The following is a 573970-nucleotide window of genomic DNA, read 5'->3' on the forward strand; positions in this document are numbered from 1 at the left end:
TGCTTTACACCTTCACCAAAATTTCAGGTGTTGGCCAATAAAGATCCCAAGCCAATAGGATCCCAAGCCAATAGAGGTGAGCCCTCCTCCTTTTGGAAGGAATAAGCCTGGTAACTACAATAGCCTCTGTAGGAAAAGCTTCAGGAGGTTTGTATCACTCAATAATTTCCAACAACCAGGTATGTGAAACACTACAGGCTAATGCCAAGGAGACTACAGTGGCCCAAAACTGAAGGGCTTTTAATTGTTAATGCCTTTTTTGGGGGACAATTGTTGCTACTGTAAAAACAATTGAGAATCTCAGGCCTTTGGTGCCCCTTCCCTGAGGAACCAACTACTCCCGGGTCCAAGCTCTCTTGGGTCCACTAGCAGCAACTAATTGGGCCTGGCATTTTTAGATTTCTACAAAAAGAGTCTCATGAAAAAGACAAGGACCTTTACCAACTGGCAAGCAGGTCTTGCCCACCTTTCCGCCTTCAGCCCAACACAGGACACACAGCAAAGGGCAGCAGCCCCGTGAGTCCCCATCTTCCCCCACCCCAGGCTTTGCTTTCCAGCATAGTCTGTCCATCTTTATTATGTTAGCTTGCAGGGCTGCCCCTGCCTCCATCCAGGGAGAGAAGGGGGCCAAACCTGCATGAAAGCTTAGTTGGTTGTGGGCCTGAACTCTGGGCCTGGGCGCTGTCCCTCAGCTCTTCAGCTCCAGGCTAGCGCTCTACCACTTGAGCCACAGCGCCACTTCCGGCTTCTTCTGCTTACGTGGTGCTGAGGAATCGAACCCGGGGCCTCATGCATGCGAGGCAAACACTCTACCTCTGAGCCACCTTCCCAGCCCCATGAAGGGCTTCTTAATCCATCTTCCTCCTGAGGCTGCAGCTAGAAGAATCCTGCCGCTCATCTTCATGACGTAACTAAAATGCGCCCTCCCCGTCGCTCGTTTATGACGTAATAAGCAGTGGCCCAGGGTGTGTCGCGGGCCTGGAAGTGTTCACCAGTCCTGGGTTTGAACTCGGGACCTCGGTGCCCTCCCTCACCTTCCCCCCTCCTCAGGGTTAGTGCTCTACCACTTGGGCCACAGCTGCACACCCCGCTTTATGACGGTCGCTTGAAGATAAGACTCTCATGGCCTTTCCTGCCGGGCCGGCTTCGAACAGTGAGCCGCAGATTTCAGCCTCCTCAGTAGCTAGGGTTGCAGCCTGAGCCAGGGGCGCCAGCCAATGCGTTTGTCTTCATGCGGTAAAAGGATCCAGAGTTATCCTATCTGCCATCTTTCCTCTTCGCACTTTGACCTTAGGTTGCGCATGCTCAGTGATGTTTGTCTTGAACCAAGAGTCTCCAGAAACATGCCCATCTCCACATGTATCTGTATGCTCCCCTCTGGGCAAACTCCCCGGGCTCTTTTCCAACCTGTTGCAGGTCATAAGTATTCTCTACTCTTTTATCTCTTGAGTTTGTTTGGGCTTTGCACTCAACCAGATACAAACACATTAATCAGAACATCTCTCCTGCGGGGGGGGGGGGGGGGGGGGGCCCACCGGACTGAGCTGTTGTTCTTTTTCTAGGAAACCAGAGTTCACCTATTAATTAATTCATCCTGACCGCCTAAACAGGCTATGGACAACCATCTCAATGCTCCGCTCTTCTGTTAACCACATTTTACTAGGCTGCCATTGAGCTTTGAATAGCGACTGATGCTTTGGTCTACAGTTTAACTTCTGTGGGAAATTTGACCCTATTTGGTAATTCTTTGGACACTTCCCATTCACTAGTAGCAGAGTGTTAGTGCAAGATCCTGGGCTCTAGGAATCCAAATAGACTAGCCTGAGGCCACCTGTCTCAAGATCCTAGATATTAATTTTATTCAAGAAGGCCGAATGGGAAGACAGAAAGTAAGCTTGAGCTTGAGTGAGAGATGGAAAAAAATTAAGCAGCTTTTGGCCAACGTGTGGTTTGGTTGATCAGTATCTTAGTTCTGGGTTTTGCAAGGTCAACCAAGGAGTCTTTAATACTTGATGGGACGATTCAGGTCCCATGAGCTGTTTCCTCCTGTTTGTAGAGCATTATCATCTAGTAATCTGTGAAGCTGTGCTAATGCTAGATTCCAACGTGATTTCAAGTTTGTGATGACTGCAGATTTTCAAATGCCCTTTTGTGAGTTTGGACTGGATGTTGCAAAAAGTGGTATCTCAGTTTCTCTTATCTTTGGACTTTAAGCCTTGGAAGTGTATGGCAAAGGTAATATATAGTATAGGTTTAGAGAGAGATATTCCTTGAGTTAATAATATACCTATAGAGAATTAAATAGTAGAATTAAGTAATTCTAAGACTAAAGAGGCAGATGCAAACTGAAGTGAGAGACAAAAGGGGTTCCTTGTGTTTTGTTGCTTTTTGTTGATGCAGTATTTTTTTTTTTTTGGTGGTACGAGGAATTAAACTCAGAATCCAGCTTTCTGCAAAGTACTCTACATCTTGAGCTCTGCCCCTCATCCAGAATATACGTATTTTTTCCTGAATTTAGCTAATTTGGGGATCAATGTGAAGAGTCAGTGATTTTGTTTTCTGCTGGTTCTGGGGCTTGAACTTAGACCCTGGGTGCTGTCCCTGAGCCTTTTTGCACTCAAGGCTAGTGCTCTACCACATGGGCCACACCACTACTTCTGGCTTTTTCTGAGTACTTTTATTGGAGATAAGAGTCTCACAGACTTTCCTGTCCAAGCTGGTTTTGAACCAAGATCCTCAGATCTCAGCCTCCTGAGTGGCCAGGATTATAGGCATGAGCCACCGGCTCATGGAGGCAGCTTGGAAGTACCAGTTATTTCCACACATAGGTCACTGGTAAGCCAGCTTTTCCAAAAAGGGAGGGGTTTGATTCATCTATTTTTTATACAAGAAAATATCTGTAATGATGGAAGATCAAAATGTATTTGAAGCTAGTAGCTGCTGTTAAATGTAAGAATATCTAGAGGATTCAGACTTGATGGTTGGATTCTACTAAAGGGTCTTCTGAGAAGTCCATAACCACCCCATGGAATGAGAAGCTCCCTGTAGTTGCTGTGAGCAGAGACATGCACAATCATGTCCAGCTCCCCTCCACAGAGATGCAATCTCATGGACTTTTCTGCTTCAGCTGTCCTAGAACAGCATTCCTCCCATATAGCTTGGGATGACAGGTATGGAACACTGTTTATGTGCAGGGAGCTTTTCCACCTGGGCAGGCCTCAAACCATAATTCTCCCAGCCAAATAGCTAGGGTTAGAGATGGCTCAGTCTGGTTCAAAACAGGCATTTTTATGTTATCAAAACTGATCTTTGATGAGTATAGCACAATAGCAAACATGAAATCAATCTGATGTCTTTCAATACATAAAGAAAATGTGATATATACATTGAAGAGTACATTTATCACATACATGTGTTATATGTGATATGCATATGCATCATATGCATGCATTACTTATGTTGCATATACTCAATATGCATACACACATACATGATACATTATATACATGCAATATCACATGTGTTATATATGTGATACGTATATGCATTATATACATGTATACGTGCATGTATGTATATGTACACGTGTATGTTGCATATAATACATACATATATTTGGCATACTATTTAGTCATAACAAGATAAAATCCTGTCACTTGTGAAAATGTGTATGGACCTGGAGAACATTATGTTAAGTGAAATAAGTCAGGCACAGAATCAGATACCACATGATCTCACTCACAGGTAACTTAAAAAGTTGATCTCGTGAATACTACAAGTCGGCTAGGGATTTCCAGAGGATGGGGAGAGCGAAGAGAAGAGGATGGGGAGAAGTGGCCATAGGTACAGTACTATATTTGAAAGGAACAGCAAGTTCTGGTATTCTGCTGTGCAGGCGGGAGACTAGTTAGCAGTAATGCACTGTGTATCTCAAAATGACCAGATAAGAGGATATTGACTGTACTGATCAAAAAGTAATGATAAAAACTTAAGATGAACTTGATCACAACACAGTTTAAGATCCATTTGATCACACACAATGTGCATATAATAAGTATGTATAATTTTATGAGTTAATCAAAAAGAAAAAAGAAAAAGGGCTGGCTTACCCAATGTGTAATGGCGCTTAGGGAATGAAGCCAAAGCCAACGTGGAGACTCAAGGAAGGGGGAGGTGGAAATGCCAGCAACACTCAACATCTAGGAGTGTGAAAAACAAGAGAGCAGCCTTGCAGGTTAGGGTCAGCAAAGCCAGAGACAACCAAGCCACTGGGAGCCCAGACCCAACCACAGTGTGCCTCAGATAACAGGCATTGAGATTCAGGAATGGTGTTTGCCCTGCTGAGTTTCATCCTGGCTTTGCTTTGAGACTTCCTTTTTATTTCTCTATTTTTACTCTTTGGCAATAGGAATGTTTACCTACCCTCATTTTGCTAGTATATCTTCTTGGTAATGTGATTGCATCTTTTTGGTAAGGTACTTTATTATTTTTACAGAGGCTCACATTTGAGTTTGCCTTAAGTCTCTCATGAGATTTTGGACTCAATCTGTTGGGACAGTTGAATTGTGAGACAGACATGAACCTTTGGGCCAGTGGCAGGATGACATAGCTTGGATCTGGAAGGTCCTCCTAAGGCCTTTCTGGTTACGACTGGCAGCCACAGTGGTGCTATTGAGAGGTGAGAACCTTGAAGACCTAACAGGAGGTCCTCAGATCACTGGAATGTGTCCTCAGAGGAGATCCTGAGATTCCAATGGTCTCCAGCTCCCTCCCAAACACCGCTCTCTTTGCTTTAACACATAATCACTTATTTGCTCTTTTCTAAGTAGTTGTATAAAGAAGTTTCACTTCAGCAAGTCGGATTGTAAGTATAAAGCATCTTGCTTAATGTCATCCCTTCCATCATAATCCGTCGTCTTTCCCAATACTTGTTTGTTCATATGTCATGTACACCTGCCATGCTGCCCCATCTCTGTCAGCTTCGCCAGCATTGAGCCAACGCAGGCACCACACCGTTGAACCTCCAGGAATGTGAGAGAAACGGACCTATTCTCTCCTCAGGTGTTTCATGGCACTGTTGTGAGACAGACTAATATACAATATTAGAAAACAGTACGTTCATGTAGTTATGTGTATTTTCCAAAATATTAGGTGCTAATCAGCTTTTGGTTACTGTAAGAAGTACCCAAGATGAAACATCTTACAGACAGAGAACGTTTCTTTGGGCCCACAACATCAGAAGTTTCAGTCCCTTGTCCCTGGACCTTAATGCTTGAAACCTGTAGTGAGAGGCACTCCGTGGGGGGAAAGCAGGGTGGGAGAAGCTGCTCACTTCATGGAAGCTAGGAAGTGAAGAAGGAAGAAATGGGCAAGGGTCTCAAGATTCCCTCCAAGGTTCCACCACCAGTGGAGCCCCTGGCTGAGGGCCAGGTCTTCAACACAGAAGCCTTTGGAAGACCTTGAAGGATAGCAGTAATACTGGTATTTCTGGGAAATACAGTGACCGGTGATTTTTCTCTTATCATGAAATGCACACATGGAATTTACTTCTATGTGTATGTGTGAATATCTTTTACACTTTTCAAATTTTCTGTCATAATTATACCGGTGTTCATCATTACAAAACACCATTTCATAACAAGTAAGTACAATAACAATGAAGAGAGAAGACACTAGAAATGTATTTGTAAGAATTTATTAATAAATCTTGCTTTGGGGAAACATTTGAAAAAACATTTTTGCCCACCTCTATAGCTTTCATCAAATACAGATCCATCTGAGGTAGCAGTGATCATCCTCTCAAATACAGCACCCAGCAATCTTAAAACATATGTGTTTTCAAGGACTCCAAGCCATTTATTCATATCAGGCATACTCTAAAGGTATGAAAACTTCCTTCTTTAAACACACCAGGTGACACCCTATGAAGTATGGATACAAGTAAAGACCAACAATCTCTGGACAGGAATTGATCACAATATTACAGTGGATGACAGTGTTAAAAGTCATCCAAAGCCAGGGGGTGTTTGAAACATATGTCCCTAAAGGGTCTACATTTATGAACAAGAAAATTAAGAACTGTGTTAGGTTTTGCTCTATAATCCATCTGAGGGCTGACAGGTGCAGTCAGATTAAAGAAACCAGACAAGCAGAATGTATATTCAGTGCTTTACCATAAGTATGTACAGCAATTGGATTCTTTTTATTTTTAAAGAAAAGTGCTCTGGGGATCCCAATTGTACAAAGAACTTCCTTTTAAGAATTTTATTCTTAAAATGAATTTGATATGGAATTTGTTTCCAAGTGTCTAAATGATTGGAGAATATGTCAAGATTTCCCCTTACTTTTCAACACTTCTCAATGGGCCTTGGTTTTGTGGGATTTCTTAACTCGCCCTTTCTTCCCAAAGCATTTCCGACAGCCAAAGGCACAACATTTAAAGATGAGGAAGGCCACTGTCAGCACAATGGCCAGGAGGAAGCCAATCACATCCAAGGAGTGGTACTGGTACCAGGTGAGGTCATGGGCTGCAGGGCGCAGGTGTGGCGCCCCCTTGTGCCTCATCACATACTCCACCCAGAACACAGCCAGGTCCAGGGGCTCAATGGGGCGGTCCTTGTGAAGGCTGGAGAGGCGCATGATGTTCTCCTTGTAGCTAGACACAAAGACAGTTAGTGAATGAGGGAGGACCTGGGTAATGCACGGTCCTCCCTAGGCTGGCTTCCCAGAGGTAATGGCTAATCAGGGATTTTTGTTGTTATTGTTGGTTGTAAGGCTTGAACTCTGGGCCTGGGCACTGTCCCTGAGCCACAGCACCACTTACAGTTTTCTGGTGGTTTATTGGAGATAAGAGTCTCACAGACTTTCCTGCCCAGGCTGGCTTTGAACCATGATCCTCAGATCTCAGCCTCCTGAGTAGCTAGGATGACAGGCATGAGCCACCAGCATCGAGCTATGTGTTTTTTAATAACCAGAAAAGAACATACATGCATGCATGTGGTTGTGAACATACACACACACACACACACACACACACACACACACACACACACACACATGATACATGCTCTCCATTTGTTTAAAGAAGAAGAAGGTGAGAGAAAGGAAGAAGGGAAGGAACTGGAAGCCAAAGTTATAAGTTTAGAAACAGTTAATCCCTGCTTCTACACTCCTTCTAGAGATATTTGTATTGGTATATAGAATAAAGAACCAAGAATTTTATAAATTATTGCATTGTACTTTGTAGCAAAATAGAAAATGTATATTTTTAAATAAAGGGAAAAGACATGCAGAAATTGCCAGTGGCATCCCATTTGAAGTTAAAAACAACTACATCTGGCCAAAACAAAAGTCATTTGAAAGTGCCAAGGTTATGATAAACTTCCACTCAACTGTTGACAAGGTTATGATAAACTTCCACTCAACTGTTGACACATTGACTCATGTGCTAACTTGAGGCTGAGGTGGTGTCGGTGTGGCCTCTTCTTGGGAAGAGGTTGCTGTTGCTTTGGACAGTGCTGATGGCTGAAGCAGAACAACAGGGTCTGAAGTGTGGTGATGGCTCAGCTGTGGGTGTGGACACATTGGAAGAAGGAAGTGGAGCAGGAGGAGACTGAAGAAGGAAAGAACAAAAGGAAAGGCAGAAAAAGGAAGACAAGATACTCCTAAGTCATGACCATTGCTGTGCTTAAACATAGCTCTCATTGGGCTGGGAAGGTGGCTCAGTGGTAGAGCGCTTGCCTTGCATGCATGAGGCCCTGGGTTTGATTCCTCAGCACCACATAAACAAAAAGAAAAAAGCCGGAAGTGGCGTTGTGGCTCAAGTGGTAGAGCATTAACCTTGAGCTGAAGAGCTGAGGGACAGCGTCCAGGCCCAGAGTTCAGGCCCCATGACTGGACTAAAAAAAAAAATCTCATCTTACTTGGGTAAGAAATTATAATATTAATAAAAATATCTGACACATAGATGTCCTGGTACACAATTTCCTTTTATATAGATATTCTCTGGTGGTAGATTTTTCTTAGAGCTTCTCGCCGTTTATTTAATATATACTGAATACTTATTGTGGCCTAGTTGTCTGTACAAAATGATTTTTTCAAATGTTTCTGTTTTTCCTCATATTGTAGAAGTATACTTCCAACATAGGGTGTTGCAAATGTGGGGACTCAATCAGATATAAATGAGTTTTAAAAAATGTGGGATTGTGCTGTGGCTCAAAGTGGTAGAGTACTATCCTTGAGTGAAAAGCTCAGGGACAGGGCCCAAGCCCCTGAGTTCAAGTCCCGTGACCACCCCAAAAAAGTTTTAAATAAGAACATAAATTAACTGATTGGTGTTCTTGTAAATAAAAATGTCTGAGGGAATGTCTTCTAAGTCATTTTTTTAAGTTCCAAGTAGTTAGCTATTAGGTTGAAGGAAAGGATGGAAATGATAGGAATATGTAAAGCTCAAAAACAAGTTTCATCAGCATCTGGAAGAAGTTGGGTGCTGACTGTGATGTGAGAGCTGAAGGTCCAGATGCTGACAAGCCAGGACACAAGGAGACAATGGGAGGGAAAGAATGAGACCCCACCGTCCTGTGCTAGGGTTAATGGCTCTTTCTAAAGGAAGTAGCTATGGGTTTAGCAATGCTATGGTTTGGTGTATCCACCATTAGGTCATGTGTTGCAGCTTTGATTCCCACTGCAATGGTACCATGTGGCGAGGGAGCCTTTAAGAGCTAGTTATCACAGGATTACTGCCTCCCCCACAGGACTAGGCTAGTACTCAAACACACATTGTGATGAAAGGAGGGTGCCCTGAGAGGGTTTTTTGGTTTGGCTTGGTTTGTTTTGGTACTAGGTTTGTACTTGCTAAGCTCCGTGTTCTACCGCTTGAGACATGCCACCAACTATGACCCTTGAATTTTGTCTCTCACATACTAATACCCATTTCCTTCTATTTTTCTGCCTACTGATGGACACAGCATGTCACCCTCAACAGGTATAACTGCCCCGTCTGGCACCTCCCAACTCAGAACAATGAGACAAAGTTCTTTATGAATCATCAGGGCTCAGGGATTCTATGATTACAAGAAAAAGCAAGCTAAGACAACACCCCTAAAACTTGTATAGACACACACATGTATACACACTCTCATAGGCAAATACACACGTGCACATTTATTTGATGTATATACATACATTACTACTGTTGGTAGAAATCTACCACCAGCAATCATTTCATCCAATAAAGTTTTGATCGTCTATTTACCAGGAAACTTACCGGCAATACACTAAATTTCACACAGAGATCATATGCTCCAATGTTTTGTGTTTTGAAGTGTTTAGGGCCAATCTTTGGCTAAGTGTATCTTTGCTTTTGCTCTAAGCTGTGGTCTGTGATATCCTCTAATTACCATGTTTACAGAGCCTCATGGAAAAACTATCTCACAATTCCCAGGGTGACAGAGGGTGTAAGAACTGGCTTGTTTTATCTTATGGACACTGCTTATCTTCATGGAATCTTCCTTTTTGGAAACTTTTGACCTGTCTATTCTGGTGACGTCGTTGTTGTTGTTATATATTAAAGATGTAAATCTACCAGGAAAAATGTTTAAAGAAATTCTATGACAAATCATATAGGAAATGTCCAAACCCTGAGGTGTTTTAATTATAAATCTGGATTTTTGATTAATTAGAATTTTTGCTTAATCAGAATTAAAGGGAGTGGATGTGATCAAAATGTGTGCATAGGTGGAAATAAAATGATGAGATTCATTTGGATAAATAATATGTTAGTAAAGAGAGAAAAATAAATCAAGATTTCTACAGATTGGAATGTGTATGCTATGGCTGGATTACAGGTATGATTTTTTTCTTTACTCTTACCTTTTGTCATTGATGACGGCTTTGAGTGCATTTGCTAAGTCATCAGAAGTCATTTCAAGAACATTCAGAGTCACGCCAGCCCCCCGGGTCTCCATGCGCTTTGCATTGTCCATCTGGTCGCCAAACAAGGGCATCATGACCATGGGGACACCATTGCAGATTCCTTCATAAATGCCATGGGAGCCAGAGTGCGTGATGAATGCCCGGGTCTTTGGGTGACCTGAGATGCAAAGCAAGGAGGGAGACTGTGGGCCAGTGGCTACATTTTCTAGTCTGTTACTGTCTAAATTCTGAGAATACCCTGAGAACCCATTCCTGTTCAATGCTGCACTTGACAAAATGATAGGGAGAAGTTGAAGCTTGACACACACACAAAAGATAAAAAGCTATAGAAGATATTCTAGCCACAGTATGTTCAAGTTAACCAGTTTTTTTTTGTTGGTCGTGGGGCTTGAACTCTGGGTCTGGGCGCTGTCCCTGAGCTCTTCAGCTCAAGGCTACCGCTCTACCACTTGAGCCACAGCGCCACTTTCAGGTCTTTGAGTGGTTTATTGGAGATAAGAGTCTCACAGACTTTCCTGCCCAGGCTGGCTTTGAACTGTGATCCTCAGATCTCAGCCTCCTGAGTAGCTAGGATGACAGGCGTGAGCCACCAGCACCCGGCTGCAATTCTCTCTTAAAACCCATGTCTAGGCCATTTTCTTAATTTAACCCCAAAGTGATCTATACAGCAAATTCTCCCAACATACCCAGCAGATCATTCTGGGGTAACCACTTGACAAGTATTGTGTTGTTGGCAAGATTTGATGGTCGACTTCCAGTGTAGCGCCACAGGACCTTGCAGAGACAAAAGGGACAAGGTTTTATAAAAGAACATATGGTTTTTAAAAAATCTGTTATAAAAGCTAGGGGAAAAAATCTTCTGTAATGGTGATGTGTGTGCTTCCTCAATGGATCTAAAGTGTCTATTCTTAATTTCCTGCTAAGTCTTCCTTTGATTCTCTATTATTTGAACTAACATTGTAATATCAGTTCTTATGGTAAGAGTTTGCTAAAGATGGTGGTATGTAGTGCGAGTTAGCAGAAGATGGCAAAATGGATGAATTATAGAACAGAATGAACAGAAGCTGTGTAAAGGGTGGGGGTGCAGTGATAAGACTGCTTCCTGGCCACCCTTCTTCGTGGGGCTTGGTGGCAAGAGTGTGCTCCCGTCTCCATGCACTAGCTCGTCATCTACACCTCATGATGGTTTTTAATTTTCTTCGCTTCAATGAGAAGTTTACTTTATAAAACAACTTGCCTGCAGAACTTTCCACACAAAAACATAGGCTAGACACTCACTGTCCTAACCAACTTTTTTTTTTAGAAACTGTCCTATATAATATGAAGAACCAATACCATGTTCATTTTTAACTAAATTCTCCATAACACTTTTTTTTTTTATCAGTTGTGGGGCTTGAACTCTGGGCCTGGGCGCTGTCCCTGAGCTCTTCAGTTCAAAGCTAGCACTCTACCACTTGAGCCACAGCCCCACTTCCGGTTTTCTGGTGGTTTATTGGAGATAAGAGTCTCACAGATTTTCCTGTCCAAGTTGGCTTTGAACAGTGATCCCCAGATCTCAGCCTCCTGAGTAGTTAGGATTAAAGGCATGAGCCACCAGTGCCCAGCTCCATAACACTTTTGATTCTCTTTGATAAGGAAAAAAAAAACCTTCTGAGTTAGATGGACTATCATTTAAGAATAGTTAAGATTTTAAAAATTCAGGTTAGCAATTAGGAAATGACAGCAGACGCCCAACTGATTGAATGTATTGAGATCCTGAAAGTTTGGGGTTAGAACTTTTTGAATATACAATTAAGTAATCAGAGAATTGTCTTACCGTCTGAGGTATTTGGCCCAGAGCCTCAGCAATTGCCATAGCTTTCTTCTCTGGAATCTCTGCGACCATGGATCCCAAAGAGAAAACCACAATCCCATGTTCTCCAGAGGCGTTGATGTAGGCTTCAAATTCCTACAGCCAAAAGAGAGGTTTCCAGTTCACTTTTTCTCATACTCCTTAGTGTGATTACATAATTGAACTCTGAGACACATTCCTGCTGAGAAGGTGTTTAAATGCGTGTATGAAATAAAGACAAGTTTGTTTTTGTTTTTGTTTTTTTTTTAAAAAAAAAAAACAGTCCACTATGTAGTTTAGGCAAGCCTTGAACTTGCAATCCTCCTGTCTCAGTCTTCTGAGTATCAGGAGTTCTGGTGTGTTTGCTTAGCTACACAAAAACTACTAAATTCTGTAGCTTAATCTCCTTCCTTATTCCTCCTTCCATAGGAAGAAGATTTCTTGCTTATCTGTGGTGTTCCCTTGAGATGAAGAATCCAGGTCATGTGCTAATTTTCCAAAAGAAAAGCAAAGGCATATGCATATACAGGTGTAAGAACATATATACACCAATATATCCGCGTATCCCACAGGCGCACCTACTGACAGTGACAGGTCCCTCTGAGTAAAGCCCCAGGGCACTCATAAGATCATGTCATGTTTACTCCCAACTGAAAGGCCCTGAATAGACTTGGGCTAACCAGAACCTTGGTCTCCTTACCTGTGGGATACACGTTTTCTGACAGGGCTCAGCATGCATGAACAGAGACCCGAGCTCTGTGTAGCTCAATCTGAATAGGATTAGGAAATACCCAGACTCTCAACAACCTTCTCGGAGGCATGCTTCTCCTCCCGCCAGCTCCCACTCTTGGCCTCTTCAATCCCCTGGCTCATCACAGCAGCCGGACCTTGGCCACATCCCCCAAGCCCATCTAAGGAGTCAGAATGGAAGATTCCTCTCTCTTTGCCATATCCTGCATCTTTTGTCTGTAGAAAGAATGTCCTGAGGATAGTCATTCTGGAGTCCTTCTGCCCCAGGATCATCTTGCATTGGTATTCCCCCACTCCTCCTTTTTCACCAGAGGCAGCTCATTTCATAGTGTCCTTTAGACTCTCTAGATTGCATGATGGAACAAGGCTGACCTGCATTCATAGGAATTTTGTTCCTTCTAGCCATAAGGAACCAACTCTCTTCTGGAAAGGGCCACCCCATCATGCCCACTCAGCAACTAGCAAGACATGACTAATACAGAATCAAACCCAGATTAATACAACATCAAAACCCACAGGTTCACAAACATCCAACGATGAATAACAGGTTTAACTAGACTTTCAGTGACACGCAAATTTATGTACAGAACACAGCAAAGCAAACAGCACAGATTGTGGAATGGTGGCCAACACCTCTCTGAATCATTTTTAGGGTTCATAAAAGAGAAATCCATCCCCTAGTTGGCAAAACTACCCTGAAACTTTGTCCTGCTTCAAAGTCCCTGGAACAACCAACATGTCAACTGAAGATAACCCTTTAAAAAAATAACCTTTGATTGTCCCAACTCTTGTTCCTTTCTAAAAGAGAAAGAGATGAGACCCTTCCCCAGTGAGAGCGACTTTCCCATTCTAAGATATCCCAGACCTCACAAGAGACATTTCAAATAGCTCGTAAGTTCTACTGAGAATTTCCCTTCCCAAACATCTTTTGCGTCTGTAGAATCCACTTAGACTATATGTTAGAAACATATCACTTCATGATGTGGCATTCCAAGTCAAGCACAAATACTTTGAGCCCTCCTGTCCTCATGTGTTTCTTCCTATTGGTCATTAACTGTCTTAAAGCCTCTGGCTTCCTTAACCTTCCATTCGGCCAGTTTTCTCAGACCCAACGTGTACCTATTGACTCAGAATTACTACCTTTCACAGAGATAGTCTCTCACCCAGACAGAAGAAAGGCATTGTCATTTATTAGGAAAGAAAGGCTTCAGGATCTAGCTTCTTGTCAGATTACCTAGAAACTGGCACTTTTAACTAGGACCGAAAGGCAAGCAAGATTCCTTGCCAGGATGTATAAATGTCAGAGAACTATTTCAAAAGATCTGAAATTCTAATGCCTAAATGAAGCCAGATGCCCCTGTCCAATGCAGAATGCATGCTGCATACTCTAGTTCTCTGCAAGGTGAATTCTGTGCCCATAATATTGAATGTTTGTTGCATTGTTACTTCAATTAAATTAAATTACACAGAATAAAATGCCCAAAATATACTCTCTGGAAGTCTTAGACATAAACAAACAACTCAGAATATCAAGAACAAGCAAATTCAAGCCTAAGAGATTCGTAAGAAAGAAATTAAAAGAACTGAAACAATTTCAGTATCCTCAGCACTTGCTTTTGCAGATATAGACATATAAAAGTCCCACTTAAATACACACCTGGGATACTGGTTTTCCCTGAAGGCAATTTATGCCACCAATGAAAACCATGTTGGGCATGATGGGCCTGGGGTAATTCCTGACAAAGTCATCTCTCAACAGCCAGATAGCTCCCGGGTTCAGAAGGTCCTGGACAGTTACATCTCTCTGGAGGATTTCTGAGGCAAGTGGTTCATAGGAACTATAAATTGCTTTGCACAGAAAATTCTCAGCCAGAGAAAAAAGCACATTCTTTGCTCGTTGCAGAAAGGTCATGCGATCTGGGTTTAAGGAAAAAATCCTGGGCACATAAGACATCGGTCTGGGACACTGGGTAGCTTGAGAGTCCAGTCCACAAGGCAATGCATTCAAGAAGAACACAGTAGGCAGAGTCAGATACTGGGCCACTATGGGGCCACAAAGAAGGAAAGGGTCTGTCAGCACAGCGTCAAAGCCACTTTCCTGAAGGGAGGCCATGAACTTCTTGTTGTGCAGTAAGTGGGAGCAGATAGACAGAATCACTTCTGCATTCTTTTGGGCTTGCTTGTAAAGTCTGACGAAACGCTGCAGGAAGGGATCTTCTATAAAAACGCTGAGCCCTAAGTTACGAAAAACAGCTTCATAGTCCTCTTTCTTGAAGGGCGCAGGGTACTTCTTCAAGGTGTAAAATGATCCTTCTTTTATATGTAACGAGGTCTCTGGCGCTATGACCACTATGTCATGTCCCCTCTGATGAAGTTGTTGGATGACCCCAAGCATGCTGAGCCAGTGGCTGCCATCCATCGGAATTAACAACAGTTTCCCAGCATGGGTCACAGAGGAGCTGAGCATACATAGCAGCAAGCCAAGGATGAGTGGACGAAGGCTTCCAGACATCACAATCATTGTGTGCCTGTCTTTGGTCTGGCCATGGATCCACCCTCACTTGCACATATGTAGCAAGAACTAAGTTGCATCTGATGTTAATATTTGACTGTGTCCTGTGACTAAAGCTACATGTCCACAAAGACTGCTGCAAGGACCTCAGGAAGCTGACTGGCTGAGATGAAGAGGGTGGGGCATGACCTGGTTTCTTACGAGGCTACCAGAGTAGAACTCCTTCCTCAAATCACATTCAAGAATAAACACAGAACGCAAAGGATCTCTGGCACTTTGGGGCCCATACAATAGTCATTTTCATGAACTGATAAAGTGTTACCACAGTATTTTTTTCTGAGCTATTTGTGTCTAGGTTATATAAGCAAATGTTCCTTCACCTCTTAATATTTAGGAGTGTATTTCCACAAGAATAACCACCAAGGAAATGTAACATTGATATAATAATCTGTAGTTTATATTATTTTAAGTGTTTCTCCTAATATCTTTTATATGAATTTCTCCTCTACCCCATAGAATCCATTCCAGGATAATATTTTTATTTTATATCTTAAATCTCTCTTAATCTGAAGAAGTTTGTTAGCCCTTGTCTTTCATGAATTGATAATTGAAGAATACATTTTATAGAATGACAAAACGAAAGAAAATGATTACCAGAAAGGAAAAAGGACTTTAGGTGACAAAGTAAAGTTCCTTTCCAGAAACAAAATAGACTGTTTTTAGAAGGCCTTTTTCGGTTGTTTTTTTTTGGGGGGGGGGCCTTGAACTTGGGACGTGGGCATTGTCTCTGAGGTCTTTTTTGCTCAAGGCTAGTGCTCTACCACTTTGAACCACTTTCTGGTTTTCTGGTGGTAAATTGAAGAGTCCCACAAACTTTTCTGCCCAGGCTCACTTTGAACTGCAGTCCTAATATCTCAGCCTCCTGAATAGCGAGGATTACAGATGTAAGCCACAAAAGCCTGGCCTTAGAAGAACTTTTTGAAAGAAAACAACACAACAATAGTGCAATTCTTAAGCCTTCCTTAAGAATGTTTCTTCCACACTGCTCATTTGAGGCTCTGCCTGATTATCTCTATCATTTTTCTTCATTTATCTAACAAATATTTATTGAGTCTGCACAGTGCTGAGTCCCAACAGTGCAGCTGAGACCACCACAGATGAAGTCTCTCCTCCCAGAATCCACATTCCATAAAGAGAAACCGACTCACAATTGAAATGGATTAAGCAGGACCTTAGAGACTGTGAAATTTGTCAGGATGGAAATGAACAGTGTTGTCCTGGGGAAGAAATGCACTTAAGTATAAGTCTGCTCCAAGGAGAGAATATGCTTTCTATATAAGAAAGCAAAATACATAAGCAAACGAAGCAAGTTCGATTGGACTCATCACACTGATCCAAGGTCCAGGGGAAATTCTGATAATCACTCTGAAGACAAAGAGGACAGGTGGACAAAAACAGATTTGATATTTATTAAGCTCACAGTATATGGTCAAGTACTGTCTGTAACACATAGTACATGGTCCCATAGAAGAGGCAGATAGTATCTTCCTCCTTTTACAAAGATACTGAAGTCCAGAAGAGCACAAATATTTCTTAAGAGTCCTGTGGTAGCTTTTTGACAGAGCTAATAACCAAACACTATATGCTGGTTCACAGTCTCTGCTTTTAACAATTCCTCAAGATCTGCAGTAGTACACAATTTCAATCAGGGTTTTGTACATTGTTTTTTGTGTACTAAAAACAATGTACAAAACCCTGATTGAAATTGTCAGTTAAAAGTCAAAATCAAAGTTGTGAGCCTCACATCATGACCCAATCAAAGTAAATGGGCACAAGGCAAATGGAAGAACCTGGGAACCAAGAAGGTATTCATGCACCACCTGGTGCTTGGTGCCTGGTATGTCCATGGACAAAGGGAAGTGTCAGGAACAAGTGTGATAGCAACACCCCTCTTCCAAACTGGACAGAGTGCCACAAAGCACTAAACCCTCTTCTCTGGGAATCCACTGCTGTCCAACACAATCCTTATCCTATACAATTGACCACGGACATTACTAGCCAGCCATTCTGGAGAGTGTGCTGGAAAAGCCATGGAGAAACTGCCCACTTTAAAGCTGTAGTACTTCAGCGTGGAACCCTCTCTCTGCTTTAGCCATTCTGATCACCCTTCCCTATTTTTTACTTTCCCTAATTGCTTTATTCACACTGAACTTCATTCCTGATTGGCTTGCAATTTCTGTTTCTTGCATGCTTACCAAGAGCCACCTCAAGGGTTTCAAGTTCAGTCACCTGATGCAATATAAACTCAAGTGGCAGTTTGTCCTGATATTTCACTCAGTCCTATAATCTTTCATGATGAAACTTTAGAAAGTTCATTGGTTAATCGTTTTCCCCTTAGAACTAAGTGACCTCCATTGGTGTGTTGCTTCATAACTGATCAAAGAATATAGTGTTCAGGAGAGAATGAGATACCAGAGTGAATGAACTCAGATGTCAAGCAACATTGAAAAGGAAATCAGATAATGACTTGGCAGTTTCTGTGGAAATAATCAGTGTAGCCCATGTTTACATATAACATGAAACCACCAACAAAGATAGAATGATTCTGATTTACTAAACCAATGGTTAGCAGAATATGGACAAGGTAACCCTGAGGCTATTCAAGAACTTTTCAGGAAAATTTTACAACACCCTATGTCCCTTAACAACGATACTATTTGAATTTTTCACTCTCAGTCTCTCATAAGCACATTCCAGAATACAAATATGTGATATCACATGAGGTTGAACACAGAAGCCGACTTGAGAATCCAGCTCTCAGCTATGAAGCTGGATACTAAAGAGACTTAAAATATGTAAAAAAAGACCTCACTTAATGACTTTTTTCTTTTGAAAGTATTATCTTATATGATTTATGTTCATATGACTACTTTTATGGCTATTAATGAACTTCTGTTTATCCTGTCTGAATTTTGCCTGTAATACATGACATACTGAACAGAAGCAAACAGGTGCTAAGGCCAAAAACACTGAGGCTGAAGTCGCACACCATACATAAGACTTTCCTTAGGCCCGGGTTGAGGAAAAACCAGCTCTTGTCGCTATACCCTCCCCACCCCCACCCCAGGCAGAGGGGAAAGCCTAACTTGAGTCTATTTGATTTTAAAACAAGTATTTTCTAAGGCACCCAGATTCCCCAATCTCTCTCTTCATCACGTTTAGCTTTGTTCTTCAAGTCTGGAGGCAACCACACCTCTGGACGTGGCAGAGAGCACGGCTCGAGGAGTGCACAGAGGCAGGGTCTAGCTTGGCCCTAGGCCTAGGCCCATGGTTACTAGGCAACAAGGCAACCCTCCCCCCACCTTCCCCGCCACCTGGAGCACTGCATTCTGGGATGAGAAGACCAAGGCAGCCTGAACCAATGAAATGCGGCCACGTCACAAGGGCGACGCTCCGCCTCAGCTAGCAGCCTCAGCCTGCAGCCAGCAGCCAGAAGCTGCTGCTGCCTTTGCCCTGCCCTGGCCCCAGGGCCGCGCCCTGCCCGCCCTCCTCAGCCCCCAACATGGTGGACTACTACCAAGTGCTGGGCGTGCCCCGGCAGGCCTCCACCGACGCCATCAAGAAGGCCTACCACAAGCTGGCGCTCAAGTGGCACCCTGACAAGAACCCCGAGAACAAGGAGGAGGCAGAAAAGAGATTCAAGCAGGTGGCCCAGGCCTACGAGGTGCTGTCGGACGCCAGGAAACGCGGCGTCTACGACCGCTATGGCGAGGCGGGCGAGGACAGCGGGGGCGCCGCGGGCCGCCCCTGCCACGACCCCTTCGAGTGCGTCTTCAGCTTCCGCGACCCCGCCGACGTCTTCAGGGAGTTCTTCGCGGGCCAGGACCCCTTCTCCTTCGACTTCTTCGGGACCCCGCTGGAGAACATTTTGGGGGGTCACAGGACCCCCCGCAGAAGCAGGAGCAGGGGGTTCACACCCCTTTTCTCCACCTTCACTGAATTTCCAGCTTTTGGGGCTCACTTCTCTCCATTCCACACAAGATTCACATCCTATGGTTCTCTGAGAAATGGAGGTCTTTCTTCTTTCTCCAAGTTCTATGGCAGTGGTGGGACAGACAGCTTCAAGTCTGCGTCCACTTCCACCCAAACAATTAATAGCAAAAGTATCACCAGTAAAAGAACCGTGGAGAACGGCCAGCAGAGGATGGAAGTAGAAGAAGACTGAGAGTTAAAATCTCTGGCAAAGAGCAGGCAATAAATGGCAAAGAGCAGTTGCATTGACACCTATATAATTCCCTTTGATTTAGTACATTTTGAGAAATAGCATTTTTTTAAGATTGCAAGTGACCTCTATTTTCAGAACAAGTGTATCTAAGATTATATAAACAGTTCATACCAAAGCCTATTTGTAATTATTGTTTGGACCATACAAATAGGATATCTGAGGGTCTTTAAAATTTGTAAATATCTATATGCACTTTGCTATTTATTAAATTTAAAGGCAGATGAAGATAATTTCCAAGTGCCTGAAAAACCTGTTCTCCACAGCTCCTTGAACCTTACCTTTCCCTATCTGTTGGAAAACAGCCAGGTAGTATGCCCTGAATGATTTAACTTTTGAATGATTTATTTTTTAACTACATTTTCCTGAAATGTACAGTACTTGTAAAGTAAAACTGAAGATGGGTTAAAGTAGTACATAAATGCTAGTGATGTAGGAAGAGTTGACTATTATGTATTATATATTATGTTGAACCTAGACTTTTATGAAGCAAGTAAACCTGGTAAAGTGAGTATAATTAGTTCTAGGGCTTCTGTAACAAACTATCATGAAGGCTGAGGGCAAAATATTTAGGTCATTACCTTGAAGTCTCATGGTCTTGGTGACCTATCAGGACTGCACTCAGTCTGACACATTCTGGGAATATAAAATAAATTTTCCAAGGCCACACCAACTTGTTGCCATGCTGGGGACATAGTCAACGTAGCTACATAAACGCGAGGTTCACCTGAAAATGTTGAGCAGGTGGGGTGCCAAACGTCCAGCTGAGAAAGTCAAATGTTGGCACAGCTGATGTCCTGTCCTACATGGGGACCTTTTGGGGTCTGATTGTCTTAATAGGTTCACCACAAAGTGTCCCATCCTCCATTGTCATCTCTTTATCCAAGAAAGTAGGTAAAAAAGGAAAACTGAAGAAGGCTAAAAATGCACAAAGTTCGTGACTGCAGAGAGGTCATGGGACCCGAGGACACTGTTGCATGCTTGGAATATGTGAGAATAGGTTTAGATATACTTTAGGGCCCCCAGAGGCTGACCTGCATGATAGGACACATAACTCATGGCATGAAAAGGGGATTCAGGATACCCATGGGATTATGGAGCAGCTGGAAAAACCACTTTAAAAAAAGTCACAGAGGGGGCTGGGAAGGTGGCTCAGTGGTAGAGCACTTGCCTTGCATGCATGAGGCCCTGGGTTCGATTCCTCAGCACCACATAAGCAAAAAGAAAAAAGCCGGAAGTGGCACTGTGGCTCAAGAGGTAGAGCGCTAGCCTTGAGCTGAAGAGCTGAGGGACAGCGCCCAGGCCCAGAGTTCTGGCCCCACAACCGGACCCACAAAAAAAAAAGTCACAGAGGTATCTGGGCAGCTGCTTCCTATGTGATAAACAACTTGCCAGGATTTGAATTTACTAGGGATTTGAAAAAACAAGTTTGTTTACTCATAGGCAAGGAAAGTCATACAAGCGAACATATTCACTGGTTTTCTGTGGTGGTTTGGGCTCTGAAGAAGTGAGGGGTGTCAGGAGTTAGGGGATGAGAAAAGAACAGACCCAGTTCCATGGTTATGTATGGTGGAAATGGCCAGACAGGACAGAATTGAGTGTATATGTCTCTACACAGTGGGTTAAAGATGGTCCACAGAGTTCAATGGTAAGCAGAGAGCCTGGCATACAAGGTCACTCGGGTCATGGATCTATAGGTACAGTTGTAGGCTCCTTTAAAACAGAGTAAGGAGTCAGGTTTTTGATATGTCTTGGATTTGTACTGTCGAAAATGAACTACTTTTTACAGAATTACAAAGCATTGCATGTAAAGATTTTTCAAACAACTTTTTATCAATTCTCTAAGCTCAGATAATATGTACTACTATATACCTGTACAGGCCATTCATCTTTCATGGATGATTCAAGTGAATGCTAGAAAGCAGGGCATTTCCTGTTTTGTGGAGATGCACACCTCCAGTCCACTGCCACACAGGCTTTTCATGAAGTCACTATCACCACCCTCCAGAGTGTGGCAGGCTAGGAGAGTCACGCCAGTGTGGGACGCCGGCATTTAAGCAGTCTCAGCAGAATCCAAACATTCCAAGACCCACACACTTCCTCTGGCCAGAGCTTTAACACAGTGAGTTTTGGGGTTCCATTTACCCCTTACAATGGAAAACTTTAGAAGAGGCCAAACTGTGTTCAAATACACTTAAATCAGTTTTTTGTTTAAAGATGATTCTGTTTTTCTGCAAATAGTAGGTGGTGGGCAGGATAGCTCATGCTGGTAATCCTAGCTACTTAGTATTGAGCACTACTGAGATTGGGAAGACTTTGGTTCTAGACCAGCCAGTGCAAAAAATAGTGAGTGGGTTTCTACCTAAAACAAGGATCTCAGTATAGTGGTGGTATGTGTAATCATAGCTATTTGGGAGACACAAAAAGGAGGAACAATGGTCCAGCCTGGCCTGGGCAACAAGTAAGACCCTATGGCAAAAATACTTTAAAAATAGGGGAGGAAACAGTCTGTGGGAGTAACTTCAGAGGTAAAGTGCGTGCCCACTAAGCACTAGGCCCTGAAATCAAACCCCAGTATTTCCAGACTGGTAGAGAAACACCTTACCTTGACAAATCTATTACTCGCTTATTGGAAATTTATAAGTTTCTCATCTGGATTTTGAATAAAGAGATTCCTTTCTTCTTCTCCCATCTCAAACCACTTTAGCATAACAGATAGCCACTGGTTTACTAGGACTGAACTAGGAAATGGTCAATGTTTTGATTACCAAACACACAGCTCATGCTCTGCATTTCCCCAGTAAAAAGTAAGGTTTGTTATATTGGACTTCCCCAAGCAGAGCCCTTTGTGGTTTTAGATTTTCATATAGAAAATATACAATTTGTACCAACTGCTGGTGGGTCACACCTATAATCCTAGCTACTCTGATGACTGAAATCTGGTGGTTTGAAGCCAAACGATGCAAGAAAGTCTCTAAGACTCTGAATCTCCAATGAACTACCAAGAAAAAGCTGGAAGTGAAGCTGTAGCTCACATGATAAGAATATTAGCCTGGAGCAAAAGGCTCAGGGACTGCACCCAGGCCCAGAGTTCAAGCCCCAAGACCAGCAAGCATGCACATGCACACACACATTGTATACACACACATTGTATACACACACATGCGCAGGTGATTTGGATGCATCAAGGAACACATACAGCACCATTCTGCAGTCACTAATTAATATGATATGACTGTTGAACACTGCTACTTTATTACCACATGCTATAAGCTACATTGCACATGAGATTCTGTTGAATTCCAATGAATATGTAAGACCCTTGTGAGCCATCCCCATCCTTTCACAAACAGCATGATTAAAACGACCATGCCAGGTCCTTAAACTTATACTGCAAATCTGCAAGCATTACTCCCCTGGTAGGTCAAGACCCAGCTCACTTCCCCTGTTCCTGCCCAACCTCCCCATCAGGAAGACACTGTTACCTGTGGTAGAAAATCTGATCAATTCTCACCATCGATCTGCCATCTGTCCTGTTAGAAGATGCTCTCCTTGCCTCGCAGGGCTCTCTGTGAGAGGCAGGTTTATGAAGTAAAGGGCTATACACATTTCTAGAGTTTGTCACCAAAGATGATTAGAAGGAAAGACATCAATTTGGAATGATGAGCAGAGAAGTAAGCATTTAAAGTTAAGAATTCCGTTTTGTTTTGTTTTTTTTTAAGTTTTCTGTCTGGAACATCGATAGGATACAGACCTGAGAGAGTGGCTTCCGGTTGCCACAGTTGATGCCCCCGATGAAGACCATGTTGGGCATGATAGGCCTGGGGTAGTCGAACACAAAGTCCCCTCTGAACAGCCACACGGATGCGTGGCTGAAGATATCCACCACCGACACCTCTCTCTGCAAGAGCTCAGAGGCGAGCCGTGCATAAGGGGTAAATGAAAAATCACAAATATACATCAGGGGAAAAGGGTAGAGAAAATTCTTGACCCTCTGCAAGAAGGTCATGTGGTCTGAATGCCTTGTCAGGAACCTAGGAATATATGACGAAGGGTCTGGACACTGCGTAGCTGCAAATTCCAGGCTACAGAATAGAGAGCGTAGAAAAAACACAGCCGGGATATTCAGGTACTTGGCCAGCACTGCCCCACAGGGAAGAACAGGGTCCGTTAACAGCACATCAAAGGCACTGGACTTCAGATGGCTCATCAGAGTCATGTTGTACACGAGGTTCTCACAAGACGTCGTGTGTAACTTAGCCATGATTTTTAAAGTTGCAGCATTTTTTAAAAAGGTCTTCAAATAATGTTCATTTTTAAAGATTAACTCAGAGTATTCACGCATAATATGGTGAAATTCTTCATTGGTGAGTGGAAAAGCATATGCTTTCTTGATGAAGAACTCCTCTTCTTTGATGTGCATGTTCATGTCTGGGGCCATGACCAAGACCTGGTGGCCTCGATTGTGCAATTCCCTCACCACGTCCCGCATGCTCAGCCAGTGGCTACCATCCACAGGAAACACCAGCACCTTCCCACCTCTGGCCCAGGGCAGGACACACAGCAAGCACAGCAGTCCTGTGAGCCCTCGAAGGGCTACCTGGAGTCCCATGACCATTTCCCCCAAAGGCCTAGAGCTCAAGCCTATAGTTTTCCACCCAGGCTCTGACTACTACCAGTTTGTTCCTTTGGCTTTATTAATGCTGCCACCTAATACTGTCACGTCATTGGGTGGCACGGTGCCCTGGTATGTTAATTATTACAGAATAAATCTATCCCCGGCTTGCACAACTGTCCTATCCTCTGTTCCACCCAAGCAAAGGTTTATTTTATTACTACTTTTCTCAAAAGCTCATCTGACCTGTTGCTCACTCTCAGGAGCATTCTAGTTCATTCCACATTTCCCCCCTAACGGGAGACCCTATGGATGAACACAGTTCACCAGCTCAGGCCACTACTGATGTCCCACCAAGTTTCTTCTTCATGTGTTCAGCAGATTACTGACCCATTCTTGTCTGATTTGCCCTGTGGTTACACTGGACAGACCAGGTTGTCATTGAGTTTCACTCTTTCTGTATCTTTATGCACAGCCATTCATCTATGTTGGGATTCTCTGGTAAGAATTCACCCCCATTAGAGATTCTGTGGATAATAGATTCCACAACGAGAAAGATGTGAGTTTGCAAAAAAAATCCTTTGGCTTTAACTCTTTTCCAGAGGCTAGAGATCCAGAAATCTTTCTCTTGTTTTCTTTTCCAACCATCCTTTCTCTGCTTATTCTGGATGTTCCTGCTGTCTCAGGAAAAAAATCAATATCTTCCCAAGTCTAAGATTCTGTCCTTCTACTGGTAGTTTCAATCTGATCGTTTTCTTTTTACTGAGACCCATGCCAAATGACCTGAGTGCAGGTGAAAGCTGTTCAATTCTTATGACCATACAAGCAAGACACAGATACAGCAGGTTGCTGAAAACTCAGAACTTGCTTCTGAGTTTGTTACTGCAGCTGTTGTTGTCATTGCTAACCAAGGAACTTGCCAACACTGTATCTACTCAGAGAGGCATCTAGCTCCAGGTTGTGGGGCTCTACTTCTGCCCAGACTCAAGATGCTCTTTCTTGAGATCTTACATGCTGTGGGCATCTGTGGGAGAATAGTCAACAATATTTTGTCTTACTCGAGATAGGACAGGAAGAAGGCATTTGTAGTTACATGAAACCAATGGACAAGACCACATCTCCCTAGATAGAGGAAAGGAGTTAGCACTCCTAAATATGGTTACAATGTCATGGCACTCTTAAATATTGTTACAACACTGGTAATGTTAATGATATATTTTCTTATAAAAAACCTCTGAAATATTTTGTTCCCTTAAGTTGTGCAGGGGTTTAGAGAGCTGGGGAGATGTAACCATTTCGTTAATGTCCTTCTCTAAGGCTTCCTCTAGTGAGGGACTGCCAGCCATGAAGTCAGATGGCTCCAAGATGGCTCTATCACATGCCACTTTGAATCCAAAGTATGACTCTGGCTCCTGCAAGCTCTGGCTCCAGTAGACAGCCTGCATTAACTTTCTTCTATGGGAAGCTTCAACAAACTCTAGATAACCTTGCAGCAATTTACACCCAGGCTAGAGAAAGTGTTCTTTTTTAAATATAATTTTATTGTAAAGGTGATGTACAGAGGGGTTACAATTACATATGTAAGGTAATGAATATATTTCTTGTAACTCCCTCATTTTTCTGCCATTCCCCCCCCCCTCCACACACACATAAAGTGTTCTTACCCTGGAGCAGCCCTTCATCTGTACAGATGTCTACACTGCTTAATTCAAACACACTCCTTCACTAGCTTGAGTCGACTGCCCTGATTGGTTGAAATACAGTTCTTCATTGGCATGAGTGGACTGCCTTGATTGGTGCAGATACTTTTGTCCTAAGCAGTCTGTTCAGCCCACTTTCAGAGGAGCCAGTAGATAATCTATGTTTCCTGGATCTCACAGGATACCTAGAGGAGCTTCTGCTTGCTCACCCAGTGTTTCTACTGGGTAGAGCAGAAGGACTCCAGCCAGCTAGTTTGTGACACACCCTGTGAGTTACAGATCTCATAGCACCTGGGCAGGATGGAACAAACCTGTAATTGCAGCACTCAGAAACTGAAGCAGGATTGAGAACTCCAAGATAGGCTGAGCTACATAGTAAGATCCTGTCTCAACAACAACAACAACAGCAGCAGCAGCAGCAACTACTACTGCTACTACACACAAACCAAAAATCCCCAAAAGACTCCCCAAAAATCTGGCTAGATGCTGGTGATTCACGCCTATAATCCTAGCTAATCAGGAGGCTGAGATCTGAGTAGTGTGGCTCAAAGCCAGCCTGGGAAGGAAAAATCTGAGAGACTTATCTCCAATTAAACACAAAAAAGCCACAAGTGTGGCTGAGGTTCAAGTGGAAAGAGCGTTAGCCTTGAGCAAAAGAAGCTCAGGGACAGCGCCCAATATCTGAGTTCAAGCCACGGGACAGGCACGTGTATGTGTGCAAATTTGCAAATATTTAGAGGCTGGCAAAGAGCCTGGAATTAGACTACCAAGGTCACTCAGATGTCATGGGATTTTAGCAGTTCTGCCTAGAATTGACAATTGAGACGACACTCAATGATAAGTTTTGGTATGCCCTGGATTGGTGCTACTATAAATAGTTTGCTTTTGGCAAATGTATAGATGTCTGATTCCATTTTATTTAATGAAGGACCACTAAAGGATCAGTTCATCTTCTTCCACTAATTCTGTTGTTCTCTACAAATCAGTCAAGTAAAAACATCCTTATCTGGGGAAATTGTTCAACTGACTTTGCTTGCCTTTCCAAGAACAGCCATGTCCCCAGATACTTTTGCTTTTTAGTTTATTTTTTCAGATACAATTTCATGCTTGGGCCAAGATCTTCTTCCTACCACCTCCAAGTGGATGGGATTATACATATGAAGTCCCACCCCAGAATGTTTTTGTTTTTTGTTTTTTTTTTTTATTTTTTGGGTCCGGTCGTGGGGCCTGAACTCTGGGCCTGGGCCTGTCCCTCAGCTCTTCAGCTCAAGGCTAGCGCTCTACCACTTGAGTCACAGAGCCACTTCCCGGTTTTTTCTTCTTTGTTTATGTGGTGATGAGGAATTGAACCCAGGGCCTCAGGCATGCAAGGCAAGCGCTTTACCACTGAGCCAACTTCCCAGCCCCCCAGAATGTTTTTATATAGTGTCTTGCTGACTTTTTTGCTGGAGTTGCCTTGAACCACAATGTTCCAATCTCTTACTCCCAAGGGAAAGAATGTACCTGTAATCCCTAGGGTACACACTGGGCCACGCCCAGAAATATCTTATTCTATTTCTCATTCTTTCCCAGTAAATCACCTATTCCCTTGGGCCTCTGCCACCCCTTCAGTATTACTTCACTCACTACCAGTCAGATGTTAACAGACTGGGAAGAATCACAAACACAAGCCCAGTCTCTTCTTTTATTACATACAAAAGTCAGGATTTTGTAAGATGGGTTTCACCTCATTACTTGTTTCTTGGAGATTTTTTTTCACTTAGTAAATTAGAATAATCATGTAGAGTCATGGAGATTATTTCTTTTGTAATATCTAGATTTTATGTAATTCAGGGGAATTCTTTCTCTTGGGAATTTATGAAAAATTTTGGAAAATGATGGCAAAACAACAGGTGCAAGGAGAGCAGGAAAGATTTTTTTACAAATGCATATTGAAAACAAAAGAGCAAACTCATAGTACAGAAAATAAGCTCAGTGCTAAACACAGGCGATCCCAGGGAAATGGATGGACCTAGAACCAATCATGTTAAGTGAGGAAAGCCAAGCTCAGAGAAACAAATGGCACATGTCTTCTCTCAAATGTGAACAGTAGATCTAAAAATACTGGAACATAATAAATTATATGGGTCTGTAGGCATTCACACACAGTGAGACCACCAGAAGACACTCTTAGGAGAGGAACAGAAAGGCACAATGCCTATGTGCATCCAAGCATACAAAATAATATTTATCAAAATGAACTCCAGAAAATGGAAACAAAAGGGTTCTTTTGCTGTTTTTATTTTCTTTTTGTTCTTGTGAGTTCTTTATAAGTCAATGGGAGTATAAGGAGGAGCACAAAAGTGGAGGGATAAAGGGTAAACAAATGCAGCAACAGTACTCACTGGGCACTGTGTTGAAAATGAACTAGACTATGTATGGGTAGGAATGGGAAGGAAATACTGGAAGAGAGCAAGGGAAAAGGTGGCATTGCCCCAAAAGAAATGCACTCTTCATCTGACTTATGGAACTGTAACTCTTTTGTACATCACCATTATAATAACAATAAAAAATTAAAGGAAACAAAATAGGCAATCACTGAGCTATTCTTCCCAGAATTCAAAGCAAAATCAGAAGAAATTAGAAAGATAAAAATAAAGGATAAACTGTCAAACCCAGATCCTGGAGAAGAGAAAACATGGAGGACAGTGGCACCTAAATTAAAAATGAGATCCAACTATTAAGTAACTTAATAGGAAAACCTTCCAGTTTTGAGTGAGTCCTGGCATTATCTTTCAGCTTCCTGTTTGTGGGTTCAGACAGATGAACTCACAGAAGTGTTCTAACCCCTGTGAACATGTGACATGGCATGACCAGGGGACTTTGGCAATAGCACTAATAAGGTTTTTTTTTTATTGTAAAGATACTATACAGAGGGTTACAGTTACCTGAGTAAGGTAATGAGTACACTTCCTATTGAGCACTGTTACCCCCTCCAACTAATGAGGTTTTTGAAAAATATTTTCAAAAAAATTCTCACAATTTTTTAAGTTAAAGGTACATAGATGGAACCAGACCTGGTAGCTCACCCTTATAATCCACAGTACTACAGAAGTATAGTAAGAGGACCTGGTGTTGCAAGCTAACAAGGAAAGGTAGCAAGAAAACCTTATCACAAAATCAAAATAAAAGCAAAATTGCTAGGAGCATAAGTGGTAAAGTGTTTGCCTGGCATGCACAAGGTCTTGAGAGAAAACCCCCAAGCCACAAATAAGGAAAAATAAAAAAATAGAGAGGTGAGCCAGCAGCTGGGACACCACGCCTGTTACCCTAGCTACTCAGGAGGCTGAGATGTGAGGATCTTTGTTGTTGTTTTTTCTGGTTCGTGGGCTTGAACTTGTCCTAAACACCATCCCTGAGCTCCTTTTGCTCAAGACTAGCATTCTACCACTTGAGCCACAGCTCCACCTTCTGCTTTTTCTGTGATTAACTGGAGATAAGAGTCTTAGGAACTTTCCTTCCCGGGCTTGCTTCCAACCATGATCCTCAGATCTCAGCCTCCTGAGTAACTAGGATTACAGATGTGAGCCATGGGCACCTGGCTGGCTGTGAATATCTTTGAAACCAGTCTGAGCAGAAACATTTGTAAAACTTATCACCAATCAACCAGCAAAAAGGCAGAAGTGTAGCTGTGACTCAAGTGGTACAGGATCAGTCTTAAGCAATAAAAGCTAAGGGACAGTACCAGGGCCTGAGTTCAAGCCGCAGTACTCACACACAGATACACACAGACACACAGACACAGACACACACATACAAACACATACATACACACAAAATAGAAAAGATAGAACTCAAAATTGATAATGATAATCAGATGAAGAGATCTATAAAGAGTGTTATTTCCTGCAGTAACCAAGAAGCGTGAAGAAAATAAAATGCACGTTAAACTGACTTACAATTCTAGAAACTGTAATAAACGATTTACATAAATATATGAGCAAGTATTACCTGGATAAAAGGAAAAATGAAGTAATATCTTTTTGGGAACTAGGCATGAGTAATTTGACATGAACAAATTGAATGTACACTATGGGACCACACCAAAAAACAACTAGAAATATTGGTCATACTTTGTTACACAAGATTCCTGAGTACTTGAAATGTTGATAATCCAAATTAATACATGCTGTTGAAAAAACTGAACATTAGGTTCCCTCCCCAAGTGCTCGGGGCCCCATGAGCACATCCCATCCCTTCCCAAGGGACACCAAAAAAATAATCATTCTTAGTTCCTTAAAAATTCTATGAAAAATCTGCAAGCAATGCTCCCCTTTATCCCTCACTAAACAGACTGCAAAAGGAATATTGCAGTGCCACTGGGACATTAACAACTCTCCCTTTACAGGTAAGAAAATATTCAAGGTTAGACCTAGAAGATGTCCTAGGATAAGGAATGTTAGGACTTCAGCTTGTCAGATAGCTGGCCAGATATAGCCAAGAAGTTGCAAAAATCAGAATATTTGCAGAATAGATCATTAAAGGAGCTATTGAGGGAGGTACAAAAAGTATATGTGAGGAGAGAAAAAAAGTGGGAAACAAAAATCATGCTGTAAGGAGAAACTAAACCAGTAACTTGTTGGTCCTCCATCCATCCGCCCCTGCCCCAAAGGCTTGAAACAATGGGGAATCGGATAAAGAGGACCAAGAAAAAAATAATGTTTCAAATGTGGCAAGCTAGGACATTTCAAAAGGGAGTGCTCAAAGTAGGGGAGAGAATGCAGGGATACTGTCCCCCTTCCAATCTTCGATAAAGAATGGAGGGGCTCTTTTACTCAGAAAAGTCCCATCCAGAGCCTTGATACATTTAGAGGTGGGGCCACAGTGTGAGAAACTGTTGCCTTTTAAATTGAGTCAGAAGCATCTAGATATTCCCTCTGCTTTCTGCCCAAGGATTTTTTTTATTCTTTTTTTTGGGGGGGGGAGGGTCCGGTCATGGGGCCTGAACTCTGGGCCTGGGCGCTGTCCCTCAGCTCTTCAGCTCAAGGCTAGCACTCTACCACTTGAGCCACAGCACCACTTCTGGCTTTTTTCTTTTTGCTTATGTGATGCTGGAGAATCAAATCCAGGGCCTCAGACATGTAAGGCAAGCACTCTACCACTGAGCCACCTTCCCAGCCCCTATTCTTTTTTGTGTGTGAAAATACTGTACAGAGGGGTTACAATTACATGGGCAAGATAATGAGTACATTTTTTATCAAGCATTGTAGCCTCCTCCTTTGTTTCCCCTTCCCATCCCTTCCCATCCTCCCCCACCCTGCTCCCCCCATCCAACCATGCCCCCCCCCCGCACCAAAGTTGTAAAGTTCGTTTTCGACATAACGACTTTGTACATCTCATTGTTGCAATGGGTCCACCTGTATCCCTATTTAAACGATTTGTTTTACCCCTTCCCCTCCACAAATTATACCAACATCAAATACAGTAAAAACAAGGGTTATACCGTGGGGGAGGGACATACAAAGCAACAAAGAAATCATCTTATAAATGTGTTAGAAACAATCGCATGAGGGCTGGGAAGGTGGCTCAGTGGTAGAGCGCTTGCCTTGCATGTCTGAGGCCCTGGGTTCGATTCCCCAGCACCACATAAGCAAAAAGAAAAAAGCCGGAAGTGGCGCTGTGGCTCAAGTGGTAGAGCGCTAGCCTTGAGCTGAAGAGCTGAGGGACAGTGCCCAGGCCCAGAGTTCAGGCCCCATAACCAGACCCTCCCCCCCCCCAAAAAAAGAAACAATCGCAAGAAAAAAAAACATTTGAATACATATCTTAGGGTTCATTTCCCTGTCTGCCCAAGGATTAAAGCTCACTCCCCTGAGCAACTCTTAGGCTCAGGAGCAAAGGATGAAGTTTTCTCTGTCCAGACATTACAGGAAACAGATGTCTGGTTTCAAACCCAAAAGACAAACCTACAGTTTCTTTTGATTCCTGGAATGGGCAATAATCTATTTGGAAGAAATTTATTTATGAAAAAATTGAGAATTAGGCTATACGTTCATAAAAACAAAATGTATGCTACTATGAATTCACTGGCTACCTGGGATGAGAGATGTACTGAGCCTCCGGTGTGAGGTAAAGAGGGAAACAGAGGTGGCCTTCAAATCCCAGATATCCAGATTCAATTAGCGCACCTTGGAGACACTGCACAAAAGCGTTGTCCTTGGAGTGCTTACCCAGAAACCTGGGGGCCATCAGCATCCTGTGCTCTATTTGTCCAAATCCTTGACCCCTTCACCAGAGAATCGCCTAAATGTATATAGTCAGTGACAGCTATAGCTCTACTGGCTGCGGAGAGTTGAAAAAAATTCACCATTCACCAACTCAGGGCCATTCTAAAGCAGAGGGCAGAAGATTGTTAACAGGCTCTAGGATCTGTGTATGCGTGTGTGTGTGTGTGTGTGTGTGTGTGTGTGTGAGTGATTCTAGGAAAGGATGACAACCTTAATTACAGGTAAAATCTTAAATCCTGCCAGTTTTCTAGCTGAAAAGCAGGAAGGGAGAGCACCAGAACATAAATGCCTAAGACAGGATGTCTCCAGTGTCTCTTAGCTATTGCAGACCATCTTACCCACTGGCTAGAGGCCATTCCACTCCCTGGGGCCACAGCTAATAATGTGATCAAGGTTTTATTGGAAAATATTACCTCATCTGCAAAACAGCGTTGATTCAGACAATGGTAGTAATTTTGTCACTGGGTGCAGAAAAGGGTTTGTGAAGTTTCCCTTTAAAAGTAGGGGACTGACAGGAAAAAAGGAAGGATTCTTCACTTAGGGTCCTTGAATTTCTGGACAAGATCACAATGGTAAGAACACTTGGTAGAGCTTTAGTGAATAAGCAAGCAGGCAAGAGGGCAAGCAGAAAAGCAGAGACATACGCTGTCAGAGAGTGGGTACTCAAAGGGAAACACAGAGCTCTTTGACATATGAGGAGGGCAGGGACTGTCTTAAAGTCATGCAAAGCTAAGTGTTCGTATTTGCCCTTAATCATTTGATGATGTACTTTTACTTCATGGGTGAAGGGTCTTCCAGACTGACCTGTGCTTTAAATATATGGCCATTAGGTTTGGATATCCCCTTCAGGAAAAAATGCACTCTGCCTTAAAACAGAGATTTAAAAAAAATGCATCTTAGCCAGGTGCCAGTGGCTCACACTTGTAATCCTAGCTTCTCAGGGGGCTGAGATCTGAGGATCGTGGTTCAAAGGCAGCCTGGGCAGAAAAGTCTCCAAGAGACTTTATTTCCAATTAACCACTCAAAAACTGGAAGTGGCTCAGTGACTCAAAGTGGTAGAGTGCTAGCCTTGAGCAAAAAGAACTCAGGAACAGTGTCCAGGCCCTGAGTTCAAGCCCCACATAAAAAAAAAAAGCATCTTGCCACATATTTTAAAAACGCGTTTGCCAGGCGCTGGTGGCTCATGCCTGTAATCCTAGCTACTCAGGAGGCTGAGATTTTAGGATTATGGTTCAAAGCCAGTCCAGGCAGGAACATCTGTGAGACTCTTATCTCCAATTAACCACCAGAAAATTAGAAGTGGTGCTGTGGCTCAAGTGGTAGAGCACTAGCCTTGAGCTGAGGAGCTCAGGGACAGCGCCCAGGCTCCGAGTCCAAGCCCTGAGACCAACAAAGCAAACAACCTAGTGTTTATTTTTGAGATAAAGAATATATCCTGGCACAGATGCTTATCTATGAGAAGCCATTCTCCCAAGTATTTGCTTTTCCTGGATACATGTCTTTTTATGATGTCCTTTCCCAGTTTTTAGAGCATACTAATGGTTTAGCACAACAACAAAGATAATGCTCAAAGCTGTAAGAGAGAAAGAAGATACATTTGCAGTCTGAGTAACAGCAGATTTCTCAAGAGAAACCTTAAAGGAAAAGAGAGCTTGTAATGATATATTTCAATTTCTGAAAGTTAGCAACTGCCAGCTCAAGATATTCTACTCAATAAATCTTTCTTCATAACTGAAGGGCAAATAAAGTCAATGACAAGCCAGGCATCAGTGGCTCACATTTGTAACCCTAGCTACCCAGGAAGCTGACATCTGAGGATCATGGTTTGAAGCCAGCCCCAGCTGGAAAGTCCATGAGACTCTTATCTCCAATTAACCACCAGAAAACTGGAAGTGGCGCTGTGGCTCAAAATGGTGGAGCACTACTAGCCTTGACATTGCCCAGGCCCTGAGTTCAAGCCCCATGACCACCACCAACAACAACAAATCAATAACTGAAAACTAAAACAATGTATCACCATGAAATCAATACTACAGAAGATACTCAAAGACCTTCTGCACATAGAAGATCATCATGAACATGAAAATGTAAAGATAATATATCTCACAAAATTAGTAGATAAACACAGGAAGAAAAGATGCAAACTAATGATAGGAAGTAATACATTCTTCTCAGTCCTAACACTTAAATACCATTGGACTACTGTCTTCAATCAAAAGACATTAAATGGTGAGATAGTACAAAAGGCAAAAGACAACCATCTGCTGTCTACAAGAAACAGATATAATCTAACAAAAACAAACTTGCCTCAGGGTGAAAAATTGGGATAAAAAAGAAATTTTCCCAGAAAATTAGCCCTGAAAGCAAGTCAAAGTAGAAATATTTATATCTGATAAAGTATATTTTTATCAAAATTAATCACAAGAGATAAAGATGATCACTTCATATTAATAAAAGAAACTCTACACATCAAGAAAATACAACAAATCTTAACATCTATGAACCAATTTTACTAAACAAATAATATTGGACTTAAATATATACATACATATCTCTACATAATGATAGATGAAGACTTCAGTAGCCCACTATCACCAATAGTTAGGTCATACTTTTAAATCACAGTGAAACAGAGTGAGTGACAGAGACAAAGAAAGACAGAGCACAAGAGACAGAAAGAAAGGAAAGGGAGGAAAGGAGAAAGGGAGAGGGGGATGGAGGGAGGGAGGGAGGAAGGGAGGGAGGGAGTGAGGGAGGGAGGGAGGGAGGGAGAAAGGAAGGAAGGGAGGGAGGGAGGGAGGAAGGGAAGAGAAGGAAAGGGAAGGGGAGGGCAGGGCACGGCACGGCAGGAGAGGGCAGGGCAAGGTGCAGGGGAGAGGAGGGTGGAGGGAAGGAAGGAAGGAAGGAAGGAAGGAAGGAAGGAAGGAAGGAAGGAAGGAAGGAAGGAAGGAAGGATGGAAGGCAGGCTTCCTCTCTTCAAGGAGGGTAGTGCTCTTTCTTGCTTACTTGCTTAGTTGCTTGCTTGTTTCCCTTCCTCTGTACCTTTCTTTATTCCTTTCTTTCCTTCTTTTCATTTCCTTTATCTGGTGATTTATGGAGATTTATCTCAGAGCCTTGGGATTGCTAGGCAGGCATTCTATCACTTGATTCGTGTCTCAGTCTTCTTTGCTTTAGTTATTTGTCAGGTAAGGCTTGGTGTTTTGTCTGGGGCCAGAGTTACTCCAATAACTTCCTAACTACGCCCTCAAGGTATATATTACAAGTGCTCTGCATCACTTCTGGTTTGCTGGTTGAGACATCGTCTGTCCAGCCCCTTTAGGCTGAGTTGGTCTCACATTGTAATCCTCCCAGTCTCTGTCTGCTGAGAGCTGGCTTGCAGGCTGGCCCCTCTACCCAGACAAATCGCACTGCTTCTGCACCAACTCCCGTACCCCCCTCAACTGCGGAAGTAATAAATCGCCCTGTTCTCTTATCTACTAAGTTTGCACTCACTGAGAGGGGAGCCCATCCTGTTTGTGTAACACTCGGAATCTGCTCTGCTCAATCCACACAAAAATCTTGATTAGAGTCATGAATAAGCAAGCAGTAATGGCTAAGCATGACAATGTTCTTGATTTTTGTCCCAAATTTTGGCACATATTTAATGCAAGGGCAAGCAACATCTCACTGGGATTTTTTTCCAAGTCCTGGAGCTTGAAGTCTGAGCCTGGGCACTGCCCGTGAGCAAAAGAAACTAGCCCTCTACCATTTGAGCCACTTCTGTTATTTTTCTGTTTATGTGGTACTAAGGAATCGAACCTAGGACTTCAAGCATGCTAGACAAGCACTCTACCACTAAGCCACCTTCCCAGCCCCTCACAGGGATTGAGACAAAAACCTATCCTAAGTAGACCTAGGTGTTTACAGCTTGAAGTACTAAAGCCTGACCAATACTCTCACCTGACCAATACTCTCACAGTGATGTTTATGAAACCTTGAAAACTAGAAGGTGTCTACGGCCATACCACTGTGAACGCGCCGGATCTCGTCTGATCTCGGAAGCTAAGCAGGGTCGGGCCTGGTTAGTACTTGGAAAACTAGAAGGTTTCTGAAGACACCAGAGAACTACCAGGTGAAAATACTCAGAAAAAGTTTTAAAAATAAAAAGCCTCTGAAGTCATGAAGAACAACAGGTGAGAACTAAAGAGGCTGCAGGAAGCTGATCACTGACTTTCCAACACTGTGAATTTTGCTGAAGATAAAACAAAGCACAGAGGGGGGACCAAGATGGCGACGGGGCAGTAGGGAAACGCCACAGCTCTCTCCAACCAAAAAGAGAGTTCGAGTTCCAACGCTTAATCTCCCCAAGAGACCGACAACAACAAAAAGACGAACACTCAGAGAAAAACCAGAGGCGGAGAATAACAAAAAAAGAAAGAGAGGAAAAGAATTTCAAAACAGAGAAAAGCGAAGACCCCTCCCCCAACCTTTACTGGCTGCGCGGCAGTGCGCCAAGCCGCCGGCCAGCCGGCCCGGCGGGGGCTGGGGGAGCCCCAGAGAAACAGCAGAGACACAGGGGGCCACTTTCAGAACATCAGGTACTGGTTTGCAGAACAGCAGATCGCCAGGAACAGAGAAACCTACCAGCCGGGAGTCTCCACGAGGATCCCACCCCCACCCCTCACTCTCCACCCGAGCAGAGAGGCTCCATCCTGCCAAAGCCGCTCGGCATCAGCAGAGTGACAAAAGGACCTGCGGCAGACCACCCGGCCCGCCTGATCGCGATCGCAACGATCCAGCACTCTCCACCCGAGCAGAGAGGTTCCATCCCGCCAAAGCCGCTCGGCGCGACAAAGGGTCCTGTCTGCAGACCACCCGCCCGCCCGATCACGATCGCAACAACCCGGCGGGGTCACTTGGGCCCCAGAGGTACCGAGAAGAAGCTGCCTGAGCGTGGACACTCTTGACCCAACAGCTTCGACAGAGGCAGAGACAGAAAAGAATCACACAGAGCCACCACCGCCCAACCCAGCGTGGATTGCAACAACAACTGACGACCTACACCACACAGAAACAACCAGCTCCAGGGTGAGTACCCCACAGGGGAAGTGTATCCCTCAAGGGAGACCAGAGCTGGAGGGAATCCCCAGACCCTGACCTAGACTCCCTACCCCAGCACCCGGACCACAGGACCCACTAAAACTGGGAACTGTTTGAGAGCTCCGCCAGCTGAGTGTGCTCCACGGGCTGGTGGAGCTCTCAAACAGTTCCCAGACTAGAGCAAGAGCACCCCTGGAAGGGAGCTTAAATGCCCAAGCCAGGAACAGCGCCCCTGGGTCAAGACTACCAACAGTAGAAGAAATTTGAACTGTGTCCCCCAGGCTGTATAACCTAGGTGGTATACACATCAGCACAGGCCTAACGAGTGCGCTCCAGGCTGCATAACCTAGGTGGTATACACATCAGCACAGGCCTAACAAGCGCGCTCCAGGCTGGGGCCGGAACCAGGCCCGGGGATCCGGTGCCTGAACAACACAACCAACTCCTCCCAATTGAAGTAAAAAGCTGAGCATACGCCTCAACAGAGGGGAGAAAACCAGGAAACAACACTCCCCCGGGAAGCACGCCTGTGACAACAAAAGACCTGGAGGCCCAGGACAAGAGAAGCCCAAACCCCACCAAAACTCCACCCATATACCCTAGACCCGGAATTGGGCAACACAGGCTGCCAGCACCTGATAGTAAGCAGGAGCTCAGACTGTTAAGGCGGCTCAGCAATAGAGTGATAGTCTTGGATGTATGAGGCCCTGCATCTGATTCCTCAGCATCACAAAAGCAAAAAGGGTCAGAAGTGGTGCTGTGGCTCAAACGGTAGGGTGCCAGCCTTGAGCTGAAAAGCTGAGGGACAGCACCCAAACCTAGAGTTCAAGCCCACAACCAGCCCAAAACAAATAAACAAAAACACATCAGGAGCCCATAGCAGACTCCAGCATTTGGGAGAGTGCATCCAGAGCATCTGTTCTTCACAAGAGCACCCGTAGGAGCAAACACAAGCAGTCTAGGCTGCTCAACCCTTCCAAAGGCGGGAACTGCCAGCAATCTACAGCAGAGAGCTGAGAATCCTAAGTAAGTCAGAATAGCAGCTGGAAATAGGCTCCCAACAGAACCCAGATCAGGCACAGACTCTCTCTACCAATACAGAATCAGCAACCAAGCAAAGACAGACACACCAAAACAAAATTGAAGAGCAGTCTCCTGAACCTCCATGCGAAAATCACAGAGAAAAATCACAAGGTTTACTACCACCCAGGACAGCAAGCTCACCTCAAAAGCCAGCAGCCACACAGGGGAGAGCCCCAGTGGGAGCAAAGCAGGAATGGAAGACAAAGGCTACTTCCAAGGGTTGCTGGAGGCAATGACTCAAGAAATAAAGCGAGAAATTGATCAGAAATTGAAAGAGCACAAGGATGAACTATCCAAAGAGATACAGGGTATCAAACAAGAGATGCATGCAAAAATAGAAGCTGCACAAACCTCAGTAAGAAGTGAGATAAACGCCAAATTAGAGGTAATGCATACCTCATTGAGAGGTGAGATCAGTACTCTGAGAACCAACATTGAATCCATAAAGGGATCCATTTCCTCCATGCAAACCACAATAGAAGCCACTGTCAACAGAGTGAATGAAATGGAAGGTCGAGTGTCAGATACAGAAGACAGAATACACCAACTGGACCAAAAAGTGACAGATATGGAAAAATTACTCAAATTAAAACAAAGCAGACATCATGTCAAAGCCCAAAATGACCTTCGTAAATGATTTCATGACCTCCCAACCCCATACAGAGGGGGTGAAGATGGAAGGTTGGAAGGGGGGACAGAGCAGTAAGCAGGCTTTCTGTTGTGAGATTGCAAGTGACCACTACTTCAGAACAACTGTACAAAGAGTTTATGGACAGTTCAAAGCAAAATCTGTGTGCTGCAATTTTTGAGATTATTCCAATTGGATCTCAACTTGAAAAGAGTTCTAAATATCTCTATGTACATTGTTATTGATTAATTCAAATTAAAAGCAGAAAATGTTTGATTGCTTGTGGTAGCAGGCAACATTTGCCATAGCACCTTGGACCTTGGACCTTGGACCTTGCTTTTTTCCATGTTGCTTCAAAATGAGCATGTTCTGAATCATTGAGCTTCATTAGCCCATAGTGCTGAAAGATAAGAATATATTAATGAGAGTCCAGGTTTAAAGTAAATTAAAGATGTGTAGAAATGCTGGTGATCCAGGAAGCACTGACCATTGTTTAGGTAAGCCTAGGCTCTTTTTAAGTAATCAGCCTAGTAGCGTGTGTAACTCGCTTCTTATGGTTGCTGTAGCAAACTACTACAAGTCTGGTGGCTATTTCTTCTCTCTGGGATACATTCTACTGGGCTGAAGGCAGTACTGCCCGCACAGTGCTCTCTCTGAGGTTGGGTGGCAGCACGCTAGAATTTTACTCGGTCCTAATGTGGAGCTACATTTATAGCAGATGCTGGAAATAAACAAACAAACAAACAAACAAGAATTTCTGTGAGGTTACCCCAACCTCTCATTGCCTGTACATAAGTGAAGTTGCCTCACAAGGCCATCTTTCACTTGAAATGTTGAATGGGTAAAGGGCCATTCCCAGAGCTGAGAAGTTCCCTCTGCTTGGCCAAGCTGATGTACCACATGAAGCCCTTTTGAAGCAGGCCTGCTTGCCTTGGGAGTGTCTATCATAAGCTGCCCCTTGCGCACATAGCCATCTCTGCAGACCACATAAGATGAGAGGCAAAAGAGTTACCAAAACAGGCTCCAAATGCAGCGATGCCATAGGGTCTGAGCACAACTGAGCACACTGTCACACACTGGGCCTGTGTGGGAATGGGTTGGAGGCCCTGCAGTGTCTCTAACTTTTGACCTGTATGGCAGGACGCACATACAGAAGGGACAGAGGTTCGGCAACTCCTGCTGGTCCTAGGGCACCTGGGGAAACCATATCCAAGGAGCAATGACAGAGGGACCTTGCCAGCTGCTTCCACTGTCATAAGTGAATGCGAAGAATCAGAAAAAGGCCTACTACTAGGGCTGTGAAAGTATGTTCTTGTTCACTCACAGGCCAGGGAACTCCCACTAGTGAAGCTATTCTCTGAGAGGTGGGCAGGGCTGTGAAGCTCTGAGGGATGTGAAGAGTTAGGAGATGAGAAGGAGCAGGCCTAGTTCCATGGTAGTATGTGGTGGAAATGGCCAATCCAGACAGGACAGGACTGAGTGTGTTTGTGTCTACACAACCGGTTTAAAGGTGGTCAGCAAAGAGTTCAATGGTAGGTGAAGAGTCTGGCATACAAGGTCACTTGGAAATCAGGGATCTGCAGCGGCTCAGCTTGCTTTTAATAACTAAGAGCAAACACAACAATAAGGTTTGGTATGTCTCAGAATGGTGCTGCTATAAAGGGAAATGTCTTTTAAACAACCATCAAGTATTTAAAGAATTTCGAACTTGAAAATCTCTTGGAAAATGCCTTGGCTCAAAGGAAATCTGCCGTTAAAGGACGATACATGGATATTTTTCCTTTATGGAAGTTTTGAGTGAACTTTCAGAATGGAGGAATGAGGACACATCCTGGGGCAGAGATGAGCATTTCTGCAAGGAGAGGCCCTCCACGGAACCACTGCCACCCTCCTGGCACATCAGGCCACGGGTCACACTAGACCATCTTAGAAGCACCCAAACAGTCCAACAGCTACCCACTCCTCCTGGCTGGAGCGTTACATAGAGCTCCTTTCACCTCAGGCCCCCTTACACAATACAAAACACTTGGAAAAAATGAGCGGTAGAGCTGGTCCTTCTTTTCCCTTCTTTCACCTTTTTTGTTGGTTTTACCATTGTCAGGGATTGAACTCAGGGCCTGGCAATTGCTTTGCTTGCTCACTGGCTCCCTTGAGTTGTACCTTACCACTTGAGTCATGTCTCTAACCCAGCTTTAAGCCAGTTGTTTTGCAGATAGAGTCTCACACATTTTTCCACCTTGGCTAATTTCAAATGAAAATCCTCTGAATCTCAGCCTCCCGAGAGCGGTGAGGGCTAAGGGCGAATCCTCTGTAGGCAGTGCACCTGTTCCTTCAGGATCCACTTATATACATCCAAACTGAGAGAGAGACCACCTCACCCATCAAGAAAAATAGTACAATTACATCTCCTTATCTTTCTAGGAAGTTCTGCTTCCTCATTTCATTAGGCTTTTTCAATAAATGCAATTTCTTGTCATTTCTTCTTTTCTTAATAGCCTTTAAACCGTGTTAGTATAACATTAATCACTACTACTCTAGTACGGTCACAACATGGGAAGTACTCGATGCTCTGAGGACCTGTCTTTAAATAGAACGTCAGCATTAGTAAGATGTACTTCTCTAAGCAGAAATCCTTAGTTTTTCCTTGTTGTTATTTTTCTATATACATGATAAGAATATTTGTGTAAAAGCCAAGGAAACTGTTTCATCTTAAGTATCTAAGTTATAAACATTCAGAGGATCAGAGCCACTGTGGAAAATAAACTATGCAACCTGTGGGCCGGGATGGGAGAGGGAAACTTGGGAAAAGGAAAGGAAAGGGTGACATTGCCCCAACAGAAATGTACGCATTACCTGACTTAGGAAATTGTAACCTCTCTGTAGAACACCTTAATAATAACAATAAAATTCTGTTTTAAAAGTTCAGAGAGGGGTGGGCAGGTGGCTCAGTGGTAGAGTGCTTGCCTTGCATGCATGAGGCCCTGGGTTCGATTCCTCAGCACCACATAAGCAGAAAAAGCTGGAAGTGGTGCTGTGGCTCAAGTGGTAGAGTACTAGCCTTGAGCTGAAGAGCTGAGGGACAGCGCCCAGGCCCAGAGTTCAGGCCCCATGACCGACAAAAAAAAAAAAGTTCAGAGGAATTCCTTCTCTTGGAGTTTGATGAGAAAAAGAGTATTTGTGGATAATATGGGGGATAGTCACTGACTTGAAAAAAAAAAGGATAAGATGGATTTTGTAAATGCTCATAATAAAAAAGAGCAGTGAAACCATCTGGTCCTGGGCTTTTCTTAGATAGGAGGTCTCTTATTCCTGTTCCTATTTCAGTGCTTGATGTGGGCCTGTTAAGATGGCTTAACTCATCTTGGTTTAGTTTCAACATGTCGATATTTGCTAGGAAAAGGTCCATTTCTGCCAAGTTCTCAAACTTATTAGCATAAAGGTTTGAGAAGTATTCCCTTATAATGTTCTGAATCTTGGCTGTTTCCGTGGTGATGGTTCCATTCTCATCTCGAGTTTATTTATTTATTTTATTTTATTTATTTATTTTATTTTATTTATTTTATTTATTTATTTATTTATTTATTTATTTTTCTGATAAGATTTTCTAAGGGTCTGTCTATTTTGTTAATTTTTTCAAAAAAACCAACTCTTTGTTTTGTTGATTCTTTCTATTTTTTTTTGGATTCTAATTCATTTAATTCTGATTTAATTTTAATTATTTCTTTCCATCTACTGGATTGGGGTTTATCTTGCTGCTCTTTTTCTTTTTTTAATTTTATTTATTTTTGGGGGGGGAGGGTCCGGTCATGGGGCCTAAAATCTGGGCCTGGGCGCTGTTCCTCAGCTCTTTAGCTCAAGGCTAGCACTCTACCACTTGAGCCACAGCACCACTTCTGGCTTTTTTCTTTTTTCTTTTTTTTGCTTATGTGGTGCTGAGGAATCGAACTCAGGGCCTCATGCATGCAAGGCAAGCGCTCTACCACTGAGCCACCTTCCCAGCCCTTGCTGCTCTTTTTCAAGGAGGCTCAGCTGTCTCATTAAATTGTTGGTTTCAGATCTCTCCAATTTGTTGATGTAGGAAATCAGAGCTATAAACTTGCCTCTGAGTACTGCCTTTGCTGTGTCCCAAAATTATATTAAGTGAAGTAAGCCAGGCCCAAAGAAACATAGGTCCCATGGTTTCCCTTATTTGCAATAACTAGTATATGTCTGAGTCAAGCAGAAAAGGTCAGATAAGTTGATGTTAGGGGAATGAACCCCAAGATAAGTATTCAATTTTTTTTCCTTTCATGCAATTGTTTCTATCATATTTATAAGATGATTTCTATGTTGCTTTGTATGTCCCTCCCCCACAGTATAACTCATACTTTCACTGTAAAAAAAAAAACAATTAAATACCAGGGGGTAGGATAGTTCAAAGATTTTTTATTTTGATTTATAGATAAACTTATCCAATGTGTTCTCATTTCAAAAATGAATTGACGATGTGAAATGCTTAAGCAAATAAAAAATAACAAAAGGCACTCCGAAATTTTTACAGACTGTAGACAGATCTATTTAGGTCTCCAGCAACAGTTGTTTTCTCTAATGAAGACAGAAGACTAATAGCAAGAGAGGAATTTATAAATGTGAAGAAGAACCAGAATTAGCACGGTCTTTGTAACAAAGATTTGATTAATATTGTCACCACAACTATTACATAAAATAAATGAGTTATTAAAATTAAAAAGAGCAGTGTTAATAATACAGAAAACAAAATTAATGACCCAGAATGCTCTTTTACCCATGGTAAAAGGTGCCCATGGCTCACACCCATAATCCTAGCTACTTGGGAGACTAAAAAGGGGAGGATCATGGTTCTAGACCAGCCTGGGAAGAAAAGTTTTTGAGATCTCCTTATCAACAAATAGTTGGATGCAATAACATACATACATACACCTGTCATCCTAAGCTACACAGAAGACAAAGATTGGTTGGATCATGGTTCTAGGACACCCTTGGCAGAAAACTCCACAGAACTCCATCTACACAGAAGGAAATCAGACATAGTGGTGCATGCTTGCCATCCCAGCAATGATGGAAAGCCTAAAAATAAATGGATTGTGGTCCAGACATGCACCTGGATAGGAGAGGGAGATCTTGCTTAAAAAGTAATAACCTAGCCAGGGACCAGTGGTTCATGTCTGTAATTCTAGCTACTCAAGAAGCTGAGATCTGAAGATTACAGTTTCAAGCCAGCCCAGGCAGTGAAACTCTCATCTGCAATTAACCACCAAAAAGCCAGAAGTAGGGGCATGACTCAAGTGGTAAGGCACTAGCCTTGAACAAAACAGCTCAGGGATGGTGCCTAGACCTTTAGTTCAAGGTAAAACATATGCTAGAGATGAGGTTCAAATATAGAGCATATGCCTAGCAAGTACATGGCCTAGATTCCAAACCTCTCTACCACCAAAAAACAAACAAAAAAGCCACTTCTATGATTGGTTTTCCTGGAGTAAAGGAAAATAGAGGAGAGGAGAAAAGTGAGGAAGAAGGTGAAAGATGAGAGCCACAGATCTTAGTCTAGAAACCAGCGAAAACAGATGCTGGTAAAGGAGAAATGAGACCAACGATTCAGGGCCTAAGCAGGAAATCCTTCCAACTTTGAATGAGATCTTGGGTTAGCTTCAGTCTTACTGCTTCTGTGTGCAGACAAAAGAACTCATGAGACTCCACACATGATTCATATCATGTGGAAAAGTGGCACTGCCCATACGACCAAGGGTTTTCACAAGAAGAGGCTGTGCTGGGGCCTCGGAGGTAACCCATTTCATCACAGGGCTCTTGTCAGTGAAAGGAGACCCAGAGGCCACAGCTCTGAACATGCTAGGATGGAAAATGCCACTGGATTCAAAATTAAGAGGCCAGTGTAAACAATCACATAAAAAGATGGCAATGGACTAACTAGCAGAATAAAATAAAAGATAAATACGTGATTGGACAGAATTCTCTCATGAAATTATCAAGCTGGGTCCTGGTTGCTCAAGTCTGTAATCCTAGCTACACAGGGGGCTGAGATATGAGGATCGTAGTTCAAAGCCAAACCAGGCAGAAAGTCTATGAGACTCTTATATCTCCAATTAATCACCAAAAGACCTGGAAGTGGAGCTATAGAGACAATGATAGAGCATAAGCCTTGAGCAAAACTCTTCAAGGACAGTCCTCAGGCCCTGGATTTAAGCCCCAGGACCTGCGTGTACACACACACACACACACACACACACACACACACACACACACACACACGCACGCACGCACGCACACACACGCACGCACACACACGCACACACACATGCACACATGCACGCACACACAAAATTATCAAATGAGGCCTTTCTCTTTCTCTCTCCTTCCTTCCTTCCTTCCTTCCTTCCTTCCTTTCTTTCTTTTCTCCTATCTTTGTCTTCCTCTCTTTGTCTTCCTTTCTTCATTTCTTTCTTTGTTCTGGGCCTTGAACTCAAGGCCTGGGCACTGTCCCTGAGCTTTATTGCTGAAGGCTAGCACTCTTTCAGTTGAGCCATAGATCAACTTCTGGCTTTTTGGTGGGTAACTGGAGATAAGAATCTCATGGACTTTCCAGTCTGGGCTGGCTTTGGGGCTGTGATCCTTAGATCTCAGCCTCCTGAGAGATTAGGATTACAGGCATGAGCCACTGGTGTCTGGCTGAAATATTGATCATTCATTCATTCATTTACTGTTAGTGTGGGGCTTGAACTTAGGGCCTGGGAGCTAACCATGAGCTTTTTTTGCTCAAGGCTCGAGTTCTCCCACTCTGAGCCACAGCTCTACTTCTACTTTTTTGATCTTTCAAAGTAAACTTTTCCAAATGAAATTTTAAACTTAAACATGAAGAGCTGTGTAATGAGAATAGTAATATAAAAATGGCATCATTGGCCCCAAATAATATGGGCTATAAAGGAGGTTGATTAATTAATAATGACAAAAACAATATCCAGGAAGACAACATAAAGCTTAAACTTATAAGCACTATTCAGTTGGCTATATGTATATAGCAAAACCCATGGTAAAATCTAAATATAATTTGAGTAACTATGTTTGAGAAAAAGGAAAGCGGCAGGTACTTATGAAATACTTGAAAGTTGAGAAGAGTCCATAAAGGTTCTTTTACATATAAAAGTGGAAACTATATAATTTGTGCTTATGATCATCGCTAATGGATCTTAATCACAGCGGAGTCACTAGCTGCCTGTGACAGATGAAATGAAAGGTTCTCAGTCCAGATGGAGACAAGCTATACATTAGATTGTTCTGTACTTCCTGGGACTGCTTCGGTCTCCGTGAGCACATCCCCATCCCTACTGAGAGAGCGCTACTAAACCAGGCGGGTCAACAACTGCCCTATGCTAGGCCCTAACCTTCCACTGGCAATCTGTAAGCAGAATTCCCCCGGTGAATAAGGAGACAGCTCAGTTCCCCTGCCCGGCTTGAGGGATCCTCTCTACCATGAAGACGCTATGCTGAAAAGTGCACTGACTCAGCCGATTCCCAGCACACTCGCCTCGCCGCTCAGTGGCCACTGTAGATTTCAAGCCCAACACTGCGGACACTATAGAATTTAAGTCACCAAAGACTATTAGAAAGAACTCTCTGGAAAGGTGAGGAGAGAAAAGCATATGAAAATAGACTGCCTTAAAAGCTATTGTTCCTAAAACTTAGATTGAATCAAGAAATCAATACAGACCCGAGAGAGTGGCTTCCGGTGGCCACAGTTGATGCCCCCGACGAATACCATGTTGGAAACGATGGGCCTGGGGAAGTCCAACACAAAGTCCCCCTGAACAGCCACACGGACGCGTGGCTCAAAACATTCACCAAGGACACCTCTCTCTGCAAGGGCTCAGAGGTGAGCCTTGCATAAGAAGAAAAAATTACATAGCAAAAAGATTTGAAGAACACAAAGAAGAGCATGTTTTTGACCCTCTGCAGGAAGGTCGTGTGGTCCGAATGCCCTGTTAGTAACATGGGAACGTATGAGGAAGGGTTTGGACACCGTGTGCTCCCAGAGTCTAAGCCACAGGGAATAGAGCGCAGGAAAAACACAGCAGGGACATTCGGTACTTAGCCAGCACTGCTCCGCAGGGATAAGCAGGGTCTGTTATAACTGCATTGAAGGAATTGGAATTCAGATGTCTGCGAAGCTTTGGATTATAAAGTAGCCCTGCACAAGACCTCTCATACAGAGCAGTTATATTTTGCAAACCTCCCAAGAGTTTCGAGTCTCTGCAGAATATTTTCCATCTCCAAGAACATTTGCAAGTGGCCCAACAATTGCTGGTGGTATTCTTCCCTGGAATATGGAACCGTGTAGGTTTGCAGAGTGAAGAACTCCTGTTCTCTGATGAACATGTTCACCTCCGGGGCCAGGACCACGGCCTGGTGGCCCCGGGCCTGCAGCTCCTGCACCCCACCCTGCATGCTCAGCCAGTGGCTGCCCTCCATGGGCACCACCAGCACCTTCAGCCAGGGACAGAGCACCCAGCAAGCAGAGCAGACATTTGAGTCTGAGCGGCTGTAGTCCTGTGGCCATCTCGGGTGAAGCCTTTCCCGGCAGACTTTTCACTCCACACAGTACATCAGTCCTTCCTACATTCGTTCCTTCATCTTTATCCCACCTGGACAACTTTCAAACTTGATCATCATTGGAAACATGCCTCTGTCCTACGTAAGTTAATCATTGCAGAATGATTACCTTTCATTTCTGACCTCATCTTTCTCTCTCCAAAAGAGAAATCAATCTTATCTCCCCTTCTGGGAAAACACAGCCTCTTCTGCTCCCTCTGAGATACATCTTAGTTCACCACTCAGTTGTCATCCAATCCCCCAAACATGGCTGTCAGCACTGATTCCATTTCATCTCCCCTCTGTTAACCACATTTTAATGGTGTCACTGAACTCTGAGAAGTGGTAGATGCTTTTGTCCCCAGTGTAACCTCCCTGCTGGGTGCTTCTTGCCATTGGTTAATTTTTCTTGGGGGTGGGGGGGTCCGGTCGTGGGGCCTGAACTCTGGGCCTGGGCACTGTCCCTCAGCTCTTCAGCTCAAGGCTAGCGCTCTACCACTTGAGCCACAGCGCCACTTCCGGCTTTTTTCTTTTTGCTTATGTGGTGCTGAGGAATCGAACCCAGGGCCTCATGCATGTAAAGCAAGCGCTCTACCACTGAGCCACCTTCCCAGCCCCATCCATTGGTTAAATTTAAAGGCTCTCCCAAACCAGTTCAAGAACTGATGACATTACCCCCACCTAAACAGCTTCCTGAGTGTGTTTGCATCCTGAGGACAACACTCCTATGAATGGACTAATCCATGATCACTTCCTGCCTGAATGAGCCACAGGCAGATAGGACGTGGTTGGAGGAAGCAGGTAATTGGATGCGGACCTTTGAAGGGTCCATCTTGTCCTTGATCTTGTCCTTGACCCTCTCTCCTCCCGTGTCTGTCCCCTGGCTTCTTTGAGTTGAGCATCTCTAGCCTCCTCCAGGTCTGATCTGCCTGATGTATCAGCACCATCACAGGCCAAAGAGCAACAGAGCAAATCGGATACTGAAACCTCTGAACCCTGGTGCCAAAGGGAGCCCTTTGAAGCTCCTTTAATCGATTCTTTCAGGCATTCGTCACCGCAATGCAAAGTCTCACTAACGTACAACCCTATTAGGAAACTCTTTAAACTCTCCCCTCCCATTTATACTTAGCAATCTGTACATCATAAAGCATACAACACCCCGGCACCAACTTTCACAAAACAGTGTTCATGGATCTCGGGTTCATCTGCTACAGTGGGAGACCTGTTTCAAACCCAGGGTATTTCAAGCTTCTGCTGCTCCTGTGGAATATGGGAGTTGCTGGCAGATCGCAAAGTTGAGAAGTGACACTGATTCTACTGACAGGTCTGCTAAGAATTCTTCATCTACCTCGTAGAAATCACCCACATCTAAAGCACACACGGGCACAGCCAGCCTGGGCAGTGACTCGCAGTGGGTCCAGACCCCAGGACGCTCCCATCAGGACCAGAGGGGCCCAGAAGCTATTCTTCTTTGAACCAGTCCAGTCTGAATTTCCCTTCTCCTCTGTGCTGAGGATTCCAGTCTGTTTGGGCACTAAGGTGTGCATTTGTGTCGGCCTTTTGCTATTTCCTGAAGTCTGTGGTTGGGCTTCCCTCCAGGATCCCAAGATCATTGCCCATCAAGTCCACATCAGGTTGTGAGGCCTTGTGTTCAGACTTCAAGATGCAGGAATCCTACAGGAGGCCCTCAGAAGGCAAATCCTTGGCCAAACCCAGGATGCTTTTCCTGCCCCCAGGAAGTTTCTCTCAAATGTATTCAGCAGACTGCTACCACCTCTTAATCTTATTGACCCAGAATTCCATTAGACAGACTTCCTGGTGTTGTCCTGCCTTCCATCTCACTGCATCTGTGTCTTTCTGCCTGTCTCATCCAGCAATGGGTGGGTTCTTCAGGAAGAAGTCACTGCCATTACAGACCTGCTCTGCTCACAGATTCCCCCACGGGGCAAATGTGAGGTGGCAAAGAATGTTTCCTGTGTGTCACCAACCGCTTCCGCGCAGGGAGCCTTTGATTTTAAACATTTGTGTTTTGGAGGCCATGAATCCAGAATCCTGATTCTCTTGCTTCTTCTTCAATCACAACTTCTCTGCTTTTTTTTTTTTTAATGAATCTTCCTTCAGTTATAGCCACATCACTACGTATTTTTCTGTCCTTCTATCAGCAAGACAAATCCTATCTATTGTTTCCCTTCTACTAAGACCCATGCAAAAAGACCTGAGTCTAGGTGGAGGTTCTTTAATTCGTACGTGATGGCTAGAAAAGCAGGAGAGTGGGTGGAGCAGCTGAGGGAGAAATCAGAACTGGGATCAGTGGTTGCTGAGGTGGCATATGCTGTCATGGTCGGCAAGGGAAGCTGCCAACCTCCATGCCCAGCGGGAGAGGCAGCAAGCTCCCTCACGTGAGGATCAGGATCCTCTCCCACGCACAGGTGACTGCAGGAGGCACGCACGAGACATCAACGGGAGCACGGCCCTGCCTGTATACCACAGCAAGGCTGGTAGCTATGCCATTGCACGGTTCTGTGTGGGCACAGTCCATCCTCTCACAGGTGCCATAGGCCAAGTCTGGAGAGACATTTAGCTTATGGACTAGGTCACAGTCATGGCGTCTGCTGCCCTCAATCAGATACATCAGTCTAGCCTAGAATCATGATACAGCAAAAAGTGAATGTCATAACCTTCTTAAAATCTGGTTCCAGACCTAACATCATCTCACTGGCACTTTTCATATGGAAAAGGAATCTTAAAGTACGCCCAGAAGAATTTCAAGTGTCTGATAATAGATGCATTGCTCCTGTCTGACCAGAACTACTCCCTTAGCAATAGTTTACAAAGTCTCTCCAAGTGTGTGTGTGTGTGTGTGTGTGTGTGTGTGTGTGTGTGTGTGTGTGTGTGTGTGTGTGTGTGTGTGTGTGTGTATGACTGTCTTAGGGCTTGAACTCAGGGTCTAGTTATGTCCCTGAGCTTTTGTGCTCAAGGCTAGTGCTATACCATCTGAGCCGCAGCTCTACTTCTGAGAGGTTCTGGAAGTTCATTGGAGATAAGAGAGTCTCAGAACCCCACTGTCTAGATTGTCCAGACTGACTTCAAACCACAATCCTCAGACTTCAGCCTCTTGAATAGTTAAGACTACAGGTGTGAACTACTGGCACTCAACATATCTCCTAAATTTTAATCTGTAAAATTAAATTGAAAGCCTCTGACTACACCAGAAAGCCACAAGGGTACAGACTGAAGGGGAAAGATGAGGTTCTGTCCATGAGTTTTCCACACTTCTGGCTCTTGGCTTAAGGTGAGATCTAGCACACTTGGCAATTCATTGAGCCCCAAAGGCTCATTGTTAAGTGCTCTGTGATCACCCTCAACCCCCGCACTGGGGATGGGATGAGGTTTGGAGAGGGACAGAGCCCCAAGCAAGTGGCTGAGAGGTGACAGGGGAAACTGGTTTCCTGAGGCTTCGGTAAGAAAGTACCCAAACTCGGAGGCGGTGGGGGGGGAGGGGCGGGCAGGAGGTGCTTCAAATAAACTGGGTTCTGGGGCCAGAGGTCCACACCCCTCCATGCCTCCAGGGAAGGTCTAGGCCTGACTCTCTCAGCTGGGGTTTTAGCCCTAGCAACTACCTGCCTTGGAAGTGCTAGCTAGTGGCCACCCTCTCCCACTGTGTCTTTACCCAGTCCTTCCTCTGCGCTGTCTGTTTTTGATTTTTTTGTAAGGTCATGTGGATCAGAGCCAGCCTAAGGAGCCCCTTGCCTTGATTGTTTATCTCTGTAAAGGCTCTGCCACATTCTAAGGTCCTGGGGTGCGGGTGGGGGGGGTCAGATTTCAACAAACAGTGTTTGGGGGGAAGGTGGAGGGGTCACGAATCAACAAAGGGTCACAGGCCTCCGCCTTCATCGTAAGGGCTGAAGCAGCTGCTAAAGGATGTGTGGCATGGCCAAGGCTGTGCTGGTACAAAGGAGTAGAGACTGACCCTGGAGGTGAGGGTGTCCGCCTGGACCCAGGGCATCAGTTTGCAGAGGGGAGGCTGCCGCAGCCTCCGGCGTGGCGCAGTGGGTGGAAGCCTCCACCAGGGGGCGCTGGAGGTTCAGAGGCCGCAGAAGGGGGCGGGGGAGATGGTGCCCCGGGAGTTGTGCGGACACTGGGCTCTATCAGAGTGAGTCTCTGCGTGTGTGAAGCATTCCCCTAATCCCAGTAAACTGCCTGGGGCACTCAGCACCCTTCAGGGAGCCACAGGTGAGTGTGCCCACCGGCTTGCCAGGCGCCCTGAGCTAGATCAATCCACCACCGGCATTTTATCACACATTAGACTTGGCTAACAACACCTGGGACCAAATCCTTAAACCTTTTAAGATCTCCCAGGACGCCAGAAGAAAAGTAAAAGCTTTAAAAATGCATTAAGTTGGGCTTTATGAAAACTTAAAACGTTTGCTCCTTAAAGATTTCAGCACGTGCTGAAAACATGCATGTTACTCCAAAGGAATAAAACTTATTTCTAAAAGAATAAAACATGTTTCCTGGGGGTTAAAAGGTTAAAAAAAAATCTACCATACAATGACCTGTATATTCTAAGGCACACTAACAGAAAAACAACTCTGTGTGTGTGTGTGTGTGTGTGTGTGTGTGTGTGTGTGTGTGTGTGTGTGTGTGTGTGTTACTTGGTACTGAGCCCAGGGCTTCATGCTTGCTAAGCAAACATTCTACCACTGAAGCTATGCCCTCACCCCTTTTGTGGGGTTTGTTTGCTTGTTTCATTTTTGTTTTTGAGATCAGGTCTTGCTACTGTTCCCCTTCACCATCGGTTGTCTCTACCTCCTTAGTAGCTGTGGTTACAGGCATATAGAAAAAAAAAAGGAAGGAAGGAAGGAGGGAGGGAGGGAAATAATACAGAAAGAGAAAGACAGGAGGGAGGGGAAGAGAGAGCGGGGGGGAGGAGAGAGAGAGAGAGACAGAGAGAGAGACAGAGAGAGAGAGAGAGAGAGAGAGAGAAGAAAAGAAAAGAGGAAAAGGAAAGCAAGGTGCCAGTGCGGATACCCTCAGGGACCATGTACCCAGCCCATGTGAGATTTCAGTGGAGACAAATGGAGCTGATGGGGAGCCATAGCTGGCCTTTTTTTTTTTTTTTTTGCAGGGGGGGGAGGAGGGGGGAGGGGTCTGGTTGTGGGGCCTGAACTCTGGGCCTGGGTGCTGTCCCTCAGCTCTTCAGCTCAAGGCTAGCGCTCTACCACTTGAGCCACAGCGCCACTTCCAGCTTTTTTCTTTTTGCTTATGTGGTGCTGAGGAATCAAACCCAGGGCCTCAGGCATGCAAGGCAAGCGCTCTACCACGGAGCCACCTTCCCAGCCCCAACACAGCTGGCCATTTTTATGGAATGGCCTGAGCTTTTCAGGGTTACTGCAGGAACTGTTCCCAAGGATGCCTTCTGCATAGCATGTGTGCTATGGAAGCCCCATGATCAGCATAAACAATTAAACAGCAATGCATGCTACAACACAGCTAAACTATCAAACGAAACATGCTAAGATGTAGACATAAATTCTACACATTATAAAACGCAATGTATACAACATGTCCAGGATGTACAAGCCTAGAGATAGAAAGGACTCTGCGTGTTGCCCAGAGCTAGGGTAGGGAGATACAAAGAGTGACCAGTAATAGGTAAAGGGTGACTGAAAAGCTTGAAGTGGGTAAGTTCAACAGTGTGTGAATTATAGCCCAATAGAGAGAGAATGTTCAAAGGCGAATATTTTAAACCACATGAAAACATTAAAAAAAAATTAAATCACTGAAGTCTCTTCTAGCATTACCAGGCCTGCCAGTTTTCTGAAGGCTGTGGCAAGTACTTTCTGGACACACAAGCTCAGGCAGCACTTGGCCACGCTGGAAGAGGGCTCACCACGGGCTCAGCACAGGAACCCCGCGGCGGCGCACACCCAGTGTTCTCCAAGAAAACCGTCATTAAGTAAACAGGGGACTTTGAGAGTGAGGCGTTTTAAACATTGCTCTGAGCCAGGCAATGTCTGTGAAAGTGCTTGGTAAGAATGACTTGGCATTTTGGATTTGCCAAGTGGAGTGAGTGTATTTTGGAAGCTATAAATCAAGGCTTTATTTTATAACCCATGATATAACTTCTCTCTCTTCCCTCTTTTCCTCCCTCATGCCTTTTCCTCTCTCTTTCTCTTCTCCCCTTTTTTTTTTTTTTGTCAGTGGTGGGGCTTGAACTCTGGGCCTGGGCGCTGTCCCTCACTCAGCTCTTCAGCTCAAGGCGAGCGCTCTACCGTTTCAGCCACAGCGCCACTTCCCGTTCTCTGGTGGTTCCTTGGAGATCAGAGTCTCACGGACTTTCTTGGCTGGGCTGGCTTTGAACGGTGACCCTCAGATCCCAGCCTCCTGAGTAGCTGAGATTATAGGCGTGAGCCACTGGTGTCCAGCTCTCCCTCTCTTTTAAGATGGGGTTTTTCTATGTAGCCCAGGCTGATCTGGAAATCATAACCCTCCTGCCTCAGCCTCCTACACGTATATGCCAGGCCTGGCTCTTCCCTTCTATCATAAGTTATCAATGGAGGTGAGGCCACAGAACATACAGCTGACTTTGGCAGAGGGTGGGAAGGGGGCTGCGGAGGATGGAGCCCGGGACCTCAAGTGTGCTGGGCATCCTCGAGCCCCCCAGCCCTGGCCCTGGGCCATCCAGTCACAACGCTCATGGTACTGGACCTGTTTGAGGCCTTCAGATGAAAAGTGCGTTAGAAAGGAAAATTCTGGAAAAGAAATAAGTTTAATTCCTTAGAAAGCCAAAATCAAAGTTGAGCGAAATAGAACATTAGGAAGCAGGTGCTTGAAGGGGGTGGGTTGGAGTCAAGGGGCGAGGGGAACATGGATGAAGAGGGGAAAATGTAGACAAGAATCCAATGTACTGCAGATCCTACAAAATGAACACAGTGGGGAAACAGTGGGGAGGAGATGGGAACGTGGGCCAGAGCAGCCAGCAACTCTGAAAGTGCCTGGTAAGAATGACTTGGCATTTTGGGTTTGCCAAGTGGATGAGAGGGGTGAACGGATCAAGATACAGTGTACTTATATACTGCTTTGTTAAATGGCAACTCCTTTGTACAGCTACTTAAACATACCAATAATTAAATATTGTAATGTTGCCTATCATTAACCACTGAGAAAATGTAAATTAAAGAAATGTGCCTTAAAGCTGTGCTCACTAGAGTATTACTGTGTTCCTAGGACTGATCACACTTAGAACTGACACACAGGTAAGATAACACTTTATGGGAAGTGCAATATGACATACATATCTGGAATAAGTATAATATGCATAATTTGCCTCCTTGGAATACAATTGTTGAGTTGTAGGAAAAGCTCAACTCACACCTAAAACACAATGCAAACACTCCTGTCTATATGTTGACCCAGGGGAAAAGAATACCTTGCACTACATAAACTTTCACATGGAAAAAAAAAAGACTTGCACACACACAAATTTTGGCATGAAAGAAATGACTAAAACCCTTCAAAGGCATAAGAATTTGAAATTTAAAATAAAACCATCAGACAGAGATTTTTTTTCTTAGTCCTGGGCCTGGGCATTGTCCCTGAACTCTTCAGCTCAAGGCGAGCGCTCTACCACTTGAGCCACAGCGCCACTTCCAGTTTTCTGGTAGTTATCTGGAGATAAGAATCTCATGGACTTTGCTGCCTGGCCTGGCTTTGAACTGTGATCTTCGGATCTCAGCCTCCTGAGTAGCTAGGATTACAGGCGTGAGCCACTGGTGCCTGGCTAGATCATTATTTTCCAAAGCAACTCTGGGTCCTACAATCAGGAGGTAAAAAGAAACACGTGTCTTACTAATGAGGTTTCAAGGGCCAAACCCATCTCCATCACCTGTCTTTGGTGCTGTTGCTAAGTCCTCTTAAAAACGATACAAATTAACTCAACAGTTGTGAATTCTATACAGCCCCTAAACCATAGAGCTCCTAGATACTTTTCCACATCTGGGCAGATGCGGCCCTCTGGCCTCTTCTTGCTGACCTCTGGGTGTAGGGCACAGGGAACATGAGACAAACATGAAAAAAAAATGACTTTTGACCTTGACTTGTCTTCTTGGTCAAGTTTTCACCTCTTGGACTGGAACATTTCTAAAGCCCATTCAAGAGTCCTGTGACTCCGCAGATCATCTAGCCAAGCACATTTCCTGTTGCCAAGCAAATCTGCCTGGGTACCACCTCAGGCTCAGGAATACCTGTCCTGGCATCCACTTCCCACCAATTTTCTTTTCTTTTTTTCTGATGAGCCTCCCAGGTGAGAGATGGCTGGAAGAGTCAAGGGAAAGAAAGGACCACCCTGCTCCAACCATGCCTGCTGGTGAAGAAGCAGGACAATTTAAAGAATGACTCCACCCACCTGCATCAGGAACCCGCTCTTCTCGCAGTTGATCCCGCCGATGAAGACCATGTTGGGCATGACTGGCCTTGGATACTCAAGCACAAAGTCGTATCTCAACAGCCACACCGCATCCTGATATAAGGCGGGTAAGTGCACATCTCTCTGGAGGAGATCTGCTGCCAGGACTTGGTACTTGGAGTACAGACAGTGAAACAGATAGCTCTCCAGGAAATTGGCAATGAAGTTGATCACTCGTTGAGGGAAAGTCATGTGGTCTGAGAATGTGGTGTAGCACCTGGGGATGTAGGACACAGGGTTTGGGCTCTGGCTAAATGCATGCTCCAGGGAGCAGGGGAAGCCCCTGAAGAGGTACACGGAGGGCAGACCCAGGTACTCGGCCAGGATCACACCACAGGGCAAGGCCGGGTCTGTGAACAGAGCATCGAACTTGGTCTCCCGGAGGAACTTCAGGGTGGCAGAGTCCTTCAGGAGGCTCTGGCAGTTGAAGAAGAACATGTCGATCACAAACATGTTGTTTCTGTACTCGGTCTGAGCGGCGGTCAGGAGCGATCGATTGTCGAAGTGGTGATTCCCAAAGAGGCGGAAACGGTGCTTCAGCTCACCCTCGTCATACGGCACTGGATAGATTTTTCTTGTGTAGTACGGGGACTCTTTCAAAAGCAAATTCACTTCAGGCACCAGTACCACGATGTCGTGGCCTCTGACACTGAGATACTCCACTACATCCTTCATACTGAGCCAGTGGCTTCCATCCTGAGGGACCACTAGAAGCTTGCCCCCTAAAACCGTGCCCCAAAGTGCTAAGAAGACTAGCCCTGCGGAGACTCTCTGAAAGGTGCGAAGGAGACAAGGCATCCCGGAGGGAGTTAAAGGACAGAAGTGAGTGCTTGACAGTCCCTAAAGCTGTTTAGGGGCTATTCTCTAAAGGCTATTTCCCCTAAACTGACCAGTGATTTCCACAGAATCCACCTGGCTCTCTCTGCTGGCAATCTAGCCCTTTTATATGAAAGAAGCTATTAATATTTAACTATGCTTAACACCCAGATCACTTGAACCAACCAGGTCCTTCTTAGCCTTCTAGCCTTCATCATCTCCACCCACCCATCTCTCTCTCCTCTCTGTCTCTCTCTGTCTCTATCTCTCTCTGTCTCTGTCCTCTGTCTCTCTGGCTGGCTCATATCAGAGAGTTGTTCTCCCAGTTTGAGGACATGTTGGAGCGTGCTCTGGGACCTCTGCCAGCTCTCAGTCCTGAGCAGGAGTCCTCACCATGTCTACAGAATAGCTGCCAAGGTTCTGCCACAGAAAAGCCAACTTTGCTCAGAACACCGGGAGAATTAACGGACCAGGAATTGAAGGTTTGAGACCACAGAATAGTGACATTGCCTCCAGATTCAGGTCACCACAGAGACAGCTGGATGAGATTGGGCACAGGGGAAAGCCCGCTGGGCCCTGGAAGAATCTAACATAAACCTTTTTCTCCAGTTCTCTTGGGGCAGCCACTGTGATTGGGGGGTTTTCTGTTCCATGTTCTTATGGATTTGTACTTTAAGACCCGATTTTCCCCCTCAGGATGGAGAAGAGGCAGCCTGCTCTCCTTCCCAGTGGGATGAGCCCACAGCTCTGTATTCCAATTGCCACATCTAGAAAGTGGAGGTTGCAGGACTGACGAAGAGGGATCTGATGTAGTCCTGGTGAGTGTAATGCATGTGAGGATGGATATATCCCACCAGGAGCACCCTCAGGCTCTGACCAGGAGCTGAGTTCTAATTTGTTAAGAACTATGGCATGGTGCTGGTGGCCACTATATATATATATATATAATATCATATAATATATATCACCATAGAGAGAGTATATATGTAGGGTGTATATATATATATCATATAATATATATCACCATAGAGAGAGAGTATATATGTAGGTTGTATATATATATATATATATATATATATATATATATATATACACAGAGAGAGAGAGAGAGAGAGAGAGAGAGAGAGGAGAGAGGTCTACATCTAGATACCTAGATATCTAGATATCTTGTCCTGTCCATGAACAAGAAAAGTACAGGGACAGAAGAAATATGATGGAAGAGAATAAAAGAGGAAGACATGCAGCTGTGGTACTCACTAGACACTATGTTGAAAATGAACGTATACAACCTGTGGGTGGGATGGGAGGGAAAAACTGGGAGAGAGCAAGGGAAGGAGTTAATGGTCCAAAAAGAAATGTCCTCTTTACCCAACTTATGTAACGGTAACCCCTCTGCACAGCACCTTTATAATAAAATATATTTCATAATTTTCAAACAGAGGGAAGAAACTGTGGACATGCATATGGTGGAAAAACAGCAGGGTGATACACATTCAAATGCTTGTGGCTCAAGTAGCCAAAGGTACAAACAAACAACAACAACAACAGAACAAGACTCAGACAGCGCAGAACCGGCTGGGAGGCCCACATCCTGACACGCACTGCCTCCCAGCTTTGGAGGATGGAGGGCTGAGGACAGCATGGCCTTCTCTCTAAGACTGTGGAGGAGGAGCATGCTCCAGCCTGTCCCGTAGCTTCTGGTGTTGGCTGCTATCTGTGCTGCTTCTTTGTAGGCTGGAGCCTCACCTGGCCCTGCCTCCTCTTCCCCTTCCTCCTGGGCCCATATCTTGTATCAAGGTCCTATGGGGGTGAGGGGTCTTATGGTGATCTCCACTTAACTACTTACAACTGTAATGACTCTAGGCCCACTAAGGACACCTTCTGAAGGCACTGGAAAGAACTTTAATACATCTTTCCGGGGGAGGCAGAGCAAGGGACACAAGTGAGCCACTGACATCCACCCACTGCCTCACAGCCAGGCCCACTTTTCCCAGGGGGGACAAAGGCTTGCTGCCTATGGAAGAGGACATTTTAACCTTCTACCTCTTTGCAAGGAAAACAAGGTTGACTACTACAAGTAGAATAGATTTCTGGTCTCAGAACGTCCTTATACTTGTCCACTCTCCCCCACCCCAATAATAATAAATGGAAGACCCAAAAAATAGGCTAGAGAAGGTAACTGGCTCTTACTTGCAATTCTATGATTGGGTATCACCTCATCCCATCAAACAGAATGAGCACTGCAACAAGCGGAACAGAGATTTTTACAGACAGAAAACAACAACAACAATAACAAACAGAAACAGAAGATAGAGTGGCCTGTTTCAAAAATTACTTTCCTTGTAAAGATTAAACCAGAGGAAACGCCTTTAAAACTAGCTTGTTGGGGCTTGGCCTCTTATCTCTCATGTTCCTGGGTTCTCTGGAGGTCCTGTGGAACTTTCACTACAGCATTTGTTTGCCTTTTGTTTGGGCCAATTGGACTGAACGCAGGAGCCCAGCCAAACCTCTTGTACTTCTGAAAGCATTTGTTTTTCTGAGAGGGGTCTTGCCCTGTCGCCCCTTTCATTCTCATGCCTCAGCCTCCCCGGTGCTGGAGCTACAAGCACACACCATCATACTCGGCTACTCCTGTGCTTTTGATTTGACACATTCTTCACAAAAAATTGAGTGCCTGAAACATTTGTTTATGTGGGGCTATGTCTATCCAAATTAATTATTTTAGAAATTAGAGCTGACCCTTTATTTATTTTTGTTGGTCATGGGGCTTGAACTCAGGGCCTGGGCACTGTCCCTCAGCTATTCAGCTCAAGGCGAGTGCTCTACCACTTGAGCCACAGCGCCACTTCCGGTTTCCTGATGGTTAACTAGAAATAAGATTCTCACAGACTTTCCTCCCTGGGCTGGCTTTGAACAGTGATCCTCAGATCTCAGCCTCCTGAGTAGCTAGGATTACAGGTGTGCACCCCCAGCGCCTGGCCCATTTTTTAAATACGTCCCAATTCACATGTACTGAAGAAGAACCTGTTGGGCTAGCCTAAATTATGTTTTGTGAAAATTACTGTATTTCCAAGAACAAATGGAACTTAGACGAGTGATATTCCCTGCTAAGTTTTCATAAGCTGTATAACACATGGCCTTGGAGACCGTAACTAAACCCTATTTGCTTCTTTTTTAAATTAGTTGTGACATCACATACCACCTGGCCCCCAGAGGGCTGCCCTTAGGAGAAAGGCAAGTGCAGAAGAAAGTTATAACATCTCAGAATCCGTGTGGGAACATCTGAGCTCACACACTCCCTAAAAGGGACTCAGGGCCCCCGGTGCTCTAGAGCCAACCTTGAGAACCTTTGTATAAAGTCTGGAGTTAAAAGGCCAAATAGCACATTCTTTAGGTTTGCATGACATCCAACGTCTTTGGTCATGACTTAGTGCTGGCATTGTAGCTGGAAAGCGATCACACAATACAGGAAAAAAAAAATGGCATGGCTGTGTTCCAGTAAAAATAGGCCACAGGTTAGATTTGTCCCATAGGCTGCAGTGTGCCAAACCCTTGTGCCACATTATATAAATTTTACCCAGGTCTCCACATGGCCATACCCTACCCTGCAAATCAGGTTTGAACAATAAGCTGTGAACAACTTTCCCTGGTGAACCCATGATCAAACGGCCCATCCTGGAACTTTGAAACCTTCATTCACCACAGCCCCATCATTGATCTCCTCCGACTGGCGGGAGCACCTTAAAGGGGGGGACTGTGCCATTAGTCTCTATAGTAGGCTCCAGCATCCAGAACCATGCCGGTATTACAGCAGTCTCCCCATAAGCGTGTGTGGAAGGAATAAATCAGCGTTGGGGTTGTCTGTTTTACTCTCAAAGAGTGAGATTCGCCCCAAAAGAGGAATCTGAAACACGTCACACTGCCTCTGGAACAGGCATATAGGGAAAGATGGACCCCCTCTTCATCTCACGCATCCCACAACACGCTGTGACCAGATGTAGAGGTATTTTTTCCCCACACTAAACAATTCCGCAAACCCCGGTGCAGTGTCTACAATTCAGTTACCACGTTAGGTATAGTGTCACTAGAGAACTGGCAAAAGCCAGCCGCACGAGTTAAGGTTCAGTCCACATTCCCAGAACTTTCATGTGACCTGGCTACAATCCAGAGGCTCCTCTAATTCCCTTCCCATGCTTGATTGCCTGTTAAAATGATTCACAGAACTGAGGACAACACCTTACTTAATTACTGATGGATTAAATGGGATACAGTTGCGCAGCCAAGTTAAGAAGTACAAAGAGTAAGGCATGTGGGAAGGGTGGTGGGACTGACTCCCAGGGCACCCACCTTCCCTCCAGGCCTTCAGTAAACGGGATGCTCTCCAAACACTCTCCTGGGCTTGTACCTAGGCTTCGTTATGCAATTACTATTACTGATTAAGTAAATGATCCCCATAACCTTCACCCCATTTTTCCTCTCCTCCTTCCAATCTGATTGGATTCCTGGCAACCAGTTCCCATCCTTAGGAACTTCCCAGAAGCCACCCATCCCAGGATGAACTAAGGTCTGATCTAAGGGGACCTGTTACAAATAACAGCCCATCTTTGTCGTTGCAATGCTTAGGAAATTACCAAGTTTTGGAGCTCTGGCTAGGAGGAAATGGACACAAATATATATATATATATATATATATATATATATATATATATATATATATTTCCCATGATAACCCACAATATCTCAACACATAATGTTACTTGCCTTTAAGAAACAGGGGCTTGAGAAGTGTGAGTCTAGCCAGCAGGTGCGGACAGCCCTGGCGGGAGTCAGGAAGCCTGGTGTCTGACTCCAGTCTGGTCACGCATCGGCCAGTTTTGCAATTCATCTCCTGAGTTTCTCAGCTGACTCCCAGGGAGAGAGTCATGTTTGTTCTGCCTGTTGAACTTAAGTGTCTGGGAGGGCCAGAGGATGATGCCTATGGAAATGAGGCTGCCGTGTGAAAGGTGGATCCTAGAATGACTAGAACAGACTCAGGACTAGTCATGCCAGAGCCTGTCCTAACCCAGGCCTTGGGAACTGTGTGTGAGCTGAGGCTGGGAAAGAAGAATCCCAAAGACCAAGAATGAAGGAATCATCCCCAGTGCAGAGCTGACTTTGGAAATACAAGCAAGATGGCTGTTCATTACTTAAGGCATTCTAAGTTTCAGCTAAATCCCAGATGGAGGCTGGCCTTCCTGGAGCTCTCCAGGAAAAGGGGCACCAGCAGCGTCTCCTGCTTGCAATGGTCAGGGAAACAGAATCCTGCTTTGAAAACCCAAGGATGGGTCAAGGAAGCACAAGGCAGTTCTAGGCTTCTGGAAAGCACACAGGGAGCAGTTCCCTTCACTCCTCCCAGTCCTAGACACATCCCCACACATACACACCCCGTTAGTCCTCCTGGCAGGCCATAATCTTCTTTTAGAGTACATTTCATAGCTTGTAACTCACTCACGTACATCTGCCTCTCCATTAGACAAAAGTCTACCAGGCAAAGCCAAGCTCATTTGATCATGGCCATATCCCCAGCACTCACCACAGAGGCTCACAGAGGCTCTCCATAGGTAGTGATCCAATGAAGGAATAGTAATGCTAAACAAAGAACAAATGACCAACTAGACACTATTCTGCAACGCTATCTGAGGCAACAAAACGAGCTTGCTCCTGCTAGAGGATTCGATCATGAGACATAATAGCAAATACCCAGGGAAATGTCACTGCTATTCTGACCAGGCAGAGGCCAGGCATTTCCAAGCAACTTCCTGTCGACACAGGAAGGCAGCCAAGTATACAGAGGAGGTACCTGGGGAAGCTCAGATTGTCTAGTGCTGTGTAAGTGCATCCTAACAGCTGTCTCCAGACCTACAACTGCCCTGGATTCCAAAAATCAAAGCTGAATTCCTTCCATCTGGACCAAGAAATCAATTCTAAGGAAACTCTCTGAAAGTTGCAAGAGACTGTGCACAGTCTTTCCTGGTAAATCTATTTTAACATTCTCCTTAAGAATGATTCTGGCACTCCTGTTAAAGTACCTAACAGGATCACAAATAATGAGGAATATTTTGTTAGAGGAAGCCCTCAGGGAAATCTGTTGGGTAGCCCCTCAAAAACCAGAACTACATGCAACACACACACACACACATACACACACACACACACACACACACACACACACACACACACACACACACACACACACACACGAGCATTCTCTCTCAATTCCTTCTTTCTTTCCATCCCTTCAAGCAAAGAAATGAGATTCAGACCAGGACTCCTGTTGTCCCACAATACAAACCTGTGTGGTTTTCCCAGAGACAGACTGCCCACCAGAAACATGCAGATCATAGATTGTTCCAATGAAAAATTGACTTTTCTTGTGCTCTATCCAGATTATCAGCCAAAGGGTTCCCTTTGGGATCTCAGTTACTCTTTGTGAATTTTACCTTCATGATACTCATAAATATATAACCTTCTACATGGATAAAAACTTACCTACATGTAGCTCTTTTGATAGATATATAAAACCATATATTTTATTTCTATACACATAACCATACATAGACATGAAAATCTCTATGACCCAATGCAACAATATATTATAGATGCAGCTATAATGTGGGTCAAATAAAAGCATAGATGGCTTCTAGGTCTCTAAATCTCTCAGGTAACTAATGGGTCACTCTGAACTAGGTACTGGTTCAGGCAGTTGTCTGTACCCAAGGGTGTTGGTGGGGCCTGGATGGAACTTGGTGCTTCCTGATGGAAGACAAGGGGAACTGAAGCTTTTGAATAGACTCAGGCAAGAGAAGAAAGCTGTGCCTCATGTCCACACACCTAAGACGGCATCCCAGCCCTTTACAAAGAGCATGTCTCACTTCGTCTCCATTGAGCTGAAAATTCACTTTTTATCAACATGTCAATCTATGAGAGAATATGATTTCTCAGTCTTAAATTCTGCTGTGCTTTCAAAGAAGTCACAATAACAGATCAAAAATGAATAATACATCCCTAATAAAATCATATAGTGAGATTAGACATGAAATGCTTTCCTACCAATTAGACACTGTGCATTGCTAAGAATATTATTCTTACATATGTCAAGACATTTTCAAGTGCAAATGACAGAATCCCAGTTTAAACTGCCTGGAACCACAATATACTCTATAATGTTTTAGAGGTATATATCCCAACTAATGAAAGTAAGTCATACAAATGCCGGGTGGAAAAATTATCTGCAGTTGATATCACATATCTAACAAATGTTACTGACTAATCATTGAAATCAGGAACTAAACTAGATCCAAGATAAATATGCAAAACCCAACACTGGACCTTATTTATAACCAGTTCAGAATAAAGTTAAAGGAAAATTACCTTTTGCACAGTCACTTTCAAAACAATAAATATCTATGAATGAGATACAGTAGGAGATACAAAATGGTAATAAAATTTAGCTATAAAATTTTATTGATGGACATAAAGGAAGATTGGAATAATTTAAAAGAGAACATTTGGGTAGGAAAACACAAGAGCAAGCATACTTATCTTCTTTGAGCTAGAAAAAAATCACTTAAGGTAATAGTAACAGAGCCCTAATAGTATATTTTACTAGCTACTATTATTCATTACTAACATTAATCAATATAATGGTGTGTTTGGGGTTTTTTAGAATGAAACAAAACAATCAGTTTAATTTTCAAAGCAAGATGTTATGACTGAGAATACATTACAAGAATCACCAAGAAAGCTTAGAGAGAAAGAATAGCATGTCTCACAGGCATTAAAATGTACTACAAAGTTACTTCATCGAAACATGGTATTGCCCCATGGGTAGGAAAATAACACAGAAAGAAAAAGTGAGGGTTGACAAGCAGGTGCAAAGAAACACAGAAAATTAAATGATAAAGATGTGTTTCAACTCCATGGCCATATAATGAGATCTCATTGGATGACGTGAGGACAATGGACTCTGCTTGGGGAAATCACACAAAACCCATTGCTTTCACTGTGTAGTTGAGAGACCTCCCTGGATAAATCACAAAGCAGGGCTGCAGCACTAGAGGACTTAAGAGCTTTACATGTAGCCTAGGGAAAACACAGAGACACTTTGGCCTTGGAAATGAGTAAGCAAGTTGAAATCTAAAAATCATTTAAAGATAAAATTCACCAGACTGACTCCTCCAAAGATGGAAAATAGTCACAACTCATTTAAAAGTGTTAATATACCTAATCATCAGGAAGAAGCGGAGAGTAATTAGTTACTAAAACAATAAATAGTCCTATAAGATGGTAAAAGAATGGTGGTATATAACTCCTAAGAGAGGAAATTCAGACAACCAATAAGTCTGTGAAAAATGGAGTAGCCATGTGGAATTTTTCACCAGTCAAGTAAGAAAACCTGCCAGTGGAGGCTCATACCTATGGCCCTTGCTACTCAGGAAGCTGAGATCTGAGGCTTACACTTTGAAGCCAGCCCTGGCAGGAAAGTCTGTGAGACTCCTGTTGTCAATAAACTACCAAAACCAGCCAGAGGAAGAGCTGGCTCAAGTGGTAGAGCACTAGCTTTGAGCAAAACAAGCTCAGGGATAGCACTGAAGCTCTGACTTCAAGCCCCAAGACCAGCACACACACACACACACACACACACACACACACACACACACACACACACACACACACACACACACACACACACACACACACACACACACACTTAACAAAACTTCAAAAGTTTGGTAACATGAAGATGCAGGGAGGATATGAACAAACTAAACTTCTCAGATACTGTTGATCATAATGTAAAGATCTGATGTTAATTCTCACATTTATAGGTATACAATGTTTGATCCAGTTACTCTACTCGTAGGGCGCTGGCCTACTGAGATGAAGTCAAAAATGGGGAAACATTTCCCTTTTTAAAAAAAAGTAAATATTTAAGTCTTGCCAAGTGCTAGTGGCTCATGCCACTATAATTCTAGCTACTCAGGAGGCTGAAATCTGAGAATCACAATTTGAAACAATCCCAGGCAGGAAAGTCTTTGAGATTCTTATTTCCAATTAACAACCAATATAGCCGGGCACTAGTGGTTCATGTTTGTAATCCTACCTAATCAGGAGGCTGAGATCTGAGAATCGCAGTTCAAATCCAGCCTGGACAGGAAAGCCCATGAGACTCTTATCTCCAATTAACCATGAGAAAAACAGAAGTGGCGCTGTGGCTCAAATGGTACAACACTTTCCTTGAGCTGAGGAGCTCAGGGACAGCACCCAGACCCAGAGTTCAAGCTCCAGAACCCAGAGAAAAACAAAAACAAAAACAAAACAAAAAAAAATCCCTTCCAAAATAGCTGGAAGTGGAACTGTGGCTCAAATCATAGTCCACAAGCCTTGAGCAAAAAAAAAAAAAAAGCTCAAGAACAGCACACAGACTCTTAGGTTAAAGACCAAAACACTGCACCCAAAAATACTGAATAAATAAAAATGAGTCTTATTCATAAAAGCAAACAGTTGTGATAAAAATACTATGGTATTTTATGCAATAATTCAAACAGAAAAACCTATAAAGAGCAATAATTTTGAACTGGGGGCTGGGAAGGTGGCTCAGTGGTAGAGTGCTTGCCTTGCATGCATGAGGCCCTGGGTTCAATTCCTTAGCACCACATTAAGAAAAAAGCCGGAAATGGCGCTGTGGCTCAAGTAGTAGAGTGCTAGCCTTGAGCTGAAGAGCTGAGGGACAGTGCCCAGGCCCAGAGTTCAGGCCCCATGACCGGACCAAAAAAAAAATAATAATTTTGAACTGGAAGCAGGGATCAAATGACAGAATGTGAGACCCTTGTTCCAGCCTCAACACCAGATTGCATGAGTGTACACATGCAAGCATGTGTGCATGAATGCGCTCACACGCGCATGCACGCACGCACACGCACACACACACACACACACAATGGTATCTATGGCTTATTAGCAAGTGAAGGTAAGAGAAAGAACATTATATCCAACATCATGTTTTTTCATTCTAGAAAATAACCATAAGAGATTATGTTACATGTATGTACATGTGCATATATGTACAAACTGAGAAAGTTACATACAAAACTCTTCAGTCATACATGGGATAACATCTGTGTAGCAAGAAGAGATTGCATTTATTACCATTTTTTAACATTTTCTGCAAAACTAGTAATAAAAGTAGTACTAAAAATACATCTTGAAAATTACATATACGTAAGTTTTGTGGACACATGTCTATGAGGGAAGGTTCCCACAACTTACTAGTGCATAATTACAGAACTGGCACAAAACAATTCTAAACTAGAGAGAAATCAGAATTTTGACAAACATCAATGAGAAATCTCATTTGAGTAGGGAACTTTTTTTCCATGTCTAAAGTCACATCTCCACTCTTGAACCACATCCACATCTTACCGGGGCAGTCAGCGTGCCAACGAGAGAAGTCCTCCCTTAGCCAGTGGCTTTCGCAGGTGGCAGTTCATCCCACCCTGCAGACCATGTTGGGCATCATGGCTTTGGGAAACTCCAAGACAAACTCAGATCTCAACAACCAAACAGACACTTGGCTGAAGAGGTCATACATGGTGACGGTGTGTGAAGAATTTCAGAGGAAGAAAAATGGACAAAAGAAACATTCATCCAAATGGGTGAGATAGTTCCATACCCTCTCTTGGAAAGTCATGGCAACTCCCTGCAACTGGAGAGATCTCTAGGAGCATAAGAAAGGGGAGCAGGGCACTGAGCACCTTCTTCAAGGTAATGACAAAATACTCTGCGGGCCAAGACCACAGATGGGAGTGAAAACTACGTGACAACAATCAAGCCACACACAACAAAGGATCCAGAAACACCCCATGAAAGAACTCTCCTTTAGCTATGCTACTGATTCCTGGTCATTAAACAAACTCCTACAAGGTGAAAAAAACAATTGAAAAAATAAAAACACTAGAAGAGCTTGTTACTAGAGAAAAGACACTTTGTTCCTGACTTTTCCTTTATTTGTCAACAAAAACCTTGAACTCCTGGTCCAAATCCTCCAGCGTGTGAGAAGTTGAGTACGTCTTTACTGTGAAGTTCAGTGAGCGGCCCAGCTGCCAACGGACCTCGGGCATGACCATGACCCCATGCCCTCTCTGGTTGAGTCTCCACCACACAGCGCATGGACAACCATGGCTGCCGTCCATGGGCACCACCAGCAGCTTGCCTGCCTGGGCAGAGCCTGAGGCCAGCAGCAGACATGCACACACAGGAAGGAGGGCAGGCAAGACTGCAGCAGCCATGGGCAGTGCAGCCAGGAGCAAGCCTACTTCTAAAACCGAAGTTAGAAGGTGGCCAGAAATAAAGACACCAAACCTGCCCTCAGAGAAGGGCACAGATACACAAATTCCTTTGAAAGGTTGTCCTCTCTGTCAATGATTTACCCAAAAGGACAAAGAAAAATGAGTAATATGGACTAGGATGGACTTGAATATTTTGCAGATCAGAATACCTTATGTGCTTTTCCTTGATGAGAACCAGTTACTGAAATGTGAGTTTTGGAAGCATTTTAACAAATGTACTTAAAGATTCCAAAATTAAGCTGATGGCTCACGCTTGTCATCCTACCTACAAAAGAGGCTAATATCTGAAAATGTGAGGATGTAGTTCAAAGCCAGGACAAGCAGAAAAGTCCACCAGACTCTTGTTTCCTATTAACCAGCCAACAGCTGCAAGTGGAGGTGAGACTCAAGAGGCAGAGTGACAGCCTTGAATAAAAAAGCCAAGCAAGACACAGAGCCCTAGTTCAAGCCTTAACATCAGCAACAAAGAAATAAACATCCTCAAAGTGAAAAGCAGAAATAAACTGGAGTAATTCTTGTATTTCTGAAATCTGTCTCAAAGCATAATGTAGATATCATCTTTGAACTAGTCACTTGTTTTCACGTCTGGCTCCAAGAACTATCTGTGAAGCCCTTAGCCCGGGTCTTCAAAGTGCCAGCAGAGCTCTAGTTAAAACAAAGCGTGCCATAGCATTGCTGTTTGACTGTCCACTTCCAGCAGGATTCCTGAGCTACGCCCATGTCCTCTGAGGCTTCTGAGATGCAGCTGCTCAGATGGATGGTGCACTCTCGGGCACCAGTCCAGGGATGTGATGGCTGTGACTGACATCACTTTCAGGTCATTTCCCTTGCTTTGTCTCAGGCACTTGAGAGTCATCACCCAGTGGCTGGCACGGCATTCTGTTGGATGCCACTTAGCTTCTTCCATAATTCCAGATTGGAAACCGAGGTGGAGACCTGTGCTGTGGGCTCCCCACAATCACCCAGGAGCCCTCCCTCAGGTGTGTGTACCTCTGTCTCCACATTCTCCTGAGCACTTATGAAGACAGGGAATGTGACATGCACGCTTTCAATCTTTTGCCATAGGACCCAAGTTATAGCTTGCTGCAAGCTCACAAGGAATTTTGTTTCCTTGGAACTTACTCACACAAAGCCAAAGACACACAGTGGAAAAGGGGTAAGAACTGGTGTAGGGAAAACTTGGAATCCATACGTAGAAACCTAAAAGTGTATCTCTATCACCATGCACACAAATCAACTCAAAGTGGATCTAAGACCTCAACATCAGACTTCAGACTTTGAAATTACTGCAAGAGGAAGGAGGAGAAAAACTAGGACTTGCAGGCATAGGGAGAAACTTTTCAAAGAGTCCCAGGGACACAGCAGACAACAGACTTGACATCAAAATAAAAAGTTTCTGCATGACAAAGGACATAGTTACCAAACAATAAAGGCAGCCAATAGACTGGGAGCAATAATTAGACAAGGCCAAAATATACAAGGAACTCAAGAAAACTCCACCCAAAGCTAATAAACCAATCACTAAATGGCCAAAGGAGCTAAGGAAAGACTTCTCAGAAGAAGAGGTAACAATGGCAAAGAAACATAGCAGGAAATACTCAACATCCCTGGCCATAAAAGAAATGCTAATCAAACAACTTTGAGATTCCATCTCAGATTGGCCAACCTTGTGTATGCAAACAACATCAAATGTTGGTGGGGATCTGGGGAAAAAGGAACTCTACTGCACTGCTGGTGGGAGTTGTGAACTAGTACAACCACAGTGGACAGCAGTCTGGAGGTTCCTCAAAAATCTAAACAGACCTTCCTACAACCCAGCACACCACGCCTGGGCATCAAAGCCAGGAAACCATAAGGCCACTTGCACATCCACGTGCACTTCTGCACTATTCACAGCAACCACACTATGGAGACAATCCGGATGCCCTGCAATAGATGAGCAGATCCAAAAACGTGGTTCCGGAACACAATGGAATTTTACACAGCCATTAGAACGAATAATATGTCATTTGCAGGGGAATGTATGGACCTAGACCAAATCATGATAAATGAGGTAAGACCAGTTCAGAGGGACAAAAGGTGCAAGTTTTCTCTCATATGCAGAAGCCAGGTCTAAAATATACTAAGACATTCACACACAGTAAGACCAAAGTAGGACACTCTTAGGACTGGAACAGAAAGACCAAAATCCATGTGCCTCTGATCATATAAAATAATATTGATCATGGGCTGGGAAGGTGGCTCAGTGGTAGAGCTCTTGCCTTGCAAGCCTGAGGCCCTGGGTTCGATTCCTCAGCACCATAAAAGCAAAAAGAAAAAAGCCGGAAGTGGTGCTGTGGCTCAAGTGGTAGAGCGCTAGCCTTGAGCTGAAGAGCTGAGGGACAGAGTTCAGGCCCCACAACCGGACCCAAAAAAATGTAAAAAAAATAAAAAATAATAATATTGATCAGGGGCCCTAGTGGCTCACACCTATAATCCCAGCTATTCAGAAGGCTGAGATCTGAGGATCTCAGTTCAAAGCCAGCCGGGTAGGTAAGTCTTTGAGACACTTATCTCCAATGAGCCACCAGAAAACCAGAAGTGGTGCTATAGAGCTCTTCAGGCCACACTGACAATAATGTAAGGTCCGCTCCTGGATGGCCAGCAGACTCCACCCTCCTCGCAGCAAAATCTCCACCTAGTACCTGCATTACCTAGGCAACTGGGATACCTGGAAGAGGTCACATCTGCATCTGCTGAGGTCACATCTGAATTTGATGTGGCCACACCTTTCCCCGCTCATACCCTACATACGGCCTAACCCAGGCCCAGACGCTCTCTTGCTCTTGCTCTTGCTCTTGCTCTTGCTCTTGCTGCTCTTTTCTTGCTCTCTCTGTTCTATTCTAGCTCTCTCTCTGTTCTTTTCTTGCTCTCTCTCTTTCCCAGCCATGTGGAGTGCCAACCTTGCCTGGTCCCAGCAGGTCTACCCCTTACCTGAATACCACGTGAGTGCTACTGTTCTTACCCCTCTCTCTGCTCTTTTCTGGCTCTTCTCTCTCTCTTTCCTCTCTTCCCAGCTCTCTCTCATTCCCAGGCCTTTCCCAGCCACGTGGAGTGCCAACCTTGCCTGGTCCCAGCAGGTCTACTGAATAAACCTACCCCTTACCTGAATACCACGTGCGTGCTGGTGCAGTTCTTACTTGGCTACCTCTTTTTAAAAACCTAACAAATAATAGTAATTGTAATAGTAACTACAATTATATAATAATAATAGCTATTATTAGTATAGAAATGAACTCCAGGAAAATGAAACAAGAGGTGATTCTGTTGCTGTTTTTGTTTTCTTTTTGTCTTTTTTTGTACATTTATCTGTCATTGGGAGATTAAGTGGGGGCATAGAAATGAAGGGACAAAGGGCAAACAACTACAGCAGTGGTACATATATTTTTTGCCAGTCCTGGGACTTGAACTCAGGCCTGGGCACTGTCCCTGAGCCTCTCTGTGCTCAAGGATACTGCTCTACCACTTGAGCCACAGCACCACTTCTGGCCTTTTCTGTTTATGTGGTACTGAGGTATCAAACCCAGGGCTTCATGCATGCTAGGCAACACTCAACCACTAAGCCACATTCCCAGCCCAAGCAGCAATGGAACTTGTTAGACACTGTATTGAAGATGAACCACACAACTTGTGGGTGGGAAAAGGAGGGAAAAACTCACAGAAAGTGAGAGAAGGTGTGGCACTGTCCAAAAAGAAATGTACTCATTACGTGGCTTGTGAAAACTGTAACCCCCTGTACATCAACTTCATAATAACTATTTAAAAGAATTATTTAAGCTGGGCACCGGTGGCTCACACCTGTAATCTTAGCTACTCAGAAGGTTGAGATCTGGATTGCGGTTCAAAGCCAGCCTAGGCAGGAAAGTCTGTGAAACTCTTATCTCCAATAAACCACCAGGAAACCGGAAGTGTTGCTATAGCTCAAGTGGTAGAGCGCTTGCCTTGAGCTGAAGAGCTGAGGGACAGTGCTCAGGCCTAGAGTTCAAACTCTAAGACCGACAAAAAAAAGAGAGAGAGAGAGAGAGAATATTTCAAATGGGTGCTGGTGGCTCACACCTGAAATCCTAGCTGTTCAGGAGTGCATTGCAGATCAAAGCCAGCTCAAGCAGGAAAATCTGTGAGACTCTTATCTTCAATTAACCATCAGAAAACAGAAGTGGCGCTGTGGCTCAGATGGTAGAGCGCTAGCCTTGAGCTGAAGAGCTGAGGGACAGCACCCAGGCCCAGAGATCAAGCCCAACGACAGACAAAAAAAAAATAGAAAAGAATATATGGACACATGTATGATGGAAAGCAATACATGGAAAAATCCAGTTGGACAACAGAAGACAATAAAAGAAGCAACCAGTAGAACTTTTTGAGATGAAGAACACAGTGTTTAAGCTGACAAACAAGAACCTTCAACAGCAGCTTTGACCGAGCACAGCTGATTTTCCAGGGCTGGGAAGGTGGCTCAGTGGAAGAGTGCTTGCCTTGCATGCCTGAGGCCCTGGATTTGATTCCTCAGCACCACATAAGAAGAAAAAAAAAGCTGAAAGTAGTACTGTGGCTCAAGTGGTAGAGCACTAGCCTTGAGCTGAAGAGCTGAGGGACAGTGCCCAGGCCCAGAGTACAAACCCCACAACTCACACACACACACAAAATTGATTTTCCAGAGAGAAATCAAGAATATGTATTGGGGAGAGGATCAGTTCGTCAATAAATGATAATGGAAAACTTGAAAATCCACATGAAGAAGAGTAAACTTATACCCTATATAAAAATTCAAAATGGACTAAACACTTTAAAAACCAGAAAATATAAAACTCCTAGAAAACATTTGAGGGAAACTCTGGAATGTTGGAATCACCCTCAAAACTAAATCTAAAATACAACTGGACATGATAGCTTGTACAGGACTCCAGGCATTCATACACAAATAGTCAGACTGAAGGAAGATATTTTTAAGGGAGGAACCTAAAGGTGTAACTCCTCTGAACATTTAAAAAATTAGTGGTCAAAACAGATCCCGATTTGTGGTGGTGCTGCTGCTGGTGGTGCTTTGTTTTGCTGCTGGGGATTCTTTGTTTGTTTTTGTTTTTTCTTTTTAAGGGGACAAAAGGGAGTGTGCTTAATGGAAGCAGGGAGGGTGAACAAATGCAATCATGGGATTCAGTATACATTGTGGAAAGTGAACTTGTGGGCAGGGATGGGAGGGGAAAACTGCAGGAAAGCTAAGGAAGGAGGCACCAAAAAGAATTGTACTTATTACCTGACACAAAGTGGCAACCCTCTGGATAACACGTTAATAATAATGAAATTATATTTTAATGTGTTTAAATTTTTTTGTCGGTTGTAGGGCTTGAACTCTGGGCGTGAGCGCTATACCTGAGCTCTTCAGCTCAAGGCCAGGGCTCTACCACTTGAGCCACAGTGCCACTTTTGGTTTTCTGGGAGTTTATTGGAGATAAGAATCTCCCGGAGTTTCTTGCCTGGGCTGGCTTTCAACTGGGATCCTCATATTTCAGCCTCCTGAGTAGCTAGGATTACAGGCGTGAGCCACCAGCGACCAGCTATGTGTTGAATCTTTTATTTAAAAAACACACATTGTTTCGTTGGATTAAAAGGCAGGAGACAGCTGAGCACTGGTGGCTCCTACTTGGTTTTTTTTTGGGGGGGCGGGGGGTCCAGTTGTGGGGCCTGAACTCTGGGCCAGGACGCTGTCCCTCAGCTCTTCAGCTCAAGGCTAGCGCTCTACCACTTGAGCCACAGTGCCACTTCTGACTTTTTTCTTTTTGCTTATGTGGTGCTGAGGAATCGAACCAGGGCCTCATGCAGGCAAGGCAAGCACTCTACCACTGAGCCACCTTCCCAGCCCTGGTGGCTCCTACTTGGAATACTAGCTACTCAGCAGGCTGAGACCTAAGGAACAGGTTTCAACATCAGCGCAGGCAGGAAAGTCTGGGAGACTCTTCTCTCCAATGAACCACCAAAGGCCAGAAGTAGAGCTATGGCTCAAATAATAGAGGGCCAGCCTTGAGTACAAAAGCTCAGGGACAGCATCCAGGACATGAGTTCAAGACCCAGGACCAGCACACATACACGCATACACACAAAACAATGAGAAGTTGGAAAAAGACACACCATCAAGCTAAAGTACAAAAAAAAAAAAAGAATTTACATTTTTAGTATAGAAAGAAAATTCAAGTAGAAATTAGTCAGAAGAGGTAAAGAATGTCAGTGTATATTAACAGAGGGGCAATTCATCAAGAATTTATAGCCATTATAAATATATATACACTCAGTGTTCGCACATCCCAAGTTGATAAAACAAATATTATTAATCATAAATACAAAAGTCAAGACATAACATTTGTGGTTGAGCCCAATGGCCCAATCTGATCAATACATAGAATGTTCTGGTTAAAAAAATATTCAACACAGACACATTACAATTGAACAACACCCTTGATGACATATAAATTTAGCCAACTGTGGAATAATGCCCTGTGTTTAAAGAAGAATTGAAATCTCTCAGGTGCCCACAGTACCTTTCCCAAACCAGATCATATCCTAAGCCATAAAACAAAATTCACAAAACACAATTTGACTTTCAGGTTTCTATATCCATAATAGAATAAAGATCAGTATCAAGGAACACGACACATGCTATTCAAAGAGATAAAGATTGAACACAGGTGTTTGAATCATCAGTGGGACATGGAAGAAATCAGGAAAGAAATCTCAAAACTTGGACACTGAAACAAAAAAGCAAACACACTGAATAGAACCGTGGAGCCAGGAAAGCAACGTGATGAGGACATTGCACCGCTACGAGCACCTACCTCAGAAACTCAGAGACCCCAGATTAAACCACCTAACCCTGAAGCTCAGGCTGTTGGAGATAAAGGAGAAACACCCCCCAAAAGAGAAAAGTCCTACCTTCGGCAGTGGCTTTCCCTGGTGGCAGTTGATTCCACCAACGTAGACCATGTTGGGCATCACAGGTCTGGGAAAGTCCAAGACAAAGTCAGTTCTTAACAACCAAATTGACACTTGGCTGAACAGGTCATATGTAGTGACCGGGGTCTGGAGAATCTCAGAGGCAACTTCTATGGCTTTTTCAACAAATATGGGACAAAATAGATGTTCTGTCAGGAAGGAAATGTGGTTCCACACTCTCTCTCTGAAAGTCATGGCATGCGATAAGCCCTGGAACCATCTGGGAACATAAGAAGGAGGACTGGGGCACTGGGTTCCTTCTTCAAGATTAGAGCAAAATGTTCCTCTGGAAAAGAACACAGATGGGAGTGAAAAATACCTGGCAACAATTAAGCCACACATGTCAAAAGGATCCAGGAACACTGCATCAAAAGAACTCTCACGTAGGTACTCTATCAGTTTTTTGTCATTAAACAAACTCTTACAGAGTGAAAAAATGATATCAAAAAAACCTTTAGCAGAACCTGTTGCTAGAGCAAACATATTGTCTTCCCGAGTTTTCCACTGGGTATCAGCAAAAACCTTGAACTCCCGGTCCAAATCCTGCAGCGTGTGAGGAGTTGAGTACGTCTTCACTGTGAAGTTCAGGGAGCGTCCCAGCTGCCAACTCACCTCCGGCACGACCACCACCACCTCATGCCCTCTCTGGAAGAGTTTCTCCACCACAGAACGCATGGACAACCAGTGGCTGCCGTCCATGGGCACCACCAGCAGCTTGCCTGCCTGGGCAGAGCCTGAGGCCAGCAGCAGACAGGCACACACAGGAAGGAGGGCAGGCAAGACTGCAGCAGCCATGGGCAGTGCAGCCAGGAGCAATCTGCAGATAGACACTATACAGCAGGTGCAGTAAGGACAAACAGAAAATGTATGTTGGATACAGTGGATGCACACACTTTGTACAGAAAGCTCCACTTGCTGTTGAAGATTTACTCAAAAGAATAATGGTTAACGAGAAGCAATTGCTAATATCCCTGATACATGTTATCTATGTCAGAATTGTTCATAACCTTTGCCTTGGGGATAAGCATGCCCTCTACTGACAGATCATTACACAATGGGTTTGGACTTTGACACTGTAGAAAGATGGAGAGCTAAACGAAATGAATAAAGTTGCTAATACTGCTTTGTTTCCCAAATAAACTTGGACTTTACCTAAATCTAACAAAGACTTCTTATTGAGAAAAAAAAAAAAAACTGGCACTCAGCCTCCAAGGAAAGACTGGGAGATCCCCGCCCTGCCCCCCTCACTGTGGTGGAACTCTCTGTGCCTCTGCAGTGACTCTGCCATTAGGTGGCTCTGCTGCTTGACTTGTCTGTTCCCAGCAGGATGATGTTCCATTGCCGAGTCCTTTGAGACTTGTGAAGTGATGGAGTAAGACAGCACACCACGGTGGACCACTCCAGAGATCTGAGAGGATTTGCACATGCTCTCCTTAACTCACTTGCTCTGATCCATCTGAAGGAATAGGCAGACACCCACTGGCTGCTGTCTCCCCACTGCATCGAAATGTCCTTGTTTCACGTGTGCTTTCATGTTGTACACAGAGATCGTGACTTGTGTCCCTGGTTCCATCTGTCAGCCACTTACAAAGTCTCATTACTCGACTCCCATACTTCTGAGCATTCCTTGTGGTCCTGAATGTGACTGCTTCACAATTTTCTCCTGCTTTCACTGAGCACACATTAGGCCTGAACATAGGAAGTACACTGGGAACATCTGTTACATGGTCTTCAAATACATTCGCAGATTTATATGCTTTCAAGTATGAACCCTAAGATGTGTTGGGAGATGTGAGGAACATTTGCTGAGAGGCTATATAAGCAATGTACAGGCCTGATCTTTTTGTGGGGGGGGAGGGGGCGGGCGCGGTCATGGGGCCTGAACTCTGGGCCTGGGCGCTGTCCCTCAGCTCTTCAGCTCAAGGCTAGCGCTCTACCACTTGAGCCACTTCCGGCTTTTTTCTTTTTGCTTATGTGGTGCTGAGGAATTGAACCCAGGGCCTCATACATGCAAGGCAAGAGCTCTACCACTGAGCCACCTTCCCAGCCCAGGTCTGATCATTTTGAACTATACAAAATGACTCTTTACAGGACCTTGCTGATGGACAATTGCTTAGTCATGACTTGACCTGGTGACTTAGTTCTTTCAAGTCATTGTCTTTGAAACACAAAACTCAGTAAATTGATGTCAAAAACTGGACTAATCTCATCTGTCATATTTCTTCCCTCCCCTAAAATTCAAGAACAGCTACCCACTCAGTAGGACATGTTATTTGAACTTGGAATACTGGGCACAAGCATCAGTTGTTGACATGGTTTACAAAAGTGAATGAAATTTGATTTCCAAATGCAAGGCCTTGTCATATCAGAAAAAGACACACTGAGGGGAGGACAGAGAAAATACAGAGACAGAAAGATCATAAAGAATGATACAAGTAAGTAATATTGATCCAAATCTAAAAGATATAATACTTTTGAAAGGCAAATATAAGGTCAGTTTAAAAAAAAAACACCAGGTTCTCAAAAGGGGTAGAGTGGACTCAGGGAAAGGGGGTAGATAAATGAGGAAGAGAAGATGGCGAGGATGCAGTCAAGAATCCAATGTACATCCTACAAAGTTCAGAGGAAGGGAAGAGGAAGGGATGGAGGGAAGGGTGAGGATATTGAATGGAATGGGATATTGATCAAGATATACTGTATTCATAAACTGCTTTGTTATATGGTAACTCCTTTATACAACTACTCAAAGATAATAATAAAAACGAATAATGTATGGGGCTTCTATATTAACCATTACTACTTAATCTATAGCTGCTTAACCAAAATATGTGCTGTAATACATAAATAAATAAGCCAGTGAGACAAAGTGAGAATTCAAAAGCAGATACAAAGAATATAATAAATTAGGACATAAAAATACAGTTCATTTCGATGGATGAAGGATGCAATTATACTTGAAATGTAATAGGAAAATTACTATGCTTTAGGAAAAGTAATACATCTCAACTCATACAGCATTGCACATTAAGGTCTTGCTGAAGAAAAAAATTAGGGGAACATGGTCAAAACATGATACCAAAAAGGTTTCTATTTCTAAAGTTTGGAAAGTCTTAAACCAGTTAAAATTGCAAAACAGATAAATAAAAAATAACTAATTAGATTACACGACAGTGAAAATAATTTATGAAAAAAGACAAAGACTACAACAAAATTATTTGCAATAAATATTAAAAGGCAAACTTTAACTGCTAGTCTTAAAAGGCCTGTAGCAATTAGTTATAAAAAAAGAAAAACAGCCCTAGTAAAAATTAACAAATGCGGGGCTGTGAGGACAAAGCAAGAGGTAACAGATCTAAGACTGCCATGTGCAATATTGAGAAGCATACTGACAGAGAGTGGTCCTGTCATCTGTGTCAGAAAATGGCTATTGTGAAATAGCCAAGATAAAAGTCACTTCATCAAAGGCAGAATGTCCCTGGTTTATCTCAAACTACCATCAGAATCAGATACTTTCCTGCCACTAGGGGCCATGCATACAGCTTCATTTACCACCCTATTAGAATGTATTTCTCCTAATCAGATCCATCAGATCTGTCAGATCCCATCCAACGGACACCTATACTTGGGACACCTTCTAATAGGACACCATACCAAGTACAAGACTGTCCATAAAGTGTTCTTGTCAAATGAGTGGAGTTGAGGCCAGTCAAACCCACGCGAACTTCCACCTCATAGCAACAGTTTCAACATCACCACCACCATGTGGGAGCAGAGAGCAAGCAGACACCAATCCAGCTATTGCAAAGTCACCGCATTTGCTACAATCAACTTACTGAATTTATCAATTTCTAAAATTACTTGTTTGGGGGTTATAATGACTTTAACCCATATGATGAGTTAGAAAATACTGCAATGGGTCTCTAAAGCACACACAATCTGTATGTATGTGTGTGCATACATGTATTATGTATGTATATGTGTATATAAGTTATATACAATATTTATATACAATAAAAGTTGTTATACATATAGATGTATCCATAATTATATACACACATATATAAACAAAAAAGTTACATGAGAATGAAGTTATATATAATATATAATAAAAGATATGCATGCACAAAGACATCAACAGCCGTTTTTAAAAAGAGAGATTTGGAACCAGGCACCAGTGGCTCATGCCTGTAATCCTAGCAACTCCAGTGGCTGAGATCTGAGGATCATGGTTCAAAGCCACCCTGGGCAGGAAAGTCTGTCAGACCCTTATCTCCAATTAACCACCTGAAAACCAGAAGTGGCGCTGTGGCTCAAGTTGTAGAGTGCTTGCCTTGAGCTAAAGAGCTGAAGGACAGCGCCCAGGCCTAGAGTTCAAGCCCACAACCAACAAAACGGGGGAGGGATACGTTGATATAGTGTGAGCACAAGTAATTCTATGTGAAAAAAATATGTTTGTATTCTGATTCTCAGTTTTATCAACTGTTTTCACAACTGTTAAAAGGGAGTTTGGGTCTCTTTGTGGTTGACAGCACATGCGCCACCTCACTGCCTGATAGGGAATAATTAATAGATACTCTGTTCAGTCTTGATGTCCCGCAACCACAGTGTTCTCTGGTTCCACATGATTTTCATCATCACAAACATCATTGTACAGAATATCTTTCTGTACAATGTTACACAGCCCCCTAACTTCAGTTCTCCAGAGTTAAAGCTCCCCCACTGAATAATACAGACAGAAATTGAAGTCGGTCCTCTAGGACCTACTCAGCAATTCCAACAGGACTTTTCAAACATGTCAAAGTACTGGCAGTGATTGCTTCATTCCTTCATTAAAGTAATTATCTGTTATTCACAGGAGAGCATCACAAAGGCTCAACAGCTAAATGCATATGATCATGTAAAATGATGCTTATGGAACTGAACCCCAAAAAATGGATACCAGAATTTTTAGCTTTGTTTTTTGTTTTAGATTTCTTTCTCTTTTGGTGTTGTTTTTGTTTTCTGTACTTTTTGTCTTGTATGTAAGTTACTGTGTTTGGTGAGGGTAAGAGGGAACACAGAAATGGTAGAACAAAAGGTGAACAAATGCAGCAGTGATACTCACTAGACATTATGTTGAAAATAAGCTCTACAACTTGGCGGGGGGAGGAAAAAACTGGGAGAAAATGAGGGAAGAGTTGACACTATTCAAAAAGAAATGTGCTCATTACCTGACTTATGCAACTTTAACACCTCTGTGCATATAACCTTTACAATAACAATCAAAAATAAACAAAAAATAATTATCTATCATCCTTATTAAAGGATTCAGATCCACTCCTGAATATACTTCCTCTGGATGGATTCAGGATATTTTGTTATAGGTCTCCTACATTGATACCATACACCATCAACACACACACACACACACACACACATGTTTACTTCTTATCAAACAGAACTATGAATTCTGTTCTCCAGGAGCACAAAAACTATATGTCTTCCCCTAACACAGCCTTTCACCTGAAAGAAGGGTGGAAAGTATGCATGGTTCACAGTTACCTTGATGAAAATTTACATTTATACTTGGGGCACACTCAGCCTATTAATCAAGTGCCTGCTTTAAGATCTCAATTCTTCCTGGAGATTTTGCATATACTTTTGCATATACTTATAGATATATATATATATATTACATAGAGTATAATATATATAACCTTCTAAAACATGTATGCTTTCAAATAAATCTGCCTGCTGATGCCCAAAAGTGTTATCTTTTCCTCCTTTGTAGAAAATAAAGGCATTATAGAACACATGCCTTTGAAACCCTGGTTTCATGTTGTATTGACTTCAAGACATGAGGGTGATAAAGAATCACATAAAGCTATTTCTACACTGCTCCATGTGATCTAATAGGCCAAACAACACTCTGGTGACTGAGGAACCTGTAGGCTCCACGCTCAGGTGGAGGGCAAGGACACAGCGAGGTGTGGGTGCAGCATGGCACTGAGCTGATGGAATGGGAGGAGAGAGACGCCCTTTCAATGGCTCAACTTTGCAGCTTTTCAGTGTCTTTTTTTTTTTTTTTTTTTTTGGTCAAATGTGGGGCTTGAACACAGGGCCTCAGCACTGTCCCTGAACAATTTTTGCTGAAGGCTGCTTGCCCTTTGAGCCACAGCTCCTCCACCTCTGGCTAGATAAGAGTCTCATGGAGACTCTTCAGACCAGGCTGGTTTCCAATCACGATTCTCAGATCTCAGCCTTCTGAGTAGCTAGGATTATAGCCGTGAGCCACTGGCACCCAGCTCAGCATCTTACGCCTTGCTTCTCCTTTCTTGATCTTGCTGTGTGCAAGAGTAACCCTACCTTTGACACACATAGATCTGGGCCTCCCAGACTCTTAAAGGAAGCATTATTTATACCAGTCCATCGAGTCAGCTCAAAAATCATTCCCACCAAATACCTTCCAATATGTGAGACTCTGACCATGTCCCCAGTATTGGAACAACAAACAAAAGTGAGTATTTTGCCACTGGGGCCCTGCCTCACCCCTGCATAGTCCACCCCTAGAGCCCTGCCTCACCCCTGCACAGTCCACCCCTGGAGCCCTGCCTCACCCCTGCATAGTCTATTCCTGAAGCCTTGCCTCACCCCTGCACAGTCCACCACTGGGGCCCTGCCTCACCCCTGCACAGTCTACCACTGGAGCCCTGCCTCACCCCTGCACAGTCTACCACTGGAGCCCTGCCTCACCCCTGCACAGGCCACCATTGGGGCCCTGCCCTTACTCCTGCAGCACAGATTGTTGGTGGTAGTACCATGTTCCTCCCTATAAGTAGCCTTATACAGGCTTTCCATTCAACACATCAGTTTATGAGTACAATGCATCTTGATCAAGGTCACACCTTCTGTCTTTCTCCCTCATTTCTTCCAACCCCACCCATCCACTCAGGTTACCTCGTTAACACAAAACGGCTACATTAATATTCTTGGCACTCAAAAGGATTATAACAACTCTTTTTTTAAAATAAAAAGGGGCATGTAATCATATTAAAAATAACCAACACTGTAAATGTGAAACTCATGGAAGAGGAAATACAAGGGTATGCTAACAACTAAACACTAATATATCCATAGAAAGAGGGAGTGAACATTAAAGCAGGCTCACACACAATGTTTTGGCCCAGAATTTAACACATCGTTAACAAGATGGCAATCTTTGGAGCCGGAGAGTGTTTGGAAAAGGTATAACTCTCATACATTGCTGGCCAGTGTAGTGGTTCAACATTCTGAAGACAATTCCTCAATTTATTAAATGTAATCAGAGATACTATCTGACAGAATAGTGCTGCTCCTAGAACACTGGCCTACTCAGATAACCAAAAGGACAGGAAATATATGCAATAATGTAAAGAAAACATGAAGAATGATCAGATATAGTCTTGCTCACAAATCCAAAAAGGAGAAAAAGCTAGGTTTTTACTGAGCTTGGAGGTTAGCTCAGGGTTGGAAGTGTAGCTTAAGTAGTAGGGCAACTGCCAATGAGTGAAAGCATCCGGTGATACTGAATTCACGTGCTGGTCTCAAAAACAAAAACGGTAGGGAACAGGCTAGCTCCAAACAATATGGTGTAACAATGTAAAAAATTGAATGCAATATTTAACAACTTGTCAGTCAGTAAGTAGTGGCCTTGATGATGCCTATAACTTATTGGCAAGTAGAAACACAAAGTAAAAGGCATCAAGTATGTTTTATTACTTGCATTTAATAGGCATGAAATTTATTCCTATGCCATTTAGTATATATACATGCATATTTTTTTTTGCCAGTCTGGCCTGGGACTTGAACTCATAGCCTCAGCGTTATCCCTCTTTGTGCTCAAGGCTAACACTTTAACCACTTGACCTACAGTGCCACTTCTGAATTTTTGTGAGAAGTTTATTGGAAATAAGTCTCACAGACTTTCCTGCCTGGACTGGTTTTAAACTGCAATCCTCAGAGCTAAGCCACCTAAGTAGTTAAGATTACAGATGGGAGCCATGAGCACTCAGAATGTGAAAATTTTGCTGTTGTTGGTGGTTGTGGGCCTTGAACTCTGGGCCTGGGCACTGTCCCTGAGCTCTTCAGCTCAAGGCTAGCATTCTACCACCTGAGCCACAGTGCCACTTCTGGATTTCTGAGTGGTTTGTTGGAGATAAGTCTCATGGTCTTGCTGGGCACCAGTGGCTCACACCTGTAATCCTAGCTACTCAGGAGGCTGAGATCTGAGGATCATGGTTCATAGCCAGCCCAGGCAGTAAAGTCCATAAAACTCTTATCTCCAATAAACCACCAGAAAACCAGAAGTGGTGCTGTAGCTCAAGTGGTAGAGTGCTCACTTTGAGCTGAGGACAGCGTTCAGGCCCAGAGTTCAAACCGACGACCGACAAAAAAAAAAAAAGAGTCTCAAGGTCTTTCCTGCCTGGACTGGATTTGAATCGTGATCCTCAGATCTCAGCCTCCTGAGTACAGGTATGAGCCACCGGCACCCAGCCCATAATATTTTTTTTGTATTTTTATTTTTACTAGTCCTAGGGCTTGAACTCAGGGCCTGAGCACTGTCTGAGAGGATCTCAGGCTAGGATTCTACCACTTGAACCACAGCACCACTTCCAGCTTTTTCTGTTTCTGTGGTACTGAGGAATCAAACCCAGAGATTCATGAATGCTAGGCAAGAACCCTACCAGTAAGCCACATTCCAGCCATAATCTTATTTTTAAATGGGTTTATACATAATGTTATTTTTAAATGGGTAGAGGAGATTGTCCTGTACATATAACATAAGTAAAGGGTCACATTTCATATTTAAAGAGTTTACAAAAAACAAGTTATAAATGCAGCCTGGTAGTACTATGAAATTATATCAATTCTACATATGTACATAAATGAGGGCAGCTACATAAAATCTACTTAAACCACAGTAAACTATGGTCACACATAAAAACATCATAAAAGGAAGAAAAATTATCAAGCTGCACCAGGAAGATGGTATAGTTTCAGCAAAAATAAAGAACACACCAATCAATGTCCAAAGTCTGTTCACGATCAATGAGCCAAGGAGAGAAGTCCTACCTTCGGCAGTGGCTTTCCCTGGTGGCAGTTCATCCCACCCACGTAGACCATGTTGGGCATCACAGGTTTGGGAAACTCCAAGACAAAGTCAGATCTCAACAACCAAATAGACACTTGGCGGAACAGGTCAGACACGGTGACTGGTGTTTGAAGAATTTCAGAGGCAGCTTCTGAGACAGGTTTGTAAAAGAGCGGACAAAACATTCGCTCTGCCAAGTGACTTATATAATTCCACACTCGCTCCTGGAAAGTCATGGCATCTGTGAGACTCAAGAGACCTCTGGGAACATAAGAAGGGGGAGCCGGACACTGAGCTCCTTCTTCAAGGTAATGACAAAATACTCCCCTAGAGAACAGTACAGATGGGAGTGCAAGGTACTTGGCAACAATTAAGCCACACATGTCAAAAGGATCCAGAAACACTGCATCAAAAGAGCTCTCCTTTAGGAATTCTACTAATTCCTTGTCATTAAACAAACTCCTACAATGTGAAAAAATCAACTGAAAAAATCCATAGGAAGGGCCACCTACTAAAGCAAAGATACCTTCTTCCTTCTTTTTCCACTGGGTGTCAATAAAAACCTTGAACTCCCGGTCCAAATCCTCCAGCGAGTGAGAAGTTGAGTACGTCTTCACTGTGAAGTTCAGTGCGCTTCCCAGCTGCCAACTCACCTCTGGCACAACAGTGACCACCTCATGCCCTCTGTGGATGAGTTTCTCCACCACAGAGCGCATGGACAACCAGTGGCTGCCGTCCATGGGCACCACCAGCAGCTTGCCTGCCTGGGCAGAGCCTGAGGCCAGCAGCAGACAGGCACACACAGGAAGGAGGCCAGGCAAGACTGCAGGAGCCATGGAGAGAGCAGCCAGAAGCAAGCCCGCTGTTTAGATACTGTGCTCCTAAAACACAGCAGATGGAAAAACAGGTAGGGCAGAAAGCAGCAATGAAAAGAGAGTGCATTTTTATATTCATTGAACAATGTTACACCCAATGGCAATGATTTACTCAGGGAAATAATTCATGAACTAATATCTCTCCAACACTTGCTGATACCTCTACTTGTATATTTTCCAGATTTTTTATGACCTTTGCCTTGGAGATAATCATGCATAGCACTGCAATTTAAATACACAGATATAAGCAGTAATTTGGGTCCTGGAGAACTCAGAGAGAGTAAAGAAAAGGAAGTTGGGACAAATTCTGGCCTTTTGGAACGTTTCCAAGAGTAATTATTAGATGTTATCTTCAAATTATACAACTTTCCTTGCTCAGAAACAAATATGCTTCCCAGCTTTAAAAGAACGTCTTCAGGTTCCTTATTCCAAGCCCTTCACTGGCAATGGACTTCCTCTTCACAGACACTGTCATGGACAGCCATCCCTGTTTATTTGGGTCTATTTGTAGCACAGTACATGTTCTATTCCTAACCCTTCCAAGGCCTTCCTTCAGTGCTGGGAAAGCCTGACAACTCTCCTACTGGGACTCTTCCAGGGCTTCCAAGGTATTGAGGGACAGAAAGGCGAACTGTTAGGAAGAGACAGAGAAAAAATTGGCAAACATAAATCATGGCCAACAACGGTGTCCCAGCATGATGTTTATTCTTCCCATAATGCCTCCAGCTACTACTGTTCAATGGTATGGGTGTCCTCTCACCTAATCAAAGGAGCCAGCGTGGCACGAGCACAAGCTCTCAGGCAACTCAAAGTCCAAGGGAGGAGGAATGGGCAGGACCCTGTTCTATAAAACCGTCCTCTGCAGAACTCTGATGAACTCCTCTCAGGCCCTCTCCTGCTGGAGACTTTCCTTACCTGCTTTCAAGCCTCTCCTTTCACTTTCAAGTAAACTTAGTTTACCGTCAATACTTTCTTGCCTTTGGCTTCTTTAATGAGTAGAGAAAATAAACCTGCCCTACACAGTATTCCTATCTTACAGTCATCTTTATTATTATTTTATTTTTTTATTTATCAGTGCTGAAGCTTGAACTCTGGGTCTGGGCCCTGTCCCTGAGCTGCTTATGCTCAAAGTTACTGCTCTACCACTTGAGCTACATCTTTACTGTTGGCTTTTGGGTCGTTTACTGGAGATAAAAGTCTCATAGATTTTCCTGCCAGGGCTGGCTTGGGACTAAGAGTTACAGATCTCAGCCTCCTGAGTAGCTAGGATTACAGGCTTGAGCCACCAGCAGCCTGCGTACAATCACCTTTTCTTTTTTGTTGGACATGGAGCTTGAACTCTGGGTGCTGTCCCTCAGCTCTCCAGCTCAAGGAAAGCATTCTACCACTTGAGCTACAAGGCCACTTCTGGTTTTCTGATGGTTTATTGGAGATAAGAGTTTCACAGACTTTCCTTCCCAGGCTGGCTTTGAACCCTAATCCTCAGATCTCACCCTCCTGAGTAGCTGGGATTACAGGTGTGAGGCACCAGCAGCCTGCCTACAATCACCTTTTAAAAATTAATTTCCCCTAATAAATCCAGGGCATCAAGTAGTTATTCAGTTCAGGTTTTTCTGAGATTTTTTTTTGAAATGCCTTTCTCTTTCCTTCATTATCCCATCTAGAGATTTGTCCTCTGGTGTGAGTTCACACAGTGACTCCCAGGACCCTCGTTGGATTGACTTGAGTTTCCTTCTCACATTCTTGGAGCCAATCTTTGACAGCCTCGTGTTCATATTCTTTCTGGCTTCTTTCTCCATCCACAGTATCCCCTCTACGCTCTGTTCATAGCATATGTTCAAGAAATGTTCGTGGCCTTAGACTCAACTACACAGAGGCAGGTTTCTAGAAAGCTTTAGGTGAGGCCAGTGATACACATTAGGGCACCTGAGGACCATTTAGTGAGCGATTCCTCAAGCAGCCACGGAAGGGCCTTGCTCCCGGTTAGGAGCACAGGATGGCCTTTTCCAGCGCATTTGCCACATCACCTCTTGTCCCTGTGACTGGGAACTTTCAGGTAATTGTCTGTATGATGGCATGATGGAAACTCTACTCCCCTGTCGCCCAGGGAGTTCCACTAGCCACTCCCAACTGTCCCATTACAGTAAGCTGGAACCACCTAGATGGCGCCCAGATCTGACAGAAAGCTAAGATCATCTCATCATGACCTGGTGGCCCCTCTACCGTCTCCAAATTCACCAAACACCTGGCAGACGCCTTTCGTGGACACACAGTATAGAGGGAAATCACACAAAGTCATCCACAGGATCTTCCCATCCTAGGATGATTTGGGAAGCCCACATGAATCTCACCACAACCTGGTGGAAAACAGCATGCTCAGACCACCGAAAGCCTGGCAAAACTGAGAGGGGAGGAAGGGGAGAGGGGGAGAGGGAGATTGGGAGGGCGGGACGGGGACCAGGGGCAGGGAGAAGGATGGAGGGGGTAAGAGAGCAAGGGAGGGGGGGAGGGGGGGGAGACAGAGAGCCAGAGCCACGCGGGCCTGGAAGCCGCCCCTCAGCTCTCCCCGCTCAAGGCTGGCCTGAATAGAAGCGGGGTGGGACACCGGCCACCGGGTTTCTTCGGGAAAGCACGTTGGGGTCCGGTGCTCGGCAGACAACGAGGGCATGTCCACGCCAGAGACAAGGCCCGTCTGCACGGCCCAGCCGCAGAACCAGGACGCACGGTGCACACCGGCCCCAGCTCCCGGCTGGACCTGGTCCCGCGCCCAGGCCGACCTCCTCCGGGGAGGAAGCGCCAGGCCCCGTGTTCAAGATGGGCAAAGCCAGAGCTCCTGTCGGTGGTTGAGAAGCTTGACAACTGGTATACCCGCGTGGAAACCTGCGTGGAGATCCCTCCACACCAACAGCAGAGTTACACCACCCAACACCCTCACTGTTCGTCAAAATGTTTGTGATCCGTTTAGCAAAACCATGCCCAAGCAGCCCATGCTCGGTGAAGTAAAATCCACAATAGCTCCGTGACAGAAGCCTCATCTGTGTCCAACGGCAGATGAGTGCCGGAAGAAAGAGGTATTAGTAGAAAATGGAATGCTATTCCGCGTTCATTCTTTACTTTTTTGCCACGTCTGGGGCCTGGCTTCCGTTCCTGGGTGCTGTCCCTGAGCTGCTTTCGTTCAAGGCTACTGATCTGCCAACTCACGTGGGCGTGACCGCCATGACCCCATGCCCTCGGTGGATGAGTTTCTCCACCACAGAGCGCATGGAGAACCAGTGGCTGCCGTCCATGGGCACCACCAGCAGCTTGCCTGCCTGGGCAGAGCCTGAGGCCAGCAGCAGACAGGCACACACAGGAAGGAGGGCAGGCAAGACTGCAGGTGCCATGGGCAGTGCAGCCAGGAACAATCTGCAGTTAGACACTATACAGCAGGTGCAGGAAGGACAAACAGAAAATGTATGGTGGATAGAGTGGATGCACACACTTTTGTACAGAAAGCTCCACTTGCTGCTGCAGATTTACCCAACAAACAAAAATTATTAAAGCTGGATGCTGGTGCCTCACACCCATAATCCTAGCCACTCAGGAGGTTGGATTTGAGGATCAAAGTTCAAAACCTACCTGGGCAGGAAAGTCTACCAGATTCTTATCTGCAATTAACCATCAGAAAACGGAAAGTGGTTGATGCTCAAAGTGGTGGAGTGCTAGCCTGTGGTAAAAAAGCTCAGGGACATCACTCAGGCCCTTTGTTCAAGCCTAACTGACCACACCACCACCAACAACAACAAAAAGAATAATACTGATTAATATTGCAAATAATGCCAGGCATCAGTGGCTCATTCCTGTTATCTTAGCTACTCAGGAGGCTGAGAGCTGAGGATCACAGTTCAAAGCCAGCCGATGCAGGAAGGGCCATAAGACTCATCTCCAATTAAGCACCAGATAACCAGAAGTGGCACTGTTGCTCAAATGGCAGAGTGCTCGCCTTGAGCGACCCAGGCCCAGAGTTTAACCCCATAACTGACAAAAAACTTAAAAATACATATAAATGCATATATATACGTATATAAGGATGATTTGACCTTTGCCTTGGAGAGAAGCATGCCCTCTACTGACACAAACATAAAGCAGTGGGTTTGGACTTTGACACTGTAGAAAGATGGAGAGCTAAACTAAACTTGAATAAAGTTGCTAATACTGCACTGTTTCCCAAATAAACTTGGACCTGGAAGTGGCGCTGTAGCTCAAGTGGTAGAGGGCTCGCCTTGAGTTGAAGAGCTGAGGGACAACGCCCAGGCCCAGAGTTCAAGCCCCACGACCGACAAAAAAAAAAAAAAAAAAAAAAAAACTATATAGAGCACCCAAATAAACTTGGACTTTACCTAAAGTCTAACAAAGACTTCTTACTCAGAAAAAAACTAGCACTCAGCCTCCAGGGAAAGACTAATGAGATCCACAGCTCTGCCCTCCTCATTGTGGTGGAATTCTGGCTTTGAAGCAACTCTGCCATTAGGTGGCTCTGCTGCTTAACTTGTCTATTCCCAGCAGGATGATGTTCCAATGCTGAGTCCTTTGAGACTTGTGAAGTGATGGAGTAAGACAGCACACCACGGTGGACCACTCCAGAGATCTGAGAGGATTTGCACATGCTCTCCTTAACTCACTTGCTCTGATACATCTAAAGGAATAGGCAGACACCTACTGGCTGCTCATCTCCACACTGCACCAAATAAAGGACACTGCATTTTATAAAGGACAACTGATGATGATCACAAAATTTAGAAAATGAAAAACATATGTGGCTTTCTTAGTAAGCACTAATACTTGATATAAGGCTGCTTAATGAAAGCCTGTATTGCAGCATGAATAGATGATTAAGCCAGTGGAACAGAGGGAGAGGTTAGAAGCAGATAGAATGAATGTGTGCTGGCATGATTTTTAAAAACTACAGTTCATTTCCATGGAAGAAGAATGCCATTATACTCAAAATGTGTTAGGAAACACAGAAAACTCAACTCATACAGAATGCACATTAAGATCTCATTGCAACCGGGTGCCGGTGGCTCATGCCTGTAATCCTACTCAGGAGGCTGAGATCTGAGAATCGCAGTTCAAAACCAGCCAGGGCAGGGAAGACCGTGAGACTCCTATCTCCAATAAACCACTAGAAAACCGAAAGTGGCGCTGTGGCTCAAGTGGTAGAGCGCTCGCCTTGAGCTGAAGTGCTGAGGGACAGCGCCCAAGCCCAGAGTTCAAGCCCCATGACCGACAAAAAAAAAAAAAAAAAAAGATCTCATTGCAGAAAAAGGTCACCAAAATCAGAGAAACATGTTCAAAACATGAAAGCAAAAGAGAACATGTTTCTGTTTCTAAAGCTGGAAAGAAACCAATTGAAAGCTGGCTGCTGGTAGCTTACACCTGTAATCCTAGGACTCAGGAGGCTTAGATCTGAGGATCATGGTTCAAAGCCAACCCAGGCAGTAAGATCCATGAGATTCTTATCTCCAATAAACCACCAGAAAACCAGTAGTTGCGCTGTAGCTCAAGTTATAGAGCACCAGCCTTGAGCTGAAGAGCTGAAGAACAGTGCCCAAGCCCAGAGTTCAAACCCCACAACCGACCAAAAAAAAGTTGAGGGCTGGGAAGCTAGCTCAGTGGTAGAGCGCTTGCCTTGCATGCATGAGGCCTTGGGTTTGATTCCTCAGCACCACATAAGCAAAAAAGAAAAAAGCCAGAAGGGGTGCTGTGGCTCAAGTGGTAGAGCGCTAGCCTTGAGCTGAAGAGCTGGGGACAGCACCCAGGCTCAGAGTTCAGGCTCCACAACCGGACCCAAAAAAAAAAAAAAGTTGAAATTCAAAAACAGCTAAAACAAGCAATCCATTATACTATTAAAAAAAAGTGAAAATAATGTTTGAGAAGGGACAAAGATCTACAATAAAATTAATTATAGTACACATATGAAAACAAAGTATTAATATTTCTAGTCCTATGAAACTTATAGCAATTAATTATAAAAAGGAAAAATTAAAAAATGTGAACATGTAATAAAAGAAAAATGTGAATGAATGACAGCATATCTCTGAATATTGCACATGAAATAAAAAAAGAGCTATGCACAATACTTTGGGCTAAAATAAAAACTTTTTCCCCCAACAACAAATCTTCAAAGAAACAACTGCCCAATAAATAAGTGGGCTAAAGACTTAAAGAGAAACTTCTCTGAAGAGGAAAGAAGGATGGCCAATAGACACATGAAGAAATGCTCAACCTCCCTAGCCGTAAAAGAAATGCAAACCAAAACAACATTGAGATATCACATCACTCCAGTTAGAATGGCTATCATCAAGAACTCTAATAACAACAGATGCTGGAGGGGATGTGGACAGAAGGGAACCTTACTGCATTGTTGGTGGGAATGTAAACTTGTTCAACCACTTTGGAAAGTAGTATGGAGGTTCCTCAAAAGACTCCACATAGAGCTCTCCTATGACCCACCAATCCCACTTTTGGGCATTTACCCAAATGTTTACAAACAAGACCACACTAAAGCTACCAGCACGACTATGTTTATTGCAGCATTATTTACTATAGCTAAGATATGGAACCAACCCAGATGCCCCTCAGTAGATGAATGGATCAAGAAAATGTGGTATATATAAACAATGGAATTCTATGCCTCCATCAGAAAGAATGACATTGCCCCATTTGTTAGGAAATGGAAAGGCTTGGAAAAAATTCTATTAAGTGAAGTAAGCCAGGCCCAAAGAAACATAGGTCCCATGGTTTCCCTTATTTGCAATATCTAGTATATGTCTGAGTCAAGCAGAAAAGGTCAGATAAGGTGATGTTAGGGAAATGAACCCTAAGATATGTATTCAAATGTTTTTTTCTTTCATGCAATTGTTTCTCACACAATTGTAAGATTATTTCTTTGTTGCTATGTATATCCCTCCCCCACGGTATAACCCCTGCTTTCACTGTATTTGATGTCAGTATAATTTGTGGAGGGGAAGGGGAAAAACAAGTCGTTTAATTGCAACAATGTACGAGTCGTTATGTCCAAAACGAACTTTACAACTTTGGTGGGGGGGGGGGTAATTGGGAGGGGGGAGGAGGGGGAAGATGGGAAGGGATGGGAAAGGGAAACAAAGGAGGAGGCTACTATGCTTGATATGAAATGTACTCATTATCTTGCCCATGTAAGTGTAATCCCTCCGTACAGTATTTTCACAATAAAAAAATATATATATACTTAAAAAAAAAACTTTTGATTACTTAAAGATTGAGACAATAGAGGATATAAAAACAAAAAGTCTCGGGGAGTTCCGGGAAGATGGCGGAGGAGAAGCTGGAATCTGAACAAGCTCTCGCATAGAAAGCAGTTTTAGAGTTCCAGTGAACAGTCCTAAGCCAGAGAATCACACCAAGTGTGCCATCACAGGACAGAGAGTTAGACAAGAGAGGGGAAGCCAAGGCAAAAAGACACATTTGAGCGCTTGCCAGCAGCCGCCGCAGTGGCGGCGGCAGGGTCGCAGCGGAGAACGCAGCCGGGGCCATAACTGAGCGCTCACACAGAGAGTCCGGGACGAAGGAGCCAGACGCAGCGGGAGAGAGGATTCTACTCAACACCAGCAAGAACCGACAAGGAGCAGACATCTTCATCCTGCAGTGTGCTGACCAGAGACAACCCAGGATCCAAGACTCGGCGTGAGTAGAAGCCCGACATCCTCACTCCTTCTCAGGGAGCAGAGGAGGGAAGGCCAACCCTCCCCCCCCAGCACCGGTGATCTCCATCTTGGATACCGACAAAGCTTGGAGGAGCTGCCAGCTCCAACCCAGGCCTTGGAATAAAACGAGTCATTTAGCAGGTCACAAGAACTTAATGGCGAAGTGACCTGCCAGACTCGGCTCCATCCAGGGAAAAGTCACCCAGCTCAGGCACTCACTGGGTAACCAGAGACAGAGGCTGCCCCTCCCTCTAGCAGCCTCAACAATCAATTGAAAAACAGAAACCCTGAGAACGGCTCCAGGCTGGGCTCTGTGAGTTTTTTTCACAAAATAGCCCCAGGAAAAAGCTATTGTTTGTTGAAAGGCCTCAACTCTACCCAGAACCTAACCTCACCACTGCATCCCCCTCTTTTATGATCACCCTCCCAGTAAACTAATCTGGGAGGGGGATCTCAAAATCTTGGGTAAAGCAGAGCATTTTTCTGCCTGTTGGAACAAACTGACTTAAAAAACCAATCAAGCCACAGGACCTCAAGCTGACCAGAGACTCCAACAAGAGGCTGGTTACAGACAAAAGGGAGATACAGGATTCTTCCTACCCCTCCCAAAAAAAAATCAAAAAAAAATCAAAGAACTTTTTTTTTCTTCCTCTTCTTTTCTTTTTTTCTTTTCTTTTCTTTTTTTTGGTACCTTATATACATATAAATATTTTTTCCTTTTCTAAAAATTTTATTAATCATTAATTTTTGCCTTTTTTGAAAAAATAATTGTTTTCCAGTAACTTTTTATTCCTCTTATAATTTTTATTTTAGGAATACATGAATGTACGTTTTCCTTTCTTTTCTTGTCTTCTTTCTCTTTTTCTTTCTTTCTTAACTATCTTTTTGTTTTTTTGTCTAGCTCTACTGAACTTCTGATCTTTTTTTCTCCCTTTCTAATCCTTTTCACCTTTTCCTCTCTTTTGATCTTCTTTATGTGATTTAACTCTTGTCCTGCACATCCTCAGATAAACCCATAGTTAACTAGTAGACCCTATCCCCCATTGTGTACACACTTAATCCACAAATTTATTACTCAATTCAAAACCTCTGAGACTTAAATTCCTTAATAGCAGTACTACCTCTTTATACCTATATAATATTTTAAGCATTTTTTTAAGTTTTTCACTTCTCCTCTATGTCCCTACCATTCTATTAATATATTCACATTCCTCTCTAAATAGATGGTCTTTTAATCTCCATAATAATATTAATTTTTATGTTTCTATTTTTTCTGGTCTCTTTTCATTTCCCTTTCCCTTTCTTCTTTTTCTCTCTCTCTCTACATGCATCCTACCCAACCTATTTCCTGCATTGGGATTAGGACATAGTTAACTCTCCCTGTGCCTCCCCACACCAATCTATTCCTATTTTTTACCCACATCTCTCCCTAACCCTAATAATTTCTGGTTTTCCAAATTCTTCTCTGCGGTTCGAAGCCCATTAACATATAGTTGTTTGATGTTGAATAGATGTATCTGTTGAACTAGATTGTATCTGTAGACTATTGACTGTACAAATGCAAACATTGATTGATGGTTGCCTTTAGACAGTGTTCTAGCACAAAAATGGTGCTATTATCATCTCAAATGGGCAGAGTAAGCCAAAAAAACGCTAGAAAAATGGCAAATCCGGATATCTCAAGTCCCAATCTTGATAATCAGGGGTCAGAACAGATAATGAATAATCCAGAGGAGAGTTCCCAAATAGCGCTACAAACACTGCTGGCAAACATGATAAATGAGAAGTTTGACAACTTACAAAGGACTCCGTATGAGCGTGATAGGGAGAGAGAGGAGGCATCCCAAAAGCTTATACAGGAATATCATAAGCGAGAGGAAGCTACTCAAAAACTGATACAGGATTTGCATGAACAACTTGAGAATACTCAAAGAGAAAGGGAGGAATGGCGTGAGCAGGCTGAGAACACTCAAAGAGAACTGCAGGAATCCCACGAACGGGAGGAAAGAGAACTGCAGGAATCCCACGAACGGAGGAAGCTAATCAAACAGTAATACAGGAATTGAGAGACCAGGTAGAGAATACACAAAGATCACTAAAGGCATTCATGGAATCCATTAACAAAGAGCTGAAGGAAGTCAGGGAGACCACAAAGGGAATGCTGAATGGAACCCAACAGAAGAAACCATAACCAATCAACTAAGTGATTTGAGAACAAACACTGAACACCAAATTAAGGAAGTAAAGAAATTCATACAAGACCTAAAACAGAGCTTCAACAAAGAACTTGAAGCCATCAAAGCTGACCAATTAGAAGGAAAAGAGATAAAAAACAAAGTAGAGAGTCTTGACAGCAGGTTAGACCGTGCAGAAGATCAAATCTCAGGGATTGAAGACAGCCTAGATATTATAGAGAAAGAACATACAACCATCCAAGACAAGTCCAAGAAATATGATAGATCTATCCAACACCTGGAAGACACCATCAGAAGGCCTAATCTAAGGATAATGGGTGTAGAGGAGCACCTAGAAACAGAAGTTAATGGTCTAGGAAATTTGTTTAACAGGATCCTAGCAGAGAACTTCCCAAACATACAAAAAGATAGGCCTATTCAGATACAAGAAGCTTTTAGAACCCCAAATAGATCAGACCAGAATAGGACATCCCACCGTCACATTATAATCCACACAGGATCAACTCAGACCAAGGAAAAGATCCTTAAAGCTGTCAAGGAGAAAAGGGTAATCACCTATAAAGGGAAACCAATTAGAATCACCTCAGATTTCTCAGCAGAGACAATCAAAGCAAGAAGAGCCTGGAATGATGTATGCCATGCCCTAAAAACAAACAACTATCAACCAAGAATTCTGTACCCAGCTAAACTCTCCTTCATAACTGAAGGCCAAATAAAAACCTTCCATAGCAAAGAAAAATTGAAACAATACATCTCCACCAAACCAGCCCTACAAAAGATTCTTAAAGATGTCCTACACATAGAAAACCAACAAGACCGCAATAAAGGCCAAGAAACTGTACCCAAACTGAGAATCCAAGAACCATAGGAAGAACCCAGTTTTTACAGCCCCCAAGAAGGTGGATAACATGGCAGGAACTCCCAAATACCTCTCAGTACTATCTCTTAACGTTAATGGACTGAACTCTCCAATTAAGCGACATAGACTGTCTAGTTGGATTAAAAACCAAGACCCTTCTATCTGCTGCCTGCAGGAGTCACATCTTGCCCATAAAAACAAACACATTTTCAATGTTAAGGTTGGAACAAAATCTACCAAGCAAACGGCCCCCATAAACAGGCGGGAGTTGCAATCCTACTATCAGATAAAATAGACTTCAAATTAAAATTCGTGAGAAGAGATAAAGAAGGTCGCTACATACTAATTAAAGGATCTCTCCTTCAGGAGGATATTACAATTCTAAATATCTATTCGCCAAACAATGGAGCACCCAAATTTATCAAAGAAACACTACTTTCCCTCAAATCCCATATAGATCCAAAGACATTAATTGTTGGGGATTTTAACACACCACTCTCCCCACTAGATAGATCAACTCGGCAAAAACTCAACAGAGAAACCGCAGATCTAAACAGCTGCATAGATCAACTAGACTTAACAGACATCTACCGAACATTTCACCCAGCAGCATCAGAATACACGTTTTTCTCAGCAGCACATGGAACGTTTTCCAAAATAGACCACATTTTAGGCCACAAAGCAAACTTGTCTAAATTCAGAAACATTGAAGTTGTACTTTGCATCCTCTCTGACCACAAGGGAATAAAATTAGAACTCAACACCAAAAGCCACCAAAGAAAGCCCGGCATCACATGGAGGCTGAACAACACACTGCTGAACCATGAGTGGGTCATGGAAGAGATTAGAAAGGAAATTAAAATGTTCATGCTATTCAACAAAAATGAACACACAAATTACCAGCTCCTCTGGGACACAGCAGAGGCAAGTTTATAGCTCTGAGCTCCTACATCAACAAATTGGAGAGATCTGAAACTAGCAATTTAATGACACATCTAAACCTCCTTGAAAAAGAGCAGCAAGATGAACCCCAATCCAGTAGATGGAAAGAAATAATCAAAATTAAATCAGAATTAAATGAATTAGAATCCAAAAAAACTATAGAAAGAATCAACAAAACAAAGAGTAGGTTCTTCAAAAAACTTAACAAAATTGACAGACCCTTAGCAAATCTTATCAGAAAAAGAAGAGAACACACCCAAATTAATAAACTCAAAGATGAGAATGGAAACATCACCACGGAAACAACCAAGATTCAGAACATTATAAGGGAATACTTCTCAAAACTTTATGCTGAGGAGATCGGGAAGATGGCGACGGGGCAGTAGGGAAACGCCACAGCTCTCTCCAACCAAAAAGAGAGTTCGAGTTCCAACGCTTAATCTCCCCAAGAGACCGACAACAACAAAAAGACGAACACTCAGAGAAAAACCAGAGGCGGAGAATAACAAAAAAAGAAAGAGAGGAAAAGAATTTCAAAACAGAGAAAAGCGAAGACCCCTCCCCCAACCTTTACTGGCCGCGCGGCAGTGCGCCAAGCCGCCGGCCAGCCGGCCCAGCGGGGGCTGGGGGAGCCCCAGAGAAACAGCAGAGACACAGGGGGCCACTTTCAGAACATCAGGTACTGGTTTGCAGAACAGCAGATCGCCAGGAACAGAGAAACCTACCAGCCGGGAGTCTCCACAAGGATCCCACCCCCACCCCTCACTCTCCACCCGAGCAGAGAGGCTCCATCCCGCCAAAGCCGCTCGGCATCAGCAGAGTGACAAAAGGACCTGTGGCAGACACCCGGCCCGCCTGATAACGATCGCAACGATCACGATCCAGCACTCTCCACCGGAGCAGAGAGGTTCCATCCCGCCAAAGCCACTCGGCGCGACAAAGGGTCCTGTCTGCAGACCACCCGCCCGCCCGATCACGATCGCAACAACCCGGCGGGGTCACTTGGGCCCCAGAGGTACCGAGAAGAAGCTGCCTGAGCGTGGACACTCTTGACCCAACAGCTTCGACAGAGGCAGAGACAGAAAAGAATCACACAGAGCCACCACCGCCCAACCCAGCCCGGATTGCAACAACAACTGACGACCTACACCACACAGAAACAACCAGCTCCAGGGTGAGTACCCCACAGGGGAAGTGTATCCCTCAAGGGAGACCAGAGCTGGAGGGAATCCCCAGACCCTGACCTAGACTCCCTACCCCAGCACCCGGACCACAGGACCCACTAAAACTGGGAACTGTTTGAGAGCTCCAACAGCCCGTGGAGCACACTCAGCTGGTCAGGCTAGAGCAAGAGCACCCCTGGAAGGGAGCTTAAATGCCCAAGCCAGGAACAGCGCCCCTGGGTCAAGACTACCAACAGTAGAAGAAATTTGAACTGTGTCCCCCAGGCTGTATAACCTAGGTGGTATACACATCAGCACAGGCCTAACGAGTGCGCTCCAGGCTGCATAACCTAGGTGGTATACACATCAGCACAGGCCTAACAAGCGCGCTCCAGGCTGGGGCCGGAACCAGGCCCGGGGATCCGGTGCCTGAACAACACAACCAACTCCTCCCAATTGAAGTAAAAAGCTGAGCATACGCCTCAACAGAGGGGAGAAAACCAGGAAACAACACTCCCCCGGGAAGCACGCCTGTGACAACAAAAGACCTGGAGGCCCAGGACAAGAGAAGCCCAAACCCCACCAAAACTCCACCCATATACCCTAGACCGGGAATTGGGCAACACAGGCTGCCAGCACCTGATAGTAAGCAGGAGCTCAGACTGTTAAGGCGGCTCAGCAATAGAGTGATAGTCTTGGATGTATGAGGCCCTGCATCTGATTCCTCAGCATCACAAAAGCAAAAAGGGTCAGAAGTGGTGCTGTGGCTCAAACGGTAGGGTGCCAGCCTTGAGCTGAAAAGCTGAGGGACAGCACCCAAACCTAGAGTTCAAGCCCACAACCAGCCCAAAACAAATAAACAAAAACACATCAGGAGCCCATAGCAGACTCCAGCATTTGGGAGAGTGCATCCAGAGCATCTGTTCTTCACAAGAGCACCCGTAGGAGCAAACACAAGCAGTCTAGGCTGCTCAACCCTTCCAAAGGCGGGAACTGCCAGCAATCTACAGCAGAGAGCTGAGAATCCTAAGTAAGTCAGAATAGCAGCTGGAAATAGGCTCCCAACAGAACCCAGATCAGGCACAGACTCTCTCTACCAATACAGAATCAGCAACCAAGCAAAGACAGACACACCAAAACAAAATTGAAGAGCAGTCTCCTGAACCTCCATGCGAAAATCACAGAGAAAAATCACAAGGTTTACTACCACCCAGGACAGCAAGCTCACCTCAAAAGCCAGCAGCCACACAGGGGAGAGCCCCAGTGGGAGCAAAGCAGGAATGGAAGACAAAGGCTACTTCCAAGGGTTGCTGGAGGCAATGACTCAAGAAATAAAGCGAGAAATTGATCAGAAATTGAAAGAGCACAAGGATGAACTATCCAAAGAGATACAGGGTATCAAACAAGAGATGCATGCAAAAATAGAAGCTGCACAAACCTCAGTAAGAAGTGAGATAAACGCCAAATTAGAGGTAATGCATACCTCATTGAGAGGTGAGATCAGTACTCTGAGAACCAACATTGAATCCATAAAGGGATCCATTTCCTCCATGCAAACCACAATAGAAGCCACTGTCAACAGAGTGAATGAAATGGAAGGTCGTGTGTCAGATACAGAAGACAGAATACACCAACTGGACCAAAAAGTGACAGATATGGAAAAATTACTCAAATTAAACCAAAGGGATATTCAAGAGCAAGCAGATAATGCTAAAAAATTTAACCTTCGCATAATTGGAGTGGACGAAGGTGAGGAATTCCAGAGCAAGGGAATGCAACACCTATTTAACAATATAATCAATGAAAATTTTCCCCACCTCAAAAACGACCATTTTAACTACATCACAAAAGCTTATCGAACACCCAACAAGCAAGACCCCAGGAGAAACACTTCTAGACACATTATAGTAAAAATGATAGATCTGAATAATAAGGAAACAATCCTGCATGCAGCAAAAATGAAGAAGGAGCTATACTACAAAGGGAAAAAAATAAGAATTACTGCAGATCTCTCCACACAAACAATGAATGCAAGAAAAGCCTGGGAAAGCACCATACGAGCCCTGAGAGCCAATAACTGCCAACCCAGACTGATCTACCCGGCAAAGCTAGCATTCACATTTGATGGAGAACTGAAAACTTTTAATAGCAAAGAAAAACTAAATGAATACATAAACATTAAGCCAGCATTACAAAGAATTCTAAGAGGGGGGACACAACCTGAAGAAAGCAGCCAGGAACTGGGGCCTGCCCCAAACAGGCGTTACTCAAAGTCTAACTGAGCAAGCACAGGAGGAAAGGAAAAAAGAAAAACTTAGGAAAACGGAATGGCAGGGACAACAATGCATCTCTCTATACTTTCTCTTAATATAAATGGGCTGAATTCGCCAATTAAAAGAAAACGAACTGAGGACTGGATAAGAAAACAAGACCCATCCATCTGTTGCCTTCAGGAGACCCACCTCTCAGCCAAACATACAAACAAACTCAGAGTGAAGGGGTGGAAAAGGATCTACCAATCAAACGCCCCCAGTAAGAAAGCAGGTGTAGCTATCCTGATATCTGACAAAATAAACTTTTCATTAAAATCAGTACAGAAAGACAAGGACGGACACTACATATTAATAAAGGGAACAATCCAAGAGGAGGATATAACCATCATCAACTTATATGCCCCAAATATTGGTGCACCCAGATATGTCAAACAAATGCTCTCAAACTTACAGAATAAAATAGATCCCAATACGATAATACTAGGAGACTTTAACACACCACTCTCACCAAAGGACAGGTCTACCAACCAGAGGATTGGCAAAGAAGCTACCGAATTAAGAGAGGCCATACTGCAAGCAGAATTAACTGACATCTACCGAGTATTTCACCCTAAAACAACACAGTACACATTCTTCTCAGCAGCTCACGGAACTTTCTCCAAAATAGACCATATCATAGTTCATGCAAGGAACTTAAGCAAATACAAAGGGATCGACATAATCCCCTGTATCCTATCTGACCACAGTGGAATCAAGCTAGCTCTCAATAACAAAGCATACCGCAGAAATTTCTCCAATACATGGAAATTGAACAGCACACTCCTTAACAAAGCCTGGATAACAGAAGAGATCAGAGAAGAAATAAAGCATTTCCTACAACTCAATGAAAATGAAAACACCTCACAAAGAAACTTGTGGGACACAGCAAAAGCAGTCCTGAGGGGCAAATTTATTGCCCTCAGTGCCCACATCAAGAGAATGGAGACAGACCAAGTAAATAATCTCATGTTGCAATTAAAACAGCTAGAAAAACAGGAAAAAATGGGACCTAAAGCTACTAGAAGAAGCCAGATAACCAAATTAAAAGCAGAGATTAACCAATTAGAAAATCAGAAAATCATAACCAAAATAAACCAAACCAAAAGCTGGTTCTTTGAAAAAATAAACAAAATTGATGGCCCATTGGCTAGATTAATTAAAAAAAGAAGAGAGGAAACCCATATTAATAGGATTAGGGATGCCACGGGAAACATCACCACACGTACCCAAGATATCCAAACAATTCTAACAGACTACTTCCAAAAGCTATACTCTCTAAAGGAAGAAAATCGGGCAGAAATGGATGCATTTTTAGAGAAATACAAGTTGCCCAAACTGAGCAAAGAAGAAGTTAACCAATTAAATAAGCCAATATCCTATAATGAGATACAGGAAGCTATCAAAAGTCTTCCAACAAAAAAAAGCCCAGGACCAGATGGATTCACAGCAGAATTCTATAAGACCTTTAAACAAGAACTAATACCCATACTCCTCAAGCTCTTCAGAGAAACAGAGAAGGAAGGAGCTATCCCAAACTCATTCTACGAAGCCAACATCACACTCATCCCCAAACCAGGCAAAGACCCAACCAAAAAGGAGAATTACAGGCCAATCTCCTTGATGAACACAGATGCAAAGATCCTTAACAAGATTCTAGCTAACAGAATCCAGAAACACATAAAAAAAATAATTCACTATGACCAGGTAGGCTTCATCCCAGAGACACAGGGATGGTTTAACATACGTAAGTCAATAAATGTAATCCAACATATCAACAGAGCCAAGGTCAAGAATCACATGATTATCGCTACAGATGCAGAAAAGGCCTTTGACAAAATTCAACATTCATTCATGCTAAAAGCTCTGGAGAAAATAGGAATAGAAGGAACATTTCTAAAAACAATAAAAGCCATTTATGACAGACCAATAGCCAATATTATACTTAATGGGGAAAAGCTACAACCAATTCTCCTAAAATCAGGAACAAGGCAAGGATGCCCACTGTCTCCACTCCTCTTCAATATAGTCCTAGAACCCTTAGCCAGGGCAATAAGGCAAGAAAAAGACATTAAAGGGATCCGCATAGGAAAAGAAGAAGTTAAACTATCCCTTTTTGCAGACGACATGATACTATACCTCCACGATCCCAAAAACTCCATCCCCAAACTCTTAGAAATCATAAATCACTTTGGCAAAATAGCAGGATACAAAATAAACCCACAAAAATCAGTTGCCTTCCTATACACTGATAATGTACAGGAAGAGAGGGAAATAAAGGGAGCAACCCCATTCACAATAACCTCCCGAAAAATAAAATATTTAGGAATTAACCTAACCAAAGATGTAAAAGAACTATTTAATGAGAACTATAAAAAGTTAAAGAAAGAAATTGCAGAAGACACTAGGAAATGGAAAGACCTCCCATGCTCCTGGATAGGCCGACTTAATATAGTAAAGATGGTAATACTTCCAAAACTAATATACAAATTCAACGCAATTCCTATTAAAATCCCAATGACGTACATCACTGAAATACAGAAAACAGTCCAAAAATTCATATGGAACAACAAAAGACCTAGAATAGCCAAAACAATCCTAGGGGATAAAGACAATATGGGAGGGCTATCCATGCCGAACTTCAAACTCTACTACAGAGCTATAATAACAAAGACAGCATGGTACTGGCACAAAAACAGACCCGAAGACCAATGGAACAGAATAGAAGATCCAGAAATAAATCCACAGGCCTACAGCCAGCTGATATTCGACAAAGGAGCCAAAGACATACAATGGAAGAAACACAGCCTCTTCAACCGCTGGTGCTGGGAAAACTGGGCAGCCACATGCAGAAAACTAAAAGTGGATCCCAGCCTATCACCATGCACCAACATCAACTCAAAATGGATTAAAGACCTTAACATTAAACCTGAATCTCTGAAACTACTGCAGGACAGAGTAGGAGAGACACTTGAACTAATAGGCACAGGAAGGAACTTCCTGAACAGAGTCCCAGGGTCACAACAAATTGGAGAGAGACTCGACAAATGGGACTACCTTAAAATAAAAAGCTTCTGCACAGATAAAGCTATCGCAACCAAGCTAGAAAGACAACCAACTAATTGGGAAAAAATATTTACCAGCAATATATCAGACAAGGGGTTAACATCCTGTATATACAGGGAACTCAAGAAACTAATCCCTCCCAAACCCAACAAACCAATTACTAAATGGGCAAGGGAACTAAAGAGGGACTTCTCAAATGAAGAAATAAAAATGGCAAAGAAACACATGAGGAAATGTTCATCATCCCTGGTGGTGAAGGAAATGCAAATAAAGACAACCCTGAGATACCACCTTACCCCAGTCAGAATGTCCCACATCCACAAATCAGCCAACGACAAATGCTGGAGTGGATGTGGAGAAAGAGGAACCCTATTACACTGCTGGTGGGAATGTACACTCATACAACCACTTTGGAAAGCAGTCTGGAGGGTCCTTAGAAAGCTAAAGATTGACCTCCCTTACGACCCAGTCATACCACTTCTAGGCATCTACCCTGAACAACAGGAACCAATATACAAGGACACGTGCACCTCCATGTTTATTGCAGCACTGTTCGCAATAGCTAGGATATGGAAACAACCTAGATGCCCCACCACAGATGAATGGATCCAAAAATTGTGGTATCTATACACAATGGAATATTATGCAGCCATTAGAAATGACAAAATAATGGCATTTGCAGGGAAATGGATGGAGCTAGAAGGAATCATGTTGAGCGAGGTAAGCCAAGAACGAAGAGACAAACAGTACATGGTCTCCCTGATAAGTGGATGATGAATCCAAAATGTTAGGTGATATGACAAAACTAACAGGACTTAAGAAACAAAGAACTCCCACTCATCTGGTTGAACCACTACTAAATATCCCCATGCTGCTGATCACATATATGGTATATAACATATGAGCACCGTTATATATTACAGACTGTGATAGACAATTTGCTCCAGGAAAGTTAGAATGAACTTGTGACTTTAAATGAGCATCATTATTCCACAATACTGTAAATTTCCGGAAATTAAGTAATCACTTAATCACGATCAAAAAAAAAAAAAAAAAGAACCTTGGGGAAGGGAGGGAGGGAGGGGATGGTAGGGGGAAAACAATGGAGGGGGTAACAATGTTCAAGAGGAAGTGGAAGTGTACTCATTACCTCACTCATGTAACTGTAACCCTCTGTATAGTATCTCTACAATAAAAAATTTAAAAAATTAAAAAAAAAACTTTATGCTAATAAGTTTGAGAACTTGACAGAAATGGACCTTTTCCTAGCAAGTATTGACATGCCAAAACTAAACCAAGATGAGTTAAACTATCTTAACAGGCCCATATCAAGCACTGAAATAGAAACAGCAATAAGAGACCTCCCAGCTAAGAAAAGTCCAGGACCAGATGGTTTTACAGCGGAATTTTACAAGGCCTTCAAAGCAGAGCTCACACCAATACTCCTCCAACTCTTCAATGAAATTGAAAAAGAAAGCTTACTACCGAACACATTCTATGAAGCCATCATAACCCTCATCCCAAAACCAGGCAGGGACTCATCAAAGAAAGAGAACTATAGACCCATTTCTTTGATGAATATTGATGCAAAACTTCTCAACAAAATTTTGGCCAATCGACTTCAACAATTCATCCAAAAAATCATACACCACGATCAAACAGGATTCATTTCAGGGATGCAAAGCTGGTTCAATATATGCAAATCAATTAATATTATTCATCACATCAACAGGAGCAAGAATAAGAACCACATGGTTATCTCAATAGATGCAGAAAAAGCATTCGACAAGATCCAACACCCCTTCATGATGAAGGTTTTGGAAAGATTAGGAATCCATGGAACATTCCTCAATACAATAAAGGCTGTATATGACAAACCTACAGCCAGCATTATACTCAATGGTGAAAAACTAAAGCCATTTCCTCTTTAACTCAGGAACAAGACAAGGATGCCCACTCTCTCCACTTCTCTTCAATCTAGTATTAGAATGTCTAGCTACAGCAATAAGACAAGATGTAGACATAAAGGGGATCCAAACAGGGAACGAAGAAATAAAACTCTCCCTCTTTGCAGATGACATGATCTTGTATTTAAAGAATCCCATAGACTCCACTCCAAAATTACTCAAGCTGATTCAAAACTTTGGCAAAGTAGCAGGTTATAAAAGTAACCCCCCAAAATCAATGGCTTTTCTGTATGCCAACAATGAGAAAAGTGTGGCTGAAATTAGGAAAGCAACTCCATTTGTAATAGCCCCACAAAAAATAAAATACCTAGGAATTAACTTAACTAAAGAAGTGAAGGACCTCTATGATGAAAACTTTAAAATCTTGAAGTAGGAAATCAACACAGAACTAAAAAAATGGCAAAACCTCCCATGCTCCTGGATTGGAAAGATTAACATCGTGAAAATGGCAATACTTCCCAAGGCTATTTACAAATTCAACACAACACCTATCAAAATTCCCACCTCATTCTTCAAGGAAATAGAAGAGGCAATCCAAAAATTCATATGGAACAATGAAAGACCCCGAATAGCAAAAACACTCCTCAACGGAAAGAACACTGCTGGAGGAATATCAATACCAAATTTCAAACTCTACTATAAAGCCATAGTAATCAAAACAGCTTGGTATTGGCATAAGAACAGACCTCAGGACCAATGGAATAGAATTGAAAACCCAGAAATGAACCTACAGACCTATAGCCATCTAATCTTTGATAAGGGAGCTAAAACAATAGAATGGAAGAAAGACAGCCTCTTCAGTAAATGGTGCTGGCAAAATTGGTTAACTACATGTAGAAAACTAAAGCTAGATCCTTATATATCACCCTGCACCAGAATCAACTCCAAATGGATCAAAGACCTTGAAGTCAAAGCAGACACTCTGAAAACATTACAGGATGGAATAGGAGAAACCCTAGGTCTCCTTGGCTCAGGCTGAAATTTTTTGAATAGAGACCCGGAAACACAACAAATCAAAGAAAGGTTGGACAAATGGGATTGCATAAAGTTGCAGAGCTTCTGAAGGGCAAATGACATAGCTAGCAAGATCGATAGAAAGCCCACGGATTGGGAGAAGATCTTTACTAGACATACAACCGACAAGGGTCTCATATCTAAAATATACTTGGAACTCAAAAAATTAAACCGCCCAACAACAAATCCTCAAAGATACAACTGCCCAATAAATAAGTGGGCGAAAGACTTAAAGAGAAACTTCTCTGAAGAAGAAAGAAGGATGGCCAATAGACACATGAAGAAATGTTCAACATCCCTAGCCATAAAAGAAATGCAAATCAAAACAACATTGAGATATCACCTCACCCCAGTTAGAACGGCAAAAATCAAGAACTCTAACAACAACAGATGCTGGAGGAGATGTGGACAGAAAGGAACCTTACTTCATTGTTGGTGGGAATGTAAACTTGTTCAACCACTTTGGAAAGCAGTATGGAGGTTCCTCAAAAGACTTCTCATAGAACTCCCCTATGATCCAGCAATCCCACTTTTGGGCATTTACCCAAATGTTTACAAACAAGACCACACTAAAGCTACCAGCACAACAATGTTTATTGCAACATTATTTACCATAGCTAAGATATGGAACCAACCCAGATGCCCCTCAGTAGATGAATGGATCAAGAAAATGTGGTATATATACACAATGGAATTCTATGCCTCCATCAGAAAGAATGACATTGCCCCATTTGTTAGGAAATGGAAAAACTTGGAAAAAATTCTATTAAGTGAAGTAAGCCAGGCCCAAAGAAACATAGGTCCCATGGTTTCCCTTATTTGCCATATCTAGTATATGTATGAGTCAAACGGAAAAGGTCAGATAATGTGATGTCAGGAAAATGAACCCTTAGATATGTATTTTAATGTTTTTTTCTTTCATGCATGTGTTTCTAACACATTTATAAGATTATCTCTTTGTTGATTTGTATGTCCCTCCCCCACAGTATAACCCCTGCTTTCACTATATTTGATGTCAGTATAACTTGAGGAGGAGTTGGGGAAAAACCAGTTGTTTAAGGATACAGGTGGACCTGTTGCAACAATGAGAAGTACAAGTTGTCATGTCCAAAACGAGCTTTACAACTTCGGTGCGGGGGGTGGGGGGGTGGGGGGTGGGGGGGGCGGAGGGAAGGAGAAGGATTGGGATTGGGGGGGAGGGGGGAGGCTGGGAAGGGATATGAAGGGTAAACAAAAGGAGGAGGCTGCAATGCTTGGTAAGAAATGTACGCATTATCCTGCCCATGTAATTGTAACCCCTCTGTACAGTATGTTCACAAGTAAAATAAAAAAAATAAAAAAATAAAGAAAACAAAAAGTCTCATATACTTACTGTGAAGTTGTACAAGGTTTGAAATTATATATTCAATATTTTAAAGCAATTGTGAGACAATGGGTCAAATTTCTTATCAGTAGCTTATGAGCAGGTCTGCTTACAAGGAAAAAATACAAGAGGAGGATATATAGACTATTACTAAATTTTATCTTAGGCAAGGTAGGGTATCTAAATAAGAAAGATATATGATTATATGATACGATTTCCAGGAATTGGAAAATGATCAAACAAAACTACTAAAAGCATGCTCCTATAGATATATAGAGGATTACTGGGAAATTATAACATGAACATTAAAAATACAGACAGAATTTTAAATAATTATACTTGTATAAATACTCACAAGAATACCATTTGGTTTATAGATTATTGACCAAATTTAAACAAATTGAAAATATGTAACAAATCCAAACGAGATCTGTGATATGACCAACATAAATGAGGAATCACAGTTGAGCAAAAAAATCTTTGTGCCAGGGAGAGAAGTTGTACCTTAGGTAGTAGCTTTCCCGGTGGCAGTTGATTCCACCAACATAGACCATGTTGGGTATCATGGGTCTGGGAAAGTCCAAGACAAAGTCAGATCTCAACAACCAAATAGACATGTGGCTGAAGGGATCTTGCGTGGTGACTGGTATTTGAAGAATTTCAGAGGCTATATCAGTGGCTCTTTTGAAAACGTAAGGACGAAATAAAAGTTCATCGAAGTGGGAAGTGCAGTTCTACTCTTTCTCTCTCCCACCCCCTCTCTCTTTCTCCACCTCTCTCAAAGTCATGGCATCTGGGAGGCCTGAAACGGAAGTCTAGGAACACAGGAGAGAGGACTGGGGCACTGAGCTCCTTCTTCAACACTATAGCAAAATACAACCCTGGAGAAAATCACGGCTGGAAGTGAAAAGTATTTGGCAACAATTAAGCCACACATGTCAAAAGGATCCAGGAACACTGCATCAAAAGAACTCTCACGTAGATACTCTATCAATTCTTTGTCATTAAACAAACTCTTACAGAGTGAAAACATGATATCAAAAAAACCTGTAGCAGAACCTGTTGCTAGAGCAAACATATTGTCTTCCCGAGTTTTCCAGTGGGTATCAACAAAAACCTTGAACTCCCAGTCCAAATCCTGCAGCGTGTGAGGAGTTGAGTACGTCTTCAATGTGAAGTTCAGGGAGCGTCCCAGCTGCCAACTCACCTCTGGCACGACCACCACCACCTCATGCCCTCTCTGGAAGAGATTCTCCACCACAGAACGCATGGACAACCAGTGGCTGCCGTCCATGGGCACCACCAGCAGCTTGCCTGCCTGGGCAGAGCCTGAGGCCAGCAGCAGACATGCACACACAGGAAGGAGGGCAGGCAAGACTGCAGGAGCCATGGGAAGTGCAGCCAGGAGCAAGCCTACTTCTTAAACCAAAGTTAGAAGGTGGCCAGAAATAAAGACACCAAACCTGCCCTCAGAGAAGGGCATGGATACACAAATTCCTTTGAAAGGGTATCCTCACTGTCAATGATTTACCCAAAAGGACAAAGAAAAATGAGTAATATGGACGAGGATGGACTTGAATGTTTTGCAGATCAGAATACCTTATGTCTTTTCCTTGATGAGAACCATTTACTCTAATGTGAGTTTTGAAAGAATTATAACAAATGTACTTAAAGATTCCAAAATTAAGCTGATGGCTCACGCCTGTCATCCTACCTACAAAAGAGGCTAAGATCTGAAAATGTGAGGATGTAGTTCAAAGCCAGGACAAGCAGAAAAGTCCACGAGACTTGTTTCCTATTAACCAGCCAACAGCTGCAAGTGGAGGTGAGACTCAAGAGGCAGAGTGACAGCCTTGAATAAAAAAGCCAAGCAAGACACAGAGCCCTAGTTCAAGCCTTAACATCAGCAACAAAGAAATAAACATCCTCAAAGTGAAAAGCAGAAATAAACTGGAGTAATTCTTGTATGTCTGAAATCTGTCTCAAAGCATAATGTAGATATCATCTTTGAACTAGTCACTTGTTTTCACGTCTGGCTCCAAGAACTATCTGTGAAGCCCTTAGCCCGGGTCTTCAAAGTGCCAGCAGAGCTCTAGTTAAAACAAAGCGTGCCATAGCATTGCTGTTTGACTGTCCACTTCCAGCAGGATTCCTGAGCTACGCCCATGTCCTCTGAGGCTTCTGAGATGCAGCTGCTCAGATGGATGGTGCACTCTCCGGCACCAGTCCAGGGATGTGATGGCTGTGACTGACTTCACTTTCAGGTCATATCCCTTGCTTTGTCTCAGGCACTTGAGAGTCATCACCAGTGGCTGGCACGGCATTCTGTTGGATGCCACTTAGCTTCTTCCATAATTCCAGATTGGAAACCGAGGTGGAGACCTGTGCTGTGGGCTCCCCACAATCACCCAGGAGCCCTCCCTCAGGTGTGTGTACCTCTGTCTCCCCATTCTCCTGAGCACTTATGAAGACAGGGAATGTGACATGCCTGTTTTCAATCTTTTTGCCATAGGACCCAAGTTATAGCTTGCTGCAAGCTCACAAGGAATATTCTTTCCTTGGAACTTCTTCAAATGAAGCCAAAGACACACAGTGGAAAAGGGGTAAGAACTGGTGTAGGGAAAACTTAGAATCCATACGTAGAAACCTAAAAGTGTATCTCTATCACCACGCACACAAATCAACTCAAAGTGGATCTAAGACCTCAACATCAGACTTCAGACTTTGAAATTACAGCAAGAGGAAGGAGGAGAAACACTAGGACTTGAAGGCATAGAGAGAAACTTTTCAAAGAGTCCCAGGGACACAGCAGACAGACAAGAGACGTGGCAAATGTGATTACACAAAATAAAAAGTTTGGCTCTCCCTGCTTTTTTCTAGCTCTTTTCGAGCTCTCTCTGCTCTTTTATAGCTGTTTTCGCACTCTTTCCTCTCTCTTTCCAAGCTCTCTCTTTCCCAGGCCTTTCCCAGCCACGTGGAGTGCCAACCTTGCCTGGTCCCAGCAGGTCTACTGAATAAACCTACCCCTTACCTGAATACCATGTGCATGCTGGTGCTGTTCTTACTCGGCTACCTCTTTTTAAAAACCTAACATAAATGGTGCGGTGACACGGATAAAGGGCTTAAAGTCAGGATAGGTGAGATTCCTCTCTGTTTTTTCTTCTTTTTTCATTTTCTGTTTGTTTTTACCTTTTTGCTCTGAGGAATACCCACAGTTCTGATGGCCTTTTGCAAACCAGTCTGTCTGCTGCGGACACAACGCATCGCTACCATTGCTGGCCTTCACATCCACGTCCACACCACTTCTCTACTCTGGTGAGTGAAACTATTCTCTATGGCTCTCTGTTGCTCAGTCTCTGTCCAGACGTGGCACCACGCCAGAAAGTTCCTACAGCCTTTAGCTGAAAGGCCGGTCACCTCTGAAGCCGAGGATGCTTGGTTTTAGGGGCTTAGCCATTTCTCTCTAGAGGGCTCTGGGGAAGTCGGGACACCGCTTCTGCCTGATCAGCTCTCCTTCACTCACCAGACTGACTGTCCTACACATTTAATGGGGTGCTGAGAATCATGCCTGAGCCGTGAAACCCCTTTGAAATGCCTCCTGCGCTCCCTGGAAAGCCAGAGCACCTCATTTTATGCCATTCTCAGATGTAGACAGTTTCTGCCACTGCAATGGTAAATGGTCAGAAGTCTGTTTACTTTTAGGCTCTCTTTGCTCTCTCTCTGCCATTCATGTCCAACTTTCCCTATCTCTTCCTTTCTCTTTTCTACATTTTGGCTTGTGCCTTGAAGAGTAGGACGCAGGCTGGGTCCCAGGGGCCTCCTTCTAGGTTCCCTCCCAAAGGCTAGCCAATGTAGGCTTGATCTATTTGTTCAGGGTTTCTTTGCATTTTTTTCAGAAATTCGCCATCTTGAATTCGCCATCTTGGCCACATGGTGGGTGAAGGGTTTGGCCCCATCTGGTCCTTAACCTTCCACCAAGCTTACTACTCCATCCAGCTATTCTAAGGTGCCTTGCTAACAAGTTGCTCTTTTCTCAGGCACTGGTAACTGAGGTCCAACCATCTGATGTGCTTTGTTAGCAAAGATGTCTAAACATTGTGGTCAAAATTTTAGGTTTTGAGTTTTGCCTTTTTTGTTTTGTGTTGTGTATTCTACTGACTACATGGTTCTAAAATACTGGGCATATCTGTGCTAAAATTCTCATCACATCTAATGAGGTTTGTCATTTCAGAATATTTGTTGGCAATTCTTGATAAGGACCAGGTAAGCTCTACTTATTCCATTTGATCTCCTTGTTGCTTTAATTGGAAATAATAAAGGGCTTTTGTGGTGAAGATTGCAGTTCAAAGCCAGCCCAGGCCGAAAAATCCCTAAGACTCCATCTCCCAACTAACCTGCAAAGAGCCAGGCTGGAAGCATGGCTCAAGACTCTTATCTCTAACCAGCCAAACACTGGAAGTGGTACTATAACTCAAAGTGGTAGAGCACCAGCCTTGAGCAGAAGTGCTCAGGGACAGTGCCCAGGCCTTGAATTCAAACCTCCTTGAATACCAACTGGGACAAGCCATCCCAGCAATGAGCACCTAGACTCAGCCAGTCTGGGGAACAAGGGAACATGGACAGGAGTAAGAGGAGATGATGTCACATCAGCTACTTTGTGCCTGCCCTTTCAAAATTAACCAGAGCCGGGAGGGCAGTAGAAGTAAGAAGCCTGCCCATCCAATGTCTAACCTGTCTACCTATTAACTGAACACAAATTAATATTCTTGCCTTTGTCACCTGACTTCTCTACCTAGTCGCCAGATGTCAGAAGTAGCTAGGGACATTTCTACCAACATTTTCAGCCCCAAGTCCTTCCTCTTGCCATTAATTTCCTCTCTAGTATTTTTTTCCAGCCCCTCAATGCTCATGAGACTTCTCCAGACTTCACCTAAGGACTCAATCTACCAAGGGACAGCTGCAGCTCACTGCCTTCTCTGGGAGGGGACCAAATTCCAGTCTTTTACCCCTATGGTTGATGCCCCTTGTCAGCAGGAAGTAGCCAGAGAGAATCCATGCCCTATTTCATGATTATTAAAAGGCTGGAATGTAAGGTCAGCTCCTGGATGGCTAGCAGACTCCACCCTCCTCACAGCAAAGTCTCCACCCAGTACCTGCATTACCTAGGCAACTGGGACACCTAGAAGAGGTCACATCTGCATCCTCTGAGGTCAGTCACATCTGAGTTTGATGTGGCCACACCTTTCTCCACCCATACCCTAGATAAGACCTAGCCCAGGCCCAGATGCTCTCTTTTTTCTAGCTCTTTTCTAGCTCTCTCTGTTCTTTTATAGCTCTTTTCTAGCTCTTTTTTCTCTCTTTCCACTCTCTTTCCCAGCTCTCTCTATTTCCCAGGCCTTTCCCAGCCACGTGGAGTGCCAACCTTGCCTGGTCCCAGCAGGTCTACTGAATAAACCTACCCCTTACCTGAAAAAAAAAAAAAGTTTGTCATGAAAAAGGACATAGTTATTAAAGAAGAACGGCAGCCAATAGACTGAGAGCAATAACTAGACAAGGCCAAAATATACAAGGAACTCAAGAAAACTCCACCCAAAGCTAATAAACCAATCACTAAATGGCCAAAGGAGCTAAGGAAAGACTTCTCAGAAGAAGAGGTAACAATGGCAAAGAAACATAGCAGGAAATACTCAACATCCCTGGCCATAAAAGAAATGCTAATCAAACAACTTTGAGATTCCATCTCAGATTGGCCAACCTTGTGTATGCAAACAACATCAAATGTTGGTGGGGATCTGGGGAAAAAGGAACTCTACTGCACTGCTGGTGGGAGTTGTCAACTACTACAACCACAGTGGACAGCAGTCTGGAGGTTCCTCAAAAATCTAAACAGACCTTCCTACAACCCAGCACACCACGCCTGGGCATCAAAGCCAGGAAACCATAAGGCCACTTGCACATCCACGTGCACTTCTGCACTATTCACAGCAACCACACTATGGAGACAATCCGGATGCCCTGCAATAGATGAGCAGATCCAAAAACGTGGTTCCGGAACACAATGGAATTTTACACAGCCATTAGAAAGAATAATATGTCATTTGCAGGGAAATGTATGGACCTAGAACAAATCATGATAAATGAGGTAAGACCAGTTCAGAGGGACAAAAGGTGCAAGTTTTCTCTCATATGCAGAAGCCAGGTCTAAAATATACTAAGACATTCACACACAGTAAGACCAAAGTAGGACACTCTTAGGACTGGAACAAAAAGACCAATATCCATGTGCCTCTGATCATATAAAATAATATTGATCAGGGGCCCTAGTGGCTCACACCTATAATCCCAGCTATTCAGGAGGCTGAGATCTGAGGATCTCAGTTCAAAGCCAGCCGGGTAGGTAAGTGTTTGAGACACTTATCTCCAATGAGCCACCAGAAAACCAGAAGTGGTGCTATAGAGCTCTTCAGGCCACACTGACTGACAATAATAGTAATTGTAGTAGCAATAAAAATAACTACAATTATGTAATAATAATAGCTATTATTAGTATAGAAATAAACTCCACGAAAATGAAACAAAGGTTATTCTGTTGTTATTTTTGTTTTCTTTTTGTCTTTTTAAGGGAGATTTTTTTGGGAGATTAAGTGGGGACATAGAAATGGAGGGACAAAGGGCAAACAACTACAGCAGAGGTACATGTTTGTTTTGCCAGTCCTGGGACTTGAACTCAGGCCTGGGCACTGTCCTTGAGTCTCTCTGTGCTCCAAGCTAGTGCTCTACCACGTGAGCCACAATGCCACTTCTGGCCTTTTCTGTTTATGTGGTACTGAGGTATCAAACCCAGGGCTTCATGCATGCTAGGCAACACTCAACCACTAAGCCACATTCCCAGCTCAACCAGCAATGGAACTTGTTAGACACTATATTGAAGATGAACCACAAACTTGTGGGTGGTAAAAGGAGGGAAAAACTCGCAGAAAGTGAGAGAAGGTGTGGCACTGAACAAAAAGAAATGTACTCATTATGTGGCTTGTGAAAACTGTAACCCCCCTATATATCACCTTCATAATAACTATTTGAAAGAATTATTTAAGCTGGGAACCGGTGGCTCACACCTGTAATCTTAGCTACTCAGAAGGCTGAGATCTGGATTGAGGTTCAAAGCCAGCCTGGGCAGGAAAGTCTGTGAAACTCTTATCTCCAATAAACCACCAGGAAACCGGAAGTGGTGCTGTAGCTCAAGTGGTAGAGCGCTCACCTTGAGCTGAAGAGCTGAGGGACAGTGCTCAGGCCTAGAATTCAAGCTCTAAGACCAACAAAAAGAGAGAGAGAGAGAGAGACAGAGACAGAGAGAGAGAGAGAATATTTCAAATGGGTGCTGGTGGCTCACACCTGAAATCCTAGTTGTTCAGGAATGCATTGCAGATCAAAGCCAGCTCAAGCAGGAAAATCTGTGAGACTCTTATCTTCAATTAACCATAAGAAAACAGAAGTGGTGTTGTGGCTCACGTGGTAGAGCGCTAGCCTGGAGCTGAAGAGCTGAGGGACAGCACCCAGGCCCAGAGATCAAGCTCAACAACAGACAAAAAAAAATTGAAAAGAATATATGGACACATATATGATGACATTTGGAAAGCAATACATGGAAAAAGCCAGTTGGACAAGAAGACGATAAAAGGAGCACACAGTAGAACTTTTTGAGATGAAGAACGCAGTGTTTGAGCTGACAAACAAGAACCTTCAACAGCAGCCTTGACCGAGCACAGCTGATTTTCCAGGGTGGGAAGGTGGCTCAGTGGAAGAGCGCTTGCCTTGCATGTATGAGGCCCTGGGCTTGATTCCTCGGCACCACATAAGCAGGAAAAAAAAAACAAAAAAACAAAAAGCTGGAAGTGGCACTGTGGCTCAAGTGTAGAGCACTAGCCTTGAGCTGAAGAGCTGATGGACAGGGCCCAGGCCCAGAGTTCAAACCCCACAACTCACACACATGCACACACACAAAACTGATTTTCCAAAGAGAAATCAAGAATATGTTATGGGGAGAGGATCAGTTTGTCAATAAATGATCATAGAAACCTTGAAAATCCACATGAAGAAGAGTGAACTTGGACTCATTTTATACTCTATATAAAAATCAATTCAAAATGCACTAAACACTTTGAAGACCAGAAAATATAAAACTCCTAGAAAACATTTGAGGGAAACTCTGGAATGTTGGAATCACCCTCAAAGCTAAATCTAAAATACAACTGGACATGATAGTTTGTACAGGACTCCAGGCATTCACACACAAATAGTCAGACTGAAGGAAGATAATTTAAAGGGAGGATCCTAAACGTGTAACTCCTCTGAACACTTAAAATATTACTGGTCAAAACAGATCCCAGAAAATGGAAGCATGGCTTTTTGTTGTTATTCTTAGTTGTGGTGCTGCTGGTGGTGGTGCTTTGTTTTGCTGCTGGGGATTTTTTGTTTGTTTTGTTTTTTCTTTTTAAGGGGACAAAAGGGAATTTGCTTAATGGAAGGAGGGAGGGTGAACAAATGCAGTCATGGGATTCAGTATACATTGTGTGGAAAGTGAACTTGTGGGCACGGGTGGGAGGGAAAAACTGCAGGTAGGAAGCACCAAAAAGAATTGTACTTATTACCTGACATTAAGTGCAACCCTCTGGATAACACATTACTAATAATGAAATTATCTTTTAATGTGTTTAAATTTTTTTGTCGGTTGTAGGGCTTGAACTCTGAGCATGGGCGCTATACCTGAGCTCTTCAGCTCAAGGCCAAGCTCTACCACTTGAGCCACAGTGCCACTTTTTGTTTTCTGGGAGTTTATTGGAGATAAGAGTCTCCTGGACTTTCCTGCCTGGGCTGGCTTTCAACAGGGATCCTCAGATTTCAGCCTCCTGAGTAGCTAGGATTACAGGTGTGAGCCACCAATGACCAGCTATGTGTTGAATTTTCTATTTAAAAACAAACATTGTTTCGCTGGATTAAAAGGCAGGAGACAGCTGGACACTGGTGGCTTCTACTTGGAATCCTATCTACTCAGCAGGCTGAGATCTAAGGAACAGGTTTCAACATCAGCGCAGGCAGGAAAGTCTGGGAGACTCTTCTCTCCAATGAACCACCAAAGGCCAAAAGTGTAGCTGGGGCTCAAGTGATAGAGTGCCAGCCTTGAGTACAAAAGCTCAGGGACAGCATCCAGGACATGAGTTCAAGACCCAGGACCAGCACACATACACGCATACACACAAAACAATGAGAAGTTGGAAAAAGACACACTATCAAGCTGAAGTACAAAAAAAAAAGAATTTACATTTTTAGTATAGATAGAAAATTCAAGTAGAAATTAGTCAGAAGAGGTAAAGAATGTCAGTGTATATTAACAGAGGGGCAATTCATCAAGAACTTATAGCCATTATAAATATATATACACTCAGTGTTAGCATATCCCAAGTTGATAAAACAAATGTTACTAATCATAAATACAAAAGTCAAGACACAACATTTGTGGTTGAGCCCAATGGCCCAATCTGATCATAAGATAGAATGTTCTGGTTAAAAAAATTCAACACAGACACATTACAACTCAACAACACCCTCGGTGACATATAAATTTAGCCACCTGTGGAATAATGCCCTGTGTTTAAAGAAGAATTGAAAATTCTCAGGTGCCCACAGTACCTTTGCCAAACCAGATCATATCCTAAGCCATAAAACAAACTTCACAAAACACAATTCAACTTTCAGATTTCTATATCCATAATAGAATAAAGATCGTATTAGAAATCAGTATCAAGGAACACGACACATGCTATTCAAAGAGATAAAGATTGAACACAGATGTTTGAATCATCAGTGGGACACGAAAGAAATCAGGAAAGAAATCTCAAAACTTGGACACTGAAACAAAAACGCAAACACACTGAATAGAACCGCGGAGCCAGGAAAGCAACGTGATGAGGACACTGCACCGCTACGAGCACCTACCTCAGAAACTCAGAGACCCCAGATTAAACCACCTAACCCTGAAGCTCAGGCTGTTGGAGATAAAGGAGAAACACCCCCCAAAAGAGAAAAGTCCTACCTTCGGCAGTGGCTTTCCCCGGTGGCAGTTGATTCCACCAACGTAGACCATGTTGGGCATCACAGGTCTGGGAAAGTCCAAGACAAAGTCAGTTCTTAACAACCAAATCGACACTTGGCTGAACAGATCATATGTAGTGACCGGGGTCTGGAGAATCTCAGAGGCAGCTTCTATGGCTTTTTCAAAAAATATGGGACAAAATAGATGTTCTGTCAGGAGGGAAATGTGGTTCCACACTCTCTCTCTTAAAGTCATAGCGTGTGAGAAGCCCTGGAACCATCTGGGAACATAAGAAGGAGGACTGGGGCACTGGGTTCCTTCTTCAAGATTAGAGCAAAATGCTATTCTGGAAAACAACACAGACGGGAGTGAAAAATACCTGGCAACAATTAAGCCACACATGTCAAAAGGATCCAGGAACACTGCATCAAAAGAATTCTCACGTAGATACTCTATCAGTTCTTTGTCATTAAACAAACTCTTACAGCGTGAAAAAGTGATATCAAAAAAAACTTTAGAAGAACCTGTTGCTAGAGCAAACATATTGTTATCCCGAGTTTTCCACTGAGCATCAGCAAAATCCTTGAACTTCTGGTCCATATTGTCTCGCGTATGAGAAGTTGAGTACATCTTCACTGTGAAGTTCAGTGAGCGTCCCGGCTGCCAAATCACCTCCGGCACAACTGCAACCACCTCATGCCCTCGGTGGATGAGTTTCTCCACCACAGAGCGCATGGACAACCAGTGGCTGCCATGCATGGGCACCACCAGTAGCTTGCCTGCCTGGGCAGAGCCTGAGGCCAGCAGCAGACAGGCACACACAGGAAGGAGTGAAGGCAAAACTGCAGAAGCCATGGGAAATGCAGCCCACACCAAGCCTACAGCCCACACCAAGCCTACAGTTAGACACTGTACAGAAGGTGCAGTAAGGGCAAATACAAAACATACTGTGGATAAAGTGCATACACACATCTGTACAGAAAAGCCTAGTTGCTGCTAAAGATTTACTCAAAAGATTAATGAGAAATGAGCTTCATCTGCCATTATCTCTCATTTATTTTACCCAAGTAAGAAGTTTTAATATCCTTTACCTTGGGGAGAAGCATGCCCCCTACTGAAAGGATTATTCAGTAATGGATTTGGACTTTGACACTGTAGAAAGATGGAGAGCTAAACTAAACTTGAATAAAGTTCCTAGTACTGAATTGTCTCCCAAAACACTTGGACTTTATCTAAAGTCCATCAAAAACTTCTTACTCAAAATGAAATTGGCACTCAATCTCCAAGGAAAGACTGGGAGATGCCCAATCGTGGCCTCCTCACTGAGGTGATGAGAATGAGGTCTGAGAACATGGTGTAGCTCTGGGGATGTAGGACACAGGGTTTGGGCTCTGGCTAAATGAATGCTCCAGGGAGCAGGAGAAGCCCCTGAAGAGGTACCCGGAGGGCAGTCCCAGGTACTCGGCCAGGATCACACCACAGGGCAAGGCTGGGTCTGTGAACAGAGCATCGAGCTTGGTCTCCCTGAGGAACTTCAGGGTGGCAGAGTCCTTCAGGAGGCTCTGGCAGTTGAAGAAGGACATGTCGATCACAAACATGTGGTTTCAGTACTCGGTCTGAGCGGCTGTCAGGAGCGATCTATTGTCAAAGTGGTGATTCCCAAAGAGGTGGAAACGGTGCTTCGCTCACCCTCGTCAAAAGGCACTGCATAGATTTTTCTTTTTCTTTTGTACCTTGGTTTTATTTATGTCCAAAAATATTTCAAAAAAATTACAAAATACTCCAAATGGAGAGCACACAGAAGTCACGATTTCTGAGTGTCTACTCTGATTACACTGTGTTATCACATGGCAAACTACTCATATACACACTTGAAGAACTGAGAATTATGTTCACCATTTTGCAGTCACTAACTGCTGACTTCGCTTCTGTAACTTGCTTTTGCTAACGTTAAAGTATAAAGATAGGTCTGTGTCAACAAACTCTAAAGAATGTAACCGCCGTGACCTCAAGCCCCAGACATTCCCAGAGTCCGGAACAATGGCTAACATATATTGCGGATCCTCCTCTGGGAACTGGACCCCGAGATAATGACCAACTGGCAGGACCAGCAAACTAGGCCAAATGTCAACCAATCGCAAGCCTGTAACTATGAAAATTCCCCCTACCCTTATCATCCAAAGCAACCATCCCCCCGCCAATCATTTTATAAAGAGTGTTACAAAATTTCCTGCGTGGCATAGTGATTTGCTGTGAGTGTCTACTGGGGCCCTGCCCCTACCTTAAAATGTATGAAAGGTGCTGTAACCCTGTGTTCAGGGCCTCTTACTAGCACCCCTACAATGGTGTGCATGAGGTCCATGCTGGTGAGTTCGTTAATAAACGACTCTTTGCCGCTTGCATTGTCCAAGGTCTCTGGTGGTCTACAGGGGCTCCAAGACTCTGGGTACTACACACTTAGCTTCAAGATATATGTAAACCCAGCAAGCCAGAATAAATTTTTCTTGTGTAGTGCTGGGACTCTTTCAAAAGCAAATTCACTCTAGGCACCAGTATCACGATGTCGTGACCTCTGACACTAAGATGCTCCACTACATCCTTCATACTAGGCCAGTGGCTTCTATATACATATACATGTACACATGTATAACATATAAATATATATATATATATATGTATGTTTATGAACCAAAGATCTAGCCCTATCCAATGAACAAGTAAAGTACAGGAACAGAAGAAGTATGATGAAAGCAAATAAAATTGGGAAGACATGCAGCAGTGGTACTCACTAGACACTATGTTGAAAATGAACGATACAAGCTATGGGTGAGATAGGAAGGAAAAACTGGGAGAGAGCAAGGGAAGGAGTTAATGGTCCAAAAAGAAATGTCCTCTTTACCTAACTTATGTAACGGTAACCCCTCTGCACAGCACCTTTATAATAAAATATATTTCATAATTTTCAAACAGAGGGAAGAAACTGTGGACATGCATATGGTGGAAAAACAGCAGGGTGATACACATTCAAATGCTTGTGGCTCAAGTGGCCAAAGGTACAAACAAACAACAACAACAACAGAACAAGACTCAGACAGCGCAGAACCGGCTGGGAGGCCCACATCCTTACAGCTTTGGAGGATGGAGGGCTGAGGACAGCATGGCCTTCTCTCTAAGACTGTGGAGGAGGAGCATGCTCCAGCCTGTCCCCTAGCTTCTGGTGTTGGCTGCTATCTGTGCTGCTTCTTTGTAGGCTGGAGCCTCACCTGGCCCTGCCTCCTCTTCCCCTTCCTCCTGGGCCCATATCTTTATCAAAGTCCTATGGGGGCGGGGGGTCTTATGGTGATCTCCACTTAACTACTTACAACTGTAATGACTCTAGGCCCACTAAGGACACCTTCTGAAGGCACTGGAAAGAACTTTAATACATCTTTCCGGGGGAGGCAGAGCAAGGGACACAAGTGAGCCACTGACATCCACCCACTGCCTCACAGCCAGGCCCACTTTTCCCAGGGGGGACAAAGGCTTGCTGCCTATGGAAGAGGACATTTTAACCTTCTACCTCTTTGCAAGGAAAACAAGGTTGACTACTACAAGTAGAATAGATTTCTGGTCTCAGAACTCGTTTACACTTCTCAACTATCCCCCCCCCAATAATAATAAATAGAAGACAAAAAAATAGGCTAGAGAAGGTAACTGGCTCTTACTTGCAATTCTATGATTGGGTATCACCTCATCCCATCAAACAGAATGAGCACTGCAACAAGTCAACTGACAGTGAAGCACAAGCCAGTTCTAGGCTTCTGGAAAGCACACAGGGAGCAGTTCCCTTCACTCCTCCCAGTCCTAGACACATCCCCACACATGCACACCCCATTAGTCCTGCTTGCAGGCCATAATCTTCTTTCAGAGTACATTTCATAGCTTGTAACTCACTCACGTACATCTGCCTCTCCATTAGACAAAAGTCTACCAGGCAAAGCCAAGCTCATTTGATCATGGCCATATCCCCAGCACTCACCACAGAGGCTCACAGAGGCTCTCCATAGGTAGTGATCCAATGAAGGAATAGTAATGCTAAACAAAGAACAAATGACCAACTAGACACTATTCTGCAACGCTATCCGAGGCAACAAAACGAGTTCGCTCCTGCTAGAGGATTCGATCATGAGACATACTGGCAAATACCCAGGGAAATGTCACTGCTATTCTGACCAGCCAGAGGCCAGGCATTTCCAAACAACTTCCTGTCGACACAGGAAGGCAGCCAAGTATACAGAGGAGGTACCTGGGGAAGCTCAGATTGTCTAGTGCTGTGTAAGTGCATCCTAACAGCTGTCTCCAGACCTACAACTGCCCTGGATTCCAAAAATCAGAGCTGAATTCCTTCCATCTGGACCAAGTACTCAATTCTAAGGAAACTCTCTGAAAGTTGCAAGAGACTGTGCACAGTCTTTCGTGGTAAATCTATTTTAACATTCTCCTTAAGAATGATTCTGGCACTCCTGTTAAAGTACCTAACAGGATCACAAATAATGAGGACTATTTTGTTAGAGGAAGCCCTCAGGGAAATCTGTTGCGTAGCCCCTCAAAAACCAGAACTACATGCAACACACACACACACACACACACACACACACACACACACACACACACACACACACACACACACGCATGCATGAGCATTCTCTCTCAATTCCTTCTTTCTTTCCATCTCTTCAAACAAAGAAATGAGATTCAGACCAGGACTCCTATTGTCCCACAATACAAACCTATGTGGTTTTCCCAGCAATAGACTGCCCACCAGAAACAAGGGCAGAGAAATACATGCAGATCATAGATTTTTCCAATGAAAAATGGACTTTTTTGTGCTCCAGATTATCAGCCAAAGGGTTCCCTTTGGAACTCAATTACACTTTGTGAATTTCACCTTCATGATACTCATAAATATATAGTGGATAAAAACTTACCTACATGGAGCTCTTTTGATAGATATATAAAACCATATATTTTATTTCTATACACATAACCATACATAGACATGAAAATCTCTATGACTCAATGCAACAATATATTATAGATGCAGCTACAATGTGAGTCATATAAAATCTCTCAGGTCACCAATGGGTCACTCTGAACTAGGTACTGGTTCAGGCAGTTGTCTGTACCCAAGGGTGTTGGTGGGGCCTGGATGGTACTTGGTGCTTTCTTGGTGGAAGACAAGGGGGACTGAAGCTTTGTGTGTGTGTGTGTGTGTGTTGGGTTTTGTGGGGTTTTATTAGGTCATAGAGCTTGAACTCTGGGCCTGAACTCTTCAGCTCAAGGCTAGTGCTCTACCACTTGAGCCACAGCACCATTTCTGATTTTCTGGTGGTTAATTGGAAATAAGAGTCTCATGACTTTCCTGTCCAGGCTGGTTTTGAACCGTGATCCTCAGATCTGAGTTTCCTGAGTAGCTAGGATTAAAGGCATGCGCCACTATAGCCAGGCTAGATTGAAGCTTTTGAAAAGGCTAGCCAAGAGCTAGGAAGGTGGCTCAGTGGTGGAGCGCTTGCCTTGCATGCATGAGGCCCTGGGTTCAATTCCTCAGCACCACATAAGCAAAAAGAATAAAAGCCGGAAGTGGCGCTGTGGCTCAAGTGGTAGAGTACTAGCCTTGAGCTGAAGAGTTGAGGGACAGCGCCCAGTCCCAGAGTTCAGGCCCCACGACCGGACCCCAAAAAAAAAAAATGCTCAGCCAAGAGCAAAGAGCTGTGCCTCATTTCCACACATCTACTGTAGTGTCCCATCCTTTTAGAAAGAGTACTATCTCACTTTTTCTCCCTTGGGCTGAAAATTCACTTTTAAACAACATATCAATCTATGAGAGAAAATGATATCACAGTTCCAAATTCTGCTGTGCTTTCAAAGAGACTAGAACCACAGATTTTAAAAAAAATGAATAAGCTGAAACAAAGATACAGGTTGAGCCATTGTAAAAACGATATGTACAAGACAACACGATGAAAACGAACTTCACAACTTGCGGGGGAAGGGAGGAGTTGGGAAGGTGGAGAGGGAAGGGATGGTAGGGGGAAAACAAAGGAGGAGGTAACAATGCCCCATAGGAAATGTACTCATTACCTTACTCATATAACTGTAAACCCTCTGTACAGTATTTTCACAATAAAAATATATATAATAAAAAGCATAATACATCCCTAATAAAATTATATGGTGGATAGGAATGTGGCTTAGTGGTAGCGTGCTTGCCTAGCATGCATAAAGCCCCTGGGTTCAATTCCTCAGTCATATATAAACAGAAAATGCTGAAAGTGTTGCTGTGACTGAAGTGGTAGAGTGATAGCCTTGAGCAAAATAAAAGAAGCTCAGGGACAGTGCCCAGGCCCTGTTCAAGCCCTAAGACTATCCAAAAAATAAAAATACATAAAATAAAATCATATAATGAGATTAGACATGAAATGCTTTCCTAGAAATTAGACACTGTGCATTGCTAAGAATATTATTCTTACATATGTCAAGACATTTTCAAGTGCAAATGACAGAATCCCAGTTTAAACTGCCTGGAACCACAATACAATTTATAATGTTTTAGAACTATATGTCCCAACTAATGAAAGTAAGTCATACAAATGCCGGGTGGAAAAATTATCTGCAGTTGATATCACATATCTAACAAATGTTAAAGACTAATCATTGAAATTAGGAACTAAACTAGATCCAAGATAAATATGCAAAACCCAACACTGGACCTTATTTATAACCAGTTCAGAATAAAGTTAAAGAAAAATTACCTTTTGCACAGTCACTTTCAAAACACTAAATCTCTATGAATGAGATACAGTAGATGCAAAATGGTAATAAAATTTAGCTATAAAATTTTATTGATGGACATAAAGGAAGATTGGAATAATTTAAAAGAGAACATTTGGGTAGGAAAACACAAGAGCAAAGTATACTTATCTTCCTCAAGCTAGAAAAAAAATCACTTAAGGTAATAGTAACAGAGCCCTAATAGTATATTTTACTAGCTACTATTATTCATTACTAACATTAATCAATGTAATGGTGTGTTTGGGGTTTTTTTAGAATGAAACAAAACAATCAGTTTAATTTTCAAAGCAAGTTGTTATGACTGAGAATACATTACAAGAATCACCAAGAAATCTTAGAGAGAAAGAATAGCATGTCTCACAGGCATTAAAATTTACTACAAAGTTACTTCATCAAAACATGGTATTGCCCCATGGGTAGGAAAATAACACAGTAAGAAAAAGTGAGGGTTGACAAGCAGGTGCAAAGAAACACAGAAAATTAAATGATAAAGATGTGTTTCAACTCCATGGCCATATAATGAGATCTCATTGGATGACATGAGGACAATGGACTCTGCTTGGGGAAATCACACAAAACCCATTGCTTTCACTGTGTAGTTGAGAGACCTCCCTGGATAAATCACAAAGCAGGGCTGCAGCACTAGAGGACTTAAGAGCTTTACATGTAGCCTAGGGAAAACACAGAGACACTTTGGCCTTGGAAATGAGTAAGCAAGTTGAAATCTAAAAATCATTTAAAGATAAAATTCACCAGACTGACTCCTCCAAAGATGGAAAATAGTCACAACTCATTTAAAAGTGTTAATATACTTAATCATCAGGAAGAAGCTGAGAGCAATTAGTTACTAAAACAATAAATAGTTCTATAAGATGGTAAAGGAATGGTGGTATATAACTCCTAAGAGAGGAAATTCAGACAACCAATAAGTCTGTGAAAAATGGAGTAGCCATGTGGAATTTTTCACCAGTCAAGTAAGAAAACTTGCCAGTGGAGGCTCATACCTATGGCCCTTGCTACTCAGGAAGCTGAGATCTGAGGCTTACACTTTGAAGCCAGCCCTGGCAGGAAAGTCTGTGAGACGCCTGTTGTCAATAAACTACCAAAACCAGCCAGAGGAAGAGCTGGCTCAAGTGGTAGAGCACTAGCTTTGAGCAAAACAAGCTCAGGGATAGCACTGAAGCTCTGACTTCAAGCCCCAAGACCAGTACACACACACACACACACACACACACACACACACACACACACACACACACACACACGCACACACACGCACCACACACAGACACACATACACACACACTTAACAAAACTTCATAAGTTTGGTAACATGAACATCCAGGGAGGATAATGAACAAACTAAACTTCTCAGATACTGTTGATCATAATGTAAAGATCTGATGTTACTTCTCACATTTATAAATATATTTTATAGGTATACAATGTTTAATCCAGTTACTCTACTCGTAGGGCGCTGGCCTACTGAGATGAAGCCAAAAATAGGGAAACATTTTCCTTTTTTACAAAAATGTTAAATATTTAAGTTTTGCCAGTTGCTAGTGGCTCTGCATATAATTCTAGCTACTCAGGAGGCTGAAATCTAAGAATCACAGTTTGAAGCAATCTCAGGCAGGAAAGTCTGTGAAACTCTTATCTCCAATTAACTACCAAAATACCTGGAAGTATTGCTGTGGCTCAAGCCAAAGACCACTTGCCTTGAGCAAAAAATGCTCAGGGATAGCACACAGACTCCTGAGTTAAAGACCCAGGATCAGCACATAAAAATATTGAGTAGATAAAAATAAGTCTTATTGATGAAAGAAAACTGGAAAATTCCTAAGTACCTAGCAATACTAGTTGTTTAAAAACTATGGCTTCCATGCAATTATTCAAACAGAAAAAAACTTTATAAGTAATATCATATAAAGGTCTATGATTTGGGACTGGAAGCATGGATAAAATGATGGAACACAAGACCCTTGTTCAAGCCTCAACACCAGTGTGTGCACACATGTGTTGCACACACACAAACACACGCACACAAACACACAAAATTTCTTTTCAAAAAATAACCATAAGAATTTCTATTACATATATATGTACAAAATGTACATATATGTACACATTGAGAAAGTTACATACAGAATTGTTCAGTCATTAACCTACATTTGATAACATCCATATAGCAAGAAGAGATTGCATTTATTGTGATGTTTTTCAACATTTTCCTCAAAACTAGTAATAAAAATAGTAATAAGGGGCTGAGAAGGTGGCTCAGTAGTAGAGTGCTTGCCACTCATGAATGAGGTACTGGGTTTCATTCCTCGGCACCACTTCTGGTTTTTTTTGCTTATGTGGTGCCAAGGAATCAAACCCAGTAACTCATTCATGAGCAAAAAAAGCCAGAAGTGGTGCTGTGGCTCAAGTGGTAGAGGGCTAGCCTTAAGCTGAAGAGCTGAGGGACAACAGTGGGGCCCAGAGTTCAAGCCCACTACCGACCAGAAAAAGTAATAATAAAAACACAACTTGAAAATTATACATAAATATGTAAATTGCGTGTACACCTTTCTACGAGGGTGAGTTTACACACTTGCTAGTGCACAATTAAAGAACTGGCACAAAACAATTCAAAACTTGAAAGAAAGAATTGCAAGGAATGTAATTTTAAAAAAGAGAGAGAGAGAGAGAGAATATTTCAAATGGGTGCTGGTGGCTCACACCTGAAATCCTAGCTGTTCAGGAGTGCATTGCAGATCAAAGCCAGCTCAAGCAGGAAAATCTGTGAGACTCTTATCTTCAATTAACCATCAGAAAACAGAAGTGGCGCTGTGGCTCAGGTGGTAGGGCGCTAGCCTGGAGCTGAAGAGCTGAGAGACAGCACCCAGGCCCAGAGATCAAGCCCAACAACAGACAAAAAAAAAAAAAATAGAAAAGAATGCAAAAGCAATACATGGAAAAATCCAGTTGGACAACAGAAGACAATAAAAGAAGCAACCAGTAGAACTTTTTGAGATGAAGAACGCAGTGTTTGAGCTGACAAACAAGAACCTTCAACAGCAGCCTTGACCGAGCACAGCTGATTTTCCAGGGCTGGGAAGGTGGCTCAGTGGAAGAGTGCTTGCCTTGCATGCATGAGGCCCTGGATTAGATTCCTCAGCACCACATAAGCAGAAAAAAAAACTGAAAGTGGCACAGTGGCTCAAGTGGTAGAGCACTAGCCTTGAGCTGAAGAGCCGAGGTACAGCGCCCAGGCCCAGAGTTGAAACCCCACAACTCACACACACACACAAAATTGATTTTCCAGAGAGAAATCAAGAATATGTATTGGGGAGAGGATCGGTTCGTCAATAAATGATAATGGAAAACTTGAAAATCCACATGAAGAAGAGTAAACTTCAACTCATCTTATACCCTATATAAAAATTCAAAATGGACTAAACACTTTAAAAACCAGAAAATATAAAACTCCTAGAAAACATTTGAGGGAAACTCTGGAATGTTGGAATCACCCTCAAAACTAAATCTAAAATACAACTGGTCATAATAGCTTGTACAGGACTCCAGGCATTCACACACAAATAGTTAGACTGAAGGAAGATTTTTTTTTTTTTTTTTTTTTTTTTTTTTTTTTTTTTTTTTTTGTCGGCTGTGGGGCTTGAACTCTGGGCCTGGGCGCTGTCCCTCAGCTCTTCAGCTCAAGGCGAGCGCTCTACCACTTGAGCTACAGCACCACTTCCGGTTTTCTAGTGGTTTATTGGAGATAGGAGTCTCACGGTCTCTCCTGCCCGGGCTGGCTTTGAACCGCGATCCTCAGATCTCAGCCTCCTGAGTAGCTAGGATTACAGGCGTGAGCCACCAGCGCCCGGCTGAAGGAAGATATTTTTAAGGGAGGAACCTAAAGGTGTAACTCCGCTGAACATTTAAAATATTAGTGGTCAAAACAGATCCCGCTTCGTGGTGTTGCTGCTGCTGGTGGTGCTTTGTTTTGCTGCTGGGGATTTTTTGTTTTTGTTTTTTCTTTTTAAGGGGACAAAAGGGAGTGTGTTAATGGAAGGAGGGAGGGTGAACAAATGCAGTCATGGGATTCAGTATACGTTGTGGAAAGTGAACTTGTGGGCAGGGATGGGAGGGAAAAACTGCAGGAAAGCTAAGGAAGGAAGCACCAAAAAGAATTGTACTTATTACCTGACACAAAGTGGCAACCCTCTGGATAACACGTTAGTAATAATGAAATTATATTTTAATGTGTTTAAATTTTTTTTGTCGGTTGTAGGGCTTGAACTCTGGGCATGAGCGCTATACCTGAGCTCTTCAGCTCAAGACCAGGCTCTACCACTTGAGCCACAGTGCCACTTTTTGTTTTCTGGGAGTTTATTGGAGATAATAGTCTCCTGAACTTTCTTGCCTGGGCTGGCTTTCAATTGGGATCCTCATATTTCAGCCTCCTGAGTAGCTAGGATTACAGGCATAAGCCACCAGCGACCAGCTATGTGTTGAATCTTCTATTAAAAAAACACACATTGTTTCGTTAGATTAAAAGGCAGGAGACAGCTGAGCACTGGTGGCTCCTACTTGGTTGTTTTTTTTGGGGGGGGCGGGGGGTCCAGTTGTGGGCCCTGAACTCTGGGCATGGACGCTGTCCCTCAGCTCTTCAGCTCAAGGCTAGTGCTCTACCACTTGAGTCACAGCCCCACTTCCAGCTTTTTTCTTTTTGCTTATGTGGTGCTGAGGAATCGAACCAGGGCCTCATGCATACAAGGCAAGCGCTCTACCACTGAGCCACCTTCCCAGCCCTGGTGGCTCCTACCTGGAATCCTAGCTACTCATAAGGAACAGGTTTCAACATCAGCGCAGGCAGGAAAGTCTGGGAGACTCTTCTCTCCAATGAACCTCCAAAAGGCCAGAAGTGGAGCTGTGGCTCGTGATAGAGTGCCAGCCTTGAGTACAAAAGCTCAGGGACAGCATCCAAGACATGAGTTCAAGACCCAGGACCATCAAATATACATGCATACACACAAAACAATGAGAAGTTGGAAAAAGACACACCATCAAGCTGAAGTACAAAAAAAAAAAGAATTTACATTCTTATTATAGAAAGAAAATTCAAGCTGGGCGCTGGTGGCTCACGCCTGAGGATCCCGGTTCAAAGCCAGCCCGGACAGGAAAGACCGTGAGACTCCTATCTCCAATAAACCACCAGAAAACCGGAAGTGGCGCTGTAGCTCAAGTGGTAGAGTGCTCGCCTTGAGCTGAAGAGCTGAGGAACAGCGCCCAGGCCCAGAGTTCAAGCCCCACGACCAACAAAAAAAAACAAAAAAAAGAAAGAAAATTCAAGTAGAAATTAGTCAGAAGAGGTAAAGAATGTCAGTGTATATTAACAGAGGGGGCAATTCATCAAGAATTTATAGCCATTATCTATCTATCTATCTATCTATCTATCTATCTATCTATCTATCTATCTATCTATCTATCTATCTATCTATCTATCTATCTATCTATATATATATATATATATATATATACTCAGTGTTAGCACATCCCAAGTTGATAAAAACAAATATTACTAATCATAAATACAAAAGTCAAGACACAACATTTGTGGTTGAGCCCAATGGTCCAATCTAATCAATAGATAGAATGTTCTGGTTAAAAAAAAAATTCAACACAGACACATTACAACTCAACAACACCCTCGGTGACATATAAATTTAGCCAACTGTGGAATAATGCCCTGTGTTTAAAGAATAATTGAAATCTCTCAGGTGCCCACAGTACCTTTCCCAAACCAGATCATATCCTAAGCCATAAAACAAACTTCACAAAACACAATTCAACTTTCAGGTGTCTATATCCATAATAGAATAAAGATCTTATTAGAAATCAGTATCAAGGAACACTACACATGCTATTCAAAGAGATAAAGATTGAACACAGATGTTTGAATCGTCAGTGGGACATGGAAGAAATCAGGAAAGAAATCTCAAAACTTGGACACTGAAACAAAAATACAAACACACTGAATAGAACCGCGGAGCCAGGAAAGCAACGTGATGAGGACATTGTACCGCTACGAGCACCTACCTCAGAAACTCAGAGACCCCAGATTAAACCACCTAACCCTGAAGCTCAGGCTGTTGGAGATAAAGGAGAAACACCCCCCAAAAGAGAAAAGTTCTACCTTCGGCAGTGGCTTTCCCTGGTGGCAGTTGATTCCACCAACGTAGACCATGTTGGGCATCACAGGTCTGGGAAAGTCCAAGACAAAGTCAGTTCTCAACAACCAAATGGACACTTGGCTGAACAGGTCATATGTAGTGACCGGGGTCTGGAGAATCTCAGAGGCAGCTTCTATGGCTTTTTCAAAAAATACGGGACAAAATAGATGTTCTGTCAGGAGGGAAATGTGGTTCCACACTCTCTCTCTGAAAGTCATAGCGTGTGAGAAGCCCTGGAACCATCTGGGAACATAAGAAAGAGGACTGGGGCACTGGGTTCCTTCTTCAAGATTAGAGCAAAATGCTATTCTGGAAAACAACACAGACGGGAGTGAAAAATACCTGGCAACAATTAAGCCACACATGTCAAAAGGATCCAGGAACACTGCATCAAAAGAACTCTCACGTAGATACTCTATCAGTTCTTTGTCATTAAACAAACTCTTACAGAGTGAAAACATGATATCAAAAAAACCTGTAGCAGAACCTGTTGCTAGAGCAAACATATTGTCTTCCCGAGTTTTCCAGTGGGTATCAACAAAAAAATTGAACTCCCGGTCCAAATCCTCCAGCGTGTGAGGAGTTGAGTACGTCTTCACTGTGAAGTTCAGGGAGCGTCCCAGCTGCCAACTCACCTCTGGCACCACCACCACCACCTCATGCCCTCTCTGGAAGAGTTTCTCCACCACAGAGCGCATGGACAACCAGTGGCTGCCGTCCATGGGCACCACCAGCAGCTTGCCTGCCTGGGCAGAGCCTGAGGCCAGCAGCAGACAGGCACACACAGGAAGGAGGGCAGGCAAGACTGCAGGAGCCATGGGCAGTGCAGCCAGGCGTAATCTGCAGATAGACACTATACAGCAGGTGCAGTAAGGACAAACAGAAAATGTATGTTGGATACAGTGGATGCACACACGTTGTACAGATAGCTCCACTTGCTGTTGAATATTTACTCAAAAGAATAATGGTTAACGAGAAGCAATTGCTAATATCCCTGACACATGTTATCTATGTCAGAATTGTTCATAACCTTTGCCTTGGGGATAAGCATGCCCTCTACTGACAGATCATTACGCAATGGGTTTGGACTTTGACACTGTAGAAAGATGGAGAGGTAAACTAAAGGAATAAAGTTGCTAATATTGCATTGTTTCCCAAATAAACTTGGACTTTACCTCAAGTTTAACAAAGACTTCTTATTCAGAAAAAACAAAACAAAACAAAAAAAAAAACCTGGCACTCAGCCTCCAAGGAAAGACTGGGAGATCCCCGCCCTGCCCCCTCACTGTGGTGGAACTCTCTGTGCTTCTGAAGCGACTCTGCCATTAGGTGGCTCTGCTGCTTGACTTGTCTGTTCCCAGCAGGATGATGTTCCATTGCCGAGTCCTTTGAGACTTGTGAAGTGATGGAGTAAGACAGCACACCACGGTGGACCACTCCAGAGATCTGAGAGGATTTGCACATGCTCTCCTTAACTCACTTGCTCTGATCCATCTGAAGGAATAGGCAGACACCCACTGGCTGCTGTCTCCCCACTGCATCGAAATGTCCTTGTTTCACGTGTGCTTTCATGTTGTACACAGAGATCGTGACTTGTGTCCCTGGTTCCATCTGTCAGCCACTTACAAAGTCTCATTACTCGACTCCCACACTTCTGAGCATTCCTTGTGGTCCTGAATGTGACTGCTTCACAATTTTCTCCTGCTTTCACTGAGCACACATTAGGCCTGAACATAGGAAGTACACTGGGAACATCTGTTGCATGGTCTTCAAATACATTCGCAGATTTATATGCTTTCAAGTATGAACCCTAAGATGTGTTGGGAGATGTGAGGAACATTTGCTGAGAGGCTATATAAGCAATGTACAGGCCTAATCTTTTTTTTTTTTTTTTGGGGGGGGGCGCGGTCATGGGGCCTGAACTCTGGGCCTGGGCGCTGTCCCTCAGCTCTTCAGCTCAAGGCTAGCACTCTACCACTTGAGCCACAGCGCCACTTCCGGCTTTTTTCTTTTTACTTATGTGGTGCTGAGGAATCAAACCCAGGGCCTCATACATGCAAGGCAAGAGCTCTACCACTGAGCCACCTTCCCAGCCCAGGTCTGATCATTTTGAACTATACAAAATGACTCTTTACAGGACCTTGCTGATGGACAATTGCTTAGTCATGACTTGACCTGGTGACTTAGTTCTTTCAAGTCATTGTCTTTGAAACACAAAACTCAGTAAATTGATGTCAAAAACTGGACAAATCTCATCTGTCATATTTCTTCCCTCCCCTAAAATTCAAGAACAGCTACCCACTCAGTAGGACATGTTATTTGAACTTGGAATACTGGGCACAAGCATCAGTTGTTGACATGGTTTACAAAAGTGAATGAAATTTGATTTCCAAATGCAAGGCCTTGTCATATCAGAAAAAGACACACTGAGGGGAGGACAGAGAAAATACAGAGACAGAAAGATCATAAAGAATGATACAAGTAAGTAATATTGATCCAAATCTAAAAGATGTAATTCTTTTGAAAGGCAAATATAAGGTCAGTTTAAAAAAAACACAAGATTCTCAAAGGGGTGGAGTGGACTCAAGGAAAGGGGGTAGATAAACGAGGAAGAGAAGATGGCGAGGATGCAGTCAAGAATCCAATGTATATCCTACAAAGTTCAGAGTACAGGAAGAGGAGGGGATGGGAGGGAAGGGTGAGGATATTGAATGGAATGGGATATTGATCAAGATATACTGTATTCATAAACTGCTTTGTTATATGGTAACTCCTTTATACAACTACTCAAAGATAATAATAAAAACGAATAATGTATGGGGCTTCTATATTAACCATTACTACTTAATCTATAGCTGCTTAACCAAAGTATGTGCTGTAATACATAAATAAATAAGCCAGTGAGACAAAGTGAGAATTCAAAAACATATACAAAGAATATAATAAATTAAGACATAAAAATACAGTTCATTTCCATGGATGAAGGATGCAACTATACTTGAAATGTAATAGAAAAATAACTATGCTTTAGGAAAAGTAATCCATCTCAACTCATACAGAATTGCACATTAAGGTCTTACTGAAGAAAAAAATTAAGGGAACATGGTCAAAACATGAAAACAAAAAGGAAGAACATGTTTCTATTTCTAAAGTTTGGAAAGTCTTAAACCAGTTAAAATTGCAAAGCAGCTAAATAAAAAAACTAATTAGACTATAAGACAGTGAAAATAATTTATGAAAAAAGACAAAGACTACAACAAAATTATTTGTAATAAATATTAAAAAGCAAACTTTAACTGCTAGTCTTAAAAGGCCTGTAGCAATTAGTTATTAAAAAAAAAAAAAAAAGAAAAATAGCCCTAGTAAACATTAACTGATGTGGGGCTCTGAAGGTGGCTCAGTAGTAGAGTGCTTACCTTGCATGTATGAGGCACTGGGTTCAATTCCTCAGTACCACATAAGCAGAAAAAGCCAGAAGTGGTGCTGTGGCTCAAGTGGTAGAGCGCTAGCCTTGAGCTGAAGAGCTGAGGGACCATGCCCAGACCCAGAGTTCAAGCCCCACGGCTGAAAAACAGACCAACAAACCAAAACTCTCCCATCTTTATGGTTAAGCTGTATAAAACTTGAAATCATGTTCTCAATATTTTAAAGCAACTGTAAAAGGACAGGTAAAGTTTCTCAGTAGTGGCTAATGAGCACATTCACACTTTGGTGATAAGTGAAAAATATAAAGTAACAAGTAGTGTGGCCAATCATCATTATATATTATTATAGGAAAGTTAGGGTAGATGTATAAGATAGATATATGCTTACATTAGGTAACTTACAGAAATTGGAAGACAAGCAAAGAAAATTACTAAAGCATGTTATATAGGAAAGAGAGGATTGAAATAAACAGAGGATTGCAGGGAATGTGAAGACCAATATTAAAAATTAAGGCCAGGAATTTATATATAATTATACTAATTGTATATACAATCATGTTAACAAGGGAAGTTTATGAAGTTTGCTAACTAAAATTAAATTAAAATGTATAAGTAGGAAGTGGTGCTGTGGCTCAAGTGGTAGAGCGCTACCCCTGAGCTGAACAGCTGAGGGACAGCACCTAGAACCAGAGTTCAAGCCCTACAACTGACAAAGAATATTATATACATCTGGGGCTGGGAAGGTGGATCAGTGGTAGAATGTTTGCCTCATATGCATGAGGTCCTGTGTTCAATTCCTCATTACCACATAAGCAGAAAAAGCCAGAAGTGGTGCTGTGGCTCAAATGGTAGAACACTAGCTTTGAGCGCAAGAGCTGAGGAACAGTGCACAGGCTCAGAGTTCAGGCCCCACGACCACAAAAGAAAAATGTATAAGTAAAACAAGAGATCTAAACTGTGCCAAGCATAAATGACAAATCATAGTTCAGCAAAGAATGTCACTGTCCAAGCCCAGGTCACTGAGTGATGCCAAAGAGGAAAGTCTTAGCTTGGGTAGTAGATTTCCCCAGTGGCAGTTCATTCCACCAACGTAGACCATGTTGGGCATCGCAGAACTGGGAGACTCCAAGACAAAGACAGATTTCAACAACCAAATGAACACATGGTGTCATACATGGTGACTGGGGTCTGAAGAATTTCAGAGGCTACATCAGTGGCTCTTTTGAAAAAGTAGGTACAAAATAAAAGTCCATCCAAGTGGGAGATGTGGTTCCACACTCTCTCTCTGAAAGTCATGGTGTCTGGGAGGCCTGAGGCAAGTCTGGGAACATAGGAGACAGGACTGGGGCACTGAGCTCCTTCTTCCAGATTATAGCAAAATACAATCCTGGAGAAAATCACGGCAACAATTTGGCAACAATTAAGCCACACACATCAAAAGGATCCAGAAACACTGCATCAAAAGAACTCTCCTTTAGGAATTCCACTACTTTCCTGTCATTAAACAGACTCCTACAATGTGAAAACATGATGTCATAAAATCCCTTGGCTGAGCCAGTTACTGCAGAAAACATAGTTTGTTCTGGAGTTTCCCACTGGGTGTCAAGAAAAACCTTGAACTCCCGGTCCAAATCCTGCAGCGTGTGAGGAGTTGAGTACGTCTTCCCTGTGAAGTTCAGTGAGCGTCCCAGCTGCCAACTCACCTCTGGCACGGCCACCACCACCTCATGCCCTGCCTCACCCCTGCATAGTCCATCCCTGGAGCCCTGCCTCACCCCTGCACAGTCCACCCCTGGAGCCCTGCCTCACCCCTGCATACTCCACCTCTGGGGCTCTGCCTCACCCCTGTATACTCCACCTCTGGGGCACTGGATCACCCCTGCACAGTCTACCACTGGAGCCCTGCCCTTACTCCTGCAGCACAGATTGTTGGTGGTAGTAGCATGTTCCTCCCTATAAGTAGCCTTATACAGGCTTTCCATTCAACACATCAGTTTATGAGTACAATGCATCTTGATCAAGGTCACACCTTCTGTCTTTCTCCCTCATTTCTTCCAACCCCACCCATCCACTCAGGTTACCTCGTTAACACAAAACGGCTACATTAATATTCTTGGCACTCAAAAGGATTATAACAACTTTTTTTTAAAAATAAAAAGGGGCATGTAATCATATTAAAAATAACCAACACTGTAAATGTGAAACTCATGGAAGAGGAAATACAAGGGTATGCTAACAACTAAACACTAATATATCCATAGAAAGAGGGAGTGAACATTAAAGCAGGCTCACACACAATGTTTTGGTCCAGAATTTAACACATCGTTAACAAGATGGCAATCTTTGGAGCCGGAGAGGGTTTGGAAAAGGTATAACTCTCATACATTGCTGGCCAGTGTAGTGGTTCAACATTCTGAAGACAATTCCTCAATTTATTAAATGTAATCAGAGATACTATCTGACAGAACAGTGCTGCTCCTAGAACACTGGCCTACTCAGATAACCAAAAGGACAGGAAATATATGCAATAATGTAAAGAAAACATGAAGAATGATCAGATATAGTCTTGCTCACAAATCCAAAAAGGAGAAAAAGCTAGGTTTTTACTGAGCTTGGAGGTTAGCTCAGGGTTGGAAGTGTAGCTTAAGTAGTAGGGCAACTGCCAATGAGTGAAAGCATCCAGTGATACTGAATTCACGTGCTGGTCTCAAAAACAAAAACGGTAGGGAACAGGCTAGCTCCAAACAATATGGTGTAACAATGTAAAAAATTGAATGCAATAATTAACAACTTGTCAGTCAGTAAGTAGTGGCCTTTATGATGCCTATAACTTATTGGCATGTATAAACGCAAAACAAAGGCATCTAGTATGTTTTATTACTTGCATTTAATAGGCATGAAATTTATTCCTATGCCATTTAGTATATATACATGCATATTTTTTTTGCAAGTCTGGCCTGGGACTTGAACTCATAGCCTCAGCGTTATCCCTCTTTGTGTTCAAGGCTAACACTTTAACCACTTGACCTACAGTGCCACTTCTGACTTTTTGTGAGCAGTTTATTGGAAATAAGTCTCACAGACTTTCCTGCCTGGACTGGTTTTAAACTGTAATCCTCAGAGCTAAGCCACCTAAGTAGTTAAGATTACAGATGAGAGCCACAAGCACTCAGAATGTGAAAATTTTGCTGTTGTTGATGGTCGTGGGCCTTGAAATCTGGGCCTCGGCACTGCCCCTGAGCTCTTCAGCTCAAGGCTAGCATTCTACCACTTGAGCCACAGCGCCACTTCTGGATTTCTGAGTGATTTGTTAGGGATAAGTCTCATGGTCTTGCTGGGCACCAGTGGCTCACACCTGTAATTCTAGCTATTCAGAATGCTGTGATCTGAGGATCGCGGTTCAAAGCCAGCCCGGGCAGGAAAGTCCATGAAACTCTTATCTCCAATAAAACACCAGAAAACCAGAAGTGGTGCTGTAGCTCAAGTGGTAGAGTGCTCACTTTGAGCTGAAGAGCTGAGGACAGCGTTCAGGCCCAGAGTTCAAGCCCACGACTGACAAGAAGAAAAAAAAAAAGAGTCTCAAGGTCTTTCCTGCCTGGACTGGATTTGAATCGTGATCCTCAGATCTCAGCCTCCTGAGTACAGGTATGAGCCACCAGCGCCCAGCCCATAATTTTTTTTGTATTTTTATTTTTACTAGTCCTAGGGCTTGAACTCAGGGCCTGAGCACTGTCTGAGAGGATCTCAGGCTAGGATTCTACCACTTGAACCACAGCACCACTTCCAGCTTTTTCTGTTTCTGTGGTACTGAGGAATCAAACCCAGAGATTCATGAATGCTAGGCAAGAACCCTACCAGTAGGCCACATTCTAGCCATAATCTTATTTTTAAATGGGTTTATACATAATGTTATTTTTAAATGGGTAGAGGAGATTGTCCTGTACATATAATATAAGTAAAGGGTCACATTTCATATTTAAAGAGTTTACAAAAAACAAGTTATAAATGCAGCCTGGTAGTACTATGAAATTATATCAGTTCTACATATGTACATATAATGAGGGCAGCTACATAAAATCTACTTAAACCACAGTAAACTATGGTCACACATAAAAACATCATAAAAGGAAGAAAAATTATCAAGCTGCACCAGGAAGATGGTATAGTTTCAGCAAAAATAAAGAACACACCAATCAATGTCCAAAGTCTGTTCACGATCAGTGAGCCAAGGAGAGAAGTCCTACCTTCGGCAGTGGCTTTCCCTGGTGGCAGTTCATCCCACCCACGTAGACCATGTTGGGCATCACAGGTTTGGGAAACTCCAAGACAAAGTCAGATCTCAACAACCAAATAGACACTTGGCGGAACAGGTCAGACACGGTGACTGGTGTTTGAAGAATTTCAGAGGCAGCTTCTGAGACAGGTTTGTAAAAGAGCGGACAAAACATTCGCTCTGCCAAGTGACTTATATAATTCCACACTCGCTCCTGGAAAGTCATGGCATCTGTGAGACTCAAGAGACCTCTGGGAACATAAGAAGGGGGAGCCGGACACTGAGCTCCTTCTTCAAGGTAATGACAAAATACTCCCCTAGAGAACAGTACAGATGGGAGTGCAAGATACTTGGCAACAATTAAGCCACACATGTCAAAAGGATCCAGAAACACTGCATCAAAAGAGCTCTCCTTTAGGAATTCTACTAATTCCTTGTCATTAAACAAACTCCTACAATGTGAAAAAATCAACTGAAAAAATCCATAGGAAGAGCCACTTACTAAAGAAAAGATACTTTCTTCCTTCTTTTTCCACTGAGTGTCAATAAAAACCTTGAACTCCCGGTCCAAATCCTGCAGCGTGTGAGAAGTTGAGTATGTCTTCATTGTGAAGTTCAGTGAGCGTCCCAGCTGCCAACTCACCTCTGGCACGACCACCACCACCTCATGCCCTCTCTGGAAGAGTTTCTCCACCACAGAGCGCATGGACAACCAGTGGCTGCCGTCCATGGGCACCACCAGCAGCTTGCCTGCCTGGGCAGAGCCTGAGGCCAGCAGCAGACAGGCACACACAGGAAGGAGGCCAGGCAAGACTGCAGGAGCCATGGGCAGTGCAGCCAGGAGCAATCTGCAGTTAGACACTATACAGCAGGTGCAGGAAGGACAAACAGAAAATGTATGGTAGATAGAGTGGATGCACACACTTTTGTACAGAAAGCTCTACTTGCTGCTGCAGATTTACCCAACAAACAAAAATTATTAAAGCCCGATGCTGGTGTCTCACCCCCATAATCCTAGCCACTCAGGAGGTTGGATTTGAGGATCAAAGTTCAAAACCTACCTGGGGGGCTGGGAAAGTGGCTCAGTGGTAGAATGCTTGCCTTGCATGCATGAGGCCCTGGGTTCGATTCCTCAGCACCACATAAGCAGAAAAAGCTGGAAGTGGCACTGTGGCTCAAGTGGTAGAGCACTATCCTTGAGCTGAAGAGCTGAGGGACAGCGCCTAGGCCCAGAGTTCAGGCCCCATGACCGGCAAAAAAAAAAAAAAAAAAACTGAAAAAAAAAAACAACAAAACCTACCTGGGCCGGAAAGTCTACCAGACTCTTATCTCCAATTAACCATCAGAAAACGGAAAGTGGCTGATGCTCAAAGTGGTGGAGTGCTAGCCTGTGGTAAAAAAGCTCAGGGATATCACTCAGGCCCTATGTTCAAGCCTCACTGACCACATCACCACCAACAACAACAAAAAGAATACTGATTAATATTGCAAATAATGCCAGGCATCAGTGGCTCATTCCTGTTATCTTAGCTACTCAGGAGGCTGAGAGCTGAGGATCACAGTTCAAAGCCAGCCGATGCAGGAAGGGCCATAAGACTCATCTCCAATTAAGCACCAGATAACCAGAAGTGACACTGTTGCTCAAATGGCAGAGTGCTCGCCTTGAGCAACCCAGGCCCAGAGTTTAACCCCATAACTGACAAAAAAAACTTAAAAATACATACAAATGCATATATATACGTATATAAGGATGATTTGACCTTTGCCTTGGAGAGAAGCATGCCCTCTACTGACACAAACATAAAGCAGTGGGTTTGGACTTTGACACTGTAGAAAGATGAAGAACTAAACTAAACTTGAATAAAGTTGCTAATACTGCACTGTTTCCCAAATAAACTTGGACTTTACCAACAGTCTAACAAAGACTTCTTACTCAGAAAAAAACTAGCACTCAGCCTCCAGGGAAAGACTAATGAGATCCACAGCTCTGCCCTCCTCATTGTGGTGGAATTCTGGCTTTGAAGCAACTCTGCCATTAGGTGGCTCTCCTGCTTAACTTGTCTGTTCCCAGCAGGATGATGTTCCAATGCTGAGTCCTTTGAGACTTGTGAAGTAATGGAGTAAGACAGCACACCACGGTGGACCACTCCAGAGATCTGAGAGGATTTGCACATGCTCTCCTTAACTCACTTGCTCTGATCCATCTAAAGGAATAGGCAGACACCTACTGGCTGCTCATCTCCACACTGCACCAAATAAAGGACACTGCATTTTATAAAGGACAACTGATGATGATCACAAAATTTAGAAAATGAAAAACATTTGTGGCTTTCTTAGTAAGCACTAATACTTGATATAAGGCTGCTTAATGAAAGCCTGTACTGCAGCATGAATAGATGATTAAGCCAGTGGGACAGAGGGAGAGATTAGAAGCAGATAGAATGAATGTGTGCTGGCGTGATTTTTAAAAACTACAGTTCATTTCCATGGAAGAAGAATGCCATTATACTCAAAATGTGTTAGGAAACACAGAAAACTCAACTCATACAGAATGCACATTAAGATCTCATTGCAGAAAAAGGTCACCAAAATCAGAGAAACATGTTCAAAACATGAAAGCAAAAGAGAACATGCTTCTTTTTCTAAAGCTGGAAAGAAACCAATTGAAAGCTGGGTGCTGGTAGCTTACACCTGTAATCCTAGGACTCAGGAGGCTTAGATCTGAGGATCGTGGTTCAAAGCCAGCCCAGGCAGTAAGATCCATGAGATTCTTATCTCCGATAAACCACCAGAAAACCAGTAGTTGTGCTGTAGCTCAAGTTATAGAGCACCAGCCTTGAGCTGAAGAACAGTGTCCAAGCCCAGAGTTCAAACCCCACAACCGACCAAAAAAAAAAGTTGAGGGCTGGGAAGGTGGCTCAGTGGTAGAGCGCTTGCTTTGCATGCATAAGGCCCTGGGTTCGATTCCTCAGCACCACATAAGCAAAAAAGAAAAATGCCAGAAGTGACGCTGTGGCTCAAGTGGTAGAGCGCTAGCCTTGAGCTGAAGAGCTGGGGGACAGCACCCAGGCCCAGAGTTCAGGCTCCACGACTGGACCCCCCCCAAAAAAAAAGTTGAAATTCAAAAACAGCTAAAACAAGCAATCCATTATACTATAAAAAAAAGTGAAAATAATGTTTGAAAAGGGACAAAGATCTACAATAAAATTAATTATAGTACACATACGAAAACAAAAAGTATTATTTCTAGTCCTATGAAACTTATAGCAATTAATTATAAAAAGGAAACATTTAAAAATGTGAACATGTAATAAAAGAAAAATGTGAATGAATGACAGCATATCTGTGAAAATTGCACATGAAATCAAAAAAGAGTTATGCACAATACTTTGGGCTAAAATAAAAACTTTTTCCCCCAACAACAAATCTTCAAAGAAACAACTGCCCAATAAATAAGTGGGCTAAAGACTTAAAGAGAAACTTTTCTGAAGAGGAAAGAAGGATGGCCAATAGACACATGAAGAAATGCTCAACCTCCCTAGCCGTAAAAGAAATGCAAACCAAAACAACATTGAGATATCACATCACTCCAGTTAGAATGGCTAAAATCAAGAACTCTAATAACAACAGATGCTGGAGGGGATGTGGACAGAAGGGAACCTTACTGCATTGTTGGTGGGAATGTAAACTTGTTCAACCACTTTGGAAAGTAGTATGGAGGTTCCTCAAAAGACTCCACATAGAGCTCTCCTATGACCCACCAATACCACTTTTGGGCATTTACCCAAATGTTTACAAACAAGACCACACTAAAGCTACCAGCACGACTATGTTTATTGCAGCATTATTTACTATAGCTAAGATATGGAACCAACCCAGATGCCCCTCAGTAGATGAATGGATCAAGAAAATGTGGTATATATAAACAATGGAATTCTATGCCTCCATCAGAAAGAATGACATTGCCCCATTTGTTAGGAAATGGAAAGGCTTAGAAAAAATTCTATTAAGTGAAGTAAGCCAGGCCCAAAGAAACATAGGTCCCATGGTTTCCCTTATTTGCAATATCTAGTATATGTCTGAGTCAAGCAGAAAAGGTCAGATAAGGTGATGTTAGGGAAATGAACCCTAAGATATGTATTCAAATGTTTTTTTCTTTCATGCAATTGTTTCTCACACATTTATAAGATTATTTCTTTGTTGCTATGTATGTCCCTCCCCCACGGTATAACCCCTGCTTTCACTGTATTTGATGTCAGTATAATTTGTGGAGGGGAAGGGGAAAAACAAGTCATTTAATTGCAACAATGTACGAGTCGTTATGTCCAAAACGAACTTTACAACTTTGGTGGGGGGGGAGATTGGGAGGGGGGCGGAGGGGAGGATGGGAAGGGATGGGAAGGGGAAAGAAAGAAGGAGGCTACAATGCTTGATATGAAATGTACTCATTATCTTGCCCATGTAAGTGTAACCCCTCTGTACAGTATTTTCACAATAATATATATATATATATATATATAGTTTAAAAATTTTTTTGATTACTTAAAGATTGAGACAAGAGAGGATATAAAAACAAAAACTCTCATATACTTACTGTGAAGTTGTACAAGGTTTGAAATCATATATTCAATATTTTAAAGCAATAGTGAGACAATGGGTCAAATTTCTCATCAGTAGCTTATGAGCAGGTCTGCTTACAAAGAAAAAATACAAGAGGAGGGTATATAGACTATTACTAAATTTTATCTTAGGCAAGGTAGGGTGTCTAAATAAGAAAGATATATGATTATATGATACGATTTCCAGGAATTGGAAAATGATCAAACAAAACTACTAAAAGCATGCTCCTATAGATATATAGAGGATTACTGGGAAATTATAGCATGAACATTAAAAATACAGACAGAATTTTAAATAATTATACTTGTATAAATACTCACAACAATACCATTTGGGTTATAGTTTATTGACCAAATTTAAACAAATTGAAAATATGTAACAAATCCAAACGAGATCTGTGATATGACCAACATAAATGAGGAATCACAGTTGAGCAAAAAAATCTTTGTGCCAGGGAGAGAAGTTGTACCTTAGGTAGTAGCTTTCCCGGTGGCAGTTGATTCCACCAACATAGACCATGTTGGGTATCATGGGTCTGGGAAAGTCCAAGACAAAGTCAGATCTCAACAACCAAATAGACATGTGGCTGAAGGGATCTTGCGTGGTGACTGGTATTTGAAGAATTTCAGAGGCTATATCAGTGGCTCTTTTGAAAACGTAAGGACGAAATAAAAGTTCATCGAAGTGGGAAGTGCAGTTCTACTCTTTCTCTCTCCCACCCCCTTTCTCTTTCTCCACCTCTCTCAAAGTCATGGCATCTGGGAGGCCTGAAACGGAAGTCTAGGAACACAGGAGAGAGGACTGGGGCACTGAGCTCCTTCTTCAACACTATAGCAAAATACAACCCTGGAGAAAATCACGGCTGGAAGTGAAAAGTATTTGGCAACAATTAAGCCACACACATCAAAAGGATCCAGAAACACTGCATCAAAAGAACTCTCCTTTAGGAATTCCACTACTTTCCTGTCATTAAACAGACTCCTACAATGTGAAAACATGATGTCATAAAATCCCTTGGCTGAGCCAGTTACTGCAGAAAACATAGTTTGTTCTGGAGTTTCCCACTGGGTGTCAAGAAAAACCTTGAACTCCCGGTCCAAATCCTGCAGCGTGTGAGGAGTTGAGTACGTCTTCACTGTGAAGTTCAGGGAGCGTCCCAGCTGCCAACTCACCTCTGGCACAACCACCACCACCTCATGCTCTCTCTGGAAGAGTTTCTCCACCACAGAGCGCATGGACAACCAGTGGCTGCCGTCCATGGGCACCACCAGCAGCTTGCCTGCCTGGGCAGAGCCTGAGGCCAGCAGCAGACATGCACACACAGGAAGGAGGGCAGGCAAGACTGCAGCAGCCATGGGAAGTGCAGCCAGGAGCAAGCCCACTGCTTAGACTATATGCTCTTCAAATACAGCAGGCTGAAGTACAAGCAGAAAGTGTACCATACAAAGAGTGTCTATACGTACAAATGAAATAACACTCACTGTTAATTATTTATCCCCAAGGAACAACGATTAATGTCTAGCATGAGCTAAGATCTGTATTTACTTATTTGCAAGGTTAAAATAGATTATAACCTTTGACTTGTGGAGAAGCATGCCCTGTACTGCACTGAAGGCATCAGAAACAGAATTGTGCAAGTGATTTGGACTTTGTCAATTATTTAGAAAGATGGAAAGCTAATTGGAATGAAGCTACTAACACTGGATTGTTTCCCAAATAAAACTTAGACTTTACCTATACTCTGTCAGACTTCTTACTCAGAGAGAAACTCTCAGCCTTGCCGTCCTCTCTGCAATGCAATTCTGGTTCAAAAGCAGCTCTGCCAATAAGGGGTTAAAAACACAACCAATAAACTGTTAATAACCAATAGATTCAAGGATTTGTTTTTTTAATAGGACAACAAAAATTTCAAAATGGACCAAGAACTTAAGACACTTGTCAAAAAAGTGCATACAATTCTCTAACAGAAATCTGGAAAGAAGGGTCACCATTCATTCGTGAAATAATAATTGCTACCACATTGAGAGGTTACCTCCCCCTTTCCAAATGGCTGTTGTCAAAAAGAGAAAATACAGATAGTGTTTTCCATGTGGAGAAATGGAACCCTGGCACATTGAGAGGAATGTATGTTTGTGAAAAACACTATGGAAAACGACGTGCAGATGCCTCAAAACCCTTTAAATAGAAATATGCTGTATTCAGAAATCTCACTTCCTACTGTTTATCAAAATATTTGCAACCAGTTTGTCAAAGAGATGCCTGCACTACCTTGTTCACTGCTGCTAGGTGATGGAATTAATCTGTGTTCAGACGACACAGGGGAAAGCATTAAAAATGTGGTAGGTGCACAAAATGAGATATTTGGTTTTAAACAAGAAACCCCTCACTTGCAACAATGGTTGCAACTGGAGAACACTGTGCTAACTTTTCTTTCATGAATCTTAAACTCTGGGCCTGTGCACTGTCCCTCAGGTCTTCAGCTCAAGGTGAGTGCTCTACCACTTGAGCCACAGCACCACTTCTGGTTTTCTGAGTAGTTAATTGGAGATAAGAGTTTCACAGGCCTTCCTGCCCAGGCTGGCATTGAACCGCCATCCTCAGATCTCAGCCTCCTGAGTAGCTAGGATTACAGGTGTGAGCCACCAGCACCCAGCATGCTAACTGAAATGAAGTGGCACAGAGACAAATACTACTTGATCTCACTTATCTATGAGACTTGAAATAACCATAAGAACCCAGGGCTGTGTAACTGCATCCTAACTTCAATGCCCAGAGTTAAAGCTGCCCTGCCCAAATAATACAGACAGAAATTGAATTCAGTCCACTGGGACCTACTCAGCAATTCCCCCAGGACTTGCCAAAATTTCAAAGGTCTGGGAATGGGCTAGGAAGGTGGCTCAATGGTACAGTGCTTGCCTTGCATGCCTGAGGCCCTGGGGTTGATTCCTCAGTACCACCTAAGCAAAAAAAAAAAAAAAAAATGTGGAAGTGGCGCTGTGGCTAAAGTGGTAGAGCACTAGCCTTGAGCTGAAGAGCTGAGGGACAGTGCCCAGGCCCAGAGTTAAGGCCCCACAAAAAAAAAAGAAAAAAAAAAAAGAAAGAAAGAAATGGGAGTGATTGCCTCATTCCCTCTTTAAAGTAATTATCTGTTTTCTTAGGATAGGATCACAAAGCCTCAATAGCTAGGTACATATGATCATATAAAATGATGTGTATGAAAATGAACTCCAAAAACTTTGTCTTATTTTTTGTTTTATTTTAGTTTTCTTTCTCCTTTGTTGCTGTTTTCTGTACCTTTTGTCTGCTTTTGGAGAGGTTAAGGGGGAGCACAGAAATGGTGGGACAAAGGGTGAACAAATGCAGCAGTGATACTCACTAGATGCTATGTTGAAAATGAACTTGTGGGGGTGGGGTGGGTGGGTGGAGGGATAACACAGGAGAAAACTGCCAGAAGGAAGAGGTGACACTGTTCAAAAAGACATGTGCCCATTACCTGAGGTATGCAACTTGGACCCCTCTATACACAACCTTTACAATAACAATTAAAATGATAAACAAAAACAGCTATCTGTTGTCCCTACTAAAGGATTCAGTCCCATCTCTGAGTATACGACCTCTGGATGCATTCAGGGTATTTTGTTATAGGTCTCCTACGTTGAAACCCAGATACCACACACCGTCAACACACACACACACACACACACACACACACTCCTTTTTTTGTCAATCGTGGAGCTTGAACTCAGAGCCTAGGTGCTATCCCTCAGCTCTTTAGCTCTAGACTAGTGCTCTACCACTTGAGCCACAGAACCACTTCCAGTTTTGGTGGTTAACTGGAGATAAGTGTCTCACAGTCTTTCCTGTTCAGGCTGGCTTTTGACTGCAATCCTTAGCTCTCAGCCTCCTGAGTAGCTAGGATTACAGGTATGAGTGATTGGTGCCCTGCAAATGTTTATTTCTTATCAAACAGAACTATGAATACTGCTCTCCAGAAGCACAAAAACTATATGCCTTTCCCTAACACAGCATACACATGAAACAAGGGTGGAAAAGTATATACAGTTCACAGTCATCCTGATAAACATTTACATTTATAGTTGTGGCACACTCAGCCTCTTGATCAAGTGCCTACATAAAGATCTCAGTTCTTCCTGGTGACTTCCTTTATTTATGTGTATGTGTGTATATACCACATTTATATGTATAATGATTTATAAATATACAAGGATATTCATAAATATATTTATAGAAAATAAAATTCTAATACATGTATTTACACACTTTCAAATACATCGATCCTTTAACGTACATATAAAAGCCTATCTTTCTTTCTTTCTAAAAACATGGGCATTATAAGACAAACGCCTTTAACACTCTATGGTTTCATGTTGCATTGACATCAAGACAGGATGGTGATAAAGAATCACATAAAGCTATTTCTACACTGCTCCATGTGATCTAATAGGCCACACAACACTCTGGTGACTGAGGAACCTGTAGGCTCCACGCTCAGGTGGAGGGCAAGGACACAGCGAGGTGTGGGTGCAGCATGGAACTGAGCTGATGGAATGGGAGGAGAGAGACGCCCTTTCAATGGCTCAACTTTGCAGCTTTTCAGTGTCTTTTTTTTTTTTGGTCAGATGTGGGGCTTGAACACAGGGCCTCAGCACTGTCCCTGAACAATTTTTGCTGAAGGCTGCTTGCCCTTTGAGCCACAGCTCCTCCACCTCTGGTTAGATAAGAGTCTCATGGAGACTCTTCAGACCAGGCTGGTTTCCAATCACGATTCTCAGATCTCAGCCTTCTGAGTAGCTAGGATTATAGCCGTGAGCCACTGGCACCCAGCTCAGCATCTTACGCCTTGCTTCTCCTTTCTTGATCTTGCTGTGTGCAAGAGTAACCCTACCTTTGACACACAAAGATCTGGTTCTCCCAGACTCTTAAAGGAAGCATTATTTATACCAGTCCATCGAGTCAGCTCAAAAATCATTCCCACCAAATACCTTCCAATATGTGAGAATCTGACCATGTCCCCAGTATTGGAACAACAAACAAAAGTGGGTATTTTACCACTGGGGCCCTGCCTCACCCCTGCATAGTCCACCCCTGGAGCCCTGCCTCACCCCTGCACAGTCCACCACTGGGGCCCTGCCTCACCCCTGCACAGTCCACCACTGGAGCCCTGCCTCACCCCTGCATAGTCCACCACTGGATCCTTGCCCTCACCTCTACATAGTCCACCACTGGAGCCCTGCCTCACCCCTGCATAATCCATCACTGGGGCCCTGCCTCACCCCTGCATAGTTCATCATTGGAGCCCTGCTTCACACCTGCACAGTCCACCCCTGGAGCCCTGCCTTACCCCTACCTAATCCACTAGTAGGGTCATGGATTTTTTTCTGCTCATGTGGTGCTGACCAATTGACCCCAGGGCTTCATGCATGTGAGGCAAGCACTCTACCACTGAGCCAGCTTCCAAGCCCCATCCTGCTATTTTTAAATGAGTAAAAAATATTTTCCTGTATGACTAAGATAGGATTAGTAAAAGAAGACATTTCATATTTTCAGTGTTTTACCAAAAACAATGCTATAAATGCTGCCTGGAAATAATATGATATTATATTAATTGTACATGTCTATATATCAAGGAAGGCAGCTACATAAAATCTACTTCAACCACAATAAAGTATTGGCACACATAAAAACATCATCAAAGGAAGAAAAATGATCAAACGACCAGAAAGATGGTTTAATTTCAGTGAAAATAAAGAACACACCAATTAATGTCCAAAGCCTGGTCATGATCAATAGGCTAAGTAGAGAAGTTGTACCTTTGGCAGTGGCTTTCCTGGGTGGCAGTTCATTCCACCCACGTAGACCATGTTGGGCATCACAGGTCTGGGAGACTCCAAGACAAAGTCAGTTCTCAACAACCAAATGGACACTTGGCTGAGGAGGTCATACATGGTAACTGGGGTCTGAAGAATTTCAGAGGCAGCTTCTGAGACAGGTTTGTAAAAGAGCGGACAAAACATATGCTCCGCCAAGTAATTTACATAATTCCACACTCTCTCTGGGAAAGTCATGGAATCTGTGAGTTCTGAGAGACCTCTGGGAACATAAGAAGGAGGAGCCGGGGTCTGCGTTCCTTCTTGAAGGTAATGACAAAATATTCCCTTGGTGAAGAGCACAGATGGAAGTGAAAGATACTTGGCAACAATTAAGCCACATGAATCAAAAGGGTCCAGAAACACCGCATCAAAAGAGCTCTCCTTTAGGAATTCTACTAATTCCTTGTCATTAAACAAACTCCTACAATGTGAAAAAATCAATTCAAAAAAACGATTAGAAGAGCCCATTATTAGAGAAAATATACTTTGTTCCTGCTTTTTCCACTGGGTGTCAATAAAAACCTTGAACTCCCGGTCCAAATCCTCCAGCGAGTGAGAAGTTGAGTACGTCTTCACTGTGAAGTTCAGTGAGCGTCCCAGCTGCCAACTCACCTCTGGCACAACTGCGACCACTTCATGCCCTTGGTGGATGAGTTTCTCTACCACAGAGCGCATGGAGAACCAGTGGCTGCCGTCCATGGGCACCACCAGCAGCTTGCCTGCCTGGGCAGAGCCTGAGGCCAGCAGCAGACATGCACACACAGGAAGGAGGGCAGGCAAGACTGCAGGAGCCATGGTAAATGTAGTCAGGAGCAAGCCCCCTGTTTAGATACTGTGCTCATAAAACACAGAAGGTGGAAGAACAGGTAGGGCAGAAAGCAGCAATGAAGAGAGAGTGCATTCTAATATCCATTGAACAATGTTACACCCACTGGCAATGATTTACTCAGGGAAATAATTCATGAACTAATATCTCTCCAACACTTGCTGATACCTCTACTTGTATATTTTCCAGATAAGATTTTTTATGATGTTTTCCTTGTAGATATTCATGCATAGCACTACAATTTAAATTCACAGATTTTTACCAATGATTTTTGGGCCTGGAGAGCTCAGAGATATAGTAAAGGAAGTTGGGACAAATTCTGGCCTTTTGGAACGTTTCCAAGAGTAATTATTGGATGTTATCTTCAAATTATACAACTTTCCTTGTTCAGAAACAAATATGCTTCCCAGCTTTAAAAGAACGTCTTCAGGGGCTGGGAAGGTGGCTCAGTGGTAGAGCACTTGCCTTGCAAGCCTGAGGCCCTAGGTTCGATTCCTCAGCACCACATAAGCAAAAAGAAAAAAGCCGGAAGTGGCGCTGTGGCTCAAGTGGTAGAGCACTAGCCCTGAGCTGAAGAGCTGAGGGACAGCGCCCAGGCCCAGAGTTCAGGCCCCATGACCGGACCCAAAAACAAACAAACAAACAAACAACAACAAAAAAAAGAACGTCTTCAGGTTCCTTATTCCAAGCCCTTCACTGGCAATGGACTTGCTCTTCACAGACACTGTCATGGACAGCCATCCCTGTTTATTTGGGTCTATTTGTAGCACAGTACATGTTGCATTCCCAACCCTTCCAAGGCCTTCCTTCAGTGCTGGGAAAGCCTGACAACTCTCCTACTGGGACTCTTCCAGGGCTTCCAAGGTATTGAGGGACAAAAAGGGGAACTGTTAGGAAGAGACAGAGAAAAAATTGGCAAATATAAAACATGGCCAACAATGGGTGTCCCAGCACGGTATTTATTCTTCCCATAATACCTCCAGCTACTGTTCAATGGTCTGGGTGTCCTCTCACCTAATCAAAGGAGCCAGCGTGGCACGAGCACAAGCTCTCAGGCAACTCAAAGTCCAAGGGAGGAGGAATGGGCAGGACCCTGTTCTATAAAACCGTCCTCTGCGGAACTCTGATGAACTCCTCTCAGGCCCTCTCCTGCTGTAGACTTTCCTTACTTGCTTTCAAGCCTCTCCTTTCATTTACCGTCAATACTTTCCTGCCTTTGGCTTCTGTAATGAGTAGAAAAAATAAACCTGCCCTACACAATATTCCTATGTTAGAATCATGCTGAAGCTTGAACTCTGAGCTTGGGCCCTGTCCCTAAGCTGCTTTTGCTCAAAATTACTGCTCTACCACTTGAGCTACATCTTTAGTTTTGGCTTTTGGGTAGTTTATTGGAGGTGACTTACATAGATTTTCCTGCCAAGGCTGGGTTGGGACTAAGATCTTCAGATCTCTGCCTCCTGAGTAGCTAGGATTACAGGTGTGAGCCACCAGCAGCCTGCTTACAATCACCTTAAAAAAATTAATTTCCCCTAATAAATCCAGTGCATCAAGTAGTTATTCAGTTCAGGTTTTTCTGAGATTTTTTTTTTTTTGAAATGCCTTTCTCTTTCCTTCATTATCCCATCTAGAGATTTGTTCTCTGGTGTGAGTTCACACAGTGACTCCCAGGACCCTCGTTGGATTGACTTGAGTTTCCTTCTCACATTCTTGGAGCCAATCTTTGACAGCCTCGTGTTCATATTCTTTCTGGCTTCTTTCTCCATCCACAGTATCCCCTCTACGCTCTGTTCACAGCACATGTTCAAGAAATGTTCGTGGCCTTAGACTCAACTACACAGAGGCAGGTTTCTAGAAAGCTTTAGGTGAGGCCAGTGATACACATTAGGGCACCTGAGGACCATTTAGTGAGCGATTCCTCAAGCAGCCACGGAAGGGCCTTGCTCCCGGTTAGGAGCACAGGATGGCCTTTTCCAGCGCATTTGCCACATCACCTCTTGTCCCTGTGACTGGGAACTTTCAGGTAATTGTCTGTATGATGGCATGATGGAAACTCTACTCCCCTGTCGCCCAGGGAGTTCCACTAGCCACTCCCAACTGTCCCATTACAGTAAGCTGGAACCACCTAGATGGCGCCCAGATCTGACAGAAAGCTAAGATCATCTCATCATGACCTGGTGGCCCCTCTACCGTCTCCAAATTCACCAAACACCTGGCAGACGCCTTTCGTGGACACACAGTATAGGGGGAAATCACACAAAGTCATCCACAGGATCTTCCCATCCTAGGATGATTTGGGAAGCCCACATGAATCTCACCACAAACTGGTGGAAAACAGCATGCTCAGACCACCGAAAGCCTGGCAAAACTGAGAGGGGAGGAAGGGGAGAGGGGGAGAGGGAGATTGGGAGGGCGGGACGGGGACCAGGGGCAGGGAGAAGGATGGAGGGGGTAAGAGAGCAAGGGAGGGGGGGGGGAGGGGGGGGAGACAGAGAGCCAGAGCCAGAGCCACGCGGGCCTGGAAGCCGCCCCTCAGCTCTCCCCGCTCAAGGCTGGCCCGAACCGACGCGAGCGGCCCACAGGAAGTGAGCACCGAGCGAGGAGCACCGGCTCGCGGGGCGGGACGCCGGCCACCGGGTTTCTTCGGGAAAGCACGTCAACGAGGGCGTGTCCACGCCAAAGACAGGCCCGTCTGCACAGCCCAGCCGGCAGAACCATGGCGCACGGCGCACACCGGCTTCCACACGCCGAAGCCGAGCGCGCCGGCGGCTCCGCCCCAGCTCCCGGCCGGACCCCGGGCCCCGCGCCCGGCCGACCTCCTGCGCCACGCCCCGTCTCCGCCGGGGAGGAAGCGCGAGACCTGTCAGCTCGCGCGCGACCCGCCGACGCTGCCGCGTGGCACCCTGGGAAACGTAGTCCCGAGTCCCCAAAGGAAAAAATCTGTTCGCAGAGACCCGTCCACGCCGAGACGGCGGCGCCCATCGGGTTACGTCCGTTCGCCCTGCGTTCCGGCCGGGGCAGAGGTCTGGGCTTTAGGCTGTAAGTAGAGGCCGGGCCCGGGATCTAGGGAGGGATGGGAGAACACGTCGGTGGGCGAGGCGAGGGCTGCCGGGCCCGACGGCGGCGCGGGCACCGACGCCCGTCCGGGCCGCGGTGCGGAGCACAGCCCGCCCGTGGTAAAGAAGCCCCGGACCGCCGCGCGGCTCGGAAACCCACGGGGCTTCAGACACGCAGAGGACCGGCCCGGGCCGACCCGGAGACGCGAAGCCCTGGGGACGGCCGCCTGGCCGGGACGACGAGCGCCGGACGGGGCGGGCAGCCCGGTTCTCCCTCTCCCGAGCCTCCCCGGCTGGAGGAAGGCGGCGCCCGCGCAGCCGAGGCCGTCCCCGAGCCCACCGGACCCGTGTGGACCTGGCCTCGGGCCGTGAGCAGTCCTGGCACCGACAGGACGAAGCTGGCCCAGGGTGGTATTAGGTGAGTCTGCTGGGACACCGTTGGGCGGTAATGGAATAACCCAGTGCTTGACCCATAAATGCCTTTATGCACTTCAGCGCATCCGCGTGGTCACTGCGCTCGCTGCGCCGGCCGCCTACCCCAGCCCCGCACCCCTCAGTCCGGAGGACCTGGCCTGGGCCCCTGTGGGGATGAGAAGGATGTAGGATCCACTGTGTGAACTGGAGGCCAGACACTTTCGCTCCATTTCCTGTGCTTGTCTTATGGGGAATGAGTTGGAAAGAAAAACAATTATATATACATATATATATATATATACATATTTACATGTATATAATTAAAAATGATTTTTCATTGCACACTGACGTTCATTGGTGCACTATTCTCAACAGCCACGTTATGGAAACAATCCAGCTATTTTTAATTTAAAAAATGGGATACTTATATACAATGGGATTTTACATAGCAATTAGGTAGAATAATATTAGGTCATTTGCAGAGAAATGGAGGAATTAGAACAAATGATGTTAAGTGAAATAAGCCAAGCTCAGAAAGACGAGGGTGCATGTTTTCTCTCTTGCATGGATCTTTATAATACACTGGGACATGATAAGTTATACAACACTCTAGGCATTTACAAGCTGTGAGACCAAGGAGGATATTCTTAGAGGAAGACTAAAGCTGGCTGCCAGTGGCTCACTCCTGTAATCCTAGCTACTCAGGAGACTGAGATCTGAGGACAGCGGTTCAAAGCCAGCCTAGGCAGGAAAAGTCCATGAGACTCTTATCTCCAATAAACCACTTAGAAGACCAGAAGTGGTACTGTGGCTCAAGCGGTAGAATGCTAGCCTTGATCTGAAGAGCTGAGGGACAGCGCCCAGGCCCAGAGTTCAAGCCCCGTGACTGACAAAAGAAGAGGAAAACTAAAGTGTAATGTCTATGTATATCTGTTCATATAAAATGCCATTTATTGACATTAACTCAAAATTAAAACCAGTGGTTTTTCCATTTTTGTTGTTTTGGTTTTCTTTTTGTCTCGTTTGTTTATATTTGGGAATATATGGCAGGACACAGAAATGGAGGAACAAAGAATGAACAAATACACAAGTAATACTCACTAGACACTATGTTAAAAATGAGGTATACAATTTGTGGGTGGTGATGGGAGAGAAAAACTAGGAGAGAGCTAGGGAAAGGGTAACATTATCCAAAAAGAAATGTGCTCATTACCTGATTTGTGTGATGGTAATTCCACTGTAAATCATCCTTATAATTTTTTTAAGTCAAAAATTATTTCAATCAAACCAAAAAAAAAAGACCTTTAAAATTACTAGCATCATCATGGCAGGGGGAGGGGGAAAGTTAAATGTTTGGGACAATGGTTTGTTTTCTTATTTTAATCCTCAAATCACAAGTAACATAAGCAAAGATAAATGGGATTACATCAAATGATAAATCTTCATGCTGAAAGAAGCAAGGGACAAGGCACAGCGACAACCTAGAATCTGGGCAAGAATAATATTTGCAAGCCACGCATTCAATAAGGCATAAATATACAAAATATGTGTAGACCTCAAACAACCCAAGGACAAGAAAACAAAAGATCAATACATAAATGGACAGTAGCACACTTTTTGAAGTATATATAATAATTTAACAGGTTGTAGACAAAATAGCTGCCCTCCCTATTCATTACTCTAATGCAGTTTATAACCAAAACGAGGAATCTTCTCATACCTGCTAGAATAGCTACTGTAAAAAAGACAAAACATAAGAAGTGTTCAAGATGTGGAAAGTGAGAATTCTTGTATGTTGTTGAGAAGAATGACAATTTGTATAACCATTGTGGAAACCTGTATGGAAATTCCTGGAAACTCTAAAAGCAGAATTACCCTGACCCAACAATCTCACTACCTACTATTTCTCAGAATGTTTGTAATCATTTTATCAAAAAGATGCCTATGAAGCCTATGCTCATTGAAGTAAAATCCACAATAACTAAATGATAGAATCATCACTGTCCAACAGCAGATGAATGCCTGAAGAACGTGGTATTTGTAGATAACGGAATGCTACTCAGCTTTTTGTTTTTGTTTTTGTTTTTGTTTTTGCTAGACCTGGAACTTGAGTTCTGATCCTGGCCTCTGTCCTTGAGCTTGCTTTGCTCAAGGCAAGCAATTTGCCACCTTGGCTTTTATGAGTATTTTATTGGAGATAAGATTCTCACAGTTTCCTGCTCAGATCTCAACCTCCTGAATATGAAGCGTGAGTCTCCATTGCCTAACAGCTACTCAACTTTAAACAAGAAACTATCTCAATACAAAAGCGAATGGAATCAGAAACCACTATACTAAATGGAATAAAATGGAACACAGAGACAAATACCACATATCCTCACTAGTCTCATCAAGCCAAGTAGTAGAAATTGTTCCCAAACCATCTATCAAGAGGTGCTGGGTGTACAAAGCTCTCTGAGAAACCTGGTGGCAGCAACAACAGACGGAGCCCAACTGAAGGATGGGGCTTATTAAATAGACAGGATAAAACCCACTTGATCCAAGCCACTCAAACTAATATCAAAGAGTCAAACATTGCCACCACCAGGGCCAGCTGCAGAGCTCTGTGTCCCCCTGCACTAGGTATTCTGGGGAAATGTACAGGAGAGAACAGCCAGGATACTCAGGGCCAACCGTGGCAGTTATGACTCAAGATGGCCACAGTCATGTCATGCTGAGGCCCCACAAAAGCAGAGAGTGGATGCATGAATGCACATCTGGGCATGGGAAGAAGGACAGGTCCGAATCTCAGGAGGAACATGTGGATTTTCACATCTAGCACTGTGCAAATTTATAAACATAATATTTAAGGTCTAAATAAGTAAAAAGGAATGCATATTCTGGAGCAAAAAGACAAGCCAAAACATGTTAATCTCTCTCAGAGAGAGAACACCTCACATAATATTAATGTAAAATTAAAAAGACTCTGGTTTATACTTGAAAGTGAACAAAACAATTTCACCTTTTAGGGAAAATATGATAATAACAAATGACTCAGAAAACTGCAAACTATATGGTGCATTTAAGTCAAGTACCAGGCAGTAACACAGGACTAGATGGAATCTTTATCATAAGTATGCTTTATGAAAAATAGAACATGTACATAAAAGTCACATTGCAAAAAAAATGTTACTGTTATTGGAGGAACATGTTCAAACAATGAAAACAAAATAGGAAGAAAATATTTCTATACATCATGTTTGGAGATCCTTAAACCAGCTGAAATTCAGAAACAAAAGTTAACCCATTCAGTTACATAAGTGTGAAAATAGTATGTGAAAAAGGTGAACTACTATAAAAGGTACTAAAAAAAAAAGGTGGAGCTGTGGCTGAAGTGGTAGGGCACTAATCTAGATGAAAAAAAGCTCAGAGACAGTCCCCATGCCCTCAGTTCAAGCACCAGGTCTGGCACAAAAGAGAGTTACAGACAGGCAAAAAGATACAGAGAATGAGAAACAAATAGAGTGAAATAACCTTAGTAAAAATGAACACGCCAGGCACTGGTGGCTCGTGCCTATAATCGTAACTACTCAGAAGGCTGAGGTCTGAGGATGGAGGTTCAAAGCCAGCCTGGTCAGGAACATCCGTGAGACTCTTTATTTATCCACCAGAAAACTGGAAGTGGTACTGCAGCTCAAGTGATAGAGTGTTTACCTTGAGCTGAACAGCTCAGGGACAGGGCCCAGGCCCAGAGTTCAAGCCCCACAACCTACCAAAGAAAAAGAAAAGAAAAGAAACACATTTGAGTATATAATTCATAAAAATTGTGAATGCCATCACATTTCTGAAAATACCATGTGAAAACTAAAAGCGGTTCACACCTAGAAAATTTGACTAGGAAATTAAAAATGTTTAACAATTTCATAAAGTCTGGGGACAGAGTGTATGGAAGAGCTGCTGATTTATGCCCAAGATTTGAAACCCTATTGGGATCTTAAACAATGACTGTGTTCTCCAGCAAGCTGGGTGGGCAGCCAGTGCTGTGGAGCCCCATGTTGCAGAGCTGAACTAGAGGACTGAGGACACAGTGTGTCCCTCTGGCTTCCAGCTGGCAGGGTGCAGGGAGCGCCTGTCTGTAGCCTTCACCTGCTGCCTCCAGGACCTACCTGGCCCTCCTGGTACTCAGCACGCCTGCCCTGTTGGCCCAGGCTCTCAAGCCCTGCCTGCAGATCCACTTCCTGCGATCTCTGACTGACCGGTGGACCCGTGTGGGGCAACCACTTAGGGCTTGATACAGAGAGGTTCCTGGAACTGCAGATGGAGGTCATTGCAGAGTATGAGGGACACGCTATCCCACGGCCTAAGATTCTGGTCCAGATGGCAGCTCATGTGGCAGGAGCGAGCTGCTTCCTACTACCAACAATAAGCTGTGGAAGAGGACCCTCAGAGATCTCAGCCCTTAGCGGGGTGTGCATCCACCCCCAGTGTGGGGGCTGGTTTGCCATCTGAGGCATGCTGTTGCTTAAAGCACCAGATTTGCCGCACAGAGGCCCCTGCATACCTACAAGAGCAGCCTCATACCTCTGCTTGAAGGCTTCAAATGCACTGGTATGTATGGCTGGACTTACAGGATGCGGTGACCCCTCAGGAAGGTTACTCAGAAGAACACAAGGCCTACTTTTCTACCCCACCTGCGGAACAGTTGGCCCTATTAGCCTTGGCTGGCCCATCAAAGGAGCTAACACTACACTGCCTGAGCATCCCTTTCCTATGCTCCCCAAGCCTCGGAATCACAGCAGAGCACACAGCTGCCTCAGCCCAGTGTCTTGTCACCTGTGCCCCCTGTCCCTTGACACCTTCCTTCACTGTGGGATCCTGTTTGTTGGTGGTATTTGCTAGTGCTTAACTGACTTTGTTGAGACTAGACAAGCAGTAAGGTCTGTGAGACTCATCTCCAATTAAGCACCAGAAAACCAGAAGTAGCACTGTGGCTCAAGTGGTAGAGTGCTCACCTTGAGCAGAAGAGCTCAGGGACAGGACCCAGGCCCAGAGCTCAAGCCCCATGACCAACCAAAAAATTATATATAGATATAGATGTAGATATATATGGATGGTTTCGAGCTAAGAATTTTTTTGACCTTTGCCTGGGGATAAGCATGCCTTCTACTGACAGAAACATAAAGCAGTGGGTTTGAACTTTGACACTGTAGAAAGATGGAGAGCTAAACTAAACTTGAATAAAGTTGCTAATACTGTACTGTTTCCCAAATAAACTTGGACTTTACCAAAAGTCTAACAAAGACTTCTTACTCAGAAAAAAACTAGCACTCAGCCTCCAAGGAAAGACTGGGAGCACTCTCCTTGAGCTGAAGAGCTGAAGGATAGAGCCCAGCCCCAGAGTTCAAGCCCCATGACCAAAAAAAAAAAAAAAAAGAACAAAGTCTGAGATGAGAGGATATGAAAACAAAAACTTTCATACTTATTGTGAAGTTGTACAAGATTTGAAATCATGTACTCAATATTTTAAAGCAATTGTAAGACAATGTCAAATTTCTCAGCAGTGGCTTGTAAGCATGTCTGGTGGTTACAAATGAAAAATACAAGAGCAGAGTTTACAGACCATTACTACATTTTATCTTAGGAAAGTTAGGGTGACTCTAAGAAAGATTTATGATTATATGATTTCCAGAAATGGGAAAATGATCAAACAAAACTGCTAAAAGTATGCTCCTATAGGTATATAAACAGGACAACTGGGAAATTATAAAATGAATATTAAAAATACAACCAGAATTTTAAATAATTATACACTCAAATCAACCACATTTGGTTTATAATTTGTTGACCAGATTTAAACAAATTGAAAGTATATAACTCATCCAAACTAGAGATCTGTAGTATGACCAACATAAATGAGGAATCACAGTTGAGCAAAAAATGTTTGTGCCAAGGAAAGAAATCATACCTCGGGCAGTGGCTTTCGCTGGTGGCAGTTGATTCCACCAACGTAGACCATGTTGGGCATCACAGGTCTAGGAAACTCCAAGACAAAGTCAGATCTCAACAACCAAATGGATACTTGGCTGAACAGGTCATACATGGTGACTGGGGTCTGAAGAATTTCAGAGGCTGCATCAGTGGCTCTTTTGAAAAAGTAGGTACAAAATAAAAGTTCATCCAAGTGGGAGATGTGGTTCCACACTCTCTCTCTGAAAGTCATGGCGTCTGGGAGGCCTGAGGCAAGTCTGGGAACATAGGAGACAGGACTGGGGCACTGAGCTCCTTCTTCCAGATTATAGCAAAATACAACCCTGGAGAAAATCACGGCTGGAAGTGAAAAGTATTTGGCAACAATTAAGCCACACACATCAAAAGGATCCAGAAACACTGCATCAAAAGAACTCTCCTTTAGGAATTCCACTACTTTCCTGTCATTAAACAGACTCCTACAATGTGAAAACATGATGTCATAAAATCCCTTGGCTGAGCCAGTTACTGCAGAAAACATAGTTTGTTCTGGAGTTTCCCACTGGGTGTCAAGAAAAACCTTGAACTCCCGGTCCAAATCCTGCAGCGTGTGAGGAGTTGAGTACGTCTTCACTGTGAAGTTCAGGGAGCGTCCCAGCTGCCAACTCACCTCTGGCACAACCACCACCACCTCATGCTCTCTCTGGAAGAGTTTCTCCACCACAGAGCGCATGGACAACCAGTGGCTGCCGTCCATGGGCACCACCAGCAGCTTGCCTGCCTGGGCAGAGCCTGAGGCCAGCAGCAGACATGCACACACAGGAAGGAGGGCAGGCAAGACTGCAGCAGCCATGGGAAGTGCAGCCAGGAGCAAGCCCACTGCTTAGGCTATATGCTCTTCAAATACAGCAGGCTGAAGTACAAGCAGAAAGTGTACCATACAAAGAGTTTCTATACGTACAAATGAAATAACACTCACTGTTAATTATTTACTCCCACGGAACAACGATTAATGTCTAGCATGAGCTAAGATCTGTATTTACTTACTTGCAAGGTTAAAATAGATTAAAACCTTTGACTTGTGGAGAAGCATGCCCTGTACTGCACTGAAGGCATCAGAAACAGAATTATGCAAGTGATTTGGACTTTGTCAATTATTTAGAAAGATGGAAAGCTACACTAAGTTGGAATGAAGCTACTAATACTGGATTGTTTCCCAAATAAAACTTAGACTTTACCTATAGTCTGTCAGACTTCTTACTCAGAGAGAAACTCTCAGCCCTGCCCTCCTCTCTGCAATGCAATTCTGGTTCAAAAGCAACTCTGCCAATAAGGGGTTAAAAAACACATCCAATACGCTGTTAATAACCAATAGATTCAAGGGTTTGTTTTTTTAATAGGACAACAAAAATTTCAAAATGGACCAAGAACTTAAGACACTTGTCAAAAAAGTGCATACAATTCTCTAACAGAAATCTGGAAAGAAGGGTCACCATTCGTTCGTGAAATCATAAGTGCTTACCACATTGAGAGGTTACCTCTCCCTTTCCGAATGGCTGCTGTCAAAAAGAGAAAATACAGATAGTGTTTTCCATGTGGAGAAATGGAACCCTGGCACATTGAGAGGAATGTCCGTTTGTGAAAAACACTATGGAAAACGACGTGCAGATGCCTCAAAACCTTTTAAATAGAAATATGCTGTATTCAGGGGCTGGGAAGGTGGCTCAGTGGTAGAGTACTTGCCTTGTATGCCTGAGGCCCTGGGTTCGATTCCTCAGCACCACATAAGCAAAAAGAAAAAAAAGCTGGAAGTAGCGCTGTGGCTCAAGTGGTAGAGTGCTAGCCTTGAGCCGAAGAGCTGAGGTACAGCGCTCGGGCCCAGAGTTCAGGCCCCAAGACCAGACCCCCCCCAAAAAAGAAAAAGAAATATGCTGTATTCAGAAGTCTCACTTCCTACTGTTTATCAAAATATTTGCAACCAGTTTGTCAAAGAGATGCCTGCACTACCTTGTTCACTGCAGCTTGCTTCACAACTGCTAGGTGATGGAATGCAGCAAATACATGGTATATGCAAAAAATGAGATAGTATTTAGTTTTAAAAAAGAAACCCCCCATTTGCAACAATGGGTGCCACTGGAGAAAACTGTGCTAACTGAAATTAAGTGGCAGAGAGACAAAAATACCACATGATCTCACTTATCTATGAGACCTAAAGTAACCATAGTGAGCCACGGGCTGTCATTGTATCCTAATTTCAATTCTCCAGAGTTAAAGCTGCGCTGCCCTGCCCAAATAATTCAGACAGAAATTGAATTCAGTCCACTGGGACTTACTCAGCAATTCTTCCAGGACTTGCCAAGAATGTCAAAGGACTGGGAGTGCTTGCTTCATTCCCTCACTAACGTAATTATCTGTTTTCTTAGGAGAGACTCACAAAGACTCAATAGCTAGATCATATAAAATGCAGTTTATCAAAATGAACTCCAAGAGATGGAAACAAGAACTTTGTGTTATTTTGTTTTTGTTTTATTTTAGTTTTCTTTCTCTTTTGTTGCTGTTTTCTGTACCTTAGTCTTCTTTTGGCGAGGTTAGCGGAGCACAGAAATGGTGGGATATAGGGTAAACAAATGCAGCAGTGATACTCACTAGATGGTGTGTTGAAAATGAACTTTACTACTTGTGGGGGTGTGGTGGATGGGAGGGAGAACACTGCCAGAGGGAAGAGGTGACACTGTTCAGAAAGAAATGTTCTCGTTACCTGACGTGTATGCAACTGGGACCCTCTGAACATAACCTTTACAAGAGCAATTGTAAATACATAAACAGAATTATCTGTCGTCCCATCCCTGAGTATAACTCTTCTGGATCAATTCAGGTATTTTGTTATAGGGCTCCTACTTTGATACTCAGATACCACAGAAACAACCTCAACTCTCAACTCTCTCTCTCTCACACACACACACACACACACACACACACACACACACAGAGTCAAATGTTTACTTCTTATCAAACAGAACTATGAATTCTGTTCTCTTATGAACACAAAAACTATATGCCTCTTGGTAATACAGCCTTCCACCTGAAACAAGGCTGTAAAAGTATACACAGTTCACAGTTACCCTGACGAAAATTTACATTTATAGTTGTGAAACAGTCTCTTGATCAAGTGCCTGCTTTAAGATCTCAATTCCTCCTGGAGACTTTTGCTTTATTTATATGTATGTGTGTATAATAATTTATATACAAAAATATTCACAAATGTATTTATAAATATATAAATATGCAAGTTTGTACATTATATAAAGCATAACGTATATGTAACCTTCTAATACATATACACGTTCAAATACATATATGCTTTAATCCAGATATAAAAGAATATCTTTCCTTTCTAAAAATACAGGTATTATAAAACAAATGCCTTTGAAACCCTGGTTTCATGTTGTATTGACTTCAAGACAGGACGGTGATAAAGAATCACATAAAGCTATTTCTACACTGCTCCATGTGATCTAATAGGCCACACAACACTCTTGTGACTGAGGAACCTGTAGGCTCCACGCTCAGGTGGAGGGCAAGGACACAGCGAGGTGTGGGTGCAGCATGGAACTGAGCTGATGGAATGGGAGGAGAGAGACGCCCTTTCAATGGCTCAACTTTGTAGTGTCTGATTTTTTTTTGTTGTTGTTGTCGTTGTTGTTTTGTGCTTAAACACAGGGCCTGGGTGCTGTCCCTGAGCAATCTTTGCTCAAAGTTATCACTCTACCACTTTAAGCCACAGCTCCTCCACCTCTGGTTTTCTGGTGGTTAGTTGGAGATAAGAGTCTCATGGAGACTCTTCAGACCAGGCTGGCTTCCAGTCATGATCCTCAGATCTCAGCCTCCTGAGTAGCTAGGATTACAGCTGTGAGCCACTGGCACCCAGCTCAGCATCTTACGCCTTGCTTCTCCTTTCTTGATCTTGCTGTGTGCAAGAGTAACACCCACCTTTGACACACATAGATCTGGGTCTCCCAGTATTGGAACAACAAACAAAAGTGGGTATTTTACCACTGGGGCCCTGCCTCACCCCTGCACAGTCCACCCCTGGAGCCCTGCCTCACCCCTGCATAGTCCACCCCTGGAGCCCTACCTCACCCCTGCATAGTCCACCCCTGGAGCCCTACCTCACCCCTGCATACTCCACCATTGGGGCCCTGCCTCACCCCTGCACAGTCCACCACTGGGGCCCTGCCTCACCCCTGCATAGTCCACCCCTGGAGCCCTGCCTCATCCCTGCATACTCCACCACGGGTCCTGCCTCACCCCTGCATAGTCTATCCCTGGGGCCCTGCCTCACCCCTGCACAGTCCACCACTGGGGCCCTGCCTCACCCCTGCATAGTCTATCCCTGGAGCCCTGCCTTACTCCTGCATAGTCCACCACTGGGGCCCTGCCCTTCTGTAGCACAGATGATTGTTTTTGGCAGTGTTTTCTTACCTTTAAGTTGTTTTATACAGGGCTTTCCATTCAGTGCATCAACTTATGAGTACAGTGCATCGCTATTTGTTTTGTTTTGTTTTGTTTTTGGTGGGTTGTGGGGCTTGAACTCTGGGCCTGGGTGCTGTCCCTCATCTCTTCAGCTCAAGACTAGCACTCTACCATTTGAGCCATCGCCCCACTTCTGGATTTCTGATAATTTATTGGAGATAACAGTCTCACAGACTTTCTGCCCAGGCTGGTTTTGAACTGTGATCCTCAGATCTCAGCCTCCTGGCACCCAGTTTACAAAGCATCTTGATGAAGGCCATACCTTCTATCTTTCTATCTCATTTCTCCCAACCCCATTCATCCCCTCAAGTAACCTAGTTAACAAAACAGCTACATTAATATACTTGACACTCAATGGAATTATAACAACTCATTTTTGGGGGGGGGAGGGGGGTGAATCTGGTCGTGGGACTGAACTCTGGGCCTGGGCGCTGTCCCTCAGCTCTTCAGCTCAAGGTTAGCACTCTACCACTTGAGCCACAGCACCACTTCTGGCTTTTTTTTCTGCTTATGTGGTGCTGAGGAATCGAACCCAGGGCCTCATGCATGCAAGGCAAGTGCTGTACCACTGAGCCACCTTCCCAGCCCAACATCTCATTTTTTGAAAGGGCATATAGTCATATTAAAAATGACCAACCAGTGTAAATATGAAATTCGTGGAAAAGGAAATGCAAGTATATGCTAGAAAATTCTAATATATTCATAGAAACAGGCAGTGAACATTAAAGCCAACACACACAATGCTTCGGCTCAGAATTTAACACATCATTAAAAATATGGCAATCTGCCATGCACCAGTGGCTCACACTGTAATCCTAGCTACTCAGGAGGCTGAGATCTGAGGATCGCTGTTCAAAGCCAGGCTGGGCAGGAACATCTGTGAGACTCTTATCTCCAATTAACCACCAGAAAACCAGAAGTGGCTCATGTTGTAAAGCATCACCTTGAGCTGAAGAGCTCAGGGACAGTGCCCAGACCCAGAGTTCAAGCCCCATAACCTACCAAAGTGTGTGTGTGTGTGTGTGTGTGTGTGTGTGGGTGTGTGTGTGTATTTGGCAATCCTTGGAGCTGGAGAGGGTTTAGAAAAGGTACAACTCTCATACATTGCTGGCCAGTGTAGTGGTATAACATTTTGAAGACAATTCCTCGAATTTATTAAATGTAATAGGATAGTATCTACTATCTGACAGAACCATGCTGCTGGAGCACTGGCCTACTCAGATAACCAAAAGAACAGGAAATATATGCAATAATGTAAAGAAAATACGAAGAATGATCAGGTATAGTCTTGCTTAGAAAACCAAAAAGGAGAAAAAGCTTATATACCTATCTTCAGAGGCTAGCTCAGGGTTGGAAGTGTAGTTTAGGTGATAGGGCAACTGCCAATGAGCGAAAGCATCAGGTGATAGTGAATTCAAGCCCTGGTCTTAAAAAAAAAAAAAAAAAAAACACCAACAACAAAAAAACACGGAAGGGATAGGCTAGCTCTAAACAATATGGTGTAACAATATAAAAAACTGAACACAATTTTTAACAACTTGTCTATCAGTAAGTAGTAATCTGATGATGCCTATAACTTAGTGGCAAGTATAAATGCAAAGTAAGGGGCATTGTCATGTATGTTTTATTAGTTGCACTTAACAGATGTGAAGTTTCTTCCTATGCCATTCAATATCTGCATATGTATATTATTTTAAGTGGGTATATACATAATACTATTTTTAAATGGGTAAAGATTTTCCTGTATGCATAATATAGGATTGGTAAAAGGGGACATTTCATATTTTCAATGCTATAAATGCAGCCTGGAAGTAATGTGAAATTATATCAATTGTACACATATACATATCAATGAGGGCAGCTACATGAAATCTACTTAAACCACAATAAACTATTGGTACACATCAAAACATCATCAAAAGAAGAAAATTCAAGCCGGGCGCTGGTGGCTCACGCCTGTAATCCTAGCTACTCAGGAGGCTGAGATCTGAGGATCGCGGTTCAAAGCCAGCCTGGGCAGGATAGACCGTGAGACTCCTATCTCCAATAAACCACCAGAAAACCGGAAGTGGCGCTGTAGCTCAAGTGGTAGAGCGCTCGCCTTGAGCTGAAGAGCTGAGGGACAGCGCCCAGGCCCGGAGTTCAAGCCCCATGACCGACAAAAAAAAAAAAAAAAAAAAAAAAAAAAAAGAAGAAAATTCATTAAACTGGACCAGCAAGATGGTCTAGTTTCTGTGAAAATAAATAACACACCAATTAATGTCCAAAGCCTGGTCATGCTCAGTGTGACAAGGAGAGAAGTTGTACCTTAGGCAGTGGCTTTCCCTGGTTGCAGTTGATCCCACCAACGTAGACCATATTGGGCATTATGGGTCTGGGAAACTCCAGAACAAAGTCTGTTCTCAACAACCAAATGGACACTTGGCTGAAGAGGTCATACATGGTGACTGGGGTCTGAAGAATTTCAGAGGCAGCTTCTGAGACAGGTTTGAGAAAAAGCGGACAAAACATACGTTCTGCCAAGTGATTTATATAATTCCACACTCTTTCCAGGAAAGTCATGGCATCTGTGAATTTTAAGAGAAGTCTGGGAATATAAGAAAGGGGAGCAGGGCACTGAGTACCTTCTTCAAGATAATGACAAAATACGCCCCTGGAGAAGAGCACAGACGGAAGTGAAAGATACTTGGCGACAATTAATCCACACACATCAAAAGGGTCCAGAAACACCGCATCAAAAGAACTCTCCTTTAGGAATTCTACTAATTCCTTGTCATTAAACAAACTCCTACAGTGTGAAAAAATCAATTCAAAAAAATGATCAGAAGAGCCCATTATTAGAGAAAACATACTTTGTTCCTGCTTTTTCCAATGGGTGTCAATAAAAACCTTGAACTCCCGGTCCAAATCCTCCAGCGTGTGAGAAGTTGAGTACGTCTTCACTGTGAAGTTCAGTGAGTGTCCCAGATGCCAACTCACCTCTGGCACGACCACCACCACCTCATGCCCTCTCTGGATGAGTTTCTCCACCACAGAGCGCATGGAAAACCAGTGGCTGCCGTCCATGGGCACCACCAGCAGCTTGCCTGCCTGGGCAGAACCTGAGGCCAGCAGCAGACATGCACACACAGGAAGGAGGGCAGGCAAGACTGCAGGAGCCATGGTGAGTGTAGTCAGGAGCAAGCCCCCTGTTTAGATACTGTGCTCCTAAAACACAGCAGGTAGAAGAACAGACAGGGCAGAAAAAAAAACAAAACACAGAAGCAGGTGTGTCTTTATGCTATTCCAGCTTGCAATGATTTACACAGAAAAAAAAATTCATGAACTGATAATTCTTAACATTTGCTGATATTTCTACTTGTATATTTTCCAGATAAGAACTGTTCATGACCTTTGCCTTAGAGATAATCAGGTAAAGCACTGCAATACACAGATTTTACCAATGATTTTGGGCCTGGAGAGCTCAGAGAGACAATAAAGGAAGTTGGGACAAACATTGGCCTTTTGGAACATTTCCAGGAGTAATTATTGGATGTTATCTTCAAATTATACAACTTTCCTTGCTCAGAAACAAATATGTTTCCCAGCTTTAAAAGAAAGTCTTCATGTGGGCTGGGAAGGTGGCTCAGTGGTAGAGCGCTTGCCTTGCATGCATGAGGCCCTGGGTTTGATTCCTCAGCACCACATAAGCAAAAAGAAAAAAGCCGGAAGTGGAGCTGTAGCTCAAGTGGTAGAGTGCTAGCCTTGAGCTGAAGAGCTGAGGGACAGCACCCAGGCCCAGAGTTCAGGCCCACGACTAGACCCACCCAAAAAAAAGTCTTCAGGTTCCTTATTCCAAGCCCTTCATTGGGAATGGACTTGCTCTTCACAGACACTGTCATGGACAGCCATCCCTGTTTATTTGGGTCTATTTGTAGCATAGTACATGTTCCATTCCCAATCCTTCCAAGGCCTTCCTTCAGTGCTGGGAAAGCCTGACAACTCTCCTACTGGGACTCATCCAGGGCTTCCAAGGTATTGAGGGACAGAAAGGGGAACTGTTAGGAAGAGACAGAGAAAAAATTGGCAAGCATAAAACATGGCCAACAACGGTTTATTCTTCCCATAATGCCTCCAGCTACTACTGTTCAATGGCCTGGGTGTCCTCTCACCTAATCAAAGGAGCCAGCGTGGCACGAGCACAAGCTCTCAGGCAACTCAAAGTCCAAGGGAGGAGGAATGGGCAGGACCCTGTTCTATAAAACCGTCCTCTGCGGAACTCTGATGAACTCCTCTCAGGCCCTCTCCTGCTGGAGACTTTCCTTACTTGCTTTCAAGCCTCTCCTTTCACTTTCAAGTAAACTTAGTTTACCATCAATACTTTCCCTCCTTTTACTTGTTTAACTGGTAGGGAAAATAAGCCTGCCCTAGACAGTATTCATAGGACCATCTTTTTTTTTTTTTTCTCAGTGTTGAGGCTTGAACTCTGTCTCTCAGCTTTTTTTGCTCAAGGCTAGTGTTCAACCACTTCAGCCACATCTCCACTTTTGGCTCTTTGGTAGTTTATTGGAGATAAAAGTCTCACAGATTTTCCTGCCTGGGCTGGCTTGGGACTAAGATCTTCAGATCTCAGCCTCCTGAGGAGATAGAATTACAGGTGTGAGCCACCAGCAGCCTGCCTTTTAAAATTACTTTTTCCTAATAAATCCAGTGTATCAAAGTAGTTATTTAGTTCAGGCTTCCTGAGAAATTTTTTTGAAATGCCTCTCTCTTTCCTACATTATCCCATCTAGAGATTTTTGTCCTGTGGAATGAGTTCACACAATGACTCCATAACCCCCTTTCATGTTTACTTGAGTTTCCTTCTCACATTCTTGGAGCCAATCTTTGACAGCCTCGTGTTCATATTCTTTCTGGCTTCTTTCTCCATCCACAGTACCCCCTCTACGCTCTGTTCACAGCACATGTTCAAGAAATGTTCGTGGCCTTAGACTCAACTACACAGAGGCAGGTTTCTAGAAAGCTTTAGGTGAGGCCAGTGATACACATTAGGGCACCTGAGGACCATTTAGTGAGCGATTCCTCAAGCAGCCACGGAAGGGCCTTGCTCCCGGTTAGGAGCACAGGATGGCCTTTTCCAGCGCATTTGCCACATCACCTCTTGTCCCTGTGACTGGGAACTTTCAGGAAATTGTCTTTGCAAAGCAGAAGGTGAGCAGACAGACAGTATGATGGCATGATGGAAACTCATACTCCCCTGTCCCCCAGGAAGTTCCATTAGCAACTCCCAACTGTACCATTACAGTAAGCTGGAACCACCTAGATGGCGCCCAGATCTAACAGAAAGATAAGAACATCTCATCATGACCTGGTTGCCCCTTTACTGTCTCCAAATTCACCAAACACCTGGCAGAGCCCTTCCTGAGTACACAGTATTGGGGGGGGGGGAGAAGGATTGCAAACAGTCATCTACTTTCTCTTACCATTCTAAGATGATTTGGGAAGCCCATTCCAATCCTACCTCAAACTAGAGGAGATGGCCCAGTTAGACCACCAAAGGCCTGGCAGAAATAAAACAAATAAGAAGAGGTAGTGGTCATAATGACTAGCACGAGGGTTTTGCAATAATGAGTTGCCACCAGCTGTGAGGCTTGCTCATAAATATCTACCAGCCACAGAGACCAGCCACTGCACTCATCCCAATAAACGCACAGAGATTTCCATCTCTACAACAGCATAGCTGTAGCAACTGCAAAGGCTGCAGAGGCAGCAGCAGTGAGGTGACAGGAGAAAGGAGAAGAATATTGCAGAGTTTCAGAGATTGGCTGGCATCGAAATGGTAGGGAGCAGAGGCAGCAGAAACAAGGAGGGCTGTGAAGAGTCATAGAAGGAAAAGTGTGTGCCCCCAGTCACCGGAAGAAACAACTGCCAAGCTTTAGGAGCTACGAGTCTCAGTCACCCTGGACCAAGAGCTGTTACATTAGTCTCTGCAAATCTGAGAATTCCAGTACCCAAGGCCTATAGGACACTGTGACACCTAAGTTTGCCACGTTGGCTGCTGTCCACTGCCAGCTTCACTCTTGCTGGAAGCAACAAAGCCTGCCAAGTGTCAGGGTTGCTGATGGGCAAAGTCCAGAGCAGCAAGCCTCCAAACTGAGTACTGACAGCCATGTTTAATCTACCTAGAGCCTGAACAGGCCAATCTCATCTGTAAGTCTCTGGGTCTGCCAGTTCAGCTCCTAGGTTTGGGCACTCAAAAGCCCCGTATGCCAACACTTAGAAGAGCTTCTCCTGGCCTACCCACAATCCCTTTCTGGCAGTCAACAATCAGCTGATTGGCACAGTTACAAGAAATCATAGAAGACTTAACACATTGATGTGGGCCATGATTTTTTTAGATAGGACCCTCCCATAAAAAAGTAAAAATGGACAAATAGGATCATATCTCTCTTTTTTAAACTGTGGTTGAACCCAAGTAAGAAAAACATTCGCCATATTTGCCACTTCAAAGTAAACAACATGAACATTCATGAACATTCTGTGCAGTCTTGGTGTTGTAGTGCCATCCCCACTCTGGTTCCAGATGGTCTTCATCACCACTAAGAAACCCTTTCCCATTCAGCCCTCACTTCACTTAAACCTGTCCCACCAGTCTCTAGTATCTCCGGATTTGCTTCCTCTGGGTATTTGATACAAATGGAATGCCGCTATCTATCTACTGTGTTTTCTTTCATTTTACATAATGTTTGTGAGGCTCCAATATTTTGTAGCATGCGTCAAAGTTTTGTTTCTGTTTAAGTGGAGTATTATTTTATTGCTCAGTTTGAAAAGACAAAGGAGAGCAGTCAAAGGGAAGAAACAGATGAGGATTCTGCTGGGACTTTGGAAAGTCACGAAAGAGGAGGTACCTAACAGGCAATAGGTCAGTCAAGACTGGTGAGAGCCAGGAAGTGTATTCTCGCTGGTATTTCCTAGTGGAGACCTCGATTCCAGCCTGTCCTCTGCCTTTCCTTCTAACATCTCCTGGCCTTTACAGCCACAGCAACCTTGATCAAAGGGTCCCAAAATAAAATCCTTAGGCTGACATTCATTTTGACTCATGTTCCAACGTCCTCCATGATTCCTCTTCTCAATTTCCCAAACCTTTAGCTGAAGCTGAAGTAATTTTTATTGGTTTTATTTTTTTCTGCGGTTATTTCCTCCCTGTCCCTCTCATTCATTTCTGGATGGAGACTGGATTGGACAGGGAAGGTAAGTGGGGCTGAGGGCTGGGGGTGTCGCTCAGATCACTTTCCTAGCAAGTCCAAGGCCCCGGGTTCACTCCCCAGCACTGCCAAAAAGCGGAGCATTAAGTAAGGGGTTTGAAGGAACCTACTGGAAGAGCGAACCTACTGGAAGAGCCGAGGGAGTTGTTTTGTTTAGGGGCGCGCGCGCAGCGGTAACGGGGCTCGCATGCGAGGCCTGGAAGCCGCCCCTCAGCTCTCCCCGCTCAAGGCTGGCCCGAACCGACACGGGCGGCCCACAGGAAGTGAGCACCGAGCGAGGAGCACCGGCTCGCGGGGCGGGACGCCGGCCACCGGGTTTCTTCGGGAAAGCACGTCGGGGTACGGTGCTCGGCAGACGAGGGCGTGACCACGCCAGAGACAAGGCCCGTCTGCACGGCCCAGCCGGCAGAACCAGGACGCACGGTGCACACCGGCTTCCACACGCCCAAGCCGAGCGCGCGGAGCACCTACCCGCCGCAGCGCGCCGGCCGGCTCCGCCCCAGCTCCCGGGCCGGACCCCGGGTCCCGCGCCCCGGCCGACCTCCTCCGGGGTGGAAGCGCGCGAGACCTGTCAGCTCTCGCGCGACCTGCCGCCGCTGCCGCGGGGCATCCTGGGAAACGTAGTCCCGAGTCCCCAAAGGGAAAAAATCTGTTCGCTGAGACCCGTCCACGCCAAGATGGCGGCGCCCATCGGGGTTAAGTCCGTTCGCCCTACGTTCGGGCCGGGGCGGGGGTCTGGGCTTTAGGCTGTAAGTTGAGGCCGGGCCCGGGATCCAGGGAGGGATGGGAGAACACGTCGGTGTTGGGACGGCGGCGTGGGCCGCAGGGCCTGAGGAGGGCGCGGCGAGCGGCGGCCGGGCCCGACGGCGGCGTGGGCGCCGACGCCCGTCCGGGCCGCGGTCTGGGGCCGCCCCGACCTCGCCGGGCCGCCGGGTGGAGTGGAGTCGGACCCAGGCCGCGGCCGGCCGGGAATTACAAAAGATGTGGGGCCCTCTGTGTGGCCTCGAGGCCGGACTGTGGAGTTCACGCTTCTTCTCTCCCCGGCCCCGAGTTGGAAAGCAACATCACTTGGGGTCCGTCACGCAGATCCCGCGCCCGGCGCTCAGGGCTCGCCTGCCAGCCTCGACGGCAGCCCTGGCCCGGGACCCGCGGCCTCCGCGCGGACGCTGGCGTCAGCGTGGGGCGCCGGGCTTAAGCCCCACTTTTTTTTTTTTTTTTTACTGACATAACCTCCCCACAGCCTAGCTGGGCACAACGCGCTGCCACCACCGCGGGAAAGATTCGTCTCTTTAATCCACTGAAGTGTCAGAATGTGGCACGTGGGACTGAGGGGTGTGAATTGCACAGATTTTAGTCATTGATGGCCCCAATTCTCTGTTACCTCTCAGACGGTAGAATTGGTTTTGTCCCCCTACCGTTGACTTGGATGTAGTTGATGATTTTTATCCTTTTCATGAGTAATGTGAATACGCGTTTTTAAGAACGGCTCTGATTTCTTGTGGGCCAAACTCTGTACAAGGTGGCTTTCTTTCGTTTGCCAGACATGTATTGCCACATTGTATTTGTCACGTTGTAGCTATAGGGAAATAGTTTGAGGAACGTACCCAAGGTCACATAGATGAGCTAAGATCGTGGTAAAAATTTTAAAAAGTTCAACCTTACTGCCTCCGAACTACATATTGTCTATAAGGAAGAATTTAACAAAAGTCAATCATCCAAAGTGTAAGGAAGATGTGGGGAAAACTTGTTTTAAAAGTAAAAGCATTTCTATAACATTTTTTTTAAGGAGAAAAATTCCACAATGTTTGGGGACCTATTTGAAGAGGATTATTCCAGTGTGTCTAATAATCAGTATGGAAAAGGGAAGAACTTAAAGACTAAAACTTTGGAGCCACCTGCTCCTAGAGAATTCACCAATTTAAGTGGAATCAGAAATCAGGGTGGAACCTGTTACCTCAATTCCCTTCTTCAGACTCTTCATTTCACACCTGAATTCAGAGGTATGCTATATTACATGCATTTGAATAATAGTACATACCATTGACTTTATGTGTAGCTAATTATATGAATCACAGAAGTTCTTAAAATTGTATTCCACAGTATATGTTATATCGTTGCAACCATAAGATACAAGTTAGTGGTTTTTCTCTGCAGGGAAATGTGAAGGTTAAATTATTTTAAATATATTCTAAGTTATTCTAGTAATGTTTAATAACAAAATTTAAAAATAAGACAATACATTTATTTTCCAGTTCCTGTGATTTAAAACACAACCTAAAGAGTATTCTGTCTTGAGTACTGGGTTTCATTATTGCTATGTCACATATATTGTTGAATTTAATCCTTTGTACAAAGTAACAAACACCTAAGCCAGATTTAGTTATATCCTGATTTGAGGGATGGAAAGGGGTGACACAATATTTATACACATTCACAGTTGCTTAGCTGCAGTTCTGAAATCCAGAAAAGTGGCTCATGTCTATAATCCTAGTAACTCAGGAAGCAGAGATCTAGTATTATGAAGCCAGCCCCAGCAGAAAACTTGATTAATCTCCACTACCAAGAAAGCCAAAAGAGGAGCTGTGACTCAAGTGGCAGAGTGCTCGCATTGAGCCAAAAAAAAGCTGACAGGGCCCAGGTCCTAAGTTTAAGTCTGGCAGGACTGGCACATATTCATGCCCATGCACATAACCACACACACACACAAAATGTATTGTGGAACTATACAGAGTCTTCTCTCACTAGGACCACTATTCATACCTTGATTCCTGGAATGTTAATCTGTATTAATGGGTTCTGTCTGCCCAGATCCTGCTGAGAATGAAAAGTCATGTCTATAACAATTTCTTCAAGAAATTCTGAAATCCAAAGACTCAATTTTATGTAAAGGATTATATGTAAAGACTAGAAACCCAAGCCGGGCGCCGGTGGCTCACATTTGTAATCTTAGCTACTTAGGAGGCTGAGATCCGAGGATCACGGTTCAAAGCCAGCCCGGGCAGGAAAGTCTGTGAGACTCCTATCTCCAATAAACCACTAGAAAATCGGAAGTGGCGCTTTAGCTCAAGCAGTAGAGTACTCGCCTTTAGCTGAAGAGCTGAGGGACAGCGCCTAGGCCCAGATTTCAAGCCGCACGACGAAAGAAAGAAAGAAGGAAAAAAGGAAAGAAAGAAAGAAAGAAAAACCTACTCAGATTCATTATATTTTAACAAAAAACAAGAGTTGGCGGGGGGGTATTGTGAGGGTAAAGAGGACTCTCAAAAATCGGACTGACAGGAGGCTGGGAAGGTGGCTCAGTGGTAGAATGTTTGCCTTGCATGCCTGAGGCCCTGGGTTCGATTCCTCAGCACCACATAAGCAAAAAGAAAACAGCTGGAGGTGGCGCTGTGGCTCAAGTGGTAGAGCGCTAGCCTTGAGCTGAAGAGCTGAGGGACAGTGCCCAGGCCCAGAGTTGGGGTCCCACGACCAGACCAAAAAAAAAATCGGACTGACAATAGGCCCTTGATTTCTTGCCTCTATTTTTTTGGGGGGAGGGGGGGTCCAGTCCTGGGGCCTGAACTCTGGGCCTAGGTGCTGTCCCTCAGCTCTTCAGCTCAAGGCTAGCGCTCTACCACTTGAGCCACAGCGCCACTTCCGGCTTTTTTCTTTATGCTTATGTGGTGCTGAGGAATCAAACCCAGGGCCTCAGGTATGCAAGGCAAGTGTTCTACCACTGAGCCACCTTCCCAGCCCTCTTGCCTCTATTATACATACTTCTGCCATTCCCATCTTTCCTTCTTTCCATCCTTCCTTTCTTTTTCTCTTTCCTTCCTTCCTTTTCCTCCCTCTCTTTTCCTTCCTTCCATTTCTTTCTTCCTTCCATTTCTTTCTTTCATTTCTTCCTTCCTTCCTTTCTTTCTTTCATTTCTTCCTTCCTTTCTTTCTTTCTTTCTTTCTTTCTTTCTTCCTTCCTTCCTTTCTTTCTTTCTTTCTTTCTTTCTTTCTTTCTCTCTTTCTTTCCTTTCTTTCCTTTCTTTCTTTGAACTCAGGGCCTGGGCACTATTCCTGAGCTTTTGTGCTGAAGGCTAGCACTGTACCACTTGAGCCACAGCTCTACTTCTAGTTTTATGTTTTTGTTAATTTTATTGGAAATAAGAGTCTCACAGACTTTCCTTTTGGGGCTGGCTTTGAGCCATGGTCCTCAGATCTCAGCCTCCTAGGATTACAGGTGTGAGCCGCCAATACTCAGCTCTGTGTTTCTTTTATTGCAGTCTGGATATCTTGGCCTTGCAATGATTAGGCACCCCAGTGTTATGTGACTTTGTAGACTCCCCTCAAAGTGTCCATGCTCCTAGGACAGCCTGATTCATCTTATAGCTGAGTGTTATAGAAGAGGAATCTCTTTTCACCAACTCCCAGTTTATTAGATCTTTATGATATATTAGATCTCTTGGTTCTAAGATTTTAAAAAAAACAGCCACCTTCCTTTTCTGGAGATTTAGTAAATATTTATTATTGTCTCTGATTCTATCTACTCCATAAAATTTTCCTCCTGATACAGTGAATAATTCCACTCTTAGAAACTTTCAGCATCAATGAAGGAAATACCATAGTAAAACTCCAAATGAAGGGCAGGAAAAACGAAAGGCAAGAATATGAAACATGTCCTGTTTGTGATGGGGGTACAGGTGCAAGTAGGAAAGAGTGGAGAGAGTTAAGAAAGGTGAATTTGGTCAAAATACTTTATGTACATGTGGAAACATGGAAAATGAGCCAGGCCCTGGTGGCTTACACCTATAATCCTAGCTACTCAGGAGGCTGAGATCTGAAGATCATTGTTCAAAGCCAGCCCAGGCAACAAAATCTGTAAGCCTTATCTCCAACAAACTACTCAGAAAAGGCTGGAAGTGACACTGTGGCTCAAGTGTTGGGTGCTAGCCTTGAGCAAAGGAAGCTCAGGAATAGCACCCAGGCCCTGAGTTCAAGCCCATGACCAGCACCAAAAGAAAGGGGAGTGGTGGTAAATGAAGCTTGTTGAAATTAGGAAAGGAAAATAAGAGAGTGATAGAGGAGGTAAGGGTCTAATCAATGTACATCGTATGCCTATGTGGACATGTCGAAATAAAATCTCCTTGTACAACTAATTGATGCTAGTTAAAAGTATAAAAAGAAAAGATATTTTCAGCATTAGCCAAGAGGGATAAAACTTTTTCACGTTTTAATGTGGTTGAGGTCAATATGCTTGAAGTAGAAAAGTAATCTCAAGAAGAGACTGAGAAACACTGAGAAGGCTGAGGCAGGAAAATCACAAGTTGGAGGTCAGTCTAGGCTACGTAGTGAGACTCTGTCTCAAAAAGGGAGAGGAGAGGAGGGGAGTGAAGGGGGAAAGAGAAAAGAGACAAAAGAAGAGAAAAGATGGAGGGAAAAAGTGAGGGACTGGGATGTCTTGGAGGCTAGCAGTAGGCAAGAAGGGCTGACAGCTGCAAGCCAGCTTTCTCTGGCAGGCCAGTGACATGGTTTTAGCTTTGTAGTACAAGATGTGTGTATTTTGCACAGTTCGGAGCTATAATTTGGAAAAGTTAAGGAGTAACAGCACTGGAGGAGAAAATTTGGAGGAGGTAATTTTTAATAATATTTTAAAGTAAGGCAAATTGAGTTCATGTACTACCAGGACAATGTAGCTAGGAGTAATGAGGATGATTTGTAAAGTCCCTCTAGGAATGGTTTTATGCTTTAACCTGTAGGCCTACAGTTAATTTTTGCCCAGTCTCAGATCTTCATTGGGAATATATCATAACAGCAATTACTAGAACTGCAAAAAGACATACCCTCACATCCCTGACCCTCCTGAGGCATATCAAATTTTCTCCAGAGGAATTCAGGATACAGACTTCCCAGAAGACTCAAATATGACCTCATTGGGTGATGAACCTATATGTTAAATTACCTTTTTTAATTATGGAGACTGGCACGAGGTTGGCAACTTTTAACCATTATCCATAGAAAAGACATTTGTACACCCCACTCCCCCAAAGGGAATAGCATAACGTCATAGTAAAAGATGACCCTTCCCATGAAAGGTTGGTTGTCAGCCCTGTGTTTGAAAATGCATGTTACTCTTGTGTTTCTTGGGATTCCCCATGACTTTGTGTTCCCACTGCCATAGGCAATGCAAATCAATTATTTTTGATGATATTGTTCATAGATGGTTTGGGCATGTTTTTGTGGTGCTATGGATTGAACCTAAGGTCTTGCATGTGCCAGCAAGGGCTCTACCACTGAGCCTTGGGTTTTTGAGCCAGTCTTGCTAGGGAGCTCAGGCTGGCTTCTAACTTGATATGTAATCTAAGCTGGCCTCGAAGTCCTCCTACATCTGCTTCACAACTGCTGGGATTACAAGTGTGCCCCACCATGCCCACGATGTATTTACTTCTATAGGTATGAACTAATCATTGATGAAGGTTTTCTAAAACCCCTCACCCCGATTCTGAAACCTTAGCAAAATCACTTTATCTTCGTAGATTCAGTGCACAAAAATGTTTTTAGAAGCAAGTGTAGATTAAGGGTGTAAAAATGGACACAGTCCTATTTTCCGATCTTTAAGGATATTACTTAGTTGTGATCTGGCTTTCTAAAGATAGTTTCTAAGATAAAATCATGTCATTCACATCTCTGGTTCTACTTTTGTTTAGAAGCTTTATTTTCTCTTGGTCCGGAAGAGCTTGGTTCCTTAGAAGATAAGGATAAACCTGATGCAAAGGTATTAAACCTATAATTTACTAGAGGCTTTTGGAATATTAAAAAAATGGTTTTTAAAGGAGGAATTAAACTACTTATTCATAGGAAACGATAATGTTATTTATTACCAGTATTTCTTTATTTTCAGAAAGTGACTTGCCTTATATTCTTAGCAATGAAATTATCTTTCTGAAAAACAGAATTTTCCAACATAATGCGGGTAGTACTTTGACAAACTTACCTTATTGTGCTATGTTTATAAATCATCCATATTAGCCTACCAAAACATCTATCTAATACATTTATTTTCAACAATATGGAAAAAGAAATACGGAAATCATTATTTTTTCAATTTGGTCTTATGGAAATCCCGAGTAGAGAATTGAGTTTATAATTTTGTACGTACTGTAGAGAAATTGTATTTAAGGCAAAGTTGTAAGTTATATATTCCCTGACTAACCTCTAGTCCTCACTTTGATGCTTAAATCTGTAAGTGTGTGTGTGTGTGTGTGTGTGTGTGTGTGTGTGCGTGTGTGTGTGCGTGCGTGCGTGCGTGCGTGCGCGCGTGCGTGCGTGCGTGCGCATGCACATGTGCGCAAATGCGCTCTCTTGGGTTTTTTTGCACAAGCTTGATAACCACTTGAGCCACACCACCACTTGAGCTACACGTTTGCTTCTGGCCTTTTGATGGTTAAGTGGTTTTAAGAATTTCTTAGATTTGTCTGCCAGGGCTGGCTTTGAATCTCAGTCCTCAAATCTCTGCCTCCTGAGTAGCTAGAATTACAGGCATAAATCACCACATCCAGTAATCCTGCAGTGCTTCTCACACCAATTGTGTGGCCAGTTTTTGTGGCATTTTCCCTCCCTCAACATGTTACAGATCAATATAGTAAAATTTCCACAGAAATTTCTAAATGTTTATCCTCTCTTCAACCCTCCAAGTCTGACTTGCAGGCTGGATTCTGAAAAGCCTTGCTTCATATAAGGCAAGAGCAGTCCCAAACCCAGAAGTTGGGAGACAGGGTACCACTAGCCCCAAGAAACACCAGGACTCCAGAGGGAGATCTGTGTGCCTGGAAAATTCCTATATTGTCTGTAGCAATCTATTAGCGATAGAGAAAAAATGACTATGAGAGATTCTAACTTGCTCTCTATGATGACTTGTGGTTTATTTGGGTTTCTTTTGAGGATTTTTGTTGTTTTTGTCGGTCGTGGGGCCTGAACTCTGGGCCTGGGCACTGTCCCTCAGCTCTTCAGCTCAAGGCTAGTGATCTACCATTTGAGCTCCAGCACCACTCTGGCTTTTTCTGCTTATGTGGTGGTGCTGAGGAATTGAACTCAGGGACTCATGCATGCAAGGCAAGCACTCTACCACTGAGCCACCTTCCCAGCCCTCTTGAGTTTTAATATTGACTTGAAACTACACATGTAAAGATTAAAAACTCTTAAGGTATCTAAAACTTTTTGGACTACATTAGAATTCCAAAGGGCTGAATCTTAGTTATTTGTAATAAGAGACTTATAAACTCTCTGTTGAATGAACAAGAGATAGGGGGAAACTAGTCTTCTTTTATGAAGCTTTACTCAGTGTGTTAAAAGGCTCATGTAGAACACATCTGCTTGTCCCCCAGGTTCGAATCATACCTTTACAGTTGCAGCGCTTGTTTGCTCAGCTTCTGCTCTTAGACCAGGAAGCTGCATCTACAACAGACCTCACTGACAGCTTTGGGTGGACCAGCAATGAGGTATGAAGGCCTGGGAGGAAGTTCCAGGCAGTGGAGGGAAAAGGCCACACTGTTTCAGCATGTTATCCAACTGTCTTTAATCTGCCTTATGATCACAGTATGTTGGTTGAATGTTGTTTTACATTACATAACTACAAGCCAGAAGTATTTTTGTTTCATAGGTACTGTAAGCAGGGGTTTATGTCTGGTTGTGACTGATTTTTCTTTGCAATCTCTATTCCAAAATAATCTTCATCAGGTCTAGTTAAGATTTTAAAAAAAAAGACACTTAGAAATAGCACATGGAAATTATTTGCCATGTATGGGGTAATCTGCTCATCAGCTAAATTTTTTTTTTTTTTTTTTTTTTTTGTCGGTTGTGGGGCTTGAACTCTGGGACTAGGCTCTATCCCTGCGCTCTTCAGCTCAAGGTGAGCACTCTACTGCTTGAGCCACAGCACCACTTCCGGTTTCCTAGTGGTTTATTGGCAATAAGAGTCTCACGGACTTTTCTGCCCAGGCTGGCTTTGAACCGTGATCCTCAGATCTCAGCCTTCTCAGTATTAAAGGCCTGAGCCACTGGTGCCCAGCTAATCATCAGCTAAATTTTTAGTCTACCATCCTTGTCCAGTGTTTTCATGTTCTCTGTCCTGATTTATCTCTGACTCTTCCTTTTCTTCTAAATTGGGGGAGTGGAGGTAGTGTTCCTCTCATTTATCTATTAAAAGTTCCTAAAGGGCAGTCTACCACATACAAACGCCAAACAGTTGTCAGCAACAAGGAAACATGCTTGTTGTCTGTCTGCATTATCATCACTAAATAAATCTGATCTGTCATTCTCTGTCATTTTCCCTTCTTTCCCATTCTCTTCCCTGACCAGTCTCAGCAAACTTTGTTGTTCTCTTTTCATGCAGTTTCCTATTTCTTAAGATCACACAAACTTCTTCCCTATTTTTGCGTTTTCTAAATAAAATTTTGTAGGAAGCTTTCTGGGACGACACCTGTAGTGGCACCATTGCCAAATGATGGTGTGTTTAGAAACAGCTGGTCAACTGCCACAGGTGTTCTGTCCCCTCAGGGCCAGTACTGTCACCTGAATTTACATTCTCTGGTGTCTCATATTTTAAAAGGCAAAAAAAAGATCCCAAGTCCCACACCTTGCTCAGTTTTCAGCCCCCTTCTCTGCCTCTTACCACATGAAACTTACTTCAGTGTGTCCTCCCTCACGCCTCTCCTTCTGTATCACTCCCCATTCCTTTGACTCCTGGCTGTTTTGGTAAAGTCTCTCATGGCATCTATATGCCAAGACCAAAAGACACTTCTGTGTCCTGAGGTAGGCTGGGTCAGTGGCACACCTCACCCTTGGCAAAGCTCCAGCATTTCCTGTTCCTCACATCTCCTGAAAGTCCTCTTCTACTGCTCCTTCTCCTTTTCTACAGTTCTCAGTGGTGGTGCACACTGTGGCTTTGGTTTATAAAATGTGTGTGTGTGTGTGTGTGTGTGCATGCATGCGTGTGTGCGCGCCGGTCCTATGACTAAAATTCAGGTTCTTAAGCTTTTGTGCTCAAGGCTACTGCTCTATCATTTTGAGTCACAACACCATTTCCAGCTTTTTGGTAATTAATTGGAGATGAGAGTTTCATGGACCTTCCCTGCCCAGGCTCGTTTTAAACTGTCATCCTCAGATCTCAGTCTCCTGAGTAGCTAGGATTATAGTTTTGAGCCACCAGTGCCAGACTATATAAAGTGTTTTTAAAGAACTAGTTCATATACAGTTACATGATTCACAATGGATTGAACCATAAAGCAAGATCCATTTGGATGTTTTTCTGAGTAGCAGTAAATATTAATCTTGTTTTTGCTGGTTTTCACTTCAAAGCAATAAGTTCTAGTTCTTCAATAGTGACAGTTGGTAAAGATCACCATCCACACTGTGATCTAAATTAACTTTACTTGTGCACATACTGCTGGTTCTTGTTTGCTGACGGGAACCAGTTGTACTATTCCCTACTCTTTGTCTGTGGCATGGCCCAGTGTGCTTTCTCCTGAGAATTGTGGTTCAAAGCCAGCCTGAGCAGGAAAGTCCATGAGACTCTTACCTCCAATTACCACAAGAATATGGCCCAGTGTGCTTTCACCTTTCAGCTGTGGGGTGAGTTCAGTTATATGTATACACTGAACACTGCCTTTTCATTCTGTAGTGAAATCAAAATAGATGGTAATATTGTAACCTGCTGTCAGCTCATGTCACTGAAACATCCTTGTAGGGGCTGGGAAGGTGGCTCAGTGGTAGAGCGCTTGCCTTATATGCATGAGGCCCTGGGTTCGATTCCTCAGCACCATATAAGCAGAAAAAGCCGGAAGTGGTGCTGTGGCTCAAGTGGTAGAGGGCTAGTCTTGAGCTGAAATGCTGAGAGACAGTGCTCAGGCCTAGAGTTCAGGCCCCATGACTGGCAAAAAAAAAAAAAGCAAAAACACAAAAAACACATCCTTGTAGTGAATTAAGCTTTAGCGTGGATTTCTTGATTCCTCTTAGAGTTTTGTTTGAACTATTTTTTGAGTTTTATTTTTTAAAGTCTGCAGCATAAAATCACATTTAAAACATACCTGTTTTGCAGGAAATGAGGCAACATGATGTGCAGGAACTGAATCGAATTCTCTTCAGTGCTTTAGAAACCTCCTTGGTTGGGACGTCTGGCCATGACCTCATCAATCGTCTGTACCATGGAACTGTGGTTAACCAGATTGTGTGTAAAGAATGTGAAAACATCAGTGAGAAGCAGGTGAATGTGCAGGACCATATTAACAATAAACTATACAGTCAACTATAAGTCATGATAATCTGTGGTCTGATTACAGATCATGAAGATTAAAATGTTTATTTCTGGTGCTGGGAAGGTGGCTCAGTGGTAGAGTGCTTGTCTCACATGCATGAGGCCCTGGGTTTGATTCCTCAGCACCATATAAACAGAAAAACCCAGAAGTGGCTCTGTGACTCAAGTGGTAGAGCGCTAGCCTTGAGCTGAAGAACTAAGGGACAGCGCCCAGGCCCTGAGTTCAAGCCCTACGACTGACCAAAAAAAAAAAATGTTTATTGCTAGACTATCAGGATTTTTTTTTTCTGTTTTACTCTAAATATGCCCAAATCATCACTTTACTCCAAATTTCTTCACATAAAATGAAAGAAACAAATATCTTAAGATAATATTTATTCAGGACTGTGATATTTGGAAGATTATATGTGGAGAGAGTTTTCTAATAGAAAACTATGATCTCAAGAAAGGAGTCAATATCATCATGATTGGAATGGTATAAGGAATGCTAATTGAGGAGGAATAAAAAACAAATCTGAGAGGTGTTTAAATTGACAAATATCTGTAATTAAATAGTAGATTTAGTTTATTAGTATCCTTCAGAAAATTGTATGTATGCTATGTTTATTAAATATATGAACTATATATGTCACATTTAAAGCTATAATAATGCTGCTTTAATTTTTACAACTTTCACTTCCTTGTAATACAAATTGTTCATTTGATATGATGGAAAATAGAAATTGGAAACCTGTAAATCTACTCATCTGTTTGAGATCCTAAGCCATTTAATAAAAATTTCATTTTGTTATGACAAGAGTTACAGGAGGTTTCTGTATTTGACTATATGAGTGAAAATTTGAATGCCATTTTAATGTATTAGTTGCCTCTTTATAAATTGAATATATAAAAATATATGATATAAATATGTAAGTACGTATGTGCCTATGTATATTTTTTAATTCTCTTCTTTGTTTTTGAGACAAGATCTTATTCTGCAGCCCAGGCTAGCCTCCAACTCACAATGCTCCTACTTTTTTTTTTTTTTTGTCAGTTGTGGGGCTTGAACTCTGGGCCTGGGCACTGTCCCTGAGCTCTTTAGCTCAGGGCAAGCTCTTTTCCACTTGAGCCACAGTGCCACTTCTGGTTTTCTTGTGGTAATTGGATATGAGTCTCATGAAACTCTACTGCTCAGGCAGGCTTTGAACCACATTCTCAGATCTCAGCTTCCTGAGTAGCTAGGATTACAGGGTTGAGCTACCAGTGCCCAGCTTGAATTGTCATTCTTTATGCTACTGGAGATCAAAGCCAGGCCTACACACACTAGATAACCCATTCTACCACTGGGTTTACCATTGTTTAACCTAGCATTTGAGAGGTGAGTCCTAGGAAGTCTCCAGTTAGAGGTCAGTCTAGTTTACTCTGCTTCTAAAAAAACAAAACAAAAATTCTTGGCCTTTCTTACCTATACTAATAGAAGTTAATCTTTGTCAGCTAGTTTGAAAATAACCAAGGTGTCCTGTATGTTTGAATTAGTATCTGATTGACTTGGTTCTAATGTAATAATTCACAAAGTAACTAAAAAGGACAATGTACATAAAGCACATTATAAGTTGTAAACATGAACTTTTCACAACAATATTTCAAGTGTTAGTTACGTTACTTAGCAATTTTACTGTAAAATAGTGCCTTGTTACTTTCTTATCCCTATAATTTCTTAATTTCATTACATGTATGCACAAAAGTATAAATATGATTTAAACTTGCCAAATTATAAGTGCTTATTTCTAGAGATACAATTCAAATGTAGAATTGATTGATAGATTTCCTTCTTGCAAAATCTCATCCTCATAATTTTCTTAGAAATACCTGTTTATCCTGGTTCAAAACATTTTTTTCTTATAACTTCCTCAGTATATCTTAAATCAACATTAGCAGAATAAAAATGAAGAGACGGAGTGTGCATTAGAAAATTGTCTCTGCCTTTTCTAATTCTAAAACTAAAACAGTGCTACTAAGCACTGTAGGTTGTATTTAAATTTCAGTTGGTTTCCTGAAGAAGAAGATGTTATTGTTTTACATTGAAACTCACAAAACTCTTCCTTTATAAATGTTTTCCAATTTTTTTTTAGTTAGATCATAGTTTGATTTAGAAAGAATAATGTTAGGAATTCCGCTACATCTGATGGAGACACCCACATCTTAGTATAAATTTTTAGGTTGGTGATGTGTCTGTGAAATTGTTTTTTTCAGTATTCCATTCTTGTGTATTCTAGGAAGACTTCTTAGATCTAACGGTAGCAGTCAAAAACGTGTCTAGTTTGGAAGATGCCCTCTGGAACATGTATGTGGAGGAGGAAGTCTTTGACTATGACAACTTGTACCACTGTGGAACTTGTGACCGGCTGGTTAAGGCAGCCAAGGTAAAGTGTTGTCTTCGTCTCCGTGATTTGAGATAGGAAAGCATGAATGTATTTGAAACTTTTTCTTTTGGTAGTGGAGATCATCAAACTCTAGTGTTGCTAGGCAATTCCTTTGCCACTAAGCAACAACCCAGCCCCTGCTTAAAGCTCTTGACCCTGAAGATGGAGAAAATATTTACTTTGTTATATCTCTATATTTTTTTTATTTTTTATTTTTTTGTTGGTCATGAAGCTTGAACTCTGGGCCTGAGCAGTGTCCCTCAGATCTTCAGCTCAAGGCTAGTGCTCTACCATTTGAGCCACAGCATCACTTCTGGTTTTCTGGTGGTTTATTGGAGATAAAGAGTCTCTTGGACTTTCACAGCCAGGCTGGCTTTGAACCTCGATTGTCAGATCTCAGCCTGCTGAGTAGCTAGGATTACAGGTGTGAGCCACCAGCACCCGGCTCTCTAAATTTTTTACAAGGAAAATATAAAACTTTCAGCCTATAGCTCTCTCTCAACTTACTTATTTCCCAGGAAAACTTTATTTGTACCCCACAAGAGAAACACTTGGTTTCTTCAGTATACCTTTTAGGGTAAAGTCCCTACTTTTGGTAAATGACTGTTACGAAGGAGACTGTGTTCATTTTTGCCAGGAAGCAGCTTGCCAAGCATTAGTTTCCATTTTCTATTGTGAAAATGGTTGATTGTCTCCATTTTTCAAAATACGGAGTTATTTTATTATCTTGATATATAAGTTCTTCATTCTAACAAATCCGGTATGCTATTTCATACCTGCAAACACCTTGCTAATTACAAACCTCAACAGACAGGCCAGGGACTGGGCAGGAAGTAGGTCCTGACAAGGAACATCCCGTTAGAACATGCTCATCGAACAGTTCTTCTGGATAGCTATGCTAAAACTTAGAACTTGCTTGTAAAACTGTAGTTCTAAACATAAATGACTGATACCATCCTGAGTTCCATAAGGCATGAGCTTGTATCAAGAGTTATATTGAATCTACAGTTATGAGCCTATGTGATATAAGGACATATTTCTCTTATATCTGTGTCACAGGTTGTTTTTACATAACTTAAGTAATACTATTTGCTTTCTTATAGTTCTGCATTTTAAAACTGCATTTTTCTTTCAACAGTCAGCCAAATTGCGCAAGCTGCCACCCTTTCTTACTATCTCATTACTGAGATTCAATTTTGATTTTGTGAAGTGTGAACGCTACAAGGACACTAGTTGTTATACCTTCCCTCTGCGGATCAATCTCAAGCCTTTTTGTGAACAGGTTTGAACCATTTTATTTTTAAATTCTTTCTTTTCCTCTCCAAAGAATTGTTTTATTGACTTAATTTTCAGTCCATTTATTGCAGTTAAATACTATTTTGCATCCCTTGCTCTATAGGACAGGTATCGGCTTCCCTGGTTTTTGCCTATTGGATGACAATAGCAACACCACTCCAACTGTAGAACACAAATCATCTTATACATGCCCAGAGTCCATGTCTCCTAGAAGGATGGGAGGTGGGAGGGATTTCCAAGAAGCCTTGATTTAGTGTGTCCTTTTGAATATGTATAGTATGGATTTGTTCTTAGTTCTTTTCATTAAACTGTTCTTGAAAAAAATCTTTGAAGTGGACATTTTAAAACAAAATTGGACATGACCTTGCTTTTAGAAAACTTAGTATTGATTGGGTACTTTGCTATTTGAATTTAGTTTATTTTGGATGCAATAACATCACATTTCTAGAAGTTGAACATGCAAATAGACTTTTATGGGTCTCGAGTTTGTATGGCTGGTGATGTAACTTGGTAGCATGGGCAAGGCATTGGGCTTAATCCCCAGTATTTCAAAACAAACAGAGCAGCACAAAAGCTGGACGATGGTGGCCCACATCTATAATCCTAATTGCTGAGGAGTCTGAGATCTTAGGATCACGATTCGAAGCCATCCCAGGCAGGAAAGTCCAAAGAGAATCTTTAACTCCAATAAACTACTCAGAAAAAGCCAGAAATGGTGCTGTGGCTTAAGTGGTAGAGTGCTAGCCTTGAGCACAGAGAGGCTCAGAGACAGAGCCTAGGCCTGACTTCAAGCCTCAGGACCAAAAAAAAGCACAAAAATAAAGTTTTAATCCTTAAGACACAGGGAGAAAAATATTTGGAAAACAAATTCTGAAATCATGAGTTTTTATGTGTATCTCTCATGTTTGCCTGAACCAGATAATTTAAATACTACCCACTTTAAAACTACTACATCAGAAATTTAAAGTATCTCTTGAAACATGTCCTCATTGAATGTGATTTTTTGAAAAGATTTTGATTTACTTGTTAGTACAGTAGTTTTTCTGTTCAGTCACTGTGGTTGTAGAGCCTACTACAGAAAACTTTGATCATAGAATTAATAGTAAAGCAAGAAAGAACCTCTTCCTTTCATGGAACCACCTCCGAACAAGACCAGGCTGGTATTCACCATTGTTGAGTTCCTTCTCTCTGAGGAGTCTGAAGTGTCAGGAGCACTCTGGCTTTTACTCTAAGGCATATTACAACCTGGTCAGAATATACAGCAATTGTGATATTAAACACATAAGAGAGTCACCACAAAAACAGTTTTCTTTTGCTAAAAGCCTATCACTGACTTACCTTGTGTATATCAGCTTACATGATCTAATCAAAGCAGGTAAAAATAACAGCTTTTTCAGATACATGGGTTCACATAACTAAGAGGCAGAAACTGATTAAAATAGTATGATTAGCAGTAAATCAAAGAATTAAAAATTTTAAAGTTTAAATCTAGATATTTACCTTATGTTTTATGACTCCTTTTTATTTTATTTTTATTATTGTACCTTAATTGTACAGAGGGGTTTTGCTGTGATATTTTCATACATTCATATATTGTACTTTGATCAGATTAACCCCTCTTTTTTAACCTTCAAATACCAGTGATAAACTGTGAGGTTGACTAATTTCAGTAGCTGAAATTCTTTTTTCCTTTTGATTATATTTCTCATCATTGTATGTAGGTAACGGATACATCTTTTTCTGCTTTTAGAGTGAATTAGATGACTCAGGATATATGTACGACCTCTTCTCTGTCATTATCCACAAAGGCGGCTGCTATGGGGGACACTACCATGTCTACATTAAGGATGTTGACCATCTGGGGAACTGGCAATTTCAAGTAAGCATAGAAAGTCCTTCAGATACAGTACAGTGTCTTTCCCTAGCCCTGCCTTCCTCTGTGCCTACTGTAGTTTGCTTATCCAGAGTCAGTTGAAACATTTTTTCCAGCTGGCAGTGTGTTTCCTCTTTGTTGAAACATGAAACATTGATTTGCAAGTTTGTTATCAAGTTTATTGTTGAGGTGGTACACAGAGGTGGCGTTACTTGCTGTAGTTAGGCAGCATATTTCAAAAGTAATGATTCTCTTTTTCTTGTCTTCCTTTGGGGTTATGGTTTCTTGAACATCTGTTTTGTTGTCATGTCTTCAGAATCGATCAGGTCTTTCCTAGAAATGCCAGGATCTTTCTTCTGTTAAATGACTGGCATGAACAGGCAGGCGTTCTTGGATATGGTTCTGCTCCCTTCACTATTTATCCGGTCTTTTATTTTTTAGGCCTTTGTGGGGGAGGAAAGGGGAAACAGGTTCTTGCTTTGTAGCTTAGGCTGACCTCTAACTCAAGATCCTCCAGTGCTAGATTACAGGTGTATAACACCATGCTTGGTTGCTAAAGTAAGGTCTTCATTATGACTGAAAGAATAGAAGAATGATTGCCAAGTGTGCTTGGTGTCTTGTCTTTTTCCTTTTCCTTTTTCCTTTCCTTTCCTTTCCTTTCCTTTCCTTTCCTTTCCTTTCCTTTCCTTTCCTTTCCTTTCCCTTCCTTTCCTTTCTTTTTTAAATCAATCATGAGGCTTCAACTCAGGGGCTGGTTGCTGTCTCTGAGCTTCTTTGCTCAAGTCTAGTGTCTACCACTTTGAGCCATAGTGCTACTTCCATATTTTCTTGTTTATAGGATGTTCTTTGAATTTTCCTTATGGAAGTGTTTTTTGTTTCTCCTCATAAGGAAGGTGGTGCTAATGAGGACCCTCTTAGACGCTTCAAGATGAAGCCTGACAGAGAAGTCATCCTTTTGATTCAGGAGTTAAATTGTATAACACCTCTTAACTTTGGGGAAGGGTAAAAAACAGGAACTTGAGTTCAGTCACAAATAGCCAATAATACAATTGATCATGCTCCATAATAAAATTTTAATGAGGAGCCAAGTGTGATGGCACATGCCTATAATCCCAGCACTGAAGGCTAAAGCAGGAAGATCATAAGTTCCAGACCAGTCTAAACTATATAATGGTACTCTGACACAAAAAACAACTAGATGAATAAATTGAAGGAAGATTCCCTCTCTCTCTCTCTCTCTCTCTCTCTCTCTCTCTCTCTCTCTCTTTCTCTCTCTCTCTCTCTCTCTCTGTATATACACATGCTCACTTTAAAAACTTAAATGAAGAGGGGCGGGGGGAGGCTGGGAAGGGATGTGAAGGGTAAACAAAGGAGGAGGCTGCAATGCTTGATAAGAAATGTACTCATCTTACCCATGTAATTGTAACCCCTCTGTACAGTATGTTCACAAAAAATTAAAATTAAAATTAAAAAAAAACTTAATGAAAACTCTTGAGAAACAAGTTTGTGGAGTTTCCAGGTTGGTGAACACATCCATGCTCTGGGAAGGTAGGCCCTGTATTCCTTGGAAACAGAAGCCTCCTCACTCCACCTTCTCATGTTCTTAGGTCATGCCTCAGTGATAGAGTACCTGCCTCGGAAGCACAAGAGTACCTGTGTTCAAGGCCCAGAACCACCAAAAAAAAAAAAAAAAGTGGAAATCCTTAAATTAGAGTTTGATCAGGCTGAAGAACAATCAGCCTGTAGACCCCAAATCAAGATGGGACTGAGCCCTCAACTGTGGGGTCTGTGATATTAGCAGGGATTGTCAGAATTATAGATGACACTTCCCTGGTGTCAGAGAATTGGAATATTGGAGGTTGTGTGAAAAACCATGGGCCTCAATCCTCAAAGAAGGCCTCAGGCTTCCAGTAGAAGCTTAGTTGTCTGTCAACAGGGTAGTATCCTCGCCCACTCAGATGCTGAGCCAAAGCCCCTTGCACTGTGATCTTTCAGACAACAGAAACATATTGCTTACAACTCTGGGACCCACTCCTTTAGGAAACCCAAGTGCAAGAAGCCAACAGACTTTGTGTTTGTAGGGCTCACATTGCTTCCTAGATAGCACCTTCTTGCACAAGTGGCAGTCAAGCTCCTGCGGTCCCCATTTATAAAGGCCCAGAGGCCTCTGTCCTGATATAATGCAGTAAGGATTAGGTTTCAACATATATAGTTGGGTAAATACAATGGTCAGATCATAGCACTTGGGGAGCTAGAAGTATCAGTTCTAGATTTTATCCCTAGATTGCCACTTCATTTCCTGTCTTCTGAGGATGTTTCTATGTTCTTGCTAGTTCAGCATGTTTAAATAGTATATTCTTAATTCTTTTGTTTTTTACTTTAGCATTTTTTATAATTTTGTAGCAGGATGATTGGATGTAGTCTGTTCTATTCTCTCTCTTTCTCTATCTTCAGTACTTAGATTGAACTCAGGGCCTTGAACTTCTTAGGTAGGCATTCTACCACTTGAGCCATGTCCCCAGCCCTGTTTTTTTCTTGATTATGTATTTTTGCCTTGTGTTATTTAGGTCTATTTGTACTCATGGCCTTAAGCCAGTTTAAAATACTTTTGCAATGTGTAATTAAGAAGGAAAAAAGACAATTTCTCTTTGTTATCCAGTTCAATATGGGATGGGGTATAAACTTTTTGAATGATCAGAAATGGTAGAAAATATTTAAGCTTGAGTCTGCAAACATAGGTAAAGACTTTTGGATGAAGACCAGAAAATATTTTGAACTAAAAACCCATTATACCAAATTATAAAGGACACCTTGAAAGCAGTGCTCAGCTACAAAATGGGTTAGAATCTACTTTGCTTACCTCATAATTCCAGTATTCAGATATAGCCAGAGAGCTAGAGTGACTTTTCAAGAATTGTATACTGGGAAGGGGTGACATTGCCCCAAAGAAATATACTCATGACTTATATAACTGTAACTCCTCTGTACATCACCTCTATAATAGCAATTAAAAAAAAAAAAAAGAATTGGCCAGGCACCAGTAGTTTATGCCTGTAATCCTGGCTACTCTGGAGGCTGAGATCTAAGGATCATGGTTCAAAGCCAGTCCGGGCAGAAAAGTTCCGAGAATCTTATCTCCAATAAATCACTAGAAAACTGGAAGTGGCGCTGTGGCTTAAGTGCTCAGGGACAGTGCCAGCCCCAGAGCTCAAGCCCCACAACCAACAACAACAAAAAAAGAATTGTACCATGAAAGCTGGAACTCAAATCCAGGTCGCCTGATTCCAAAGTGCACACATAATGATAATGATGCTTTTACCATCATTTCTCAGTGGCATGGACTTTCCTGTTTCTTTCATTCCGTTTAAAGGATTTGTCAAAGAATCTCTTTTAATACTTCTCAGGAAGAAAAGAGTAAGCCAGATGTGAACTTGGAAGCTCTCCCAAATGAAGAGACTGATGATCCACTGATGATCCTAAAAGCCATCTTATTACAGGTAGCGTGGATCTGTCTATGTATGTATTTGTGTGTATGTAGGTATTATAAATGCATCTATGTATGTATTCACTTTAGTCAGACTGGTACAAAGCTACCATACAATTGAAAGTGGTTACGTCGTAACTTAATCATCTCTTTTAAAGCCCTATCTTCAAATACAGTCACATTCTGAAGTATTTGGGCTTAAGAATTCAGCATATGAATTTTGGGGAGATATAGTACATCCTGTATACAACTACATTTTATCCATTTTTAAGATTCATTTATGCTTTGAAATATTCATTAAGGCATTACTAATCTTCTAGGTTGACATTTAAATATTTCTTTTAAAAATTGTAAGTAGGTATCCAAACCTTTTTGGATACCTACTTAGTGATTTGGGATATCTTTTTAACATTTTTTCTATAGGTCCTGGGGCTTAAACTCGGGCCCGGGCACTGTCTCTAAGCCTCTTTGGACTCAAGACTAGCACTCTACTACTTAAGCCACAGTGCCACATCCGGCTTTTTCTCTCTAGTTTATTGGAGATAAAGAGTCTCATGGACATGTCTGCCCGGGCTGGCTTCAAACTGCAATCCTTGGGGAGGGAAGGGATGGTAGGGGAAAAACAAAGGAGGAGGTAACGATGCTCCATAGGAAATGTACTCATTACCTTACTCATGTAACTGTAATCCCTCTGTATAGTATCTTTACAGTAAAAAAATATATACTTAAAAAAACAACAACAAGGGGCTGGGAAGGTGGCTCAGTGGTAGAGCGCTTGCTTTGCATGCCAGAGGCCCTGAGTTCGATTCCTCAGCACCACATAAGCAAAAAGAAAAAAGCCGGAAGTGGCGCTGTGGCTCAAGTAGTAGAGTGCTAGCCTTGAGCTGAAGAGCTGAGGGACAGCGCCCAGGCCCAGAGTTCAGGCCCCACAACTGGACCCCCAAAAAACAAAAACAAAAACAACAACAACAACAACTGCAATCTCAGATCTCAGCCTCCTGAGTAGCTAGGATGACAGGTGTGAGCCACTGGTGCCCAGCTGATTTTGGATGTCTTAAGACTTTGGGTTTCTTTTGTAAGGAAAAGAGCAGTCTAATATCTGTTGATCAACTGGGACAAAAACTCTTGAAAAAGACAGGAATATCATGGAACAAGAAGTACAGAAGACAACATGGACCACTGCGAAAGGTGATGCATGATATCAAGTTGATAGGCTTCTGTCCCTGGGACTCTTACTCTGATGTCCACAGCACAAATTCTTCTATAGATGGATCTTTAAAAAGGTGAAAGTAAAAACAATGCTTCTAGTATATTAAATAAAACTGAACAAAACTAGAGGTAAGTTCCTTACTATTTCCTGTTAGGCTATTTATCAAGAAGTAAGCAAAACTAGGGGAGGTGGCCGCTAGTCACAACAGAAAAAAAACAAAAATACTGGTACTCCAAACCTCAACTGGTTCCCTAGGCTGTCAGACTAGACGCAAAAGTGATATTGCCAGAAATATGAGATAACAACTGTCTGGAAACAAAAGCAAAGCATCAGAACCCTCTTAACATTTTGGAGCCATTTCTAGCACTGAAAAGCAAAGTATTTACCCATTCCTGTAAGTGTTTAAGTGCATTCTTTATTTACATCACTAAAGAAATCAACTATTACTTGCATGGTTTTGGGAAATTGTGTTTTTAGGGCATTTGTCTATGGTATCAACTTTTTGGCATGAAGTATGTAAATAATCACCATATTACATGTCTTATTATCTGTAGGGCCTGAAGATATATTTGTTCTCTTGGTCATTTTTGGTATTGCTAATTGTACCTTTCAGCTATCTTTTTTACTCATTTCACTTGGCTTTATCAGCTTATTGAACTTTTCCAATTACACAGCTTTTCCTTTGTTGTTTTCTCTCAGATGAGTGTGACAATCTCTTCCTTTTCATTCATTAATTAATTAATTCAGGGCTGGGAAGGTGGCTCAGTGGTAGAGTGTTTGCCTTGCATGCATGAGGCCCTGGGTTCGATTCCTCAGTACCACATAAGCAGAAAAAAAGCAGGAAGTGGCGCTGTGGCTCAAGTGATCAAACACTTGCCTTGAGCTGAAAAGGTGAGAGACAGAGCCAGGCCGAGTTCAAGCCCCATAACTGACCAAAAAAAAAAGATGTTTAATTCATTACATTTAGTATAATGACGGATGTGGTTATATTTGAGGCTTCCTCCTTGTTATTACTTTTTAAATTTTCCTTTATTTTATAGTTTGTTTTTCTTCTTCCTTTTGGAAAAAGCAAGTAATTTTTAGTGTTTCTTTTTATCTTTTGCCTACTTGCTTAGTTTTTAGTGGCTGACCTCTGGATTGCCATATGTGTGTGTGTGTGTGTATATTGTGTATATATATATATATATATATATATATGTGTGTGTGTGTGTGTGTGTGTGTATGTATCTATCTATATATATTTATTTATTTATTTATATTATAAACTAATATACTTTTTTTTTTTTGGGTCCGGTCATGGGGCCTGAACTCTGGGCCTGGGCACTGTCCCTCAGCTCTTCAGTTCAAGGCTAGTACTCTACCACTTGAGCTAACAGCGCCACTTCTGGCTTCTTTCTTTTTTGCTTTTGTGGTGCTGAGGAATCGAACCCAGGGCCTCAGGCATGCAAGGCAAGCACTCTACCACTGAGACAACTTCCCAGCCCATGTTTGTTTTTTTGTTTTTTGTTTTTTGTTGTTGTTTTTGTTTTTGGGGTCCAGTCATGGGGCCTGAACTCTGGGCCTGGGCACTGTCCCTCAGCTCTTCAGCTCAAGGCTAGCATTCTACCACTTGAGCCACAGGGCCACTTCCAGCTTTTTTTTCTGCTTATGTGGTGCTGAGGAATCGTAAACTAATATACTTTATATCCATTGTAATTCCATCACTTTCTACTATTGTTGTCTTATATTTTTGTTATTACATATGAGGAAAAATTCTACCATATGTTAATTAAGTTGAACATTTTAACGTTTAAATGACTTTGAGAGAAGTTAAGGAAAAATACTGTTTTAATTTGATCCGTTACAGTGCTCATTTCTCCTTCAGGTTCTCCAGGTTTACATTGAATAGCACTTCCTCTCAACCTAGAGAACTTTGCAATTCTGCGAGTCCAGAGCTGCTTGTTAAAATTGCACTCAGCTTGTTTGTCTGAGAATCTTTGTTTAGCCTTCAGATTTTAGTGGTATTTTTCTTGGATAGAAAGATTCTAGGTTAATAGTTTTTTGTTTACCCATCAGCACTTTAAAGATGCCATTCCATTGTGTTCTGGCTTCCACTTTTTTTCTTTTTTCTTTTTAATTTTTTTTGGGGATCTAGTCGTGGGGCCTGAGCTCTGGGCCTGGGCACTGTCCCTCAGCTCTTCAGCTCAAGGCTAGTGCGCTATCACTTGAGCCATAGAACCACTTCCGGCTTTTTTTTTTCTGCTTATGTGGTACTAAGGAATCCAACCCAGGGCCTCATGCATGCAAGGCAAGCACTATAACACTGAGCCACCTTCCCAGCCCCCCACTTTTTTTTCTTAAGATGAGAGGTTACCTGTCATTTTAAATTTTGTCTAATGTACTTTCCTGCCCTGGCTGGATTTGAACCAATATCCTCAGATCTAGGCCTCCTGAGTAGCTAGGATGACAAGTGTGAGCCACCAATGCCAGCACTTTTTTAGAAAATGGTTCTTGATATGTAACCCAGACTGTCCTGTAGCTCATGATCCTCTGGCTCAGCCACCAAAGCTCTGGGATTACAGACGTGACATACCATACCCAGCTGAGATTTTTTTTTTTTATCTTTGGTTTTCAGCACTCTGGTGCTTGCATTACATTTGCTAAATTTTTATATTGTGTTCAGAAGTCTTCTGGAAAGAATTTGGCCACATTTCTTCTGCTTTTTTCCCCCCTTTGGCTTGAGGACTTCAATTACATGCATATGAAATCATTTCATATTTCCTTGGACATCCTGGGGTGTGTTTTTCTTTATTTCCTCCTCTTCTTCGATTTGGATAATTTTCATTAATCTATCTTCAGCTTTATTCAGTTTTATTGTTTTTTTTTCTTGCTATGTCAGGCTTGAACTCAGGGCCTGAGCACTGTCCCAGAGCTTCTTTTGCTCAAGGCTAACACTCTGCCATTTGAGCCACAATGCCACTTCCAGGTTTTTCTGTTTATGTGGTACTGAGAAATCAAACCCAGGGCTTCATGCATGCTAGGCAAGTACTCTTCTACTGAGCCACATTTCCAGTCTAAGCTCTACCAGTTGAGCTTTCTATTTCAGATAATTGCATTTTTTAGAATTCCTACTTAGTTCATTAAAAGTATCCATTTCAGGCTGGGAAGGTGTCTCCGTGGTAGAGTGCTTGCTTTGTATGCACAAGGCCCTGGGTTTTATTCCTCAGCACCACATAAGCAGAAAAAGCCAGAAGTGGTGATGTGGCTCAAGTGGTAGAGCACTAGCCTTGAGCTGAAGAGCTAAGGGAGAGTGCCCAGGCCCAGAGGTTAGGCCCCATGACTGACAAAAAAAAAAAAGTGTCTCATTTTTCTGCTGTTTAATTATGTCATATACTTTACATATAAACTTTTCTTTCCATTTGTAATAAATTATAGTTGTATATGCCTATGGAGTACAAAGGGATGTTATTTTTTATAATTACAATGTATAGTAACTAAACCTAACTAACACATTTAGCATTTTAGATTTTTTTTGAGATGAGAACATCTAAAATTTCCTTTCTGATTCTGAGCATTTTATTTTTTATTTATTTTTTTATTTTTTGAGTCAGTTGTGGTGCTCTTCAGCTCAAGGCTAGCCCTCTGCAACTTGAGCCATTTGCCACTTTTGGTTTTCTGGTGGTTAATTGGAGATAAGAGTCTCACAGACGGACATTCCTGCTTGGAGTTGGCTTTGAACCACGATCCTCAGATCTCAGCCTCCCGAGTAGCTAGGATTACAGGTGTGAGCCACCCAGTGCAGGCTGCACGTGGTTTTTTTTTTTTTTTTGGTTTTTTAAAATTTTTTTGGTGGGTCCAGTCGTGGGGCCTGTACTCTGGGCCTGGGCGCTGTCCCTCAGCTCTTCTGCTCAAGGCCAGCGCTCTACCGCTTGAGCCACAGCACCATTTCCGGCTTTTTTTTCTGCTTATGTGGTTCTGAGGAATCAAACCCAGGGCCTCATGCATGCAAGGCAAGCACTCTATCACTGAGCCACCTTCCCAGCCCCGAGTATTATTTTTATTTGCTCAGTTTTTGCTTTTCATGAGGCTTGAACTCAGAGCTTGGGCATTGACCCCAAGCTTTTCTGCTCAAGGCTAGTGCTCTACCACTTGAGCCTCAGCTCTAATTCTTACTCTTTTGGTTGTTAATCAAAGATAAGTCTAAGGACTTTCCAGCCTGGGGCAGCTTTGAACTGTGATTATCAGATCTTAGCCTTCCGAGTAGGATTACAAGTGTGAGCCACTGGCTCCCTGATACATTATTATTTTTCATATTCCATCTACCATCCAGTGTATCTGAAAAAGATGTTTCCTGTCTAATGGAAACTTACACTGGCCATGGTTCCCCTACTCCTCCCCCAAGTACAATGTGCTAGACCCTGAATGTCATGGAGGGTGTGTTCTAGAGATTCAGAATGAGGTTCTTTGTCTTGAGGAAGTTTTACATTGCATTCTGTCAAGCCCTTATATTATCTTGACTCTCTTTGGACCCATGGAGGCTGCAGTTTGGGTTTTGGGGGTGAGTCCTTTGCAGTTTTGCTTTTACTCCTAGAGAGTAGCTGTCTTGGGCTGGGAAGGTGGCTCAGTGGTAGAGCGCTTGCCTTGCCCTGGGTTCGATTCCTCAGCACCACATAAGCAGAAAAAAAAAGCAAGCCGGAAGTGGTGCTGTTGCTCAAGTGGTAGAGCGCTAGCCTTGAGGTGAAGAACTGAGGGACAGCGCCCAGGCCCAGAGTTCAGGCCCACCACCAGACCCAAAGAAAAAAGAGAGAGAGTAGCTGTCTTGGGGCATTAGTCTTGGGTGTTGTCTTTCTTTCTAAGCCTGGGTTTAGCTAACTGCCTTGTGGGTAAAATATAGCCTGCTACCCATTTTCACACTGCCCTGCACCAAGAATTTTTCAGTTAATTGGTTGCTTTTTCAAAGATTATTTAAGTGTATTAACAGTGTCCTCGATTTGGTCTCTAAAATGTCTGCCATCTAGCTCTTTGAGAAGAGCCGTCCCCTTCTGACTTGGCAGCTCTGCTCAGCTGCTGAACTTCCCAGCTGGGTTCCTTGGAGTTGGTCTTGAGCTGTCATTCTAGGAGTTAGCCACGGATTAAAGGGGATTATTTGGGGCACCTTTGTAAGATTTTCCCCCCTCCTTCTAACTGGTTCTCCCAAATTCCAGCTCAGCCAAGTGGCAATGTGCATTCTATCCCAGCATGCACTGCTGTGAACTGGAAGGTGAATTAGATTAGAAATCACCTAATGTAATCTGTTCTTTGAATTATGTTTACTCCACTTTATACCTACCTTTGGGTACAAGCTCCACAGCTCTTTGCACTGTTTTATCTGTAGGTTATTGCATTTATCAGGAGGATTAGGCTAATGAAAACTCTGCCATTTCTAGAACCAAACAACACTGAAGTTTGAGGCTGAGAATTAATCTCCAATTATTGAACAAAGAAAAACAGCTAGATGTTCAGAGCGTTTATTACTTAATACTTTCAAATTACTGAAATTTAATTGTCCCTAAAACAAATTAGCTACAGGATTGTTTGAACATCTGTTCTCATAGCAATATTGACAGTATCCTTGGGTGGCCATATGGCCTCGGCTCTTCAGTGTGTAATAAAATATGAGGGCTTTTGTTGTTTTGTGTTTGCGGTGCTGGGTGGAACCCAGAGCTTTGCACGTGGTAGGCAGGTGCTGTACAGTGACCTGCTTATGATTAAAGAGTTGACATGACCGTAATTACTTGTTTTTTTTTCCAAAATAAAATGAGAAAATAACCTTTCTCTGTTGGATAATGAAGTAAGCCCCAAGAGCTTTTTGTTTTGTTTTGTTTTTTGCCAGTCCTGGGGCTTGAACTCTGGGCCTAGGCACTGTCCCTGAGCTGCTTTTGCTCAACCACTTGAGCCACAGTGCCACTTCTGGCTTTTTCTCTATTGGAGATGAGTGTCATGGACTTGTCTGCCCAGGCTGGCTTCGAACTGTGATCTCAGATATTAGCCTCCTGAGTAGCTAGGATTACAGGCATGAGTCACCAGTACCCAGCTCTCAAGAGTTTTTGTTTATAAAATGTATTAATGCTGAGGGAGAGGAGGGGCTACCAGGCTACATAGAAGTTAGGGAAACCGGCCAGGACAGAGCAGGTAGGGAAGGACAGGGAGGAAGTGAGAAAGGAGTTCTGTTTTTTGTGCTTTTTTTAATCCAACTCTTTAGTAAGAACTTGAAATATGTCTTTTGCAATTATGACATATGCCTTTGTGCGCTGGTTTTCTGATCTTTCCTGTCAGCTTCCAGAACAGACCGCATTCACTACAGTTAACATTTAAAGATCACTTAGTCTTAGGATATTACAAAAGCGTTTTTTCTCCCTAGTAACTTTTTCATACAACATCATTCACGTGATGTAAAATTCAAATGCTTTTTAGATTGTGGTTAACAGCTTCTCCTTTACCACAGCTTTTAATCTGTTTGAGCCCTCTGACTTTTATTAAAGGTTTATCATACACAGGTGGACTTTTTTTTTAACCTTACAGGATGGGCTAATAATAAAGAAGAAGTGGGGGTTGAGGGAGTTGGGAAGGGATAGGAAGGGGAAACAAAGGAGGAGGCAACAATGCTTGATAAAAAATGTACTCATTATCTTGCCCATGTAATTGCAACTCCTCTGTACGACAAAAAGAATAAAGAAGAAGTTAAAAAAAGAGAAAAGCAAGGAAGGGAGGGAGGGAAGGAGGGTTTTAAGTGGTAGAGCATCTGCCTAGCAAGTTTGAGGCTGAGAGAGAGAGACAGAGAGAGACACAGAGAGAGAGTCAGAAAGAGAGTCAGAGAGCGAGAGCGTGTATGTCAGAGAGAGAAGGGAAGGAGGAGGGGGGTAGTGGTTGGGAGGGAGAAGGGCAGGAAGGGAGGGAGGGGAAAGGAAAGGGGAATAGAGAAGAGAGGGAAGGGGAGAAAGGGAAGGAAAGAGAAAGGATTTTTTTATCCTAATTTTAAAAATATTTGATTTTTATTTGTTCTATATAGTTCTTACAGCTCCATTCTCAGATATTTCTGCTCAGCTCAGATGAAAGTACAGTTAGTCTCCTGAAGAACGGTTCTCTCCAGGCTGAGTCTGATTTCCAAAGAAATGATCACCAGACTTCAAAATGCCCGGGATTAAATGGAAGCCCCACTTGCCCCCACTGGTTTGATATCAATGATTCCAAAGTGCAGCCAATTGAGGAGAAGGATATTGCGCAGCAGTTTCAGGGGAAGGAAAGTGCCTACATGCTGTTTTACCGGAAGTCCCAGTTGCAGAGGCCCCCTGAAGGTACGGAAAGAAGGGTGCTCTGGCTTGCATTAGTTGATGACTCCAGAAGAACATCAATGGTCAATGCATTTTATCATTTTAAGAGATTTAATCTTGGGATTTTTAAAATATTTTAAAGCTAAAGTTAGAAAGTGTATTGTGCCAAATCTAACAGTTTTTCGTTTTATAGAAAGAGTATGTGGGAGGGAGAGGAGGAGTATGGGAAGGGATGGGAAGGGGAAACAATGAGGAGGCAACAATGCTTGATAAGAAATGTACTTGTTATCTTGTCCATGTAATCGTAACTCCTCTATATGGTATTCTTACAATAAAAAATAATAAAATGAAAAGAAAGAATATGTATCTATGATAGTATTTTTCTCCCCTATAATAACTGAGGCCTTAGTTACATTTTCAGAATGTTTGTGTTAGCAAACTTGGGTATGATATTCTAGTGTGCAAGCTAGGCTCTGTAATTCAGGCTGTGTTGTCTTTGAGTTTTAAGTGTCCAGGGTGTTATTTTTTTCCCCCTTTAACCTTCCTTTACATACAACTGAAATATCTTTGAAGCACTCTGGTTAATCTTCTAAGAGAGTCCTTAGATGCAGGTTAACCATTTCAGACTAGTAGTAATGAAGAGTACCATTTATCTGAAGCTAGTAATGTGAATAAATCAGTAAGACTTTCTGGTCACTTAACAAAGTCCACTCCAAAGCACACCTTAGATTGACTTAATGTGCTTAGATTGATTTAGCATGATTAGAAATTAAAATGTTACAGCAGGGCGCTGGTGGCTCACGCCTATAATCCTAGCCACTCAGGAGGCTGAGATCTGAGGATCTCAGTTCAAAGCCAGCCCAGCCAGAAAAGTCTGTGAGACTCTTTATCTCCAATAAACCACTAGAAAACTGGAAGTGGCACCGTGGCTCAAGCAGTAGAGCGCTTGCCTTGAGGGACAGTGCCCAGGCCCTACCAAAAAAGAAAAGATAAGAGAATGAGAGTAGTGATCATTTTTATAAAGGCTAGAAATAGGGGCTGGAAAGGTGGCTCAGTGGTAGAGTGCTTGCCTTGCATGCATGAGGCCCTGGGTTCGATTCCTCAGCACCACATAAGCAAAAGGAAAAAAGCCGGAAGTGGCACTGTGGCTCAAGTGGTAGAGCGCTAGCCTAGAGCTGAAGAGCTGAGGGACAGCGCTCAGGCCGAGTTCAGGCCCCACGACCGGACCAAAAAATAAATAAATAAATAAATAAAAATAAAGTCTAGGAATAAGGCAGTGAAATATTGACAGAAGAATAAAAATTAACTTATTAAATTTCTAGATCTCAAACAGTTACAAGTCTATGCTGTTAACCAGAAAGGCTTTATATTTTTCTGGGATGGGAAAATTTTTTTAAAAGATGTGATAATACTTTTCTTTTTGTTCTTGTTGGTTGTGGGGCTTAAACTCAGGGCCTGGACTCTGTCCCTGAGCTTTCTTTTTTTTTTTTTTTTGGGGGGGGTGCCTAGTCCTGGGGCTTGAACTCAAGAACTGAGCACTGTCCGTGAGCTGCTTTTGCTCAAGGCTAGCACTCTACTTCTTGAGCCACAGCACCACTTCTGGCTTTTTCTGTTTATGTGATACTGAGGAATTGACTCCAGGGCTTCATGCATGCTAGGCAAGCACTCTACCACTAAGCCACATTCTCAGCACCCCTAAGCTCTTTTTTTTTTTTTTTTTTTGTCAGTTGTGGGGTTTAAACTCTGGCCCTCAGCACTGTCCCTGAGCTCTTCAGCTCAAGGCTAGCACTCTACCACTTGAGCCACAGCGCCACTTTCCTTTCCGTTTCCTGGTGGTTAATTAGAGATAAGTCTCATGGACTTTTCTGCCTGGGCTGGCTTTGAACCATGATCCTCAGATCTCAGCCTCCTGAGTAGTTAGGATTATAGGCGTGAGCCACTGGTGCCTGGCCCCCTGAGCTCTTTTTGCCTCAGGCTAGCACTCTACCACTTTGAGCCATAGCCTTGCTTCTGATTTTTGAGTGGTTAATTGGAGATAAGAGTCTTAGGGGGACTTTTCTGCCTGGGTTGGCTTTGAACTTTGATCCTCAGATCTGAGCCTGCTGAGTAGCTAGGATTACAGGCATGAGCCACTGGCTCCCAGTTCATTGTAATATTTCGGCTTGGATTTTATGATGACAGAAATATATATTAACAGAAAAAAATCTTATTAGATGATGAATTCTCTTTCACCAAATTGAGTTTTAGAATGAGCATAGATAGAATGCATACAAAGGGTAGAAAAAGCATTACACAATAAATAAAACCTGGAGGTTGCTAAAGGAAATAACAAATGTATTTTCTCCTAGTCACTTTAGTGAAGTCATAGTTCCTCTGTGTAAAAAAAGGAACTTTAGGTTGGGTACTGGTAGGTCACATGCCTCTCCCTTTCCCTCTCCCTCTTCATTTCCTCCCCTCTCTCTCTCTCTCTACACACACACACACACACACACACACACACACACACACACACACACACACACACCTCCCTTTCCCTCTTCATTTCCTCCCCTCTCTACACACACACACACACACACACACACACACACACACACACACACACACACACACACACACACACACACACACACACACACACACACACACACACACACACACACACACACACACACACACACACACACACACCAGCATTATGTTCATGACTAGTTAGAAACCACTGTAAAGTTTAGCAGAAAACAATTGGTTAGCATATGCTACCTCCAGACTGTACTGATATGCAATCATTTGTTTAAAACAGTATATACAATGAAAAAGCAATTTCAGATTTGCTGACTATTCCCAGCTGTTTACAAGGAAAGTTTTGTGTGAGTATTGTATTGGGAATGAAATGATATAAAGTATCTGTTACATTTGTAAAAATAATTCCAGAATGTTTACAGTTGCTGATTGTTATATTTGTAATCAGGACAAAAATAATGTTGTTCTCTTTTTAAAAGTATACTTAAAGAAAATTGAAAAAAAGAAAAGAAATAACCAACCCTTTAGGGGTTGAAGGAGTGAATGGCTCCATTGGTAGAGCGCCAGCCAAAGAACGAAAGCAGAAGGTGCTGAGTTCGAGCCCAGGTCTCAGACCTAAACAAAAGAAAATTGAAGAAATGGGAAACTTCTAGCTTGGCTGGAAAAAAATCCATTTCTCAGGTGGAAAAACTGAGATCCAGAGAACATGTCTGTTCACACAGGTACTTAGTAGCAGCTTTCCTAGTTCCCAGTGCAGTTCTTTTGAGTTTTCTTGCTGCCTTTCAGGAACTCGATTTCATTTAGTAGCACACATTAATGAAAAGTTTCATTCACAGCTCGAGCTAACCCAAGATACGGGGTTCCATGCCATTTGCTGAAGGAAATGGATGCAGCCAACACTGAACTGCAAATGAAAAGGTAATTTTAAATTCCTCTGGAGAATACAGAATTAATTTAGGCCTTAAACGTTTAATAATGAGAATGTAAAATAAATAAAAGTCATCAGCCAACCTCTGTTGGGCTGCTGAATTTTTAGATTAGGTCATGATTTACTTTGCAGTTATCCTTATCTGTGAGATTGAATAAATGGCCCATGCTAAGAAAGATTCATAGACTAAAAAAACATCGAGCACATAATTGTGCTATATCCTGGCCTGGCCTGCTAACTTACTGGGGTGCCAAGAGAGCTTGTCATTAAGATCTCCCCTTGTTTTCAAGTAGTTGTGTTGAATTGATAGGTGACATGGCCAATTTTCAAAGGAAAGGAAATATGAAATTTATAAACTACTGAGTGTGGTGTCAGTCTTAGCCAAAATCCTGTAATGAGAAGCTGGTGATCTCAGTGTTTTCTTTAGGAGCTAGCAATGGGTCCTGGAGAGCTGATGGGTCATTTGGCTTTCCAGTAGGGTCAGTAGGGCATTGGGCTAGGGAAATGTATGTTTCCCTTGTGGACTCAAGGGGCAGACTGTGTGGCAAGGATGTGTTCAGCATTTGTATGATGGAGTTAGAGCAGGAAGCAAAAAGACCAGGTACACTGACTGGCACACTGGGATCAAAGGAACTCTCAACAAAGATTAAAAGTCAAGAAAAAATTTAATAGATGGGGCTGGGAAGGTGGCTCAGTGGTAGAGCGCTTGCCTTGCATGCATGAGGCCCTGGGTTCGATTCCTCAGCACCACATAAGCAAAAAGAAAAAAGCTGGAAGTGGCGCTGTGGCTCAAGTGGTAGAGCGCTAGCCTTGAGATGAAGAGCTGAGGGACAGCGCCCAGGCCCAGAGTTCAGGCCCCATGACCAGACCCCCCCCCCCAAAAAAAAAAATTAATGGAATAAAACATCTGAAGTGCAAAAAATAGCCTGCAGGAATGGTCTGAATTAGTTGGTATTTAAAAACAATGAATAATAATAATCCCTGAGAGTTTTGTTGGTACATACTAAGATTCTTAATTGGTCATCCAAAAAAGCTAATACTTTTATTGATGACATTAATAGAATTATATCTTTAGTGTGGCCGCCCATTGCAACTCTTTACCAGTCACCAGGTGTGGAGTGAGAGGAGCGGACAAGGTCTGGGAGCCTGGAGCATATACTCTCACAAAGGTCTTGTTAGTGACTGCAGAAACTATTGGGAGATCCTGGGAGGTATAGTGAAAGTCGGGATATTGTAGAATTTGGTAGATCTGCTTCCGAGAAAATTACTTGAGCAAGTGTTATTTGTGCATAACTAGCTAGCATTTTGTCCCTCGCTGCAGTGTATCTCAAGTTTAGAGGAATCCAGGTGTCAACGTTTGCTCAGACAATTGTAGTTAACCTCAAAGTTTTCCTTTGGAATTCATGGTGCCAGGAGTGAATATTTGCTGTTCACTAAAAAACTTCAAATGAGTTATTTTGACAGAAGATTCCACTAAGCTAGAATGGAAAACACATTAGCATTGTCAAGTAAATATGTCGGTGTGAGATGAACAGTGTCTTTATAAAAACATGCGCATGTATTTTTATGTTTCTTTATAGAACAGAGTGTGATTCTGCGAACAATAATTTTGAATTGCATCTCCACCTGGGCCCTCACTATCGTTTCTGCAATGGGGCGCTGCACCCGGGAACCTCACAGGCAGAGAGTGTGTGGGATTTGACTTTTGATAAAAGAAAAACTTTAGGAGATCTCCGACAGTCGATATTTCAGGTAATTTAGTCTATTTCCTCTTGACAGAAGCATTAGTATAGATCCCAAGCTGACATTCTCCCTTTCAACTTACTTAGGTTACAACTTTTTTCAGTCACTTAGGAAAATTCTGTCAATTTATAGCAGGGTAAATGAACCAGACCTTCTCCCCTGACTCCTAAGTCTTTTTTTTTTTTTTTAAACAAGGTGTGACCAGGCTGACTTCAAACTTGAGATTCCCCCTGTCCCAGCCTCCTGATGCTGGTGGGTGCCTTCCTCCCAGCACTGTGAGTCTTTTCCACAGGTCTTCCTGCTCACTTTCCCAGCAGCGTTTCAGGTGGAGAATCGGGCCTGTCATATTTTGTTTAGGAGGGCCGGACAATTTGGACTTGTTGCTTATTTGAAATATAAATGAAAGCCAGGCGCCAGTGGCTTACGCCAGTAATCCTAGCTACTCAGGAGGCTGAGATCTGAGGATCACGGTTCAAAGCCAGCCCCGGTAAGACTCTTATCTCCAGTAAACCATTCACAAAACTGGAAGTGGTGCTGTGGCTCAAGTGGTAGAATGCTAGCCTTGAGCTGAAGAGCTGAGGGACAGTGCTCAACCCCAGATTTCAAGCCCTATGCCCAACAAAAAGAAAAAAAAAAAAGATAAATGAAAGAAACTTCTTTTTCAGAGAAATCGAGAGCATAAAGTTGAGTGTGTTGCATAAAACCAAGAATCACTAAATAAAAGCACTAATGTAGCATAACATTTATTAGTGAAATTCTGTTTTTCTTTTCATTTTGCACTTGTGGGCATCAAACCCAGGGCTTCACACACACTAGGCAAGCTCTTGGCACTGAGCAACAACTGAGTGCTAAGATCCATTGATAAGATATCCAGCTGTGTTTCAGTGATTACAGCAGTAGAATATATGTCCTGTTTTACCAGTGCTTTCACATAACCTATGCTAGCTGATTCTTCAACCTCACGAGGATATACTGAGTCCATTTTGAAGATGAATATTGTGATTTAAAGAGACCTAGCATTGCCCAGGTGCTAGTTAGTGATGGCACAAGGCCCAGCCCTGGCTGCCACCTCCTCTCATCTGTGTTCTCTCTGTAGTCATATTTATTTGTCCCACACCATCTCCTGACAGGAAAATGGGGCACAGATTTCACTTTTTATGTCCACCATGGGAGACCTTCCTCTCTAGTTCCTGAAGCATAGTGTGGGTGGAGCCAATGCTGCTTTCCCTCAGTAGTGTCCATTTAAAATGTTAGTGTTCTTAGCGGGGTGCCAGGGGCCCCCACCTGTAACCATAACCACTTAGGAGGCTGAGGTCTGAGAACTGTAGTAAAAAGCTAACTAACCTAAGCAGGAAAGTCTGTGAGACTCGTCTTAACCACCAAAAAGCTGGAAGTATAGCTGTGGCTCTACTGGTAGAGTGCTTATCTTGAGCGCTGTAGTGTTCAGGCCCTAAGTTTAAGCCCTACTACTGGCACAAAACAAAAAAACAAGTGTTCGTAGGAGTAGAAATTTGGAGGCTAGCCTGCTTGAGTAGTTTGTTCTTGGTAAAAATGGCCTTCTCATAAATTAAATAGAATTGTTAAAAAGGTGATTGGGTTGTGTACACCAGAATTCTTCTGTCAGTAATAAATATGGTTAACCATACAATTTATTTTATTCTTTTGTTTTTTTGTGCCAGTCATGGGGCTTGAACTTGAACCCAGTCTAGGGCCTGGGTGCTGTCCCTGAGCTTTTTTGCTCAAGGCTAGCACTCTACACTTGAGCCACAGCTCTACTTCCAGGTTTTTGGTGGTTAATATGAGTCTCATAGACTTTCCTGCCTGGGCTGGCTTTGAACCAGGATTCTCAGATCTCAGCCTTCTGAGTAGCTAGGATTACAGGCATGAGCCGCTGGTGCCCCACTTGATTAACCATCTTAGAGTTTGACTTATTTAATGAGTGGTGTTTAGTCCAAATTTGGTGTTGGTTCGGAATGAGAGTGTACATGTGCTGTGGGTATTGAACCTCGAAGTGTGCTAGTCATGTGTTACTCTGTATTGTTCTCTCTCCTATGCTACCATCCTTTAGCTGCTGCAGTTTTGGGAAGGAGACATGGTTCTCAGTGTGGCAAAGTGTGTGCCAGCGGGACTTCACCTTTACCAGACCCTGGATGGTAAGACAGCCGGCATCGGGGGCCCACGGCTCCCCCGCCTTGACCATAGTACGTGATCAGTGAAAGAAAAGTCATCCATTCGACTGTTATACTGTGTGAAGTCTTCCTCACACAGAAATGGTCTATACGTTGAGAAACTAAGGCTACCTTTCTACCACACACATTTATTTATATTAACACAAATTATTGAACCAATGGCTTAAAACTATTTGAGTCTTATTTATGTAACGATTTTTCTACTCAACTCACAGCTTCACAGTCTGCAGCAGGACAAAGAAAAGTACTTAAGTCCTTGAAATAATACCAAACAAAGATAGCAGCGGTAGCAGTGGTAACATTGTTTTGTTTTGTTTTATCAGTCCTGGGGCTTGAACTCAGTGCCTGGGCGCTGTCCCTGAGCTTTTTGCTCAAGGCTAGCATTCTACCATTTGAGCCACAGCTCCACTTCTGACTTTTTCTTTTTATGTGGTACTAGGAATTGAACCCAGAGCTTCATGCATGTAATGCAAACACTCTACCACTAAGCCACATTCCCAGCCCAATGGTAACATTTATTCTGGGATTCACTGTGCCAAATATTATGCAGGTTTTGTGCTAATTTATCTCATTTGATTTGCAAAACAATTCCTTTATACCCATCTCATAAATAAGAAATGGAAGCTGTGAGGCTTGAAGCTCACAGCATCTGCAGCAGCTAGTGACAGTCAAGGGGCCATTAGAGCATGAGTAATGTTCTGATGTTGGCTCTGTACTGACTGCTGGCCCGTGCTGGGCACACAGAGCTGGGTATTGGCCTTAAATCAAAATAAACACAAGAGAAGATAATGTCTGTAGGATGAAATAATTACTGCTTGTGACTTCTCAAACAAAGGCTTAAGTGTCCATCCTTTTTTTTTTGTCAGTCGTGTGCCTGAACTCTGGGCCTGGGCGCTGTCCCTCAGCTCTTCAGCTCAAGGCTGGTGCTCTACCACTTGAGCCATAATGCCACTTCCAGCTTTTTCTGTTTATGTTTTGCTGAGGAATCGATCCCAGGGCTTCATGCATGCAAGGCAAGCACTCTACCATTGAGCCACCTTCTCAGCCTGAATATCTCCTCTTTAATCAGTGGTATCTCATCATTCTAGGAGATGAACTGACACTGTGTGAAGCTGAAATTGCTGATGGAGAAGACATCTTTGTATGGAATGGAGTGGAGGTAAAAACAAAATTACTCAAGAAGTATACTTTAGGACATTCAGCATGTAGTTAGACTTTAGAAAACTACTGACATGTTCAATATATTTAAGGTAGAGTCAAGTTGTATGCTAAAGATATATGTCACTCAACTAGATATCATGCTCAGGCCAGTAATCCTAACTACTCAGGAAGCAAAGAGAAGGAAGACTGAATGGCGACTTCCTCTCACAATAAGAAGTTGGATGTGGTAGTGCAAGCCTGTTGTGCCAGCCATGAGGGAAACCTAAGTAGGGGGAGCAAGGCCCAGGCCAAAATGCAAGACACTATTCAAAAAAAAATAAGTAAAGCATAAGGAGCTAGGGAGCAAGGCTTACGTGAGAGAACATGAGAGGTAGCCCGAGCTCAAACCCTAGTACCACAATAAAGAGAGAGAAATGTATTGTCACCTCCATTGTGCCAGGCTGTGTCATGAGGGTTGGTGAGGGCGCGGCCAGAACCACTGAGCTAGAGGGGATATCAGGTGCAGGACCATAGTGAAGGGGGTACAGAATATTTTGACCACCCTGGCCATCCTTGATCCGTTCAAAACCTCATCTCCAACACAGATAACTCCTAAGTCTCTACCTACAGCCCAGCTTTTTCTTCTTAAAGAAAATATGGATAAAAGGATTTTTCAAAATAAAATCTAAAATGGCTCCTCTGATATTTGTGAAACGTGGTTTTTGCTTGGAAGAAAATGAGGGTCATCTTGGAAGAGCAGTTGTTCACAGTGACATGGCGCTGGTTTCCTGTGGCAAAGGTCAGCTGTGCCGGTGGTTGTCTCCATGTTGCCCCAGGTTGGCGGAGTCCAGATCCAGACTGGTGTGGACTGCGAGCCGCTACTGATCCATGTTCTTCATGTGGAGACAAGTGCAGAAGGAGAGACGCAGGGGCAGTTGGTGGAGACCCCACATGTCTTCCCGGCAAATGCGGAAATGCGGACTGTGTTCACTACCTTGGCCATGCCAGTCGGCGTCATCCTGGTAAACCTTGCCGAGCCTGGCGGGGACGAGTGGACTGCCATTCCCCAGAAAGACTTGAAGAAGACGTTCCGAGAGCAGGGGCTCAGAAACGGAAGCTCGCTTTTACTTCAGCATTCCCACAGTGCCAATAACAGGTAGCGTGCTGAAAAGAGGAAAGGGGAGAATTCTAAGAGTTAGTTTTATCACAATACCATCCTGTAGAAGTCTGAAGCTTTAATGGTCAGAGTTAAATATGTCTTCATTTCTAGCATTCTGAACTGTTTTAGGTTACACATGTTAGAGGAAAAAAATTATATAGTGAGTTGTTTGTGCATAAATAATTCAGGTGTCTCTCGTTCTGTAGAGTAGTGTTAATTAGTTGGCTATAAAGCAGAATCCTATCAGTTGAATTCCACTTAGCACCAATTATAAAAACTAAACACCTATTCTCACAAAGGAAGTTCCTGAAATTCTTCATGAGGAAAGAATTAAGATTGTGTCTGGATGTTTTGTTAAAGAGATCCCAAAGGCAACTCAGCTTTCCGGTGACCCTTTTCTGATTTTTGGGTATTCCCCCTCCCCCAGCTGCCAGTTGGGGCATCTGCTGAGGAATTGACCTTGAGTCCCATAGTCACACTTAAAGCTCAGAAGCACCTCCCCTGTCACCGGATGGGAGTACATTTCTTAGTCAGCGTGTTATAGCTGAGATAAAACACTTCCAAAAAAGGACTCATACTAGCCCATCTCATCTTCCATCTGTAGGAAGATTTTGTTAGAACAAAATACTGTCAGCATCTAATACGACTGGGAAAGTGGCTCAGTGGTAGAGTGCTTGCTTAGCATGCATGAAGCCCTGAGTTTGACTCCTCAGTACCACATACACAGAAAAAGCCAGAAGTGGTGCTATGGCTCAAGTGGTAGAATGCTAGCCTTGAGCAAAAAGAAGCTCAGGAACAGTGCCCAGGCCCTGAGTTCAAGCCCTTGGACAGGAAAGAAAGGAGAAAAGAAATGAAAGAAATGGAAGGAAGGAAGGAAGGAAAGAAGGAAGGAACGAAGGAAGGGAAGGAAAGAAGAGAAGGAAAGAAAATGCAGATATGCAGTATATACAATGACATACATGATACCCTGAGTCATGGCACTCCTGTGCAGTCTGCACAACTGCACACACCTACCTGTTATAAACGATCCCTTAGTTCTGAAAATAGACTCCATGGTCTGCTGCCTAACACCACCTTGTTTTTAAACAAGGTTAAGTACTAGTGGCTTACACCTGTAATCCTAGCTGCCTAACAGATGGGGATCAGGAAGATCACAGTTTTAGGCAAAAAGTTCATGAGACCCCCCATCACCTATTCCCATCATCACAGCTATACGGGGAGTATGAATTCAAAAGAATTCAGGCAAAAAGGTTTGTGGGACTCCATCTCAATGGAAGAAGCTGGACGTGGTGGTAGGCTACGGCAGGAAGCATAGACTCATAGTCCAGGCAGGCTTGGAGAAAGAGCCAGACCAGACCCTGTCTCAAAAATAACCAGAGCAAAAAGGGCCGGAGGTGTGGGTCACATTAGAGTGCCAGCCCAGCAAGCACAAAACCCTGAGTTCAAGCCCCAGACTACAAAAATAGTGATAATTAATTGGTTGGACAGATAGAGGTAATAAAACATGATCATGATTAGTCACTTACTTGACAAGTGCTGTTTTTCTACACCCAAAAGACACTTTTACAGATGCTTTTCCCTTTACCTATAGTCTGTTGTCCAGACAAGGGAAATGGATTGCTGATGTGGAAGAGAGCAACTGGCTCCAAGTTAAAATTTTATGTCAGTCAGAATCTGAAGAGAACCAAGTGAAAATAGCCGCAACTGCTAACACAGTGAGTAGGAGGTCTTTGCGTTAGCTGACAGTTCTGTCAACCCGGTTTTCATTCAGAAAGCCAGTTAGTCCTTCAGTTGTCTCAGTAGCTTTTCAAATCTTGAGTAATCGACTGCTTGCTTTAAACCTTTGATTACTGTTCATTTATCTCTATTAGCACTTGGCCTATTTCAAGACAATATGTGTCTAAAAGAAACAAATTCTAAAGCCAAGAATTAGAATGTAGGAGTTACCTAGTAAGGTCATGTCATCCTTTAACTTTGGTAAACATAAAATGCTGTTTCCAAGGGTCTCATTGGTATTTTTTTAAACTAAATGTGAGTGTAAGTAGGGAGGACCTGTATTGCTTTGCTTTGGTATCGTGTGGTTTTGTTTCTGCTTTTAGTTGCTTTACATTGTACACTCTTATACGTAAAGCCAAATGATCTTTTTTTTTTTTGGGTTGGGTCGTGGGGCCTGAACTCTGGGCCTGGGCGCTGTCCCTCAGCACTTCATCTCAAGGCTAGCGCTCTACCACTTGAGCCACAGCGCCACTTCCGGCTTTTTTCTTTTTGCTTATGTGGTGCTGAGGAATCGAACCCAGGGCCTCAGGCATGCAAGGCAAGCGCTCTACCACTGAGCCACCTTCCCAGCCCAAGCCAAGTGATCTTAAAAGAGATTCCTTGGTTCCATTTGACACTAGTTTCCTTAAATACTATCTCAAGTATTATCTTTATGTACTTATTTAGTGCCAGTGCATTTTTTTTCCTGTAACAAGTGAAAAGAGACTTACTAAGATATTGCTTAATTTATATCGACATTGAATTTCTCAAGGTGCATTGATGGTTGTTGACACTCTCGGAAGGCACAGTTGAGATGAGTTTCAGGAGGCTAGTCCTGCCCCCTGGGTGGGAACAAAGATGAAGTCTGCCTCTTCCTGTCATGGTGAGGTGCTAAGCGAGTCAGTAGACGACCCCTAAGTTTCCACCTTATACCCTAGAGAAACTGGCCTGAACTAGGCCAAAAAAGGAAGCAACCTAAAACAAAATGGTTTAGATAGAAACTGTAGTAGCCTGGGTACTTAATTCCATGTATTCTTTGGGGCCTAATGCCTCGGCCCAGCACAGAGTAGCGGATTGCTTGCACTTGCTTCCCTTGCTCTTATCGGGGATGGGCCTGGGTGCTCTAGCCAGAACTGTTTTTTCTGACTTTCTGTCCCAGCTGACATCAGTTTGGGTATAAGTTCAACAATTTATGTTGAATTTTTGCCTTTGACCTTCTAGAAGAACTTGAGGAATTAGGAGAGAAAAAGTTTTCAGTTAGGAAAAATGTTCACACATTGACGGTCTTCATTTGCATCATTACTTTATTTCTCTATTTTAGGTGGTGTTTGATATTCGAATTAAAGCCATAAAGGAATTAAAATTAATGGAGGAATTAGGTAATCATTTATAATTGATGTTTAGCTTTTGACTTAATATAGGTTTGTATTCTTATTGAAAAAATATATATATATACATATGGGAAAGTACAAAGAAAAAGGAAATATCATGTGCTTGCCACCCAAAATGGATGAATGTTAATATTTTGTCACGAGTCTGTCTTCATTTGAAATGTTCTGAATGTTCTCCTCACGCCTGTTTGCTCCAGCCACTCAGGCATCACTAGTGTGTCTTATTTGCGTGTAAAGCTGGTCCCTATATTTGAGTCATACTGCATGTTGTTCTTACATCTATGTGGATATGTTTGGGTTTTTTTGTTTTTTGAGGGGGGGTCCGGTCATGGGGCCTGAACTCTGGGCCTGGGCGCTGTCCCTCAGCTCTTCAGCTCAAGGCTAGCGCTCTACTACTTGAGACACAGCGCCACTTCCGGCTTTTTTCTTTTTTGTTTATGTGGTGCTGAGGAATCAAACCCAGGGTCTCAGGTATGCAAGGCAAGCGCTCTACCATTGAGCCACCTTCCCAGCCCATATGTTTGTATTTTTATCCTCACACAAATGGTATCGTAATAGCACATTTATTTTTATTATTTTTGTTGTTGTTATTGGTCGTGGGACTTGCACTCTGAGCCTGGGTACTGTCCCTGAGCTCTTCAGCTCAAAGTGAGTGCTCTACTGCTTGAGCCACAATGTCACTTCCAGTTTGCGGGGGTTAATTGAAGATGAGTCTCATGGACTTTTCTTGCCTGGGCTGGCTTTGAACTGTAATCTTCAGATCTCAGCCTCCTGAGTAGCTAGGATTATAGGTGTGAGCCATTATAAACTCAGTATTCACTAAGTATTACATTTTCTTTAATGGCTTTGTTGAGATTTTTGTTGTTGTTGTTGTCAGTTGTGGGGCTTAAAACTCAGGGCCTGGGTGCTCGTAGTCAACTAGAGATAAATATCTCATGGTCTTTTCTGCCTGGGCTAGTTTTGGACCACAATGCTCAGATCTTAGCCTCCTGAATAGCTAGGATTTACAGGTGTAAGTCACCAGTACCTGGTAAGATATAATTAGATAACATAGAAATCACTAATCTTATATAAGTTGGTAATTATCACTGAATGTGTATAATTGAACACCATCACTACAGTCTAGTTTTAGAACATTTTCACTGCTCCATAAAGAGCCCTCAGCTCCAAGCTCAGACCCTCTCAATGGCTGGTCTACTTCCAGTTTTTGTAGACCTGGTATGCTTGATGTTTCATATAAACAGGACCATACCACATTTGCTCGTACCTGGCTTCTTACGTTTTTGAGAACATTATCCATTAGTTAGTACTTATCAATGGTTTATTCCTTTTTACTACTGATGGTCAGTGGTGTGGATATGTCATCGGCTGATGGACACTTGGGCTTTTTATACTTTTAGAACAATGCTGCTGTATACATCCACATGTAAGTCTTTATGTTTGTGGTTATGTTTTCCATTCTCTTGAGCAGATATACAGCATTAGAAAGAGTATCAAATGGAAAATTTACATTAACCCTCTAAGAAACCACCATACTATTTTCTGAAGTGATTGAGTAGTATATGGCTCTCCTAATATGTGCCACATCCTTGTCCATATTCATGATTATCCATTCTAATGAATTCATATCCCAAAACCATACAAATTCCATTATATTTCTAATCTACCAGTAACAAAATGGACATTGAATTTATAAAAACATTTATAATAACATAAAATACCATGCAATGTCAGGAATATACTTCACAAAATACAGGTAAGAGTTATACACTAAAACAAAAAAACAAAAAAAAACCTAGAAGCTGGGTGCTGGTGGCTCACGCCTATAACCCTAGCTACTCAGGAGGCTGAGATCTGAGGATCATGGTTCAAAGCCAGCCCGGGCAGGAAAGTCCATGAGACTCTTATCTCTAATTTACCACCAGAAAACAAGAAGTAGCGCTGTGGCTCAAAGTGATAGGATGCTAGCCTTGAATGGAAAAAGTTCAGGAACAGCACCTAGGCCCTGAGTTCAAGCCCCATGACCAACAACAGAAAAGAAAAGAAAACAAAAGGAAAGGAAAGGAAAGGAGGGGGGGGGGAAGGGAAGGAGAGGGAAAGGAAAGGAGGAAGAAAGAAAGGAAGAAAACCTAGAAAATATGTTACAAGAAATTAAAGATGTGGGGCTGGGAAGGTGGCTCAGTGGCAGAGCGCTTGCCTTGCATGCCTGAGGCCCTGGGTTCGATTCCTCAGCACCACATAAGCAGAAAAAGAAAAAAGCCAGAAGTGGAGCTGTGGCTCAAGTGGTAGAGCACTAGCATTGAACTGAAGAGCTGAGGGACAGCGCCCAGGCCCAGAGTTCAGGCCCCACGACCTGACCCCCCCAAAAAAGAAAGAAAGAAATTAAAGATGTGATAGGCACTCAGTGGCTCCAAAATGCCACCTCCCCCTTTACCCCTACCCACACGGTCTCAGTTCATCTCTGTTTCACACTGACGCCTTCTTTCCTGTCATAGCACTTCCTATGGTAACTCCTTTTATTTTTTTTGTTTCTCCCAAGTTTTTTTTTTAATTGTAAAGATACTATACAGAGGGGTAACTCCTTTTAATTTGTGTCATTGCCATCACCTCTCCCAATGGATGAGTCTGTGGGAGAATAGAGTACATGGCTGTGATTCTTTACCTCTCTATCACAGTTTCTAACTATGTCCTGCATGCAGCACATGGCCAACATGTGCTCATTGGATGAAAATTTAAATACTTGGCTTTGGTTCTTGTGGTGGACGCAAGGTGGGTATCTTGCTGTGTTGCCTAGTCTGGCCTCAGACTCTGGGGTTCAGGTGATCTTGCCTTAGTCTCTCAAGTAGCTTGGGCTACAGACATGAATCATCATACTGAGCTGAAAGTGAAAAGATTTAAGAATACAGTATTTTAAGTATACCTTTTAAGACAAAGAACTCCTTTTATAAACTGTTACAGTTCACAAGAAATTTTTAGTAGAACTATATACTATATTCATATTATTGTCGTATAAAATACCGAGCTCAAGAAGCTCAGGGAGAGATTCTGTTCCAGTCTAATAAACTTAGAACTGCTAGGTCTGTGCTGTTCTTGCCAGTTCAAAAGCCTCCTTTCTGCAGTTCATGTCAGAATTATGTGAACTATAAAGTCTATGTATTCCTTTTCATCAAGCAGGAATCTGAACATTCAAAAATAGTGAATTCTGTCCCCAGTTCCCTTGCTATGCATAAAATCACCCTACAGTTTAAATATAAGAAGAGTTGTGTGAATTTCAGTCCATATTATGTAGTTATATAACAATAGACCCCTAGTAATAGGTCTTGAATTCCAGCAACCGCAATATGTTATGGGTAAAAAAATAGGTTACCAGCTGGCCCTGCACAGATCAGTGTAAATAAGCATGCACCCTGTCTGGCGTCCTCTGGTGATAGGCCTCTGTGGGTCTCTTTCGTAGCTCAGCACACACATAGCACAGTGTGTGGTTGTGGTGCCTCCTTTCCTCCATCACATGTGTGCAATGGGCTAGAAGAATGTTCAGTGAAAGAGAGTGTTGGCCAAGGAAGAAAGCACAGGAATAAGAAGCGGTAGAAGCAGCCTCAGTCTCCAGGGAAGTAGATGCTGCTGTCACTCAAGAGAGGCCTTCCCAGGGCGCCCTAACCCACATGAGGAAGAGGAGGTGGCAAAGAGAAATGAAGGTGCCCCTGAAGACCTGGCATGAACGGGGCTGTCAGAGACCGTTCATGCCATTGAGGGCACAAAGTGTGCCACGCTGGGGGCTGGTCTGAGCTCAGAAGGAGGTAGGGCCCTCGCTGGGGCTGGGGAAGGCTCACCCCAGCCGTCACTGCCACACAAGGAGAAACCAGACTCTACACTTCGTGATATGCGCTCTGCAAAGATGACGCACTCAGCTCTTAGTTTCTGGTCAACTTTTACTGCTTTTTTAAACTTTCTGCTCCACACACACACACACACACACACACACCCTTAGAGAGTTGTGACAAAAAAAATTTAATGTCATAGACCAATTGTGATTCCAACCCCTCCCCTGCCATGCGCGTGCGCTCTCTCTCTCTCTCTCTCTCTCTCTCTCTCTCTCTCTCTCTCTCTCTCTCTCTCTCTCTCTCTCTCTCTCTCTCTCTCTCTCTCTCTCTCTCTCTCTCTCTCTCTCTCTCTCTCGCTAAAATGATATGTTTACAGCCCTGAATGACTGCAGAGTGGAAAACGCTCAGACTTGGTTTTGGTTTTGTTCTTTCCATTGTTGCAGGGGGTTTTGTTGGGAGGGGGAATTTTCAGTTGCTTTATTTATTTATTTTTTGTCAGTCATGGGGTCTGAACTCTGGGCCTGGGCGCTGTCCCTGAGCTCTTCAGTGCAAGGCTAGTGCTCTACCACTTGAGCCACAGCGCCACTTTCAGTTTTCTGGTGGTTAATTGAAGATAAGAGTCTCACAGATTTTCCTGCCTGGGCTGGCTTTGAACTGCGATCCTCAGATCTCAGCCTCCTGAGTAGCTCAGGATGACAGGCGTGAGCTACTGGTACCTGCCTCAAGTTGCTTTATTTTTGGGGGATGTGGTCTCACTATGTAGCCCAGGCAGCTCACTGTGAAGCTAGCTTTTGATCCTCTTGCCTCAGCCTCCTGAAGTGCTGGGATTACAGATGTATGCCACCACGCATACCTGTAATCAGCTGGAGTTGATTTTTTTTTTTTAATTTGGATTTTTTTGTAGCCTATAGTATCTTCCTTCTAATTTGTACAATAGAACATGTCCTCAGTGTTCTTTGTTTAATGTCCTAACCAGCTTCTTTTTATTTGTAGCTGAGAACAGTTGTTTGAGACCTGTTGACAGAAATGGAAAGCTTCTTTGTCCAGGTAAGTCTTTTTTTTTTTTTTTTTTTTTTTTGGTCAGTCGTGGGGCCTGAACTCTGGGCCTGGGCGCTGGCCCTCAGCTCTTCAATTGTAGGCTAGCGCTCTACCATATGAGCCACAGCACCACTCCGGCTTTTTCTGCTTATGGTGCTGAGGAATCAAACCGAGGGCCTCACGCATGCAAGGCAAGCACTCTACCACTGAGCCACCTTCCCAGCCCCTGTCCAGTTAAATCTTTATGGTAGCTTACAAAAGCTGATACTGCTCAGACAATCCATCTTTCTTAACACTATTGCCTTAAATAATGGTTTCCAGTCCCAGATATGCTTAAATGACCTTTAGGAAACTGGTTTGTGGGTGTATTTCATCTGGACTTCCATAGAAACCTTGTCACTAGAATGAAGCCCTCGTCTTCCTGAGCTTTCTCCCTTGCTCTCGTGGCAGTCTGGCGGCATGTTTCTGTCTTAGTTCCTAGCTTCTCGGCCTGTTTTATTGATCTTATTGCCATCTTTGGTTCTCACCTCCAAAACGCATTTTGTCATCAAATAGGATTAAGTCACAGAGACTAATTATTATTGTTGGCAATCTCTAGTAATTCCAAAGGTAGAAGAAACCAGTCTATCATGTGTGCTTTTGTTCTTTTTAGTGTAGGGTTTTTTATTTTGCCTAGTCCAGCCTAGACAGTGATCCTCCTATTTAATAATTCCCATTGAGCTGAGGTGATGGGCATGTGCTACTGAACTCACCTTCTTATAGGGTTTGCCTGTGCTGGCCTCAACCACAGCTCTCCTAGTCTCGTCCTGCCAAGTAGAGAATACAAGTGTGAGCTATCACACCTGGTGGCTTTTTTTTCTTAATTCTTTTTAGGGGTAGTATATGAAAATCTGTTAGTGTAGCATTGCTTGGGATGAAACCCAGGGCCTTGCTGGCACAGGCTAAAGCACACATTCTACCGCTCAGCTACAATCTAGTCCCTCTTTTTTGTTTTTTGGGTTTTTTTTTCTTTTGGTCCAAAGTCTGGCTCAAGTTCTCTTGCTGACCTCAAATTCACAATCCTCCTGTCTCTGCTTCCCTGTGTACCACCACATGCGGCTTTGATCTTGATCTTCCTGATTGTCAAAGAAAGACTAACTTCAGTCATTTTGCCAATGGAGGTAGGATTGGAAGCATTGACCATGTTGTCAAATGTCTTTCCAGTGCCGGACAGCGCTACCCTGAAGGAGGCGGAGGTGAGGCTGGGGAGCACTCTGGCACTGTGTCTTGGAAAAGCACCAACTTCCTCTCAGGTATGATTAGGGTACCTCCATAAATGCTCTTTATCTCTAATGGTGGTTTTCCTCAAACTTGCCCTGAAGGAATGTATTAGTGTTGCTCTGTACCTAAATATATGATACTGTACTGCATCATCTGTATGAGATTCCTTTTCTGTAAAAATCTGTAAGGGTTATCTGTAAGGCTGTGTGACCACAAAGGTGAGCATTTCCTCAATTCTGAAGAGCATGTCCAGGCCTGCACGGTTAGGCCCCATCTGATAGTCTTGGCCTCCTGCAGTTGTAGCCAGCAATGCTGTTGTTTCCTCTTTTAGCAGAAGATAATGAATCTAACAGTCAGTGAGTGGTGTTGTACATTTAATATAGCGATTTTGAACTTAAAATTACTCTCTGCAACAATAGGATACTTTCACAGCAGCTGCCCTTTTCCATTGCCTTTATCAGGATGCATTTTCTCTATAAACACCATGCCAGAAGCCCTATCTAATAAACTTTTATTATGGTCCAAAAGTCATAATAGTAGCCTTACTGTCACTGTGTCAACACAAGCTTGGCTTGCCAACTGCCCCTTAAATGTGCTTCCTGAGTGCTAGCAAATAGCAGTGCAGGACGAGCCGGAAGGAAGACAGACATGAGCAATGAGACTAAATTAGTGAGGAATCAAGAGAATACATTTACATTTTCCCTAGGGGGTCTTAGGAATTACAATATGTGAAAGCCCTAAATAGAAAATCCTATAAAGCTAGGCATGGTGACACATTCCTGTGCTCTCAGAACTTAGGAGACAGGGGATCATGAGTTGGAGTCCAGCTTGGTCTACTTTTCAAGATGGAGGCAGGCCTGGTGGATATCACAGGACCCTGCCTCATAAAACAAGAGGAGGAAAAAAGTAGTGCTCTGCCTCAGAAGGAAAGAAAAGAAAGGAAAATCCCCCCATGTGGCTCAGAAAAGTGGGGGCTCACTGTGTAGCAGATTCTAGGGTGGGAACCTTGGTCCTGGCCAGAGCTTTTTCTATCTGTATATACATCTTGTGGGCTGTTCAAAATTACCAGTGCAGTCAGATGGGCCTAGGGCAGCTGAGAAGCAAGGAGAACTTCATGCACGAGTCCCGTCATGTCCACGTACAGAGGATCCCGTGAGCTGTGCATAGCCCGCTGCAGGGAGAGGCTGACTTAGAAAGGGAGCTGGTAGTCCAAGGAACACTGTCTGTGGAAGGTTTGATGAGCAGTAGAACATTGGTGAGGGAGCATCTTCTGTTTCTCAGTAGGTGAGGTTATTGTTTAAGTGGTAGCACTGAGCACAGTCTTGCTTTTACATAATTTGGGGCGTTTTGTTGGTTTTGTTTGTGCATGGAGTGTTGGAAATAAAGCCATGGCCTTGAGCATACTGCATCAGCACCCTGCCATCAGCTGCATCCTAACCCTGAGTTTTAATTATGATTGTGTTACTATTTAATATTTTATTAATATTTACTTTGTGGAACTAAATCATCCATTTATAGAAATCCAGGGTCTCAGGGCATGGTTCAAGTGGTAAAGTACCTGCCTGGCAAGCGCAAGGCTCTGAGTTCAAACCTCTGGTACTGCCAGAAAAAACCAAAAACTTTTTTAAATTCAGGTTGAGTTGCATTCATACTTTTCTGCCTCGCTCTTAGCTGTTCCTGTTTTTTGCTCTGGGGACTGACCTTCAACCAGGCGTAGAATTGGAGGTCATAGTAGAGGAAACACTGTCTGTGAGAGATGTAAGTCATTTTTCTCTTTGGTTGGGGCTGTGACACTGGCGGGGGAGCAGGGGTGGCCGGGGCTGGCTTCTGGAGCCTAGGGGTGGGTTTCCATAGCATACTCGCAAGAGTTGCGAGTAATTGTTAGGTGAGTGCCAGGACCTTGAAAATTGAAAGACCTACTAGGATTCTTAAATTAGATGACGATTGTTTTAGTGTCTTGGGGTCATAAATAATACTTAGGGCTGCACTCCGTGCTTCATGCTTGCTAGGCACACACTCTGCCACATAGCCATGTCTCCAGCCCTGATTTGTGCTGGTCATTTTTTAAATAAGCTCTCATTTCCTGCCCAGGTGCACCTCGACTGCAGTCCTCCTGTTTTAGGCTTCCTGTAGTGGTTGGGTTGATAGGTGCACCACTATGTCCAGTTTTCCTCCATTGAGATGGAGTCATAGGGACTTTATTGCCTGGATTGGCCAGGATCAGTGATGTTCCCAATCTCAGCCTCCTGTATAGCTTAGGATGTCAGATATACACCACTGCACCTAACTCGGGGTTGATTAGAAGTCTAGCGAACGTTTTTTCCCAGGCTGGCCTCAAATTTGCAATCCTCCTATTTTCAACCTCCTAACTAGCTAGGATCACAGGACATCACCCCCTCCCTCTGCACTTTGCACACGTGCACACACACACACACACACACACACAAAAACACAAAACCACAAACACACACAGAGGCTTGCTTGGTTCTTAGGGGAAAAGGTATTTGCCATACTATAACTCAGAAATAGAAAACTAATATTAGACATAATTTTTTGCAGTGTTTAAAGATAATGCTGAAGAAATCTGGTCTGTCAGGTAAGTTATTTACTATGATAACATCATCAAGTCTTAATCTTATCTGCATTCTTAAGTTTTGCTTATTTGAGACAGGGTTTCTCTAGGTAGCCCAAAATGATTGACCTCAAGCTCATGGCCTCAGGCTCCTGCCTCAGCCTGCCAAGGGCTAAGATTCCATCAATTCAGCTACTTCTTTTTTAAGCTTTTTTCCTGGGCTATGGGAAGAAGTGTAGACTGGAAACAAAAAAGTAAATTTCTATACTACCATAATGGATTGCCTCCTTCTTTTCAAACTAAAAAAAAAAAAACAAAAAGCAGAGGCTGGGAAGGAGGCTCAGTGGTAGAGTGCTTGCCTCGTATCCATAAGGCCCTGGGTTCAATTCCTCAGCACCACATAAGCAGAAAAGGCCAGAAGTGGCACTGTGGCTCAAGTGGCTCAAGTGCTAGCCTTGAGTTAAAATGCTGAGGGACAGCGCCCAGGCCCAGAGTTCAGGCCCCACACCTGACAAAAAAAAAAAAAAAAAAAGCAATACCAGATTAAATCTAAGTAAAGAACACTTAGGTAGGATCCAGTAGGGAAACAATAAAGAGTTATGTCACTCTGAATTACCTAGGTCTTTCACTAACTTTTTTTTTCATTTCTTTTTTTTTTTTAATTTTTTATTGTAAAGATACTATACAGAGGGTTACAGTTACATGAGTGAGGCAATGAGTACACTGCCTATTGAGCACTGTTACCCCCTCCATTGTTTTCCCCCTACCATCCCCTCCCTCCCTACCTTCCCCGAAGTTCTTTTTTTTTTTTTAATTGTGATTAAGTCATTACATAATTTCCCGAATTTCACAGTATTGTGGAATAATGATGCTCATTTAAAGTCACAAGTTCATTCTAACTTTCCTGGAGCAAATTGTCTATCACAGTCTATAACATAAAATGGTGTACACATGTTATACACCATACATGTGATCAGCAGCATGGGGATATTTAGTAGTGGTTCGACCAGATGAGTGGGAGTTCTTTGTTTCTTAAGTCCTGTTAGTTTTGTCGTATCACCTAACATTTTGGATTTAGCATCCACTTATCAGGGAGACCATGTACCGTTTGTCTCTTTGCTCTTGGCTTACCTCGCTCAACATGATTCCTTCTAGCTCCATCCATTTCCCTGCAAATGCCATTACTTTGTCATTTCTAATGGCTGCATAATATTCCATTGTGTATAGATACCACAATTTTTGGATCCATTCATCTGTGGTGGGGCATCTGGGTTGTTTCCATATCCTAGCTATTGTTTCACTTTTTTTTTTTTTTTTTTTTTTGTCGGTCGTGGGGCTTGAACTCTGGGCCTGGGCGTTGTCCCTCAGCTCTTCAGCTCAAGGCGAGCGCTCTACCACTTGAGCCACAGCGCCACTTCCGGTTTTCTGGTGGTTTATTGGAGATAGGAGTCTCACAGTCTCTCCTGCCCGGGCTGGCTTTGAACCGCGATCCTCAGATCTCAGCCTCCTGAGTAGCTAGGATTACAGGCGTGAGCCACCAGCGCCCGGCTTGTTTCACTAACTTTTTAAATCACTGAGAATTTCAGTTTGTCCTGTTTCATGTCAGTATTTTTGTGGTGTAGATGATTAGGGAATGTAATAGAATGAGAAATCTAAATCCAGGATAATTTCGTGTTCTGAGCAGTTGATGGCACTGTGCTGCTGTCTTTAGCACCCTCTGCTGGTCACACTGTGTTAACACAGAGGCCAGTTTCCTTACCTGGAAGGGGAAGCTGCGTTCTGGCAGTGTGTCTGCTGTGTCTCCAGGGCAGTCCCTCAGTCCCACCACCCTGGCTGTTTCTGGCCCACAGCTGAGGAAGGTCAGCCTGCTGGCCCAGCGTTCCAGAGAGCAGCTGGCTCTCTCTTCAGCCAGTTTCTTACCACTGTGCTATGCTGGGCTCATAGTATCTACAACTTGTGGGTAATTTTTTTTTCTAGACCTAGAGCTTGAACTCAGGGCCTAAGCACTGTCCTTGAGCCTTTCTACCACTTGACCCACCACACTACTTCCAGCTTTTTCTGTGTATGTGGTACTAAGGAATTGAACCCAGGGCTTCATGCATGCTAGGCAAGCACTCTACCACTAAGCCACATTCCCAGCCCCTTGTGGGTGATTTTTAAAGGTGCTTAAATTAAGTTTAAAATGTAGTGTTGTAAATCTCACCATATTTAAAACTAAAGAGGACTAAATGACTAAAGAGGATCCACAAGGAAGGTACGAAGGTGGGCTCATGGACATAAGTAAGAAATTTATTTTAAATGTTCTTGGTGGAGGAAAGATGTGTTATTTGTTGATAAACATTACTAAATCACCGGTATTCTAACTTTTCCTGCACTTGCTTTTCTCACCATGCAATAAACAAAACATCTCATTAATTTCTCGAGTGTAGCAAGTATACTGAAAAATAGAAACTGATTGAAATGTATTTATCATTTATAATATAGATATTCACCCATATGATCTTTGGGCTGTACTAGTGCTGTATTTTTCTTAGACTAACTGCTGAGCAGGTAGGAATAATTTTCTTGCACATTAGCAGCTTCTGGGCAATGTGGGCATGCACCTCAGCCAAGACAATGAAGTGAACTCATGAGGCTTACAGAAGACTGCTGTATGCACATGTCTATGTATATGTATACTGTATGTGGTCTGTACATGTGTGCATATAAATACAAAAGGTGCAAAGAAATGTGTAATATCAGCAAGTTTTTTACAATTAAACATATAAATATAGTTTTTATTCACAAGTTTGTAGTGAAAGAGAAAATTTACCAACTTAGGGAGAAAACTTTCTTCATGCTATATGAGATAATTTAATCAATAATAATTAATGGCTAGGTGCTAATGGCTCATACCTGTTATCCTAGCTTCTCAGGAGGCTGAGATCTGAAGATCACAGTTCGAAGCCAGTCCAGACAGGAAAGTCCATGTGACCCTTATCTCCAATTAACCAACCAAAAAGCTGAAAGTGGATCTGTAGCTCATGTGGGAGAGCAAAAGAAAGCTCAAGGACAGTGTCCATGCCCTGAGTTCAAGCACCAGGACTGGCACAAAATGATGGTGGTGATGATGATGATGATGATGATGATGATGATGATGATAAGGTCAAGATTCATAAGATTCATTTGCTGTTTAATTATCCAGAAGGATCACTGGTGCAGTGACATATTCTGCATTCCTTCACAGGGGGTGCATGGCATTTACGGAAAATGGACTGGTGCTACGAAGCTGGGGAGCCTCTATGTGAAGAGGTGAGACTTTCTACCATCTCACTCTTACACATCATTGTATTTTCCTGCAGGATTTCCCCTTCAAAGTCCAGGGAAAACCTTTGTCTTTTAGAACACAGAAAGATGTGAATGGGTCTTTTTTCACTTCTTCTGACTATGGCTTTCAGATAGAGGGCAAGTCCCAGTGTGGAGGGAGCCATTGGAAAGGGGTGATAACCGTTCCACTGAGAGAGAGAGTGAGAACACGCCCCAGGAAATCACTAGGAAGTGAGAACTCCAGAGAGCAAACCTTTTGGACTCATGACAGCATTTGGACACTGAATTTTTGACCCTAGTACTCTAATCTCAGAATTTCTCTGTAACATGGAAGAATTCATCTTACCAACCAGTTCTAGAGGCTCTGGGGCTGGCTCCATCCAAACACAGGGAAGTTCAAGGAGCCATTCCATCACAGGTAGTTGAGACCTAGTTAATCTTACTGTTGGTCCACTAGAATATCAAAGCTCCTAGTCCACACCTATGGGTTTGGAAAGAGGACAAATGAAGCTCCGGGAGCAAACTTAGAAAGCCGTGGGCAGGCCCATCAGGATAGGCTCACCTTTGATCTTCAAGAGTTTGACTGCCCAGAGGAAGAAGTAGAGACTTGAGTTCTGAGCAAGAGCCTCACTGTGTAGCCTTGGCTGCTCTTAAATTGGCAGGCCCCCTACCTTAGCCTCCCTAGCACCAGGATGAGAGATGCGAGCCACCGTATGTGACTATTGTCTTCTGGAGTAATTCCCAAATCACTATTAAATAATTTATCTGATAGTAAGCTCAAAACTAGCTTCCCTACCAGGGTTTGCCATCTGTCTTTTTAATTCTAGTCTTGTCAGACTAAACTGTGGCTTACCTACTTATCTTTCCTTCTTCCGATTTCGTCTCAGCCTTCAGGGCCTGCTGGCTTCTTTCCCTTCCTCACCATTTCCCCTGCTGGCCTTTCTTCAAGCCCTTGCCTGTTACCTGAATTACCACAACCTCTTCCCTGCGCCCTGTCTGCCATTCTCACTTCACGATGTCATGCATGGAGCAGCCAGCTGGAGGAGCTCCTATGCTTCTGTCCCATCCCAGTTTGGCCTGTGTCTATCCTCCAGGCCAGCTTCACTTGGTGCCCTCTCCAGCGGCTCTTCCCACCCCATGCCACCTCTTAGCTCTTCACCAAGACAAGCCAGGCTTTATTGTCAGCTTTGACTTTTGCCTTATCCTGTTTTTCAAGACAAGTTCCTTGTTTCCTCTAACTTTGTAAATGGAATCCTCCTTTTTAGGTGTCATTCAAATTCTATCTTTCATAACTTAGTCTCTTATCCTTTCTCAGATCTCCCTTTCCTCAGCTCTTTTATGATTTTTAATGATTTGTATCCACTAATATATGTTATTTGATTTTATATTCTTAGCTTACTTCCTATGTCTTCACTCTCTGCTTTACTACTGATTTATTTCTTGACTAGGTGATAAGAGGCATAAAAAAGATTCAATGGTTTCTTTGTTCCTTTCAGAAGTCATAAGTGACAAAAAAGAATTTCTATATTCCCAGGATGCAACACTGAAAGAACTTAGGATATGCTCTGGAGATACTTTGCTTTTAATGAAAGGAAAACTGCCCCCTCTGGTAAGATTTTGCTTCTAAACAGACATTCTGTAAGTAACAGCTATTGTTGTCTAGTTACAAAGATGATCTCTGTCACAGGACAATGGAAAAACACAGTCATAAAAGGAACAGAAAACTGTTCAAAATCCTGCCAATCAGAAGCATTTCCTTCCTACATTTTTACATAAAATTACACATAGATATTTCTTTTTCTTTGCACAAAAGATTTTATATATATATATTATATATATGCATGCTAGATATCCCATCTGCAGGGGAAGGAATGAATCATGGCCTTCCCTATGCCAGACTAGCACACAGCCACCGAGCTATCTCCCTAAGCCCATAGCTTACTTATTGTATATAAATACTGTAAATATGTATGCATGTGCTATTTTTGTATATATGAACATATCTACAGGATAAACATCTAGAACCGAAATTTTTCTGCCAATAATTATGGCCTACTATAATATAATCAACTTTCTGAAGCTGTATCTTGAAGTTGGGTCATGGTGTTGGCATGATAAAAATTTTTGAATGAATAATCCTGTAACTTACAGCTTTGTAACACACATGTGTGTCAGACATAAATTCCTAAGTGTGGAATGTCTTGAATGTGGAACTTACTTAAACACTTTAAATGCTGGCACATTGGGCTAAATCTTATAGCAGTTTCTATTTCCATTACAATTTATACAAGTTCAATTTTTCACCAACATGGAATGTCTATTGTTAGACTTTCTGGCTTTTTACATCTTGCTAGGGGGAAAAAATGGAATTTTGTTTTTGTTTTTCCATTGCTGTTTTGGTTTGGCTTTTGCTCAGCTTGCTTGCTTGCCTAGAGCTCCACCACTTGAGCTATGCCTTTGTCTCTCATTTTGCTGTTTGGCTTTGTATGGATTTAACTGAGTTGAGGTTGTGTATTTGTTCATTCTCACTAATGCCATAAGAAATACTGAAATATGAATTTTTTGAAGTAGATATTTTAAATACTACAGTTATTTGTACATTCTCATCCTTTGTTGGAAATGGCTGTAACAGCTTTTCTTAATAAATCTCTTGAATTTCTTTATTGGTAAGGAAAAGAGTGGGAAATAAGAAAAGGCTGGAATTTCAGGGTGTATTTAAGACACTGGGTTCCTTTCGTGTGTTTGCCTATAGGAAACCATCTTGGGTACTAGGCCTCAAGCTCCTTGGTTATCCCTGGAGCCCAGTAAGCCTGAAGTACTGTGCCAGCAGCACCTCAGCACCCAGAACTAGTGTGTAACATGTCTGGAAAGGACCTCATAGTTCTTCGTGCTTCTACACATTCTATGTGGTAGAGCACTAGCCTTGAGCAAAAAAGCTCAGGGACAGTGCCTAGGCCTTGCGTTCAAGCCCTACAACCAACCCTCCCTCCCCCCCAAAAAAAAAAATCTAGAAGGAAAAATAATAAATTGAAGAATATTTTGTGTGAAGATATTTCACTTCGTGGAAGCGAAGGTAAAGACTCCATCGGTGTGTCACAGCAGTTTAAATGCTCTGTTCTCTAGGGATTCCTGAAGGTGCCCATCTGGTGGTACCAGCCTTGGGGGCCATCAGGACACCAGGAGAGTCGGTACCAGCCTAACTGCGCCCCTTCTCAAGGCAGCAGCTGCAGAGTTGCTTCCAGCCAAGGTGAGCACCCAGGATGACAGCCACCAGCGTGCATAGCAGCGTCAAGAGCTTGCCTCTGCTCTCAGGGTCAAGTGAAACAGAAGGCTGAAAGTACAACCGTTGTAGTCAGTCATTGTGTCCTCTGCTTGGGTTGCAGAGCCAGCCCAGCTGCCCAGCCCTGGCTTTCCTACTGCTCTCCCCAGGAAGCAGAACTCCTCCCACTCAGTGCTTGGCTGGAAATTGGTTTGCATGGCCAGCCTGCACCACCCCTAGAAATCTGCCTTCCTCCTCACACCCTGTGATGGAAGCGCAACAAAGTCACTACAGGGAAAGGAGAAAGGAGGGAAAGAAAGGAGGAGGAGGAACAGAGAGAAGGAAAGGAAGGAAGGAAGGAAGGAAGGAAGCAGAGGGAGGGAGGGAGGGAGGAACAAATGGAAGGAAGGAGGAAAGTAGGGAAAGAAAAAGTTCAGGATTGTAACAATATGATCGTTTTCAAATGCCTCTTATGTATTACTCTCACAATCTTTTTTTTAAATTGGCTTTAAGTAGTTGTACAAATGGGTTTCAATTGAGTGTGTCATTTTGTGAGTACAGTTCATCTCCTTTTGGTGTGTGTATGCCAGCACTGGGGCTTGACCTCGAGGCTTGGTCATTGTCCATTAGCTTTTTTGAGGAACCTCAGCCCTGGCTTCTACTCCAGCAGTCATTTGAATGGCACAGCCTGGCTCACCTGGCTCAGGGCCCCTGTTGCCCCGAAGATCGTCAGTGCCTGAGGGTGGGAGTGATGGGGACAATGCAAGGGGTCACGACACTGATCAGGTGCATTGTCCTGAGCCGGCTGCCAGAGGCCCGGGCTGCAGGCCTTGCCATGCAGGTGGCTGCCACCTGAGCGTTGGAGTTTGAAGTCAACCCAAGCAGAAAAGTCTGTGTCACTCTATCCCCACTCCGCCCGCTAAAAGAAACTGGACTGGAGGCCTTGGCTCAAGTGATAGAACACCAGCTATGAGCAAAAACACTGGTTGAAGCCCTGAGTTCAAGCCCCAGCGCCAGCACACGCATGCGCACGTGCGCGCACACGCGCATGGTGTGTTCAGAGTATACCCAGTAGTGTAAACCAGCTGTGCCACGGGCAACCTAGGTGATCGTCATTCCCTACAGAGTTGGAGGCAGACCTAAAACCGGGCTCCGGCCGCGGTGCGCGTCACCGTCACCGGCCAGAGCCCACGCGCGCCTGCCGTGACGAGCAGCCTTTACGTTCACTTTCCAGGGAGAGCGGTTCGAGTTTTCCTTTCGCTAAGCATCTGTGCCAGGCCTTCTGGTCGGCTTCCTTCTTTCCATGAGCACTACGGTCCCCAGACCTGGGCGGCTCACGGGACTGCGCGCGCACCCGGGGGGGGGGGCTCACGGGACTGCGCGCGCACCCGGGGGGGGGGCTCACGGGACTGCGCGCGCACCCGGGGGGGGGCTCACGGGACTGCGCGCGCACCCGGGGGGGGAGCGGCTCACGGGACTGCGCGCGCACCCGGGGGGGAGGGGCTCACGGGACTGCGCGCGCACCCGGGGGGGGGGCTCACGGGACTGCGCGCGCACCCGGGGGGGGGGCTCACGGGACTGCGCGCGCACCGGGGGGGGCTCACGGGACTGCGCGCGCACCCGGGGGGGGGCTCACGGGACTGCGCGCGCACCGGGGGGGGGGGCTCACGGGACTGCGCGCGCACCCGGGGGGGCTCACGGGACTGCGCGCGCACCGGGGGGGGGGGGCTCACGGGACTGCGCGCGCACCCGGGGGGGGCTCACGGGACTGCGCGCGCACCGGGGGGGGGGCTCACGGGACTGCGCGCGCACCCGGGGGGGCTCACGGGACTGCGCGCGCATCGGGGGGGGCTCACGGGACTGCGCGTGCACGGGGGTGGGGGCTCATGGGACTGCGCGCGCACCCGGGGGGGCTCACGGGACTGCGCGCCCACCCGGTGTGGGGGCTCATGGGACTGCATACGTGCACCGGGGGGCTCACAGGGCGCGTGCGCGCGCACCCAGGGCTCACTGGACTGCACACGTGCACCGGGGGGCTCACAGGGCGCGTGCGCACGCCGCCTGCCCCAGGGTCGCGGCGGGGCTGCCCTGGCGTCCCGAGGGGGCCGGAGCGGGCAGGACCGTGCCGGTGGACAGCGGAGGCGTCCCCCCCCCCGTCACCCGCGCGCCCGCCCCGCTGCGCCCAGCCACGTGCCGCGTGTCCCCCGCAGGTGCCCCCGGGGCCCCCGCGCCCCCGCGAGCCCGCCTCGAGTACCTGGGCGACGTGGACATCTCCGAGGACGCCTCGCTGGAGGAGCTGAAGCGGCAGGTGAGCCCCCTCCGCGCCGCCGCCATTGCCATTGCCTGTCCCCGCGCCCGCCCGGGCCCGCGTCCAGCTCCAGCTCCACCTCCGAGGGGCATCGTGGAGCCTTGCGCCGCGTGCGCCACGGCGACCCACGCGTGCGGCGTCTGTGGGAGAAGCCGCCGCCTCCCGGGCCCTGGACGCTGGACGGAAGCGGCCGCTCCCTGAGATGGAGCAGCGGCGCCGGCCCGGAGATCAGGACGCCCTGGCTCTGTACAAGGCTGAAAGGAAACTGACGGTGTTAAGTAAAAACGGCATGTACAGTGGTCCCTGTGCGCACCTCAGCGTAACCACGCACAGGTGCGCCACGTCGCCTGTGCCTGGAGGACTAGACGAGTCGGGCCCAGCCCGTTAGCGCCCACAACTCCCCGTATGTGTGAACTAAAGTGCTGTCCGTGGCCCAGCAAACAGGGCTGGTTTGTGTTAGCGCTGCAGAAAGCGAGGGAGAAGCCCCACACTTTCACTAAAGCAGATTCTGCTCTTGTGAATTGTATTTGCATGCAGTTAGCTCTGAAGGACCCACAATGAGCATCTGAGCCAGGTGTGGTGGTGCTTATCTATAATCCCTGAACTAAGAATGCAGAGGAGGACCATATACTTCTGGGCTATATAATGAGACCTTGTCTGGAATAAATGAACAAATGAATGAAAGCAAGCTTTGGACCCAGATTCAGAAATAGGAAACTCATTTCTCCAGTTGATCTTAGGAGACAGGAACATGAAATGATCAGATTGACTTCACTTTAGATATCCATAGTCCTGATGCGCACATGGCTTTGAATCATTTCTGGAGGTGCTTGTTCCCCAGCCATCACTGTGTAGTGCTTCACTCGATGTTTCTGAGTGCCTTGGAATCAGTGGGGAAATGTCTTGTTTCTTTGTCCAGGCCATGGCCTTGCCTTTTGCCTCAGAGCTGGCCTTCTGGCCCCCAGCCTTCCTCAGAGCCTGGACCGTGGAGAGCAAGCGCCCCCGCAGGCTGCTCCGCGCGGACAGACAGCAGCTCCGGTGGGTGCCTCGCTCCTTGTCTTGAGTTAACCCCAGCTTTCCACGCTAGAGTAAGTGTAGCTCGCTGTTTGTTTCTGTGCGCTGGAGACCGGCTGATTCTAACGAGAATCGAGTGAGGTGAATTCAGGGCTGAGCAGGCAGTTAGGAGACACTGATCCAGCCAGTCTGAGTGTTGGGGCACTCAAATGTGATTCCAGTTCCCTTTGGGAAGAGCAGCAATGGCATGGGCAAGACCTTAGCTGGGCAGTGGGCATTTCTTTCGCCATCCAGCCGTCTTCATAGCACTTAGCATCCATGTATGGCAAAAAGTACGTGAGGTGTGCCTAGGTAAGTGTCCTGCATGGGCCCCTTGGCCAGCTGCCTGTGTGCTAATGTAGTTTGCAGACACAGTCCTTGCCTTAAAGAAAAAGCTTCAAATAGGCAAAAAGAAAAAAGTTCAATAACATACATGCTATGCTGTTCTTTCTCTCACTGTCATCAGGGAATATAAACTAGGACGGAAAGCTGAGATATGCCTGGAAGCTCTTGAGAAGGAAGAAAGCTTGGGGTGAGTTGTGCTGCACGTGGAGAGCTCAGCACACTCCTTACCAGAACAGGCAGCCCCCCCCACACACACCCCAAAAGTTAGCCACCTGATGAGTGATAGCCTCCAAATACACTGTGTTCTAGGAACCTGTTTGTCTGGCTAGTGCAGTAGTACATATCTATAATCCCAGCTACACAGAGGCAGAGGGTAAGAGCGTCACGGACTAAGACCAGCCCTTTATAAAAGTGTTAGCCTTAACTAAAAGTAAACTAAAGCAGAAAGGACTGGGAGTATGGCTAGAACAGTAGGCCCTGAGTTCAAACCCCAGTACCACACACACACACACACACACACACACACACACACACACACACACACACACACACACACACACACACACACACACACACAGAGTGAGTGCACCCTGTGTTGTATGTTGTAAGCAGTGTCTTTGTATCTTTCTACAAGCAAGCCCTTTGTGCCCCAGAACCACACCCTTCCTCAGCTTCCCCCCCCCCCCAGTACTGAGCGCTGCCTCCCCAGGGGCACATCTCCCTCTGTTCTTGTTCTTGGTCCGGATGGAAGGAGTGGGGGAGGGTGTGGAGGAAGCCTCGGCCTTCTGCCCGGCAGGTGTGCAGTGTGTCCTCCCCTGGGCCTCACGCCCAGGCTCCCGCGTTCTCTGCCGCAGCCCCCAGGACATGCTGCTGAGGACGCAGCTGCGCATCCCCGGGGAGAGGGCCTACACGCGGGCCGTGGACTTGGTGTGGGACTCGGCGCGAGGCTGCACCGCTGGCTCCCTCAGACAGAGAGTGGCCGATTTCTATTCGCTGCCTGTAGAGAAAATTGAAATTGCCAAATACTGCCCTGAAAAATTTGAGTGGCTTCCCATATCTAGCTGGGTAAGTTGTGTGGCTTTCCAGAGAAATCGGGGCTGGCTGGCATAAGGGTCAGGTTCACGATACCTTTTAGAATTTGAGATTGAGCCAGGTGCCTTTAGCTACTCAAGAGGCTGAGGCCTGAAGGGACACAGCTGGAGTTGGAAGCTAGCCTATGCAGAAAAGTCTGACGCTGTCTCTAACCAGCAAAAAGGTGGGCTGGAGGCATGAGTCAACTGGTAGAGAGCACCAGCTGAGCGAGCAAGTTCAGGACCGAGTTCAAACCCTAGTATCCCCCCCCCCAACCACACACACACACACACACACACACACAAGAATTTAAGATTGAGTTTTGTTTATTTAAGATACTTTTCTACAGAATCAGCAAATTGCCAAAAGGAAAAAGAAGAAAAAGCAAGACAATTTGCAAGGGGCACCATATTACCTGAAAGATGGAGACGTTATTGGTGTTAAGGTGGGTGTACAGTGCCTCTCCACTTGTCAGCACACGAGGGCACAGCGGTTTTACAGAGGCGGCTCCTCAGACAGTCCCTGCAGAGAACCTAGCGGCTTGAGATCAGCACTCCCAAGGACAGAAGAGAATTAAGTGTTATCTAAAAACAACATGCTGCCAAACAAAGGCAGTCAGGGCACTCAGTGACCAAGGAATGTGAAGACAGCGGCGGTGCCAGGACCCGTCACAAGCTGGGCCGGGCCGAGCACTGGGGTCCGCGTGCCCTCCTGTGCCCACGTCTGTGCTGCATTCTGGTTTTTGGTTTTTTGCTTCCACCTCTTAGCTATTCTAATTCATGCTGCATGTAAACAATTCTTTGAGATCATGGGTTCAATTATTTTGAATAGTTCTAGAAATAGGATTCCTGCATCAGAGAAATTTTAGTTACTTTCTAAAATTCTGTGCTGTGTTCTTAGCTGACATTTCTTGGGATTAGTTTTTTTTTTTTTTTTGCGGGGGGGGGGAGGTACAGTTGTGGGGCCTGAACTCTGGGCCTGGGCGCTGTCCCTCAGCTCTTCAGCTCAAGGCTAGTGTTCTACCACTTGAGCCACAGTGCCACTTCCGGCTTTTTTTCTTTTTGCTTATGTGGTGCTGAGGAATCGAACCCAGGGCCTCAGGCATGCAAGGCAAATGCTCTACCACTGAGCCAACTTCCCAGCTTAGCTGACATTTCTTTAAAGCCTCTTTTGTTTGTAGTTGAAGCAAACGTCAGGCTGAAACTTCCCTAATGAAGCTCTTCCTGCCCTAACCCAAATTCGTGGGTTTTGTTTTGAGGTTTTGTTGGTTTGTGTCTCTTTGGCTCGTGGGATCCATTTTTGAGCAGACCTCTTGGTGTAAGTGGGCCTGCCATGTGGAAACTGCTCATTAATCCTTTTGAAGCGCAGAACCTCCTGGTGGAGGAGGACGACGAGGACTTCGGCACCATCAGCGATGACCTTGGGAAGGAGAGGCAGAAGCAGCTGGCGCTGGGGAAGAAGAAGAGGTAATCCTCGCCCTCCGTGGTGTCTGCCTGGCTCAGCCCCGCCTGGCCCCTTGGCCCCCCCAACCCCCTCCCCCCACCGCGGGCCCCACAGCCACCTGCGCCATGCCTGCGCTATGCTAATTCAGGCGGGTTTTCTGCTTCCTTTGCTGCTCTTTCTAGAACCTTCCTCCAAGGGTTCACGCCCCCATCCCCACCCCGGGCCTGATCCCATGTGGAATTGTGCACGTGTCCACACATGCAGACTCCACCCACTAACACCCACACGTAACGCTTGGCACCAGATGGTTGTCCTTCCAGCCTGGCCCCGCCCTGCTCGTGTGTGTGTGTGTGTGTGTGTGTGTGTGTGTGTGTGTGTGTGTGTGTGTGTACGCACATGCACAGTGCCTACTGTAGTGCCGAGACTGCCCTGGCCTCTTGGCCTGCCGTGAGCGGCCCCGCCCGGCGTGGGATGCCATGCTGGGCCGTGTCCCTGCCATGTCCCTGCCGTGTCCTGGCCATGGGCCTGACCTCCGCAGCCCACGTCCTCCCAGCACACCATGCCGCTGGCCACAGTCGGGCCACATCTCTGCCATGAGGGATGAACTTGGGGGTCCCCTCTGGTATGTGGGTAGTGCCCGTCCTTTTCTGTGGACTGTTCAGACCTTTTACCAACTCGAGACTCGCGTGTGTGGGGAAGTGGCCAGAGGGCATAGCTGTGGCTAATTTACCTACAAATAAGTAAAAAGACAAACAAATGTTAAGTTTAGAAAAATCCCTGTGTTGGCTGGGAGCTGGTGGCTCCCGCCTGTCATCCCAGCTACTCAGGAGGCTGAGTCTGAGGATCATGGTTCAAAGCCAGCCCAGGAAGGAAAGTCCACGAGACTCTTATCTCCAGTGAACCTCCAGAAAACCAGAAGTGGTGCTGTAGCTTAGTCGAGTGCTTCCCTTAAGCAAAAGGAGCTCAAGGTCCTGAGTTCAAGCCACATGACCAACCAATAAAAAATCCAGGTGTGATAGTACAATCCTATAATCCCAGCCAACACTTGGGAGTTGCAGGCAAGAGAACATGAGTTCAAGGTCAGCATAGGCTACATAGCAAGACTAGACAGCTTGGCCGAAGGAAGCCAGGTGCAGAGCACTGAGACGCCGCGGGAGGGGCGCAGCGGGCTCTCGGGCCAGGCCTGTGGGCTGCTGAGCGCGCACCCGGTGTGCTCTTACACCGCAGCGTAAAAGCGCAGACAGTACTACAGCTGCTGTGTTTAGCAGACTGGACAAGGTCCATGGGGCAGGCCACGTGGCCATGGGGGGCTGGGCCTCCATCCTCCCCCCAGGGCAGACCAGTCCAAAGCGCAGTCCCTCTTCTGCTCTGCCTTGGACCTTCGCGTGTGAACTTCACCCCTTGGCCTGGGGCCCCAACCCAGTCCGTGACTCTGTCTCCCGCAGCCGCGAAGCCCTTCGTGCACACAGCAGCGACCTCTTCTCCAGCGCAGGGACGCCTGCCCAGCCCCGAGGACCAGAAGCTTCTCTGTCCATCCACGTTGGGAGCTTCCGATAGGCCTGGCAGAGGACGCTCCCAGCATGCCCAGCGCCGCGCTGCGGCTCCGGCTGTTCTGCCAGTCCCGTGACGCCTGTGGGGTGGGTCCGGCACCCAGGTCTGTGCTGCCCTGGATGGAGGGTGGAGCGCCCTCCTCAGGCCGGGCCGGTGCTTGTCATCCTTCGGATCTTCAGTACACACGGCCCACGTAGGTGCCAACCTCCCCATGCCCACCCGTGGCCTTTCCCAGAACATTGGCTGTGTGTCAACCACAGGTGAGACCGCAATGGTGGGCTGCTGTGTAAAACACGCGTGTCCAGTCACATGTGATGCGGGGCCGGCGGCTGATGAGCTGCGGCAAGGCAGCCAACCTCCCCATCCATGCACAGCTCCCCCTGGGCCGGGCTTGCTGGCCCGCGCGGCAGCCCTCCAGAGTGGCCCTGCTGAGAAGCAAGCGCCAGGTGTGGCCCCTGCCACTCGGGGCTGGTGACAGAAGCCAGGTAGTAGGCAGGACCATCACAGGCCGCTGGACACACGCTCCGAGTTGGTGATTCAGCCCAGACAGCCGTGCAAGTGAACGCGTGTGTGTGCGGTCACCGGCCTGGCGTTCTCACCGCCCCGAGCTCTTTGTGACCGCGCCCCCGCCGCCCCCGCTCAGGCTCTGCATCTCGTAGAGGGCCCCGCGTAACCGACACTGCAGGTGACCCCTTTCCTGCCTGGTCCTCTTCCAACGTCGCTTCCGTCCACTTGCCTGGGCGGCCGCGTAGGGTCAATTGTCCATCGTCTGCCGTCAGAGCCTCAGACTGGCAGCTCCTCTAGTTCCCAAACACTGGCCTTTCCGTTCCGTCCACAGCTCACTCAGGTTTGATGAAACACACTCTGTGAGCGTGCACACTGGCTGCCGGGCCTTCCAGGCTGCGTTTTTTACTTTCACTGGTGAATTTCCGTACTGTGGTCTCACGGCCTGCGTGGCCTGGGAAGGCGATAAAGCAGCAATGCGCTGAGCGCCACCTCCAAGTGCTGGGCAACGGGGCGCCCGCCACGGCCCGTGCTGGCCAGCTTGCCTTTGTCTTTGGTTTATCATCAGCATTTTAATTCCGGGATTGGAGGGTACATAGGGAGCAATGACTACGATTTTATTAAAGAAAAAAATAACTTTCAAAATTGGAGTCCTGTTTCTGTCGTGCTGGCTGCTTCGAGTTCTGCTGACGATGAACTTTTCTGTCCCTCCCCCCCCCCCCCCCCCCCCCCCGTGAACTTCAGATGCTAAACAAACAAGGCATATTGGGAAATACTGTACTTATTCGTACCGCTTTGGAAACAAGCACGTTTGGCTCTTCAGTACATCCTGACTCGTGGGAGAGTTGTATGGCAAGACGTAATGTGGCTGTTGTCCAGCTCTCCTCCTTCTAGGGGCTGGCCGTGCCCTGGGAGTTGCAGGAAACCAAGCATTCACTTGTGACTGTGACATTCTTCTGGCGACATCAGAGACTTGTAGATGCTGATTTCCCTCTGAAATGGACCTGGGTGACCCAGGAGGGGCCACAGGTGAAGAGCCCGGACACTGCTGCACACCTGCCAAGAACGGCAAGACGGCTCCACGAGCCCGCATGCCAGAGCTGCGTGGACGGCCTGGAAACGCACCGCGCTTCAGGGGAGAAGGGAGCGCGGGCCCCAGGACGAGGCTGGGACTTGAGCAGCCCGGGCTCACGCCTCCCGGCCCGTCAGCCCAGCAACTTAACACAGTGGCCGCCATTCAACCATTTCCCAGAGCGGCTGCGAACCAAACTCAGTTTGGCAACTCTTTCCACCAGAGCACCAGAAATAAGGACGAGCCCTGGCCAGTGAAGATGGAAACAGGCTTGTTTTATTTATACACAGGACGTATGTACAGCTGCGACGCGAACTATGTACAGAACAACAGCCGGAAGCATCTGCTCCGGGTGGTCACTGTATAAATTAGTATAAATACGAGGGTAGGCTCCACCTGCAGGCACAAAACCTTCTCCCCAGGCCTTGGGGACCCTGGGACACAAGGGCCCTGCAGGGGTTTGGGGCCGGGTGGCAATGGGGACGCACAGGCCCGTGGCCACCTGGCAGGCTACTGCGGCACCACGCGGGCCCCCTCCCCCAACTTGGGAACCCGCAATATACGTGGGCAGTGCTTCCTTGGCCGCTAACGTGAACCTGCTCATTTCCCAGAACACCGAGGATGTGGCAGCCCTGGCGGTGACCAACTGCTGCTCGTCTTCCTGTCCGTGTCCCGCCTCCGCCTCCCCACGGCGCACTCTGACCTGGCGTAGCGGGGAGCAGTGAGCCGTGTCTAGGTGCTTCCTTCTCCACGTCCCTCTGGCCGCCCTGCTGCTTACGTAAGGGGAGACAGCGCTGGCTGGAGAAGGGGCAGAACTCCAGTGAGCCAGCTGAGCGCACGGCAGATCATGTGAGTGCAGCCTACCACCCAGGACGCGTGACCTCATCCACAGACCCCGAGCTGGGGGCAGAGCGTGGCAGGACACTGCTCTCCACACACCAGAAAGCTACGGGTGCCAGGGGGCGCGGGGGCCACCGCCACAGGAGCGGGGCCACAGGAGGGACCGCGGCTCTGCAGAGCGGGCCTGCAGCCAGCTCCGCGGTGCCCTGAGCGGCCTCCGGTGTGCCAGGTGGGCTGGGCAGCGCTACAGGCGTTCAGTGCCGCCCCGTCTGGGCAGGAGCTGCAGCCGGGCAGCTCACACACCTTGGTAGGTGGGGCCAGCCGCCTGCCCATGTGGGGACGGCCCCACAGGACGGGGCCTGCTCGGGGCCTCGGCTCTGACCCCGGCAAGGGCAGGGGCTGGCACTCGGTGCCCACAGCTGTCTCCAGGGACACCAGGCAGGCCGGTGGGAGACGGGAAGCCTCTGCAGGACCAGAGACGCCGGAGCACCCTGAAGGAGGACCAGATCGCACCTCCCCCAGTGACACAGTCCTGGGCACACGGTAGTCTCCACAGAAAGACAACCAACGTGAGCCCCCACCTCGTCTGCCCAAGCTACGCTCCATCGGCCTGCGGCGTCCCTGGGGACTGAGTGACATCCTGTGCCCCGACTCAGGAGGGCGCTTGGAGGGCCAGAGGCGATCGCATTTCTGCGAGGCCCGGCGGTTCCGACTGCGGCCAACGGCGGCCCCGTCCCCCTGCGTCTTCCTGCTTTTTCTTCCTGTCAGGGACGACGGGCCGGCGTCCATGCCGCTCTTCACCCTGGAAGCCGCAGGACCTGGACGCCCGCGTGAAGCACTCGGGGAGGGGCTGTCAGGCACAGAGAACGTTCTGGCTGCGGCCACTGCAAGCTGAGGGCCAGTGGGGTGGTGGAAGGGCGGAGAGGCGCGTGGGGCAATCTGGGCAGTCTGGGCTCGACCTCGTCTCCTGTGCCCACCATGCAGACCTCAGGCCGAGGGCACGGGACGGCTCTCCCCGGGCCCCGGCTGGGAAAGGGATCGGTTCAAAGGTAGCTGTGTTGGTCTGTTCAAAGCCCAGAGCTGTTACCCACGTGCGTCACACGTGTCAGAGGCTTCCGGGCACTCCCAGAGGGAATAGCACCATGAGACGGCCTCGGAGGCTGGGCCTCCCTGGCCTCAGTCATGGGGGCGCGGCGGAGGCAGGCAGACAGGGCGCAGGCTAGGCCTCGGTGGCAGGAGAGCCCCGGCTCAGCTCCTTGATGCCACAGAGGATCCTCTTCATGTGGCCCACTTTGGTCACCCCAAGGTCCTGCAACAGAGAGGACAGCTGCTGATGCTGTGGGGTGGGGGCTCCCCCCGCAGCCCCCCTCCCGCACCCTCCCTCCCCAGAACCACTGGGGAGGAAAGTGATGACAACCACAAAGCACGGCCGCAGCACACGGCCGTGCAGACCAACACCACCCCTGGGCTCTGCCGATCTCCAGTCGGGACCGTCCAGCCAGCGGGGGCGGCGCAGGCAGGCCTGAGCCTGCGGCAACGCCCCCGCCCACCTCTACCCTCCCTGGACTGGGCCAGGCTGGGTCTCACGTAGTGGGCCACGACCCGGGCCCCTTCCCTCGGCCCGGGCCTACACGGAGGCGGCCTGTGGCAGCTCTCCCTTCACTGTGGGGTCACCGACACCGGGCTGCGTGCTTGAACGCAGGACGGGCCTGGTCAGGGGGACTGAGAATGTGGCGTCTGCTCTGGCCTTACTCGGCTGTGGCAGGTGGAGCCACGAGCCAGCCCGGGCGCCTGTCAGCCCAGGGTGTGCGCAAAAGCCCAAGAAGACTCGTGAAGATGCGGGTGCTGGGACGTGGCCAGGGCAGGGGACAGACAGGGCCAACAGGAGTCATGTAGAAGCCGGTGTGGGTCTGGGCAGGCGCCCGTGGAAGTACCTTGAGGTCTCTCCGCTCCAGATGCAGGAGCTCGGAGCCCCGGATGTCGTGCCGCGTGAAGATGTCCTTATACTCACAGAGACTGAGGTGCTCCAGCCAGGCAGCCACCTCCTCTGTGCCCCAGAGGTGAACTGTCAGAGACGGAAGAGCACAAGCGCAGTGAGGGCCCAGAGCCCAGCACCAGTGCAGGTGGCAGCAGTGCCAAGATGCGCAGAGCAGCCAGCGCCCGCCACCCGTGCCAAAGCCCCGGGGGCCGGCAGCTTGAGCTGTGACTGTCCCTCCCGGGGCGTCACAGTCTCGGTGCTGCTGGGTCCCAGCGGGGATTAAAACCAGACAGGAGACATCAGTGCAGGGCGAAGCCAGTGTTTCCTACGTGCCCTGCTGGCCATGCTGGATGGGAGACGCGCACCATCAGCTCCGGGCCACACCACCGCCATGAGCAGAAACCCAGCTGCTGCACAGACATGCAAGGAAGGAAAACTCGCAGGGGCCCTGCCTTGAGCGTAGCAGGCACCCAGAGGAATGAGAGGGGTCAGTCTAGCAGGGTTTAAGCCCCAATTTACTGGCCAAAAGGAAAAATGTCCTTTAGCACCATTGCTCTTGATTTCTGCACCCACAATCACGGTAGCCCGGGGGCGCTAGACCTAGCAGCCTGATCAATGAATCAATGACAGCGATCGGCAGCGCATCAGAGGAGCAGGCCCAGAAGACCACAGCACATCTGAGGCCAGAGTTTTGTGTCTCCGAGTTTGTCTTCTCACCTCCCTACCAATTCCCCGGGATGGGGCCACCATCAGCACCCAGAAGAGGGCAGGCACACACGGTGCGGCTGAACAGCTACGGTGGACTAGAGTAGCCCAGTGATGAAGGTCACGGCACAGGGACGGGGGAACGGCATGGCCAAGGGAAAAAGCAGAGACCAGGAGAACCCAGCCAGGACAGCTGCTGACAGCCAGAAACACACGTGGGGGGGGGGGGGGGCAGATACCCGGGGCTCCCAGACTGCTGTGCACTTCTTTGTTCTTATTGTTTTTCTCCTTTTTAAACTTCGTCACCAGGCGGAATTTGCCACTGCGGCTGCGTTTAGAAAGATCCAGCATCACATTCTGTGGGGGAGAGTGAGACTGAAAATTCGATCCCAATTCATCAAGGCCTCCCTTGTAGCTGTCAAGACTCTTGGTTCTTCACATGCTCATTCTCCCAGGCATTGTTGATGTCACTGTCTTAAACCTGGTTTAAAAATGATCATCTATTTGGGAGGCAGACATCAGGAGGATCAGGGTTCAAAGCCTGCCCAGGCAAAAGAGTTATCAAGATCTCATTCTCAACCAGTAAAAGCAGAGTACGGTGCTGCACACTAAGCATGCTAGCTGTATGAGAGCTTAGTAAACAGGCCAGCCCACCATGAACTCAAGACCTTATTCAATCAGCAACTCGAGCAAAGAGGGTCTGAGCTGGGGCTCAAGAGTTAGAGCAAACACCCTTCTCATAAGCACAGGCCACGTGCTCAAACCACCAAAGTGACCATGCTGTCTTACAGACTGATCAACTGATGGATGGAAGGTGACAAATAGACAATCTAGCTATGCAGCTCAGGCTAACAAATTCAGGACCTTCCTATCTCCCATGTGCTGGGGATTACTGAAATGCCTCACTACACATGTCTGAAGTATCTGTTTTTTAACTTTTTACTATAACAACAATCATACTTCTCATATGATTAAAAATTTTTCTAAATGTTACTGAAATATCAGTACATACCATTATATAAATATAGATTATTATATAAACTAGGTTATTTAAGCCAGTCTCCTAGTGCTGATGGCTAGGCCTTGATTATGAGCACTATAAGCCTTCTAAGAGCACTTTGCGCTTCCTTGCTTCCTTCCTATTGGTCCTGGGGCTTGAAACTCTGGGCGCTGTCTCTGAGCTCTTCACTCAATCTCTTGAGCCATAGCTCCACTTGCGGTTTTCTGGTGCTTTATTGGAGGTAAGAGTCTCACCGACTTTCCTGCCCGGGCTGGTTTTGAACCATGTGATCCTTAGATCTTAGCTTCCTGAGTAGCCAAGATTACAGGCCTGAGCCACCAGCATCCAGCTTTTTGCGCTCTTTCCCCTGGAGTAGAGCAGAGAGCTGAGAACATGGCAACAGGCTCGCTGCCAGCTCCAGCCTCCAGGGACATGCGGAGGCTGTGACTACCACTGCGATCCACTGCTTGATAGCCTTGAAGCTGAACATGTGAAAGAATATCCCAAGCAAGCAGACTTCCTAACAATTACTTAATGATAAAAAGGGTCATTACATAATGACAAAACCTATGCACACAATAAGAGGCTCAAAAGACATCAAGCAAAACACACAGAGCCACCAAGAAAAACAGAGACGGCTACAATCCTGGTAAAGAGCTAGTGATTGACCAAGAAAAATTTCCAGTAGGGTTTTCATATAAACAGCAAGTGCACAGAAGGTGAGCTGTGTGTCAGAGAAGCAGCAACACGCACACCTGGGGGGCGCAGTGAAACTGAGCCAAGAGCCAATAAAAAGATAATGAGGACAATCCCATGCCCTGGAAAAGACAAGACAGACTTCCCAAGAACTCACCTGGGTGCTGGGTGGCACCGTGCGATGACCATTAGAGCTGTCTGAGCTCAAGCTCCACTTGGTAACGTTACACTTTTCCAATCTCAAGGGATCCTATTTTTACACTCACTGCCCATCAAGTGCGCAGTTCTAGTCCCCTTGGTCCCGGGGTGCCCAGTGGATGTCCCTGTGTGGCGGCGCTCGCTCCCACCACACTCGGTTCCCGGGAGCACACATGCTCCGAAGCATGTTAGGCTATGGTTCGAGCACAGGGCGGTGAACTCGCTGAGCTAGCGTCTGGCAGGGGAGGCATACCAAAAGCAGTTCTGAGCCGAGGGCAGGTGGCTCATATGCCTGTAATTCTGCCTATTCAGGAGAACCGATTCAAAACCAATTCAGATAGAAAAGTCCTTGAGACTCCATCTTCAAAGCCAGGCTGGAGGCATGGCTCAAGTGGTAGAGCGCCAGCCTTGAGCTCAAGAAAGCTGAGCAAGAGTGCAAGGCCTTGACTTCAAGTCCCAGGACCAGCTTTACAGAAAAAAAAAAGCTCCTGCATGTTTTGCACGTTACAGCGAGCTTAAGGCGCACTCGAGAGTGGCGGAGCACAAGACTCACTTCCTATTTCTTACTGTGTTTTCTTGGGATTGCTTTATTTTTTATTTCCCTTGCTGTGCTTTTGTCAGAAACATGAGCGAGCACAGCTCCTGTGAGCAATGTATGGTTAAGCTTTTAAGAGCATGACATATCATTTTCCTGTTGCTTTTGCTAATCTTCTACTTTCTTTTATAGCTTTTAGAGTATATTTTATCTTAATGTAATTTTTTAAATTAACTACTTTTAAGGTTTTTATTTTCCAAAAAACAATACTGACTTTACCTTTCTCTAGTTACCCAAGTCAAGAACATAGGTTTTGGGGTTTAGGGATGTTTTTGTCATGTATTTGGTGAAATGTTGGCTTTGTTTATGGTCATACTGGTTTTGAACTCTGTGCCTTGCACTCTGTGCTGGCTAGGCAGGTGCTCTACCACTTGAACACACCCCCAAGCCCAAGAACAGAGTTTTTAACTTTCTTCCACTTTAGAAGGAGGAACTTAATCTGGAATTACAGGGCTCTGGTGGCCACACCTGTTGAGTGCTTCACACAGTCGGCTCAGGATGAAGAGTATCTGTGTCGCGTTTACAGTGAACACTGAGCCTGCGTGGAGGAGCGTGCTGGCCCCCGGCGCCACGCTGCTCCCTCCCACCTCCACGCCGCTGCACTCTGCGTGCCGGTGACGCGGTCTGAGTCAAGCCACAGAGGTTCGTGGTTGCCAAACCATGTCCAAGTAACCCAGGAAGAGCTTGCTCCCTACTGCCGCCCCGCCCGCCCTGTGCCAGCCAGCAGAGGCCCCGCCCAGCTCCCCCAGTCCAGCTTGGCCTTGGCCAGCCGTGGCCTCTCCTGCCCCTTCCACCTGCTCACCAGGGCACAGCTGTGGGGGTGTGCCCTGGAGGACTGGCTGTCAGCGTGGGGCGGGGGGAGCCCCATCTCTACACTGAGTGCAGACAGCGGGCGCGCACCACCTTCTCTCCCCCGTTGAGGCCAGCAGACACCCCGTCCCAGTGTCTCTGCACCCAGCCCCCTCCTTCCTGCGTGCTCCTCTTTCCCCACTCAAAGGCTTCCGGGGAAGTCTCAGGCCTGCGCCACGTCCGTCCCGCGGCGGGCCGCACACGCACCTCCTCGTAGCCGGGCTCTGTGGGCTGGCCGAGGCCGGGCGTGTCCGCCAGCTTCCTGAGCTGCCGGTCCATCTCGGCGAGGGCAGCCGCCAGCCGCTCCTTCTGCGGGGGGTCCAACTGCTGCTGGGGGAGGGAGACAGCACTGCGGCTGCGTGCGTGAGGCACGGGGCCACCCATGCCAGGCCGACGCCCCAGAGTGCCAACAACTCCCCAATGACGAAGCCCCCAGGGCCCAGCCCAGAATGTCCTCTCCTCAACAAGCCCTACAGGGCCAGACTGAGGCCGGTGAGCAAGGCCAGGCCCTGCTCCTGCCCCACACTCAGGCGTGCTGGGAGGGGTGTGACGCGAGCGCCCCCCAGGGCGCTGGCGCTGGCCCGGCAGCACGGGACAGACACGTTCCTGCCCCAGCCCCGCACCCACGCCAAGGACCTCGGAGGCTCTTTCTGTAAGGCAGGAACCCTGAACCACGCTCGGTGCCCAGCACCCAGGGACAGAGGCGCCGGCCACGGCCATGGCCACAGCCACAGCGGCTGGCCAGCGTCAACATACCAGGGCCATCTTCCCCGCCAGCAGCAGCTCCGTCTCGCTGCGCAGAGCTCTGACGTTAGTCACCATTTCCAAGACAAAGCTGCAGTTTAGCCCCTAGGAGAAACCGCAACATAGAAACTCGTGGGAGGCCAGACTCCAGGGACCAGGGGCCAGAGGAAATACCACGTACCTCGGACGTGTACGCTCTGGGCTTGCCGTACACACGGTCCATGGCCTTGGAGCTGGCGTTGACGGCGTGCGCGAGCTCCTGCTCCATGTCGCGGTGCGACTGAGCGATTTCCCGGATGCTGGAGAGAAACGCAGCACGCATTAGCCGCGCGCCCCACGCCGCGGCAGACGCAGAGGCTGCTCGGCTGGTCAGCAGGAGCGGTGGCACAGACACTGGCACAGGACGGCCCTGTACATCATTTCCTAGCAACAGTGGACAACGGAGGCCTACCAGAACATCTAACAGCAAAACCCTAGCTTTCCCAGGGAGGAGGAGGCACCAAATGCAGCGTAGGACAAAGGAAAGAAAAAGCAAACGCAGCCCTGTGTTCAGCCCACGAGACTCCTGCAGGAACACATCCAGACTCCGCTGTGCCAGCCTGCCCTGGCCCTGCTCTGAAGGGCACCACCCAGCGGTGCTGGTGAGCTCCGAGCAGAGCCAGCTCAGGCGGGAGGCAGCTGTGGTGAGCTCCGAGCAGAGCCAGCTCAGGCGGGGGGCAGCTGTGGTGAGCTCCGAGCAGAGCCAGCTCAGGCGGGGGGCAGCTGTGGTGAGCGCCGAGCAGAGCCAGCTCAGGCCAGGAGCAGCTGTGGAGGCAGGCAGGAGCCGGCTGGGGGAGCCGGGGTGCGGCTGAGAGGTGCTGAGACTTGCCCCACCCGTGGCAAGGCTGGAACAAGCCTATCTTGCAAGCAGGCTCCCCAGGCCACCGCAGCCTGGAGGGGACAAGGTAAGAAACGACTGCACAGCAAGGAATGTGCACACGTCATCCCCATGCCTGACTCCGGCTGCGAGGAATGAGCCACAGCAGGCCAGTGGCTGAGGAAAGGAGGTGTGGAGCCCCAACACATGACCTGTATGTGCCAGAAATGGTCACGGGGACTGACGGGAGACAGGCTGTGGGAACCTGGCCCAGCAAGGCCACTACTTGCCAGAGCGAGGCAGACCTGCCAAGGAAGGGCAGCTGGAGCTGCTGGTCCTTCTCCCGAACCCAAGGCAAGAGCAGGGGAGAAAGGCTAAGAGAAGCTGGGGCCAGCCTACTGCACCGGCTGGTGTGCGGCCTCAAGAAGGGGAGGCTGGGGCGGAAAGGCCGGGCCACCAGAGAGCAGAGTGAGCCTCGGGGGGGTGCGAGCGGCACGGAGCGACCACAAGGGCCACGGCAGCTGCGGGAGCACTTGCACACAGCTAGGGAGAAGGCCCTGGGGAGCGCATGAGCCCCAGGGGCAGGCCGGCGCTCTGGGGTGAAGGGAAGAGGGCAGTGAAGATGGCTCAGAAACCAGGATGAGCTGTGACTGACAGGTCCTCGTGTGTCACAGGCAGCTCTCACACACACGAGGCTTGTGTGTCACAGGCAGTTCTGACACGCACGGCCCTCGTGTGTCACAGGCAGCTCTCACACACACGAGGCTCGTGTGTCACAGGCAGCTCTCACACGCACGGCCCTCGTGTGTCACAGGCAGCTCTCACACACACGGCCCTCGTGTGTCACAGGCAGCTCTCACACGCACGGCCCTCGTGTGTCACAGGCAGCTCTCACACGCACGAGGCTCGTGTGTCACAGGCAGCTCTCACACGCACGGCCCTCGTGTGTCACAGGCAGCTCTCACACGCACGAGGCTCGTGTGTCACAGGCAGTCCTCACACGCACGAGGCTCGTGTGTCACAGGCAGCTCTCACACGCACGGCCCTCGTGTGTCACAGGCAGCTCTCACACGCACGAGGCTCGTGTGAAACAGGCAGTTCTCACACGCACGGTCCTCGTGTGTCACAGGCAGCTCTCACACGCACGAGGCTCGAGTCACAGGCAGCTCTCACACACACGGCCCTCGTGTGTCACAGGCAGCTCTCACACACACGAGGCTCGTGTGTCACAGGCAGCTCTCACACGCACGGCCCTCGTGTGTCACAGGCAGTTCTCACACGCACGGCCCTCGTGTGTCACAGGCAGCTCTCACACGCACGGCCCTCGTGTGTCACAGGCAGCTCTCACACACACGGCCCTCGTGTGTCACAGGCAGCTCTCACACGCACGAGGCTCATGTGTCACAGGCAGTTCTCACATGCACGAGGCTCGTGTGTCACAGGCAGCTCTCTCACGCACGGCCCTCGTGTGTCACAGGCAGTCCTCACACGCACGAGGCTCGTGTGTCACAGGCAGCTCTCACACGCACGGCCCTCGTGTGTCACAGGCAGGCCTCACACGCATGGCCCTTGTGAGAGCTGGCGTTGCAGGTGGTTGCGGCCATGCCCAACTAACTGCAGAAGGGAGACCCTGGCCGGGCTCCCTGCTGTGAGCGAGCTGGTCAGGTGCGCTCCCGCCGGGCTCCCTGCTGTGAGCGAGCTGGTCAGGTGCGCTCCCGCCGTGCTCCTTGCTGTGAGCGAGCTGGTCAGGTGCGCTCCCGCCGGGCTCCAGCTGAGGCCCACAGGGCCTTCACAGTCTGTGAATGGCTCTGAAAGCACCTGTGGGTTTGAGGCTCCCAGCTATGAAAATCCTGAAGAACCACTAGAGAAACAAAGCAGGGCCGGGGCAAGCAGAGGGGCCGACACGGACCCAGCGCGATGGCCGTGGGCTGGGCAGAGGCACCTGTGGATGAGGACCCCGGCCGCCTGCCCGAACTGGTCCATCTGTGTGGCCTCCTCCTCAGACAGGATCTCAGGATGCAGCGAGAAAGACGGCGGGCGGGGCAGCTCACACTTCTGCTTGTCCTCCCAGGACTTCAGGGTGTTCTCAAAGGCCTAGGACCCGAGAACCCAGAATTAAGCCACGGTGCAGGGCGGCCATGACACCAGAGCCCTCACTGTGGGGAGGCGGGGCGGGGCCCGAGCGCAGCGCTACACTTCCTACCCCGGCACTTTCCCTTCAGACCTGAAAGAAAACTCCCAGACCAAACCATGGAGCATGCAAACACCTTCGGGAAGAATGCACGGGCCAGCTGTGGATAAGCCAGAGGTGAGCCAGCCCTTCCCCAAACCCCATCAGATTTTTCTCCTGCCTGTCCTGCCACTTGAATTCAAGACCTGGCGTTCTACCACTTGAGCCATACCTCCACTCCCACTTGGTTATTGTAGATTGGTTCATGGACTTTCCTGCCAGGCTGGCTTTGAGCCATGATCCTCAGATCTCAGCCGTCTGAGTAGCTGAGGCGACAGGCCTGAGCCATTGGCACCCATCTATAGAGGCAGCCAATTTTTTTTTGGCGGGGGGGGGGGGGGGGGGGGAGGGGGGTTGGTCGTGGGGCTGGAACCCACGGTCTGGGAGCTGCCTCTGAGCTTTTTCACTCAAGGCCAGCATTCTACTACTTTGAGCCACAACCCCACTTCTGCTTTCCTAGTGGTTAAATGGAGATGAGAGTCCGAGAGTCTCACGGGACTTAGTAGTGAATTGTAGAATGGTGCATGAACTTGCCTGCCCAGGCTGGCTTTGAACTATAATCCTCGGATCTCACCCTCCTGAGTAGCTAGGATGACAGGCCACCTGGCTTGAGAAGGCCATTCTTACCCTGTCTCTGGTCAGCGTCTGTGCCCGGTTCTTGTGGATGATTCGGATGTAGCCTGGCGGCTGGACCCAGGCCTCTCCATCCACCTGCACAGGCACGCCCTCGTCCCCCAGGATGGAGATCTTCACCGTGCGACACTGCGCAAACATCGCAGCTGTCACCTGGGGCCTAAGCCACAAGCTCCAGGGGCTTGAAAACAGCATCAGGCCTTCCTGCTACCACCACACCTGTGCACCGCCCCACCACCAAACACAGCCGTCCTGCCCCCGACCTGCGGCCCCACTACCCCACTGCCCCCTCCTCAGGCATCCAGACTCAGCGGGTACAGGAGGCCTCGGTGGCAGATGTGGGCATCAGAGCCCAAACCGGGAGGGGAAGGGGACCAGCCTCTGCCCAGTGCAAACATCTCCAAGCAAAGTCCAACAAGAGGACGATAAAGCCCTGTTCTCATCAACGAAAGTGTTTCTAAAACAAAAGACAAGCTCTGAGTGGCTTGCTTGCTTCTTGTCTGGCAAGGGGAAGAGACCAGCATGCAGCACGGCTCAGCCAGAGGGTTATCAACACCCAGCCCGTATGCACAGCCCCACCCTCAGTGGTGAGGCAGAGCTTCCCAGCCCCCCGACCCCACACCATCTCCCCTGCGGCCCGTGTCTCCTCCTCCTCCTCGTCCAGACACAGAGGGCTCGGGTGCATCTACGTGCTGAAGCGGTCTTTCCCTCCCCACTGCCCCTGTGCACAGCAGGGTCCGGTCCGGGGGAAAGGTGGGCCTATCCTGAGCCAGACCCAGAGGCTGGCTCCAGATCCCAGGAAGGGGAGCAAACCAGGGAGTTCTAGGCCAAGCCCTTCCTCTCGAGAGGCGTGGGCTCCAGGAGGGGATCAGGTGACCCCCGGGACTGTGGCCCCATACCTGGGCAATTCGGTGATGCTGCAGCTTAATAACACGAGACACAGCCATCTGCATGCTGCCAAACACAGCGACCACCTCCAGAATCTTATCATCGAATGACGGAGCCGTGAAAGTCTGAAAGGACCCACGTTAGAGCTGAACTCTGCCCTCCTTTCCACACACCCCTCCCCGCCCCTTGCCCACCCCCAAACACACACACACACACACACACACACACACACACACACACAGAGCTTCCTGCTCTGGGCAGCACGCAGGCAGCGCCTGCTGTGGTGACATCATCTCACAGACCTAGGGCCAGAGCCCACACCAGCCACTGACGAGCAGGCAGCCCGGCTAGTCTCCTCTCCCCCTGCCTCAGTTTCCTCATGTGTAGGAGCGGCCCAGCACGCTCCCCCTCCTCACATGTGGAAGGGGCCCCGTCCCCCTCCTCAGTCTCCCCATGCACAGGAGCAGTCCTAGCAGGCGCCTCCAGGGGCTGCAGCGTGTCGCACAATGCTCCGAACAGCGGCCTGCATGCAGGAGCACCGCAGTTCTTGAGTTATTATGTACAAGTCCTGACTCTGCTCTGCTTTCCCTGCACGGCCCCCAGGCCCCCGCCCCACCTTGCCCTCTGAGCCTCATGCTGTCCCTTCTCTTCCCTCCCCACTGCCCCTGTGGCTTGGTCAAAGTTAAGTCCTCCTTCCGGCCCAGCACGGCCCTCGCTGCCATCTCGACAGTGCACGGCCGGGCTGGAGGCTGTCTGTCCAGCCCTCCGCGGCACCCCCTGCCAGAACATGGCAGGTGCTCAGGCCACTAATCAGGTGGTGAGAGAGCCCGCCGCAGCCTCGCCAAGCCCAGCCCACCGACCGCGCACCCGTACGTACGTCATCCTCCTTGGTGCCCCCCCAGAAGTTGGTCCCACCAGCATAGCTGGGAATGTTGAGGACAGCAATTCCCTGAAGACTGGGGAGGGGGATCGGCCGCCCATCGCACTGCGGGCACAAGTGCACAAAGAGAGGAGAGAACACTGCTCAGGTGAGCCAGCCTTCTGTGAGGACCGCGCCGCGCCCGGCAGGGAGCACTCGCAGCGTGGCTGCTCCCCGGCAGGCGCTCCACTGCACTGCCGCTGAGGGCAGCCGAGGGATCTGAGGGCGCTGAGCCAGGCTCACCTCCAGCAGCACCTTCTGCTCCAGGTTCTTGTAGGTCCTGTGGAGCAGCTCTTTGGTGCCCAGGACTCCATACCACATCATGTTCTTGGTCCGACTCCTAGAAAACACAGAGCTTGGCAGTGGGGCCCTTGCAAGGAGGAGCACTGGCACCGCTGCAGGAAGACGTGACAGTCTTGGTTTTGCAGATATGGATACCCCCCGAGTACATTTACCAACACAGAACTATGCTCAAAAGTGACATTTTGCCAAGAATGCAGACAAATCCTGAAAGGCAAATAAATAAGCCTTGGAAAAATGGCATACGTTGTGACTTTCTTCTGGCTCTAGACTTATGCTTACCATCGAAACTTTAGAAAATGCAGAAAAAGCAGGAGAAACGAATCTTCAGAGGTGACACACGTACTGACAGAAGCGCGGAGAGGCCAGTGGGGACTCCTAGGGGGCTGCGTCAGCCCCGGTGCCAGTACCACCAACTCTCAGATCTCCTGATGTCAACTCTGCCCAACCTGAGCAACCACCGGGAAGCCCTCTTCCAAGCTGCCCCCATCCCTGGGAGCCCCTCTGCTCTGACAGCAGGGTGACGGCTGTGTGTGTTCTGCTATCCGGAGATCCCCTGCTTCATTGGCAGGAGGCCATGCGTACACAATGGGCACACGAAGGGCACACGTAGGGCCCGCGCCCCTGGGGCCACACCCACCTGCATTTCTCTGGGTGCTCATCGCGCTTGTTGTTGAAGTCCAGGGATATCTTGGCGTCCAGGCCGATGCCGAAGTAGTTGTTCATGACGCACTTCTCCGTGTAGCACTCTCTGCAGCGCAAGGGCACAGCTGTTACCGCGGCCAACGGAGGCCTCGTGCCGTTTCTGCCCTTACCGTAACTGAAACTTTTTCTCCATGTTTTTCTTTTGTCTTTTTTTTTTTTTGGTCAGTCGTGGGGCCTGAACTCTGGGCCTGGGCGCTGTCCCTCAGCTCTTCAGCTCAAGGCGAGCGCTCTACCACTTGAGCTGCAGCGCCACTTCTGGTTTTCTGGTAGTTTATTGGAGATAGGAGTCTCACGGTCTCTCCTGCCTGGGCTGGCTTTGAACCGCGATCCTCAGATCTCAGCCTCCTGAGTAGCTAGGATTACAGGCGTGAGCCACCATCCTCAGATCTCAGCCTCCTGAGTAGCTAGGATTACAGCCACCAGCGCCCGGCTTTCCCCATGTTTTTCTCTGGCCTCCCGCAACATGCAGAGACTTGAACACAGAGCCCTAAGCTGCTTTTTTACTTACATTTTTATTTTTGTCTCTTGGGGGGGGGTCTGGTAACAGCTCACTAAGTTACTCATATAGCACATCATAACCAATTTAAAGTATGTAATTCCACGATGCGTAATATATTCACAGTCACATCAGCTCTACAACCAGTTTTAGAACACATCACTCCAGAAAGAAAATCCACACCTGTCAGCCTAGACACCAGCAGCCTTTTTTCTCTCTTTTTGGGGGCCAATCCTGGGGCTTGAACTCTGGCCCTGGGCACTGTCTCTGAGGATTTTTGCTCAAGGCTAGTTAGTGTTCTACCACGACTGGGGTGTCCTTTGTTGTCACCTCAGGTGTGGCGCTCTGGCTCCCCTCGTCCCACTGTCCTTCGCGTCTTCCTCGTGTCTCAGGGGGCCTGCCACCCTGTCCTCCATGCAGTCCCCAGGGGGCCACGGGGGAGGGGGGGGCTTCTGGCTTTCCAGTGGCTAATTGGAGGTAAGAATTCCCTGCTGGGCTGACTTCAAACGGTGATCCTTTGAATCTCAGCCTGCTGAGTAGCTAGGATTTCAGGTGTGAGCCCACAGTGCCCAGCACCGGCAGCCCTGTAACCCCGGCCCCTGGACATCCATGCCGGCGATCTCCAGGCCTGTGCCTGTCCCGTGCAGGCCACAGAGGCCATCACACACCGCCTTCCGCACCTGCTGCTTCCCTCAGCACGACGCTTTCAGAGCTCATTTCTATCGCGATGGCATGCTGGAAAGCTAGACTATGTGATGGACATTTGGGTAGTTTTGCTTTGTGGTGGTTCTTTGTGAATATCTGTGCACAACTGTTACTGTGGACACATTTTCGGTCCTCTGGGCTAGACCTGGTGGTGACACTGGTCTACCCTGCTGAGGCTCTGCCTGCAGCCTCGAACCAAGGTCTCAGGGCATATACACCCACCCCGCGGAACTCCAGGTCTCAAAGCCACTCCCAATCAAAATGCAAAAATGCCTACCTGGCCCTGGGACCTCAGGGCCTCTTTCCGGGGACAAGGCAGTGTGGCTCCTGGCCTGGGAGAGAGGGCTCTGCACGCATTCTTGATCTCCCACCCCTTGGTAGGGCCAGGCCTCTGCCACAGCCACAGCGCTTGCCCCAGGCTGCCCTCCACAGGTAGCTAGTGGGTGACGCGGAAGTCCCCATAGACATCAACAGGAAATGAAGCTGGATGGGGAACACTGATTGGAATTCTGATACATTTAATGCAAGTGCCCAGCAGCTGACCTAGAGCAGAGCTCAGGGACAAAGCTGTTCTAAGCTGAAGACCATGTGGCCAACACTATAGTTAAGTCCTGGGAAGAAGGAGTTAATCCAGGGCAACGGGTAGCAGGACAAGGGAGGAGGGAGACGGGAGTCTGAGGGCTGGCAGCTGCCCGCGCAGGGCTAACAGGCAGAGGCCTGCCCAGGCAGCGCAGTGGTGACCCCGCCAGGCGGCTGGCACACAGGGTAGGGATAGGGAAGGAGAGAACAGGCTTGGCCCCACAGGGGGCCTCAGGGGGCCTGGATGAGGAAGATAAACTCTGCTCCGGCAGGGATGGCAGCTCTGGCTACCAGGGAGGACAGAACCCAGAAGGAACAGGACGCCAAGAGTGAACAAGACGCAGGAACTGGGAGCCATGTGCCGGCCGCCGGCCGCGGACCCTGAGTGCTAGCTACATTCTCAAAACCTTTCTGAACCACCATGACCCATCACTGGCCCCACCACACCGGACACTCAGGCTTGGCAACACCAGCACCCCATGCTGCTTAGAACCTGCCTTCAGCCAGAAGAAAGAAAAATCCCAAAGACTTGACATTTCTTTGGTTTGAAAAATACGGTCTGTGGGGCTGGGGAGGTGGCTCAGTGGTAGAGCGCTTGCCTTGCATGCATGAGGCCCTGGGTTCAATTCCTCAGCACCACATAAGCAGAAAAAGCTGGAAGTGGCTCTGTAGCTCAAGTGGTAGAGTGCTAGCCTTGAGCTGAAGAGCTGAGGGACAGCGCCCAGGCCCAGAGTTCAGGCCCCATGACTGGACCCCCCCCCCCCAAAAAAAAAAGAAAGGAAGAAAAATATAGTCTGTGTTCAATGGTCTCCAATGGACAAGAAGGCTCCATTAAACTGCTGCACTCGAGCCAGGCCAGGAAGAAGACTGAGCACCATGGGCGCAAACGTAGCACACAGAGCACGGCAGGCGCCAGCCCCCCCTCCCCCGTGGCCCCCTGGGGACTGCATGGAGGACAGGGTGGCAGGCCCCGTGAGACACGAGGAAGACGCGAAGGACAGTGGGACGAGGGGAGCCAGAGCGCCACACCTGAGGTGACAACAAAGGACACCTCAGTCGGCTTCCAGAGGGAGGCCGGGGCCCTCACAGCCTCAAAGTGAGGCGCCCGGGGGGACGCGGCGGGAGTCTGGGGCCCTCACAGCCTCAAAGTGAGGCGCCCGGGGGGACGCGGCGGGAGTCTGGGGCCCTCAGAGCCTCAAAGTGAGGCGCCCGGGGGGACGCGGCGTGCCCGCTGAGGGCCGGGCCCCCTCCTCAAGCAGGGGGTCCCTCACAAGCCAGCACCGGCCAGCACAGGGCTCGCTGGCCAACGTCCACCAAGTCCCGATGATGCCGCCCGGGCCTCTGCGCTCAGCCAAAGGCCTCATACTCACAGGTTCTCCGGTTCGGCACTGAAGGGGTCAGCGTTGATCAGCAAGCGGCTGATGACTGAGCTCCCGGGTAAGGAGTCTGACATCCCGGCCCGCACGCCTGCGGGAGGAAGGACGGGCATGTACGGGGACTGGAGGAGGACGGCAAACTGCTGTTACCCACAGTTCCTGAAGTAACAAGGAAGTGCCACACCTTGACAACAGTTCACAAATCAGTCTGGCACCAGTGTCTCACACCTGTAATCCCAGCTACTCAGGGAGCCGGTTCAAAGCCAGGCCAAGCAAGGAAATCCATAAGACTCTGATCTCCAATAAATCACCAAAAAGCCAGAAGGGAAGTGTGGCTCAAAGTGGTAGAGCATTAGTCTTGAGCAAAAAAGCTCAGAGACAGCACAGCACGCAGGCCAACTTCAAGGCCCAAGACTGGTACAGGGAAAAAAAAAAAAAGTTAAAAAATTACCATGATCACTCCATATTTAAGGACAGAAACAGGTAGAAACCCTCACCCACAAGACACCTAAAACATGGATTCCCAGCCCGCTTGAACATCATATGGGCTGTACTTGCCTTTTGGTTAGAAAAACGCTTCATTCAGTCGTATAGACTTGAAAGTTCCAGCTTCCTTGGGTCTCTCCTCCTCCGAGGACGGAGACGCTGTCTCACTGACGCTGACAGAGCGAGCCCCTAGCCGTGCCGGCCGCACGGCCTGAAGCCCCACCCCACCCCGCAGGACACGGAGGCCAGCACACTCACTTGGGTAGAGGATCTTGGTGTTCAGCGCAGGAAAGCTGTCCCGGCTTCCTGTGTGCGGAGGGAGAGAGGCAGAGCTGCCGAGGGACAGACTTCCTTTGCTCATCAGCTTCTCGCACGGGGATCTGGACACTGTAAGACAGGACAGTGCACTTCAGATCCCGGAGCCAAGTGAATAGATGGGGGCTTGGGTTGGGAGGGAGCTATGAAACATCAGGACCCCGGCCAAGTTCAGGGACCCCTAGCGGGGGGAGCCTGCTTCAGGAGGGCAGGTCCTGCCCCTACCCGGCACAGCCTCATCTGGGCAACTATGGGTCTCAGGGGCTCTGAGACCATCCAGGAAGGGCCCAGGCAGGCAGGTGGGGCTTCTCCATGCCCCCGCAGCCCTGCCAGTGCCCCCAGGACACGTGGGCACATGCTGGTGGTGCACACACAGGCTGTTGCCCAGAGTTTAGGTTTGCCCAAGCACTCAAAGCGACACCCTAACGCCCCACAGCCCGTGTGCCGAGCCTCCCCGCAGGAGCGACCCTGCCACAGCATGCCGTACCTTTGCGATGGCTCCTGCCCTTGGCTACTCCACAGCTCTCACTGTGGGCAGGCGGCAGGCACACCCTCTCGTCCTTCTTCAAGTCCTTCTTCTCATCTGACTCAGACAAGCCCAGGACAAAGCCCTGCTGCTCCTGGGTCTGGGCGTTCTGCTCGTCCACAGCTGTCAGGAGAGAACAGCTGTGACTGAGCCTGCGCAGTGGGGTCTAGGCGCCAGCAGGCTCCTCCTCCACTCAGACCCAACCCCACCCCTTCTCTGCCCAGGCCTCCGGCACACCTGCATTCAGACCTACAGGTTGGGGAGAGCCTGGGGGTGGGGAGACCGGGAGGTGAGGAGAGGGACCACCACAAGGCAGCAAGAGGGCAGAGGGCCTGGGCGTCATGCACTGTGACAGCGCTCACTGCAGCAAGAAGCAAGTGGACAGTGGGGAAGCCTGGGAAAGACTGGCTTCCAAGCACAGTGCAAGAGAGACCCCGTGAGGACAAGGGGCTTGCTGTGAAGTGGGGGGTGCTGTGTGAGGTGGAGAAGCATTAGAGTGGCTGCTCCATGGGTCCCTTTTGGTCTGCCACCATGTTTGGGGAATGCCCAGCCTGTGCCTAAAGTAAGCTACCTGGCTACTAAGGGTCCATTACCCTTCTCGGTATGTTCGATGATCTGCCGAATTGCTTTCTTCAGGCTGTTTGCTCTCAGCATGAGCTGCTCCCGAGGCCTGAAGATCTGCGGCCGGGAGGGGCACATGGAGCCCACAGGGTGGTCCCCAGCGGGGCCGCAGACGCCACCAGGCCCGTCCCCATCTTCCGCCTCCTCGGCAATGGTGGGAGGCGGGTTGGACAGGGAAGAAGAGGCCTGGGACTCGTCATCCAAGGTCTTGAGGAGAGAGTCCAGCTTCTCTTTCAGGACAGAGCACTAGATGAGGGACAAAATGCACGGGGAGCATGCTCCCTCACTTCAGTGCGGCCCCCACCCCCACCCGGTGCCGGGAACGAACCTTCTTGGCCATGGCCTCCGACTCCCCGGAGCTCTCGGTCGTCTTCTCATAGGCCTTGCCCACCCGGGCCACGAAGTCCTTCACGGTCTCACAGAGCACCCTGGGGCACACAGACAGCGGGGCTGGGTCCCGGCGCCTGGCTGGCTGCCACCCTGAGCTCCCACAGCCCAGAACTCACTTGGCTGACGAGATCACCACCGAGTGCTGGTCTGAAGTGAGGATTTTAGAAAGATGGGCGGCCACGGAATCTTCATAGAAGAGAATCTGCTGCACCTACAATCACCCCGAGACAGGCGTGCTGTCAGTCTCTGCGATGATCAACTTAGCTGCAGCAGTGGCCCTGGGTCCCAGACTACCTGGACTCTTCCTGGGAGTGGAGGACGCCCCCACCCCGCCCCTGTCCTACCAGCCAATGCCTCACTCACTGCCAGCGTGAAGCAGCATTGACCGGGACCATGGGGAAGTGTTCAAAAGCTTTGTCAGACGGAGGCAGACTGAGGAGATAGGTGTGAATGAAAGGAAACCTGTCAGAACAGAGAGCAACTGCCCCTTCAGCCTGAGGTCATGACACGGGCCTGGGGGGCTTGTCTGCCCCCATTCCCTCCTCTGTCAGGTGTGGGGTGTCCTCGTTTGGGCTCCATTCAGAGCAGACGCCACACTATTGGTCTGGCTGTGAATCTTCTCACCCAGTGTAACTCATCTCGTCTGCTTCTCCCTGCTGCCCCCCTCCCCCCGCCACCCCCTGATGTGGGAGCCTGCCCTGTGGTGACTGCTTGCTGGGCCCGGCCCTGGGCCTGGGCTGCAGGCTTCAACACAGGCTGGGCAGTGAGCACATACACTCTTCCTCTCCAAGAAGAAAAACGTACAAAACACTCACAGCTCACTAACCATGCCAAGGCAGGCACTTTGGCCTGCAGCCTTGTTCAAGGCCAACCACGGCCCTGGTCCGATAAAGCTCTCGTCTCTCTACTGCCCTAGGCCCTCCTGCCTGGAAGAACACCCTGGGCAGTCATCATGCTCAGCTAGCGGCCAGATGGGTCAAGCACAGCAGTGTGCTCAGGACATTCTATGCCCTCCCTCAAGGACAAGAATTCCATGCTAAAGCACAGGAGGCTGAATGAGAGGCTAAGAGGAAAGGCGAGCCAGGAGCAGGAGTGTGGGGGGGCGGCAAGGGGTCAGCTATCCCAGATGTGGACAGTAACAGCAGGCCGGGGTCAGCACAGCTGGGGACAGCAGGCGGAGGGGACAGCAGGGAAGGGGACAGCAAGTGGAGGAGCAGCGAGTGGAGAGGACAGCAAGCAGAGGGGACAGCAGGGGAGGGGACAGCAGGGGAGGGGACAGCAGGGGAGGAGACAGCAGGGGAAGGACAGTAGGGGAGGGGACAGCAGGCAGAGGGGACAGCAGGGGAGGGGATAGCAGGGGAGGGGACAGCAGGGGAGGGGACAGCAGGGGAGGGGACAGCAGGGGAGGGGACAGCAGGGGAAGGACAGTAGGGGAGGGGACAGCAGGGGAGGGGACAGCAGGGGAGGGGACAGCAGGGGAGGGGACAGCAGGGGAAGGACAGTAGGGGAGGGGACAGCAGGGGAGGGGACAGCAGGGGAAGGACAGTAGGGGAGGGGACAGTAGGGGAAGGACAGTAGGGGAGGGGACAGTAGGGGAGGGGACAGCAGGGGAGGGGACAGCAGGGGAAGGACAGTAGGGGAGGGGACAGCAGGGGAGGGGACAGCAGGGGAGGGGACAGCAGGGGAGGGGACAGCAGGGGAGGGGACAGCAGGCAGAGGGGACAGCAGGGGAGGGGACAGCAGGGGAGGGGACAGCAGGGGAAGGACAGCAGGGGAGGGGACAGCAGGGGAGGGGACAGCAGGGGAAGGACAGTAGGGGAGGGGACAGTAGGGGAAGGACAGTAGGGGAGGGGACAGTAGGGGAGGGGACAGCAGGGGAGGGGACAGCAGGGGAAGGACAGTAGGGGAGGGGACAGCAGGGGAGGGGACAGCAGGGGAGGGGACAGCAGGGGAGGGGACAGCAGGGGAGGGGACAGCAGGGGAGGGGACAGCAGGCGAGGGGACAGCAGGGGAGGGGACAGCAGGGGAGGGGACAGCAGGGGAAGGACAGCAGGGGAGGGGACAGCAGGGGAAGGACAGCAAGGGAGGGGACAGCAGGGGAGGGGACAGCAGGGGAGGGGACAGCAGGGGAAGGACAGCAGGGGAGGGGACAGCAGGGGAAGGGACAGCAGGGGAGGGGACAGCACAGCAGGGGACAGCAGGTGGAGCGAGGTGCTGAGCAGATGACAGGGAAGCAGGAAGTCACCAGAGGGTGCTGGAAGGCCCTCCAGCCCTGTGACGGCTGCGGGAAACCCCGGTCACAAAGCCTCCAGCTTGGCCTCAGCTTGCCCTGCTTCCCTACAGGGCTGACAGACGCATCATCAGAGGAGCAGCATGCAGGGGTACGGCACAGGGCAGAGCCTGAGGGCCCAGCGTCCATCCTCAGCACTGTAGTGGGCGTGAGGAGGGCCACTGTACCTCCGAATCCTCGCTGAAGTCCTCGGTGACGGTGGAGGAGGAGGCCTGCCGAGGGGGTTTGGTCTCGTACGCCATGACACTCCACCTGCCCGGGCACAAAGTCAGATCACTGCTTAGAGTGCCCCCCAAATACTAGGAAGCGCACTAGGCCGTGCACTAAGGGGGAACAGCCCTCACTCTTCTGAGAAGAGGTGGGAAATGAAATAGTTCGAGTGTGCATTGGGGAGCATTCTGCACAGTCATGAGGCCCTGCGCCTAAGCAGCCAAAGACGACAGGCCTCTCTGCGAGCCCTGAGGAATGCAGGTACGACTGTTCCCGGCATGCTTCTCATGCTGTTTGCTTTTATCCCCTTCATCATCTGACCAAGCTCAGACGCTTATCAGGGAAGGACTATACACTCAAGTCAGATGTTTACAAACAAATCAGAGGCTCACGACAGATTCCTGCTCATGCAGCCCTGGCTGCCGACTCACCTGTCCAGCATCTTGGTGCTGGCCCTCTCCAGCTTTGCCAGGATCTGGGGGAGCTGGGTGTCATCATCGCAGGCCGAGCCCCAGCCCAGCACACGGGCCAGGTCATTCCCTGTCCCCAGGGGCAGCACTCCCAGCTGACACTGAGGAAAAAGCAGAGAACACACGCGCTCAGGCTCCGGGAGCCTCCCTGCCGCCCTCAGCAGTGGCCACATGAAGTGTGGGAGATGGAGTAAGTGTGTGGCCTGCCCGCACCTTCGCCACAGAGCCCAGCAGGGGAAGACATGGTCCCTGTCACCAACAGCAGACAGCAGGTCGCTGCGCCCCCTCTCCACTGACTGCACTCTGCCTTTCACACATCTGCACACATAATCCTCAAGTCCTTTGGTTCCTAGAACCTTCCCAACAAGCACTGCTGTGATCACACCTGAAGTCAGCCTGTAGCTTCCCACCCACCATGCCTGCGTCTCCCACCCACCCTACCCACCATGCCTGCCTCTCCCACCCACCCATCCACCATGCCTGCCTCTCCCACCCACCCATCCACCATGCCTGCCTCTCCCACCCCCCCATCCACCATGCCTGCCTCTCCCACCCACCCATCCACCATGCCTGCGTCTCCCACCCACCCATCCACCATGCCTGCCTCTCCCACCCACCCATCCACCATGCCTGCCTCTCCCACCCCCCCATCCACCATGCCTGCCTCTCCCACCCACCCCATCCACCATGCCTGCCTCTCCCACCCACCCATCCACCATGCCTGCCTCTCCCACCCACCCATCCACCATGCCTGCCTCTCCCACCCATCCCATCCACCATGCCTGCGTCTCCCACCCACCCATCTACCATGCCTGCGTCTCCCACCCACCCATCCACCATGCCTGCCTCTCCCCACATGTCTCTCCGTCCACTATGGCACCTTACTCACTAATGCCAACTTTACCTTCAGTTCCTCTAAAAACATCCTGATGCCAACAGCTCTCAATGTGGATGCCCCAGGCCAGCCTGACTTAGCTGCATCCCCTAGTCTTACACTCGGTACCTATCATGCCCATCCAGAGTGCACATCAAAGTCCCCCCCCATGCCAGATCACTGCTTAGAGTGCCCCCCAAATACTGGCTGCCTAGAGCTTTCTTGCTGTTCACTCTGATATCAGAGTGGCTAGCCAGAGTCACCAAGGACTGAAAGGCAGCCTGGCCCAGGTCCTAAGGCCAGGTCTACACCCTACCCTCCCTCCCTAGGGCCATGTGCAGAGGACATGACCTGCGGGGACAGAAGCATGTGCCGAGGGCACAGCCTGGCAATGCAAAAGGGACAGCAGACACAGAGGACACAGAGGAGAGCTGGCACAGAAGAGCACTCAAGAGGAGTGCCGTGGGGCTTCCTAGTGCCTCACAGGAGAGCAAGACAGTAAAGCTGGTGTGCAAGGTGGCAAGGGGAAGAATGTCAGCCCTGAGGAAGAGGAAGAGGAAGGCAGAAACAGAGATGACATAGGAAGCAAATGCAGGATCTGATAAACTCTGCTGTCAGCACAGAGCCTAGCGAGGGGCACAGGGCACAACTGTCCCAAAAAGTATGGCCATGGGCAAGTATTGTCCATGGGCAAGCCATGGACAGAGGCCAGAACACACAGATGGCCCAAACCAAAGAGGAAACTTAGGGCTGGGGACCCCTGGAGAGAACTGCACACACACAGTTGTCACACGGCTAGCGGGGGGAGCAGAACCGGCTGTCAGGTTTCTGCTCAGACCCTGATGGACAGGACCCATCTTCACAGTCCAAGGAAAAGCATGCTGGCATTGTGGGGCTGTGTGATGGCTTAGGACTCAGCAGGACACCGCAGCTGAGGGTGTCCCCAGAATGAGCACAGCAGCAGGCCTGTCCAGCCACCGTGCCTCCCTGAGATGGGTGTGGAGAATGAGGCTCTGATCACACAACACAAAGCAGGAGCTGGGAAGAGAAATGCCACAGGGTGTGGGAGCCAGGAATGAGAAAGAGGGATCAGAGCCATGGGCAAGGGAAATCAGAGGAGACAAATGCCTGTGGAACTAGATGCGGTAGAGGAAGATCAACCATAAGGTTTCATTGTCATATCAACAGTCACTTTGTCACAAAGCTAAGTGAACTGCTCTGCTCTAGGTACACCACTAGGAGGAGCTATTTCTCTTTCCTGAGCACTTGCAGGGCCTGGATGTGTTCGGACTCTGGCGGACTTTCGCCTCCAAGGCCACCCTCACCCCAGTTAAACATCTGACAAGACTAAGGGGGCTGCGCAGGTCTCAGAGCACGCAGAGCGCAGTCACTGAAGAATCCACTCCAGCCACAGGGAGACTAAAATGTTTTAAAAACCACAACTGGGGGCTGGGAAGGTGGCTCAGTGGTAGAGCGCTTGCCTTGCATGCATTGAGGCCCTGGGTTCAATTCCTCAGCACCACATAAGCAAAAAGAAAAAAGCCGGAAGTGGCGCTGTGGCTCAAGTGGTAGAGTGCTAGCCTTGAGCTGAAGAGCTGAGGGACAGCGCCCAGGCCCAGAGTTCAGGCCCCACGACCGGACCAAAAAAAAAAAAAAAAAGACCACAATTGGGAGTGTGAGACAATATGGGTTAATAGTTTCTTAATCTTGGTATAGATATCATATTGTGGCCGGAACAGCAAAAACAAAGAAAAACATTTTTTATTTCAAAGTATGTCGATGACAGAAGGACAATCTGGAAAACATTCGTACCAGATACCAATTTACAAAAATAGAAAATGCGGGGGGTGGGGAGCTAGAACAGGTGATGCACATCACTGCGTGGTAAATTGCATTTTTAACTTCAGAAATTAAATAAATAAAAGAGAAGACTTGTTGTTTACACAGTCGGGCAGAACCCGGTCTTACGTCACAGTGGTACAGTGGTGATCTGGTGAGGAGCGTGTGTGTCCCTAGGAAGGACAGTGGGGCCACGTTTGTCAACGCTCAATCTGGGGGTCCTGGAAGGACAGGGCGCAGCCTCCACAGGGCTGACACCTCGGTGACCTCAGCGGCATGCACAGTGGGGGCTGACCCAGACACCCAGCTCCGTCCAGGGTAAACTGTCCCACAGAGGTGCTGGCTGAGTACAGTGAGAAAGGCCCAGCACACTACTGATTTCAAAAGCATACCAACAAACTTGGGGCATGGGAGCAGAGTCCATTGAAGGCAGCAAGAGTCCATTTAAGCGTGCATTATGGGCCAGGCACCAGTAATCCCAGCTACCCACAAGGCTAAGATCCGAGATCATGGTTCAAAGCCAACCTGGGCAGAAAAGTTGGTGAGACCTTTATTTCCAATTAACCATCAGAAAGCCAGAAGTGGAGCTGTGGCTCAAGTGGCAGAGCTAGCCTTGAGCAAAAGAAAAGCTCAGAGAGAATGCTCGGGCTCTGAGTCCAAATCCCCTAGTAGCAGCATGCATGTGTGTGCGTGCGTGGGCACATGCGCACATGCACGTGCACGTACACGTGTACACACACACACACACACACACACACACACACACACACACACACACACACACACACACACACACACACACACACAGCATTATGGGTCCCATTACACATAGTATGAGAGATAGATAGGAAAGGAGAGGAAGTGAAAATTCCATGGCTGTGATAAGCATTTTCTTAGTAAACAACCAGGAAACCCATTTTTATTTTAATGACAAAATCCAGACTGAATGAACCCTAACACTGACCTCATCCCCCCCACCCAAGGCAGAGGCTTTGAACCAGAAGTCCCATCACCTCTCACTGAGAGCAGGGCACAGGGGAACACTGGCCCTCGCCCTGCCCTCTAGCTCACTGAATTTCCCGCCTGTCTATCAAGGCAGAGCCCAGGCTCCAGCACCGTGGGGCTCCTGCCTGCTGCAGAACCCTGTGCTGGTGCCTACTAGGAGCAGATGCTCTGAAATGGCTCAGAGCTCAGCCCCTCCCCCCGCCCCCGCCACTCTGACCTCTGACCTCGGCAGGACTGCTCCTGCAAGTACCTGTTTGTGAAGGTTGAGGCTATCAATTTCCGAGAGGACCCAGCCGACACTGCCATCCCCACCACAAACCAGAATCCGGAAAGTGTCAAATTTCTGGAATAACCGTAAGCTGCAGAGAAAAGAGAAAGTCAATGAACCTTTCCTGCTTCTACAGGAAGAAGAATGGGTCCGTCAGTCCTGGGTTCAGGGAAGAGGCCTGTTCCTCTAGGCGCTCTGCCAGGCCATGAGAGCTGTCCCCACAGCCCTCCACTCAGGAACCTGTCAGTGTGGACAGCAGTGGCACTGGGTCCTAGCCAGGCCTTCTAGCTGGGCCAGGGTCTGCTAGGATGGAGGCAGTGGGGCACTGATGCACCTCAGAGCCCTGAGGAGACGCTGACACCTACAGTGCACCACCACCACACCGCCTACAGCCTGCCACAGCCCAAGCCAAAGGCAGGAGCCAGGGGCCCCGCCCTCACCTGCCCCACCCACACGCTGCCCAGACAACTCTCCCCTGTGCCTTCAGCTGCCTCCTACCCTGCACCAGGGCACCACCTCAGCCTGCAGTCAGTCTCCGCCCAGCATTCAAGGACCCAGTTTCAGGTGTCCGTCGGATGCCTGTCCCCTCACGGCTTCAGGCTCCAAGCCCTCCTCTCCCCGTGGCTCCCTGCTGGTCTCCCTTCCCTTCCATGTGGGGTCCCTATTGGGACACTACAGCTGTCTTCTCCACAGCCCTCCTTCACAGCTGCCTTCTGCATGTCCCTGACCTCTTCTTCACAACCACGCGCAGGCTTCGCCTGAGGACCCTGAACCAACAGTCCAGGCCCCTCCCAAAGCTCACACTTGCCTCCCCACCAGGATGACCACCCTGGTGTCCCGCAGTGCCTCCAGAAGGATGTGTCCTTCAGGGAACGGCCTAGCCGACAGGCCAGCACCCACACTCTAGCTTCTGTTCCCACTACACCCCGCAGGGCCGGGCCTCCACCATGACCACCAGAGTCGTGGAGCCTCCTGCCTGTGCTCCCAGACCTTTCTAAAACACCATGCCACCCAGCGCCTTGCTTTAAGAGCTTGCCTCTCGCCACAGGAAAGGGTCACACTTTGCAGCTAGCACTGAGACCTTCCTCTGCATCTGCACACCACCCCCTCAGGCCAGGCAGGGCCCCGCCTGGCACCAGGTATGCGGGAAGACAGAGGCAAGAGTACACAGTGACCACGAGCTGAACGTAAAGGCTGGCACAGCCAGACACAGGAACAGCAGCTTGACCTAGGATCCCAAAGAATCTACGCATCATCCCACTGAAGTGGCAAGCGGCCTGCCACGGGACCTCTGGACTATACATGTGCCACCTGGGGCCTTGCAGACCCCACCTCTAGTAGTCAGCCCAAGCGTAAGCACTCAAACAGGCTGGGATGGGCAACAAGCCAACAACTCGGGCTCAATGCAAGTTCTGAGCAGCAGGCTGCACCTGGCTTTCAATGACAAGAGAACCAGCTCTACGCATCCTTTGAATTCTGGCCTCAGGCAACTGTACCCTGCTCTCTAGAAGCATGGCAAGGTGAAGACAAACCCAGGAAGAGGAAGTAGTAGGTCTAGGTCCTGTCAGGAACTGGGTAAGATCAACTGTTCACAGACACAGGAAGTGCTATTTCCATGAGACTTCCTTCCACTGAAGTCCACTTGCACGCATGCCGGACTGAGCACTAGCTTTTCACCCAAGTGCTAGTGTACTGTCTGCCTGCCCAAAGCCACTGCAAAACGTCTGCCCAGCATCCCAGGAGGCTGATTTAGCAGCCTCCCTGAGGCCAAGTGTGGAACACCTCCACTTCTGGAGTGAAACCATTTCATCAACTTCCAAGTGACGAGCATCCTGCGTCATCCAGAGAAGAAGTGTATCACAGCAATCAGGCCATGAGCACCATTTGTGACTGCTTGCCATCAGCCTAGGAATGACTGGGAAATACCAGCTGACGAGTCAGTGCACACATGTCACATGTACCAGCCAAAAATACCGGCCAGCCCAGGCTCCCAAAACAACTCTCTCCTCCTTGATTCCCCCCGAGGTAGCTGGGGCTACAAGCACTGTCCACACCACCCTACAATGCTAGGCCATCCACTCAGTCCAACCTGAACTGGTGCTCCCAAATAAAGAAGGAATTAGTACAGAATGCAACCCCACAAAAGCAAACGTTCCCTACAAACCTGTGGAAAGGACAAAGCAGTGGGAACTCACCATGGTTCCCCAACTCCCACATGAAAAGCCCCGGGTGTGGGTGCCTCAAACAGAAGTGTCCCCCCTTCCCGCCCCCCCATCCCCACTAGAGAGAGCTCCTTCCTGGAACCAAGCCAGTGGTAGAGAGCAAGGCAGGTAACATGGAAACACTCCTGGGCTGCGGCTGGCACACACGGTCAGCACGCGGCACAAAGCGGACCCCAGCTGTTACCAGTTGTCATTGGAGGTTTGTGGGATGTGCATGCGGGCACAAATGTGTCACGTGTGTGCATGTGTACACCTGTAGTGGAAGACAGAAGGACACACATCTCTAGCAACTATTAAGAGCAGGTTCCTCTGCAAGTAGAATCAGGGGAGAGGCACTTCAAGGAAGACAAGTTCTTTCCCACTAAACAATATCTGTGTCTTTGAGTTTTCTAAAATGCACATGCCTTAGTCTACGAAACACTAAAAATTCCAACTCTATAAGAAATGGTCTGGGGGTGTAGCTGGAGACCACAGCAGTTCAAACCCCAGCACAACCACCACCAAAACCATAAAGACAACCTGTAAGAAAGGCTTTTCACAAGCTTCCTACCCGAGGTGTGGGCCTCCATTCATGAGGTCAAAGACCTGTGCAGGGTTCAGCAGCTGCTTGAATCTTCTGAGAAACTTCACGCCTTGGTTGTCCCCACTTTTGGAATTGACAAAGACCAACAGTGGACTTGTGCAAGATGGGGGACAGGTGGCCTTCCAGAAGCCTGTGTGTGAGAGTGAGAGCGGCTGCGTAAGCACTCCGGAGGCGGGCGCCGAGTGGATGGAAGCGGGGCCGCAGCTCACACGGGCGGACACACACATGCACACAGGAGTCGCCGGAGGCACTTGCTTGCATGAGGCCACTCCGGGTGTGACGTGAGCCCCGCAGACAGAGCATCTCCAGGGGCTCCAAGTTTCACCTCACTGTGCTGCTGTCACCTTTTCCTCCAAGCCACGCGCCCCAGGGACCCTGACTTTCAGCAGAACTCGTGTCTGTGTCACAATGCCAGCCTAACAAGTGAGCGAGCACGCTGGCAGGGACAGGGACAGGCCAGCTCAGGGGAATGAGATAGCCTCTGACCCTACTTCCACTGAGGAGCCATGCAATTCGTTTTCCAGGCAGATGTGATACACAAGCGGTGACTCCAACAGCAAAACCTACTACACCAGTTGCCTCCCTCCGCCCAGCCCCATGCACGGGTCAGCCTCTGGCTGACCACATCCTCCTGTCTCCAGAGCTAGCAGCGTGGGGTGATGAGAAGGCACGCGGCACAGGCAGCGGCAGTGCGGGGCACCCACCGTCGGAGTCGATGCTGTTGAGCGCTGTGGGCGGGATGACCGACACTTTGCACAGGCCAAGCGGGCACTTGGTCAGCAAGGACTCTTTACACGCCGTGTGAACCTGGAACAAGAACCCATGTGTCACGGGGGAGGGAGGAGGGGAAAGCCTCTTCCTCACACACCCCTCACTCCCGATGCCCCGGCTGGTGAGCCACCATGGGAGAGACAGGGTTGCCTCCTCAGCACCCTGCGCTTTGGACTCGCACCTGAACAAACACCCAGGGGGCCCGTCACAGTCCAGCCCCAGCCCAGGGCCGCTGCACTACAGCTACCTGTAGTGAGTCAAAACCAGGCCCTCATGTGCTGACCAGAGCCACTGCTACCCAATAGGCTCCCGCAGGGCGATGGTCTGACGAGGCTGGCCAGCACGGTCACAGCAGCCCAGGGAAACGCCTCTCAAAGACCCTCCCGCACACAGAAAGCCCTCATCAACTATCTGAGATACACTCTGAGGCAGCCGGGACACTTTGTGTTTGGAAGTCAAAAGAAAGCAACCCTAATAACTTCGTGGAAATAAGAATGATCAGACACGAGCAAAGACAAGTAACTGGGCAGCCCCAACCCCAGGCCCTCAGAACGAGGGGCCTCTGAGGTGAGCTGGGATGGCCCAGTCACTGTGAGCCTCTACACATGAGGGCAGGGCAGGGCAGGGCAGGGCAGGTCCACCCCCACGGCCTTCACCAGCACAGGGCAGGGCAGGGCAGGCCAGGTCCACCCCCACGGCCTTCACCAGCACAGGGCAGGGCAGGGCAGGGCAGGGCAGGTCCACCCCCACAGCCTTCACCAGCACAGGGCAGGGCAGGGCAGGGCAGGGCAGGGCAGGTCCACCCCCATGGCCTTCACCAGCACACAGGGCAGGGCAGGGCAGGGCAGGTCCACCCCCACGGCCTTCACCAGCGCAGGGCAGGGCAGGGCAGCCGGACCGAACCTACTCACCATGGCCTTGCACCAGAGGCAGCGCCAGTCCTGCAGGCGCAGCACACTGCCACAGGTCTTGTCACACACCGTGCACTTGGCGCTCACGGGCAGGTTTCCTTCCAGCCACTGGTGGGGCATGGAGATCTGCAGACCAAGCAGAGACATGCTAGGGGCATCCAGAGCTCTGACCTAAAGTCAGTGAGGAGCCCAAGGGCACAGTGGTGCTTCTCCCTGACAGCCAGCATGGGGAGAACCCATCCACACCACAGCACCAATGGGCGGGGCAACGAGACTCCTGGGCAAAGGACAGTGCCAAGAGGGGACAGTGACCACAGAGCCCACACACTATTGAACACCCCGTCCCAGTGCGACCCTCTCAAATGAGATGCACGGGGCAGCACACAGAGCAAGAAGGGACTGTGCGAGTCTGTGCCTCAGCTACGTCTCCCCTGGTGTACCCCATCCTCGTCCTCGATGATGTCCTTCCCAATGGAGGCCAGCGTGGTCCACTTGCAGTTATTGGTTGCACGCACAGCACACCGCTTGTGGGCCTTAAATTTGCACACTGTGAGAAAAGAAGCACATGAATTCGTGAGCTTCAGGGAAGGCAGCTGCTTCGGAAGAAGAAGGAAGGTGGAGCTCCTCTGTGTGGTCGGGAGCAGAGCATGCGCACAGACCAGGTGGCGGAGAGCCAGGAGTGAGCAGCTAGACTCACTGTTTCGCGCGCACACCACTGCCACAATACTTGGCTCTGTCCAGGAAGCCACAGACGACACTGAAATCTAAGTCCACACAGCTCCTACGCGCCACAAAATACTTGAGCATTTTCAATCATTGCCACAGGAAGAACCAAGGCACGCTGCTGCTTGCACACCCTGCTCAGTGTTCAGCGCAGCACCCTGCATAACTCTTGTGTCCTATGAGACACTTTCCATCCTGCTCATGACACAAGATGCAGACCCACGCCAGAGGCCCAGATTCTCCCACAACCACGTTCCTCTGTCCCTGTGGGAGCACTGTGACAACTGTCGTGAAGAACTGCTCTGCAGGTGAAGCAGAGAGGAATGGAGTAGTGGAAATCACTTTACCCTGGACTGGCCAAAGCGTCCAGACTTCTGGGCTTTATCAAGGACTACCTCGGGCCATTTGGGAAAGCAGAATAATCAAGCAGCCCCCTACCTTCACAGGACAGCCCATGCGACGTGACCCCAGACAGAGCTTCACGACACACGTTGCAGTAGGTTGGCCGTGCGTGGGAACAGGCGTACCAGTTGTGCATCCCTGAGAAATGGTCCATGCTGTACTGGGTAGGCTGGAAGAGTGAAAGAAAGATGGCAGAGGTAAGAGACCCTCTGACACCCTTACATGTGGCGGCTTGCACCGAACTACAGGAAGTACCCAGCAGAGGAGGAGGGCGAAGGCAGGGTCTGTGGAAGGATGCGGGCGTGTTAACAGAGACACAACTGCCAGCGACGCTCTCAACTGCCATCCATGTGTGGGAGGTGTAGGACGGCAGGTCGGTAAGGCAGGAGGGAAGCAACAACAGGTGGCAGAGACAGTTGCCAACAACAGACAACAACAATAGGCACAGGTGGAAGGATGTTTTTCTCTTAACCTCAAAATGCTCCCTGTTCTGGACAGTCTTGAGTGCTGCAATCCAATCTTCCATTTCTTTCCTGCTATCGGCACATAAGATGAGCTTCCTACAGGGGGTGATGACCTAGAGGAAGAACACAGTCAATGTACCACGAGCAAAGGTGAGGAGACAGCTACAGAAACTGCTGACACCAACCTGCGAAAGCATAAAGAGTACATACGTGTGTGTGTGTGTGTGTGTGTGTGTGTGTGTGTGTGTGTGTGTGTGTGTGTGTGTGAGAGAGATTATTTCATTGGGTATTTACACTGCACGGTGTAAATAAAGTGATTATCCTGGGCTATATAGCAAGAACAATCTCATAGTGAAAAGACTATTTAATTTGTTTCTATGTCCATCAGCAAGAAACCAAGAAACCAAAGTGGGCACTTGCAACTACTTAATTACTTAGACATAAAAAGCTGTAGAAAACTTGAAGGGAAAAAAAAAAAAACCCTCAGTAAGTAAGGGGAAGCAAACACACACACACACAAAACAGACCTCCAGAGGTCTCCAGAGAGACCTAACCTGAGGTGGAGCATGGAACAATGGAGGAAGAGTGATTGAGTTACTCTTCAGAAAGTGAGCAAGTGTCTCACACACACAGAGTAACAGCAGCCGCTACAGAAGAGCCTCAACAAAGTACTGGAAATGGAGTTATAAACTTGCTTATAATTAGCAATGCCAATGATAGCTACAATGTAATTTTCATAAATCAATAGAAAAAAAGGCTATGCACTTGAATTTCACAGAGGAAATACAGAATAGCTCAATCCACCACTCCAGTCATGGGGACTGAAAACAGCAATCTCCTTTCTCCTATCAGATGGGCAGAGTGGTGAAGGAGATAATCCAAAGTTTGGCAAAATGTGGGAGAAGCATTCTCAGTATTTATAGAAAGCAAACAGGGCATGCACTTTTTTAGAAAAAAATGGCAAGGTTTATCCAAATTTCAAAGGTCCTAAGCTCCAACTTTCATTTTGTATTTTAATTATGTAAACTTCTGAATGGCTCCAAAGTTAAATCTACAGAACAGAAGTCTGCCTGTCTACTTCACTCTTCTAACCTAGTAGCATGAAAAAAATACACATATTTATCATTACACTTTAGGTTTCTTGTACATACATGTCTATCCTTACACCTTCCTTTTACGGAGAGGCATGCCACACGCGTTTCCCGCGTAGTCCTGGCCCTGTGCGCTCCTGGCGCTGGCATTACCTGTCCTTCCCTTTCGCAGCATGGCACACCACCAAAGAACCAGTGGTTCCACCAGCGCTCTGGTGACCAACCAGACCACTGCACTGCCTGAAACGCTTTGCCACCCACCACATCCAGTGCCACAGTGTATCTTTGGTGCAAATTCCCAGAAGTGGCGATGCCTTGAGGGGTAAATGCAGATGCGATTTTGCTAGCTGCTGACAAATTTCCTTCCACAAGGGTTGTACCATTTTACATACCTACCAACAAGTTGTTTTTTTTGTTTTGCTTTGTTTTGTTTTTAGGTCCGGTTGTGGGGCCTGAACTCTGGGCCTGGGCGCTGTCCCTCAGCTCTTCAGCTCAAGGCTAGCGCTCTACAGAGCACTTGAGCCACAGCGCCACTTCCGGCTTTTTTCTTTTTGCTTATGTGGTGCTAAGGAATCAAACCCAGGGCCTCAGGCAGGCAAGGCAAGCGCTCTACCACTGAGCCACCTTCCCAGCCCTACCAACGAGTTTTTAATGCTTATTTTCCTGGGGATTCACAATAAAATATTACTTAACTCTTGGATTTCTGCCCATTTTACAGCTTTTACATTAAGGTGACTCAGTTTAGGAACAGCCGATTTAAATTATTAGATGACCCTGTTTTGGGCACAGAACACATGAAAGCAGAAGGGGTGAGTGGAACCAGGTTGTCAGTGGGGGTCTTGATGTGTGGCTTATTTACTCTCATAGCCCCAGGGAGCCAGGTTGGGCACAGATAACAAAAGAGCTACGAGCAAAGCAGAGAAGGCAGCTTAGTGTTGCCCTCCTAGGGCTGAGAGGGAGGGAGCTGCAAGACACAGCTTCCATCCCACCCCCAACCCCACCCCTGGGTCTGCCCATACTTTTGTTAGTGTTTGCTCTAGACCTGAAAGGTTTCTACCCAGATGGAACTCACACTGGGCCGAGACAGACAGACAACCATCTCAGACACAGACAAGAGCAAGAGGAAAGCAGAGTGGGACGTGGGTGGCGCTGTGCTGGTGATGCTCCAGGTGTGGGCAGGGAAGCCCAGGGGGAGCTAGGACCAGAGAAGCAGAGCCTGGGCTGAAGATCTGGGCATACCACTGCCTGCGCATGAAGTCCACAACATTTCTTTAATAGTTCATGCAGAAAAAGTAAAAGCAAGAACATATACTTGACATTGTGCAACTCTGGGATTCTATGCAACAGGAAACTTGTCCCTATATGTTAGCTTTGTCTACTGCTCCCACAGCAGCCCCCACAACTCCAGACTCAGCAAGTAGTGCGAGAAAGGAATCTTTGGCCCACACACATCCTCAGGTGCTAAAGATGGACATTACTGGAAGACTTTCATGTGGTTAGGCCACCTGGGCAGGGGATTATACACAAAACCATTATGGTAAAGATAGGGGATAGATTGAATAAGTGAGTATGCATTTGGGTTCATGGGGCATGAACACTGAGCAACAGATACATGTTCAGGAGCCTGGCTCGAGCTTTTCTTCCTCAAACATGTGCCTGCTGTGGAGTAAAGAAGTCTGCATCTGTAGAGACAGACCCAGATCTGAATCTTGCCTGGCCACTGACTGGCTGAGTGTGAGCAGGCTCCTTCTGAAAGAAAGTGGGAGCTGGGCACAGTGGCTCACGCCTGAAATCCTAGCTACTCAGGAGGCTGAGATATGAGGATTGCAGTTCAAAGCCAGCCTGGGCAGGAAAGGCCGTGAAACTCTTATCTCCAATTATCCATCAGAAAACTAGAAGTGGCACTGTGGCTCAAGTGATAGAGCACTCACCTTGAGCTGAAGAGCTGGGGGACAGTGCCCAGGACCAGAGTTCAAGCCATGACCAACAAGAAAAGAAAGAAAGTGGGGGCTAGGGGTACTATGCCTCAAGTGATAGAGTGCCAGCCTTGAGCAAAAAGTCTCAGAAGCAGCGTCAAGGCCCTGGATGCAAGTGCCAGTACCAGCACACACCCATGCATGCACACCCACGCACGCGCACACACAGCCCTTAAAGGAAAGGTGATGATCAAAGCCTCCAGCAGGGCCATGGGGTGTTGAGTGGAGCCCAACAGGTCTGGCACTGTCTGTAGGCCCCTGGCTTTGAAGCTCTCACTAGCTCCATGCTGTGCCTCTATCTGAGAACCAGGGCTGCTAATGGCACTGTTACCTAAGGCTTAGCATCACTGTGGGGTACTGAGCAGTGATATCTCACCAAGGTTAGAACAGCACTTTGCACCAGAGCCTCCCCCAGGTCACTGTCAGCACCATCAAAGCCCTCCATCTTCCAAGAGACGGTGTCCCATGCAGACAGGACCTCCCTTGGAAAGGCTCTGTTATTGGCAATCCCCAACCAGACCATGAGATCTGTCAGAGAAGAAGTCCCTGACTTCTCTCCAATCAGGCCCTGCCACTCCGAGCATCTCAGCTAGTCTGGACAGACAGCCAGTTTACCCCAGTCCCTCCTGTGCACTTCTGACCTGTCAAGCTTCCATTCGCCACACCTGACCTCCCCACCCCCCCGCCGTTTCTTCACTGCTCTGGAGAGATGTTCAGCACTGCTCATTAGATAAAATGCAAATTAAAATTGCTGATTTTTTTTTGAGGGGGGAGCCAGTCCTGGAGTTTAACTCAGGGTCTGGACTCTGTCCCAGAACCTCTGAGGTTGGGCTCAAGGCTAACCCTCTACCACTGGAGCCACAGGGCCACTTCTGGCTTTCTCTAAGTAGTTTATTGGAGGTAAAGGCTTACAGACTCTCCTGTCCAGGTTGGCTGTGAATTGCGATCCTTAGATCTCAGCTTCCTGAGTAGCTAGGATTTCAGGCATGAGCCACTAGCACCCACCTCAGACATCATTTTTTTTTCTTTTTCTTTTTTTTTTTTTTTTATTCAAAAGCTAGTCCTAGAGCTTGAACTCAGGGCCTAGGTACTATCCCTGAGCCTCTCTGTATTCAAGGCTAGCCCTCTACCAACTTGAAACACAGCACCACTCCCAGCTCAGATATCATTTTTTTAACTTACCAAATTCCCTGAGATCAAAAGCTTGATCACAGGATCTTCTGATTCTCACATACTGGAGTGTAATACTCCACATGGAGTATAATATCCATACTTCGTGGATAACATACAGGAAATCCTATCAAGATTTAAAATACATATCTTTGGCTGGAGAGTGGTTCAAGTGGTAGAGTACCTGCCTAGCAAGCATGAGGCCCCGAGTTCAAATCCTAATACTGCCAAAATGTATGCATCTGTCTGTCTGTGTGTCTTGGCTCTGGTGGCTCACACCTGTAATTCTAGCAACTGAGGAGACTGAGATCTGAGAATCATGGTTCAAAGTCAACCCAGGCAGGAAAGTCCGTGAGACTACAGCTTCAATAAACTACGTTCAGAAAAGGCTGAAGTGGTGCTATGGCTGGAGTGGTAGAGCAATAGTCTTGAGCATAAAGAGGCTCAGGGACAGTGCCAGGCCCCAAGTTCCAGCCCCAGGACCAGCCAAAAGCAACAACAAACAAACAAAGAAATCAGATATGGTTGTGGCATACCTGTAATCCTACAACTCAGAAAGGTAAGGATTGCTGAATTCTAGGTCAGCTGGGGCTATATAATAAGACCTTATCTCAAAGAAAACCACAAAAAAAAAAGAAAGAAAGAAGGGAAGGAAGGAAGGAAAGAAGGAAGGAAGGAAGGAAGGAAGGAAGGAAGGAAGGAAGGAAGGAAGGAAGGAAGGAAGGAAGGAAGGAAGGAAGGAAGGAAGGAAGGGGCAAGCAAGTAAGCAAGCAAGCAGGCCAGGCTCCTGTGGCTTACACCTGTAATCTCAGCTATTTAGGAGGCTGAGATCTGAGGAGAGCAGTTCAAAGTCAGCCCAGGCAGGAAAGTCATGGAACTTATCTCCAATGAGTCCCAAAATACAGAAGTGGAGATGTGGCTCAAGTGGTGGAGTGCTAATGTGGAGCATTAAAGCTCAAAGACAGGGGCTGGGAAGGTGGCTCAGTGGTAGAGTGCTTGCCTTGCATGCCTGAGGCCCTGGGTTCCATTCTTCAGCACCACATAAGCAAAAAGAAAAAAGCCGGAAGTGGCACTGTGGCTCAAGTGGTAGAGCACTAGCCTTGAGCTGAAGAGCTGAGGGACAGTGCCCAGGCCCAGAGTTCAGAGTTCACGTCCAGACCCAAAAAAAAAAAAAAAAAAAAAAAAAAGCATAAAGCTCAAAGACAATGCCCAAGCCCTGAGTTCAAGCCCCAGGACCAACCCCTCCCCCCCCCCAAAAAAAAAAGAAAAGAAAACTTAAATAAGCACCTTTGTCCTAACAACAGTGCCTCTATAAACATATCCTGTCCTTTACCCAAACGAAAATCACACATTGTATACACAAAGCTAGTCACACAGCAGCAATCATCATTAAGACTGAAGACGAAACCACTAACACACTTAACAAGGCTTGTGGGAGGCTGGCGCAGTGACTGTGATGCATTTGTGTAACAGAGTGCTTGCCCCACCTCCAAGAGGGAAACCGCATTTGGTATAACTGTGTAGAACAGCCTCAAGACATATTATTAAGTGATGAAAGCAAATGACAGGAACAGTATAGTACAGAGGAAGGAGTAGCATTAGTCATTCCTCCTAAGGGACTTCTGAGTGGCTGGAAACCACTTTATACCTTTTACTTAAGACTTCTGTGCCATGTGTGTGTACTACTGACTCAAAACACATCTACTAAAAATAAGATCTTCATTTTATAATCTATGGAAAGGCCCCTCAAAAAAGAACTTTAAAAATTCTATTTTCAACTGGGCACCAGTGACTCAAGCCTCTAATCCTAGGAAAGGCTGAAATCTGTCAATTGCAGTTCAAGGCCACCCAGAGCAAGAAAGTCCATGAGACTTATCTCCAATTATCACAGAAAAAGCCGGAAGTGGCCCTGTGGCTCAAATGGTAAAATATTAGTCTTGAGCAAGAGGAGCTCAGGGACCGCACCCAGGCCCAGAGTTCAAGCCCCAGGATTAGCAAAAAAAAAAGTTCCAATTTTAGTGTCAGGCACTGGTGGCTCATACCTGTAATCCTAGCTACTCAGGAGGCTCAGATGTGAGGATCTAGGTTCAAAGCCAGCTTGGGCAGGAAAGTCCGAGAAACTCTTATCTCCAATTAACCACTAGAAAACTGGAAGTGGTGCTGTGGCTCAAGTGGTAGAGCGCTCACCTTGAGCTGGACAGCACCCAGGCCCAGAGTTCAAGCCCTACAACCGGGGCTTGAACCGGGGGGGGGGGGGGGGGGGGGGGAGAGGGGGGATTTGGTTCTATTTTTAATGGCCTATGTCATTACTTCTCTAAGTAGACAGCAAATTAATGAGCATTCCCCTTATCTGGAAAGTAGGAATCATGCTATATGAATGTGTACACTACAATATATGCAAAGATGTGAAATACTAAAAACATCAAGGTATTGATAATTACTTGTAACCTTAATCCAAATGGAATCTGAGTCAGTATATGATTTCTTTTTTTTTTTTTTCCAAGTCTCTGCACTCAGAAACTTACTTTATTTTTATTTTATTTTTTTTGGGTCCGGTCGTGGGGCCTGAACTCTGGGCCTGGGCGCTGTCCCTCCGCTCTTCAGCTCAAGGCTAGCGCTCTATAGAGCACTTGAGCCACAGCGCCACTTCGGGCTTTTTTCTTTTTGCTTATGTGGTGCTGAGGAATCGAACCCAGGGCCTCAGGCATGCAAGGCAAGCGCTCTACCACTGAGCCACCTTCCCAGCCCAGTATATGATTTCTTATAGAGTCAATCTGAATAAATTTTCTTCCAGCAGGGCGCATGTGTCTCACACCTGTAATCCTAGCTACTCAGGAGGCTGAGATCTGAGGATCGCGGTTCAAAGCCAGCCCAGGCAGGAAAGTCTGTGAGACTCTTATCTCCAATAAACCACTCAGAAAACCAAAAGTGGTGCTGTGGCTCAAGCGGTAGAACACTCGCCTTGAGCTGAAGAGCGCAGGGACAGCAACCAGGCCGAGTACAAGCCCCACAACTGACAAAAAAAAAAAGTCTTCCCTAAAAGAAAAAAAAAAAAAAGCTCTAGTTTTGTTTCCATTCCATCAGCTACTCCACATGAGCCCAAGATACTCACGTCAGACAGAATGTCTGCTGTGGTCCTGGAAGAGCGGGACCCAGAGGCTTTGAGAAGTCACAGTGACAAAAGGAGAGCTAGAGACATGCACATGAGACTCCCTGCAAAAGTGAGTGGCGCTGGCTTACACCGCTCATGGTGGCTGAGGGGGCAGGGACAGCAATGCAGGGTGTTGCTGACAACAGCGCCAACACAGATGGGCACCTGCAACACCCTGTATCTGGAGAGGAAATGAAACACAGCTAGTCATGGCTGCTCAAAGTCCCAGAGCAAATGAAGCAGAGGAGCCAGGCACCAAGCAGCCTGGGTGCAGGCAAGGTTCCTGCCTCTATCCCAGTCGCCCCTCATCTAGACAGAAGGGGAAAGTACAACACACGAAATACCAAAGTGGTGGGCAGCGGTGGGGAGCAAGCTGGCACTCACCTACAGCTCTCCTGGGTTCACTCAGAACAGCCGGGTTTGGCACCTCTCACTTCCCTTCCGGCTCACGACTAAGACTTGAGGCTTGGCAAGGACAATTAAGCTATCAGACCGACTGCCCCTCCCTCTCTGGCCATGGTTCTCAAGAGTTCAGAACGGAAGGTGGAGAAGGAAGATCTGGACAGCAAATAGCAGGAGCAGCACGGAGTCACTGCCAGGCTGGACCACTGTGAAAACCAACCCGGCCACAGACTCAGGCACACATCCCACTCGTGAAAAGAGACTAAATAACAAGCCCAAGACTCTGCCATGCTGGAACCAAAAGGCAAATGAAACACACCTAACAGCAAACTGTGAGGCCCTGAGCCTGGTGGCCAAAGGCCATGACAAGCTAGGCACAGTGGGCAGGGCGGGGCACTAGGCCGGTCACTGTGCCAGATTTCATATTCCATGGATTCCCAATCAGATGGCATGGACATTCCTTTCCCTTTTCCTCTAACAGGAAAAACCACAGCACTGGAGGCCAGAAGGCACGCACGCAGACATGCCCGACGCTCTGAGGGAAGGGGGCAGCAGAGGCCGATGTGGTCTCAGAACCCCAAGACAGCTTAGGGTTGGCTTCTCTTCTGTGGTTTTTTTTGTGCCTCTATACCCTAAACCTGAAGGACCTGATGTCCAAAAACACTGTGGGGGTTTTAGGGGGCTAGGGGTGGGGAAGCCGCATGTCAAAGGAAATTTCTAGTGGCAAATCAGCACACAGAAAGAGAATCAAATCATTAGTCATTTCAAAAAGTACACAAGGAGGTAATGACAGTAAGAGTACATCTATATAATACTGGCTACGATGAAAAAGCACAATACCACCAAATGCTGGAGAAACTAAATAGAAAAACTAAATGACATTGTGATAACCTTATCTAGTTTAAAAGTACCATTTAGTGACCATTCAGTGGTACACCACTCTGCACAACAGTATGACAGTTCCTTAAAAACACACATGAAGGGGCTGGGAAGGTGGCTCCGTGGTAGATTGCTTGCCTTTCATGCATGAAGCCCTGGGTTCGAGTCCTCAGCACCACATAAGCAGAAAAAAGCCAGAAGTGGCACTGTGGTTCAAGTGGTAGGGCACTGGCCTTGAGCTGAAGAGCTGAGGGACAGCGCCCAGGCCCAGAGTTCAGCCCCCAAACTGGCAAAAAAAAAAACACATGAAATTACCATTCAACCCCATGCTCACTCTTCAGCTTCTATTTCCCTACTGAGACTGTTTGGGGAAGCTTTTCCGGTAGGTAAATGGCATATATTGTAGCACCTCCCATGCCATTGAATACTAATCAGCAATAAGAATCACAACTATTAACCTACACCACCATCTGGCTCAACCTCCAAGGCATGAATCAGAGCAGAAAAGACCAATCCCACAGGCAGACTGCCTCAAGTGATAATGCTCCTGCCCAGTGGGCCCATGATCTAAGTCAAATTCCAGTGCTGGAGGGAAGGAAGGAGGAAAGGAAAGAGGGAGGGAGGGAGGGAGGGAGAGAAGGAGGGAGGGAGGAAGGGGAGGCTTACAACCTATATGATTTCATTTATATAACAGTCTAGAGATGATGAAGTTATAGACATGGGCAACAGAATGGCAGTTGCAGGATTACAGAGGAACGAGGTATACACAGAAATGCTCTGGATCTAGAAGGTTCCATGTCAGCATCCAGGCATATACTATACTACACAGCCATCCAAGAGCTCACCACTGGGAAACCTGGTGAAGGGTACAAAGAAGCTCAAAGTAAAAAAGTTAATTAAAAGTAAATAACCAGACCGGCGCTGGTGGCTCACACCTGTCATCCTAGCTACTCAGGAGAGGCTAAGATCTGAGGATCCCGGTTCAAAACCAGCCCAGGCAGGAAAGTCCATGAGACTATTTTTTTGGGGGGGTCCTCCAATATACCACCAGAAAACCACAAGTGGTGCTGTGGCTCAAATGGTAGAGCGCTAGCCTTGAGCTGAAGAGCTAAGCGACAGCGCCCAAGCCCCGAGTTCAAGCCCCATGACCGACCAAAAAAAAAAAAAAAGTAACTACTATCAACCACAATTTAGTGTGAACTGAGAATGAAGAGACATAGCTCTACCACATTTTTTTTTCTTTTTTCTTTTGCCAGTCCTGTGGCTTGAACTCAGGGCCTGGGCACTGAGTTCTTTTGCTTAAGGCTAGCAGTCTACCACTTAAGCCATAGCACCACTTCCGGCCTTTTCTGTGTATGTGGTACTGAGGAATGGAACCCAGGGCTTCATGCGTGAAAGGCAAGCACTCTACCACTAAGCCACATTTCCAGCCCATAAATGTATTTCTTGAGGACCAGGATCTGTGGGTCATATCAATCCAGGAGATTGCCACCCTGCCAAGGCAACAGTATAAGGACACACCTTCGGCACACATTCCCAGTGTGCCAGCAGGGCAGCACGCTGCTGTGAGCAGGTGAGTCAAGGCCTAGAGGCCGTAAGCCTCATCCTCCAGCTCAGGTCCCACCCTGTGGTCAGGCCTCCACACAGGTCAGAGGGCTCAGCCTGCACCAGCAGGCACAGGAAGAGACAGACTCGCTCTAAACAAGGCTGAGACTTCAGTGGAGCTTGCAGCCCGGAGAGAGCTGGCTGTGCATACAAGGCAGCGATGCGTGGGCACAGGCTCAGGCTCACACGAGAAGCACAGGGGCAGCGCCCATGACTCCAATGCCAGGCATGGGGCAAACTGAGACACTAGCACCACCAGGACAGCAGCTCTGAGGCGCTGCCTGCCTGCCTCACACCCACACCCCTGACCAAGTGGGGGGGGGGAGATTCCATTTACACACTCAGAGAGCCTCGAGGATCCTGTTACCAACTGCCCCCAAGAAGCTGACAATTACCACCAACCACCCAACTTCCAAAGTCAGAAACCATCCCCCAATTTCACCCCGTCTCCCTAATCACCCCTGATCTTTTGGGTCCCAAATCCTTCCTTTCTCCCTCAGGATTAAATCCTGGTAGTATTTTATTTCAACGAAGAGGTAAGACCCCCTGCTCCCACGGACATTATGTTCAAATGCATCAGTAAACAAATGCTACAGAACTGTGGATCTCACAAATGGAGGGGAGTAGTGGGGCTATGTGCTAGGGAAAGGAGAGCAGGAAGCAAGGAAGGAGGGGTGTCCAGAGAATCCCCTAGCCAAGACCGGGGAGGTGATGAGGGTGCTGGCAAACCAGGTGAGGTGGGCAGCAGGCAGGGCGGCAGAGGGCCACGCACACACTGGGAGAGCTTGGCCTCCCCAGAACATGAGGCAGGGGTCATGGCGCCCTGGATACAGAAGGGCATCTCACAGGGGTCACGCGCAGAGCACCATTCTGGCTGCTTTACAAGAACTGAGGTGAGGGCGGGCGGGCAGAAGCCAGAAGCTTTTTTTTTGGGGGGGGGGGGTCAGTTATGGGGCTTGAACTCTGGGCCTGGGCACTGTCCCTGCGCTCTTCAGCTCAAGGTGAGCACTCTACTGCTTGAGCCACAGTGCCACTTCCGGTTTTCTAATGGTTTATTGGAGTTAAAAGTCTGACGGACTTTCCTGCCCTGGCTGGCTTTGAACCTAGCTAGTCAGATCTCAGCCTCCTGAGTAGCTAGGATTACAGGCGTGAGCCACTGGCGTCCGGCCCAGGAAACCTTTTGAGAGGCATCTCAGCCTTCCATCACAGGGAGGCAGGTGTGGAGAGGGCTGGACTCCGGTTTGTTCTTGAGTGCTGACAGCCAGCGTGGGGCTGAGACAGAGCAGAGTCTACAGAATCTGAGAGATGGTGCCATGCTGAGACCACAGGCTTGTACTGGGGTTGGGATCACTGGAACCAAGTCAGGATGTCTGTTACTACCTCAGCCACACATGTTATCTAACCTCATTCCTGCGGATTTCATCTTGCCATTAGTTTGGGCACTGACTGAGCCTCTTTGTGCCCAAGGCTAGCACTCCACCCCTTAAGCCACAGCATCACTTCCAGTTTTTGAGTGATTAATTGGAGATAAGAGTCTCACAGGAACTTTTCTGCCAGGGCTGGCTTCAAAACACGATCCTTAGATCTCAGCCTCCTGAGTAGTTAGAATCACAGGCCTGAGCCACTAGAGCTCGGCTCAAACATATTTTTAAACACTGGAGTGTGCTAGAGGCATGACTCAAATGGTAGAATGTCTGCCTAGCAAGTAAGAGGCCATACGTTGAAACCACAGTACCATCAAAAAAGGCATTCTCAAAAAAGTATTTAAAAAAAACAAAAAACAAAAAACAACAACAAAGGGCTGGGAAGGTGGTTCAGTGGTAGAGGGCTTGCCTTGCATGCATGAGTCCCTGGGTTCGATTCCTCAGCACCACATAAGCAAAAAGAAAAGCCAGAAGTGGTGCTGTATAGAGCACTAGCCTTGAGCTGAAGAGCTGAGAGACAGCGCCCAGGCCCAGAGTTCAGGCCCCACGACTGGACCCCCCCAAAAAAAAAAACACTGAAGGGGGGGGTGGGTAGTTGTGGAGGAGGGAGGGAGGGGATGGTAGGGGAAAAACAGGAGGAGGCAACAATGCTCAATAGGAAATGTACTCATTACCTTGCTCATGTAACTGTAACCCCTCTGTACAGTATTTTTTTTTAATTTAATTTTATTTTATTTGTGAACATACTGTACAGAGGAGTTACAATTACATGGGCAGGATAATGCGTACATTTCTTACCAAGCATTGCAGCCTCCTCCTTTGTTTACCCTTCACATCCCTTCCCAGCCTCCCCCCTCCCCCCCCAATCCCAATCCTTCTCCTTCCCCCCTCTTCCCCCCCCACCCCCCGCACCGACATTGTAAAGCTCGTTTTGGACATGACAACTTGTACTTCTCATTGTTGCAACAGTATTTTTATAATAAAAAAAGTACAAAAAAAAAACACTGAAGTAAGATTGTTCAAATTACCACTGTTGGTGGTATTTAAAAAAAAAAAAAAAGGTGGGTGACAGTGGCTCACGCCTGTAATCCTAGCTACTCAGGAGGCTGAGATCTGACAATTGAGGTTCAAAGCCAGCCTGGGCAGGAAAGTCTGTGAGACTCTTATCTCCAATAAGCACTAGAAAAGCGGAAGGGGCTCTGTGACTCAAGTGGTAGAGCACTCACCTTGAGCTGAAGAGCACCGGGACAGCGCCCAAGCCCAGAGTTCAAGCCCACGACCGACAAAACAAACAAACAACAACAACAAAAAAAAAACAACCCAGTCATGGCCAAGTATGGTGTTACATGCCTGTAATCCTAGAACTTGTGAGGTTGATGCAAAGGATCCAGAGTTTGAGACCAGATTGAGTGACAGAGTAATCTTGAGGCCAGTCTGGGCTACATAGCAAGAATTTCCCCCAAAAAAGATTCAGCCATATTCCTCATATCATTTCCCCATCAATGACTATCACACACACAACAAAGGTCCCTAAGATTTTACCAGAGCTGAAAAGCTCTGGTAGTACATTAGCCATTTACTGTACATTTTCTGGGTAAATACACAACTTGTTAGCAAGATCTTGAATAGCAAGATCCTCTATGGCTTTGCAGCCCAGGAGCAACAGCCTAGACCAGGACATATGGGGCATGACGCTACATATTCAAAACTTTAAAACCAGCTAAACAACAACTACCCTACTGTGTGCACATCAGTGTGTGTGCAGGACAAGTGAAGTAACACGCAAATGGCCAGTGAGCATTCCACCCAGTCCAAAGCGCTCACACAGCACACTTCATGCGTTTCTCAGAGTGTACACCATGACTGTACCCAGTTCTGAAGGGCAAGGTGACGCCTCCCAGTCCTACTGAAGATGTCAATTCCTGGAAACCCAATCACACACTGCACTCGCCCGGGCCAGGAGGACCAGGATATGGTGCAGCTGTTCACAGTAGGAAAATCTCGATGTCAGTTGGGACATCATCTGACCCAGAGCAGTGTGTACTCCAGGAAAATGAGCTTGGTAGCCTTTGCCTCCAGCTGCACTGTAAACACTCAGGGGCTCCCGTCCCATGTCTCAGAAACTCCAGTTATTAGCAAGCAGTTGTTAGCCTTAGAGCCCTGGCTGTCCTCGAATCTCAGACACAGGCTGCGGGCATGCTGCCGATCTAGAACGTGCAGACCAGCCAAGCAATCTTTCCTATTCTATGTATATATGGGTAGGGAAAGTGTAATATGCAAAAAAAAAATTTTTTTAATGATGAGCTCATTTGAAACAGAGAGCAGACATGGAACTGGGTGAGGAAAGTATAATTTCATTTTTCTGGCTAGGGAGCACACATTCATTAGATGACTTATTGAATGCCTGTATGTTTCAGCACAAAAATAAGCTAAACCTCTCAAGAGAGATGCACAGCATAATCATATAATCTTATGCTTTCTGCTGAGAATCCAGAAGGTAGCAGGTCAGCCTACGACCGCGCCAGGGGCTGGATCTGCCTGACGAGGTGGGAGGAGCGTCTGAGGCCAGCACTGCCCAGCAGACAACTGTCCTGAGACTGCCCACCACAGATGGGAGAGTGGCTGATGCTTTTGGGAGGGAGAAAAAGAGAGACCCCTGGGACCTCTCCGGGAGGCTTCCAGAAGACATCAACAAAACAAACATCCTCTGAACCAACGTGTCCATTTCTGACCTGACAAACTAACATCGCACCCTAGTAACATCCTGTCCATGGATTTCTGCAGAGATAGGAGCCCCATGCAGAATAAAGGTGTAGAGAGATGCCACAGAACAAAACCTACTCGGACAGAAGCAGGGGGGAGAAGGCCCTGAGAGCCTCCCCATGACGACACACAGACAGGAGGAACCCCACAGAGAGGCTTGTCCCACAACAGGGTCTATCTATGGAGGTTCAGAGACATCTCCCACATAGGGGTAAAGCCGATAGTTGTCAAAACACCCAATCTTCCACATTTAAGAATGCAAGCCCAGGAACAGCTGCCCAATCCATTTTAGAGTCTGACCTTTGAACTCACACCTCAGTGCACTCGGCGTCCACAGTTCTCCCTGCAGTCCTCCCACTTCCCAGCTGGTTCATGCACATCCAAACCAAGGAAGACCCAGCAGAAAAACAGTGTTTACATCTGTGGACAGCAACCTGTGGGTCTCTGATCCCTAGCAGCTAGACCAGAAACACAGCCTAACACAGCAGCACCGTGCAATCCAGCTGCTGACCATGGAGAGACAGAGGGCAGTGTCTGGACAGGACATGGCTGGAAAGTACTAGGCTAAATATAGCTGCTGGCTCAGGAAGGTGGCTGAGAAAGGTCTGGCGCCCTCAGGGAGCTGTCACTTCCTGTTGCTCACATCCTGCTGTTCCATGCGGCTGCAGGCCCTGGGTCCTTCGTACATCTTTTCCTAACTGGAAGCACCCAGACTATTCACAACAGCTAGGCTATGTGTGGACAGCAGACTTTCACAAGGCTCCCAGGGACAGCTGAGTGGAAAGGGCACCAGGGCAGCTCCAGGCCTCCATACCGTCCCATAGCTCAGCTGCTGCCCCGTCCGTGGCTGCAAATGGGAACTCTGGCACCACAGTTGCTACACACAACTGATCCTCCAGTATCAGGGGAGCCTGCAAACAGGAGAGGCCACGCCACCGCTGACAGGTGCCGCCCACAGCGAGCCAAGGCAGGGACGTCTACGCTTGACCCTTCTCCTTCCCCGGAAGCTAAGGAAACCCTAGCGAGGCACAGCGCCAGCCAGTGGGAACGTAGGCGCACACAATCCACCAGAAAGATTTTTTTTTTCCATTTACCAGGTTATTTTTGTTGTTGTTGTTGTTGTTTGTAAGGCACAGAAAGTAAAATAAAAAAAAAAACCTGAAAGTCCCACCCCCAAATGAAATGTGACAAACATACTTGGAGTTATTATTGACGCCATACATCGGGGCTGCTTCACCAGGCTCTGATGGGAGCTCCCCCAAAAGCCACCCAGGCTCAGAGGGCGCTCGCACATTTCTGTGACTGGCACTTTGTTATTTCTTGGCAAAGTACAAGAAAACTACAATTCCTCAGCCCTGACATCATTACGTTTGGGGTCAAATAACTCTTGGCTGTGGAGGGACCCTACTACTACTATAGGACTCCAGGTGCTGAGCAGCATCCTGGACTCACCTCCAAAGTGTCCCCAAATGTCACCTTGAAGCAACTCTCACATCCCATACTCCTACCTCTAACACTTACCCATATTTGAAACTCCCTGATCTCCAGAAGAGTATGTTTCTACAATTGCAGTTTTAAGATCTGTGCGTCATTTTGGCTGAGTTTCTGTACACAGTTACCTTCAGTGAATATGTAATCTGTGTTGGGGAATGAGACCAACTTCAGGAAGCTGGGCTGTACTTTCCTCAAAGCATGCACTAACAACAATGAGATACCCTCAATGTGGGGGGACGGGATCAACACGGCCCCACCAACAGGGAAGATGAGAGGCCAGCATTCAGCACCACCAACGGGAGCCTAGCACCAAGGAAATACCTGCCATCCCACTTTTTACAAAAGTTGATACAATTTTCAAACCCATGTAAGGAAATTGTATAGTAAATATAGATCCTTACTGCTCACAAATGTGAAGGAAGTTAACAGATAACTCAAGGCTGAGTTATGGAAACAAGGGGCAAAATGCACAGGAGCAAAGATCCACTAAGCAGGTCCAAGGCAGAGCGTGGGGCACTGCACCAGGGAGGGGGAAGGGAGGTCCCAAGTCCAGTGCTGAGCTCCTCCTTGGCTGCCAGTGTGTGGCCTCGGCTCAGCTACAGGGTGGGTGTCTGTGTTAGAAAAGCAAAGCACAGTAGAAAGGTCTGCGGCGCAGCACACACCTAGCTGGGTGTGCCAGGGACAATATTCCAGTGGGCAGCAAGGACAGGGCAGAGCTGCAGGTGCAATGGGAAGGCTTTGGACTAAATCCGACAGCCATCAGCTATCCACATTTTCTGGCTTTAGCCAGTTACTCTGCATATATCCATAGTCCTCAGTAACATTTACAACTAACAGAAAAGAGAGGAGAGGGGAGGGAAGGGGAGGGGAGGGCAGGGAAGGGGAGAGCAAGGCAGAGAGGGCAGGAGAGAAGAGGAGAGGGGAAAGGAGACTAACAGATAATCTCCCCAACCCACGATTAGCCCTCCACTGTTCTGACCACTGAAGGCTCTAGACAACCCCAGAGATCTGGGTAAGCCCTTGGGAGAAAGCTCCCCACACCCTTCTCACCACCTGGTCTCCAGGCTGTTTCCAATAGTTAAGTAAACCAAGGACTTGCTCCCAGGCAGCAAGAGACACAAACAGAAAACAATCAAAAGGCCAAACAGGGTTTGTAAAGAAGTGTTAAAAAGGGCTGGGAAGGTGGCTCAGTGGTAGAGCGCTTGCCTTGCATGCCTGAAGCCCTGGGTTCGATTCCTCAGCACCACATAAGCAAAAAGAAAAAAGCTGGAAGTGGCGCTGTGGCTCAAGTGGTAGAGCTCAAACCTTGAGCTGAAGAGCTGAGGGACAGCGCCCAGGCCCAGAGTTCAGGCCCCACGACCGGACACCCCCCCCCCAAAAAAAAGAAGTGTTAAAAAGAAGCCAGACAGGCAAGAATGGCTCAAGCCTGTAATCATAACTACTCCGGAGGCTAAGATCTGATGAAAAGGTTTGAAAACCAGTTTGGGCATGAAAGTCTGTGAGCCTCTTATCTTCAACTGAGCACCCAAAAATGGTAGAGCTCCAGCTTTGAGCAAAAAAGCTAAGAGACAAAGATCAGCCCTGAGTTCAAGTCTCAGTACTGGTTTAAAAAATAACAATAGCTGGTGGTCTCGCCTGTAATCCTAGCTCTTCAGGAAGCTGAGATCTGAGGATCATGGTTCAAAGCCAGCCTGGGCATGAAAGTCCCTGAGACTCTTTACCTCCAATCAACTATGCAGAAAAAGCTGGAAGTGATGCTATGGCTCAAGTGTAGAGTGCTAGCCTTGAGCAAAAGAAGCTCAGGGACAGCAAGTTCCAGCCCCAGGACCAGCAAACACACACACACACACCAAGAATCAAATCTGAAAGACCAGCAAACACCAGGACCAGCAAACACACACACACACAGCAAACACACACACACACACACCAAGAATCAAATCTGAAAGACCAGCAAACACACACACACACCAGGACCAGCAAACACACACACACACACACACACACACACACACACACACACACACACACACACACACACACACACACACACACACACACACACACACACACACACCAAGAATCAAATCTGAAAGACCAGCAAACACACACACACACCAGGACCAGCAAACACACACACACACACACACACACACACACACACACACACACACACACACACACACACACACACACAAAGAATCAAATCTGAAAGTATTCATTGCCTTGCTATCCACTCTTACATAAAGTTTTCTTGAAACATCAAGGCAATACCCACTCATTTATTTACATATTTCCATGGCCACTGTAACAGCAGAGTGGAAAAGTGGCTACACTCACTCCACAGCCCTCAGAAACTAAAATACCTATCCCGTTATAGAAGAGGTTGTCTACTAACCCCTGGATACATCCTGGCAACACCACATGTCTAACTGTGGTCCATGAGAACTGTGTGTGCTGGCCCTCCACACAAGACCAGAAAGAGGACAGAAAAGCCTTGAGAAACATTAACTTCATAAGCTGCTGAAAGGTACACCAAGACTCAAGCCCCCATTAAGATGCAATACAGGGGGGCTGGGAAGGTGGCTCAGTGGTAGAGCGCTTGCCTTGCATGCCTGAGGCCCTGGGTTCGATTCCTCAGCACCACATAAGCAAAAAGAAAAAAGCTGGAAGTGGCGCTGTGGCTCAAGTGGTAGAGCGCTAGCCTTGAGCTGAAGAGCTGAGGGACAGCGCCCAGGCCCAGAGTTCAAGCCCCACGACCGGACCACCCCCCCCCACACACACAAAAAAAGATGCAATACAGATGCAAACAGAACCTTCTACACACTAAGGGCCTGTATGGAGTAAGAAACGGTAACCTCAGAGGATGTCCAGCCCAAATTGCCCCATCTTCTTGAATTCATGCAATCCATCCAGGGGATGTCACCTGTAAGGTGTCTCGGCAGGCAGGCAGGCAATCACATACAAGGTCAAACAATGGCTACAGCAATCTTCCCGGAGCTATTACTACCCCCTTCCTCACATCAGCTGAATGCATGGAGCTAGTTTATCCTTTTCTTCTGACCAAACTGACAATGACATCCTTACTCCTTTGGTATGTCAAGAATATTGTAAAAAATGAAAAGAAGTCATTCCAATGATAGGATTTAACATTTAAAAATACTAGAAAGGAAAACAATCCAAAATATATTTTTCCCATGGGCAAGCCTGACTCAAGAGAGCCGCACACACATCACAGGAATGAGACTGCACGGTGAGAGAGGGCCTGGCACCCAGGGCTACATGTCATCGGTCTGACTCAGGGGCCATCTCTCCTTCTCATGGCTCAGCTTTGACACAGTCCCACATATGTGGAGGGGACAGAATAGCTACCAAGCAATGCCTAGGGATAAAAACACAGCAACAACAAACCAATTAAACCAACAAACGTTGACACAATGGCTGCTCCTGAGCCAGGGTACTTGGGATAGAAAGAGATCACCAAATCCAAAGACATCTCTTCTCACAGAAGGTTCACACTTCTTCCTCTAACATACACAAGGAAGAAGATGCAGAAAATACCAGTTTAGACCCAAAGAAAAAACTAAAACTGAATTCATCCCTACTGCACTGCTGGTGTGAATATAAACTAGTACAACAACTCTGAAAAGCAGTTTGGAAGTTCCTCAAAAGACTAAACATAATCCAGGCACTGGTGGCACACACCTATAATCCTAGCTACTCAGGTGGTGAGATCTGAGGATTGTGTTTTGAAGCCAGCCTGGGGCAGGAAAGTCCATGAGATTCTTATCTCCAGTGAACCTCCAGAAAGTGGAGCTGTGGCTCAAAATGGTAGAGCACTTAAGTAAAAGAGCTCAGGGACAGCTCCTAGGTCCTGACCTCAAGCCTCACGACCGACTCCTCCCCCACCCCCCACCCACAGTCCCAACTGTGAAAATAAAACTACAAAACTTCTAGAAGAGGAAGTGGAGCTGTGGCTCAAGTGGGAGAGTGCTAGCCTCAAGCAAAAAAGCCAAATGAGAGCACAAGACCCTGAGTTCAAGCCCCATTACTGGCATAAAATTTAGAAGAATTGGGGGAGGGTGGGGCTGGGGAACCCATCTAGAAGAAAATCTTTGCAATGCTGAGAAAAAGATTTCTTGCCTACAAACCATACACAATATACAAATCAATCATATACATGTATCAGCCATAAAGAAAAAGGTGACAAGCCGGGCGCTGGTGGCTCACGCCTGTAATCCTAGCTACTCAGGAGGCTGAGATCTGAGGATCGCGGTTCAAAGCCAGCCCGGGCAGGAGAGACCGTGAGACTCCTATCTCCAATAAACCACCAGAAAACCGGAAGTGGTGCTGTAGCTCAAGTGGTAGAGTGCTCGCCTTGAGCTGAAGAGCTGAGGGACAGCGCTCAGGCCCAGAGTTCAAGCCCCACGACGGACAAAAAAAAAAGAAAAAGGTGACAAATTCAATCTTTCCAAAGTATCTTCTAAAGATGCTATTAAGGAAAGTCAAGTAACAGACCAGGGACATTATTCACAACTCAGGCATCAGATAGAAGCCTTGTATCCAGAAGCTGGTCCTGGTGGCTCACCTCTATAATCCTAGATTTTCAGGATGCTGAGATCTAAAGATCAGGGTTCCAAGCCACTGGGCAGAAAAGTCCACGAAACTCTTATCTCCAATTAGCCACTAAAAAGCCACAAGAGGCATGGCTCAAATAGCAGAGCCCTAGCCTTGAATGAAATAGCTAAAGGACAATGCCCAGGCCCAGAGTTCAAGCTCCAATACTGGCACACGCAGAAGAAAGAAAAGCTCTGTACCTGGAACATTTAAAGAAAATAAGCTCCTGCAAAAACAAATGATTGTAGTCTACACTTCACAAAAGAAGATACACAAGTGGCCAAGACATGAAGAGAAGGAGGCTGAGATCTGAGGACTGCAGTTCCAACTAGCCCAGACTGGAAAGTTCGAGCACAAAAACTCAAGGTCAGCACCTATGCCCTGAGTTCAAGCCTCAGGACTAGCACCAAAAAAGGGGTAGAATAAAAAAAAAAGGGGGAAAAAAAGAATAAATAAATCTCTACTATATGTCCAAGCAAGTTAGCATTAGGTATTTACCCAGACAAATAAAAAAAATAAAAAGATGTCCATACAAAGAGTTCTATGCAAATAATCAAAGCAGCTTTTTTTTTCTTTCTTTTTTCGGTCATGGGCCGTGAACTCTGGGCCTGGGCGCTATCCCTCAGCTCTTCAGCTCAAGTCTAGCTAGCGCTCTACCACTTGAGCCACAGCCCCACTTCCAGCTTTTTCTGTTTATGTACTGCTGAGGAATCAAACCCCAGGGCCTCATGCATGTGAGGCAAGCACTCTACCACTGAGCCAGCTTCCCAACCCCAGCTTTCTTTTTTGTCTTTCTTTCTTTCTTTCTTTCTTTCTTTCTTTCTTTCTTTCTTTCTTTCTTTCTTTCTTTCTTTCTTCTTTCTTTCTCTCTCTCTTTCTTTTTCTTTTTGCCAGTATCATTTGAACTCAGAATCCCATATTTGCTCAGCTGGAACTCTACTTCTTGAGCCACTGGCTTTTCACTGGTTATCTGGGGATGAAGCTTGTTTGGCTCTTCTGCCTAGGCTGGCAGACTCAACCCTCTGGATCTTAGCCTCCTGAAGAGCTAGGATTGCTAGCTAGCAAGCGTCAGCCCTCAGCATCCAGCTAAGAGAGCTTTATTTTTAAAAGCTCAAAAGTGAAAATTATCCAAATGCCTTCCAACATGATACTCAAGTTGATATACCCATACTCAGTAATAAAAAGGAACAAGTAATTGATATACACAGTAACTTTCAAAACTATTATGCTGAGGCAAAAAGGCCAAGCAGAAAAAAGTACATGCTGTCTCATTCAATTTGAATAGCATTCTTTTCTCAAGGTGCAAACTGCTGTAGAGTGGCAGCACAGAGGTAGGCCTGCTCAGGAAGGGGCGCATGGAGAACAAGGATCACTAGGTGACTTGCAGGGTGATAGAAATGATGTCATCCTAACTACGATGAGTTTCAATGTGTATGTGTGCATCTGTGTGCGTGTGTATGAAATCTCACCAAACTATCCATTTCAAATGTTATTGCCCATTATAGTTATGTCTTGTTCCTGCTGTGAAAACATCGTTAATGCACACGGTGCACTGGTGCATTCATAAAGGAACAGTATGAACCTTTCCCTGAATGAAGGGCATGATCATACGGCTTATACTACAAGCCAGGAAACATATGCTGGTCAAGTGGGCAGGAAAAGAAGTAATGTGTTGTGGTATCTCCAACTAGCTGGGTGAACTGGCACAGCCCTGGACAACCCAGCATGTAGGCCTTGTACAGCAAGGTGTGATTAGAGACTTCCTGCCTAAAGCAAGCCTGAAAGCTCGTGCAGCAGCCTAGTAGCCAGCTGGGCCTGCACCCTAACTTTACACCAGAGGAAGCAGTCTGGATCCCAGACAAGGCTGGGTGCAAGGCAGACACTAAGACCCTGCCTCCAAGAGCTGTGTCCACTCAGCTTTCTTTTTCTGATGCAGGGGGGGAAAAATTGATGCCTTGAGTGGAGGCCACCCCCATTCCTAACTATCTTCCAAATGTCTGATGATCCAGATCCTCCTCCAATAGATCTTTGCAGCAATGAACAATTAGCCCACAGAGAAAGCAGTGCCCAGTTTTCTAAGACAAAGTCCAGCAAAGATTGAGGTGTGCCAGGTCCAGGCCTGGGAGTGGCTGTGCCAAGGAGTCAGGAGGGCCACTCACAGCCCACAGAGATCTGCTCAACGGAGCTCCTACCGTCCACCCCTGTCCCACTTTGAGTTACATTTCAAACCAGGTCCTTCAGCCATGAACAGGAGAAAGCACAGTGTCACTAAGCGCACAAATGCCACGTAGAGCAGCAAGTTATCTCAACTTGGTAACAAGTGTTTCAAGTTCATAAAAAGAGCAGACCACTATTTATACTTCAAAATAGCAGGTTATTCTGGAACAGGAACCTGGGGTTCTTTTTTTCCCACATTAATTCCCTAAGGAATGACACCGTTTTTCTAACTTTGAAGGTAAAAATAGGCAGAAGGTTGGCTCAGTCCTGCCACTGGCCAATTCACTGAAGAATACTTGGATTCTGAAAAATGGCTACACCCCCAATCCCGCCTCCTCTCCCCCTCAGCCCAGCCCAGTGAGAGCTTCTCCAGTCAGGTGACACCTACCCATGTGTCCACCCACTGTCCACCCACCATCCACAGGTCCCATACGCTTTCTCCTGAAGATGGGTGCTGTGGTCTTGCATCTGAGGAGCCCATGGTACACTATGGAAACATTTGCTTGCACCAAGTCCAAGTGTACCAGGAACGGTACGGGAAGGAGTAGCCCATCACCCTACAGCGGTCCAGCCGACTGTGGAAGGGCAGCAAGTGGGAAGGGTAGTAGTAAAGGGTCTACAGGTTTAGTTCAAGAAAAATAATTTTTTTTAGTCGGTCAGCTCAAGGCTAGCACTCTACCACTTGAGCCACAGCACCACTTCCAGCTTTTTATGCTTATGTGGTGCTGAGGAATCGAACCCAGGGCCGTATGGTATGCCAGGCAAGCACTCTACCACTGAGCTACCTTCCCAGCCCCTAATTCAAGAAAAAGTTAAAAGTGGCGCTGTGGCTCAAGTGGTAGAACGCTTGCTTTGAGCTGAAGAGCTGAGGGAGAGCACCTAAGCCCAGAGTTCAAGATCCACGACCAAAAAAAAGCAAAAACTCAAAATAAACAGAAAGATAAAGGCATAGTAAATTTTGGGTTGGGAGGGTGGCTCAGTGGTAGAGCGCTTGCCTTGCATGCATGAGGCTCTGGGCTCGATTCCTCAACACCACATAAGCAGAAAAAGCCGGAAGTGGTAATGTGGCTCGAGTAGTAGAGCGCTAGCCTTGAGCTGAAGAGCTGAGGGACAGTGCCCAGGCCCAGAGTTCAGGCCCCATAACCGACCAAAAAAAAAGAAAAGAAAAGAAAAATTTAAGAGTTCTGGAGAGGAACAGTGGTGAAAGGCCGGGAGGGGGAGGGGAGATTAGTTACTGACTCTGTAAACACACTAAGAAAACAATTCAATCAGATCCATGTACCTTGGAGAAGGTACGTGTCTTTTCACAAAGACCTCTTCCCCTCATAAACGTACTAGAGTCTGCCAATCACCAGTGGCTCACCCTTGTAATCCATGCTACCCAGGAGGCTAAGATCTGAGGATTATGGTTCAAAGTCAGTCCTGGCAGCAAAGTCCATGAGATTCTTATCTTCAATTAAGCACCAAAGAGCCTAAAGTGGAGTTGTTACATGGTAGTCACTCAACTGTGCAGTGTGCAGTTTGCTTTCTCTTGTAAATAAAGACAAATACAAAAAGTGACAAACACATACACAATATCATCTGGTGAAAGAGCTACCAGTAATCTGAGCACACAGTCCCTCTCCCCCGAGAGTTTAACCCACTTCACAGGCACATTCAATGGAGCAATGGGCGTCACTGCTCATTTGTGGCTGGCTACCAGGAGAGACCAGCCCTCGGGTGGGGGACCCAGCTTTTAGCAATCTGCCACAGGCACAGACATCACCTTCCACAAAGCCCCACACATGGTGAACACAGCCAGCAATCTGACAGGGTGCCTTTTCCTTCCTGCTTCTTGACACAAAGAATAGAGCCAATAATAAACCTTAGAATGTGTGTGGCTAACGTCCCTCTGCACAGCTTTTCCAAGGTCCCACCATGTCCCAGACTGGCTTTAAATACCACAGCATCTCCCTCTCAGCCCACCTAGGCTGGGTGCAGGTGACAACCTCAGACCCAGAATCTGGGCTAAATGGTGCTGTCCCACAATGCAGGAGGCAGAAGGAGAAAGCCACAGGTGGCTGGCTGAGAGGTGGCACAGAGCAGCAGTTAGAAGCTCTGTGCCAGAAATAGGGAAAGCTCACCACAGGAGGCAGAGCTGCTTTCCAACAGGGGTTTCCTGACACTCTGATCATCTCAGACCAGGCTGGCAGTCACAGGAGGAGAGAGTCTTTCATAGGGGGAAATCTGCCTATTATAGACAGTTTTTCCTTTCTCCAAGCCAAAGCAACTGGCTCAGGAGTTTTGCGCAGGAAATATGTGAGACCCAAACAGCTGGGGAGGAAAACTGATGTTGAAATCTGGATAAAGGTCACAGTTCCTCACACAGATCTGACCACCCCACGGCTGACGTCTGCTGGGAATAGCTGAGAAACTCAGAGCCATAGTTTCACCCTATACAGGCCAACCAGGAGCTTCAGTTTGTCCTGCAAGTATGAATGCCAAATAGATGTAATTTAGAATAACAGAAAATATTACTCTTTTACACGGCTTCCTTGTTATTCAGCTGACAATTAAATAACGGAAAGAATCTTGTAGATGTAATTACACTTGGTTTCCTTAAATTTTGTTTTTCCTGTTTCTATTGGTTATGATAGCAAGGCTGATAACTTGTGTAATCATTCATCAGGGCTGTCCATCTGACTGGATTGAAGATTGGTAAAGCACACTTCTGGGCATGTCTGAGGATAGCTCCTTGCACAACTGGAGTGAGGGGAGACCTGGCCTGGAGGTGGGTGCTACCATCCAACAAGCTGGAGGCTGGGATGGAACAAAGGGAAGCAGGAAGAAATGGACTTGGCATGTACTCAGCTCCCATTAAGCAGGTATGCGTTGTTTGTTTTGCTGTTGCTGTCACCTACAGAGCCTTGGGCCTCTGACAGTGGGTCTGCACGAGACCTTCAACCATAGGCTAGGGTTGCATCTTTGACCCTTCTTGCTCTGAGGCTTCCACCTTCTCTGACTGACCAGCTACTGGTTTTCCTGGTTCTCCAGTGTGCAGATGACCCCTGGGGGACCATCCGCTTCAAATCGGTTAAGCCAATCTAACAAGTACCATCATAATTATCTATGCTCTTCTGGCTCAGTTCCTCTTCAGAATCCTGAGTAATAAACTCAAGAAGAATAACTTTTCTGATATTCACTTCTTCAGACACAGATGCTGTTTTATAGCACTAGCTATAAAGTTGATCTCATTTAAAATACTTAGGAGGGCTGGGAAGGTGGCTCAGTGGTAGAGCGCTTGCCTTGCATGCATGAGGCCCTGGGTTTGATTCCTCAGCACCACATAAGCAAAAAGAAAAAAGCCAGAAGTGGCGCTGTGGCTCAAATGGTAGAGTGCTAGCCTTGAGCTGAAGAGCTGAGGGACAGCGCCCAGGCCCAGAGTTCAGGCCCCACGACCAGACCCAAAAAAATAAAATAAAAATAAAAAATAAAAATAAAAAAATACTTAGGAATGCCCATAAATCAAACTAAGTGCTTAAGTGTCATCAAGTTAAACCTTCTAGCCAGGCGCCGGTGGCTCATGCCTGTAATCCTAGCTACTCAGGAGGCTGAGATCTGAGGATTGCGGTTCAAACCCAGCCCTGGCAGGAAAGTCCGTGAGACTCTTATCTCCAATAAACTACTAGAAAACCAAAAGTGGAGCTGTGGCTCAAGTGGTAGAGTGCTCGCCTTGAGCTGAAGAGTGCAGGGACAGGGCTCAAGCCCAGAGTTCAAACCCCACGACCGACCAAAAACAAAACGAAACAAAACTTTCTAACTGTCCTGGTAGCAGAAATGAGTGGTGGGAAAGATTAAAACATAGCCTGGTGCCAGTGGCTCCCACTTATAATCCTAGCTACTCAAGAGGCTGAGATCTGAAGATTGCGGTTTGAAGCCAGTCCAGGCAGGAAACTCTCATCTCCAATAAACCACTCAGAAAAAGCCAGAAGTGGCACTGCACTGAGGCTCAAGTGGTAGAATGCTAGTCTTGAGCACACAGAGGCTCAGGGACAGCACCCAGGCCTTGAGTTCAAGCCCCAAGACCAGCAAAACAAAACAAAACCTAGCTAACGTGGACAGTGTATTTCTATACTGGCTGGCACCCTCACCCACATGCTAGTACACACAGTGTACATTTGTACTGTATAGCACCCTCACCCACATGCTAGTACACACAGACAGTGTACATTTGTACTAGCTGGCACCCTCACCCACATGCTAGTACACACAGTGTACATTTGTACTGTATAGCCCCTTCACCCACGTGTTAGTACACACAGTGTACATTTGTACTGTATAGCACCTTCACTCATGTGCTAGTACAAACATACAAGTGTACAATTGTACTAGCTGGCACCCTCACCCACGTGCTAGTACACACAGTATACATTTGTACTATACAGCCCCTTCACCCACGTGCTAGTACACATAGTGTACATTTGTACTATACAGCCCCTTCACCCACGTGCTAGTACACACAGTGTACATTTGTACTGTATAGCCCCTTCACCCACGTGCTAGTACACACAGTGTACATTTGTACTGTACGGCCTCACCCATGTGCTAGTATACACAGTGTACATTTGTACTGTATAGCACCTTCACCCATGTGCTAGTATACACAGACAGTGTACATGTGTATTAGCTGGCACCCTCACCCACATGCTAGTATACAAGGAAGTACACTTCTGTACTGACCAACTTATCACACACATCCTAATACTTCTGCAGATTAGAAAACTGAATTTTGTGAAGATCAAGTCTCTTGCCCTATGTCACATAGCTAACAAGACTTTCTTAAGCCAGGCGCCCATGGCTCACGCCTATAGTCATAGCTACTCAGGAGGCTGAGATCTGAGGATTGAGGTTCAAAGCCAGCCTGGGCAAGGAAACACCATGAGACTCTTATCTCCAATTAACACTAGAAACCCAGAAGTGGTGCTGTGGCTCAAGAGGTAGAGTGCTACCCTTGAGCTGAAGAGCTGAGGGAAAGCACCCAGGCCCAGAGTTCAAGCCCCACAACCTACAAAAAAAAAAAAAAAAAAAAGACTTTCTTAAGCTGGGCATGATGGCTCATGACTTCAGTCCTGTAATTCCAAAGGCTAACACAGGAGGATCATGAGTTCAAGGTCAGCCTGGACAACATAGCAAGTCCCATGGTGGACTAGTCACAGTGAGGCCGTGTCTCAAATACAAACAAAAAAGGAAGATCCTCTCTATAACACACTGTAAAAAAGAAAAAAATACACACACACACACACACACACACACACACACACACACACACACACTTTAACCCCAACACTCAAGAAGCTGAGGCAAGAGAACCAAGACTTCTAGACGACCCTGGGCTACAAAAAGAGCTAGAGGTCAGAACTGGTTACATAATAAGACCCTGTGTCAAATAAAAGGATTAATTAATTAATTAAAATGCTGACAGTTGCAGTTATATCTACAGAACCTTTTGGGAAGGAAGCAATCCATGAACCCAGACTGTAAACCCTTACCAAGCAACTCTCTCTCTTCCTCCTGTTCCCAAAAGGAGACACTGCAGAGACCGGAGCTCTGACAGCTATCCCGGAGCAGCAGTGTCCCATTCTGGAAGACCAAAGTGGCCCTATAGAACTGCCAGACCCAAAAGGGGCAGCCTTCCACATTCACAACGAATGTACTGTGGTATTTTAACAGCTATAGTGCATCCCATGATGGCCTCTAAAAAGCCACGTCTGTGCTCCATTCCAGGGAACTTGTAAACAAGACCTGTGTGCAGATGTCATTCAGTTGAGGACTACCTGAGTGGGCCTAAATCTAGTGGCAAGTGTCCCCATACGAGAAGACACAGGCAGGGGAGGAATGCCACATGGGAACGCAGAGGCTGAACTGGAATGTGCAGGTTGTGGGTCACCTAGGAGCCTCAGGAGCTGGAAGCAGCAGCACAGGGTCTCTAGTGTGGCCTCAAGAATACAAGCTAACTGCTTGGATTCAGATTTGTGGCCTCCACAAGTATAAGGATAAATATTCAGTGTTCAAGCTGTTAATGAAGCCATGGGAAACTGATAGTGCAGTGAAGTGTAATGCAAGTATAATTTCCTTCATCATCTTCTACCAACACCAGTATGAATCAAACAGGAATTCCTACCGAAGCATGCAGTTTTATTATGAAGCCATGCAGAAGCAGCCCTCCAAGATGTAGATCCTGAGTGAATTTCACTCAACTTACACAAGAAACATGTTTTATTTTCAATCTCAATGGTAAGGGCCTGCCCTTTCTTCATCCAGCGCACATATGATACCAACAACTATCTCAGTCTCACTTCCTGGCTCTTTCCTCTGTTCCTTCATTCTCATAATAAGGGAGTTTACGACCCTCTTCTCTGGCTATCCATACTTGGGGCTGCCCCTCTACCTTCTCCAAGCCATGCCATGTGAACAGCAGGTATCCATCCGCTCACATGTCTGCCTCCACCAGCTCGATGGTCTAAGCCATTGTGCCTGGACTGTCTACTGCTCATCAAAACCAGCCTGGTCTCATCAATTCCTTTTCTAAAGGCCTGTGCCACGCTATCCAGATTCTGAGAGGTTAGGACCCATGAAAATTCCAATTATGATCCACCTAAACTAATGTCAAGTAGCACTCATATCCAGAAACGGGGCTAAAAACTGAGCCAAGTACCAGTGGCTCATTCTTATGATCCTAGCTACTTGGGAGGCTGAGATCTAGAGAATGGAAGTTCAGGGCCAATTTGGGCAAGGAAATCCATGAGACTCCATCTCCAAAACAACCAAAAAGCCAAGCTGGAAGAATGGCTCAAATGAGTTTAAGCCACAATACTGGTCAAAAAAAAAAACAAAAAACAAAAAAACACCACTTACAGAAGAAGAACTTAGCCTGTGGACTGGTGGTGGAGAAAGGAAGGACGGTGAGCAAAGAGTCATGCTGCCTGCAAGGCCACACTCACTACCCCAGGTGTCCCTTCCTTGATCTAACATGTTTTCCAGCAGTATCTTCAACTAGACACCAAATATTCTCAGTTCCTAACACTGAGAGTAAGTCAGTAAAGTTTAACTGATCCACTGTGACAAAGATCAGAGAAGCACCTGCCGTTATAATCACAATTACCAGAAACACATGACAGCACCGATAATGATGAAACAGTAAATAAAGCAGAACACAAAACTATACCTGGGATGGAAATGTGGCTTGGTGGTGGAGTGCTAGCCTAGCATGCATGAAGCCCTAGGTTTGATTCCTCAGTACCACATACACAGAAAAGACTGGAAGTGGTACTGTGGCTCAAGTGGTAGACTACTAGCCTTGAGCAAAAAGAAGCTCAGGGACAGTACCCAGGCCGTGAGTGCAAGCCCAGGACTAGCAAAACAAAATTTAAAAAACTACACCTACACTGACATGTGGAGAGCATATGAAGAATTCAATGTTCCCCTAGGAAATGTGTGAAGGAAACAGGAGAAAAGAAAACAGCTGCTGGGCTACTGTGGGCATTTCTCTCTGTATCTTAAATTTCCTTAAAACCTTTACTCCGATTTACATGACTTAAAAAATAAACTAATAGGGCTGGGAAGGTGGCTCATGGTAGAGCGCTTGCCTTGCATGCATGAGGCCCTGGGTTCGATTCCTCAGCACCACATAAGCAAAAAGAAAAAAACCGGAAGTGGTGCTGTGGCTCAAGTGGTAGAGCGCTAGCCTTGAGCTGAAGAGCTGAGGGACAGCGCCCAAGCCCAGAGTTCAGGCCCCACAACCGGACCCAAAAAAAAAAAAAAATTAAGAAATAAACTAATAAACTGATATACATATGGGTCTGGGTGCCTGGCAGGTACAAATTGCTAGAAAGGTGGCTCACTGGTAGAGTGCTTGCCTTGCATGCATGAGGCCCTGGGTTCAATTCCTCAGCACCACATAAGCAGAAAAAGCTGGAAGTGGCGCTGTGGCTCAAGTGGTAGAGTGCTAGCCTTAAGCTGAAGAGCTGAGGGACAGCACCCAGGCCCAGAGTTCAGGCCCCACGACCGGACCAAAAAAAAAAGAAAGAGAGAGAGAAGAAAAAGAAGAAAATTGTGGTTTCCCAAGGGAGTAAATGCTCCTGAGTGCCACCTCTCTGCACCTGTCTGCCTCGCTGTCACCTCTCTCTGCCAAAGGGACCAGGCCCCTCCCACAGCAGCCAGGCTGCTACTTTCCTTCTGCTGCTGTCCTGCTTATCACAGGACTACCGTTATTTCTTTCCCACTAGGGAAGCTTTGGAAGTCTAGAGAGGACACGTTTCTCACCCCACACACCCTTCAGGTCCCCAGAACACAGCTTGCCAAGCTCTTCTAGAATTTGCATCTGTCTCAACAGATACCTGTTTCATTTTAGAAATGCAGTAGCAGGCTAAGGCCTTATGTTTCAAATGACTCCTACATACCCCGGGGATAAAGAAGCCATTTCAACCTTGCTTCTGGGTGCATGCAGAGCACCAGGTCTGGCCCTGTCCACCCCATGAGGAGCCCCAGCACACAGGAAAGTCCCTGAGGTGGGCATCTCAAGGCAACTGCCGATCCTCGATGCTGTGTTCGACAGAAAGGAGCTACTGGACCTACACGTGGCTGGCACTCGGGCACTCAGGCAGCCCAGGGCCAAAGCCCTGTGCCGCAGACAACCCCTCCACAGGCATGGCTTCAACGCCACATGCACAGACCACGATAGAGCCCCCACTCCTCCACATCCGCAAACTACATCAGTGGCATGAACTACCCCCTCGAGATGGGCAGCCTCAACTCCTGGAAACTTGGGGAAATTGTCCGTGTGTGTGCGTGTGTGTGTGTGTGTGTGTGTGTGTGTGTGTGTGTGTGTACACTTGGGGAAATTGTCCGTGTGTGTGTGTGTGTACTTGGGGAAATTGTCCGTGTGTGTGTGTGTACTTGGGGAAATTGTCCGTGTGTGTGTGTGTGTGTGTACTTGGGGAAATTGTCCGTGTGTGTGTGTGTGTGTGTGTACTTGGGGAAATCGTGTGTGTGTGTGTGTGTGTGTGAAAACTTGGGGAAATTGTCCGTGTGTGTGTGTGTGAAAACTTGAGGAAATTGTGTGTGTGTGTGTGTGTGTGTGTGTGTGTGTGAAAACTTGGGGAAATTGTCTGTGTGTGTGTGTGTCTGAAAACTTGGGGAGATTGTCTGTGTGTGTGTGTGTGTGTGTGTGTGTGTGAAAACTTGGGGAAATTGTCTGTCTGTCTGTCTGTCTGTGTGTGTGTGTGAAAACTTGGGGAAAGGGAAATTGTCCGTGTGTGTGTGTGTGTGTGTGTGTGCGAACTTGAGGAAATTGTCCGTGTGTGTGTGTGTGTGAACTTGGGGAAATTGTCCGTGTGTGTGTGTGTGTGTGTGTGTGTGTGTGTGTGTGTGAACTTGAGGAAATTGTCCGTGTGTGTGTGTGAACTTGGGGAAATTGTCCGTGTGTGTGTGTGTGTGTGTGTGTGTGAACTTGAGGAAATTGTCCGTGTGTGTGTGTGTGTGTGTGTGTGTGTGTGTGTGTATACACCAGATTGGGGCTTGAACTCAGGGCCTGGGAACTGGCCCTGAGCTGGGAAAAATTGTCCATTTGTAAATCTGCTTCAGAATCTCTAAGGATGGGGCCAGGAACTCTGTGTGTGTGTGTGTGTGTGTGTGTGTGTGTGTGTGTCTGTGTGTACACGTATGCACCAGATTGGGGCTTGAACTCAGGGCCTGGGCACTCACTGTGTGTGTCAGATTGGGGCTTGAACTCGTGTGTGTGTGTGTGTGTGTGTGTGTGTGTGTGTGTGTGTGTGTGTGTGTGTGTGTGTGTGTGTGTGTGTGAGACTGGGGCTTGAACTCAGGGTGTGTGTGTGTGTGTCACATTGGGGCTTGAACTCAGGGGGTATATGTGTGTGTGTGTGTGTCACATTGGGGCATGAACTCAGGGCCTGGGCACTGGCTCTGAGATAGTCAGCTCCAGGCTAGCACTCAACCATTTGAACCAAAGCTACATTTCCAGCTTTCTGGTGGTTAGCTGAGAATAAGAGTGTCAGCCACTTTCTTGCCCAGACTGGCTTTGAATCATGACCCTCAGATCTCAGCGTCTTGAGTAGCTAGGACTACAGGTGTGAGCCACCAGTATGCGGCTCTAGCTTTTAAGTTCAGAGAAGTTAGGGAACTTTGCTCTGAGCATAGCAAAGTAGGCAAGGGATCCCATGGTCCCTTCATTCCTTTGGGACCTGGACCTCCAAAGCCCAGGGCCAATAGTTACTTGACACAGGGCAATCCCTACACAAAAACGGCCTGACTGCAGGAGGCCTGCAGCACAGGGGGCAGAGTTGGAGGCACAGAGGACCAGGTCCCTCAGGCTGTATCAGGGGACAGATGAGAAGCCACCTGCACAATGATTTACAGCACTTTTACAATGGGCAGAGCATGGCTCTTTTTAATGATTTTGAATTTCAGGGATATTCCAGAAAAACCTGTCTTTCCTCTTTATGGCTCATCCCACCATAGCCACCGCTGTGATCAGAGGGTAACAACACCACAACCAGACTGCTTCAGGTCTGCCAACACCTGGAACAATGCAGCGATTGTTCATTTAGATTGTTCAGCAAACACAAATCATGCAACATTAAATTTAAGAGATGCAAGGATAACAAGCTAGAAGAAAAATTTCCAATTAGATATCCAATGACAATAATAAATTAGGTTGGTTTACTACTTTCAGTCTGCATGAAGCAATCAGTGAGAACCTGTAGTCAGACTTAATAACAGCACACACTTTATCCATCTTTACTGTACTCAATCTCCAAAATAAACCCATTTTTCAAATGAGGCTCAGGCTCATTGTGCAACTTACCCAGTCATCAACTAGTAATAGACTGAGATAGGCCTTGTCTTACCTGGCTTCAAGGAGGCTCTATACTTCCAGAGATTGGAAGAAAGGAATAGAACCTAGTCCTGCTGGCTGGGGCCTCTAACTACTGGAGGAAACAAAGATCCTGAATGTTAAAGACAAGAGCTTCCTCCAGGAAGCCTCCTCACCATCTGGTTTACTCTGGTTTAGTAAGAACTTCTTTCTATGTCTGCTCTGTCCTTTGGACTTTGAGCACAGCTCATGGCCCAGGGAGGCCCTCAAAACACAACCTGCTCAATCAATAATGAATAACCCAGCAAAGTTCCCAAGGAACAAAACCAAGCTAATCAAGTAGACAGAAAATAAAATCAGGAGAGGATTTCAGTAACAAAGTCCCTAAGTTACAATAGATTTTTAAAAACAAACAAATGCATCCAAGCAAAATGTTATCTAAATATTACTCAAGTTTTATAATGAGTAATACTTTTGGTTTTTTGTTTGTTTTGGGTTTTTTTTTTTTTTTTTTTTTTTTGCTGGTACTGGGATTTGAACTCAGACAAGCCTCGCTTGCTTGTCTTCTGCCTGGCTTTTTGCTGGTTATTTTCGAGATGGAGTCTTTATGGACTTTCTTGCCTAGGCTGAATTCAAGCAAGATTCTCTAGGTCTTAGCCTCCTGGTAGCCAAGATTACAGTGTTTGTTTTGGGTTTTTTTTTTTTTGTTTTTTTTTTTTGCTGGTACTGGGATTTGAACTCAGACAAGCCTCACTTGCTTGTCTTCTGCCTGGCTTTTTGCTGGTTATTTTCGAGATGGAGTCTTTATGGACTTTCTTGCCTAGGCTGAATTCAAGCAAGATTCTCTAGGTCTTAGCCTCCTGGTAGCCAAGATTACAGCCAGGACCTACCATACCTACCTATAATGAGTAACATTAAATATCAGATGCTTATAATAAATATAAACACCCAGAGAAAATTTAAATGCTGACAATTTACTGTTCTTAAGTAGAAACCAAAGAGGCTAAGAAGATGGCAAGAGACTGTATAATAATATTACAGGATAGATAGGCAAGCCAGAACTCGATCAAACCAAACAATCTGTAAAAGAGTACACCATAGAAGCAGGAAGTAAAAACAAACCAGATAGCAGAAAAAGTAAAGCCATCTTCAAATTCCTCTATCTCCTGTCAGATTTCAGATTATCTGCTGCTTTCCTGTTTGCCTACCGTAAGTGAAAGTATACCCTCTGAAGTAAGGCATTACATCAGTGTCCTGAACTTAATGCCATCTTGACAGTTTTTCACAGTTAATACCTGCCAACCAAAAACATCAGGCATACTAACAGGAAAGACCAAAGGAACAAAACTAAGAGAAAAATGAGACAGTAAAAAGACATACAGAAGAACCAGATACATAGGTTTCTGACACAGACTTCAACATAAATATGCTAACTACATTCAATGAAACTGTTTGGAAGACACCTCAAATGCTTAAAAAGGCTAGGATTATGCCTGCCATCCTAGCTACTCAGGAAGCTGAGATCTGAGGAATACAGTTCAAAGCCAGCGTAGGTAGGAAAGTCCATGAAATTCTTACTTCCAATTAATCACAGAAAAAGCCAGAACTAGCATTGTGGTTCAGGTGGCAGAGTACTAGCCTTGAGCAAAAGAAACTCAAGAGACCACACCCAGAGTTCAAGTCCCAGGACTAGCCAAAAAAGAAAAAGAAAAAGAAAAAGAAAAAAAGCAGATGAAAGAAACGAAACCAGTACAACGTGAAGGATATGACGGTTAAAGCACATATCTACAGAAATGAAGACACATGTCCTGGGTGCGTGGCTGCTGCCTGCCACAGCACAATGCAAGAATGTTGGCAGAAAGCACTACCCACCTTCTATAAATGTAAGGAAAAGCTTAAATGTAATTTAAAAAGAGAGAGAGAAACAGACCAAAATATTAGCATTCTATGTTTTGAAGTAGCTGACTCATGGCTGCTTTTCAATTCCTTTAATATACTTTCCTTTATATGAAAAATAAAATTAAGATTTTAAGCCAGGCGCCGGTGGCTCATGCCTGTAATCCTAGCTATTCAGGAGGCTGAGATCTAAGGATAACAGTTCAAAACCAGCCCAGGCAGAAAAGTCTGTGAGATTCTTATCTCCGAATAACCACAAGAAAACCAGAAGTGACGCTGTGGCTCAAGTGGTAGAGCACTAGTCTTAAGCTGAAGAGCTCAGGGACAACGTCTAGGCTCAGAGTTCAAGCCCCATGACTGACAAAAAAAATTTTAACAGCTGGTGGCCAGGTTCAGTGTAGAGCACTCAAGCATGAGGCCCTGAGTTTAAACCCAGCACCACCAAAACTAAATTAAGTAATTCAATCAAACAAAAATTTCTAATTTTTCCACAGTATCACAAAGAATCTTAAACTCTGTTCGAAATTGTTAACATATAAACCATAACATGGCAAAAAAAATTTTCATTTGAGGTTTTTTGTTGTTTTGTGCTCACATTACCAAATTCTGTTATTCTCTAACTACAGAACTATTTTCAGGCTTAGAAACACATTGTTCCAGTAGTCATTCTGATCAAAGAGAAGAAGCCAGAAGAGTCTGAAGTGCTTCCTCACAATGGTCAAGCGTGCCTGGGAGTCTCACCGTGAAGCTGTTGTTGACGTTTTTGGTGCTGGATTCAGCCACACTGGCATCTGTCAGGTCCACCTCATCAAATATGATTGACTGGAGATTAAAAAAAACACACATATACAAGGACTCAGCACACCAAGGCAGGGGCATCCCAAACCCTGGCTAGCATAGTACCCTACTCTCCCTTCACCTACACAAGCCCAATTCTTGAATCTGTGCTATCTGGTCAGTAAGCCAATGCTACCTTAACACCCTGCCCCACTTGATTCTCACAACCAGCACTGAGTTCAGTGATAATGCATGGTTGTGCTTTAATCCACAGAATTTATTACTGAGGAGCTGGTAATGTGGCTTAGTGGTAGAGTGCTTGCCTAGCATGCATGAAGCCCTTAGTACCCCATAAACAGAAAAAGCCAATGTGGTGCTGTGGGCTCAAGTGGTAGAGCACTAGCCTTGAACAAAAGAAGCTCAAGAACAGTGCCCAGGACCTGAGTTCAAGCCCCAGGACTGGCCAAAAAAAAAAAAAAATCATTACTGATTGTACTGGAAAATAAGACAAACAACAAATGCTAATACTTTTACACTTATTTTTTGTACTAAACACTACCATTAATGCCACTGGTTCTGGTATTCAGTGCTTTTATTTATGTGTGTGTATGCATATGTGAGTATATATATCTGTGTGTGCATATGCATGCGTGCAAATCCTGGGAACACAGGGCCTAGGTACTGTCTTAAGTTTCTTCTGTTCAGAGCTGAGGACCAGACTCGGGGCCTTGTACTTGCCAGGCAAGTATACTTCCACTGAGTGAAATCCCCAACCTTTCCCTTAGCTTTTTTGCTCAAGGCTGGCACTATACCACTTAAATCAGAGCTCTACTTCAGGGTTTTGTTTTTTGTTTTTTGCTAGGTAACTGGAGATAAGAGTTTCATGTACTTTCCTGTCTGAGCTGCCTTTGAACCACTATCCTCAGATCTCAGCCTTCTGAGTAGCTAGATTATAGGCATGAGCCACTAATACCTGGCTATATTCCCTGCTTTTAAATGTGAAGTATGTCCTCAGTCTATGTTCCAGCTGGGTCCAGATGGATCTCTGCCCTCTGTCTATAGTTTCTCCAGTCGGCACATGTAGGAAAGGTCCCAGCTAAAATAATGTACCGTATGGGAAAAAAGACTTAATAGAGGAGATCCAGCAATAAGGAAAAGCAGAGAGCCAGGCAAAAGGCATCTAGTTCTGGAAAGTTACCCAAGCTCCAATGGGAGCTGGGAATCAGGCTTAGGGACACCCCCCTCCCCAATTTTCCTTCCTTTCTCCCTCAAGTACCCAGATATAACCCCTACTGCAGATCCCTCCTTACTCCTTTACCTTCCTGTTCCCTCTATTCTAAGACGATTCCATTGTGAACCCCTGGAGGAAATATTAGTAACCAAGAAAATACGTTCAATCTTCACCTTCCCCCACCAACAGGCCCAAAATAGCAGTTTTTAAAAACTGAGGGTTGTGGTCAGACCCTTTCTAAGCAGGCTGCTTTACTCTATTTCAAATTTTAGCACACTAACTCTCTAGGGACACATCTCAAAATGATTCCAGGTTTTTTTTTAAGTATTAGGACTGCCACCAACACTGAGAGGAAAACAGTGTTGAGAATCTCAGCCCACATACCAGTGAGTGCAGTGTCTGACATCCTAGTCATTGTGTGTACCAGTGAAATTCACCAGCTCCTCCTCAGAGAGCACCGGCTTTGAGTCTTTCCTGCAGTGGACACTCAGAATGAGGGCTGACTGCCGGAAAGCCTAGAAATAAAAAAATCCCTGTGCTCTCTTTGGAAGTGCATATACTAAAATTAGAAATGAGGTAGAATCTTACACACTCACTTTAAAACTTTTAGCCCATAATAGAGAGATCTCTGGGGTCTGAAAAGAAGATATCTAACTAGAAGACAGTTCTATAATCATTTTTCCATTCTTACAGAAAAGTGAATAGAAACAGTATTTATTTATAAGCAACAAAATATGCTTTGAGACAAATTAACCCTGACAGCTTAGAGTGTTGAAAACTAGCTGCAAGTAAATGGCCTGCAATCAACTCCTGCCCTGGAGCACTGAACATGCAGCGGCCACAGGTGTTCTCCCCCAGCCTCACCTTTGCAGTTTTGGCGTAGTATAGGGTTCGCCCTCGGAGCTTGAAGTATCTCCTCTTTGATCGCTGGAATGAGTTGTTCTGTTTGGTCAGCATACCTTCTTTGATGATGGTCTGAAAGCACAGGAACATACTTGTGAATGTGCGTTTCTCAAGGGCCTCTTTGCCCGGCTGACTGAAACACACCCTGTGGTGGCCATGAGCCTTCGTGTCTCTCAGGAGCGAGCAGCCTACCAAGAAAAATAGTTCTCACACTCTGACAAACTTTGACCCTTGTGCGGACCAAGCACCGCTGGGAGAGGGAGGGGGCACCACAATCCTCTCGGGGCAATGCAGTGATTGTGTGGACGAGGTGTCAGCGGCCCAGCATATGCCCTAAATACACTCAGATTAGCAAAGGGGAAACTGAGGCTCATGGGACTGCAGTAAGCAGTAGCTGGGGGACAGCTGGGACACGGGTCTGGTACGTTCTCCAACGTCAGCATTTGGTGTTTTCAGCTATTCTTGGCCCCGTCTCCATGTTCTCTGGCCTCCTGCCATTTCTCAGGATCCTGTTGCCAAACTGTCTACATCCATCTCTGGGGTTGAGCACAGTTCCAGGCCTGTGCTCCATTTGGCCATCTGCACTGTTCACTGGCCAGGAGGGGCAGCTAATCTGTACACTGAGAGAGAACAGTGCCAAGGCCTGATGCCTGTCCCACCCACAGAACCCACCTCACACAAGAGTGCCCAACACTCCCCGGAGACAGCACATGCTCAGGGAGCTTCTCAGTCACAAGATACGCTGAACCATACAGAGCCACGAGTACAGTCCACTAATAACTGGGAAGGGACCGGGTGCCAGTGGCTCACACCTATAATCCTAGCTACTCAGAGGCTGAGATCTGAGGATCGCGGTACAAAACCAGCCTGGGCAGAAAAGTCCGTGATACTCTTATCTCCAATAAACCACTAGAAAACCAGAAGTGGTACTGTGGTGCAAGCGGTAGAGCACTAGCCTTGAGCTGAAGAGCTGAGGGACAGCGCCCAGGCCCAGAGTTCAAGCCCCACAACCGACCAAAAAAAAACAAAAAAAACAAAAAACAAAAAACAAAAACGGGAAGGGGAGGGGGCCCAGTGGCAGAGTGCTGGCCTAACAAGTCCAAGGCCAGAGTTCTAGCCCTGGCATTGCAAAGAAAACAACCCACTTGCAAAAAAGAAAAAAAAAAACAACAACAAAAACCAGAACCTGATACCCTGCTTGGTACTTTCTTACACTATGCCTCACAAACACCCATGCTACAAGGAGCCTCAGCAGTCCCGTCCAGCTTTGTACTTTAGTTTACTCTTCAACAGTACATGTACAAAGTACATACACGAAGTACACCCAAAGCTACTTTAAACTTCCAAAGGTAAAGCCAGAGTGATTCAGGTCACCCAAATATGCCAGGATGTGTGAGAAGCACGTTGGCCTGTCTGGATTCCCATAAGCCTGTCCATCACAGGAGGAGGAGGACAGAAACTCCTGAAGTTGCCCCCCACCCCTGACACCACACACAAAGGGTCAGGCCCAGTAACACAGGGTCTCTCCCTCTCCTCCTCCCTCACCCACACTTCTGGAGGCTCCCCTCTCTCCCACAGACCCCTGGCATGGAGTCTGCTCTAGGACCAGCCCACTGCTGATGTCAGCCTCCTCCAACTCCCTCAAAAATTGCTATGAGTCTACTTTCTCATGTGTGGCTTTCCCTTCACCCTACCTCTGAAGAGGTCACCTACTCCCTTCTCCCAGGAAGAAAGAAATGAGAAAGTCAACAATATCCCACAGTCCAGGGAGACACACACCAGGTCTGTCACAAACACAAGCGGGCCCTGTACTGAAACAGAACAAGGTACAGTAGCTAGGGCACAAACCATGGCAGCCCAGAGGCACCAGTGACCAGCTTTGCCTATGAGCATCCTTCCAGACCCAAAAGCACATGGCGACACTCACATCAGGCCATCTGCACACACCAACAGCAGTCAGGATGCCTGGACACAGGGATCCTCTCTGTGGATCTCAAAGAATTCATGCTGCACAGACATCCGTCCCCGTCATTCTCCAACCCTCGCCCCCACACCCACCATGGAGCTTCCTTACCTCGACAGGGGAAGAAAGTGCTGCCATCTCTTTCCTATATGCAAATTTAAAAATACCAAAAAAGATAACTAAACCAGCAAGCCAAAGCCGGGAAAGTTTACAAATTATCTTTAAAGAACAGATGCTCAAGTACTTTTCCTACATCTCCCGCTACTCATACATAAAAGAAAAAGCAGAATGAAAACACAACATGCTTGTGTATGCACGCACGCACGCACTTGTGCACACATACACACACCCAAAACAATCTTTCACAAAGCGGATGAGAGCCTGTATCTCAGGCCGACCAAGGAGACCTGCTGTTCTATTTATAGAACAAGCATGCTCAGAAAAAGACTGGTGGGTTTCAGCGGAAAAGGCTGAGGAGAAGATAAAGACCAGTATTTCTTTGAAGCTTTTTCAGAAAGTACATTTCTTCTCCTCATTTGCTGCATCTAAATACTATAGGCATGTTGCCGAATATTTTAAAATATCAAGCCAAAGCAATGGTCAAGAAAAGCATGTGCCATGTTTTGCACTGGTGGCCAGTGAGAGGCAGCAGGGAAAGGCTGGCCAGCCGGCAGCACTGCCCAGTCGGGGCCCATTCCTCCCCTCAGTTCTGCTCCCACAGAAGGCTAACCACAGTTCAGTCCTCTGGAGTGCCCTTGCTTCAATCAAAGACCTGCAGCTCACACGGGCACCAAGAAAATGCCTGACCATCAGCAGATGGCAGAAGAGCAGCAAGCTGGAAAGCCATCACTCCAATATTCCCAGCTCTAGGTAGGATAAGTCCTGAAGCAAAACCTGGAGCCCAAGTGAGGAAACCCACACAGCCCTGGGAGCCATAGCCGCCTCCTGACGTGACAGACGCACAGGCAGCCCACAGGCCCAAGACCACGTCCAGGAGTCTCCAATAGTCTCTACTCAAGAAGACAGTTCCAGCTGGGTGCTGGTGGCTCATGCCTGTAATCCTAACTATTCAGGAGGCTGGTATTTGAGCACTGCAGTTCAAAGCCAGCTGGGAAGAAAAAGTTTGTGAAACTTATTCCAACTAACTAGCAAGAAGTCAAAAGTAGAGGTGTGGCCCAAGAGTACAACACCAGTGATGAGGAAAAACACTATACGGCTAAGTAACCAGTCCCTGAGTTTGAGACCCAGTGTTGGCCAAAAAAGGGGAGGAAGGAGAGGAGGAAGAAGGGAAACAGGAGGAAGAGGAGGGGGAAGAAGAGCCAGAGGTCCACCAGGCCTTCTCTCTGGAAGGGACCATGGGTCCCAGGATCCAGTGGCGGGATTAGAGGAAAGAAAGAGACAGCACCCAGGCCCGAGTTCAAGCCCCACGACAAAAACAGGGTAAGACAGACAGGCAGATAAATAGATGGATAGAAGCCAGGTGCCAGTGGCTCATGCCTGTAATCCTTGCTGCTCAGGAGGCTGAGATCTGAGGATTGTGGTTCAAAGCCAGCCCGGGCAGGAAAGTCCATGAGCCTCTTATCTCCAATAAACCACTCAGAAAACTGGAAGTGACGCAGTGGCTCAAGTGGTAGGGCACTAGCCTTGAGCTGGAGAGCTGAGGGACAGTGCCCAGGCCTAGAGTTCAAGCCCCACGACCGACCAAAAAAAAAAAAAAAAAAAAATAGATAGATAGGGACACAGGGTAGAAAGCCCAGGTGACTCCACAAGTGTCCAGCTCAAGGAGAAGAAGGATCTATTCATTCTACACATGCTGAGTCTGCAGGGAGCCAAAAGCCGGAAAGTTCAGAGTAGAACCGGTACCAGCAGACCAATTTGTAAAAATGCTGGACAAGGTCCGCTTGAACATGTGAGAAGGCATGAGATTCAAGGAGGCTCAAGGGAACAGGGACCCCTACACCAAACGTAGAAGAGAGGAAGGAATAGGAGAGCACATGCAGATGGCAGGTGAAGGCCAGCCACGCAGTAAGGTCGCAGGGAGACCTGGGAGATCAATACTCGTGGAGCAGGCTGGGTGGCCGGGCAGAGCACAGAGCCGCTCGGCACAGGGAACAGGCCCAAGGGGAAAGAAGGAAGCCATCTTACTGTTGGGGAGGAGGTGGAAGTTGCTCCACAGGTGGCCTTAGCCCCCTCCTGCCCCTGCCCTAAACACAGACACAGCGAGGGCTGTGGTGGGCACACTGAGACGTGACTTCAGGGAGCAGCACCATGCATCCCACGGTAAAAGTCCCTGTCCACTCTTGGCTAGTACTGAACTGAACGCTGGTGTCCCCAGAATCTGAGGCGCCTCCCCCATGCTATTCACCAGCTCTTCTGACCCCACTCACCCCTGTCACCTGTGCTTCACACACACATCCTAATTGGCTGCCCCACACCACTGACTCCTCGTGTTGAAATACTCGAGGTTGTGCCCTTCCTCTTCCTGAGTTCGGGTTTCCACCTCAAGCTTTCCTGTCTCCTGCCTCTGTGCCTCAGTATCTCTCACAGTGTAACCCCAGGGGTGGGGGTATAGCTTAGTGGTGGTGGAGCAATTTCCTGCCATGGAAAAAGCCCTGGGTTCTGTACCCAGAACACACACACACACACACACACACACACACACACACACACACACACACACACACACACACACACACACACACACACACACACACACACACACACACACACACACACACACACACACACACACCACATACACACACACACACACACACACGTACGTACACACACACACGAGCCAGCCCCCTGCAGCAGAACCCTGGCACACGAGGAAAAATTTGGCATACTCCATGCTCTGAATCCTAGGACAGCCCAAGTGGTCTGGGCACAGCCAGGCTGGAGACGAGGTATTCGAGGCTATCATCCTTCCTGCAGCCCGCCACCACAGTCCCCTCGGCCAACGGCGGCTCCAGCTGCCTGCCCTGGGATTAACTGGCAGGCTCTGAGAAACTCCAACTCCAGGCTGCACCCCACCAGTGAGATCAGAGCACGGGGCTGGGCAGGGGCGCTACAGGTCGCTACCATGTTTATGGCACCAGGCCTGAGAATCCAGATCCAGTCACAAGCCTGCCCTGCTCTCAGAGGAAGCCTAGTGGGCGCGAGCTCTGCTCCGACAGGGTCCCCTCACTGTCCTAGGATCTTCGCAAGGGCTTCTTGTCACCATACTTTTTCAGGGTGCAGGGGAGTACATGGTTTGAACTCTGGACCTCACGCTTGCTGGGCAGCACTCTACCACTAAACCAAGCAAAGGTTTGAACTCGGGGCCACATACTTGCTCAACTTGCTTCCTTAGCTGGTACTTTACCACTCTGGATTTTTTTTTTTTTTTTGTCAGTCCTGGGGCTTGAACTCAGGGCCTGGGCACTGACCCTGAGCCTTTTTGTGCTCAAAGCTAGCGCTCTACCATTGAGCCACAAGCGCCACTTCCAGTTTTCTACTGTTTAATTGGAGATAAAGGGTCTCACTGACTTTCCTGCCCAGGCTGGCTTCAAATCACGATCCTCAGGTCTCAGCCTCCTGAGTAGCTAGGATTACAGGAGTAAACCACCAGTGCCTGGTTTCTAAACCAGATTTTTGCTGGTTATTTTTTAGAGATGAGTCTCTCAGACTTTTCTTCCAACTGTGATGCTCTCTGGATCTCAGCCTCTCATGAGTAGCTAGGATCACAGGCATGAGCCATCGGCGCCCATGTTCACTGGTTACTTTTGGGATCGGGTCTCACTTCCAACCCAGACACAATCTTGGACCACAAATCTGCCTACCTTAGTCTCCCTGTGGTTTCTGGATGCCAAGCACATGCTGTCCTATCCAGCCACCCCTCGCTGAGAAGACGGTTCTCACAGACTTTTCTACCCAGGACTGGCTTAGAACTGAGATCCTCCCATTCTCAGCCTCCTAAGTAGGATTTACAGGCACTTGGCTTCTGACTTCTGAATATACGTTTTCCTCTGCCTCAGTTAAAATTTCAGGAGCAAACCAAATGCCACAACCCCTGGAAGGAGGAGCACTCCGGACCATTCCAGACAGAACCAGACATCATCTGCTTGGCAAGTATGTGAACATCCATTCCAAGACAGCCCCTCCCCTCACCAGCCCAAGTCCTGCGCATTCAGACGGACTTGTATCACAGTCACCCCAGGGCCTCGGGAACTGTTTATCACATACCACCAAGGTGAATATCTCTAATCTATAATGAGCTTAACCAAATTGAGAACAGACAAAAACTGGGCTAAAAATGAACAAACATTTCACTGAAATAGAAAAACAAATGGTCCTTAAACACTTGAAAAGATGCTCATCCTGGCTCATAGTTGAGAGAAACAAGTAAAAACTAAAGTAAAATACTATCCTCACCATCAGATTGACTAAAATACAACCAACAGGCAACACTGCTGACAAGACTACCTGCCATGGGGCGACAACAGGCTTGCGGCGAGACTGTGCCCACCTTCCCTCCCACCCACACGCCTGCCACAGGCACTGAGCGCCAAACACACCCTGCAAGAGCTCCCACAGAGCTATCCGCTATAAATCAGTGTAGCAAAAGGCTGAAAATAACCAAATGTCCACTGCCTGGCAAGCGGCTAAGGAGAAAGAAAAGAGGTGACCCATAAAGGAAGCAAGGAGGGAGGACATAAACCTCAAAAAGGCACAATGGAAGGATAAACCCAAGTAATAAAGAATGAAAGTGACTAAATGCTTATGTGGGGAAAGGGACCAAGTCCAGAGACAGGCTGCCAACAGGCCTCTGGAGCGGGGCTCCCACAGCCCAGCACAGGGGAGAGGAGCAGCGCCAACCCAGCACCTAGTCCACAGATGCCCACTGTGCCACACCACCACCCTCCCAAGGGAGCCACAGCAAATGGCTGTCCCTACTGTCGGGACAGGACAGAAGCCGTACGTGTGGAGTTCCCACCAGGTGCCAGTATGCCCACAAGCGGTGCTATTTCAGTCTCATCACCCAGGGAAGTTACCCACGAAGAGGGCCAAAGAGAGGGCTTTACCATCCACAGAGAAGGAAGATTCAGGACTCGGGCCCAGGTCGATCTGATTTCATCCTCTCCAGGCTTCCGTAGCAAATGAGAAAAAGTAAGTGTCACATGCGTGAGGAAGCTTTGCTCCTCCTCAGTTTTGCTTTCACGAGTTCAGACTTTTCCTGAGTGGATCTGCGCACACACGGAGGCAAGGCAGTGCTGCCTGACCACCAGTAGAGGACTTCCTCAGACGCACACTGCTTGCGGGCCAGACAAGATAGAAAGGAGCCTGCAGGGTAAAACCATCCCCATGAGCTGAGGAAAGAAGCAAGTGTTTATCGAACACTCAGAACCATGCGCTGCAGGGAACACGATGGTGAAAGGGACAGATCCTTGACCAAGAAGCTGTACATGGGCAGAGGGAAACTTCATTCACACAGCAAGAGGTTCTAAAGGGCGAAGGAAGATGACAAAGACACACCCTAGAGGGACGAACTCAGCTCCTCTACTTCATGTCTTTTTGGACACTTCTAGGAAGCCTGAACTTCTAGTTCAGATGCCATGAGAGTATGGGCGGCCTGAAACTCAGGGGTCAAGAGGACACATGGGCCTGAAGCAGCCACATGGAGTCCCTAAACCCTCAATGCCTCTTCTCCACGTGCCTAATGAAGACTCTGGGGTCACTGCCACTGTTCAAATGTCAGCTTCCTTCCTGGGCAAAGCACACACTCCAACACTTGGTAAGCTTCTGCTGGAAATACAGCCCTGCGTTAAACAGTCCAGCCTGCTCTCCGCCACTGCCCCAGTGTGCTATCTACAGGGAGACTGCTTTTCATGTCCAGCCACGCCACCACACCGGTCCAGACAAGGCTCGCCGACTACGTTCACTCTCTAGCAGCTCCCCTCCAACCTGCTTTCCACATAACATACATAAAACAGGAAGTGGTTCCAGGAAATGAAAAAAACAGGAAGTGGGATGATGTAACTTACAAATTACTTAATAACCTGCTTTTCCAAACATAACTTTACTTTGTATTTTATTCCTTCACACCTCTGGTTTTCATTTATTCAGACACAGAAGGAAATGGACATTAATTATGAACCTAAGAGAAAACTGATAGTGTCCCCACATCATGGTTTGAATGTCCAGCTGAAATATGTCTTATTTATACCAACTCTCTACTTAGATAAGCTTAAATTTTTATTTTCAACATAGCAGTTAAGTTTAAGTGAGGGTCAACATAACTAACTCATTCCATACAATGTATACATTTATTAGGCTATTATGAAATTTAAGCCCTATGTTTTTACAAGTCAGACCAATTTGTTATTTGGCTCCTTGAATTCAGTCTGTTTTGATCTAACAAAAAAAGAAAAAAATCTACCAGTTTCAGCTGTGTTTTCAAACATTCCAGAGAAGAGGCCGGGGTAGACTCCGCCCAACCCTGGGCTCTCCGGCTGGCCAGCCGCGCCCTGCCACAGCGGCTCACCAGCGGCTCTTCCCTGAAGGCCAGCATGTGATGCTCACGTTTTTGGTTCGTTAGTGAAAAATAACACATGCTCATTTTAGAAAATGCAGGAAGCAGATGTAAAATAAAAATAACCCAAGCCCGCTGGCACACACAAGTCCCAATATCATTTTGGAAACTCTGCACAATGCAGAAATCCATCTGTAAGCGGTTTGCCTCTTTGTCTCCCCAATGTCAGTAGGCACTGTCCACACCCTGCTGTTCCCACTTGCCTCCATCACCTGGATGGGGGTGTGGGAGGGGGAAGCACCTGGTTGCTCTGTCAGCAGCAGAGTGACCTAGGCCCCGGGCACCACCTCCCCACATGGTATGAACAGGTGACAGGAGGAAATCCATGTACCCGCACGACCCAGGCTGGCACTGGGACTAGTCAGATGGCATCACTGGCACACTGACCAGGCAACTGGACGGTCCAGTGGGGTGGTTTCTTAACCTAGACCTCAATACTGAATGTGGTCGCGACTTCTGTTTTATCTTTTGTCACTGGGGAATTGAACCTAGGCCTTCACCCTGGAAAAAAAAAAATATTTACAAATCATGTATCTGATAAGGGTCTAACACAGGCGATGTATGGAGAACCCTTACAACTCAACAACAAAAAGATGACTCACTTTCAAATGAACAGAGGAAATGAACAGACTTCTCCAAACAGACCTGCGACTGGCCCACAAGCCCAGGGAAGATGCTCAACACCATCAGGCATAAGAAAATGCACATTGCTACCACAGGGCATCCCTGCTCAAAACAAGAGGAGTAACAAGTACTAGTGTGAAAAAATGGCGACACACATATGGCTGGTAAGAATGTAAAGTTACGCACCCATGGTACGCAACAAGTTTGGCAGTTCCTCAACAAAGCTGTCTCAATTCCAGTCATAAGGATAAGCTCAAAAGAATTGAAAATACATATTCAAACAATTATCCATGTGAGCCTTAAAAAAAGCTCTGCTCCCAAAAGCCAAAGTGATTCAAATGTCTGCCAACAGAATAATCAATACACAAAACATTGTATATCTACATAATGAAGCAGTATTTAGCCATAAAAAAAAGACTCAAGTCCTGAAACAGGTACAACACAGATGAACCGTGAAAATATTATGCTAAGATATCTGACACACAAGACCATTTATTGTATAACTCCATGTATATGAAGTGTCCAGAAGGTAAATCCAGCAAGAGGAAAAGCAGATTCATGGTTGTCAGGGGCTAGGAAGAGAAAACAGGGACTTCCATAAGGGCCTAAAAAGGTCTAGAACAAGACAGCAGTTCTACAACATTATTGACATAATATTGTTAATGTACTTAACAATGCTGAATTATACACTTTAGGAAAGTTTAAGTGGACCAGCTGCCAGAGACTCACACCTATAATCCTAGCTACTCAGGAGACTGAGATATGAGGATCCTGGCTTGAAGCCAGCCTGAGCAGACAAATCAAAGAGTGTCTTATCTCCAACTAACTAGCAAGACGCTAGAAGTGGAGGTGTGGCTCAAGTGGTAGAGTGCCAGCCTTGAGCAGAAAAGCTAAGCAAGAGTGCAAGGCCCTGAGTTCAAGCCCCAGGACCACTCAAATACCAGTAAAGTAAAAAGAAGATTGGGAAGATGGAAGGTCTGCAAAAGAAATATGCCATAAACTCTGTTCATAAGCCTTAAGGGAATTATTAAGAGAAAATGGGGCTGTTTAGAAAAGAGGTCCTTCTTGGGCTGGGGGTGTGGCTCAGTGGTAGAGGGCTTACCTAGCATTTATAAGGTCCCAAACAAAAAAGAAAGAAAAGGGAGAGCGAGGGAAGGGGTAAAATTGTCCAAAAAGAAATGTACTCATTACCTGACTTATGTAATTTTAACTCCTCTGTATATCACTTTTATAATACCTAAAAAAAGAAAAAGAAAAGAAAACATGGCTTCCTGCTCTCAATAACAAGAGCCGACATGATAATGCCTTAGTTTTTAAAATATTCAAATTAAGGCTGGGAATGTAGCTTGGAGGTAGAGTGCTTGCCTAGCCTAGCATGCATGCATGAAGCACTGGGTTAGATTCCTCAGCACCACATAAGCAGAAAAAGCTGAAAGTGCACTGTGGTTCAAGTAGTACAGTGCTGGCCTTGAGCAAAAGAAGCTCAGGGACAGGCCCTGAGTTCAAGCCCCAGGACTGCCAAAATTTAAAAAAAAAAAAAAAATCAAAGTAAGCATTTTTAAAGGACAGGATGAAATGAAAAGACAAAGTTGGGTAGCTCGTGCCTGTAGATAATCAGAAGTCTGAGGGCCCAAGGATCATGCTTCCAGCTTAGGCAGGAAAGTCTATGAAACACTTATCTCTAGCAAAGTGGAGGTGTGACTCAAGTGAAAGAATGCTACTAGTTTTGAGCAAAAAAGCTCAGGGACAGCACAGGTCCTGAGTTCAAGCCCCAGGATTGGCATAAAATAAAATAAAAAGCTAAGAGACATTAGAAAAAAGAGCTAAAATCATCACAGGACAACAGAATAAATCCAACTTGAAGGGCTAGTGGGGAAAATGTACAAACAAATCATCACTGGCAAAGAAAAACAAAATTAATTGAGAGGTTCATAGAACACTGTAGGATAAGGCAGAAAGTTGAAAAGCTCAAAGAAAAAATCACATACACTGCAAATAATGAGTCCTGCTTAAAGAAAAACAGGCGAATATGTCTTACCATACAAAAATTAGCTGAAGTGCTTGTTAGATACACATATTTCTGGGTTCTTTCACTGGAAAGTCTAAAGCATGTTATAAATTACTAATCATTTCCTCTAATAAAGAGAAAGATGAACTACCAAAAACAAAAACAGGCACACAGGACATGGTGGGGCATACCTGTAATACCTGTAATCCCAGTTTCTTGGGAGGCAGAGAGGAGGAGAATCAAGGTTTGAGGCCAGTCCAGAAAAAACTAGGCGAGACACCCATCTCAACAAATAAGCCAAATGTGGCAGTATGCATGTATAATTCCAACTACTTGGGAGGCCAAACCTGGGAATAAACTTGAGCCTATACCTACGAATTCAGGCAAGTACTTTAAGTATCATGTTGAAAGCTAGAAACATGTTTGTTAAAATCATTTGGAAATAACTAAAAACTAAAGCAAAATAGGAGGGGGTAAGTGGCTCAGGTACAGCACACCTGCCTAGCATGAGACCCTGAGTTCAAGTCCTAGCATTGCAAAAAAGAAAAAGAAAACCATGGGGCCACAATACTAGCAGAGGAGGGCAAAGTGGCCCTAATACAAATGGCTGTACACGAGAAACAGTGACAGACACAGATCCACATCCATACATCCATACCTGAGGAAAGGAGTCTGGGGAGAGCAGGGAACATTAGTCCCCACAGGGGGAGGGGGGGTGACTCACACCAAACCCTGCTGTGCACATCAGTGGTTTGACAGAGAAAGCAGCCATCACCTTGTCTTTCCATGAATCTTAGGTTCTTCCCCATCTTTCTGAAAAATCCATGCAGGCCAATGTAGAATCAATGACAGAATGAGAGAGTCTCAGCTTTGCAAACTCCTAAGAAAATCCATTCAGACAAGTGCTGTGTGTGAAGCTGGAAACTCTGGTAAAGATGGTTGGGAAAAGCATGTTTGCATGGTATGGGAAGAAGCTCCTCCCAGAGGACTATAAAGGAAGGCTTCCTGTAAACATCCACCACATCACCTCTACAAGCACCTACCACGTCACCCCTAGAAACACCTACATCACCCCTAGAAACATCTACCACGTCATCCCTAGAAACATCTACCACGTCACCCCTAGAAACATCTACCACGTCACCCCTAGAAACATATACCATATCACCCCTGAAACATTTACCATGTCACCCCTAGAAACATATACCACATCACCCTTGCAACCACCTACCACGTCATCCCTAGAAACATCTACATCACCCCACAAGCAATTACCACATCACCTATAGAAACATCTACCACATCACCCCTGCAAGCACCTACCACGTCACCCCTAGAAACACCTACCACATCACCCCTGCAACCACCTACCACGTCACCCCTAGAAACACCTACCACATCACCCCTGCAAGCACCTACCACGTCACCCCTAGAAACACCTACCACATCACCCTTGCAACCACCTACCACGTCACCCCTAGAAACACCTACCACATCACCCCTGCAACCACCTACCACGTCACCCCTAGAAGCAGCTACCACATCACCCCTGCAACCACCTACCACGTCACCCCTAGAAGCACCTACCACATCACCCCTGCAAGCACCTACCACGTCACCCCTAGAAGCAGCTACCACATCACCCTTGCAACCACCTACCAGAGCACCCCTGCAAACATCTACCACGTAACCTCAACCAAGCCAGGCAGAAAACAAGGCAGAGCAGCCCACACCCAGCCCCCACTCCCACCCCCTGGGCTGCAGGAACACATTGGAATTGCTGAGAGCTCCCTTCCACCCTACAGGAAACACGGAGGATCAAAGAACAATGTAAAGGGAACCATAAGGAAACAATCAGACCCATCCTGAAAGAGATTTTACAAGATAACTGCCTTGTCTCTACAAAAAGCTGAGGTGAGGGTCAGGGAGGTGGGTGGAGCGGTGTGACAATCAAATACAATGCATAAATCTGACTGGTACTTGGTTCCCAAAAGGGGGGGGGCCACAAAAGATACTTTTGGTTCAACTGTGGAAGCTAGAAAATAATCTGCATATTTAATGTTTGTTAGTTAGATGGTGGTTACAATCAACTCTAGGTATAACGATGGAATTTTATACAGGAGCCTGTCCTTATGCCTAGGAGATGTGCCAGAGGTAAAGTATAACCTCTCCCTCTGTTTGTTGAAACACTGACTCACCTTCCCAGCCTTCTCAGCAACTTCCTCCTCTCTTCCCACCTCCCCTCTCGCATCCTTCTTCCTCACACAGCTTCTGATCACCGCTGACTACTGACCCACTGTCCCCCTGGCCTCACCTCAGACTCCAGGAAACATGCCCACCACTGCCATGTGGTAGTTTAGGCCTGGGACTGGGGAAAGAGGGAGAAGAGGCCTGACCCAGGTTAGCATGCATCAGGGCCAAGTGAGAGCAAACTCCTCAGAGCTGGCTGGGTACCTGTAGCTCACCCCGATACTCCTAACTATCCAGGAGGCAGGAAAGCCTGTGCGACTGTTACCTCCAATTAATCACCAAAAGGCTGCAAGTAGTTAAGGCTCTGTGGAAGAGCACCAACCATGAAACTAATGAACAGCAACCAGGCCCTTAGATAAGTTCAAGCCCTGTACAACACACACACACACACACACACACACACACACACACACACACACACACACACACTAATGAACAGCAACCAGGCCCTTAGATAAGTTCAAGCCCTGTACCACACACACACACACACACACACACACACACACACACACACACACACACACACACACACACACACACACACACACACACACACGCCCCAAAGCTTGTGCACTCTTACCTCCAATTAATCACCAAAAGGCTGGAAGTAGTTAAGGCTCTGTGGAAGAGCACCAACCATGAAACTAACGAACAGCAACCAGGCCCTTAGATAAGTTCAAGCCCTATACAACACACATACACACACACACACACACACACACACACGCCCCAAAGCTTGTGCACACTAGTCCTCTTATTGCTTCTATCTCAGAAAAGAAGCTCACTAAAGCTGGGCACAGTTGGTCACATCTGTAATCCTAGCTACTTGGGAGGCTAAGATTGGGAGGATTATAGTTCAAGGCCAGTACAGGAAAAAGGTTTTCAAGACTCTTAGTCAACCCCTCTGCTGAGGGCACTGCCCCACCTGTCATGCCAGCTTTGTGGGAAGCTGAGACTGAGAGGCCAGCCCAGGCAGAAGTTGGGACGCTCTCAACAGGAGCGGCTGGCCATACTGGCACATGTTATCCTAGCCACAGCAGGAAGTGAATAGGAGAGTCAAGGTCCAGGCACATATCCAGGTAGGACACAAAAGAAAAGAATGCCAAAAAGAAAATAATAATAACCAGTGCCAGCTAGGCACTGATGGCTCACGACTGTCATCCTAGTTACTCAGGAAGCAGAGACCTGAGGATCACGGTTAGAAGCCAGCCTGAGCAGGAAAGTTCATGAAACTCTCATCTCCAATAAACTGCTCAGAAAAGCCCAGAAGTGGTGCTGAGGCTCAAAGTGGTAGAGCACTAGCCTTGAGCAAGAAGCTCAGGCCAGCACGCATACCCAGAGTTCAAGCCCCATGACTGACAATCATAATAACTATCACCACCACCACCACCACCACCACTACATCATCATCATCATCATCATCATCGCCAAAAAGTGCTGAGGCTCAGTGGAAAATGTTTGCCTAGCAGACACAAGGACCTGAGTTCAAACCCTAGTACCATCAAAAAAGAAGAAAAGGGGGCTGGGAAGGTGGCTCAGTGGTAGAGCGCTTCCCTTGCATGCATGAGGCCCTGGGTTCGATTCCTGAGCACCACATAAGAAAAAAGCCGGAAGTGGCGCTGTGGCTCAAGTGGTAGAGCGCTAGCCTTGAGCTGAAGAGCTGAGGGACAGCGCCCAGGCCCAGAGTTCAGGCCCCACAACTGGACCCAAAAAAAAAAAAAAGAAGAAGAAAAGGTCCACTGTCCAGTTCTCCATGTGAACCACAAACCTTCTGTTGGCTAGCATCCACACTAAACTGTTACAGAGCTCCCATGGTGACCCCTCAAGCCCATCTCCCTGATTGGTCTAATACTCTTTAATTATTTTTCCTTCTTCCTGCAAATGCAAGGACTTTGGAATAATTTACTCATTCCTTCACCTCTCTTTTTCTTCTTCTTCTTTTCTTTTTTTTTTTTTTGCCAGTCCTGGAGCTTGAACACAGGGCCTGCGCACTGTCCCTGAGCTTCTTTCACTCAAGGCTAGCATTCTATCACTTGCGCCACAGAGCCACATCTGGCCTTTTTCTGTTTATGTGGCACTGAGGAATCGAACCAAGGGCTTCATGCATGCTAGGCAAGCACTCTACCACTGAGCCACCTTCCCAGCCCTCCCTGAGTTCTTTTGCTTAAGGCTAGTACTCTACCACTTTGAGTCATAGCTCTACTTCTGGTATTCTGGTGGTTAACTGGAGTTAAGAGTCTCTTGGACTTTTCTGCCTAGGCTGGCTTTGAACCACAATCCTCAGATCTCAGCCTTCTGAGTAGCTAGGATTACAGTCATGAGCCACCGGAGCCTGGCCAGAATTAATTTTTGCAGCTAACAGTCACATGATCTTTTCCACACAGACGGTGGTGCGTGCTCTTCATTCCTTCCAACAACTCTAACCTTCTTTCACCTGAGGTCCCTTTCCTGTGGCCAAAACAAACAAAACAACCTTCACATTTCCTTTCCTGTGTGTCTGTTGGCATCAACACTGTCTTTTTTTAATTTGGAAATGTCTTTATTTCAACCTAATTTCTAAAGGATTTCTTGGCTGGATAAAGAGTCCTGGTTCACAGTGTCTTTGAGCACCCGACTTGCCATCCGACTTCCAGATTCCACAGTTCTGTCAGGAGCACAGCGCTCTTTGGGGGAGCTGGGTCGCTGGCTGCATTCCGTGTCTCTGTGCCACTTTGGTGAAGAGATGGCAGCTGCGGTTTCCTTGATGGGCAGTGCCTGTCACCAGCGTAGGATATGCTCAGGCACTATTTTTCAGACGCTGTTTTTGCTCAATTATTTTCTTGTCTCTTCTCTCGTGACAGACTATCTCACTGCCTTGTCTCCTCCTACACTGTCTTCAGATGTGTGTATGTGTGTGTGGTTCTGCCTGCTTTGCATATGTTTTCTTTTGAATTTTCTCCTGGGCCACTCATCTTTTTTGACTGTCAAATTTGCCCTTCCTTTGATTACTTAACTTTGACTATTACATTTTTCACTTTTAGAATGTTCATGTGGTACCTTTTTACAGCTTCTAGGTCTCTGCCAAAATTTTGTTTCGTGTTTTATCTCCTAGAGCACAGCAGGTATAGCTGTTGTAAAGGCTGTGTGTGCAGTGGGAAGCTGTCCACAGTGTTCCTGGCCCGGGTATTTTCAGGTGGCTGTGCCTAGCAGGAGGCCTGCCCTCCAGGGAGTTAGTCTGCTTCAGTTAGGAACTTGGGATGAAGGAGGGCTACACTTTTTTTTATTATTATGATTTTTTGTCAGTTGTGGGTCTTGAACTCTGGGCCTGGGTGCTGTCCCTCAGCTCTTCAGCTCAAGGCTAGTGCTCTACCACTTGAGGCACATTGCCACTTCCAGTTTTCTGGTGGTTAACTGGAGGTAAGAGTCTCAAGGACTTTCCTACCTGGGCTGACTTTGAACTGTGATCCTCAGATCTCAGCCTCCTGAGTAGCTAGGATTACAGGCATGAGCCACAGGTGCCTGGCTACTATACAGTCTTTCCTAAGTGTTATTCTTGCTTCATCTCTGTTCCTTGAATGGCTTTTGTGCTCTTGCCTTACATACAAGCAGAGTGCCGAGGACCACTGCCTTCAGGTAGAACCGGCACCTTGATGCTCCCAGTGTCCCTCAGCCCAGCACTTCAGCTCACCGCCAGAGAACCAAGGACCACAGTACTGTGTGGTTATGGACTTAAGTCACAGGAAATGTATTGTCTCACAATGCTGGGGCTGAAAGTCTGCTAGCTTAGACTCCAATCACTGTCCCCTCAGGATGGCCCCAGGCATCCGGTCCCGCAGCACAGCTGTAATTCCCACTCAGTTTTCATATGACCCTTTCCCTGGTGTGGCAATCTAAATCTCCTCCTCTTTCTCAACTGTTTTTGTTTGTTTTGTTTTGTTGTTGCTGCTGGTCCTGGGGCTTGAATTCAGGGCCTGGGCACTGTTTCTGAGTTTTTTTTCACTCAAGGCACTATTTCGGAGTTTTTTTTCACTCACTCTACCACTCTGAGCCACAGCGCTACTTCTGGTTTTCTGGTGGTTCATTTGAGTCTTAGAGACTTCCTGGCCAGGCTGGCTTTGAACTGTGATCCTCAGATCTCAGCCTCCTGAGTAGCTAGAATTAGAGTGTGAGCCAATGGTGCCCATAAAGAGCCCATGTCTTTATGGACAATATCACCCCCTTCCCTCACTCTCTGTTTTCCCCTCCCAATCCCACCCACAAATTGTATAGTTTACTTTCAGCATAGTGTCTAGTGAGTGCCACTGCTAGGGCCTTCTCTTACTTAAAAAGGCTTCAGAACTAGAGCTCACTGAACTCTAGTTCAACCTGAACTAATTTCAGGATGATTACAGCGCAATATCCTTAACTATCTCTGCATATATCCTAAGGTCACATTTGGGGTTTGAGGAAACTGGATTTTGAGAAAATACTATGTCCACGACAGACCTACTCCTGAGCCCATGGCCCAAAGTGGCCCCGATGCCACAGTGACTGCAATCACAGAGCACTGTCCTCCCCCGAGCCCAGCATCTCCCCACACTGCCAGTCAGCTCATCCATCATGAAGCCCTCCACTGCTCCTCCCCCCTCTCAGCCCAGCCAGAGGTCACTTCCTCCAGAGGCTCTGGGCAGCCCTGCCGGAGCCCGCCTCGGCCTCTCAAAGCTCTCTTCGGTGCAGTCTCACTCACATGTCTGAACCCCTAGCAGGTTGGCCCTGGGAGCCAAGGCAGGTACCCAGTACCTGACACAGCATTCACCATGGAGAGACTTAACATCCTTGCTGAGGTAGCCCCTGTGAGTGCTTGGCAAATTAGTGATCTCTTCAAAAGATACTCAATGCTGCTTTTAGCCAGAGCTATCCCGCTGTGCTCTTCTTGCTGCCAGAGACGGAGATGCACCCAGAGCAGCCTGAGCTGGAGGAAGACCCTCAGGGCCAGCAAGATGACCATTATGTAGGACTCAACAAGGAAACCATCAGAGCAGTAATCAAAATAAGCATGTGGTGCCTGCAACTGCAGAAAGCACTATGTTACGCGCTTTAGACTGCACGTCCCGCCATCGTCATTTATACATGTGAGAATTATTGTTTGTTTTTTTTTGGGGGGGGGCTGGGGGGGTCCAGTTGTGGGACCTGAACTCTGGGCCTGGGCGCTGTCCCTCCGCTCTTCAGCTCAAGGCTAGCGCTCTACCACTTGAGCCACAGCGCCACTTCCGGCTTTTTTTTCTTTTTGCTTATGTGGTGCTAAGGAATCGAACCCAGGGCCTCAGGCATGCAAGGCAAGCGCTCTACCACTGAGCCACTTTCCCAGCCCCAATTATTGTTTGTTTTGCAGATATGGAAACTGAGTCTCAGAAACACAGAGATAACAATTACTTTCAGTACAAGTAAGCCAAGAACTAGTATCTTCCCTGTTCACAGATGAAGAAGCATAGCTTTGAGATGGCAGACCTCCTAAGAAGCAGATCTGACTTCACCTGACAGCAAAAGAGCAGGCTTCACACTGCTACATTAGTTTGAAAGCCTGGTGGCTGACACCTGCCATCCTCGCCACTCAGGAAGCTGAGACTGAGGATCACACTCCCATAAGGAAAGCCCGTGAGACTCTTACCTCTGATTAACCACCAAAAAGCCACAAGTAGAGCTGTGGCTCAAGTGATAAGAGAGCCAGACTTGAGCACATGAAATTAGAAACAGTGCCCAAGCCCTGAATTCAAGCCCCAGGACCTGCACACTCCTTCCCATGCCTACCACCACTTAAAAAAAGAACTTTTAGGGGGCTGGGAAGGTAGTTCAGTGGTAGAGCGCTTGCCTTGCATGCATGAGGCCCTGGGTTCAATTCCTCAGCACCACATAAGCAAAAAGAAAAAAGCCGGAAGTGGCACTGTGGCTCAAGTGGTAGAGCGCTAGCCTTGAGCTGCAGAGCTGAGGGACAGCACCCAGACCCAGAGTTCAGGCTCCACGACCAGACCCTCCCCCCCCCCAAAAAAAGAACTTTTAAGCTGGGTGCCAGTGGCTACTCAGGAGGCTGAGATCTGAGGATCACCGTTCAAAGCCAGCCAAGACAGGAAAGTCTGTGAGAGTCTTATCTCCAATTACCCACCAGTGGTGCTGTGACTAAAGAGGTAGAGTGCTAGCCTTTAGCTGAAGAGTTCAGGGACAGCTCCCAGGCCTAGAGTTTACGTCCCACCACTGACATACACGCACACAAAAAAAGACTTCTTACCTACCACTTTCTAGGATGCTATAACAAAAAGTTAAGTATTAATAAGGATTTGGAGAAATTGGAGCTCTCCTCATATACCCCAAGTTTTATAAAGCTGTTGCTACATTTTATATAGGAACATATATTTTATATAGGGACATAAAATGGAGCAACTTTATAAAACAGTCCAGCAGTTCCTCAAAAAATTAAACAGAGCTCAAGGAAGCACAGGTACAGCTCCAGCTCCCAGGCCCTGAGTTCAAGAACCCACAACTCACACACACACACACACACACACACACACACACACACACACACACACACACACAACTATAAACTGTAAAAAGTGTACATCTATCATGTCAGCTACAGCTAGAAGTACAGAAGAGGAGAATCATGGTCCAGGACAGTCTGGGTAAAACACAAGACCCTATCTCAAAAATCAGGAGAAAAAGCCAGGCTCTGGTGGCTCACACCTGTGATCAGAGCTACTAAGAAGGCTGAGCTCTAATGATCGCAGTTTGAAGCCAGCCTGGGCTGGAAAAGTCTGTGATACTCTTATCTCCAATAAACTACTCAGGAAAAGCTAGAAGTGGGGCTCTGGCTCAAGTGGTAGAGTGCTAGCCTTGAGCAAAAGCAGCTCAGAGACAGTGGCCAGGCTAGAGTTCAAACCCCAAGACGGGAAGGGGGGCAGGGAGGAATCAGCAGAATGAAAAGGGCTGATACTACAGCTAAAGCAATAGAACATCTAACTATCAAGTGCAAGCCCTGAGTTCAAACTGCAGTACCAATCAATTAATGAAACACAGAGTTAGCATTTGGCCTATCAATTCCACTGCTAGATACATATCCAAGACAAATGAAAACATGTCAACACAAAGCACATATACAAATGACACAGGAGCATTATCCAGAAAAGCCAAAGATTAGAAATAACCCATATATAACCCACATGTCCACCAACTTATAGATACTAAAATGAAGTATATGAACACCACAACATAGAACCTTGAAGATATGCCAAATGAAAGAAACAAGACATCAAAGACTCTGCTGTTTGATTCCATTTACATAAAAGACCAAAATTGGCAGATACACTCAGACAGAAAATAGGTTAGTAGATGCCTATGTTCATGAAGGGAACAGGGAGGAACTAGGGTGATGAAAATGTTTTCAAACTGATTGTGGTAGCAACTGCACAACTGTGAATACACTAAAAAAAAAAATCACTGAACTGTACAGTTGGGGGGGTTGTTTTGCTTTTATATTTTTTTAAATAGGTTCTGGCTACATAATACAGGCTGGCCTCAAACTGAGATCCTCCTGCCTCAGTTTCCCAACTGCTGAGATTACAGATATGTATCACTACACCTACCTGTACTATTTAAAACTGAAGTGGAAGATATGTGAATTCTATCTCCTAACGCTGAGTTTTTCAGCTCAATAAAAAAAAAAAAAAGGGAGCCGGGCGCTGGTGGCTCACGCCTGTAATCCTAGCTACTCAGGAGGCTGAGATCTGAGGATCGTAGTTCAAAGCCAGCCTGGGCAGGAAAGATTGTGAGACTCCTATCTCCAATAAAACCACCAGAAAACCGGAAGTGGCGCTGTAGCTCAAGTGGTAGAGCGCTCGCCTTGAGCTGAAGAGCTGAGGGACAGCGCCCAGGCCCAGAGTTCAAGCCCCACGACCGACAAAAAATAAATAAATAAATAAAATAAAATAAAATAAAAGGGGGGGGGGGGCTGGAAGGTGGCTCAGTGGTAGAGTGCTTGCCTTGCATGCATGAGACCCTGGGTTCGATTCCCCAGCACCACATAAGCAAAAAGAAAAAAAAGCCGGAAGTGGCGCTGTGGCTCAAGTGGTAGAGCGCTAGCCTTGAGCTGAAGAGCGGAGGGACAGTGCACAGGCCCAGAGATCAGGCCCCACGACTGGACCCAAAAAAAAAAAAAAAAAGAACATTCCTTGGCACTGGTAGTTCACACCTATAATCCCAGCTACTCAGAAGGCTGAAATCTGGAGGATCTAGGTTAAAAGTATAAGCAGAAGTCTGTGAGACTGTCTCCAAAAAGGGAATATGGCTCCAGTAATATTGTACCTGCCTAATAAAGACAAAAATAACAAAAACCAAGAAAAAAATAACAAAACCAAGCAAAAAAAAAAAAAAAAAAAAAAAAAAAGGAGACCAAAATGTTGCTCAAGTAGTAGAGCATCAGCTGAACAAGCTTGCGGTCCTGATTTCAAGCCCCATGTTCACAGCAGCCAAACATACATTAAACATTTTACCTCATTTCAACCTGCATTCATTTCACAATGGGAAAAGTGACTTAAATTGAAGTAAGGAATACAAGCACCTCTTAGTCATCTCTACCTCTATGTTCATAATTTTTTTTTGTTTTTTTTGCTTTGGGGTTTTTTTTTTTGGCGGGGGGGGGGGGGTTTGCCAGTCCTGGAGCTTGAACATAGGTCCTGGGCACTGGCCAAGTCTCTCTGTGCTCAAGGCTAGTTAGTGCTCTACCACTTGAGCCACAGAACCACTTCTGGCCTTTTCTGTTTATGTGGTACTGAGGGATGGAACCCAGGGCTTCATGCATGCTAGGCAAGCACTCTACCACTAAGCCACCTTCCAGCCATTATGTTCATAAATGTTTTACAAACATAAATTAAACTCTAGCTTAACTGATAGCTTCCCAGAATTACACTCTTGCTGTATTCATTGAATTAGCTGATCAGAATAATAGCTCTTTCCCTTTTCCTCACTAGCGATGTGCTCCTAGAGTCATTAGAGTGCTGTGGTCAGGACATACAAATGAACCCATGCAGTTTCAACACTAAAGAGTTCAAACATGTGTAGTCCTAGCTACTCATCAGGAGGCTGAGATCTGAAGATCACAGTTGGAAACCAGCCGAGGAAGTAAAGTCCATGAGGCTCTTTATCTCTGATTAACCACCGAAAAAGCCAAAAGTAGAGCTGTGGTTCGAGGGGTAGAGGAATCTTGAGCGAGTTCAAGCCCCAAGACAGGAACAAAAACAAAAGGATAGAATACATGAAAACAGATACACATGACATGCTAAACCAGTAAATAACCAATTCAAACATATACAAAATTTTCACTAAAAGATTAAAAGTTTTAAGAAAACAAAATAAAAAAACACTGCATAATCTAGACATATTTGGAGGTTCGTGTTCTCTACATGAATATCCCAGGCCTCCTTCAACTAGAATTGAAATTTGAACAAGATTCCCAGGAGACACATTTGACATTAAAATTTGAGGACTATTATCAAAAGATTGTTTTTTAGCTGGACCCAAGTTCACACCAGTAATGCCAGCTACTCAGGAGGCTGACAGCTGAGGATAATGGTTCGCAGCCAAACCAGGCAGGAAACTCTATGAAATTCTTATTTTCAATTAACCAGCAAAAAAGGTGTAAGCAGAGCTTTGGCTCAAGTGGTAGAGTGTCAGCCTTGAACAAAAAAATGCTAAGGGTAGCTGCCAGGCCCTGAGTTCAACCAGGAGGAAAAAAATCTTTTTTTTCTTTCTCTCCTAAATTAAGATAGATTGAGCTTGCGCTAGACTAATACTTTGAAAACCTGACATACATACAGCTCTGGTCCTGGGCCAACTCATCCTCGGATCCTCTCTTCCTTCTTTTGCTTCATTCGACTGCAGAGGAAGTGATCCCTGCAGGCCGGGGCTCCCAGGGAGCAGCTGTAGCATCCAAGGCTGGGCCAGATGGACCTCTGGGTCCGGATTCCACTGCAGTCACTGTGCATCTCGCCCCTTTGTCCCTGGGCTCAGTGGTGGCAGCGGTTTCCTGTGTGTTGCTTCATCTCCGGGTTGCCTCACTGACTGCAGTTTGCATTCTCAGTTCTCTAGCACCTGTGTGCCCACCCCCCCTCCCCGCCCCCCCATTAAACTCCCTCTGGTCAAATACTTAAAGTGGGCTCTGTTTCTTTTTCCACCCAGGATAGCCCATACCACCTGGGTATTTCTATTACATACCACATTTACCAGAGGAATTTTGTGAATGGCCTCTTTGCTACAGAAGGGAGCTATTGCACATGCCATAACCCTCACATTTCCGACATTCTGAAACTCGCAGGCAACCCAGAAGGAAGTCAGCCTTAAACTATCTGTATAGCAGATGTGACTATTCAGAAAAGCAAGTCCTCTGGGTGTATTTTTAACACTGTACCCATCACTCCCCCTCAACCAGAACAGCTGGTATTGCAGCTATTGTTTTTTTTTTGGGGGGGGGGGAGGATTAAAGAGGAGAAAGAAAAAAAAACCTGAAGTCACATTGAGATGAATCTCTCCCAGCAGACCACACAGTCAGTCAGTCAGAAGATCGGTTCTATCGGGCACCAGGCACTACCTGGCCCACACCGGGCAGAACCCTGCCCTGAGGGACCAGACATCAAGAGCAGGCGCTCCTATCGGAACCATCTAGGGCTCCCTGGAGATCATCCTGACCTGATCTTCACTCCATGCTTGGAAAATTCCCCAGTGGTGCGCTCTTGCCCAAGGCCAAAAAAACCAACCTTTCCCTTTCCCACTGGCCTGCCGGCCCTGATCCACCCTTGCGGCCTCGGCCAAATCCCACTGACGCCCTGACCATTTCCAGGGGTGACCAAAATATGGGGAACGGCGGCCCCTCTCCCCCAAGCCCCACAGTCTGTCCCTCAGGACCGCATCTTCAACGGGCCGTCTTCACCCCTGCCTCACCGGTCCATCCTCTACGCTTCTGCAGCACTTTCTAGATCGTCGTGGCTAAGCATAGGTGTCGCCCCTTTCCTAGACCGAAAACCTTCAGGTGGAGAAAGAGCTTTCCAACGCGGGATCCGTTTCCAGACCCCTTGGGGCTCTGGTGAAGTCGGCCTCTCCAGGCCGTTTCTAAGGCCAGACACCCAGGATGACAACAAACCACAGTGCTAACTCTCTGGGTTGGGACCTGGCGGAGGAAATGAGTCGGCGCGAACCCCGAGCCAGCCCGGGGGACCTGAGGAGTCCCCGCGTGCCGCGCTCCCTCCGCCCCGCGCGTCCCGCCGCCGCCGCCGCCGCTCCTGGAATCGCTTCGGCGTCCGTCCGATGCCCATCTGCCAAATGACAAACCTATCCGGGACATCGATTAGCGCCCGAGCCGGCCCCCGGGCCAGGAAACGGAGGCCGGCAGAAGATACGGCCAGAAATGGCTCCCACGGCAAAGGGACCCACCGGCCCCCGAGGGGAACACGCACTGCAGCGAGGCCGCCGGGCGGAGGCCACCTGTCCGGCCACCTGCCCGAGGACGCCCTGCGGACCGGGGGAGGCTCGCTCTGAGCACAACAAACACCGGGCCGGGCCGGGCCGGGCCGACCGCGGTGAGCGGGACCCTCGGCGGGGAGACAAAGGGCGCGACCCGGCGCGTCTCTCCGCCCCCAGTCCCCGCGGAGAGCCGGTGCCCGGCGGGAGCGCCGCCCGGCCGCCCCGGGGAGGACGGGGCGAGGGTGGGGAGGCGACCCGGCCGCCCGCGAGGCGAGGGGGAAGGAAGACACCCCCCTACCCCGGAGGGCACCCGACTTCCGCGGGCGTCACAGGTGAGGCCACGGGGAGGTGCCGGCCCCCCGGCTCGGGAACGCGCAGACCCGGGGGTCCCGGCGCAGGCGGGCCTCCTCCGGTCCCCGTCCCGCGAGGGACGAGCCGCGCGACCCCGGCCTGCGGGCCTCCGTCTCCTCCGGGCCTCCGTCTCCTCCGGCCCCGGGCGGCCCCGGCCCCGCGGACGCCCACCTGCGCTCCCCCCGCCCCGCTCCCGCGCCGGCCCGGCCCGGGTCCCGGCCCGCTGCCGCGGCGGGGCGCGCTCGGCCCGGACGGCAGCGCCCGCGGGACCCCGGGCCGGGCCGGGCCGGGCCTGGGCGGCCGCTCCGGCGGACAGGGCCACGAGCCTCGGCGGAGCCCGCGGCGAGGGGGGCGCGCTCCGGGCCGCCGCGCGCCGGGCTCACCTTCTGGCGGATCTGGCCCGACGTGGAGACCTTGCGGATGAGCTTCTGCGGGGAGCCCGGCTCGGCCTCGGGCTCGCTGTCCGACGACTCCTCAGGCGGCGGCGGCGGAGGAGGTTGCAACGGACCCGGCGGAGGGGCGCCCGCCGCCGCCGCCATGCTGCCGGGCCAGCGCGCGCGCCACGGGGGGGGAGGCGGGGCGGGGCGGGGCCTGGGCGGGGCGGGGCCTGGGGGCGGGGCGATGTCCGGGGCGGGGCCGGGGAGGTCCTCGCGCGCCCCCTGTCGGCCGGCGAGCGGCTGCAGCAGGCGCCGGGCCAGTGCTCCTCCCGGCCCTCTCCCAGGGGCGCCCGGAACGGGGGCGCCCGGGCCGGCGTCTGTGAGTTGTTCTTGGTTTCTGGAACACCTTGTGTTTCTTCTTTCTGTGTCCCCTCCTTTTTTGAAAAAGCCTCTCACATCAGAATGCAAGTGACCCCCGGGAGGCTGGGGACCACGTTAGCCAAGCAATTGGGAGAGGCTGGCCCGCTGCGGGGGGGGGGGGGGGGGGGGGGGGCGAGGCGGCCTGAGGCTGGCCCGCTGCGGGGGGGGGGGGGGGGGGGGCGGGGGGGGGAGGAGGGAGGCGGCCTGAGGCTGGCCCGCTGGGGGGGGGAGGCGGCCTGAGGCTGGCCCGCTGAGGGGGGGGGGGGGCGGGGGCGCAGGAGTACCCGGCTGGGCTGGGTTGGGAGAGAGATGGAGAATGACAGGACTCTTCCCTGAAGGATACGGGAGGAACTGGGTTACCAGCAGAAACCATATTTGTGCAAAGACCCTGAAGCAAGAGAGAAAGGAGCTCAGAGCGCAGATGGCATAAAGATAGGGGCCTAGGGTTGAAAAGGTCACGGCAGGTTTCTTGGACCAGATCTGCAGCTGACCTTTCCGGTGGAGGCCTGGGAGCCACCGGAAGCCCTGGAGGGACTTAAGTCAGGTACTGCTGCGCCACATAGCTGGGGCCTAGGATTCAAGCTTTGGTGCAGTTTGGGGGGCAGGTGGCCACCCTGAAGTACTGAGTGGGGCTGAGAGGTTGGCAGACAAGGGCAGAGACCAGCCCTGAAGGGAGGTAGGGTGAGCAGCCGGTGACACTGTGCTTCTCCAGCAGACGGGAGGCGGTCAGCTGGAGGATGGGATCGCTGGGTTTGGAACGTCTTCGGAATTATCCAACTGAAGACATGTGGTGTCACCCAGAGGGAAATGCTGTCTGTGTTTCCCGCTATGAGGGGCCATCCATGGGGCTGCGGTCACACCTTCAAAGGGCTAAGAGAGACCCGTCAGCAAGCTCAGTCCCTCCTGCTTTCCATCACCCCCAGAACCTCCAAACAAGAAGGCCAAAGAATGGTCCTAACAGCCAGGATAGAAGATGACCAGGCCTAACGCAGGAATTCTGTGGGGCGGACCTGAGAAAGCCCTGAGAGTACACAACCGCGCTGCCTGCGCTGTAGCCGCCAGCCACGTGTGGCTGTGCTCATTCAAGTCCCAATTAAGATTAATTTTCAGTTCCTCAGTCATACTGGCCACATCCGTGTGCTCTGGAGCCGCATGTGGCTTGACAGCGACCACTCCAGATCACACCAGGGCAAAACACTTCCATCACGGGACAGTGACAATATACAAGGCAGCGACAGCTCCAGTGCAGAGCAACAGGCACAAGCAGGGACGCTGGCCCTCAGCCATGCCCCACAGTCAGCATTTGGAAAGACGCCCTGACATGGGAGAGCTAGGTCCCTCTTCCCACGGTGTGCCACAGAGGTAGGATTTGAACTGGGGTCAAGTGATTCCTTAGTCTCCAGTACTTGGCCAGGAAGCAGAGGCCTATGGGAGTACATAGGTAGAAAGTGGCCCAAAGCGGGTCCACTTATGTGTTGAAATCCAGCCCCCAGGCACTCAGAACGCAACAGTACTAGATGTACAGTCCTTAAAATGTAATTACCTTAAGATAAGATCTTTAAGGTAGTCCTTAATCCAGTCTGACTCCCATTAAGGAGATTAGAACACAAACACAGAACTAGGTGAAGATGACTTGGGAGAAGAACACTGTCTGAAAACCAAGAGGAGAGGCCCTGCCCGCACCTTGGTCTCAGCTTGGCAGCAGTATCCCATTGGTTAAGTTACCTTGTCTGTGATGTTACAGGCAACTGTAGGAACTAATTCAGACACAAAAAGTGTCTGCATCCCCACAGACCTAGGGCTTTTCTATCAGTATTATCTGAAGCTGAGGTGTAGTTCAAGTTGTACAACACTTTCCTATGTATGGATGTGTGTGTGTGTGTGTATATATATGTATATAATGCAAATGTGTAGATATATAATGTAAATGTGTGTGTGTGTAGACACACAAGTGGAATGGTCTAGCTTTAGAGCTAGAGCTTTTTTTCTTCCAAGGGCTATTTAAAACATGATTATGAGCGAGGAGCCGGTAACTCATGCCTATAAGCCTAGCTACTCAGGAGGCTGAGATCTGAGGATAGCAGTTCAAAGCCAGCCGGGGCAGGAAAGCCCATGAGACTCTTATCTCCAATTAACTACTAGAAAACCGGAAGTGGCACCTGTGGCTTGAGTGATAGAACATTCACCTTGAGCTGAAGAGCTGAAGGACAGCGCCCAAGTCCAGAGTTCAAGCCCCAAGACGGACAAAAAAAAAAAAAAAAAAAAAAAACCACCATGATTATGGGCCATACAAAATTATCAATACAGGGCTAGGAAGGTGGCTTAGTGGTAGAGTGCTTGCCTTGCATGCATTAGGCCGCCCTGGGTTCTATTCCTCAGCACAGGAAATAAAAAGCTGGAAATGCTGCTGTGGCTCAAGTGGTAGAGCGCTAGCCTTGAGCTGAAGAGCTGAGGGACAGCACCCATGCCCAGAGTTCAGGCCCCACGACTGGACCCAAAAAAATAAAATTAAATTAAAATAAATTATCAATACACGGGCTGGGAAAGTGGCTTAGTGGTAGAGCATGCATGAAGCCCTGGGTTCAATTCCTCAGTACCACATAAACAGAAAAAGTGGAAGTGGCGCTGTGGTTCAAGTGGTAGAATGCTAGCTTTGAGCAAAAGAAGCTCAGGGACAGTGCCCAGACCCTGAGTTTAAGCCCCAGGCCTGACAAAAATAAGTAAATAGATAGATAGATATAAATACAGGTACCTGCAGCCAACCAGAAGCATTACGTGTCTGTCCTGTGGTGTAGTAATTTTTTTGGGGGGGGGGGTCTGGTCATGGGGCCTGAATTCTGGGCCTGAGCGTTGTCCCTCAGCTCTTCAGCTCAAGGCTAGCACTCTGCCTCTTGAGCCACAGCACCACTTCCGGCTTTTTCTCTTTTTTTGCTTATGTGGTGCTGAGGAATCGAACCCAGGGCCTCATGCATGCAAGGCAAGCATTCTACCACTGAGCCACCTTCCCAGCCCCTGTGGTGTACTAAATGATTGTGCAAGTCTATGCAGCCCATAGGCCCGAAGTTCTGCACCCCTGATGGAGATAGGAACAGGAGGATGAAGTGGAGCTGCAGGGGAAGAACGAGTTAGTAACATCAGGGGAGCAGTGTGATCTGCAATTTAGAGATCTGGATAGAAAGATCGGGGAAGAAGGGAATTTTCTAGGAACATAAACAGCAACCAAGAAACAAAATGAGGGAACAAGCAGGTGAGCTGAGAGATGACAGGATGTAGGCGACCCAATGGCAAGGGGCAGGTGGCAAGCAGCCTCTGCTAGCCTCTCTAGCAAGGACTTCACCCCACAGACTCCAGTTAACTACTAAAGATCTGGAAATGGTACTGTGGCTCAAAGTGGTAGAACACTAGCCTTGAGCACAAAAGCTTAAGAGACAGTGCCCAGGCCCTGAGTTCAAGTTCAAGGCTCTGACCAGTGCATGCATGCACACATGCACACACACCACCACCACCACCAAAGCAGAAATCTCCTTGCGTGTCGGGGCAGAGATTGGTGCAGAAGGGGAAAGACTGGAAAGCAAGGAGAACATGAAAAGAAGTTGGACTACTCCAGGCAGTGCTGGATGGGCAGCCAAAATGGTGGCAATGGAGAGGGAGATGATAGAGGAGAGAAGACCCTTTGGGTCTTCCTGGAGGGTGGGGGGAGACAGCCTCACTAAGCAAGAGTACCTAGAATGAGCAAGATGAGTGTTCTAGGTGTGTGCATGGTGTAGCCTGTTAGAAACTCTGGGTTGGGGCTGGGAAGGTGGCTCAGTGGTAGAGCACTTGCCTTGCATGCCTGAGGCCCTGGGTTCGATTCCTCAGCACCACATTAGCAAAAAGAAAAAAGCCGGAAGTGGCGCTGTGGCTCAAGTGGTAGAGCGCTAGCCTTGAGCTGAAGAGTTGAGGGATAGCGCCCAAGCCCAGAGTTCAAGCCCCACAACTGGACCCATCCCCCCCCCCAAAAAAAAAAAAGAAAAAGAAAAAGATACTCTGGATTAAGCCAGACCCTTGTGGCTCATGCCTATCATCCTAGCTACTCAGGAGGCTGAGATCTGAGGAGGCAGTTCAAAGCCAGCCCAGGCAGGAAAGTCTGTGAGACTCTTATCTCCAATTAAACACTGGTTACTCTGTAGAGCTGAGGGACAGCGCTCAGGCCCAGAGTTCAAGCCCTATGACCGACCAAAAAAAAAAAAAAAAAGATTGGGTAGAAACTAATGACATCTAAATAATCATGAGCTTTACCTTCATAACATGTTGGTACCAAGGCCATCGTGCCAACTGATGTAGATTGTTAATAACACAGGACCTCTCAGGACTATCTCTTCTGTAAGTCCAAAATTATCTGAAATTAAAAATATATTAAAAAGAACTGTATTAAGCTTGGTGTAAGAATAATAGTGTGTTCTGAAGGCAAAGGAGCCTTATTCTGGCATGATTTTTTTTTTTTTTTAACACGCGAGGAAGCCTTTTTGTTTCCTTTGAAGGCACAGTGCTGTTCCCTAGGAGATCTGGGGAAGGGCTGAGCCATCAGCTCCGCAGAGTAGCTTGCAGGAAAAACACATTCCCTCGGGTGCCTCTCTGACAGCATGAGTCACACTGTGAATCATGTCTCAGGAGATGTTGCGCCCCGACTTCACCCCACCTCCAGGGCATTATCAAGGTGGCAGTAATAACACACCTCATGTCTGACCCAGTCCATTCGGTGACATGGCAGGCAAGAGTGTAAACCTGTTAGAAAGAACAGCTTCACAGTCCACCTGAGAACACGGGCCAGTCATTTTTCACCCCTAACCTGGGTTACCGTCCACACTTGGGATGGGACAGTCTTTATTTACTGCACACGACGCTGTAGTTTCTCTGTCCCCTGTTCCCAGTCTTATGAGAACCAGAAACCACTCCACACATTTCTAGATGTCCAACTCCCACCTCTACTCCCCTTATCCCATCACACACCACCCCAAGATCGATATTCGGATCTGTGAAATAAATAGGAATATAATTTTTTTAAGTTAAAGGAATAGGAAACAAATACCCTAAGTTATAAAAGTTAACTGTACATGTGATTAAGCTGCAGAGAACTAAATACACACAGAGACAGAGGTAAGATTGGAAGAAGATTGGAGTCCAACGGGCATACTGTGGATTGTATCAATGTCAATCCCTGCCTTGTCATATTGCACGGCTATAATTTATAAAGTATTAACCAGGCCAGGTGCTGGTGGCTCACATGTGTAATCCTAGCTACTCCAGAGGCTGAGATCTGAGGATCGAGGTTCAAAACAATCCTGGGTAGGAAAGACTGTGGGACTCTTATCTCCAACTAAGTACTAAAACTCTGAAAATGGTACTGTGGCTCATAGTGGTAGAACAATAGCCTTGAGCACAAAAACTTAAGGGACAGTGTCCAGGTCTAGAGTTCAAGTTCAAGGCTCTGGTCGGGAGTACTCCTCCGTCCCACCCCCCCCTCCAAAGCAAAAATAAATGGGCCAGGCACCAGTGGCTCACACCTGTAATCCTAGCTACTCAGGAAGCTGAGATCTGAGCATCACTGTTCAAAGCCAGCCTGGACAGGAAAGTCTGTGAGACTCTTATCTCCAATGAACCACCAGAAAACCAAAAGTGGTGCTGTGGCTCAAGTGGCAGAGGGCTCACTTTGAGCTGAAGAGTGCAAGGACAGCGCCCAACCCCGGAGTTCAAGCCCCACGATCAACAAAAATAAAATAAGTGGCAGGAATCCCCTTGCTGATTGCAGAATTTGCCCCACTTTCTCAGCCACCATTTTCTTTCTTTCTTTTTTTTTGGGGGGGGGTGGTCCTGGGGCTTGAATTCTGGGCATGGGCGCTGTCCTTGCACTTTTCAGCTCAAGGCGAGCACTCTACCGCTTGAGCCACAGCGTCACTTCCAGTTTTCTGGTGGTTCATTAGAAATAAGAGTCTCACAGACTTTCCTGCCTGGGCTGGCTTTGAACCATGATCCTCAGATCTCAGCCTCCTGAGTAGCTAGGATTACAGGCGTGAGCCACCGGTGCCCGGCTTGTAGCCTGCTTCTTGATCTGCACCTCCCCCCACCTCTGAGGGCTACATATTCAACCTGCCACAGATTTCCTGCCTCTCTAGAGGTCTGCATGCCAGCAAAGTCAAGGCTTGCTTTCTCATTGTGGTGGCTAGCAAGCTGCTGGTTTCCTGTCCTGCTCCCTCCCCAGGCTGGCTAGCTGTCAATCATGAACAAGCCAGCACCTGGGGGCCCATATTGGACATTCTAGAACCAAAATAACTTGAAGGGCTGGGACAGTTCTGACCTCTGATCCCCAGGGCTTGGTTTCCCAGCCCTTTCCTCTGCTCTCCCACTGCACGGTTCCAAAGGTCAGACCCATTCATGTCCCCCCTTAGTAAGTCCTGGCATCCAGCAATACAGGACCAATCATCTCATCTCAACTGGTGCTGCACAGTGAAGGCCCAGCCCTGACACAGCCGGCCCAAGAGTTCTGCAGGGAGCGCCCCCTGCTGGAAGCAAGAGAAAAGCTCATCATGACACAGCCATGACTCCTCAGAGCTTGCGCCACCCTAAAAGCCCCCAGGGCTGTCAGTTGTGGGGCTCGAACTCTGGGCACTGGCGTTGTCCCTCAGCTCTTCAGCTCAAGGCTAGCACTCTACCACTTGAGCTACAGCACCACTTCCGGTTTTCTTAGTGGTTTATTGGAGATAAGAGTCTCACAGACTTTTCTGCCCGAGCTGGCTTTGAACTGTGATCCTCAGATCTCAGCTTCCTGAGTAGCTAGCATTACAGATGTGAGCCACCAGCACCGGCACTATTATTATTATTAGCCCTCATTCCTGCCCATACTAGGATGCCTCAAAGTCAACACACAGATCCAAACCTTGCTTCACCTGTGTGGGCCCCATGTAGGGTTCCCACACACACAGTGGACCTTCCACACCCAGCCCCAAGGCTCAAGCAATCTGGACCTCTACTGGACAACTCCCCATGTTGGAGCCTTCAAGCATAGGCAGCTGATGCCCTGTCCAGTCCTCCAGAGCTGCTGAGTCCCAGAAACCCAATCGGAAGGAGTTCTTCCTACATATAACCCTTCCTCCTCACACCCTATCTCAGCTATAGAGAAATCTGCAGACCTCCTGACCCCTGTTATGTGCCAGTCCTGGGGCTTGAACTCAGGGTTTGGGTGCTGTCCCCGAGCATTTTTGCTCAAGACTAGTGTTTCACTACTTGACCCACAGGTCTACTTCAGTGTGTGTGTGTGTGTGTGTGTGTGTGTGTGTGTGTGTGTGTGAGAGAGAGAGAGAGAGAGAGAGAGAGAGAGAGAGAGAGAGAGAGAGAGAGAGACTGTCTTGGGGCTTGAACTCTGGGCCTGGGCACTGTCCCTGAGCTCTTCAGCTCAAGGCTAGCATTCTACCAGTTGAGCCACAGTGCCACTTCCAGTTTTCTGGTGATTCACTGGAGATATAAAGAGTCTCACGGACTTTCCTGCCCGGGCTGGCTTTGGACTGTGATCCTCAGATCTCAGCCTGCTGAGTAGGTAGGATGACAGGTGTGAGCCAACGGCACCCAACTTCTATTTCATTTTTTTGGAGGTATGTCTCACAAACCTTCCTGTCCAGGCTGGCTCTGATCCACAATCCTCAGATCTCAGCCTCCTGAGTAGTTAGGATTACAGGTATGAGCCACCAGTGCCCAATCTACAGATCCCTTTTATTTGAAACCATAAGCAGCACCACACATCTCCCAAGGTCCCCCATGGCTGCCAAGTGGCCACTCAGTCTCCCTGGCACCAGGCTGGTGGGTCTCATGGCCAGGAGAGGGATCCCTTGATGGAAGGAGCCCTTCTCCTTTCATGTTTGATATCAGTATAAGATTCATACTAGAAAGCCTATTGGTTCACAGTGAACCCCTTTTCCAGAACAATCCATCCCCAGGGCTGGGCTCTGCACCACTGGACATAGAGTGTTGGTCCTTATGACCATAGCTAAGCCTATTGGATTCTTTTTTTTTGCCAGTCCTGGGACTTGAACTCAGGGCCTGGGCACTGTCCCTGAGCTTCTTTTGCTTAAGGCTAGCACTCTACCACTTGAGTCACAGCTCTACTTCCAGCTTTTTCTGTATATGTGGTCCTGAGCATGGAACCCAGGGCTTTATGCATGCTAGGCAAACACTCTACCCCTGAGCCACATTCCCAGCCCTCCAGGGCCCTTCTATTACATCAATTTCCTCTTTATCTTAACCACGTCCGTACTCTATAGAAACTTAACCTACAGCCTAGAGCTCAAGCATGGCCTGGATACCAAAGATGAATCAGTGATAAAGGTTTGTTTTGTTTTGTTTTTTGCCTACACTTGTTTCCTCATCAGTTTGTTCCCAAGGGGGTCCTGGAGAGAGGATTAGTCAAGAAATTAATCCCCCCTTCCACACAATACATTTTCAGAGAAGCAACTTGTATATACTAGAAACCTGGGAAGCCCTGGGCCCACCAGGACCACTAGGTGAGCACAGAGACTTCTGGTGCCCTATCACCTTGTAGGGCCAGGGCTGGCCTTTCTTCTAGACATTTCGCTTACCATTCAGTTCCAGGAACCCTAAGAGACAGCAGCTTTTCTGTTGGTGACACCAGTCCAGTTCCCTAGCAAATCAGCCTGACTCAAGCTCTCAGGACTCAAAACACAGCTTTATTTCTGGAGAGAGATTCGTACTTTCATATCTAGCATAACCAAAGGGGAACTGGAGCTGGGGGTGGGTGGGGGGCGCAAAAAGGGAGGAGGCCTAAGCTGCAGCATCAAGAAGCATAGCACAGCCATTTTCAGGCATCCGGAATGACTCTTCACTCATCCTGCACAGCCTCCTCCTTCTTCCCTTCTGTGCCTTCGGAATCTTTCAGATTTTGGCGAGCAAACTCCTCGAAAACCAGGTTTTCATCCTGTACACTAAGAGAAAACAAACATTGTGATCAGTGAGTTCTCTTTGAAGCTGAGGATGAAATCTCCAATGAATTAAAACCCTTGATCTTTTTTTTATTGCAGCAAAGAAAATGATCAAGGTTTACCCAGAATGAAGCAAGGAAGCATGCCACTTTGCTCGAGGGTTTTTTGTTGAAAGACTCCTTAACAAATTAAAATAGAAAAACAGCCAGCACCAGTGGCTCATGCCTTGTAATCCCAGTTACTCCAGAGGCTGAGATCTGAGCATGGCAAATTGAAGCCAGCCGGGGCAGGAAAGCCAGGGAGACTCTTATCTCCAATTAACCAACAAAAAGCCAGAAGTGGAGCTGCAGCTCAAGTGGCAGAGCACTACAAAAGCTAAGGGAGAGTGCAAGACCCTGAATTCAATCCCTAATTACACACACACACACACACACAGAAAAAAAACGACCCATAAGAAATGTACCCATGTATCCAGGGTAAATGGGTACACATGCCTTAAAGTTCTTGTGTCTAAGCCCTTGGGAGCAAAGTGACACAGGAACTTGTGCAGACACCAGCAAAGGGGCCTGCATGGGAAGAGAAATCACAGGATACAGGTAATCAGAGCGGCATTCAAATGGCTTACCTGTCCTTTGCTATAAGCCAAAGGTATTGGGGGAGAGAGAACAGGGATGGGGAAAGAGAGAGGGAGAGAGAGATTAGCACCATATCTCCTGGAGTTTGAGTGGTAATAAAAGCTAGATACATGTAATTGCATGTGATTTACATGCTACCCATGAGCTGTGCTACCAGAGTTGCACCCCACAAACCAGCCATCACTTTTAACAGGGTACTGCACCCTTTACACCCTAAAACTGCACCTCCAATTACCATTGCACCTCTAAGGCCCTTTCTCTGATGGTCCTCACCCTCTGACATTGCTCATTGTTTCCAAATATTTCTGCCTAAGTTTGGACACACTCCAGGCCACAGCCGCCCGGGACAGGCCTGACCATACGGCTCCAGGCACAGGAGCTCCTCAAGGCTGACCTCTGGGCCCTGGCCTTCACTAGCACCCCAAGGTTGCACTACAGCTTGAGGGCCACCCACCCAGGCTCTTCCCTTTTCAACTGCTGACATGTTGCCCTTTCAACATCAGGTCAGGTTTTCCTGTGTTGGGATTTCCACCACCTTGAGTGGGCTTTGTTCTTTTTTAGTTTTCTGTCCACCTAATAAAGGTCTGGCATGGTTAAAAGCTACTGAGGGGGCTTGGTGGTAGAGCTTGCCTAGCCTGAATGAAGCGCTCGGTTCCATTCCTCGGTACCATATAAACAGGGAAAGCCAGAAGTGGCTCAAGTGGTAGAGGGCTAGCCTTGAACAAAAGAAGCTCAGGGACAGTGCTCAGGCCCTGAGTTCAAGCCCTAGGACTGGCAAAACAAAAACAAAAGCTACTGAGGGCCAGGTACCAGTGGCTCATGACTGTAATCCTAGCTACCCAGGAGGCTGAGATCAGAGGATCAAGATTTGGAGCCAGCCCAGGCAGGAAAGTCTGGGACATTCTTATCTCCAGAAGCAGAGCTGTGGCTCAAGCAGTAGAGCACTAACCTTAAGAGAAAAAGCTGGGGCCAGGAAGGTGGCTCAGTGGTAGAGTGCTTGCCTTGCATGCCTGAGGCCCTGGGTTTGATTCCTCAGCACCACATAAGCAAAAAAAAAGAAAAAAAGCCGGAAGTGGTGCTGTGGTTCAAGTGGTAGAGCACCTAGCCTTGAGCTGAAGAGCTGAGGGACAGCGCCCAGGCCCAGAGTTCAGGCCCCACGACCGGACTCCCCCCCCCCCCAAAAAAAAAGAGAAAAAGCTAAGAGACAGCGTCCAGGCCCTGAATTGAAGCCCTAGGACTGGCCCAAGATTAAAACAAACAAACAAACAAACAAACAAGGAAAAAGAATGAAAGCTACTGAAGGTGTAGAAGGGCACTGGGACGGGGCTGATGGTGAATCTCTGCTTTTATACTTGGGCCCACTTGGAAGCCAGCAGGGCCAAGCATGGGCAGAGGTACCTTCGAGAGTCACTGGGACACAAGGACCCCAAAGACAGGCTGGTGCCCCACAGTGCTCAGCATAGATAGGCATTAGCTGGGACCCTCGGCTCTGAAGTCTACCACGGGAGGATCCCGTCAGCACCCTTGGACTGGGTAGAGAGGCAAGAGAGAAGGGATAGTAAAATGTGGGGGAGGCTGAGGGTGTGACTCAACAATGGAGCACCGGCTTAGCAAGCAAGAAGCCATGAGTTCAAACCCCAGTAACACCATAAAAATAAAAGGGCACCAGGTACTGGTGGCTCACCAGTAATCCTAGCTATTCAGGAGGCTAAGAGCTGAGGAGCATGATTGGAAGCCAGCCTGGGCAATAAAGGCCATGAGACTTTCATCTCCAATTAACTATTAGAAAACCTGTAGTGGCATTGTGGCTCAAAGTGGCAGAGTGCTAGGAACAGTGCTCAGGCCTGAGTTCAAGCCCCATGACTGACACTTGAGCTACAGCGCCACTTCCGGTTTTCTGGTGGTTTATTGGAGATAAGAGTTTCACAGATTTTCCTGCCCGGGCTGGTTTCAAACTGCAGTCCTCAGATCTCAGCCTCCTAAGTAGCTAGGATTAAAGGCGTGAGCCACTAGTGCCTAGCAAGGTGAATGTTTTATCCTGACAGAGTGAGATGCCTAATGTAAGGGCCACAGTGACTGAGTCATAATGATTAGTTCCATAAGATGAAGAAAAGTAACTCCATTTTTCCTAAATCAAGTTGCAAAGTTTGTCTTAAGGTCCAGAAAGCAACCCCATATATACTATGACATGCTCTTGGGTGACAATCTTTTTAATTTCCATAAAAGACACATGAAAGCATCTTAATTCCATCCAAAATACAGCTGAAGTGAAGGTATGTGTCAAGTGGTAAAGCCCCAAGGTTGAATGCAAAAGCCAAGCAAGAGCACAAGGCCCAGTATAGGAAGAAAACAAAACATTCTTTATTAGGATAGCTATAAAGAGTTGTCATGCACACAGGTTCATTTTTCTTTTCATTCCTGTCCACCAATCTATTTTTCTGTAAGTGGAGACTATTGCCTCAGAATTTCTGAATTTGCACTTATGTTATTTCTGTTGTTTCAATTACTTGTTTTGTTTGTTTTTGTCATTGTCATGTCAACTCAGGGCCTTGGCACTGTCCCTAAGCTTTTTTGCTCAAGGCTAGTGCTCTACCATTTTGAGCCACAGTGCTACTTCCAGTTTTCTGATGGTTAATTGTAGATAAGAGTCTCATGGACTTTCCTGCCCAGGCTGGCTTTGAGCTGCAAATATTCAGATCTCAACCTCCTAAGTAGCTAGGCTTACAGGCATGAACCACCAGCACCAGGCTACTCTTTTTTATTCTTCTTCTTAGCTAGGAATCAAACCTAGAGTCTGGCACATTCTAAGCTTGTGCTCTGCCACTGAGCTAGCTCCTTCACTTCTCACTTAAGTTTTCTTTACTTTCTTTCTGAGACAGAACTGTTGCTATGAAGCCCAGGTTGGCCTCGAATTCATGATGTTCCTACTTCCACCTCCCAAGTGCTGGAATTAAAGAACTGTACCACCATGCCCAGCCTCTCATTTAGCTTTCCTTAAAAGTGATTCCTCAGGCTGGGAAGGTGGCTCAGTGGTAGAATGCTTGCCTTGCATGCATGAGGCTCTGGGTTCCATTCCTCAGCATCACATAAGCAGAAAAAGCCGGAAGTGGCACTGTGGCTCAGGTGGTAGAGAGCTAGCCTTGAGCTGAAGAGCTGAGGGACAGCGCCCAGGCCCAGAGTTCAGGCCTCATGAATGACAAAAAAAGTGATTCTTCACAAATGAATACATATATCATCCAGCTCATTCCTTTACAATGATAGTGAGATGATTTTTGATATGTTCCCAAGCTCCTGCCTCTATTTTTTTTTTTTTTTGCCAGTCTTGGACCTGAACTCTGAGCCTGAGCGCTGTCCCTCAGGTCTTCAGCTCAAGGCGAGCATTCTACAGCTTGAGCTATAACGCCACTTCTGGCTTTTTCTGTTTATGTGGTGCTGAGGAATCGAACCCAGGGCCTCATGCATGCAAGGCAAGCATTCTACCACTGAGCCACCTCCCAGCCCCTTGCCTCTATTTTTTTTACTTAACACTGATATAGGAGTTGATGCATTTATAAATCAAATGAGTGAGGGTAGGACCCCAGCCTGACCCTCTCCTAATGTTTTCTGTAGTCTCATTATAATCACCACTTCTAAAAGTATATATCACCAGCCAGGTGCTGGTGCCTCACGCCTGTAATCCTAGCTACTCAGGAGCCTGAGATCTGAGGATCATGGTTCAAAGCCAGCCTAGGCAAGAAAGTATGTAAGACTCTTATCTCCAATTAACCACCAGAAAACCAGAAGTGGTACTGTGGCTCAAGTGGTAGAGCGCTTGCCTTGAGCTGAAGAGCTCAGGGACAGCATCCAGGCTGAGACCAGAGGGGAAAAAAAAGTATATCATCTTATGAATGCCTGGAGAAGGGCGAGCTCAGTGCTGAGCAGATCCTGAAACCCCATGGATGACAGCTGGAGACACGCCGAGTCCAGAAAGTCTAGGTTGCTGGGCACTCATGGCTCACGGCTATAATCCTAGCTAGGATTGCATTTCGATGCCAGCCTAGGCAGAAAAGTCTGAGATTCTTATCTCCAGTTAACCACCAAGAAACTGGAAATGGATCTGTGGCTCAAGCTTGTGTACAAAAGCTTAGGGACAGCACTCAGGCCCTGAGTTCAAGCCCCAGGACAAGCACCAAAAAGAAAAAGACTAGGGATGAATACGTAACACTTCTGCCAGTAGTAAATGGCTAGAGACTGACCTGGATCCTCGGGCTGGGGGTGCATGAGGCGGAATGGCAACTCAGTGGCCACTTCACTAGAGGAAAGAAGAATGCAGATGGATAAGTACACACACACACACACACACACACACACACACACACACACACACACACACACACACACACACACACACACACACACACACACACACACACACACACCTACAGATCACATTCAGAAAGCTGCACTGCAGAGATTGACAAAAGACAATTCAGTTGGATTTAGAGCAAGAGGAAGCAAGAGTGAGGAGGTGGTTGAGCAGACATTTGAACTGCAGGCTCTGGAATGTGGTCCAGGTATGGGGAAGCAGCCAGTGTTTTTAGGTCAGCACACCTCTGGTCAGTAATTGCAGTGATGTATTGTGGGGAGAGCTAGTGCGAAAACAGTCAAAGTGTGTGAAAACCTAGTCAAAAGATTAGTTTTTAAAATATTCTTAAGCTGGGCATTGGTAGCTCAGGCCTATAATCCTAGCTATTCAGGAGGCTGAGATCTGAGGATTGTAGTTTGAAGCCAACCTGGGTAGGAAAGTCTATGAGGCTCTTTTTTTTTTTTTTTTTCTGCTTATGTGGTGCTGAGGAATCAAACCCAGGGCCTCATGTATGCAAGGCAAGCACTTTACCACTGAGCCACCTTCCCAGCCCTATGAGACTCTTATCTCCAATTAACCACAGTAAAAGCCAGAAGTGGCACTGTGGCTCAAGTGGTAGAGTGCTAGCCTTGAGCAAAAGGAGCTCAAAGACAGTGCCCAGGCCCAGAGTTCAAGCCCCAGGATCAGAAAAAAAAAAAAAAAAACACAAAACAAAACACATAGGGCTGGGAATGTGGCTTAGTGGTAGAGTGTTTGGGTAGTATACATGAAGCCCTGGGTTCGATTCCTCAGCACCACATGAACAGAAAAAGCTGGGTCTGGGAATGTGCTTGGTGGTTGAGTACTAGCCTTGAGCAGATGAAGCTCAGGAACATTGTTTAGGCCCTAGGTTCAAGCCCAGGACTGGCCAAAAAAAAAAAAAAAGTCTGTCTGTGTGTCTGTGTGTTTCTTAGTCTGGTGCCAGTGGCTCATGCCTGTAATCCTAGCTACTCAGGAAGCTGAAATGTGAGATTGCAGTTCAAAGATAGCCCAAGTAGGAAAGTCAATAAGCCTCTTATCTCCAATTAACCACCAAAAATAATGGGGCGTTCTCAATGGACCTAGGTAATGGGGATGGGTATATAACACTGTAAGTACACTTAATGCCACTGAGTGGTACACCTTAAAATGGTTAAATGATAACATTCCTGGTATATCTATGTGTCACACTCACACATGCACATACATACACGTGACAGTTGTATTGCTAGTTTTTAGGGGCTGGAGTGTTAGTTGCACATCCTTGTCTAGAGGCAGAACCTGTTTACAGTCTCCCTGGCCTCATACCTACTAGCCACACACCAGAGGAAGTGGGCATTACACTCAGCCACTCAGAAACTAGCTTTTGCTGGCTTCTGCTTAGTTCCCCTCTCCTTGTCCTTGGCCTCCTGGGCGCAAGGGAGGAGAAGAGGCTTACCTGGATGTGAGCTCTCCCAGGAATCTAGGAAAGACAAAACAAAAGCTCTGGTGACTGTCATCTCACTTTCCCCCACTCAGGAGCAGAACGCTTCCTCCCTCAACAACTCACAACTCCGGGGATGGCTGCACCCCATCATGTCCAAGGTCAACCCCTCCCCGTGCTTGTGACCTACTCTCTTTCTCAAGAGGATTGTCCAAGAAGCAGAATCACCTTGGTTCAAGTGCAAGCCACAGAATCAGGATTCCCCGGGCCCCCCAGGTGTGATGGTTCACACCTGTAACCCTTGCACTCTCTCAGCGAGCTGAGACAGGAGCATCAGGAGCTACACTCACCATGGGCCACTTAGAGAGATGCTGTCTCCAAACAACAGAATCTCCCAGCCACAGCCACCAGAGGCCAATCACAGCTGTGCCTGTGCCTGCCCCTCCATAGCCACAGGGCATGGGTTCTAGGGCCTCTGTGGACAATATTCATGTCTCTTAAGGAGAATGCTGTAGTATTTGTGTATAACCTTCACGTCTTCCTACATACTTGAAATCATCTCCTATAATACTGAACACAAGTCAGGTGCCGGTGGCTCAGACCTATAATCCTAGCCACTCAGGAGACTGAGATCTGAGCATTGATGTTCAAAGCCAGCCTGTGGCAGGAAAATCTGTGAGACTCTTATCTCCAATTAACTTGTAGAAAACTGGAAATGGTATTGTGGCTCAAAGTGGTAGAGCACTAGCCTTGAGAGAAAGAGCTCAGAGACAGTGCCCAGGCCCTGAGTTCAAGCCCCATGACTGACAAATACAAAAAAGGGGCTAGGAAAGTGGCTCAATGGTAGAGTGCTTGCCTCCTATGCATGAGGCCCTGGGTTCGATTCCTCAGTACCACATAAGCAGAAAAAGCCAGAAGTGGTGCTATGGCTCAAGTGATAGAACGCTAGCCTTGGGCTGAGGAGCTGAGACAATGCCACACAACCAACCAAAAGAAAAAAAAGAAAGCAAGAAAGCAAGCAAGAAAGAAAGACTGAATACAATGTAATGCTATATAAATAGTTGTGAGACTATATCATATAGGGAATAACTAAGACAAAAAGTCTACATATCCAGTACATATACATTTCTTCCCAAATACTTCTGACTTGTGCATGGTTGAACTCATGAGTATGGACCCAAAGTTACTTGTTCTTCTTGATGGCTAAGTGAAATTCCACACAGTTTTTAGATCCATACAGGGAAAAGGGAAGAAAGCACCAGTCTACTTTGAAAATCATAACAGAGCGCAAACATTGTACTGATCAGACGTCAGAGCAGATATATTCTTTTTTGCCCCTGGTAAAATCTGGGTAACATTTTACCTACTTAGAAACATGGTCACATGCATGAACTTGCATTTCACAGCCAAACTAACCAGGGTTCATGAACATAAAAAGCCAGAGTCTTTGGCAACAGGATTAGGAAGGAAAGTGAAAATTTAAGTTGTTGTTTTTCATCTTGGTGAGATTAAAAATACTGATTTCACCAAAAAATAACTAAGATTGTTTCTTAACATTATGGGTATATGCTGGGTGCCAGTGGCTCACACCTGTAATCCTAGCTACTCAGGAGGCTGAGATCTGAGGATCATGGTTCAAAGCCAGCCCTGGCAGGAAAGTCCATGAGACTCTTATCTCCAATTAACGACCAGAAAACTGGAAGTGGTGCTGTGGCTCAAGTGGTAAAGTACTCGTCTTGATCTGAAGAGTGCAGGGACAACTCCCAGGCCTAGAGTTCAAGCCCCATGGCCAACAACAAAAAAAGACTCTGGGTATCAACACTCTTGTATGGAAATAAGACAGAGCTGCGAAGATTCCAGACTATCTGGGAATCAGCAGGAGTGTGGAGGACCTTCCTTGCTGTCTGCCTGCATGCCAGTCAGCCCTGACAGTTCTCACCAAGATGCAGCAGACCCTGGCTCCAGACACTTACCCTGACACTGTAAGCTTCACCTTGATGTGGTAAGACACCAGGATGCCCAGAACAGTCCGGTCTATGCCTTCCTTAAGGCTGCCCAAACAGAAAGGAGAAGGATGAGGGGAGTGCTAGGAAGCAGAGCAGAGAAGGGACCCTTCCCTCTTCCTCCAGGTCCACTGACCTGGTGACTCTAGCAGGGCCTCAGACATGAGGGGCAAGTAGTCTAACTCTGAGATGGCAACCGTTAACTACACCCGTCAGACCGATAAGAAAAACGGAAGTTCTCAGCGGGCTCCAGTCACTTGCCCAGCACCACCCACTGGGTAGGAAGTGAGGCTGGGTGGGTGCAAGGCTGTACCCCTCGGGGGAATCATGACAGCATGCCAGGGAGGGAATGAGAGCCCTGCTTGGGCCCCCAGGTCTGTGCACTGTGCCTTTAACACTATTCCATCCTGTCCTGCTGGGGTGCCAGTGTTCAGACGCCGGGGGACAGGACATCGTCAGCCACGTGGATGGCCATTCTCTGGGCCGAGGACTCACATGGTGCTGGAGGCCAGGTTTGTATCCTCATGCTTGATCTTCCCATCCAATGCAATGCCTCTTCTCTCTCGATTGTTAGCCAGCAGGGGCAACAGAGTCAGCGTCTTGGTCAAAGTGCCATTTGGTGGCACTTTTTCTCTGAAGAAAGAAAACAGAAGACATTTATAAGCATCAGAGTCACTATCTCAACCCCACAAGACGCTATTTGCCAGGGAGCATTTTCCAGGATCAAAGTTCCCTGGCGACTTACCAAGACAGGGACACGATGTCAGTGGAAGCTCAGCATGGGCTAAGTGACAAACAATATTGCACATTTCCTCGAGACCCTCAGCCTACTGGTAAGAGTTGAATTTATAGAACATTCTATGCAGTTATATAATATAACACTACTGATGGGGCTGGGCACTAATGGCTCATGCCTATAATCCTAGCTACTCAGGAGGCTGCCATCTAAGGATAATAGTTCAAGGCCAGCACATGCAGGAAAGTCCCTGAGACTCTTATCTCTAATTAGCCACCAGGAAACCAGAAGTGGAGCTGTGGGCTCAAAGTGGTATTGTGCTAGCCTTGAGCAGAAGAGCTTAGGCCTTGAGTTCAAGCTCCATGACTGGCCAAAAACAAAAAAGACTACTACAAAAAAAGACTAATGGGCATGGTGTCACATATCTGTAATCCCAGCACTCAGGAGTCTGAGGCAAGAAGAGTGCTAGGCCAGCCTGAGCTACCGAGTGAGTAGCTTAGTCTCAAAATACAAGACAAAGCCAAAAGCAAGTTATGACCAGCTGTCCAAAATTCAGAGAGCTCAGACAGTCTCTTCCTGAGCCCGGTGAACAGCAGATCCTCCTCTATGGAAGGGTTACCAACAAGCCCATATGGGAAAGGTTATATTTTTTCTTTGTATTTGTGTGTGTGTGCGCTAGGACTGCAGCCAGAACTCTGTGCCTCACATTCTCAATTTGCTTTTTCTGTTCAAGGTTGATTCTTTACCACTTGAGCCATATCTCTACTTCTGGATTTTTGCTGGTTAATAAGAGGTAAGAATCTCTTGGATTTGTCTGCCCTGGCTGGCTTGGAATTTCAGTCTTCAGATCTCAGTTCCCTGAGTAGCTAGGATTGCAGGCTTGGGCCACCAGCACCCTGCTGAAGAGGTCATTTTGTACTCAAGCGGTCACTGTTAGGACAGTCAGCATGTGGCCGATGGTGGGCTGGGAGCTGCACGAGGCCACAGCCTCATGAACAGCACAGACAGGCTCGTGTGTGTTCAAAACAGTACACGTGCTCCCTGCTGGAGACGCTCCATCAGCAGTTGGGCTATAGGACCCTCATGCCAAGGACAGGTATGGGGCAGGCGCAGGGACACAGAATCACTGGGATCGCAAGGCCGCATCTAAGCTGGATACCTGGCCCTGTCATTCATGTGCCTTGTGCTGAAGTCTCTTGCTTCCTGTCTGCCATAGCCATGCACCCACCGGTTCTGAGCCTGCAGAGCCCTGGCTGCTCGCAGCATACCCTAGCCTAGTGCCCAGCAGAAGGCGGCAGGGTGTGGCCTGACCAGGGTGTGGCCTGACCGGGTCACTCCTTGAGGATTGCTTCTTAAGCAAGTCCCGAGAAGTCTTCAGGGCTGAACTGCCCCCAGGGAAGGACTTCCCTGGGGAGTTTAAAGCAGCTTTGGCTTATCCTGCTTCTGGTAGATACAGGAAGATCTTTATAGAATTTTGCTGGAGTCACGGGTGACCCACATTGTCCCATCTGACTCTAGGTGGAATCTCTAAGGAGCTTGATTAGAGCAGCAGCATTGACAAAAGCAGAGCGTAAAAGGGACTGAGGTAAGGCGGGGTCCTTGGGGCTGGCCTGGTGATGAGGAGCAGCAGTTTGCCAAATTTCTGTGCCAGGTCTCTAGGGGTCACCTTCTAGGGTTTTTTGGGGCCTGGACTTGGACAGCAGGCAGCTGCTACAAAGTCAGATCAGATCTGACTTGAGGAGCTCCAGGAGTAGTGGGGTCTGGCAGTCACTCATACTGATTGACCTCTAGTCTGAGATGCACTGTGATGATCTTGATTGTCAGCTTGAGGGGACTGATGGACGGGGACATAATTCAAGTGGTAGAGCTTGAGCCCGAGTCCATATTCCAGTATAACCTTCCCCCTCCCACAACTATACATATGTATGTATATGTGTGTATACGTTGTATATGTTATAGGTAGATTTTAGAGAAAAAGAACTAAAGCAGAAAGCCTCACCCTGAATGTGCGTAGTACCACCCCATGGGCTGGGGGCCTAGGTGAAACAAGAAAGCTCACTGGGCCACCCCTCCCTCCTGGCTGCCATATTGAGAAGTCTGCTCCACCACACCTTCCTGGCCGTGATAAACTGGAACCTCGAAACGGAACCAAAGTGAATCTTGCCTTTTTTCAGTTGTTGTCCTAAGTATCTGTCTCAGTGACAGAAAGCTAATCAGCAGCAAACACGATCTGGCCTAGCTTCCAATCTCCTCCCAACCCTCATAGGAATCTCAGAACGGCTTCCAAAGCACCCATGGTTTTAATAAAGGACGAGACAACGGAGTCTAGATTGGGAGAAAATCTGGAACATTTGGCCCACTCTTGCTGAGCTTCTGTTGAAGACCAACCAGGACCTCCCCCGCCCCAAGAAGGCAAATGTGTGCCCCGGGACAAACCACAGGCCTGGCTTAGGGAAGTCTGCTAATGACTTGTGCTTCTTTCCTACTTCCTTCCTTTGTAGACTTATATTTAAACTTCAGCTCAAATTTGTTTTGAGCAATAGTTTACTCTAAGTATTACTTTTAAGTATTATGTAATATCATCTCAGTAAATCAGCTTATCTTTTCACACTGTCATCCCACTACTCCACACCCTAAACTTCCTGTAACCCTGGTGACGGTTCTTGTGACAGTGCTTTGAACGAGCCAGTTAAGCAAAAAGGACCTTCCAAGGAGAGGAGAGGGGTATAACTTCTCTCTCTCTCTCTCTCTCTCTCTCTCTCTCTCTCTCTCTCTCTCTCTCTCCCTCTCCTCCTCTCTTTCTCTCTCTCCCTCTCTCTCTCTCTCTCCTGGTATTAAATGAATCTATTGGACTTGGTGGCACAAATCAAAGCCTGCCCACAAGAAGAAGTTATCACAGGATTCTCCTTTGGTTTTGAAAAATCATTTGCCACAATGAGCTCACAGCAGAGCCACCTTTCTAGTCCAGTTGTCACTGGTACAGGATTTTCAAGCCAGGTGCAGTGACTCATGACTGTAATCCTAGCTACTCAGGAGGCTAAGATCTGAGGATTGTGGTTTGAAGCCAGCCAGCCCAGGCAGAAAAGTCTTAACTCCATAAACTACTCCAAAAAAAAAAAAAAAAGGTGGAAGTGGAACTGGGACATGAGTGGTACAGTATGAGCCTTGAGCAAAAAAAGCTCTGGGAGAGAACCAAGGCTCTGATTCAAGCACCCCCCCCAAAAAAAAAAAAAAAAAAAAAGATTTTCAAATGTAAGAGTCCTGGCTTGGGCAACTGCTTTCTGACCATCCGACAACTCATGCCAAGATTACCCAGAAAAGCCCTGTTGTCCACCAGGTGATACCCCCACATTGATTCTTCTCCTCACTTCTTAGCAAGGATGCCCAGTATCTTAGACCTCCTATGGTCTAAGCTGCTAAACTTTCTTTGCAGTCCTCCAAGTGAGAAAAGGGAAGGAAATGGAAGACAGGGAGGCTGGGGTGGTAGTAGTGGTGGTGGTAATGTTCTAGTTCCTTCTTTAGTTAAGGAACAAAGAGGACCCTAACAACAAAGGCGGGCTACCCAGGAAGTGGAAATACAACCGCTACTTACTGTATTTCCTCTGTGGCCACCGGCTTGGCGTAATAGTCACTGGAGTAGAGAACCACGTTGGCCACTTGCTCCACTGCAAAGGGAGGACACAAGCCAGGTGATGAGCACTGGGGCCCTGTCAGGGGTGTGCTGCCCCCCAGCTTCTCTGGGGATCCAGCCGGGTTTCTCCCTCTGCTTCCGGTTCCTCCTGACTTAAAGGCTGCCATTTCCAAGTTCTGTCCTCAGGTCACTTCTCTTCATGGATAACTTGTTCTGTGCCAACTTTGGACTCGGCCACACTGTCAGGCTTAGCTCTGGGATCCCCTCCTCTGCTCCCTCCTGTGAGTGTCCTTGATCCTGCTCTCCAAACCCAGCCCCTTTCCAACATCCCCCCCCCCCTTTTTTTTTTGTGAGTCGTGGGGCTTGAACTCTGGGCTTGGGCGCTTTCCCTGCACTCTTCAGCTCAAGGTGAGCACTCTACCACTTGAGCCACAGCACCACTTGTGGTTTTCTAGTGGTTTATTGGAGATAAGAGACTCACAGACATTTCTGTCCAGGCTTTGAACAGTGATCCTCAGATCTCATCCTCCTTGGTAGCTAGGATTACAGGCATGAGCCACTGGCACCAGCCTCCAACATCCTTTATCTTACGATCATCAGCATTCACATTCTCCAAGCTTTCTAGGAACCAGTTAGAAGCATAGGACTGTAACTTAAGGATGTAACCTAGTAGAAAGGAGGGTAGGCCCTTTGGCCTGGTAATGGGCTCAAATTTTCTCTGCTTAGCCTTGAACTGTGAGGTGAATTCTTAAGCTCCTGTAACCCTCAATCTTCCTACAAGTGAAATCAGTGATAATTACATCTAACTCATAGGGAAGTTGTGAAAATTAAAAGACTAAGTTTGGCTAGACGCCAGTGGCTCATGCATGTAATCCTCGATACTCAGGAGGCTGAGATCTAAGGATCATGGTTCAAAGCCAGCCTGAGGAAGGAAAGTCTGTGAGACTCTTGTCTCCAATTAACCGCCAGAAAACCAGAGGTAGCTCTGTGGCTCAAGTGGTAGAGTGCTTGCCTTGAGCTGAAGAACTCAGGGACAGCACCCAAGGTCAGAGTTCAAGCCCCATGACCAACCAAAAAAGAGAATGAGTTTTGGACCAGATGTGGTAGCTCACACCTGTAATCTCAGCTACTCAAAAGGCAGAGATCAGAAGGATTGAAGTTCAAGGCCAGCTCAGGAAAACGGTTATCAACACCCAATTATAAACAATTATAAACAATTATAAAAAAGATGCTTTAGGTAGGAGGATTGAAATCCATGGTTGACTCTAGGAAAATCATGATACCCTACCCCAAATAATAAACCATTTAAAACAAAATAACTAAAGCAAAAAAGGGCTGAGGTGTAATTCAAGTGATAGAGCCTCTGTCTGGCAAGCACAAGGCCTTGAGTTATAAATTAATTAAAAATAAAAAGATGACTTGTAATCTCTTTAAGACTAAGTTTGAGGGATAAAAAAGAAACAATGTGGGACTGGGAACCTAGTTTAGTGGTAGAGTGCTTGCCTAGCATGCATGAAGCCCTCGGTTTGATTCTTTAGTAACCACATAAACAGAAAAAGCTGAAAGTGCGCTGTGGCTCAGATGGTAGAGAGCAAAAGAAGTTCAAGGACGGTGCCCAGGCCCTTAGTTCAAGCCCCAGGACTGGTACAAAAAAGAAACAAAAAGAAAGAAAAAAAGAAACAATGTGTGGGGCTGGGAAGGTGGCTCAGTGGTAGAGTGCTTGCCTTGCATGCATGAAGCCTTGGGTTCAATTCCTCAGCACCACATAAGCAGAAAAAGCCGCGAGTGGTGCTGTGGCTCAAGTGGTAGAGCGCTAGCCTTGAGCTGAAGAGCTGAGGGACAGCGCCCAGGCCCAGAGTTCAGGCCCACGACTGACAAAAAACAAAACAAAACAAACAAAGAAACAATGTGTGCATTCAGCACAGAGCTCAGCTGACAGAAAGTTATTAACATTTTGTCTCAGAAAATGCATCATCTTTTTCCAAGGTTAGTAGCTTTGTTGTTACAATTCATATAACTTTGAAAAACAATTCTATTGTGTGTGCGCCCACACACACATGCATGCGCATATATTTTCAGATAGGGTTTTGCTACTTATCCATGTCTGGCCTCAAACTTATCATCCTCCTACCTCAGTCTCCTGGTGGCACATAATCAAAGTACCAAATAATTCTTTCTCCATGCTGTTGCTAAGGTTGAAGGTTTGTTCCTGTCCTCTTACTTTGCATGCTGCAGTCTGAAGGCCACAGTGACAATATAAAGAAGTCGGGGAGGTGATTAGGTTATAGGGTAAGGCACTCAGAACTAGGATTAGTGCCTTCATAAAGAGGCCCCTTCCATCACGAGTGGACACAGTATGGCACTCAGCTACTTGGAAAAAGCCTTCACCAGACTGGAAGCCTGGCAGCACCTTATCCTTGGACCTTCCAGTCTCCAGAACTGTCAAAAACAAGTATTTGTAGTTTATAAGCCACATGGTTTGTGGTATTTTGTGAGAGTTGCCTGAATGGACAGACACCCACTAGTACGAGGACCAGTGTATTAGATGCTACATGTAACATGTTATATAACTACAGGACCTAATAAGACCAAAAGGCATATAAACTAAACTAACATACCATAAAAATGTAAGTCAAATCTTGGGAGCAGGGCGATGGATCACACAAGAGGCTGAGATCTGAGACTCTTGGTGCAAAGCCAGCCTGGGCAGCAAAGTCTATAAGACTCTATCTCAATTAACTGCCAAAAAGCTGTGGCTCAAGGAGTAGAACATTAGCCATGAGTACAAAGGTTCAGGACCATTTACCCAGGCCTTGAGCTCAAGTCCTAGACCCACACTAAAATTTTTTTTTGGTGGGGGGGAGGGTCCAGTCGTGGGGCCTGAACTCTGGGCCTGGGCGCTGTCCCTCAGCTCTTCAGCTCAAAGCTAGCGCTCTACCACTTGAGCCACAGCGCCACTTCCAGCTTTTTTTTCTTTTTGCTTATGTGGTGCTAGGGAATCGAACCCAGGGCCTCATGCATCCAAGGCAAGCACTCTACCACTGAGCCACCTTCTCAGCCCCAACACTAAAAATTTTTTAAAAATGAGTTTAGAGGTTACTCTTCTAGGTCAACCCATTTTGCACCTTGATGTCCTGTATGATGATGGAGGAATAACACGTGGTCATGGAAGTACATGACTAGGGTCAGCCATCCCAAGAGGCCAGGGAGGTGACACGTCACACTTCACCACTTACAAAGCATTTGCATCTGGGCGCTTTCCTTCCAGCCCCGGGAAGAGTGAGGAGGCAGCAGGGAGCAGCCCCTGTGAATTCTGAGACTCAGCTTTCCATTCAGGGCCTTTCCTGCTATTTGTGCTGCATTTGTCAACAAAAATCCTCACTGGTCCCTTCTCATGAGATCTGGCTCTAGTTGGAAAGGAACAACACAGAACCATGAGAGGATCAGGGGTCTTGTCAGCCCCAAAGAAGAAGACTCGAAGGTCCTACTGTTAGTCACGACAGAGAGGAAGAGAGGACACAGAAAGACCTTAACAGGACTGGGAAGGTGGCTCAGTGGTAGAGTGCTTGCCTTGCATTCATGAGGCCCTGGGTTCAATTCCTCAGCATCACATAAGCAGAAAAAGCTGGAAGTGGTGCTGTGGCTCAAGTGGTAGAGTGCCAGTCTTGAACTGAAGAGCTGAGGGACAGTGCCCAGGCCCAGAGTTCAGACCCCATGACAGACAAAAAGAAAGGAAAGAAGGAAAGAAGGAAGGAAGACCTTATCAGACTATAGCAGCCCTCAGAAAATATGATCAGGCTGAGGAATTCTAGAACACCCTGCTTTCCAGTTTTCAAAAGAAGTTCCTACAGGGGAGGCACAGAAATGAAGGGACAAGGGGTGAACAAAGACAGCAGTGCTATTCACTGGACACTATTGAAAATGAACAATACAACTTGTGGGTGGGGGTGAGAGGGAAAACTAGGAGAGCGTGAAGGAAGGGGTGACATTATCCAAAAAGAAGTGTACTCTTTACCTGACATGTAACTTTAATTCCTGAATGTATCACTTTTATAATAACAATTTTTAAAAAAAGGAGTTCTTACCTAAGACTTTGATTTTCTTCACCGTCTTCTCTGTGTTATTGGTCACGGTCACGGTCACAGGGATGGCCTCTCCATGGAAATACAGCTGAAAGGGCAGGAGGTGAGTGGGGCAAGGTGGCATCTTTCATCTCAGGGCTTGGCTCCTCCCACTTTTTCCCTCCTTTATTTAAATCAAGACTGTTTAATCATTATGCATGCTTCTCTCTTCCTCTTCCCAGTTTCCTGTCTGTACCCCAAAGATGGCTGAACCCAGGGCCTTGGGCTCCTGTTCGGCTTTTGGCTCTTGTGCTCAAGGCTGTGGCTCGTGAGCACCACTTGAGCCATACCCTTCTGGTCTTTCCTTTTTTCCTGGTGCTTCCCTGGAGATAAGAGTCTCACAAACCTTCCTGCCTGGCTGACTTTGAACTGCCATTTTGAGATATCAGCCCCCTGAGTAGCTAGGATAACAGGTGTGAGCTACAAGCACCTAGCTCTTAGGGCTTTTTAGAGTCAGCCTTTTCCCAAGAATCAAGGTGTCTGAAGATGAGGTGATAGCCACGTTTCCTCTAGAGAAAGGTCTAGAACAAAATCTGTACAGGAGGATGAGGAAGCCAGCCATTTACAAACTGGTGCAGGAAGAGCAGTATTAGGAATTGGGGAGGGGGTAGTGGTTACCTCTTTGCTGAGGGAGACAGAGAGGTTCAACGGCTTGTCCGACATGAAGAACTGCCAGGAAGACTCCGCACAGGGCTGGGGGCCCATATCAGGTGGAGCGTGCTGCACCTTCCGGATGAGCAAGCGCACAGAGCTCCTGAGGGAAAAGGCGCAGAGTCCAGATGAGTGTTGGCTACAGCTTGGCCTCCCCTCTCCCCACAGACGAGCTGAGGGTTCAGGAGCACTCCCGATGCCCTCAGTAGAGGAGGGAAGGCACGGGCCTTGTCCTGAATCACCTGTCTTAGTCCCTTCTTTGTGTGTGCACAGGCCTGAGGTCAGGATCCCCCCCAGTGGCCTCCTTCATTCACTCTGTCAGGCTGTCAGACCAGGCTTCAGAGTGCTAAGTGACCGTGACACCTTGTGATTGCTATGGTAAGCACTTAAGAGATGTGCATGCAGGACGTGGGGACCTGAGGGGACAGATCCTATCTGGATAAAGAAAGAAAAGAGAGCCAGGCACTAGTGGCTCACACCTATAATCCTACCTACTCAAAAGGCTGAGATCTGAGCATCACCAGCCCAGGCAGGAAAGTTCATGAGACCCTTTTTTCCTTCTTTTTTTTTTTTTTTTTGCTGATCCTGGGGCTTAAACTCAGAGCCTGGGCTCTGTCCCTGAGTCTCTTTGTGCACAAAGCTGGCACTCTACCATTGAGCCACAGCACTGTTTCCAGTTTTTTCTGTTTATGTGTTACTGAGGAATTGAACCCAGGGCTTCATGCATGCTCTGTAAGCACTCTACTACTAAGCTACATTCCCAGCCCTTTTCCCACAATCCTTACTTCTTGGGGATCTTGTCCTCTTCTCCATCTGTGACGTCTGTGGCAAAAGCTTTCACCTCAAAGTCCACCCCACAGCTCTGTTGAAGATGAGAACAGACAGGGCAGGAGTTAGTACCGCCCTTCCCTCCCCATACCAGGGGGATGGGGGCCCTATCCTTCAGGCTGTCTCTGAAAGACTAGATGTCAAAGTGTGCTGACCATGACCCGCTGACGTCGGCATGAGGACTGGGAGTGCAGGGAGCTCAGCCTGCAGACCCTCGCAGGTCCTCAGATCCTCTTTGAACATGCCTCTATTACACACTTCCGGTTTTCTACAGCAGCAGAACAGATAGCAGGTGCTCACAGGGCTGGGGCGGAAGCTGCTAATGCCGGGCCTTCTGGGGGTGTGAACACCCTGACCCTAGCAGCCATCTGCGGCTCAACTGCAGCCAAGTGTGGCCAGCAGCCATAGTCACAGTGCCAACAACTCGTCTGGGATAAAATCTCTTCATTTTTGAATGAAAGCTTCTTTTTTCAATTTGGGAAAAGAGACAGAGGGAATAAGGGAAAGTGATGAAGAGGTGAGTGTAATAAAGGAACATCATGAACATAAGTGAACATATCAAAAAATAACCCCTTCGTGCAACTAATTGATGTTAAAAAAAAAAAAAAAAGAAACAAGAAACCACTTTAACGCCTGTAATCTTAGCTACCCAGAAGGTTGAGATCTGAGGACTGAGGCTCAAAGTCAACCCAGGCAGGAAAGTCCATGAGACTCTCAATTCCAGTTAACTACCAAAAAGCTAGAAGTGGAGCTGTGGCTCAAATGATAGAGCACCAGTCTTGAGCAAAAGAGTTCAGGGATAGTGCCCAAATCCTAAGCTCAAGCCCTAGTACTGGCACCAAAAAAAAAAAAAAAAGCCAAAAGTGGAGTCAGGTGCCAGTGACTCACACCTGTAATCCCAGCTGAAAAAGAAAACAAAAAACTTTTTATTTTTTTGTCAGTCATGGGCCTTGAACTCTGGGCCTGGGCGCTGTCCCTCAGCTCTTCAGCTCAAGGCTAGTGCTCTACCACTTGGGCCACAGCGCCACTTCCAGCTTTTTCTGTTTATGTGGTGCTGAGGTATTAAACCCAGGGCCTCATGCATGCGAAGCAAGCACTCTACCACTGAACCACCTTCCCAGCCCTGAAAACAAAAAACTTTTTTTTTTTTGGTCCGGTCGTGGGGCCTGAACTCTGGGCCTGGGCACTGTCCCTCAGCTCTTCAGCTCAAGGCTAGTTCTCTACAACCTGAGCCACAGCGCCACTTCCAGCTTTTTTTCTTTTTGCTCATGTGGTGCTAAGGAATCGAACCCAGGGCCTCAGGTATGCAAGGCAAGCGCTCTGCCACTGAGCCACCTTCCCAGCCTAACAAAAAACTTTTAAGCACACATGGATCAAAAATGGCCAGAAATTTTCAACCCTCAGATCCCAGCATGACTTCTGGGTCTCCCACACAAGTCCTTCACAACCTGGCTCATCTCAGAAGTAAGATTTAGAATATAGCCTAGAAAATAGAAACACATGTGCAAAATCACACTCATGATGTAATATTTAGTTGTGCCTTGTGTAATACACATTCTGTTTCTATTCTATTCCATTCCATCCCAGGTGTTTACTTGGTTTTTGGTGGTACTGGGGTTTAAACCCAGGTCCTCATACTTGCTAGGTAAGTGTTCTACCACTTAAGTCACATGTCCAGCATCCATCCTAGGTTTTCAAATGTGTTTTTTCTTTCTTTCTTTCTTTTTTCTTTTTTGGTCTGTCATGGGGCTTGAACTCAGGGTCTGGGCAGTGCCCCTGAGCTTTTTCACTTAAGGCTAACACTCTACCACTTTGAGCCACAGCACCATTTCTGGACTTTGCTGCCCCACCTGGCTTTGAACCATGATCCCAGATCTCAGCCTCCTGAGTATCTAGGATTACAGGAGTGAGCCACCAGTGCCTGGCTTGCTTGCTTGCTGACTGGCTTGCTTGCTTTCTCCCTTTCTCCCTCCTGCCCTCCTTTCTTTCTCTCTCTCTCTCTCTCTCTCTCTCTCTCTCTCTCTCTCTCTCTCTCTCTCTCACACACACACACACACACACACACACTTTCTGTTTCTTCTTTTTATTTATTATTATTTTTGAGAGGCCGTACTGAGGCTTAAACTCAGGGTCTCATGCTTGCTAGGCAGATGCTCTACTGCTAAACTCTTAAATCCCAGCTCTAATCCCCAAACTACGAATAGGTCATGACCCCACAATGATAAACTCTGCCCTCTCCCTTGTCGCCTTCTGTTACTGTCCCCTATAATCCATGCTATTATGGTCATATCTTAGGACTCTGGCCCTAGGGTCTGTGAGTGCTCGCACCTTTTGCGCTCTGTCTGTCTGTCTGTCTGTCTGTCTGTCTCTCTCTCTCTTTTTTTTTTGTCGGTCGTGGGGCTTGAACTCTGGGCCTGGGCGCTGTCCTTCAGCTCTTCAGCTCAAGGCAAGCGCTCTACCACTTGAGCTACAGTGCCACTTCCGGTTTTCTGGTAGTTTATTGGAGATAGGAGTCTCACGGTCTCTCCTGCCCGGGCTGGCTTTGAACCGAGATCCTCAGATCTCAGCCTCCTGAGTAGCTAGGATTACAGGCGTGAGCCACCGGTGCCCGGCTTTGTCTCTCTCTCTCTCTCTCTTTTTTTTTCTCTCTCTCTCTCTGTCAGACATGGGGCTTGAACTCTGGGCCTGGGTGCTGTCCCTCAGCTCTTCCACTTGAGCCACAGCGCCATTTCCAGTTTTCTGGTGGTTTATTGGAGATAGGAGTCTCACGGACTTTCCTTCCCAGGCTGGCTTTGAACCTTGATGGATTACAGGCATGAGCCACTGGTGCCCAGCTCTTTTTTTTTTTTGGTCCAGTTGTGGGGCCTGAACTCTGGGCCTGGGCGCTGTCCCTCAGCTCTTCAGCTCAAGGCTAGCACTCTACCACTTGAGCCACAGGGCCACTTCCGGCTTTTTTCTTTCTGCTTATGTGGTGCTGAGGAATCGAACCCAGGGCCTCGAGCATGCAAGGCAAGCGCTCTACCACTGAGCAACCTTCCCAGCCCCATGGTGCCCAGCTCTTTTGCAGGCAGAAGGAAGGAGTGGAGGTGGAAAGAGAGTGCTTTATCACTTTGAGTCACTTCTGAGTTTCTGATTGTTAACTGGATATAAGTGTCTCACAGACTTTCCTGCCTGGGCTGGCTTCAAACTGCGATCCTTATATCTCAGCCTCCTGAGTAGTGGGATTATAGTGTAAGCCAACGACCCCCAGCTTTAACAATATCCTCCCTTGCCTCTCACATGCCTATGGTCATCTGATTTGGCCTACTGTTACTTATTTTTGTCTACTACTCTCCATTAACACGAGACCTGGGATGGGTCAGGTCTGCTGTTCATAGGACATTCATGGCTAAACACTGCTGAGATGAGGGATGGGTACAAGGTCATATTGATATAATCATTTTCATGAATGCTTGACATTTCCCATGTTTCAAAGCTATTGATAAATGTCTACTGAAGGTCTGGGCACTGGTGGCTCACTTCTGTAATGCTATCTACTCAGGAGGCTGAGGTCTGAAGATCATGGTTTGAAGTCAACCTGGGCAGGGAAATTCTTTCACCAGTTAATCAGCAAAAAGCTGGAAATTTTTGGAGCTATGGCTCAAGTGGTAGAACACCAGCCTCAAGCAGAATAGGCTAAGGGACCTGAATTCAATCCCAGAACTAGCACAAAAAAATTCTATTGAGGGATCCAGGCATGGTGTTGCATACCTATAATCTAGACTTTTGGAGTCTGAGGTAAAATTGTGAGTTATGAGACCTGTCTGAAAACCAAATTTATTGGAGGGATGACAAGAAATGAGTCCATGACATTTCTTCTTTTTGTTAGTCCTGTGCTTGAACTCTGGGTCTGGGCTCTGTCCAGTTTGCTTAGAGATAACATTCTACCATTTGAGCTGAAGTGCCACTTCCAGCTTTTTCTGTGATTAATTAGATTAATTAATAAGAGTCTCACACAGACTTTCTTGCCTGGGCTGGCTTTGAACTGTGATCCTCAGATCTCAGCTTCCTAAGTAACTAGGATTACAGACATGAGCCTTTAGCACCCAACTCCATGACATTTTTTTTTTTTTTTGGGGGGTCCGATCGTGGGGCCTGAACTCTGGGCCTGGGCGCTGTCCCTCAGCTCTTCAGCTCAAGGCTAGTGCTCTATCACTTGAGCCACAGCGCCACTTCTGGCTTTTTTCTTTTTGCTTATGTGGTGTTGAGGAATTGAACCCAGGGCCTCAGGCATGCAAGGCAAGCGCTTTACCACTGAGCCACCTTCCCAGCCCATGACATTTTTTTGAACTTACCTTCCCAGTATCTTGTGGAGCTGGCTGCAACATCACTGAACAGGGCAAATAGTCAGGAAACTGTTAAGAAACAAATGAACAAACAGTTCTCTCAGAGGGACTCTTCTATACGTGACATCGTAATATGTCAGCATTACACAAGATTGGAAAATGAAGACACTGAGCAAGAAACAAGAAAAAAGCCTGTTCACCTACAGTCCTGGCACCTAGCTGAAGGTCAATCCATAATCTTCCCAAAGTGGCCTGTATGTGCACAGATACATGAGGAGGTGTGCAGGTGCATATGTCCTCCAGAAATGGGACCAAATAATGGGACATCTACAGTCTGCATTCTTCACATTCAGAAAACTTCATGGCTATTTTCCCACATCATGAAATACATCCCTATACTACTACTTCCAGGGTTTAACATCTCCTTAATGCAGCCACTTATATGACCCATACTTTCTTTGCTATTGTAAATAACACAGTAATAAATAAGCTTCATACAGTTTGGCATACATTTAGTCAATTAATTTCATATACTACATGGTTAGAAAGAAAGTTGTCAGAGATGGGTGTGTTGGTGTCTCATGTCTATAATCCTAGTAACTTGGGCTGGGCATCAGTGGCTCATACTTGTAATCCTAGCTCCTCAGGAGGCTGAAATCTAAGGATCATGGGTTGAAGCTAGGATCCCGCTCTCAGCCTCCTGAATAGCTAGGATTACAGGCATGAGCCACTGGCACCAGCTCAAAAGTTTCTGACAGATGTTCAAGACAGTTAAGCAGAAGGCCCTGGGTCCCATTCCTAGTACTGGGGGGTGGGGGTAGAAGAGGAGATGATTATCTCATTTCAGGATGTCCTATTCCATACGGAACTACTTCCTGCTTAGAGCTCCCTGGAGCCAACTAAAGAGCCAGTTTCTTTTTATAGCCAATGAGAGAAGAAAGAACATATGCTCATCTAATTAGGTGGTCAGACAAAGGGAAATATCTAAAGGGCAGGTTGAAGTGGTGCCTTCAAAGGCAGGGAAGCTATTTTCAAGGGTTTAAAAAAAAAAGACAATCACAGACTGTGCAATCTAGAATTTCTTTCAAGGATGCAATTTAGAGACCCACAGAAGCAGGTCCTCCCTCTACCCCTTCCCTGTGCCCCACTCCTGTGGGAAGATGCCCAGGATAAAGATGGGGCCAGGAGAGCAGTAAGAGCTCACCGTGAGCAGAAAGGGGTATGAGTTGCCCCCCAGCTTCTTGAGCAAGCTCTCCTGCAGTGGTGTGGGGGCGCCGGCAGCCCCCACAGGAGGATACACTTGGACCCGAGAGAAGTACAGGTCCCTGCGGAAGGTCAGGCCCATCACGTCGATGTCTTCCTGGCCGTAGCGGAAGGCGCAGGTCAGAGAGACGAACACTGGGAAGAAGACACAGGTGGGTTGAAGCTGCCTCACGGGACCACAGCCATTGACGCAGTGGCCCTGACCTGAGGAACTGGTCGACTGCATCACATGGTCAGCCTCAGCCTGGAAGGAAAGCCTGGAAGAACCATACCATCCATACTATGCAATTAGAAGCCTCAGGGTCTGCCCAGGGGGTGAAGTCCTTACTCTGAATGGCAAGGCCACAGGTTGGGGAGGCATTTCTCTGGCCATCACACAATGGTTCCAGGATGCCAGGATTCTGCAGACAGAGAGCTGCCATCTACCAACCCCTGCAGCTTCCTCCATCCCACCCCTCTCTCCTCTTCACCCAGGATCACAGGACCTAGGGGCGAACTTGCTGGGGTTTAGAAGGGCCAGGTGTCTGCTGAGACAAGGAAGAGAAAAACTGGAACAAAATAGACAGGTGTGAGAATCAGATGGGTCCATGGGCCAAGGTGGCAGGATGGTGGTGGTGGTAAACCAACCCCCAAACTCTTCTCCGATAGCCTTTGTGCACTGCTCTGCAAGTTATATAAAGTATTCTTTTAAGTCACCACTTTGGAAAACTCCATATGGTTAAAGACTTAAACAATTGTGCCCGACTGGACCTAAAGAATGGGTAAGAAAGAATATACAGAATGCTCACTAGATATTTTTTAAAGACATGGAGTGCACAGTTCTGGAATGCAAAGCATTAGAAGTAGCACTTCTAAGTCTTCAGTGACTATCGGGAGAGGATTTGATCTATGTCAGTCCCAAGGGCAGCTGGTGACTCACCCTGGCTGGTGACTCAGAACACCCTGTGACTACTTGCCCCCCTTCCTTCTAGTGTGACAGGAAAGCACCTGGCTAGCCTGGCTTTGTGTGTGTGTGTGTGTGTGTGTGTGTGTGTGTGTGTGTGTGTGTGGTGTTGTTGTTGTTGTTGTTGTGCTAGTACTTTTTCTTTGTGTGTGTGTGTGTGTGTGTGTGTGTGTGTGTGTGTGTGTGTGTGTGGTGTTGTTGTTGTTGTTGTGCTAGTACTTTTTCTTTCCAGGCTCATGCTCTACCACTTGGGCCATACCTTTACTTCCAGCTTTTTGCTAGTTAATGGGAGATAATAGTCCCATCGCCTTTCCTGCTGGGGCTGACTCTGAATCACAATCCTCAGACCTCAGCCTCCTGAGTAGCTAGAATTACAGGTGTGAGGCACTAGCCCCTGGCCTTGGGACTGCCTGGCTTTACATCTACCCTCGGCACGCCAATAGCCCAGGCCCTTTCTATGGCGGAGGGCAGGGGTTGTCAAGAGCTCAAAATAGGAGCCCCAGCAGCAGCAACCCCAGAAAAGTGAGGGTAAGAGGGAGAGACAATTCCTGCCATGTTCCCAGGCCCATACCTGGCATGTTCCAGTGGGCACATCTTGGGTTTAGAACAATGCCTCATGGTTGCCAGTAGCAACCCCTCAGAAGGCATATTTTGAATGCAATTGAGTCAGCAGCGTTATCATCCCATAACTTAAGACGAGTCTTTTCTACTTCCCTGTAAGCTACTGTCATTAGTATCAAATGACTCAACACACACATCTCAACTCAGATGTCAGGAGCCGGGCGACACTGCAAGGACGTTCAACAATAAGTTCTGGGTTCTGTCTCCCTGCCTCCCAGCAAGCATGGCTTCCTCCCACAAATGCCATCCCCACCAGCCAGCCAGATCATTCCAGTACTGCACACAGGGTGAAGGACTCACCTTTCTTTCCCTTCACAAGGTCGGGGTCCACCAGTACCACACCATCTAAAGCAAAAGGACAGAGCCATGAGGCTGAGACCAAGGGACAAAACATCTCACAAAACTGCATTCTGCCTTATCTGCTAGTTTGGCCATTCTGTTTTGTTCTGTGATAGTCTTGTTATATAGCCCAGGGTGACCTCAGATTCTAGATCCTCTTCTCTCAGCCGCTGAGATAGGATTGGATTACAAACTATAGCACCAAGCCCATTTACAATATGGTTTCCTTCCCTTCTTCTCTCCTTCCCTCGTTCCCTCCTTCCTTCCCTCCCTTTCCTTCTTGTGCTTCTTGGGGTTTTATTTATTTTTTTGGGGGGGTCTGGTCGTGGGGCCTGAACTCTGGGCCTAGGCGCTGTCCCTCAGCTCTTCAGCTCAAGGCTAGCACTCTAGCACTTGAGCCACAGTGCCACTTCCAGCTTTTTGCTTTTTGCTTATGTGGTACTGAGGAATCGAACCCAGGGCCTCATGCATGCAAGGCAAGTGCTCTACCACGGAGCCACCTTCCCAGCCCATGGTCTTGGGGTTTTAACTCAGGGATTAGGTACTGTTTCTGAGCATTTCTGCTCAAGGTTAGCACTCTACCACTTGAGCCACAGTTCTACTTCAGGCTTTTTGCTGGTTAATTGGAGATAATAGTATCTTGAAGATTCCTGCCTGAGCCTTGATCCTCACATCTCAGCCTTCTGAGTAGCTAAGATTACAGGCATGGCCACCAGCACCCAGCTACTTGAATGTTCCTTCAAAAATCCTCCAATACATACTGATTAGTTGGTTAACTTCTTTCCTTACTCAACTTTTTTTTTTTTTTTTTTTCAGTTGTAGGGCTTGAACTCATGGCCTGGGCACTGTCCTTGAGCTTTTTTGCTCAAGGCTAGCACTCTACCACTTTAAGCCGCAGTGCCACATTTGGTTTTCTGGTAGCTGAGGTATCATAAATTATTAGCCAACCCCTTCTCTGAGGGTATTAGGGTGAATTTTTCCATTATAATTAATATTGTGATGAATGTTCTTAGATATAAATCTTTATAACTCTCCATGATTAAAAAAATCTATGATTTAGTTTTTGACAACATGTTAGCAAAGTCATTTGCTAGCTTTTGACAACTTCCCAGAAAGGATTTTTTTTTTTTTGGTGTTGTTTGGTTTTTGCAGTGCTTTGATAAAACCAGAGCTAGGCATGTGCAAGGCAAGCGCTCTGCACTGAGCCTCACCTTGGCTCCCAGAAAGCACTTTGCCAAGGGACATTTTCCTACACTTTTTCTCTTTAAGTGTGTGTGTGTGTGTGTGTGTGTGTGTGTGTGTGTGTGTGCATGAACTATCTTATCACCATAAAAGTCTCCCTTAGGGAGCCAGGCACTGATGGCTTATGTCTATAATCCTAGCTATTCAGGAGACTGAGATCTGAGAATCACAGTTCAAACCACTCTAGGCAGGAAAGTCCATGAGACGCTTATCTCCAAAAAGAGCCAGAAATGGACCTATGGCTCAAATAGTAGAGTGCTAGCCTTGATCAAAAAACCTCAGGGACAACACCCAGGTCCTGAGTTCAAACCCCAAGACCAGCAAAAAAATTAAATTAAGAATTAGATCTCAGATTCAACTTACCCACAGGCTCTACTTGGCTGATATGGTCTATGTAATCTCTTTTCCCCAGGTAGATGGTCACCTGTGGAAAGAATGGATGTACATTCTACATGATTAGAGAAAACTGGATGGTAAACGCATTAGTTAAAAAAAAAGTAACAGGGCTGGGAAGGTGGCTCAGTGGTAGAGTGCTTGCCTTGCATGCCTGAGGCCCTGGGTTCGATTCCTCAGCACCACATAAGCAAAAAGAAAAAAGCCGGAAGTGGCGCTGTGGCTCAAGTGGTAGAGTGCTAGCCTTGAGCTGAAGAGCTGAGGGACAGCGCCCAGGCCCAGAGTTCAGGCCCCACGGCTGGACCCAAAAAAAAAAAAAAAAAAAGTAACAGGCAGGGGTGGGAAGGTGGCTCAGTGGTAGAGTGCTTGTCTCGCATGCATGAAGTCCTGGGTTTGATTCCCCTGTACCACATACACAGAGAAAAGCAGGAAGTGGCACTGCGGCTCAAGTGGTAGGGTGCTAGCCTTGAATAAAAAGAAGCTCAAGGACAGTGCCCGAGCCAAGTTCAAGCCCAGGACTGGCAAAAAAAAAAAAAAAAAAAAAAGCAACAGCCATCAAATCTTTACATCCTTTCCCATAGTTTGCGTTCATTTGCTTGCTTTGTTTTGTGTGCTAGAGGTTAAACCAGGGCTTTACGGTGTGCACACAAGGTAGTCTACCCTTCCATTCTGTCCCCACAGCCCTTCTCATTTGTCTTGAAACAGATGTCACCTTGTCTGCAGCTCCTTAGTCATTTCCTTCTCTCCCAGTTATGGGCAAAGATGAGAGATTTCAGACTTAATGTGCTTTGACCTCATTCTCACAGCAGCTTCAAAGAAATCCTCCTGTCTACCCCTCCCCTACTTTCCCCCCAAGAAGCCCAGGTCTTATATGAATCAGGACAACTTGCTAAGTTAATTGATACTTTAGGATTAAGGTGCATCTAGATAAATGGGCCTCCCACCAGCTGTTAGCATTGGAAGCTCTTTTCCTAGCTGTGGGGTGAAAAGTTCCTTCTGCTTATTTCAGAGAATTTTGCATTAAGCAAAGAGTTCAGGAGTATTCACTGAAATCTCACTGGCTAAGCTGGGCATGGATGAACCTGAACCCATGCTCTGGGGCGGGAGGGGGCAAAGCTGGATGGGAAGGAACAACCAGGTCTTGACTTGGCCATCATCCTGCCTGCCCCATGCCCCTGGTAGCCAAGATCTCTTCACCTATTGGAGGGGCTGGGCTGCTTCCCCACTGCTTCAACCACAGACTGCAAGCGCCTAGAGGTGAGAATCGAGTCTCCTATGACCTTTTCAACCTTCAGTGTCCAGGAGAGTGTCTGGATCAAAGGGATTCAGTCAGTGCTTGCCAGGAAAAGGAAGCTCCTCCTTCCTTCCTTCCTTCTCTCCCTCCCTCCCTCCCTCCCTCCTTCCTTCCTTCCTTCCTTCCCTTCTTTTGTTTGTTCTGGTGCCAGTCCTAAGGCTTGAACTCAGGGTCTGGGTGCTGTCTCGGAGCTTTTATTTATGCTCAAGGCTAGTGCTCTATCACTGGAGGCACAGTTCCACTTCTAGCTTTATGATAGTTACATGGAGATAAGAGTCTCACAAGCTTTCCTGCCTGGGCTGGTTCCAACTGTGATCGTACCATCTCAGCCTCCTGAGTAGCTAGGATTACAGGCGTGAGCCACCAGTGCCCAGCTAGAAGAGCTTCCTTCTAAAGGAAAGAGACCGAGGCAGAGAGTACAGCAGTTCTCAAGGCCCAGAGCAAAGATGGTGTCTCTGGAATTGCCTATGGCTTCTTCTACAGTGCATGGCCACCAGATGGGGATGCAGACTGATGGGTCTTTAAGAGTCTGAGCCCACAGCATCTAGGAAGATATGGAAGCATTATAAACAGGAGGCAATGAAAGACCTACACTTAGCTCATCCAGTGCTGCATAAAGGACTATACTTCATCTCACCTTCACTATGACTCCGAGATAGGCACTGACCCCTTTTTACAAGGGAGAACAAGACTTAGATCATCTTAGCAGTAGAGTGGAGGTAGGTTGACCAGAGGAAGTCCAATAGGCAGCCTCTTTGTGGGTAAGAGGAGGGAGAAGTGAAGAGAGACAGGGGAAGGGAAGAGAAGAAGGCAGATGGACATTGGGAATGTTTATTTCCTCTCCAGCCCTGGCTGTGAGGGACAGGGGTGTGGCTGAGGAGGTGAAGGAGGTCTGACTTGTTTTCACCCTGACAAAGACCTCACAAAGAACTGAACAGCTCAAGCTGGCCGGGGTTGATGGCTGAGGCTCCCAAGCTATGAAACCCACAGATCAAACGATCCCTGGAGGAAAAGCACCTCTTCCATTGTACTCTAAGAAATAGGCAGATGGAGAGGCAGGTGACTTGATGTGAGATTGTAAGGGCTTTCTGGGCACCCACCCCACAAGCACCCCTTCTACCTGAATAAGTCACGGTGATCATACCAAGTACACTCTCCTCCAGAGATGTGTTAGGAAAGGTAGGGCAAACCCAGCACTGGTGGCTAGCACAAGGTATTGAGTCTTGATTAGTCTGACCCAATTCTGAACTAGCTCTGGTTTAATGGCTGGCTCAGTTTGAAGGCTTTTAAGAATGGTTTTCTAGTCCTTAAAAGACATCCTAGAAACACAAAGAAGAAACACAAAGGCTCTGATCATATAAAATAATATATATCAAATGGGCAAATGGTTAAGTAGAAAACTCTGTGAGGGCTTGGAATGTGGCTTAGTGGTAGAGTGCTTGCCTCGCATGCATGTAGCCCTGGGTGCCATTTCTCAGTACCATATAAACAGAAAAAGCCAGAAGTGGTACTGTGACTCAAGTGGTAGAGTGCTAGCCTTGAGCAAAAGAAGCTCAGGGACAATACCCAAGCCCTGAGTTCAAGCCCCAGGACTGGCAAAAAAAGAAAGAAAAAGAAAAAGATTTTTAAAGATTTAATGAATTTGTAATTTCAGAAAAATCTAACACATATTGAAAAGAACTCCAGGAAATGGAAACAAGAGGTCTTTTGTTTTTGTTTTCTTTGGTTTTTGTTTTGCTTGTACATTTATCTGTCTTTGGGAGGGTATGGGACAAATAGTGAACAAATGCAACAGTGGTACCCACAAGACATTGTGGAAAATTATACAACTTGTGGGTGGGGACGGGAGGGAAAAAGAGTGAGGAAAGGAGTGACACTGTCCAAAAAGAAAGAAGATTTACCTGACATATAACTGTAACCTCTCTGTACATCACCTTTATACCAATAAAAAAACGTTTAGAGCGAGATCCTAGAAAGCCACAGTCTCTTCCTTCTGCATGCCCTCAAGCAAGACACCGGGAGCTGGGGCAACTCCCTTGCCACCAGCCTAGGAAGGAAGAAATCCCAGAAGGCAGAGTGGAGACCACAGAGGAACAGCGGAAGAGCACATCTCTCTGCCCTGGAGTGCACAGCGTGTGCTGTTCATAATATTTGATATCAATCACTGGTGACTACACGTATAGAAAAAAAAACCAATTTTTTTTTTTGAAAGAACATCTAGTTAGGGATCAGCAGGGGGGAGGGTGGATCATAGAAAACCCCAACCATTTCTGTCCTCTTCTATAAGAAGATGGGTGGGTTGAAGTAGGGTGGACAGACACAAGTGGGAGAGGAATTTGGCAGATGGCAGGTTGACATGCATCCAGAACAAAGACTTGGAGTACTTGAAAACGGTGATACTTCACAGCCAGGTGGAGAGAGTGAAAAGAATGTGTGAAGCCCGGATCTGGTGGATGGCACCAGAATGATTAGAGAATTTCTGTGGGCCCAGCCTGGGCTTCTGAAATCAGCATGAGGCTGGAGCCACACTGACAAGTGTCATAGTGCTGGACACTGGGAGGACAGGACAATGGCCAGATGGATACTGCAAACTGACATGTGCTATTAATGTAAAATACAACCTGTTTCCACAGCTTAGAAAATGGGATGTGAAGTATGTCCTGAATGGAAGTGGAAGGGTGGCTCAAGTGGTAAAATACCAGCCCTGAGCAAAGAAACAAAAAGGCTAAGAAAAAGTGCAAGGCCCTGAGTGCAAGCCCCAGTAGTGGCACAGAAATGAAATGAAATGTCATCAATTACTTTTATAATGCTCACCTATTGAAAGATTAATTTTATACTGGGTTACATAAAATACAGCTTTAGTATTACCTGTTTATTCTTTTTGTCTGAGACACGGTTTTGAACTCAACATCTGATGTTTTCACTCACTGGTTAGTGTTCTACTGCCTCCAACCCCTATTCTTACTTTTTTGCTGGTCCTGGGGCTTGAACTCAGGGCCTGGGTGCTATCCCGGGGCCTCTCTGTGCTCAAGGCTAGAGCTCTACCACTTTAGCCACAGCACCGCTTCCAGCTTTTTTTAATTTATTGGAGATAGGAGTCTCATGGGGACCTTTCTGCTCAGGCTGGCTTCAAACTGCAATCCTCAGATCTCAGCCTCCTGAGTAGTTAGTGTACAGGCATGAACCTAGCTCTAGTCTTATTTTTTTTTAAATAGTGCTAGTAGAAAAGTTAACCTAATATACAGCTTTCAGGGGCTGGGAAGGTGGCTCAGTGGTAGAATGCATGCTCTGCATGCATGGGTTTGATTCCTCAACACCACATAAGCAGAAAAGGCTGGAAGTGGAGTTCTGGCTCAAGTGGTAGAGCACTAGCCTTGAGCTGAAGAGCTGAGGAATAGTGCTCAGGCCCAGAGTTCAGGCCCCATGACTGACAAAAAAAATCTCTCTCTCTCTCTCTCTTCTCTCTCTCTCTCTCTCTCTCTCTCTCTCTCTCTCTCTCTCTCTCTCTCTCTCTCTCTCTCTCTCTCTCTCTCTCTCTCTCTCTCTCTCTCCCTATTGCTTGCATTGAATGATGCTGAGCTAGATCACTGACCCATAGAAGCCTTCAAATGGAGTCAGGAGGCCTCATCCACAGACTGGGGAAGGGGCCTCCATCAGGTCTCCATTAGTTTTCCCATGCCAGCAAGTTCACAGCCACATCTGGCCCATCCAAAGGCCTCCCAACGGGCATCATCCCTGTCCAGTATGTAGGCCACAGTGGAGAATGGTGGGCACATTCCCTTGTCCAGTGATCCTGAAGATCCATCTGAGGTCTGATATCTTGTATGTTGGGGCAGGTGCACAGAAAGAGAAGTGTCACATCCATCCAGTCCCTAGGCTTTCCCCAGGCTGGTGACAGGACTGACAAAGAGCCAAATAAGCCACAGGTATTAACAAGACAGTCATGGGTTCAAGGATGGAAAGGAAAAGAAATAAAGTTAGGCTGTGAGCATAGCTCCCTAGAGATCAGAAGACTGAAGGTGCATGATCAAAGTCTGGCTGAAGTTGAAGAGAAGGTGTGTGTCTGCAGTTCACTCCTTCCTTCTTGTCCCACTCAGAGATTGGTATGAAATGAAATGAAACGAAACCTAGAACTTCCCTGGACCTCACAGTGCTCTGATATTGATCCTATCTACACTTGAAAAAGCCCAATGTGTTGATTTTACAATGATTCCCATGGGCTGGGAAGGTGGCTCAGTGGTAGAGCGCTTGCCTTGCATGCATGAGGCCCTGGGTTCGATTCCTCAGCACCACATAAGCAAAAAAAAGAAAAAAAGCCGGAAGTGGCGCTGTGGCTCAAGTGGTAGAGCGCTAGCCTTGAGCTGAAGAGCTGAGGGACAGTGCCCAGGCCCAGAGTTCAGGCCCCACGACCGGACCCAAAAAAAAAAAAAAACCAATGATTCCCATCAAGTCACTCACTTTTGTGTCACTTACCGATTTGTCCCTGGAGACCTTCTTGAAGATGACATGAGACTTACTGGTCTTTATATTGGCTGCCATGTTGTCTGTTCCTTGGGATGTATGTCAGGTATTAGAGGACTGGAAAAAAAGATTCAATGATCCCAAAGTCAAGAACATTTGAATGTAAAATCTTGTAAGATGTCATATGTTCACTGGACGTTTCTTCAACCTTCAACCTACTCCAATGTTCATGCCAATAATGGATGTGATTTTTTTTTTTTTGGTCATGGGGCTTGAAATCTGAGTCTGGGTGCTGTCCCTCAGCTCTTCAGTTCAAGGTGAGCACTCTACCAATTGAGCCACAATGCCACTTCCAGTTTTCTAAAGTAGTTAATTGGAGATAAGAGTCCCACAGACTTTCCTGCCTGGGCTGGCTTTGAATCGTGATCCTCAGATCTTAGCCTCCTGAGTAGCTAGGATTATAGGAGTAAGCCACTGGCACCTGGCTAGATAATTTTTTAAAGTGTTTTATTTTTCTCAGTAAAGTTAAACGATTCTTAGTAAAAACTTCACCAGGAAGTCCAACTAGATTTCAATACTTTTTTTTTTTTTTGAGGCTTTGGACTTTAACTCTGCTTTTTTCACTCATGCTGGTGTTCTATCACTTGAGCCATTGCTTCCAGCCTGGCATTTTGCTTGATAATTAGATGTAGTCTTGTGGACTTTTCTGCATAGGCTGGCTTTGAGTGGTAATCCTTCTATCTGTACTTTCTAAGTAACTAGGATTACAGGTGTGAGACACTGTCTCCCAGCTCAATGAAAGATTTTGTTTGTTTGTTTTTGGTTGGTTGTAGGGTTTGAATTTAGGGTCTAGGCACGGTCTCTGAGCAATTTTTACTCAAGGCTAGCACTCTACTACTTTAAACCATAGCTCCACTTCCAGTTTTTGAGTGGTTAACTAGAGATAAGCATCTTGTGGGGATTTTTCTGCCTGAGCTGGCTTTGAACTACAATCATTAGATCTCCGCCTCCTTCCTGAGTATCTAGGATTGCAGGCGTGAGCCACCAGTGCCTATCAAGGTTCTACTTTTCTGATTAAACTTTGGGAAGTATGACATATTTATTCAGTTGAAATCTAAAATTCTATCATAGCCAACACAGGTGGCTCACGTCTATAATTCTGTATACTCAGGAGGCTGAGATCTGAGAATTGCCATTTGAAGTTAGCCTGTGCAGGAAAGTCTGTGAGACTCTTACCTCCGGTTAATGACCACAAAGTCAAAGGGAGCTGTGGCTTAAGTGGTAGAGTGCTAGCCTTGAGTTTTAAAAAAAGCTCAGGTATGTAGGTACCCAGGCACTAAGAGCAAGCCCCATGACTAGCTCCAAAAATAAAATTCAAAGCCGGGCACTGGTGGCTCACGCCTGTAATTCTAGCTATTCAGGAGGCTGAGTTCTGAGGATTGTGGTTCAAAGCAATCCCAGGCAGGAAAGTCCGTGAAACTCTTATCTCCAATAAACTGCCAGAAAACTGGAAGTAGTGCTGTGGCTCAAGTGGTAGAGTGCTAGCCTTGAGCTGAAGAGCTGAGGGACAGCGCCCAGGCCCAGAGTTCAAGCCCCACAACTGACAAAAAAAAAAAAAAAATCTATTCTATTATAGCCATGTCCCTTTTTTTTTTCTTTTTTCATTTCTTTTTTTAATATAGCCCATCACGCTGGCTAACCATGAACTCATGATTCTCCTGCCTCAGCCTCTCCAGTGCTGAATTTACAGGTGTGCCAACCCAAATTGTTGTAAGACTGAGTCTTACAACAAACAGAAAATGTTCCTGCACCCCACAATACAGTCACTTCACAAATGCACCTGCAATAAAAATCCTCTCTTTGCTGGGTGCCAATGGCTCACGCCTATAATCCTAGCCACTCAGGAAACTGAAATCTGAGGATCATGGTTTGAAGCTAGCCCAGGTAGGAAAGTGAGACTCATTATTCTTTTTGTCAGTTGTGGGGCTTGAACTCTGGGCCTGGGCGCTGTCCTTCAGCATTCCAGCTCAAGGCTAGTGCTCCAGCACTTGAGCCACAGCCACTTCCAGTTTTGGTGTTTTATTGGAGACAAGAGTCTCATGGACTTTCCTGCTTGGGCTAGCTTTGAACCACAATCCTCAGATCTCAGCCTCCTGAGTAGCTATGATTACAGGTGTAAGCCACCAGCGCCCAGCAGAAAGTGAGATTCATCTCCAATTAACCACCAAAAGTCAGAAGTGGAGCTGTGGCTCAAGTGGTAGAGCATCCGAGAAAAAAATTAGGGGCACCCATCTGGGCCCTAACTGGGACGTGCACACACATACATATACACACACTCTTCTCTTTCAGCATTATTCGTAAGTTCAATTCATATTTAGTGGTGTTCCTTTTCCTACAGCCTCTGTTCCCTCTCCCCAGTTGGACAATTAAAAGCCTCCCAACATCCTTGCTGCTCCCAGTGCCTGGCTTGGGTTGCAGTGGCCACATACCTGTGATTTGTCACCCACCAGATGGGACCGCCTCGACAACCAGGACAGAGTCCCAATGCCTGTAGATGGCTGAGCAGGCAGCCCTAGACCAGAGTCAGTTGGTGCCACGCTACCAGAGGACCCTGCCAGGCACAGGTGAGACCCAAAGCTGGAGTGAGGATGCCCAGAACCTGGGTCTTAGGAACTAAAAGCCAACCCCTCGGAAGAGGATGAGACAGGATTAGTGGGTGGGGACTGGCAGTTTCAGCAGTTCTGCGCATTAACAGGATCCAGTCTCCTCTCACAGCAGCACAAGCCGTCCAGCTCATCTGGGAAAGGCGGTGGGAGGAACAGAGCACAGAAAGCTTTTTAACCTAAACCTCTTTAGGTTCTGGAAATAGACAGCTCATCCCTTCCCTCCTCCAGATCATCAAGACAGGGGATTTTCAAGTGCTGCAAGAGGCTTGATTAAACTCAGCTGCAACTGTGTAAACAAGAAGTCAGGGGAAGGTCAGGCCTCAGATGAACTTGGTATTACGCAAGCTAAGCTGCACCCCTCCCTCAGGTGCAGCCCAGGTCTTGTGGATTACATCCTATTATCATCTCACCTCCACATCTGTCCATGTGGGCCCAGCAGAGGCTTTGAATTGCCATGGCCATCTGGGCTGTCAAGGACCACATGACCACACCCCCCTCTACCTTCCAGCCCCTTCAACCCATCCATTCGACTTTTCTAGCCAGGCTCTGTCACTCCATCTAAGTTGTCCCATTGACACATTGACACAAATAACCCAGGGTTCCTGGTTGCCATAGGCATTTGGAAGACTAGCCCACAGATCCCCTCGCCTGAGGGAGAGTCCACCAAACCCTTCCTAAATCCCCACCTCACCACCTTCGTAAAGCCAGACAAATGAGGCTTCATCCTGACAGCAAGGACACTAGCTCAGCAAAACGAAATTTCCCTCAAGGGGTGCAGCCGCTGTGCCCAAGCGAAGCCGTCCTTAAGTGAACTTCAGAGGAATCCTCTAAGGCCTGTGCACCGTGTACCATTATTATAACAGGATGCGGTGGGAATGGACAGGCACAGTTGGGAAACTGTTCCGTCATCACATGTCACTCAAAAGCTGTCCGTCATGAAGTGCCTGCCTCTCAACTCAAACCAACCACACATGGTACTTCACCTAGTTCCTCGGGATCTTGCAGCTCATTTGCTCAGACATTGCTTCTACAATGTAGTACATATTCTTTGTCTTTTGGGTACTGGTTTTTTTTTTTTTTTTTGGTCAGTTATAGGGCATGAACTCAGGGCCTGGGTGCTTTCCCTGAGCTCTTTTTACTCAAGACTAGTGCTCTATCACTTTGAGCCACAGCTTCACTTCCAGTATTCTGGTGGTCAATTGGAGAGGAGTCTCCTGGACTTCCCTGCCCAAGCTGGCCTTGAACTAAGGATCTGCAGATCTCAGCCTCCTGAGTAGCTAGGCTTACAGGTGTGTGCCCGGCTGGGATGCTGATACATATTTTTTTTTTTTTTTGGTCGGTTGTGGGCACGAACTCTGGGCCTGGGCACTGTCCCTCAGCTCTTCAGCTCAAGGTTAGCCCTCTACCACTTGAGCCACAGCGCCACTTCTGGCTTTTACTGCTTATGTGGTGCTGATGCATATTCTTGCTCCACTTTACATGTTTCACTTCAATAAACCTCTGCTTTTCTTTTTATTCAGCTATATTTCGCTCAGTTCTTTGATGGCACCTGAGCAAGGCCACCATCCAAACCACATTTCTGCTCTTGGGTGCAGCAACACTTTAAGCACACACAAGTCCCACCTGCTTTCAGTCACTGCCTATGGCTCCCACTGTCTGTGACCCCAGAAGAACTCTCTACTTCCCACTCGACTCAGCCATTCGGAGGCTGACCAAGAATCACCTCCAGGTCCAAACTGGACGCAGTGACCTCCCTCTCACTTCCACTTGGTCTCTTGTGCCTTGACTAAAAACTCCATGAGGTGGAGCACTGGGGACATTATTCCTCTCACTTTCTGGGGGAGAAGTTATGAGCTCTCACAAACAGTCATGGAATGAATGGATAGGGCACCGTGGCCACTAACCTACTTCTGTTGTGGTCTTATCTGCAATCAGAATAAAGCAATATAACCGGAAGGCTGGTTGTGGTCGAGGTGTTAGCACCTATCCAAACACCAATGACTATAGCTAGGTGCTGGTGATCCAAGCTTGTAATTCACTACTCAGGAGGCTGAGATCTGAGGATAGCAATTCAAAGCCAGCCTGGGCAGGGCAGGGCAGGAAAGCCTGTGAGACTCTTACCTCCAACAAACCACCAGAAAACTGGGAAGTGGTGCTGTGGCTCAAGTGGTAGAGCGCTAGCCGCTAGCCTTGAGCTGAGGAGCTCACAGTCAGGGCCCAGCCCACAGTTCAAGCCCCACGAGGTGGGGAGGGGGTGGAAGAAACCAGTGACTTCTATCTTGCTCTGGATGTCTGCCAGATTCTGCATGATCAGACCCATTACTTATGACCGTATTTCTTATTGCTCTCTTCCTCACCCATTTTGTTCAAGTCCACTGGCCTCTTTAAGCTTAACCCAGGGTCTTTCCACTTGCTGTTTCCTCTGCCCAAGATAGGTACATGAGGGGCTGGGAAGATAGCTCAGTGGTACAGTGCTTGCCTTGAATGCATGAGGCCCTGGGTTCGATTCCTCAGCACCACATAAGCAGAAAAAGCCGGAAGTGGTGCTGTGGTGCTCAAGTGGTAGAGGGCTAACCTTGAGCTGAAGAGCTGAGGGACAGTGCCCAGGCCCAGTTTAGGCCCCATGACTGGCAAAAAAAAAAAGACAGGTACATGATCAACTCATTAAACATTTCTTCCCTGTATTCTTCTATTGTATTTGTCATCTAACAGAGTTTATTGCCTATCTCTTGTACCTTTCTGGAATGTAGGTTCCAGGAATGTGATGTTTTGGCTGTTTTGTACCTGTCATCCCTGCAGAACAAAGACTTCAATATACTCAAGTTGAGTTGAAGTTATTGGATCACAACAGTATATCAACAGATGATTTTTAGTTTTACCTAAAATTAATGCTTATTTCTAAGAAAAAGGCTTTTTAATTCTATACTTACTTGAGACATAGTCCAGGCTGGCCTTGAATTCATGATTCTCCTATCTTAGCATCTAAGGTGTCACAGTTATAACTACCAGGCCCAGTCACTTTTTGTTTTTGTGTGCTGATTCAGAGCTTTGAACTCAGGGTGTGGGCACTGCCCTTGAGTTTACCATGATAGGCTACCGCTCTCCACCCAGCCAAAACTTAACACAAGTACTGAGCAATTTCAAGCATTTGTGACCCATTATGTTCTTAAATTTTTTTTTTTTTTGCTTGGTCATAGGGCTTGAAATTTGGGCCTAGGCGCTGACTCTGAGCTCTTCAGTTCAAGGGGAGCGCTCTACCACTTGAACCACAGCACTACTTTGGGCTTTATGGTGTTTAATTGGAGATAACAGGCTGGCTTTGAACCATGATCCTCAGATCTCAGCCTCCTGAGTAGCTAGGATTACAAGAGTGAGCCATTGGCACCCAGCTTCTTGAATTGTTTTTTAGGCAGAACAGAGGTTTGAACTCAGAGCCTCATACTTGCTAGGCAGGCACTTTACAACTTGAGGCATATACCCTTCAGGTCACTCTTATCCTGTCCTGGTCACCTCAGGTAGAGCAATTCCCTACTCTCTACAGCCTGCTCAAACTATCCCTACTAGCTCATCCTAACCTGTGCACCTGGCCTGCCGACTTCTTCCCGTGTCAACTCTAAGAAATTCTTTTCACGCCCCTAACAAATCCTAGTGCCACTCCTGCTGCTCTGTGTGACAGGCCATGCCCCTCTAGGAAACTGGGTGACAAACTGCCGTTATAACAAGATTTCACCTCCTGATCCTTTGTGTCATACATAAAAAACAGTAAACTTAAAACACAATTATTATTCACTGGTGTTAAAAGCATTAGGTGACTACAGAGCCAATGGAGAACCTTGGAATGGTAAAATGCATCAGTCCTGTGTGGGATGTTCTTCCTGCAGTAACCTGAATCCACCCACTTCTTGCTCCAGAAAACGGAGGAGCAAAGATCAGAACCACCTGGTGTCTTGCCTAAGTCAATTCACTGAAAAGGAACACTTAGGAGATTCAACATCTGGACATACCAGGTGGTTCCAGACTGGATATTCATTGGACAAATAAGGTGCAAAGGCTACTACTTCCTTTTGGGAAAGTATGGATGTGGTTAGAGGAAAATTACTGAAATAGAATGGTAGATACTGAACTACAAAGGTTGAACATAGCTATATACCTAGAAAGTATTAGGTATTTATGCCTTTATTTTTTGCCAGTTTGGTACTTGAACTGAGGGTATGGGCACTGTCTTTAGCCTTTTTGCTCAAGTTAGGGCTTTACCATGTGTCACTCCTCTGCTTCCATTTTGGTCTGTCATGGGGCTTGAACTCTGGGCCTGGGCATGTCCCTCAGCTCTTCAGCTCAAGGCTAGTGCTCTACCATTTGAGCCACTGTGCCACTTCTGATTTTCTGAGTTGTTCAATGGAGATAAGGGTCTCACAGACTTTCCTGCGCAGGGTGGCTTTGAACTGAGATCCTCAGATCTCAGCCTCCTGAGTAGCTAGGATTACAGACATGAGCCACCAGAGCCCACCTTCCAGTTTTTGGTTAATTGGACATTATATTCTCATGGATCAGACTTTCCTGCCTGGGCTGCTCCCAACTGTGACCCTCATTTCCCAGCCTCTTGAATAGCTAGGATTACAGGTGTGAGCCACAGCTACCTGTGTGGTATCAATAGACTTTTAACTCACTGTTGTTTCGTGATGATCACATTTTTTCTTAAGATCATTACAACAGAAACATTAAGGTGAGCGACTGGGAGTCCCAGGTAAGCCAGAGACATTACATAGCAAGACTCTGACTCAAAACCACTAACTAAAAATGTTTGCTGCTGGGCACCAATGGCTCATGCCCATGATCTCAGCTACTTTGGTTTGAAGCTAGCTGAGGCAGTAAATTCCATGAAACTCTTATCTCAAATCAACCCACCCTATCCCCCAAAAGCTGGAAGTAGAGCTATAGCTTAAGTGGTAGAATACTAGCTAAGGGACAGTGGCCAGGCACTGTCCCTGGAGTTCAAACCCCAGGCACAAATTACACAACTGCATGGGTCATTCTTTTCCTTATAAGCATGCTTGCCTCAGATACCAGAGCACGATGGGATCGCATCTCAAGCCATGAGCCTATGCTGTATGGCTGTTTCTTCCAGGTGGTGATGTAGTTAGGCTCAGGCCTTAACTGATGTATTAGAGGCCCAAAGGGGCCACAGCAGCTCATATAAACCAAGGGCTAATGTCCCTGTGGGGCACAGGGATGACAGACACACCACAGCTAACAAAGCTCTGAAGAACTTCCCCAGGGCAGCCAATATTATACAGGATGGAATTCCCAGGGCATGATCTTTTATGCTAGGAGAGAACTATCCATTATTCAGAAAGACTGAATACCAGAAAAAACTAGTCCCTTCTTTTTTTTTTTTTTTTAATTTTTAAAATCTGTCAAGGGGCTTGAACTCTGGGCATGGGCCCTGTCCCTCAGCTCTTTAGCTCAAGGCTTTACCACGTGAGCCTCAGTGCCACTTCCGGTTTTCTGAGTAGTTTATTGGAGAGAAGAGACTCACAGACTTCTGCACAATCCTCAGATCTCAGCTTCCTGAGTAGCTAGAATTACAGGTGTGAGCCACTGGCGCCTGGCAGTTCCTCTGCTCTTATAGATAAAAACAGAAATAACAAAGACACAGGAGTTTGAAAAGTATATAACAAGATTTTTTTAATTTATAATCAAGTTCTGTTGGGCCACATAATTAAATAAATAAAAGATGTGCCATGGCCTTTGAGTTCCAATCCTCCTTGCACACAAGTTATCTGGACAGCAAGTGAGAAAGTGAGGAGCATGCAGAGAAGAGGAAGGATGGAGACAACGCCCCAGGCAGAGGAAAGGTTGCTTCAACCTCACCTCTCATCCCACTGAAGCCCTCAGGCCCCTGTCTGTCCAGAGGCCAAGTGTGGAAGAAAAAAATAAAGTGCAAATTAAAATATGAAACATCATAGTTTTTCAGACAGGTAAAATGATTAACTTTTTCCTCCAGCCTTCATCTCACTTCTTGCATCAAACATGGGGTCACTGAACACGGGCCTGGCAGAGAGCAGTGGCCAGAATCCCTACTGCCAGCCCATCTCCAATCCTGTCGAAGCACAAGTGTACAGTGGTACAAGCCATATTACATAACTCAACTGGGAAAGGTTGGCAACTGTCTTCTCAGAAAAATTTAAACCAAACAGATCTATTTCTTGCCTAAGAAACAGATATACGGAAGTGCTGGAAGAAGAGCCAGAAACTCTGAGACAAGCTTCAGCAGTAGTAAGACAGGATTGGATCGCAGGTGGTCCTGCAACGTCAGCGCCTCTAGCATCACAACAGGCTTGTATTTGGCATCTCCACTAAACCAATGCTTACAGCAAGTCCACTGGCAGAGGATCCCAAGCAAGGGGCTGTGTTGTGCAACAGTCCAGACCCCCCTTTGGAAGGATGGGAGCAGCACAGGGGAACCAACCCCCTACTGTGGTGGGGGGTGTGACTGGCAGTGGGGGGATCCACCAGGGGGCCCTGTGCTCCCCAATGAGGTATGGAAGATCAAAGCTAGTAGTGTTTCCACACGGATCAAATTGAATCGAAGAACCTGAACCTCTGCCCAGTGAGGCAGAGTTAGGTGTTGATTCTTTGGCCATTAGAGACCTCAAAAAGTTCTCAGGACTGCTGTTCAAAATAAGGCTCCCATGTCACGAAGCTGGAGCTCTTCGCAAGGAGACCATGCTGCTCACCAGGAGGGGCGGAGGGAGCCCACAGGCAGCTCCTAGGTGCCCTCAGGGTTGTGCCCACAGCACAGCTTTGCTGCCTTTATCCACACTGATGACGTGCAAGCCGGAGGGGGCCCAGGCCACTGCGTTGATGGAGGAGCTTCAGAGAGAGCAGAGGACATCAATTTCAATTTCCAAGTATTCATGTTGAGATCTCAACCAGCCATGCCCCTAACCCCAGGTATGTGGAGCCCAGCTGTGCCTACCCAACAGCAGAGACTTATTTATGGTGGAGGCTTTCATTAAGCAGGGTCAGACTAAAAGGAGCGTGGCTTTAGCAGCTGGCAGAGCCCTGGGATCAGGCACAGGGAAATTCTAAGTTGTGGCTGGGCTGCTGCCTGAGGGCAGTGAGGACCTGCAGCTTCCAGGAAAAAAAACAAAAAACCCACCAAAACCTATGTTTAACTAGCAGGTGGACTTGGGTGCACAGAACAAGCTGCGGAAAAAAGGCCAAGAGCTGCCTGCCAGGTAGGAGGTAAAGGAGGTGTACGATAACCAGTGTTTAGAACTTGTCAATTTTCTGGCAAAAAGGGAGGCTCAGAGAGGAAAGGGATGGAGGAGAAAACAGAAATGGATAAGGAAGGGCAGGGAAACAGTTCCTCTGACCTCTTCTATTCAATGGCTCTACCTGCAGCTATCCATCTGCAGGCATTACCATCTGCTGTCTCCAAATGCCTTACTCACCCAGACCAGCAAAGCGCAGGTGCTGCCCTCAAGGAGCCTCTGGAGGTTTGAGCCTGATGAACATTAGGCCCTGCTCACCACTTTAAGGTGTGGGGCTGTGAGTGCCGATAGAAGTCAACTCACCTGTGTTGTTTAGAAAGCACCTTCTCCACCTTCCCCGTGAGCACATTCCAGACATAGAGAGAGCCTTCAGCTGAGCCTGCTGCCACATAACCGCCATCAGGACTACAGGAAATGGACAAAGAACAAAAGCTATGGAAACCTGCCCCTAACTCAGTATCCCTAAGGTCCAAGAGGTAATGCAGTGTCCAAGACACAGAGGAAGTCAAGCAAACCTCCAAATGTGTGATAAACTAGCATGGTCCCTGGCTCAATGAATGTAGAATGGAAAAGGAGAGGTCATATGAGGCCCTTTCTCCAAGGCATGTGAGCTGATGCTGAAGTACACTGGGAGAAATCAGTACATGGCAGGAGAAAGGAGGAGAGGGAAACCTGATGGCTCATCCAGAACTAAGAAACCTACCATTATTTTTGGTGCAATGCATTTACGTTCATTAATGACAAAAACTGGAAGGTACACTGCTGGGACCTCAAGCATGACCTTTAGGTTCACTCCTGGATGCTTTGTTGGAAAACTTCAGCTTCCCTAAGGGGGAGATAACCTGAGCAAGTTGGAAGTAGGAGTGGCTACCAACCTGAAGACAACTCGGGTCCAGTCAGAGCCGCACTTGAATCCAGGGGCACTGAAAAACACAGCACAGACCCATCACTCAGGGCACTCCCCTGGGACAGAAGTGGGTGGGGCCAGGCAGGAGCCTCCCACACCCCGTTACCTGAATGTCTGTTTCACAGCATTTGTCCGGAGATCAATGATTTTTAGCAGGTCATCCCGGGAGCAGCTCAGGAGCTCTGTCCTCTCTGGGTTTAAATCCAAGGCAGTGATTTTCCCCAACAGCTCCATCTCCCGGACCACACTCTCTGATCTAAGAGATGAAAAAGCTGAAAAGCCTAGCAGGGAAAAGGTCAAAATGTTCCCACTTTAACTAGGATAGTGTCAGCCAAGAAGACCGTTTCCAAGGGTGGTAAGCATGGTGGCAGCCTCTTACCATCTCTATCAATAGGCCTACAGTTCTGAAAACAACTCTGAATCTTCTTGCCATCAGAAGTTCTGAAGTGGATACTAAGGCCACCACACAATTAGCATTACTTCTTTGCTGTAGAAAAGCTTAAGGCCTCATGGACATGCTAACTAATCACATGCTCTATCACTGAGCTATGTATCGAGCCCCAATTACTACTTCAAAGACACCATTTCAAGTTTTGGAGAGGAATGGCACAGAATTTGTCTTAGTGGGTCTGGAGAGGCCCAAGTGGCCTGTCATCCTTAGCTCAGCTCCAGCCTCCCGATGTCAATAGGGCTGCTACTTCCTTGGTGTTTCCCTGCAGCTTCAGCCCATACAGGTCAGCTAACAGCCCTCTGGATAGGCAGGGCCCCACTGATGACACAGCCAAAGGTTTGACCTCTCCAATAGTGATTTTGTCTAAGTTTTCAATAAACTTTCTACTTTAGCAAAGCAGTCTGTATCACTGTCACTAAACACAGACTTGGGGTCCTCAAATATAGGATGGACTTGTAACAGCTTCCTTCAACTCTAAACTTCTTTATTCCAAGTCAGGTTCAGTGGCTCACAACTATACTCCTATCTACTCTGGCAGCTAAGATCACAGTTCCAGGCCAACACAGGCAAAAATGTTCACAAGGTTCTATCTCAGTGGAAGAAGTGGAGCATGACAGCACATGCCTGTCATTCTAGCTATGGCAAGAGACCTAAAGTAGGAGTATGGAGGTTCAAGTACATGCCTGGGCAAAAGCAAGACCCAATCTTTAAAATAATCAGTGCAAAAAAGGACTGGAGGTATAGCTGAGTAGAAGAGCTTTCTGTAGCAAGTTCAAAGCTCTGAATTCAAACAAGGAGGAAGAGAAGACAGCTAGCCTTGTTAGGCTTTTCTGGCACTAAGCTGCATTTCAGAGCATCACTAGAAACCACAGGTCCTTCACCCGCCCCCCTACCCTAGGGCATCTACCTGGGTGTGATATCAGCTGTTCATCCAATCAAATCATTAGCCCTCTATATGTGCCTCCTTACCACTTGGTTTTAAAGGACTTTTCTTGCTTCTGATAGCTCTACTCCTCCCAACAGTGGCACAGCAACAAGACTGGCCCGATTTCTTTCTACTTCTGGACACTCCTTCTTGGTTAGATCCCTAGCCGTGCTCCCTTCTTCAGACTAGTCTTGTTTTATTTTAAATACTCTAAAGGTAGGGCAAGTATCATCTTCGCCCACCTAGCAGCTAATAGTCTATGGCCATAATGTAAGGACAGTAAATGATGGTGAACTCTCCACAGTCTAAATGTGATTCAGAACAGCTCACTGTCAAAATACAGGTGCCCTGAATCATTCTTGACATTGCCTCAGATTTAAAAACCAACCCACATAAAAATATCATCAAGCTGGGTGCTGGTGGCTCACTCCTGTAATCCTAGCTACTTAAAAGGCTGAGATCTGAGGATTGGAGTTCAAAGCCAGCCTGGGCAGGAAAGTCCATAAGACTCTTATCTCCAATGAACGACCAGAAAACCAAAGTGGCGCTGTGGCTCAAGTGGTAGAGCGCTAGCCTTGCGCTAAAGAGCTGAGGGACAGCTCCCAGGTTCAGAGTTCAAGCCCATGACTGACCAAAAACTAAAAAAGAAAAAGAAAAAGTATCATCATTGTTCTATGTAGATTCCCCTGCATCCCTACCAAGCTCTAGAATGTCATACCGGATGTCCCAGAAACGAATTTTCTTATCAAAATGTCCGCTCATTACACATTGTTCTGTGCAGACAATATCGTTGCAACTGGACCCTGCAAACACCGTCTTGATGCCTGAAAGAAAATCAAACATCACTAGTCCAGCAGAGGCACCCACGTGGCTGTGTGTAGAGCAGTGCTGCTCTCTAACCACCAAACTATCCAAATTGCAAATCTAAATGCAACCTCAACCAAGAAAGCTACACCCTCAGCACCTGACTAACTGAACCCAAATTCAAACTATCACATGCAACAAGCTGACGTGGAAAAAACAACTTCACAGCTAATGAGTACGCAAACACAAAGGCAGAGACTGAATTTCCTCACAGACTTTGCTGCGTAGATCCCAGAGTTTGAGGGTCCGGTCATGACTTCCCGAGACAATCCGTGCATTGTCCAGCAGGAACTTAGCAGAAAGCACTTTCCCACTGTGTCCGGTGAGTGTGTGCTAGGAGAGAAACAGCCAGGGTGAGCCTGGGGCATGGCACACTGGCTATGCTGGAGGAGTGGCCAATGCACCCAATAGTGGAGAGCCAGGACTCCAACAAAACAATGAAGTCAGGGGAAAGGGAAGCAGTTTAAACTTAATAACATTTTTGGACTGCAGAGGGAGTATACTGCAGGAACTTCTAGAAAGTCTGTCTTGTAGGAGTTGCCATGAAGTAAGGTATTACTCTGACTCAGACCTTGAATGCCCTGCAAAGACCCATGTGTGGAAAGTTTGGTGTTCTGCTTGTGGCACTAGTGGGCAGTGGGGCCCAGTGGGAGAAAATTAGGACACAGAAGACATGCTCTTGATTCTGCCCCTTCCTGCCTTGCTCTTTGCTTTTCTGCTACCATGAGGCCAATACTCTCCTCTGCCACACATTCCTGCCACAATGAATGTGTCACCCATGCATAGTACAAAAAGATGGAAAAAGAACCAAAGGCTGAAATCTTAAGTTAAAACCAGTATTTGCTGTATCAGGTACGATGTCAGTTATGGAAATCTGACACCAGTAGAACAAGAGGAAAAAGCCAGGCATGGTGGTGTACTCAAGTAATCTCAGCAGTTGAGATGTTAACGTGGGAGGGTCTCGTGAATTCAATAGTTTAAGACCAGCCAGGGCAATATAATAGCAAGATCCAGCCTAAAAAAAACAAAAAAACAAAAAAAAAACAGGACAAAGATACTAAAAGTAACATTAGACACAAACCCAATACCACTAGCCCCAAGCTAATGTCCTCCCATCCTCAGTAAAAAAAAGGAGGAGCCGGGTGCCCAGAGCTCACACCTATTATAGCTACTCGGGAGGCTGAGATCTGAGGATCGCAGCTTGATGCCAACCCAGACAGGAAAGTCTGTGAGATCCTATCTCCAATTAACCAGCAGAAAATGGGAAGTAGAAATTGTGGCTCAAAGTGGTAGAATGCTAACTTAGAGCAAAAAAGTTCGGGGAGAACACTCAGGCCCAGAATTCAAGCCCCACAACTGGGGGAGAGGGGAAGAGCAAGTACAGCAGCAGGCTTTGAGTTCACCTTAGAACCAGTGTAGCTACATAGAAAGCCCAAGACTCTGAATTTAAGCTAAGGGTTTCAATTCTTAAAACATATGGGAAAAATGATATTGAAAAATAGCTCATATAAAAATACATGTACTACCTCCCTCTAGCACTATTTGCTATATCCTACTGTGCTTTTCTTCAAGCTATTTATTGTGATATAGTCTCTCCTATCCCAAGGGGACAGAAACTCCTGTTACCACCAAGGCCTTCGATTTCTGAAAAATAGTATACAATACTCAAGTTTAGTAAATATTGGCTGTATGATTGGGTATTTCAGTATTTTCTCCATCATAAATATATTTTATATGATTAAGTTGGAGTGGTGATGCACACTTGTAATATTGAAACTGCAAGCTGAGGTGTTATATAAACCAGCCAAGATTACATAGGGAGACTTGTCTCAAAAAAAAGGTGGGGGAAGGTAGATAAACATACAGCTCCTAAAAATGCCAGAAAACAAAGGGGTGGTTAATTAAGTTACAGTTCAACACAAGATGGACTATACTGCAACCATTATTACTCCTGAGTGTGTTTTCCACATTTAGGGTACAGCACTAGACTTCAGGGGAAACCATACTCAAATGTTTGTGCATGCAGCCCATTGCCCTGGTCCTCCCTGAAAAGAATATAAGGCAAGTTGTTCAGCATTTAAACACCTATTTCTGCTACCTCCAAGGTTCAGTTTCATGCTTTGCATGTTCAAATCTGGATCTTCTTAGCTTGAGGTACTGGGTAGCACAGTACTGCAAATCTCCAGTGCAGTTCTCTCAGGAAAACAAAGGTCTAAGTAGTAAGTTAACATTTAGCTTCATCCTTGTATCACCCAATCAGACCACCACAAACCCAGCAACAAACCATCCTAACACAGCTCCCGACTCCTCTAGATCTTTATCTCTGCTGGTATTTTTTGAGTTGACACAAGAAAAGCTACAGCCAAGAAAGAAAAAAAAAAAATTGGGGGGGGGGGCGCTTTAGGCTGGTTAAATGCCACTAAGAATCACAATTCCCATGGTAGTAATAACATCTATAATGTTAAGCTAGTTCTTACCCGTAACCGATAATCATCCACAGTCCAGATTCGGCTTGCAAAATCATTTGAGGCAGCTAAGAGATAAGCTCCCTACAGGAATAAAGAGGAAAAATGGTAGCATAATACAAAGACCTTTGTTCACTTGATATTCCCCAAAATTCAAGTGCTAGAAGGTACAAAGATGCCTACAACCAAACATCTAGAGCCAAGTACCAACTATGATCAGTATACTGTCAGCTCACCCCATCTCCTTTGAGTTCAGATCTTCCTCCTGAGCTCAGATTTCATCGGAATGCTGCAAACATCAAGCTCAAAATGGAAGTCTCCCCTGCTCATTTTCCCCTCACTCCCATCCCTTAAAGTCTCTACATACTGCCTTAGCCATAAAGTCTGGGAGCATCCTGCTCTTCCCACATACTCTCCCAACCACCACTCTGAGGCTGTTCATCTTATTCAGCATCACAGTCTTAGTCCCAATGTGGGCCACTGGAGATTTGCTGCTTCAACACTGACAGTTACCCCATCCCTGTCATTAAAGACCTCTCAGGCCAATGCTGCAGCTCAGTAGTAAAACACTAAGAGCATGACCTAGGTGTCACCAAGCTGCATGAGCCCTCAAATTACCAAACAAGTAAGAACTCCACATGGCCTCCCTGAGGTCTAAATCTTTTTCTTATTCCTCAATTAGATTTAAGGTGCTATTCCTAAGAAGCTAATGGAACCAGGCACTAGTAGAGGCTGAGATTTCAGGATAGACCAGGCAGACAAATCTGTAACACTCTCATCTCCAATTCAGCAAAAAAAAAAAAAAAAAAGCAGAAAATGGAAGTGTGTGACTCAAGTGGTAGGGCACCAGCTGTGAGTGGGCAAAAAAAGTCAAGTACAAGTTGAGGGAAGGGGATATGAGACATGGGCCAGTGGCTCATGCCAGAAGGAACACAAGTCCATTTAGCCAACAAAAAGTGGAGCTATGAGGCTGGGAAGGTGGCTCAGTGGCAGAGTGCTTGCCTTGCATGCATGAGGCCCTGGGTTCGATTCCTCAGCACTACATAAGCAAAAAGAAAAAAGCTGGAAGTGGTGCTGTGGCTCAAGTGGTAGAACGCTAGCCTTGAGCTGAGGGACAGCGCCCAGGCCCAGAGTTCAGGCCCCACGACCGGACCCCCCCCCAAAAAAAGTGGAGCTATGCTTCAAGTAGTAGAGCAGTAGCTTTTAGTGGAAAAAGCCACAAGCCCACAAGTGAAGGGACATTATCAACTGCTGAGTACCGGCAAGCACCAAGATAAAAAAAAAAAAAAATGCTGGAGATGCATTTATCTATGACCCCATGTTCCTTCTCTGGGGCTGGGTTCTCAGCTTAGTCAGTGAAGGAGACACACACAGTTGCCTCTCCCAGAAGGGGTTGGTCTAAGACATTCCAGGGGAGAGGACTGTCATCTATCAGGGATTTGTGATATAGGGACATTATTAATTACTGCACTTCTGTTCCTCTGTGCCACTGCCTGCATTGCAAGTACTTAGTCTTTTGTACCTGACCTGATCCTCTATTACCTCAAGGTCTACCTCAAATAACTAATTGGTTTCTAAGTCTCAACCCAGAATGAATTGCTTATACTTTATTACCTTAGGGCAATGAGCTGTAGTTCAACACTTACATACTACTCTCATCTAAACAATTTCTCTAGGGTGGGTGGAATTACATAAGGCCCCTTAAGCATAGCATTTATTCACAACGCATCAGAAACCAAGTAACTTACTTAACTTCAACTATTCTATCTTAAATTATTTTTCAGAAACCTCTAAAATAGATACTCACAGCACTATCAAATTCAATGCTTGTAATTCCAGCATTACTGCCTGACAGTGAACCTTTGAACTCACACTTATCTGTATAAAAGAAAAAAAAAAGTTAAAGCCAAAGACTTTAACACGTAGGAAAAACAATAGAAGTCAATCATACTGTCAAAATAGTTTTCCTGGACTTCTGATCAGAACAGAATATGCTATAAAACACTGCTAGTCTCTAAGAGCAATGCGTGTTCAAATGGACACAAACTCTGGTATTCTGCATGTGTTTTTTTTTTTTTTTGGGTCCGGTTCGTGGGCCTGAACTCTGGGCCTGGGCGCTGTCCCTCAGCTCTTCAGCTCAAGGCTAGAGCTCTACCGCTTGAGCCACTTCCAGCTTTTTTCCTTTTTGCTCATGTGGTGCTAAGGAATCGAACCCAGGGCCTCATGCATGCAAGGCAAGCACTCTACCACTGAGCCACATTCCCAGCCCATCTGCACGTGTTCTTTACAAAACATATCAATGGCAGTCAAGAATGAGTTTTTAAGTCCATTATTTTCAATATTCTAATTTACCCATATATTAAACTCTGGGTGTGCTCAATATGTGCCAACTACTACTTCTGTAGAAACTGATGGACCAAATTTCCAGATTCTACAGTGTAATTCTTGTGAAGGTCTGAAAATCTCAATTGAGTTGTCAGAATTCCAGAAAAGCTTTATGTATAGCTTAAATTCTCTCCATGAACCGTAACCCTGGAAAGTCAACTGACTCTCAGTACCCACCTTCACACACAATCCACTCACCTCCAACTCTGATAGGATATGACCACAGGGATTTAATTACTCAGTTACTTTCCTGCAAATCAAATGGTGCAACAGCCAAGTATAGTACTTTTCCAATTGTCTATTCTAAACAGAGATTAATAGGCTGTTCTTGTTCTATCAAACATCAAAAGTAGTAACTAATGTGTTTGTGTGTGAGAGAGAGAAAGAAAGACAGAGCTAGAGAGAGAAAACATGCGAGCTGGTCCTTGAGCTTGAACCTGGGGCCTGGGCACAGTCCCTGAGCTTTTGTACTCATGGCTTGGCACTCTACTACTTGAGCTATGTTTTCACTTCTGGCTTTTTGCTGGTTAATCAAAGTTCAGAGTTTTCTGCCCAGGCTGGCTTCAAACTATGACTCTTAGATCTCAGCCTCCTGAGTGGTTAGGGTTACAGTCATGAGCCTCTAGTACCCAGCTCCCATGTGTCTTTTCAGTTCCCTACAGCCTAGAGAATGTTTCAGTGTTACAAGTATAGGATTTTATGTACAGCATTTCATGCACTTCCTAAGGCAAGAGGATCAAGAGTTCACAGCTAGCCTGAGCCATAGTCCTGTCTCAAAGAAAGTCTCATTAATTTTTTTCATCTGCCAAATGAGTAAAACTTAGTTCTAAGAATCACAGAAATTAAAACAAAGGAACTTTGGGCTAGTGGAGGATGGTGAAAATATAAATAAAATACAGAAACCTGAGAAGTGCTCTCTACTACAAAAACAACAGGAAATACAAACCTTTGGTCTTATTCAACGTCCTTTTGGCAATATATGCATATTTAACTGAATTTAAGAACATCAGAATGAGGTTTGCTCAATATACATGGTTTTCTAGGCAATATTCCTTGTCCGTCAGACTTTTAGTTTCTTTTCTAGGCCACTGCTATTATTAAATGTATAAACAACAGTTTGATGTACAGCTTCAGTAAAGAAATTTATTTTCCTTACAAGATTAGTATATATGAAAAAAATAAAACAGTAACCTAAACATCTTGATTTGTTTTCTAGTTACTACTTGAATCAGCTTAGATATAAAGAAGAACATGCTTTGCTCAGAGATTTTTTTGCCCTAGTCCTAGGGCTTGAACTCTGGGCCTGTGTGCTGTCCCTATGCTTTTTTGTTTGTTTTTTTTTTGGGGGTCCGGTTGTGGGGCCTGAACTCTGGGCCTGGGTGCTGTCCCTCAGCTCTTCAGCTCAAGGCTAGCTAGTGCTCCACCATTTGAGCCACAGCGCCACTTCCAGCTTTTTTTTTCTTTTTGCTTTTTTTTTTTTTTTTTTTTTTGCTTCTTTTTGCTTCTTTTTCTTTTTCTTTTTTTCTTTTTGCGGAGGAATCGAACCCAGGGTTTCATGCATGCAAGGCAAGCGCTCTACATGAGACTCTTATCTCCAATTAATCACCAGAAAAACAGAATTGGAGCTGTGGCTCAAAGTAATAGAGCACTAGCCCTGAGCAAAAGAGGCTCAGGGACAGCACCCAAGCCCTGAGTTCAAGCTCCATACCTGTCCAAAAAATAAATAAAAAATAAAAAACTCACAAAAACAAGGTCAAAACAGATGCTTACAGAACTCCTTGTACACCCACAGACTCTTACCTCCAAATGCTTCCCAGAGCTTAACTCTCCGATCCATGCCTCCTGTCGCCAGTAACCGGGAACCTGGACTAAACTGCACAGCATTGACTTCTCCATCATGTGCCTCCTGCAAGACAAGCACCCATCATTGTCGTCTATTAATTCAAAGGCACAGGCATGCATTTTGAATGCCCAACTCAGGCAAAACACTCATCCTTAAACAGGTGGATGGACCTCAAACTAAAGCGGACTTGTAGCTGAATGTCTCCTAAGAGCCGTGCGCGCGCAGGCGTGCGTGCGTGTGTGTCTGTCTGTCTGTCTAGGTCAGTCCTGGGGGCTGGAACTCTGGGCCTAACAACTGTCCCTGAGCAGTTCAGCTCAAGGTGAGAGCTCTACCACTTGAGCCACAGTGCCACTCATGGTTTTCTGGTGGTTAATTAGATATAAGAGTCCCATGGGGGGCTGGGAAGGTGGCTTAGTGGTAGAGTGCTTGCCTTGCATGCATGAGGCCCTGGGTTCGATTCCTCAGCACCACATAAGCAGAAAAAGCCGGAAGTGGGGCTGAGGCTCAAGTGGTAGAGCGCTAGTCTACAGCTAAAGAGCTGAAGGACAGCACCCAGGCCCAAAATTCAGGCCCCACAACTGACAAAAAAAAAAAAAAGAGTCCCATGGACTTTCCTACCCAGACTGGCTTTGAACCCCCATCCTCGGATCTCAACCTCCTGAGTGGGGAGGATTACAGGCATGAGCCACCGGTTCCCAACTACCAGCTCAACTTATTCTTATAGTTACAGCTTTATTCATCCATTCCTTCAATTATCCAGTGTCTCACTACGTATCTAAGGCTGACCTGGGAAAAATATTCAGAATTAGTGTAGACTGAAATTTTAGAATGAAGTTTATCTGTTCATTTATTTCTTCTAAGAACAATGGTAATTTGACTTATATGTTCACCTTATTTGCTTCAAAGTCTAGAATTAAAATGGTCATTTTTTGGGGGGCGCTGGTGGCTCATGCCATTGGTCTTAGCTATTTAGGAGGCTGAGATCTGAGGCTCATAGTTTGAAGCCAGCTACAGCAGGAATGTCCATGGGGCTGTTGTTCAAAGTAGTAGAGTGCTAACCTTGAGCAAAAGAGGCTCAGAGACAGCGCCCAGGCTGAGTTCAAGCCCTATGACCAATCACAAAAAATAAAATGCCTATTTTGGTCCTGATTCCTTCTTACATTTACTCTTTATTATTTACTATCAATAAATGTTAAAAAACTACACATCTGGTAACGTATAGCACATGGTCTCTACAGAAAGCTTTCTCAATGAGTCCTAGTATAAGCAGGTGCTGATTCTACTGCTAGACATCAATCAGTAATACAATGAAATTCTATGTGGTTCTTTCTGGAAACATTATGGCACTGTGACATCTTTTCCTTAAAGTCTCAGAGAAGGGTTTGTAACCAAAAATTGTGCCCTAAAATGAATGAATCATCAGTGAAAGTATCAGCTGTTATTTTGGAAAATTCTTCATAGGTTCTAGATGAGAAGGGTTATAGATAACATAAGCATGCCGTGTGTATGTGTATAGTATGTGTGTGTGTGTGTAGACGAAGACCGGACATGTGTGTGTGTGTGCGCGTGTGCACTTGCACTCACACACACACATGTGCATGTGTATATACACTCGGGCTTGAACACGAGGCCTGGGCACTGTCACCTAGCTTTTTGACTGAAGGATAGAGCTCAGCTACTTGGACCACAACTCTATTTCTGGCTTTCTGATGGGTAATTTGAGATTAAGAGTCTCACAGACTTTCCTGCCCGTTCTGGCTTCAAACTATGATCCTCAGATCTTGGCCTCCTATGTGGCTAGGATTAGATTTGAGCTACTTACAAGGTTTTCTGGTGCTAGTCCTGGGGCTTGAACTCAGAACCTGGGCACTGCTGCTGAGCTTTTTTGCTCAAGGCCAGCAGTATACCACTCCACTTGAGCCACAGTTCCACTTCTTGCTTGGACTTTTTCCACCCAGACTGCCTTTGAACTGCAATCCTCAGAGCTAGTATTAGAGAAGCATGAGCTACTAGTGCCCATCCATCTTTTTTTTGTGGGGGGGGCAGGAGGGGGTGGGAATAACAGTATCTTTCTATGTAACTCAGACTGGCTTTGAACATACTATATTCCTCAGGCCAACTTCAAACTTTCAATCCTGCTTTAGCCATCCCAGTGCTGGGATCACAGAAGTATGCTACCTGGCCATCTACTCTCTCAAAAGTATTTTGGGATGCACTCATCTGGTTGAACCACTACTAAATATCCCCACGTGCTGATCACATATATGGTGTATAACATGTGAACACCGTTATATGTTACAGACTGTGATAGACAATTTGCTCCAGGAAAGTTAGAATGAACCTGTGACTTTAAATGAGCATCATTATTCCACAATACTGTGAAATTCGGGAAATTATGTAATCACTTAATCACAAAAAAAAAAAAAAAAAGAACCTGGGGAAGGGAGGGAGGGAGGGGATGGTAGGGGGAAAACAATGGAGGGGGTAACAATGTTCAAGAGGCAGTGTACTCATTACCTAACTCATGTAACTGTAATCCTCTGTATAGTATCTTTACAATAAAAAAAAAAAGAAATCGGAAAAAAAAAGTATTTTGGGATGAAGTTGATGTATGGCACTTACATCAAACCCTATAAACTGCAGTAAAGTGGATAGTACTGAAATATCAGTGGCAATTAATGGGAAATTAGCATTTTGGTGATTAGATTTCCCACTTCCCTCATGTCCCATCACTGAAAGTCTGTACCATGCAATCCCCCTATATTTACAAGAGATTTCTTTCTCTCCAGGTCTCAGATTGAAAACTTGAGATCATGCACTGTCACACCCTTCCTGCCGCTCCTCAGGCTCCTGTGAAGCTGGTGCTGTTGGATATACCTATCACTGTGAACCACTTACTCTTGGAACACAGAATGACAGAATCCGAAACTATCAGCAGCTCACTACCTATACACATGACTTCAATGTGCAAGGGAAAAACTAGGCTGCTGGGAGTTGAGGGCAGGAAGGAACTGTGACATTCAGTGCAATCAGACCTTTTACCAATCATCATTGACCTCTGTGAAGTGCCCAGGCCCATCATGGAATCATAGGAGCAAGGTGAGAAAAGGAAGGGGCCCTGCCTTTCTCCAGACCAACTCCTCCTCCAAAGCGGCACTCTACTCAATATCTCATCCCCAGAAATGAAAGCTTAGATCTAAATACCACCTCCTTTTTAGTGCAAATCTTGCCTTCCTTTGAGAGCAACTTTGTTTAGCCACCATCTGCTGTTAAGTAACAGTTCTTTTTTTTTTTTTTTTGGGTCCAGTCGTGGGGCCTGAACTCTGGGCCTGGGCGCTGTCCCTCAGCTCTTCAGCTCAAGGCTAGTGCTCTACCACTTGAGTCACAGCGCCACTTCCGGCTTTTTCTTATGTGGTGCTGAGGAATCGAACCCAGGGCCTCGAGCATGCAAGGCAAGTGCTCTACCACTGAGCCAACTTCCCAGCCCAAGTAACAGTTCTTAACTGCAGTTTAACTTTGGGTTCTGCTAATTTTTTTCCGTTCCAGTAATGGGGCTTGAATGCAATGCCTCTCATTTTGGTTGGCTTTTTCCACTCAAAGCTGGCACTCTACACTTGAGCCAGAGCTCCACTTCTACCTTTCTCCTCTCAGCCTCTGGAATAACTGGGTTCTACTCATGTTGTTCCTCGTCAGTCCTCTACCAGCTCTGAGCTAAATATTCCATGCTTCCCTATGCTGGCTCAATTATTTAGGTGGGATGCTGATCTGATTAATGCCAGGATCCTGCTCTAAACTTTAGACAGTTTAGACAGTTCTGGTATCAGAGTGGCTTCTGCATAGCATTGTTCCTGCATCCAGTTACATTCTTATAGTTAAAAGACATACAAGTAAGGGTTTAACTTACTAAACCAACAGGTGTCCTGCTACACTCACTCTAAATTGGAGCTAACTGGTTACAATAACTGTAACTTTCAGATTTCTCACCATTCCATTTGTTTTTCCTTTTCTGTACCCCTGGTGTTACCAATCCTTTCTCTTATCCCACTGTTACCCAGGATGGCTAGAATAAATTCTCTGCTCTGAAGCTAACTATGCACAATGTAGTCATTCTTCACATGCAACAGAGCCTGCGGGTCTAAAGGCCTGATGTAAGTGAAGCAACTCTAAGTCTAGCTGTAACCCTAGAAAGGATTGGTTAGTTTCAGTCCCTGCTACCACTGCACACTTAGAACGTATGAACAAGAAGTGCACTCACAAAGACACACACAGCAGTGGTTGGTACCCTCGCGTCTTTACCAGAGGCAGGATGAGCATCCATATTGTCCTGGGGGACCGGGAAGGAAGAGACAGAACGTCTCCTAAAGAACAACACAAAGGCAGACATTAGACGGGACTAAATTCAGTTTAGTGTTCACCAGCTTCCAGAATGGCCTCGAAGATAAACTTGCAAAATCAGAAACATCCCCAAGTAGTAACAGGAAAGAGAGCCAGAACACCTTACTCTCAGGCTCACTAAGTCCTGGGCTCTGAATCAACACTAAAAAACAATCCTGAACAAAATCACTTACCCTGTCTGTAAGTTGCTAGAGAATATTTTCAACAGGTAGCTCAGAGATGGTTCTCTGACGTTTTCTAAACTTGTTTAACAATTGCTTCTATGGCCTAGTTATAATCGCCCTCTGCTTGTATTTGTGGGCAGTCAAAAGCATGCCAAGAGAAAGCGTGCCAAGTGCATGATGACTTCACAAGGGCTCAAAACTGTCCAGACTGCCTGACTTTGAGAGCTACCAGCATTCACTCCTGGAAGCATGCAAAGCGCCCTGGTTAGCATGTGGACACCTGATGATTGCAGAGAGTGCAGTGTGATCAGCAAGATTATCAACAACCCACACTCACATGCTGGGCTAAGAGAGGGTAATATTTTCACCTGGCAGCATCAGAAGGAGAATGATGTCCCAAAAGGGGAGACTCGGACAGACTAAAGAGAAAGGCCAGAGATCAGCACGCAGCGAGATTAAGGAAGTTGCAGAAAAAAGGAAGCTAAATGAAAAGCCAAAATATAAAAATAAAAAAATAAAAAAAAATTAAGGCATCTGTATTTTCTGCACCACTGAAATCCTGGAGTACACTTAAATAACAAAACACGTACATATACTTAGGTATATTTATACACATTTTAAAAGGGAAAGGAGAAGGTCTTCTAACCTACCCAAAGATATTAGTGATAGAATCCAGAAGGCCTCCAGCAGGCTGCGAGAGTCGCTTACTAAAGAGGAGGGAGGATAGGTTTACAACCTTAGAAACATTTTGCCCAAATAATCAAAACAGCCCATAAAAATAAGTACCCAGGAACGTATTTCCCACTTAGTTCCCAAATCCCAGCTGAGAGAAACTGAACACAATATTTGAACCACCAGGGAATAGTGGGAAAGTAGACGGGGAAACCCAATCTCAAAGTTTTAAACAAGGTTCCCTAGGATAAAATTAATTTCACTCGGGGCTGGGAATGTAGCTTAGTGGTAGAGTGCCTGCCTACCATACATGAAGCCCTGGATTCGATTCCTTAGTACAACATAAACAAAAAAAGCCGCAAGTAGCCCTGTGGCCCAAGTAGCGTTGAGCAAAAGAATCTCAGGGACAATGAATGCCCAGGCACTGAGTTCAAGCCCCAGGACTGGCAAAATCATCATCATCATCTCACTGGAAATAAAGTCTCAGACAAGGAAACTCTACCCCAAAAAAGTCTGAGTGTTAAAACCAAATACCCATTCTTTTCAATACTGTTTTAGCAAACTTAAAAAAAAAATCCTTGAGCCCATTCTTAGTGAATGGAGGGGAAATCAGGAAGACTGGCCAGAAACCTGGCATAGAAGAGGAAGGATTTCATCAAGAGGATTCAGGCTTGTATGCATCTGACTATACTCCTCTTATGGCTGTGTGTGTGTACATTGCTGTGTGAGCTTTCTCCACCCAACCTGTCTACTCACGTGGCTGTTCTGCTGACAGTTCGCACAGGAGAAGTCTCCTCTGGATGGTCTGAGGTTTCATCCACTATAACTTCAATGTCATCATCCCTGGAAAGATCAAAAGTCAGTCTCTTAATCGGCTAATAGGAGCTTGAAATTAACCGGTTCTGCAAAGGTCAGTGTAATTTTCTACTGAGACATCCTATGAGACTAGGCATGACAGGAATGGTGAAGTTCACTGAAGAACAATAGCAAGACGAAGAGGTGCCATTCCAGAGAAACTTGAAAAGAAATACTGGCTCAAGTGGTAGAGCACTATTTTTTTGGGGGGTGGGGGGGTGTCCGGTTGTGGGGCCTGAACTCTGGGCCTGGGCACTGTCCCTCAGCTCTTCAGCTCAAGGCTAGTGCTCTACCACTTGAGCCACAGCGCCACTTCTGGCCTTTTTCTTTTTGCTTATGTGGTGCTGAGGATCGAACCCAGGGCCTCATGCTTTCAAGGCAAGGGTTCTACCACTGAGCCACCTTCCCAGCCCATAGAGCACTATTCTTGAGTACAAAAAGGCTCAGGGACAGCGCTCAGGCCCTGAGTTCAAGTCCCACACCGACCAAAAAAAAAAAGAAATGTTTCCTACATCTGAGAAGGCAGGATACACCCCTACACTGACATCCAGAGCAAATATTTGACAAAGAACTTCTGTTTCTGCATGTGTTGGTGGAAGATGCTTAACTAAATCATTCTTCTCCATTTAAAAACAATCAGAAACCTAAAAAGAGAGCCATATTCACATATTATATACCAAAATACATTTCAACAGAAAGTATAACAAAGCGAATGCTGTTATTTAAAACCTATCACAGGAAGGTGGCTCAGTGGTAGATTGCTTGCCTTGCATACATGAGGCCCTGGGTTCGATTCCTCAGCACTACATAAGCAGAAAAGGCCAGAAGTGGCATTGTGGCTCAGAGCTGAAGGACAGCACCCAGGCCCAGAGTTCAGGGACCCCCTGACCAACCAAAAAAAAAAAAAAAAAACAACCCTACCTTAGTGGCTGCAAATGTGGCTTAGTGGTAGAATGCTTGCCTAGTATGCATGAAGCTCTGGGTTTGATTCCTCAGTACCACATAAGCAGAAAAGCCAGAAGTGGCACTGTGGCTCAAGTGGTAAAGTGCTAGCTTTGCGCAGATACTCAGGGATAGTGCTCAGTGCTCAGGTCCTGAGTTCAAGCCCTAGGACTGGCAAAAAATAAAAAAATAAAATCACATAGTCAGGTACCAGTGGCTGAGGCCTTTAATCCTAGTTGCAAAAAGAAAAGAAAAAGCCCTAAGTGGCACTATGGCTCAAGTAGTAGAGTGCTAGCCTCCAGCTGAAGAGCTGAGGGACAGCGCCCAGGCCCAGAGTTCAGGCCCCATGACCGGACCCCCAAAAAAATAAATAAAATTAAATAAATTAAAAAATAAATAAATAAAATAAAACTGAACCCCTGCACAATTACATGATGACAGGCTCCATTACAGCTGGAAGCAGTGAGGTGTCCCCAGCACAGGAAGTGAAGAGTCAGACTCAGCTGAGGAGTTTACGCAGGAAAACTTCTGAGAGGCAATTTGGTAATACATATTTGAGAATATATTAAAGTTTTGGCCCAACAAATTTTACTTTTAAGAATCTTTCCCCGGGCTGGGAAGGTGGCTCAGTGGTAGAGCGCTTGCCTTGCATTCATGGGGCCCTGGGTTCGATTCCTCAGCACCACATAAGCAAAAAGAAAAAAGCCGGAAGTGGCGCTGTGGCTCAAGTGCTCTGTAGAGCGCTAGCCTTGAGCTGAAGAACTGAGGGACAGCGCCCAGGCCCAGAGTTCAGGTCCCATGACCGGACCCAAAAAAAAAAAAAAAAAAAAAAGAATCTTTCCCCAAATCATATAACTGCAACCCCTCTGTACATCATCTTTGTAATAATAAAAAAAAAAATCTTTGTGTACTTAATTTGAAAGATGGCCAGAGGTCATTTTCAGTACTTTATTTGTAAATTCACAATCACAAATGCCCAAAAAAGCATCGCTAAAGCAACTGCCCGGACGTTAGTTTCAGGTCACTTATCTCTACTTACTGTTCAACTGGCAGAGGCTCCTTTGCCGCTTCTGCAAGCTCTTTCTGCAGCCGGGCTTGACGCCTCCTATTTGAGAAAAGGCACATCATTTACCTCTGCTTACCAAAGGCACAGGGTTTTCACTCTCAATAAACAACTCTGAGGAGTCTGAAAATGTATTTGAATATTCAGTGTATTTAAAACACGCTCAGTACAAACACTAATTGTTTTCCTGAATACTTAATTCCACAGGTGTGTGGAGTCTATCAGTCCCAGAGACAACTGTACACTATTCCTCATTCTCCTGTCCTCAGCCATTTCACTTCTTTATGAAGACCTCCTTAACTCCACATTAAACTCAGCATTTGAGTTCCAATCAAGACCTGGGCTCTTTAGTGACAATTCTCAAATGTAGAGTTGCTTGAGAATTTGGGGGATGAGGGTATAGAGCTCAAAAAAAAAAAAAGTACACTACACTCTTTAGTAAAGGACTCAAATTATCGGCTGGGAAGGTGGCTCAGTGGTAGAGCACTTGCCTTGCATGCATGAGGCCCTGGGTTCGATTCCTCAGTGCCACATAAGCAAAAAGAAAAAAAGCCGGTAGTGGTGCTGTGGCTCAGGTGGTAGAGCACTAGCCTTGAGCTGAAGAGCTGAGGGACAGCGCCCAGGCCCAGAGTTCAGGCCCCACAACCAGACCAAAAAAAAAGACTCAAATTATAAATTTTACAGGACAAATCACACCAAAGTCCAATTTATTCAGATGTTCTTATAGCAATCCTCCACCTCCCCCCCCCAAAAAAGTCAAATGGATTGGGAAGAATACCTTCCTGTAATACAAGTTACTCTGGAGGTGAGGACTGACAAAATCTGAGATTGCCCCCTTTCCACCTCAAAAAATTCAAGATCTGCTGGGTGCGGTGGCTCATGCCTCTAATCCTACCTACTCAGGTTCAAGTAGCAGAGTATTTGCCCTGAGCTGAAGAGCTCAGGACACAGTTCAAGCCCTAGAACTGACCAAAGAAAAACAACTCAAGATCTAGTAGGTGAGGTGGTTCAGGCCTGTAATCCTAACTCCATGGGAGGATGAGATCTGAGGTTGTGATCTGAGGATCACAGTTTGAAGCTAGCCCAGGCAGAAAAGTCCATGACAAGAATCTTATCTTCAATAAACTTCTCAGAAAAAAGCTGGAAGTGGCACTGTGGCTCAAGTGGTGGAGCCCTGAAAAGAAAGAGGCTCAGGGACAGCACCCAGGCCCTGAGTTCCAGTTCCAGGACTGGCAAGAAAAAAAAAATTTCAAGATCCTACAGGAGGGTCAATGTCCAAGATCAGCCTCAGGGCAAATTAAGGCAATCTAAAAAATCAGGAAGGGGCAAAAAAAGACTCCAGTCCAGGCAGTGACCATCTGTTGAGAGTTCATCTCTAATTAACCAGTGATAACCAGTGAAGTGTGACTAGAGCAAGGCTCAAGTGGTAGAGCCCCAGCGGTAAGCAAGAAAGCTGAGCAAGAAAAATGAGGTCTTGAGCTCAAGCCCTAGTACTGGCCCAAAACACAGGTATCAATGAAATTTTCTTCCATGTTTTTTGTTTTAGTTAGTTGTAGGACTTCAACTCAGGGCCTGGGCAGTCTCTGAGCTTTTCACTCAAGGCTCTACCAACTTTGAGCCACAGTACCACTTCAAGCTTTCTAATGGTTAACTAGAGATAAGAGGTTCATGGACTTTCCTGCCTGGGCTGGCTTCAAGCCACAATCCCAAGATCTCAGCTTTCTGAGTAACTAGAATTATAGGCATGAGCCACCAGCACCTGGCTCAGTTCTGGTTTTATTTTTTAATTTTTGTTAGTTGTGAGCTTGAACTCAGGGCCTGGGCACTGTTCCCTTAGCGCTTTTGCTCAAGGCTAGTACTCTACCACTTGAGACACAACCCCACTTCCAGTTTGAGTGGTTAATTGGAGATAGGGGTCTCACAGGAACTTCTCTGCTCAGGAAGGCTTTGAATCATGATCCTCAAGATCTCAGCCTCCTGAGTAATTAGGATTACAGGTATGAACCATTTACTCCCAGCATTGTTTTTCTTATGTTCTCCTTCATAAAACATGGAGCCCACTGACTACAGCTGGACATCCCACCTGGAGTCTTTCTCATTCTCTGCATTGAGGCGATTGGCTTCTTGGGCCTTCTCAGCCATCCACCTAGTGACCAGCTCCTGGTTCTCTTCTGTAGTTTTCCGCAGCTTCTCCTCCAAGGCAGTAAAAGTGATCTGCAGGGCGTCATATTCGTCCTTCAGGGTCTGGTTGGCTATCTCAAGGTCCTGCAGCTTGCTGCGCAGGTCCAGGCATTCCGTCTCCAGATCAGAGATTGTCTGCAAACACTCAGCAATTCTGGAAACACAACATGAAAAGAGTGGTGCCTGGCCAGAGGCCTACACCACCTCCAGAGAACTCCACGTGCCAAATGGTTGAGCTCAATTCAGCAGCAGGAACATGAATCACTATGCTAGGCCTGGCTCAATGGTGTGCAGAACAATTCCACTAGCAATCACCCTGAGTCCTCTTGACCATGAATAACTAGTCTTAGCACCATTCAAGACAGAAGGACTGGAGTAAGGGAAGCTCTGGGTGTTTAGATTGGTGAAGGGACTTGTAAGGCCCCCAGCTGTAGTATGCTAGACTACCATTTCTCTGACTGCTGGGCTTCTCCCTGATCAAACACATTTGCCACTTATGCCAAGGTTCATGCACTCAGGTATCACAATGTCTCCCCTCCCCACCACAGGAAGACACTACCATCCCCACACAGTGGCCATGGAGAAGAATTAAGTCTCCTAGGACACTCACCTGGCAACTGGCCCAGTTCCTTCCAGTTAGTTATATATTAGGGGCTTAAGGGTTGTGCCTTTGATTTTCACAGGAAAGTATCCCAAAATCTGTGTGAAGTATGTAATGAAGTGCTTGTTGTGTGCAGTATGGCTACCAATTGACCTTACTCAAGAGTATAGCAAATCAGTGTGTGTGACCCAACAGGCGGGCCTCAAGTAGATGTAATATCTACTCACTTTGCTTCATTCATCTGTATCTCCCTGTCCTTCTGCTGCATTTGGTTATTCAAGTCGATCACCAACTGAGCTAACTGGAAATAAAGAACACTCTCATAAGATTTTAGGATCTCACTTAGAAATTACATACTGGGTGAATTAGGCAATTCATAAGAGTAGGGGTGGGGAAAGGTAAGAAGAAAGGTCCCGTGGAGATGTGGCTTGTAGCTATCTTCTGCTCTGTGGAGAGAAGCATGGGTAATGGTGAACAGTTCTAAGTGACCTCCAGCTTCTGGCTTCAATCAAACCGCAACTCAACTGAATCGATGACAAGACAGTATTCCCTCAGCTGGAGCTCTCCCTTAAGACCACCATCCTAAGCCAGGTGCTTGCTGGTGGCTCACATCTGTAAGCTACTCAGGAGGCTGAGATCTAAGGGCAGGACAGTCTGTGAGACACTCATCTCCAATAGACCACCAGAAAACTGGAAGTGGCACTGTGAAACAAAATGGTAGAGAGCTAGCCTTGAGCAAAAACAAAGAGGTGAGGGACAGTACCCAGTTCAAGCCCCACAACTAGGAAAGAATGGGGTGGAGGAGATCACCATCCAGGTTACACATAGCTAGAACTCAACTCCTTGAACTATCCCCTTCTGAAACTGGAGGGTTCACACTCAAAAGCTTGATGAGGGTTTAATAAGAACTCAGAGGCGCCCAAGCAGTCAGCTTTTTTGCTCTTCTAAGCTTCCTTTCTTTGTCACACTGTGGAACATAACAACAGTGTGGTCTGGCTCTAGTAAACCTCTTGCTGGGACCTCAGTGTCTAGTGGTTTCTTTTGGTTTTCCCCACTTACACTCTCAAATCTTGTATGCAGAATGTAGCAAGATTACTACCAATCCTCAGAAGTGACTGTCCACCCTCCCATTCCCCATAAGACCTTGGAGAGAGCAAAGGACAGATGGGCAGAAGGGCTCTTTTACCTCCCCACGTTTCTTGTGTAGTTCAGTCAGTTCTTCCTGGTGCTTAATCCGCAGCTGGGACATCTCTTGTCGAATATGGTCACTCCATGTACCATCGTGTCCGGGGCTAAACCACCAGACAAAATGTAACTGGTTCTTATCATTACTAAGTGCAATGTGCAAAAAGAACATACATGTTATAGTGGTAAAGGCCACTGTTCCCATATAAACCTACCAAATATGCAAGCATTAGGACAAACCCACCTAAGTTATTTTGATGAAGTATAGCTTTCAGTTTGTTTGTTTTGGGGGGGGTTCCCAAGTGTCTGACCCTGAGTTCTTTTTGCTCAAAGCTAATGCTCTACCACTTAAGCCACAGCTCCACTTTTGGCTTTTTTTTTTTGGATAGTTACTTACAGATAAGAGTCTCATGGACAGCTGGAGATTGGTGGCTCATACCTGTAATACTAACTGCTCAGGAGGCTGAAATCTGAGGATCAAGGTTCAAAGCTAGCATGGGCAGGCAAGTCCAACTTGTTCCTTTAACCACAAAAAAGCCAGAAGCAGAGCTGTAGCTCAAGTGATAGAGCATGAGTCTTGAGCAAAAAGGACTCAGGAACAGGGCCCAGACCCTGAGTTCCAGCCCCAGGACTTAGAAGTAGACTGCTTGCCTAACATGCATGAAGCGCTGGGTTTGATTCCTCAGTAACACATAAATATAAAAAGCCAGAAGTGGTGCTGTGGCTCAAATAGTAGTGTTAGCCTTGAATAAAAGAAGTCCAGGGAAAATGCCCAGGCCCCGAGTTCAATTCCCAGGACTGGGGTGGGGGGGTGAGTAAACCCTGAGCTGAGTACTAGGGGCTCATGCCTATAATCCTAGCTACTCAGGAGGCTGAGATCTTGAGGACTGCAGTTGGACACCAGGACTGGCACAGACAGCATACAAATGTGGAAGTGAAGGTGTGGGTCAAGTGGTAGAGTGCAAAAAGCTCAGGAATAGTGCCTAAGCCCTAGAACAGGCATGCACACATATATTTACATGTGCTAACACACACAGAATGAACCGTAGTTGGTTAGAAGTTAGCCCAAGGTTGCTATATGAACTGGACTTAAGAAATTTCCCGGGGCTGGGAAGGTGGCTCAGTGGTAGAGCACTTGCCTTGCATGCATGAGGCCCTGGGTTTGATTCCTCAGTACCACATAAGCAAAAAGAAAAAAAGCTGGAAGTGGCACTGTGGCTCAAGAGGTAGAATGCTAGCCTTCCTTGAGCTGAAGAGTTGAGGGACAGCGCCCAGGCCAAGAGTTCAGGCCCCACGACTGGACACCCCCCCCCAAAATAAATTTCTCATGCTGAGCAGGCACTGGTGGTTCACACCTATAATCCTAGCTACTCAGGAGGCTAAGATCTAAAGATTGTGGTTCAAAGCCAGCCAGGGCAGAAAAGTCCCAGAGAGACTCATCTCCAATAAACCAATCAAAAACTGTTAGTGGCACTGTGGCTCAAGTGGTAGAGCACTAACCTTCATCACTAAGAGGCTCAGGGATGGTACCCAAGCCAAGTTCAAGCCCCACAACCAACCAAAAAAAAGAAAAAAGAAAGAAAAGACATTTGTCAAGCTGAGAACATTGTACTGATAAAGCCACTTCAGTTACTTTTAGCAGCCCTTATTTAAAAGGAACTGGCAAAAACTAAAGCACAGAAAAAGTATTTGTTTTCAGAGAAGCGACAACAGAATCAAAACAAATTTCAATTTCAAACAAGGAGAAACAAAATAGGTTAGTTTGCAAATACCTTATCTCATGCCTGTTTGGTGTGTCATGCTTTTCAGGTTGTAGCTTTTGGGCCAACACTGAATGAAGATCCGATTTCTCCAGCAACTTGTTATCTATAAATACATAAATCAAGTTATCACAGCAGCTCAGTAGTAGAATGCTTGCCTTGCATGCCTGAGGCCCTGGGTTCAATTCCTCAGCACCACATAAGCAAAAAGAAAAAAGCTGGAAGTGGCACTGTGGCTCAAGTGGTAGAGCGCTAGCCTTGATCTGAAGAGCTGAGGGACAGCGCCCAGGCCCAGAGTTCAGGCCCCACAACCGGACCCCCCCCCCCAAAAAAATTGTGGAAGTTATCACAGCATAGTTATAATTATAAAACTTGGGCTTAAAAATTACCATAGAATGGGCTGGGAAGGTGACTCAGTGGTAGAGCGCTTGCCTTGCATGCATGAGGCCCTGGGTTCGATTCCTCAGCACCACATAAGCAGGAAAAAAAAAGCCGGAAGTGGCACTGTAGCTCAAGTGGTAGAGTGCTAGCCTTGGGCTGAAGAGCTGAGGGACAGTGCCCAGGCCCAGAGTCCAGGCCCCACGACCGGACCCCCTCCCCCCCAAAAAATTACCATAGGATCACCTGGGTAGGATTCATTTTTATTACAAATTAAATATGAAGTACTCTGTCACCTATTGTAATGATGTAGGAACACAAATTTCTTGGTTGATTCTTAGTTTGGGCAGCCCAGTCATAGTTTCCTGTAGATAAACACTTTCAAGAAGGACCTTCTATTAAAGGAGTTGAAATTGCTTTCCACTTTCAAAATCATCTTTTCTGACTTGAGAGTAAAACAAAACACAATGACAAAGTGAAATGCTATGTACCTTTAAGTAATATACTACTTTACAGTATTTTGATAGCTTTAACCATTTTCCTTCTTTATTTCCTTCCTTTCCTTCCCCGCTTCCACTCTCTATCTCTCTGGTGCTAGGTATTAAACCTGAAGTAATGTATGTACAGGAAAATGTCAACCACATGAGCTATATCCCTGACCTCTTTATTTTCATTCCATATTGCTTTAAGACAGGGTCTCATTACTATTGTGGCCTAGGTCTGGCCTTAACTCATAATCCTTCTGCCTGACTCTCCCTTATGGCTGGGAATACAGGGATGGAACCTAGTTTCAATATTGAGTTTTGTTTTGTTTACATCAGGATACTACAAATGGAAATACAACTCAGAGATCCTAAGTTCACATCTAATGAGGCTCATTATTAAAAGGCATGGAGTAGAATGACTTCCATAATGCCAGTGGCAAATTTGGCCTGTTTTTTGAATGTCATTTTCATGGACGGTTTCACAGGCATTAGAACTAGGTTTAAAGGAAGATGATGGTCCAAGCATTAAGAAAATCAGTTGTCTGGGAAGTGACTGGAAATGAAATTTGGAGCCAACATATCAAAGCGCAAGACAAGAAATTCACACTTTTTCCATTGAAGTAAGAGACTGTAGAAACAATCACATGGACAGATTTGATCTGATAAATAAATAGGCAGACCTTCCTTGCTCAGGTAACTGGGTAGATATTTACTTGCCAAACATAAAACACTCAAGAGTCAGAAAAAAGAAAAAGTTTACATTCTAAGCATACGAAACATGGCAGGGAAATAGTATCAGAATTCAAAAGAAAGGAGGTATGCTTATGAGGGTGAGGCACACTGGCCAACAAGGACAGCTTGCAAAGGGTCAGCCCTTTCCTGCAATCATGAATGGGTTTGAAACAAGAGAAAGCATGCTAGGCCCCTGTGGCTCACGCCCATAATTTTAGCTACTCTGGAGGCCCCAGATCTGAGGATCACAGTTCAAAGCCAGCCCGGACAGGAAATTTCTGGGGACTCATATCTCCAATAAACCACCAAAAAACCAGAAGTGGTACTGTGGCTCAAATGGTAGAGTGCTCACCTTGAGCTGAAGAGCTGAAGGACAGCATGCAGGCTGAGTTCAAGCCCCACAACCAGCAAAAAAAAGAGAGGGAAAAAAAGCCTAACAAACTTGTTAATGTGGAGTCATACAAAGAGGCCAGAAGTTGAAGCTTACATTCCCTAATTCTCAGTGAAGGAAATGATTAAGGTGCAGCCAGACAAGGTATTTCCCAGGAAATCTCTAGAAGGTATCTCCAGAATAGATAAAGCCTCAAGTCCCTTTTATTTATTTTTTTTTTTGGTCCGGTCATGGGGCCTGAACTCAGAGCCTGGGTACTGTCCCTCAGCTCTTCAGCTCAAGGCTAGCACTCTACCACTTGAGCCACAGCGCCACTTCCGGCTTTTTTTCCCTGCTTATGTGGTGCTGAGGAATCGAACCCAGAGCCTCATGGCAAGCGCTCTACCACTGAGCCACCTTCCCAGCCCTTAAGTCCCTTTTATAGATAGGAGTTTAAAACAATTGTTTCTACTTCTTTGGAAAATTTTTCTCAGCTGATAAGGGAACTCCACCCTTGTTGGGGGGGGGGAAAGAGGAGGAACAACAGAGGATTAGAGATAAGTGTATATTTTGAATGGTTTTTCAAGTTCAGCAGGTCAAAGTGCCACCCTTTGGGCATCAATATCCCCAAGGAAAAAAGAAATTGACAAAGGGAGTTCAATAGAACTGCCACTTTTGAGGAAGGTCCATGCAAATTCTTGTAATTCCCAAGATTACAAATGTTTTCTAACAATTTGTGCCTACATTTAAGCTAGTTCTGTTAAAAGCCCAGCTGATTTGATTGGCTGGCATTCTACTAGTTGAACTATTTTCCAGCCCTGCTATTTGCTGGTTATTTTGGAGATGGAATTTCCTACTAAGGCTGGCTTTGAACCTAGATCCTCTGGATTACAGCCATGATTACAGGAGTGAGCCTCTGTTGCCTGATAGTCTCATTTCTCCTTGATATCAGAAAATGGAAGTGCTGAGCACAATCTTTTCTCTGTATTAGTTGAATGGAAGCAAATGTGAACAGGGAAGTCTTCTGCCCTTGGATATTATGACCAAGAAAGCTTTAAAACTCAATGCCAAAGGGTTTTAGGACTTCCAAAATGTCAAGAGGTTGGTGGCAGGGGCCTATAATACTAACTACTAGTAAGACAGATCAGAGGATCAGGTTCAATCAACCTTGGCCAGAAATTCAATGAGACCATTATCTCCAGTTAACCACCAAAAAGCCAGAGGTGTCCCAAGTAGTGGATGGAGCACTAGCCTTGTGCAAGAGCACTTAGGCCCTAAGTTCAAGCCATAAGATCAGCACCAAAGAGAAAAAATGTTCTAGCTAGATACTCTGTGAAAACTTTTAAGACTTTGAAAGGATATAAAGATCACACCTGTAATCCTAGCTATTCAAGGGGCCATTGGCTGACATCTGAGAACTAAGGTTCAACCCCAGCCCAGACAGCTTTTTATCTCCAATTAACCAGCAAAGAGCTGGAAGTGGTGGCATGATACAAACAGTAGAGCACCAATCTTGAAAGGAGAAAACTAAATGAGAGCACAAGGCCCAAAGTTCAAGCCCCAATATTGCACAATGAATGAATGAATGAACGAACGACGTGACGCACTCAAAAAGCCTCTTCCCTAAAAGTTCTCTCCCCCCTCCCCCCCAGAGAAGACTAGTCAGGGAGATGCCTCTATCCACACAGCCTCTTTTCATCTTTCCCTTCAAAATCAGGCAGGAAATCTTGGTTGATGGAGGGTACCCAACCTAACTGGCTTGGAAGACTAGAATGAAGGGACCGTGGCATTTCACAAACTAGAAATAATTTCCCCACCTATTCAGTTCTCTGGCCTAAAGAGTGTGTGTGTGTGTGTGTGTGTGTGTGTGTGTGTGTGTGTGTGTGTGTGTGTGTGTGTGTGTGTGTGTGTGTGTGTGTGTGTGTGTGTGTGTGTGTGTGTGTGTGTGAAAGAGGGGGGGGAGGGAGAGGCAGAGGGAGGGGGGACACAGGGAGAGGGAGGGGGGGGGTGAGTCCTGGGGTTTGGACTGAGGGCCTGGGTACTGTCCCTGAGCTTCTTTTGCTCAGGGCTAGTGCTCTGCCAGGTGAGCCAGAATGCCATTTCTGGCATTTCTGGCTGGGGGGATGGGGTGCAGAGGAAGGGGGTTCTTTAGATTCCTGCTCAGCTGGCTTCAGTGGTCCCCAGATCTCAGCTTCCTGAGTAGAGTGGGCAGGCATTGTTCACTAATCCGGTGCTGATTAAGTATGTGTGCTCTCATTTCCTTTTCTTGTTTTTCCAGTCCTGGGGACTGAATTCAAGGCCTGCGCTCTGTCCCTGAGCCTTTCTGTGCTCAAGGATAGCCCTCTACCACTTGAGCCACAGCTCTACTTGCAGCTTTTTTCTTTTTATGTGGTACCAAGTTATCAAACCCTGGGCTTCATGCATCCTAGGCAAGCACTCTACCACTAAGCCACATACATTCCCAGCCCGTGCTCTCTCATTTCCATTCATTCTTCAGCCCATCATTCATGCTACTCCATTTCCTGACTTATGGAACTGTAACTCTTCTATAGATCACCTTTATAATAACAATGTTTTTTTTTATTCTTTTTTTTTTTTTTTTTTGCCAGTCGTGGGGCCCGAACTCTGGGCCTGGGCACTGTCCCTCAGCTCTTCAGCTCAAGGCTAGTGCTCTACCACTTGAGCCACAGCGCCACTTCCAGCTTTTTTCTGCTTATGTGGTGCTGAGGAATTGAACCCAGGGCCTCATGCATGCAAGGCAAGCACTCTACCACTGAGCCACCTTCCCAGCCCCTATAATAACAATGTTTTTAAAAAAATCAAAACCACAAGCCACCAGGGTCCTAATATAGAGTCCAAGTTGGCCTAGAATTTTCAATCCTCCTGTCTCAGATTCTCCAAGTGCTAGGACTGCAAAAGTACTCTACAACAGCCTGCATGACACCCACTTTGAAATGCAAATAAACACTCAACTTGTGTTTATGAAATTGGCAGCACCATATCTTTACACACTATTATAAGTTTTCAAAGCACTTATAAAAACTCCACTGAAGCAGACAGATCATGCTTCATTCTTGATTTATAGTTTATAGATATGCCCAACTAGACTCAGAAAGCTTTAAGTGAAGAGGTCAGTAAGGGGTTAGTCAAACCTCTAACCCAATTTAATTTAAAGAGTACAGATAAACCAAGCACCAGTGGCTCATGCCTACAATCCTAGCTACTGAGTTCTGAGGATCACAATCCAAAACAAGCTTGGGCAACAAAGTCCTGAGACTTTTATCTTCAATTAACCACCAAAAACCAGGACATGGGGCTGTGGCTCAATGATAAGAGTGCCAGCCCTGAGTGGAAAAAAGATACAGAATATGGAATAAGCTTTGCCAACTGGATTTATGTAATCTGGGAGGGAATGTTTTGAGCAAGTGAGACTTCCTCTGCTTCTGAAATACAAATAAGGAATAAACCCTAGAACCGGGTACTGGTGGTTCATGTCTGTGATCTAGGTACTCAAGAATCTGAGATCTGATTATCGCGGTTCAAAGCCAGCCTGGGCAGGAAAATCCATGACTCTATCTAATCTCCAATGAACCACCAGAAGACCGGGAAGTGGCACTGTGGCTCAAAGTGGTAGAGGGCTAGCCGTAAGCGGAAAAAGCTCAAGGATAGTGCCCAAGCCCCCTTTTAAAAAGATGAAGCACAGAAATTCTCACTAGACTGGAACAAAAGTGTTTTTTTTTTTTTTTTTGGTATCCTTATATTGCAAGAGCATACGGAAACCCTATTTGTCACTGAAAATTTTCAAATAAAGCAAAGTGGCTAGGTATGCGCTGGAGGGCGTGGCTCAAGTAGCTGAACGACAGCCACACGCGTAAAAAGCTGAGCTAAATAAAGCTCAAAGATCTGAGTTCAAATCCAAATGCCAGCGCACACACGCACACCAGCAGCAACAACAATCATAAAATGGAGCAATCATGTCCCAATTAACGCTAAGATTCAGAATATATAGTCAAAGAACACCGAAGAGGAGTCAAGGGAGAGACCTGAGAAATCAAAACCTCACATTCTATGACCCTTAGAAAATGTTAATTCTTCAAAGTAATTCCTGCCCCAACACGAGATGTTTCCGCAGCCAGTCTCACGGCGCGTTAAGCACTGGGCGACATTTACTGGTAGCTCAGCAGGAGAACCGTCCACACTCGCGCCCGAGGGCAAAGTGAAAGAAGGTGGAAAAAATATCCTCAAGACGCGCGGGGTGCGTCCCCAGCGCCGAGAGCCGGGGCGGCCGCCTTGCGCGCGGCCGTCAGCGCAGGGGGCTCTTTCTCTGGCCCCCTCCTCGGTCGGGCTCCATGCCCGCACGGCGCCGGCCGGCACTCGGCCCCGCTCCCGGCCCGCCCGCTCCCAGCGCCCGCCGGCCCCGGCCCCCACTCGGTCCCGGTCCCGGCCCGCCCGCTCCCAGCGCCCGCTGGCCCCGGCCCCCACTCGGCCCCGCTCCCGGCCCGCCCGCTCCCAGCGCCCGCCGGCCCCGGCCCCCACTCGGCCCCGGCCCCGCTCCCGGCCCGCCCGCCGGCCCCGGCCCCCACTCGGCCCCGGCCCCCACTCGGTCCCGGCCCGCCCGCTCCCGGCCCGCCCGCCGGCCCCGGCCCCCACTCGGCCCCGGCCCCGCTCCCGGCCCGCCCGCCGGCCCCGGCCCCCACTCGGCCCCGGCCCCGCTCCCGGCCCGCCCGTCGGCCCCGGCCCCCACTCGGCCCCGCTCCCGGCCCGCCCGCTCCCAGCGCCCGCCGGCCCCGGCCCCCACTCGGCCCCGGCCCCGGCCTGCCCGCTCCCAGCGCCCGCCGGCCCCAGCCCCGCTCCCAGCGCCCGCCCGTGCGCTCACACTGCAGAATGATCTCCTCGAACGCCTGCCTCTGCAGCCGGTCCCGGCGCCGCAGCTCCTCCGCGATGTGGCGCTTCCACCGGGGGAAGTCGGCAGCTCGGAGGCCCGACGACATATCGAACGCTGCCCTGGCGCCTTAGCGCCTCCAGTTCTAGCGGCGACGGCGGGATGCTCCTCGCTGCATGAGGGGGCCGGCAGGCGCCGGGAGTCAGCCGCTCGGCTCCGCACCTCCACGCGCGGGCCGCCTGAGGCCGCCGAGGACTTCTTCCGGCGGCTGCAGGAAATGGTTTTGGCGAGGGCAGGAAGGCCCGCCTTCCGGCCCGACGTAGAATGCCGCACGCATTCACGTGGCTGGTGTGGTCTCCGGGCGCTGGCTGGTGACGTCATCCAGAAGCCGGAAGTGTCGGGAAGTGGTGGCGGCCGCCGGGAGGCGTCCTGGCCCCGCAGTTAGTCCGACGCTGACGTTCTTGCTGGGGAAGGGGTTGCTTATGTCAGCCTGTGCCACATTTATTTGCGGGGAGGAGGGGCTTCCTAAGGTTTGAAATCAGCGTGGGCGCTGTTCTTGAGCTTTGCTTAAGTGGGGCCTGAACTCTGGGCCTGGCGCTGTCCCTCAGCTCTTCAGCTCAAGGCGAGCGCTCCACCTCCTGAGCCACAGCGCCACTTCCGGCTTTCTGGATGCTCTATTGGAGATAGAGTCTCACAGAGCTTCCTGCCCGGGCTGGCTTTGAACCAATATCCTCAGCTCTCAGCCTCCTGAGTAGCTAGGAATAGAGGCATGAGCCCTGGGTACCTACCCTTGGTTTTGCTGTGTGTATTTATCAAGGTCTCTTAGTTCCTCTGAGTTTATTTCCCTGTTAATTCTCAGTTCAAATGTCGCTTTCTTACTACTTGTAGGTAACAGACCTTCACAACCAAGGCAGCTCTCCCTCTTACAAGTGTACCTTTCCTTTATAGTGTTCATTGTTATTTGTAGTTGAATGTGTCCTATGTACATCTTTAGTTGATTAAGGACTATGTCACTCTACTAGACTATAAACTTCATGAAGCAAGAACTATATTTTTTTCTCATTGTTTCTCCAACAAGGTCATGAAACTTTTAAAATATTACATGTCGGGTCGGGGAACATGGCTTAATGGTAGAGTGCTGCCTAGCATGCATGAGGCCCTGGCTTCAACTCCTTGTACCACATAAACAAACAAAAAAAAAAAAAAAAAGGAAAAAAAATTACATGTTGGCTCAGCCCTGGTGGCTCATACCTATAATCCTAACTACTCAGAAGATTGAGATCTGAGAATTTAGGTTTGAAATCAGCCCAAGAAGACTCTTGTCTCCAATTAACCAGCAAAAAGTTAGAAGCAGAGGTTGTGCTCAAGTGGTAAAGTACCATCCTTGAGGAGAAAAAGCCAAGAGACTGAGGCCTTGAATTCAAGTCCCATTACTGGCACTATGTTAATGAATTATGATTAATGAGTTAATTCACTAATTTAAAAGTATTAGGTGGAGCTGGAAAGGTGGCTCAGTAGTAGAGTGCTTGCCTTGCATGCATGAGGCCCTGGGTTCAATTCCTCAGCACCACATAAGCTGAAAAAAACTGGAAGTGGCACTGTGGCTCAAGTGGTAGAGTGTTAGCCTTGAGCTGAAGAGCTGAGGGACAGCATCCAGGCCAGAGTTCAGGTCTTATGATTGACCAAAAAAAGGGGGGCTGGGAAGGTGGCTCAGTGGTAGAGCGCTTGCCTTGCATGCATGAGGCCCTGGGTTCGATTCCTCAGCACTACATATGCAGGGGAATAAAGCCCGAAGTGGCGCTGTGGCTCAAGTGGTAGAGCGCTAGCTTTCAGGTGAAGAGCTGAGGGACAGCGCCCAGGCCCAGAGTTCAGGCCCACGATTGGACCCCCCCCCCCAAAAAAAGCATTAGGTGGTCTGGGAATGTGGTTTGTGGTAGAGTGCTTGCCTAGCATACATGAAGCCCTGAGTTCCATTCCTCAGTACCACATAAACATAAAAGGCTGGAAGTGGCGCTATGGTAGAGTGATAACCTTAAGCAAAAGAAGCTCAGGGACAGTGCCTAGGCCCTGAGTTCAAGCCCCAGAGGGAGAAATAATGTGGGAAGTTTGATTCACCCTTGTGTACTCCCTTATGTACTCTAGTCTAGCTTACATTGCAATTTAGAAGACCCATAAAATAGATAATAATAGCTGGGCACTGTGGCTCATGCCTGTAATCCTAGCTACTCAGGAGGCTGAGATCTGAGCATCCTGGTTCAAAGCCAGCCTGGAAAGGAAAGTCTATGAGACTCTAATCTCTAATAAACCACCAGAAAACTGGAAGTGGCGCTGTGGATCAAGTGGTAAAGTGCTAGCCTTGAGCTGAAGAGCTAAGGAACAGCACCCAGATCCAAAGTTTAAGCACCATAACCAACAACAACAAAAAAAATCTTTCTGGGACTTTGCTGCCCATGCTGGCTTCAAATTGCGATCCTCAGATTATTATTTTAAGACAAGGTCTAGTTGAGTCTTACGTGGCTAGTCTCAACTTGGTGATCCTCCTGTTTTATCTTCCTAAATTACTGGGATTATAAGCATGTACTACACTGACTGGTTAGAGAATAAATTTAAATGGTATGTAATTCATTTGTCAATCAGCCAATAGCAAGGACATTAGATAACTAGCAGTGATTCAGAAGCCTTAGGTGTATTCCCAGGCCTGCTCTGAGAGAATGGCTGGATGAAGAGAGGAGAAAACAAGGTTGCTTGAGTATTCTAGTAATTAGTAATGACATGAAGAGCTTTTATCTGTTCTTGTAAATAATGAGTCCACCGGATTCTTCATGCTTTGCTGGGAAGTTCTATCTGGAAATGGACTGTGACTCCCTCTAATGGATATAAGATCATTTAAAAATAGCCTGACATTCTTGTAGCAATATATTAATCACACAGATTTGCTCACAAGAAGAGCTTGCTAGAAAGTCTTGGTTGCACTGAAACAAAGCATTACAAGCTTTAGCCTAATAGCATCTCCATGGTAGCATTTCCATGGATGAAAGCTTCCAGAAGATTAATGCCTTAAGTGTGGATACCTCAAACCTCATCAGTGAGATCCTCTAGCTACACTCCAATTTATAGGAAGTAAATTATTCTATTCCCTCTTTTTTTTGGTGTAGCAAATTATGTTTTAAAGTGTTTATTGGCATACATTATTCTTTGGGTAATAAGCTCTATTTTCCTGGCTATACTCATGGTACTTTTCTACCCCATCTTTAAACAATTTAGTTCCAGGAGTGGGCATGGGATCCTTTCTCTGGCCCCAGAGGAATTTTTTTTTGCCAGTCCTAGGGCTTTAACTCAGGGCCTGGGCACTGTCCCTGAGCTTCTTTTGCTCAAGGCTAGCACTCTACCACTTGAACCACAGTACCACTTATGGCTTTTTCTGTGTATGTGGTACTGAGGAATGGAACCCAGTGCTTCATGCATGCTAGGCAAGCACTCTACCACTAAGCCACATTCCCAGCTCCCCAGAGGAATTTTTAAGCTGAATCTAGTAGAGAACCCTTCTTCCTTGTTAGATTGAAGTTTGAGGATATATCTATACATCTACAAAGAGCCATGCGCTCTATCTCTAGAATAAGCCCTACTTGTTGGGGGCAGCATGCAGGTGGGGAGTTATCCCTATGGGAAAAGCAGAGAGAAGGTCAGAATTTCAATGACAGAAGAGTCCCAGGTTCCAGCCATTCCTGAGACTGGCCCAGGACTTAAGCCCACATGTTCGTGTTTCACTTAACCTACTTTATTGTACAATAGCATTTGGGCTTTTCTTTTTCTCTGTCATCCAACACAAGCATACTCACAAGCCAAGACAGCCTGGCAGTCACTAAGTCAGGCCTTTTACCACTTTCAAATAATGACAAATGCTTGGCCCCTGTTCTTCTCTCTGCCCTGGTGTGAAGAAGAACCCTCTTTCCAAACTTGAGACATTCCTGGGTATGAGGACTCTATTCTAAATAATAGTACCTGTTGGTAAGAGACATTTTTTTGCCAGTTCTGGGGCTTGAACTCAGGGCCTGGGCACTATCCCTGAGCTTCTTTTGTTCAAAGCTAGTACTCTACCACTTGAGCCACAGCGCCACTTCCAGCTTTTTCTATTTATGTGGTACTGAGGAATGGAACCCAACACTCTACCACTAAGCCACATTCCCAATCATGTCCAGAGACATTCTGCATGAAAAAAATTGTAAGCCCAGAGTTATAATTAGAAATAAAAGACTGGCTCTAGAATATTAGAAAACACTGTGGTTACCATATGTTGGGACTATTTTCTCCTTTCTCCTAAACAGAAAGTGAAGGGACAACATTTCAAAATGGGCTGCTCAAGTGACTCATGAGATATTTATGGCTCTGCAGGGCGTCTCACCAACACTGCACACTCGTGTGCAAAATAGGAAAGCAGAATAGGATTTTCACCAAGTCAGACACAGGATAACTTAAATACTGTAGTTTTTGTTTTTTTACCTTTTTTTGACATTTGTTTTTTTTTTAAATGGCACAAAATTGCTGGGCACCAGAAACTCATGTCTGTTATCCTAGCTACTTAGGAGGCTGAGATCTGAGGATCAAGGTGGAAAGCCAACCCAGGCAGGAAAGTCAATGAGACTCTTATCTCCAATTAACCACCCAAAAGCCAGAATTGGAGCTGTGGTTTAAATGGTAGAGAGGACCAAAAACTTAGTGGCAGCACCCAGGCCCTGAGTTCTAGCCAGGGGACACACACACACACACACACACACACACACACACACACACACACACACACACACACCATAAAATTGAAAGAGCAATTTGTTGACTATGAAGTGCAAATCAGAATCCCCAGGCACAAGAGTGCACACTCCAGGGACCCAGCTTCCTGCAGAGATAGGGTTCAGACCTAGTCACTGCCTGCTAGTCACTTGATTTCTGTCCTGACCTGCCCCTTTCCAATTAGGAATACTTTCTGTCCCAAGCACAAACTGAACTTCCCTCTCTTACAACCTTTCCCATAGCTAAAGTTTCCATGGAAATTCTTGCATATCTTTATCTTGTCAAAGAGCATGCATGTCAAAAAGCTGGATAAATAGCTTCTCTCTTTACTAAGGTAACCCAGCACCTTTACCCTCTAGACTGCGGGACAGCTCAACCAGGGTAGAGTGGCTCAGTGATTGGGTCTGTCCATTTTGTGCTGCTGCAACAGAATACCTGAGACTAGGTAATTTATAATGAACAAAGATTTATTTGGTCTGTGGTTTGAAGGAGGTGATTCCAAGACTGAGGGCTGTAAGGCAGATTAAATAGATAGGTTTAATTAGGGAGCCGATGAAGAGAACACCACACAGCATTCAGGCCAGAAGAGAAGTTTATTACTGAATTGCTGCCAGGAGGCTTGGTGGAGGTACATGAGGCCGAGAGGGATGAGCTGAAGTCCTTCCTAGGTTTAAGTAGGGAAGTGGAGGGAGGGAGAAAGTGCATAGGTATGGCCAGGTGTGTGTGGGGGAGCGGGGAGTGTGGCCACAATGGATCCAGACTGGCTGGGGAATGCCCAGGACATGACCTCTGAGGAAGGGGAGGTGACTGCTTCTAGGTGTGCCAGTTACCTAGGTGACACAGGTACTGGGTGGAGACTTAGCCAAGAAGAGGGAGGAGTCTGCCCCGCCTTCCCAGGACAGACTTTCAAGGGCCTTCATCAAATCACAACAAAGGTATCATGTGGTAAGAGTGAAGAAAGAAGGCTGAGGGGTTGGGGCATGACTCCATTGGTAGAGCACCAGCCAATAAGCAAAAACGTCAGGTACCAAGTTCAAGTCCCATGTCAGACACAAAAAGAAGTAACCAAAAAGCTGGGCACCATTGGCTCACACTATAATCCTAATTACTCAGGAGGCTGAGACTTGAGGATTATGGTTCAAAGCCAGTCTGGGCAGGAGAGCCTGTGAGACTCATATCTCCAATTAACAACCAAAAAGCTGGAAGTGGTGCTGTGGCTTAAGTGGTAGAGTGCTAGGCCTTAAGCAAAAGAAGCTCTGGGACAGTGCCCCAGACACTGAGTTCAAGCCACAGGACTGGCCAAAAAAGAAAAAAAGGAAAAAAAAAAAATTCCTGATTTGGATTGGTGGCTTGGGTCTGGTGGATTATCCTACGGCATTTATTAGCAAATAAAGAAAGGAAAAGGGAACTGCTTTGGAATAAGGAAAAATTTTTTATTTTATTTTATTTATTATTTTTTGGGTCCGGTCGTGGGGCCTGAACTCTGGGCCTGGGCGCTGTCCCTCAGCTCTTCAGCTCAAGGCTAGCACTCTACCACTTGAGCCACCTTCCCAGCCCCAACCAGGAAAGATTTTTTTAAAGTAAGGTTTTGTTTCAACTGGTTCTTCCTAGATGGAATTAAAGATACTTGTAAGAAGACTCACTTTAGATAGGAGAGAGTAATGGTATGTTTTGAGATTGCTTGTGTACTGTTAATCTTATTTCTAAGTTCTTTTAATGGTTACCTTATATAAATGAATCTTACTCTATTCAAATTAGCCAATCGAAAGCAGAATGTGAAAGTGAGCTTAATGAATCTGAGCAGAGGGGCAGGGCCTGGTGCCTGGTGTATAGGTAAATAGGGAGCAGCATGCCTGTTTTTTGTGCTTGTTTGCCAGATTTTTGGCTGATGTCACACCATTCTGCAGAAGGAAGGAAAAGCTAGGGCTCTTTTTTTGTTGTTGTTGGTTGTGGGGCCTGAACTTGGCCTGGGCGCTATCCCTCAGCTCTTCAGCTCAAGGCTAGCGCTCTACCACTTGAGCCATAGCACCACTTCTGGCTTTTTCTGCTTTTGTGGTACTGAAGAATCAAACCCAGGGCCTCATGCATGTGAGGCAAGCACTCTACCACTGAGCATCCTTCCCAGCCCAAAGCTAGGGCTCTTAAGGCCTGGGCACTGTCTCTGAACCACTTGAGCCACAGCTCCATTTACTTACAGCTTCTTTTGTGCCTAAGTGGAGATAAATCTTACCAACTTTCTTGCCCAGACTGTGGGCAAAGTTGACCTTGAGCATAAAATGTTCAGAGATAGTGCCTAGGCCTAGAGTCTCCCAAGTAACTGGAATTACAGGTATAAGTAACTGATGTTTGGCCCTGAGATCAGTTATTTTTTTCTTTTTGCCAGTCCTGGGGCTTGGACTTAGAGCCTGGGCATTGTCCCTGAGCTTCTTTTGCTCAAGGCTAGTGCTCTACCGCTTGAGCTGAGCCACAGAACCACTTCTGGATTTTTCTGTGTATGTGGTACTAGGAATGGAACCCAGGGCTTCATGCATGCTAGGCAAGCACTCTACCACTAAGCTATATTCCCAGCCATTTTCTGGTGGTTAATTGGAGACAAGAGTCTCATGGGGATGTTCCTGCCTGGGCTGGCTTTGAACTGCAATCCTCAGATATCAGCCTCCTGAGTAGCTAGGGTTACAGGTGTCTGGCTTACTTTTTTTTGGGGGGGGGGAGGAGAGGGAGTCTGGTCGTGGGGCCTGAACTCTGGGCCTGGGCACTGTCCCTCAGCTCTTCAGCTCAAGGCTAGCGCTCTACCACTTGAGCCACAGTGCCACTTCCGGCTTTTTTCTTTTTGCTTATGTGGTGCTGAGGAATCGAACCCAGGGCCTCGTGCATGCAAGGCAAGCACTCTACCACTGAGCCACCTTCCCAGCCCCCCTGGCTTACTTTAAAAAAAAAATCTGTTTTAGGGCTTGAACTCTGGGCCTGGATGCTGTCCCTCAGCTCTTTAGCTCTATGTGAGCAAGGCCACTTCTGGTTTTCTGGTGGTTAATTGGAGATAAGAGTCTCCTGGGGATGTTCCTGCCTGGGCTGGCTTTGAACTGAAATCCTCAGATCTTAGCCTACGGAGTAGCTAGGATTACAGGCTTACCTGGCAAGATTAGATTTTATAGTCACTAACAAGTTACTATAGATTTTGGACCTAAGTTACAAGTAAGCTTTTGTGTGTGTGAGAGGGGGGGGGGAGGGAAGGAAGGAGAGAGGGGGAGGGAAGGAAGGAGAGAGGGAGAGAGAGGGAGGGAGGGAAGGAAAGAGAAAGGGAGGGAGGGGGCTTGACTCAGGGCCTGGGCACTGTCCCTGAGCTTGTTTTGCTCAAGGCTAATATTCTATCACTTGAGCCTGTGGAACCCAGGGCTTCATGCATGCTAGGCAGCTCTCTACCACTAATCCACATTCCCAGCCTCTGAGCTTGTTTTGCTCAAGGCTAGCACTCTACCAGTTGAGCCACAATGCCACCTCCAGTTTTTTCTGAGTAGTTAAGATAGAGGAGTCTCACCAATTTTCCCGCCCAGACTGACTTTGAACCATGATCCTTACATCTCAGCCTCCTGAGCAGCTAGGATCATAGGCATGAGCTACCAGTGCCCAGCTATCCATCAGCATTGTTAAATGTCTGCTCGGAGCAGTTAGTAGCTAACATTCTCAGTTGCAATCAGTATTCTGAAGCTCTTTGGAAGCTTGTTCTATGTCATCCAGGATTAGTAATTACATTATGTAAAATACCGCATCCCTAAAGTTACATACTATCACGTCCTCATGTCCAATTAGGGTGATTTAAGATACTTTTTACTGCCATGCACCGCAATTTAATAAGCAAATGCTCAGGAGAGTCATCATTGGGTAGTTAGCACCTGGCATATTCAAGGCTATTACGTTCTGAGATATGCTCAGGGTTTGATGCCAAGATGCACAGCAAATTAAAACAACAACAAAATGCATTTTTGCAAAGAGCAAAGGTTCTTTAAATTTAGCATCTGACTTCATTATTTTTTTTTAATTCCAGCACACAGAACATGCTGTGAAAAAGAAATCACAGAATGACATAAAAGAACCTCCCTGTCATCTGGGAGTCTATATTTAGAGTCATTTCTAAATGTTTCGGCACCACTGGGACTGTGGGAAAGATTTTCCTTTTCATTATGCAACATTATGAAAAAGAAGCAAAAATGTAAGACAGCTAGTTTTAATATTTTTTGTTAACACCATATTGTTGAATGGTATAATGCCAGCAGCAAGGGAGAATGGGTGAAAAACCTGTTGTCCATATGCTGTAGGATGAATAATAACGGCATGAGGGGAAACAGGAAAGAGTAAGCCTAAAAGTCTGAAGTCTGTGAAATACAGTATCGCAGGATCTCTATGACTACAAGGAAGCCAGGGTGAAGCTGCCTCTCTGGCCCAGCCTGCCTTCCAAGACTCGCTGCCCATTGCCTCATATTCCCCTTGCTCCACTTTCTTACTCATAGCTGGTGCTGTACCACTTGATCCATGCCCCCAGTCCAGCATTTTTCTGGTTCATTGTAAATAAAGTCTCACAGAAGTTACTGCCCTAGCTGGCTTTGAAGCAAGATCAGCCTCCCAAGTAGGTAGGATTACAGATGTGAGCCACTGGTGTACCATTCTCTTTCCAATTCCTATTTGTAATTGTTCTAGGTTTATGGATTACTCTTTGCCAAAATGACAGAGCGTAACTGGCCTCAATTAATGTGGAAGTTGTTTGAAAGGAACTATGGCTGTCATCTCCCATCCTTGTCCATTACGCTACTTTATACTACCTCTTCTGAGTATGAATCTTGTGAAGTGCTCCAAATGCGATGCTCAAACCACTGGCACCAAGAATCTGAACTGCTTGCTGGAATTCAGATTCCTAGGTTCTACGCAGACCCATAGACTGAATCATCCTCGCCCAGCAATCTGCCTTTTTTTTTTTTGGGGTCCAGTCGTGGGGCCTGAACTCTGGGCCTGGGCGCTGTCCCTCAGCTCTTCAGCTCAAGGCTAGCACTCTACCACTTGAGCCACAGCGCCACTTCCGGCTTTTTTCTTTTTGCTTATGTGGTGCTGAGGAATCGAACTCAGGGCCTCAGGCATGCAAGGCAAGCGCTCTACCACTGAGCCAACTTCCCAGCCCCATCTGCCTTTTTTTTTGTGTCCAGTTGCAGAGCTTGAATTCAGAGTCTGGGCGCTGTCCCTTAGCTTTTTTGTTCAAGGCTAGTGCTCTACCATTTGAGCCACAGCACCACTTCTGACTTTTTGGTAGTTCAGGGGAGCTAAGAGTCTCATGGACTTTCCTGCCTGGAGCTGGCTTCGAACCACAATCCTCAGATCTAAGCTTCCTGATTAGATAGAATTAGAGGCCTGAGCCACCAGTGCTTTGCAGGAATCAGCATTTTTAACCAGTTTCCAGGGTGGATTTCCTGCAGAGCCAAGTTTGAGTGACATTCTTCTTATTTTTTTTTTCAGTCGTGGGGCCTGAACTCTGGGCCTGGGTACTGTCCCTGAGCTCTTCAGCTCAAGGCTAGAGCTCTACCACTAGAGCCACAGTGCTACTTCTGGGTTTTTCTGCTTATGTGGTACTGAGGAATCGAACCCAGGGCCTCATGCATGTGAGGCAAGCACTCCATCACTGAGCCACCTTCCCAACCCCAAGTGACATTATTTTTAAGGTATACAGCAGCAACCTAGCTCCATGGAAGACAGAGTGGCTGCACTTGGCACTCTCACATGAGCTGGAGAGATCATTCCCCACAAAACAAAGCAAAACCTTCTGCACAGTCTCGGCAAGTTGTGAAATCTCAACTTGGCTTCCACCTGGCACGCAGTGGACTTTCAGGCCCTGCTGCTTTGTGATCAGGTGGTATTTACTTGGGGAATAAGATCTTCATATTAACATAAGCAAAACATAATTAGAACAATCTGTTGTAAAAACCATTCTGCTTTCCAAGCCAAATATAAATTACTTTGGGTAAAATATGCCAGGAATTCCACGTTATTAGTGCATGTAATTGAGAGTGACTCTGATGCCAATTGCTGTCACTGTCTATCTTTCTTAATTGTCTGGATAATTGTTTCCCACTTTCCTCCAGTGTATGCATAGTTTGAAAGAGACTGAAATGCCCTTAGTGAATATTTGTGTGTGTGTGTGTGTGTGTGTGTGTTTGTGTGTATGTGTGTGTGTGACACAAACTCAGGGCTTGGGCACTATCCCTGAGCTAGCACTCTACCACTTCTGACTTTTTGATGGTTAATTGGAGATAAGAGTTTCATGGACCTTCTTGACTGGGCTGGCTTCACACCAGGATCCTCAGAGCTCAGCCTTCCAAGTAGGATTACAGGTGGTATCCTGCAAATGTTGTTGTTGTTGTTATTGGTATATGGGTTTGAACGCTGGGCCTCAAGATTGCTCTGCTTGCTTCCTTGCTAGTACTCTACCACTTATGGCTTCAGCACTGCTTTTTGCTCATTATTTTATTTTATTAATTTATTTATTTTTGGGGTTGAACTCTGGGCCTGGGTGCTATCCCTCAGCTCTTCAGCTCAAGGTAAGTGCTCTACCACTTGAGCCACAGCACCACTTCCAGTTTCCTGATGGTTAATTGGTGATAAGAGTCTCATGGACTTTCCTGCCTGGGCTGGCTTTGAATCATGATCCTCAGATCTCAGCCTCCTCCTGAGTAGCTAGGATTACTGGCATGAGCCACTGACGCCCAGCTTTTGCTCATATTTTAAACCTAAGAGCCTTACAGTCTTTTCTGTCTGGACCAAGTTCCTTTGGCTCTCAGCCTCCTGAGTAGCTAGGATTATAGGAGTGAACCACCAACTTCCAGCCATGCCCTTTCTCCATGTTGCATGCTGGCCCCTAAGCATGGGATCACCATCTGGGCACCCTGTCCTCTTGATTCTGGTTAGGTCTGACCAATGGGAAGACTAGCGGGGACAGAGACAGGAAGCAAAGGTGTGGCCCGTGTGGTAGAGGGATGAATTACTGCTGGTCTTTAATGGGGCTCCAGGGTGGGCTTTAGGCTGGAGGGAGACTTCTGTGTCCAGACTGCTAAGGCCTCCTTGCTTCTGTGTATTCAGGTGACAGACCCATCCCCTGAGATGACAGCCTTTCCCCTTTGCCCCTTGAACCTAAGGAGCCTATCTGACCTGGTGATGTTTGCTGCACACTCTGGGAGGGCACCACCTTCCTCCTAGTTTTCTGTGTGTGTGTGTGTGTGTGTGTGTGTGTGTGTGTGTGTGTGTGTGTGTGTGTGTGTGTGTGTGTGTGTGTGTTCAGTGTCAGAATTAACATCTTCACCTTTGGCTATGAGTGTCCTTTCTTTCTTAATTTTATTTTTGTTTGGTCATGGGGCTTGAACTCTGGACTTGGGCACTGTCCCTCAGCTCTTTAGCTCAAGACTAGTGCGTTACCACTTGAGCCACAGCACCACTTCTGATTTTCTGGTGGTTTATTGGAGATTAGAGTCTCACCAACTTTCCTGCATGGGCTGGCTTTGAACTGCGATCCTCAGATCTCAGCCTCCTGACAGGTGTGACAACCGACACCCGGCTGAGTGCCCTTTGTCAGGAGAACTTTTCCATGGCAGGTTATAGGATAGTAGATATGATCTACCAGTGCCCAGCTAGCTTTCAGGGGTGATGTATTCTCCATCCTAACCTCATGTTTGTTGAAGCGGTGCTACTGGGGGGCACAGCCCAAGGATGCTGCTGAATAGTGTACAGGACAGCTCCAGAATAAAGAGGAACACAACAATGTCATTAGCATCTCTTTTTCCCCCTCTTTTCCTTCCTTCCTTTCCTTCCTTCCTTCCTTCCTTCCTTCCTTCCTTCCTTCCTTCCTTCCTTCCTTCCTCCCTCCCTCCCTCCCTCCCTCCCTCTCTCTCTCCCTCCCTTCCTTCTTTCCTTCCTTCCTCTTCTTTCTTTCTTTCTTTCTTTCTTTCTTTCCTTCTTTCTTTTTCTTTGTTGTAGTTGGTCGTGGAGCTTGAACTCTGGGCCTGGGCACTGTCCCTCAGCTCTTCAGCTCAAGGCCAGCGCTCTACCACTTGAGCCACAGCTGGTTTTCTGGTAGTTTATTGGAGATAAGAGTCTCACAGCCTTTGCTGCCAGGACTGGCTTTGACCTGCAATCCTCAGATCTCAGCCTCCTGAGTAGCTAGGATTACAGGCATGAGCCACTGGCACCCGGCTTTCCCTCTTTTTCTTTTGGTGGTACTGGGGCTTGAACTCAGGACCTTGCTCTTGAAGCTCTTTATCACTTGTGCCATGCCTGCAGCCCTTCATCACCTTTTAACAGAGAGAGAAACTGGGGAAATTAGAGGTTGGTGCTTAGCCACAATCATACCACTAGTCATAGTAGGGCTGAAGGCCAAACCTAAGCAGTTCAACACAAATCCAAGATTCTCATCACTATGCCAATGAACTCCAGAACTATAAATGCCAAACCATAAAGCCTTTCCCAGTCACCTTCAAGGAAATTCAGGTCCCAGTCTTTTGTCTCCACAGTCATTTACTCATTTACCCACAATATAACTAGTAGCTGGGTCCTTGCCTCTTTGTGGAGCTGAGAGATAATGGGCCTTGTTCCTCAGAACTCTTTCTAGCTTGGTGTGACACCTGGTGAATGTAGGCACAGTCAGGCAGTCCAGTGTCAGGGTCTGTGCTCCTAACTATTCTCTAATTGAGTGATTTAAAAAAAAAAAAAAAGGCTACTCAGGAGGCTGAGATTTGAAGATCCAGGTTCAAAGCCAGCTTAGGCAAACAAACCTGAGAGACTCATTTCCAAAAAGTGATAGAGCACCAGCTGTGGGTAAAAAAGCCAAAGGAGAGCAGGAGGCCTTGAGTTCAGCCCCCTGTGCAGACATGAATAATAAAGCCAGGGCTGGGAAGGTAGCTCAGTGGTAGAGTGCTTGCCTTGTATGCATGAGGCCCTGGGTTCGATTCCTCAGCACCACATAAGCAGAAAAAGCTGGAAGTGGTGCTATAGCTCAAGGGGTAGAGTCCTAGCCTTGAGCTGAAGAGCTGAAGGACAGCACCCAGGCCCAGAGTTCAGGCCCCATGACCGGCAAAAAAAAAAAAAAAATAATAATAATAAAGCCAAAGCAAGACAGTCTCTGCAGAGAGACTCTAGTGAAACAAAAATACAATTTACAGCCAGGAGCTGATGGCTCATGCCTGTAATCCTAGCTACTCAGTGTCAGGTTAGTCAAAAGGAAACTGCCACATGGTCTTTAGGCAGAAGAGTTTATTAGAGGTATCCGAACTGCCTGTCCACACCAGATGCAGGTGTGTAGAGACTGATGTATGGAGAGACGGGGATTATGTAGGGAGAAGGTGGGGAGGAGGAGTGGCCATGGTAAATGGAGGAAACTGAGGTCTGAGATTGTGGTTCGAAGACAGCTGGGACAGGAAAGTCCATGAGACTCTTATGTCCAGTAAACTACTCAGAAAAGTCGGAAGTGGTGCTGTGGCTCAAGTGGTAGAGTGCTAACCTTGAACCTAAAGAGGCTCAGGGACAGCACCCAGGCCCTGAGTTCAAGCCCCAGGGCTAGCAAAGAAAAATAAAAATACAATTTACATCTCATGTCCTACATCATGGTTCTACCTGAGCAGAACACAGCCTCTCCCACCAGCCCCTTCTTCCTACAGTCCTTCCAGGCTGTAGGTTAGGGTGGAGGGTCAAGACTAAGGAGGCAGGCATGGGGGAGGGGAGGTTAAGATTCGAGGTAGTGTAAGTTCAGGGCAGGCACCCGAGAAGGACAGCTGTTCATTTTTGCACCTTTGGAGCCTGGCATGCCTCATGCTATTCTTGACTTTTTGCTAGAGATAGAAGCAAGCAGGTCACGATCTTGGGATTCCCCAAATCTCCCCGTTCCTTACAGAAAGAAACAGGATCCAGCCTTTGACTTGGGGACAGAAAAGAAGCAGGAATCAGGTCACACCAGAGAGGTGTGGCACGCGGAGTTGCTGTGTGATGACTGGATCTGCACATGGCCTAAGGGGCTCATGGCTCTCCTCTGCCTTCCTCCCTGCTTCTCCCCCCACCAAAGGTGGCTAGCACCTGTTCAGGGAATTCCTACAGGTCCCCAGGGGAGCCCCTCCCTCCCCCCTTGGCTCAGGTAATCTGTGGTCTGGACAGCTAGAGACACCCAACTAGTGTCCATGACCTCAACTAGTGACCTAGCCCAAACTGTACCCTGACCTCAGCTCTTGGGCAACCTTACTTGGTCTACTTGGCTTTAACTAGTCTCCAGGCTTCTGCTAGCTCACCTGCTTGCACTTCATTCTCCTGGCCTGACCTCGCTCACCCGGCCTCCACCTCACCTGGCCCCACCATTCCTGGCTTCAACCAGTTCCCTTGAGTGCCTTTTAATCTTCAAAGCTTTTTTTTTTTTTTTGGTCTGTTGTGGGGCTTGAAGTCAGGGCCTAGACTCTGTCCCTGAGCTCTTTTTTTTTTTTTTTTTTTCTCTAGACTAGTATTTTACGACTTTGAGCTACAGCTCTGAAGCAGAATAAGTTGAGGAAAATGAGACCTGGGAAGATACCTCAGAACATGGTATTTAGAAGCATAGAAACACTACCTTTGCTTCAAAGAGAGACAACAGGATACATTCCTTCCAGAGAGATGCATTTCTCACCTCAAGAATTAACATTTCTCTGACAGGATGTATGCCTTCCTGAGAAAAATGCTTCCCCAAAACTTAAGCAACCTCCTACCCCAAATGCAGATAACAGGGCACCCCCCTTACCTTTCCCATATAAATACCCCTGACAGCCAAGGAACTGTGTGTGTTCTTCTCTCTCTCCTAGAGACCTCCCACACTCTGTTAGAGTATGCTGTTTCTCCTTTGTGCTTGTCTGCTGGTCTGCTTACCTGCTTGCTTATTTAGCAAGGATTCTTTACCATCGTTACTTGTCTAGAAGTTCTTACTCTGGGATCGAAGTTAAGGCGGGGGGGGGGATATCGTTGTTGTCGTTGTGGTGGGGCTTGAACTCTGGGCCTGGGCGTTGTCCCTCGGCTTTTCAACTCAAGGCAAGCGCTCTACCACATGAGCCACAGCATCACTTCTGGTTTTCTGATAGTTTATTGGAGATAAGAGCTAAAGACTTTCCTGCCTGGGCTGTCCTTGAACCATGATCCTCAGATCTCAGCCTCCTCAGTAACTAGAATTACTGATGTGAGCCACTGGTGCCTAAGAGTCCCTACTTTTTTGTTTTATTTTGTTTTTTATCGGTTGTGGGGCTTGAACTCTGGGCCTGAGTGCTGTCCTTGAACTCTTCAGCTCAAGTCAAGTGCTCTATCATTTGAGCCACAGCGCCACTTCTGGTTTTCTTGTGGTTTATTGGAGATAAGAGTCTCATGGACTTTCCTGCCTGGGCTGGGTTTGAACTGTGATCCTCAGATCTCAGCCTCCTGAGTAGCTAGAATTATAGGTATGAGCCATCGGCACCCAGCAAAACACCTCAATCATTTGTTTTGTTTTGTTTTTGTCAGTTATGGAGCTTGAACTCAGTTAGGGCCTGAGCACTGTCCCTGAGCTTTTGTGCACAAGGCTAGAGCTCTTTAGCAGTTTGAGCCACAGCTCTGTTTCCTCTTTAAGGGTTTACACAAAGTCAGTTCACCCCATTATCTGCCTTGTAGATTGGTTCATGTTCCTGCCTGAGAGAGGGCTTACTTCCTTTGAGGACATTGCTACAGTCTTCAAGGCCCAGTTTGGAGCGCCCCTGGAATGCGTTATCTGCTTTGTTCTTCTTCTTTTTTTTTTTTTGGGGTGATGTCTGTAATGCCTGTCTCCTTTTGGGGGGGGAGGGGGGGGAAGTTAACTTTCAATGACCTCTTACCAGACTCCAGCCACTGAGTTAGGGTTTGGTAGACATGAGCTCACTGGATTATCAGGACCTCTCCCCACGGTCATTTTCCTATTATTATTATTATTTTCTTTTTATGGTGGTGGGGTAAATTTGTACTGGGGCTTAAATTCAGGGCCTAGTGCTCTCTCCCTGAACTTTTTTTTTCTTTTTGTCAGATATGGGGCTTAAACTCAGGGCCTGAGCACTGTCCCTGAGCTTTTTTGCTCAAGGCTCTACCACTTTGAGCCACAGCTCTACTTCTGGTGTTCTGGTAGTTAATTGGAGATAGTCTCACAGATTTTCCTGCCCATGCTGGCTTCGAACTGTGACCACCAGTACCTGGCTTCCCTCACCTTTTTCTACTCGAGACTAAAGCTCTACCACTTGGGCCACTTCTCCACTTCTGGCTTTTTACTAGCTAGGAAGATTTGTCTTGTAAGATTTGTCTGTTCAGGCCTGGAGTTCCTGGCTCATGCCTGTAATCCTCACTACTCAAGATGCTGAGATCTGAGGATCGTGGTTCAAAGCCAGCCCAGGCAGGAAAGTCTGTGAGACTCTTATCTCCAATAAACTACTAGAAAACTGGAAGTGGCACTGTGGCTCGAGTGATAGATCGCTCACCTGAGCTGAAGAGCTGAGTGATAGTGCCCAGGCCCAGAGTTCAAGCCCTGTGGCAAGAAAAAAAAAATCTGTCTGCCTGGGCCTGGAGCTCCTGGCCCACGCCTAGTTACTTAGGAAGCTGAGATCTGAGGAACACGGTTTGAAGCCAGCCCAGGCAATAATGTCCTAAGACTGTTATCTCCAATGAACTACCAAAAAAAAAGAAGCCAGAAAGCTACTCTCCTTGAGCAAAAAAACTCAGGGACGTAATGAGAGTGAGCCATGCAACTCGTGGAAGAGATGGGAGAGAGGGAATGGGAGAGAATGAGGGAACAGATGAGGGAACACTATGTGAAAAGAAATGTACTTATTTCTGGATGTCTGTAAAGGTAACCCTGCTGTAGATCACCTCTAAAACAACAATAAACTGGAACACACACACACAACACACACCCCAACTCAAGGACGGTGCCCAGGCCCTAGCCTGGTACCCAGGACTAGAAAAAATAATCTAGTATTTAAAGCTCTATTCTATGTGGTCCACAGCCACAGCCGGCCCCTGCCCAGAGCCTCCCTGGGCACATCTCACATTCTCAGTCTGTTTGTGGTTAAGTAGATAATGGACAACATGAGCAGTGCACACCTGGTCTGAGACCACACCCACACTGGATCATCTGTGAGTTGAGAGAGCAGATCAGCAGGGAACAGCCACCAATCAGCATATACAGCACGTGGCATGTCCATACCTACACACTGTGTGCCAGGGTATTATCTCGGGCACAGAGCCAGGACCTTGATGGTTGGTAATGGGGTGTGGTGAGGGTCTGTGGGTGTGAGACCAGATATTTGCATCACAAAGGTTCTCTGTTGGAATGAAGGCTGAGAGCTTAGCTGGCTGCTGTGCAGAAAGCTTCTGGGCCTTTCCATCGCTGTGTCTCCATGGAAATTAGTTTGGGGAGAGAAAGGAGCTATTTTAAGGATGGGAGAGGACAGACCTGGTAGGCTGGGGTGAGGGAAGGTAGCTGTGGGGGAGAGCTTTTCTCAATGACTCACTAATTTCCCTCCTATGAAGGGGGAAAGAAATGGCATGAAAAGCAACAGAAACCCTGGAGGGAGGTGGAACAGGGAGGGCCACGTGTCCTGCTGGAGGCATGAACCGGCAGCCGCTGCCCCCCGGGGCTGGCGGCATGGCAGGTGGATGGCAAGGAGCTGCCGCAAGAGATCATCCGTGGTGACAGCCGGGGCTTTGCACCAGCTGTACAAAATCATGCAGACAAGGGCCAAGAGGGGCAGGTGTGGAACCCAGGGCTGTGGGCTTCACTCTCAGGGACCAGGGACTGTGGGAGGGGAGCTTGTTACTTGAGCTCCCTTACAGAAGAGAGGGAAGGTGAACCACTTAGCTGACCAGGGGCCCAGGGTTGTCAGCAAAGGTGACAAGAGAGAATGTTGGCTAGGGTAGACTCCCTGGAGGATGGCGGTGGACTTCAGAGGCGGGGGTGCAGGGAGGGCTGAGAACTTAGAAAGAAGAGAATGAAAGTTTGGCTGATTGCAGCTGTTTCTAGTTGTGGACATGGGGGGGGGGCAGCTGCCTGCCCACATGCAGAGGAAGGTCCTCAGAGAGGAGCTGTGTTGGACTGTGGAGGAAGTGGCATCTGCTCAGGCAAGGAGAGCTCAGAGTGGAGGGGTAGGGACTACAGGGTGTGCCCACAGTGCTGCTCTCATCCTGAGCGCTCCTGGAAACCTGGAGATGCAGAGCAAGGCTCTGGGTGTCTCTGCGGGGGTGCAGCTGCAGGCACAAGCCAGCAAATCAGTCCCAGCCTGGCAGCTGTCATAGGGTCACAGCCATCCGTGCCCGGGGGTCCTCTGCACTGGGGTGCCCTGGGGAATATGCTGGCTCTCTGCAGTTCTGCTCTGGTGGTTGCAGGGGGGGGGAACTTTTTTCATTTGGATACTGATACCATGATGGGCTGTACAATTATGAGAAACACGTGTACCGCTTGATTTTGCAGGGCCCATACTGCTGGTGGGCCACACAGCCCTTACCTGGGATAGTTCAGAACACTGGGGCCTGGGGATGTGGGTCAGGATTTACATGGGGGAAATAAGCCTGCAGGTGAGGGGCTCTCACCTCAGCGGGGTGAGGTGCTGCGAGCGTGTCTGCAAGTCCACACGGTTGCAGGAAGAGACAGTGGGTGGGTTTCTTCGTGACTGTAAAGGACACTGCTCTCTGGAGCTTTACCCAGAACTCAGGCCCGGGCACTCTGTGAGCAAGACACCTGCTGTTTGCCTGAAGGGGCAGAAATGTCAGTCTAGAGCCAGGCATGGTGGCTCTTGCCTGTGATCCTGGCTACTCAGGAGGCTGAGATCTGAGGATCGCAGTTTAAAGCTGGCCCGGGCAGGAAAGTCAATGAGACTTTTGCACTGTCCCTGAGTTCAAGCCCCAGGACTGGCAAAAATAAAAATAAAAAAACAGGGCTGGGTAGGTGGCTTAGTGGTAGAGTGCTTGCCTAGCATGCATGAAGCCCTGGGTTCGATTCCTCAGTACCATATACACAGAAAAAGCCAGAAGTGATGTTGTGGCTCAAGTGGTAGAGTGTTAGCCTTGAACAAAAGAAGCTCAGGGACAATGCCCAGGCCCTGAGTTCAAGTGTCCCTTCCCCCCCAAAAAATTCAGCTTAGGACATGCCAACCAGCATCTACCTGTGCCTGGGAGCTGGACTAGAGGTTGCTTTCTGACCTGCAGGATGGCCCTGAAGATTGTTTACTTGTGGGGTTTGTGTGTGTGTGTGTGTATGTGTTATTGTTGCTGAAGCCTCTGGAATCAACATTTACAAAAGCTAGGAGAAATCTGTGGGTTGTAGAACATGGGCCAGGGTTCATGTCTGAAGGTTAGATGGCTACAGGCTGTTTGGAGTCTCAAGAAAATGCATGCATCCAGGCAGTGACACATCCCCTTTTCTCTACCCCTGCCTGACCTTGCACTGGCTGTCTGAGGTTCCTGCTGGTGAGGGGAGCCCTCCAGTCCTCCTACTGCTCCTCTGCATGCCCCACAGCCCAGGGAGGCACCTGAGGGTCAGAGAAAAATAACAAAACAAAACCACACAGCCAGGAGCTAATGGAGAAAGGCACAATTTATTGGTCTTGCAGACTGTGGCTCATGGAATTGAGGGGTATGTGTGTATCCTCCTACTCTAGCAGTTTCTGGGTTTAGTTTCCTATATTCATTTTTTTTCTTGTTTCTTTTTGTTCATTCGTTTTTTTAAGACAGGGTCTCCCTCTATAGTTCAGGCTAGCCTGGAACTTGCTGTGAGGCCCAGGCTGGCCTTTTATGATCCTTCTACCTCAGCCTCCCGAGTGCTGGGATTACTTGCAGGTGGAAACCACCATACCCAGCAAGAATTCTATTCTACCAACCCCACAACCCAACATCTCACAACATCAGTAGTTAGTTCTAGGATCCAAAGACATAGGGCTGAAAGTCACAGAGTATGGAGAGGAGGCTGAGTTGTTTAAGAGCCTGAGTCCAGAGGCCTACGCTGGTTATACGCCAGGCTAGAGGGTGACCAACAGTAGAAATCCTTCCTTTGTGGGACAGTGGTGCGGGGCTCCAGTCAGCCCGGGGCATGGCTGCATCCAGCACTGCACAGGGAGCCTGGCCCATTGGCCGGGGGCTTACGATCTCTCCAATGGGGAGTTGGAGGCTCCAGGCAAGCAGATCCCTGTCCTCCACGTGGGCCGTGCTGGCCCTCCAGGCCTTAGCTACAGCAGGTGGCATCAGGGACGCAGGACAGGGTCACTTGAGACTCTTCAGCCACCTCCAGCAGAGCCCCAGACTGGCGCCAGCACCACAGGTCCTCTTAATGCTTTGTCCACACCATCAGGACACACAGCCTTCTTGAGCTGGTGCTCCTGGCTGGCTAGAGCCTCAGCTCAACATCACGGTTGACAATGTCTGTAAAGTACTTCGTATTGCAATTGGCCCACGGTGAGCATGCCACCGATGTGGGCGAACAATTATTATTATTATTAATATTATTAATATTATTATTTCTATCTCCACCATCAGAGGGTTCTTCAGTTCTTTTCATCAACAGAGTGACCTGAACTGGCCTCTGAGGTCCCAAGTACCACATCTAAGCAGGGACCTGGGGGGCGCGGCTGTGCACTGCCCGGCTGGGGTGGTTTCCTTTTGGCCTCAGCCCAGTGTCCAGTGTCCAGTGTCCAGCCAGCCAGCAAGCTCCTCAGCCCCACAGAAGCAGAGCCCTTCACACACACACACAAAAAAGGAAAGCCTTGCACAGGAAGTCAGGTAGGAGGGGCCAAGAGGACCTGGGGGAGGCTCTGATTGGCTCCTGCTGCTCTTCTGGCCGCTGCTCACAGAGGGCTTCACTGCAGGATGAGGAGAGAGAGGGGTGTTCAGGGCCTCATTCGACTAGGTGGCCCCTACTACCAAAGACCCATGTTGTGGGCTGGGCGACTCCCTTGGACATGAAAAGTCAGCCTATGCTGTTCTAAGTACTTTAAACATATACTTATCTATTTATTTATCGTCAGTTGTAGGGCTTAAACTCTGAGCCTGGGCGCTATCCCTGAGCGAGCACTCTACCACTTGAGCCACAGTGCCACTTCCGGTTTTCTGGTGGTTAATTGGAGATAAGAGTCTCGAAGAGGGCTGGGAAGGTGGCTCAGTGGTAGAGCGCTTGCCTTGCATGCATGAGGCCCTGGGTTCGATTCCTCAGCACCACATAAGCATAAAGAAAAAAGCCAGGAGTGGCGCTGTGGCTCAAGTGGTAGAGCGCTCGCCTTGAGCTGAAGAGCTGAGGGACAGCGCCCAGGCCCAGAGTTCAAGCCCCACGACCGACAAAAAAAAAAAAAAAAAAAACAGGCTGGGAATGTGGCTCAGTGGTAGAGTGCTTGCCTAGCATACATGAAGCACTGGGTTCGATTTCTCAGTACCATATAAACAGAAAAAGCCAGAAGTGGTGCTGTGGCTCAAAGTGGAAGAGCACTAGCCTTGAGTGAAACAGCTCAGGGACAGTGCCCTGGCCCTGAGTTCAAGCCTCATAACTGGCCAAAAAGAAAAAAAAAATCCATGGGGCTGGCAAAGTGTCTCAAGCAGTCGAGTGGCACGGCCCTGACTTCCAACCCCTCAGCAAATGAATCATAAATAATCTAGGCTCATTTCCTTCCAATTAGCCTCTTCCTTGGGGTCTGGTTAGGTCCCTCCTCTGTGCTTTTCAATCACTGTGCAGGCATTGTGAGGTCAATGCCCCTGGGGACAAGTAGCCCTGAGTTCAAATCCTGACTCCAACCCCAAGGACCACACATACATGCATGCACATATATGTTCACGCATTCGAACACACCTGCATGGCGGTCCTGCCAAGTACCGCATCTTCAGGCCGGTGCTTGTGGTGGGGGAGTTCTGTGTTGTCGCGGTAGTCCCGGGCCTTGGAATGCTGCAGCTGCAGGACCGCCAGGCTCTTGGCGGGCAGTGGAGGCCGAGGCGCTGGGGTCGGGGTCCCCTGCTGGCTCATGTCTGACCTGGAAGGCTTGATGGGCCTCTTGGCTGGCACCGGGGCTTGGGAGACGGCTAGGGTCTTGGGCTTCCCTTGGTTCTTGTCCCCGCTGGTCATCCTGCCCTCAGTGGTAGAGGAGGAGCAGGTGAAGGAGCGGAGCCTGGGCGCAGGGCTGAGGAAGGGCGTGGGGGCTTGCTTGCTACCCTCCGTCTCCTGGGCTTTGGTGAGCAAGATGCTGGGTGATGCGATGCCAGGGTCTGGGCAGGGTGGAGGCTCTTTTGGCGGCATCTTGGAGGTCTCTTGCTCTTTCCTGGTTACCAGCTTAGGGAAAGAACTCACAGATCCATACAATGGGTTCTCAAACATCTCTGGCTTGGCAAGCTGTGGGTCCTCCTGCAGCTGAGTGTCAGTAGACCTAGAGCTGTGAGGAAGAGGAGGGAAGCGAGCAGGGAAGAAAGGTAATCAGAAGACTGCACGCGAGGAGTCAATGCTTCGTGGGTCTGGACTTTTAGCTTGGGCTGCTAAAAAGGTTCTGAACTAAACAGAGGCAGTGGTTGTGTAGAGTGTATGTTTATTGTACATAGTAAATGTACAGAATGCACCAAATTGCTCATTATCTATGAATTGCGTCTCAATAACAGATTTGAACGTTGTAAGATAACTAAGAGGAAACAGTAGAGTGTTCTCAGTTCTGGCCTGAGCCATTTCCACAACAGTCCACACCAGAGTGAGGGGCCTTCGGTGGATGTTTTGTAGAGAGGAAAAGGTAAATTTACATGACACCCCATCCTCCATAAACAAGTTGGCCTGCCCCGTCCTCTCAGTGCTGACAGACCTCTCTCATGGCTCTTCCAGGACACTCACAGCCATTTCTCTGCTCTCCCTGGCAATTCTGCTCAGCCCCTCACCTGCATGGATGCTCAAGGAACCAAAGCCTGGCAAGGAATGAGTGGCCATTGGCTCCCCATCAGCAAGCACTGTGGGGGGCAGATGCTCCATCTGGCAAACCCGCAGCAAGCTATGTAGGAGATGCTCCCAAAGAAAGCAAAGCTGCCAGGCCCCAGAGAACAAAACCTGTGACCGTGTAGCTGATTTTGGAGTAACAGTACTCCTTCCAATGGCATAAAGAAAGTCCTCTCCTCAGAGGCCCTTGGGAATGTAGTTTCCTTCATCTCGTAGAGTTCAGAGCAAGGGGGAACAAAAAGCAGATGGTGCAAAATCAAAGGACACTTGGCGAGGTGCAAGTACTGAGGAAACAAAGACCAGTGGCAGGAGAAAGATCCAGCTGATTGGTGGGTAGAGAAAGAACAGAATTCCTCCCGGAAACCCAAAGGAGATGGACGTGGCCAGTTTTCACCCGCCTCTGCTTTGTTCTGACTCGTCACAATGCTGGCTTGTGGTAACTTCCTGTTGAGCAATTTATGAGAACGGGAAATGGGAGCACAGTTTACTTTCTGGCCAATGGCATCATCTCCTGGAGCAGTGTTCTGGGTTCTGCTTATTGAAAGAATTCCATTAAAGCACATGTGGGTTCCTGGTCCCCTGTCCAGCTATGACGCTCATTACTGAGGGGCTGTTGGGAAGTTCTGCTCAGAATTGTCCTGTGGGGCTCTAGGGACAGGGCAGGAAGTCCTCACACAGGTACAAAAGAGAAGAGAGGCATGGGGGCTTCCAGGAAGGCCAGCCCGAGGGGCATGCTGCAGGAGTTCACTGCAGCCTGAGGGGGATTTGCTCTGACTTTCTGGTAACACCTAGAAGCCATCGCATGATTAGAAATGTGAAAGCCTTGACATAGTCTCTGGAAGACCGCCCCCAGTCTCCAGCAGCCTCCTGCAGCCTGCCTGGATCCTTTGTAGACCTATACTTCTGGGTAAGTGATTGAACACCAACCTTGGGCAAAATAGCTAAGTGATAGCACCCAGGTTCTGAGTTCAAGTCCCAGTACCAATACACACACACAAGTGGCACCAACCAGTTAGAACATGGAAAGTTCCAACAGCAGGTCCCAGGTGCTAGCAGTGGACAGAGACCCAATCCCTTCCTCAAGGCTGCCATTCTAAAGGAAATAGCCAGGGGGCGCCAGTGAGCAGCAAAGGATTCTCACCTTGACTCCTGTGCTCTGGGGCAGGGACCCCTGTTTGCTGTGGAGGATGAAAACTTCTTGGGTGATAAGGGTGGTTGGGAGGGAGGGGTAAGGGGACCCTCTCCTCTCCCAGGCCCCAGGGAGGGGTCCTTGGGCTGCTGATCGTAGCTCCAGGCTGTGAGCTGTTGGTCAGGAGACAGGCTCTGTTTCCCATGCAGGGGCTGCCCGAAGCGTCCCACACCCATGTAGTTGGGGTTGATGATCTCCGTGAAACCGGAGGCACCGCTTGGAGGGGTCCTGTGGGAGGAGGAGAGGCAGCTCTTAGCACCAGCCTGAGGATGGGGTCCTCTCTGCTATCCCTCATGCAAATATGCATGAAATGCATGGACTGTAGTAGTTACTAAGGGTCAGGGGGAGGGAATAAGGTCATGGACAAGGCAGCCATTGCCTCTGTTCTCAGGGAACTCACAGCAACCAAGTTCAGTGGCATTTCCCCTGTGCTGAGGTTTGATTGACAGGAACAACAGGCAGGGTTAAGATAAGCAGGGCAGAAGGGGATGTGGACATTTGAGGAGATAGTCCTTGAGATGATTAGAAGGTACTCAGGCCTGGCACTGGTGGCTCACGCCTATAATCCTAGCTACTTCAGAGGCTGAGATCTGAGGATCGCCAGCTGGGGCAGGAAAGTCCATGGGCCTCTTATCTCCAATTAACCACCAGGAAAACCGGGAGTGGTGCTGTGGCTCAAAGTGGTAGAGTATGGCTGGGAAGGTGGCTCAGTGGTAGAATGCTTGCCTAGCATGCATGAAGCTGTGGGTTCGATTCCTCAGTACCACATACACTGAAAAAAGCCAGAAGTGGCACTGTGGCTCAAGTGGTAGAGTGCTAGCTTTGAGCAAAAGAAGCTCAGGGACAGTGGCCAGGCTCTGAGTTCAAGCCCCAGGTTGGCAAAAAAAAAAAAAAAAAGTGGTAGAGTGCTAGCCATGAATGAAAAAGCTCAGGGATAGTACCCAGGCCTAGTTCATGCCCTACAACTGACCAAAAAAATAAAATAAAAGATACACAGAAAAGAGAGAAGGGAGGATGTTCTCACTAGTGGCCAAGAGCAAGTACAAGAACCCAGAGGTAGAGGGGGCTCAGCCTGTCCCAAGCTGATCTGAAGGCCAGCCATCCTACAGCAGAGTGGAATGAGAAGCTGGCAGGTTCAGAAGGTGTGAGGAGGGGTGGACAGGAGCGGGGTGGAAGGAGGGCATGGGTGGGGTCCCATTGGGACTTGTCAGCCATCAGAATGGAGATGATGGAGGTGCCAGCAAGAGCGGGTAGTGGAGATGGTTAGCTTAGCCCTGTGGAGAAGGTCCAGACCCGGGTAAGGGAAACCCTCTCAGCCCCACACGTGCTGCATACCACCCCTGCACCACCGGTGGGACCAGCAAAAGGAGCCGAGGCACAGGCTGCAAGGAATCCTCTGCAGCCCCATCTACCCGAGCAGACCAGTCCCACACTTGTCCAATACCCGCTTAAGAGGTCAGTGCTAGTTCTAATGTCTGCATATGGAAGAATTCATTCACCTCGCAGAGCCTGCCTGTGGGACCTGACAGCAAGGCTGTCTTCCATGACGGGACAAGGGAGGATGACTGAGAGGGAGAATGTCAGCACCCAAGGCTGGGAGCAGGAGAGCTGAAATGGACCAGGGACTGGCTTAGAGATGGGAGACGCTGTGTACAACAGAGCTGAGGGCTGGAGGGACACGTGGCGTGGACATGGAAGAGAGGAAAGGAACAGGCTGAGCCTGTCTCCTGCTTGGCTCTGCTCCATTAGCTGGCAAAGAATCTATAATGCTTGTTGGCTTCATTCTGGAACTCAAGACCACACCAGCAAATTGAGGCGACCCTAGTATTGGGGACTGCAGCCTTTCAGATATATATCTATATCTATCTCTCTACACACACACACACACACACACACACACACACAGACACACACACACACACACAGACACACACACACACACACACACACACACACACACACACACACACACACACACACACACACACACACACACACACACACACACACACACACACACACAAACTCTGGGCCTGGGTGTTGTCCTTGAGCTGCTTTTATTTTGTTCAAGGCAAGCGCTCTACCACTTGAGTCATAGTGCCACTTCCGCTTTGAGTAGTTTATTGGAGAAAAGAGTCTCAAGGACTTTCCTGCCCTGGCTGGCTTCAAACCGTGATCCCCTGAGTAGCTAGGATTATAGGCACGAGCCACCAGCACCCAGAATATCACTGATCTTTAACATCTAGATTATTCCCAGTTTAGTCGCTGTCAAGGGCAACCTGGGTGCACCTTCCTCTGTATTTTTTCACTGTTAGTGATTTTTTATGGGGCTCCAGGGACTGCTGATGCCCTGGAATCATGGATCCTTCTACTAGGTTATGGTAGGTTCCTAGGTTGGGGACTGCATCTAAGCTGCCTTGATTTCTCTACAGCCCAACACGTAGTAGGTGTTCCATAAGACTTCTTTTCCTCTGCTTTAGCTTCTTTGGGTTCTTCTTTACCTTCTCCTCCTCCCCCATGGCCATGCTAGTCTGCAATGAATCCCGTGCATTTCTCTCCTCTGGGCCCTACCCCACTCTACCTGCTGGGAGGCTCCCACTGCTTCATGGGGTCATGGCTGGTGAGGCTCTTCAGGCACTTTGTCCCACTGGACTCGTCTCGCTCCGTCTTTACAAAGTCTGGAAAAAAGGTCCAGAAAAGGGTACCTGAGGGCCAAGTCCCCAGAGTTTGGGCAAAGTAGCGTCTATTTGCAGACTGATGCTGGACAGTAATTAGTGGTACTGGGACAGAAATATTTTAAACAATACTCTAAAGCCTGAGAACTGTCAGGTTCAGCAATAGATTGGTTATGCCTGCCTGGGATCCAGCATTAGAAGAGTGGGCACTTGTGATCCATAGTTGTCATTTAATGTGAATGTGGGTCAGGGTGCCCAAAACTCGCTCTTGTTTTTTTTCCCCATTGTTCTAGAGAGAGTCTTGGTATGTAGTAGCCCTGAACTCAAGATCCTTCTGTTTCACATCTCCTGAGTGCTAGGATCACAGGGACATATCAGTGCATGCCTTTGATGGATCTTGTCCAAAAGGGATCTATTCTGAGGCCACAACAGAAAGAACCATCCAGGGCTTTGCTGAGAGAAACCATTTACCTGCCCCTCATGCCGCTGTCCGTCAGGAGGGCACAGGGGGGCTTGCTTACCATACAGCTTCTCTCTCTTCTTGCCCTGCGAGGTCTGCAGCTTGATTTCCCCTCGGAAGTGGCCCATCATCTCTCCGTGGTGGGTGAGAGACGTGTAGATGGGCATCTGAGTCTCTATAGCCTCCAAACGAAGGGCAATGCAGCCCTCACCTGCGGGGAAGGGAGATGACAGTCCCCATCAAGACCTGGCCACCAAGGACTGAGCTCTATGGCTGCAAGAGTCCTTTGAAACCATTGCACAGGCCAGGGGATTAGTTGGTAAACCCTCTGGACCGCACCTCAGCAATTGGGGCATACAGCTTAAACCTCACAGCAAAAGAAACTCTTGGTGGATTAGTCAATGTGAAAAGAAAAATTAAATTCGAGAAAAATCCATCAGCAAAACAGACTTAAATGCTAATCTGATTGCTCTAGGAGAGGCTAAAGTCCCAGGGTTTGGAACACTAAATAAACCTTGTTTCAACAAATAAGATGATAAGTTGAATACTTTTGCAGAGGGCTGGGAAGGTGGTAGAGTGCTTGCCAAGTTATGCATGAAGCCCTGGGTTCGATTCCTCAGCACCATATAAACAGAAAAGACTGGAAGTGGCACTATGGCTCAAGTGATAGAGTGCTAGCCTTGAGCAAAAGAAGCTCAGGGACAGTGCCAAGGTCATGAGTTCAAGCCCCATGACTTGCAACACAAACAAACAAGCAAAAACCAAAAGCGAAATGTAAACTGTGTGGAATGGTGAGCAGCCATCTGGGAGAGGCTTAAAGCTTTGTACTGTCAGCTAGGAACTGACGAGACATAAGAGAGGCACAACTCACAGAGGTACTGTTTATTGTTGTTTTATTTGTGTGCTGGTCCTAGAGCTTGAACTCAGAGCCTGGGCACTGTCCCCTAGCATTTTCATTCAAGGCTGAAGCTTATACCATCCTTGAGTCATAGCTCTACTTCTGGCTGTTTGCTGATTCATTGGAGATAAGCGTCATGTGACCCAGGCTGGCTTTCAACCTCAGTCCTCAGATCTCAGCCTCCCCAGTAGCTAGGATGACAGGTGTGGAGCCAGACCTGGGTTCAGTGAAATGTGGCAAGTCACCTGTCTTCTCTAGGCTCAGTGCACTTGCTCATCTGTGTAGGGAGCAGGACCTGCTTTGTAAGGCCTGGCTAGGATTAAATCAGTACCTGCAATGGATCTGACACATAGGAAAGGCTCACTAAGTAGAACTCCACGGGGCAGGAATAATAAAGGTCCTTACAACAGTCTCCCAATGGGGCGAAGGAGAGGCAGGAGGGTGGGATGGGTTGGAGAGGCAGGAGGAAGGGATGAGGAGGAGCTGGTGGGTTCTCCCCAGGATAGATGCTACCACCTCAGTCACTTCAGAGGCTGGTGTGGTACCTGTGCCAGGACACTTACCATAGGATTCATCACTGTCAGAGGACTTAATGCTAATCAGGATATGTTGGTCCAGTAGGTACTCAGGGTCAGAGATAATAGGCTTCAGCTGCAGAAAGGAGGAACTGGATTAGAGTCTACAGGGGCAAGCAAGGGAGGACACAGGTGGAGGAGGGCCACTGGTCTCCACGGGGGAAATAAGTAGGATTAAAAATGTCCTTATCAACCAGACTCCAGTCTCAGCTCCTCAAGTACCTGGTAGCAGGTGCATTTGTATACTCTGCTGGCTCAGGTAGGGTTAACTTTCTGCTCTGTCCCCTACCACCCGAACCCCAGGCCTCCTATACTGGGCTGAGCAACTTAGCTGGGCTGACAGACACAGACCCCCCAGGTTCCCAGGAGGAACCTCGAGGCCCACACCAGCTCCTACGTGCTAGAGAAACTCAGGCCACTTTCCAGCCCTCTACCACAGATGGGCTTCGGATCAGGCCACAAGCTGCTCTACGCTGTTTCTCCTCTTCCACACACCGGGGAAAGGCTCTGAGGTCATGTTTGGACATCAGGATGGATTTGGATTTGCACTTCCTCTGTTTCAGAGGGAATATCTGGAAATCGCTTGGGGACAATCTGGGTTTTGGGGACTGCAGATTTCTGGGGGGTGGGGGTGGGGACAGCAGGAAGACAGGAGGCGCTGAGAGACTCCTGAGGGAGGGGAGGGGACAGCGGCAAGAGGAGCAGCGGGTCCTGGACACCATCTCCCAATGTGTCTCCTGTGGCCGCGCTCTGTCCCAGCATGAACATGGCTCAGGGACCAGCATGCTGGTGTCTCTGAACGCCAAAGGAGGAAACACTAATTCAAGCCTTGTGTGGGAAAGGAAAACTAGAGGACAGGGTCCAGCTGGGTGGGGTGCAGACAGCTCCTGGGAGGCCAGTCTTGAGGATGTGGAGGTCTGAGATGTCCCCAGCACACAGGTCCCCAGTCAGAGCCATCTGAACAAGCTGAGCGCACAAGTAATTGGAATTGCACCCAGATCAGAGAATTCTAAAGCTCTGGCCTCTGTCTCTGCTCTTGAGAAAATATGGCCTCCTTACACAGCAAGAGCTGGGTCAGGTCAATGCTTCATGCTAGCCTAGGAAGCCAACCCCACGAACCTGCCTACGACCCGCCCCAGCCCTAGGAGAGGCTGAGTCTCTCCACCCGAATACGGTTATCCTTTATTATCTTGGGCTGGTGAGACAGGCTTTGACTATGGAGCCCAGACCGGCCTCCTCCTGCCCCGCCTCCCCAGTGCCAAGCTTAGAGGCACACCCCACTACATCCAGCTTAAAGGCCATCCGTTAAAATTCACTTAAAGTGCGGGGTACTGGAGACTCAGGCCTATAATCCTAGCTACTCAGGAGGCTGAGCTCTGAGAACTGCAGTTCAAAGCCAGACTGTCAGGAAAGTCCATGAGACTCTTATCTCCACTTAACCACCAAAAAATCAAAGTGGCGCTGTGGCTCACATTGTAGAGTGAAAAAAAAAAAGTGGAGGGGCAGCAACCAGGCCCTGAGATCAAGCACCAGTACCGACACGAAAAGCAATCAAGGCAGGCCCGTTTCATTCTGGGTGGTACCTGTGAGTGAACATGACAGGGGAGCCTCTGAGCCCCCGCCTCCGGCGATGGGTCCCCCCACTTCCTTGTACCCCTTCAGTATGATGTGTAAAACAGTCTAGAGCACAACCTCCAGAGTCACGACGGAAAGCTGGTATTCAATGACGACAAACCGAAACCCCACACTGCCCATTTAGCATTTCCAAAGCAGTTTTGGTAGAGAGCAACTTTTCTGCAAAACCCAACTGTATTCTAGCAGAGGCCTGTGCCGATGTGGGCTACAGACAAGGACTTTGACCTTCACCAAGTGTGCTTACCTTTACTCGATCTCACAAGCCAGTGCTGAACAGGTAAATGGATGCTGAGAAGGGAATGGACTGTTTTGAGGCTGAGGTTTGGGTCTGTCACTACAAGTGCATGAGCACAATTGACTCTCTCCATGTTATACTTCGGTTTCCTTCTTTTCTTTTCGTGTGTGTGTGTGTGTGTGTGTGTGTGTGTGTGTGTGTTGGTATTGAGGCTTGAACTCAGAGCCTAGGTGCTGTCCCTGCATTTTTTTTGCTCAAGGCTAGCACACTATCATCTGAGCCCCAGCTCTACTTCTGGCTTTTTTTTTTGGGGGGGGGCGGTTAATTGGAGGTAAAGGTCTCACGGACTTTCCTGCCTGAGCTGGCTTGGAACTGCAATCCTCAGATCTTAGCCTCCTGAGTAGCTAGGTTTACAGGAGTGAGTCATCAGCACCTAGTTCCAGTCTCCATCTTTTGCAAAAGAATAGATGAGGTGGGCTGGGAAGGTAGCTCAGTGGTAGAGCGCTTGCCTTGCATGCGTGAGGCCCTGGGTTCGATTCCTCAGCACCACATAAGCAAAAAGAAAAAAAACCGGAAGTGGCGCTATGGCTCAAGTGGTAGAGTGCTAGCCTTGAGCTGAAGAGCTGAGGGACAACGCCCAGGCCCAGAGTTCAGGCCCCATGACTGGACCAAAAAAAAAAAAAAAAGAATAGATGAGGTGAGTGCTGATCCTTCTAGGATCCATTAGGGTAGGGCTGGCAATGTCTAGGCCTGGCCCACACAACCATTTAGTCTGGTACTACCAAGGTAAGCACAGACAGTGCTTGAAATCCAGTAAATCTAAAAGCTCCTTTCCTCCCTCTCTTCCTTCCTTAGTTGGTACCAAGAGACTTGAACTTAGAGCCCTGCATTCTTTTTTTTAGTCAGTCATAGGACCTGGGTACTGATCTTCAGCTCTTCAGCTCAAGGCTAGAGTTCTACCACTTGAGCCACAGCACCACTTCTGGCCTTTTTTGCTTATGTGGTGCTGAGGAATGGAACCCAGGGCCCCATTCCTGCAAGGCAAACACTCTACCACTGAGCTATCTTCTTAGTCTGAACCCTGCATTCTTGCTTGACATTTTTTTTTTTTTTTGGTCCAGTTGTGGGGCCTGAACTCTGGGCCTGGGCGCTGTCCCTCAGCTCTTCAGCTCAAGGCTAGCGCTCTACCACTTGAGCCACAGCATCACTTCCGGCTTTTTTTCTTTTTGCTTATGTGGTACTGGGCCTTACGTATGCAAGGCAAGCGCTCTACTACTGAGCCACCTTCCCAGCCCTTGCTTGACATTTTTGCTCAAGGATGGTACTCTACCACTTGAACCACACCTCCCACATCTGGATTTTTGCTGTAGATAAAGAGTCTTGGCTATGTTTGCTTGGGTTGACTGCAAACTTCAATGATCAGATTTCAGTCTCTTAAAGTGGCTAAGATTACAGGCGTGAGCTACCGGCACCCAGTTTTCTAGGAGGTTTTATTCTCAAAGCAAAATTCAATAAACATAGTCCACAAATACTGTTATCAATATCCCAATGCCCGTGGCATTTGAAAGCCCCCCCCCCCCTTCCTGCACTAGAGGAGAGGAGGAACATCAGGGTCTCTTATGGCCCTGTTGAAAAGCAGGCAGCAAGCCACCTTGGGAGCTAGTTCTGGGCCTCCCTCTACTCTGGCCCAGCCTCAGCAGTGAATTACCTTGGGAAGGGTCTCGTCAAACCTCACCACCAGCTCTCCTTCATGTCCCTCTTCATTCTCTCCTTCCTGACTCTTGACAAAACCTGTTGGAGGACAAGAAGAATGGTTTGCAGAAGACGGAATAAGGATCTGATGCAAAAGACTCCCAGGGGTCCTCTTCCCTGAATGAAGCAAGATCTTTCCCCTCCTGCTAAATCTTGGGGTGGAGGAAGGGCACCAGTAGCTCATGCCTATATAATCCTAGCTACTCTGGAGGCTGAAATCTGAGGATCATGGTTTGAAGCCAGCCAGGGCAGTTTGTGAGAGTCTTATCTCCAACTAACCCCCAAAAAGCTAGAAGTAGAGTGGTGGCTCAAGTGGTAGAGTGCTAGCCTTAACCTAAAAATGCTCTAGGATAGCACCCAGGCCCTGAGTTCAAGCTCAAGGACTGGCAGGCACACACATGCACGCGTGTGCACACACACACCACACACCACACACCACACACACACCACACACACACACACACACACAATCTGGGGGTGCTTTAATGCCATATAGGAATCAGGCTTGCTGGGGAATTCTGTGTTTGTGCCGGGGAAGGGGGTGGTGTTGGTGGAGGGGGATGGTCATTGCCAATACTGTCTAATTATTTTTAGGAAAATCAAAGAAAGGCCTCGTTCTTTTCGGCTCCTCTTTGCAATAAACCAGGCCATGAAGAAGTCATCACATGGCAGGCAAGATTGGAAGCTTGACAGCTTGTCCCAGCCACTCAAGATAGCAGCCTTTTGAAATTCTAATTTAAGCTTCCTAATGTGCTGTTTCCATAGAAATGTATGCAAATGTCTCCACCGTTTATTAAAAACACCCGCACAAAAACCTTCATCCTTTTTGGAACTGCTTTGACCCTGCCTGCTGGTTTTAGGGGTTTGGTGGCAAAGGTTGTTCTACTCCCAGGACTGGGCCCAACTGAGTCAGAGAAGGAAGGGGTGAAGGGACACAGCTCAAGGCGCTCCCCATTTCTGGAAGCTTCGTTTACATCCATGCCTCTGTCTGTAGAGGTGGCTTCTTCTCCTCCCTGTACCTCTCCACACCATCCCAGTGAGAACTGGGAACTGTGGAGACTGAGGTACTATGCCCAGAAATACTGTCCAGAGAGGGTGCTTCCTACACACAGTGCGTGCTGAACACTGCTGGCTGAGAAGGCACTGTCCAACCCTGGATGCTGCAGGTCACCGGAAGAAGGGGTTGTGGTGTCAAAAGGGGCGGGGCTCACAGCTCTGGGGTGTCCTCTTGCCTGTCCTCCTGCAGCTCAATTCTTTTTGTGCCGATCCTGGGGTTTGAACTTGGGGCCTAGGTGCTGTCCTTGAATTCTTTCTGCTCAAGGCTAGTACTTGATCACTTAAGCCACAACTCCACTTCTGGCTTTTTTGGTACTTAATTGGAGATAAATAAGAGTCTCACAGACTTGCCGGGAGCCGGTGGCTCACGCCTATAATCCTAGCTACTCAGGAGGCTGAGATCTGAGGAGCGCAGTTCAAAGCCAGCCCAGGCACAAAAGTCCGTGAGACTCTTATATCTAATAAACCACTAGAAAACTGGAAGTGGTGCTGTGGCTCAAGCGGTAGAGCACTCGCCTTGAGCTGAAGAGCACAGGGACAGCGCCCAAGCCCAGAGTTCAAGACTCACGACTGACAAAAGAAAAAGAGTCTCACAGGCTTTTCTTGTTGGGGCTGGCTTCAAACTGTGATCCTCAGATCTCAGCCTTCTGACTAGCTAGGATTACAGGAGTGAGCCACTGGTGCCCGGCCTGAAGCCCACTTCTATGGAGCCCCACCTTCGAGTCCTTTGCAGAGGGCAGAAATGGGGAGAGACACCATTTCCAAGAATCGTGGCCTTCCCTACCCAAAGGGCAGTTCAAGGGCAACTTACTCTCTAAGCAGCTCGAGTGGAACTCCAGGTAAAACTTGGTCTGGGATTTGGTCTTCAGCGTGGCACAGCACGCGATGAACTCGATCTGCCCTTGGCTGTTCACAGTGCCAGGCCCTGGAACAGGGGAGAATAGCAGTTCAACTGCACAGCCTGCCTGGAGAGGAAGCATCTTCTAGCAGTTTCTCTTTCCTCTTGGAGCTCACTGCCCTTGCTGAGCTGCTCCCAGGGACTGAGGAAGCAGAGTTTTCAGGTGGAAGGAATTTTCCTTGAAGCAACGCTGCCTTGTCTCCCCCTCCCCGCCCCCGCCTCGGAGCGTACCCCATTGCTACAGCCTTTCTCATCAGCCACAGGCTGGCCATATGGGGAGCAGGGTGAAAGGGTACAGTTACTTCAAGGAGCCAAGACCGGACCTCAGCTTCGCCACTGGAGCCATGTGACTTCCTCAGTGGTCTGTCTCCCCTCTGTTCTGATAGAACCATCAGAATTCTGTTCTGATGGAGAGTGTGTACAATGGCTCAGACATCCAACTCTGTCCAGTTCCTGAGTCCAGGTAGAAGAGGCATGGTTTTTCTTTTTCTCCCCCCTCGCCCCCCAGTCATGGGGCTCGAACTCAGGGTCCAGGTGCTGTCCCTGAACTCTGAGCACATTTTGCTCAAGGCTGGCACTCTACCACGTGGTGCCACAGCTCTACTTCTGGTTTGGGGTTGGTTAGTTGTAGATAAAAGTCTCACAGACTGGGCTGGGAAGGTGGCTCCGTGGTAGAGCGCTTGCCTTGCATGCCTGAGGCCCTGGGTTCGATTCCTCAGCACCACATAAGCAAAAAGAAAAAAGCCAGAAGTGGCGCTGTGGCTCAAGTGGTAGAGCGCTAGCCTTGAGCTGAAGAGCTGAGGGACAGCGCCCAGGCCCAGAGTTCAGGCCCCACAACTGGACCCCAAAACAAAACAAAACAAACAAAAATGTCTCACAGACTTTCCTGCCCGGGCTGGTTTCAAGCCGTAATCCACAGAACTCAGCCTCCTGAGTTGCTAGGTTACGGATGTGAACCACCAGCACCTGGCTGGTCTTTCTTCCGTAGGTATGGTCTTAACTAGTCTTCACTGGGCTCCAGAAACTCACTGGCAGTGCACCTAACGTGCTGCATTGGGCAACCCAGCTAACTGGGTTAATTCAGGTGGTGCTTTTATAGGCGCCCATCCTCAAGCTGGCTTTAAACGAAGAAACATTTTGTTCCTCTTTCCCTTCAATTCTTCCTTCTTTCCTTTCTCCTTCCAAATACTAGAATAGCACCTGGGATGGCTTCTTCTCAAGCCAAGCTGGGCACCAGTGGCTCATGCCTGTAATCCTAGCTACTCAGGAGGCTGAGATCTGTAGATTGCAGTTCAAAGCCAGCCCAGACATTTAAATCCACAAGACTCTGATCTCCAATTAACTACAAAAAAAAAAAAGGCCAGAAATTGAGCTGTGCTCAGGTGATAGAACACAGCGAAGGGACAGTGCCCAGGATCTGAGTTCAAGCCCCAGTACTGGCACATACACAAGCAACAAGAAAAAATTCTCTGCACTGAAAGTGAGGTGTCACCTGGACACGACATGATCTGATTTGATTGATACACCATGGACTTCCCAGAATGGTGGACCTTCTCCAAAACAAACATCTGATTGCTACAACTGGAGACAAGTGTTCAAAGTCTTGTCACTGGGGGAAAGGCCACTTCTTACTGCTTACCGTTCTTGGAGACAAACTGGGAGGTGACTCCTGCCTCAAACGTGGCAAATACAGGGCTGTGGTCGCTGGTCATGATGTCACTGGTGCAGCCTGCAGGGCATGAAAGGCATTTCTGAGTAGGGATGGAGAACTTCTAGTCAAGGCAAACTCAGGGCCGGGGCAGTTTGAGATCTAGAGCTGGCAACTTTGAGACCAGGAAGCAAAGAAGCCTGAACTAGCCTGCTGGGTCACATGAGTTGGCACCACCACCCCGGCCAACCCCACATCTGAATGGCTCCTAACTAATGCAGAAGCAGCCCACTCCACAGGACAGGCTGTTTTAAGACACTGGCTTGCAAGGTAGTTTATTAGGTAACAGTGGATGGCTGGGTCGGTAGCTCTAAGTCCCACATCCAGGACAGCCTGAGTTCCTAAGTTCTGGACTCCCTTTTCTTTCCCGTCTTCTTGCTTCCCTCCATTGCAAACTCGTCAAATTGATACTTTGCCTTCAGGCATTTAAGGAAAATACCATTAGCAAATTATGCTGTCTCTTCGGCCTTCTCTAAGCCTGGACCTCCATGAAAGATTTCAGCCTCATGGATGGGGGAAGTGGGGGGTGAGGGGGGGGCTTTTCTCTCTGTTCTCTGACATCTCCTGGCTCTCTGGTGTGATGGAGGCAGGTTCTAGAGGCAGGACTCAGCAGATCTGGGCAGGAGGATTTTGCTGTGACTAGCTCTGTGCCTGATGGGGAAGGGGGCATGGGCATGGACAGCTCAAATGTGGAAGAGGAGAGGGAGGAGGCGGCAGGCAGAAGGTGGGAAGTAGGCATTTCAGAGTTGCAGGGTGGGTGATGACTTGGTTGGGGCTGGGAGGGACGCTGCCATTCTGCACAGCTAAAGGTGTAGTGTGGGGTCACTTCTGGGAGTCTGAGCTCTGGAGCAGAGGGAATGAAGGGCGAATAGGCTAACCTGTCCCCCAGGTGGTTGCTCTGGTCCTTTCTTTCTTTTTTTTTTTTGGGGGGGGTCCAGTGATGGGGCCTGAACTCTGGGCCTGGGCGCTGTCCCTCAGCTCTTCAGCTCAAGGCTAGCACTCTACCACTTGAGCCACAGTGCCACTTCCGGCTTTTTTCTTTTTGCTTATGTGGTGCTGAGGAATCGAACCCAGGGCCTCATGCATGCAAGGCAAGTGCTCTACCACTGAGCCACCTTCCCAGCCCGACTGCTCTGGTCCTTTCTGATAGCAGTGATGAAGAGATGGAAAATGGGGCTACCTTGTAGGACCACAGTTATATGTAGGGATTTGCTGATCTCCAGAAATTATCTTATAGGTTGTGAGTCCAAAGGTGACCTTTGAGTGGTGGCAAGACCCTCCCCCCCCCCCCATCTCCTCACTCTGAGGAGTGAGATGGGGCTGGACAGGCCTAGGGACATGAACTGCCTGTCAGCAGCCCCTGAGCCATGTGTTGCTCATGTGTGATGCATCATGGGAGCAGAGCAGCCTTTCTTGCAGATACCAATGTCTGGGAATGTGCAATGCTTCAAATATGTACTGTGATTCTCAGTAAAAGCCTTTTTCTCCAAAAGTAATTTCGCTTGGAATAGTTAAGATCTTACTCAGCAAGAACTGGGAACTTGTGTTAAAAGGTTCTTAAGAGTAAACACATAAGTCATTAAAAATTCCAGCATCCTTTAGAGTACAGGGTCAACAATGATTTCTTTCTTCTTGTTTTTTTTTTAATGGTTGGTTGTGGGGCTTGAACTCTGGGCCCGGGCTCTGTCCCTCTTTAGCTCAAGATGAACACTCTACCACTTGAGCCACAGTGCCACTTCTGGCTTTCTGAGTGGTTTATTGGAGATAAGAGTCTGATGGACTTTCCTGCCTGGGCTGGCTTTGAATCTTGATCCTCAGATCTCAGCCTGCTGAGTAGCTAGGATTATAGGCGTGAGCCACCAGTGCCCAGCTTAACAGTGATTTCTTAATTACCTTGAGAACTTATACCACAATCATTCACTTACAATGGAATGTTATATCTTCCTCATCAACTTAACTCTACACCTTCTCAAGTATAAATGTGTTCAATGAGGACATGACTTCTCCTGGCCTAGCTGAATGTTCCCAGCCTTGGAAAGCCAGACCTAATATGGTTCTTCTCAAAAGAAATAATGTGCCACCTTTTCTTGGTACCAGTCCTGGTGCTTGAACTCAGGGCCTTGGACACTGTCCCTGAGTTTCTGTGCTCAAGGCTAGTGCTCCCTTTGAGCGATAATATGATTTCTGGCTTTCTGGTGGTTAATTGGAGATAAGAGTCTCATAGACTTCCCTTCCCAGGCTGGCTTTAATCTGTGATCCTCCCATCCCATCCTGAGTAGCTAGGATTACAGGCATGAACCACCAATGCCTGACAAGTACCCTTTTTTTTTTTTAGGTGCTCCACAAATTCAAATATCTCCCAAACAGGGCTCCTATCCCCATTGTGGCTCACGGTGGAGGGGGTGGAACAACTCTCTCAGGTCCTAAGGTCAGCACTGCAGACCCCCCCCCCCACTTGCAGACAAGCACTCAGAAGCAGTCCTGACTCCGGCTCTCCCTCAGGGTCACTCACCGTAGGACTGACACACCACGTGCACCAGTGGGTAAGACTTCCAGAGCACACGGTCACACCAGGAGGGCAGGTTGTACTTCATCTGCAAATAAAAGTCATGGCTTTCTACAGTGCCTGCTACTTTAAAAAAGAGAGAAAGAGAGAGAAAGAATAAATAAATGGCACTGGTAGCTCATGCTATAATCCTTGCTACTCAGGAGGCTGAGATCTACGGAGTACAATTAGAAGCCAGCCAGGACAGGAAAGTCCTGAGAGACTCATATCAAATTAACTACCAAAAAGCCAGAAGTGGAGCTGTGGCTCAAGTGGCTAGCCTTCAGGGACAGTGCCCAGAGCGCAAGTTCAAGCCCCAGTATTGGCATTAAAAAAAGAAAAAGATCAATTCACTTTGCTGTGTTATGCACCAGGCTTCCCCACTGCTCAGTGTCTTGTCTATCTTCTCTTTCTCTTTTTTTTTTTTTTTTTGCTTTGTATCGGTATTGGGACTTGAACTCAGCGCCTGGGTGCTGTCCCTGAGCTTTTCTTCTCAAGGCTAATGCTCTACCACTTGAACCACAGCTCTACTTCAGGCTTTTTGGTAGTTAGTTGGAGAAAGAGTGACTTTCCTGCTCAGGCTGGCTTCAAACTCCACCCTTTACATCCTTAGAGCTCAGCTTCCTCAGTCGTTACAGGTGCGAGCCACCAGTGCCCAACTTTTCTCCTCTTTTCTCTTTTCCTGTCTTCTCCTCTCCACTCCTGTTAATTGCCTTTCCCTTCTCTACTCTCCCCTTCCTCCCATTCTGTGTGTGTGTGTGTGTGTGTGTGTGTGCGTGTGTGTGTGTGTGCGTGTGAATTTAGGGCCATTTCAAACAATGAAAGCTGGGCATGATGCTGTTATCACATCTACATGAGAAACATAAATAGTAGGATCATGGTTTGGGCTAGCACAACACATTAAGAAACCATTAGAAAACCAAGCACCAGAGGTTCATGTCTGTAATCCTAGCTACTCAGGAAGTAGAGATCTGAGGATCACCTTTTGAAACCAGCCTGGGCAGACAAGTCCACGGCACTCTTTCCTCTAATCAGCAAAAAAGCCAGAAGTGGAAGTATGGCTCAAATGAGCCACAGAAACAGCCTTGAGAGAGAGAGGAAAAAAAGCTAAGCAAGAGCACAAGGACTAGTGTGTAAGCCACAGTACCAGCACAGACGAAACAAAATAGGAAAAAGATAATCCAGAAATAGAGGCAGTGAAAAGGAAATATTTTGTGTGTGTGTGTGTGTTTGTGTATCAGAGTTGTGGTGTGTGTGTGTGTGTGCGTGCACACACGGGTGCGTGTGCATGTGCTGTCCTAGTGCTTGAACTCAGGGCTGATCCTGAGATTTTTGGCTCAAGGCTAGTGCTCTACTAGTTGAGCCACAGTTCCACTTTCAGCTGCTTTTGGTGGCTGATTGGAGATAAGAATCTCACAGACTTTTCTGCCTGGGCTGTCTTCAAACCACAATCCTCAAATCTTGGCCTCCTGAGTAGCTAAGATTATAGGTATGAGCCACTGGTACCTGGCTTAGAAAACATTATTGAACAAATTTGTTAAATAAAGTGATTAGATTTTTTTTTGATGGGTACTCTTATGTTTATAAGCACAAAGAACCTAAGGGAGTGAGGATATTGATTATGGAATGCTCTCTCCCAAATCTGAAAATCTAGTTTGACATTTTTGCTTTTTTGTGTGTCTTGGGTTTCAACTGCCTTCTGGGAAGTAAATAGTAAGGGTCATTATTAGCTTAGTTCTTTGCAAAACCTGGGGAACCAGGTTTTGTGTGTGCCACAAGTCAACGTGCTATTATTACTATTTAATTTAAAATTCTCTTAATTTTTTTTCTGGTTCCAAGGTTTGAACTCAGGGCTCATACTTGTTTGGCTAATACTCTACTACTTGAGCTATGTCTTCAGCCTGACTTTTTTGCTGGTTATTACTGACATAGAATCTTCTGTTCAGATTGACTTCAAACTGCAATCCTCTAGATCTCAGCCTCTCTAATAACTAGCATTACAGGCATGAGCCACTGTGCCTGGCTTCAACTTGTGATTTTTAAGTGCTGTTCTTTCTGTTTTGTTGCTGTTGTGATGGAGGATGCTTTCTTCTCTGGTCTTTTTTTTTTTCCTCCCCCTTCGGTCATGGAGGTTGAACTCTGGGCCTGGGCGCTGTCCCACAGCTCTTCAGCTCAAGGAGAGTGCCCTACCACGTGAGCCACAGTGCCACTTCCAGTTTTCTGGTGGTTCATTGGAAATAAGAATTTTATGGCGTTTCTTTGCCAGGGGTGGCTTTGAACTGCAATCCTCCTGAGTAGCAAGGATTACAGGTGTGAGCCACCGGCACCTGGCTATTCTCTGGAATTTTTTGAACAGACTCCCCAGGTGTGAGATGGGCAAAGGAGGTAAGGCCCGGATGGGGAGCGCTGGCTCTGGGACTCACCCCTGTGGCTTTCTGCTTTGTGTAGGCGTATTTGTCCCGAGTTAGCCTTTCAAATCGGTAGGTGGGCGCAAATGTGATCTCTTCCTCTTCTGAAAAAGACACACCTGGGTTTTAGTTTTGATTTTCAGACATCCCCCCTCTCCTGAAGACCATCTTTGCCTCAGAAGGACATCTGGGAGGCAGCAAGATGGCTGGAAAGGGCTGAAGGAGAGGCTGTGTTCTCACCAAAGTGCAGGAAAACCTTCTGCTCCCTTCGCTCTGTAAGCAGCTGGTCATGGGCCAGCAGATCTGCAAACTGCTGCTGCTTGATCTTCTGGATGATGGCTTCTGCCTCCTGGAATGAGGACAGGCACAGTGGGGCTCTTCCTCCCTTTCTTCCTCCCCAGTGGGGCCGGGTCTCTGCTGTAGCTCAGCCCTGGTCCCACCCAGGGCTGCTTCCTTGTGCTCAACCACTTCCCAAAGAAACCAGGAGAGCCGGGCACTGGTGGCTTACATCTGTAATCCCAGCTACTCAGAAAATTGAGGATCTCAGTTCCAAGCCAGTCGGGGCAGGAAAGTCCATGAGACCCTTTATCTCCAATTAAACAGCAAGAAGCCAGAAGTAGAGCTGTGGCTCAAGTGGTAGAGCACCAGCCTTAAGGGAAAAAACCAGGCATAATTGCAAGGCCTTGAGTTCAAGCTCCAGTATGGCAGATGCGTACATACATACACACCCCAAACAACTCCCCCCCCCCAAAAAAAATCTCCAGAGAGCACTATAGTTATTAATCTAATATCTTAGGGATGGTCCAAATTTGCATGTGGGCCTGTTAGTTTTTCATACTGACTCTCTAGTATGGATTTTATTTTATTTTATTTTTTTGCCATTTGTGGGGCTTGAACTTGGCCTGGATGCTGTCCCTCAGCTCTTTTGCTCAAGGCTCGTGCTCTACCATTTTGAGCCACAGCTCCACTTCCAGTTTTAGGGTGGTTAATTGGATCTAAGTCTCATGGATTTATTGCCTGGGCTGGCTTTGAACTGCAATCCTCAGATCTCAGCCGCCTGAATATCCAGGATTACAGGTGTGAGCCACCAGTGCCCGGCTCTGTGAGGACAGGTGGGCTGCCTGTGTGGCTACACTGGAACGGATGCCTGATCCCCAAATCTCCTTCATCCTGGCTGTTCTGCCCAGACTATCGGATGTCGTAGTCTTGGAGTCCTCTCTCCTGCGGCTTCTGTGACCTCTGAGACTCTGCATGGGTGGGTGAGTGGCTGTGCTGGTCCTTCCCTGGGGGAGCCAGAAGGACCCTACCCACCCATCTGGGGAAGAAGGCATGGCTGGGCATCAGCTAGAGCCCACCACAGCCTCCAGAGAGCTGTGAGGATAGCCAGAGGAACAGAGGCGGCCGAGGGGTGCGGGTTAGGTGGGGAGGTGGCCGGGGTGTCGGGGATGGTGCCCCTGGGCACCCCCAGATCTCCTCCCCTTCACAGAACTGCAATGGTAAAATGTGAGAGTCCTGCCCACCCCAGGAGGGGTGACGCCGTCGGTCAATACCAAGTCTCTGGGCAGAAGCAAGCATGTGGGTTGTAGATGCTTCCTGTGGTCCCGCCTGCCCATCCGCCCTCAGGACCAGGAGTGGGCATCCAGCGTCGAGTCTTTGACTTGATGGTGAGTACACCACTCCCTTCTTACACCCGGCCTGGCTGGCTGAGATACCCAAGCAACAGTGTCTGGAGGACAGGCGTCTACCCCAGGTGCGTGGGAAGTGGACAGAAGCAGAAGCAAGCGTAACAAGAGGAAGCAGCCCAGAGAGCTGCTGCCTTGTCCAGCTCTATGTCCATATGTCTCCATGGCCGTCTGTCCTGAGCAGACTCCCACCAAGTCTCCGTCCCTGACTGCCGCAGCCCCAGGCGACGCCTCTTACCCAGGTGGGCAGCTCCACGCGGTAGTTGAGGTCCCCAAGCCAGAAGAGGTGGGTGAAGCGGTGGGTGATGTTGAACGGACTCAGCTTCTTGTCTCCCAGGGCCAAGAACCGCAGGATGTTCATATAGTTCTGGTTTCGTCTAATTCAAGGGAAAAAGCAAGGTGTTGCTGGCACGCACCCCACCACAACAGGAAGCCCAAGGGGTCGTGTGGGGAGGGGAAACTGAGCTCTCTAGCCCCTCCCTAGTGACCACTTGAGTTTTCCAGAGGGCAGGAAAGTAGGGCTTCTGAGAGCCAGAGCCTGGGCAGCCATGGCCCAGCAGGGAACTGGAACCGGAAGTGCCCCATGGCTGACGTCACGACTGGGCTGGTGGTGTGGGCTTTGATCTGTAAGATTTCCCTTTAGGAACGGAGCAATCTCTAGGAGTTTGCTGGTGGAGTTGCCTGTATTGAGAATATGGAAGTCCAGAAAGTTCCAGGCTAGGGCTGCAGGCATCAGGATGGGCAGGTAGAGAGGTAGGCAAGGTTACCTGGGCAAATGAATGCCTGCATGGGCTCTAGAAGGAATGAGCTCTATTACCTGAGTTTCTTTTCACTTCCGGAAGTCAGGTGGCTGTTAACAAACCCCAAGGAGGTGCCATTGAACATGAACGACACGCCCACGGCTCCCTTATTCCCTAAGGGAGGGAAGAGAAAGACGAATCAAAAAAAACAAAACAGGCAAGGCCAGCATGGCATGGTAGCACAGGCCTGTAATCTGAGAACTGGAGAGACAAAGGGATCGTGAGTTCAAAGCCAGTCTGGGCTCCCTAAGAAGGCTCTGTCTCCATTATGAAGGGATAACAAAGCAAAGGAAGGTGAAAAATAGTCACAGTATTAATAAGAAGGAGAGAAGCGGGCAGGGAAGGGAGAAGAAAGCAGTCACGTGGAGTGGGGCGACCTGCAGATGGCCAGCAGCCTTGGACTTCTCCACAGGGCATAGGAAGGAAGCTGCTGTCGCCCACTCTGGTCACCTCCCAGTAGAGGAGGGAAGGGGAGAGGTCAGTGGCCACTGTGCCAAGCAGACAGGGGATGGAGAACATCAAGGAAGATTAGGGAGGAGGTACCCCTGGCTGGCTGGACGCCCTCCTATCTGGCTACCTCAGTGTTCCCAGTGAGAACATCGAAGACCCTCATTGAGATCATACCCTTTCTTCCCAGTATTTTGCTCTGTTCTAGAGCAAGTGTGTTCCTTGGTCCAGCAGCAGCTCCAGGGAACTTGCTGGAAAGGTAAATACCAGACGACCAAACCAGAGATTGTGGGATCAAGAGTAGGTGCCTGGCAAACTCACAAAGGCAGGGGCGGGCAAATGCAGGCCACTGCCAACTCGAAGTGGGTTTTACATTTGTGTGTGTATTTGTGTGTGTGTGTGTGTGTGTGTGTGTGTGTGTGCGTGTGTGTGTGTGTGTGCGCGCGCGCAAGCCACTATTGAGACTCACAAGATCTGGGTTCTGTCCTTACCTTTTTCACTCAAGGCTGAGACATTACCTCTACTTCTGGCCTTTTTTTTTTTTTTTTTAATTTTATTTTATTTTATTTTATTTGAGAACATACTGTACAGAGGGGCTACAATTACATGGGCAGGATAATGCATACATTTCTTACCAAGCATTGCAGCCTCCTCCTTTGTTTACCCTTCACCTCCCTTCCCCGCCTCCCCCCTCCCCCCACCCAATTATACCCCCCTCCCTCCACCCAATTATACCCCCCTCCCCCCCCCACACCGACATTGTAAAGCTGGTTTTGACATGACATTTTGTACTTCTCATTGTTGCAACAGGTCCACCTGAATCCTTAAACGACTTGTTTGTCCCCATCTCCTCCACATGTTATACTGACATTAAATATAGTGAAAGCGGGGGTTACACTGTGGGGGAGGGACATACAAAGCAACAAAGAAATAATCTTATAAATGCGTTAGAAACACTTGCATGAAAGAAACGAAAACATTAAAATACATATTTAAGGGTTCATTTTCCTAACATCACATTATCTGACCTTTTCCGCTTGACTCATACCTATACTAGATATTGCAAATAAGGGAAACCATGGGACCTATGCTTCTTTGGGCCTGGCTTACTTCACTTAATATAATTTTTTCCAAACCTTTCCATTTCCTAACAAATGGGGAAATGTCGTTCTTTCTGATGGAGGCATAGAATTCCATTGTGTATATATACCACATTTTCTTGATCCATTCATCTACTGAGGGGCATCTGGGTTGGTTCCATATCTTAGCTATGGTAAATAATGCTGCAATAAACATAGTTGTGCTGGTAGCTTTAGAAAAATATGGAACGCTTCACGAATTTGCGTGTCATCCTTGCGCAGGGGCCATGCTAATCTTCTCTGTATCGTTCCAATTTTAGTATATGTGTTGCCGAAGCGAACACTACTTCTGGCCTTTTGCTGGTTAATTGGGAATAAGAGTCTCTTGGATTTGTCTGCACAGGCTGCCTTTGAACCATGATTTCAGTCTCCAGAGTAGATGGGATTACAAGTGTGAGCCACTGGTGTCAGGCAGGCTGTTACATTTTTAAATAGTTGGAGGAGAATCAAAAGAAAAGCAGTCTTAGCTGGGTGCCGGTAGCTCATGCCTATAATCCTAGATACTCAGGAGGCTGAGATCTGAGGATCACAGTTCAAAGCCAGCCTGAGCAGGAAAGGTCATGAAACTCTTATCTCCAATAAACCACCAGAAGACAGGAAGTGGCGCTGCAGCTCAAGTGGTAGAGTGCTTGCCTTGAGCTGAAGAGCTGAGGGACTGCGCTCAGACCCAGAGTTCAAGCTCCACAACCGACAAAAATAGAAAAGCAGTCTTTCATAACGTAATAAAATGTAAAATTCTAGTTACTCAGGAGTCTGAGATCTGAGGATTGTGGGGCAGGAAAGTCCATGAAACTCTGACCTCCAACAACGGACTCAAAACACAGACACAAAAGCTAGAAGTGGAGTTGTGGATCAAGTGGTAGAGTGCTAGCTCTGAGCAAAACTGCTCAGGGACAGCACTCAGGCCCTGAGTTCAAGCCCCAGGAACAGCACCAAAAAACAAATAAATAACACACACAGGATAAAAAGCCAGAAGGTGGATGCTGCTGGTGCCTCATGCCTATAATCCCAGCCACTTGGGAGGCTGAGCTGTGAGGATCACGGTTCTGTGCGACCTCAGGAGGAATGGAGACCTGGACAGTACACCAGCAATGGTGACCAGAGGAGGGGTTGGGATGCACTTCCAGCCCTCCCTTTCCTTTCCTGCCTTTTCTCCACACAGGGCGGCTCTTGTGTCTAACCTGGGCCTGAAGCGGGGTCCACCACTCACCCCCGGGCCTCAGGCAAGGCAGGGAATCACCATAGCCCACTCCCACAGGTGCCTGTGGCAAACAGCATAGGACCAATGGAACTTCAGCCACCCAGACTGGGCTAGGTCCACTCCCAGTGGACCTCGTGGTTCTTGGGGTACAGACTCGTGACTTTAGGGTACCCTCCAAAGGCTGCAGAGTCTAGCCTCTGTGCAGGCCTCCTGAGAGGCCCCTAGACCTCCCCCTTAGCGATGTCCTGTTTGCTCATAGGCTGTGGGTGAAATCCAGGCCAGCAGGGCTCCAGTTTTCCCCATAACCAGCCTGGAGCCGGACTCCGGCATGCCATGGAGGTCACTGGAGGCGAGGCCTGGCTCAGGAGGTGAAGCAGAATTGTGCAACAGAAGGATTGAGCAAATGTGTGCAGTGGGGCAGGGGCTGCAGGGAGAGGCAGGAAGCCCAGGGAGGGATCAGCTGCAGACGAGGGGAAGTTCTGGGCTTACAAGCCATGCCAACCCCACCGTTCCACTGCCACAGGAAGGAAGGAGGGCGAGCGGTTGTGGACACCCGCTTTGAAGTTCGTCAGCAAAAAAGTAGAAAGCTTGTCCCATTCCATTGTAGCAGCTGGCTTCCTGTGGGCTCGGGGACCCGGTCTTATCCTTAAGCACTAATGATCGGGAACCACTGGCCTGGCTGGGACTCCATCCGTAGTGCTCCACACATGTTCAGTCCCTCCAATGCATACACGCATGCATGTGTCTATGCACACACACACACACACACACACACACACACACACACACACACACACACACAGATATGAGGCAGGGTCACACAGACTCACACAGACATAGACTCACAAGCACACATTCACAGTGAGAGGGCAAGGGGAGGGGGCGGAGGAATGGAGAGGAAGAGGGATTGGGAGGGACGGGGGAGAACAATGGAAAGGGTGGCGTTGACCAAGCTGCATTGTACTGGGCTGGGAAGGTGGCTCAGTGGTAGAGTGCTTGCCTTGCATGCATGAAGCCCTAGGTTTGATTCCCCAGTACCACATAAGCAGAAAAAACTGGAAGCGGTGCTTTGGCTCAAGTGGATACAGTGCTAGCCTTGAGCAAAAGAAGCTCAGGAGCAGTGCCAGGCTCTGAGTTCAAGCCCCAGGACTAGCAAGGAAAAAAAAAAAGGTGCATTGTACTCACATGCTGACATGTTGAATCAAAACCCCTGTCTACAACTACTTAGAGATAATTAAAAAATTAAAAAAAAAATCCTAAATGTAAGATCCAGGTGAACTTAATCAAAATAGAACATATTTGTGTTTCAAAAAACACAAAAACACACAAGCCTAGCTAATTTCCTCTGCAGGTTGTATTAATACACTGAAACATAGGCTGGGTCCCCTCCCCCAACTCACAGTCAACCACACTCCGACAAGTCTACTCATTCTTTTCTTTTCTTTTCTTTTTTCTCTTCTGTGTGTGTGTGTGTGTTGATCCTGGGGCTTAAACTTAGGGCTTGGACACTGTCCTGAGCTTTTTTGTTCAAGGCTAGAACTCTACCACTTGGGCCATAGCTCCACTTGTGGCTTTTTGGTGGCTAATTGGAGACGAGAGTCTCATCGGCTTCCCTGCCTGGGCTGGCCTTGAACCTTGATCCTCAGATCTCAGCCTTCTGAGCAGCTAGGATTATAGGCATGAACCACTGGCACCAGGCTCAGTCCACGCATTTCTACCTCCATTCTCTGAAGCAGCCTACTGCATCCGAGCTAGAATCAACATTTCCAATGTGGTCTACACCCAGCCTAGCATCTGACTCCTGTCCTAGGTTCTGGCTACTCAAATACTCAAAAGTGGGATCCTTAGACTGACCAACAGCAGTGCAGTCTCCTGGGAGCTTGCAGGACCAGGAGTCTTGGGCTCCACCTGAAACCTAATGAGTCACAGACAGGCAGGCAGGCAGGCAGACAGACAGACAGACAGACAGACAGAAAGACAGACACACACACACACCCCAGGAGAAGGGTGAAGCAGAGCATGCTGGGAGAGCACGCTCCCTCCCACTCACCCAGGGTATTGGCGATGCCTGTCTTCACGTTGTCTGTGCAGATGTGGCTGATGCGGTTCTCATGCTCCGGCTTGGCTAGCACCACGATGCGGATGTTCCAGAGTGTGTGGATGGCCATCTGGCAGAGAGGAACATGTGACGCTGAGTTGGAGTGCTTGATGCCAGAGCACAACCCCAGCCCTCTGGGATGAGGAGCCCTGTCTGTTGTTGCTGGCCTTTGAGGGACTTCTAATGATGCCCAGACACAGGATGAGGCATCTCAGAGGTGAGAGGCCTGGGCTACTGCAACTTCCATTATCTACAACAAGCCAGAGTGGGGAAGGGAGGGGGGATTTTTGGCAACAGCCCTTGGATCTAGATGCATCTTTCTGGTTTTTGAAGCTGAGGACCACAGATATCTGTTTAATTTTTTTTTTTACTGGCCTTGAACTCAGGGCCTTGTCCTCTTGCTTGGCTGTTTTTGCTCAAGGCACTCTACTGCGTGAGTCACAGCTCCACTTCTGGCTTTTTGGTGGTTAACCTCAATCCTCAGATCTCAGCCTCCTGAGAGGCTAGGAGTAATCGGAGTGAGCACCGGCACCCAGCTAGCCCCACAAGAGGATAGGCCGAGTGTGCCCTGGCCTCTGAGATGCTTCTGACCCAGCCCAGTGCCGTGGATCCCCTCTCTGTCTGTCCATCCGCCCATCTGTCTCAACCCCGCCCCGCCCCCTCCGTCTCCCCTGGGCTCACTGTTTTGAAGGTGATGCTGGTGATCTCCTGCAGGGAGTGTCGCAGGATCTCCAGCCACTCCTTCTCCCCCAGGGGGTCTTCCTGGGTGCCAATGACGTAGATGTCGTGGGGGATGTAGTCCGCCGAGTCGTCCCGCGTCTTCCCCTGCCCCTTGGAGAGAAACCAGGACGTGATCTTCTTGGGAGGGGGGGCGTTACCTTCAACAGCAAAACCCAACACCAAGTGAGTCAAAGGCACATCAGGTCAGCAGCGTCGGGGGATTCAACATGGGGTTTGTGTGTGTGTGTGTGTGGGGTAATGAAGGAAGGGGCCTTCGGAGGGGAGGGAGCCCCCTGCCCTTTGCAAGAGGTCAGCCCTGCCATCTCTAACCAAAAGATCTCTGCTGGCAAAGGGTAGATGGAAAGCACCCTGTGCCACAGAATGGATTCTTGAGGCCGGGTGTAGAAGGAATCTGGAGATCAGGTGACTGAAAGGGCCAGAAGAGGACACAGGACCCCCACGACACGGGCTGGGGCTCTACTCCAGTGCTGCAGTGACCCCTAAAACATATGGTCACAGCATGGCAAGCTGGGGGCAGGAGGAGAATGAAGGCTGATGCCCCGGAGTCCCTGGGTCTCCCACCCCTCCTGAAGCCTGGACCCTCAGCACTGCCCTTTCCTCTGTGTCCCCACCTTCCTCCAGCTGCCCCTTGACTACATGCTGGGCGGAAACAGGACAGCTTGACTCTGCCCAGGACAAAGTTAAATTGAACTTGAGATCCACGAGCAAGTCTTTGTGTGTGTGCCAGTACTGGGGCTTGAACTCAGGGTCTGGATGCTGTCCCAGAGCTTTTTTGCTCAAGCTGGAACTCTACCATTTAAGTCACAGTTCAACTTTTGTTCATTTGTTTGTTTTTCTTTTAGCTGCTTAATTAGAGAAGAGTCCCATAGACTTTCCTGCCCAGGCTGGATTCAAACCTCTAATCCTAGATTTCAGACTCCTGTGTAGTAGGATTACAGGCGTGAGGCACTGGCAACTAACCCATAGGTAAGTCTTAGGTAAGTAGGCCTCATGCCTACTTAGATCTGCACCCAAGATTCAGATTAATGATATTTCTACCTTATTGTGTATTCCTAGTTGAATACTTAAATGAAATTTTGTTTAGCATAACAAAATCAGTACAATATACATATTTACCATATTAACCTATACTAGTAATAAATACTATACACACTTACATATGTATATATGTATGCAATATGTATATATCCCACTGCATATTTCTAGTTAAGTGCTTAAAATTATATATTTAGTATATAAACTATATTAGAATACAATATATATTTGGTATTATATATAATTTGGAATCTATTTTATTTCTAGCTAAAGACCTACTCTAAAAACTACCTTGTTTGGGCTGGGAAGGTGGCTTAGTGGTAGAGTGCTTGCCTAGCATTCATGAAGCTAGGTACCATAGAAACAGAAAAAGCTGGAAGTGGCTCTATGGCTCAAGTGGTAGAGTGCTTGCTAGCCTTGAGCAAAAGAAGCTCAGGGACAGTGCCCAGGCCCTGAGTTCAAGCCTAGGACTGGTAAAAACAACAACTACCTGGTTGGTAGGAAATTCAATTATTATTTTTTTTTTGGGGGGGGGGTCCAGTTGTGGGGCCTGAACTCTGGGCCTGGGCGCTGTCCCTCAGCTCTTCAGCTCAAGGCTAGCACTCTACCACTTGAGCCACAGCGCCACTTCCGGCTTTTTTCTTTTTGCTTATGTGGTGCTGAGGAATCGAACCCAGGGCAAGTGCTCTACCACTGAGCCACCTTCCCAGCCCTGGAAATTCAATTTAATTTGTGTCCTACATCCTATCTACCTGCCAACCTCAACCCCCCCCCCAGATAAGTCAGAGTGCACATGACCCCATCACCTACATATTCAGATTCCTCCTCCCCCCAAAAAACCCTCTCAGTTTGGACATGCAAAAAGTAGTACCAGCTACTTTTAGGGTCCAGAGCCTGTTTTTTTTCTCATCTCAGGAGCAGGGTGGCATTCCCTAGAAAGGAGGCTAAGCAGATGGTCTGGAGGCTGGCTGGGGCTGGAAGGGGAGAGGAAAGGAAGGGAGAGGAGGAGAGGGGAGGGGAGGGACCAGTGGGAGGGGCGCAGGACCCACCCATGTTCCAGGTGCCGATGAAGATGGTGATCATGTCCGGCTCTGGCTGCTCCGAGTGCTTGTTCTTCATTTGCTGCAGGAGCTGGCAGAAACCTTCTCTCTTCTGGAGATGGAAGGACAGACAGGCTGAGGAAGGCCCTGTCTCCTGTCTGCCTATCACACGCTGCCAAGGCCTCGCCAGCTTCAAAGCACTGAGGGGATTGGCAACCAGTGCAGACACCCAGGTGGGCAATTGGAGACATGGGCCTAAAGCCAGGAGGGGGGCCTCCCAACCCGCCATGCCATTGCAAGGGCGAGACTTGAAGGAAATCAGAAACTGCACCAACACCCACCCCTGGCAGCACACCTGCCAATCCAGAAAAGCTCAGATGCAATCTTCACATCTTACTCACGTCTTACTGTGGACCATCCACGAACTAGTGCCAAAGCATTTTTAAAATAAAACAGGAAATGGAGCTATAGCTCAAGTGGTAGAGTGTCAGCCTTGAGCAAAAAAGCTAAGAGACCAACATACACAGGCCCACCTCCCAAAAAATCTAGTGAGTACGAGGCCCCAAGTTCTTTCAGGGGGAGTGAGTTGTGGGGCTTCAACTCAGGGTCTAGGTGCTGTCCCTAAGCTTTTGTGCTCAAGGCTAGTTCACTACCACATTGAGCCACAGCTCCACTTCTAGTTTTCTGGTGGTTACTTAGAGATAGGAGTCTCACAGACTTTCCTGCCCAGGCTGGCTTTGAACCAAGATCATCTGACCTCAGCCTCCTGAGTCACTAGGATTACAGGCATGAGCCATCAGTGCCCAACTGGAGTTCAATCTTTGCCACTACTACTAACAGAAAAAAGAAAAACCAAAAAAAAAGTGGTTGACACTTACTTTAGAGTCAGCAAAGACATACTCCTTCCGTAAGGTCTTCTCCTTTTCTGTCTCCACCAAAATCACCAGCTTGTTCAGAAACTTCTGTGATTTGATGAGTTGTAGGACTAAAGGAAAACCATGTTTATGGATTTGTTTCCAAGTGGCAGGGTGAGTCCAGCCCAACCTCACCCAGCCCTTGCCTTCTAGGCTGAGCCTTGGTCGGTTTCTAGGATGTCCTCCGGGATCCGTGCTATGCATTTTCCAGATTGAATTAGAGGTGGGGTGGCCAGAGACAGTGATCATGACCTAGCTTCTTATCTTTCTCCCTCGGCTTCCCTTCTTCCTTCTTCTGCTTTTAATTTACACTTAAATTTCAAAGTTTTACTCAATTATTAGTTTCACTGATTCTAAGAGTTATACTTTTACCACTTTTAAGTTTCATACATGTATATATTAATGAGCATTGATCATATTTACCCTCCATTATTCCCCCTTTTCTCCTTTCCCTGGGGTGTCTTTCCTCTTTCCTAATCTATTTTCTCTGTGTGTGTGTGTTGGTATTGGGCCTTGAACTTAGGACCTAGGCACTGTCCCTGGACTTTTTGGTAAGGCTAGTGCTCTACTACTTGAGCCACAGCTCTACTTCAGGGTTTTTTTGGTGCTTAATTGGATATAAGAATCTCACTGGCTTTCGTACCTGGGCTGGCTTTTAATCATGATCCTCAGATCTCAGGCTCAGCTGGGATTATAGGCCTGAGCCTCCCAGGCCTGCGTGGACCACCGGCGCCTGGCTTCTTCATCTATGTTCATGTCCCTTTTGTTTCCCTTCCTTTTTTGGCAGTAACTGGCTTGAACTCTGCACCTTGTATGTGCTGGGCAGATGCACTACCTCTTGAAGCATGAGCCCAGCCCTCCCTCTTTTAAAACCTAGACTCTGAAGGGATGGGAAGGGGAAACAAAGGATAAGAAATGTACTCGTTATCTTGCCCATGTAAATTGTAACCCCTCTGTATGGTATTTTCACAATTAAAAAAATAAATAAAATAAAGTCTAGACTCCATATATGGAAGAAAACATGCTACTTGTCTTTCGTTGTCTTGACTTATTTTGTTTAACATGATACTTTTTTTTAACATGATCTCCAGTTCTATGCATTTCCTGTAAACAACTTTTCTTTTCTTTTCTTTCTTTCTTTCTTTTTTGTTGGTCATTAGGCTTGAACTCTGGGCCTGAGCTCTTCAGCTCAAGGCTAGCGCTCTACCACTTGAGCTACCGTGCCACTTCCGGTTTTCTGGTGGTTTATTGGAGATAAGAGTTTCATGGACTTTCCTGCCCGGGCTTGCTTTGAACTATGATCCTCAGATCTCAGCCTCCTGAGTAGCTAGGAATATAGGCATAAGCCACCAGTACCCAGACCACTTTTCTTTTCTTTACCTTTTTACCCTGCTGGTACTAGGGCTTTAACTCAGGGCAGGGGAACTGTCCCTTAGCTTTTTCACTCAAGGCTGGTACTCTACCACTTGAGCCACAGCTCTAGTTTTGGCTTTTTGGGGTTTAATTGGAGATGAGAGTTCTCAGGGACTTTCCTACCTGGGCTGACTTTGAACTACAACATTCAGAACTCAGCCTCCTGGGTATATAGGATCAGGGGCATGAAGGCCGAATATCATATGTTTGCTATATATGCCACATTTTCTTTATCCATTTATCTGCCAATGAGCAAGTAGGCCAATTGCATAGTGTGGTCATTATGAGTATATCATGAGAGACATGAATGTTTGGATGCTTGCATTGTTTGCTGTTTGTTTCCTCTGGGTAAATATCCAGAAGTGGTATAGCTGGATCATGTGTTGGCTTTAATATTAGTGTTTTAAAGAACCTCTGTACTGATTTCCAGGGTAGTTGCACTAATTGACAACTGTCCTAACCATATATAAAGGTTCCTTTTGTCCGGCATTTGTTCTTGTTTTCTTTCTTCTGACTGGGCCGAGTTGGAATCTCAAGGCAGTTTTGATTTGAATTTCTCTGATAGTTAAAGATGTTGGACAATACTTCATGCTTTTTATTAATCATTTATATTTATTTTGAGAACTCTCTGGTCAATTCACTTACTCATTTATTGATTTATTTGTTCTTTTGATATGTTTGAGTTCTTTATATATTCTGGTATTAATCCCATCAGGTGAATAGCTGACAACGTTCTATCTTTCCACTATAGTAATTGTTTCCTTTGCTGTGCAGAGGTTTTTTTAACGATGGTAACTGCATTTGCCTGCTCTTGCTCATATTTTCTGAGCTATTACAGTTGTCTTCAGAAAACCTTGATGGTATTGATATTCAGCCCTATAATCCTAACCACCTGGGAGGCTGAGATTGGGAGGATTCAGCTTCAGGACTGGTGCTCTATCACATGAGCCACAGCTCCACTTGTGGTTTTTCAGTGGTTAATTGGAGTTAAGCATCTCACAGACTTGTGGTTCAAAGGAGAACTCCGAGACTTAGAGGAATGTGATCCACTGGTACCTGGCTGATATAACCATCTTACAGATGGAATGGAGGCACAGAGAGGCTAAGTAACTGCCAATAGGACTCAGCAGACAGGTTGCAGAGTCTGGATTTGAACCTGGTCAGTCTCAAACCACAGGGTGGAACACTTATCCACAGTCACCTCCCTCCCCCAGGATCTCAAGCCTGGCACTGCCGATCTTGCTTCAGTTTCCCAAAGCCTGCCTGGCATCTGAGATAACATCTAAGCTGTCCAACACACCCTGCTCTCCAGCACTGGTTCCCTGCCCCGAGCTCCCCTCCGTGAGGGGGGGGTCTGCACAGCTGTTCCCGAGGAGCGCTCTTTCCTCAGCCCTGGTCACTTCCACCTTGCGGTGGAGCTCATGTGCCTGTGGCTCAGAGGAGCCCTCAGTAGCTCAAACCACTGGAGCGGTCCATTTACATGAACATGTCTTGGCCAGATAAGGCACCATGATAAAAAGTGAGGTAAGAATGGGGGGACTGGGCTGGGTGCTGGTGGCTTGTCCCTGTCATCCTAGCTACTCAAGAGGCTGGGATCTGAGGATCGCAGTTTAAAGCCAGTGTAAGCAAGAAAGTCAGGGAGCCAAGGCTCATGGGGCTGATCCCAAAGGGGCTGCTGGGGGCTGGGCTCTGTTCTGTGTAGTTCTCTGTCCTCCTCCTCAGAGGAGACTGAGACCCAGAGAAGATAGATTGGTCTGCATCTATTGGCTATGCCAATTGGTAGCTATGAACACCATGCTATTTGGGACAAGAAACACACACACACACACACACACACACACACACACACACACACACACACACACACACACACACACACACACACGCACGCACACGCACACAGAGCACAGAGCATAGCATGTACATATACAAAACTAGTGCTGGGCCAGGACATGCTAAGGTGACATGTATAATCATTTCTAGGGGTTCTGCAGCAGGGAGGGAATTCAGGGAAGGCACAAGGTGACCTTGGGGCAGGGCAGGAATGGTGTAGCAAGGTGAGCTGGGGTTGTCCACAGTGCTGGAGTCTGGCCTGGCCTTTTCTGAGTCGGGCCTGGGCTGCTTATTCCTTGTGCCCTGTGGGGAACCAGGGCACAGGACCTTACTTTTCTTGTGGCTGTAGAATTTGTCTTCAGACCCGTCCTTGGACTTCTTCACGATCAGTTTCCCGGACTCCACGTCCACTTTGAGGTGTATTTTCTGCGGAATTCCCAGAGACTCGGACTTCACCTTCACAGAGAAAAAGAGGCAGTCCAGTAACTTTCTGGGTGGGATTTTGTGATGCCAGCCCATGAGGCCCTCAGCATCCGGCTGGGCAACGCTGGACCAGTAGCCCAAGGGCCATTGAGCAGCTGTCCCCCAGCCTCTCCCACTCACCCCACAGCCCCCAACATGCACATTCCAGTGTCCTCAAGAATGAAAGCCCAGTACTAGTGGCTCATACCTGTCATTCTAGCTACCCAAGAGGCTGGGATCTGAGGATCATGGTTACAAGCCCCAGCCTGGGCAGGAATTCTGGTGAGACTCTTCTCTCCAATAAACTACTCAGAAAAAGCTAAAAGTGGCTCTGTGGTTCAAGTGGTAGAGTGCTAGCCTTGAGGCCAAAGAGGCTCAAGGACAGTGCCCAAGCCCTGAGTTCAAGCCCCAGAATCAGAAAAAAAAAAAAAAAAAAAAAAAAGCCAAGCAAAAGCACGAGGATTTGAGTTCAACCCAGTGTCCACACATGAGAGAAAGAGAGAGAGAGAGAAAATGGGTGGGCACCCACTATGTACCCCAGATGTTTTAAGCAGGTGGAGACAACAGATGAACCTCTGAGAAATAGTTCATTCACCGAGTCCTTTGACAACGCATTCATCGGATGTGTCATCTTCTTCTAGAAAGAATTTGGGCCTTGTTACAACCACTAATTAAATATTTATGAATAATAATTGCAAAAAAGATACTTGCATACTCAGAAAACAGAAATATGTCTTTTAGGGAATTATTTCAGGACAGAGGAAAGTTGGGGGTGGAGAGCTGGGATGTCTCATGCTATGTTTCTGAACGTAGGGCCAAGCTGGCTGGTTCGGATTAAAGAGAGACACATTGCCATGCGCCGGGCAGACAGGATTGCAGCCCGAGAGGCCAGCTTGAGCAAAACGGTTAGCAAGATACCTACCTCAGCCAAGAAGTTGGATGCGGCCGTCAAGTCTGTAAATCTCAGCTACAAGGAGGTGTAGGTGGGAGGATCATGAATTTAATCCCCAGTAGAGGGATGAAGGAAAGAGGGAAGGAAGGAAGGAAGGAAGGAAGGAAGGAAGGAAGGAAGGAAGGAAGGAAGGAAGGAAGGAAGGAAGGAAGGAGGGAGGGAGAGAGGGAGGGAGGGAGGGAGAAAAGAAGGGAGGGAGGGAGGGAGAAAGGTAGGGAGGGAGGGAGGGAAGGAAGGGTTTGAACATAGATCCTAGACTCTGTCCCTTAGCTTTTTTGCTCAAGGTTGGTGCTCTCCACTTGAGCCACAGCTCTAGTTTGAGCTGTGGTGGGTTTTTTGGTGGTTAATGGACAATAAGATTCTTAAGACTTTCCTGTAACTTTGATCCTCACATCTCAGCCTTCCTGAGAAGCTGGGATTACAGGCATGCGCCAGTAGCACCCAGAGAGAATCACCTTTATATAACCTGGAGCAAGAAGGAGCTCTCCCCTTGCACCTGCTCATGAAGGGGACTTACAGAAGCCTCTAGGCTTTTCTTTTTCTTTCTCTCTGGGCCTGGGCGCTGTCGTGAGCTCTTCAGTGCAAGGCTAGCGCTCTACCACTTGAGCCATAGTACCACTTCCAGCTTTTTCTGCTTATGTGGTGCTGAGGAATCGAACCCAGGGCCTCATGGATGTGAGGCAAACACTCTACCACTGAGCCACCTTCCCAGTCCTTATTCTTTTCTTTTTTGGTTGGTCATAGGGTTTGAACTCTGGGCCTGGGCGCTGTCCCTTAGCTCTTCAGCTCAAGGCTAGCAGCTCTACCACTTGAGCCCCAGTGCCACTTCCGGTTTTCTGGTGATTGATTGGAGATGAGAGTCTCACAGACTTTCCTGCCCAGGGCTGGCTTTGAACCGTGATCCTCAGATCTCAGCATCCTGAGTAGTTAGGATGACAGGTGTGAGCCTCAATTCTAACATACAACCACCTTCCTAGCAAGGTGCTTCTGCCCACTGCCATCCTCCACCACGGGACTTCAAAATCCCTTCTTCCACAGGCAGCAAGGTGGAGCCAGAGCAGGCCCCGCCGTCCAGCCCCACTTACCTCAAAGGTGACTGGGGGGATGAGGGAACGCCGGTGGGGGGCCTCCGAGCCCTCGTGCAGTAAGGCCTTGACCTGTGGGAGGCAGGGAGGGGGTGAGAGGGTGCAGAGCCTGGGCCTGGCGTTCTCCTTGCAGAGGGAACCCCAGCAAAGTCAAGAGGCGCTGCAGGGCCCCCCTCCGCTCCCCCAGCAGGTACCTTATCTTCAATGGAGGACAGCAGACCCATCAGTTGGCTGAGCTTGGCCACCATGGTGATGGGACTGGCCTCGCCTGGTGCCTGGAAGATGAAGATGGTGCTCAGCTGAGTGCAAACCACAGGGAGGTGTCATGCGGAGCCCCCCCCCCATGGCTCCTCATCCCACGCTACCAGCAACTCCACGGGTACCGCTACCATCCCCCCTGCACACGAGGACACCAGCCTCCCCATGTCTTCAGAGCCCCAAAAAGCTCAGCGCTTCTTCCATCTAAATCCAACTCTACACGGCTTCCCCTCCTCCCACTCAGCTACTTAAAACTTCCAGTGACGCTGGGCGCCAATGGCTCATGCCTATAATCTTAGCTACTCAGAAGGCTGAGATCTGAGGATGGAGGTTCAAAGCCAGCCTAGGTAAGAATGTCTGTGAGACTCTTATCTCCACGGAACCACCAAAAAGCTGGAAGTGGCACTGTGGCTCAAAGTGATAAGTGCTAACCTTGAGCAAATGAGCTCAGGAACAGCACCCAGGCCCTGAGAGCAAGTCCTGGAGATAAGAGTCTCACAGACTTTCCTGCCCAGTGGCTTTGAACCATGACTCGCAGATCTCAGCCTCCTGAGTAGCTAGGATGACAGGCGTGAGCCACTGGTGCCTGGGCTGCTTCGGTGGTCACCTCTCTTTCTTCCCCTGAGTTAGTGTGTCTGCTCTGCTTCTACCACACACCCACCTTTACCGCTTAATCCCCCCCCCCCAGCTGCTGGCGGCTGAAGGAAGAGCTCTGTGGAAACCCTGGCCCTTCTAGAAGGCCCCCCGCGACCTGGCACCCTCGCCCTGGCACCTCACGCTCAGCCTCATTTCAGATCCACTGTGAGTCACACACTGAGACTTGGATTCCACCTGGCGCCAACACTTCCCTGTGGCTCAGGTCTCAGACCCACCAAACGCTTGTCCCCAACTACTCGAGGGAAAAGCCACCAAGCCATCTCCGTCAATCCACCCTGCTCTGTGGCCACCACCCAGAGTCACGGCCTTCATGTATGAGTTGACCGTGCGCTTCCCTGGCTAGAACACAGGCATGGTGAGGATTGAGCCTCAGAGCTCTGTGCTCAGCACTGCAACCCGGGCGCTTGGAACAGGGGCCTGTGAAGACGCTCAGTAGAGTTGTTTGGTGGACACAGCGGCACAGAAGCCTCAGGCCTTGTACCCATCTGCCCAGCGGTGGGTCTATGTTCTCAAGCATTTATTTATAGAAGAAATATCTGCCAGGCTGGGGATGTGGCTGGGTAATGGAGTGATTACCTAACACGCGTACTGAGTTCCACCAACAGCACAACAAATAAAAACAGTAAAAGAAAATCACAGAAGCCAGGCGCACCGGTGGCTCACGCCTGTCATCCTAGCTACTCAGGAGGTTGAGATCTGAGGATCGCGGTTCAAAGCCAGCCTGGGCAGGAAAAGTCCGTGAGACTCTTATCTCCAATAAACCATTCAGAAAACTGGAAGTGGCGCTGTGGCTCAAGTGGTAGAGCACTAGCCTTGAGCTGAAGAGCTGAGGGACAGCGCCCAGGCCCAGAGTTCAAGGCCCACGACCAATAAAAAAAGAAAAAAGAGAAAAAGAAAATCGCAGAATATCTACTGTATGGCAGAATTAGTCAATAAGAACCCATCCCTTGAGCCGAGCACTGGTGGCTCACGCCTGTAATCCTAGCTACTCAGGAGGCTGAGATCTGAGGATCGCGGTTCAAAGCCAGCCCAGGCAGGAGAGACCGTGAGACTCCTATCTCCAATAAAAAACCACCAGAAAACCAGAAGTGGCGCTGTGGCTCAAGTGGTAGAGCGCTTGCCTTGAGCCGAAGAGCTGAGGGACAGCACCCAGGCCCAGAGTTCAAGCCCCATGACTGACCAAAAAACAAACAAACAAACAAAAACAACAACAAAAAAAACCATCCCTGCTCTCCGGGAGGGAATGAGAGACTCAGACACATGTATGACTCACGAAGCAGAATGGAGAATTACATTACCAGGCTATACCTCCCCTCCCCTCCCTTCCCCTCCCCTCCTCTCTTCTCTCCTTTCTTTCTTTTGGCAGTACTATGTTTGAACACAGGGCCTCACTTGATTTACCTGCCTGGCAGTTTTGCCTTAATTATTTTCTAATAGGGTTGGGGTTTATGGCAGGACTACTTGGGACAGCAGTCTTACTTGTGGTTCCTGCACAGCTGGGGAAACAGGTCTGTCTACCACACCCAGCTACTGGTTGAGATTCGACCTCTCAATTTTTTTTTTTTTTTTGCTTAGGCCAGCCTCAAATTGACATCCTCTCATTCTCTGCCTCCAGCATAGCTAGGATTATAGGTATGAGCCATGAGCACCCAGCTCTGCTGGCTTTCTTTTTGGTTGTTGGTAATTTTGTTTGATTTTGGTTGTTGCTGTTTCTTTCTTTCTTTCTTTTTTTTTCTTTTCTTTTGTTGGTCGTGGGGCTTGAACTCTAGGTCTAGGTGCTGTCCCTCAGCTCTTCAGCTCAAGGCCAGTGCTCTACCACTTGAGCTACAGTGCCATTTCCAGCTTTTTCTGCTTATGTGGTGCTGAGGAATCGAACCCCGGGCCTCATGAATGCAAGGCAAGCACTCTACTAAACCACCTTCCCAGCCACATTGTTGCTGTTTCTTTTAGAAGAGTCTTACTATGTAGACAAGGCTGGTCTTTAACTCCCAATCCTCCCACTTCAGCTTCCAGAGTGCAATTACGCTTTTTGCACCACCACAACTAGTTACTCTTGCTTTTTTTTTGTTTTTTTTGGTTGGTCATGAGGCTTGAACTCTGGGCCTGGGCGCTGTCCCTCAGCTCTTCAGCTCAAGGCAAGGCAAGCGCTATGCCACTTGAGCCACTTCTGGTTTTCTGGTGGTTAATTGGAGATAAGAGTCTCACTAACTTTCCTGCCTGGGCTGGTGTTGAACCTTGGTCCTCAGATCTCAGCCTCCTGAGTAGCTAGAATTAAAGGTATGGGCCACTGGCGCCTGGCTTACTCTTGCTTTTGACCTCAATTTTCTTTTCTTTTTTTTTTTTTTTTTTTTGGGTCCGGTCGTGGGGCCTGAACTCTGGGCCTGGGCGCTGTCCCTCAGCTCTTCAGCTCAAGGCTAGTGCTCTACCACTTGAGCCACAGCGCCACTTCCGGCTTTTTTCTTTTTGCTTATGTGGGGCTGAGGAATCGAACCCAGGGCCTCGAGCATGCAAGGCAAGCGCTCTACCACTGAGCCACCCTCCCAGCCCCCTTGACCTCAATTTTCTACTCAGCTATTCTAAGTAGAGCAATTCTGCCATTACCATCTCCATGTCATCTCTACCACTATCATTAATAGCATCAAAACTCTTACAACCAATACCACTGCCACCAGTATCACCACCACCAGTACCACCACCACCACCAGTATTATCATACCAATACCATATACCAATACCAATACCACCAATATCACCACCATCAATACCTCCACATCATCAATACCATCACCAGTATTATCACACCAATACTGTCACCATCATCAATATCACTACCTAAATACTACCATCACCAATCCTACCACCACCAGGACCACCACACCATACTCAGACTATCTATCCTATCACCACCACCATCATCAGTACCATTGCCACCGGTATTACCACCACAAATACAACTATCATCTATACTACACTGCCAGTACCATCACCACCACCATAACTAATATCATCACTACTAGTATCACTTCCATCAATGCTACCACCAGAACCACACCTGTAATCCCAGCTACTCAGGAGGCTGAGATCTGAGCATCAAGTTTAGCCCAGGCAGGAGAAGCCCATAAGACCCATCTCCAATTAACAAGCAAAAAATGTCAGCCTTGAGTGAAAAAGCCCAGGGACCGTACCCAAGCCCTGAGTTCAAGCCCCAGGACCAGCACAGAAAAACCAGCAAAAACTTGTCAGCATTGTCACCATTGTCACAAGCCACAATATCTCCACGTCCACCATGCACCAATGAAGGTGTTATTCCTCCCACCCCAAGTTCATGTGCTGGAAAACGAATCCCCTAAATCATAGCTAGTGATTAGGTTGCTTTAGTCTGGGAGCTGGATGACTGTGTGAGCGGGTTCTTAAAGAAATGGCTCTTTGCCTGCTAGCTGTCTCTCTGCAGAGGTAGCGCTGTGCTCTAGACCCTCCCGACTTCCACACCACAGGCTGGAATAAACCTTTTTATTTGTTTATTTATTTATTTGTTTGTTTATTTATTTTTGGTGCTGGTCCTAGGGCTTGGAACCTGTCCCTGAGCTTTTTTGCTCAAGGCTTAGCACTCTACTACTTGAGCCACAGCTCCTCTTCAGGCTTTTTGAGTCATTTATTAGAGATGAGAGTCTCCCAGATTCCATGATCCTCAGATCTCAGCCTCCTGAGTAGCGAGGATGACAGGCACGAGCCACTGGTGCCCAGCTCAAGTCTCTATTCTTTTTAACTCATGTGCTTGGGGTATTTTGTTACAGCCACAGCAAGGTACTGGAGCACAGCCATACCATGCCCAAGGCCATTCCCATCCCTGGCATTCCCAACCACCTGCCACCATCTCACCATCTTAATGCCTAGCAGTGCCTCCTCTGACTACGGTATAGTTTTTCTTTCCTCCGTAATAATGTTTGCAATCTGCCTGCAGTTATTTTTTTTTAATTCCAACATGTTTTATTTGTGAATAAAGTCAAAGCGGAAAACTTGTTTCACAAATCTATAGGTAAATGCAAAGGACTAAGAACTGGCAATGTGCACGTGCAGGAACAAACCACGACTAGAGGAATGGCTCTATCAGAGAGCAAAGCCAACCGTCATTCATCAGGGAAGGTGCCTGCAGGAATGGACCCAGACGCAAGCAAAGGCAGAGCCGAAATGCTGCCTGCTGGCCAGTAGATGGGGCTGTTTTGAGGCAGGGGCACCCGAAATCACGCCTCTCCCCCTCTTTGGCTGTATGACTTTGGGGAGATCTGATGGAATACTACAAAGCACCAAGGAAATGGCTGATAAAGACGGAGTTCTTGGAACAAAGAGTTTACAGAAATATTGGAACTTTCCCTATCGTTCTGCATACTAATGGCAATGGCTGGGGAAATCCTTCCGAGCACAAGTCCACTTAAAATGCTTGGCTCCTCTAGTTTTCGTTTTGCTGCAGGAGAGCAGGAAACAGTGCTGACTGAGCTCACAGCTCGGGGATACCTGAGATGTACTGTTCAAAGTCTTGTTTGATGGCTCTGCTGGTGGCAAATTTGGGAGCATTTCTGGCTGTCTTAAGTGGAGGAGAGAGAGTGGGCTGTGTCCTGCGGTGCATGGCTGAGTCAGCCCCAACAAAGAGCAGCCCAGGCCAAATGTCAGTGATACAGAGGCTCAGGGCACAATTCACAGCGCAGCCCGTTACTGTTGCTGGGTGGGTGGGTATGGGTGTCACATGGATGACTTGAACTCCTGCTATTCCCTTTGCTTTCTCCCCCTGAACTGCAGTACTGGTTTTTGTTTTTTCTGTCATGGGGAACTCTGGGCCTGGGCGCTGTCCCTGAGCTCTTCAGCTGAAGGTGAGCACTCTACCACTTGAGCCACAGCACCACTCTAGTTTTCTGGTGGTTTATTGGAGATAAGAGTCTCATGAACTTTCCTGCATGGGCTGGCTTTGAACCGGGATCCTCACATCTCAGGCTCCTGAGTAACTAGGATTACAGGTGTGAGCCACCAGCACCCGGCTAGGGCAGATACTGAGTTATGACTCCAGTCCTGATTTTTGCTCCATTTATGTATGTATGTATGTATGTATGTATGTATGTATGTATGTATGTATGTATGTATGTATGTATGTATGTTGGTTCTGGGGCTTGAACTCCGGGCCTGGGCGCGGTCCCTCAGCTCCTCAGCTCAAGGCTAGCGTTCTACCACTTCTTTGCTCCTTATTTCTGAGATAGGGTCTTGGTTCCTGCCTGTGTGTGTGCTTCCAGGTAGCTAGGATAACATTACTGTGTTCAGCTCTTTGTTAAGAAAAAGGATCTCAAAAACTCTTTTTTCCAACCAGGCTAGTTAGCCTTGAACTTCGAGCTCAACTATCTCAGTCTCCGAAGTAACTAGGAAGACAAGCGTGAGCCACCCACCGGGGTCTGGTTTCCCTTGTGCTTTTTAGCTGCACCTTTAAAGGAGAAAGCAGGCTCCAGGGAAGGTAAGCAAACCCTTTCTCACATGCACACCCCAGGCTCTCCCGGCCCACTGGCCAGCAATTATTTAGACTAAGCTTCATATTGTGCCCACCCAAAGCCCTGTCTCCCTACTGGGCTGGAAGTCCCCCCCCCCCCAATGTCAGCACACACCCAATCATCACCACCCCCTCAGTGTGGGACTTCCTGGCCAAAGCACAGGTGAGGAGATGAGGGGTGGAGCCAGATGGTGGTGGTGGTGGTGGTGGTGGTGAGTCAGCACTGAATTCAGTGCCGGGCTTCTTGCATCTACTCCACAGCCTGAGAATGCCTCTCTTGATCATGGATTTCAAAGGCACACCAAAAATGACAACCAGCGCTGGTGGGTCACACCTGTAATGCTAACTACTCAGGTGGCTCAGAGCTAAGGAGCTCAGTTCAAAGGCAGCCCAGTCAGGAAAGCCCAGGTGATCCTTATCTCCAATCAACCACCCAAAAGCCAGAAGTGGAGCTGTGGCTCAAGGAGTGGAGTGCTAGCCTTGAGGGGAAAGCTCAGGGACAGCACCCATGCCTGAGGGCAAGCCCTTGGACTGGTGCGGAAAAAAGAAAAACCAAAAAAGACAATTAGTAGGGTGGCTCATACAGGTAATTCTAGCTATCCAGGAGGCTGAGATCTGAGGATCCCAGTTCTAAGCTAGTCCAGGCAGATAAATCCAAGAGACTCTCATTTCCAATTAACCATCAAAGAGCTAGAAGTGGAAGTTTGGCTCAAGTTGTAAAGTGCCTGCCTGAAGTGGACAAAAGCTAAGCAAGAGAGGCCTTGAATTCAAAGCTCTGGTACTGGCACAAGGAGAGGGGGAGGGGGAGAGGGAGAGGGAGAGAATGACATTCTCAGGTCGGTACTTAGAGCCGAATCCGTAATTTTAGCTTCTCAAGAGGCTGATATCTGAAGATCACAGTTTGGAGCCAGCCCAAGCAGATAAATCCAGGATACTTTTTTTTTTTGGCTTGAACTCAGGGCCTGGACACTGTTCCGGCGCCTCTCTGCTCAAGGCTAGCACTCTACCATTTGAGCCCCAACGCCACTTCCAGAGGAATCGAACCCCGAACTTCTACCACTAAGCCATATTCCCAGCCCCAACCCTGGATACTTTTACCTACAATTAGCTAGCAAAACAATTGGCAGTGGAGGCGTGGCTCAAGTGAAAAATGCCAAGCGAAAGCAGGAGGCCCTTAGTTCAAGAGCCAGTACCCCAAATAGCAAACAACAACTACAACATAACAACAATAAACAACTCTCCCCAAATTCTGTTTCCTTTCAAGACTCGGGGTCTGACGGGCTGAGGAACAAGACTCATTCACCACGCCATGTCTAACTGTGCCTCCGCCCTGTCTCTGTGGCTCTGTCTGCCAGGTAGCTCCATTTTCCTGACAGCCGCAGGCCCATCTCTGGAGGGCTCAAGTCTCCTAGTCTACTTCAAAGATTTGGGGGTGTGGTCTTCCATTCAAACCAATTAAATTCTGCTATCTGCCAAGGCCCTTGTTTTGTCTACACTTGCTTTTACTTTCTTAGAAATTAATCCATCATTCACTTCAAAGAAAGCAAAAACAAAAATTTTCTTCATGAATTTTTTTGGCAGTTATATAAATAGAACACAAATGTGTTTTTTTCTTGAAAAAAAAAAATTAAACCACGGTGGAAAACCAAAATAGGCTGTCTCAAAATATTCTGTGGCATATTTCAGGATGGCTATTCAGAGAAGCTGCAATCCTGCGAATAGCTGTGAAAAGCTCTAGAAGACATCTGTGGCCATCCCTATTAGGAAGATCAGAATCCAGCAGAAGCTCTCGGCCATCCCCTCCCTCGCCCGCCTTCTGGGAAGCTAGGAAGGCTGCACGGACAAGACACCTGGCAGGAGAGGCTTTAGCATGACCTTGAGCTTCTGGGCTCAGGGGGCCAGCCTAAGCCTCTTGAATAACTCGGACTACATGCATAGACCACATCACTTGGCTCGATTATTCTTTAGAAGGCGGCTACCTGACAGACCTGCAAGCAGAAGTCCACCTTCCTTTCCAGGGCACTTCCTGCCTCTCCCTACATAACCTGCAAGTTCAAAGTGGTACCACCAAGACGAAATCCAAGTCCCCCCAGTCTCTTTCTTTTGCCTAGAGGTGGTACAAAAACTTCAATATGGGGTCTTTCTTTGAGCCCCACATTTTGGGGGTCTCTCAAGAGTTTGTGCAAATACTAAACATGAATGCCCTTTCTCCTCTTATCAAGCTATTGTTTGTTCCAGAGGTTTAAACTACGGAACCTATACACAGTGAAAGAAAAGATTTGTCAGGAGCCTCATGCCTTTAATCCTAACTATGCAGGAGGCTGAGATCTGGAGACTGTGATTTGAAGCCAGCGAAGGGCAGGGAAGTCCGGGAGACTCTTAATCTCCAATGAACTCCTCAGAAAAAGCCAGAAGTGGCGCTGTGGCTCAAGTGACAAAGCGCATTACATTTCCTTTTCCTCAATCCCACACAGCCTCGCTAGGTTCAGATCCTTCTGTCTTGGATGTGGAGGTATGGCTCAAGTGATCAAGAGCTCCAGCTTTGAGTAGAAAAGCTCAAGGTCCTGAATTCAAGCCTCAGTACTGCACGTACACTTGACTTACAGCCTTGCATTAGTCTCCATGTTGTTGTAGCATTTGCTCTTTTCACTTGGCAAACATGCCTAGAAAAGTCATCTGGCTTGTTGGGGGCGGGGGGGGGAGGGGCTGTACATGTGATCCCTACCCTTAGCTTTTTTTTTTTTTTGGCTAAAGGCTGGTACTTTATCACTTGAGCCACAACTCCACATTCAGCTTTTTGGTGGTTAATTGCAGATCAGAGTCTCACAGAGTTTCCTTTCCAGGCTGGCTTTGAACCAGGGACTGAAGATCTCAACCTCCTGAGTAGCTAGGATTACAGGTGTGAGCCACCAGCGCACACAAGGCTTCAAGAATCTATTCTTAAAGAATAACTTGACCTTTGGAAATAGGCATGAAGGAAGGACACCTTCACCCTCCTCCCCTCTGCTCCGGTAGGGGTGAGGGGTAGCAGCTTGTAGTTTTCTTTCTGTTTCCGATGAGAAATGTTGGGACCGGGCCCGGCATTTTTCTTCTCATTCAACACTGAGGACTTTGATTGGCAGGTGTATAATTTGAAAAACTGATTTCTCAGATCTAAAGCTGGCAGTGGGAAATGCCTTTTCCAGATGAGAAGGATGCAGGGGTCCCCACCCCACCCCAGCCCATGTACCTGACTCCCCAGCAAACATGGGGGCCCAATGTACCTGACTCCCCAGCAAACATGGGGTGGGTGGTACGCCCTCCCTCATCTCCCAATCATGGTGATGAATGTCATATTTCCAACCCCAAGACCCTTTACCTGAAGACGAGAGCGAAGACCTGGGGACAGCTGCTGGTCAAACAGCCTCTGTAGCGACTCCAGGGAAGGCAGAGTCCGGGTGACTTCCCTGCAGGTGAGGGGGGCCGGGGAACAGCAAGGGTTAGCGAGGAGCGACCGATGGCGGAGTCCCAGGCCGCACACGCCCCAGCAGGAGAGCTGGCCCACGCCCGCCTGGCACGCAGGTGATCCTGCCTCCCGTAAGGACAAGCCCGGGCAAAGGTCAATCTGCTCAGCGCTCGGCCCACCCACCTACCCAGACCCCCACCGTTCCCCAGCCCTATCACATTGGTGATGGCCACAGCTCAGTTTACCTGGTTTGTCTTAGTCCCAGATTAAATTAAAATCTATAAGCACAAAAATTGGAAATCACTTAGGAATCCAGGGATCCCAACCTTTGATTTTTATAGGACACACACACACACACACACACACACACACACACACGCACACACGCACACACACACAATGCAAATTTCTGGACTCCAGCCTCCAAATGGAATCTGCATTTTAAATAAAAGGCTTTCTGGGACTGGAGGGTTCCTGGAATTCCGATGCAAATCCTTTCTTAGCGCTTTGGGGGCAGGGCAGGGGATTTTTCCATTAACAATGTCAATTCTAGGGCTTGGATTCTTAGTCCACCCTCATCTCTCTTTAAAATAAAAAAAAAAATTAAGTGGTTGCACAGGCAGGTTCAGTTCCGCAAGTCAGATGATGAGTGTAACGCATTTTGATCAATGTCACCCCCTTCCATCATCCTCCTCCGTCTTTTCTCTCATCTCTTTCAAATATGATGAGTAATTTTGCGTTTATTTGTCCACTTATTTCATCAAAATTGCTCATGGCTAGATGCCCGTAGCACACGCCTGTAATCCTAGCTTGTCAGGAGGATTAGATCTGAGGATCGGTGTTCAAAGTTAGCATGGGTACAAAAGCCTGTGAGACTCTTTTAACCAATGAACCACTGGAAGAAGGAAGAGGATTCGTGTCTTTAAGTGGTAGAGCCTTGAGAGAAAAAGCTAAATGACCTAGGCAGGCACCAGTGGCCCACGCCTGTGATCCTAGCTTCTCAGGAGGCTGAGATCTGAAGATGGTAGGTTAAAGCAAATCCTGGCAGGGAAGTCCATGAGACCTTTATTTACAATTAAACACCAACCTCCCCTCCGCCCCCCCCCCCCCCCCCCCCCCCGCAAGAAGTAGAGCTGTGGCTCAAGTGGTAGATTACTAGCCTCCAGCAAAAACAAGAGCTCAGAGCCCAGGCCTTAGGTTCAAGACCCAGTACCAACATAAAAAAATGTTTTTTAAAAAATTAAAAACTAGGGCTGGGAAGGTGGCTCAGTGGTAGAGCGCTTGCCTTGCATGCATGAGGCCCTGGGTTCGATTCCTCAGCACCACATAAGCAGGAAAAAAAAAAAGGCCAGAAGTGGTGCTGTGGCTCAAGTGCTAGAGCACTAGCCTTGAGTTGAAGAGCTGAGGGAGAGTGCCCAGGCCCTGAGTTCAGGCCCCACGACTGGACCCCCCCAAAAATAAAAATAAAAAATAAAAAACTATAGCTCATGTCGGTACCAGAAGATGGCTGAATATGATGAGCTTAAGAACTGTCTTCTCATGGCTGCAGGTGATGTGTAACAACTCTTTCTCCGATTTCTATCAGGGCTCTTTATTTAGCATAGAGGGGTGGGAGTGTGGATCTGATGTGGAACTCCTGGAGTTTGGGTCTAGGGTCTAAAACTGGTTTCAATGTACCAGTGACGGGCACACCAGGACTGTTCAGACATGCAGATCCAATGTCTTATCTGCATTTTTTTTTTTTTTTTGTCGGTCGTGGGGCTTGAACTCTGGGCCTGGGCGCTGTCCCTCAGCTCTTCAGCTCAAGGCGAGCGCGCTACCACTTGAGCTACAGCGCCACTTCTGGTTTTCTGGTGGTTTATTGGAGATAGGAGTCTTACGGTCTTTCCTGCCCAGGCTGGCTTTGAACCGCGATCCTCAGATCTCAGCCTCCTGAGTAGCTAGGATTACAGGCGTGAGCCACCAGTGCCCGGCTTATCTGCATTTTTTAAAAATTTCTTTTTTTTTTTCTGTGTGTGTGTGTGTGTGTGTGTGTGTGTGTGTGTGTGTGTGTGTGTGTGTGTGTGTGTGTGTGTGTGTGTGTGTGTGTGTGTGTGTGTGTGCCAGTATCATGGTTTGAACTAATGGACTCCTGCTTGCTTGGCTTGTTTGCTCATGTCTGCTACTCTATTACTTGAGTCACTACTCCCAGTCCAGCTTTTTTCTGGTTCTTTTGGAGATAGGATCTCATACATGTTTCTGCTGGGCCGGCCTCTACCTACCATCTTCTCCATCCTCTAATGTCACCTTCCTGGGTAGCTAGGATTACAGGCATGAGCCATTGGTGCCTGGTTCTCTTCTTTTCTTTTTTGGCTGGTCCTGGGGCTTGAACTCAGGGCCTGGGCACTGTCCCTGAGTCTCTTTGTGCTTAAGGTTATAGTGCTTTACCACCTAAGCCACAGCACCAGTTCTGGCTTTTTCTGAGTAGTTTTGTTGGAGATAAGAGTCTTACAGGCTTTCTTGTCTGGCTGACTTCAAACCATGAAGTCAGTCTCCTGAGTAGCTAGGATTACAGGCGTGAGCCACTGACCCCAGCTCTCTTCTTTTAATGTGAATAGCAGTAAACATTAATAGTGATGACTACAGCATGTCTGAAGCCTTGAATGTACCTGAATTTGTGGTGTGTGTGTATGTGTGTGTGTATGCTGGTCCTGGGGCTTGAACTCAGGGCCCTGGGCTCTGTCCCTTAGCTTGAAAATTGCAGTCTGAAATCAGCCCAGGCAGGAAAGTAATTGAGACTCTTGCCCCCAATTAACCACCAAAAAACTAGAAGTGGAGTTGTGGCTCAAGTGGTAGAGTGCCAACCTTCAGTGAAAAAGCTAAAGAGAGTGCCCAGGCCCTGAGTTGAAGCCCCAGTACTGTCATGTATGCACACATGCATGTACACACACACACACACATACACATACACACACACACACACACCTCATCTTAGCCATGTTTTGGGTAATAGATACACCTTAAACCTGTTTTCTCAATACTTGATTGCTTAGTAAAATGATGAAGTATTGCTAGAAATTCAAGATAGAGCCTCCAGATAAATACCAGGAGGCAACTCACTATTTTGGGTTTTCTCTACTGACATTTCCTGCATGTGAAGTTCTGAAGTTTTTACCTTCCTTTCCTATTTCTCCTTACTTTTTTTTTTTTTTTTTTTTTTTGCCAGTGATAGGGCTTGAACTCAGGGCCTGGGCACTGTACTAGAGCTTTTTCACTCAAAGCTATTGCTTTACCACTTAAAGCTACAGCGCCACTTGTGGTTTGGGGATGGTTAATTGGAGACAAGAGTCTCATGGACTTTCCTGCCCAGGCTGGTTTTGAACTGTGATCCTTAGATCTCAGCCTCCTGAGTAGCTAGGATTACAGGCGTGAGCCATCAGAGCCTGGCTATTTCTCCCTACTTTACCTTGCTTTACTGAAAGAAATCCTTGTTAACCTTCTGCTTTATGAGATTTTTTTCCTGTTGTGAGGTTCTTCAAAATGCTTTCCATCATGGAGCTCAGTCAAGTTTCTATGAATTTGTGAAAACTAAGAAGCTTGGGGTTCCCCTTAATTTTCTCTTCCTCCAGTAAACATTCTGGAGGCTGCCTCTGGGGAACTGGGAAAACTTTCCACGCCATGCTTTGTCTGTTTGGACCTTCCAGAGGTCGCACCATCCTCATCCTGTTCTCTAAAAGTCATTTCATTTCCTTCAAGATTCCCAATCAATTTCTGTCTGCAGCAGGCACTGAAAAGCTGGTTTTGCTGAAATCTCAGGTCCATGTTTAGTGGAAAGCAGGATGAAAGCTATGCATCACTGCCTCCATTTTGCATCTTCCTTTACGCTCAGTTTTCCCTCCTCTGTAACTTATTTTGGGTTCCGGGAAGGACATCTTTACAACCCCAAGGAAAGGGACAGCTGAGCCCCCAAGGCTCAGATCACCTGTCAGGGGGCAGTGGCTCTGTGAGGGGACCAGCCTGACCATGAAGAAGACAAAGCAAAGCAGCTTGCTGAGACCACTCCCTAGGACCACCCAAGTCACCTATGACCAGGGCCACTTAATAATTCTTAATAATTCCCACCCAAATGCTGCTTCTATTCAGACCTAAAGCAAGCCAGGCGCCGGTGACTCAACCCTGAAATCCTAGCTACTCAGGAAGCTGAGATCTGAGGAATGAGCGTTCAAGCCAGATGTGGCAACAAATCAGTAAGACTCTGGTCTCCAACATGGCTCAAATGGTAGAGCAGCAGCCTTGAGAGGGCAAAGCTAAGCAAGATTGTAAGGTTCAGAGTCTAAGACACAGTATGAGCAAAAAAAAAACCCAAACCAAACCAAAAAACCCTCTGGTGTTACATCAAGGACCTCTGACCCTCAGAACTTTTCTTTTGCTTTTTTTCCCAAGATCTTTTCTCTTTTTTCGTGTGTGTGTGTGTGTGTGTGTGTGTGTGTGTGTGTGTGTGTGTGTGTGTGTGTGTGTGTGTGTGTGTGTGTGTGTGTGTGTGTATGTGTGTAGGCCTGGGCACAGTCCCTCAGCTTTTTTTTTTTTGCTCAAGGCTGGCCTCCTACTACTTGAGCCACAGCTTCACTTCCAGATTTTTGGTGATTAATTGGAGATAGGAATCTCATCGACTTTCGTGCCTGAGCTGTTTTTAAACCATGATCCTCCGATCTCAGCCTCCTGAGTAGCTAGGATTACAGGCCTGTCTAGGATCTTCTGAAATTTCACCTTTCAGTTAATCAAGTTTCCATGCCTGGCTATCAGTTGCAGGAGGAATTTAGAATATTGTGGTGCCTCTAATTCCAACATGAAGTTAACTGTTCAGTAAAAACAGGCACCTGAGAAGCCAGCCTGTGGGGGAAGCTGCTGTCAACATAGTAATGACGGGGAGTGGCGTGGTTCTGGGGATATCCAGGTAGCAGTGTGGTCCCGGGAGCTCAGCCAGTGTGAAGAAATGCCAGAGGACAGACTTAAAAACATACATCCTCCTCAATGAGAGTCTGGCAAAGATCAGGGCATGTCTGTCCAAGCAGAAACAAAAGCTAGCCATCAGCTGCCAGGAAATGATGCTTTACAGGGTCGTTTGTATATGTTTCCCCCGGCAATAAGTGCTTTATAACAGTATCAAATGGAACTACGTTTGCCATGGAGACCTATAAAAATGATCAGCATCCAACTGGCTATAAAAGAACATTCATTGAAAGCCAATTCAGCAGAATTAAGCCTGACCTGCCAATGATAACTGCTCAATTTGTCAAAAATTGTCAGATTTACCAAAGGCGCTGCTTTTAAGAGACTTTAAATGGAAAGTGGGATTTGATTACAGATGATGAAAAAGTTTCTTTTCTGCATACTAACTAAGTTCAGATTGATGGATAGAGCAGAAAAATTGACAAGAGACCTTTAAAACTGCGGAAAGTGGGCTGGGAAGGTGGCTCAATGGTAGAGAGCTTGCCTGGCATGCCTGAGGCCCTGAGTTCCATTCCTCAGTACCACATAAGCAGAAAAAACTGGAAGTGGCGCTGTAGCTCAAATGGTAGAGTGCTAGCCTACAGCTGAAGAGCTGAGGGACAGCGCCCAGGCCCAGAGTTCAGACCCTATAACCGACAAAAAAATAAATAAAAATGCGGAAAGTTACTGAAATACAAACCAACCCAGGTTGGAAAATTGCGCCCATGCACAGTGCTGTTTTCCCAACCAAACTGGATGCTTCCATTGTGATGGGTTTGCTTTGGCTCCCTGTGACTTCAGCGAGATGCTTTGGAATGTTATCTTCTCCCCGACCCCCAGGTTTTAAGTACTCAAATTTTATTTATTTATTTATTTATTTATTTATTTATTTATTTATTTTTATTTGCCAGTCCTGGCACTTGAACTCAGAGCCTGAGCACTGTCCCTGAGATACTTTTGCTCAAGGCTAGCACTCTACCATTTGAACCACAGCACCACTTCCGGCTCTTTCTGTGTATGTGGTACTGAGGAATCGAACCCAGGACTTCATGCATGACAGTCAAGCACTCTACCATTAAGCCACATTCCCAGACCAGTACTCAAAATATTCTTAGCTAATTCCTCTGCTTTTGTACCATCTTACTTTTGGACTTCTAACCATTACAAGGTACTTAAGTTCTTCTTTTTGGGGGAGGGGGTCCTGGAACTTGAACTCTAGGTCTGTGTGCTGTCCTAAGCTCTTTTGCTCAAGGCTAGTGCTCTATCACTTGAGCCACAGATCCATTTCCAACTATTTCAGTGATTACTTGTAGATAAGAATCTCATGGACTTTCCTTCCCTGGGCTGGCTTTGAACTGCGATCCTCAGATTTCAGACTCCTGAGTAGCTAGGATTATAGGCATGAGCCCCAGCACACAGCTTAATTTCATGTTTGAGGTAAATGAAAAATTAAGAGTGAAATCTCAAAATGATCTTTTTTAAAATTCAGGTATTTTTCAACTGGACAGTCATTTCATGAGTTCAATAATGGAACATTGAAGTTTTGGTGAATCAACACTTTTTAAAGATAATTGTTGTTGTTAGGGACTTGGTAGCTCATGCCTATAACCCTGGATGAGGAGGCTGAGACCTGAGAGTTAAGGATCTAAGCCAGCCCTGGCAGGAAAGGAAGTCCTTGAGACTCTTATCTCCAAGTAATCAGCAAAAACCAAGAAGTGGAGCTCAGGACTCAAGTGGTGGAGCACTAGCCTTGAGTTAAAAAAAAAAAAAAAGTGGACTTCAGTTTATTTCTCCTGGTGCCTGTGTGCTGTTTGGAGGTGGGGGCTGCAGCGGGAAGGAAGATGGCAGCATTTGTCTAAAGGAGCATAGCCTTTAAGAGGGCTGGCACCTTCCCAGAGCAGCTGCTTTCAATTAACTGTAGCTAAAAATCAAAACAGACAGGGGCAGGCCAGTTCAGTGTTGGGGTGCTGGCCTAGCATGCACAGGCCCTGGGGCCTTGTGTTGGATTCCTGTACACACACACACACACACACACACACACACACACACACACACACACAGAGAACACATACACACACACACACACACACACACACACGCTCTCTAAGCTCCAGCCACTGCCCAATTACTGTGGGTGTAACAGAGACATTGAGACATCCGGCCAGCCCGGGGTCACTCTAATGAGTGCTTTTTCTTGCTGTGGCCACGGCCTTCCTCGCAGACCAGAACAGCCGTCACCCCCAGTTCCCACCCACTCTGTCCCCACGAGGCCTCGTTACCCATGCAGCTCCTTGCAGAGCAGCGAGGTCAGCTTCTTCAGGTGAGGAAGGCTGCTGGAGCCCGTCTTCACAAAGTCAGAGTCCAGGGCCAGCTGAGTGCTCAGATAATCTTGGATGGCTTTCAGATGCTCTTCTGGAAGCCTAGGAAATCAGAAGCAAAATAGAAGGCTGCTTTACCCATCTGTGCCTTTTGGTTACCACCGATGAGAGTGACGATACGTTTGAAGATGCTCAGCCTCTGGCTGAGGTGTGGAAAGTCCTCTCTGTCATACCGCAGGTGCAGGGGAGCAGGTCAGCAAGATGAAGGGGTTGTGGGGAGAAAGAGCGACTGTCTCTCTTGGGACAGGCACCTTGAGTGCTGCTGTGACCATTTGAGAGCTGGGAGCTGCTAGTCCTTTCAACAGGAGCCAAGCTAGTGGCTCACACCTGTAATCCCAGCTACTCAGGAAGCTGAGAGCCGAGAGTCAAGTTTCAAAGCTGGCCAGAGCAGACAAATTTGAGAGCTTCATCTCCTATTAGCCAACATAAAGCTGGAAGTGGAGGTGTGGATCAAGTGGTAGAGTGTCAGTGGAATAGCTGATCAAGAGCATGTAGCCCGGAGTTCAAACCCTAGTACAGGCGTGTATGCATGAGCACACACACACACATACACACACACCCACCACCACCACCACCACCACCAACAACAACAAAAATGCTGGGGAATGTGTTGTAGGACTATTTCCTTATCTCCAGGTCTCCTATAGGTAGAATCTGAGAGGTGGAGGCAGGATGTAGCCTGAGATAACAGATGGCATTGGTCCAAAGCCAGCTCCAGATTCACAGACCAAGGTTTCCCGGAGCACCCCTGCAGAGAGGTCTGTGTGATCAGTGACAGCTGGGAACGGGGTCTGACTTTACCCTCCCTGATCCCTTTGGAATGAGGCCAAAGGCAGGAATTGTTCTCTGTGGACAGTGGCCTGGCTGGAGGCACAGCCGGTCAAGACCCGGCCATGACTGTCACTCAAAGTCTGCTAAGAGCTCTACATCCTATCTCCTGGCAGATTTTGGTCTGGGTGAATTTTTAGTTTTTCTTCCTATAGTGACACCACTATTTCCTGGGCATAGCATTCCAGATACTTATTCTCATTTTCTTCTTTAATCCGCAGATCAGTTTTATGAGGCAGGTATTATCACGGTGTTTTTGTTTTGTTTTATGCTCATACTGGGGCTTGAACTCAGGACTGGGCACTGTCCCTTAGCTTTTTTCACTCAAGAGTCTTAGCTCCACTTTGGGCTTTTTGCTGGTTATTTAAAGATCAGAGTCTTGTGGACTTTTCTGCTTGGACTGGTTTCAGATCCCAGCCTCCTGGGTAGCTAGGATTACAGGTGAGAGCCACCAGGCTTGGCTTTTTTTGTTTGTTGTTATTTTGAGACAAGTTTTCACTCACTATGTGTCCCAGGCTGGCTTGATGCTTGAGACCCTCCTGCCTCACTCAGCTTCTTGAGTGCTGAGGTAACTAGCAGCATGAAATAGATGAGTCAGCATTGGGTACTTAGTCATGATACTAAACCAAATCATTAAAAACATTAGTTAAGTGGTTCAAGTGGTAGACTGCTAGCCTTGAGCAAAAAAGACTCAGGAGCAGCACGTCGGCCCTGAGTTCAAACCCCAGAACCCCCACAATCAAACAAAAACCAAACTTATCAGCAAACAGTACACAGGGACTACAACCTGGGAGCCCACACATGAAAGCCAGTGGGGATGCTCAGAGGTGAGAGGAGAGCCAATGAGGATGCCCAGATGTGAGAAGAGAGCCAATGGGGATGTGAGAGAAGAGCCAATGGGGATGCCCAGATGTGAGAGGAGAGTCAATGGGGATGTGAGAGGAGAGCCAATGGGGATGCCCAGATGTGAGAGGAGAGCCAATGAGGATGCCCAGATGCAAGTAGCAAGCACTGGCTATTTTGGCAACTCATGGCTTGTGAGTGTGGCCTGGTGCTTCCATTGTGAAGGTAGGGCAGCAGCCCTGGCACCTCAATTAGTCTTTCAAGTTGGGAATGTGATGCCAACCTCACCACTGGGGACCTGGAGGCAGACAAGCTTTTCTCACACAGAACTCAAAACTGCTCTTTAATTATTAACTTGTGGAAGTGGCCGTGTCCTAAATTATTAATTTATCTAGCACATTCTGGTGAGTGATGGTATGCTAAGCAATGCGTTGGGCTCTGAGGATTGTTAAGACAATGAAGGTCCCTCTCAGGGGATAGCAGGCTATCGGCCAGGAGAGCTCAGGGCTCCAGAAGCTGCAGGACCTGGCCAGCATGAACAGAGGAGCAGTAGAGCTCCGGGGGGCCCAAACCCTGGAACAGCAACTCCAACCCTGGAGTAAAATTTACAAGGCAGCCAGGCACCGGTGGCTCACTCCTATAATCTAGCCACTCAGGAAGCTGAGATCTAAGGGTCATGGTTTGAAGCCAGTCTGGGCAGGACTCTTATCTCCAATATTCTACTCAGAAAAAAAAAGCCAGAAGTGGCACTGTGGCTCAAGTGGTAGAGCACTAGCTTAGAGCACAAAGAGGCTCAGGGATAGCACCCTGGCCCTGAGTTCAAGCCCTGGGACCAGAAGACAAACAAAATTTAAGAGGCACTGGAGTGGTTTCACTTCATGCCTTCTGCCCCACATGAATGAGTCCATGCTATGGAGAACTCATCATCCACACTAAGCTTGGACGCAGTCCTCGGCCCCATCTATGGGGGACAAGGAAAGTGGCCAGTTCCATGTGGGCTCAGAGCAGGGGAAGGCGGTGCAGCTGGTGGGGGGGGGCACTGGCAGTTTCTTGACTGGACAGCAGGACATGGTAAACCCCATAGAACCAGAGGTTATTTATGGAAAGACAAGATGCTGTTTCCAGTTGCCAGTGGCTCACGCCTATAATCCTCACTACTCAGGAGCCTGCGATCTGAGGATCATGGTTTGAATTCAGCCCGAGCAGGAAGTCTGTGAGAGTTTTATCTGCAATTAACACCAAAAAGTCTGGGAAGTGGAACTGTGGCTCAAGTGGTAGAGTGCTAGCCTTGGGCACAACAAACAAGCAAACAAAACCTAAGGGACAGCACCTGCTGTGTGTGTAATTCGTGTAGTTCTGCCTGGTCCCACAAGGGACTCAGGGCATTAGGCCCCTGGAATTCTGGGGCGTATCTGCACTAGATGAGCCTCCCCTACCATACGACGGGGCCTGATGGAGCGGGCACGAGCAGGACCATTTTGTGTCATGCAGGCGGAGTCTCCTGTGTGAGCTGCTCATGTGGACATGCGCACTGCGACCTGTCTTCTGGTGGGATTGGGACCGCTGGGCCGCAGCGCGGGGCAGGCAGTGCAGACGCTCATGGCACCCCCTCTGTGCAGTGGGGCTGCTTTATCTTATGCTTGTGACTTCAGGAGGGTCCCCATGACCAGCAAGGCTGGTCTAGGACGCAGGAGACAACATGAAGACCTGGTGACTGGCAGAGGTGAGAGAAGGCTTCCCTGGCCAAGGGGACAACTTGAAGGCTTCATGGAGGAGCTGAACTTGGTAGGTCGGTGACTAGAAAGAGGGGTGCCCTCCATGTCCCCTCAGGAATATCCTCTCCCCCTCCAGCTTCTCTGTGCTTTGGGCAAGCCAAGGGCTCCTTGCCCGCTGGTTTTCTGTTGGGAAGAGGCAGACGCCATGTCTGGCCTGACGTAGCTCCGTGTCTTCAGCCCAAGCCCTTCGCTGTGCTCCCCATTAATCCTCCACTGCCTAATCAACGAGACCTGTGCAATCGCTCATGCACCAAGCCCTCTCGGGAGTCCCCAATTGCAATGTCTTTTTGGGCACAGAGGACGTGTGTGTGTAGTTACAGGAGCGATCAGGTGCCAGGATGAGGAAGATTCTCTAGCTGGGAGCATGGAAAGTGGGGGGGGGGAGCTCCAGGAGGCTCCCTCCCTCCTCAGGGACTAGCTCCTCCTGTCCATGGCTCAGAGGGTCCCACGGATGCCCCTCAAGATGGCTAATTATTCACGCTGGACCTCAGCATGAGGTCCAAGCTAGCAATGAATGACAAGTACACAACATGCAGGGGTTAGCATATTGGTATCTGGATACTTAAAGCTCTAGGGTCCCATTTGTGTCAGCCTGAGTCCCCTGACTCCCAACACAGGCACGGGTACATACATATATACATACATACATACATACATACATACATACAGACAGACAGACAGACAGACAGACAGACAGACAGACAGACAGACAGACAGACAGACACACACACACACACACACACACACACACACACACACCCGTGATCTCTCTGCTCTCTGCCTCTTAGTGGCCAGCCCCTTGCCTGGCTTGAAGCTGGGCATGGGAAGTAGACCACTACTCTGAATTTCCCAGGCCCAACTCTACCCTCCCTGACACTCCAGTGTGACTTTGAAGGAACACTCCCTCACAGGAAAAAGCAAGTGCAGCCTTCCAGGGTGGTTGGCACTTAGGAAATGCTGTAGGACTGCCGGTGACCTTGGGTGGTGAGTGCCATCCACAAAAATGACAGTGGCCCTCTAAGCATAAAAGTGGTCTTGCACTGACAAAGGGAATGACTGAAAGAATTAATCTTATGATTGGGAAAACATTCCAAAACTTTAAGCAAGGAGCTAGGGGTGGTTCATTCATTCATTTGTTTGTATCTTGACAAAGTCTCACGGTGTAGTCCAGAATGGCCTCAAACTTGTGATCCTCCTGTCTTGGCTTCCTAAATGCTAGGATTACTAGCATGATTATAAGAAGATAGGTTTTTTTTTCCCCCCAAAGATGATGGACCACGGGTTAATATATAAGGAGATCATAAACCTTATTAAGAGCTGGGCGCTGGTAACTCATGCCTGTAATCCTAGCTACTTGAGAGGCTGAGATCTGAGGATTGTGGTTCAAAGTCAGCCTGGGCAGAAAAGTCCCTATGAAACTCTTATCTCCCATTAACCACTTAAAAACCAGAAGTGGAACTGTGGCTCAAAGTGGTAGAGCACTAGCCTTGTGCAAAAGAGCTCAGAGACAGTGTCCAGATCCTGAGTTCAAGCGCCACAACCAACCAACCAACAAAAACAAAAACAAAAATCAAACCAAAAAACCAACACAGTAAGAAAAACATTAGATGTTAATCCAAAAGTAATCAAAGGACAAAGTAACTTCAAGGGAGATAATCATGGCTGAATAGAAAGAAATCATTTTCCACCTTGCTCTTAACGAAAGCAGCAGAGCTGGACGTGGCTGTCAAGTGTAGGGCTGAAGTCATCACCCTCACGGTGGAAGTCAGTGTCCACCTTAGCGCCTGGACCTGGGTGCTGGGGACAGGCCTGAGGAATGCTCACGTTCCCCTGCCCCCCAGCCGGACACTCACCCACTGGTGTCCATGCTCTGCAGCCGCTGAAACAGGGTCTCGGAGAGGCTGGGCCGGCTGACCTCGGTCCCTCGGGGGGTCTCGGCTAGAGGAGGAGGCTCCTTGGCTTCGCAGGGACCAGCAGGTGGAGGGATATTTCTAGGTGGCAGCTCCGGCGGGGACATGACACTCTCTACCCAAGACAGTGGCAGATGCCCTTGGTGAGGAGGTGGCTGCATAACCCCGCCTCCAAATGCCACCACAGTGCCATGAAGTCCCGCCCACCAACTTCCAGGACCCCATTTGGACCCCATGGTTCCTCCCCTCCCCACTTCCTCCCAGACTCCCTGATTAGACAGGTTGCTTCTTGTGGTAGACTTGGTTTCCTGATCCCCAAATGGGGGGCCTCCCTCTATGTCTGTCTCATTGCGGAGTTTAAACAACCCCTTTCTTGGTCAGTTGGCCTCTCCAGGCCCGGGGATAGAGGGACCTTCAGAGCAGGGCCCCAGGACAGGCCTGGCTCTCAGGGACTCAGGTAAGTACCTCGCATGAGACTGAGTCCTCTCACTCTGCACCCTCCCCCCAATCTCTGCCTCTTCCCCCCAATCTCTGCCCTCCAGTCTCTTTCCCCTCACACCCTTGGAGACAAATTTAAAAAGTGAGAGGGTTCCCTTGTGCACGCACACACACACACACACACACACACACACACACACACACACACACACAGCTGCTGGGGCTTGAACTCAGGGACTTATGTTCTGGTTTAACTTTTTTACTCAAGGCTGGTGCTCTACCTCTTGAATACACGTCTACTTCTTGCTTTTTGCTAGTCAATTGGAGATGAGAGTTTCATGGACTTTCCTGCCCATGCAGATCTCAGCTTCCTGAGTGGGTAGGATTCCAGGCATGAGCCACCAGCATTCAACTTGAAATGTTAAATGATCAACATGAACTAACATGAACTAGTTTGAAGGACAGGCCCTTGCCCATGCCTTTCAGTTGGGCATTCTATCACTGAGCCAGGCTGGAGCCCTTTGCTCATCCTTTTTTTTTTTTTTCCCGGTTGGTCATGGGGCCTGAACTCTGGGCCTGGGCGCTGTCCCTCAGCTCTTCAGCTCAAGGCAAATGCTCTACCATTTGAGCCACAGAGCCACTTCTGGCTTTTTCTGATTATGTGGTGCTGAGGAATTGAACTCAGGGCCTCATGCATGCAAGGCAAGCGCTCTACCACTGAGTCACCTTCCCAGCCCCTTGCTCATCCTTTGTAGCTCCTTTCCTGCACATGCCACAAGTAGGCAACGGTTCTGAGTCCTCAAGTCTAGGACTCCCTGCCCAGATCCCTTCCCACACCCGCTGGCCACTCCCAGCCCTCAGCCATGGCTCTCTCTGGGGACTTTTTAAAAGCCTGTCCTGGGGCTTCAACTCAGGGCCTGGGCACTGCCCCTGAGCTTTTTTTTTTTCTCAACCACTTGAGCCACAGCTTCACATCTGGCCTTTTGGTGGCTAATTGGAGATTCAAGGGTCTCATAGACTTTCCTGCCCCGGCTGGCTTCAAACTGGGATCTTCAGATCTCAGCCTCCAGAGTTGGTAAGATTATAGGCGTGAGCCACCAGCACCTGGCGGGACTTTCTTTTGGATGGACTGACATTTTACTTCTCTCCCTCTAGGTTTTTAAAGATACTTTTGAGTCTGTGTTGAACCCTAGGAAGTATAGCCTCTTGAGAAGACCTGGGTGGAATTAGCCATCTTGGACCGGGGGTGAGAGGGTGGATGTCCCATTGCTCTGGGTCCTGTTGACCACTGGGAATCGCATTTGGGGAAGTGAAGCTAGCAATCATGCGACTGGGCTTTCCTTTCCAGTCGGAACAGGAAGTGTGTCAGGACTTCCAGACAGCATCCCGGGGCGTGGCCAGCCAGGGAGGTGTCTGCGGTGGGGAGGTGGGAGGTGGGGGGGGGGATGTGAGGAGAGCACCTGCCGGACATCGCTCCCGGGTCTGGGCCCAGGCCCAGGCCGCCCTGTGGCCCTGGGTGGCACAGCTGGGACATGCGCGAATGATCACCGATTCGCACGTGGCGTGTCCCCTCTGACTTGAGCTCAGCCATCACTGAGCCCCAAGGACTCCTCTTACTCAGACTAAAGTTGGCAAGTAGGGCATGGCCTACCTGGGTCCCCTGGAGCTGTAGCCCCTCTGGCTCCTCCACCAGGACTGGGCGGGGGGGAGCTTCTCCAATCTGTCCTCTAATAGGCAGTTATGAGCTGGGCAGCCACCGGGAGGGGAGGGAGAGGACTGGTGAACCACCTGGTCCTCCCAACTAGCCCAGGAGAGACAGACAAAGAAGCCCTGCACACACCCAGGCATGGCCCACCAAGGACAGGCAGGGTCCAGGCCAGCACTAGGGAAGAGCCTTGAGCAGCTGAGAGGTTCAACAAGGCAAGCCTGAGGTTTTCTGCTAAGAATTGACCTTTGCCCTGGGAGCTATGCCTGTCATCCTAGCTACTCAGGAGTCTAAGATCTTAGGATCATGGTTCAAAGCTAGCCTGAGCAGGAAAGTAGTCCATGAGACTCTTATTTCCAATTAACCACCAAAAAGACAGAAATGGGGGGTTGAGAAGGTGGCTTAGTGGTAGAGTGCTTGGCTAGCTAGCATGCATGAAGCCCTGGGTTCCATTCCTCAGTACCACACAAAGAGAATAAGCCAGAAGTGGTGCTGTTGCTCAAGTGATAGAGTGCTAGCCTGGAGCACAAAGAGGCTCAAGGACAATGCCCAGGCCCTGAGTTCAAGCTCCAGGATCAGCAAAAAAGAAAAAAAAAGCCCAGAGTGGACCTGTGGCTCAAGTGATAGAATGCCCGCATTGAACCAAAAAGCTCAGGGACAGCTCCCAGACCCTGAGTTCAACCTAAATACTTGTGTGCATGTGTGTGTGCATGTCCATGCATACATGCACGCGCGCGTGCGCACACACACACACACACACACACACACACACACACACACACACACACACCCCACACACAAGAATTAACCTTTGAGGGGAGAGGAGAGCGTTTCCAGGACATCTCTGTTTGGACACAACTTTGTCGATGTGGCTTGTCAGCTGGGGTTTGGCTGCATGATGTTTGGGGCAGGCTGTGCCTTGTCTGTATCTTGGGACTGTATTTATCTTTGCCAATATTCTTTTAGTGGCTGTGTGTTTTTCTCCCCACACTGTCCCCATTCCTTTTTTTTTTGGCGGTGGGGGGGTGGGGGGGGCGGGGAACGACAGATCTTGCTATGTCACCCACACTGGCCTAGAACTTGAGATTCTCCTGCTTCAGCCTCCCAGGCTGCTGAGATTAGAGTCACCACACCCAGCTTTGTCCCCCTTGTCCTTCTGCCTCCATTCAAGGATCTCCTCCTTCATTGTGCGCACAGTGAAATTATAATGAGAACGGTAGTGGCAGCACTGCTCTCTCCATACCAGACTCTGGGGCAACATTTTTACCCCCCGCCCTTTTCATGCTGGTCCTGAGGCTTGAACTCAGGGCCTGGCATAGTCCCTTAGCTCCCTCCTCCCTCCCCTCAAGGCTAGCCTCTTGTGATATCCTAAAGAGTTACTGCAGCCCCTCTTTAAAGGGAGACCGTGGTTCAGACAGGGCGTGTAATTTTCCCAAAGTCACAAAGCCATTAAGACAGACAGGAATTCCAAACTTTTGTTAGCCAATGTCTTGCCCACTCTCCAGCAGATCCGGAACTCTCTAGAAGTCTACAATGTGGAACGTAGAGGGCTAGACTGCAGAGACACCCCCTCCCCGCCCCTCCTACCCGTGTCTTCCTCCGGGTCTTCGGCTGGGTCCTCCTCTTCCAGGGGTACGGGGTACTGTAGGTGGGTCACCAGCCCCATATTTTCCTTCTTGTAGAACTCGATGAGCTGGTCCAGCTTCGTGAAGAACCTCATGGGGACGCCCTCCGAGGCCTGAGGACCAGACACACTGGGCTGTCAGCTGCCTTGGAATATCATTGAGCCGGGGATGCTGGGAGCCACTGACCGCAGACCTGAGAAAGCCCGGGGCTCTCCGCCCACACCTCACAGCCTCACATCCTGCCAGAGGGCTGTTGTTCCAAAGACTGTGTGTGGAGCGAGGGCAAGGAGGACATTGTCCCAAAAGAAATGTACTCATTGGGGCTGGGAAGGTGGCTCAGTGGTAGAGCGCTTGCCTTGCATGCCTGAGGTCCTGGGTTCGATTCCTCAGCACCACATAAGCAAAAAGAAAAAAGCCGGAAGTGGTGCTGTGGCTCAAGTGGTAGAGCGCTAGCCTTGAGCTGAAGAGCTGAGGGACAGCGCCCAGGCCCAGAGTTCAGGCCCCATGACTGGACCCAAGGGGGAAAAAAAATGTACTCATTACTGACTTATGTAACTAACCTTCCTATATATCACCTTTATAACAATTAACAAAAAAACCCCGTGCTGTCTTTTTGTTAAAAGATGGAAAAGTTTTTCTTTTTTTTGCTAATTAAAATATTTATTTTTGATGGCAAAAGTTAGAAATTCAGATTCTTTTTTTTTTTTTTTTTTTTTTTTAATAAGAATCAATCACACAGGGCTGGGAAGGAGACTCAGTGGTAGAGCACTTGCCTTGCATGTATGAGGCCCTGGGTTCGATTCCTCAGCACCACATAAGCAGAAAAAGCTGGAAGTGGCGCTGTGGCTCAAGTGGTAGAGCACTAGCCTTGAGCTGAAGAGCTGAGGGACAGCGCCCAGGCCCAGAGTTCAGGCCCACGACCGACAAAAAAAATAAGAAATAAAACTAATAAAAAATAAATAAAAATGAATCACAGGGGTGGGGATTTAGCTCAGAGGAGGAACACTTGCCTGGCAAGGGCAAGGCCCTGAGTTCAGACTCAGCGCTGAAAAACAACATGAAACAAAACAAAAGGTAAATCACGCGTAACCACACTCTCAAGAGATCTGTTTTCAATGTTTTAGCAGTGGTTTTCTAGGGTATGTGTATGTGTGAGTGTGTGTGTTCTCACACACAGGTGTGTTTGGTGGGGAACGTTATTTTTGCCTCCTCACCATCAAGACCAGTTCTGAAAATTATTATTTTCCTTTTTGGTGCTGAGGATTGAGCCCAGGGCCTCTAAAAGGCAGTATAGATCCTTCCTTCCTTCCTTCTTGCCTTCCTTCTTTCCTTCCTTCCTTCCTTCCCTCCTTCCTTCCTTCCTTCCTTCCATCCTTCCTTCCTTCCTTCCCTCCTTCCTTCCTTCCTTTACTGGGGATGGAACCCAGGGTTTTGCCCATGCTAAGCAAATACTCCTGAGCTACTTCTCTAGCCCTTGTGTGTTTGTGGGGGTGGGGGTGAGGGAGGGGTAGTAGTGGTGTGGGGTGTCCCTGGGCTTGAGCTCAGGGCCTTGTGCTCTTGCTTGTTTTTGTTTTTTTGTTTTTTTTTGGGTCCGGTCGTGGGTTCTGAACTCTGGGCCTGGGCGCTATCCCTCAGCTCTTTAGCTCAAGGCTAGCGCTCTACCACCTGAGCCACAGCGCCACTTCCGGCTTTTTTTTTTCTTTTTGCTTATGTGGTGCTGAGGAATCGAACCCAGGGCCTCAGGCATGCAAGGCAAGCGCTCCACCACTGAGCCACCTTCCCAGCCCTTGTTTTTGTTTTTGTTTTGTTTTGTTTATTGTTTTGCATAAGACTGGAGATCTACTACTTGAGTCACATTTCCACTCCCAGCTTTTTTCTGGTTTATGGGAGATAGGACTCTTCTGATTTGTCTTCCAGAGTTGGCTTTGAACTGTGATCCTAAGATCTCAGTCTCCTGAGTAGCTAAGATTGCAGATTTGTGCCATCACACCTAATTTATAATTCAGTTCTTATCTAAGCCAAGAAAATGTTCTAAGCTGCATGGAAACCCTATCTTGTTTCGAGTTCTGCTGTTTATGAAGGAATCCCTCCTGGCTCTTCTAATGCTCCGTGGCCAGGTCTCCTTCCCCTGAGTCCTGGGGCTCAAGCAGGAAAGTGGAGGTCCTTCAGCAGCCCCTAGCCCAAGCAGATCCCATCTTCACTTAGGCTCTGTCCCCGCTGGCAGAAGACCAGGGGCAATAGATCAAGTTGTGTGCAGGTAATAGAATGAGAGCCATGGTACTCCTCCTCTGGGTCTTCCCTGACCTTGTGTGAAGGTAACACCCCTGGCCACCAACCACGGACGCCACCTGACCCTTTTGTTTTTGTTTTTGTTTTTGGTGCTGTTACTGAGGTTTAAGCTCAGAGCTCTGAGCTTTGTGGCTCAAGGCTGGTGCCACAGCTCTACTTCTGGCTTTTTTCCTAGTTCATTGGAGATAGGAGTCTCTGGGATTTGCCTGCTCAGACTGGCTTTGAACCTAGATGCTCAGATCTCAGCATCTTGAGAAGCTAGGATTACAGTGGTATACCACAAGCACCCACCACACCCATCATCGTAACAATACCTTCCATATCAAGCTTTGAATGTGAAGGTCAGCATCTAACTTCTCTGCTTCCTTCTGAAGGGAATAAGAGCCACCATTTGTAGCAAAGAAAGCTAAAGGGGCTCTTTGCCTCTATCTGTCTTCATTTGTCAGCTTGTCTCTCTGTCCCTCCAAGTGTACCATGCCTGGGTGCCTCTGTGCATGTGTGTGTGTGTGTGTGTGTGTGTGTGTGTGTGTGTGTGTGTGTGTGTGTGTGTGTTTGTATATGTGTGTGTGGTGTGTCTGTGTTTGCATGGACGGCTTAAGCTATTCAGTAAATTTACAGAGTGATTAACAAAAGGTTTTGCATATTCTTTTTGATCGTTTCCCTTGTTTTCACAAAGCCCACACTAGCAATCTCAAGCCTGGGTAACTAGAAATATATAAGCAGAAGCTGAGTGTTCTAAATAGGAACATCAGTAAGTTCAGAAGCAAACATGAGCTGAACAAGAAAATGAGTCTGACACAGTGCAAAACCTCTGCGCTGGAATCGGTTAAAGCAGTGGTGAGTAAATGTCACCACACCAAAGCATTTCCAGCTAATGGATGACTCGCTGTTAGATGTGTTTGAAGGGCCAGAAACCTAAGCTACACGACACTAACGATCTAGCTTGTTCGATTTCAAAGATGTGAAATACGAAAAGACAAACGACTTACAATTGACCAGTGCTATGAACTGGGCCAGAGAAGTAAGAGGCGATCTGCAAGCGAGGCAGGCTCAGAATGCTGTACACCCACTCCCCTCCTAGTTCCATCTAGGAGAGGGCTAAGTGTGGTCTCCCCCTAGCACCTCCTGGGGGTAATTCCTGGTCTGCTTGCAGAAAAAGTGGGCCAGTTCTAACCAAAGTGAGTCACCAAGTGCCTCAGAACCCCTTACATCCCCAGCCTGAGCTGCACAACAAATGCCTACCTAAGGCTTCATGCATATGCACTGCACCTCCTACACATACTTAAAACCGTGGATGGCCACCTTGTATGTGCGCAGATCTGCGCATGTACAGAAAATCTGCCTGCTTAGCAGGGCACCCGTGGCTCACGCCTGTCATCCTAGCTACTCAGGAGGCTGAGATCTGAGGATCGTGGTTCAAAGCCAGCCCAGGCAGGAAAGTCCGTGAGATTCCTCCTTTTCCCTGGGGTCAGCCTACCATCATTACCATGAACTCCTCCCATGGGTTTTAAAGCCTAGAAAGCTAGAATTCTTTACCTTGAGCCATTTAGCTGGGACTCAAGCTTTCCTCGAACAGTCTTCTCCCCTTCCTTTCTCTCTAATAAACTTGCTTTGCCAGTTTACATTTGTTGGGAACACTGGCAATCTGGTATCTACACCTCTGTGACCCCCCCACCCCCAGGTAACCCATCTGCAAGGCTGCAGAACCATTACTGATGGCCAGGAAAGCTTGGAGGCCAGAGACTGGAGGACCAGGGTTGCTGGTGGTGGACCTGGCTCCCAGGAAGATAGGGGATGCAGGGTTGTATTCAAACCTCCAGAAGGGTGAAGCAGCCTGTCTGAACAGGTGGGCTGGGCAGAGAATGGCTACCCAGAGGCACTCTGAGGGTGAAGCCTTGTGCCATTCTCCAGGTTCTATGGCTTGGGGTGCACCCTCCTTCACTCCAGTGTTAGAAACTTAATCATGCTTCTTTGGAGGCTGAGGTCTGAGGATCACAGCTGGAAGCCAGCTAGGGTAGGAAAGTTCATGAGACTTAATTCATCTGCAGTGGAGCTGTGGCTCAAGTGGTGGAAGACCACCAGCCTTGAGTGAAAAGCTAAGGAACAGAGCCCAGACCCTGTGGTCCAGCTCTAATATAGGAGCAACAGAAGAAAGAGGGAGGAAGGAAGGAAGGAAGGAAGGAAGGAAGGAAGGAAGGAAGGAAGGAAGGAAGGAAGGAAGGGAGGAAGGAAGGAAGGGAGGGAGGGAGAGAGGGAGGGAGGGAGGGAGGAAGGGAAGGAGGGAGGGAGAGAGGGAGGAAGGGAGGGAGGGAGGAAGGAAGGAAGGAAGGAAGGGAGGGAGAGAGGGAGGGAGGAAGGAAGGGAGAGAGGGAGGAAGGAAGGAAGGAAAGGAGGGAGGGAGGGAGGGATGGGAGAAGGAAGGGAGGGAGGGAGGAAGGAATGGAGGAAGGAAGGAAGAGAAAGAAAGAAAGGAAGAAAGAAAGAAAGAAAAAGAAAGAAAGAGAAAGGAAAAGAGTAAAAGGAAGAGAAAAAGAGAAAGAATGAGAGAAAAAGAAAAAGGAAGGGAAGAAGGAAGATAGAGGGAGGAAGGAAGTAAAAAGAAAGAAAGAAGAAACTTAACTGCTTCCTTCAAAGTTAATAATATTTAAGGTGGGGACTCTGTGTGTGTGTGGGTGTGTGTGTGCGTGTGTGTGTTTGGCACTGGTTCTGGGATGCTGTCCCTGAACTTTTTTGCTCAAAGCTAATGCTGTACCAGCTGGGCCACAACTCCATTTCCTGTTTTCTGTTGTTTCATTGGAGATAAGAAGCTCATTGACTTTACTGCCAAGCTGGCTTTTAACCTCAGTGTTTGGATCTCAGCTTTCTGAGTAGCTAGTATTACAGGTGTGAGCCACTGGAACAGGGTTCAAGGCCAGTCCAGGCAGGAAAGTCCCTGAGACTCTTATCTCCAGTTAACCATAAAAAGCTGGAAGTGGTGCTGTGGCTCAAGTGGTAGAGTGCCAGCCTCGAGCACAAAAGGTGGGCCTTGAGTTCAAGCCCCAGGACTGGCACAAAAAAAAATTTTTTTTTTTGACCCAGGTTAAATTTCACAGATTCTCCTTGGAGAACCAGCACATTCTAGAGGAAATTGAGGAGGAGAAAGGCAGGGATTACAGAAGCTGTGGGGCTGCCCACACCGGGCCAGGATGAGGAGCATGCTCTAGACCCGTGGGTGGGAGCCTCCATCCGGGCAGCACAGGAAGGAGCAGCCCTCCCCCCGCCCCCCGCCTGCACCTGTCACCCTTAAGCTGGGCCTGAAAAGCGCTGTATCAAGGGCAGTGCGCCCAGCAGGCCAGGCCCGTGAGAGGCTGGGTGTGCCTACAGGGCAGCCATGCGTAGTCCAACCCTCTACGTGCATCCGCCAAACGTGCTGGTTTTATTCTTGCTGGTCCTGGGGCTTGAACTCAGGGCCTGGACACTGTCCCTGAGCTTCTGTGCTCAAGGCTAGCCCTCTACCACTTGAGCCCAGGAGAACGGAGTGGAGAGCGTGAACTCAGCGGTGGCACCGTCCTCCTGAGCTTGGCAGAGGGGAGCGGCTACCTCGCTGCAAAGTAGACCACAGGGAAAGGCTGGTACTGGAGCCCAAAGAGGGCACCAAACACAGGGGGAGCCCTCCATGGAGAGCTAGGGCAGTAGATCATCTGCTGCAGATCCTCTACCTGAGAGCTTCAAGCCAGGGGATGAGGGAGCAAATGGGAATAGAGGGAAATAGAAGCAGAGCCAATCAAGTTGCAGGCCTCCAAGGGCCAGTGGGAAAGCAGCACCTGTGTATCTCATGGCCTGGGGGCTGGGGCTCAGATCAGGGGGGTGGCATCGGCCACACTTCCACCAGGAGGGGACAGGTTTGGATGCCTCCCGGTCCAGCCTGCCCGATGTTGTTCCCCAAAAGACATGCCAAGTCATTTTGAAACAGAGAAGGAGCCCCTAGGGGTGCTGCTAATCTGAGCCCTGAGTGAGCTGTTACTCTCCGGGGGAGGGGGTGGGGCCAGGGCTGTTGGGGGGCATTTCTGCTCTGCAGAGTCTCACCCGCTTATCAGGGACAAATTCCTTCTCTCCTTCAGCAGGCAAGGTACTCATGTGACAGCCTGGTTGTGAAAATCAAATCAAATCAAAACAAACCCAAACAGCAGAATTTTCTACTTCAAATATACTTGGTAGTGTAGGATGTCCCACACGCAGAGAAGACTTTTTTTTTAAGGCAAACCAATAGGCTGGATATTAATTTATGATCAGAGATGGGCACTGGCCTCTCATGGCTGTAGTCCTAGCTTCTCAGGAGGCTGGGATGGGAGGATGGCTGTTCAAAGCCAGTCCAGGCAGACTCTTAATCTCCCACTAACAGCCAAAGAGAGCTGGGAGTGAAAGTGTGGCTCTAGTGGTAGAGTGCCAGCTTTTAGCAAAAAAGTCAAGCAAGGGGCCTGGGCATCGGTGGCTCATGCGTGTAATCCTAGCTACTCAGGAGGCTGAGGTCTGAGAATCAAGTTTGAAGCCAATTTGGGCAGGAGAGTCTGTGAGACTCCAATTAACTACCAAAAAGCCAGAATGCTGCTGTGGCTCAAGGTGGTAGAGCACTAGCCTTGAGCACAAAAGGTGAGGGACAGCACCCAGGACCTGAGTTCAAGCCCAAGGAGTGGCACATGTGCATGCATGTGTGTGTGGACACACACACACACACACACACACACACACACACAAACACAGCTCAGAACTCAACATCACACAAAAAACAAAAGAGATAGGATCTACTTCTGACTATGAAACAAAATACCATCTCTTCTGCAGCCTCCTTTTAACGTCTCTGGGCCTATGGCAAGTTCCCTGCCATTTCCAGAAAGGTCATTTCTACCAGGCATTGGCAAGACAGTAGCTCAGCTTAGATTCAACTGCTCTCATTGCCTCAGCGTCTAGTATCTGTGCCCATCTTCCTCAGAGGCTCCCAGGGCCTTGAAGAGAAGGGACATTATTAGGCTCAGCCTTGGGGTCCCCAGGTTTTCTCACGGAAGAGGCTGGTTGGAAATAAGCAAGGTTGAGAGATGCACATTGTACAAAACATACCTTACAATTGACATGTGGATTGTCAAAGCTGGATCTGTGTGTGTGTGTGTGTGTGTGTGTGTGTGTGTGTGTGTGTGTGTGTGTGTGTGTGTGTGTGTGTGTGTGTGTTGGACCTGGGGCTTGAACTCAGGGCTTGAGTGCTGTCCCTGAGCTTTTTTCTGCTCAAAGCTAGTGCTCTACCACAGCTCCACTTCCAGCTTCTTTGGTAGCTAGTTGGAGATAAGAGTCTCATGGACTTTCTTCCCCAGGCTGGCTTCAAACTGCAATCCTCAGATCTTAGCCTCCAGAGTAGCTAGGATTACAGACATGAGCCACCAGTGCCTTGTTCAAGCTGGATCTTGCAAGGAGCAACCTCTTCTCCCCGCGCCCCCTCCCCCCGCACCAACTGCCCCAGGGGTCAGGGTCTCTAAGACAAAGGACAGCTGGTGTCCAAACCATGGGCAGCTCAGTTCTGTGCCCCCTGAGAATGGTTGTGTTGCTCGTTCCAGTTTCAGGGCTGACTCTAATGCCCGCCACAGCGAGCAGGAGGTGGCCACGTGGATTGAGCAGGTCAGAACTCTGGCTGGGCTAAATCTTCCCAGGCAGTAATTTTAACTCCAGCACTGTCTGCCTTCTGTAAATGCAGAACTGAAATAGAACTAGCCCTGAGGGCGGAAGTTGGCCAGGAGCAGAGCAGGAACTGTGGAATGCCAGGCAGTCCCTCCTGAAAGTCCTGCCAGCCTTTTTTAAATAAAAAAGGTTTAGAACCGGGCACAGGTGGCTCACATCTGTAATCCTAGCTACTCAGGAGGCTGACACCTGAGGACTGAGGTTCAAAGCCTGAGAGAGGCTTATCTCCAATTAATCAGCAAAAAGCTGGAAGTAGAGCTGTGGCTCGAGTGGTAGAGCAACAGTCTTGAGGAAAAAAGCCATGCAAGAATTTGAGGTCCAGAGTTCAAGCCCCAGTACCAACACATAAATACACATACACACACACACAACTTAATCCCTATGAAAGTTTTATACATGATGGCAAGGTATTAAGAAGAAAGTTCATGCCTGTAATCCTAGTTACTCAGGAGGCTGAGATCTGAGGATCACAATTTGAAACCAGCCCAGGGAAGGAAGGTCTGGGAGACTCTTCTCTCCAGTTGTAAAAGCTGGAAGTGGAGCTATGGCTCAAGTGGTAGAACACTAGTTTTGAGCAAAAGTAGCTCAGAGATAGCACCCAGGCCTTGAGTTCAAACTCCCAGACAGGCACAAAAGAGAAAATAAAGAAAAAGAAGAAAGAAGAAAACACAAAGTAAGAAGACTTGTTTATTATCCTGCCACACCAAAGCTCATTGCAAGTTCAGTGGGATGGCACAGATCTCAAGCAGGGGTGGAAATACTCTGTTGGCAGCTATGGACGGCTGTGGGGTGTCTGAGGCCACCCTGTCTATTTCTGCTCCTCAGGGAGGCCACCTGGCTCTGGGAAAGCTGTTGAAGGTGAAACTGGCGCACGCTGGATCTCGCCCCGACTCCAGAGGTCCATGAATGCAGCCACACTTATGAGTAGAGTGCCCCACGGGCTGGGCGGGATGCGGGGGGGGGGGGGCCAGCACTAAGCCTTCGGGCTCTGGAAGCTCTCACCCCCCCCCCCCCCCCCCGCTGCCCTACTCCACGCCAAGGCTCTGCCCTAAGCCGCTCAGCGGAGGTCAGGCTGGACACCTGCCATCCTCGCCACTGCCGCCACCACCCGTCTGTCAGGCTCACACTGTGGGCTGGGCCCACATCTGTCCGGGCCTCTGCCTCTACCCTGGCCCATCTCTTCCAGCCCCTGCAAGGTTTTATTTCCCCTCCTTCCTGAGGATCCTTCTCAAGCTTTAGCAACCTCCTGCCCTCAAACCTCTTCCTGAAAGTCATGGACCCTTTGCAAAGGGGGAAGAAAGTGGAAGGGGAAAATTGGGCCTTTGGATATTTGGCAGAGGTTGGATCTTTAAGAGTGATTTTGCCAGGCACTGATGGCACATGCCTATAATCAGCTACTCAGGAGGATGAGATCTGAGGATCATGGTTCAAAGCCAGCCTGGGTAAGAAAGTCTGTGAGACTCTTATTTCCAATCAACTATCAGAAAACCAGAAAGCGAGCTGTGGCTCAAAGTGGTAGGGTGCTAGCCTTGAGCAAAGAGGCTCAGGGACAACACCCAGGCCTGAGTTCAAGCCCCATGACTACCCCCCTCCCCCCAAAAAGTGATTTTGAGCCACTAAGGGCAATTGAGAGCGTGTTCAAAGTTAACTATTGCACCGGTGTCTCCTGACATGAGCACAAGTTGTACAGCACAGCACTATTTCTGGTCAGTCCTGCAGAAAGTTCACTCAAAGTGGTAACCTCCAGACACTCCAAGACAGCCTGTTCCCCCAAAATGTCTAGGTCAGGAAAGACTAGGAACTGTGCCCAGCTCAGGGACAATAATGGAGGTGACATATATATATATATATAAACATAAGACTCTGTGTGGAATGCTGGTTTAGGGAAGGGAAGTCATATGTAACTTTCACAATACATAAGTAATAGATGTAGATTTTCCTATTGAGATTGCCAAAGAAATTTGAATGGAGCCAAAGGAAAGGATGAACCAACGTTAACTTCCTGGTTTTGATGCCGAATGTGATTTGGGGGAGAGTCCTTATGACATAGGAGAGAAACACTGAAATGGGGTGTTGTCAGGAGCTTACTCTCCAATAACTCTGAGAAGCAATAGTGGTGCCGTAATGGAATGAGACCCTTACTAGATGCTGAAATTCTCAAGGAGGAAAGCGAGGAAAGGGCACCGAGGGCCTCTTTGTACAATGCTTGAAATTATTTTAAAATAAACAAGTTAACAACAACAAAAAAGAGACAACTTTTTTCTTAATCAGAGTGGTGTTATATAAACACTTTTTGGGAAGGTTTCTTAGAATCAGTTCAGGTAGCTTAGCTCTTTTCGTTTAATCAGTGAGCACTGGAACATGTAACATACAAACATGCACATGTACACACAGATGCAAACACACATACAAACATGCACACATGAACACGCCTGCAAACACATAGGCAATGCACACACAGACGTGCATGCACACAAAGCACAGGCAGACTCAAATATATATATATACACACACACAAACATACATGAACACATGCAAATACATGTGGATTGAGAAGAGTTTAAAAGGGGTCCTATCTTAAAGTATTATTGATTTTTTTAATCAAATAAAACCATTTTAGATGTATGTACTCCTACAGGCTTTTGTGCAAAATCTGCAGATCCCTTGGCAATATCTAAGCTGCTTGGAGACTAAGACAAATGCACCATGGGTAGAAAATAGAACCCCAGAGAGTCAGTGGGACCAGGCAGTGGGAGGAGGCAGGAGGGCGGCGGCAGCCACAGGAGAGCGAGCAGCGTCTGGAGGAGTGCAGGTCTCTCGTCTCCCCTGCGGTGCAGTCTGATTGCCCAGAACAAGGGCAGCACTTGCTCCAGCCATGCAGATAGTGGGCTAGAGCTGGAGCCTCAGGTGCTATGAGCAGTTGTGCGGAGCTGGGCTCCTGGAACATCCAGTGTTTGTGAGCAAGGCTATCTTGTTTGTAAGCTAATGGCTGGGGGAAGGTGGCAGAGGAACAGGCCTGGGCCTCGCTCTGTCCTCTGTTCTGAACTAGATTTTGCTTCAGCCAAAGCCTGATGGATGGCATGACCCTTGGGAAAATTTTGTAGGTCTCTGGGTGGGAGCAAAGGCTTGGGCTGGGCAAGAGGCCGCCCCATCTGCAACATGTACACCGGGCAGGCCTGTGGGTTGGGGGCTGTGGCAGCCGGCAGCAGAGCCCTGGGCTGGCACAGGGACCTGGGTGCTCCTGGAACAGGGGGCAGAGGAAGCATCTTCAAGTTCTTCCCCGTCAGAGATCTGATGCTGCACTCTTCAGCTTTCCTTTTGCCTGCTTTTGGGAAGACTCCCTGGACCGATTTGGCATAGGCTCTGCCTTGTGTCCAGGCGTCCCTGAACTTGCTTCTCCACCAAATTCCCACCTCTCGGGCTGTCCTGCCCCCCACCTTCCAATGCCAGCACCTGCCAGCCAGAGTGCCAGGTCCCCTCTTGGACACGGTGTGCACATGGGCTCCTTCAGCTTGCTCTTCATGGGAAGCGGGGACCCTGAAGGCCCCAAATCTTTGCCCCGCACTTGTCCATATCTGGTGTGCATGTGTGCGTGGTGGGGGAGCTGAGCTCTCTTCCAAGCCTCGGCAGCTTAGGACATGCTCTGAGCCCTCCTCTGCGGTCTGGGATGGTGTCACTGAAGGGAGAGCAAGGGGACTGATGTGGCAGTGCCGTCCTCCAGGGTATGGCCTGGGTGTTTGCAGTCAAACCATCCTCTGGGAACCCCAGATCTACAATGATGCCTGAAACTGGGTCACCAGAGTCACATCTGGCAATTAGATGTGCGCCAATGACACGCACAGTCATTCAACACCCATGGGACAGCTTCAGCGTCTCCCCAAGAGGCCACACGTGCCTGGCAGAAGCTGGCGGGGGAGCAGGGGGGGGGAGACCTGTACCCCGTGAGAGGGCTTGGAAAGCCCTTGTACTGGAATGTCGGGAATCAGCCCTGTGCTGCATCATGCTGTGCTTGGCCTACACAGTGTGGGTAAAGGGTTCAGTTAGGAGCCTCTCCGGGGTGCCTGAGATCTGCGGCCAGGAGAGAAGGCTGGGAAGCCTCGGTCCTTCAGCCTGGGCCAGGGAGGGATGAGGAACTGCCCCACAACTTGACCCGCAAAGCCTGGCATGCAGCCTGGTCCACCAGAGGCTCCTTGAAAGATGGGCCCAACCACAGCAGAAATCAATAGTAAGAACTTCAACACACACTGTTGTACGGTGTGTGTGTGTGCGTGTGTGTGTGAGTGCGCGTGCTCACACGCGCATGCCAACACTGGGCTTGAACTCTAGGCCTTGTGCTCTCATTTTTTTTTTTTTCTCAAGGCTGACACTCTACCACTTCTCTATTGGCTTTTGGGGGTGGTTAATTAGAGAAAAGGGTCTCACAGACTTTTCTGCCTGGGCTGACTTTGAATTGCAATCCTCAGATCTCAGCCTCCTGAACAGCTAGGATTATAGGTGTGAGCATTAGCATCCAGCTGTTGCCTGATTTTTTTTTTTTCCAGTTGTGAGTCTTCAACTCTGGGCCTGGGTGCTGTGCCCAAGGTTCTTCAGCTCAAGGCTAGTGCTCTACCACTTGAGCCACACTGCTACTTCTGGCTATTTCTGAGAAGTTTATTGGAGATACAAGTCTTATAGACTTTGCTACGTGGACTGGCTTTGAACCGCAATGCTGGGATCTCAGCCTCCTGAGTAGCTAGGCTTACAGGTATGAGTCACTGGAGCCTAAAACTTATGTTTTAAAACAAAACTGTAAGTTAAAAATCTCTACCATCAAGTAGCTGTGTTCTCTGGCACAGGACAGGGAGCACTATTAACTATTAACTCCATTAACTCTTTTAACTGAACATTGATTGCTACATCAATTTTCTCTAAGACCTACTTAGTTCAAGAGGTGAGAGGGCTTGCTGTCAGCCAGGGGCATGGGCTCAGAGAGCAGCCCCATGCTAATGCCATGCCAACACTGTTCAGGTGAATAAACCGAAGCTCAGAGGAGTGGAATGTTTTCCCCTGATCACAAGTTAAGAGGAGAAGCAGGTGAAAAAAAATATCCTTCCCAAAGGTGATATAAAGAATAGGCAAGCCGGACACTGGTGGTTCACTCTTGTATTCTAGCTACTCAGGAGTCTGAGATTCAGATGACCATGGGTCTAAGCTAGGCAAGGCAGAGACTCTGTCTCCCAAGTAACTAGCAAAAAGTTGGACTTGAGGCATGGTTCAAGTGGTAGAACAACAGTCAAACAAGCAAGATGAGCCAGCAAGCCGAGCCAGCAAGCCAAGCAAGTTTGAGGATCTGAATTTAAAAAAAAAAAAAAAAAAACCAATACTGGCAAAAAAGAAACGCCCAAAGGAATCAGTAAAACTAAAGTTACTTCAAAACAGGGTTTGGGGAATGTACGGGCTATAAGTATTATTGAGCTGTCTGCCAGAAACAGGCTGGTGGCAGGCCCCCGGACTCAAGGTGTGAGTTATGCCAGCTCTTGCAGTTTCTGACCCTGGCTCATATGGGCTCAATCCCAAATCTTCAGGAAGCCCTCCAGCAGGTTGTTCAATCTGGCCGCTCCGGTGGAATCCACGGCCTGGGCATTTGCACTGCAGAAATCGGCAGATGCTGCAAATCGGGGCCCTGTTTTCCTCCCCAGAGAACTGGTTATCAGAAGCTTGCAGGCTTGGGGCCTAGTGAGGGACATTCAGCATGGCAACAGAATCAGGATGGGCCTCCTGACCATGCCCACCTTCCCCCTGGACGCCCCCGTCTCTAGAAAGCAACTTTGCATCAGGAAAAAGAACAGTGGAGGACACTCTCGGCTTTTTTGTTGATTCATTGGAGATAAGGGTCTCACGGGCATTCCTGCCCAAGCTGGCTTCAAACCATGATCCTCAGGTCTCAGCCTCCTGAGTAGCTAGGAAGACAGGCGTGAGCTGCGGGCACCTGGCTGAGACCTGGTTTGTGAGGAGGTGGGGGACCACAGGGCTCACTGAGGAAAAGCATTTTCCTATCAGAGGAAAACAGGAAGCTTCAGCGTGCTTTGATGGGCAGGTGGGGTTGTCTGAGGCCCAGAGATGCCAGAAAGGGACAGAACAATGTGTTCTGGTTGGCAAGCTGAACGTGGGCTGTTCACATGTGGCCCTGTGGCTTTGCAGCGGGGATCACCCCAGACCTCTGGGGAAGCAGCTCTGTTTCGGGGGCAGAAGCCAGGCAGTTTGGCTGGGCACCAGCTCTCAGGGGAACCGAAAGTCTCTGCTGCTTCCAAAAACAGAGGCGCCGCTGCACCCTCAGACAAAGGCCAGGCGGAGAAAGGGGCTGCGATATAGGAAGAGAATGCTGGGCAAAAGAGATGAATCTGCTGTGTGGGCGCCGGCAGCTCACACCTGTAATCCTAACTACTCAGGAGATCTGAGATCTGAGGAACAGAGCTCAAAACCAGCCTGGGGCAGGAAGACTCCATGAGGCTCTTTATCTCTAATTAACCAGCAAAATGTCTGAAATGGAGCTGGGGCTTAGGTGGTAGAGTGCCAGCCTTGAGTGAAAAAGCTAGGGGACAGTGCTCAGGCCCTGAGTACAAACCTCAGTACCATCACACACACAGACACACAGACACAGACACACAGACACAGACACACAGACACAGACACACAGACACAGACACAGACACAGACACACACACACACACACACACACACACACACACACACACACACACACACACACACGCCTAAACCTGCTTTTATGTTGTTTTTACCTAGTAGATGAGAGTCACCTTTTTGTCTCACAAATGACATCATTGCTTGTTGTACGTGGTGGAGACGGGAGTTCAGTGCCAGGGTAGGTGGGCTGGTGATGTAAATGGGGTAATGCACTGGGGGGGCGTGGACTGCCCACACCGGAGAGAAATGTCCCACACAACTGAGGAAGGTTCTTCTCAGCCCCACTTACATCGTCCTGGGGAGATGGGAGCGTCTCACTTTTCTAGGGAAGTTGGAAATTCTAGCTTATGATGCAAATCTTCCTGGATTTTAAAAATTCTCCAAGCTGGGCACCACTAGCTCATGCTGATAATTCTAGCTACTCAGAGGTCTGAGATCGGAGGATCACAATTCAAAGCCAGCTTGAGCAGAGAAGTCTATAAGGCTCTTACCTTTTAAATAACTATAAGCAGTGCTGTAGCTCAAGTGGAAGAGCACCAGCCTCGAGCAAAAAAACTATGGGACAGTGCCTAGGCCCTGAGTTCAAGAAACAGTACTGGCACACATAGAAAGAATGTCAGGGGTAAACAGGGCACTAAATCTAATATAGATACGACTAACATGTGATGGTTAATTTAATATAGGTAGATTTTGACCAAGCATTGTGACATTAATTTCTGAGTTTTTAAGAAGTCCCTGGAGCATAGCATTGGAGGTGTTGCTTGGTAAAACAGCTCTGAGAGAAAGCATTAGGTACCAAGTTCGAGTCCCGGTCTCAGACCAAAAAAAAAAGAGAAGTACCTGGAGCCAGGTGCCAATGGTTCATGCCAGGAAGACTAGCGTTTTAGTGGCAAGTATGGTGTAAGCCAGACGCAGCATGGCCTCCTGGAAGGCTGGTGTAGGTCAGACTGACTTCCTCCTCCTCCCCCTTTCCCTCCTCCCTCGCCCTCCTCACCTGGTGAGAGGGGGTTCTGCTGAAGAGCTGGATGCAAGGACACTCTTAGGGACACTAGGCAGAGTGCATCATGGGAGAGGGATCTCAACTCTCAACTGGAGGGGGAGGGGCAAGGAGCAGAGGAAGGGCTGGGGTGCGGAGGAGGGTCTAGCCTGACAGAACCAGATCTTCAAACAGACCAGGTGGAGGGCCGGGGTTCTGGGAGGGCACATCCCAGGACATAAATTTCTGCCCTGTTTTTTACTTTTTGCTTGTCTGGTTTTGTTTTGAATCATGCTCTTTTTTGCTTTAGTTTGTTTTTAGATAGGGTCTTGTGCTTTTGCCTAGGTGGGCTCAGACGATGATCCTCCTAGATCCACTTCCCAAATAGTTGGGGATTGCAGGCCTGAGCTACGGTGCCCAGCTCAGATTTCTGCCTTGTTTAGTAACACGTTAAAATATGGTTGGAGTAGGCTGTTTGCGTGTGTGAAAATAGAGCGATGAGACGGGTTGGAATTGTGGTAAGAAGGGAGTATAGGGTAATGGAGAGTGAGGATGCGCACGCATGGACACTTGCTGCTCTCCGGCCCTGATCACTCACCCAGCATGAAGCCTAACCCCAGAGGCAGCCCACGTGGACGGGAGTGGCTCACATCCCTCCCACCGCAGGCTTCCCCGCTTCCTGCCTGCTTCCCCATCCTCCATCCCTTCCCTCAGCAATTTCGTACCTTGTCTTTGATTTGCAGCTTCCTTCTGGAGAAACCTCAGAGATAAGAAGCAAGGCCCCAAGATGGACTTTGCCACCCATGTACCTCATTCTGTGGGGATTCCAGCAGCACAAGGCCTGTCAGAACAACCCGAACACACCCTCCATCTTCCTCCCAGTAAGCTGCATAGGAAGGGACCAATGCATTGTCTTCGTTAGTGTGCAAGACCACCAGAGAAGCCAAAAGGGTGAATTCAAAAATGATGGTAACTAGCGAGAGAATTAAGGAAGAGAACCCCCCAGAAAGTGTAATTTTCACAGGTACCTTCAAACTGTGGTTAGGAAATGCCACAGACAGAGATGAACCTGTTTGCAAAAGAGATAGGACTACATCACCTCCAAAGATGTAAAAGCCAGGTGTCTGTGGCTCACGCCTGTAATCCCAAACTACTCAGGAGGCTGAGATCTTAGGATTGAGGTGTGGTTCAAGTGGTAGAGTGCCAGCCTGGGGTAAAAAAGCTAAGTGAGTGTGAAGCCATGAGTTCAAGCCCCAATACCGGCACCTACACGTACACAAAAGACCAGGGGATCTAAATACATAGAAAGAGAAGTCACAATCTCAAATACAAGAACTCGGTAGGGCTTTGGAATTTTGCTTTTAGTTTTTGTTTGCTTTGGTGCTGGGATCAAATGCCAATCCTTGCTATGTAAAATTTGTTATCTATCATTGAGCTACACAAATCCTGACCTCCCCAGCCTGACCCTCAATGATCTACAGATATAAATTAATTAATTAATTAATTTATTTATTTTTGTTGGTCGTGGGGCTTGAACTCTGGGCTTGGGCGCTGTCCCTGCGCTCTTCAGCTCAAGTGAGCGCTATACTGCTTGAGCCACAGCGCCACTTCTGGTTTTCTAGTGGTTTATTGGAGATAAGAGTCTCAAGGACTTTCCTGCTGGGGCTGGCTTTGAACTACGATCCTCAGATATCAGCCTCCTGAGAAGCTAGGATTACAGGCGTGAGCCACCAGTGCCCAGCCAAAGATATCTATTATCTTCAAATCAATCTGTAAATAGAATGTAATGACATTATATCCCAACAGGGATTTTCAGGGAACTTGACAAATATGTTATAAAATCCAACTTGAAAAGAAAATGCATGCAGACCATGGAACAAGAAACCCTAAGTTAATCACCAGATAGAAAACACAACAAAACCAAAGTATAGGAAACTATAGAACAAACAAAGACAAGGGGGCTTGGCAGGTGTCAAGAGACATGGGGTGAGAGGGTCCCCAGGAAGCGCAGAGCCCTTAAACAAAATGATTTAGCTGAATCTACAGCAAAAATATACATCCTTAGCCAGGCACAGTAGGATTACACCTGTAATCCTAGCTACTCGGGAGGCTGAGATCTGAGAATTGCGTTGAAAGCCAGACAAGAAAGTCCATGAAACGTTTATCTCCAATGATCCAGCAGAAAGAGCTGCAGACTAAGTGGTGGAGAGCTAGCCCTCAGCAAAAACAGGCCCTGAATTCAAGCCCTGGACAGATGTGTGAATACACACACACACACACACACACACACACACAAATAAAAGCATCCTTCAGCCTAGTTTTATTTACTTTCCCAAGAAAGCTTGTGAATGCACACAAGAGCATGTTGGGGCCTTTGTGTATGATGATTGTCTTTTGTAATAATAACAGCACAAAGGAAAAGTCTACACCACCAGCTGTTATTTTATGTTCACTGACACACAAGTGAGAGAAGAAGTACTAGGCACCAGTGGCTGGAGTTTGTAATCCTAGCTATGCCGGTGGCTGAGATCTGAGCATTGTGGTTCAAAGCTAGCTCTGGATTAAAAAAAAATCCACAAGGAAGTGGCGCTGTGGCTCACCTTGAGCTGAAGAGCTCAGGGACAGTGCCCAGGCCCAGAGTTCAAGCCCCAGGACCAACCCTTCCCCCCCCCCCAAAAAAAAAAATCCATGAGACTCTTATTTCTAAGTAACCAGCGGTGGAGGCGTGGCTCAAGTGGTGGAGCATTAGCTATGAGATAAGTTCAAGCCCCAGTGGCAGGAAAAAAAAAAAAAAGCAAGACTGAATCTAAAAAATAATCTAAAATGAGAAGGGCTGTGGCAGAGTGCTTGCCACGAGGCCCTGAGTTCAAACCATAGCACCTCGAAAAAGTAGACAGATGATCTTCAGGCCTGTGCCCTGGAGGGCATCAGGTTCTAAAAATAACCAGGGAGGAAGCTTACAGCGCGGCCCAGCAGTACTGAGACTGCTGCACAAGCACAAAGTCCTCAGTTCAAACCCAGTACTGCCAACCCCCCCCCCACATATGTTCATATAGAATAAGAAGGCCTCCTGCCCAGTTGTTGCCTCGTTGGGTTTAAATTCAGCACTCACATACTATTCTGAGAGAACGGTGTATAGGGAGTATGGGAAATAAAAACTGATTTTGAAAACCCCACTTTAAAATGATCTTAGGGGCCTAGGTTTCCTTTGGCAGGGACAGGGGCGGTGGGAACTGGACAGAGGTGGAGTTGCATCAAATGGCAAAGGCCACAGGACCGCTCACTGCTCACCTGTCTGTGGCGTTTAACAAAGTGGCTGATTTTGTTATGTGAACTGCACCTCCATTAGAAAACTTCTCTTCTGTTGGCAGATGGAGAGTCTGGGTTCTCCGTCAGCCCCGGGGCCTGTGCGGGCCCTCCCAAAAGAGGTTCTTCGTCTAAGAAGGTGTGGTGGCTAAAGCTAGATCCAGAGCAGCAGCAGCGGAGTTGGGGTGGGGCCAGACTCAAAAGCAGTACATGGCATCGTTTTGTTTTGTTTTGAGCCAGTCCTGGGGCTTCAACTCAAGTCCTGATTGTTGACCCTGAGCTTTTTGTTGCTCAAGCCTAGCACTCTACCACCTGAGCCACAGCATTATTTCTGGCTTTTTTGGTAGATTAGTGTAGACAAGAGTCTCACAGATTTTTCTGCCTGGTCTGGCTTTGAACTGTGATCCTCTGAGCACAGCCTCCTGAGTAGCTGGGATTACAAGCGTGAGCCACCAGTGCCTGTATCAGGAGCATCTCTAATCTGAAAACTCCAAACTTGAAGTGCTCCAAAATCCAAGCCTTTCTGAGTCCCTATAGAACACCCTGAGTGGGCAATTTCCACACCTGCTCTGGGGTAATGGGTCACCATCAAACATAGGCACAGTGAAAACAGTGTATGGAATTATCTCAAGCTGGGTGAAAAGGCAGACACGAAGCATAGTGAATTTTATAGTTATTGATATATTATTATATATCAATATATATGTCAATATGTCAGTGGCAAGTGATGCTGGGAATTGAGTCCAGGGCTTTGGGCATACTATGAAAGTGCTGTATGACTGAGCCAAACCCCAACCCCTACATTTATTAATACTATTAATGATACTATTATGAATACTTTATTAATACTCTCACTAAGTTTTTGTGCTGCTACTATGGCTTGAGCTCAGGGCCTCACACTTGTTCTGCTTGCATGTTCATGGTTGGTGCTCTACTACTTGCATCAGGCCTCCAGTATGGCTTTTTGCTGGCTACTTGGATATGGAGTCTCTCAGATTCTCCTGCCCCAGCTGACTTCAACACACAATCCTCAGATCTCAGCCTACTGAGTAGCTAGGATTACAGCTGTGAGCCACCAGCACTGGGTGCTTAATAATTCCTAAAAGGAGTTACATTGCCCAGTTCACTCCTGTTGGCCGCTGACTATTATCAATAAGTTCTTAGCTGAGTGCTGGTGGCTCACACCTGTAATCCTAGCTACTCAGGAGGCTGAGATCTGAGGATCATGGTTCAAAGCTAGCCCAGGCAGGAAAATCCTTGACACTCTTACCTCCAATTAACCACCAGAAAACCAGAAGTGGCATGTTAGTCAAAGTGGTAGAGAGCTAGTCTTGATCAAAAGAGCTCAGGGACAGTACCCAGGCCCTGAGTTCAAGCCCCATGAATGAAAGAAACAGAAACAAACAAACAACAACAAAAACCCACCCAAAAGCCAAAAGCAAATTCTTCCAACTCTCCCTGACTCAAAGCTGGAAAACTGCCAACCTTCAGCAAATGCCTGTGTGAGCACTCAACATTCATAAAATCTTGCACATTATTTTTACGATGCCAAATACACAACTGATTCTAAAGTTACAGTGTGGAGAAATGCATTCACATGAACAGTTTCCCCAGAAGGAAAGCGTGCCTCAGTGCAGAGGATTTACCTCTGGTTCAGGTTTAGCTTGAATGTTCTTACCTTCCCTGCTTATTACTGAATGGAAAAGAAGGGCAGAAAGTAAATATCCACCTGCAATAATCTTTCTCAGTCCAGAGAAAATGGAAAAGGTCAGCCAGGCACCAGTGGTTCACGCCTGTAATCCTAGCTACTCAGAAGGCTGGGAGCTGAGGATCACAGTTCAAAACCAGCCCAGGGAGAAAACTCCATGAGACTCTTATTGTCCATGAATCAGCAAAATACTGAAATACTGGAAGTAGAGTTTGGTTCAAGTGGTAAAAGCACCAGCCTTAAATGAAAAAGCTAAAGGACAGTGCTCAGGGCTGGAGTTCAAGTCCCCAAACTGGCACACACACACACACACACACACACACACACACACACACACACACACACACACACACACACACACACACACACAAAGTGGTCCTTATTTTTTTTATTTTGGAAGGACTGGGGTTGGAACTCAGGGCCTTGAACTTGCTAGATGGGTACTCTTCCACTTGAGCCACACCTCCAATCCAGTATTTTACCGGAGTCTGGGAAACTTTTCTGCCCAGGCTGACCTCAAACCATAATCCTCCAGATCTTAGCCTCCTGTGTAGATAGGATTATAGGCATGAGTCATTGGTGCCTGGCTAAAATGGCCCTTTCCTTCTGCTACATGCAATTAGGGAAGCTCATCTCTTTTACTGTCTCCATTTCTCCTTTCCCTTTACCCAAGAGAAACTCTTCTCTTTAAGATGAACCTGGAAAGGGGGTGGGGGGCGGGGATTAACTCAGTGGTAGAGCACTTGCTTAGCACAAGTGTACAAGGCTCTGGATTTCATTCCTGGCACCACTGGACAAAAAAAATACAGCTTGTTTTAAACTACAACCCATGAAGAATTTACCCACCCTTCTTTTGTCTCTGCTTGGGTAGATGAGGTTTATAATTCTACAGGCTGCCCAATACTAAAGGCCTGCTCTAATGGTTCTGTTTCAAAAGTTTTCAGCGTTGCAGTGGTCTGAGAATTCCTCTATTTGCCCATCGCTGGGAGCCTATGGCATGGCTTGCTGCTTTTCCTTTCGTGGACCTCTGGGGGGGCGTGGTGGGGGGATCTGGGGGCGTGGTGGCAAAGGGAACTGCAGCCTGGGGTGGTTCTCTGATTAGCTCTGCAATGTCTCCCCCCCACACCCTCCCCCAACATCTCAGCCCAGGTCCCAGCACCGGGCAGCATGATGGCTCTGCAGTTGGGGAGGGGGCTGCAGTTGGGGAGGGAGGGGATCCCCAAGGCCCCACATCAGCAAGCTTGGTCAGTGCCCTTAGGGAAGAGCCACAGAATGTTAGCACAGTGATGGACTCCAGCCCATTCCCTCATTTAGAGCTGGAGGCAAAGGGTTGGTTCATGTCACAAACTCCCCCCAGTCGCCTGATCATTAGCAAATGTCTCCCAGGAGCTTCTAGGTGGCAGCTGCTTCTGCTAGAGCTGCAGACATAACGGGGTATGAGACAGGCAAGGCCTGGGCTCTCCTGGGAGTTCTGGCGACGGCCGCCGATCGATCCATGAGAGGACAGGCACAGGCCAGCGCGTTCCTGCCCGCCCTCTACAGGGGCCACAGGGCCCCACATCTTCTTCTACTTGAAGGCAACTGCTTGGCTGTGGGAGTCTCCTGGAATACCTCTACTTCAACACATGTGGAGCTGCTAGCATGGGTTCAGCCTGGGCAGCGAAGCAAAGATCTGTCTGAAAGAATAAAAACTCGTGTGTGTGTGTGTGTGTGTGTGTGTGTGTGTGTGTGTGTGTCTGTCTGTCTGTCTGTCTGTCTGTCTGTCTGTCGGTCTGTCGGTCTGTCAGTCTGTCTGTCTGTGTCTGTGTGTGTGTCTGTGTATGCGCTGGTAGGTTTGAACTCAAGGCCTGGGAACTATCCCTTTGTTTTTCTTCTCAGGGCTGGCGCTTTACCACTCAGTCATACCTCATTCTGTTTTTTGTTTTTTGTTTTTGGTGGTTATAATTGGAGATAAGTGTCTCACGGAGTTTCCTGGCTAAGCTGACTTTGAATCACGATCCTCAGATCTCAGCCTCCTGTGTAGGTAGGAAGACAGACGTGAGCCACCAGCACCCAATGTTTCTGTATGCTTTAGGGGCCAGCAGCTTGAACCCCCTCTTTCAATATTTACTGTCTCCTCATTCCCAAGTAAAAGGAAGCCCAAGAGTAGATAATAAAGAAGTCAGTGATAAAGCATACAAAGTTGAGCAGCCGCAAGTGTACCAAAGAAAATAAAGGAGGGTCAGTAAGGGCTCCCAGAGTGACAGGCCGAGGTGTTTGTATGCAGCGATCCGGCCAGATTCCTCAGGAGAAGATGTTTTCTTCCAGGGAAAAGCTTGTTCTATCTAGAACAACTTTAAGGGGCTCCTGATCTCTAAGGATGTAGCTGAGATGAGAAAGGAAATCATTCTGCAAAAAGCCAGGACTCAGGAGGCCATCCCTGGTCACGGAGATTGCTGCTGTATTGATTGGTTTCCGTGCTTTTCTGGTTAGAGTCAGAAGAATATTGAGCCCAAGGGTGCTTGTCACAGGGAATGAGACACATCAGTAGGCAGGAGAGGAGACGAGGCAGATCCGGACAGCGAAGGGAAGGGGACAGCTGGGGGCTGTTCGTGCTCGACCTTGGTTTGTTGACTTTTGGTGCAGTAAAACTTTGATGTTCAATTTAAAACGTACAACTTCTGCTTTGAAATTCCCTGAGGAGGGCCCAGACATTGGTGTATAAGGGTGCTTTTCAGCTGCACTGAATAGAAAACCCTAACTCAACTACATGAATAAAAAGGAATGGACTGTCTCAGAACAGGAAGGGATGAGGTGCCCAGGCTAATTCAGTGGGTGAATTCAGTGGGGTCTTCTAGGACCCACGCTCACCTTTTCTATTTGTTCTGTCATGTCTGTACCTTGGCATCACTCTGCAGATACTCATGATTACAAGATGTCGGCAGTAGCTATTGCTATCACAGCCTATGACAACTTCCAAAGGTTGAAAAGGAGCTGTTTCCTCTGTGCATTAATTTCTACGACAAAGACGTGACTAGAAGCCCATGTCACCCCTCAGTTACAGTTGCATCCCATTCCCCACCACACAATGCAAGTTTACAGCAGCCTTGTGTTACTTGGTGCAACAAAGGAAGGAAACGGGCCTGCTATCTAGGGCAAGATGGGCCAGAAGATTCTGGAACGTGGGGAAGCAGGCACAAGATGGCTGTGGGGGAGGCAGAGAAGATGGAGATAGAGATAACAACTAGCATGAATACTCTCTCCAGATTTCTCCAGAAATCCCAGGGAAGAATTCTCCTTTAGCTGCACAAAAGAAAAGGGATGGAATGGGGGATGTGTGCGTGGTCCCAGGAACATGGAGGGTGCCCCAGATGGCTAGAAAATGCGGGGAGACTTGGCCTTCTTGGGGTGCCAGGTTAGAAATCAGATGAGCTGGAACAAAATGCATTTTGAGTCAACAAAAGATCAGCAGTTTGCAAAGCAAACCAGCGGAACACAGTCAAGACATTATCAATGGAGGAAGAACGACATGATGAAAATGAAAAGGAATCCCACCAGTTTCAAGGCAGAAAAAGTCAAAATCTGTTTCCTCGAGGGGGGGGGCAGGAGGAGGGGAGGGGAGAGGGCATACAGGGCAGGCCCTGGATTTGTGGTTGGGACTTTGTAACTCTGAATTCCCAAAGGTGGTGGAACAATACCTCTGTAGTATATTGAGGGAAAAAAACCAAGTATTTTAGAGTCCTCAAATTTCCTCCCTCTCTCGATTCCTTCCTTCCTTCCTTCATGCCCCCCTCTCTCTCTTTCTTTGTCTCTGTCTGTCTATCTGTCTGTCTCTGTCTCTCTTTCTTTGTGCTGGTATTAAGAGCTTGAACTTGGGGGCCTGGGCACTGTCCCTTAGGTTTTTTTTTTTTTTGCCCAAGGTTGGTGCTCTCCCACTTGAACAACAACTCCACTTCTAGTTTTTCGCTGATTCATTGGAGTTAAAAGTCTCTTGGACTTTCCTGCTTGGTCTGGCTTTGAAATGAGATTTCAAATTTCAATGTCCCGAGTAGCTGGGGTTACAGGCATGAGGCACTGGTGCCGGCTCTCAGATTCTGTTTCAAACAACTGCAAGATATTTTGAGATATTCCGAGGCTTAGAGAACAGATCTGTCTGCAAGCTGCAGTAGACAAAGTATAAATAAAAGAATAAAAATGAAGGCTCCTAGAAAGTGGCAGTCATATCCTCAAGTGACCCCGTCAGGCCTGTGGACTCCTTAGATGGCTTGGGGTGCTGGCTGAGCTGGCTTTGGTGGTCTGAGCCCATTCACTGTGCCTCCTTGTGCAACTTCAGGAAGTGAGTGTCCAAGCCACATCCTTTGCCCAGTGGCTCAGACAGAATCTCTATTTCATTGGTGACCACGCTGAACAATGACAGCTACCACTCACTTCCTGGGCTTAATAACAATGGCTCAACGGCTCACCCGCCCAGAGGCTTGTGTGATGGAATGCCTTCTAGAAGTTTCTTTTATTTCTCTTGAAGGCCACAGACAGTCATGGGTCTCATCTGTGGAGCTCATAGATCGCTCTAGCTACTTGGTTTTTCCTCCTCATTAGGAAGGAGTATCATAAAAGCATCGACTCGAACCTGTAGGTGCTGCTGTTGTCATCCCAGCTACCATGTCAGCCTCAAGACAGGAAGTCACAGAGATTGTCCATCGCTAGGCTAGGATGAGGGTCCATCCTCTGCTTTCTCTCGTTTTGGTAGGAAAGCTATCAGGAACAGGGCTAGAGAGGTGCAGGATGGAGCCATGGGCCCTGTTCGCTTCAGTTGTGACGCCAGCTTGGGGCAGCCCTCGGGGACGCATCCGGAGGTTCATTCCTCCCTTGGTCGGGCTGCAGCTGTCCATCAGGAAGACTTGTCCCGCCGCCGACAATTCTTGGGTTCTCAGGGAGCAGAGTCACTTCACAGGCAGCCGCCCAAGAGCTCACAGTGCAGTCAGCAGCCCAAGATGGGTGCCACTTCCTTGCGGGGAGAGTCACTTCCCTTTCCAGCCAGGAAAGGAGCCCGGGCTTTACAAGAAACTCCAGTCCAGGTGTGGGAACCTGGGGCCTCAGGGGCTGAGTGTCCTGATTTACTGTGGCCTCACAGCACTCAGAATATGGAGGATGGTGAGGCAGGCTCCAGTCTAGAAGGTTCTCCAGGTCCTTTATAACTTCTCTCCCATGTTATCTGGTCTTAGGGTCGCTGCCGGCATGGAATCCACAGCCCAGAGAACAAAGCTAAGGGAGGTTGATCTCTGCAGAATTCACCCCTACCCCAGCACTCCTGGGCACTGCCTAGATCTTCTAGAACATCTTGTCTTCTTCCTCTTCCACTGCCTCTTTTCTCTGCTGTCTCCTTACTCTACAGTATCTCTTTCCTTCTGTTAAAACTGCCCCCACCCAACCCACAGCCTTCCTCTTTCTTTGACTTTTCTTCCTCCTTTATCTTTCCCTTTCCCCCCTGCCAGGTCTCTTGCCTTCTTTCCTCTTTCACTACTGCCTTTCTCCTCCTCTTTTTCTTTCATTTTCTTCCATTTTCCCTTTTCTCCCTCACTCCACATTGCGTGGAATTGGTTTATGCTCATCGTGGACACGCCAGCTGTTTCTTCTCGTCTTACAAGGAATGAGGATATAAGGCCACACCGGTGGGCAGGCAGAACCCCCTGCCGGGGTGCAGATTCTGCCTCTGCTGTCTTACAGAATCCTGACCGCAGTGAACAGCCAGGCGCCATTTGTGTCCAAATATCATCTCCAGTGGCATAAAGAAGAAGGGGGAAGCTGGCTAACATCAATGCCCTGGCTCCTCATCCCTGGGCAGAGTCTTGAGTGCTCAACCAGGCGTGGGCAGGGGCTGGAGTCCTGGCTGTGAGCCCAACACCTGCAGGTCCCAGCCACATTCACGTACAAGACAGAAGAATTGGATAAAGTTCTAGTCTGCGTCCTTTTCTCCCGTCTCTGACCACAAAGTCTATAAAATAGAGAGAGACGCGACTCTGGGTGTTGGGGTGATATCCCCTTGGCCAGGGGAGCCATCGCGGACAGTGGGGTATCTATCGGCTGGTTTATGAGGCTGCCGTGGAAAGAGCAACGATGAGGTGGCTCTTTGGTTTGAACAAGATGCCCTGCGCTCCTTGAGGAGGTGGGCTAACCGAAGCTCTCGGTGCTTCGTTTGGCAATGTTTCAGGCCAGCTGCTTCTTTGAGGGAGTCTCATATTCTGTCATCATGAAGAGGCTCAGGTGTAAGGAATGAGTTATTCAGAAACCATGGCTAAGTTCAGGGAAGTGTGAGGTTTTCTCTTAACGTGAAAAGCGGAACTTGAGTTAAAATAAGCATCAATCAATAACTGCCAGACTTCCTCAGAAGACTCTGGCTTGCCTGAATAAGGTTGGGCCTTACATGTGCTCTCCAGTGAATGTCTGCTATCATTTATTTTAGAAGGTATATTTATATAGGAAGGTGGGTACATACAGGGGGAAACTTCCTCAGACACACCTAGGTTCGTGGCTCCCTGGTCTTCAGCTACTTGGTATTTGACACCAAGGAGGACCTAGGGTAGTATAAGGTCAGGAACAAATATGTCCAGAATGGCCACATCGTTTTCATGAGATTACCCACCCATAGCCCAGGGGGTAATGACCCCAGTGTTGGGTGGGCAAGCACTCTTCCAATGGCCACATCTCACACAGACCAGAGGCCTCTGAGTGGCCCAGGCAGAGACAGCCCTTAGAGGCTGAGCCAATCAGACTTCCTCTGGGGACTGTGGCCTGGGAAGGGGGCCTGCCAGGAGAGGAAGCCCAAAGAGCTGAGTCACAGAGGTGGCACGCAGGCCCCCAGCCGGGCTCCGGAGTGGCCTTTGCATCTCTACTCCGCAGATCTCCACCGAGGGCCCTGCCTGTTCTGTGAGTTAGTCAGAGGGAGTTTCTGCTCCTTGCAGTCCCTAAAGCCGGTGACACTTTTTGGGGTCACAGGAAGCCACCGCAGAAAGGGTGTGAAGTCTTGAAGGGCACAGACTCCAGACAGAAAGCCTGGGGGTACAAACCCTACGCAGAAGCCACAGAGTCATGCTGTTTCCAGTCACGCTTATAGTTTTTCTTCACTTTGAAGGAATAAAAGAAACCACAAGGGGGAAAATGATCAAAGACGCTGACCAACTTTTAACTTAAGAGAGTAGCGACTCTCCTGAGAAAACCACCTGCAGATGACACCAACCCAGCCAGGAACGTCCACACAGGCCTAGAACGGGACTCCGTGATACAAGCCAGCGAGGCCTGCTGCCTGCCCCGAGCAGGCCCACCCTAGACCAACCAGCGACATCCTTAGCAAGCCAGGAGCTCCCATCAGAGAAAACATTCTGATAACAAACAACTGTCCTACTCGGGCGTGCTCATTCCTGTCCAGGCCAAGACCAGGGTGGCTAGCCTCAGCCTCCTAGTGGATCCTCTTAGATGCACTGTGGGTGTGCAGGGGAGAAGGATGGAGATGCCAGGGTGATGTTCAGCCTACAGCCAACCTTGCCTCTCCTTTGGCTGATCTGAGCAGCAGAATGAATACTTCCCCACGCCCCCCCCCCCAGAAGGCAACCCCATGACAATGAGTCTGGGTTAAGCTTTTTAGGGTTCACCCTTTGGACGAAGAGGCCATTTCTTCTCACCCTCATAAATAAGTCATCTGAAAAGACATTCCACTCAACACACTGAACCTACCTTCTCCTTCATGTGTGTGTGTGTGTGTGTGTGTGTGTGTGTGTGTGTGTGCGCGCGCGCGCCACAGGCCCACTTCTAGCTTTTTGGTAGTGGAGTGGAGTTTCACAGACTTTTCCACCTCTGCTGGCTTCAAACTGTGATCCTCACATCTCGGCCTCCTAGTGCTTAGGATTACAGGTATGAGCCAACAGTGCCTGGCCTACCTGCTCTCTCTGAACACATATCTGGGGATCTTTTCTCCAGCGACCTGTGTGTGCTCAGGCCCTCCAGTGCCTGTATTTACCACTTCTTCTTAAAAAAGAAATAATTCCCTTCAAGCTTTAGAAGGGGCAGCTATGCCCTGCCTCTCTCCACCCACTTCCAACTTGCTTTTCCACTAAACCCTGTGAACTTTGTCATTGTCCTTCCATGACACCCTGTCCCTAAGGACCTGTCTGTCCTGCTGCTCTGCTCAGATGGGGGTATAAAATGGTTGTCGCTGTGCCTTTTGCTGACCTTGAGACCTTAGTTCCTTCACCCTCCCCAAATCGAGATGAGCACCTCCTTTCTTCTGACCTCCAAATAGCGCTCCTGGCTTCCACATCATTCAATAAGATCACACAAAGTCCCATGCTTAGGGTGGTCTTACATGGGTGCAGCTGGCTTTTCTTTTCTGAATTTGATTGCACATTTACTTTTGTCCATTTTGACCTTGTAAAAATCAGATGCCCTGAGCACCAGAGCTGGGCAAAAGAAAGCTCTTTAAGTTGAAAGGCACCATCTTGTGCTCACCCCTGGACTTCCTTCGTGCTTATCTGAGTCACTTAGGAAGAAAGGAGTTCAGCCAACCCTACCCACGCATTTTTCTTACATCTCTGGACAGGCTTTTTTTGCCATTATGCCCTGAGATCCAAGGGTGCAAGTCAGGTGCTGGTGGCCCAGATGCCGGCGACTCAGGGCATATGCTTTCCTTTCTTCCTCCTCCTTTTCATTCTTTCTCTGCCAGCAGAAGCTCAAGCCAAGTTCCGACATGCAGGCTGATAAAGGACTCACCTGAACAGTGAATTTGTCATCTTCATTGGGCAGAATTCTGTAAGTGTAAACGCAGTTCCGGTATCTGAAATAGAGCAACGACTTCATTAGACCCCACTTGGGACAATCCAGTTTCCTTGTGATCGAGAGGACAAACCCCCTCTGACCCAGCTTGAGAAGTCTGTGCACAAAGTCTGTAAATGTCAGAGTCGACAGTGTAGAATCAGAGCTGAGCCCTGACATCCAACAGTCTTGGCTAGAGCTCACTGAGAGCATCAGGAAAGCCCAGCGGGGCCGTCTGGATGGAGCCAAGATTCACTTCAGAGCCTCACAGCCATGGCTTCTGATCTAAACATGTCTGCCATCTGGACTCACTTCCTCAACTGTTAGTTGCCATATTGGCCCACAGAATGGAGCCAGAGGGGGTGTCAGGAGAAGAGAGATGACTCCCAGGCATGGAGAAAGGGTCTCAGGCCAGCCCCGAGGGACTACACCGGCCACCGACAGGTACCTCAGGGCCTCCCTCCACTGAGTGCCCCCCTTCCTCCTCCTCCCCACCCCACACGTGCCCTCCCCTCTTGGCCACCTTGCCTCACAGCCCCTTCTCCCCGAGGCTGGCCGCTATCCCTTGGGAGACTCAGATTGGCCCACTAGCTGGTGGGTGATCCATGAGGATGTTTTCAGCAAGGCACCCAGATTTCCTTCTCTTTCTAGAAGTTCAGTGTGTCCACAGTGAGAGGGGGAGGATGAGGTTCATTCTACTTTCCTAGAACCGGTGAGATGAAGTGTTTCTAAGTCTGAGGACCTCGTGAGAGGGACACACTGGTGGGAGGCCCCCCATCCCACCCAGAGCCTGGCAGCCACAATGGCCCAAGAAGCCCCCCCACCCCCTTTCACCCCATCACAGCCTCGGCTGAGCCCAGCAGTCTGGGAACAGTTTGGACCTTATTCTCTTCTTGAAAGGCCACTGGCCTGTCCTCCTGCCCACAGTGAAAATCTCTCCTACTTCCTCTACTTGGGGTTCCCATGAACCTTGAAAACCCTCCTGGCCCTCAGTGCAGGGACCAGGCTTGCAGTAACGCTTCCTTCTAGAAGTTTCGTTTAGCCCTTCTTGTGTGCCAGATACTTCACCAAGTGTTTACATGAACTAAAGTTGACAGATTGTACTTCAGTTGAGAAAAGATTAGAATCACCCAGAAAGATATAAAATGGAAAATAACTGTTTCCTTTCTAGTTGTGTAAGTCCTAAACTCATGTTTTTAAAATACTCCCATTTATTCAATCTTTAAACACACACACACACACACACACACACACATACACATCTCTTTGTGGGTGTGTATGTGCTGGTACTACGGTTTGAAATCCAGACTATGTGCTCTCATATGACTTTCTCATTCAAGGCTGGTGCTCTACTACTTGAGCCACACCTTCACTCTTTTTGGTGGTTAATTAGACATAGGTGTATCACAGACTTTTCTGTCCAGGCTGGCTTTGAATCAGGATGATCAGCTCTCTGCCTTCTGAGTAGCTAGGCTTAGAGGCATGAGCCACTGGCACCCAGCTGTGCAGATCATATATGTATATGGGTCAGGGGGCTTGAACTCAGGGCCTGGGTGCTGTCCCTGACCTCTTTGTTGAAGGCTAGTACTCAACCATGCTGAGCCACAGCTCTACTTCCAGTTTTCTGGTGATTAGTTGGAGATAAGAGTCTCATGGATTTTCCTGCCTGGGCTGGCTCTGAACTGTGATCCTCAGATCTCAGCCTCCTAAGTAGCTAGGATTACAGGTGTGAGTCACCAGTGCCTGGCATGCATATTTTAAAGTACATTTAAAGTCATATTAAATATGCTGCTCTGAAATTTTCTTTTTTTTTTGTAATACTGAGATTTTTTTTTGTAATACTGAGATTTGAACTCAGTCTTTTGAGCTTTATTTTTTCCCACTAAAAAGAAAACAATCTTAGAGGTTATTTCATGTCCACTGAGCGAGATGGTTTATTACCATCCTCATCGTGAGGATAACATGATCATATATCTGACCAGACCGAGCTGATGAAAGGTAGTTACTTTTAGCTTTTTGTTGTTAGAAATAATGGTGCATTGAACACCTCTGTTGCTTCATCCTTGTGTCCTGGGTGAATTTATAGCTTTAGCTTTCTTATCAGTAGAATGGAGATGGCAGTAAAGCCCTTTGTGCAGACTAAGTACGGGTATGCAGGGAGAATCTTCAGAACAGAAACTGGGCTTGCTGGATACCATGTGGGCTGACACCAGGAGCGTCACCAGATCACCAAGACTCAGAGAGGCCGAAAGATGCCGGCATTTGATATTGCAGTTGCCATTTGGGGACATTTGTCATGTGTCGCCTCTAACCGGATATGAAAGTGCCTACTTCGCCTGCCAACTGGTTAGTATCGGCCTTTTCATCTTTGCCCATCTAAGAAATGGAAGAAAAAGAATCCCTTGCTTTCATTTGCTTTTCCCAATGAGAAAGGCTCATCATGAGCTCCTGCTTAGTTGCTGTTGCTTTTTTTTTTCTTGTAAATTCCTGCTCATGTCTTTCTCTCTCTGTGTGTCATCTTTTGCTTACTTATAAGATTGGGACCTCTGCAACATTGTGGAGTTATTGAATAGGATTTATTAAGGTTTCTTGTCTTTTTTTTTTTTTTAGCAGCAGTGTAGAAGTTTTACACTTTGATGTCGCTGGTTTTACAATCTTTTATTTCATGGCTTTGAATCAATGAGGGCTGAAAGGAAGGCTGGGGGAAATTCACCTCCATTTATCCCTCTACACGCTGCTCCCACGATCTACCCTTCTATCCCCTGTTGGATCTCCAGAGTTGGAACAATACAACAATTGTCTAACACTAGATACAGCAAGGAGGAATCTCTGGTCCAGACCTCTCTCCTTCCAGAGAGGCCTCTGGGAGACTGAGAACCCCCCCAAACCCCTTTACTCCACTTCGTGGCTCACAACCTCAACCCTCTTTTGGGGATACCTGGAGATGAATGTCAGAGACAAGCGCCGCCCTGCTGTGGGTTTCTCTCTGTCTCTCTCTGTCTCTCTCTGTCTCTCTGTCTCTCTCTGTCTGTCTCTCTCTGTCTCTGTCTCTCTCTCTGAACTCCTGCACTTCCTTCCACACACCAGGGAGGGAGGAGGGGAAGGGAATCTACTCCAGGCTTGCAGACAGGAAGAACGAGCAAGGAGTCATAGCGCGCACACAGAAGAGCCTCTCTAGTTAGAGCAAGTGCAGCCTGCCTGGCTTCCAGATGGTGACCAGACGCATTGAAACCAATAGTCTCATACTGCTGAGAGAGCCCAGAATCAAAAACTAGGACAAGCTGAGCGCTGGTGGCTCAAGCCTGGAATCCTAGCTACTCAGGAGGCTGAGATCTGAGGATCGTAGTTCAAAGCCAGCCCAGGCAGGACAGTCTGTGAGACAGCTTATCTCCAATTAACCATCAGCAAACCGTAAGTGGAGCTGTGGTTCAAAGTGGTTAGAGCACTAGGCTTGAGCAAAAGAGTTCAGGGACAGTGCCCAGGCTCTGAGTTCAAGCCCCATGGCTGCCCTCACCCCCCAAAAAAGAAAGAAAGATAAAAGCTAGTACAATAGAAGACTCCCCGTAGGAAGGAAGATCTCAGCTGCTGGGCGTGAGGTGGGGAAGAGACAGAGTGCTGAACACTGGGGAATCAGTTTAGACCCTTGCAGCACAGGACCACCACCACCCCTGGGACAGCAGAGGTCCGAAACTGTATTCCAAGGGTTGCTGGCCGCTTTGCAGGGAACCTGCCCCTTCCCCACCATCAGCTGACCTCATCCTGGCCTACCACGCACCCACGTGTGCACACACATAGCATACAGGTATGCACAGGCATGTACAAGAACACGGCTCACACGCATAACATGCTTGTGGATAGCAGGAGTCACATACATACAGATAAACATGCATGCCTACATCCACGTGCATTTTCACACAGCATGCACACACATACATGCATTTGTACGCCACAGATGCATCACAAACACAAAATTTCACAGGCAACATGCTTAACAGGAGCTGGAGTAGCTCAGTAGTTGTGTATTTCCTAGCCTGCCGGAGGCCCTGGGTTCTACTACCCTAGAACTACAAATAAATAGCACTGAAGATGTTTAAGCAAAGACTCTCTCTGCATCAGAATTGAGACCACATGCTCCTGGCTCTTCAGGGGGGCAAAGGGAGCCACACCAGCTCTCTGGGGGTGACTGGGTCCTAATTTGCAGTGCTAGACTCTCAGTGCCTGGCCTCCACTCTGAGACTGGGCCACATTTCGGGGTAATTGTGCCAGGGATATTCCCATGGGGTCTCTAGGTCAGAATGACAGAACCTGGTTTTGCTACCAGATGGCATTGTCCATCCTCACACAAGGGGCTTAGGGCAGAGAGCCCACCTGACTCCTTCTGTGGGTGTGGGGTGAAGGAGAGGAGGCAGAAAAGCTGCCTTTGTGGGGGGTAGACATTGCCGGTCAAGCCTGATGTAGCGCTAGACATTTTATTCTAAGAAGAGAAGAGGGCAATGAGGAGGAGGAGGAGGAAGCAGGCTGTGCGGTGTTGGATTTATTCTCTTAGATAAATAGCACCATTTCTGTACCACTATTCCTAGCCAGACCAAACACTCCCCACCATGTTTGGAAGTGTCCTCCTCTCCCCCCCACCCAGCGCCCCACAGACAGATTGGAAATCTCACATGATAGTCCCACCACCTCCTTAGCGCTTCGGTCTCACTCTGCTTATCTGTTTACTGCTCTTAAACCCTTCGTGAACCTTGCTCTCTGTGGTTTCTGATTTCTCATGTGCACTTGGCATGTGTTTTCTCTTTGCGGTGGCTAAATGTGGCATACTTCTGGACCAGATGGGGTGTGAGGTAGTCCGGATGAGGTGGGCTGGAAAGTCTGCCTTCAAAAAGCCATTAGGGCCAACAGGGAAATAAGAGAAAATAAAGACTTTCCACCACCAATGACCCCAAGCTACAGAATCTCAGTGAGAGAGGGCTACCATCCATGAATGAACACAAGTCATAAGTTGCTAACTTGCCCCTCCCCACAGGACAGACACAGCAGGAGGTCAGCAGGTGGGAGGTAGAGGTGAGGCGGGCAGGGCATCCTACCAGAACAGCGCAGAGACCCAGCCGTCACCTCTTCCTGTAGCCACAGGAAGCAAAGACCCAAGAATGATCTCACAACTGTTGCACCACCGCCTCATTACTTGCCCAACTGCCAGCTGGATCTTGGATGTGGGTTCTCACATCCCCATCCCCGATGGCCATCTTATATGGTAAGAGAATTTGGGAGAAACCCACTCCCATCTCTAAAAGAGATGAGGTTTCCTTCGACAGATCTTTGTCAAAGAAAAAAAATCACCAGATACATCTAAAAAGAGCGACACCACCTTCCTTCCTTCCTTCCTTCCTTCCTTCCTTCCTTCCTTCCTTCCTTCCTTCCTTCATACATTTGTTCTTTCTCTCTCTTGAGATAGTGTCTCACTGTGTAGCTCAGGCTGGCCTCACACTGGCAATCTTCCTGCCTCAGTTCTCTCAGGTGCTCAGATCACAGGTGTACACCGCCATGCCTGGCTCAAAGCACCATTTTTTCTACGAATTCAAAGAACAATCTCCGTCTTAAAGAGCATCGTTGTTCAAAAAGGCAATATGGAGAAGTGTGACTTGAGAACTCTGTAAGATGTAAGAGACCACTGTGTGTCTGAAAGTGCAAAAGGCAGTTGTGAGACAAAGGGAACCAATCAGTCAGAGTCTGACACTGCCAGGCGTAGAGCAGAATCCAAGGTGGAGGCAGAAGACAACTCAGATCCTGGAGAAAGTTAAGGAGGAGGAAGACCAATCTGAGAAAAATGAACAAGAAGAAAAGATGAAGAGGTTTTTCACATGAGAGGGAAAAAACAGATCTCTGCCTTCTAACATGCAACCAGGGTTCTTGAAAAGGTAGAGATAATTTTAAAGAATATATAAAATAAATACCAGCCCAGGCATGTGGCTTAGTGGTAGTGTCACTCGCCTTGGGCTTGATCTTCAGTATTGCAAAAATAAAATAAAGTATATTTATATATGCAAAAATAGATAAACCTCTGATAAGTAGGAAGGAAAGAAGCACCTAGTTAGCTGGAAGTCTCTGTTTTGTCCTCTCTGCCCCCCCTTCCCCCTCCTCGATCACTCTCTGCCCTTTTCAGCCTACCCTGTGCCTGGGAAGCTGAGCTCCAGAGGTCACTTCACCCTGTGTCGGCCAATGGGAGGCCCCCACAGCGGGAGAGGAGGAAGAGATGGGCCTATGTCTCCTTGACTCCACCCTGCCGCTGTGGATGGGCAGAGGCTGAGTTCCTCCTCAGGAGGCCACAGCTGAGCCAGATGGCCTGGCTGTGGGGCTGGCTGTGGGGGCTGGCCTCCTCGCCGGGATGGGCCTGGCCTCTCAGCCTGCGAGTCCCACACTGCTTCACCATCTTCCTCTTTCCACTGCTTTTTTTTTGATGGTCCTGGGGCTTGAACGCTGGGCCTGGGCACTCTTCCCTGCGCCTCTCTGTGCTCAAGGCTAGCACTCTACCACTGGAGCCACAACACCACTTCTGGTTTTCTGGTGGTTCATTGGAAATAAGAGTCTCGTGGACTTTCCTGCCCAAGATGGCTTTGAACTGCCATCCTCAGATCTCAGCCTCCTGAGTAGCTAGGATTACAGACATGATCTACCAGCGCCTGACTCCACTGCTTTTACATATGCTACCTACTTCCTGTTGGGATCCTGGCTACTACACACAAAAATGGAAATGAAGAAATACAGCAGCAGTGATAAAATCTCCTTTTCATCATAATAGATCATGATGCACAGGGCTGGGAAGATGGCTCAGTGGCAGACTGCTTGCCTCGCATGCATGAGGCCCTGGGCTCAATTCCTCAGCACCACATAAGCAGAAAAGAGCTGGAAGTGGCACTGTGGCTCAAGTGGTAGAGTGCTAGCCTTGAGCTGAAGAGCTGAGGGACAGCGCCCAGGGCCAGAGTTCAGGCCCCATGACCGGACCACCCCCTCCCCCCAAAAAATTCATTGCAATCAAGGATAGTTAATTTTCTCAGGAAGCTGAGCCATGGTGTGTGTAGTTCAGGCTCCATGATGGGCAAAAAAAAAAAAAAAAAAAAAGATCATTGGTCCATTCTTTGACCTACAAAAAGCAATAATTAAGTTTCATGTAGCTCTTACTATGTGCCCAACACGCCGATCAAGTCTATGGGATTCTTGTGAGACTTCTTAAGGTAACATTTGCTTTTCCCAGTGGTCCCTGTTGTATTATTCAGAACTACTGGCAATATAATAAGTTATGAAGCCGGAATAATTTGTAAGTATTTGGAAGACCACACATGATTATATTCTGCAAATGACATGACTAAGATTATTCAGTAAGAAGCAACTAGGAAATAATTGGAAATAAGGAGTCAGGGTGAAGGGCCATAATGAAAAAGGAATTTATAAAATTCCCTGGAGGTTACTGGTTAGGAAGAACTAGTAACTACCAAGGAAAATGTATCATTCACAATGGCAACGAAGGTCAGAAATGATCATAACAAGACATGCCAAATCTATATGAAAAAAAGTTACAAAATTGATATCAGAGACCATTTACCATACTGCTAAGAAGCAGCTAGTTACTCAAATATATTATCTGGTTTGCTCAAAAAAGCATTAAAAAATAATAGGAGAATCCGAAAATAACATCTTGTAAGGCTGTGATGATATATTTGTAATGATGTTGATGAAAGTATTCATGGTATATAGGTAAGAAAGGCTTTGGATCGTAAGACTTAATATGTGGCAGGCACTGGTGATTCACGCCTGTAATCCTAACTATTCAGGAGGCTGAGAACTGAGGATCACAGTTCAAAGCCCGACAACAGAAAAGTCAGTTAAGGGTTTTATCTCTAATAAGCCAATGAAAACAAAGCCAACCACCACCAATGACAGAACCAGAAGTTACTCAAGTGGTAGAGTGCCAGCCCTGAGTGAAAAAGCCAGGTGAGCGTGTAAAACCCTGGGTTCAAGTCCCAATTTCAGCACATATGCACAAAAAAGACTTAATGTTTAATTAAAAGGAAGAACCGCAAAGGAAAACAGAATAAGTTATTGAGTAAGTGGTTTTAAGAGAGACAGTTACCCAATAAACAGGCGTACAAATCTTTTTTTTTTGGGGGGGGGGTCCAGTCGTGGGGCCTGAACTCTTGGCCTGGGCGCTGTCCCTCAACTCTTCAGCTCAAGGCTAGCGCTCTACCACTTGAGCCACAGTGCCACTTCTGGCTTTTTTCTTTTTGCTTATGTGGTGCTGAGGAATCGAACCCAGGGCCTCATGCATGCAAGGCAAGCGCTCTACCACTGAGCCACCTTCCCAGTCCCAGGTGTACAAATCTTAATCATTGCCATTCACTCAGTTCCAGTGAGATTAAAGGGTTTAATGTAAAACACAAGGACAGAAACAAAAACAACAGACCATAACCCCTCCATTGTTTTTGCACAGTGCCATGCTAAGCCCCAGATATACATTTTTCTCTCAGTCCATCCAACAATTCTACACACAGGTATTCTTAGCGTGGTTTTCAGATGAGGAGAGGAGGCCGGGGTCTGGTGGAATTAAATGAGCTACTCTCAATTCTTGTCTCTTCATCCAGGTTTATTAGGTACCAAGGCCCTGTCCTACTCCTCTTGCCTTCCACCAGAGGAAACAAGTGAGTATCTTCGCTTTGAAAAGCACAGAGAGAACTCACAAGAGAAAAAGATAGACTTTATGAAACTTTAGACTTTGCATGTCAAGAAATAAAGTTTAAGCCTAATTGCTTGGGAAGCATAGATCAGTAGGATCAAGATGAGCTTGGGAAAAAATATTCAGGAGAAACCCTGTGAGCCAAAATAAACCTTTTCTCTTTTAAGTTTTAAAAAAAATCATAGAAGTTTAGGAGACTCCCCTCAACCAATAAAAATGCGGGATGCAGGGGTATACCTGTTATCCCAACTATGTGGAAATCATAAATAGGAAGATTAAAGTCTAGAAAGGCTGGACATATCCGCAAGAGACCTTATCTGAAAAAATAACTAAAGCAAAATGGCTGGAGGTGTGACTCAAGTGGTAGACTATCTGCTTAGCAAGCACAAGGCCTTGCAATCAAACCCTAATACTGCCAAAATGAACTAAATAAATGAGGTTCAAAGGCAAACCATAGTGGAAATATTTGCAACAAATATAAACAATTCATTCAAGAAGATAACAGAAAGTCTACAGCTTGAATTTTTTTTAAAAAAAGGCAAACAAAACAAACTGCCCAGGTACCGGTGGCTCACGCCTGTAATCCTAGCTACTCAGGAGGCTGAGATCTGAGGATCACAGTTTAATGTTGGCCCGGGAAAGAAAGTCCCTGAGACTCCTATTTCCAGTTAACCATCTGAAAGCCAGAAGTGGAGTTATGGTTCAAGTGGTAGAGCACTAGCCTTAAGCAAAAAAGCTCAGAGATAGTATGTAGGCCTTGAGTTCAAGCCCTAAACACATACACACACACACACACACACACACACACACACACACACACACACACACACACAGAGTGTAGAATGGGGGTACTGAAATGTGATAAGAACTTTTTTGTACTGCTTGCTGGAGCACAGATTTCTGGCAAGCAATTTTCCATTTTGTGTCAGGTGGCTGAAAAATGTTCCTGTCCTTTGAGCTCGTGTTTGTTTGTTTTCCTGGGTCTGGGGCTTGAAATCAGGGCCTGGGCACTGTCCCTGAGCCTCTTTGTGCTCAAGGCTAGTGCTCTACCACTCACCACTTCTGACTTTTTCTGGGTAGTTTATTGGAGATAAGTCTCACCAACTTTCCTGCCCAGGCTGGCTTTGAATAGCAATCTTCAGATCTTAGCCTCCTGAATAGCTTGGATTACAGGTGTGTGTCTCCAGGTACTGGCTGAGCCAGTAAATTTATTCCTGGAATCAATAACCAGTGTGTGTGTGTGTGTGTGTGTGTGTGTGTGTGTGTGTGTGTGTGTGTGTGTGTGTGTGTGTGAGAGTAATTCTGCCCAATGCCCTTCATCACTGTCCTATTTACAGCACTGAGCCATTGTGGATAACTTACATATCTGACCAGATCAGAATCATTTTGCAAAGCACAGCATGTCATGTAATATCAATCAAATGTGATGTTTAAGAAGGAATTCTAATGCAACAGAAAAATGCTTAGACTCCCAGAAACCCTGGATTAAAATATGATTTACTATTGCATGTACATATATGGACACATAAAATGGAGGCTCCATGCATAGATAAATGCAGACATGGAGAGAAAGAGAGGCTGAGCCAACAAGTTACCAAGGCTTCTGCTCAGCTCTCAGGGATTGCACGGTGAGTTTTCTGCTTTGCACTTTGTACTTTAAGCTTAAAGCCATTTCTTAAATGCTACCCGAAAGACTGTTTATCATCAGGTGAAGCTACATTGTCACTACTTGCTGCCGTTCCTGCCCTTCCCATAATCATCTCTTCTCTGATTGGCTCAGCTGATTTTTAGGGACTCAACCCTTCACTGTTTTGTTTTTTGGTTGTTGGTTTTTGTTTTTGGGTTGTTTTTGTTTTGTTTTTGGTTGACTTTTAGATAAGAGTCTCATGGACTTTCCTGCCCAGGCTGGCTTCAAACATGATCCTCAGATCTCAGCCTCCTGAATAGCTAGGATTACAGGTGTGAGCCACCAGCACTTGGGACCATCATAGTTTTCTAGTTAGTAGGGACAACTGGTGTGTCCCTGCAGCATGATTGACTTCAAGATGATAAACCAGACTGGGTTCCCGGAAAATCTTTCCCCTTGTGTTTCACACCTCTTCTCCACCTTCCCACCTTCTCCCACAAGGCAGGGCGTGCTACAGCTGTGAATACAAGTGCTCCTAGCCCTTTCTGGAACACTCTGTGCCCTGGTTAGCTTTTTCATAGTTGTACCACTTGAACCTCCTCAGCATCTTTCTCTTAAATTGGAACAAGAATCATGAGTTTTACAATCGTTTCTTCTTGGCTTCAACTTCACTGTCTTTAGTCTGATTGGCTGTTCTGTCTTCAGTGCGTCCGGACCCCTCCTTGCCCCAGGCTTCGGGCGCTCGGCCCTGGTCTAGCAGCTACCCACCGCTTGTGCGTCACTCACTCACGTCCTCTTCCTGCCTCGATCTCTTTGAACACTTCCTCTGAGGAGGCCCCACATGACAGCTCAGTGTCTCCCGGAGGCCTGCAGGAAGTCTCTGAAGTCACACTGGTTGGGCTGGCCTCCCTCCTGTCTTGGAATTTTCTAACCAGATGAGTCTTACGCTCCTCTGCTTCTCAAAAGTTGCTACTTGCTTTTTTAGTTCATGAAAAGTCATGGCCAGCAGTATTTTTATCTATGCAAAGCATCCCGTGGGCTCCTGGCAGATGCTCAGCCTTAGTTTATATGTTACCCCCACCCCCACCCCATCTATTCACTCGGTAATCCAGTGTTCCACCTGTGCAGAGTCTCGGGATAGACAGTTCTCCAAATATGATACAAAATGGCCATGAAGCATGTAAAAAGATAAAATTCAGCCTGGTTAAGCGCTAGAAGAATGCTAATAAAACCACAATAAGCAACGGGCTGTGTGGGTGGCTCATGCCTGTAATCTCTGCTACTCAGGAGGCTGAGATCTGAGGATTGCAGTTCAAAGTCAGCCTGTGCAGGAAAGACCGTGAAACTCATCTCCAATTAATCACCAAACCCCAGCAGAAGTGGAGGTGCAGCTCAAGTGATCAAGTGCTACCTTGAGCACAAAAGCTCAGGGATGTGCCCAGGCCCTAAGGACAAGCCCCAGGACTGACACCAGAAACAACCAGATGTCTCTTGTGGCTCTAATCAAAAGACGGACAATGACAAGTGTCGGCTGGGGTGGGGTGGGGGAGCAGAGCCCTCTCATGGAGCTGTGTCAGCGATGCTGCCCTCAGGGACAAAAGTTTAGCAGTTCCTCCAAACGTTTAGACACAAAATGACCTATGACCCAGCAAATCTACTCCTACTATACCCCCTAGGCAGGTGCAAGCACACGTCCTCATAAAGACTTGCCACGGATCCCATGGCAGCTTTAATTAGAACACCCAGAGAGTGGAAGTGACCCGATCCTTGTCCCTCGGCTGCTGAAGGGCTGCACACGTGGGAGACATACGAGGCCCCAAAGGATGATCCAGGTGACCCCACAAATTGACCTTGAACACATGACGCTCCGTGAACCAGTCCAAAGACCATGTGCTAAATAAAGAATTCTACATAGACATAATGCCCAGAAGAGGCAAATCCTTAGAGAAAGAACTGCAGCTGTTTCTAGGCCTGGCAGAGGGGAAAGGGGGTGACTGCCAAAGGGTATACAGGGGAGCGTTGTGAGAAATTGTCAGCACTCTCAAGTTCTAGGGGTGTTTGCTGTATGCCATTGTGATTGTACTTAAGGCCACTGAATGGTAGACTAGTACATGAAGGGTGATTTTTATGGCATGTGAGTTATACCTCAATTTAAAAAACAGTCACCCAAAACGGAGCACTGGTGGCTCACGCCTGTAATCCTTGTTTACTGCGTAAAGACAGTCTGAGCAGGAAAGTCTGTGTGAGACTCTTATCTCCAACTAACGACCAAGGAGCCGGAAGTAGAGCTGTGGCTCAGGTGTTAGAGTGCCAGCCTTGAGAAAAAAAAAAAAGCTAAAGGAGAGTACCCTGACCCTGAGTTCAACCTCAAAACCAGCACAAAACAAAACAAAACATTAACCCAGTGAAAAGGCGTCACAATGCTCTTTTCAACAGGCAAGATGCAGGGTGGTCAGGAAAGCTTGCATCTCCCCCCCCCCCCATAAGTCTCATGGGTCAGATCTAGCCAGCCTCAGAGCCTTGACCCTCAGGATTTCACAGCATGGCATGAACCGGGGTAGGTAATAGCAGCTCTGTTGGAAGGATCTCACCTTGTAATGATGCAGGGCCTCATATCCCAGGGAGATGGGGATCATTCAGTCAAGACACTGCTGGCATTTTTTTTTTTTTTGGTTGGTTGTGGGGCTTGAACTCAGGGCCTGGGTACTGTCCCTCAGCTCTTCAGCTCAAGGTGAGTGTCTACCACTGGAGCTACAGCGCCACATAGAGCTCCCCTATGACCCAGCAATCCCACTTTTGGGCATTTACCGAAATGATCACAAACAAGACTATACTAAAGCTACCAGCACAACTATGTTTACTGCAGCATTATTTACCATAGTTAAGATATGGAACCAACTCAGATGCCCCTCGGTAGATGAATGGATCAAGAAAATCTGATACACACACACACACACACACACACACACACACACACACACACACACACACACACACACACACACACACACACAATGGAATTCTATGCCTCCATCAGAAAGAATGACATCTCCCCATTTCTTAGGAAATTCAAAGACTTGGAAAAAATTATATTAAGTGAAGTAAGCCAGGCTCAAAGAAACATAGGTCCCATGGTTTCCCTTATTTGCAACAACTAGTATATGTCTTAGACAAGCAGAAAAGGTCAAAAGCTATGTACATATGACCAGATAAGAGGATGTTAAGCGAAATGAACCCCAAGATAGGGACACAAGTGGTTTTTTCTTTCTTGCTATTGTTTCGAATGTATTTATAATGTGCCATGTAATTTTTTTGTTGCTTTGTATGTTCCTCCCCCATGGTATAACCCCTGTTTTCACTGTATTTAATGTCAGTGCCCTGCATCTTGTATATACACTTTTCTCATTTGGGGAGGGGAAGGGAAAAAACAAAATGCTTAAATAGGGATACTGGTTGACCCATTGTAACAATGAGAGGTACAAGACGCTATGTTGAAAAATGAACTTTACAATTTAGGCAGGGGTGGGGGGAGAGGGAAGCAGGGGTGGGGGGTAGATAAATGTAGTTGGGGAGGTGGGGAGGGAAGGGATGGAGGGGAGAAACAAAGGAGGAAATAACAATGCTTGATAGGAAATGTACTCATTACCTTACTCGTGTAACTGTCATCTCTCTGTACACTAGTTTTTACAATAAAAAAACATATAAAAAAAGACACTGCTGGCTCACACCTCTAATCTTAGTTACTAGGGAGGCTGAGATTGGAAGGATCGTGGTTCCAGGCCGGCTTAGGCAGAAACATGCGACAGACTCCATCTCCGTGGAGAGAAGCTGGACACATTGGCTCTCAAGCTGTGATCTCGATGAGGACAAGAAACGTGCAAGTAGGCGGACTGCAGCTCAGGCGCAGGCCTGGCCGGAAGTGAGACCCTATCTTAAAAATAATCAGTGAAAAACAAGGCGGGAGGTGCAGCGTATCACGCCAGCTTAGCAACACAAGGCCCTAAGTCCAATCCCCCAGTACTACCAAAAGAAAAAAATGTGCTCCATCAATATAGTATATTTACATGTGGGAAAACAGAGCAATTAAATCTATTGAAATCGTCTTCAGAAGGGGGAGTGGGGTGGGGGAGAATGATGGGGTAAAGTTGATTGGGCTGTGTTGTATGCATGCGTGGAACTGTCAATGAACTCCCCCCCCCCCCCCACACACACACTAATATATGCTAATAATAAAGATGGCGGCTGTCTTTTGCTAAGTATCAGATAGGCACACATTTGGAAAGGCACCAAAGCCACGTGCGGCAAATTTCAGGAGCTCGTGGGCCTCTGGCTCTGGCTCCTGCCTGTGCCAGCATTCTCCCTGGTTACTGCCCACACCGAGTGTGGAAAACACCGCCTCTTTTCATTTGCAAAACAAAGCTATTGAGAGCCATGTGAATTTTCCAGAAGCTTTGGAAGGATGTTGGAACAAGAGAGAAGGTAGCCCACCACTCATGCTACAGGTCTTGGCTGACATCTTTGCTGGCCATTTTTGTCCTGCTAGTGTCTCCTCTGGCAGAACTCTGGTGGCTCACACCTGTAATCCTTGCTACTTTGGAAGCTGGGATCTGCGGATCATGGTTCAAAGCCAGCCGGGGCAGGAAAGTCTGTGAGACTCTGATCTCCAATTAAGCACCAAAAAAATCTAGAAGTGGAGCCATGGTTCAAGTGGTAGAGCACTAGCTTTGAGCAACAAAGCTCAGGAACCAAGCCCCAGAACTGGCAAAACCAAAACCAAAACCAAGTGCCTTCTCTGTAGTGTTCTGTGCCACCGCCATCTTGCTGACTTTGCTGTCTTTCCTTCCAGAATGCAAGTATCGGCTCCACCACTTGTTCATCCTACAAATCTGGTATGTTCCATAACTGCTCTGTGTCTCAGTTTCCTCAGCTGGAAGGTGCCGATGGTGGTATATCCTCTGAAGGTCATCGTGGACATAAATTGAGGTGTGTGTGTGTGTGTGTGTGTGTGTGTGTGTGTGTGTGTGTGTGTGTGTGTGTGTGTGTGTGTGTGTGCGCACGTGCACACATGCGCATGTATATGTGCCAGTGTGCTGGGACTTGGACTCAAGGCTAATGACAACCCTTAGCTTTTAATCCTCAAAGCTGGCACTCTACCACTTGAGCCACATCTCCACTGCTGGCTTTTTTTGCTGGCTAACTGGAGATAAGAGTCTCATGGACTTTCCTGTCCTGGCTGGCTTCAAACAGCAATCCTCAGATCTCAGCCTTCTGAGCGACTAGGATTATAGGCGTGGGCCACTGGCACGGGCCTAACAGAGTTGTTCATATGTGTGAGGATTATGGATCTGGTCCAGGGTGAGCACTCATGCCTTCATTGTTACCCAAAGCCAGCCACGGCCACCTGGTTAGAAGAGCAGCCTTAGGGCCTGCTCTCCTTCCAAACGCTTGTCGTGAGATTGCTTCCTAGCAGGCAGAAAGACTCCTCTGGAGGTAATGCTGGCAAGAAATGTCCTTCTGTGCCTTTTTTTGTTTTTCCCGCTGTGCCACCAAGTCCAGGGCTGTCTGACATTGAGTGCCTGGACAGCTGCGGAGGCCATGTGTGGACCGAGACCCAGCCGGCTTCCCTGCCCAGCTGGCAGACCCTCTTTTCCAAGCCAAGGCAGACACACGTCTCCCTGTCCCCTAGCGGAGTCCAGCTCTCTAGGGAGTGGCTGGGTGGGAGAGCCGCCCATCCTGGGTGGTGGCCAGCTGACCCACTTGCATGTGGGCTGGTACAGTGCTGACAATGCTGGGCCAGGCTTCCAGGATGACCTGCGCAGCCTGAGTGAGGGGAGACCACTGTGCTGATCCACCCCCAGCGCCACCATCTCCCCCACACCACACTGCACAGACAGGTCCATGCTGGGACCTGGAGCTGGGCTGACCCTGGGGAGGCCTGGGGGAGGCCGAGTGAGGAGGACAGGAGACCTCATGCTCAGCCGGGTGCCAGTGGCTCACGGCTGTCATGCTAGCTACTCGGGAAGCTGAGACCCGAAGATCGTGGTTCAAAGCCAGCCCCAGGCAGGAAAGTCTGTGAGATTCTGATCTTCAATGAGCCACCAGAAAACCAGAAGTGGCGCTGTGGCTCAAGTGGTAGAGCGCTCATCTTGAGCTGAAGAGCTGAGGGACAGTGCCCAGGCCCAGAGTTCAATCCCTATAACCGAAAACAACAACAAAAACAAAAACCTCATGCTCTCCAGCCCCTGCTGTGAGAGGGCAGAACTGGAGTGTGACCAGGGGGTCCTGCACTGGGGTCTCCCCACAGCAGCTGTGTGCAGATACCCTGCCCCATAAAGCAGGGCTTTCTGCGCAGTTGGAGGAGAGAGCAAAGCGTCCCTGGTTGGTGGCAGGTGATGGGGCTGACCTCTCCAGAGGAAATGAAGGGCAGGGTGTGGGGCTTCTCGGTCACGTGGGTAGTGGGGAGGGCAGCCTTGGCTCCCTGCCTCCTCCCCAAAGAAATCTCATAACATCCAGGCCTCACCTGACAAGGCTGCACACTTCCCAGGCCTCCAGACATGTTTAAACCAGCCATGGGTGGCCCTGCCCGCGCCCCCCTCACTCCCCAGAGGAGACAGGAGAGGAAGTTCAGAAACTCCAGCCCCGTGAGGCCCCCTGAGGCCTGGGCGGGCGGTGCTGGGATCCTTCTCCACAAGGCTATTTCCAGAGCAGATGGGTGAGCCATGGTGGCTCCTTTCTCAGGGTCCCCAACAGGGCTCTGCCCGCTTAGACGTCAGTTGGCTCACAGCTGGGAGTCAGAGAGACCCCGTCCCCATCGGCATCTGCATGCCAGGACATATCAACGCCGAGCCAGAGGGCTGCTGCTGAAGCAGGCGGGCACGGAGCCCGGCCGGCTCTTGGCACTGGGCCAGCTCAACAGTCACCCTTGGCCAGAATCCCACTGGGCCAGAAGAGAAAATCTAGGGCTACCTGGAGATGCTGAAGATGCCTCCGGCCCTCTTTCAGGGCCCCTCTTGTGGGGCCACCTACAACTCGGATCTCCAGAGTGGTCAGCCAGCTGAGAGCCGGGGAGGGGTCTCTAGTACCAGGCTAAACACCCTTCCTTCCCTGGCTCCTAGCCTACTTAAGGGCCAGTTTGCCTAGGGTCAAGAGAGGGTGGACAGCAGAGCTGGTGGGAGCCGATGACCTTGGCTTTGACTGTCACCACTCACTTCACCTGTCTGAGACTCAGTGGCCTCCCCTGCAGACGGATGTGTGCGTGCTCGGGGTGGTTTTGAGGGTGAAAACAGACCAACCGATGCTCAGCATGTCCGGGCATGAGTCAGGGCTCAGAGCGGGGCTGTGGTCAGCAGCCCACTTCCCTCCTGCCTGAGAGAGCAGGCCTGGCTCTTCGGAGAGATGCCACCTGAGACGTGGGAAGGCTCACACGCTTTCTGACTGGGCCCGAGGCCCAAGTGGGAAGTGGTTATAGACCACAGGACTGCAGGAATGAGGGTCTCCCTCCTATATCACCACCACGGGGTGTTGGAAAAGAGCCTTCAGCCAGGTCTGGTTCCTCTGTTTAGACAACTGGCTCATTCAAACACACAGCCGCAGGCGGGGCTGCCAGGGTGGGGAGCCGCTGGGAGGGAGACAGCCAGTGGGTGGAGACAGACCGAGCGAGAAAGGACCCATACAGGAGGTGACAGTGCCTTCCTCTGTCCTCAACTGGTATGCAAAGTTGAGGTGAACGGAAAGTCCTTTCTTGATTAAACTCCAGCAAGACTCTTGGGTCCCCAAATGGAGACTTACGCCAGACCCCAAAGCCTGGACACCAGAAGAATGTCCTCTTGCCATTGTTGTACGTCTCTAGGCACTGTCATCAGTGAGCTGGGCACCTTTGAGCGACCCTTACACTGACTGAGCTGCTTCTAATTCCCCCTTCTCCCGATCCACTTGTGAGCTCTGGGCGTCTACCCAGCTCAAAGAGCCCCAATCCTCCCTTTTCCTCCTTCTGGAGCCCCAGGAAGCCCTGGCACCGCAGCTTACAGAGATCTGGGTGTGGGCCAGGCCTGGAGGGGTTCTGAGAACTCCAGCACTTGCTACAGATGAGCATCAAGGTTCTCAGTTGGGCAAGATTGGCCTTGGTGGGGCTCTAGGCTAAACAGGGTGGTGTGTGTGTGTGTGTGTGTGTGTGTGTGTGTGTGTGTGTGTGTGTGTGTGTGTGTGTGTGTGTGTGTGTGTGTGTGTGTGTGTGTGTGTGTGTGTGTGTGTGTGTGTGTGTGTGTGTGTAGAGAACAGGTCAGGCCACGCACCCATGATCAAGAACAATCCAGCCCAATGGTAGGCCCCTTGCCAATCGCCAGCTACTCTCCCTCAGGATCACCCCTCCATGGTGGCAGTGCCCAGGGCAATGGCTGGGAGGAGAGTCGTGTACTTACAGCACGCAGAGAGCATAGGCCCGGGGGATGGACTCGCTGGCCCGCACGAGGAAGCTGCCATCCTTGCCTGCCCTGGAGAGCAGTTCCTCTGCCTTGGAGCGGGTGATGTTGCCATGGTTCCAGCCAAGGACCATGATGGGCGTGGGCCTCTTGGGCCAGATGGACCACCACCCGTAAGCCCCTCACACCACCGAGGGCAGCGATGTGCCCCACGCCAGGCCCGCTGCCTGACCCCTCTCAGCTGCTTCTCAGCTGCTGCCACCAGCTTAACTGACTGACTTCCTGTTTCAGACGCTCAGGGAGGGAAAGGAAGCTGAGCTGCACAGAACTTCCTGATTACAGAAACCGGGGAGGGGGGCGGTGTCCCCACCTTCCCACCCGGCCCAGCCACTGTTGGCCGGGCCCTCCTGCTCACTCCTAGCCCTTGTCTTGTCTTCTTGTTCATTGCAGTCTCCAGAAGCTTCCAGCATCTACAGCAGTCCTGCCTGGCTCAAGGATTAGCCCTGAGTGGGTGAGGCAGAGATGGGTCAAAGAAAGTTGCCATCGGAGGCCTGGGTGGAGGCCCCCGTGAAACGGTCGTGCCCTGAGCCTTCTGGTCCACTTCCACAACTCAGCCTTCTGGTCCACTTCCACGACTCTGTGTCTTCATTCAGATTAAGGTCTGTCTCCAGAGCAGAGCATGATGGGATGCATCCAGACCCCACCATCGCTGTGTTGGGAGAGTTTTGTGGCTGCCCCCTCCTGACTATGCCAAGAGCCCGGGGACAGTTCTGTGACTCAGTTACGTGTCGCCTGGAACAGCCTGTCCTCCTTTCCTGTACCTGGCTGACCCACGCAGGGAGCCTGGACAGCTGGACACGTCCATCTCTCCTCAGCGCAGGCTGGGGCTTCCTCTGGGCCTCTCCTGGGCACACAGGAAACCAGCCTCAGGGAAGGACTCACGGACAAGTGAGCCACTCGATCAAGGACAAGGATTGTTCCAGAGTCCTGCGTTCCTGCGTTGTGACAGTCTCAAGCGACCGGTCAGACCTGGGCACATCTGTTCAGTGCACAAAGGCCACACGCAGAGTTCTGAGGGCTGCAGGGTGGACCCTGTCCCCTGGGACCCCGGAGCTGGCTATCCTTAGCCCTTGATCAGCCCTGGCCCGCGGCAGAAACCATGGCCCCAGGACGTGAGTGCAACCCCAGAGATAGACATCAGCTCCACTCCAGCCTGCGGAGCTCCAGCAAGCTTCTTATCTCTCTCAGCCTGGGTTTCCTCTTCTCTAACTCGAAAGATGTGGCTCTGGAGCAAACTCCAGTGTGTGGAGTTGTGCTGTGGTCACTCCGGAATAAACCCCTATGCCTCCACCCACAGCAGAGCGCCCTCCACGGGGGTCCCCTGGCCAGGCCCTGTGCCAGGCGTGGGGACAAGAATTGGGTCCCATATGTTGTCCTTCTCTAGCCAGCTGGCCCCCAAAAGGTAGCTCTGCAGGAAGCCCAGTGTGGAGGCCTCTCATGTCTGCCCCGTGCCTCGGTGTCCCTCTCCTGCCCCATTCCAGCCACCTGTCATGTGCCCCCTCCTCGTTCCCCACAGCTCTGCTGAGCCATTCACTGCCGTCAGCCGCAAAGCCTCCAGGGCCCATCAGCAGGCACCATTTGCAGTCTTCACCAGTTTTTAAGTTCTCTTGATTTAAATTGAGAGACACAGGGTCTTGCTCTGTTGCCCAGGCTGGCTTGGAACATGCTAGGTATTCCAGGCTGGCCTCAAACTTGCGATCTTCATGCCTGAGCCTCCTAAGTGCTTGGATTACAAGTGTGTGCTACTATGCCTGGTTTAATCCTGGTTCTTATGGCAAGATGCCTCATACAGAATCGTTCCCTTCACCCCCTGCCCTCAGCTTTCCACTGCTTCTTCCCTGCCCCCATTTCCACTCTCTTTACTTTCCAGCCCAGTGAGGTGGCCTGGCATGCACATAACACATGCATGATCCACGGGACAAAGGCTTCTGGGCCCTTTTTTTATGTCAGTCCTGGGGTTTGAACTCAGAGCCAGGGCATTGTCCCTGAATTTCTTTTGCTCAAGGCTAGTACTCTGCCATTTGAGTCACAGCACCACTTCTGGCTTTTTTCTGTGTATGTGATACCGAGGACTTGAACCCAGGCCTTCATGCATGCTAGGCAAGCACTCTACCACTAAGCCCCCTTCCCAGCCTGCTTCTGGGCCTTTTAAGGCCCATTGCTATGCTCACTTCCTACCCTACCCACGTGCCTGTGTCATGAACATGGGTGGCTTTCTTGTCTCCTGTTCCTACCTTCTACTTCCAGAAAACCCCCAACAGTGTTGCTCTAATGGAAGGTAAAGCCTAGGTCATGGGGGGGAGGGGAGGGAGAGGCAGAGCAGGATCCTTGTCTATTTCAATAATTTAATGGACATATGTTATAAAGTCCATGGAACCGTATGAGGTACAGTGACTGGGCAGCGAAGATCTATAGTAATGGCAGGCACGAGGTCAATCCACGCATGCTGGACATCCAGTCGGCCTGCACAGGGATCTCATGAGGTCTCTGCCCTGTCTTCTCCTTCTGGCTCAGCCGCCATGTCCTCATGGTTTTTTCGTCATCAAATGCACCGTCCTGGCTGGCTCTGTGTCCCTGCAGAGTTGAGGGCAGCAGGCTGGAAGCATTCACAACCCACGACTCTGCCGAGCCCACGGCCCTGAGATCACGTGGAGCCTTGCCCTCTGCACTTCTCTGCGCCATGAATTCACTGGTAGCTCCCACAACACCCTCCAAGGTTGCTCCTTCGCCTTGTTGACAGCCATTAAAGCGTATTCTACCTGGAGCAGGCAAGAAAAGGTGAATCATAATTTGTGAGCCTCTAATATTCAGTTTGTCACTGTGAACTATAGCGCTTGCACATAGAACACACGTTGTCCAGGCATAGTTGCTTGTTAGGCCTTATCACTGCATTCCTAGATTTCCACCTCATGTACCATGGCTGGCGGTTCACTGGCTTCCCACACAAGGGCAACCCCATTCTTCAGAAATGCTCATTCTGGACTTGGCATGACGTTAGGCCCCACAGGACAGGGTGCTGACTGGAACATCTGTGGCTATCTGACATCTGGAACCTTCACAGCGGGGAGAGGGGCGACCCGGAGCACAGAGGATGAAGGACACCCACCATCATCCCAGCCGCCCTCAGCGCTCAGCCCTGCTCAGGAGTGACCTGCTCCCCAGCTGCTCCCCAAGCGCCTTACTCCACCTCGCGGGATGATCTCATAGGGTGAGTGGGTCTCGGTGCTCCTGGAGGCAGCTGGGTAACTGCACATGTGGGGCAGAGATTTTGGAAAGCAGCTGAGAGGGAGAATAAGGTCAGGGCTCGTGTGGGCTCAGGGCTAGACCAAAGGGGACCCGCCCCATGGCACTGCCAGCCATGGTCCATCCCCAGCCCTGGAGGGAGATGGAAATTTCTTGGGAATCTGGGGTGGTCTGGCAGGCCTCAGTCATGGGCACTGGGCCACTTCTGAAAGCACCAGGCAAAACAGCCCAGAGCTGTGTTAAGAGTAAGTTTCCTTTGCAGGCTTTAAACACACCCCGTGTGAGTGTGTGTGTGTGTGTGTGTGTGTGTGTGTGTGTGTGTGTGTGTGTGTGTGTGTGTGTAGTACAGTCATGTACGCCTCAACAAGTTCCAGGGGGAAAAAAAGTACCATTAGGTGATTTTGTCACCTGGTTTTCTGGACAACAAACCTGAACACGTACCGCATACAATACGGCAGTGCACAGGCTGTGCAAAGGCCCCGGGCTGTTCACGGTGCCTGATTGTATAGGACTTCACTTTGCAGTCTGCCACATCTCCCCCAAAGCTGGACTGTAAGCCCAGTTTTAAGATCCTTACCTGGCCGTCCTGGAGCAAAACGGCCCTTCCAGGCGTGAATTCCAGAACCATCAGGTTTTGTTTCTGCTGGAGATGAACTGTGACACACGGACTCCACAGTTCCCTCCTGAGAGTTTCCAGGAATCCCTCAGCTACAGAAGTGACACCTGAAAACAGCGAGGAGCCATGTGAGAAGCCGATCAGCGGTCATACCGCAGCCCGAAGGGGGCTTCGTAGGCTTATAAGGGAGCTGGAAAGTGGTCCCAGGCTTTCCAATGGCACAGCACGATCGTCTCTCCCAGGAGGGGGCTGATGCTGGTGCAAACAACTGCACACAGTCCATGTGAACATGCGCAGCACAGAGCACCTCATAATGACCACAACTGCCCTACTGGTCTCTGCATTTGCTATCATTATTTTATTTGTTTTGTTTTGTTTTGTTTTGGTTGGTCTTGGGCTTGAACTCTGGGCCTGGACGCTGTCCCTGCGCTCTTCACCTCAAGGCCAGCGCTCTGCCGCTTAAACCACAGCACCACTTCCGGTTTTCTAGTGGTTTATTGGAGATAAGAGTCTCACGGACTTTCCTGCCCAGACTGGCTTTGAACCGTGATCCTCAGATCTCAGCCTCCTGAGTAGCTAGGATTATAGGAGTGAGCCACCGGCGCTTGGCTGCTATCATTATTTTATAGTGCATGCACTCTGCTTATAAAAACGGCCTCTCTTGCTGTCTCTCTGTTTTCTCTTTTCTCTGTCTCTTTATCTGCCTCTCTCTTTTTTCTTTTTTTCCCATTTTCTCTTTGTTCTCTCTCTCCTTCCTTCCTTCCCTTCTTCCTTCCTTCCTTCCTTCCTTCCTTCCATCCTTCCTTCCCTTCTTCCTTCCCTTCTTCCTTCCTTCCTTCCTTTCTTTCTTCCTTCCTTCCCTTCTTCCTTCCATCCTTCCTTCTCTTCTTCCTTCCTTCCTTCCTTCCCTTCTTCCTTCCTTCCTTCCTTCCTTCCTTCCTTCTCTTCAGCACTAGGGTTTAAACTCAGGGTCTTGCCCTTGCCAGGCAGGTGCTCTACACTTGAGCCATCCCTACGACCCTCAATCCTCCCACTTTTCTTCTCACTGCATCTCTTGGCTTCCTTATTTTCTCTTGTGTCGATTTAATCTCATATTGTTTTGTTCATCGTGGCTCTAGGACCCATAGGCTATTGCGCACAGTCTAGGTGTGTAACGGACCACATTCTATGCTCATGTAAGCATGTCCTATAACATTTACACAATGACAAATGCATACCCTCTCAGATAAGCAGCACGTGACTGCACACATAGATCTGATTGGCTCTGTTTCTCTGGATGATTCCAACTAATCAAATGACTGTGTGCTGGCCTGTGACACTGGGATGCTGCTCCCTAGCTGGTGTAATCAGGAGTGAATGTCCCTTTACCCAACACCTGAGAAAAACCTATCTTGCTCTGGAGAAGTGAGAGGTGTCGGTAATGATGCAGCGAGCCAGTGGCTAAGACCGCCCATCCCAGTGCAGGGAGTCCGGAGCAGGCATCAGCCTCTGCTTCCTGCTTCCTAACAGCAAGACGGTCCTTATGGAAACCCAGGCAGGACTGGGTGCCTTGCACTTGGCATCTGTTTGTCTTCCTCTTCCCCATTAGCCCCTCCCAACTCCAAGGCCACCATGAGGAGTAGGAGCAGAAGATGGGTCCCAGCCCCTGGTGACAAGCCCACACACTGACCCACCTGGAGATGTGGTGCCCAGCTTGCACACTGATGGAGATGGGGAACCCCGATTGCTGGTCAGGAAGGCAGGAGACCTCTCCTCCTCTGTTCCTCCATCCAGCTCTGTCTCTCCCTCTGTCCACACCCCCAGCATCCCTTCCCAGTTGTTTTTCCTGAGTTCTGTCAGGACACCTGGCTCTCCTGATGGTGCATCCATTTCCCCCCCCCCCCATTTCTGCCGCCAGCATCTGTGGAGCAGCCCTTCTGGATCCACTCAGGCACTGAGATAGATGGCCACCAGAGTCAGTCCGTGGAGTGACACTCTGGCCTTCCCCAGCCTTTCAGTGGGCCTCTGGGCCTTGGCTTCCAGGGCTTCTAGCACCAGGAAGTTGGGAGGTATGGGGGGGAGGGTGGGAAGGGGGTTTCTCAATTTGCCCAGTTTCCCCTCTATGCTTTGAAGAACTCTTTTCTGCAGAGCTGGAATTACACATGCAAGAGAAAGGCCAGGCTGCACCCCAGCTCTGACACTAACCTCAAGCATCTCCAAGGCTCAGTTTGTATCTGCCAAGAGGTGATAGAGGATGTGACCTTACATAATACCTAACAGGCCCCCATCAGGACCGGAGCCTTGCCGCTCCAGACCACCAGGGGGCGCCTTGAACTCTGGCCTCCATCTGTAAACAGAGGGCTTGTGTCATGTATGCACTCTATAACATCAAGAATACCAAGAGTCTGGCCATGAGCAGCTCTGCCCTGACACCAAAGATGCCAGAAAAGCCACTGGATTGAAACGGTGGCAAGAAGTAGAATCGAATGTGAGAGGAGCTAGCTGAGGGAGAGACAGAGCCACAACTTGTGTCAAGACATGGGGAAATACTTATAATACAATAACTAAATGCAAAAGGGAACCAATTTGAGACACATTATGATTCCAATTATGGAAAAAACCTCCATCCCAGAAAAATGCGATGAACAGAGTGAGTCAGGTGGATGGATTTCCTTTCCTGCCCACGTATTATTTTTATAATAATAAAGCTTTAAACAAAGGACAGTCCAGTTTGGGATGGTAGGTATTGAATTCTATTGCAAGGGCTTGGCTTTGTGTGGGTGACTGGTTGCACCCCAGAAAAACAATTCACCCAGTCCCGACAAATATCTCTTAAAATTCCTAAGGAAGAGGCTGATTTTTGGAAAAAGCTTTTGTGTGCGTGTGCTAGCTCAGGGCCTGGGCACTGTCCGTTAACTTTTTTGCTCAAGGCTGGCACTCTACTGCTTGAGTCACACCTCTACTGGCTGTTTGGTGTTTAACTGGAGATAAGAATCTTATGGGTTTTCCTGCCTGGGATGACTTTGAGCCCTGATCCTCAGATCTCAAACTTCTGAGTAGCTGATATTATAGGCAAGAGCCACCAAGCTGAAATCTTTCCTTTTCATCAGGAACCACTACATGCAGGCTATAGATTGCAGTGCAGAGCAAATACTCCTGGAAACCTATACTGTAGCTCCTTTTTTTCCATGGGCAACATTTTATGCGATGTCCTATAACTTTCTGTGAGTATACATTATTTTTCATTATTTATGTATTTTTGTCAGTCATGGGGCTTGAACTCTGGGCCTGGGCGCTGTCCCTCAGCTCTTCAGCTCAAGGCGAGCGCTCTACCACTAGAGCCACAGCGCCACTTCTGGTTTCCTAGTGATTAACTGGAGATAAGTGTTTCATGGACTTTCCTTCTCAAGCTGACTTTGAACCAGGATCCTCAGATCTCAGCTTCCTGAGTAGCTAGGATTACAGGTGTGAGCCACCAATGCCTGGCTACAACATTATTATTATTTTTTTTGCAAGCTCTGTCTTCCTTCCTTCACTTCCCTTCCTTAATTCCAATAAATGTATATACAATACCAGGATACCAAAATCAAACACAATAACAGAGGATATACCACAGGGGGAAGAACATACAAAAGAAACAAAAAAAATCACATAGTACATTAAAAACAACTTTCTCCTTTTCTCCCTGTTGGGCACCTTGCTTTTTTCACTTAATAATATTTATGAACATTTCACAAAGGTACTTTTATTTTTTTTTTGCCATCTTCTGCTTTCTTTTAGAGACACAGCCTATTTATTGTCTGCCATTACATAATGCACTTTTCCCACCTCCTATTGAGGAATGCTTAGGTTGTTTCCAGTTTCTAGTCAGTATTTCTGTAAGAAAAGTCCCTAGCCGAGAAGTGGGAGTCCAGGGCTGAGGACGTGTTTGAGTTTTGTCTAATTCCGCGCACTGTCTTTTGTGGTAGTTGCACCGTGTCCCCCTGTGGCGGCGCCTTGGCCTTCCCATTTCCTTAGACCTAGAGGACAATTAGGGAGCGTCCAACTTCAAGAGATGAATTGCTGCGCTACTTCGGATCTTGGCTGTGCTCTGAGGGTCACGTGTCAAAGACTCAATCTCGAGCCCACGGTACAGCGGGATGCGGCTGAGGTCCACTGGAAGGTAGTTAGGACATATGCATTTGGTGATATTGGGGCCCTCCCCTCTTTCATTCTCTCTTTGCTTCTAGAGAGAGAGGGGCAGGCTAGGGCCTTCCAGGCGAGGCCTCCTGAGTGAACAGATCTGCATCATTTTCTGTCTGGACGTGCTGTCATGACAAGCTCAAAGAATCAGGGTGAAGTGACTGTGAACTGAGGCTTCGAAGACCACGAGGCAGAACAGACCTTTCTTCCTTATACGCTGGTTATCACTGGCATTTCATCACACTGAAGGAAAGCTGACTAACATACCCACCTTATGAAACACTTGCTTTTCACTTTAAAAATTATTACCATAAAGGTGATATACGGGGGCGGGGGGGGGGAGGCGTTACAGTTACATAAGTCAGGTAAAGAGAACATTTCCTTTTTTTGCTTTTTTGTCTTGGTCATTGCGGGGCTTGAACTCAGGATCTGGACGCTATCCCTGAGCTCATTTGCCCAAGGCTAGTGCTCTACCACGTTGAGCCACAGCTCCACTTGCAGTTTTGAGTGGTTAATTGGAGATGAGTCTGGAGACTTTCTGCCCAGGCTGGCTTCAAACTGCGATTCTCAGACCTCAGCCTCCTGAGTAGTTAGGAGTACAGGTGTGAGCCCCTGGCGCTGGCTAAGGTGCATTGCTTGTTGGACAGTGTCACCCTTCCCTCACGCGCTCCCAGTTTTTCCCTCCTGTTCCCACCTACAAGTTGTATATAGTTCATTTTCCACAGAGTATCTGGTATCACTGCTGCGTTTGCTCAGCCTCTGCCCTTCCAGTTCTGTGCCCCCCTCACCCTCCCAAAGACAGATTAAATCAGCAAACGAGACAAAAAGAACAATGGAAATAACCTCTTGTTTCCATTTCCCGGAGTTTATTTTGATAAATATTATGTTATAGGATAGAAGCGCGTGGGCACCGCGCCTCTGTGTTCCTCTCCCATGGGGATCCTCCTTTGGCCTCACTGCGTGTGAATGCCGGAGTCCTGTAGAATATCAGGACCCAGTGTTGAAACCGATTTTTTACCAACAGGCCTGGAGGTGTTTCAAAAGAATTCTTGACTTCTACCACTTAGTATGTAGTGAAGAAAGAAGTCTGCCTTGCATTTCTGTTATGATTTGTATTTTTTAAGGAAATGCACATACCCGCTTTCTAGAAAGCGACCTGTGTGTGTCTCTTGCTCTGCACAAAAGAGATTGACCTGACATACTCTTGGAAGTGTTCACTCCATCTTTGTTTTCCTGAGCCCATAGCTGGCCTGTGAAGCAAGCAACATGCCAGGCTGCGGTGCAAACTTCTAGACACATCAGCTTTCTATCCTGAGACTCACCCAACTGGGGTCCTGAGCTTAGCCTGGGGCAGGGGTAAGGATGGGGGTGGGAGGTCATCTGCCAGGCTGCCACGCCCACGCCAGCGTCCCTCCTCCTACCTGCCCCACCTCCCACCTCCCTCCCTCCCCTGCACTTCCCAAGCGTGAATCACTACAACCTGCCTTGTTAGGCGCTTCCTTACCACCTTCCCTGCCAGCAGCCACTGGCTTTCCATGGTGCCTGCGTGCCACATCCTCCCGACTTCACGTTCCATTCCTCTTCACCTCCTCAGCCAGGATTCTCCTAAAACAGATGCCACCCCCCCACACACACACACTGTTGCTTCCAACTTGGTTCCCTCTGCCTGTCCTCCCCAGACTCACCCCTCCACTTCTCCTCTCCCTCCTCCCCCATGCGGCCCCAGCCTCCTGCTGGCTGGGTGCTAGGTTGGCCTGATTATATGCTGACCAGTTGATGAGCCCCACACACCCACACCAGGGCTGGTTCTCCGCTCCTCTGGCTGTTCCAATCTCGCAGGTTGCTGGAGACACACATCAGTCTGCCAGCTGCCAGCTCTCTCTGTGCCCCTCCACCCTGCACAGCCGGCAGAGCCTCTCACCCCGTGACGTGCAGGGTCCTCTGTGCCCCCTCTCACCCCCTAACACCTGGCAGGCAGTGGGCACCTGTCAACTCAGGCCACATAACAAATTCCACCGGCTGGGTGCCATTCATCTCCAACTGTTCCTGAGGCTGATCACCCAAGTTTGCTCGCCGCCTGGCTGGGACAGCTTCCCAGAGCTTCTTGCTTCCTGGAGATTGTCCGTCTCCCCTCTCCCCACTCCTTCCCCCATCCTAGATGCGGAATAAAAATTAAAAGCCAACCTGCGCAAGATCCTGAGGCTTGGCTGTAAATATGGAAGGCCTCCTCCCAGGCCCGCGAAGTAGAAACTTCTAGCTGGGCACTTGGGGGCACCTGCCTGTAATCTTAGCCGCTCAGAAGGCTGAGGTCTGGAAGGCCAGAGTTCAAAGCCAGAGTGGATTGATACTCCATTTCCAACCTAACCTGCAAAAAGCCAAAGTAGAGCAGTAGCTCAACCTTCAGCAAACAAGCTGAAGGCCCTGAGTTCAAACCTTGGGGCAGCCACAAGGGTAGAGAGAGGGAGGGGAGAGAAAGAGATAGGGAGGAAAGGAGAGAGGGAGAGAGAGAGAAAGGGAGAGAGGGAGAGGGGGAGAGAGAGAGACCCGCAGATGGTAGAGATGGAGCCTGGGCCCCACCGAGAGCCCAAAACTAGTCAAGACAGGAGTTCAGCTCTGCCCCTGCCTCTCCCTTCTTGCCAGATGTTGCCCTGTCTCCCCCCTTCACTGAAGGCCTTTCTGAATAAATTGTCCTCAGCCAGGGCCCCACCATTTCCCATGTGGCTGGGATTATTCTCTTCTACTGTGCCACCAACACCTCCAACCCCCCCCCCCCCGTGGTCTTCATCTCACCCATTGGTCACCAAGGGGACCCTGGCGGCCTCTCCCTCCCTCCCAACTCTTCCTGTCTCCTTCAGTCCTGAGCCTTCCTCTCTTACCATCCTATCCTGGATGCTGTGCTTGGCCTTTTCCTCAGCTATTTCCACTCTTGGAGGGATTCCGTCTCTAGCTGTGGCCTCTGAAGTGTTTGTTTTTTTTAACTTTTTATTTTATTTTTTGTCAGTTGTGCGGCTTGAACTCTGGGCCTGGGTGCTGCCCCCGAGCTCTTCAGCTCAAGATGAGCACTCTACTGTTGTAAGGTAAATCATCCCAGAAGCCACATCTTAATACTGGAGTCTTTATTATACAGTTAACAGGCTGCAGGCCGCTAGCTAGTTATTACAAAGGCCTGCAGCATGCAAATACTCATAACCCAGCTAGAAAACATGCTAAAGAGGAAAGCAATAACAAGAACAATACCAACAAGCCAATTCAGCTCCAATGGAGAGCTGAATGGGGACTCCATGATGACTGGAGACGAGACAGGAGACAGGACACAGGACACAATCACAGAGACACACGTGGCATGGAGTCCCGTGGCTAGGCTGGTCCCGGCCTAAACAGGTGGGCGCAGGGGGCAGATCCTCAGGAAATTCCCAGCCCCAGGCACTGGACTGACAGATTCAGTAACCTATCAGCCAAGTGCCTGCCCCTGCCTCCAGGGGTCAGAGCACGCCCACTATCGGGGAGGCAGGTGATGGGGTGGGGGTTCCTTCCCCCAGCACGAAGATAAGATGCCAGACCCTACCATCCACCATGTGGCCAATATGGCGCCGGCCAGACCTGGCCTCCTTCCAGTTTCTGGCCGTTTATTGGCGATAAGAGTCTGACTTTGAATCGTGATCCTCAGCTCTCAGCCTCCTGAGTAATTAGGATTACAGGTGTGAGCCACTAGCACCCAGCTGGGTTTTTGTTTTTATTTATTTATTCATTTATTCATTTATTTTGGGGTCCGGTCGTGGGGCCTGAACTCTGGGCCTGGGCGCTATCCCTCAGCTCTTCAGCTCCAGGCTAGCGCTCTACCACTTGAGCCACAGCGCCAATTCCGGCTTTTTTCTTTTTGCTTATGTGGTGCTGAGGAATCGAACCCAGGCCCTCGGGCATGCAAGGCAAGCGCTCTACACTGAGCCACCTTCCCAGCCCCTTTGTTTTGTTTTATTTTGCTGGTCCTGGGGCTTGAACTCAGGGCTTGGCTGCTGCCCTTATGCTATTTGGCTCAAGGCTCGTGCACTATCACTAGAGCTACAGCTCCACTTCTGGCTTTTTTGCTGGTTCATGGGAGACAAGAGTCTCACAGACCTTCCTGCCTGAGCTGGCCTTGGACTGTGGTCCTCAGATCTCAGCGCCATGAGTAGCTAGGGTTACAGGTGTGAGCCACAGGCGCTGAGCACAAGTTTTTAATCTAGTCTTGACTTCATTCTGGCACTCTCCACACTTCCTGCCGTCTCTGTGAATAATCCCATCGCTGCTGACATGTGCTCATCTCCCTTTCCCACCTTTACACCGAAAACTTGTTCCACATGCATCGCCCACTCAGATGACTGCCACCAAACAGCAATCTTCCAAGCTTAAAACCAAGCGAGATCCTCATCCCCGGCCCCTCCCTCACCACCCACATCCAGGGACCACTTCCTCCCCGGCAGTGATGCCGAGGGCCTGGCCTGCAGCCCTGGCCTGCCTCCCTTGTGTCACTGTCCCTGGGCTATTTCAAGAGGACCTTCCCTAGCTCTCCCGCCCCCAAGACTCCTTCCCACCCCACTCACAGCTCTCAACTCTGTTCTTTATCTTTCCAGAATGTAAATGTAAGGCAGCCACCTGGCCACGTCCAACTCCTGTTGGGTTTGCCCCCTGCAAGTCTTGGGGGAGCTCCTCCAGCTCCATGCCTTCTCAGCCTTTCCAGATCTACTCACCTCCCTCACACGCCCCGGCCTCCCATACTGCTGAGTCAGCACCTTACAGAGGTACTTGCTCACAGATTCAGTGGACTTGCTCACTTGATTCAGTGACTTCCAGAGATGGGGGAGGGATGAACCCCAGGCACGCAGGTGGGGGTGGGGCTGTTGGTTCCCTCCCACGTGGCACAGATTGCAGGAGTCTTTAGTGCGTGTCTGCTAGTTGGATTAACGGAGAGAGAAAATAAAGATCCTATGTAGTTAGTGGATTGGAATCTAGAGCCTCATGGAAAACCAAGCGGTCCGGATGTTAGGAAGCCACACTCAGAATAGTCTAGAAGAAGGGAAGTGCTCCACTCGACAGGGCCAGGTAACAGTCACCACCTGGGCAGCTTCTGGGCTCCTTGCACCAAGGGGAGGGCCTGGATGCCTCCACCCTGGAAGGTGAAGGAAGGAGAAAGAGGCGGAAGTCAGGGGCTGAGACTTGAACTTCTGGACTGTGGAACTTCCAGCCAGCTTCCCAGGCCTCAGTTTGAACACTTGACAAAGGCAGGTTATGCCCAGGACAGAAAAAAAAAAGCCTGGCGAGGCAATTCAGTCCAGGCAAAGCCCCCCAGCCGCCTAGAGGGTCCGCATCCTTCACCCTGGCCTTGAGCGGTGTTCAAGTGCCAGCCTCTAGACATCCCATTGCCAGTGGCAACTGCCCCAGGGAGACTTGCATGTGAACTTCGGGACTGACTGGATCTGGAAGGACAACCAATCAGAGCACAGAGAGCTTGTCTGTGCAGACACTGATTGGGTCTGGAGACTGACAAGGCCCACAGGCTGTCCAATGAGCTCTCTCCCTGAGACGCCTCACCAACCCCAGCACCATGCACCCTGGGAAAGCCTCTCCCTGCAAGAGCTGTGCTTATCTTTTTCTTCAATAAATCTTTGCCATTTCGCTTCCCCTTCCCCACCCATGGACCCATTCTTCAAGACTGTAGAGACAAAGGATGCAATCTAGGCGATGCAGTTTTTCAATATCATTTGGATACTGTGATTCTGATACTTTGCCTATTTGTCTATTCTAGGGGTGGTGGAGAGTAGGAAGGTTGGTGCCAGTCCTGGGGCTTGAACTCAAGGCCTAAATGCTGTTCCCTAAGTTTTGTTGGCTCAAGACTAGTACTCTATTACTTGAGCCACAGATCCACTTCTGGCTTTCTGCTGGTTAACTGGAGATCAGAGGTTTATGGACTTCACTGCCAGGCTGGCTTCAGACCATGACCCTCAGATCTCAGCCTCCCGAGTAGCTAGGATTACAAGCATGATCCAGCCATGCCCAGTTATACCTCTGCTGTTTTTTTCTGGATTATAAAGAAGAGATCACTAACCATGGATTAGGAATGAAAGAATGCAGTCAATATTTCTGGGAACTCAGATGTTCAGAAGTATTTTAAAATGTCCATTGCAGGTTACTTTTTAAACTCATAATGGGGAGCTATGCTTTATATTCACAAAGAACACATCTCAAGAGATCTAATGTGTATCTTTTCCTCCAAATGATTCTTTTACTGCCAAATGATTCCACTTATAGAAACAAATAATCCCAAGTAAAGACCAGGATTTACTCACAAAGATGTTTCAACCTTAGTGTTATTTAGAACAGAAAAACACTAAACATTGAATGGTTAAGTAATTCATGGTGTGACATATTACCTTCTGTGGGCAGATCACATGGAGAAAATGAGGAAAGAAAGCTCTTTCCCACTTCAATTTTGCAGCATGCTTATTAATTGATTAATTGATTGATTGTGCTAGTATTGAGGCTTGAGCTCAGGACCCGGGTGCTATCCCTTTGTGTGTGTGTGTGTGTGTGTGTGTGTGTGTGTGTGTGTGTGTGTGTGTGTGTGTGTGTGTGTGTGTGTGTGTGTGTGTGTGTGTGTTCTGGTACCGGTGCTTGGTCACAGGGCCTGGGGCTTTGTTTCCGAGCTTTTTTTGCTTCAAGACTACCATTCTACCACTTGAACCACAGCTTGACTTCTGGCTTTTTGGTGTTTGGAGATGAGCATTTCACTTTCCTGCCTGGGCTGGCTTTGAACTGCAATCCTCAGATCTCAGCCTCCTGAGTAGATAAGATTGCAGGTCTGAGGCACAGGTATCCAGTTTGTCCCTTAGCTTTTTCACTCAAAGCTAGCCTCTACCACTTGAGCCACAGTTCCATTTCTGTTTCTGTTGTTATTTTTGATAGCTAATTGGAGATAAGAGCCTTATAGACTTTTTTGCTCAGGTTGTCTTGAAACCATAATCCTCAGATCTCAGCCTCCTAACTAGCTGGGATTACAGGCATGAGCTACCAGTACCTGGTACAGGCTGATCTTAGATTGGGAGGTGAAGGAAATACTACAGGTGAAAGACCAGAAGAAAGCATGGGCAGTGAGATTCTGGGTGATATTTTTTCCCCTAATTCTTTATACCTCCAAATGTTTGGCACTTTTCCCTTTGAAATCCTTTCTAGAAGCTGCATAAAAATGGAACTTGAAAAAGTGATTTCTTGCCAAAAGTACAGTCAGCTTTCTCACCTCTTTCTTCTTGGAGCAGCGCTTTTAAATCCTGGCTCCCTTCCTGCCATCACTGGGGTGAGCTGTGGGTGGTCGGCTGGGTGCTGCACTGAGTTTTCAGGACGCAGGGCAGGGCCTCTGAGCACTGCCTCCAGCTCTGTCTCCTTCAGTCACTGCTTCCTTAGACTGTCGACATGAGAGGGCAAATCTGTACCTTAGGTCTTTAGTTTTGTTTTTGGTGTGGAATGAGACTTCAACTCAGGGCCTGGCTGACCTCCATCCCTTAGAGCTTTTTGCTCAAGGCTGGCAGGCTGCAACTTGAGCCACAGCCCCATTTCTGGCTTTTTGCTGTTAATTGGAGGGAAGAGGCTCAGACTTTTCTACCTGGGTTGGCTTTGAACTGCAGTCCTCAGATCTCTGCCTCCTGAGTTTCTCAGATTTCTGATGGGAGCCACCAGCACCCGGCATGTATTTCAATTCTTGATACCGTTTGTGTCCACAGAGCAGGGCTGACAGCCAAGCCACCGTCACCGCCTCCTCTGGTAAGGAGATGGCGGAAGGGCAGAGTGACCTGTGGCTCGGAACTACAGGACATTTTCAGGAAGGGCTGAGTACAAGAATCCAGCCTGGGGTCTGTTTAGAAGGCACGATTTCATGGCGTGAATCAACGAGAAGAGTGATCACTGAGAGAGGAGAGGCCAGGGGCAGGAACTCTTTTTTCATGAGAGTATGTCAGTGTGCACCAGTGTGCACGTGCATGTATGTGCAAACAGCATGCATGTGTGATGAGTGTGAGCACACACTTGTGTACATTTGTGCATGGCTCTGCATGTATAGAAGTATGCACGTGGGCATGTTCATTTGTGCACAAGTTCTATGTATATACAAACATGTGTATACACACATGCACATTTGTGCATGTATCTGCATACACCCAAGCATAAGTATGTGCAAATACCTTTGTGTACACATAATGCATGTATATAGGCATCTGCATATACATTTGTGCAAGTCCATGTGTGTAAACATGTGTGCATGCACATGGGCATTTGTGAACATCTCTATTGCACATGTATGTATGTACACGTGTGTCCATTGGTGTATACATGAGTGCATTTTGTGCACACATATCTGTTCATGCAAGCATGTGTATACACATGGCTTTGTACAAGCATTTGCATCAAACATAAGTGTATAAGTGTGCATTTGTGCATGCATGTATTGTGTTGTATGTGCATGTATTGTGCCCATGTGACTGCATGTATGTTCATGTGCATGCACACACAAGCATTTTGTGCACACATGTCTGCATCACACATGTGTGGTTGTGTCTGTTCACATATTATGAGTACATGTGCACCATACGTGTGTGTGTGCATGTGTGGCTGTGGGATGATTACTGGTTTTTAGGGGGGAGGAACATCTGGCACGGCTGGGTTAGTTCCATCAGAAGATGACTCTGGAAGTCTCATTCTCTACCTCGACAAATTTCAGACAGTTCCTACTATCAGGCTGACGTCATGTCGCTCACACCAAGGTCTCCACATAGCAGATAACTGTGCTGGTTAGAGCAGCTCACCATCTCCTCTCACAGTCTGGAAGGGCGAAAGCCCACACTCGGCCTCCTGAGTCTGCAGGGGCAGGCTCCCCGGAGGCTCTGGGCAGATCCCTTCCTTGCTCTTCTGCATCTGCAGCTGCATTCCATGCCTTTCGTGACTCTGGCCACCGCCACCATCCTCAAAGCCAGCCCACAGAAGCTGGCTACACGGAGCCCATGTGGCCTCCTTGTCCAGTCCTCACCTCCTCTGCCTCCACTCACAAGCACACATGTGTTTACCTGTGTGTTCCACCGGATTAACTCAGTGCCAAACGCAAGCTTCGGCTAGTCGCGGCTACACAGTCTCTTTGCCATGGAAGGCACCATTCCCAGCTTTCAGTGGTTACAAGGTGGGCCTCTTTGTCAGGGCCCTGCTCCCCTCCCCAGTGGCAGATACCCCAGGGGCTGTGTCCACTCCCAGGCTTCCCATTGCCCTCCTGGGTGGCTTCCACACCACAGGGGAAGAGTAAAGATGGTGTCTGAGGAGAGAGGCAGGCGGTAGCAGCCCTCCATTCCAAATCTGTGAGAAACAGGACCCCCAAGCCCTCCCACAGATGTGAAACTAAACACCTAGTAGCTCTGTGTGTGTGTGTGTGTGTGTGTGTGTGTGTGTGTGTGTGTGTGTGTGTATGTGAGTGAAAAGTGGCACCGGACTCACACCTCCCAGCATCACCCAGCAGTGTTGTACAAGCAGGACCTGGTGCTGCGGGCCGCCATCCTGAGCTCCAGAGGCCTAACTACTTCTCAACCTTGTCCACCAGCCGTCTAGGCATGCGCACACATTCTCTGCATTCACTCCTTGATTTGTGGAAGCAGGTTTCAGGAGACGTGAGGGAAGGGAGGGCCAGCTAGGTCTGTGCATCAATCAGTGTGTACACGTTTCCTTTATATTTTAAGTAGTTGTGCAAAGGGGTTTCATGTCAACAAGTCAGATGATGAGTACCGTGCACCTTGATCAATGTCGCCCCTTCCCTCGTTCTCCCCTAGCTTTCCCAAACCCATTCCTACCCTTAAGTTACGTAGTTCAACTCACCACATAATGTATGTACACTGAATGTAATGACTGGGTTTGCCTGCTCTTCCTCCATTTGTCTGTCTCCACCCCCCTCCTGTTTTCCTCCCTCCTCTGTACATATGTTTCTAAGACACAGATTTGTTACAGTAAAAATTATCCTGCTAAATGTTTCCTAAATTGGATCCTAAAACAGATGAAGAGTGTTCCTGGAAAATCTTGGGAAATTTGAAGAATCCAGAGTTTGGTTAATAGGAAGGTTAATGTTCATGGTAGGTAGCATCTTCGCTTTGATGAATAGGCGGTAGTTATCAGAGGAGACCTTAGCATCAGGGCTAAGAGAACACTTTGTTCTGTCTTTGCTATTTTTCTGTAAATCTAAAAATCTTCCCAAACATAAAATTTATTAAAAATTGCATTCCAAGATTTAAAAAAAAAAACAATAGAATACAATGCTGTCAAACTTGAACCAGGGCCTCACCCCTGTACTCCTAGCTACTCAGGAGGCTGCGATCTGAAGATCACAGTTCAAAACCAGTCCAGGCAGGAAAGTCCATGAGATTCTTATCTCCAAATAAGCACAAAAAAACAAAAATGGAGCTGCGGTTCAGCTGGTAGAGCCTTGAGCACCAAAGCTCAGGGACAGCACCCAGGCCCTGAGTTCAAATCCCAGCACCACATACATATGCACAAAAAGTTAATGCACAAAAAATGATAAACTAGTAAATCCACTAGTCAATTTAGCTTTAATTTTAATTTAATTTTTTTTCTTTTGGTCATGAGCTCTTCAACTCAAGCCAAGCGCTCTACCACTGCTCCACCCCCGGTTTTCTGGTGGTTTATTGGAGATAAAAGAGTTTCACAGCTTTTTCTGCCCGGGCTGACTTTGAACCTGAGTAGCTGACTTAGCCTCCTGAGTAGCTAGGATTACAGGCGTGAGCCACTGGCACCCAGCTTTTTAATTAACTTTTAATGTTTAACTTTGGTGCTTGAACTCAGGGCCTGGGCACTGTTTTGAGCTTCTTTGGCTCAAAGTGAGTACTCTGCCACTTGAGCCGCAGCTCCACTTCTGGATTTTTGGTGTTTAATTGGAGATAAAGAATCTCACAGGGAACCGGGCGCTGGTGGCTCACGCCTGTAATCCTAGCTACTCAGGAGGCTGAGATCTGAGGATCGCGGTTCAAAGCCAGCCCGGGCAGGAGAGACCGTGAGACTCCTATCTCCAATAAACTACCAGAAAAACGGAAGTGGCGCTGTGGCTCAAGTGGTAGAGCGCTAGCCTTGAGCTGAAGAGCTGAGGGACAGTGCCTAGGCCCAGAGTTCAGGCCCCACGACCGGACCCAAAAAAAAAAAAAAAAGAATCTCATAGACTTTCCTGCCTGGTATAGCTTTGAATCGCAATCCTCAGATCGCAGCCTCTTGAGTAGCTAGGATTACAGGCATGAGCCACCAGCACCTGGCTTAGCTTTTAGTTTTTATTGAGGTATAACATACAAGTAATAAAGTACACAAAGCTTAAGTCTTATTCCAGTTGGTGAAATACTGCACATGGAATTACTAGGTCAGGGATCACACAATGTAACATCTCCAGCACCTAGAAATGTCTTTTTTGCCATCTCTCAGCAATGGCTCTCCACCCCAGTAGCCACTATCCAGATTGAAGTTCCAATTAGTTTTGTCCAGTTTTGAACTTGATGAAAGTAGAAACTGTGTACATTAGGGTCAAGTATTGTACCGTGTTGGCTGCTTACATTCAGCATAAAGTCTGAAAACATCTTTGCTCCTATGTTGAGGAGTAGGTTATTCTTTCCTGTTGTATAATATTCCAGTTGAACAAATATTCCTTAATTGAATTGCCTATTCTATTTTTTCTTAAATGGGCATGCATGGTTTTCTAAGTTGAATGTTTTTACAGGTAAAGCTGCTGGAGTTACTTGTATGTGCCTTTAGCAGATACGTGGCTGGATATTTCTCGAGTGTCTACTTCAGAGGGGAGTTACCGCATGGGAAGAGTTTGAATGTTCACTTTTAGGAAATCTTCCAAACAGCTTTCTGAACTGCTTGTCCCAGTGACTCTTCCTATAGAAGTTCATGCGAGTTCTAACGGCTCCTCCTCCCTGCCAACACTTGCTACAGTCAGCCTTTTCCTTTAATCTTCTGGTGGATAGACGTCTTCTACTTCTAGTCTGCATTTTCCTAATGATTCTGAATGTTTTCTTTCCATGCATTTAGCAGCCTTTATGATATTCTCTTTTGTGAAATGCTGATTCAAGCCCTTTGGCATTTTTTAAAAATTGGATTGTCTTTTTTGTTGTTGATTTGTGCGTACTCTTGCTATATTTTATTTATTTTTTTTGGGGGGGGGGTTCCGGTCATGGGCCTGAACTCTGGGCCTGGGTGCTGTCCCTCAGCTCTTCAGCTCAAGGCTAGCGCTCTACCACTTGAGCCACAGTGCCACTTCCGGCTTTTTTCTTTTTTCTTATGTGGTGCTGAGGAATCGAACCCAGGGCCTCATGCATGCAAGGCAAGCGCTCTGCCACTGAGCCACCTTCCCAGCCCCTCTTGCTATATTTTAGAAATCAGTCTTTTTCAGATATATGTATTACAAGTTTCTTTTCTCCATTGATGATTTTTATTTCACCTGTACTGCTATCAACTTGAATCAGTTGTTGCTCTTTTAAATGAATTTTTATTAGCATTCATTAGCTGCACTGGGTGGGGGGTAGTTTCATTGTGGCATAACCACACACACATACAATGTATCCCAATCAAATGGACCTGCACCTTTATTCTCCCCACCCCCACCCCTTAAAACAATGTCACCCTGTTTCATTGTTCTATTTTCATATATGCAGACGAATTCCTTCCATCACATTCATCCTCACTCACCCTCCTATTCGTTGGTCCTCCCTCCCAATTTGTAGGTGTGCATAATTGTGCCGAGTGTTTTGCAGACATGCCTATACAATACGTTAATCAGAATAACCCCTTCCTATTGCTTCCCTCCCTCCCAATCAACAGTTTTCATTGAGATTCCCTTTGCCATCTTCTAACATAGCTGCAATCTATTTTGAAATTATTCCACCTATTTCTTTTTCTCTCTTCTCTCACCTTGATCTAAATCAGAAGACTTTGGAATTTTCACATGCCTAGACCTAGAAGGAATCTAGAGATGCTATACGCCATGCCTGGCTCTGCAGAGCTTCTGAATTAGTTGGTCAAGGAGAGAAAACTCCCCAGGGAGCCCTTGATGGTCTGATGGTCTGCCTCGGGAGGCCGGTGCCAGGTTTTACCTGCATCTCATCTCCACCGGGCCTTAGCCGGTGGTGACTCTTCCAGGAGGTGAGGCCAGTCCTGGGTGGGTCTCCCTCCTTCCCACACCTTGCCAAGGCAGTTCTACTAATGCTCACTGCTCTAGTATCAGCGGGAGTTTCCCAGTGCACTCTGGGAGTGCCTGGATTTGCATAACACCTGGAAGGGTCACTCACTGAAGCTGGTCCAGAGTCTGCTGCCTGACTGCAGGCTCACCCCAACACCTGCAAGAGACACCAGGCAGGTGGCCCCCAAGCAGGAGACCCTGACTCCCCAGCGCAGACCTGAATCCCTCTTCTCTCCAGCTGTGTCAGATCCCAGAAGCGGCATCCTGGTGGGGGGCAGTGCCTGGAACCGAACCCAGAATCAGATCTCTGCTTCCAGCTTTACCCTGGCCAGGCAAAGACACCAACCTCTCCACGATGGTTGTCACTGAGCCCAAAGTGTTCTAAAGCCGGGCACTAGTGGCTCACGCCTATAATCCCAGCTACTAAGGAGGCTGAATTCTGGGGGTCGCAGGTCAAAGCCAGCCAGAGCAGGAAAGTCTGAGAGACTCTTATCTCCAGTGAACTACCAGAAAACCAGATGTGGAGCTGTGACCCAATGGTGGAGTGCTAGACTTGAGCCAAAAAACAAAACAAAAAAACAACAAAACCTGAAAAAAACCAAAAGCCAAAAAACAAAACACACACACACACAGAGCCCCCCAAAGCACAAAAGCTCAGGGAAATGACTACAATTGTTCAAGTTGGCTTAATTGTTCTAGAGCCTTCCTTTCCTCCCTGCATTGGTGCTCTCCATGCTGCATGCGCGCACGCGTGCACACACACACACACACACACACACACACACACACACACACACACATTCTGCTAATTCACATTTTGGGCTCCCCACCCCCACCCCAGGGACACAGTGAACATCTCGGGGGAAGAAATGGGCTGGACTAAGGAATCTGTCAAGCGCTCCACAGAAGTTCGGAAGCCGCAGCGTGACAGGCGCTGGGCAGAGCGACAGCTGCTGTGTGGCCCACCTTTCCTGACAGGAGCTGGAGAAAAGCGGTTTTGTTTCAAAACTCAAAAAAAAAAAAAAAATTCTAGGCTACAAATAGAATCTTCTGGAAAAGTGGAGGAGGAAGGAGGCAGAGAGCCCTGAGGCAGCCCTTCCCTTGTACTCACAGGGAAAGGACGGGTCCAGAGGGACTTGGAAGGAAGGGAAGAGGAGGGAAGAGGGAAGAGGAAGGGAGGGGAAGGGAGGGGAAGGGAAGAGAAGGGGCCAGGGGACTGGCTCACTTCCCCTCAAATATACTTGGGAAAGCCTGTTTGAGGGTGAACATGAGGAAAATAATCTCATTGTAGTTATTTGCCTCATACAGACACCCGAAAAGCGGCGATCCGTCGGGGCCGGGCCCCATAAACTGCAGGTCGGAGTAGGCACAGCTGCCAGTGGCCAGCAGGGTGGGCTCCGACCAGGTGGTGGCATCTGGGGGCTGTGTGTTGAGGTACACACCCAGGTTGGTCCTGCGCTGCGCATCTGTGGGGTGGACATAGAGAAGCCACCTTTCCCAGGCGCCCTGCCCCGGGAGGAGGCCGGGGAAGCTCACCACGCTGCCCTGGCAGCCCTGTGGAGGCTCTACAAGTTGGCTCACGAGCTGGGCAGGCTGGAAGTGGAGGCCGTGATCCTGGCTCTGTGCCTGCACCCGGGCTCCCCGCGTGCTCCTAGCATTGAGGTACACCAGTGTGCGCTCCTCCGACCCCAGCTCAGCCACCTGGCACTCGCCAGACTCCTCGCTCAAAAACTCGCTCCTCTGCCACTTCACCCCATGGTTGTGGCTGATGAAGCAGAAGGCAGCGGGGACGGGCCGCTCCAACCCTGGCAGGTTCCGGTAGGCATAGGCCGGCACCACCAGGCTTCGCTGTGTGTCGCTGAGCTGCACGCAGTGTCCGGGGCCCACAGCAAACGTGGCCCAGTCCTGGTGGTCCTCGCCGATGGCTATGTCTGTGAGGTCCTTCATGAGGGTCCAGGTTTTCCCGAGGTTGGTGCTGACGACCCGGCACAGGCGGGTGGCGTTGATCCTGGTCTGGAGCTGGTGTTGCTCAGAAATCTCCTTCTGGACGGCGATGAAGAAGAGGGACAGGAGCCCCGTCTGCTCGTTGTACAAGGGGCACGGGTTCATGGACCGATGGCCCTCCAGCTGGGCTTCCACCACCACCTCCTGGTCCTGCCACTGCAAGCGGGGAGGGCGGGGAGGGAGGAGAGGGGAGAGGAAAGGGCACCGTGGTGACTCAGCTGGCACCATCACAGGCCTCGTGCCCAGTGGGGCTTTGGGGGCAAGGAGTAGTTCATGGGGACAGAATCAAAGGCCATTGATGGGGACGCTTCACTCACCACTGCGCTCCCTACCAAGCTGCAGGGCCTGGGCCTCCCTCCGGCCCTCCAGGGCCCCCCATCTTCCCCAAACAAGGCTCGGTGACTTCCGA

The 573970-nt window shown here is 47.0% G+C and overlaps 10 protein-coding genes, 2 non-coding genes and 5 pseudogenes across 30 annotated transcripts in view; 2 read left to right on the plus strand and 15 right to left on the minus strand.

Moving 5' to 3' along the window:
• Window positions 1-5679: 5679 nt before the first annotated feature.
• LOC138820744 (UDP-glucuronosyltransferase 1-6-like) lies at window positions 5680-149757 on the minus strand. Of its 6 annotated transcripts, none has more exons than XM_070012827.1 (5): window positions 148860-149757; window positions 11750-11881; window positions 10620-10707; window positions 9871-10090; window positions 5680-6655 (listed from the first exon to the last, which is right to left on the minus strand). In XM_070012827.1, the coding sequence occupies exons 1-5, from the start codon at window positions 149712-149714 to the stop codon at window positions 6358-6360; spliced, it is 1593 nt and encodes a 530-aa protein (XP_069868928.1). In that variant the 5' UTR covers window positions 149715-149757; the 3' UTR covers window positions 5680-6357. The 6 variants fall into 6 exon arrangements, with proteins under 6 accessions (XP_069868928.1, XP_069869064.1, XP_069869013.1 ...); XM_070012963.1 differs by lacking the exon at window positions 148860-149757 and adding an exon at window positions 117662-118516; XM_070012912.1 differs by lacking the exon at window positions 148860-149757 and adding an exon at window positions 84076-84950.
• LOC138821065 (dnaJ homolog subfamily B member 3-like) lies at window positions 18492-19309 on the plus strand. Its single transcript, XM_070013208.1, has one exon. It carries the CDS (start codon window positions 18589-18591, stop codon window positions 19249-19251), a length of 663 nt encoding a protein of 220 aa, XP_069869309.1. The 5' UTR covers window positions 18492-18588; the 3' UTR covers window positions 19252-19309.
• On the minus strand, window positions 46043-47698 carry LOC138821000 (UDP-glucuronosyltransferase 1A3 pseudogene; annotated as a pseudogene).
• On the minus strand, window positions 67048-67920 carry LOC138824697 (UDP-glucuronosyltransferase 1A7-like; annotated as a pseudogene).
• On the minus strand, window positions 88167-108961 carry LOC138808611 (UDP-glucuronosyltransferase 1A7-like; annotated as a pseudogene).
• LOC138808724 (UDP-glucuronosyltransferase 1A7-like) lies at window positions 135121-135952 on the minus strand (annotated as a pseudogene).
• On the minus strand, window positions 138353-139303 carry LOC138808815 (UDP-glucuronosyltransferase 1A7-like). Its single transcript, XM_069995047.1, has one exon. The coding sequence runs from the start codon at window positions 139232-139234 to the stop codon at window positions 138353-138355; it is 882 nt and encodes a 293-aa protein (XP_069851148.1). The 5' UTR covers window positions 139235-139303.
• On the minus strand, window positions 140633-144383 carry LOC138808888 (UDP-glucuronosyltransferase 1A7-like; annotated as a pseudogene).
• A 6698-nt stretch (window positions 149758-156455) lies between the features above and the next one.
• Window positions 156456-160039, minus strand: LOC138821167 (UDP-glucuronosyltransferase 1A7-like). The gene is made up of 2 exons (XM_070013286.1): window positions 159157-160039; window positions 156456-156960 (listed from the first exon to the last, which is right to left on the minus strand). The coding sequence occupies exons 1-2, from the start codon at window positions 160009-160011 to the stop codon at window positions 156886-156888; spliced, it is 930 nt and encodes a 309-aa protein (XP_069869387.1). The 5' UTR covers window positions 160012-160039; the 3' UTR covers window positions 156456-156885.
• An 11544-nt stretch (window positions 160040-171583) lies between these two features.
• Usp40 (ubiquitin specific peptidase 40) lies at window positions 171584-236824 on the plus strand. Of its 6 annotated transcripts, none has more exons than XM_070013402.1 (32): window positions 171584-171684; window positions 172722-172935; window positions 177607-177674; window positions 179284-179397; window positions 181995-182159; window positions 184466-184612; window positions 185751-185894; window positions 187659-187787; window positions 191186-191278; window positions 192346-192453; window positions 199503-199788; window positions 203121-203202; window positions 204793-204964; window positions 207024-207108; window positions 208233-208303; window positions 209121-209440; window positions 211035-211158; window positions 212520-212577; window positions 217404-217457; window positions 218652-218740; window positions 220380-220466; window positions 221268-221304; window positions 224507-224571; window positions 226121-226195; window positions 227710-227833; window positions 230056-230153; window positions 231073-231191; window positions 231673-231738; window positions 232406-232616; window positions 232972-233067; window positions 233986-234088; window positions 235511-236824. In XM_070013402.1, exons 2-32 carry the CDS (start codon window positions 172737-172739, stop codon window positions 235690-235692), a joined length of 3771 nt encoding a protein of 1256 aa, XP_069869503.1. In that variant the 5' UTR covers window positions 171584-171684; window positions 172722-172736; the 3' UTR covers window positions 235693-236824. The 6 variants fall into 6 exon arrangements, with proteins under 6 accessions (XP_069869503.1, XP_069869558.1, XP_069869640.1 ...); XM_070013457.1 differs by having other exon boundaries at window positions 233991-234088; window positions 235511-236823; XM_070013539.1 differs by lacking the exon at window positions 192346-192453.
• A 622-nt stretch (window positions 236825-237446) lies between these two features.
• Dgkd (diacylglycerol kinase delta) lies at window positions 237447-334092 on the minus strand. 6 transcript variants are annotated; one of them, XM_070013995.1, is made up of 30 exons: window positions 333937-334092; window positions 308282-308392; window positions 306151-306231; window positions 269863-269967; window positions 269427-269559; window positions 268706-268812; window positions 268266-268391; window positions 267288-267390; window positions 266551-266713; window positions 263761-263869; window positions 259754-259893; window positions 259280-259364; window positions 256939-257033; window positions 256761-256860; window positions 256405-256678; window positions 255773-255934; window positions 255229-255357; window positions 254479-254575; window positions 251264-251374; window positions 250567-250663; window positions 250282-250389; window positions 249416-249529; window positions 248511-248645; window positions 247596-247747; window positions 244979-245096; window positions 244810-244902; window positions 244261-244380; window positions 240955-241072; window positions 239967-240097; window positions 239158-239341 (listed from the first exon to the last, which is right to left on the minus strand). In XM_070013995.1, exons 1-30 carry the CDS (start codon window positions 334090-334092, stop codon window positions 239252-239254), a joined length of 3663 nt encoding a protein of 1220 aa, XP_069870096.1. In that variant the 3' UTR covers window positions 239158-239251. The 6 variants fall into 6 exon arrangements, with proteins under 6 accessions (XP_069870008.1, XP_069870185.1, XP_069870282.1 ...); XM_070013907.1 differs by lacking the exon at window positions 239967-240097 and having other exon boundaries at window positions 237447-239341; XM_070014084.1 differs by lacking the exons at window positions 239967-240097; window positions 333937-334092 and adding an exon at window positions 331562-331795 and having other exon boundaries at window positions 237447-239341.
• An 8958-nt stretch (window positions 334093-343050) lies between these two features.
• Sag (S-antigen visual arrestin) lies at window positions 343051-376695 on the minus strand. The gene is made up of 15 exons (XM_070021384.1): window positions 376601-376695; window positions 370804-370864; window positions 369160-369204; window positions 367237-367430; window positions 366042-366101; window positions 361665-361741; window positions 360847-360982; window positions 360193-360277; window positions 356069-356141; window positions 352236-352373; window positions 351711-351788; window positions 349753-349776; window positions 348187-348242; window positions 343942-343951; window positions 343051-343319 (listed from the first exon to the last, which is right to left on the minus strand). Exons 1-15 carry the CDS (start codon window positions 376664-376666, stop codon window positions 343217-343219), a joined length of 1206 nt encoding a protein of 401 aa, XP_069877485.1. The 5' UTR covers window positions 376667-376695; the 3' UTR covers window positions 343051-343216.
• Window positions 376696-384913: 8218 nt separating this feature from the next.
• Window positions 384914-417292, minus strand: Atg16l1 (autophagy related 16 like 1). Of its 3 annotated transcripts, XM_070014351.1 has the most exons (19): window positions 417031-417292; window positions 410202-410295; window positions 408431-408536; window positions 407472-407545; window positions 406546-406797; window positions 404439-404504; window positions 402359-402445; window positions 401581-401637; window positions 401299-401349; window positions 400627-400729; window positions 396329-396434; window positions 393951-394021; window positions 392156-392227; window positions 389891-390011; window positions 389533-389638; window positions 387545-387694; window positions 387407-387454; window positions 386835-386936; window positions 384914-386127 (listed from the first exon to the last, which is right to left on the minus strand). In XM_070014351.1, exons 1-19 carry the CDS (start codon window positions 417143-417145, stop codon window positions 386034-386036), a joined length of 1875 nt encoding a protein of 624 aa, XP_069870452.1. In that variant the 5' UTR covers window positions 417146-417292; the 3' UTR covers window positions 384914-386033. The 3 variants fall into 3 exon arrangements, with proteins under 3 accessions (XP_069870452.1, XP_069870487.1, XP_069870577.1); XM_070014386.1 differs by lacking the exon at window positions 401299-401349; XM_070014476.1 differs by lacking the exons at window positions 401299-401349; window positions 401581-401637.
• LOC138835228 (small Cajal body-specific RNA 6) lies at window positions 399160-399428 on the minus strand. The gene has a single exon (XR_011374523.1). It is a non-coding gene; the product is annotated as a small Cajal body-specific RNA 6 (non-coding RNA).
• A 20130-nt stretch (window positions 417293-437422) lies between the features above and the next one.
• On the minus strand, window positions 437423-550484 carry Inpp5d (inositol polyphosphate-5-phosphatase D). 2 transcript variants are annotated; one of them, XM_070014580.1, is made up of 27 exons: window positions 550241-550484; window positions 531430-531493; window positions 501987-502137; window positions 498200-498371; window positions 492802-492942; window positions 485468-485555; window positions 475862-475942; window positions 475668-475739; window positions 473501-473624; window positions 469887-469993; window positions 469018-469120; window positions 466874-467070; window positions 466145-466262; window positions 461325-461421; window positions 460746-460884; window positions 459066-459174; window positions 458841-458929; window positions 456385-456466; window positions 453804-453893; window positions 452078-452191; window positions 450167-450249; window positions 446577-446664; window positions 445177-445326; window positions 444562-444658; window positions 441933-442208; window positions 439676-440249; window positions 437423-438698 (listed from the first exon to the last, which is right to left on the minus strand). In XM_070014580.1, exons 1-27 carry the CDS (start codon window positions 550372-550374, stop codon window positions 438696-438698), a joined length of 3543 nt encoding a protein of 1180 aa, XP_069870681.1. In that variant the 5' UTR covers window positions 550375-550484; the 3' UTR covers window positions 437423-438695. The 2 variants fall into 2 exon arrangements, with proteins under 2 accessions (XP_069870681.1, XP_069870735.1); XM_070014634.1 differs by lacking the exons at window positions 498200-498371; window positions 501987-502137 and having other exon boundaries at window positions 550241-550269.
• LOC138835594 (U6 spliceosomal RNA) lies at window positions 463071-463177 on the minus strand. The gene has a single exon (XR_011374667.1). It is a non-coding gene; the product is annotated as a U6 spliceosomal RNA (small nuclear RNA).
• Window positions 550485-572778: 22294 nt separating the features above from the next.
• Window positions 572779-573970, minus strand: part of Neu2 (neuraminidase 2) — a 3080-nt gene continuing 1888 nt past the window's right edge. Inside the window, exon 2 of the mRNA XM_070021407.1 lies at window positions 572779-573717. Within this exon, the coding sequence (XP_069877508.1) occupies window positions 572779-573717 (939 nt within the window). The remainder of the gene's footprint in view (window positions 573718-573970) is intronic.

The sequence above is a fragment of the Dipodomys merriami genome, unplaced genomic scaffold (assembly GCF_024711535.1).
Source record: "Dipodomys merriami isolate MVZ:Mamm:240054 unplaced genomic scaffold, mDipMer1.0.p SCAF_1, whole genome shotgun sequence".
Lineage (NCBI taxonomy): Eukaryota > Metazoa > Chordata > Mammalia > Rodentia > Heteromyidae > Dipodomys > Dipodomys merriami.

What these genes read in the sequence shown, in the direction of transcription:
- LOC138821065 (XM_070013208.1), top strand. Translation starts at nt 18,589, where the DNA reads ATGGTGGACTACTACCAAGTGCTGGGCGTGCCCCGGCAGGCCTCCACC.
- LOC138820744 (XM_070012666.1), bottom strand. Translation starts at nt 23,926, where the DNA reads ATGGTCATGGGACTCCAGGTAGCCCTTCGAGGGCTCACAGGACTGCTG. An exon ending in ACCCCAGAATGATCTGCTGG is followed by an intron (nt 10,091 to 10,619) that starts GTATGTTGGGAG and finishes TTTGCATCTCAG; the next exon opens with GTCACCCAAAGACCCGGGCA. An exon ending in GCCGTCATCAATGACAAAAG is followed by an intron (nt 6,656 to 9,870) that starts GTAAGAGTAAAG and finishes CTTTGTGTCTAG; the next exon opens with CTACAAGGAGAACATCATGC.
- LOC138808815 (XM_069995047.1), bottom strand. Translation starts at nt 139,234, where the DNA reads ATGGCTCCTGCAGTCTTGCCTGGCCTCCTTCCTGTGTGTGCCTGTCTG.
- LOC138821167 (XM_070013286.1), bottom strand. Translation starts at nt 160,011, where the DNA reads ATGGCTGCTGCAGTCTTGCCTGCCCTCCTTCCTGTGTGTGCATGTCTG. An exon ending in AGCGAAAGCCACTGCCCGAG is followed by an intron (nt 156,961 to 159,156) that starts GTATGATTTCTT and finishes TTTCTTTGGTAG; the next exon opens with GTTGTGGGGCTTGAACTCTG.
- Usp40 (XM_070013402.1), top strand. Translation starts at nt 172,737, where the DNA reads ATGTTTGGGGACCTATTTGAAGAGGATTATTCCAGTGTGTCTAATAAT. An exon ending in TAAAAGCCATCTTATTACAG is followed by an intron (nt 191,279 to 192,345) that starts GTAGCGTGGATC and finishes TTCTTTTGTAAG; the next exon opens with GAAAAGAGCAGTCTAATATC. An exon ending in TCCGACAGTCGATATTTCAG is followed by an intron (nt 204,965 to 207,023) that starts GTAATTTAGTCT and finishes ACCATCCTTTAG; the next exon opens with CTGCTGCAGTTTTGGGAAGG.
- Dgkd (XM_070013907.1), bottom strand. Translation starts at nt 334,092, where the DNA reads ATGGCGGCGGCGGCGGGCGCCCCTCCGCCGGGTCCGTTGCAACCTCCT. An exon ending in AATGGAGGCCCACACCTCGG is followed by an intron (nt 263,870 to 266,550) that starts GTAGGAAGCTTG and finishes TTTTCTCTGCAG; the next exon opens with CTTACGGTTATTCCAGAAAT. An exon ending in AGTGCCGAACCGGAGAACCT is followed by an intron (nt 251,375 to 254,478) that starts GTGAGTATGAGG and finishes CTTGCGCTGCAG; the next exon opens with AGAGTGCTACACGGAGAAGT.
- Sag (XM_070021384.1), bottom strand. Translation starts at nt 376,666, where the DNA reads ATGGCAGCCAATATAAAGACCAGTAAGTCTCATGTCATCTTCAAGAAG. An exon ending in CCTTGTGAAGGGAAAGAAAG is followed by an intron (nt 367,431 to 369,159) that starts GTGAGTCCTTCA and finishes TCTTCTTCCCAG; the next exon opens with TGTTCGTCTCTCTGACCTGC. An exon ending in CTGTCTCCCTCAGCAAAGAG is followed by an intron (nt 360,278 to 360,846) that starts GTAACCACTACC and finishes CTGCCCTTTCAG; the next exon opens with CTGTATTTCCATGGAGAGGC.
- Atg16l1 (XM_070014351.1), bottom strand. Translation starts at nt 417,145, where the DNA reads ATGTCGTCGGGCCTCCGAGCTGCCGACTTCCCCCGGTGGAAGCGCCAC. An exon ending in ATACAGATGAATGAAGCAAA is followed by an intron (nt 406,798 to 407,471) that starts GTGAGTAGATAT and finishes TTGTGTTTCCAG; the next exon opens with AATTGCTGAGTGTTTGCAGA. An exon ending in CCACTGCTGTGTGTGTCTTT is followed by an intron (nt 396,435 to 400,626) that starts GTGAGTGCACTT and finishes CTTGTCTTGCAG; the next exon opens with GAGGCACATGATGGAGAAGT.
- Inpp5d (XM_070014580.1), bottom strand. Translation starts at nt 550,374, where the DNA reads ATGGTCCTTGGCTGGAACCATGGCAACATCACCCGCTCCAAGGCAGAG. An exon ending in AGGCATCGCCAATACCCTGG is followed by an intron (nt 461,422 to 466,144) that starts GTGAGTGGGAGG and finishes TCCCTCCCTTAG; the next exon opens with GGAATAAGGGAGCCGTGGGC. An exon ending in CAGTGGGAGCCTCCCAGCAG is followed by an intron (nt 442,209 to 444,561) that starts GTAGAGTGGGGT and finishes CTCCTCCCACAG; the next exon opens with GACCCCTCCAAGCGGTGCCT.